This window comes from Primulina eburnea, chromosome 14 (assembly GCF_022965805.1).
Source record: "Primulina eburnea isolate SZY01 chromosome 14, ASM2296580v1, whole genome shotgun sequence".
NCBI classification, from domain to species: domain Eukaryota; kingdom Viridiplantae; phylum Streptophyta; class Magnoliopsida; order Lamiales; family Gesneriaceae; genus Primulina; species Primulina eburnea.
Genome location: NC_133114.1, coordinates 30915012 through 31369346, shown reverse-complemented (window position 1 = coordinate 31369346; position 454335 = coordinate 30915012). Strand labels below are relative to the sequence as shown.

Genomic DNA, 454335 nt, shown 5'->3' with positions numbered 1-454335 from the left:
GTCTGTGGATAATTATAATAATAATAATAAGCAAAGGTATGATATTCATAGTTATAAAAAATTAGAAAAGCATGGAACATAGATTCACATAGTGATAATATAACTTATAAGATGTGAAATTTGCAGCATGCGTGGGATGAAAATATATCAAGTAGTCAAAAAATGACTAAAAATAATTATTTATTCATTTTGACTATGTTTTCGAAAGCAATGGCTTTCAGATAAGATCATTTATATTTCATTTTTTCCAAATAAATAAAATTTGAAAAATAATATAAATCTCAAGTATCACAGCAGTACTTGTGTTCGATGGAACCTGATGCGAAAAGTAAAAAAATATTCTTATTGCGAAAAATAATTGTAAAAGTTCGCAAATAACAAATATAATTAGCCATACATAAATATATCATATGACCATAAACAAGATATTACATTAATAATAAGTCAACAAATGTTTGAAATAATTACATAAATAATACTCGTCAATTCGTTCCAAAATATCTATCAAATTTGTATACTTAAGTTGACGAATTATTTCTTTGTGAAATAATAAACATTTTTTTTTATTATCTTCAATTTTGAGAAGTTTCTTTTAGAGTGGGTCTCATGTGAGATCGTCTCACGGATCTTAATATGTGAGACGAGTGAACTCTATCCATATTCACAATAAAAATAATACTATTAACATAAAAAGTAATATTTTTCATGGATGACCCAAATAAGAGATCTGTATCACAAATACGACCCGTGAAACCGTCTCACACAAGTTTTTGACATTTTATGTTGATGAGTTGTGAGTGGTATGAGTAACAAAATCTTATGGACAAGTGAGGGCAACTTACGTATTTGAGAATAAATCATTCGATATCATCAAACAACATAAGTATTTGAGATTAAATAATTCGGTCTCGCCAAACACAGTAGCATATCTATTAGTTTTATTAATTTGTGGAATATCATCTCACAACCATCAACTTTGAACACAACTAACCACAATTAATGTATAAATGCTCATTATTACTCAAATTATTGAAGCTCTATAGAACTATTTAAATGTTCACTCTTTAATTTTTTGAAATTCAACAAAACCAAAAACTTTTTTGATATTGTTTAATTTGTTCAAATCAAAGTGTCAGAAAATCGAACTTAATCAATTATTTCTTTTTGTTTAATATTAAGCAAGAATTTTTTTAGTGTGTCATCAAATAAAAATATTAGAATAATAAAAAAAAAAGAATAATTTTGGGTCTTTCCGAGGCCGGCCCTGAGGCGATGGACTTTTTGGCATTACGTAAGATCTCAGGCCAATGTATTTGGAAATTTTTTTTTTCAAGTGAATAGTTTCAACGAATCAATTGAAAATCATGAGACATTTGAATGGATTGTTTGCGAACTCTAAAAAAATAATTATTCCGTAAATTGAAAAAATCAGTTTTGTGTTCTTTGTAACTCCAGATTTTTTAATTAGCCCTACTTAATTTAAATAAAATTTCAAAACTTGTCTCACGGTGATTTCTATTATTCAAAAGCGATTATAATATTTGATTAAATAAATGAATTTCTTTTTACACTCTTAACCCCGATGGGAAGAGAAAGGGAGTGCTAGATATGTCTTACGATTAAGGTATTTTTCATATTTTATTAAAATGATAGTACTATAACCATTTATTTACAAAAAAAGTGAGTCTCATGTGAGACCGTCTCACGGATCTTTATCTGTGAGACGGGTCAACCCTATCGATATTCACAATAAAAAGTAATACTCTTAGCATAAAAAAGTAATATTTTTTCATGGATGACCCAAATAAGATATCCGTCTCACAAATATGACCCGTGAGACCGTCTCACACAAGTTTTTGTCTGCAAAAAACTATATACTTTTATTTTAAAACACTACTTACTTTTGATCAGTTTTTCGCTTTTATTTTAAAACAATGCTCACTTTTGATTTTTATCACTTATTCACAATCTATAAATTTAAATAATTCTCTGAAAACAAAATATTTTGCAAGCAACCTGGAAACATAAAACACATGTTCGATTTTTATAAATTATAACATTCCAGTGTTAAAAAAAAAAAAAAAAAATCCTTTGGCAATTGCACCGGTCCAGCGATAAGCACTAATTGACCTGGAGATACATTTGCAATTAACTGGCCTGGCCCACTTTGATGCTTTACACAAGGCCCAAGGATGAAGGCCCGGTCCAATCAGTTAGACTACTTTTTTGTTTGAAATATCATCGAACGTTTTACCCACTCTCTTCTTTTCTGGCCCAAACAACACACCTCGGTTATTATCTTTTGGCAAAAACTTGTGTGAGACGGTCTCACGGGTCATATTTTGTGAGACGGATCTATATTTGGGTAATCAATGAAAAAGTATTACTTTTTATGCTAAGGATATTACTTTTTATGGTGAATATGGGTAGGGTTGACCCGTCTCACAGATTGAGATCCGTGAGACGGTCTCACATGAGACCTACTCTTATCTTTTATGAGGACATTATATTAGCCTTCAACTGAAAAGCAGGAGGCATTATCAGAAAATAGACACCATAATAGTAGGATTGTCCAAAATTATATACAAAAAAGTCACTTCCCAATCGTAATAACACTAATAAAAAAGGACGGGAGACATGACAAATATTAATAGACCAAGTCTCTTTTTAGTAGGTTTCTTGGATGGACTGACTCGATTCATATTTAAAATAAAAATTGATATTTTTAGCCTAAAATATAATATTTTTTCAGTATTCCAGTCAGATTGGAGTATCCATCTTATAAAATTAAACCGTGATACAGTCTCATATGAGTTAAACAATTGATATATCATTATAAATTTGTAATATATTTTTGTTAATAACATTTATAATATTTTAGTTATACTTTTTTAATAGTAAAAAAAAACTTAGTATAATATTTCTAATAAGAATTATTTTTCCAATTTAATAAATTGAAACCAAATCTCAAATATTTGGTAGTTTAGATGCGTAATTTTTTTTTTGGGGTCAATGGTCAAGCAGCTTCACATGAATGTTGGTGTGTTTTGAGTCTAAAAAGGAGGAGTAAATAAAGTGACACGGACCAGTGGACAAATAAGCGTGTGGGGACCCACAAACCCCGTGAATACCAACGGTCAATTCTTTTAGGCAGGGGAACTAAAGTGAACGAAACCTAACGTACGAAGTCGTTTTAACACAAGTATGGCATGTTTCCAATACACTGCTATTATTATATATATTATTAAAATAAATATGACAAAGTCACCAATGAAAATCACAGCTTTCAAGAATTATTCATATATTTTTATTCAAAGGAAAAGGATAATTAAGTACTGATTTTTTTTTTTTTTGCCTTTTTTATAAGCTCTAGCAAAAGTATAAAAGGAAAAGGTATCTTCTGTAAATATAAATGTGACAGTGTCGGGGTCCTTTATTTGCTGAATTTTGGCCCCAATCTATCTCATTATAATTTCATTGATCTTTATTAATTTCGATAACATAAAAACTTTAAATTTAAGTCTCATTAAAAAGTAAACTCAATGGTTAGAATAATTAAAATAAAAAAAAAGAAAAAACAAAACAAAGGAAGGAAAGCTTTGAATCTGTCAGAGTCTCACTCTTTACTTTTAACCTATTTTGGGGAGAAGGGAATCTCTAAAAAAAAAATGGGGTGAAAAAGCTTGCAGTTCACATGTGGAATAATTAACCAAATTCCTCTCATTTCCGGTACGACTTTAAGTTGAATGAAATGTAAAGTGGGAAAAGAGATGGAAAAAGAAAAATCCAACAAGTCAAGCTCCTCGGGACATTTGCCCTCAAAAGAGGGGAACAAAAATATCATCTATATATCTATCTATTTATCTATATAATCCTTTGCTTTCTTTAATGTCAATTCTTTGAATCTTTTTCTTTCTTGTTATTTTTATCAACATGATATGAATATTAATCCAACGCTAAAGGGTTGATTTTTTTTTTTTTTGGGTTTTAAACAATACGATAACCTATCAACTCAGTATTCCCGATAAAATTTATGCTAAAATTAAAATTTTGGATTCGTTTTACCATATATTATAATTTAAGTTTATTAACTTACTTTTTGGAGGTTATATTAAAGTAGGAATCGTGGTTGGGTTGATGGAAGCAATAATGAAGTTTAGAAAAAAGATGGGGAAAGGTGCGTATGAATTCTTAATGGAGAATCCCACCCATGCCTTTCTTTTTTGGCCTAGTGATCTTCTAGCTTAGGAATCTCCCTCATTGGAATTGGATTGCAATTTCACTTTCTTCCCCCCTGATTTTTCTTGGTAATCGGAGCAAATTGGGCTTCGAGATAGCATAATATATAATAGTCGGGGAATTTTTAAATATTTCACCACTCACCACAAAGCTAGATTAAAAAAATGTTGGATTCAAGAAGTTGAAATTTAACTATTAAAACTACATTATAATGATTGAAAAACTCTCAACCCTCATTATAAATACTAGCGATCGACACATACGTACGTTGAGTAAATTTATTACGGTGTCACACCGATAAACCAAATTGGTTATTATAGAGTATACATGACTACTCAAGTTTGATTAATACTCGATCAAATCCATGTATTTTAGGGTTTTGAGTAGTGTTTTCACACGAATTAAGCACAAAATAAGTGTCCTTTTTAGTTATTTAATGTATTATTTTAATGGGAATGGATTAGAAAACTTAAATGGGGTGCGATATAATGCATGTGTGCAGATGGATGGGGGTTGGGTGCCAACTCTGATCATAACGCACGGCACTCTTTTGTTTTCATTTAAACTATTTGATGTCAGCATTCATGTGGGTTAATTATGATTTCAAGATTTGATTAATAATTCAAACCTCAAACAATCCGATGGGATATATCTGTTTTCCCTATTTTAATGCCAGACATGTCTCCTTAATTGCAGCTAATCTGTCCGAATGGCAGCATCGAAACTCACATGAATGAAAAAATAAATTTGTCAAGATTTATCGTACATCATTATTTAGTGGGGAAATGACCAAATAAAGAATATGTATATGTAAGAAAAAATTTTAAAAAAATAATAATAACACTATATGTTAGAAAATTGGCATTTTGCTTTTGCCATTTAGCTCAATCAGCCAACCTCGTGTCAAATTCAACAATTCAAATATCAATTTAGTCATTCCATAATTTGTCAAATTTTTTAACTTTAATGCATCGATAATGATAAAAAAGATTATGCACACACGCATAACGTGTGCAGAGTAACTAGTATATATTATAAATGAACAAATTAGATATGCCTAAAGATTTGTATTAAAAAATATTTATTGCACTTAAATTTAAAACATAGGAATCTGTTGGTTTTGTTTTTATTATTGATTTTCCATCCAAATGTATTAAATATTGTGGGTGTGTGAAGAAAGTGACATAGACCAAACCAAATAATAGTGTCTGTCCATATGCATGCTTTGATCTGACATATATTGGTGGTATCATCTGTTGACGAAGCACGCAGAACCACGCAAGAAAATGAAACTTGGGGCATGGGCAACCAACGCATTCATTTCTTCCATTTCAAATACACACACACACACCAATTTTCGATTATTATTATATAATAGTACAAGCCGATAATTTCGATAATAGATTTTTTTTTAATTTTTTTTTCACCCATGAGTGGAATCTCAACAACTCATATGGGGTGTGGGAACTACCCCCACACCCATAATCGAACTAACCTAAACTTAGATCATCGAGCTCCACAACTTTTTTTCTTTCAGTCCTACAAAATCCATATTTACACGCAGACGAAGTTATAAATTTCTAGTTAATAATAATTAAAGCTGAAACAAACTAGTGGGGTCAAACCTACCTTGCACCGTTATCGCCCAACCAATTTATGGTACATGAGACTCATGTGTATCGTATCATCCATACAATTTATCTACACGAAACTTTATTTTGTTTGAGATATAAAGTTTTAGAAAGAACCAATTCAATATATCAAGTGTATTTGAAATCAGATCGATAATTTTGAATTAATTTAATTGTATGAGTTAATTTATGTTAAGTGAATTTTAAATATTTTTTTAGATAAATAAAAATAAAATAAAATCGTAAAAAGAGTTGTCCTCGTGGGGGAGTTGGGTCCCACGCACCCAACTGAAATCACACGACCCGTACCATTTCCCAACCTCCAGCGCTCATCCACCCCCGCCACGCTGCTCACCCTTTGCACGTGCAGAGTTGGAAGAGGTCTCCCTTCACACGTGTCAGGCTTTGTTACCATAAACGACAAACATCGACTATGAATCAATATAACGTTCCATATTAGCCCCTCGGATTTGGCCGAATTTCCGGTCTGACCGAATCTCTAATCTTATTATTATGCTTTATCGTTATTTTATTTTAGTGTCAGAGTATTTTTTTTATTTAAATATTAGTTGTTGGTCCGTCGATATATATGACAAATTTTGTAAAAATACGATAAATTTACATTATTCGATGATATTAAAATACGAGAAAAAAACACTTTCGATTTAACCAATACGAAGAGGCATTTTGGCTATCTAATCAATATTTTCTTTCGTTGAATGTTTTGAATTTTAGATTAAAACAACATTACCGATATAAAAAAAAAAACCCCGAGAATGGCTATTTCAAAAAGGTATTTTGTTTTACTTTTAAGAAAAAGAGATACGTATTTAAATAAATAAATTATTATTATATTTGATTTTGATAAATAGACGGGGATTTCGACTTATCCGAAATGATAATTCACGAGTCCTTAAAAGCCACACCCAATCCCTTAAATACGCCAACACCCCTCGTTTTGCATGACCATTTATTTCTTCTCCCATTCATATTTTCCCTCTCCTTCTCTGAGTCTTCACCTCAGTCCCGAACCATCTCAGGCAGACCCAGCTGTTATTATTCTAGTATAAATTCCCGCACAGGCTGAGGAAAGGGGGAGACACACTACCAATTTTTTTTCCTTCGCTCAACGGAGAAAGCCAGGAAAATATACAGGTTTCGATGGCGGTTGAAGCTCGGCATCTCCATCTTATTCCTCCACAGGTCCTTAGCAATGGGTAGGTTCACTTTTCAATTTTTATGTTCTCTTTCCTCGATGTTTGTCAAGGTATGGGTTTGAATGTTCTCTGAATGAATAATGTAGAAATTTGATGATGAACGGTGTGGAAGTTAATGGAAACGTCTATGGAACTCCGGTGGCATATGGGGTGATGACGCCTTTATCAGGGATGAGTGCGGCTATGGATGCCGCCGTTCCTATGTACGGCTCAGCGTTCACGAATACTGTTACGCCAAAAGCTGTGGCGATGAAATCTGATAGTGGCATCACCTGCGCCATGCCTGTTTCGAGGAAGCGTTCGAGGGATCCGGTCAGTCCTATGCTTTCGACGATATTCACGAACGTTTTACCAAGCCAGAGTGCGAATAATCGTTGCGGTTCGTTCAATTTTCTCGGAGAAGATATCTCGTCGCATATTCAACAGCAGCAAATGGAAATCGATCTTATCATCTCCCAACATGTACGTACTTGTCGATATTCTCAGTCCAGTTACATTTTAAATTACGATTCAACGCATTTGCAGTTTTAATTAATAATGCTGAAAAATATTTGGACAGACGGAAAAGGTGAGGATGGAAATGGAAGAGAGACGTCGGAGATATTCCACGCGGTTCGCTGCGGCTGTTCAACAGAACATAGCAAAGAAGCTGAAAGCAAAAGAAGAAGAAATAGAAAAAATCGAGAAGTTAAATTGCGCGCTGGAGGAGAAAGTGAAATTACTCTGTGTTGAAAATCAGATATGGAGGGATTTGGCACAGACAAACGAAGCTACTGCGAATGCTCTGAGATGCGATCTTGAGCAAGTCCTGACTCACGTGCAAGATGAACACCAACAGAATCTGATACAACGGCGCCGGGCCGATGAGGCGGCGTTGCTGGACGACGCACAGTCTTGTTGTGGCAGCAACTACGATGAAATCGGCACGCTGGCGTCGGCCGAAAACCAATCGACGGACAACGCAGATCACGGGGTCAAGAGTGGGAACAGGACTTGCAGGAGCTGCGGGAAAGAGGAATCTTGCGTGTTGCTTTTGCCTTGCAGGCATCTGTGTCTTTGTGCGGTCTGCGGGTCGTTTCTGCTCACTTGCCCCGTTTGCAGCTCCATCAAAACCGCTAGCCTCCACGTTAATCTCTCCTCATGATTCATTCTTCCGCTTTACCTTCAAGAATTTATGATAAATAGTAAAAAAAAGAAAAAAGAGACTATTTGTTCATTTTACTTGCAATTACCATATGGAAATTAATGGTCCTTCATATTTTGCCTAAAAAATCAAAGGGAACTTGACGGACCACTCATGTCAGCTCACCCACGTAGGACTCGCGAAAATGTCGCTGTAGTGGTGAAAACGACAGGGTTGGATTCGCGCGGCACCAAGGAAAGCTCGTCTGCTGTGCAATTTGTATAATGGGGTACGGCAACCCACTGTACACGCAGACATAGATACAAAGAATCAATCCACTTGTTGGATTAGAGTCCCCAAAAATTAAATATTTATTAAATTAATGTTGATATTAATATATTATGAGCAAGGACAAAAGTACGGAAAGCTAATCCATCTGGAACTAATTTAATGATATTTTTCGAAGAATTTATTTATGATAAATCTTTGTATATATATATATATATATGTAACCGACGGCCAAAGATAGGGTAGGTATCGGAGACAGAGTAGCTAAGGTGGTGGGGCTAATCGATGCGCGTACCGTGCACGTGCGTGGTTTGTTTTAGGGGACCCAAACAACCCTCTATCTTGTGTCACTTTCAAAGGAAGCATGACAGAGTACCAGGATTAGACTACATGTCATCACATGTATAATAATAATGAAAAAAAATCAATTAGTAATTAAATCTATGAAAATTCAAATCATGCATAATATTAAAAAATATACAAATTATCAAATTTATTAAAAATAAAAATTTACCATAAAAATAAAATTTCAAATATATTAAACAATACATTTTATAAAATTTTATCTACTCAATTATGTATTTTCTTAACAGATGGAGAGACCTATTTATAAAATTTTTAGAAACAATTTAAAAATGAATACATTGTTACATATATTATCACATACCAATTTTAAATATTTACAACTTTTATTTTCGACATTAAATAATTTCAACTCTTATTTTCGACAAAATTCATGTTAATACATGATGCATGAATATTTAATTGTCCTATTTTTTCTCTTAGGAATACGATGTAGATGTAGGGTTTGTTACGGGCTTATAATATAAAGCAAGTAAAACTAAGATAATTTATTTCCAGAAAAAAGGATAATGTACCCCCACGTTGTTAAATGTGCGTTCTAACCAAGCCGAATACAATGAGGGAACTACTTGGCAATTTTTTTCAGGATACAATAAGGTCAATTGATATTAAACAATTATTTTTTATTGTAAATAATAAAAATAATGAAATTATTGAAATATATGTATTTCATTTCGTTTTTAAGTGGTGATATTTATATGGGTACGTAATTCACGAGTTGTGGGGTTTACTAGGCAGAGTCTATTTCTTAAAAGCAATTAGATTATATTATGCGTTTTGGTTATACGTCCGAGAGTAATAATTAATTGATTAGATAAACTATCTGAAATTTGCTTATATAAACTTAAAATCGTCCCAATTGAGTTAGTTTTTATGGTTGAGTAAGATCCAAATCTAAATTTTAACATGTATCATAGAAATGTTTATTCCAATTAACTTAGCTTTATGTTCATTCCTGGACGTGAACGCACGTGTTAGTTATTTCACATTGTTTGGATAAATATCTGAAAGATTTATATATGGATTAGAACAATAATCTCTCAATAAATTAATTTTTGCAGTCGAGTTAAGTGCAAATCCAAATATTAGGAGACATCCATCTTCCTCGCTGGTTAAGCTCTTGATTCATGAATTCATCAGTCATATGTGATGTAGAGTAAATTTTTTCATTTTAAAAAAACTAATGGATTAATCGTTTTCGGAAAAAGAAAAGGAACCATAAAAGACAATCTCTGTGATCGTAATTTCAGGTCTGAATTCGTGAAGGTTGATTTAATGTATTTATTACAATTAAAAATAATAATTTTCGGCAGATTCAATATAGAAAATGATCAGAGAAACAAAAAAAAGGACATGGTGAATTTATTAATGCTTTTATTTATTTATTTATTAATTATATATATATATATATATATATATATATATATATATATATATATATATATATATATATATATATATATATATTGGAATTGAGTGGGCTGAGGGTATCCCAATTAGGGAAGGAACAAACGTAGAGATCTTGGATGGCCCAGCGTGTTGAAGAGGAGCATCTGTCGCTTTACGACCGGCATGCCCTTCCCATCTACACGTCATTCCCATTTTTCAACCCTCTCCTCCATTATTTCCAATTTTCATAATAAATATGTATGCTCCTTTATTTTATTTTTTAAAAAAATCTCATCGTAGAGCTGAAAGGAGGGAGTAATTCTATGTAATGAAGTAAAAATGAAAATTGAGAAATTGAGGGGATTAAATTAATTTTTTTTTAAAAAATCATATCTAAAATATATAAATTATAAGAAGATCAACAAAATGATGGTCCCGGAATTATGTTTTGAACTCACATGGAGTATATTTTTCTTATATAATGTAGTTAAATATTAGACTTTTGATTATCAATAATTATATCAATTTTCACAAAAATATAAGAGATTTATACGAGCTAATGATATTAAAATAATTAATGTAACACGAACTTACCCGGATCTTTCAATAAACAAAATTTGTAGATATCATCGAATTAATGACGTCTTTCTGTACACAAATTTCAATTCTTGATGGGAATTGGCTCCAACTTCCATCTTCGGGCCCCGTTTTGTTTATTACGAATTACCATCATCATTATTATAAAAGTTACATAAAAACAATAATAAACACTTAATTATATCTACAATTAATACCTTGGAAATTTATTTTTCCTCCGGGGACTTATTATAATATATATTTAATAAATAGTATTATGTGAGACAGGTTGACTTAATCCATATTTAAATAAAAAATAATACTTCTGAAATGAATAATAATGTTTTCAAAGACATGATCGGATAGAAGACTCTTATCATAAAATTGACTAATGAAACGATCTTATATTAATTTTTATACAATTAGTAATGCTCATATTTTACATACAAAAAATTCTCTAAACAAAACTTCTCTTTTAAACTGAACTGGTCTAAATTGGAAAAAATTAACATTAATAATTCAGTATTATTTGATCAACTTTAAAAAAATAATAACACGTACAACATATGTGTATTTTTCACTCCTATAAATATAAGAATCTAATGCCGTCCTATTTTATTTTATTTTTCACAAAATCATGCCCATCCTTTAAAAATATCTTTAATTCCAATCTCTTGAGCTCAGTTTAAAATTTTTTGTTTGTTTGTCTCTTAGCCACTATTTTTTATGCTTCGAAAAATATAAAATTTATCTAAGAATATTGGCCTTTTAAAAAAAAATTATATATAAAAATATATGATTTTTTTAGAAAGTCCTAAGATGCGTCTGGGTGTACATGGTCACATCACTTTTGTTATATATATATATATATATATATGTATATATATATAGTAGATCTCATGTGAGACCGTCTCACGGATATTAATCTGTGAAACGGGTCAATCTTACCAATATCCACAATAAAAAGTAATACTCTTGGCATAAAAAGTGATACTTTTTCATGGATGACCCAAATAAGATCACAAATACGACCCGTGAGACCGTCTCACACAAGTTTTTGCCATATCTACATCAGATTTCTAACAAAATGGGCATCTTATCTTGGAGATTTAAGTGGGAATTGTCAAAGGAGAATTGAGTGCAAGCAAATAATTGTCGTAATTGGAACTTATCACGGAGTTGGTGCTTGGATCAGTTGCTATGTGTATTTGGGATCAATTTTTTCAAACGAATCATCACCTCAAACCATTTATAGTAATCAATTGCATCTCAAATTCTTATATGCACAGGGAAAGAGGAAAAAAAGTTTTTTTTATGTAACTCTCCTTGTAAAAATTATTGTATCTATTAATTATAAAAAATTAAAAGAAATTAATTAGAGATGTTACATATAATTAGAAAAATTACACACTCATTCATGCATGATGATAAAAAAAACCTCTTTAAATTACCATAACAATACTAAAGCTTAAATTTGCAATTGTTTTGCGATGCATTTGGGAACGCAACAACTTAAAAAAACATGACTTTACCCATAAAAAAACGAGCAAACCATGGATAAAGGAAGGATATATGCCTAAACTGTGCTGGATCTCTCTTCTTTTCATAATCAACTTTTTTAACAATGCATGTAAGGACATGGAAATGTGTTTGTCACACCATTTGTCCATTATCGAGCTTTGTACCAATTCTCAGAGAAAAAGTGGGGACTTCTAATCAAATACATAGTTGGAAGCATATAAATTTTGAGCTGCCAAAGCTAGCATGCATGATGGGTACCCCTCTGCTTTCTCACGTTACATTTTGTTAACGGTTTTCCCACCTCTATTCGCATGGAAGAAAAGTGACAAAAAGATGAATTTTTATTCCAAAAAATCAACTATATAATCCATTATTCGCTGACGAGGCTAAATATAAAGTACATTGTTTATGGTAGCTAGTTATAACAACCCCACATACACTAAAAAAGAAGCATCGAAAGGTGGAGTGGCGTCGATTCTTTGTTTCGTAAGTTTGTGAGTACCATCTTTAAAATTAAAGAAAAACGAGAGCATCGGAATCCACTTAGCAAAAATACATGTTCTAGCCTAGGACAATAATGACTGCTTCAGTAATCCATTGGCTAGTAAGAGGAAATGGAGATTTTGGTGGGAACCCCAACTACCCATTAAGATTTGCTTTATATTATGATCACATTTATGCTCGCCGGCTATTTTCTTTTTCTCAACCTCACTTGTTCAAACACGAAATAATTTTAGTGGGAAACCTTTTCCGGTGGAGCCAAATGTAGACAAGAAGTAACACATGATCGAATATCGATATCCAAGATATACGCCATATATAAAATGGATTATCTAGCTTATAAGTGAGTGGGTGACATTAATCAGCTACATTTGTTGACTGGGTTGTTGATGAGATGATATTTAAATATATCAAGCTTGAATGGCAATAATATTCATGGAGAGCAAGTATGTAAGGCTGTAACGGAGTAGGTAGTTGTGGATTCGGGACTGAGATTGGACATGCCGATGTTTTTACAACGGGGGAGGGGGATTTCTTATCTAATTTTCATAATTATTTAGTTTGTCGATAACGAATAAAGTTTACCGCTGCGAAAATTACGAGGATCGACCCCAAAAACTCTACGGAAACCATACAATCATTCTCAAAGGATAAGAAAATTATTTGGAAACAATACCTTGTTTCATAATTGATTTTCATGAAAGAGTGCAATGTTTGATGAAGAGTCACGTATGTTCTGAATCGTATTTTCATCTCTATATATATGTCATCATTAGATAAAAAATTATATTTTTTTGTTGGATTCTTATTTGATTTAGTCACATACAAATACAGAATATCTACATTGTATATTGAGAGAGATTTTTCTTATCTTTGTAACTAAAGTGAGTGAAAAAATATTCTTAAAAAAAAACGTTACAAACATATATTGGAGTTCCTTCACAAATTATTTATATTCGAAATAAATTCTCAACAAATTACATACAAGTGAGATTTGAATTGGATGGTAATTAGTATGCTCCAAAATAAACGGAAAAGTGATTCTAAATACTAATAATTCGATATGAAAGACAAGTGGGGAGGGATATATAGAATGGATGGAGGTCCTCGTATGTTTTGAAATCTCGCCCAACTTTTTTGTCCCATACTTGTTTCCAACAGTGAACTAAACAGTAAGACTAGAGATTTGAAAGCTGACACGACCAAGAATCAGCCATCCACTTTTAAAACCAAGTAAATTTCCACACCACCACTATATATGGGAATGCATAATGCTGTGTTGGCAACTACTACGTGCATAAATGAAAGAATCCCTTTGGCCCACCATTGCTGGACTTTACAAAATCAACACCCCCCCTACCCTACCCTACCCTACCCTACCCACCAAATTGAGTGCATGATCAAGACCATCAAAGTGGTCCTCTTACAATTTCCTAGCAATGTGGGTAAAATTTTTCATCTTCATCCACCTTTTAGATTACTTCTTTACTAGAATAATTAACATTCCAATAGACGTTGGCCGACCCGCTACGCAATTTCTTGTTCTACCGAGTCACAGTCCTCCTACATCTTCACCTTCCCTGAGATTTTTGGATCCATGTAGATCATTTGCTATGCCAACTCAAGAACTTCCCTATTAAAGGGTCTCTATTGAGCATACATTGATTTACTTTTACCAGTGAAATAGTTAGATCACAAGTTGACATTATAGCATTAAATTGGAAGGACAGCTATTACAACTTAAAAGACGTGGACTTTCAAATATTTAATAAGAAAAAGGTAGTGCTTTAGTTACCCATCGAAGCTGAAGAAATTGCCAACCTCTTACGGCATCATGAAAAAATCGTAAAAACTGCCTATAATTAATGCTTAAATCAGATAACCTTATACCACACAATTCATTAAATTGAATAAAATGAAAACCACTTAACGTAACGCCAAAAATCTCTCGACTTGATGATACAATCTTTTCTACTTAAAGGGATAGGTAGTAAAGATTCTAGCTCCCCACCCTCAATGTATGCATCAAAAAGAAGAAAAGCCTTACAACTTGATTGTAGAGCCGAAGTTATTTAAGAATAAGATCAATGCGTGAAAATAAATCTTTATAATTCATTTCAACATGTATTCGCTCGGGATAAAAACAAACCAAGTTAACAATTATAACCCACGAGAACAATGAAGATGTAACCCCATTGGTAAGGAGGGCCACAAGGCCATAATTAGCCAGAGATGGTCCTCTGATTATTCCACAAGAGCCCAAAATTTCAAAGTTGTGATCAGAAACCCAATCTTGTCAGTACAAAAAAGGGTCGCCCCACAACAGATTGCAATTCATTTAATGCCCTCTGGGCCACCTGAAAAAGGCCTGATATAATGAACTGCAAGCCTGTTTCTGCAAGTATTCGAAATTATTAAATGGATATCACCGAATCTGATATTTTGGGTATTATGATAGGACGGAGACTGCAGGCCAGAGCCCCACCATTTCTATTCTGTCAATCGATGTAGACTTTGTAGTTTTAGGAGACATGGATATTCCAAACAGTTAATGCTCATTCATTTCATCAACGTGAAATGTAGGTCGATCTTTCCTTGTATTTGAGCATGGAAGAAAAGGACAACACACCACAATTCTTACCTATATATATATCTCGTTATTTCTTTTTCATGTGGAAAATATTTTAACTTCATAAATTTTCATCTCAAATGAAATCTAACCACTTTTCTCGGCCAACCTAATAAACGAGTGTTGCAATATACAAGCCGCATAATAATAGAACACACAAATAAATAACTTAATTAAAAATAACACATAGATAAGTATGCACAAGTGCCCCAACTCAAAATAATCATTAGAAAATAAATCGAGTTTATACAATTAATACTAGTCAATAAACGGATAAAGAAATAAATTGCATACTAAAATATCGATGACAAAAATAATCAAAACACAATAACGCAAATATGTGTGATAGAAATTCGGAGCAACAAAACAATTTTTCGATTAAGACTTTGTATGAGTATTGTCTTCAAATATCTCCAACACGTCACGCCAACACTCTGAAACAGCAACGCTTCATCTTTACAAGTTTTTTGAATCACTTTCTCTTTATTCTTTCGTATCTTACTCGTCTCGCTTCACTCTAGTGTAATAATTATTCTTCAATATATATATATATATACTTGTATTGATCTTGATAGAATTTCTTGAATAGATTCCTACAAAAAAAAATTGCTTTTCTTTGTTTCTTCTCTTTTTTATTTTGATTTGAGCAACCGTTGGATTGTCAGACAAATCTGGAATTTCATAATCTTGTTCAACAGTTTCTCACAAATTATTAGCATCCATATATACTTTCATTGTAATATTTCACACTTGATAATTTGTTTGATAATACAATGGCAGTGCAAATGCTGTGAAAGAAATTTATGAATTCTTTTTTAAATTTTTTAAATCTCATAGATCTCTCAAGATCATGGCTCTTGATACCATTTATTGAATGTTTAGAAAACAAAATAAAAGAATAACAATAAAAGATGATAATAGAACGCAAAAGAATAATTTTATTAAGCAACCAATATTTATTTATATATTATAAGATTCCTAACTAAAAGATATTATAAAAAGTAAACTACTATTTGTGGATAACAACTAGATGCCTAAAATAAAATAAAGATATTATCAAAATCCTAATGTAATAGTTGAGCCATTTGCTGAACAAATATGGACTCAATTCTTTTAACATCTTGCTTGAATGAGACACAAGACATCTAACTTTCCACAAGCGATGCTATTTCAGTGATGCAAAAAGATAAATGTTGGCCCCATTACATATATAAAGAATTTTGATCAAGCAAAAGGACTTGCAGTTTGCGGAGGAATTTACACTTTCCTCTATAGGGTAATTTTTTAAATTTTGTTTTGGGACAATTGAAATAACTGGATGAATTATAGCATGAAAGTTGTCTATATGGATTTATGGTTCCCATCTCTCTCAAATAAGAATTACTCTAGATTCATCAGATGAGCTTCCACTTTTTTTCCGAAATGTTTCAATGATTCAAAATGAGTTCTTGAACTTTAGATGACAGTTTCCATCTTCTTTATTTATCCAGCAAGCATTTCACAGTGACTCACGTGAATCATATAGGCCTAATAGTATCCTCCATTGAACCCAGATGACGGAGAAGAATAAGTTGGCAGTAACTCTATCTCTTCAATCTGGACGAAACGTTCTTCCTCAAAGATTCTAGACTCTCCAAATATCCCTCAAGTTCTTGCAGATCCATCCCCTCAATTTGCTGATCCCACCAGAATTCACGCTCCTTGATTTCATGACTCGTTGCAATACCAATAACTTCCTTCTTCTTTTCTTCCAACACTCTAACGGCCTCCTCGTACTCAGTTCTGACATCATCTATATGGCTGGTATAATTAGCAATAAAACCATCTCCCATATCGAATCTGTGGCGCGTGGATTCCGCAGATGGGCTGTGGAATGCATAAAACTTCTTTGCCGGAGATTGTACGATAATGGAGAGTTCCGAACCGCACAAAATGCATAATTCACTGGCCTTTTTGAATAGCCCTGTTCGTCTTTTGGTGAACGTGACTAGCAAGCTTGTTTTTTTCTGTATTTTTTTCATGTCAATCTTGCGACGACCCGCTGTAAGTTTCTTCCTCCCATTCAGGTTCTCCATATGCGATGACTTCTCCTTAGTTGATGTTCCTGTTGTCTTTGCGCAGTATGCAAAAACCCATCAGAAAAGATGCCAACATAATCGTTTTAAACAAAAAAGATGTGATTATCGCGTGCTACGTTAAAATCTATGGAAATTCTACAGTAATTGCGGTGACAAACACATCAGAAACGTAATTCTCCGATAAAATCATTGAAAAAAAAACAAATCTTTCAATGAATGTATGGCAAATACCTTGAACACCAACGGAAACAATCAAAAATCAATCGCCAAAATCGAAAGCGAGCAAAAAAGGAAACAGATCTGAGAGGCGGATTCTGTTGTCGGCAAAAATGCGAGTATAATTCGGAATTGAAATCCTGCGAACTTCTTAGCCAGGCTGGAAACAAAGAAAACGCGCTTAGGCAAACCGAAAGACCCAGAACAACGGGGGGGCATATGCTATCGTGCGCTGGTGATGCAATAAATTGACGTATTGATATATTAACTAATATAAATAATTTAATTAAGACAAATTAATATATAATCTAACTAAAAAATCAATTTTATCCTTGATAAATTATTTTTAAGTTAAATAATCATTGGTAAATTCGATCTTTTATTCTTAAAATTATTTAATTTATTATATTTATTAAATTTTAGGATGCAATTTATTCTTTTTTTTATATATTTTTAAGTTGTCTTGTGATAGAGGCCTGATCGTATCTATTATGTACTTTCATTGGATGAGAAAATTGGGCTCTTAGGTTATGTATGGGCCTTTTTAATTCCGAAGTTGACAATAATGAAAAAAACGTTTTCTTTTCGACCCAGGATCTTCTAATCTTAAATTCAAACTGTATGCAAAATTATCTTTAAATTTTGAAATTAGGATCAAAATACACTTTCAATTTTAAAAAGAATTCTATGAAATTCAATTGGCGAGGACAAAAGGCGTACCAAATACCAAGTACAAAGGATTTGGTTACTCTAAATGGGATAGAGATAACACCTCGATCCTTAATTTTATATCATTGCATTTTGACCCCTGATACATGTATACATATTAAATTTTTTTGTAGTAGATAATTTATATGAAAAATTTAGAGATTATATTAAAATTTTAAAAGTTTTTATCGTGACTTTTATGTTATTTGTGATATAATCATTTAAAAAGTCATATTTTATTAGAATATGGTAGTTATATATGTGATATAAATTTACTGAAAAAAAGTTTTTATGATCTTATTTACAGACATGTTATTTGTTATTACACTTTTATACAGACATATTATTTGTTTGATTTACATAAAAAAAAGATTATAGCTTTATAGTGTAATATATAATAGTAGGTTTTTTTTTTTTTTTTGCATCAACATTCAATGTACTTCATGTATTCGATACGTACCTCCCCACATGCACGAAACGTAAATAAAGTTGGCGCTAAATTAAAATACACATTTAAAACTGCACGTAATGAATTCTACACTTTGTAGAATTTCTAGCACAGTAAGTTTTACAAAATCATTGAAAAAATAGATATAAAAATTATTAATTTCTACGTTATTTTTGACCGAATTTAGTATGCATAAAGCTCGGCCAGTTCCTCCAAAGAGTCCAAAGTGAGTGTAGGATCAGCGTTATCGAGCATCCACAAGATATGATCAAACAGCACAACCTCACATTTCACCGAGAGATCCGATACACGACCCGAACCCGAATTTTCATTGGATTTCTCTATGAGAGCGTTCAACAAAGGATGATTCAAATGCTTGGAGCTGACTGTGTATCTTTTCCTGGAACTCCCGACGAATATAGTCTCACAAGGCTCGTCGAAATCTATCGAACATTGATGATCATGACCGGTATCCCACGATTCTTGAAAGCCATGATCCCGATTGGATTTGGATCTCAAACTATTGTAGGATAGGGTCCGACCCAATTGCCTTGAAAATGTCTTGCATTTCGAGTTTCTTCATATTTGTTATGGTGAGGAGAGGGACGTAGGTTTTATATGTGGCTTGATATATACTCGAAGGGTGAGGGTGGATTTGGTTTAGGGTGGGTGGAGGGTCGGTGTTTTTGAACCCACTCCCAACCGAAATATTTGATTTGATATAAACACGCCATCTTCTTTGCACAAATACCAAAAGGCTATCTATGTTCATGAATCTTCGTTAGTGTTAGAATTAGATCTCGAATCCGAAAGGGTTCATAGACCATAGTCGTCGGACAACTGAATCCAAACGTATTAAAAAAAACACGTGGGGCATCAATTGAACGTGAAAATCCCGCAAACAAACGATTAAATTTATGTGGACTTGAACATCGAAGAAAAAGACAGAAAGGTATGGTCACTTGATTCGCTTCAAATCGGTGTGCACGTGTAACTTTTGTCGTGGAGCTTAACTCCCTACCACATTTCATTTTTAACTTAAATTTTTTAACATCTTGGGGTGTGGGCAACCCATGATTCATGTTCTGCTGAAATATATGTGTTTTATCAAGAAATATATGATCACCGAAACTAATGAATCGAGTGAATTTTAACTGACTTCAAGTAGAAATTGTAAGAATCTCTTAAAAAAAGAAGACATTAGCCATCAAGAAAGCATCATTGCAAATTGATTTACTGCATAACATCCAAAGTAATAATGATTTAAAGAGCGCTTAGCTTCCAAGCAAGCTGTTCGCTTAGAAACTAAAACAAATGTTACGGATTACACACAAAAATTCGTATAGCAGGGGACCTATTTTGAAAAGTACGACCACGTACAATACCAACAAATATGCAAAAATCATACACAACCATAGTTTAAATTATGTTATACTTCAGTGCTATCTACCACGGTCACGGTCACGATAGCCTACATCACCTTTAGAACATCTACGTTCCGAGTATCGATCTTCATCTCTTCTTTTATGACCATCCTTTGTGTCACTAGTATCATGTCTATCCCTGCCACTCCCTCGAATTCCTTCATCAGAACTTTTCTTTTTTGCTTCGTATCCATTTTTCCTGTCTCCGTGGCCAATATCATCTTCACGCCTCTTTTTTTACTCTCTCATCCCGCTTGTATCCAGCATCATTCCCACGCCTTTTTACATACTTTTTGTCTTTCATTTTATATTTTTGTCTATCATCATCGTCATCATGTCTTCTTTTATGTTTCTCATCATCTGTCTTGTTCCTGTGGTAAAAGCCCATCAGTTTTATCATTTCGGTCCTTTTGTTCTGGGCCATCTCTTTGTCTTCTCCTATGTGGACTTGTTTGGTGTCTCATGTATCCCGAACCTTCTCTGTGTTCCTCACTTCTGTCATCCCGCCTCTGCGAGGTATGTGGGTCTCTCCTCCTGTCATCCTGATCTTTGGGCTGATAAACACCACGTCCTTTACTATCTTGTTTCCCACCATGTCTTCTTTCTCTTGCCATGTATGAGACTTCCATCGGAATCTCCCTCAAACACCCTTTCATATCTTAAACAGATAAATATCAAATATTTATGAAAGGGCCCAGATATTTACTTCAGACTAAGAATACATGGCCATATTACCTCTTGTTACCCTCTCCACCGTGTTGAGAGTCGGTATCGTTTATTCGATACTTGAAATGTTGTTGTTAGGACATGGAATCCCCTGTGCAGTCCTTAGCAATGTGATCGATAGAACCACACTTGTAGCAATCTCCTGCAATAAGTATAAGATAAATATAATACTTCAACATTAAGCAGTCTAAAAAAAGAAAAAAACAGTTGCGCGCAGCCAAAACCTCAGATTGCTAAAGGTTCTTTTACATCGCATCGTTCTGCTACTGTTAAGCAACATCAAATAAACTGCCGTGGATATATGCAATTATGCTCAGGCAACTTGACATTTTAGGCTCCGACAAGGTAACTTAGTAACAAATAACATTTCCTAGCTAGAACATGTTTACCTCCACCGGCCCATCAGACCTTTGTGCCTAGACTGGGCCCTTAGCTTTGCAACACTTTGACTAAAATCAACATGAATCCTTCTATCGTCGATCAAAGCATTGTCCATATGTAATTTAAAAAATGTTTATTTATTCTTTAAAATTTTTATAAACAAAATAATATAAGATTTTTTAAATATTTTTCTTTTCTTTTTATTTATAGCAGTTCCACTTAACCAAGATAATAATTCAATTTAACAACAAAATATTGTTATCATCTGATTGTTATTTCAAATGAAATTGATATTTTGATATAATAATTTTTGATAATAATATTTAAAATTTAAATATATTCATTATATTAAACCAATAATTTTAAATAATTATTCAAACACTAATATTTACTAATTTTAGTCATTAATGATATAAAATAACATTATATGCATCGCACGGATAAAATACTATTCGAAGACTTAGTTCAGTTACTCTTGTAGATGTTTTATTAATTCCAGTAGCTTATTGTTGCCAGATGCAATTCCTTTGTTTCTAAACTTGAATATGTATTCGATCTTATTCCATAAATAAATCAAACACATGTTGTAATGTAAAAATGACATCAATATATTATTGAGAAAATAAAGAAATCCAAATAAAAATAATAATATTGGGAATAAAATTTTCAAAGACCGTCAAATAAAAAACCAGCACATGTCCTTTGCTATGTATGTCTCTAGCTACGGTAATCTTACCTCACTCTAGTTATTAACTTATATTCTGATGCCTTCATATCCATTAATTCAAATTGTTATTATTATTATTTCTTTTGAACTCTTAGGGTTTGTGAGTCGTGATGGTATTTACAACGAGACTATCGCTAGGTCTCCGTTAATTGAAATTATTAGAAATCAATTGATAACAAATTCATCTCGAGCAATAAAATACAATTTCCAGGATTTGCAAAAGCAGTGATGATTGATGAATAATCTTTCCATCTAATAAATCAACAAAATGACTAATAATATAATTCATTATATTGTTATTATTTAATTTGCATCTTTATTTATATTTGGGATTTTGAGAGAAACCGCTCCCTAGAAACTAAGGCCCAGAAGCCAGGAAAATTCGACCCTGCCCCTGCAGGCACAGTGCCTGCAGGGGCAGATCCAAGGGCCAGAATTTTTCTGGCCCTTGGTTTTTTTTTTTTTTAAAAATTCCCCCCCCAATGAAATGATCTGGACCATTGATTGAGTGTGGGGCACTCACTATCTTTATCTATTTATATATTTATTTTTCTTTTCAGATGATTTTTGTACAGAAAAAGAGAAGGAAAAAACCCTTAGGTCAAGAAATTTTCACGCGTTCCCCGCCTGTTGGATCCTCCTCTGACAGTTTGGCTTCTTTAATCTGGCCTCCAGGGTTTAATCCTTAGTCACCATTTCCTTGTTATCGAGATTAAAGAAATCTCGGATTTTGTAGCTTTTTTTTTTGGAGGAACTATATTTATTGTTTTCTGGGTACTTTTGAAGTAAATATTTTTAGTATCTTTTCTTTGTTAGCGCAGAAATTTTTGAAATGGATGAATACGGAGATGGGGGCAGTATTCAAGAGTCCTCCAATCTTCAGGATCTCGAACCATTTACTGCAAATCCAACAGGTATCCCCACTCATGTTTATGTTGGTTTTTGTTGTTTGAGGCTCGAATTTTACTTCCTACGGATTTGTTTCCTTGTCGGTTCTCAGCTTATTGACTTAGGTTTTTCTCTGTCTTTGAACTTATCTTCAACCACTGGAGTTCTAGAAGGTTTTTCGATTGTTTAAGGTTGATTTATGGGGTTTGTATAAGTGAAATCGATTACTCGAGATTCTGCTATGCTTTTGTTATTTCATTGTTCGTGTTTCACGTGAGTTTTGTTGGTAAATCATGGGTTATGCTTGTTTTTGTGGCAGAGTTTTTACTGCCTTTTGACATGGTTTGGAGAAGTCATTCTGTTGTAACGAATATTTTGTGGATATATAATATTAAGAGTTTTACTTTGTGTGTAGCTTTTGTGATTGATTTGAGAACTAGATCAATCTGGTTGTTGACATTTGTTGCGGCACTGTGAGAAACATATGACCTTGTTTTGTCGCGGACACGTCGCGGGCGTATCTTTATTTATGGATAATTACGAGCCTTTTTCTTTGCGGGACCCTATAACTATAATTTACAGCTAGATACGGCGTAATGCTGTCTATAATAATTTCTACTTTGATGGAACATGGCATGCAGTATTTGACGCTACACAGTATGCATTCTTTGGTAACAACGCGGTGGAAGAAGTTGAGCTCGGGGGATTGGAAGATGATGAGGGAGTTCTCGGCGCAGTTGGATTCAATGAAGAGGGGCTCCAGCTCGAGAGAGAAGAGGTGGCTAAATCAGTAATTTATGTGGTGTTAAATCATTCCATATCAAACTTGGATTAAAAGAAAATATTTATGCAGATTGTTAATTGTGCTGTGCTAGGAGTTGCTTATCACTCTCCTCCGGGTTATCTTATGTTCGTTAGATCTGTGGTTATCGTAGGTCTCACTTTATCTCCATAATTTGATCCTGGAGATTATTAATTTAATTTGTTAGCCATTCCACGCGATACTGGTCATTATGAGTTTCTTCTCTTTCTATTTATGTTTTTACTGTTTATAGTGTATCCATATCTATATAACATAAATGGTTAACAATTTTCACCATGATAATCGAGATGCAATTTTCTGTTAGGTAATAGAAATTTAATGTTTCCGTGTGGTTTGCTATCTGAAGCTTTATCATCATGTATAGTGGTTAGAGATGTGATCCAGAGATCATTGCAAATTGCATGCTTTAGGAGTCATATGCACATCAGTCCTGGATCTAACTCGTTGCATAAAAGCATTCATTCTTGATCGCTTCAATTTTTGTTTACACTTGTATGCACCATGCAATATGCATGTACATACACATAGGAGAGTTAATTATTTTTCTGTAGTTAATTTTCGCGGACACAGATTTCAGACACATATATATGCATTTTATAGTTAGTGAATTGTTTAGGCAGTTTCAAATAGTCGATTCTTTGTTTCTGCAGGGTGATGCGTTTGGATCACTATCTGACGTTGATGATCTTTCAGTCACATTTTCGAAGGTGGGGCTTTTACGTTTTGAATATGTGCTCTTCTTGGAGAGTTTCATTTTCTATTACTAGTGTTTTTTTATTTATGAATAACTATTCTTGAATTTTTCTCCTTTGTGTTCTTCGTGCTCTCTCTTTTAGCCTTTTGAGGCCAGCGGACTGGTAGCGCGTAAAAACCAGTAAAAGTTGCCGATCAAATTATTTTTTGGCAACATGCTACCTTGCTTAAATGATAGTACTTTACTACTTGTGAAACTTTTAATATATTTTACATTTTTATATGCAGTTGAACAAAACAGTCAGTTGGCCGGCTGGAGTTGGTGGAGACTGGGGATCTAGAGAAAGTAAGTTTAATCGAAAGTTATTCTTGCTGTTTGAGATCTTGTATTTACTTGGCATTTAGCCGCCACAATATCGTATAATAGTTGCAAGGGCTTGACTAAATTTTTTTTCTTTAATTTTGTTAAAATGGCATCACGTATTTTGACTCTTATCATCAAACTCTGGATAATCATGATAGTCTTAATTGCTAAAAAATGGTGTAGTTGTAGTTGTTGTTGTTATGAGTGGCAATGAACATAAGCATTTAAAATTATGCGAGATTCTTACTGGTTGAGGTTTAGAGCAGCCGTTGCTTTTTTATTTTCACATAACTTTACATGACTTAGTCAACACCTCTACCTTTGTGCATCTTTTGTTTTTGTTTTTTTCCAGTTGTCTTTTGTGTGCTTCAGTTATTTTAATTTGTAAGAGTTGATTTTATTTTGTTCTGAGCTTTTGTTTTCTTTAGCGAGTAACCGTTTTACTCGGAATCGATCTAGAGATGTGGGTGTGTTTGTGTGCGAACGATTCCAGTTATATTTGTCGTGATTTATAGTTTTCACACCTTTCCCTGTCTGTAACATGTTTAATAAAAGATGGTGATGGGAAATTAAGTTAAACTACAGATACCTGATAAACGACAGGTTTTGTCATTGAAACACTTTTGTTAATATGTTGCGATATTCTCTTGCGCTAATGCAATTTTGCCGTAGGCTCATCTGCTGCTGAGTGGGCGCAGGAGGGAGATTTCATTTGGTTTGATCGACAAGCCCTTGATACTGAAACTGGCCATGGTACTAAAAACTGGCCCTCACAACCATATTCTTCTGCACGCTTCATAGAATCCAATTCCTTGCTCAGGACATCTTCACATCCCGAACAACAGCAGCAGCATCCACATCAACAACAGAACAAACATAATCACTTTTCTAGTGAGCCAATTCTGATTCCAAAATCAACATTCACTTCGTATCCACCACCTGGCAGATTACAGCAAAATTCACCAAATGGCCAGTCTAGCCACACTAATATCATGCATCAACCTGGGGGCCTGCAAATACCATTAACTTCCTCCAATATTTTACCCTTTCCTAATCCACAGCTCCCATTAAATACCTTGACTCATGGGTCACAATTTGGTGGAAATTTGCCTCAGATGCCTCATGGTCGACTCCAAAATCAATGGATGAACCAGAATAGTCCGTTTCCTGGTGATCGATCTGGTCTCCCAAATAATATTTTACCCCAGCCATTATCAAATCAAAATGGTTTAATGCCTCCACAGATAATGTCTCATCAACGTTCTTTGCAAACTAGAATGCACCATCCATTTCAGCCTGCCTTTACCCAATTATCTGGGTTGCAACCTCAACTATTTAATCCTCACTTATCTGTGTCACCACCGATGATGAACAACTTTGAAATGATTGGGTCCCCTGATTTGAGAGATCAAAGAGCTATGTCAATGATGAGAAGTAGACAGGGAATGCGCTATCCTCCTCAGGGTTATGACACAAGTGGCCAGAAGGTTGAGAGTGGGTGGCCAAGGTTCAAGGCTAAGTATATGTCTACAGATGAAATTGAAAATGTTCTTAGGTTGCAGCTTGCTGCTACTCATAGCAATGATCCGTATGTGGATGATTATTATCATCAAGCTTGCCTAGCAAGAAAATCTGTGGATGCAAAATTTAGACATCATTTCTGTCCAACTAATTTGAGTGATGGGCCTACCAGAGCTCGTTCTATTGCCGAGCCACATCACTTTCTCCAGGTTGATGCTCTTGGGCGAGTTTCCTTCTCTTCAATACGCAGACCTCGACCGCTTCTTGAAGTTGACTCCTCAAATTCTTCTAATACTGTTGGGGCTGATTCAAAATTCACTGAGAAGCCCTTGGAACAGGAACCTATGCTTGCTGCCAGGGTGACTATTGAGGATGGCATCTGCCTTTTACTTGATGTTGACGATATTGACAGATTTTTACAGTTTAATCAACTGCATGATGGTGGGGTCCTGTTGAGGCAGAGGAAACATGTTCTACTGGAAGGTTTAGCATCATCACTTCAGCTTGTTGACCCTCTAGGGAAAAATGGCCACACTGTAGATTTAGCTCCCAAAGATGACTTTGTGTTCTTAAGGTTAGTCTCTCTTCCCAAGGGTAGGAAGCTCTTGTTGAGGTATCTTCAACGTCTTTTGCCAGGCGAACTGACTCGAGTAGTCTGCATGGCCATCTTCCGCCATTTAAGATTCTTGTTTGGTAATGTTCCTACTGATCCTGAGGCAATGGCATCAACTGCAAATCTTGCAATAGCTGTATCATCGTGTGTTCGTGGTATGGAACTTAAATCTCTTGCTGCCTGTCTTGCATCAGTGGTATGTTCGGTGGAACATACTCCTCTTCGTCCCATTGGGAGTCCTACTGGAGATGGAGCAACAGTTGTTCTGAAATCTGTCCTTGATAGGGCAACTGAGCTTCTGACTGACCCTCAAGCTGCTGGAAACTGCAGCATGCCGAACCGGTCTTTTTGGCAGGCCTCATTTGATGCCTTCTTTAGTCTTCTTACTAAATACTGCTTTAATAAATATGACTCTGTTGTTCAATCTGTCATCCAGGGCTCGCCAGACACACCTGATGTTGGGTCTGATGTAGCCAAAGCAATTAGCAGAGAAATGCCCGTTGAACTCTTGCGAGCAAGTCTTCCTCACACAAATGAGCAGCAGAGAAAACTCCTGTTAGAATTTGCCCAGCGATCTATGCCTGTTTTGGGCTCTAGCAGTCAGATTTGAGTAAGTGAACTTGTAAATGCATGATTGAATGGAACTGTTTCGTGGTTTTCAGATTCTTGAATATGGTAAGCCTTACCTCAAGCAGTAAATGGACCTGTGGTTACCTTATATTTCATTGCGCGATTAAAAAATAAGAGTTCATCTTCTTGGCCTCGGCTTATGGTGGAAGAGATTGTAAGTTGGTCGTCTGTATTTTACATGATTTGACTTTCTTTGGACATGGGAGCTTAATTTGATGCTCTGTTGTGCAATGCCTGAATAGCAATGGGGATAATAGACTTTAGATATGTACAGTTGGACAGTGAAACAGTCCAAGATTTCAATCTTAAATATGTTTGAAAGGTGTGGGAAGGACCTCAACTAATGAGTTTCGATCAGTTTTGTTTACCTCAATACCGTTGTCTTTTGTTTGTAATTCAGATTACAACTTTCTTTGTAGAAGAGTTCAGAGTAAAGATTTCTTGTGTTAAGCTATGAATTTCATTCATGTTGCACTGAGATAGCCTTGACTACACGAGTTGTGATAAATTTGATTGGAATCCCAAACTCTTAGCTAATTAGTTCCCAAATGTTTTCTAGTATACAAATTTGTCTGTTATTACATGTATTTCAATTGGAAAACCCTGTCATAGGAGCTGACGGTATTACCTAACGTAACGTATTTCATGTTTTGAAGGCTTCGTAGTACACGGGTGAGTTTAAGAACGCAATATCAATGGAACGGCCGATTTTGATCTTCAAAGTTAGCCTAGAGTTCCGGGTCACGGCCAAAATAAAACAAACAATCAGATACCGCATCTCTTTTGCTCGCCATGAAGCAGTCAATCTTTTAACGCCTAAAACATGCTAGTATAGCCCAACAAATTCAAGGCCTCGTCCATGCAAGACTTTCAGTGCGCTAATCAGACTCGAGAGAACGAAAATCATTTTTTATCGCGTGCTACATAATTTTAATAATGTGAAGATTTATTTGTCAAATAACGAAAATTTATGTAGACGAGATTTCATCCGACGCAGGGTTTGATCAACCACAAATATTTTGGACCACATGGAAAAAGGTAGACGAAATCATAAAAGCTAAGCCGATATTGTAGAAACTAGATTCATTAATAGGAATAAAATACGAAACGACAACCACAAAAATTAGAGGGACAAGAACCATATCAACACATTACACGATAAGAAATAATAATCCAATTCCACGTAATCCAACGACGTTAAACCCATGATTTCGACAAAATGACAGCAACATGAAAGGATTTCGCAACAGTGTTTACCAACAAACTGACAGAATTGGAAAATTTCCACATACTTTGATCATGGATAAGAAGAAGGTCCAGTCTTGAATTTGAGTTGGAGGAAGCGTCCGGAGAAAGTTGTTTAGTTAAACTTCACTGGAGGCTTCCTGTTGGGTTCCTTCGTGAGATTGAGTATTGAGTGGCAGCACAGGAAAAGTGGCTGGGATATAGAGTGGCGGTGGGATCCAAGTGGTTATTGTGGTTGGTTCAGGGCGAGGGGATGTATTGGAGAGATAAGTGAAAGGAAAGACTGTTTCAACAAATATAACATGACGTGATATAAGAATTTCTGTTGTTGAAGGATCTAGACAATAATATGCACCCTGGGTTAGTGAATAGCCAATGAAGACACACCATTTAGCAGTAGTATCGAGCTTGTGGAATGTATAAGGTCTAAACCATGGATAAGAAGGAGGAAGGGATGCGTGAGAAAGTAAAGCTAAGCCAGCTTCAACTATATGTAGATGCCGTCTCTCTGAAAAACCATTATGTTCAGGGGTGTCTGGTGGGGTGGTTGGGTGTGAGATGCCATGTGCAAACAGAAAATTTTGAAATGCAGTATACTCACCACCATTATCAGAGTATAAAGTTTTGATTTATCTGTCAAAGTGATTTTCAACAATTGATTTGAATCCGAAAAAAACGTCTTTCAGTTTTTCATAGGATAAAACCATATGTATTTTGTGAAGTGATCAACGAATAAGACATAATATGTAAAATCATCTTGTGAAAAACTTGGGGAGATTCACACATCAGAAAATATATTTTGAAGGGGTTGAGAGGAGACAAGTGTTTATGTTGAAAAAGATAATTTATGACTTTTATTGTAGAGTCATTACAGGAAACGTTAGACGATAAATTGGAAGATAAATCAAGGTTATTGCTGGAAATGATATGCTTGAGAATTGAGAATGCGGGATGTCCTAATTGATGCCACTCAATGGATGAGGATCTTATTGTCGAGAAGGCTAGTAGTGGAGGAGGCGTCGGCCTCTCGTATACTCCATCTTTAGTTGATCCCTTCAAGAGTATTGCCCCCATGCGAAGTTCCTTCACAAGAAATGAAGATGGTAAGAATTCTATTGAAACTTGATTTGAAGAGAAAAATTGAGAGATGGAAATTAATTTCTTTTTCCTGCTTGGAACACAAAACATTATTCAAGAGAAAAGTGTTTTGGGAGGTAGAACCAGTGTGTGTAATGGGAAGACCCGAGCCATCACCAATCATAATATCTTCTGAGCCAGTGTATGGGACATGAAGAGATAAAGTTGCTTAGGCCAGATGTAACATGATGAGAAGCTCCACTGTCCAAAAGCCAATTGGTATTGTTGGATGTATTGGCTGCATATTGTGCTTTTGGTTGCCTTGGAATAGTTGAACTAGTGACTGGAGTGTTTGAGATGTGCTCAATCGGTACTATTTGAAACGGCAAGCATTGTTTTGCTGTATGTCCTTGCATTCTACAAATTTGGCAGTAGATATGGTTTGAAAGGTCGATTTCCTTGGTTTGGAGTAGATCTGCTGTTGGCGAATTGAGGTGGCTGATTGGTATGACTGGTACTGTTTCGCCAGGATGTGTTACAGTTGTTTGCCTTGTTTGACTGGACGCCCGTTTGAGGTGTTTCCAGAGGTGGGATTAGCTGTGGCAGGAAAGTAGAATCTTTCTGGTTTTGTTGCGAGTAATGTAGGCATCAAAGTTCAGTAATTTCTCACTGAAGTGTTCTTCGAACGATGTGGAAGAATCTCTTGCTCGGACTGCACGTACCAGTTCTTTGTAATCATCACCAAGGCTTTTGAGTATTCTCTCTCATAGATCATCTGGATCAATTGGAGCTCCAAGAAGAGCTAGTTCCTCTGCTTTAGCATTTATTGCTTGTAGAAGAAGCTCACTGACACTTTCATCCTATTTTTTATGCATTACAACTAACCAAAAGTATTTAAAATTCAAATCTTTAAAAATAAATCAATGTTATAATTCCTAACTAAATTTTAAAATCGAAATTAAAAAGAACAGGAGAGGATAAGAATTCTAGTGACAAACAAGATGAAATCAAATAAAAAATAATGAAAAAAATGAAATAGGAGTTTACCTTGGCCCTCCCTCAGATTAACTAATAAGATCTCACAAGAAGAGTTGAGTGCACAGAGTAAAAAGCCCTGATCTCGGAAAGGACACCCTTCCTTCTAAATGCGGAGATATTTTGGTCATTTAAGTATGGTATGGGTTGGGCTGGTGGTTACAACCCAAAGAAAGAAAGCCCAAACTAAGCTTAACACAGCTTCTTGGTCCAATGACATTGGATTAGTTTTCCACATAAAACCCAATTCCATTTGTATTTATGAATTTGAGTTAAATAAATTTGTCGGTCCAAACAAGTCTGACATAAATAATGGACAGTTCTGAGTTGCACAAGTCTGGCTGGCCCATCATGGAGCCCCTCCCTTCCACTCCTTGTTATTGTCTGTATTTCCCCAAAATTTATCACTATTTCCATTTCCCACCCCTCATTAAATCACATGATTCCAAGAGCCACTCTGACACCACCTCCCACCTTCCTATTTCAAGCCACGTCGAGGAAACTTTGACCACACGAATACGTGTCAATATATTATTGGATAGGAACAAAAGGCCCACCGTACGAATACTACTGTTTAATAAGTACCCTACTGGGGCACACGCTACTACCCTACACCACATACTACGCAACACTAACTCCTCTGCAACAAACAACGCTATTCACAACCCTAGCAACACAACAATCTATTTCTTCTTCGCTTTCTCTTTCACAATCTTTGGTGATGTTTGACATTTTCCGTTAAAATGGTTTAGTTGATTCTACGTTGTTTCTCTCTTTGGATTTTTTGTTTCTGGGATTAGAAAATCCTTCTCGATCGAGGGGATATATTTATTGTAGTGAGATCGGTTGCATGATCGCTGGAATGGCGTCAGCTTGCGTGAACAGTGTTGGGATGTCGCCGGATAATTTTCTGGACTGCCCTCCGGCGAAGTTCCCTTCGTACGCGTGGCTGAGCCCGAGAATCCCATTTAGCCGGGATATAGCTGACGAGGTGATTTCTGAGAAGCATCTAGAAGGGACGGACAATGCCGATTCGGAGAAGCAAGACGATTCAGATCCTGACGTCTCCGGAGTTGACTTTGTGGATTTCGAGTTTCGGCTCGAAGATCCGGTGATAATGCTTCCAGCTGACGAGCTCTTCGCGGACGGGAAACTGGTTCCATTACAGCTCTCCGCGAGCAGGCAAACGATGGCGATAGCTCCGGCGCTGTCGGAGATCGTGTTGCCAGACACGCCGGTGTTTCGTCTGAGAAATGAAATATCTCCGGCGGACCCTTTCTTGTTTTCTCCTAAGGCGCCGAGATGCTCAAGCCGATGGAAGGAGCTTCTCGGTTTGAGAAAACTCTACCAGAACAGCATGGCGAAGCAGGAGGATCAGAAAACGGCTGGCTCATTATCCTCTAATAACACTAACCGAAATGCGGCGAGAAGCCTGAAGCAATTTCTTCACCGCAGCACGAAACCATCTGCCAATGTGTCGGTTGATTCTTCTTTGAACATCCCATTGCTGAAGGAAATGGATAACGAGTCGTCAGTGTCCATTTCCTCTCGAATATCGCTCTCCTCTTCCTCATCAGGCCATGAGCACGACGACCTTCCACGACTTTCGCTTGATTCCGACAAACCTAGAGTAACACGCAGCACTAATCAACCTACCAGAAACGTTTCTCGAGTTCGAGTTGTTAAGCCAAAGGCCTTGTCATCGGAGAATCCCACGTCAACTCGTGTCAGCCGCAATGTGACACGCCGAGCGCCGGAACCCACAGTTCCGGTTAGTGGCGTTGCAGCGGATAGTCCTAGAATGAACTCGTATGGGAAAATCGTTTTCCATAGCTTGGAGAGAAGTTCGAGCAGTCCAAGTTCTTTAAACGGTGGGTCCCGCTACAAGCACCGGGGAATGGAGAGATCATATTCAGCCAACGTACGCGTCACTCCGGTTCTCAACGTTCCAGTTTGCTCACTTCGAGGGTCGTCGAAATCTGGTGTATTTGGGTTCCCAATGTTTTCTTCCCAGCCTAAGAGAGAAAGCAACAATGGTGGTGCGAACAAAACCCAGCAGAACCACAACAAGAACCGCACGGATCGAACTTGAAAGAGAGTCAACCTGCATTTCGATTGAAGATTGTTCGGCCAGTGGGGTTTTTCTTTTTTCTCTCTCTCGATTTCGAAATTAATTATCTTGACTACTGTATGTACATAACCGGGGTTCATGGAATTATCATTTGTGATGTCAACTGTTATCCTTTTTTGATGATTCTAACTTCAATTCCAAATATCTCTATTTTTATCGAAGTTTGTTTTTCATCTTTTCAATTGCCCGAAAGTTCAACGGAATCTCTGTTTCTCGTGCCTTTCAAAAAGTTGTTTTGCTCCTTTGTTCAATGCATGATGATGGGTTGTGGATCTTCCAGTGAGCACTACTATTCACGTGACCTGCCAGCCTCGCACGCGCCTCCTCTGCGATTGGTTCTGTAGCCCAGCCCTCTGCTTCCAGTGCAACGTAACATGGCGCGCGCCTCTCTCTTACCTGTACTTATTCGCTGTAGCATTAGCACTTCATTTATTTTGTTTCTTCTTCTGTTCATCAATTATTGAGTTTTTTTTTCCTCTCTATATTTTGTGGATTGCTGACCTGATTATTTTTCTAAAAAAAAACAATAATATACTCTGCAAAAATATTCAAGACTCCGCCAGCTCTACTTGTCAGTTTCTTTTCTTTAACTACTCCATATTTTAATAAATTCAATTAATTCTTAACATCATTCACAAACAAGATTTTAGAACCTTTATTTTATTTCTTTTAATTCAAACAATCTGGTACCAAGATCCATAGTTTGCGAAGAGGTATCAGTTTGATATTTTAATAAATTTAAACAAGATCTAATTACAATCTTTATTCCATTTCTTTCAATTTAAACACGTACTTCAAATCGATCAAAGTTCTTAGTTTGGAACGAAGTATCAGACAAAAATATGTATGTTAGTTATCAATTTTTTTTCTTTCACTTCTGCAGGCGATGGCCTAGCCTTGATAACAACTACCATCGGAATTAATTCTTCTTCCCCTACATTGCTTCTAGACATAAAAGTTTTTGTCCACTGTAGTTTTACAGCAGGGGACATAAATTTCGGCCATCAATAAAATATGCCGTGCCATGCATTTAATTGAGTGATTGTCTCGATTGCGCTACGGATGCATGCTATTTATTGAATAAGTGAATGAAACGTTGCGCTCTCTGTATTATTGAACGTGACGTTGTTGGTTTTGGGGCATCAAATCGAGATCATTTTAGATGAGTTTATTGGATATATAATAATTGTTATTATTACAATAAATGGAGTAAAGTTGGATCTGACATCAGTGTGAGGTTGGGAAATGGACAATTTTTCAGCTAAAACGAACAGCCGATCGATCGAGTACAAATGAATTAACTTCCATGTACGTAGATTAAGTGTGTGGTTGTTCAATTTCTTTTTAGGATGCAAAGTCGGCCCTGAATATGGAACATCGGGGCTGATCCACGTACATATTCGTGATCATATATTTATCTAGAGAAACTAGACCTGATGTGAGGAGTGTTGGGGTTGATTTCGTCGAATATACTCCCTGAATTGAACAAAAAACCGAACCCAAAATTTTGCATATTTTCATGATGGATCGAATGGCTAAGTACGTAAAATGCGTCTTCTTACGAGTGAAGTTGGGTGAAATGGAAGAAATCAAGAGGGATGCATATACACGGGCGGAGTTGTGTGTTGCTCCGTCCGAGAAGTAGCTCGGGTGGTTTGTTTTTTCATGATATTTTTTGTACATAAAATTTTGTCATATTTTTCGGTAGGCCGATGCTCTATTTCTCCATATCATATCAATCATGATTTAGAAAATTCTAGTCCGGATAGAAATAAAAATTTAGTTCCGTCACTGTACATATATATATATATATATATATATACACACACATGCATGTCCATGTGCAATATCTTTGTACTTTTCATGGCATTCAGCTGTCCCTTCAATAATTTTTAAAAAGTTCCATTATAAAACATAATAATACATAAAATTCGATATTTCCAAGAGAACGGCCACCATCTCAGTTTTTTATATAAAAAAAAGTTGTAATCTAATTCAGATTATAATTTGACAAATTTTGTAATAGATATGCAACTTTAACTACTATTATAATCGATAAATATAGTAATAATGAGTAGCAAGCATTAGTGCCTTCCTACTGAACTTCTTTCCTTTTGCTCATGATTTTCGGATTTATAGTTAGTTATGTCTATTCTATGCTACAATGGAAGTGTTAATCCTAATGCATTTTATAGATCAAACCAAAAAAAAAAAGAAACTGATGAACCCACATTTTTTTGTTTAAATTCACATATTTTCGCAAACATTTCGTAAAAAAATACTCTCAATATAGCATAGATAGAGCACATATTAATCATATCAGGAAGTAGTTTGACCAATAGTCTAATCTAGCTTCGCTCCTCGGGAAAAATATCAAATTTTTTTCATGCAATTGGGGTCACGTTCAGCCTAAGCTAGCTTTCTACAAAGCTGCATTAGCCTTTCTAAGGCCCTTTTATTAAGATCTGTGCAACACATGTACTATACTTTTAATGCATGCCGTTTGGAATAATGATAGAAACCAAATAATTTTGAAGATTAATATAATTTATTAAACTCGATAACATCGTATCAAGAATCTAAACTATATTTTTTCAAAAACTTTGGGTAATATTTATTAATTATTCTCAAAATAGGACATATCTGTCTCCGATCGACCGATCACGACAACTTTTAATTAGAACAGCAAAATCAAGATTAACTAGGCCATCATTTTAAAATATATGCTATCTCTTGCATCCATTTGCACATGGTGGTTGCCTAAAAACAACAAAGCAGCCTCAATTTTAGCATCGAGATGCAATTTCTTTATTTGTCATGTACAGTAAATCTTCTTCCCGTGAACATTATATTACATAGTTAAGTAATTATTACTAACATGAAATATTTTTAGAATAAATATATATATTTTGGGATTCTGCCATCCAGGAATCAGTAAAGAACGTGATTCTGCAAATTAGTGTCCCAATTACTCGCTGGATTCTTTTGTCTACTTTCGTTTTACTCACACACACAGGCACACACTAGTGTGCGTTTTTTTTAAAATATATATCTATATAATCAAACGTCTATATATAGATATACGTATATATGTGTGTGTAGGAACATATATTTTTAATACGCTAGTTGAATATATGTAGAGGTCTAAAGTTTTGGAGGTATATATTTAAGAGCGGATCTCATGTGAGAATGATCCGTGAGACGGGTCAACCCTACTCATATTCACAATAAAAAGTAATACTCTTAAGTAACGTTTGGTTGGGGTGATTGGGTAGGATAGATAATTTTATCCTACTCTATCCGGTGTTTGGTTGGGGTGATTATTTAACCAAGTCAATCCCTCCTGTGAATGATTAGGTTATATTAGGTAGGTTAAAATAATACCTCATCACCCCCTAGGATTATTTATCTCACTTTTAATACCTCCTATTTTTCCAATTTTACCCTTCTCCTAAATTCAAACTCACCACCACTTCCCGCCTAAAATCAAACTTACCACCACTTCCCGCCACCGACTGCCGCCTCCACAACCGCCGCCGGCCGACCACCGGTCGACCGCCGACGGACCGCCAACCGCGGCCGAGCACCGGCCGACAGGCGATGGACCGCCGGCCGACAGCTGTTACAAACCGTCGCAAATAGCGACGGTTTTTTTCAAACTGTCGCTAAATGTCAAATTTTTTAGTAAGTAAAATAATTCAAAACCAGATCGGCGACGGTTTCTTAAAAACCGTCGCTATTAGCGACGGTTTTTAAAATCCGTCGCTAATTTTCCGGAAACTGCCACCATTTCCGATCGGCCGCCGCCGTCGCGAAGGGGAAGGGCAATTTCGTCTTTTCATCCAAAAATTCAAAATTATCCTACATTTAAAAATCTTACCAAACATAATATTATTTTACACCATATATTATAATCCTACCAAAATCATTTTCTTTATCATTTACGTACTAATCATTAGTTTATCCTATCCTTCCAACCAAACGCAGCCTTAGCATAAAAAATAATACTTTTTAATGGATGACCCAAATAAAATATTCGTCTCACAAATATGACCCGTAAGACCGTCTCACATAAATTTTTGCCTACATTTAAATAAAAGAAAAACAGTTATATCATGTCATCGTGGCAATATCATTAAAAATTTGGATAAAATTGTAGTAAAATCCAGCATGAGGATTGGTACAAATGTTTAGGATGTGATATTTAGTTTGACTGGTTCAAACTAAAATCTATATTTAGTGCAGAAAACAAAGCATTGGATATTGTGTTGGAATTTGATTTTTTTTATTTTTTATTTATTTTTTACAGTCGAATTTGAATTGGGAAAGGCTTAAAGTTTTCTGTATTTTTTTTTCTTTTTCTGTTTGGTGGTATTTTTTGGATGTATGCTCCAGGAGTTCAGGGATTTGAGCCAGGACTGCTTCGATTTACACAAGGTGAATTGGTGAAATGCCAAAGACCATTTAAAAGTATTGAAATAAAATGTTATGCAACTTAATAACTTGGAGTTTGAGATATGTTTTTGGGAGATAAAGCCAAGTGTTTAAAATATTATTTAAGTAGATTACTTATACTATCAAATTGCTTAAGATTTATTTAGTAAGTATTGCTAAATTGTGTTTGAATTTTTGTTTTGTGGATGGTTATCAAAATACAATAGGTTTTAACATTTTATGATATGATATTTTCATTAAAATATTATATAATAATTAAGCAGATTTTTTAAACGATGAAATTTGAATTAATGTAATGTTTGGTTATGCTTGAAAATGTGAAAATGGAAAGATTCTTATGAAATTAATTAATAAGGATATAATATTTCACGTTATATCAATAAAAATAAAGTATATGTAACAAGTAAAAACCAAATATTACGTTATAATTTTGATATATTTAATATAATTGAATTTGACATATATATTGGTTTGTCTATTAAAATATCTAGAGTCAAATAAAGATAAAAATACTGACACAACATGATTGATAAGATGTTTATTTATGACAAATTTATATGTTTTGTGCCCCTTTCCACTGATAAAATCACATGAGTTTTCCTTACAAAATTTAGTACTCCACATATAAAACAACAGAGTTAACTACTCTGATATTTATCATATTAAAAAAATCTAATTATATTTAAATATTATATATATTTTTATTATAAGATCTTATAATTTTAACATTACAATCTTTCTCATATTATATATTTTACTTTGTTGCTATTATTACATTATATATTAAGAGTAGGTCTCTTGTGAGACAGTCTCACGAATCTTTATCTGTGAGACGGGTCAACTCTACCGATATACAACCCGTGAGACCGTCTCACACAAGTTTTTACCATATATTAATTCGATTCGGTGTTGCTCGAGGAGTTTCATTCAATTCATGCACTCTCTGGCACTTTTGCCCTTCAATTTTTAGTCTTTTTCTTTTTAAAAAATTATGACTTGAGAATTTCCAATTTATTTACACTAAAAAAATTGAAATCTAATATAATTTTTTTCAAGATAAATCAGTCATACATGAATATTTAAATGTTTTTTAAATAATGGATGGGGAATTTTATTCAGAAAAAATAGTTGAAAGAAAATTTCTGAAAAGAGTAAAAAAAATTTGCATTATAAATTTATAATATAGGGAAATTTTATAAAACTATTAAAAGTCATCCATATTTCAATAAAAAAATATTTATATATCACGAATTATATAAAATACTTGATACAAAGTTGTCACTAAAAAAAAATTCTAAGTGTTATGTGTCACGACGCGCTCGTATATATATATATATACACACACAGGTATGATTGATTTAAATAGTTGAGGTCTTTTTCCCCCCAAACAACGCGGTCATGGTTACATTGCAATCACGCTATCCAGTCTCTGTATGGTAGCTATCTGAGTTTCCTGTCTTTCTTGTTTACTTGCTATTTCTTTTTTAATTTAATTTCCACACATTTTTAATGAAAACCTGCCACAATGGGACGATTTTCTTGTCTCCTAATAATCTGACGGTTGGCATTCAAAATTAATGCGGTCTTGATTCAGAGTTCTTAGTCTGTCCACTTTCTTTTCTCTTCTGCTGATAACGATAATGTAATATTTTATTCTTGGTGGAATTAATACATGTGATAATGCATGCCATTTACGTTTATTTTTCTTGTGAAAACTAAAAATTAATGCTACCATTATGATCAGTGGTACGTATATTTTTCACTTTTTTGAAAATGAGTTTAATATATGAAACCAAAACTATCAAACTTGGCCTAAATAGAGAGCCAAGAATATATCCCTTGGTCTAGAGGTAAGGACGAGTCCTACTTGTTTCTCGACTATTATATATAAACAAAATACAACGAACTAAGTTTTATCCTTTAACGTCACTTGCGAGACAGTGGGGTTAAGATTGGAACTTAAAGATAGGGAACGATTAAGTAAATGCTACTACTTAACGTGGTAAAGATGAATCGAGGTTTTTGTTTGGGCTACTTTTATTATTGGGCCTAATATTTAGCTTGAGTATCATAAAGAAATTTATTACTCTTGGGCCTAGTAGTGAATGGGTGGAATCGAATAAGCCCAATGGGAGCAAAGTTTTAATATGGAGTGGGGGGAGTAGGGGTGAGCAAGATTTCAATTAAATCGAATTAATCGATCGAACCGAGTCAATTCGGAAATTCAATTCTGTTATTTCGGAAATTCTGTTTTCAAATTAAAAATAAAAAAATCAGTTATAATGGTTAATTCGGTTCGGTTACGGTTTTCAAAATTATGAAATCGGTTAACCGAATTAACCGATATAATAAATACTATTATTTAATAAGTTCTTATTATTTATCAATTTTTATATATTTTTTAATTTTTAATTTTAAAATCGATATAATATGGATTAATTGTGTTCAAACAAAACTTATACATTTTTTATGTGTGTGATTTTATGTTTTTATGTTTTTTTGTAGAACGTAGTGTTCAAGAAAAATTACATATATAATTGAAGTTAAATCAATTTTTTTTTTAAAAAAACCAATCGGTTTCCGATTTTAATTCGGTTCGGTTTTCATCGGTTATGAAAATTAATTCGGTCGGTTCGGTTATGGCTAAATATTTCGGTTCGATTCGATTATGACTAATTCGGTTAGGTCGATAACCGAATCGATCGGATGCTCACTCCTAGTGGGGAGGGGATGACTCGTACTTCATTATTTATTAAGCAAAAAAAACAAGGCCAGTCTTCCTACACGATTTAGTCATTTTTGTACTAATTATTGGTGACTTTTATGCATAGTTCGGCGTGAAATCAGTTATGATGGCTTTTTCAAGAATCCACCGTGCATTATGGTATTAACCCAATCTTAAATCGGAAAAATTGAATATTTGATCATTTAAGATTGTCTCATTACCATTATTTCAATTATATTTTTTCAAATTTCAGTCTTAGTTTTCTATTTTTATTTTATTATAATTTTAGTACTTTTTTAGGGTATATTAATATTATGACAAAAATATAAAATCAGCAAAGCAAAATATATGAGTAATTAAATAGAAAGAGAAGCCGTTTGGCGCTTCCTAATGAAACACCACTTTATCACAAACTTTTTTAATATATTATATTATTTATTTTATAAAAAAAAACTAGCGAAGACCAAAAGAAACCCGACCGATTTGGTCATCGGGGTTGACTTTTATACGCCAGACTTTCTTCAGGCGTTAAAGTTCCTCGACCTTTTGCATTTCTTGATGAACTATCATTACTAATCCAGATTCAAGATCCCTCTGCTTGTTATTATTGTGATTAGTCTTATATTTTTTTTGTAGTTTGAAGCGATTTGCCTGGATATCCCCCGCTCCCCTTTCTGATATTTCCAGATTGGTTTTCTGGGGTTTTCAGGTGCCTTTTTCTGATATTGTTTTAGTTCTTCTGGAGTTTCGGTTTCTGGATTAATTTTCTTTCTGCTGGGCAGCTCTGTTCTTGGGATTTTGTTTGTTTTGCGGGTGGCGATCATACATTTGATACTGCCGCTAATGATTGTAGCTCAAGTACTTGGCAACGAATTGCCCAATCTTTTGTTCTTTTCTGGATTCCTTTCTTAGATGTTTTTTCATTAAAATTTTCCTGCCTAAAGTGTAATGTCATCTGCACGGTCCCGTTTAACTACATGTTTTCGATGGCTTAATTCACAGTCAGGGGCATTCTTTATTTAGTTCCATGATCAGTTTACGAACACCTAAAATTTCAAAACTTTGTGAAGTTTCTGAAAAATGAAGAAGATTTATGGTCCTCCGCGATATTCCATAAAGATTGTTGCTCCACTCTCATTTCTGTTGCTGTGTATGCTACGCAAAGATTTCTGTATTGATTGTGATTATAATTTGTGTTTCAAATGGCAGGGGGGGCATTTGATTCCTTGTAGGAGAAGGGATTTGATAACTAGAGTTATGACCTGTCTTTCCTCTTTTTGCGGTAGAAGAAGGGGTTTGATAACCAGACGCCACGAGCTTGGTGATGGTAAACTTAAAAGTTTCGATCTTTGGATTATAAATAACTTGTTTGTCCTTTAGTGATTTTGGCGATTGTAACAATTTGAATTTTTCACAGAGCTTTCACAAGTCCACAATGTTATTCTTTATTCATACAAAGAGCTGAGGACCGCTACAAATGATTTTAGTCCATCTAATAAAATCGGGGAAGGTGGATTCGGATGTGTTTTTAAGGTGAATGAAGTATTTTTTTAGTCTCATGATAAAAGATTTTAGCAGTTATACATTTTTAGTGCTGATTTGAGAAATTCTATATCGAGCAGGGAAAGCTTAGAAATGGGCGGATGGCAGCTATAAAGGTTCTCTCTTCTGGGTCAAGACAAGGAGTATCGGAGTTCTTGACAGAAATTAAAGTAATTTCAGATATAGAGCATGAAAATTTAGTTAAGCTATATGGTTGTTGTGTGGATGGCAATGAAAGGATTCTTGTTTACAACTACCTCGAGAATAACAGCCTCGCACAAACGCTTCTTGGTATTTCTCCTTCCCTCTTTTGTTCTTGATTGCAAAATGCTATATAAAAATTACTTTTCTCGAACTTTTCATGAATGAAAATGGTCCGATAATGTCATTTCTCCTGCTCTAGGTGGAGGTCGCAGCAGCATTCGCTTCAGCTGGCACACTCGAGTTAAAATTTGCGTTGGAATTGCTAGAGGACTTGCCTATCTTCATGAGGAGGTGAGACCACAAATTGTTCACCGAGATATCAAAGCAAGCAACATCCTTCTTGACAAGGATCTAACCCCTAAAATTTCCGATTTCGGCCTGGCAAAGCTCATCCCTGTGGACACGTCTCATGTCAGTACACGTGTGGCAGGAACCTTGTAAGGTTTTGGTTTTCTAGTAGTCGTTCGTGCATCTTTTCCTGCTTGTATCTTGGATAATTTTTCAAAATAAGATTCGTATAAGAATGTGATCACTACAATTGTAGGCTGCTCATATAATCCGTCTTCTTTTCATGTGAGAGTGCAGAACAGCGAATTAACTTGAATCTGTGTCTGTTGTTGCAGAGGTTATTTAGCACCAGAGTATGCCATCAGAGGCCAGCTGAGAAGTAAGTCAGATGTTTATAGTTTTGGCGTTCTGCTTATTGAAATAGTCAGCGGTAGATGCAATACAAATACACGATTACCCCCAGAGGAACAGTACATCCTTGAAAGGGTATGATTTCATCAAATAGTCACTTGCACAGTTTGGTTTGCTGCTAGTGTGCTCAGTGCTCTTCGAAATATTTTCGCGAATTTTGTTTGGAGGTTAATCCAAACCGATATTTATTATAGTTTTATATTTGCAAGAACTGAAAGTTACGATTAAATCGTTATACTACGTACAGAACTAAACAGGAATTGTGACTCCATTAGTTGCAGATTTAAGTAATTTTTTGGAGGGAATTTTTGGGAAGTGATAATTATCCTTACTATATGTATGGCTGATTATGTGATACAATGATCGAAATACGATGCTTGAATTATTGTGTATATTATAGGATTTTGATTACGTTATTATCACCAACTATAATTCCCGGTATAGTGTTACATACTGCGAAAAAACAGAATAATGTTGCAGCCTAATGTTTGATGAGTAAATGAGAAATCCTAAAGTCTTTTTGATGAAACATCTTATAATTTTCATGCACATGCTTGCATAACTATAAAATTTTTGTTTCAGGCATGGCAACTTTATGAGAGAAACAAGCTCGTGACACTAGTAGACACATCGCTCAATGGAGATTTTGATGCCGAACAGGCTTGCAGGTTCTTAAAAATTGGTCTGCTCTGCACACAAGACGCAACCAAGCTTCGTCCTTTAATGTCAACCGTTGTTCGTATGCTTATTGGTGAGAAAAGAGTTCTTGATAAGATAACAAAACCGGGCTTAATCTCGGATTTCATGGATTTGAAGGTTAGAAGCAAATCCAAGCCGAAACCTGGAGTTGATCACATATCTTCAACTTACAACTCCCCCAGCTCAGACATTGTGGATAACTCGACTTTTACTTCTGCACCTTCTTCACAGGCTACGATGTCATTCACTGCGGTACATGATAGGAGTAATTTAGTAGGAAAGTTTTGAAATGGAAAGGCATTTTTTGTTTTGTTTGAAAATATATTCGTTTTCCTCTCTGCTTGGTTTTGTGTAGTTTGTATAATCCCTGTCCATAATCAGGTATCATTTGATATATACATACTTATACATATATCCAATGAGTGCTACATAGTTACTGAAAAACTGTCAAGATTATCATTCTTAACAATTATTTAATTTAAAAAATACCATCTTGTTGGTTTTTCAAGATTTAAATCTGAGGCGAGGTGCATCTTTGGTGCGTGTATATGCAACAAAAAGCAAGCTTTCATATGGGAAAACTCACGGTTCTTTAACAGTGAATGATAAGTCTGTAAAATCGCATGAAATGGCTGAGATTTCTTAGATATTTTTGGATAGAATGGGAAGGAAAAATGGATTGACAACTCTTGATGCAATTATCATATGCGTTGTTCTGTGATAATAATCATAACATAGGTTGAAATATAGGAATTGATTCACATATTGTCCAATGAATATATACAATTTCAGGTACACAGCAACATCATGATGATCAAGAAAAGCATGTGCATGCAAAATAAGGACAATTATCATGATTTAGTGTTGCAATGAGTGATGTTTTTTTTTTAAAAAAAATAAAAATAAAATTCTCAAGGGAAAAAAGGATAATTATTTAATTTCATATCGTTAATATATATGCCCCATAGAAAGATTCTGACATTTAAGTGTTGTGCACAAAAATTGAAATAATTCCGAAGTGGCGTGGCCTTCTGATATTGACCAAGAATGAAGAAAGATGCAAAGAATATGGCTCCCATGCATTATCATCTTGATGGGGACTCATATTTTTATTCTCAATTCCATATATACAGTATATTTATATTAGGCCTTTTCCATTTCATTTTCTTTTTCAAAGAAGTTACTATAGATTTCTTCTCACATATATGATATAATCTGTGGATGTCAAAAAGTAAACAAACAGAGCAAACAAAGCTAGAACTCGTGATTATTTGGGGCGGCTGATATTATAATTACAATTATGATTATTATAATATATATTCTAGACGGAGCTACTTAAGTTGGCATCAATTTGGTGTCTGTTTTCTGTTTTACAGTTTTTGTTCAAACTCTTCATGTTGTCATTTGCTCTTTTCCTTTTTTTCCATCGACTTTTGTGTAGCGTACTTTGTTATCAACACATATTTGTCAAGACCCCATTAGTGATTTTAAAGGTCGGCCTTCATAAATTTTGGCAGATAGTGAGAGAATAGACGTCATTCGAGGTAGCTTGCATTCTTAGATACGATAGAGAATTTAATATTGATATCAAGTTGAATATGTACAAGTACAATTACAATTACGTGCCTTATTTATTTGATGATATCCTCCTATAGTAACCATCTTTTTTTACTACTTTCTTTTCAATTATATAAAAGTTAAAACTGGTTACGTAGTGTTTAAACTTGCTTGGCGTCTTCCTTCGAGCTTCCCGTTTTCTTTAGTAAGGTTCTTTTCTCCCTCTTCCTTCTCGACCCCATTCATATCATTACCTTCCTGTCCAAAAAAACACCTTGTGCTCAAGGTGAAACTTATTGTAAGCTGCTCTGAAAGTAGCCAAATCCACTTTCTATTAACTTTTTATTAGTAACACTGATTCGATGATTATCATTTTCTAGATCTTTTTTTCTTATTATGCCGATTCTAAGCGAGAGCACCAAATTTATAGAATAACTATTTTGCCTCCTAGAATCAGGTGAGAAGCCGAGAGAGAATTCAAGATACAAGAGAGAATTTTGTATTGGTTTATGTCGAGTAGAATGTGTGCAAGTACAATTGTGTTTTATTTATAATATGTGATAATATCCTCCAATATTAACCGTTTGTTCTACTTTCTTTTCAATCATATGAAATTGGTTACATAGTCTTTAAACTTGATTGTCTCACTTTCCTTTAGCGAGGTTCCTTTCTTCGTCTTCTTTCTCGACCTCACTCTTATCAAATAGTTTTTTTGAAATTGAAGCTATTATCACATATGAGTTAATTGCATACGGCGAAAGAAACCATAGGTAATAAATTTCTAATGACAAGCAAAATCGTCGCTGGTACCAGCATTTTGTTAGTGGAGAATTTCGATGAATATTTGTTTAATCATTAATGGAATCGAACTTATAATTATTTCAAGCAATTGCCGGAAGAATCCTTTTTCCAAGGTTTAAGGTTTAGCATGAAAAAGTAAAGGTCGAAGCAGACGGCCGTAAAGAATCCGATTTTTCGCACGTGTGTGGACACCTCCTTCCTTCCTCGACGGTTTATAATATATTTATTACAGCTCACGCGCTTTTCAACTAAATCTCGTTTCTTCACTGTCAACGATTCAATTCAAACAACAGTATCCTAAGCAAAAATTTAATTATTATCAAACTGAAGAGATAGTTTAAAAAGTCATAATGTCCAAACCTACTCATACCTCACTCACCTGAGTCTTGCCACTCTCTCTTGTACCGCTCCTCTCTCCTCCGGATTTCCCTATTTTCACCGTCTTTCCTTGTTTCCTGGTCGTGATTCCGGCCTCCTGTGTTGGACGCTTTCTGGGTTTTCCTAGTTTGTGCCAAGAATCTGACAAGGGGGGATTTTTGGTGGCGGGTGAATGGGTATTTGTTACTCTTCGAGTTGTGGGAGGAGAAGGACTGGGTGGGAGACCGGAAATCATAGCGGTGGGAGGTTAGACTCGAAGTCGAAGAAGAATAGCTCGGGTGCGTTGACAAGGAGGTTTAGTGGAGGCGGCACATCTGCCGCTGCCGCCTTAGTTTCGGCGGAAAGGGCCTTGTTTCAAATACCAGGGCGGCTGTTTTCTAGCGGGGCGACCCGAATTGCCAGCTTGTACACTCAGCAAGGCAAGAAAGGAACGAATCAAGACGCCATGATAATTTGGGAGGTTAGTTTTCCTCAACTCCGATTTAGGAATGTATCGGTGTAATAATTTATTCTGGTACGTTTAAAATTTTAGGATTTGGTAGTAGTTGAAGATGCACCTGATAATAATCTTTGTGAATGAAATCGTGTTTTATTTTGAAGAATGATGGATGTTGTTCTTGTACATTTGGGTCAGTTTATGACTTGCTTGGATTGTTTATACGGTAGAATTTCTGCGCGGGAAGCAATGCAGATGCAACTTTTTGTGGCGTGTTTGATGGCCATGGTCCTTATGGTCACATGGTTGCAAGGAAAGTGAGGGATGCTCTTCCGATTTTGCTGAGTACTCAATGGGATACAAAGTCTGAAAGCAACCCAAATTCATCTCTCGAGAATGGATATCCGGAAGGAATGGTGCGTTTTGATGATTTCATGGATGATGATCGCTGCGAGTCATTGGAGACCGAGGAGAATGAAAAAATTCCAGAGATGCATATTCCGCTCAAGAAGTCTATATTGAAGGCTTTCAGGTTAATGGATAAGGAGTTGAAATTGCATCCTACTATTGATTGCTTTTGCAGTGGTTCAACTGCAGTGGTGTTGATAATGCAGGTAGCCAACCGATACTTTAGTGTACATTGTTAGTATTTCTCTTTGTTAAGATGTGGTTTTAATAGGTAAATGGGCTGTTATTTACTTTTCTCCATTTAGTTACTAATGTCTTGTGAAGTAATGCAATGATCAGTCTGCTATGGATTTCACCTACCGCGAGGCATGACAGAAATTTGCTGGTTTTTATACAATCGTAGTTCTATAAGCTTGTATAATATAACATGTCATGTAACCTAGATGATTCGGGGCTTCTTTAATTGGAGCTCAGAAAATTCAAAACAGATAAAAATGAGCCATTCTGTGGTTAATTGAATCTATGGCAAAGAGGACAATACCAGTCTATCTACAATAATTGGGTTTATTCTAAAATTATGACTCTTCATCTGGGAACCATGACCGCCTGGTTGAGGAAGATCTCTCTCTTTTTTTTTTTTGCTAATTTAGTTTATTGAGTTGGGATAACAGACTGCATAAACACGAAACGTGCTGCATATCTTCTTCCAGTTTTTACGCTACATCTATCTCTGTAGGGTTGAGGGTTGCGGGTTACCTGGCGAGTACACCCACAAATCGTCTTCGAATCACTTACACTGTGACATTTGGTGGCTTTTCTGACATCTGGTCACGTGATAATTCTTTCTTGGTCTACAATTGTGATATGACATTATTGCAATTTTGGTCTATGAGGCATGATTATACCATGGGAATGCTACCTTTTCGACTGATCTTTGTTCGGTCTGCTTGTAATTTGACTGTAGATGGTGTTCCCAACTCATTTTACATTATTATCCAGGGCCAGGATCTTGTTATTGGTAACATTGGCGATTCGAGGGCGATATTAGCAACTCGAGACAAGGACAATGGTTTGGTGGCTCTACAGTTGACTGTGGACTTGAAACCTAATCTTCCAAGTATTCTAACCTTTTCTCATCTTTCTTGCACAAACGCTGTTTATTTATGTATATGCACTGAGACTAAAGCTTCGGGTTCTTATTTTTCAGGAGAATTTGCGAGGATCCAAAGATGTAAAGGCAGGGTTTTTGCGCTGCAAGACGAACCAGAAGTCGCACGAGTATGGTTACCAAATAGCGACTCCCCTGGCCTGGCAATGGCTAGAGCATTTGGAGACTTCTGCTTGAAGGATTTTGGTTTAATTTCCATGCCAGATGTTTATCATCGCCACATAACTGAGAGAGATGAATTTGTCATTCTTGCCACTGATGGAGTGCGTTTCTGTTACTGCTCATTTATTTATAACTGAAACCTCGGTGGTGTACAGACTTTGCTTTACCGATTTTAATGCAGGTGTGGGATGTCCTCTCAAATAAAGAAGCAGTGGACATAGTTGCCTCAGCTCCAAGTCGTGGAACAGCTGCCAGAGCTCTCGTTGACTCTGCGACTAGGGCATGGAAACTCAAGTACCCGACATCGAAGAATGATGACTGTGCTGTAGTATGTCTCTTCCTGGAACATGTGCCTGCAGCCAGCACGCCAAAAGAACAAAACGATTTCCCAGGAACTCCAGAAGAGGAAACCGATACTGTTCTCACGATAATGGAACCCGAGATCTCGGATACAGATGCCACAACTTCTCATGCTATTTTTGCTGAACCTCCGGATACAACTAAAGAATCTAGTGAGATTGTGCCTGTTATTGAGGAAGCAGAGCTGAAGCCTCCGGATAAAACACTCGTTCAATCCAAGAGGAGCTTAGCTGAGTGCCTTTCAACCGCAGAGGATGAAGAATGGTCAGCCCTGGAAGGTTTTTCGCGAGCCAACAGTTTACTCAGTCTCCCCAGATTCTTATCTTTCGACAGACGATCCTCAAGTTGGAGAAAATGGTGATGAAACACCGCCCAAGAAAGCTACATTATTCACTAGGAAACAGGCATGTCTCGCCTTTCAATATTGGAGCCGGTTAAAATTTCCCCAAATGCAGGTTCTGAACACCTAATGGTGCAGAGTCTGTTTTTCTTGTTGGATTTTCTCAAGTCCTGAAAATTGTGTGGGATTTACAGCATAGCATGGTGGCTCTTTAATTTGGTATTTCGGTAGGTACGCTTTTGTATGTACTTCTGAGTTACTATATATATATACTGTTGGCAGGGAAATAGATTGTATACATTCTGTCCGTCTGTTGCTAATGAACTCTCAACTTGTTTGAGCATCAACTTTATTTTTCTCGGGCATTTGATTAATTAAATTAAAATTATTTTCTTTTGAGCAAAGTGATTTTATTAGAAATCTTTTACAATTTGGTTAATTGTACACACTTTCTACTTCTTTATTAAGGAAATAATATTCATTCTTGAAAATAAAATGGATAAATAAGATTGGGATATTTTTCACTTATTCTTAAAAAGTAAGCACAAATACGAACCAACAGACGAGCCTTTTCCCACCCTAGCAGAAGGGGGTGGACTAGAAAATCAATGAACAAAAATTAAGAAATAAAATGGTTCGAGAAAAATTCATATATTTTCGAATATCAGAGAGCTTGAAGCATGCGTCTGAAGTGTAGTGTGTGTATAATAATTTAGTTAGAATTCAACAAATTAAATAGTGAAGTGGCCATAAATGTTGCATGGACCATAGGCCCCAATAATATTCAATGCTGATTGGAATTGGACAAGGAAATATTTATAGCCGACAAAATTAAGCAATAATCCACCCTTTTTTCCCTTCAACCATTTTCTGACATGGTTCTTTTTTATTTTTTTAAGAATACATTATCCTTTTATTTGCTTATTATCATTATTATTATTTGGGTAAATTATTGCTCTTTTTATTTTGTCATTTTCCGACGCTAGGAGATTTAACTCGAACCTTGCTCCGCTCCATAGCCTTAGTAGTTTTCATCATTCACATATAGAATATAAAATTCATTTTATAATTTTTTTTAGGGATGGATCAAACTTCTATTAAAAAAAATGTATTATAAAGATTTAATGGTTTTATTTTTGTTGTATGGAAAGCAACTTTTTGAGCATCCGAAGACCTATGGTTGTAAAAGGACTTTGAAATGGGCAACAAAGGGTAGACTTCTCAATCTTAATAAATGCATGTGAAGCGAAGCAGCTTTTCAATTATTTCACGCGTACAATGAAAGGGTTCTTGTCTGACTTTGCCATGCCACACTTCAAACAAGGGAACTACGGTGTATTTGCGAGATTCCACACACGATCTTACAAGAAAAGGTACAGCTATCGGATGAGAGATATAGAAGGAATCTGAATCTTTTAAGAAGTTGACGGACCCATTATCATATCCCTATTTTTCACTAAATCTGCTATATGTTTAGATCATGTTTCTTAAATAATATTAATCAAATGGTATTTTCTCCCTCGAATTTGAATCGAATACATGCGGTGAAGGAAAGTTACTGGGAAAGTAAACTTCAAGTGTGTGAGAACAACCAGAAAAAGGAAGCCAAACCACGGACAATAAAGCTTCAGTTTATCCGAGAAACAGAACTGAAAAAAATCCCGTGTAATTATTGATCAAGTCCACGACATTTTGGGGAAAAGGCATTCTATATTATTAGTATGTATATATAATTGAAAATGGTCCAATACACACTGGCCCCATATTCATATACTTATATTACTTCAAATAATACTCGTTTATTCCGTCTCCTAGTCACACGTTTTGGAATGTTAGAAATCCGTAATACTTCGGTCAAATTTTTACACGGCAACCATCTTCTCCAATGGATCTTCCACCTCTATAAAAGGTTAAATAACGATTATAAGTTGCTGTAAACAAAGCTGGGATCTTCGGAGGGCATGGGAAATAATGGATTACCCTTTTCGTCGATAGGTTAACATGTATATCAATCATAGGGGAAACTCTTTCTGGAGAATATCAAGGTTTCTAGAATCGCAAGCTTCCAGCATATCATTCCGTGAGGCACAGCTGCAAAATCAAGAACGTGAATGTGACACGATTTGAAAAAGGGGGATTCAACAGACTGGTAGTGTCAATCGTGCAAAGTACCTTAGCGAGATTCTCAAATATTGCCAGGCATTGTCCGCCTTTGGATTCATTGACAGTGCCCGGACATAATAAGAAATTGAATCCTCATACCTACCCTGTAAGCGAAGAAATTGTTGGCGAAGAGTCCAAATGGCACAGCAAATTTTTATGCAAAGTTAATCATCAAAATTAGCGTCATGGATGCAAGACATGTGAAATCTTCACACGACGTAGATTAGTCTATGATAAATATGCAGAAGCAGGTCAATGGAATAACCAGAACATTAATGTTAAGAGCAAAGTGAAAAGATAAAAGAAATTCAGCACCTCACTTTTTATAAGTAAACATTATAACCAAGTCAAGAATAAGGGGGATGTTATACAACATGTGTCCCAATAATTCATCATCAAGAGTCTCGTGAATGAAACTTCCAAGCTCATTTTTAATCTTGCTTTTTACTCATTCAAAAGACATGCGACATTCAAAATTTACAGCACATAATTTATGCACTTCATGGTCTGTGTGCTATTCACAATCAAATTTCAAAGCATCAAGGATGAATCATACCTGATTGGCATAACTGATACCCATGTTCGCCCATGCACGCACATAATTAGGCTTCAAATCTAGAGCCTGACAAATGGTAAACTTGAGAATAAATAGTACAAAAGCAGTCACTAGAGCAGGTAAGTGGGGAGCTGGAAGGAAGAACACTAAAATTCAAGAAAATCCCAATCTTTATTGTCCCCACGTCTTATGGTTCTTTACAAATTTCCCCTTAATATTTAAGCTCAGACAATGGAATAAACATTTAAAAAGGCTACAAAAATGCTACATATTACAAGGATCTTCAATGTCAGAATAAAAGTAGCTCAACTAACTTGCATTTGAATCAGGCGGGTACGAAGGTTTTAGTTAGAGGCTTAGAGCCCGCAGTTCTGTCTACATAACAAGGTTGTGTAGGTCACTGATGTAATTATAAATAGCCACATTCTACCTGAATGGTCCAACCTTATATTTTCTTGAGATAAATGGACACAAAAGAAGTTTATGAAAGTTGCCTGTTGGTAAGCAAAAATAGCATCGGCACTCTGGACGCTATTGGCCTGTGTTGCACCCAGTTTATTCCAGAGCGAATAGTCTTGTGGTTTGAGTTTCAAAGCAGTCTGAAAAGCTTCAATTGCTTTTTCATATTCTCTAGACAAGTTGTACATCACACCCAGTACAATATGCACATCAGCATCATTGGGTGACATTTTAGAAGCCTCGTTAAATAACCTTGCCACCTGTACCAAGTCCAATCGAAACCATCAGATGACGTCCTATGTCAAATGCAAGTACGCAAATAGGGAACATATTGCAGAATGGAGGAGGGGATGAAGTCCCAACTACCCTTACATCAGCATAATAAAGATTGTCAGGTTGATCCGGAGGGGCAATGACCCCATACTTAGGATGATGGCGTAGCCAACTGTACAAGTACTTCAATGCAGCTGCTTGTTCCAACTCTGGAAAATTAATGAACAAAAGTATGTGGAAAAAAAAATAGTGGCTAAAAATTGGGATCTTATAAATTATGTAGCCATAGACAAATACAGATACAGCCAATAGTACTGTAACAAACAAAAATAGCGGCACATTCTTGTTAAATTTGATCTCTTCGCCGAGGAAATTACCAACCATTTGTATGACTCACACCAAGAGCGAGTAGTACTTCCAAGTTTGTTGGATCAACCTCCTGTGCACGCATCATGGCTGCAATAGCCTGTAATAGGAGATTATTGTAAGAGACAAGGAGGATATATGAGCACCTCAAATCCAAAGTTCAACTTAGAAATTGTTGATGAAAAATCTCAGATATTATTTACTCTAAACTTCATTTTGTAAGAATCAAATATGCAGGAAAGCAAATACTGCAAGTAGTGTTCTAAAATCCGCTTAGGCGGCCGCCTAGGAGCTAGAAGGTCCTAGGATTAATTAAAATTTATATTTGGGCTTTTATTTTTTGGGTTTTAAATTATTCTTAAAATCCCAATTTAAAAAAATTAAAAGTAATTTTTTTATAGGCCCTGAACCAAAGTCCAACAAGAAAAAACGATTTGTTGGCTCGCCCTAACACACCAAACTTTATCTTATCATGTTGATACCGTAGAATCTGTCTAACAACCCCCTAGTCCCCGCCTAAAGGTTGCTCTGGGCCCCGACTAACTCCTAGCGAAACTTGACAACAAGAAAAAAGAAAAACTATAGCAAGATTTAGAACTCCACAAAACACCGCAATACAACAAGATTTAAAATTAATGTGAATGGAAAGGAGCAATGGAATGTAAATTAAATACAACTAAGACCTGTTGATCATCATCATTCTCCGCATGTGTTATACCAAGCAATCTCCAACCCTCTGCATTGTTAGGATTCTTTAGAACCTCAGCCTCTAGAGCAAGAACTGCCTCGCTTAAAAGTCCCTTGCGAAACAGTTCCTGCCCTTCCTTTAAGGGATTAGGATGACCAACATATGGATTTAGATCAGAGAAAACATATACCCCCCTCGATGTTTCTGATTTCAGCTTTAGTGCTGATTGTTCATTTAGGTACCTGAACATCAAAATCAAAACAATTGCAAACTATTCAAGGTATTTAAACTCAAATTTATGCTGTTGCACTTGAATATTTTTAACTTAGAATGCTGTTTGGGTCATTTGCTCTTTCCTTGTGCCAGTTTGCTTCAAGGTTTCATTCTTCGTGCTTAGTTCGATGTTGATACCCCAGCTCAATAAAAGTTACCACATGACACATAAAAAGAACAAGGGTCTCAAGCATTCAGCATCTATGCAGTGAGCAAGCAAGGTAATGTGGAGGCACGAATATTGTCATACATCAGATAATGAATTTCATTGCTTCCACTGAATGTTTCTAAAGGAGGATTACAACCAACAATTCCACACAATGCATTCACAAGTACGAAATGGTTGCTCTACTTATGATATAGAAGACAAAATGCATTAGCAAATTCACAACTACAGATTCAAATAAAGATGTTGATACCTTTGATGGATCAGGGGAAAAAAGAACAATATGTTAGCAATTTTATTATAAAACCACTCTAAGGCATTCAACTATAAAATTCTCGTTTATGCTGTACAACCAATTGATTCTTTCTACATCACATGTTTGACAGTCGGCAGTCAATTGACCATTTGACTGTGGGAAATAACCAAATCCCTTGAAACACATGACTACTATAGTTAAAATATATTCAGATAAAAATGCAGGAATGCTAGCCTTTCTCCCCAACTTCTATAAAACAACATTGAACTTACTCATCATATGCATTTGCCCAATTATCCGCAGAAGTATCATATAGTGTTCCATCAGCAATCTGACGCTCAAATTCTTCGGACCAGTCATTGACATTCAACCTGGAAAATTCATTGGCCCACTCATTCTCTTCCACTCCATGATGTCCATGTTCAGAAGCAAACTCATTAGCCCAGCTATTGGGTCCAGGTGTAAGCTAAAGAAGACAACACAGAAACCCATATATTAATATAAACTATCGCTCCACATTCACAATACAGAAAATGAAAACTGTACATCACTATAAAGCAATTGCATCCAGGTGTGTATGTGGTGGCGGCGGCGGCGGCGGTGGTGGTTGGGGGTGGGGGGTTGGGTTTACCCAACACATCATTTAACAATTCAACTCAAATAATTACACAAGCATACTTTTTCCCCTCTACTTTTTCAATAATCACCACAGTATTTAATTTTCTTGTACTCTCTCATACATCCACACATATCAGAGCAAATTTTCAAACGTTTCCCCATTTTTTTTAACATCAGCGGAGTTGAGTTGAAAGATTGAACAGCCTTAACACAGAATGAGGCAACCATCACCCATACTGAATCATATAAGGAACAAAATCAACAAAGATAAGCCAAAAGCTTGCTAGTGATGTCTTTATCAAGCCTGTATTCACCTGCTGATTCACAAACTGGTCAGCCCATGACTGGCCTCCCCTATGTTGTTGCTCATATTCGGTTGCCCAATCTCCAGGAGAAGAAAATGCAGCAGGCTTGATTTGATTGTCCTCAATAATCATTTCACCACGGCTCATCTTTGATAGAAACTGGAGGAACTTTGAATTCTGTGCAATTCCAAAAGGCATAACAAGTAGGTATCAATTTCACTGAAAAAGGACTTATGTAATGAAGCCAGCCTGTTCCCATTTTTGCTATAGCTTCTGATATATATCTCATTCATTTTGGTAGCATTACAGTCGATTTAATGACGAGGTTAGGAATGTAATTCCACAAGTATTGGTCTACACAATATTGATAACAGGACTCATTAATAACCATGCCCGGTACTTAAATTCCATTCACTGTAGAGTATTACCTGAAATTTAGGGTCACCATTTTGCGCTAACGTGTTTGCCAGCATGCGAGACTTCTCCACCGCAGCTGAAAGAGAACTATTTGAAACTCTCGTTGGACCAACTGCCGCTATTTGGAACTGCTCCTGAAAATTTACATGGAATAACAAGGGAATGAAATCCATTTTCGGTTCTCATCGCTGAGTTAAGGACACCGCTTTATTAGCTGACAGATGAAAGTGTTTATTTTTTATCTTGGTTTTGTATCTTCTTATTTCGACACAAAACATGCACATAGAATTCTTTTTATTAAAGGATTTGCATACAAATTTTCCTTTCATGGGATGAAGACCAACAAAGAACATCCACAAACAGATATCAAGCTGAGAGAACGAAGGTTTACCAATGAAACCATCATGATTCACCATTTCGGAGAGAATGAAATTTGCTCATAGAAGCATGCTTAAACTTAATACATGCTCGATCTTTATAAATTAATGATGGCCAATAATGAAAAATGCATTGATTGTGGATCATATACTCAAAACTTCGCCACGTTTTACCATTGTCAATACCAAATGATAACAATTTGGCAAGAAAGAAATAAAATCTGAATCACTTGCTTACATGCTCAAATTCAGATGCCCAACCGCTGGCACCATGTTGTCGTTCAAATGAATCAACCCACAACTTTGGATCATCATGTGCTCGGTTTTGAGTGAATTCAGTAACCCACCCATCTGTGGGATGAAGCCGAGGTTTCATACCTTGTGACTCATTCCAAAACTCCTCCATCTCTGAAAATCTCCCGGGCCCATGGCTTCTAGCCTTGGTATCATAATCAATTTCTAAAGAAGATAAAAGAGCATTAACCTGCAAAGAAAAAAATTAAACTTATAGATCTGGGATATCATTGTTAATTTGTACCAGACGGCTCCCAAATGAAATCACTCCTTCAAAATGAATGACACTGATTCATGTCAGTGAAAAAGTTGTTTTCTCTGATTTGATGTTGTACAATCACATCGTTATAGTTATGTAGGTACTCCACTACAAATTGAGGATATATATACTTGTTTAAATGGACTGATTCGATTTTCAGGAATCCCGAAAGAAAAGTCATGCAGCTACACTGATAACAGATGTATATAATTGCCCATGAAGATATAATGTATATCACACGACAATGAGGGTGATTAGAAACTGGTAAGTTATAATTGGACTAGTCAAAGAGGAATCGGCACGAAAAGGATGCAAAATAAAATCAACTGAAATGGAATGACAATTTTTTGAATTACTATAAATAACAAAACATGGTAACTTTATTGTATGATGTCATACAACTTCATCAATAATAACCATTTACGAATATAACATGTGCTGCGAGTATAACCTGTGCATAAATAAAGTCTTCACTCTTATCAGCAAAAAGATGGCGAGCCATGATACTGCTACGATCACGTATGCATCGCTTGTCACCTTCAGACAATCCTAACACTGGAAGAGAAGCCGGACGAAAAGGTACGACTCCATTATTGCTGTGAATAAATGAGTGCAAAAAATTTGACAACACTCTTTGAGGTGGACCTGAAAGATAATAGCTCGTCACGAATTCGAAACTTATCATCAATAAAATTGGGATAATTTATAATTTATAGCAATGAACTTGTTAACCAAAATCAAGACCATCTTGCTTGAATGGTAGTCAACTTGAAAAATAATGGAAATAATCGTCCTACCATGCTCAAACATTGTTATCGCTTATCAAAATTAGACCACCACAAGGAACTTCAGAAATAATATGAGAAATCTGAAATGAACACTATTGTTCTGGGAAAACTTGAGAAGGTTGGAAAATTGGAAAAAATGTGCGATAAGACACTTTCCCAGGAAAGTTCGATATCTTTGTTTACAAACGAAAAAAAGATACAGAAAAAATGGCAATCAGCGTGATGACCCCAAAACAGTAGCAAAGAAATGTCAAATTCACCATTAAAATCAGATTGAAGCCGAGGTCGCTCCAAAGGAAAGTTGGTTACACCACCGCCCTGAAAAGGGGGAATTTGAGGAAGCCTTTGTATCTCATCCCAAGCATCAGAAAATCTATTTTGATCCACATGATGGAATCCTTGTAGAAATTCTGCACCCTAGACGAAGATAACGGGATGCTCATCCAGTATACCAACAAACCACATACCTATAGAAAATAAAAATGTGAACCTGTGCATTAGGATGCAGGGTATGTTCGAGCTCTGACCCAGGAAGAGCTGCAAGGGGCTCTCCCGCTCCCCCATACAAATTGCCATCAGGAACTGTGGTGGCTGATGTGGGAATCTCTCGCAACCTTTCCTGTTTAGCAACATAAATCAAATATACCAAAATTAAGGAATGTTCTAAAAGAAAGTATATCAAGAAAGTATAACAGTTCCAGAGAACACAAGACACAGAACCAAACCACAGTGATATTTTCAACAACGGACGGTTGACATCCATTAGCAGACAATCTCGGGTTGCAGAGTTACAATGTTTATCAGTTAGAATATAAAAAATTTCAACTATCTCAATTTCAAAATCCAATCCACGTGAGAAAGTCTTATAGGTTTCCGTCGGATAATAAACAATAATAAATCAATTAATACCCACGCTGCCCACAACGCAATACTTCTCAGTCCTATCAACCAATTTTATCAGATAACTTGAAAGTAACAGACTAAAATCAATCATGCCCCAAAATCTTCAAGACCGACTTTAGAAAGTAACAGAAAACCTGGGTCTTGGAGGATGAACCAACGAGAACGTTGGCGAGAGCACCGAAAGGATTAGATGAAGAAGAAGAGCCCGGCACAGCACAGGCGGCGCCACCAGTGACAAGCTCCCGCATCGCCATCCCTGCTTCTTCCTCAGCTTAAAGACCTTTGGTCTGCTTGTGCTACAGAAAGAAAGTCACAACCTTTGTTCTTCTTGTTCAATAGAGATTAAATTACATCGGGAAAATCAAGGTATGGGGGGCTTCTGTCTGTTATCCGCAGACGATGAACGAAGGCGGTTCCGGAGGGTCTTTTTTCCTTTACTAATTATTAATATTGACATTAATCCACCGATTTTTTTTTTTTTTACATAAAAATAAAGTCGTATGTCAAGAGATTAGTAAATTCATTGATTCGGAAAATAATTGATTTTTATAATATATTGCAACAATATTCACCTCTTATCTACAAAATGAAAGGATAATGGATTTTTAAAATAACAAAATGAATCCTTTTCTTACTTAATTTGCAAAACTTTGATAAAAATAACATATTTAAAGTTTTTTTTTTATATATAATCTACAAATTTTCACCACGAGGTGATTAATACTAAGAGGTTGTATTCATTGTGGGAGATTTAATGACTTTTACTGATTTTTATAGATTTTAAAAGTCCATATGTAATCAATCAACACTTTCGCATATTTTATAGAAGTTAGTGGTATTTAAAATAGATTTTCATATAACTTTAAAAGACAAGTGATATTCAATATTGATTTTTAAAAAATTATATAAAAGTCTAGATGTATTCAAAATTTCAATAGATTTTTAATAACTTCATGGAATTCATTAAAATACAAATATTAAAGCATAAAGTACAATCATAAATGGTCAAAACTTGTCTTTGATTCACCTCAAAGATTTGAATGAATTTTTAAAAAAAAAACTATTTTAATCAATTTTTATTAAAAAATACTATTAATTTCAATTCTACTAATAAATTTATTACAAATTTTTCTTTAATTTTATTAATATAATTATGCATTTTTAAAAATTTACATACATACAAACCCACATATACATGATGATGAAATGATTTAACATTTAAATAATTAAATATATTTTTTAATATAAAATTTTAAAAAATATTTCAAATTCAATATTATATATATATATATCAATTAATTATCTCAAATAAATCGATAAAACATAATATGTTATAGTTAAGTACAAAATATAAATTCTATACCAAAAAATTATAAAAATCTATAAAAATATTGTAAAAAAATCTAAAGAATTCACATAAATTTGTTTGTAAATTCGTGAAATTATATAAAAGTCAATCAAAATATATAAAATCAATAAAAGCCTATTATTAAAAAAAATCAGTTAAAATCATCAAAGTTCTAGATTAAATATAACACACTCACATGTACACATTATCAATGGTTATTGAATCTTTGTTAAAATGTGATTTTCTACTATTAAGAACTAAGGCTCGATCTCCTATTTGGGAGGTATTTGTCTTATGGTTTGAGTACCGTACCACAAAGTTCCTATCCCCACACCATTGCATGCAAGGGAGCTCGCTCGATTCTTAGATAGGTCTACAAAGTTCCTATCTCCTTTGTTTTTTTTTTTATCTTGGTTCTCGTTTCCCCCAGGTTGCACCAAAAAGATCCCAACAAAAAAAGCCTTGCTTGGTGTGTTGTCTGCGTCCTTCTTCTTCCAGCTTGTCGACGGCACCTTTGCTGCATTGTTTTCCCCCTTGTACAAACTGGTGAGATTCTACTATCTTCGCTTTCTTTCCCTTTTCCCTGCGAGCTTATCTTGAAATATTGGGTTTGTTCTTCCTCTTCTCTTGTTTTGTTTCTGTTTTTTAGAATTGCTTTTTTTTTGTTGGTTCGCTTCCTTGTTCTATTTTTTGTTTGTCTGCTTTGCTCTCTTTGACATTGTTAATTTCTCTTTTACCTTGTCTAGATTTTTTTCTTTCCCCCATTGTTGTGAGCAAGGTCCAGAAAAAAGGTTTGTTCAGTTCGTCGGCGGCGGTCTTCTTCTTCTTTCAGCTTCTCGCTCGTATATTTGATGTCTGCCTTTCTCCCCTCTCGCCATTGGTAAGCTTCTACTGCTTTTACTTTGTCCACTTTCTTCATTTTATCCCTGATTCTTGTGTTCTTCTTTTGTTCTTATTCTACGTGTAAGCCTTTCACAGCTGCTTCGTTTTAGGTTGTTAGCTTCCTTGTTATGTTTTCACCTTGACTCTCTTGCTCTTTTTAACTTTCTTCCACCTCATCTTGCCTTGTTCTTGTCTGAGATTTCTGAAACCTTGACATGATTACTAATGAATTATCTGGACAAGGAAAAAAACAAAAAAAGAAGTCACACAACATCGCACGATAATAAAAAGTAAGAATAACTTCAATTAATATTAAAACACATATACTAATATTTAGTCATTGGTTATTTTACATGGGCAACTAAATTAAAATTTTCCCCATGTAAAAAAAAAAAAACTGTTTGCTACACCAAATAGAAAAAGACATACACGAATATCGAAAATTGCAAATATTAGTTCACGAATTTCTTTGAAAAAAAACGAGTCATAATTCGGTGGGTACTATTTTATTTAACGCACAAGATCTGTGTGTTGTTCCTCGCGAGCTCCTTGGCATAACACAACTTGTGATGCCTCGACCCATAACACAAAATAATACACTTAATGGAACAAAACCGTTGACTTGAGTACACATGTAAAATTACTGTGAAGTCAATATTCTTCACCGCTAGGTTCTGGATTCATCAGGTAATAAAAAATAAAAAAATTAATATATTTTGATAAGATAACATTGCATGACATTAATCTATTACATAGGTCGAATCAAACACTAAACAAAGTAAAGACATATATTTATTTAATATTTCATCTTCGATCTCAATCTATCCCTAATGTAGTACAATATTTTTATTTACGAAATCGATACAGCTGGAAATAAAAAAACAAAGGTCGTCGGCAAAAATTAAATGCTATGTGCCAACTAAAAAGAGAAAACGATTAATTGTTGCACCGAAAGACGAAAACAAACTGCAATACCCTCAACAAACTACTCCACTGATGCTATCCGGGTGAAATGGGGGAGCCGGGTAAGAAGCTCCAACGGATCAGATCAACAATTTATAATGATTGGGAATTTGAGCAAAGTAGATGGCTTCGATCGTGGCCTGCAAACAATGAAAAGAACTCGTGAATGGGCGCCGGAGGGGTGTCCGGCGTGGCCACTCCGATGCTTTAGTCAGCAGGTGAAGATGATAACCAGTGTAGCTTTTTTAGAGAAATAAAGACTACTGGTGTAAATATGTGTGTTAACATATGTGAGTGTCAATACTCAAGATTCAGCCCCCTCTAAATGAGAAACATACCTGCCATTTATAGTAGGAAAAGTAATGATGATTACCTCGACTTGCGTGTACACCTACCACTCATAGCCTTTGATGTTGACTTCCCTGTCAAGCCATCCTACTTCTGATAGCTTCTCTGACACGCCAAACCCCTGTAGTTCTGACAGATAAGACTGCTCATACCGATACACTCGAGTGTTGTGCCCTTCTCGAGGTAGCCCGAGTAGAAAGTTCCCGGGAGATTGCATGAGAGCCCGAGCTTCTGGTTGCCCGGGATGAGTAGAGCCCAGGCATCTCCCTGCCCGGCTGCTGAAGAAGATGACCTCGATTATAGTGCATAGACACTGTTCGGGTCTTGTGGAGAACCCTGGTCACCCTGGTCGGGCTGGAGAACCCTGGCTACCCTGGTCGGGCTGGAGAACCCTGGTTACCCTGGTCGGGCCCTGGTGACCCTGGTCGGGCTGGAGAACCCTGGTCGCCCTGGTCGGGTTGGAGAACCCTGGTTACCCTGGTCGGGCCCTGGTTACCCTGGTCGGGCTGGAGAACCCTGGTCGCCCTGGAGAACCCTGGTCGCCCTGGTCGGGCTGGAGAACCCTGGTTACCCTGGTCGGGCCCTGGTTACCCTGGTCGGGCTGGAGAACCCTGGTCAAATTTTACCCATGCTCTACTCTTCCCAGCAATTTTGGAATTTGACTCGTGTAAGTTCTCTTTCCGCCCGAGTCCAAGAATGACCCGAGCTCTTTCCAGGGTATCATCCACCAACAACAATTGACAAAACAAAGGTTATTTATTTTGAGAAAAACTTGCTGAGACGGTCTTATGTGCCGTATTTGTGAGACGATCTCTTATTTGAGTCATCTATGAAAACATATTAATTTTTATTGTGAATATCGGTATGATTGACATGTCTAACAGATTAAGATCCGTGAGACGGTCTCACATGAGACTCACTCATTTATTTTTGGATCAAACTAAGATATATTTTGAATACGAACCGTGAAAGCGTGACACACACTGATTCCCGTTTACTGATTGTGAAAAAAAAACTAAATGTTGTGGATTGCTTCTTCGTATTGGCTATTTGCTTTGCTATCATTTGAAGTAATATAATTGTATATGGTCAATGCTACTCTTCACAATTGCTTAGATTTATATAATTTGCCGTGCTTAATGTTCTAGAAATCGGCTTGTTTTTTCATGGTATTTGGTTTTTTCCCTTAGCTTCAAGTCAACAGTCAGGAACAAGGGTCGACCTAGGATTGTAATAATGGATGCAGGACATCGTGTTTTGTAATTTTTAGGTATACACTTTTGGAAAGCATAATGTAAATTTTATGTGAATTATGATGTATTTATGTTACTTTGCGAAATATGGTGTGCTAGCTACAATCTGTTGATGTTTTATTTAAATAAACATGTAAATATATTAAACTAAAAAAAACAAATACAATATAGTTGCTGAATTACCACCTCACAAATTTACATCACAGTATCCCATATTTTTTTGTATCCTATTTGAAAAATGCCAAGCGTTTCAAAGACTCTCAATAAATTTTGTTATATATAAAATTCTCAATAAACATACCTTAACTTTTGTAGCATATTTATTTTTCACGTGAGTGAACATTAAACCGCTTAGTTAGATAAAATGATTTCATTTTACGATAGTTTTTCTCATAAATTTCTTCTTCTTTAAAAAATTTCATTTTTCGCAATTATATAACGTTAATATCTTTTTCTCATTTTTCATAATTAAATATTTTTACATTATTTATATAAAAAAGTTATTCAAAGCTATAGTGTGTTGTTCAATATTTCTATCTCATTATCTAACATTAACCTTATGACTCACTCCCAATCTTATATAGATTCTTTTAAAATATACACAAGTTTTTTCTGTAATATATTTGAATCTTCTATATATAATGTCATGCCTTTTAAAGTTTGCAATTTACATCAGAAATATAAACGTCTATTTTATTAAACATAAATTCGTATTATATACATCCATATATAGAAAATTAAAGTAAATATACAACTTTTTTGTATTCTTTTACTTCTATATTAAACAATTATCCTCTATGCTATATGATTTCCAATTAAGTGCAATAAATTATCCTAATTTTCCAAGTACTCGCGGTTCCTAATCATATTTTTTATTTAAAAAGTGACGAAGACATAACTATAAGATCACATATTCGAGCTATTTTCCTTTCATTTATATTTTAAAAGTAAACTTATTTTATTCCTACTAATATAACATCAGCATTACTATTATATTTCTTAGCATTATATTCACTATCGTCAACATCACTGTAGTAAATAAAATTTATTCCAAAAATATTATAGGTACTAGTGTACCGACGCACGCGTTGCGTGCTTATATAATATTTTTTATAATTTATTTGATTTATATTTAAATGAGGATAAATATATAATTATAATAAATAGTGAGGGACTAAACTGTAATTTTGATATATAAATTAAAATATAAATAAAAAAATAAAAAAATGCTCTCTATAGAAATTGAACTTTTAACCTATACTCTTAAGAACAAGACTCTAACCGCTGAAGTACATATAACTTACATTCAAATTTTAACATTTTATTAATATATATAATTAATAAAACAGACCATGACACCAAAGTTAGTTACTCTAAGTACATCACCCTTAATAAAATGGTATAGATGGTATAGATTATACCTAATTTATTTTCTCTTATTAGTCCCTAGTTATATTCATCTATTTCACTGTCATATGAAGTATATTGACTTTTATGTCTACATATCTTAGAAACTCAAGGTTACAAAATTCTAAATACGTCAACTAAATTCTAAAAAAATCAAACGTTATGTCTACTAAAATTCTATCGACATTAACAATTAACAAGTTTTCAGTTTTTTGATTACACTAAGATTCTAAGTGTTCTTACTGATTGTTTAACAATTCATATTACAAATAATATTTAAGTTAAAGTTACCAATTTCATAAATCCATTAGCATGAAAAATGTCATTAAGTACGTTCCTCTTATAAACACCACCATTATTTAAATATGAATACTCTACTTTCGAATTTAAAATAACTTATTTATGGAGTTGATCCCTCATTGTATTTTAAAATGAGCAAATACTTTGTAGTCGATTTGAGACATGTTATTAAATTCTCCAATTTGAACACCAACTCAACGTTTTTTTTAACTATTATCACTTTCATAAAATCTATATTTTTCCATATTTTTTACTTTGTTGAGCGCTGATTTGAAATATTAATCGTATGAATATGGATATAAAAGAAAATAAAAACTTACTATACAGTTTTTAAAATTACATTATTAAATAAGACCTACACAATATAAGCACCTCATTATTTGCTCTAAAAAAATCTGTAAATACTCATGTGTTAAACGAGATAAATCTGGGTAAAACACGTACCTAGTCTAATTCAATTGGTGGACGCTGGAATTAGCAACGCAAAGGAAAGGGAAAAGCTGTATAAAACTAAAACCCTCGGTTGTGACAGAATTTCCAAAAGCCGGCAGGGGAGATCGAGGAAGAGGATGGCGTCATCTTCCAGTAGCGGCCTCACATTCAAGCTACATCCGCTCGTCATTGTCAACATCTCCGATCACTTTACTCGGTTCAAGTCACAGTCTGCTCCGCCTCACTCCGCGCCCGCGCCCAACGGAGTAGACGCCTCATCGCTGCAGCCTACCCAAACACAGCGCGTTTTTGGTTGTGTAATCGGTGTCCAGCGCGGCCGGACGGTGGAGATCTTCAACAGCTTCGAGCTTCTCTATGACTCCTCCACCCACTCTCTCGACCGCGCTTTTCTCGAGAAAAAACAAGAGCTTTGTATGTTTTTTTTATTTATTACTTATTTTTTCGTGTTTAGGTTTGATATGGGTTGAAGAATCTGAAAACAGTTATGTTTGATGTCTAACGAGCAGATAAGAAGGTATTTCCGCATTTTTATGTTCTGGGATGGTACTCGACTGGGAGCGATGCTCAAGAGTCCGATATGATTATTCATAAAGCTGTGAGTCCGTCTTACTGATTGCCAGCTGCACCAAGATTTATACAGATTTCCCATTGAATATCTTCATATTAAGCTATAATAGTTTGGAAAGCCTTAATAAATTATAAAGACAAAATGGCATGTGGAAAATCTTGATGTACTTTGAAGGGTTCACCTCTCTGCGATAAACGCTGCTGTGGACTTGCACAAACAAGAATTGATGAGAAAATACTATAGTTAAGTTTCCCTGAAAGTCATTCAATCATTCACATCCAAACCAGATGGTTCCTGAGTATGTTGTTTGACTGTTGCTTCTATTTTAAGGCAGTGAACACATATTTCATTGTTTCTTTAATGCTGTGATAACAAAAGTTGTACTAGTTATGTGACTCTAATGAGAAACTCTTTGTTTTAACAGTTGATGGATATCAACGAGAACCCTGTTTATGTTCTTATCAATCCTTCAATTAATCCTGCGCAGAAAGATCTGCCTGTTACAATATTTGAAAGTGGTATGTGTTTCCCGTTACAATTTTTGAAAGCGGTATTATTTGTCATCTATTATCAATAAATGCCCCGAAAGCCTGCCATTTAATTGGTCTCCAAGGTTCAACATTTTATCCATTTTTATGCAATCCATGTTATCCCTCTATCAGGATCGTGCTTGTCAACTTATACGCTCTGATAAGCATAAGATCCATTACATATACTTTTTTCAGTGCTGCTAACCATGTTTTAACTGTATTCTTCTCATTTGACTTTTGCTGGTTCCGTATTATTGTTCCTCCTCCATAGAAAGACCTGCTTTTATCATTTGAAATTTTAACATTGTGGTACTCATCTTTGAATTTGGCTTTGAGTAGGCAATGAAATAATCTAGATTCATTAAGATGTAAATGATGCGAACTAGTAGTATGCAGCTGAGCAGATTAATAATCTCTTCCATCATGTATGTAATCCTGGTTTTTGAGCCGTTTGAATTTCAATCACGAAGCCTGGGAGGAAACAATATAATCTTTTTTCTTGTAGGAAACTATCGCCCTTATCGCTGGCAACTGAAGCAATATCTCTACTTCTTGTGATTTTATAGTAATAGAGATTGCTGTCCAAATGACGAACCACGTGGTTATTACTGTTTGATTACCTTTTTTTTTACCATGGTTCAGTCACAATTTATCTGACACTGAGCTTCTATTTCTTTCTTTCCCTTTCCTGATGAATGATTGTCATTCAAGAGTTGCATGTCATTGATAGCATCCCTCAGCTTATATTCGTTCGGTCCAGTTACACCATAGAGGTATATTTTGTTTTCTTTCCTTTTTTGGGTCATGTTTCAAGCCAGCAATAAACTATATGAGAATCTTTTTCTGTGCTTGCTAGACAGTAGAAGCAGAGAGAATATCGGTTGATCATGTCGCCCATCTAAAACCATCGGATGGAGGTTCAGCTGCAACTCAGTGTGAGTGTCTTGTCTCCTTTTTCTGATAATTCCAAAATTTGCCGTATTCCCTGCTTCCCCCCTCTCTCTGCCATTGTCGTTCCTCCGTGGCTCACTAGCATATGGATGCACAATTACCTTTTTCCGTAGTGGCTGCTCACCTTACTGGCATACACAGTGCCATCAAGATGCTGAATAGTAGAATCAGAGTCCTCCATCACTATCTTCTTGCCATGCAAAAAGGTATGGCTGATTATTTTCCTCTTCCTTTTTATCATGCAATATTGTATATGACTGGACAAAGATCTTCAAGGAAACAGTTAAGTATTATCATCTGAAATGCCAATATCAAATCTTGAAAGTTCGTACAGGATGACGTTCTATCTGTGGATCTTGATTTGTTTTACTAATGAAAATATCAGTTCTGATACAAAAAAAAATTGTAATGTGAGGTGTTGGTGTTGTTCTCTATACATTTTTATTATTCTGATGCATGAGAAGAGTCTCAAGAGAGAAATTCAGAGTCCTTATATGTTCTATATGGATAGCTTCCACTTAATGAAGAAATCGTAGACTTGCTTAGTCTTTTCTTAGCATTGGTTTGATGAAAGGTTCAGTTTTTATCATGCACAATTGATGTGTAAAGTGATTTTTAAGGTATTAGATAGATTAGATATAAAGCCATTGAGACAGAGTGCGGGGATGAATTCTGATTACTATCTTCTTTGAATTACCATGTTTATTAGTTGTTCACCAGCATTTGCTGCTGCTTTCAGGGGAAATCCCATCAGAGAATTCATTGCTGAGGCAAGTATCCAGTCTACTGAGACGATTACCAGCCATTGAATCTGAAAAATTTCAAGATGATTTCTTGATGGTTAGTGCTCTCTGGTGATTTTGGTTTCCCTAATACTAAAATTTGCAGCATAGTGTGTACTCTCCGTTCTCTTAGAATCCAGGGAGAAGTTATCTGTCTGGAATAACGTGAAATGTTGCAGTAAATCTAGTATGGCATCTAGGCATAAAAGAGTTTCTTCTATCTATCTTCTGATACCAAATTTAACTCAATTTTATGAACTCCAGGAATATAACGATACTTTGTTGATAACTTACCTTGCCATGTTCACCAATTGTTCGAGGTATGTCTGTAATTCTGTTTTTTTTTCCTTTTATTGAATATTTGTCCCTATATTGCTGTTGAAATGGAAGTAGAGTTGTTGCCGAAGATAACTCTGATTGGCATCTGCGCTTAACGTTTCTTGACATTTGATCCATTATATCTCGTTTTTCATCTAATTTACATTATTGTATTTGGTTGTTTTGACAGCACCATGAACGAGCTGGTTGACAAGTTCAACACCGCCTATGATAGACATAGCCGTAGGGGTGGTCGATCTGCTTTTATCTGAAAACGCTTTTTCTTTCTCGTTATATCATATAAAGCCCAGAAGTGTGCAAATTGTCTGGAAACATACAATTGGAACAGTTGTCACGAAGAAATGAGTTTGTCTCATCAAATCCTCATCAAGAGTTCGGTGGACACAGCTTGAAGTTTCCTCATTCCTTGAAGGAATATCAAGGAATAGGATTCTTTTCCTCTGTCCTAGGTTAACTCAAAACAAAAATTATAAGTAAATTTGCTGTTCCGTTTTTCTGTGCATGGACAATATTAATGGAAAATGTGATTTCAGATGGTTGAGAATCAGATGTATTTGAATTTATTTATTTTTATTAAATGTTTTTCCAGACTATAAATTATAAAAATATATATTATAATTTAAAATTTTTTAATGGCATGTGATATTTTAAAATTTGAAAATATCAATAGATAGTACAAGATACAAAAGAATTTTTAGATTTATCCATGACTGACTTCAAGCTTGGTTTGTGCTGGTCGGATGTGTTATACTCACTACAATTTAGTAAAAGACCATCTGATGGATCTTATGTGTATTTTTTTGAATTCAGTGGGATACATAAATATCTTATATAAAAATACATAGAGAGTAACATTCTGCCGAAGTCAAAGCCGCTTCCATTATGCGGAGCGCACTGGATCAGGCAAAGCCCTAAGCAACGCGCCTGCTGGTACAATTCCTTTGTGTGTCTAAATAATGACCTTAATTTACATAAGAAACAGTAACATATATGGCACGTGGTATTAAGCGAATGCAACAAAATTAGTTTTTATATTAGGAAGTACACGTTATTTCTATACAATCTTGTGATACAAAATCCAGGCAGGAAAGTAATTTCTACGAAAGAAACTCACTTGGCCTTGTGAAGAAAATGTCGATTTCTGGCTGTTATTGGCACAACTGTCATTGATGACCATTTATGACGATCATCCCAGAGTCATCTTCTTGTTGTTGGTTGATTGACTTCCTGTGATTTATCTCATCTCTACACACAATCCAGAAGAAGCAATTAATGGATGTATTGAATGGTAGATGAACATACAAAATTTTTAATTAGCATACACATATCATAGTGCCTCAATAAAATAAAACAGGATTGTATCATACACTTGAGGAAAAATAGTGTAATTACTGATCACAACCAAACCAAGTGCGATCCTGAGTTGAGCTACCACCGAGTAGGCATAAAACAAAAACACAAAACTTGCATCTTTTTGTTCAATAAACTCATGTTTCAAAGGTACGGAGAAGTGGCACGTGCTTAAAAAAAATTGAAGATAGTTTAATGCGTCGTTCATCTTCAAACAATAGAATGAAATGGAACACAATCGTGAAACATTAAATAAGGTTTGAATACAAGCAAAACTAAAATATTTAAAAGCATCTATCTAAAGAATTAGCATAGCCATTCTTACAGCAGAGCCTCATATAACTACAAAAAACTCTTGACCTCATTCCATGTGAGAAATACAAGGAACTCAATATAACATAAATAAAAAATAAACCCATCAAAACATCTTGAGTGGAAACTTATAGGAACATGTTTAACAATAAAAAGCACATATTACTGGCCAAATTGGCATCTAAGAGAAATAAGGAAACAAGTTCCAGTTCAAGTATGAAAGAGAAGGTCTGCAAGCTCAAAGAAACAGCAGGACCTCGAAGTGATGTAAACTATAAAATAAACTAGCAAGCACCTGAGACAAATCCAGATCGAATCATAGTAAAGAACAGCCACAACTCTGCGCCTTTTTTCTCTTTGAGCATCTTCAGACCGTTTCACCACTGGTAATTGTTTTATTCCCTTTGCCTCCATTAGCTGCTTAGCCATTGCCAGATCAGTACCTGGGTAGCATGTCAGAAGTCCACGTTCTCTTCCACGATAACTTATTCCACGTGTAAATACAGGAGAGACGGTGCATGTGTTTACCTACAAAAGAATTCACAGTAACTACATTGTTGTATGAAGTATCATTTCCATATGGCAGATAGCAAAAAAGGATAAACAAAATTTTTCTGTATTTTCACAGGGGAAAGACCATACGATAAATTGTATTTTACATGCCCATAAGATATTTATTAAAGAAACGTACATCCGTTGAGTTCCAGGAGGAAGCATCACCAGACCTCCTGAACAACCATCGTTTAATGTCACCATAGGTTAAAATTCCTTCCAAATAATCATCAGCATCAACAACAAGGGCACAATTCTGTTGACCATCAGACATACAGTTTAGTACCTCTCTGAGACTCTGAGAAGGAGAAACCTTCAAACAGTTATCTGACATAGCCTGAGAGACCTGATAATAGAAGGAAAATGCTAAATATATTTCATAGCAATAATAGAACCTCCAACTTCACAAATGAAATAGAACAAATGATAAAAAAAATGGCTTCTTTTCCGATACAGTTTTACCAGGGAGAACAGGAGACGGACCTTTAAATTCTCTAGTAAACTTTCCACCTCTGTTAGTTGATATGTACCAGCATTGCCAATGATCGAGAGTTCTATATCATCTCTTTCACCAGTGATTCTCCTTGTATCCTCACTTTTGTCTTCAGATGGTGAAAGAATGGAATAAGCAAGTGGAGAATGCTTTGTATCTGACACCTCTGTTTCCTTCTGCTGAGTTGTCAAGGAGGGCACCCAAATTGCTAGTCCAACTGCCCCCTGTTGCCACATAAAAATCAAGTTACCACATTGTGAATGACTATTATCATACAAAGATTACAAACAAAAATTACGAAATACCCCGTTAGAGATATATTCAATAGGCACAACCATTTATACCCATACTTTATAATAAGACCGAGTAAAAAAAATTGGTTCTACCTCATATATGTCGTAGGGGCCAGTAAATAAAGGGTTTCAGACACCAAACATGAAAGAGATTAAATTACGTACTAAAACAGGCAAATAACACATGTTTGCAGATGCTTTTGTAAGGATTATTTAAGATCATCATACACTATAAAAAATAACTTGGTGATAAAAGAGAGAAGGAAAGATGACATTACTACATGTATTAGAAAACATCTAAGCCCATTCTATGGCAAAGCATGTACAATATTCTGCTTCCGTCACGATTTAGCACGAACGTGCCAAAACAAACTACAGCAAGTAAATAAGACGAGGCATGATCTCCTCCATTAGTAAATAAAATGATTCATAAAAATAAAAAATAAGAAAACGATGGTCATTTCTAAATTAAAAACATGAGTAACCATGCCATAATTCTATTGTCAAGCACCTCTTTCCCTTGCCAAATTCGGAGAAACGAGGTTGACTGATAATGAAAATAATGACATTGCTACACTTTTTAAAGGGATCGACTTGTAAAACAAGAAAAAGAACCTATACGCACTCATATAAAATCAAACATTGCAACAAGTAGAGTTCACGCGACTATTGCAGGATAAGAGAGTCGTTCCAGAAACACAGACAAGTAGAAGAGAGTCAATATTCTCAGATCGAGGCTTACCATGAGAGGAAGTAATATTCTGTAATCTCTAGTCAGCTCAAAGAGAAGAAGAACTGAAGTTAAGGGCACTGAACAAACAGAAGCTAATGTTGCAGCCATTCCAACCTGCAACAGAGCTCGGTAGTGGCAGGTACAAAGTTATTAAACAAAATGGTATAGAAAGAAATATGGCTGACTTAAAGCATATAGGACATTACTAATGCATAAGCCTGTGGCTCGGCAATGGTAGCATTTCCCGGAATAGCTGAGTTGATAAGCTGTCCAGCAGAGCCCCCAAATACAGCACCCACTGCAGCACCAATCATCAAACTGGGAGCATACAAGCCACCAACAAGGCCAGACCCTTTACATAGAGTAGTAGCCACCACTTTTGCTGCAGATAATTGAACTAGAAGCCAGATTCCAGGTGCTGATGCAGACTTTCCGGTGCGTAAAATTTCATCAACATTAGTGAAACCCCAATACAATATTCCAGGATATTTGAGAGCTATTAACCCAGCTCCTAAACCCCCCAAAGCAGGACACACAACATCGGGAATCCCGAATTTTTCTTTGATCAGCAGAAATGCCTTTGTGAACCAAGCCAACAGGCGTGTGAAAGCGACACTTACTACTCCACAGAGCATTCCCAATATAAGGTACAAAGGTAGCTCTGAGGAAAAAAAGGAATATTCGATCAGACATGCACACTTATTTAGCAAAATTAAACAAGTAAAACTTCTATTCAAAAGTCCATGGCACAATCACCAATACTCTTCCAACCACACACATCAGACCACCGGCTAATATTTTTTTTAAGTAGTTGACAGGCAACCATAATACTTCCTATAAAAAACTAAGCATCTATTATTTCTCCACATGAATGGTCTGTAGGATAAATAATATTAAAGAAATCCAGAGAAGGCCAACAGTTTCATTAACATTGGAATTTATGTAAGCATTTTAAAGTTTTCAACAAACCCATGCATACTATGATAATTTGTCATGTAGTATTTCCCTAGGTATGCCCAGTGCAACTTGTACAAACTCTATTTTGACCTTCTTTTTTTTTTTTACGAATCAGAAAAAAAAAATATATCGATAGTAAAGGCCGTGCAACACATTTTTCAGTAAGTATGCTTTCAATCAAACAAACATAAAAACAAGTGAATAGATGAATTATGGCAACCTAGGCTAAGACTAACAAAAGTAAAACACTGAACATTCCCAGGCAGCACGACAGTGCATTGATTCAGAATAATGACATCAGTCAATCAGAACGTCCAATATGCCTTCAGTTCTACAAAACAAACAAGAATCAGATCAGATACCAGCAGCAGATTTCAAATCATACGCGGGCACTGTGAATGCCTGTTTCTCCCCAAGCACAGCATTTGAGACTGTCGATGAGATAACAGATGCCAATATTATAATTGCGGTAGTAAATGGAGGAGAGTTTTCTGCACGTAGAGGCCTCAAAACTGTTTCAATAGCAAAGAAACATCCAGCAACTGCAACATTGAAACCTGAAGGGCAACTGAAACCTTAATACAGCCTATCTAGCATGAAGATCGAAAACAAAATATACGTAAAAAGAAACAACTAAGTCATATACATAGTTATGTGGCAGTAGTTCACAGAACAATTGAGTTTTCCAGGTAAAAAGATTCCCAATCCATCCTTCCACTGCCCCCACCCCAAACAAATTCAGGAAATGGAGAAAGATGGAAGAAATAAAAAGGAAAGCTGGACAATTCGAAAGGAAGATAAAATCAGGCATAAAACCAACAGTGGAGCTAACATTAAAAGAAGCATCACATAAAATAGACAAGTGGGGTACCTGCAGCAATTCCAGCAGCTGCCCCAGCAGCAATGAGAGCAATTCTCCTTTCCCTATTATTCTCCATCGTTACTGAGAAACCATTGGCACACGATTTTCCAATATCTACACTTGGACCCTCAGGCCCCAAAGAACAACCAGTACCTAAAGTTATAGCAGCCTGTATTGCCTTCACTATGGGGACGATTGCAGCAAACACATTAAAGCCTTGTTCCTGGGAAGAAGTGAATTGCATGATTTGTTCTAATATTTCAAGAAGACCATGCAAAACACCCACAACAACTCCACCCAAAACTGGTATCAAAAGAATCCGATGCCAAGTATCAGCTAGCCTTTGTAACCGAAGCCAAGCAGCACCTTCATTCGGTGTACCAGCCCATGCCCATTCGTGTATCACATGTACCTGCATTAAGCACATATCAGACATGTTGCAATCTTTCCTAAAAATAAAAACCAGAAAGGTTGTCATTACTTGCATCAAAATCAACTCTACTAATTTCACTATGTCAAATGCAACTTAATTAGTTTCACTATAAATTAAAAGTTAAAAATATATATAAATAAACCTTATCATGCAAAATTATGATTCGCCCTCTAAGTTTTTTACGCTATATTGGCCAAGTATGCAAAACTCCTGGCTAATCAATAAACCCTAAATCTAGGGTCTTCCATCCACAAAAATTTGACCAAAAAAACAAACAAGGACGCTAAATGTTATGTTAAACCGTCGATCCAAGAACCCAAACTAAACTAAAGGACAGCAGAAACTCTTTAGTGAAAAGCATATCCATCCAATTTCTGCCATCTAACTACCTTAGATTGTCACGATAGCAAATTTCTTGGTGAAATTGCATCACAAGGCAGTTGAATTCCATACGCACATTTCAACCGGCCTTTCATTTCAAGTACCACCTCTTTTCTGGCCTTGCCTAAGCAGAAATATAACTTAGTACCTCAACATTGAATAAAATAATCGGATAGCCAATTCAATCCAAAACAGACAACAAAGTTTTCAACTTCGTTCATCAACCGACAAAAAATCAACACAAATTCAAAGACCTTGAACTTCTGAACTAACCCCACGGTTGAATGCGGCAACGCAAAGACCTGTAGCGACACCAAGTAGGCACCCAATGAGCAGCAATGCCCACTCAGGTGGCGCACTATTCCCAAGAGAATTATCGCCCGAATCGGCATCGGCACTGACAAAATGATTCGAACTAGTAGGTGAAGCAGGAGAAGGGTGCCGGTGATGATCCCTCTCCGATCGAAGATTAACCGATAATCTGCTACCCGAACCCGATAACCCACGATCCAACCGCTTCAAAAGATCCGACGGGAGGCACCCTTTATTATTTGACCCAATGTTTCTCCTTGGCGGTGATTGGCTGCCTCCTCGTTCCAAATCGCCGTCGGAGGCCGATGAATAAGAGCGCAATAAGCTCCGATCTTCCAATTGACCTCCCGTTGACATATCTGCACCGCCCCCACTTTCATAAAGCCATTCAATGATCGAATGGGAGTTGATTTTGCTCCATTTCACTCATAGAACTTCGTGAACTTTAAATTAAGCTATTATGCATTTTTGGTTCGATGTGCAATCTTTATTTCTCTAGCATTCATAAAAAATAGTAATTTATTATAATAAATATATAAAACATTAATTTATTTCAATGCTATTTTTCATATATACACCAATACTTTTGGAAAATTATAAATTTCGACCATTTTAAAAGGAAAATTTTTTGAGACGAAAATTGACAAACGAGTCAAAATATGGTTCTTTTGTTCGATTTGTGCAAATAAACTAAAATAGTAAAATATTCACCAATGTGATGTGCGACATACTTTCAAAATATTGATGAACTGTACATATATTTTCATGAGACCGTCTCATTTATTCAATTTTGTGATATATATCTTTTATACGACCCGACATGTGGAAAAACATTAAATTTTATAAGAAAAATATTAAATTTCACTTTAAATACAGACTAGATCAATTTTTTTCACGAATATAAACAAATGAGAATGTCTTGAAAAAACTTATTCCATAAATTAACATAAAATTTGACATATGATATTTTTTTCTTTTAAAAAAAAAAATTTGAATTTGGCCAGTGCCAGAATAAAGAGTGATTGGATTTGGGCCAGTTGTAAAAATGGCCCAATACGGTGAGCCTGACCAATAGGCAGGATCTGTCCTGGAATTTATTACGAGCAAGTGGACGTTTCGGTGTTTGACTAAAAATATCCCAAAAGTCAAACTTATTGTAATTCCCAAAACTGTACTCCACGCCACCAATCTCTGCGGCCACCTCTAAATCAACTGCCGCCAGTCCTCATGGTCTTGTGCTTACAAGATTTCGTTTTCTTGATTTCTTCGGGGACATCGTATCTCTCAGTTACTATTTTCTGTGGACATCAAGAAAGAAGTTTTTTGGTTTGTGAAATTGTATTGTCAACTTATTATTCCGAGACAAAAAAACATTACATCTTACTTCTCATTCTTACTAATTTAGCCAGTGTTTCTTGAGCAGCCAATGATTCAGCATGGTTGTGTCCAAGCATCACTGTTCTGATACTAATGCAAGTTCTGCACAGCTCTTCCTCCCATTCAAAATGGCCGCCCCTTAGCAGCAACTTTGCCCTGCTTTCCAGTAATATTGCTTTCAGCAATGTCACCTCTTGCCATACGTATTGGTCAATTTTTTTATTCGATTGCGGGGCCTTCAAGTGATCTATGGCCTTGTATTTGCGACACAAAAGACTTCTCCACTTCTTCGAGCACACTTGTGCAGACTTTTAATAGCTCTAATGCTGAGTTGCACATCGACAAGTTTGTAAAGGCTCTTATTGCTAAAGGTAGAGCTGTTTTCTTTATGAAGAAGACCATGTCTATGGCCTTGAGCTGCACTAGTGAGTCTTCCGATTTGAAGCCGAAAACCAGGAACGCCGCGGCCCATAAGTGGTCTGAATTTGCTACTGGATTCCCGGTTTTCCAAATTCCTTGGACTGTTGCCTTTGCAGCCATAAAACCATTTAATCTTTTACCAAATAGTTGAGTTATTGTGTGAAACTGAACCCAGTAGCCAGGCTGCCTGTTGGCTCGTCTAGCCAAACCGAATTTAACTAAGAGAATAGCTGAATCTTCGCTCTTCCAAGTTCGTCGAGTCAAGTAACTCGAGCAGCAAGGAAAATCGAGTTTCAGACATCTATGATTTATGATTTTTCCGTACACCTCATATATGAAATCATAATGTGAAACATTGTATGCCAATAATGTGACAGAGTAGCATCTCGTTAACCAAATCTTCGGAATCCTCCTAGGTGTATTCAACTCAATTTTTTTATTCATGAGAAAAATAACAGGACAAGTTCTAAATTCAAAACAACTCACCGAATCGCCAGTACAAAATGAATAAAAATTATAGACTTATATATAATAATAAAGCCACCGGCCTTTAAGTGTCATGCTGCGGGGGGTTTGGGCATAATATAAGCTGGAAAGCCTCGACAGTCGGATGAATTTTCGTGGTTTTGTATTAGTTAATATAATTTATTTGGTTGAGTAAATTAGTGTCCATTTTTCAATACTTAATGGTGTGATTAAAATAATATGTTGCACAGTCCACTCCCTCGTAACTTGGCTGCACGTGGCTACAAGACTTGCAACTCTGTTTCTTTTTTCTTTTTACAAAAAATGGTGTGAGACGGTCTTACGGATCGTATTTGTGAGATGTATCTCTTATTTGAGTCACTCATGAAAAATTATTACTTTTTATGCTAAGAGTCTTGCTTTTTATTGTGAATATAAGTTGGGTTGACCCGTCTCACAGATTAAGATCCGTGAAACGGTCTCACATGAGACACACTCTGTTTTACTTAGTATATAAATAACTTATTTATCAAATATTCTACTTAAAAAAACAACTGAGATAAGTAACAAGTCTAAGTAAAATCATGTAATATTTCATATTTACCCTATGAACTCATTTACGTGTGATATTATTTAAATATTAAATTATATATAATATATAAATATTAAAAGTTGTAAAAAGTTTAAAATTTGTGATGACAAACAAAGTAGACATAATCAATGGACAACGCACACTTGTTGTCGAGGGGGGCATCCTGTGGGTCCCATCAGCATCTCCCTTCCTTCCATTGCTAATTTCGGTCAAATTGTAAAATAGGAACCAACTGATGTTTTTACGCCTACAAATGCCCAAACCAATCCTCGGCTAGGGTTTCATTTCTTGCCCGATTTTTCGTTTCTGGAGCCCATTGAGGTACGTTTAATCAACCGATTCCCCTCTGATCATTTTATTTGGCGTCGCTTAGAGATTGGTTTCATTGAATTGTATTGGATCTCGAGGGAAATTAGTGGGATTGGATATTTGCTTTTCTTTTGGAGAATTGCCTCTGTTGTCGTTAATTTGACACACCGGAGTAACTGTTGTTCTTTTTTCGATCTTGATCGCACAATAGTGGGGGGAATCTTAGAAGTTGATAATGTATGCAAGTCAGAATTAGCTCAGTTTTTTTTCCTGGATGGATTTCGAAAGTGAGATTCTCGAATCAGTTGAAAATAATGAAGAAGGGGTTGTTAATGTCTCAGCAGTAGAAAAAATTGGAAATCTTGATGAAGCCAAGGTTCAAAATAATGGGTCTTACGTAGAGGAAAATAGTGGTCCCGTTGAATCACCATCTGAGACGAAGGGAAAGAAAAGTGAAATTTTGGGATCTGTGAGTTTACCTCCTTCGGTGATCGATCATGATGTATCTCCGTCCTCTACGATGACAAAGAAAGGGAGTGGATTAAAGAAATGGAGAAGGATCAGGAGAGAGCCAAATAAGGTCGGGGACATCAGTGTTCAAACTGGGAGCATGACAATGAATGAGATGTCGAATTTGGGTCGGAATTCAATTAAAAGAGTGCAAGTTCATCCCGACAGAAAGGAAAGGAGTGAGGGTTCTGTTTCATCTGCTAATGCGAGGCTGAGAAGCTTGGATGATTTTGCTCTACTTGATGATTCTGGGTTGGAGTTGCAACCCTCTTTCGCTGCTGGGACAGATTTGGGTAATCGTGAGGATCAGAAAAGTAAGTCTCCAACCACAGAAAGTATTACCCGAGTAAGGGGGATTAGGAATTTGAGTGGAAAAGATTTGACTCACTCAGTGCGGCGTGGTATGCAAGGAAAAGGCAAAATTGACACCGGTAAGAGGTCCAAGGGTGAAAATATCAAAATCGAGAAAGAAAACTCACATTCCAGCACAGAATCTGACTCGCGAAGCTACAAATTTGTGTTTAAGCATGGAATGCCCTATGCGAGAAATATAATTCGAACTGAAAAGTTGATTGATTACAATGAAGAGAGTGGTGATGAAGGTCAGGGCATTGAGCATCAACTTAGCAATGGTCTTCAAGACGATTTTCACAAAAATGGGGAGGGGGGATACAAAGATACCTCAACTGAAGATGTGGGTGCTGACTCATCTTGGGAGGCTAAAGACGAGAGGAGCCCGAATAATGGTTCCTCTGCGGATATGGATCCTCTTGTTGAATCTATCTTTGCAATCCAATCTGTTCGGGAAATGCTAGAAAAAGGTAATCGCATCTTGAGTTTTCCCTTTTACTAGTCATGCTAATTGTCATTTTAATTATGTTTTCTTTTACATAATAAGCTCTGAAGGAATGGGAAAAAAGTGAGATGTGGCTGCAGCAACACCAAAAGACGTATAACCGTGTTTTATTACTTATCTGAATGCATTAATAAAGTTGGTTGAATTTTATGAAACTAAATTCTAATTATGGGCTCTGTTTTGTGTCTATTTTATCAACCTTTCATCATATGGACGCAGAGGTGCTAAAGCTTAGTGAAATTGGAAAAGATCTTACAATTGCTGATCTAGAAGCGGTAAATAGAGACGTGGAAACAGAAATTGAGGACCTCTTTAAGCGAAAGATAGAAGCTGACGTGGAGCATCTCGCTATATCAAGGACAGTCCTAAAGTTGAGGGATGGCGTTGATCAATTCAATATATTGGAAGAACGAAGAACTCTGCCTTCAGATATGGTGAAGAAAGATTCTATGCTTGAGAAGGAAGCCAAAAGGTTAGAAACTTTTTGTGATGACACTGCAAGTGCCGATGAAACCCTAAAGCTTCAGACAAGGGTATGCAAGTACACGTCATGTTTCTTCATCCAGCTTGTATTGTTGGTAGTCATCTTAGTCGTCTTTACATTCCAGGAATCACCAAAATATACAGGGGTTGTTCCCACTTAGTGCTATGGGATCCTCTCTTTCTTATTCCCCGTGTGTAAGATACTTAGAATCAGGGGTTGAAAAAACCCATGTTTCGGTTTGTTAAATAGATGATTCAGCAGCAGTCAGGTATTTGCACAAGTTTTGAACTCTATTCTTCATGATATGAACATAAAATAAATTGGGCATAAAGATGCTTATACTGAAGTTTAAGCTGTATTTTCTTCTCCATTCCTGTACGATTTCTTTTTTTCGATTTGAAAATGCAAGAGTTGAAAAAAAATTTCTAACGTAATGACCTTTTCAATGCCATTACATTTAAATCTTTGAACTAATCCCATTATAATTTCAAGTCATGGTCTGTGGAATTTGTCGAGCTGCTGTTGCTTGAAACAATTGGGCACATTTTATGACATCAAATTTGAAAAAGGGTATAAAACGTAAAGCCATAGAAGTCGTGTGCAGCTATAGCAACCGAGGAGAATTAAGATATAGCATAAGGAATTGACAACTCTGGTAAAAGGAGATGACAGGTTAAAAAAAGTCAAAAATATTGATGGGCACTCATGAGTTGCATTGTAAAATCACGAGAAAATGCCTGGAAAGCAGTTGAGGCTTCTCTACGTACATTCATGGAGCACTTAGATTTTCAATGCCCCATTTCCATTATGGTGCTGTGCTCTCATAAATTTTAAGGTGGATGGATATTTTTAAATCAAAATGATTTGAATGATGTTTAGATGTTATTTTTTCTAGTAAATATGGTGAGACCGAAATTACCGAAAAATAATCATACCGTACCGACATTTTTTTAGGTATACCACATTTTTTCGGTATATCGAATTTTTTTTCGGTATCATTATGGTATTGGTGTGAATTTTTTCCATAAAAAAATTTCGGAATTTCGGTATCGGTACCGGTATGAATTTTTTGATATCGATATTTTTGCCACGGTATACCGAAAATCCACCCCTAGGTGAGACAATGCTCTTTTTCAATGACAAAGGTTTGAATGTTCTAATATTGACCGGTCAAGATAACATGTGTTTTCTTAGAATTTTTGGAGAAATTATCATTTCTATTAAAAGAAAAAGATTTGACATATAGATGAATAAAATAAAGACACGAGACAATTTCAAAACATAGCAATAAAAGTTAAACAAAGGTTCCTATTTCACCATCTAAAGTTTAAAAACATTGTCAACCGACCTAATTAACTGGAAAAAAAAATTCCTAAAAACATACGAAAAACCTAAGAATTGAAAGGAATGTGAAGTAAAAGAACTACTTGGTCTCAATTTCAGCTTCACTCAGTTTCAGCTTCACATTCTGATGCAGGCAGTTGAGCCAGTAGCATTTGGTGGCAGTTCTAAATCAGAAAGCTTCACCTTTTTCTTTTTCTTCTTGTTCTTGATCAAAATCTTCGAACCTGAATTCTTGATATCATCATTTAAGCTGACATCACAACCTTCCCAACCTATGATGGATGGTTCCCAAGCATCAAGTATACTTTTCACATCCTCAAATTCACCACCCTTTTGTCCGTGTACAAGATCAGCACTCTCAAAATATCTCCCCGCCAACATCATTAGACCAGCTACAGCTTCGAGTTCCTTCAATTGAAAGTCACCCATCTTCAGGCTCAGACGCTTCCGCCCTCTCCTTGCTGTCGAATTCCACCCCGTCAAATGTACCGTCAAATCGTCCCCTCCGTTTTTCTTGCCATAAGCTAGAAGTTCATACCGATCACGGTTTTCGGGGTTTTCCTCATACGATAAACAAGAATCGGAGCTCGTCTTCTCTATGGAAGGTGGACGAATACCCCTCCAATTCCTATCAGGGTGTTTCCACATATGCCCATACACAGATTTCATCGACAGAAAAACTTTTCGACAAACCGGACAACTCGGTCTCTTGTCAATATCAAAAGCACCTGCAAAATTATCAGCTGCACGAGGGTTTTGTCTCTTCCATATCACATATCGATGAACTTTCAGCTTATTCTTGAAAATCAATTTTGTTTGCTTCCCCTTTTGAGAGTGAATTCTCATGTGACCACCTAGAGCTTTACCAGACTTGAAAGTTTTGTTGCATAAATCACAAACACTGTTTTGGCTCATCTGATCCTTGTGCAGCAATCGTTCGATATTTGGATCCTCGGTATCCTTTTCTCCAGCATCTTTTGATATTTTCAGCTCAATCAACAATTTTCCTCCTCCAAGAACGGACTTAGTCTCAACAGATCGATTGTTATTTCTTTTCTTTATTGACTGTGATGCAAGATCTTCCATACTATTCATCTTCATTGACAACAACACAGGAACAACCCCAGCTAAATTGTATCTATGGTATATATGTATGCATCAGCATAACAATGAAGTAAAAGAAAAGGACCAGAATTTTCCTCATGATATTGGACATTAGTAGGTAAGGTAAATGGGAAATTTTTTATTTTTTATTTTTTGAAGAAAAAAGGGCAACCTCCAAGAACTTAGCTGCTCAGCAATCCTAGATGACACATAAAACAGTAAAACACCGACCCGTGGAAAGATGAGACTTTTTTCGATCGGAAGACTTGGATTTTGGAGAAGACGTGCATTCTTGATTATCTGAAAGAAATCAGCCAAAAGAACACAAATCAGCTAAAAACATATATTAAGGCTATATATGTTTACATATCTTACACAATAAAAAAGCTCAAAACTTCAGCTCCTGTAGAGAAAATGCTTACCCTTTATCTGAATTTGCGTGCAATCATCCATGTTCTTCCTTATTTTTGAAGATATTCTGAATGGATATGTTCATATAGGCCACAGCCAAAATAATTGCTCTGGAAAATGAAGAAAAAATGCGCTGATTAATGAAAAAAAAAAGATAAACGAAAGGGTGGAGTGATTGGATTTTATGAACTGCCAAAGAAAATTGGCACTTTCACGACTGAATCTCACTTTTACTATTTTTTTCATTTATTTTTTTCACACACATATCCACATCATCTTTAACTGAATATCTATCATTTTATTTTTTAATGAATTACAAACTGATGAAAAGATAAGATTGTTTAAGGTTATAAGTATCTTATATATATGTTAAAACTGATTTCTTTTTCTCTCTCTGTTTGGGCTAAAAATAATTATTTAATTCGAAGCCCAATGAATGTAGAAATTAATTAAAAGCCCATCAAACGCATCGGGTTGATTTTTAAAACCGATCACGAAGCACTGAAAAAGGGGGAAGATCGTGGGAGGAGAGGTTGAGATCGTGGCATGAAGAGCGGGGAACATGGCTCATGGGGGAGTGGGAGGAACCGCACAGTTTGCAGAAAGAAAAAGAGGACATCGGCAAACAAAAAAACACAACACAACTCTTCAACACAGACAAATCTGCAAATACTCTCTGCAAAATTTCCAATATTCAAGCAATAGTCTTTTTCAAGCTTTCAAGCATATTTCTATTTACGTCTTCTCGTTTGTAGATTTCAGCAACTTCATATTTTATATTTTTATGTCTTGTAAATTTCTACAGTTTATTGAAAATATAAACGATGTCAGAGATTTATTCCTCAAATCCCAATAGTTTTCTTTATTTTGGCGTTATAGTTGTTTTAGGAGATTAGAACCGACGATCAAATTTAGAATTCACAATCGCTTGTTTTTAGAAGTTAGATTTTATCATTTTCATACAAATCGGTGCACTTCGCACCTGGCACGCCCGCAACACCAAATATTGTGCAAACATATTTTTGGCACGCCCAGTGGGACCATCATGCCGCCAAGAAGGAAAGAAAACGTCAATCAAAGAGACGGGAAGTTTCTACCAAGCCAGGAAGAGACTCATGCTCCACAAATAGAACAATCGGCTTCTGAAGAGCCGACCAGGGAGTTGGATTTGCATCCAAGTCATGTTCCAGAGGTATATGCTCATATTTCAAATCATTTGGTTGAAACGTTGGCTGCGATAAAATTTGAAGAAATATCAGAAGCACTGTCCAAAGCTGTGTCTGATTGCTTGAAGACAGTATTGGGTAAACCGAACCAATCAACCAACAAAGAGCAAAATACCATTGTCAAAGAGGCTGATCAGGGGAGTAATCAATTCACTGAACTCGACCAGGGAGCAGGACACTCAAAGGCTGGCGGTCCTCGCCGCCCAGAGTTGGCACTCCCAAACCAACGGGAAGGAAGTTACACACTATCACATAAAAAAGAGAAAATTTTAGGTGGAAGAGTTCGGCCATATCCACGTACAGATGGAGCAGGGAGTTTGAAACAACCTGTCAACCAAGTCCATGCGATTACTAATCCTTTGTATCAACCAGGAATGGATGATGATATACCACACTTGGGTTATCATGGAGTTGATGGAAGTTTCCAAGGATGTAATGCTGGTTACAGTACAGAGGCTCAGGCTCGGGGGGCAAACTATTATCATCATCTGCTCCCCAACAAAAGCGCAGCAATGATCGATCCTGATATGGTGAGAGAAACTGTGCAAGAAATGTATGGGCCGGCTTTGAGACAAATTGGCCGTCCAGAATTTCACAAGCCATACCCCAACCACATAGATATCAACAATCCATTTCCCAGATGTTACAAGGTACCAGATTTCAGCTTATTTTCTGGAGAAGATAGTCAATCTAGCCTTGAGCACATTGCTAGGTTCACTATAAGGTGTGGGGAGCTGGCAGACTTGGAAAACTTTATTACTTTGAAGATGAGATTGTTCCCAAATACCTTTACTGGCACGGCATTTTCGGGGTATGCCGCACTTCCTCGAAACTCAATCTTAAGTTGGAAAGATATGGAGAAGCAATTCCTTACTCAGTTTTACCGAACTGAGCCTGAGGCGTGCATCGCTGATTTGTCAAAGATATCTCAGAAAAAAAGAGAAACAACTGATATGTTCATTGATAGGTTCAAGAAAACAAAGAACAGGTGCAAGGTGTTTCTGCCAGAGACTGAGTTTGTCAAAATAGTACAAAAAGGGCTAGACTTTGAGCATAAGAAGAAGTTTCAGGATATGGAATTCAGAGATTTCTTTGAACTTGCAGCAAAGGTTGGGGAGTACGAGGAACTATTGACAGATGAGTCGTCTAACAAGAAAACAACAATGGAATCTTATTACCAAGAGGTGGAAGATGTTTTGGCAGAAATTCGATCAGCTGGTTCATATACGGTTCCCCTGCTAAAAACGAAGCTGACAGAACCTGAAAAGAAGAATAGCTCCCAACCTCCCAAGGACATGCAGTACACATTCAATATTTCCAAAACAGATGACATATTTGATTTTCTGGTTAAAGAAAAGTTCATCGCTTTTTCACCTGATCATCGGATGCCTGCTAAGGATGAGCTGAAAAGTCGAGAATACTGTAAGTATCACAACTCATACAATCATTCCACTAAATTGTGTTGGGCTTTCAAGAATGTTCTGCAGGAAAGAATCAACAAAGGAATATTGAAATTCCCTAACAAGCAAGAGTACATGGCAGTGGACAATGACCCATTTCCTCCTGCGGCATCGGTAAACGTGAACATCACAAATTTGAGAAATTTGTTGAATGACAAGAGAAGAAGCCGATTCTTTGCAATGAAAGACCGAATAATTAAGAAATGTTGGATTCCGAAAGGTCAACTATTTGAGGCCGCTGTAAGGTATAGTACTAATCAACTAAGAACATTTCAGCAGCGTTTTCCCAGAAGTGTTGGTGAATCTGCGGCCTCTAGGCCGAAGAACAAATATTTATTCAAGAGACCAGTGCTTGAGAATCAATTGTTTACAGGGGAGTCGTCTCGCAATCAGCACCAGAGATACTCGAACAGGAGGAACGTGAACAGAGTTGAACCACGAAAGATAGAAATCAGGAAGAAGTCACTTTATCATGATAAAAGTCAGCGTGTGAATGAAGCTCCGGTGAGAAAGACTGTAGAGGTCAGGGAAGTTCGACCCAGATTTGTACGTCCAGCCAAAAAAGAATTCACCCACGAATGGAGAGTGGCCCAACACAGAAAATTCCCTAGGCCACCAACTCGAACCCAGAAAAGAAGGCTGTTGAGGGAAAAAGCGGCTGCAAAAAAGGAAGAACTTTCTAAGGTAGACAATAAACCCATACATGATATGCCAGTCATCGAATCACAAGCGGGAAGTGGGTCAAACTTTGGTAGGTCCGCCACTGAAGATAAGTGGGTCGACGAAGACGATGATTTACCGAGTGATTATGAGAAGCAAGAAAGGAAAACATTCAGTTTCTGTATAGGGAAGTTCCACATATCAGTGGACTGTGCCACAGGATTGACGATACTACCAGAAAGGTTCAAACTTGTCGAGGAAGAGTGCGGGGAGTCAGTGTCTAAAGTAGCGGTTGAAGAGATGAAGGTTGGCAACAAACTCCCCGAAAGAGGTTCAGGAGTTATTATCAGAGAAGATCACCCTAACAAGCCTAAGCATGTGATTTTGGAAAAGACAACAGCCGATATGACTAATGACATAAGGTCTTTATACATTAAGGCTCATGTGAATGGCAAGCCAGTGTCCAAAGTGTTAATCGACAATGGCTCGGTAGTGAATGTCTTGCCAGTGAGGATGTTTAAAAATTTGGGCAAAAATGAAGAGGACCTAATCTCCACAGAAGTTTCTGTTGCTGCGTTTACGGAAAAAACCACTAAGAACATTGAGTTTTTCCCAGCTGATGTTGTTGTGGGGAGTATGTCGTCTATTTGCGCATTTTTTGTTGTGAACTCATCTGCCAACTTCCAAGCTTTGTTAGGCAGATATTGGATCCATGCAAATCAATGCATCACATCCTCAATGCACCGGTTCTTTTTATTTTGGAAAGGAGATTACGTGGAGATTGTGGAAGCCGATGCACAGCCTTTCCAAGCTCATGCCAACACAGTGGAGGCCAGATACTATAACGGGGATTTCGGGCCCATAAAAGTCTGTGGCAAGGATAGAAAAAGGAGTCTAGTTTACATGCAGTCCCTAACCCCAAGTTCAGTGTTGAACCAGATACTTAAACCTACTGTCTTCGGGCCATATAGGCCGATGATTCAGCCGACGATCGAGGAGATCGATGATTGAATACAACCAAATGGAGAAAGAGGTGGCTGCAGCCTTCGTGTGGAAAGTCTACATGCAGCAGGTTTCGGATAGAGTATGCGATGAGGAACAATGGAATATCCATGGGACGGAAGTGTTTTATGAAGATGAGTTCGAAGAGGAGCATGAAAAAGATGAGATTCAAGTTGACGAGTTATTAATGGCGCCATCTCAACTGGAAGATGGCCAACATGAGGTACAAGATCCGTTAGAAGATATCAACTTAGGAGAACTTGATGATATGTGAGCACATTGCTGGAAGAAAGAATTAAGCAAGATTTGATCAGCTTGTTGAGAGAGTGAGTAAAGAGAGAGATGAACTTTTATTCAGCAGGGAGTTGGCCTTATGGCCATTTTAGCACATGTTCTCTTTTGGTTATCTTTGCTTGAGTACTGAGAAATATAGTAGCGAAAGTGGGTTCCACAACCATTTTTGTGAGTTAATTTATGGTTTGAATAGTAGCATGTCGAGAGCTGGGTCTCTCACTTCTTGAAAAGAAATTTTGAATGTGGGGAGTTGACCAGGTGGCCACTTGTGCATACATTTGGATTGATGTTTTTGTAGAATGTTATGAAAAATCATGGATAAAGTAGGCTACAAAGCCACTTTTACAAATTTGTATCGATTAAAGGAATGATAAGGTGTGGGGAGTTGGGCAAGCCGATTTATATTACAAGCAATGTGAGAAGGGAGTTGTTTGGATTAACTCAGAATAAACTCCCCAACAACATCCAACATCACATTCAAACCCATCTCCAATCCCCAACAACATCCAACAATCAGAAGGACAAACCAACAGTCAACAGATAGAGAGCGGAGCCACCGCATGCAAGAGCAATAAGTAGACAGGTATGCGGGAAAATGGTCCAAATGAAGTGCAATGCATGCAAATGGCTGCTTGGGTAGGGGAAATGTGACCCAAGTGATGTGCAACACACAAAGAAAATATTAGAGTTACCTCTTGGATGCCAACTCATGGTAATATGCACGTTCATTAAACAAGAGAGCCAGTGATCTAGCGAGGAGTTATGCCAATACATGGCTTGAATCAGTTGTTTGTCAGTGGCGTGCACAAAACCACCCAACTCCCCACAGGAACTCGATACTAGCAAAGAAACAAAAGGCAGTGGTGAACCGAGGAACCACGGCAGTTGGGGCGCCGGTCTAGCAAAGAATGACAACGACAAAATTTTAATGTATTCTGGTTTAGGCAAATTCGCAAACACCATGAAGGCACAATGGATCAAAATAACTTATGGGTTGGCACGACCGGCGTAGTGGAAGAAACAAGGGACGAAGATGGAGCTAAGATGGTGATTTGCGCAGAAGATGCACTCACGGAGCTCGAACCAGGGAGGCGCAATGAAGAAGAGCCTGTAGCCGTGATGTGGTATGAGAAAAAGAAATTGGTGAAGAAGGGTTGTGGCCAGATTTTCAAATCCAGAAATTGAATGAAGGAAGTGATGGTGTGGGATTATGCAAGATGGAGCAGGAGAAATGACGGCGAAGAAAAGGAGAGCAAGCTCTAAGGGGCAGCGATCTTCTAGCTGCAGTGAAGAGTAATCGGACAAAGGGGAGGCAGGGAGATTGAAGAAAGCAGGCAAGGGAGTTTTGAATCTGAAGAGTGAATAAAGCGTGAATAAAGAAAACCAAGAGACAATGGTTTGAAGTCCAATTGTGAATGGGCTTGGTTATTCAGCCCACTATCATAAGCCCAATTCACATGCAAATAAAATCGCGGGCCGCTACAAGTACAATTGAGTTGGGCTGACATACAAGCATTTTGGCCCAACGGGCCAATGCTTGCGGGGGGCAATTGTTTGGGCTAAAAATAATTATTTAATTCGAAGCCCAATGAATGTAGAAATTAATTAAAAGCCCATCAAACGCATCGGGTTGATTTTTAAAACCGATCACGAAGCACTGAAAAAGGGGGAAGATCGTGGGAGGAGAGGTTGAGATCGTGGCATGAAGAGCGGGGAACATGGCTCATGGGGGAGTGGGAGGAACCGCACAGTTTGCAGAAAGAAAAAGAGGACATCGGCAAACAAAAAAACACAACACAACTCTTCAACACAGACAAATCTGCAAATACTCTCTGCAAAATTTCCAATATTCAAGCAATAGTCTTTTTCAAGCTTTCAAGCATATTTCTATTTACGTCTTCTCGTTTGTAGATTTCAGCAACTTCATATTTTATATTTTTATGTCTTGTAAATTTCTACAGTTTATTGAAAATATAAACGATGTCAGAGATTTATTCCTCAAATCCCAATAGTTTTCTTTATTTTGGCGTTATAGTTGTTTTAGGAGATTAGAACCGACGATCAAATTTAGAATTCACAATCGCTTGTTTTTAGAAGTTAGATTTTATCATTTTCATACAAATCGGTGCACTTCGCACCTGGCACGCCCGCAACACCAAATATTGTGCAAACACTCTCTTTTGTAAAAGATTGTGAATTCTTTATAAACAAGTTAAATTGAGATGTTATAGATAGAGTTAGTTGATTAATGGTGTTTTTTTTTTAATTTATTAAAAGTTATTTTATGTTTTATATTTTCTCAAGTTTTTTGTGTTTTAAAATAAATGTTGATGAATGAATGAAGTTGAAGCTTATACGTACATTTTAACTTTGGGATTATATTCCGACTATTATTGGGGCAGTGACGGTTGAAAGAAAAGTTTGTTTAATTTTTTCCTGAATTTTCCGGTGATTATAAATCAAAGATAACGAGTTTTAAATTGTTTGTCTTTAATTAAAAATAAAATCTACGCATCATAACTGTAAAAAGAATCTTAGTATATCTCTTCACCCGTGAATTATGATTTGGTTAACCAATTTGTTAAAGTGTGAAAAGGTTAGTGTTTAACGTTAAAATATTTACCCCTCTCACAAATACGACCCGCGAGACGTCTCAAACAAGTTTTTGTCTTTTTTATGTTGTTTCCATGTGTGTTATTCGACTTTGATTGATAACTGTTAGGAAGAAAACTTAATTTCATGAAATATCTTTAAAATTTTGACATAATTTTAACTTCTAATTATTTTCTTAACAAAAACTTGTGTGAGATGGTCTCACGGGTCGTATTTGTGAGACAGATCTCTTATTTTGGTCATCCATGAAAAATATTACTTTTTATTGTGAATATCGGTAGAGTTGACCCGTCTCATAGATTAGGATCCGTGAAACGGTCTCACATGAGACCCACTCTTATTTCTTACTATGAATTTTCACATTTCTATTGTGCTTGCGTCCCTGTATCTATACTTCTATACTTCTATATTATATTATTAAGCAAGAGCCCTTTAGAGTAACTAACTTTTGGTGTCATGGTCTGTTTTACTAATTATATATATTAATAAACTGTTAAAAAATTAATGCAAATCACATGTTGGTTAGTGGATAAAGTCTTTGTTTCTTAGCTATGAAGTTGGTAGGTTCAAATCCTCTTTGGGTTTTTTTATTCCTATTTATTTTTTAAGTTCATATATATATTTAAAATAAATTATAAAAAGTATTGTATAAGCACGCAACGCGTGCGTCGATATACTAGTTATAATTATGATTCGAAGTAAATGTGGCCACATTAATTGCAAGAAAAGGGTTATACCACCATTTGTGTAAGCATTTAATGGGATTTTAACTAAGATTTAGTCGTCTTATTTATAGTAAAATTGTATTAAAAAAATCTATCTTTTCAATTTTCATAATCAAAATGTTAATAAAGCTAATGTGGTGAGAATTTCTTTGGTTCTTTTTTTTTTTTTTGGGAGAAATGATTGCAATGAGTTATATTGTTGATGCTTGAACCACGAGCTTTTATATTAGTGTTAATCATTAAAGGGTTATTTAATGCTTGATTATATTGTGGAATAATAATAAATATTCTCCAATTGCCACAATGAAGATTGTGTTAGCGAAATATTGTTCAGGGAGATTTGGATCTATTTGAAGAATAAATCGAAAAAATGAAAGGGTATATCTATGGAAAAAAAATCTTTTTTAAAATTGTGATAATGATAATGTATCTCGATCTCAATAGTTACAATATTGGTAAAAACTATTTATTTATTTCTCAAAAAAAAATTCTTTATTTAAAGCTAAGATTATTTGACACGATTAGTTGAGGTATTATGTACGATATTACGAGAATTGTAAGGGATTGCACTTTCGGTTTATTTGATTTTAGAAATATAATAAATTTCATTGTGCTCGCCTTTCTTTGCGTTTGCCCCTTCTCAAATTGGGAATTGTACCCTCCAAAATTTTATTTTACCAACAGCAAAATTATGAAATCCTTTTCATTTACTGGGGAAAAAAATGAAACTGGAGAAATAATATATATCCTAAATATTTGCTTTACTGACTAAAAATAAATTTAATTAATTAAATTTAAAATATCTTAATTTCTTTGCACGGGATTCATAACTCATGGATTTGGGGAGTAACGAACTTAAAAGTGACACATCGGTGCCTAATTAAATCATATTGACGATCATATGTTGAATAATCTCAAGTTAATTATGCTTATTAGCGGAATCTTAGAAGTTGCGTAAAAATTGTTAATTTATTTTGATTTTTTAAACTCATATCACAATTAATATTGCCATACGAATAGCTACTGAAACATATATATTTAAAAATAATGAATACGCATGATTAAGATATAGATTCATTCAATAATAGACAGATGCAAACACCATGCATCAGCTACCATCTTTAAACCAACATTTCATTTTTTACTGCAACTTTAGAGGGTATGCTGGTCTTTTCAATATAATGACTAAAAACACCAATGAAAATGAGTTTATATCAAATTTATATTTGATATAGGAAGCCAGGTTACAAGATCAACGTAAAGGTAAAACCTAAACGAAATTATGTCAGTCAAGTGCCTAGATAATCCTGACCTCCACTTCACAAGGAAAAACGAGTCTGACAAGATCTACGACCTTCTACTGTACACCACTTCCTCCTAATACGACGAGAAGTAAAACCAAAAGACCAATTACATGGCATGTCTCCATGCACCAACAACACGGACTAGGGGAACTACAGAATACTGTCAAGATACGAATACTGGTGGCGTCTGCTAAACTCAAGGAGGCTACCATAAGTACGATCCCATACACCAATAAAAAGGGACTCCGTATCAGGACTATATGAAATGCCAGATATCTCACCAAAGAAATCAATTTCCTGCTCCTTTTCATACCCACTATCAACATCAAAAATATGGACAAAATCCGCAGGTTCTGCCATGGCCATGAATCTTCCATCAGATGTGTAGCGGATGGAGCGAATGGCACCAATATTACTCTTCAGGACAGTGAGTGAATTGGCAAGATTTCTGACATCCCAAATTCGACAGGTTTTGTCTTGGTTTCCAGTGGAAAAGGTTAATCCATCAGGGTGCCACGCTGATGCAAAAGAGTGGTCCAAGTGACCATGCAGGGACGCAATTGCCTAACAAGATAAATATCGTCACTTAGCATCGCTGAGGCTTGATAAGAAGTTCCTCAAGTTTTTACATTATGCATGAAAAAAGTGATATACCTCGCCACTCCTAGAATCCACCAATATACCAACTGGATCATCTCCAACAATTACCAGAAGCTTACCATCAGGACTAAGAGAAGTATGCTGCCAGTATTTCAAGAAAATCCAGTGGCATGGTCAGAGAGTACAAAACGAAGTATATGCACAAGCCTTTGATACCAGTGCACAATCCCTGACCCCAAATATAGTAGCACAGTACTCTCCCGAGAAACGAACAACAATTTTTTTGACAAAATAGCAGAATTCGAAAGTTGAACTTTCTCGGCATCCAGAATTTTAGGTCTGATTCGGATAAAGAGAAGCACATAATAATTGAATGTAATAACCAGGAATGTCTTAAGGAAACCATAAAGGGAGATTTTCTCTCTTTTTAGAAAAACATGCAACTCATGCCACTTCCACAATAGTTTCTTTCTAGTTCCTCCTGTTAATATTTCTACTAGCTCATTAATATCGTTCTCCCTAAGATAATTATTTTTTCATCATACAGGCACTCCAGAATTTCGGTATACCAAGTTCAAGAACAAATTCCGACAACGTTGGTCAAATTATTGATACTCGCTGGCCAAACCAAAAAGTCAACCAAACACATATTCTCCAGAATATATGGGTGTATTTATGTAAATTATGAATCCCGATATTCGCAAAAAGTCATGAATTAGTTTGCATCTCTAAAATAGATCAAATTCATGCATTTCTGCACACACACAGGAAGGAGGGAGACTTACATTAACTGGCCAAGGAAAACGAAAATGTTTAGACAGCTGGAATGTTTCCATATCAAAATCTCTGACTCCACGATCATTATTAGAAGCTATAAAATGCACAGCACCACTGAAAAAAGTCACTTTCAGGAATGCAGAAAAAAAATGGTTTATTATCCACAATATCTATAAATAACAAGCAAATACCTGCTAGATGTGTACATCTCAACTGCATTAGTGATGGCATTATCATCATAGGTTGTCCGTGTACAATAAGAAATTCCAGGCTTATCCACATACTGCCATGAAAAGCGGAACAAAATTGCTCAACAAAAAAAAGTTAATATTTTATGTGAACCAATTAAAACAAACTAACACCGCAACTGAGATGTCAGCAAACTGCAATATATAAAAAACCTCAGGTATAGAATTATTTTTGTACATGGGCTCCTAGTTAGGCTATCAATAATCCATTTGATTTTTTCACTTTTATGGCTAAAGTCTAAACCAAGGTTACCAGGGGAATAACATGGAAGTAAATAAATCCATACGACTAAAAAGAAATTCACAAAAGCATGACCCACTAGATTGATGAAAAAAGTTAAACTTCGCTGTTACAACCAGATCACAAATTAAAGTATGAACATGGATTGGAAATCATGAAAGTACAACTTACTCTAAATGAATCCTAAAACGACATGGGTCAGCAGGAGTATTAAGACCTCAAGATATCACCATAAATATCGACAAAGTCAAAGAAATAAATTTTTTTGCTGTTCCATTAGTGGACTTCTAGAGAAAAATTAACAATCAAACCTTGCAGATAAGTTCTCCCTGAAATCCTCCTGCAACAAGCAGCTTATCTTTCACTGCTAGTGTGCTGACCTGGGTCTGAGTAAATCCTTCTAACAAGCTTCCAGGATGTTTCTGCAGTGGGTAAAAGGAGATCATGTCTCGAAAAATAGTTGATAATAAAAATAACAGGAAAAATCTATAATTAGCATAACAAAAGCTCCCACCAACCACTAACCTCACATGGCGCCACATGTCCTGAAACATTAAGAACTTCAGACTTGGAGCATGTTAACGATGACCAATGCATCACTGAAAAATGTGACATGAGATATACATCATGCTTTGATGTAGCCCATACCAGATTTCTCAACTGCGTTCGGATCAATAGGTCAGTCAAGAAATTCCAAAGAAGAGACTGTCTAAAAGTTAGTGATCAAAGAAGAAAATAACAGCAGGAAAAATAATCAAGAGAAAATAAAAATAAGCTCCCAGCTTTTTTGCCAGCTAGTTGTTTATATCTCCCAATGTTAACTCAAAAAACAGCAGCAACTAACCAAAAATTCATGCTAAGAAAGTCCTTAATTTATTTCCATATCGATACAATAAAATAGGGAACAGAGTTCTAGCTCTTGTGATGTCACTAAACACAAGAACAATAAAGGAACAAAACAAGATGTATCACATGCATATACAACGTGACATTCATAATTCCTCCCCTTAGAAAAAATTCTTCTGCATGTATATGGCGTAGTAAAATTGGGTGTCCCTTGCCTCAGACTAAATGTTTCGTGGGTGTGACAGCATAGAGGGGAGTGTGAGCGAGTGTTTGTGCGAGAGAGAGTGAGAGGATAATTCATATCAAGGAAATTTGAATGAAAACCATCTTTATCAGTCAACCCCCCAAAAATGATGAAGTAATTATGCTCATAAAAGCTACTCCATTGACCTGAAAATGTAAAATCGTGGACTTCACAGATCTTGAATTTCGTCTGAATTCATAATAAGACTCTCCTTTCTCAGTGGTCTTGCATTCCTAATTACAAAACAAAAACAGCTACTGAGTTAATATCAAATGAAAAAAAAAAGAAAATCAATAATTCTCATATTGTTCTAATATAGTCTGCCTCTAAATTATGGTGAGCCTTTCCCGAGGTATAACATATTGAGGGTAAAAACTCATAAAACAGACACATCCACCTTTTCTGATCCCTCACCAGATTGAGGAATGTTTTCATAATTCTTATACTGTTCTAATCTAGTCTGCCTATACTTCTCCCTTGTTATGCTGAGCCTTTCCCAGGGAATTCCTTGTATATCTCTGCCTTTCCTAGCTTCAACTGCAGTGGTATCTTGCATTCTATCATCCTGCATGAAATGTATGCACACGTGAGAGAGAAAGAGAGCAGCAAGTGTTCATAAATCTTGAAAACCAGACATTAGTTGGCTGCCATGATTAATAACTGTCTCACAGAATCAAATCTAGAAAAAGTTCACTCTGTTAACTCAGACATCAAAATGACCACGTGTTAAATCCGCATGCATCATATTTAAACAAACCATAGAATCATATTCATCGACATCAGAATCAGAGCCCCCATCTCTTCCACGGAACTCATTATCCAGCTCATCGTATACATCCTCCATTTGATAGTCTTCTTCCATGCGTTCAGAGTTGTTGTCTTGGTGATGTGACATTAATTACAGAATAATGGATCTGCAAAATCAAATAAGGTTCAGTGATAACAACTATGTGCACTTTGTTATAACAACAAATAATTACAGCAGGTTTTTTCTAGCATACCTAAGAATGCAATGAACCTGCCAGTTGTCTGATTATTCATGTTAAAAATTAACATCAATCTACAAACACAGCAATGAGGATGTACACACACCAGATAACATCCGAAAAGCATAAACAAGTGACAGCAAACTTAGCCACCTTTTGTTCAGTTTAAGTTCAAGAGGACAGCCATCAATCACGACGATCAAAGTTGAAGTTTCCAAACATTATGCTTTTCAAAAAATTGAGAATCAAGCATCTCTACAATTCTGAAATCAAGTGATCGCCTTCCAAATAGTCCAATGATTAACTGTGTGCTGCTATTTTGATCACCACCATGTAACCAAACATATCTCTGTCATAGAAGATCTTAAAACCAAAAGGTTTTGAAGCGGTGAATGTCAACTACAGGAGAAAAAAATATCTTCCGAGCGATGAGCAAAAATGCTAGGCGCACAATAAGTCAGTAACAAAGAAGAAAGGCCAGCGTAGCAGTAGTTTCAGAAGAATCATACAAAATCACAATCACGACCCTTGAAAATTCAACCAATTGGAGTTGAAGAAATTCAGGCAAAAAAAAAACAAACGTCAACTCACACTCCATCCATGATCGCACTAAAATAAGAGCATTAACCACCATTCATAACATTAAAATTTTCCCCGAAACAAAACGAAATCACTCATAGATTAAGTAGAAAACCTCAAATTCGTCTAAGTAACACGAAAGGCGAAGAATGGAGAACACACTTACGAAGCTCCCCCGAGCTTGGAGTGCAGATTACGTTATCGTAAGTTAATTGCGCATGAAACTGGTTGAAATCAAAACACAACCGAATTTTCTGATTATGTGCTACCGGAATGTTTCGAGAAGGGAGAGGGGGAGGGATTCAAGTGTATCTGTCACAATCTACATCCACGAGTTCATCCGCGCTTTAAATTCACTACATTATAGTTACCCATCACGTTTAGCAAATTTTCCATTATGCCATTGTACATGTGTTCGCAGCCACGTTGAGCGGGGTATTATTCACTAAAAAGCAGCAAACCCCTTCAAAACTGCGAAATTCGACTTTGACCACACATTTTAAATTTAATTATTGGGATGGCACAAAGTATTTGATAATCTTTTATTTATTTCTACTTCACAATTTGTAAAAACTTGAGTGGAGGAAAAAGTGGTCATTGAATCTGATGTTCTACTTTAATTCAAGATATACTCCAGCCTTAATCATTTTCAAGATTTTTGCTAACAGAGAGTATCTGAAATAATATTATTTAATAGAATATATATTATATGTTGAAAGCAATTATTTTTATTGAACAACATAAAACGATCAAAATGTATTATTTAAACTGTTATATGATCTCGAAAATTTCAGTCGAATTTTATCGCATTTCCATCTCATAAATTCATAGCAATTGTTAGATTTTCATGGATTGTAAGTTGATGCAATGATTAAAAAAATGTATTGTTAATGAGCAATAACTTCATTTGTTGTGAAAACATGGTATTCGAAATTAATATAATTTAAAGTATTGAAGTTGGTTGAATTACGTCAGCTATCACTTGCCATAAACAAAAAATGCTAATTGTACTAACTACCTTTGTGAAAATTATATAAAAAATATATCATACTCACGGGAAATTTAGAGTCCGATCCCAGCAAGTGTCATTAGTCCAGACGCAGGTTTTGAAATTACCCTGAGCCTGAAATAACAAATAAGACCGTTAGGAGGGAGCCAGGAGGGTGTCCTGGCATAGCCACTCCGACGCTTAAGTCAGACCGAGGATATATAAGGGGAACAGCTAAGGGTGCTGCTGAAAACAATATTGAATTATTAATCATACGCTCAAACCTGGTATTTATAGGAGAATACCTGGGCTTGTCATGGGCCATTCACCTGCGGGCCTTATATATAGGTCAGGAGTTTGGGCCGGATCTTGATGAGTTCATCCCTAGGGTATCAATATATATATAGAGCTTCTTGTTTTAAATCTTTAAATTTTGTGTTCAGTCTCTATAAGTTAAAAAAATGTTTATGCACTTTTATTTAATGCAATTTTTTTTTTTTTTACACTTTTTGGGTCCTTATATTTTTCTACATATGAAAATCAATATAAAATATTGAAATTATAGTATTAATATACTATATTTGAATACTTATTATTTTATATTTAATATAAAATAAAAGATTTTAATTATAAAATTTGAAAAAAATATTAACATTAATATTTGTTACACTTGTTTGGGTACTCAAGTATCATGTTAGGATCAAATGTTTACCAATAGCTAAAAGTTATAACTGTTAATTAAGACGCAACTTTATTTTCTTTATATTTGTGGTAGCGCAGAGTGCACCTACTTGGATATTAATTGGTCGGATTGTTAGGCCTGTGAATCCAATGAGATACATGTATATCTACTGATACGGTCACATATTATTTGGAGATCAATATTACCATTTCTATGATGTCGATCATGTCCCTAGAAAATCTTACTTCAGTTTTTACAGTCCAACTAGTCAACTAGATTAAGCTACGTAGAATCAGCAATTTGACTTACAAGAACTTCCCAAAAGGTCATTCATCTCAGTATTACTGTCACTAATGCACGCTCAGTATTCCCCTAAGAAGTATATAAGCACGTTTTTTAGGAGACTTGAACTTATGATCTCGCTCTGATATAAATTGTTATGATCAAGCAGTCATCACTATGCCAAAAACTATATTTGTTAGCCAATGCACAACTTTATTAACTTATACTTGTGTTGTGCAGAGTGGACCTGCTTGAGTGCTAATGAGTCGGGCTATTAGACCCATAATTCTTGGGATGTGATGTCTATCTGCTGGTGTTGTTTCATAACTCTTACAGATTAGTTTTATCATCCCTACTATCGACCTTGTTCATAACAGAGACAATATTGCCGTTAGATCTGAAGTCACTTTTTTACGACTCACCTAGCCAACTAGATCAAGCGGTACAACCTCAACAGCTTGACACACGATGACTTCTAAGGATGTCACTCATTCCAATATTATTGTCATTCATGCACGCTTAACACAACATATCATATATTAATATCATATTTTCAATGTTTTGTACTGATTTTTATCTGAGAAAATATGTGTCATTGATATCATTATTTGCTATATATATTGGTTACTCAGATATATTAGTAGCAGATATGAAACAGTTAGTGCTAAAATATCATATATTAATATCATATTTTCAATGTTTTATATCGATTTTTATCCGAAAAAATATGTGAGCCCATGGAGTGCAACTTTTTCCGTAGATCGGTACATTCAAACATATATTTTTTTATAACAGAAACTGAACACAAAATCAAATTTGGGTTTGAAGATTTAATGACAATGTATCCAATTTTTTATATTTAACTATATGTTATGTTATTTTTTACTTAAAACAATAATATATTATATACAAATAAATTTTTCCTCTTATGCATTTGGACACTTTGATAATATTCAAGGATGGCAACGAGGCAGACAAACTCGTCTTAAACCCACCTTACAGTCCGACGGATCCAATGAGTCAAGACTTGTTGGACTCGCCGACTATGAAATTATCTACGGACTCCTCGTATCTATGGATGTTCATCGGTTAGTTTAGTTCGATTTTAACGTTTATATCTGAATTATAAAAGAATAAGTCTCTTGTGAGACGGTCTCACGAATCTTTATCTGTGAGACGGGTCAACCCTATCGATATTCACAATAAAAATAATATTCTTAGTATAAAAAATAATATTTTTCATGGATGATCCAAATAAGATATTCGTCTCACAAATACGACCTATGAGACCGTCTCGTACAAGTTTTTGCGAGTACAAAATTCGACTTTCGGTTCAGTTCAGTGTTTGGTTTTTCAGTTTTTTTCAATTTTACCGGAAGTTTGAACACCCCTACTCATATCATATTGTGATTTTTAAAAATCGAGAATTTAATGCTTAAAAAATTTATAATTTTTTAAATCTAAAAAATATTAAAAAATAATATTTATATACATAAATATGTACTCGCACAACGCATATCGAAGACCAGTATAAAAATAACCGCGCGCTGATTGCTAATATCATATTCATACAATATAATTTCCCTCCTTTAAAAAATTCAGATCTCATGTTTTATAGGGGAAGTTGGTGAAAAATCCCCAATCATAATATATCTTTGGGTTCACTCCCTACTCACAAAATTGTGGTACTATATCATACAAAATGTGGTACACTTCATGTAGAAATGTGGTACTAAAAAAGTACTTATGGACTGAACATAAAAAAAAAACGACGGCTGAGAACTGAAGTCCAATTTCCCGTGTTTTTTATTATATATAGATATATAGAGCAAGTAAAAGGCCTTGTATAAATATGGTTTGGAAAGTCAAATCTCAGAATTGTCCAACCAGTTTGGAAGTAGCGCCACAACTAATCTCCCACGTGTAACAATTATATCAACGGTTTCACAGTTAGGCACGGAAGCTCTCGAGAAAAACCCCAAATTCTTATCACAAATCTGATGCATCAGCTATGAATTCTCTGATTCGCAAGGCGTGGGGATCCGTCGTGCACCGATTGGCTTTTGGTTCGAGCTCAAATGAGTATCGGAGTCCGACTTTGGAGTACGACAGGTTCCTGCAGATGATGTACATACATGATTCATCTACAGGTGAATTCGATCGGATCCCGATCGATATATTCTTGCAAATTCTAAGAATTCTTGGTCCTAAAGAGTCAGCCAGGTTGAGAGCGGTCTGCAAGTCGTGGAAATTTATCCTATCGGACAATCGGCTCTGGATTTATTTTCTGCAGAATGAGCAAGAGCCTTGGAGCTCCGTTTTCTTCGCCGAAACCCACCTACGATCCGGTTATCCTCTTCAGTAAGGCTGATTCTGTTTTTCACTTTTTCGAGTTCGGGGATGTCAAGGAATTAGGCAGGAGCCGATGATGGATGTCTTGTCTTCTCCCCTTGAGTTTGCTGATGAAAATGAATACCCTCTTACTCACTTTTCGGTTAACCAAATGCCTGAGTATATGCTATCTCAATATAGCTTTTCACCAAGAATTTTTTACGTTACCACTATTCAATTTCTCTTTTGGAACTCTACAAGTTGATTCTATCTGCATTTCCGTTATCATTCCGTTTGGCCTTGTTACATTCGGTAATCTCTACACATATATAAAATCTTTGCCTGGATATCGGGAGGACCATAAATTTTGTACTCAGCTACGTGAAAAGAGGCCAGTGAGCTGAACATGTTTATGTTGCATTTATTGCTGCTGAAATTTTCTTTGCCCTGTTCCATATTCTGATAATCTCGAGGCAGTTGATATTGATGTTGTTGGTGTGAATTAGTGGTAGAGTGAACTTCTCTCCTGCCTGAGAAGATGTTGGGAACTATATGGCCTTAGTTATTTTGAAAACACATAATCATAACAATAAATCATTTCTTTGCAGGATGTTTCCCACCCAGATGTCTGACCTGGCGTTTATGCATATTTACAGTCAACGTGTGCAAGTCCCTGGAGCTATCATAATTGACGGTAGGTAGAAGATAGTTTAGTGTGTTTTTTGTACCCAAAACTGGTTTTCTATACCTCAGTCTGGCCGGGCAACTTAGACAAATATGTTCTTATTCTGTTTCTTGCTTCCTTTGATTTATTTATAATAGTACGTTTCGACTTCTGTAATGTAATCAGAAAAGGAGGACAGAGAAGAAAGCTTTGTGTTTACGGATTGATTCGAAAATATATTCCTGACATTTGAAATGATTTACCTCCTACTGTTATTTTTTAGAATGTACTGACTGATTCCATTTATATTTTTATCATAGGTGGCTCAGGGTACTGCAAGTATGGGTGGAGCAAGTATTCCTCTCCATCCGGGAGATCAGCTACATTTTTAGTAAGCTGTCTGCTTAAAGTCTGATATCTTGGCTGCTTGTCCTTTTATGCTTGTATCACTTGCCCAAATGATTAAACACGTCTCGGCTCCCTTTTTTTGCAGGAATTTGGAAGCCTTGAATCTCCGATGCCCTCTAGACTTAGACATTTCTTTTCAACAATTTGCCATAGGTGATCTCCTATGAGTATCTTTACAGGCTTTATAAGTTAAAATATTATTGATTCTATTGATCTCTTTAACTAATCTTGATTTCCAACAAGGACATGAAAGTACATGCATCGTTCTCTATGTTTTGACATTTAAATCACATTCTCGATAAATATGCATACGTCTGGAATTCATGGCGTTTTAGTGAGTACAACTACTTTCGATCCAGATTCACCTTTCCCTCGTTTTCTTTGTTGTAAACTACTTTGACATTAATGGTTTGCAGGATGCAGGTGAAAACATCTACTCAACCAATTGTTGTGTCCACGCCGCTTTGTCACTGCGATGGTTAGCTTCCGAAATTCTCTGGCTAACTTTTTGTCTGTTACTTTAGTTCTTTCCACATTTCCACTCTTATGGTCTGACTATAGTTAATTTAAAAAACTTACATGTCAGCATGAGGCATTGTGCCTGTCTTCTTCTTTTTGTTTTTGGACTTATTTAACCATCCATTTCATTGTTCATTGTAAATCATTGCTTTGAATATTGAGGGGAGGCATGACAAAAGTCTTTGTCGGTTTTATTTCTAGTTAAAAAAAGAATAGAAATGTTCAATAGAGAGTCAATATCCCACGGCATACTAATTTGTTACCTCATACCAAAATTATGCACACATTGTCAGAGAGAGTCAATATCCCGCGGCATACTACCCTTTTTCTAATATGTATTTGTTTTCTCTTGGTCTTTGTTAACATACTGTTCAGATACACAGTCTGATAAAAATTCAAGAAGACGGCTCAAGGAAGTCATCTACTCAACATTATTTGACATGAATGTTCCTGCTGTTTGTGCCGTCAACCAGGTATTTCTTCCATAAAGCCTGTGCAACATGTTTTCAGTTACCTGTTGAAAATATCGTCAATGCTTCGTATCCTTGTCTAGGCCTTATACTGAACAATTAGTAGGCCATGATTTGAGAGTAACACTTTGAAATTCATTTTACACGGTGCCTAACACCTTACTTTATTGAATTCTAGAACTCATGAATCTTGAGAACTGTGTCATGTAACCATCACCTGCTGAGTTTGTTGTCTGAAACACAATTGGCTTCTTTAAAAGAAAAATTTCAAGTTATGCTGAAGGAATTATTATTCTTGGGCTGCAGCATTCAATATCCTTGTAAAATTCTTATTTTTCATTATCTCCTTACTAAAAATTATCATGTCTTGGACCTGAGTGTTTTCATATCGTGATGAGAATTGATTTGGCATGTTAGGAAGTATGAGAATTGCGATGCACAAGCTCTGCAGCTCCATGTTATTGGGAACCCAGGCTCATCTTTGATCAGTTTGAGGATTAACCTCCATACCAATTTTTATACCATCATTGATGTTAACTATCACCAAACGAATGTGGGATGTAAGCATCTATTCAGGGTAGAGCGAAATTTTATCATATTCAGAACTGGAGTCTTTGTTCAGATTTAAACTGTTAGGCTGCAATTGAGTTAGTTCTTTTTAATAAGGTATCAAAACGAGAGAGCATGTAAAAAAATAGAATTTTTATTTATTAACTAACACGGGGTTTAATTTCTCATTTGGAGAAGATCTCTAACCAGTTATTTCCTGTTGAGCTGCTTAATGATAATTCTTGTCCTACGTTAGCACCGTTTCAAAACCTTTTTTTAAAAGTGTAGGCAACCTTGGCTTTGTTTGCTGCAAGACGAACATCAGGGATTGTTGTGAATGTTGGTTTCAATCAAACGTCAGTTGTTCCAAGTATGTCCTTTTTTTCTGAGTTGGCAGTATGTGATGTGCTTCACATTTATAGGGAATTTAAGTATCAGTTCAGTGTATAAAGCATTTAATTAATGTGGTGATTGATTGGGCTTTTTATTGTTTCTGTGGAGGGCGATTGGTCAATCCCAGAAGATTTGAGTGTTTGGTCTTGTGTTTGACAGTTTTACATGGCAAAGTGATGCATGAGGTGGGAGTGGAGGTTGTTGGAATTGGAGCTTTGAAACTTACCGGATTTCTTCGAGACCAGATGCAACAGAACAATATAAAATTTGATTCCATTTACACTGTCCGCACTTTGAAAGAGGTAAAAAAAACTCTGAATCTGTGTAGAACCTTTTAGTTTAGCTGTTCTTCTTATCATGGTTATTTAGACGGTGATATTAGTATTTTAATTGGTCTGGTGCTGGCTAAATCTTTCTTCTAAACCCATCAGATGAAGTGATATTTCATTCTTTTTTTGTTGTTTGAAATCGTTGGAGAATTAAATCTGCTGCTAATTATCTGTTTTGTAACTAGCAGAATCTCTGTTATGTTGCTCTTGATTATGAAGTCGAACTATCCAGAGATACACGAGCATCTTTTGGAGTTTCATCAGAAGGTCAATTTACACTTTCAAAGGAACGCTTTAAAACGGGAGAAATATTATTCCAGCCTCGCATTGCAGGAATGTACGTATCTGTTTTATTTACTTGTCACTTATTAGATTTGGTGAAGCCTTGTGATGCATCAATTTCTAAGAATATATGATGGTTGGACACTGATAGTCATCTGATTGCTAATTTATTATGAAAAGACGATGTCAAATTGGGTGCAATCTGTGAGTCCTTCAAGGCCGAATGCTGTAAATTTTCTTTCCTTGCTTTTGGTATGATGGTTAATTTGTATATATTATGGTGTTTTACAGGCAAGCAATGGGTCTACATCAGGCAGTGGCGCTTTGCATGGATCATTGCCATGATGCTGAATTGACATGTGATGATAATTGGTATAAAACTGTGGTATTGGCGGGAGGCAGTGCATGCTTGCCAGGATTAGCAGGTATAGGTGTATCTTCAACTCCATATTTCATTTGATGGAAATCAGTACGATGAAAGTTTTGATTTGATGCATTCAGTATTGTTTTAATTTGATGCATTCAGTATTGTTTCGAATTGCTGATTCTATCTGTTGTTTTTTCCAGAAAGATTACAAAAAGAACTGTCTGAACTTCTACCAACTTCTATTTCCCGTGGAATTCGAGTTTTGCCTCCTTCTCATGGTGCAGATTCTGTGTGGTTTGGAGCAAAACTTGTTAGCAATGTAAATACCGCATGCCTTTACCGAGTCTGCTATTTAACCCCGAAGCTTAATGCTATGATTTAATCCTGATGCTTAATGCCGTGTTCTGTACACTGGCAGGAATATTAGATATTTCCACAGTTTACAATTGTTATTCATCTGGCCATGAACAAGTTCTATCTGATAATCATCTTCCACTTATATGGTTCTGTAACAGTGTCTAGTCTAGAAGAAAAACTACCCTTCAAACGTGTTTTAATGGCACCGACGATCTTGAAATCTTTCATCATACATCTTTTTACACCACCTTCTTTCCTACTTAGAAGATGAAATTCAAACAATGCAGTTGATTGTGAAGTTATTTATGGCTTAACTTTCGAAATGTGAGACCTAACGTATGTAGTTGTCTGGGCTCCATGCAGTTGAGCACATTTCATACTTCCTGGTGTGTAACAAAAAGGCAATTCAAGCGTTGATGGAACGCAAGTCAGCTGTACTACTATTGCAAATGGAGCTTCGGAAGCTAATGAAATCGATGCATGTATATTTCAGGTGAAAACCGTCTTTTTCATTCAATTCTTTCACCTTCCAATCTCGAAACCTTGTATCTATTCCTCAACCTTGATACGTTGAAGATGTCAAAAGTGTGTTGTAATAGACGCCTATATTTAATTTAAGGTGTCAAAAGTGTGGTGTAATAAATCTTAAAAAGAATAAATATGTTAAATTTTGCATTTTATTTGAATGAATATATCACTAAACGAAGAAAAATATATTTAGGATGAAGAATAAAAAACGTTTTCGATTTGTTGTTTCAAATCTATCGGCGTCTCCTCTGGTTACGTATTGATAATGTTCAATTACATGATTCAGATATATCTGAAATATTATCTTCCGATATCATTGTCCAACCAACGTTAATTTGCGATTAAAGATACAGACTTTTATTAGATTTATTTAAAATAATAACTCCCAAGAACATTTGCAAATTTAATTTAATCGTCTCGATTCTCTTCTCGCGATCCGCGATCATAAATCAAAACAGACTTGTTCGGGTACAATTTCTCCCCTTGTTGAACTATAATAGTTTAGTAGCTTAAGAAGGTAAGGAAACTAAACTCCACGGAGCCTTGGCTATTTAAATTTGAAACTCGAGCAACATAAAATTATACTCGATGAGACCTAATAATCATAAGCTCTCCATGCACCTGTTCTATGCTCTTCACAAGACTTTATTTACATTTTGGCATCACAACACGCATGGCACTCTTACTAATTCACTGTTATCCCTTGGTATGGACAAGTGATGGATCTAACTCTAATTTAATGAATTCGTCAAAAAGTTAGATTAGATTTTCCGAACCATGAGCTAACTGGCTGGCTTGCGGACTTGCTCGGATTTTGACCGCCCCACAGCTTAACAAAGAAACCTCCTTCGCTGCAAAATGAAAGCCCTAAAATTTAGTTGCAATGGGAAGTCTATAAATTTATTGAGTGCACTTGGCCTACTTGATAGCTGAGAAATGGCGTGAAGGTACAATATAATACGTTTGCTTTAATTGCAAAAAATGGCTTACATGAAATTTGAAATCACGGATATTTTCCAGTGATTCGGCAATTTCTACCTGCTTCTGCACTGTAGAATATATATCCTGGAACATGCAGAATAATGAATGTATGCTGCCTAAATTCTTGAATAAGCAAAAAAATTAATTAATTAAATAATTAATTACCCTCTTTGTTTTCTCCAGGTCAGACTCCACAGACTTTATCCTATTCAGAGAATACTGAAGCATTTGCTCTTTCTCTATTGGAATTTCAGTGGGCTTATGCATGAGCTCTTCCAATAAACTTTCCAGTTTCTTGAGACGCTGTAGACATGGAAGGACCCTATCCTCTTCTGTAACAGCTTCTGTGCTACTGGTAGATAATTGGTTGGTGTGTTCTGCTTCACTTTCCAGTGTGTTAGATGGAGAAATAATGTTCTGCCTCCTCCAGTATTCAGCAGGGGCATTTCGGACAAGAGCAAAAAGCTTGTTCATGAACGGTATTAATGCTCTTATCATATATCGAAAGCTTCCCTTGACCAGCTTCTCCTGGATCGCATCTAGCCACTGCATCATTAAAGTTCCTGGCACAAATCAAATAACAAAACTTCAATCAATGACACATGCCATGGTGCCACAATACATAGATTTCTTATACTCATTTGCATATTTGAAGCCAGATCTCCTATGCTTACAAATTTCATGAGCAAAAAAAAAAGCAATTTGAATAATCACAAGTTGGTCGGAAAAAAACTTATCCAGACTTTGAATCAAAGTACACAGCACCAGAGAGCAGAGAATTAACGTATAAAGTACCTTGTATACTTGGTATTGCATCAACATTTGGATTCCATAGAACATTGGTGAGGGCAGACTCAGTTTTCAGCCCATGCTCATTGTCACCATCTCCATCATCTGGACTGAAATGATCTTCACAACTATAGTAGACTTGTTCTAACGTGGTAGCCTACAAAATTCTCTTTATTAAATTAAACTATGTGCAAGTATGCATGCAACTACAAAATGACTCCATTAAGACTAGCCCCATCAGTGTTTTGCATGTAATCAAACTTACTTCTTCACGCACAGGAGTCTGTGATAAAATCCTAGAGCTATTTTGTCTAGGAGAGTGAGGAATATCAGCTTCAGATGTTGATTCTACCAAATAAGAATTGCTATATCTTCCCTGACAATTTAATGCACCAAAACAGTTAGTTATGCATCGCAAGGATAATACATCAAATTCTGACATTTGCATACTACCTTCAATGGCAGGATTTGGATATATGTATCAAATTTTTGCTGGTGATCGCAAGCTATTTTGGTAATCTGCTTCACAAAAGTTGCTTCGGCGTTGAACACCAGCTACAAACGTCAAATAGATAGATTACCAAACAAATTAGTGTAGATATTTAAAAAATTATCACCTCCTCTTCGACATGCATACCTTCATTATTTCAGGATTATTCCAAGGACCCTTGTTAGACCTTAGGCAACCTCCCTCATCATTACAATTACACGATCCACCCAAAAAGTCAGGCAATTGACTGTGGATAAAACAGCAGTAAGTTGAATGATAATTTTGCTTGAAAAATCACAATTGAGGTGTACACAAGAGAAGAGCAAACCTCGCATCAATAACTTCCAGTAGCTTCACCAAAGATTTAGGATCCAAAACCTGCAAAACAGAGAGCACGTATGACCAGCTAAATAACTTTTGCAGTAAAGGAGAAAACAGAAAATCGCCATCCTTTACATGAACTTTTGAAATAGTTTTTGCATCCAAAAACTTCTCTGCAGCAGGCCAAAGCACCTTCTTGAAGCCAGGTCCAGCATTTACAACATACATGCGGTGGAGTGTCTGTGCTCATAAATGGAAAAATTAAAACCAAGCATATTAATTTTGAAGTCTGAAAAAAGGTCCTGATTTACAAATACTAAAAAAAATGAAAATATGTAAAGTACCTCAGGATAATAATTATTATCAATCTTTGCAATGGCTGCCAATAAACTGGCGGCTGTTTTGGTGAAATTTTTAAGCCCCTGTATAAACATTGATGACTACAAAATTATCGAAAATTTAATGAGAACTACTTGTAATGCAAAATAAATTTCTGAACTAGTGGTCACTCGGGCCATTGAGTAGCAATCATGTTCGGTTGTTCCCATGATAAACGACACCAATATTGGATAAAATAACTGGAGAATGAACACAAACTAACAATAGAGATTTAACGATTAACTTGGTAAGTTGTTTAAGAGTCGGATCAACTGACCAGGCCTTGTACATCCAAGATAGTGGTGGTTGAACAGATGCGTCTCTTTGCAGCTATGGAACAAGCAGGAAACTTCTCATGTAGAGCTCTCTCAAACTCCTGAACATGATATTTTAGATATCTTTCAATGGAAGTGATTCGAATTAATTTACTTGGATGAGCTATTCCAAGCCTTTCAATGTAAACAGGTCTGCCTTCTCTATCAACTCCATGATATCCTTGGGGGTAAGAGTGCAAGACCTCTTCCAGCTCCTCAAATTCGAAATCCTGAAATTCAATCATCAGAGAACAGGGAATATAACATCGGAAAAATAGAGGCACTAAGCCGCCTTCACTCCCACACGAAAAGAGAGAGGTTCAAGAATCCAGGTTTCAAATACGAAGAAAAATGAACAGTCCCAAGTTAAGCGTGGAACCTCAACTGGGAGTTGAATAACAGTACATTAGGAGAGGACTCTGTAGTCTGCTAAGAATCCTTTTCCGAGTTTAATTAATCGTAAAAAGTCACCTCTGATATGGTGTCAGTTCCGTACTCTCTCCTCCAATTAAGCATTTCTTCCCACATCTGGATGGTCTTCGCAATGTTAAAGTCTCTCGCTTTCAAAAATCTGTGCAATACAAATGGATCCCTTCACTTCAAACAATCTCGTATCATATGATGAGGGCTTGTAATATTGAAATGGGCTGGGAACCAAGAAAAGTGACTCAAGGAGAAAGCAAACCGTGAAACAATTCACCTCAGTAGAGTATGGTAGTCATCATGTCTAACAGGCAGCAAATCTCTATCAAGAAGCTTTTGACGCAGGTCACAGACAGCACTGTCCTCTTTTGCGTCCCTCACATCCTCAATGGAAATGGAAGGCACCCTAAAATCTACTTTCCTTTTCCCTCTTTTCTTGAGAGAATGGGTGAGCTTATTTGAAGCATGTATCGCCTTTTTCTTTAAAGCCCCAATTTTTGATCTCCTCCTTTCATCTTCAGAGTTTTCATAGTCGGATTTCCTCTCCCTTTGCTCGTTGCTCACCTCTAGGCCTTGAATGCCTAATTATCATTAATCGAGTTAAGGAGAAAAAACTTCTAATATCGTAAATTTCGAACATAAGCAGCGTTATTAGAGATTTTATTTACTTGGTATGAAAGAGAAATAGCAGATAAGAATCTACACACCTGACATTCCAGCCAGATTAGAAAAGAATGGAAATTCAGTGTTCAATACACTTGATTTCAAGCTGAACAATCAATCTCGATAACCTACACGATCAAGAACACAGATGATTAAGATCTCGAAGCTACTTTCCTTACTAAATCAACTCATAGATCATTTAGAAAGAAGTTTGAAAATCAAACACCGCAAAAAACAAGCTTCCACAGCCAAAAAAAAGGAAAAAAAAAAAAGACGATTCCAGGCATTTTCAACATTTTCTCGACTCTTTTATTTTGAAAAAAAAATCTTGGTCCGGATTTCCTAGTAAAAACCTCTGGAGTCAATTATTTTCTCGGCCACGCCTCACAATACATCCAGAAAATTTTCAGATGTGGTAACCATGAGAAGCTTTAACGATGTCTTTTCACTGCTTCGTGGCTGGTTTAATCCGGAACTATCTAAAGATCATTTTTACTTACGATCAAATTGAATAGAATGAAAAGGCCACGCCTCACACCCGACATATTATATTATACACAATAAAATTGGCTCAAACTTCCCATCAACGAGACAGCCGACACGATCAGAAATATTCATCAATTGCCAAAATGTCCAATTCAAACAGAAAAACAAAGGGAACGAATGATCAAGCAAAAATAACAGCACAGAACGAACTCTTTCGTCCCCATCATTACGGCCAAATTCTTCATCCACTCAAAAAAAAAAAAAACAACAATGCGATCAATTTGACCACCCTCGATTCGAATCTCACCTCGCACTCAATCAGAAAACATCAAACGATTCCTCAAAAAGCACATGACATGCAAACATACATTTTAACAAACAGAAGCTACATGCATCCACAGATCACGAGGTCTGCCTACATATAGACATTAAAAAAAAGTAGAGACGACCCACCCACACATAAACCCTAGAACAGAACAGAATACCAGCTGGACCAATACCCGCCGTGGCCTATTGCATTGATTCTCCCGAAGCAATCTGAAAAATGCACGTACACAGACAAAACCATAGAAAACACAAAGGTTGTCAATATTTTATCGATAAAATTCTGGAAATGGAAAACGAAAGATCTCAGAAACAACTGCTAATAATATATACACAATAACAATTAATTGATTAAAAAATATCAAATATATATACAATTTTCTATTTGAGGGGCGTGGGGTGAGTTCCCTGTTTTGTCCCCGTGGAGAAGATCCAAAGTCGTGAAAGAATAAAGCGGGAGCGTGCCTGTAATTTACCTTTTTAACCCCTTTTGGGTTTAACCGAGGCGGTGAATCGGGGATAAAGTCGTTTGCACGCAACAGTGCTTTTCTGTTTGGAGCTATGTTCGTCGGACACTAGGCCCGTTGGCAGTTTGATAATTTAATGTAAAAGCTAGCTTCGACTCTGTCCACTGAAAAGTAACATGTTGGCTTCACTTTTATCAAAATATTTCGGACAGGCTTAAAGCTATTTTGTACACAGATGATAACAGTCAACCTGTAAGATTTCTTTGACTTTGGCAAAAACAAATGCCCGACTAATTGGTTCTTGCTAAGACCAGGGTAACTATTATTAGTCATACTAATTACAATTTCTGATTTTTTATTTTATTTTATTATAATTATAAGTGTTATGTTACAAGGAAATCTAGCTAATTTTGTGGCAAATTCTCGAGTTCTGGATTATAATATTAATGAATCAAGACTCGGCGAAGTATGAAGAAAGCTGTAAGATTTATTGATTTACTGATTATACGCACACATTCATGTTATGTGTAACATAATCGAATGAATATTATGTATGGTTATATATTTTGTTCTTAAATTTTTTATCTAATTATAATGCATTACGAATTAAATTAAAGATGACATGAGAATTGATGAGATTATTATGATTTTATTATAAAATACGAAAATTCAAAAACAGTATTCTATTGCACTAAAGAAAGGTATAAATCAACGACAATTCAATACATAAAATATAATTGTATTATAAAAATCTAAATATGATAAGATCTTAGGATAAATTGATTTTCCATTTTTTGGAAAAAAAATTTGTCAAGTTTTAAAAAAAAATTGTATTTATTATAAAGCGAAAATGTGGGAAAGAAACTTTCGAAATTATGAAAAAGATGACCAAGAAGCGGTTACTATTGGAGACTTTTGTTTAATTAATAGTATCATATCAATATTTTAGCTCATACATTGTGTGTGTGAATAACATTATACTAACGACATGACATATGTGTTGCGTGTATATGATATAAAAATAGTATTTGTTGCTTATATCATATATTTATTTTTCAAATCATTGTATTAAATATAGTTTTTTTATGTTTAAGAAGAAAATGAATGAATTAAGTGAGAAAAGTTAGTTTTGGGAGATTGGATTTAAAAGGGCAGCTGTAAAGGCTGTTGCAATGAATGATAAAGAAATAATATAAGAGGAGGAATTGGCGAAAGCGACCCATCGCTGGAAACGTCGCTTTTCCGAGTTTGCATGGAAACAGAGACGCACCAGTAACCTATAGTTTCTTGTCCCGCCATTCATGGAATTGCACACTGTATCGTGCTTCTCAAATCTCAATCTAGCATCCAATTTCTTCTTTATTTATTTATCTGATAATCACACTATTCATTTCATTGCTCTTGCAATCGTAAACTTCTTAACATAAGTTGGATTAACTTTTTTTAAAAAAATTCGAGTATAGATTTTGTTCGACCAATTAAATATTTTGGACATAACATAAAGTTGGATGAGTAGGTCTCTTGTGAGACGATCTCACAAATCTTTATCTGTGAGACGGGTCAATCCTATCGATATTCACAATAAAAAGTAATATTTTTTTATGGATGATCTAAATAAGATATTCGTTTCACAAAATACGATCCGTAAGACCGTCTCACACAAGTTTTTGCCAAGTTGGATACAAAGACGAGGATAAAAGACTACAAAGCAGGGGCGAACATTAAATAGTGTAATTAAATTTTATGTACAGAGAGCTTGCTTATAATTAAGCAATGATCAGCACATATAGAATCACTGGATCGAATTGAATGTTTGTGTGAAAGTTATTACTGATTAGCTAAATGCCCCACACCCCCACGAGTCACGATTCTTGGGTTCACCAAACATATTAATTCGCGGTTGGCGTTTGATTTATGATGTATTAGATAGTACATATCTTTGTTATCATGGATAATTTGTTTTCTAGCATCTAAATATTCAATTCAAATCAAATCTTCTTAAATTTTATTGGTTAGTTCGACCCTATCTCCATGCAGATCTCAATGATTGGTCTAATGACTACAAGAGATCGAGAGTCATGTCGTTTTTTCATGTGATGCAATGCATCGAGTAACATGAAAAAATCATGCAACTCATTTACATCAAATGAATGAATACTTTGGACGATGTCCTAAGACTTGCTTTTTTCACACACTTGGTCGTTCAATCAATTTCTCTTGTCCTAGACAAATAAGAATAAAATGCATGCATACAGTTTTTTCAAAAGGAATGGAGACAGCACAATGAAGCTAGCTACATGCAGACCTTCCTTGGAGATACGGACCAAAATTAAATGCCTTCCGGGCAGAGAAATGGAGACAGCACAATGAAGCTACATGCATACATACACATTGTTGCCTCGAAGCCCACATCGCTTTCACGGTACTCACATTTGTCTGGAGTTGAAAAATGGAGAAAAGGGCAGCAAATAGAACAAGCAGATGATATTAACAGTGAATTGCTTCGAAGGGGACCATCTCAATAAGTTCTCCCCGTTCCTCCTTATTTGCAATTAATAAGGGGCTGAAAATGACGTATAATATACTGGCAGCATGTTGGGAAAGGTAGTCTAATCAAATAACTTTTCGTACATTGGAAGTATTGATACGATGATTTCATATCACAATATTTCTACGATATCAACCGTGATAATAATTATGAAGAAAAACGACACGAGGATTTTTACTTAGAAAAACCACGAGACCGAAGTCCAACAAAAAAAATCTCCACTAGATCAATAATGGATACAAATCATTCCTACAACAATAGGAGATAACAACAACTCTCCTAGAACAACTTAGAGGACACCAAGAACTTCAAGAATAATTATTCTTAGATGACACATTCAATCTCAATTTCAGAGTGGAACTCACACAACTCTAATCGCATAGAAAATTCTTACTGATGTGAAAGATCGGACATTGTCGCAACTACAGAGTATACTAAAATTTATCTAAATTGCTTGTGTTTTGCTTGTCTTGGGATGGATGGATAAATGAATGCAAATGTATTAATGCTATTTATAGGAAAAGTTTTAGGTTTTGTGAAGTGTGAATGATAGATATAATTTTAAAGTTTGGTAGCTTAACTTTGAACCAAACTTTGAAAAATGGTTTGCATACAAACTATGTTTGAATTGTCAACACAGCATGGGGTCGAAGACCACAATGTGTTATGCATGGAGATGGAGGGGAAATACTAGTTTTCCATTTTGTTTACTTGGGCCAGGTTAAGAAATTTCAGTGAATGTGATACAATTACGAAAGGAGAAAAAATTCTTCTGAAAGATTCTATATAATGAGATCATGCAAGTTCTTTTAATTTTTTTTATAACAAATACATGCGATAGTTTTTATTAATGATACTCGAATCATTACTATCAAATGTTAGAGAAGATTATTTCCCGAACACAACGCTGAATTCAGCTTGGCAAAGATGGATTTTCATGGGCCTGTCGAGTGCCCCATCTGGAAGGAAGATCCAATATCGGGCTTGAGAGTTAAATTTTTAAGTAATAAATGTTCGGGGATACGTGTAGTTTTAAACCTTTCTAGATAATAATTGTTTTTTTTTTAATGATAAATCGATTAATATATAAATGATTGAAATTTATATTAATATATTCATGGGTGTTTTTTTTTTTTTTTGTAACGGCATTTATAATTAGTTAGAATGACATTTTGATTATGATTATTTTGGTTATTTTAGTGCGTAATATATATAATAGGATAATCTTAGATATTCACCGTGATATAAAAAATACTAGAGAGGCCTCGTTAAATTTATAGGAAACTTTTGTCCATAGATTTATGAGTAGGTCTCTTGTGAGACAGTCTCACGAATCTTTATCTGTGAGATGAGTCAACTCTATCGATATTCACAATAAAAAATAATACTCTTAGTATTAAAAGCCATGCTTTTTCACGGAGGACCCAAATAAGATATCCGTTTAACAAAATACCACAAGTTTTTGCCTAGATTTATTTATGATAAATAATTTGATGAAAATATAATCGAAAATTCATCAATTTAAAATAAAGGTTGCAACAAGTAGCCAAATATAGGCAATAAAAGTATTACAATGAAATATATCAGCTTCTGCAAATTGCAGGAACGTCAAAGTATCATTATTAATGGTTGCATGTTCTTGATGAAACAGATGAATTAATTTCAGTGAGCTCTTTTATTCTGATTTGCATGTTCTTGATGAAACAGATGAATTAATTTCAAAGAGTTCAGAAAGCAAAAAACGAGTCACTCAAACTAGTTTACGAACAGAGCAAGATTGATTGAACAATAATATAAATAGATGGTGAGCTGAAGAGATCAAAGCCCGCGAACTACATTCAAAAGAGGTATCCGCCCAACGGCAGATTTACGAGAAGCTCGAAATTAGAAGAAATGAATACCATCAGCAATGGGAACTCCTAAGAAATACAGATTCCTCACAGTTGAACTATCACATCCCAAAGGTACAACTCTTTTTCTGGAATGCTTAGAGTTATGGTTAAGAAACCCGTTGCTCCTTGGTACTCAAAATCCACCTCCTTGTTATCAACTGCGATTCTTTTCGGTTTAACTGATGAATAAGCTCCAAAAGGACCACATCCACAGACTTTCATGTGGACAGATGAGGTGTTTTCTGATTCATGATTCAGTTCTTTAATAGCTCCTCCAGAATTGAACATTTTTGTGAGTCCTATGGGGGCAAATGCAATGTTATTTGACAACTTCTTGACAGGAACCACGGTAAAGACATCGTATTCTCGTGCCTTCAAAGTGACGGGTAAAGAAGCATGTCTTGGAAGATACACCAAGTCCCCTGTGCGGAATAACACAGAAAAAGTTTACAGTCAGATTCTTTTTTCGTTTTTCAGGTCATTCAATGTATGTGCTAAGAGTAGTACCGTGTAGATGGGAATAGACAACTGCATCTCCATTCCATTTATTATCTGCGATTCTTGGTAAGTAATCTACATCATTAGCCCTAACGATCCCAGTTAGTGTGCCGGGCTGTTCGTTGTGAATGAGATTCCTTTTCTCTGTTTTGCACCAGCCAGCTCCTTGGCAGTTGAAGACACCCACAACACCATTGAAATCGTTTAGATTCCAAATTTTTAACAAACTGCAGAAAATTTTGAAGTTATTTGATTGAAAAAACAAGATCTTGAAGATACAGAGTTGGTCGAAGATTCCTAAAGTACCTTTTTCCATCTCTCGCGGGATCAGAAAACAGGCAATCCCGAGTGGGTCTTCCGGGAAGTTTGGCCCTCAATATGGAACCATCAGGAAGTACAAGCTTCTTGAGAAGTTTAAAGTCATGCTGACCTGGCTTATCGCTGACGTATATAGCGCAGCCACCCACAGCTCGTGCTGCTCCGTGATACTCAGCCATTGGGTGCAAACTCTGCCAAATCATCAACACACATTATTATCAAAAAAATTGTTGTTCATTCAACAAGAAGTTTGTTAGGCCATCTTCTTACATGAAACATATCCCAATCTGGTTGCATGAATTCCCCCAGAAAAATGGTGTTATAAGCAACAGATGCAATGTGAATGGTATGAGATGCCGGATCTCTTGGCCAGAAATCATCTGATGCTCTTATGACAGCCGTTCGTTTTGCACTGCGAAATCAATGTATTGTTTTATCAGTATCAGCATTCATGTATGATGTTTGAAATAATGTACTAGTGTGATTATCACCTGTATAATCCATCCGTGTTGTGACTCATGCAAGAAATAATCCCATTATCAGGAAAATTTCTGGAGATCGACGCCTCCAACGCTTGGTGGTATTTTCTTGCGAGCTTCACTCTTCCACCATTGCCAGCTCCAAGGGTTTCCAGGATGTTCTGTACATCTACCTTAACCCCATCAACATCAGCTGATGCAAGGTACGAGTGAAGCTCGTTGTAGAAATGAAAGACTTTCTCAGGATTAACAAGACCGAGACCATTCTTGGCAATGCTATTTAAAGCATCACAAGGTTCATTTGATTGAACCCCGGGAGAGGAGACCGGGTAAGTAATCTTGGATTCATAATGTTCCATTCCACTTTGGCTAGGTCTGACTCCACCCCAATACCCTGTCAACGCGTGCCAGACATAAACATACCTACACGGCCGACAAAGATAGCGTAAGTGTTTGCTAACTCTCTCGTAAAAGTACATCGAAATGTGGGATATCATACTTCACTGATTTTTGTTCCTTAATTTCGGAAACAATGTGCCGGATACCCATAGCTGGGTCCTCAACCCTTTCACCCTCTTTGCCATCCCTTTGAAATTTGTGGTTCTCTTTGATGTTAGTCAACCGGTTTGCGAAGCTGGAAATGAGGAATACGTAACTCAACAATTAGCAAGAAAGGAGCTCTAAAACAAGAAGCAACGATGAACAATGAAAGGATGGCAGGGCTCACTTGGCTGAGTTGTCGCCTTTCTTCCCGTCGCTAGTTGGATCCATGCCGACTGATTGCCATCCATCGTCGATGATTACAAACTTTGGGGGTATCCCGCCTTTCTCCAAACTGCAATAAGGTATAATATGTCTTCAAAATTCATTTTTTCGACGTTCCTGCTTATATTACATCAGGGTTCATTTGTAACATATGATACCTTTCCAATCCGTGTTTCACTCCTTCGGCAGTGACATCTGTGTAGAAAGCGTCCCACGTACACCATCCAAACCAGTTCAACATATCCGGCATCTGAACCACAATAACGAATCAGATTAGAATTATAATAAGTTTAAAGCTTTTCCTAGATAAACTGAGCTGGAAATGAAGATTGGGAATATGAAAAAGTCCACCTTCTTTCTCTCACGGTGACAGAAAGTCTGCAAATGTCCCTCCACGGTCCTGTATAAATCGAGAAATATGTTCTTAATTCATAAACTAGTCGCCCCATCTTGCAACACCTCGTCAAAAAGACTAAGCTAGCATGAAATAGAAGATGATCTCTAATACAAGTTTATACGATTTTAGTCGACGAGTCATCAACTTTAGAAACATTATACGCTTGATTCATTACTTCTTGAAAAATGAGCAATCTTCGAAGTCATAAACAACCAATCACAAGGATTCAGAACATAACATACTTGACTGCATTTGTGATGACATCAAACGGATCCGATCCAGCTGCAACGAAAACTAAATGGCTCCCATCGAATTCTTGCACCGCAGGATCGCCTGCAAGTTACTATTTATCAAATCTCCCGCAAACAAAACATGGTCCAAGATGTTAAAAAAAGAGGACGCAGATTTCGCTCATACCACTTTCCAAGCATATCTCTAACTCATTATTTGCATTTCCCTGCAGAACAGCTCTGAAATCTCCCTCCAAAATGGGCAAGAAAACTACATATAACGATGGCTGTTCGCTACTTTCTGCTCCAAAGTTTGAGCCATCGCGTCCTTCCACAATCAAGAATTGCGTTTCGAAAGGTATATCTTTGCCATTATTCCCCATCCTCTGCGTCATCCACCATAACTTGAATCGAAAAACACACATGAACCGTAAATCCCTGGAAATGTTCATGGACATAGTTCAGTAATGCTGATCTGTATTCCATCAACACTTCATAAACTAAGCTAAGAAAACATCGTAGATTTGCAATAACTTTTCTTCTTTAAAAAAACAAGAAACTTACAGGAGTTTCCCAACAGGGAAAACCCGTCGGCTGCCAATCTGATCAGAATGAACACCAAGGAAAGCTCCATTAGTCAAGGTTGCACCACTTGCGGGAGTTACAATTATGTTTTCATGAACATCACTCAAAATCTTCTCCCCGAACACACTCAACCTCCCATCACTCACGCCAATCCCAGCTCCCACTGTCATTTTTTTTCTCTTCAAAGGACACCTAGAGTACGACGATAAAATCAATCAAGAACCAGAAAATTAAGCAGAGAAGAAAAAACCCAAGAGTCCAATGAATGAAATAGAGAGATGACAAACAAAACGGCCAAACCAGAAATGGGAATGAATACGGGCTGCATTTGATAGGGTATTTATAGCTAAAAAGAGAGACAAGCCTCGTGATCCCTGTGCTGTCATGTGGTTCATTATTTCTAAACACTTACGAGAATATTTATATATTTATATTATGAACAGATGATTCACTTTGAAAAGAAACTGATGGAAATGGAGGAAAATGATTTTCAAAATCTAAACATGGACAGCCACTGACATTGACAAAGCTTCATTTGGGTCAGATTTTTTGAATCAAATGGTCAAATTTGGGGTGAGATATCAACTATCAATGCCCACCAGCCAGAAATTTTTGGTGGATTTCATGCATTTGCTTGTTTAAGATTACAACAACAAGATAAGAAAAATGAAAGATTAGTTGGTATGTGTAAATTGAGTACTCTGCTAATTATTACAAATTATATCAGTTTTCGTGACATAATCAATGGTTAGCGAGTAGGATGTTTCAAAGGAAGATGGATAAAAGAGTTGCACGCACGAGTCTTACAACACCACCCACGTCGGCCACACAAACAATTTTCACTTTTTTTTCCTACTTTTTAGTAATATATATTTGAATAATAAGAATTCCTATTATTTAAAGTTTCATTTGGGCATATTCTTTGAAATCAATGAATTTCAGTTATAGTTTTAGCGTTAATAATGATACAATACATCGAATTCTAAAATCATACATTACTTATTTTCATATTGATTACTTAAATAAACACATTAATTACACAAAAATATTATGAATTTTAAATGATATTATTATTGGATGAATTTGAAATTCATCGTAATTAACATTAAATATTAGATAAACATGTCAGAGATGTATTTGATGTTCATGGTCTTAATTATATAAAATAACAAAAATATATTTAAAATTCATCTATTTAAATGTAATTTTTTTTTCTTTCAAAAAGCTTTTACATACTTTGAGACAAAAATATTGAAGACAACATGTCTAAATTTTTTAAAACTTATTTACCAAGAAATCATATTCTCATTTGAAGATTGATAACGTGACTAGCTTTGGATTTTAATTAAATTAAAAAACAACAAAATCTAGAGTTATGAAACTCCATGACCTAATTTTGCAAGTAACAAGGTAAGACTCCCACAATAATGAGAAAATAAAAAGAAAAAGGATTTGACCTAATGAAATGCCACAAAATAAATAAAAATTAAATTTTTGACTTTTCATCCTCCAAATTGTTGAATTTCATGCTAACAACTAGAAAGCAAACATCGCGTATGGATTAGGTGCTGAGTAGATTATGACGTGTAAATTGGAAACCGCATTAAATTGGGTGGTCGAAAATAATAAATTAATTAGTGGAGTAAATAATCAGGCCGTCAATTATTCGGCCAAAACACGTCGGATCCAAATCATCCTCCAATTGAGAGATCAACCTACCCATTTGGGTTGAAAAATTCGATCTTATCCGTGAAAACACTACATGCAAATGCTAATATATTGATATATGTAATTTTTTTTTGACAAAAACTTATGTGAGACGGTCTCACGGATCGTATTTGTGAGATAAATCTCTTATTTGGGTTATTTATGAAAAAATATTATTTTTTAGAGTGAGTCTAATGTGAGATCGTCTGACGGATCGTAATCTGTGAGACGGGTCAACTCTACCCATTTTCATAATAAAATGTAATACTCTTAGCATAAAAAATAATATTTTTTCATGAATGATCCAACTGTCTCACAAATACGACCCGTGAGACCGTCTCACACAAGTTTTTGTACATTTTTTATTGTGAATATAAGTAGGTTGATCCGTCTCACAGATTAAGATCCGTGAGACGGTCTCACATGAGACCTACTCTTTTTTTTTTTTACATATATCAAGGTCCTGCTCGGATCTAAAACCCGAACAGAATCTTAATACATGTAAAAAAATAACAAATGTTAAGATCCTGACTCATACAAACAGTGTTTGGCATGAATAAGGTCGAACAAACCCCGTTTGGTGATGTTCATGTTTTTGTAGGTAATTTTAGTTTGATGAAAACATTGTGACGCACATGTTATATTTAATAAAAGTTTGTTATACTCATGTGTCCATTGTAAAAAAAAAAAGAAAGAGAAAAGAGAAAAAGAAGATTCGTAATGGGTAATTAAGTGCTTTCTTAATTATATTCATGAATATGCATTTTGTTATTTCTAGAAATTAAATAACTTTAATCAAAATATATTCTAATAATAATTGATATTGTTGTCCACTAAATTATTTTTCACCTTGAAAAAATGCTTTCGAGCATCACTGGACATATAATAAAAAAAATTGATGGTTACCGATTTGAAGAAGCGTGTAGTGAATAGTGATGGTTCTAAATTGAACCGACCACCAATCTAACAAATGTTTTTGTTATTGGCTAGATTTCCCTTAAGCTTAAATGTGAATGAAGCCTAAAATATATAGCAAAGTTAATATCTTGAAAGATTCATCTCAGATTTTTGTAACATGTGATTCTTCTGTGTCGAAAGAGACAAGAAATCTCACATGCAAATGATGCTACAATATTATTGCACAACTTACGAACAATATATTGACAACATTTGTACTACGTGACATGCACATTTATCTGAATATTCCTCAAAACAATACATCAGAGTTTTGCCTCTTCCTCGTGTTGAAGCAGCACCTAACATTTTGTGTTTTAAATTTATGTAATGTTCAGTATTAATCTTTTCACATTGGTAGGTATTTACCTACAAATCTAACACAAAAGTTTTTCGGCGTACTTATTGATATGGATCTCCGACCTAACACGATCTTATAAAAAATATTACATTATTATTTTTATTATAAAAGTATTGAGTTACGAAGAAATATTGCATAATATATATTAATTTGAGCGAAAAATAATACTTTTTATTTCAAAAAGTTACTGCAAGATATATCTCGATTTGGGTTAAAATTATCATTTTTATGTAAAAAAAATATTAATTTTCAATATATATATATATATATATATATATATATATATATATATATATATATATATATATATAGACTAAATCGACACATATTACGAAATATAAATTTGTTATACTGTTGCACAAAAAATCTGCATATTAAGTTTAAATGTAATCACGTTAGTAGTTATTTTTGTACACTTCTGATTTAGATCTCACCTGCTAAAGATTCCATCGACAAACAATTTTTTTTCTCAAACTTTTCGTTTAACGTGTATATTGCATATTGTTTTAATAATTTTTAATTAATTTTCAAAAAAAAAATAATTAATTATTTGGCCAAAATATACATCTTATTCCATGAACAACACAAAATACAGTTAGTAGTAGAACTGAATTTGGTGGCTTGAAAATTCAAGAATCGAGAATCCATAGTAGAATAATTGGGTTTTTGAGCTGTGCTCAAAGTTCAAATGTTAGATTCTCACGGTTCATACCTTCCGGACAAGTAAAAGTGACCAATCCAGATTTCTCTTCATAATCAAGCTTGACTTCATTCATGTCAATCACTACCCTTTTCGGTTTAACAGATGAATATGCCCCGAATACGCCACACCCATGGGTTCTCATTTCGACAATTCCAGTTTTCTTGGATTCATACTTTAGTTCTTTTACTGCTCCCCCGGAATTGAACATCTTGATCAGACCTATCGGTGCAAATGCTGCGCCACTGGACATTATCTTGACAGGAACAACTGTGAATACCTCATATTCTCGAGCTTTCAGTTTGATGGGGAGAGTCATATTTGTCGGTACATAAACCAGTTTACCTGCAATGGTCATTGGCAAGATTCCAATTTTACCAAAATGGTACCATTTTCTTGTCATATATGAAGATGTATCATTGTGAATACTAAAATGACATGCTGAGAGAACATACCGCTTCTGTGGGAATACATGATGCAATCTCCATTCCATTCATTTTCAGCTATGCTGGTTATGTACGGGATATCTTTCGCTTGAATAATACCTGTGTTCATTTCAGGCTCTTTGTCGTGAATCAAATTTTTTCTACTATCCCGACACCAAGAAGCCCCTTGACAGTTGAAAACTCCAAGAACTCCAGTAAAATCATTCATATTCCAAATTTTTAGAAGACTGCAACATATTATCAAGACATGAATATTCTTATCTTGTAAGACGAAGGCAAATGTTTCGAGCTTAATATATATTTTTCACAGTTATACCTTCTTCCATCTCTGGTAGGATCGGTAAATAGACAATCTATTGTTGGTCTTCCAGGAAGTTTGGCCCTCAATGTTGAACCATTGGGCAGTACAAGCTTCTTTAAAACATCAAAATCATGGTTCCCAGGCTTGTCGCTGTGAATCAAGATATATGCATTTATATTTTGGCTTGAAACTGAGTGTGTTGTGACTTGTGACACTTATAACATAAGAACATATTACACTAAACATTACCTCACATAGATCGCACAGCCTCCAACAGCACGAGCTGCTCCATGGTATTCAGCCATGGAATGCAGGCTCTAAAAAATCATATCAAGTGAAAAATGATTAAAATCAAACATTTCAAAAGTTTATTGGAAAAAGAAGGAATTCTCACATGAAACATGTCCCAATCAGGCACCATAAACTCTCCAATAAAGATAGTGTTGTAAGCAACCGAGGCCACGTGAATTGTGTGAGATGCAGGATCTCTAGGAAAAAAATCATCCGATGCTCTAATAACAGCAGCTTTCTTTGCACTGTGGGAATCAAATTTACACGTAAAAATTAAACCCTAAATGTGGCGAAAATGGAGATTTCTACCTGTACAATGCATCGGTACTATGGCTCATACAAGAAATAATCCCATTATTTTCAAAGTTTCTGGAGATCGATGCTTCTAGCGCTTCGTGGTATTTTCGAGAAAGTTTCACTCTTCCACCAAAGCTGGCCCCAAGGGTTTCGAGTATACTTTGATTATCTACTTTAACCCCGTTAACCCCAGCAGAAGCAAGATAAGAGTGCAGATCGTTATAGAACGCATGTACTTTCTCAGGGTTAACAAGTCCAACCTTGTTTGACATTATGCTCTTCAAAACAAAACAGATGCCATTGGCCTCGACCCCAGAAGATGGAACAGCACTTACAATTTTGGGTTCGTACCGTTCCATTTTGGGAACACTGGGTTTGACACCACCCCAGTACCCTACTATTGCATGCCACATATAAACATACCTACAAAAAAACTCCGGAAAATTTATTGAGGTGTCATAGCCAGAAAGAGCAATGGAGAATCTATTCGAAATTTAAGCACAATGGTTTACTTCAAACTGTATTGGTCCTTGATCTCAGTAATAATTTGGCGAAATCCCATTCCCAGATCTCCATCTGTGTCACCCCTTTCATCGTTCTTTTGAAATTTATGATTCTCTCTAATATCAGTTAATCGATTTGCAAAACTGGAATGGAAACATAAAACAAGAATTATGGTACAAGTATGTAAATCAATACACAAATACTTCCCCAAAAAGCATATTGGTGGAGTTTTAGTCACTTGGCAGTGTCATCAAATTTGGCTTCAATGCTGGTAGGATCCATACCAACCGATTGCCATCCGTCATCTATGATTATAAATTTAGGAGGAGCTCCACCTTTCACCAGACTAAAAAGAAAAATAAAAAACATGGTATTTATACAGATGATGTTATATTTTAAATATTTAATGAAATTATCTTAAGAGTTAGCTGAAAGGAGACCTATTTATTCCTTCCTTAACTCCCTCGGCATTAACATCCGTATAAAAAGCATCCCACGTGCACCATCCGAACCAGTTCAACATATCAGGCATCTGAACTAAGATGAAGAACAAATTTATGAGTCGGCGAAACTAGTGATGAATTAAAACCACGGATGTTTAAAGTGATGTCTATAGTTATAATACCTCCTTGCTATGACGGTGGCGGAACGTCTGCAAATGAGTTTCCAGAAACCTGTTTAAATCTCAAATATCTCATAATATTTATGGATTAAACTCACATTATGAAAGGAAATGCAACTGAATCATTTTTATGCTGCCAAAGTGGAAAAGCCTTTCATTGCTATCAAGTGATATTCAAATTCTGCTGCTACAAGTATTACACCGAGCAAGAATTAAACTTGTGACTTCGTGTGGACCTCATACGACACGATCATAGGCCTATGTTGACAGGATGTCATTACACTCAACATAAACGGAAAGATCAAAATTAATATTAGAAAAGCAATTCTGAACTAAAACGGTCATACTTGATTGAATCTTGGATAACCATGTACGGATCCATTCCAGCTGCCACATAAACCAAGCGCCTGCCTTCAAATTCTTGCACAGAAGGATCACCTGCGAAATTCCAATTTCCCAACAACAACAAAAATCTCAATTTTAGATTAAAAAAATGCATACTTGAACACAACCAATGAAAAACTAATAATGAAAACTTTCTGATACCACTTTCCAAGCAAATTTCCAGTTCATCGTTTGAATTTCCCTGAAGCACAGCCCTGAAATCCCCTTCAAGAATCGGCAAGAGAACAGTGTAAATTACTGATCCTGTTCGTTCTTCCCCATCTTTATTTTCTCCGCCAACTTGAAAACTGTCGGGCACCTCAATCAGTAAAAACTGTGTCTCGTATGGGATATCTTGGCCACACGTACCCATAGATTGCGTCATCCACCATAACTTGAATCTATAAAGACTCAAAAATCTCAATCCCCTGAAAATTTAACAACATTAATCTTTCCGCTGCCATAAAAAACGAACAACCCTTTTAGTTACATAATCAACAAAAACAAAATCAGCACAAAATAATGTAAGCTTGATAATCTTTTAGAATAATGTGTAAGTAAAGTCTCGTACTTGAGTTTTCCAACTGGAAAAACTACAGTGCTACCACTCTGATCAGACTTAACGCCAATGAAAGTACCCTCATTTTGTTTTGTTGGAGTCAGGAAAATGTTGTCGTGGACATCAGTGAGAATGCAGTTGTGGGAAACGCTCAGATTTCCATCAGCAAGAATTAAGTCGGGTGGTGAACAAATCGCCATTTTTGTCCTACTGCGTTATTGAAATTGAGAGGATTCACTGTTTTTCGGATAGAGATTGTATAAATTTCCGTAAATCTCGACATGGTCATATAATCGGATAATTGCGCTGAATTTCTATGGTAGAGCGAGAGGCGAAGGGGAAAGCATCACTTTCAATTGACTTGAAAAGATGAAAAGGAAACTTTGCAACAGATAATGATGTTAAATTTCACAAATTTCAGTTGTAGAATAAAGCAACTTTATTTAATTAAAATAGTTATGTTATATGTTGTCATATGACTTTACAATAACATGACGGATATAAGCATCGTGTACAATCTTAAAATATTACATATAGAACAAGTATTATTGTATCAAAGCAAGTATCAAGGAAATTGAAAACAAATCGTCCTCGTTTAGGAATGATTGTCACAAATTTGTTGACAATACTACGTATCGGTGGATTTAATTGTGCGAATTGTGCAAAGCTCAATGTAAAATGCATACCAAAGTACTCAACTATACTCGACTATAAACACATATTCAGATATATTTAATTATTGTGTATGCATTCTCGCAAGTGATTTTCCAGGTATCAAAACCAATAATCGTCCAGGATCAAAATGAAACGACAAAAATGACTTTGTTCAAAAAAGTTGTTGCAGTATTTATTGGTGGTTGTGTTAAAGAAATATGTCGAGATGCAAACTAAGGTAATTTAAAATATTCATTTGAATATTATTGTAATAATATTATGATATTTCCAATAATTACTTATTTTATATTGCAACAACAGCGTTGTAGAGTAAAGAAACATATTTTATCACCCAAACAAATATCACCAGTTTCTTTTAAGATTAAACAAAGTTGATGCAGACAAGAATGAAATATTATCAATAATTGGGGATGATTTTGAGAAACTAGAACATTTCAAGGAAACATATAGATATAAAGAAAAGAAATACTCGGAGAATCAAAGCAATACAAAATGATGAAAAGAAGAGATCATTGTGATTGAATATGATGAGAAAATTGCCGATTTTAATAGAAAATTGAAGAACTTAATCAAAACAACAAAATAAACTTAGGCCAAAAAGTATAAATCAAGCAGAGAAGAATTAATTATACTTCTGAAACTGAAAACTTATAACGAATACCATATTTTTCAGTCTTCAAAGGGGGCATTGTTGATCGAAGTCTATAAGATAATATTATCATAGAAACCAAGAAGAACACAAACTCTCAGTCGGGACAAGTGCGTACAAGCACAAAATTGCGTATAAACAGTAAATGTTTTTCAAATCACTGAAAACGGAAATTCAAACAAATTTCTGCACATATTTAAGGATAGGGAAAAGATACGTTATTTTAAATACTAATCTTCTGACCGAGTAACCTAGAATACAAACCTTCCAAAATCCCCACACGACTTTATAATTCCTTGAAATATGTGGAGTAGCTTTGGAATCATTTTGAGCCCATAAGCATGGAATTGATTACATGCATGATCAAGCGAATGTTTGAAAGTTCGGAACCGGCAGTGGTTGGAATGGTGTGATGGTGATTCATTATTTGATATACTTGCTCGAATATGGGACGTACGTGCACCATAATCACTGGGTCGGCAGGATTTATAGCACTTAGAACCTCCCTCATCCAAGTTAGTTTTCGAGGGGTTTCCTTGCTGATATCACAGGCCAATTGCTGTAGAAGAGAGAGGAGTACCCCTTGGCTCAATGGAAGCGGATTCATGGCCAAAAGCGTAAGCAAATCAACCTGAATAAGAAGAGCATGGTATGGGAAGGAAAAAAATGAGGATTCCGATTTAAAAAAAAAAACATGGCAATAAATACATGTATGTGAAGAAAACGGTGTGTTTACGCCTTTCTGATATTCTAATGACTAATTAAAAAGAGAGGAAAAAGAGTAGAGCATACATGAGAACATAACCATGATACAACAGTAACATCATTCCTATGCAAGGCAGCAATGAAAGCCTCCTCGTATTTCCGCTCAACTACCAATCTAGAAAGCTCTTTTGTTGGATCAACCTCGAGCTAAAAAATAGCGTTCAGAATAAATAGGTCTGAAAGCACCAAGTAGTTAAAAATAAAAAATTCAGGGAGAAACGGAGAAACCTTCTCGTGTAGACTACCCAAAGGACCATTACTCAGCTGATCAGTCAAAGGATTTGCTGCTTTAGAATTTGCTTCTGCAACAGCAAGAGCTACCAATTTTCTTTGACCCTCAAGCAACTCATTGCTCAAAGTTTGAGACATTGATGACGCAGAAGTTATAGCATCCTGAAGAAAATATCAAAAATTATTGGGGCAGGTAGATACCAAGAAGACATAATATCAGACATAGAGTGCACATTTGGAAACCTTAGCATATTATTGTAAGAATATAAATACCCTCAAAACAAGTGCAAGTGATGAATGTGAAGCCTCAAACTGCTGCTGAGCTGCTGCAGTATGTTCAACCATTCCTTTTTGAAACACGGAATCAACCTGCTCAAACATTGCCCTGCATGACATTTCAAACGCTGGAATCACAGAAACTTCCAAACTCGATTTCAGTGTTTCCTGCATTTAAACCAATATGAAATTAGACTTAACGAGGCAGACAACTACATAAAAATAGAGATACAGGCCTATGCCATTTCGTAAATAATCCATCTCAATTTTTGTAAACAAAGAATAGAGCTCGAAGAACAATAAAATAATAGTAAAACTTATTCTCTTGATTTGTACCTGAAGAGCTTGCTTGCCAGAAGTTTGAAATTGAGATTGAATTTGCCTAGCAACTACAGCTTCAAGCTTGAAGTTGACTGATTTTTCCAGTTGATTAACAGCTTTATCGCCCACCCCTTTCTGATCACATAAATAATGCATGATTCAGAAATAACTAAACCATGATAACAAACTTTAACACGTGAAGAAATGTAAAATTTAACCTGGAAGCTCTCAGCAATAGAAGTGAATATTGCTTTCTCAATTGTGGGAATGATAGCCCGAGCCACAGATTGCCCATGTGAAGAAACTTCTCGTTTCACAGTTTTATCTATCAATGAAGGCAAGTCTTTGTTTAAGAAACTGCTTATCATATTTGTTACTTGTTGTGCTCGCTCTCGAGATGCCTTTTCCTCTTTTGCATTATCTTCTTGCAAGCGAGCCCATAAAGCATCAGAATTGGCTTTTACAGCTTTCTCCATGTTTCGTCCCAATGATGCCTCAAGTCTTTTGCCTTCTTTGGTAACTTGGACAGCAATCATTGTTGTCATCTGCTTCTGCACGTCTTTTTGCAGAGCTACAAGCTGGAAATATATAAGCCGTAAAGGGTCAGGTCAAAATGTTGACACATAAATCAGACACTGTCAACAATTTGCACTTGATTGCCATCGATAAATTGGTTAGCCTATACCTGATGCATAAAAAAATTTGGACCCGCATTTAGGATTATTCCTATGGAAAAAAATCACGAATAAAACTACCATTACTTGGAGAGCAAAAACGACCAAAAATGAGCAACATTCAAGCACTCGATAGCATTTAACAATGACCTTGTATGAGGAAAAAATTAAAATAAAAGTAATACATGCAAGAACCTTTCAAATTAACCAATATAACTCAAATGAGTGACGAAATTTTGAGAGAACTGATATCTTTTAGACCTAGAGAACTTAAGTCATATAATATCTGAATGACTGAGTTTGAAGAATGAAGATATAACATATATAACGTCTTTTTAAAGATCTTTTGTCCAACAGTAAATAATATTAATATTAATATTAATATTAAAAGGCTCAGAATTACCTTATGCAAGATCTCTTGCATGGAATAAATTTGTGATTCTACAGGAGTGCTATAGCTGATGCCTGGTTCATTAGAAGAATCTGCTGAATCGAAAGCACTTGGTGAGGGTGAAGATGGGCCAGATCCCTGAGCACTCTTTCCCTTCTGCTTCTTCCCTTTGGCACTGGGTGTAGGTTGTGGAGCCAGCACAGGAATTGATGACTCAATGACACTGCTGGGACCATCCTTTCTGGAGTCGTGAATTTCTTCTTCTACATTTGAAGGTTGGGCAACTGTTTCAGTTCCACCAGTTCCATCAAACTGCCGATCTTCCTCTACTATATAAGTTTCAGTTGATATGCCACGGCATTCTCGGGCCATCTCAACCCCTAGTTCGGATGCTTGAGAGCAAAAGATATTTTCCCGCTTCTCCGACAGAAAAGTCTGAAGTTCTTCTTGCGATTCATCGTCGATATTTTGATTAAATTTTGTTTCGCCCACAACCTTTACCTCTACAACAGAATTCCTTGTATCATTGCTCATTAACACATCTTGAATTTTTAGTTCAACCTCGCTTTGGGCCTCTGTTTTGTGAATCACCTCAGAGGATGAATTGGCCATCAAAATCTCAGAAGGAGTAATCAGATGCGTGGGGTGTCTGAAATTTATGGGATGATTGAATGCCAAGGGGATATCGTCTTGAGAATGCTTATTATCATAGTTTCTTGAATCACCGTCCAATGAAGCAACGTCAGACAAGTTACTATGAATGGTGTCCATTTGTCGGTCAACTGTATATTCAACAATTTTAGGCTCTACACCCCGATCGGTACTCAAAACACCATGCTCCAAGCTGCTCATTGGATTTCTAAAACCAGAATGTGTTCTGGACAGCCTGGGGCTCAAAGGTAGAGAAGGTGAAGCAACAGAGGAAAGACTACCATCACTAGCATTTACAGGTGAAGGCATTGGTTTGCTTTCAATACTTGAGGGAGCAAATTCTTGAAGGCTGGGTGACTCGGAAGAAACAGGGTCCACGGGGTATCTCACAGTAGGTTTATTCTCCAAGCCACTATCATGTATGGATGATGAGTGTGCTGAACTAGTTATCGATACCCCTGTTGCTTTAATGCCAGAAGACTCCAAATCGATATGTCCTTCTATAATAGAAGCTTCACGCGAAACATTAGATTCTGACTTCTCATGCACTAAATTTCCTATTGCAGGTGGCAGACACTGTGACAAGTCCAACGCATACTGCTGAATAGCCTGGGTCTGGACACAATACACCTGAACAACTTGCTCCCCATTAGGTAGCGACTCGCTTGTACCTGTGAAACTCAGTATTCGCATTGTGACCGTAAATTCGGCTATGTAATCCATGCATGTTGCAGCGGGATTAGGACCGTATTCCAGATGCACAACATATATAGCATTCCTTTTGGCATTTGCCAATAAAAGAAGACCAGCTTGTGACAAGGCTATCACTTGATTGAAGAAAGCTTCTTCTATTCGAGCTTCTGAACTCTTTAATTCCAATGTCTGCGTGCAGCGCCATGATTCAGCATCAATAGGAAGTAACCAACCTTCCTCACTTGCTGATACCCATAACTTCACTTCCCGATTCAGAGGTCCCTGAACATATCCTTTAAAAGCTGAGTGATGCGATATAACAAATAAAACCATAAGCAAAGCAAGAATTAAAAAGTAATATTTGATGCAAGTGGTGTTACTGAGATCATTAACAAAGATAACTTTTTGATTTAAACTAAATGAATCTCTATTTGCGTTTACCCCAGTCATAAGTATTATATGGTCTGGGCGATGAGGAGCTGCCAAAAATGTGACAGAATTAACAGGTTGTCCACCATGAGGCCGGAGAACTGCTATTGGTAATGGATTTCGATCTTCCCAAATTTTAATCTGCAAAAGAAAAAAAGTGACGAGTCCTCAACACTGGCAACTTCATATAAAGATAGCACAATCACCATGCACCAAATAAACGTAAGTATGCGTTATATTTGGGTATTCAGTGATTCAGAATTAGAGGCATCCTGACCATCAGCAACAATCCACAAACAGCATTCGGAATCAGAAATGTTTTCCTTCACAACACCCTTACTGCACGTGCATCACTTATGGCCTAATCATTTTATGTTGGATTTAGGTATTTCCCCATACAACATTGGAATCTTTTCTTTCTAAAATAACTATGCTTGCCTCATATTCTTCGATTTTACCATAGCATTTCAATGCAGTTGATCCAGACCCTATGGACACAATTACATTTTAATTAGTTGGTACTTACTCGTGTCGCTGCAAAAATTGCTAGATTTAACACATACAAAATTTTCCATGCTGATCTACCCACTACTCATCTATATTAAATTGAGAATTTTATTTTCCTTTTGGAGGCGCCCACAAAAAAAAAGCCATAACAAGTTATCTACGATCAATGCCCTAATTAGTGACCTTTATGATGTGGTTCAATAAACTTACAACCATCATCTATACTATTAGTTAAAGGAGAGACTCTAATACTCAACTAACTTTTGGAGAAGCCTTTTTTAATTCCAAAACCACCCCCACACATTGATTAGAATGTATATAATTTAGTTCTTCAATTAACTCTTTCAAAAAAATTGATTGTGTTTTATTTATTAAATTACTATTTGTTATATTTTTATTTCACATTATATAGTGTTGTTAAATTTTCATATTTCATGGTTATAAAAAATTCACCATACTAAACCTCATGTCATATTAATTTTGTAAATATCATAACCAATCTTGAAAAAAAAAATATGTGAAACACATAATATTTATGTAATGTGTTACGCACACAATGTGCGTACCCATTCGCTAGTTTAAATGATGAATTCATTCAAAAGTTAGAACAGACAATCAAGTCCATGCAATACAGACACACAGAATAAAAACTAAGATGAAAACAAAGTGCTCACTGGAATACATTCAAGTTCTAAAGGAAACAACATAGCGTTCCTTTGGAAAAGAAAACAAATATAATAATTAAAATCCAAGTCCTTGCAACTTGAAATTATATAATATTCACAGGATCGAGTGGACTGCAAGATAGCAACCAGATGTAATTGATATGCGCAACTAAGTCCATGTCATTGGATATACGACTGGCCTTTGTCAAGTGCTGGAACATTTAGTAATTTATTTTTAATGTGTAGCATCCATATCATCAAACTGACATAATAGATATTAATGAGAAGTTGAGAACATACAGATCAATCAAACTAACCAGTCCCTAACTACAGTACTCCAAGGGAAGAAACAATAGTACCCACCTTCAAACCTGAACAAGAGCTTAAAAATTTATAAAAGAGGTAAAAAGTGCTACTCCTTCGTGAAATATTATTGAATGCTCGTCTTTTATTCTAATTGATGCCTTCACGAGTCTGATACATTAAAAGATCTGCTTCTCCGGAGGAGGTAACTTGTATAGTTCACTTCTTGTTCCTTGTTAAGATTTATCATCCAACTCCATTTTCTCTTACAATCTCTACAATAACAAGTTTGTATATATTTCTTCGCTAGAAAAATCAGTAAGGTTATATTACAACGCAGCCACGTAGGAAAATCTCGAGGTAATTTGTTAATACTTTCTTCTTCTTTTGCAAACATTAATTCAAATCCTCGTGATCGTTTCCTGGAACTCAACCTTTGATAACTTACTTTTTACAATTGTATGTGCAAGGGAGAGAAGTAAACTAAATTCATTGATTCTACAGCTCACTTTGAATGGTTATATCTGCCCTCAGCCAAATAAATGCAGAACAAAAGGAAATATGATCAGGCAATAACTTGCTCCCTGCTATTAGCAAGAAAACTAGAAATCACACCAGCTGTAGGGCAAAGTTAAAGAAATATATAACAAACCGTGCCATCTACTGAAGCAGATACCAAACGGGTGGTCATCCACTGACACATAGACAAGTCAGTCACTTCCCCATCATGACTACCAACAAGTTGGATGCCATCAATCAAATTATCAATGGTGAATTTTAGAGGTTCATCCGCTGAGATTTTTCCTCCTTTTCCTACTTTTGTAGTATCAATCTTCAAAATGTGCATACCAATCCCAACAGTAAGAACTTCCTGTTAGAGAAAACAAGATTACCCATCAAATCAACACCAAGAGATAAAAATAGGGTCAAACGACCAAAAACACGTCGTTGATTGTGAAATACTTGTTTATGGCAATGCCAACAAACTCGGGGATGAAAAGACTCTCCTTCTCCAGTAATTTGAATGGCAGTGACAATTTGCCCAGTAATTTGCTGCTTGTCTTCTTCATCAGGACCTTCATTAATCTTCCACACATAAACACGACCATCGACACTTGCACTGTATGCAAGCAACTAACTTGTCAAAGAGAATACAGAAAATATGGGATCCCACAACAGTGGTCGAAGAAGTTACCTAGCTAAAAGGTGAACATCCTCGGCAAAGAAAGCCATGTCTGTGACCCTCTGGCAGTGGCAGGAATAAATAATTCAACACGGTTCAATTAAGGTTATTCTCAAATGCTCGCAAGAATGAGAGAAACAATAAGAAAAATTAATAATAAGATTACCACCTCATACACAATTGAAGAAACTCAAAAAAAATTCCGGCTCTAACAACAAATAAGTTCCAGTGCCAAAAAGGTGAACCAAACCTGAGCTAGGCCCTTGAGCAAGGATCTTAAGGCTGTATTGATATTAAGCACTCTAATAGCCCCCAACTTAAGTCCATAGCATATATATGTTTTATTCACTGCAATTTGCCTGCCCACTGCAAGTCCTGGGTCCGACCCATATTTGGTAATGGGCGTAACCTCAAGCTGGGGCTGGACCTCTCCTGGCAACCTGACATCTATATCATAAATCAAATGATCGCCGCTCAAATGCCTCCCCTTGGGAAGTTTACTACTTGGCATCCGCATCACAGGGCCCTGATGTGAAACTAATAATCCCGGCCCAGATGGCAAATTATTCACAAATTTTGGCATGGAAAGATCCGAGCCTGAAGAAGTGGGGAGATTTTGGGGCATCGGCATTGTGGACTCATTTGGAATGTCCAGCGTCGAAGGTGGAGCACTCAAAAGCGCCATCAAACGAGCACCGTGGTTGTTAGGGTTTTGGGAACTAGCCGAGGCTTGGAAATTAAGGTGGTGAGGGGAACTAGGCACTGGAACTTGGGGTTGGAGGGTGGGCGTAGGATAGGACATGGACCTCTGGGAGTTAACGTTCGCAAATTCCCGAGAGTTGGATGGAGGATTGTACATAGGAAGATGGTGGAATTGGGGTTGGTGGTGGAACGGCGAGGTTTGAGGAAGATAGGAATACTGCCCTCCGCCGGCAGTCGTGTTCGGTGGAAAAGACGCCGAGGGGGGCGGAAAGGGAGCTGAAATTAAATTAGGGTTAGTGAAGGCGCTGTCACTGTTGGTAATGTTTTGGGGATGGGGACTGGAAGCAGGTGATGCAGCCGGGGAAGTGGAAGGTCTGAATAACTTGGGCATGTCGAATGGAGGAGCTCCGCCAGGTGGATTGGAATTTCCGGGGGTCGCCATGCCTGCAGAGTTAACTGCTGCGGTGTTGCTCAGGGGTCACTGGCTCACATCTCGATTACAACAATCACTAACCTCCAACTTATAAAATAATCCGATCAAAAGGTTTGGTTTATTCACCAAAATTTTAAGATTTCCCCCAAGTGTTGTAAATAAATAGATTTTCTGATTCTTTCAAATAAGCTATTGTGTTTTATTAAAAAATTCCTAAAAATACATACATGACCCAATTTAGTATCAAAATCATCTCAACTTTATTCAAAATAACCAAAATAATGTTACCATGCTATTGGTTTCGGAAAAAAAAAATTTACTGTACTGCATGTATATTATCCATCTCGATAAACATAACATATATGAAATTAGGGACCAAAATTAATTGTTTTGAAGGTGAAACATGAGTCTAATTTAATATATTCAACAGTAACTGAGACAGTTGTGTGTTGCAAAGAAAATAAAAAAACAAAAAAAAAAAAAACTGACATGGTTTCCTAATCGATACAGTGGTCGGATGCACGGTGCAGATTTTAACTTGTAATTTGGATATCGGAAGTAGAAAATTGAATTTGTTAGAAACTCATATTCTCTATTTTTCATTATCTATCTTCTAAAATAGAGATCCGTGATTTTATTTTTAAAAACATTCTTCAACTCATATCAAAGAAAAATATTACAAAATACTTCATTTCTTTTTTTTTAATATTTTCAAAAACACACACGTATAATTATATAATTACATGATGTATTATATAACCGAACTTAATTAATTCGATAAACATAATATAATAAAAATGTATTAAACTCAATTTATTTAAAATAATACATTTTTTTTTACACGATATGACAAGATATAACATTCATAATATAAACATAAAATATAAATCACGACAAACATAAACGACACATATGGTTTAAAGAACAATACATAAATCGACCATTAAAAATACTAATATTCCGAAGTACTGTACTCCTCCTACAAATGGTCAATAAGAGCGTCTCAAAGTGTATAGTGAGCCGACTTATCTTTTATTTGACGATGACGTGCAATAAAATCTTGAAATCGGATGAGTAATTGATCTTCACTGAATGAGTAAATGATGAAGACTGTATAGTGAGCCGACTTATCCTTCCGAAGTACTGTACTCCTCGCTCATGAAAATTCATTTTTGAGCTGGATGATAAATGATGAAGAAGTCACTGCTCTTAAATAAGTTATGAAGAAGTCACGGGTTGTGTGTGATGAAGAAATAAGTTATGCATTAATCCAACTCAATGGTTGTCTAGTTGTGGGGGTTGTCCTTTGTTAACAAAGACAAGTCTATCTAGCATGTGTTTTTGTTAGAACAAATCCATCCAACTAAGAACTGATAGGTTGTCTACTTGCAGCTGTCACTAGTTGTCTAGTCACAATCAAAGACAACTCAGCTGTCACTAGTTGTCTAGTCACAATCAAAGACAACTCATCTACCAGCTCTTGTCTACTAGCAGCTATCACGGGTCGTCCTTTGCTAGCAAATACAGGCCATCTAACACGAGTTTTCACCCACTAATAACTGATGGATGAACTACTTGCAGATGTCATTGTTTATCTAGTCACAATTAAAGACAACTCATCAACCACCGTGTTCATCGAATCTATAGATAAAAGCAGCTTGCGAAAACCAACTCACAAGCACAAATGGACTGAACCAACTCACATTGTCCAAGAAGATGAATTTTTTTGGCTCGATTTTCTTGAGAAATCTGGGGTTTGTAGAGTAACGGCTGTTGGAGACATGCTGGATTCAAATCCAGACTGTGACTATGTGACTTGCTCAAATTCTTCTTTCAAAGAAATTATTATTATTTTTGGACTTATACCATCTTTTTAGAAATGCTGGAGTATTGGCATTCATACCAGATGTCTATTTTGTGGCCTAGAGATCATAACCCTATATTCCATTTACAGTTGGACTAGGCCAAAACCACAGAAGCTAAATGGTATGATCCTCTCAAAAGATATTTTCTTTTACGGAGTATTAGCTAAAAAGGCCATATATTTGGGAATCGTGGGTTGTCCACATTAGGACCGAAACATAGTTTACCGAAGCTTGTTTTTTTCAAATTTTCCTGTCCTATTCGCCACGAAACAAAAATATTTACTACAATCTAGATGTAAGTAAAAAGATACACTTCACTTATTTACATAACATTTCCAGAATCACAACAGTAGATACACCTCTAGAGTGACCATAAAAAACGTATAATACTTATAACATAATGGTATAAAAAAATATCCGAAACGACTCCGGCACACACTTTCACAAACCAAAGTGAATCCTTAGTTCCCTTCAAGAACAGTTTTCATCTCTTGTCGGTACTTATTCTTCATCTTCTCATCTATCTCCTTACCTTTCAATTCAGAAATCCTTGCTGCTTCTGCCATGGATTATCTGCCATGGATTCCTCTTGAACTCTAGCAATTCTCTGTCTTCGCTTCGTCTCCATTGCGTCTCTCTACGCCTTTTGGACAGTTTCTTCGGAGGAACTTCGCCATCATGGTCCGACCTTCCACCGTACCAGTGTATTGTTGTGATTGCAATTACCAAAAATCGGCGTTTAACTTTATTGTTGTGTGTGTTTTATTGTTGTGTGTTTTTTAAATTGTTGGTGATATCTTTTAATTATTTGTGATGTCGTCTAGTATTATTTACTGTTTATCATCTAAAAAAATCGTATGTTTATCAAGTTAAATAAATAGACAAAACGTGTTTCTAATAAATTATGTTATTAATTTTTGTGATCATTATCTTATTTATTATTTCCATTTCATGATTATTATAAATAATAGACTTATAATTAATTCATGAAAATAATAAAACAATTAAAATAAATTAACTAAGTATAAAAATTATTTAACATTAAAATTAATTAATTAAATAATTTGAAATATAATAATATAAAATGGAGCAAAACAAATACATAAAAATTAAAAAAAAAAAAAACTATTTTGCAATTGTTATGATGACATTTCACTAATTCGGTGAAATCTCCATATTGATCTTCAAATAAATAGTGATTCTCCAAAAATGGAAGATCATTATTGTAATATTGCATTTGGAATTGGGTTGGAACACCAACTTATACTCTATTTCGGAGATTTACTCCAAAATAGAGATGGTTGGAAATGCTCTAATGGAAGAAAGAATAAATGCAATGATAATTTGATTACATTTTTAAAATATGAAAATGATTTCACCAAATAATAATTACTTTTAAGTCGTCTCCCTTGTCACAGTAAATAAGTAATTAATAAAATCAACGTTCCCGAAATAATTCTTGAGACTAAAATGTACCACCTCACGATTTATGGACTCCGTTAATTCGACCGTGGATATTTCATCGAGTTCCATAACGCCTACGCCACGCTCTCTGATCCTGGCACGAGAGCGGTCTACAACTTTATTTTGAACTCGTGGTTCGACACCGCGAAAGCCTGCAGAGAGACATCAGGGCCGGAGGTGGGAGACGGTATGAACGAAAAAAGCAGACCTTTGCTGACAAATGGTCAATTTAGAGGGCAGGAAAGTAGTCAAAATGAAGTCTGATTTCGTGGATGCTATCATTCTCGTAAAAAAACTGCATGATTCTAAACAATGGTACAGCAACTAGGCTCTGGATGCTTGAAACCGAAGCCCAATCAATCTCGACGGGAATAGTTACATTACAAGTGGAGCGGAGCTCGAGCAATTGGAACGTACGTATACCAGCAAATAAATTCATTCATAACAAGTAGAATAGCCAGCCAAAGAGAAAAAAATCAACTTCAGAAAGTACCTGGGTATTGTTGATCGAAAATAGTTTATAAGACTGATGATGATATTATCATATACAAAAAATAACAAGAACTCTCGGGCAGGAGGACAGGTGTTTCCAAGTACAAAATTTTGCATATAAACAGTACATGTATTTTCAAATCACTGAAAATTTTGCATATAAACAGTACATGTATTTTCAAATCAAACCAAGAATTTTGTACAAACCTTCCAAAATCCCCACGACTTCTTTATTATCCCTCGAAATATGCAGAGTAGAATTGGAATCATTTAGAGCCCATAAGCATGGAATGGATGACATGCATAATCAAGCGAACGTTGGAAAGTTCGGAACCCGTAGTGGTTGGAATGCTGCGATGGTGATTCATTATTTGATAAACTTGCTCAAAGATGGGACGTACGTGCACCATAATCGCTGGGTCGGTTGGATTTATAGCAGTTAGAACCTCCCTCATCCAATTTAGTTTTCGAGGGGTTTCCTTGCCAATATCACAGGCCAATTGCTGTACAAGAGAGAGGAGTACCCCTTGGCTCAATGGTAGTGGATTCATAACCAAAAGCGTTGGCAAATCAACCTGAGCAAAACCAAAAAGAGGATGAATGTATTAAAAGGACAAAAAATAAGATTCCAATGAGTGACGATGGCAACAAAAACATGTGTGTGTAAAGAAAATGGTGTGCCTGTGCTCGGACTCTCTGATATTTTGACGAGAAAGAAAGAGGAAAAAGAGTAGAGCATACATGAGAACATAGCCATGATACAACAGTAACATCACTCCTATGCAAGGCAGCAACAAAAGCCTCCTCATATTTCCGCTCAGCTACCAATCTAGAAAGCTCTTTTGTTGGATCAATCTCGTGCTAAAAAATAGCATTCAAAAATAAATAAGTCCAAGAACATGAAGTAGTTAAAAAATTAAAAATCCAAAGGAAAAAACCTTCTCATGTAGACCAGCCAAAGAACCATTACTCAGCTGATTAATCAAAGGATTTGCTGCTTTAGAATTTACTCCTGCAACAGCAAGATCTACCAATTTTCTTTGACCATCAAGCAACTCATTGCTCAAAGTTTGAGACATTGATGATGCGGAAGTTATGGCATCCTGAAGAAATTAACAAAAATTAGTGGGGCAGGTAGATACCAAGAAGATAGACAAATAGACTCATCCTTCGTTATTGTAACTTGTCAATCGTGTTTTTATGTTCATTTTATATTAGGAGTGTGCACATTTGGAAACCTTAGCATATTATTGTAAGAATATAAATACCCTCAAAACAAGTGCAAGTGATGAATGTGAAGCCTCAAACTGCTGCTGAGCTGCAGCAGTATGTTCAACCATTCCTTTTTGAAACGCGGAATCAACCTGCTCAAACATTTCCCTGCATGACATCTCAAATGCAGGGATCACAGAAACTTCCAAACTCGATTTCAATGTTTCCTGCATTGCAAATCAGTATGAAATTAGATTTGGCGAGGCAGACTATATAAAAATAGAGATACGGGTCTATGCCATTTCGCGGATAATCCATCTAAAGTTTTGTAAACAAAGCATAGAGTTCAAAAAACAATAAAAAAAGTGAAGCTTATTCTCTTGATTTGTACCTGAAGAGCTAGCTTGCCAGAAGATTGAAATTGAGATTGGATTTGCCTAGCAACTACAGCTTCAAGCTTGGAGTTGACTGATTTTTCCAGTTGATTAACAGCTTTATCACCCACCCCTTTCTGATCACATAAATAATGCATGATTCAGAACATTATTAAACCACAATAAAAATACTTTAACATACAGAAATGTAAAACTTTAACCTGGAAACTCTCCCCAATAGAAGTGGATATTGCTTTCTCGATTGTGGGAATGAGAGCCCGAGCCACCGATTGCCCAAGTGAAGAAACTTCTCGTTTCACAGTTTTCTCTATCAATGAAGGTAAATCTTTGTTTAAGAAACTGCTGATCATATTTGTTACTTGTTGTGCTCGCTCTCGAGATGCCTTTTCCTGTTTTGCATTCTCTTCTTGCAAGCGAGCCCATAAAGCATCAGCATTCGCTTTTACAGCTTTCTCCATGTTACGTCCCAATGATGCCTCGACCCTTTTGCCTTCTTTGGTAACAGGGACAGCAACCATTGTTGTCATCTGCTTCTGCATGTCTTTTTGCAGAGCTACAAGCTGAAAATAAGGGTGAGATCAAAACGTTTGACTGTCAGATTACTGGTTCCTTGGCCACAAACACTTTGATATATAAAAAAATAAAATACGTTCAAACACTGATAATGAGCAGAAATGTATACATTTATATTGATTGAAATAAACTGAAATAAAAAGATCTTTTCCCAGAGATATCCTCTGTACAAAGAGATTCAATATTTTTTCCCCTAGCCTAAGCTGGTGCCTAGTCAACTCACTCAAGAAAAATTAACAGAATCATCCAAATCTCACTCCTCCCTCCTGTTTTACTTACTCCCCCCACCCCCCTTCCCTTCCTTCTAGATTCTTCCAAGACTCAAATAAACCCAATAAGACCCTACTTTTTAGAGACCATAATAATATTTAAGTCCATAACATTGACTCATAAATCAGATGCCGTCACAATTTGCACTCGATTGCCACAGATAAATGGTCAGTCTCTACTTGATGCATACAAAATTTTGTACAAGCATTTAGCAGAATTCCTACGAAAAAAGAGAGATCAACAATAAAACTACAATTGCTTGGAGAGTAAAAAAGAGCAACATTCAAGCACTTGAATAACCTTTAACAATGACCCTGTATCAGTATGCTGACAAAATGAAAATATACAAAATAAAAGTAAAACATGCAAGAACTTTTCAGTTTTAACAAATAATTCAAAAATAACTGACGACATTTTGAGAGAACTAACTTCTTTTAGGCTTAAAAAAGAACTTAGTCATATAATATCGGAATGACCGAGTTTGAGGAATGCTGTCGCATAACATATAAAATAGCATTTCCAAGGAAAATTGCCCAACAGAAAATGGCAACAATATTTAAAGTTTCGCAATTACCTGATGCAGGATCTCTTGCATGGAACAAATTTGTGATTCTACAGAAGGACTATAGCTGATGCCTGGTTCATTAGAAGAATCTGCCGAATTGAAAGCACTCGGTGAGGGTGAAGATGGGCCAGATCCTTGAGCACTCTTTCCCTTTTGCTTCTTCCCTTTGGCATTTAATGCAGGTTGCGGGGCCAGCACAGCAATTGATGAATCCATGACTTTGCTGGAACCATCCTTCGCGGAGTCATGAATCGCTTCTTCTACAGCCAAAGGTTGGGCAACCGTTTCAGTTCCACCAGTCACATCAAACTGCCGATCTTTCTCCACTATATGAGCTTCTGGTGATACGGCATGGCATTCTCGGGCCATCTCAATTCCAAGGTCAGATGCTTGAGAGCAAAAGATATTTTCCCTCTTTTCCGACAAAAAAGTACCGAAGTTCTTCTCGAGATCCATCATCAATATTTGGATTAAATTTCTTATCGCCCACTACCTTTACCTCTACAACAGAATTGTTTGTATCATTGTTCATTACCACATCTTGAATTTTTAGTTCGACCTCGGTTTGGGCCTCTGATGTGTGTATCACCTCCGATGATGAATTGGCCATCAATATCTCAGAAGGAGTAACCAGATGAGTGGGGTGTCTGAATTTTATCGGATGATTGAGTGCCAAGGAGATATCGTCTTGAGAATGGTTACTGTCATAGTTTCTTGAATCACTATCCAATGAAGCAACGTCAGACAAGTTACTATGAATGGCATCCACTTGTCTGTCAACAGTATATTCAACAATTTTAAGATCTACACCCCGATCACTGCTCAAAACACCATGCTCAAAGTTGCTCGATGAATTTCTAAAACCAGAAAGTGTTCCGGACTGCTTGGGGCTCAAAGATAGAGAAGGTGAAGCAACCGAAGAATGATTACCATCACTAGCAATAACAGGTGAAGGTGTCTGTTTGCTTTCAACACCTGAGGGAGCAAACTCCTGAAGGCTGGGTGACTCGGCAGAAACAGTGTCAACAGGGTATCTCGCAGTAGGTATATTCTCCAAGCCACTTTCATGTATGGATGATGAGGGTGCTGAACCAGTTATAGATACCTCAGTTGCTTTAATGCCAGAAGACTCCAAATTGGTAAGTCCTTCTATAATAGAAGCTTTGCGTGAAACATTGGAGTCCGACTGCTCAAGAACTACATTTCCTATTGCAGGTGGCAGACACTGTGATAAGTCCAACGCATACTGCTGAATAGCCTGTGTCTGGACACAATATACCTGAACAACATGCTCCCCATTAGGTAGATATTCGCTCGTCCCTGTAAAACTCAGTATTGGCATTGTGACAGTAAATTCGGCTATGTAATCCATGTGTGTTGCGGCAGGATTAGGACCGTATTCCAAGTGCACAACATATATAGCATTCCTTTTGGCATTTGCCAATAAAAGAAGACCAGCTTGTGATAAGGCTATCACTTGATTGAAGAAAGCCTCTTCTAATCGAACCTCTGAACTCTTTAATTCCAACGATTGCACGCAGTGCCAAGATTCAGCATCAATAGGAAGTAACCAACCTTCCTCACTTGCTGATACCCATATCCTCACTTCCCGGTTCAGAGGGCCCTGGACATATCCTTTCAAAGCTGAGTGAAGTGATATAACAATTAAAACCACAAGCAAAGCAAGAATTAAAAGTAATATTTGATGCAAGTGGTGACAAAGATAACTTTATGATTTAAACTAAAATGAATCTCTGATTGTATTTACCCCAGTCACAAGTATTATATGGTCTGGGCGATGAGGAGCAGCCAAAAATGTGACAGAATTAACAGGTTGCCCATCATAAGGCTGGAGAACTGCTATTGGTAGTGGATTTCGATCTTCCCAAATTTTAATCTGCGAAAGGAAAAAGTGACGAGTCCTCAACACCAGCAATTTTAAAGGAAACTTGTATACCCATACACCAAATAAACTCAAGTACAAATGTGATATTTAGGTACTAAGTAATTTAGAATTGGAAACATCTTGAATGTCAGCAACTAACCACAAGCAGCACTTGGAATCAGAAATCATTTCCTTTACGACTCTTTGACTATATACATCACTTAGGACCATCAGTTTTGCTAAATCATGTGGTTCAAAATGAACTTGGCTAATTGTTGTTTCAAGATTATTTCCATTACCAGCTAATGTTATATATATACTCGTGTCGCTGCATAGATTGCTAGATTATAATATATACAAAATTTTCTCGTTGACTTACCACTACTCGTCTATATAAAATTCTTTTCCTTCTGGAGATGCCCACACTAAATGCCATAACAAATTATCCACAATCAATCCCCTAATTAGTTACCTTCATAACTTGGTACAATAACTTACAACAATAAATGATAAATCCATTCAAAAGTCAAAACAAACAATCAAGTCCATGGAATATATATATGCGGAGGTTGAAACTAAGTTAAAACAAAGTGCACACTGGAAAACATGCAAGTTCTGAAGGAAGCAACATAGCATTCCTTTGAAAAAAGAAAATAAAAATAATCAATGAACTGCAAGTCCTCGCAAATTGCAATTATATGATGATCACAGGATCGAGTGGACTGCAAGATAGCGACGAAATGCAACTGATACGCGCTACGAAGCGCTAGCGCATGTCATTGGTACACAACTGGCCATCGTCAAGTGATAGAACATTTAGTAATTTGTTTTCAATATGTAGCATAAATATTAGTAAATCCACGATATAGATGTTGACGAGAACATACAGATCAGTCAAATTAATCAGTCCCTTACTACAAATCTACAATATTCCAAGTGAAGAAACAATAGTACCTTCAAACCTGAAAAAGAGGGTAAAATCTTTAAAAAGAAGCAAAAAGTGCTAAGCTTTCTTAAATCTTGGCAATCGTAGGTTGGGCCCCTCCCATAGATTACTGAATGCTCGTCTTTTTTGTAAATAGTGCCTTACTAGTATGATAGAATTAAGAGATCTGTTTCCCCAAAGGTTGTATAGTTCACTTGTTGTTTCTAGTTAAGATTTATCATCTAATTACATTTTCTCTTAGAATCTCTATGATAACCAGTTTGTATATGTTTCTTTGCTAATAAAATCAGTAAGGATATATGACCATGCACAATTCTTGAGGTAATTTGTTAATCTTTCCTCTTCTATTGGAAACATTAATTCTGATCCTATTGATCTTTTCTTGGAGCTCAACCATAATTTTTGATAACATACATTTTACATTTGGCTATGCAAGGGAGAGAACTGAACAAATATCAATCCTCAGCCAAATAAATGCAATACAAAAAGAATATTATATGATGAGGCAATAACTTGCTCGCTGTTGATAATCAAGACTCGAGAAAACTAGAACTAACAGCAGCTGTAAGGAAAATTTAGAGAAATATATGAGAAACCTTGCCATCTACAGAAGCAGATACCAAACGGGTGGTCATCCATTGACACATAGACAGGTCAGTCACTTCCCCATCATGACTACCAACAAGTTGGATGCCATCAACCAACTTATCAACTGTACATTTTAGAGGTTCGTCGGCAGAGAATTTTTCTCCTTTTCCTATTTTCGCAGTATCAATCTTCAAAATGTGCTTACCAATCCCAAAGGCAAGAACTTCCTGTTAGAGAAAACGAGATTACCCATCATATCAACACCAAGAGATAAAAATAGGGTTTAACGACCAAAAACCCAGTTGATGGTGAAATACTTGTTTATGGCAATGCCAACAAACTCGGGGATGAACAGATTCTCCTTCTCCAGTAATCTGAATGGCAGTGACAATTCGCCCAGTAATTTGCTGCTTGTCTTCTTCGTCAGGACCTTCAGTAATCTTCCACACATAAACACGACCATCGACACTTGCACTAAATGCAAGAAACTAGCTTGTTAAAGAGAAGACAAAAAATATGGGGATCCCACAACAATGATAGAATAAGTTACCTAGCTAAAAGGTGAACATCCTCGGCAAAGAAAGCCATGTCTGTGACCCTCTAGCAGGAATAAATAATTCAACACGATTAAATTAAGGTTATTTTCAAATGCTCGCATGAATGAGATAAAGTAGTGATAAACAACAAGAAAAATTAATAATAAGATTACCAACTCAAACACACTTAAACAAACCTGAGCTAGGCCCTTAAGCAACGATCTTAATGCTGTGTTGATATTAAGCACCCTAATAGCCCCCAACTTAAGTCCATAGCATATATATGTTTTATTCACTGCAATTTGCCTGCCCACTGCAAGTCCTGGGTCCGACCCATATTTGGTAATGGGTGTAACCTCAAGCTGGGGCTGGACCTCTCCTGGCAACCTGATATCTATATCGTAAACCAGATGATCGCCGCTCAAATGCCTCCCCTTGGGAAGTTTACTGCTTGGCATCCGCATCACATGGCCCTGATTTGAAACTAATAATCCAGGCCCAGATGGCAAATTGTTCACAAATTGTGGCATGGAAAAATCCTGGCCTGAAGAACTGGGGAGATATTGTGGCACTGGCATTGTGGACTCATTTGGAATGTCCAGCGTCGAAGGTGGAGCACTCAAAAGCGCCATCAAACGAGCACCGTGGTTGTTAGGGTTTTGGGAACCAGCTGGGGCTTGGAAATTAAGGTGGTGGGGGGAACTAGGCACTGGAACTTGGGGTTGGAGGGTTGGCGTAGGATAAGACATGGACCTTTGGGGGTGAACGTTCGCAAATTCCCGAGAGTTGGGTGGGGGACTGTAAATAGGAATATGGTGGAACTGGGGTTGAGGATGGAACGGCGAGGTTTGAGGAAGATACGAATACTGCCCTCCGCCGGTAGCGGTGGGCGGCGGGAAAGAGGTCGAGGGGAGCGGAAAGGGAGTTGAAATCAAATTAGGGTTAGTGAAGGCGCTATCACTGTTGGTAATGTTCTGGGGATTGGGGCTGGAAGCAGGTGTTGCCGCCGGGGAAGTAGAAGGTCTGAAAAACTTGGGCATGTCGAAACGAGGAGCTCCGCCGGGTGGATTGGGATTTCCAGGGGTCGCCATGCCTGCAAACTGAAGAAGCGTAGTAAATAGTACACAGCAGCTACTGCAGATCAACGGAGGAAGATCTGCGTAACTTCCGGTGGTTGTAAGACCAGAGGGGATATTGTATGCGTCAAATGTGGAGATCCAGTAGCGTGGCGGCGGCAGTGAAGAGACTATTGGCCTTTGGGAGACCGGAAACAAGAAAAGACGACACAACAAATTAAATTTTTAATTATTGCTACTCCGCTGTGGTATTATAGCTCTTAGGAACATTGTGCTTAAATGACTTTTTTAAATTATTAATTATTAAAAAAATGTGCATATTTATTTTTATACAATAAAATAAAATCAATGTTTATATAATAAAATCAATTTTTTATAATGTATACAATAAATTCATTTTAGTGGTTTTAAAAAAAAAATTGACGTCGATAAAATATGGTAGTTATAAGTGTGCTATGAATTTAGTAAATATGATTTTATGATATTTTTTAGTATATAAAGATAAAATGTTTTACTTTATTTTAGAGGGGTATTTTTTAAAATGTGAAAAAGTATATCATAGCCTCGAGAGTTGGTCTCATGTAAGACCGTCTCACATATCATAATCTGTGAGACCCGTGAGACGAGTCAACCCTACTCATATTCACAATAAAAAGTAATACTCTTAGCATAAAAAATAATATTTTTTCATGGATAACCCAAATAAGAAATTCGTCTCACAAATACGATCCGTGAGACCGTATCACACAAGTTTTTGTCTAGCCTCGAAAGTGGGTGAGAGGTAAATATTTAATAATCATTAGCGGTCAAGAAATATGCGATGCATTTATGTAAAATGCATAAATATTTATGATTTATATATATTAATTGAATTTGAAAGATAAATGTGAGGAAATTGATAATATTTATGTGGAAAAAAAAACTAGAGGTTCTTATATGTATCTAGTCATCATGTGTCCTTTAAAGTTGAAATTACATTTGCAGATCACATTTTTAGTTTATATTTTGTGAGGCTGATTAACACTTCCATGACAAAAATCTAAAAAACAAAAGACATTTTATGTAGGATTAATAGTATTTTAGATCTCGTGTTTTTAAACTCAGTCGGAAAATTATGCATTATAAGTGTAATCGTGTTTGAATTTTTATAACATATGATGATGTGTTTGATTTTTAAAATTGAATGATATATTAGTTTTTTTAATATTTTTCGGGTTTTACATCTTTTCAGGGATAGTTGTCATTTGGAATGTTTCACCCAGCATTATATCTTCCGCGTGAATATCATGCAGTATCATTTGGAGTTTTTGAACCCGACATATGACTGTTTTGGAGTCGACCATCTTGTAGACCGAGAATCAACCAATAATAAATTTCTTGGTCTCGACATATTCGGTTTTATATTTTTGATCAAGAGACACCCACAATTCCACCGCCATCTTCTTTTCACTATACGCATTATATAGCCAAATCGTTCATTAAATAATTTCTACACAATAAATCTGAATGGTGTCATGTGACAATAACATTAGCAGCCTACACGTTTATGTCAACCTCGACTAGTTTGGAAGCATTCTTTGTGAGGAACCTCTCTAGATTCAATGTTGTTAGATAGAAAAACATCTTCTATTGCCACCTTTTGAAATTCGAGCATATAATCTCTTCGACTTGTCAGCATGTCTCACATGCATAGCAACAACAGTGACTTTCATAACTGGGAGAATAACATTTTGAACCTCAGAGTCATTCGAATCAGTAGCCATGTCTTCGACAAATCATGTAATCGGTATAACAAAATATATTTTAAAATTGTTAGCCAAAATGCTAAAATCTGAAATATGAAATCAACAATTATAGAGCAGAAAATGAAAACAAGATTTTTATAGATACAGACATAACACTAGACAAAAGCAGTATGTAATTTGAAATATAATATCGAATATGTAAAATAATAAAAGAACAGTAAATCAAACTGAGGTTGTACGAAGTATATTCTATTTAAAACAAATGTGTCTCCTCTGCGGTGCTTCGATGATCATAATGGATAACTTTTTATTCGATACAACGGCAAAACTATGCAGCAACTTATTATGAACTAACTACACCGACGAACTGAAAATTTATATTTACTTTATCACCGAAACTTAACGGATGTCAAATGAAAAGGCTAACAATATGAAATAAAAAGAATAATCGAGTGAGATCTTGAGTGTATGTTTGAAAAATATATTTTTATATATGGAGATTGACAAATTTTTTATATCAAAAGTCATGTAAGATTAACTAACTCAATTAATCTTACAATTAACTAAATAATATGAAGAGTTAAAAAAAGTCTCAAATTAACTCAAGAGTAGGAGTGTGCAATCGGTCTATTTGGTTACGGCTGAACTAAATAAACACATAACCGATTTTATTTCTGAATAACCGAACCGATAAAAATATTTATAGAAACTGAATTAATCGAAACGATTTTCAAATCGGTTAATACTTTTTAAAAAATCCGAATTTTAACACAAAAAAAAAAAAAACATTCCATAGCTCGTAAATAAAAAGAAGCATCAAACAAAATAGATCAATATTAAATAGAAATGTTGAATATAAAATCATTGAATGAATGTGATTCATTCTAATATATGAATAAGTTGGGTTTCATTCTAATATATTTTTAATGCTCATATATATATATATATATATATATATATATATATATATATATATATATATATATATATAATAAATCGGTTAATTCAATTTAACCGAATATTTCAAATTAAAACTGAAACCGAACCGAATTAACCGATTATTAAAAATTTCAAAATCGAACTTCCGAATTAACCAAATCGAATTTCCGAATTATTCGGTTCGATCGGTTAATTCGGTTTAACCGAAATTCTGCACACCCCTACCAAAGAATGCATAAAGTTAATAGACACTTCCACAATCATTAGTCACAACTAACTAAAAAATGTGGATAGTCAAAAAACAATCTCACAACCACAGATCATATTTTTCATTCAAAATTTAAATTTAATTCAAGTTTTCAACAAAAGTAATTATTGATATTCTTATATTTATCTCCCCTACCTAACACAACCTAATACCCAATAGTCTATGTTAAACATTTTGTATCTAATTTTAGAAACAACTGACGTAAGAGTTTGTAAAATATTTTATCATTGTTTTTACTATCGATGCGCACAAACAAATGTGAATTTTAGTTTGAATATCTTTAATATACGTACATATTATTCAATCTGAGAGGCACTTAATAAACAACTGAATATCTATGCAAAAAATCACCTCTAATATTAACTAGTTTGATATCTTGATTTGACCATTTTGTAAATAAAGATACATTCCTTATCTCATCAAACAAATTATTTTTAAACGATGATATTATCGTTAATCACAATATTTATCAAAAAAATTTGTAAATGTGTCTGATACGAGATCGAGTCAAATATGAAATTCGACTTCTAAACCTGACGACGTGAGACGAATTGATCGTTAGTTATAACTATCTCACTAAGTGTCAAGAACTGAAAAGTAATTTATAAAAACAAACGAAATAATCACAGTTTTTTTAAATACAATTCGTTATCGATGTAAATATTAACATTAATTTTCATGAAGAATCAACCTGCCAAGTAGGCAATAAGGTCATATGGATCACGTCTACGTATAATACGGGCCTAGTAAAAGCCATGATTCAGAAAAACGAATCGGCCCAGTCATTTCCAAGGACTCAGGCCCATATACTAAACCATGTACACTCGCGTTGCTTCCTTGTTGGCCCAAGCAAAACTCGGAATACCGATTCGAGCATTTCGCCGATTATAGTCTATCGGAATCTGAGGCGGAGAATTTGTCAAAGGTTTAGTCGAATTCCGTCTGTGTACATCTATGTCGAGGTGATGGAGGGCGCTGATGCTCGGGCAAGCCTCCGTTAGTCCGCTGCACCTGCCTCTGGTCCTGTCTCAGCTCACTGCAGGTTCTAAAGCTTTTCACTCTCTGGTACTTTCGTTTTGCGCATTTTTTTTAATTTCAATTATGGTTTCATACAGCATGTTAAACATGAATTTGTAGAACATGGGTAGAGTAGCGGTTGCAGCGGCTGTCTCCATGTGGGTGATACCCATTTCCATTTTAGTTAACCGCATTGTTCCTGATCCATACATGGTAATCCACAAGCTTATTATGTGGAGTTTTTTTTAGAATCGTAGTGGTTATATATGCTTATTTTATGTTATGGGTTGAGTTCAATGTGAAATTTGATGATCGAAAGGTGACGGATTTATTGATGATGTAAAATATAGGATGAAATTTTCCACGTGCCGCAGGCACAAAAGTACTGTGGAGGCAATTTCAGAAGTTGGGATCCAATGATTACCACTCCTCCTGGACTGTGAGTTTGTCTTCCGTTTTCCTTTTTGCACATGAAATTTTAGTTTACAATAGTGGGAGTTCTGTATTTTGTTGAATAGTTTTGTGCGTCAGAGTAATTTCTCGGCCTGGGATACTTGTTCGTTATGGATACTCATGTTGTGACAGTATTGATTGGATCTTAAATCTTAATGGTTTTTAATGGGAAAATCGTGTTCATCTTAGAATGTGTACAGTTTAATAGTTTATCACTCCTTTGCATGGAAAAAATGTCAATTAAGAATTTAGATGATGTTAACTGGAAAAAAGAATCTCGTGACTAGACTCAATTATACTGAAATCACCAACGAAGTTGATTTTAATGTAATTTTAAACTTCTGCAGGTACGTTCTGTCACTTGCCTATGTCGCCTCTTTGTTTCCAGGATTGTATTGTCTGCGAGCAGTGTCGTCATTTTCTGACTCGTGCTCTACTTCAATTCTACGACTCACCAATGGTGTATTGACTGTAGTATGTAGCATTCTGATTTATGAGTTAATAACCCAGTTGAGGCCTTCTATCGATGACAAGAAAGCAACTCTCTGTACTTTGGTTTTGTCGTTGTATCCACTGCACTGGTTCTTCAGTTTTCTGTATTATACAGACGTGGCATCCCTAACTGCAGTGCTGGCCATGTATCTTCTTACTCTGAAGAAAAAATACTTCCTGAGTTCACTAGTAAGACCCTAGTTGAATTGTGTGAAATGACTGCATCATATATCTTGTGTGTGTATTTAACCTCTTTGTGGTGCGTATTTGTTCCCTAGGGTATTTTATAAAGACAATTTTGATAAACGAAAGTTCTTTTTGACAGCAGCACTCTCATGGCTCATATTTGAAAGCCTAAATGTCTTCTTTGTGTTTGCAACTTCTTGAACTTCTTATTATATGGGACCCAATAAGTTGAATGTACTAGTTTATAACTTATATTAATTATCAATTAAGGGTTCAGCAAACACAATCTTTTTCAGATATTCTCACCATACTTATTTTTCTTGATGCCAAATGGGCATCTGAAAACTACGAGAGTAGTCGACAATCAAATTAAAAGTTCTTTGGATTGCAATTTCTCTTTAAATTGAATTTGATCTTCGATCCTATTTATGTTAAAACGTTATTTTCTTATGTATTCTCAGTGCAGTAATGATTGTTGTTGGTCCATTTACCTGTAGCTTGGGGCCTTGTCTGTTTTGATGCGTCAAACAAATATCATATGGATGCTTTTTGTTGCATGCGCTGCGGTTATAGATTTTACACACTCTCATAAAAATGATTGTTTGAAAGTAGACAAGCCCAACATGTCCAAGGAAAAGGATACCCAAACTACCGACTATAGAAGTCAATCAGTGGCCGGAAAATCGAGAAAACGAAGGAACGGTAATGGTTTGGGTAGTTGGAACAATGTAATATCCCAAGCATCTGGGCCTACCACTTGTTCATCAGGTTACATCTAATTTTCATGCAAACTCTATATTGCGCTGAAATAGTCAGCATTGATATTCCCGCTGGAAGCATTAGTTTTTCCTATGTAGTCAATGTATTTGTATCAAGGTACCATGGTTGTTGCATAGCCTTGATTAGCCATCCGGTTAACTCTCGTTACTTCTTTGTATTTTAGGTGTTTCGTTCCGTAATATTATTCAAAACCCGTCCTTTTATGGTGGTTTCTAATTGTGTTTTTGAAAGAAAACTATATGGTCTTGGGTTGCTAACAGTACATCTATGCCGTTTTTGTCTATTACAGGATTATTCGATGAGATTTGGGATGTGATTATAATTTCATGGCATTTCCTATGGGAACTTCTGGCTACCTTCAGTCCCTTCTTTGTAATATTCACGGCGTTTGTTGCTTTTGTTTGCTGGAACGGGAGCATAGTTCTTGGTATTGTCTTCTGCAGTTTAATTTTTAATTTCTAGTCTTTTGGATTTTAATTTCCCTATTGTTTTTAAACTACGAGTACTTACAAATAAATTATTGTTCCCTTTTCCAGATAGAGATTCGTAAAAATCATATTTTTGCTCTCAATTTTGCAGGTGCTAAAGATGCACATTCTGTTTCTCCACATTTTTCCCAGTTACTGTATTATAGTCTGGTTTCTGCTCTGTTTACGGTTCCTGCTCACTTCTCTTTACAGCAAGCAGCAGTTCTTTTCAGGCAATTGTCCAGGAACAAAATGTTATCTTTCTTTCTGTCCATTGTGGCGTTAACAATCTGCTTTCTTTCTGTGAAAATTTTCAGGTCCGACCTCTTAAGAAGTTTGTGATTGTCATTGAATTATTATTCCCCTTTAGCAATCTATTCAGGATGTATTTGTTGTGCAGAGTTTACAGTCATAGTGCCACTTCATTCTTGTCACACTGCTGTCCCTCGGTGGCATATCATGGTTATATTGTGTATATATAAAAGTTAGTTATAGTCTGATTTGCTAAAACTGACTGAATTCTAATTCTTTCAAGAAATTTGTAGACCTGTCTTGATTCAATGTCGGCAAAATCGTAGTTCATTTTTTTAAAAGTTAAATTCTGCCTCAACATATTTTCACCTTCACAACTTAATTTAGAGAAGGAATGCCGATTCATATGTGCTCTTATGAATATCTGTAAACTCGTGCAGCATTGCTCATCCATATCTCCTTGCCGACAATCGACACTATCCCTTTTATCTCTGGCGAAAAATCATCAACTACCATTGGTCAACAAAGTACCTTATGGTTCCCCTCTACGTGTACTCAATGTTTTCTATTGTCGCTAATTTGGGTTTGTACAAAATTCTATCTGCTGTTCCTCTTTATGGCTATGAACTATGCAAGTCTTGTGATTAATTTTCTTGTTTGTCTTCCGGCAGCAAAAGGTCAGAAGAAAATCTGGGTTATGGTGTATATTTTGGCTTGTGCTGGAGCACTCATCCCTACACCATTGATCGAGTTCAGATACTATACTGTGCCCTTCTACTTTTTGATTCTGCACACCCGTATCGATGATAACAAGAGTTGGCTTATCCTCGGTACCATATATCTTGCCATCAATTGCTTTACAATGTTTATGTTCCTTTTTCAACCATTTTCTTGGAGCCATGAAGCTGGGACACAGAGGCTTATGTGGTGAACTCAAGTCCAATAAATAGGGAAAGCATATTTTTTGCTGTTCATGTGACTCCAGCTTTAAAATACTACGATTTGGCTAAAAATTAATTGTTGCAATGGAATACGAAATAGTGAACACATTAAGAATGGTGCACTTGAGTTGTTGGAATTACGTTTTGGGTGCTTATTTCTTTGTTTGGAAAGGTCAAGATTATCATGCTTGAGATGAGAACTGTCTCGATTCTTAACAAGCCATGCTCCATTTTTCGTAGCAGAAGCTGTTATTATGTATGAATGAAATGTAGGGGCAAACGTTGTGTGATTAAACAATAGAAACGTTATTCGTGCATCATTGCTTTGCCAAGCATTGAAAAGTTAGTGTGAGTAGAAGTTTTACTGTAAATTTTGCTAGGGCCTAGGAGGCAAGGTAGTAGTTGCCCAGAATTCAAGGTGAATCAGAATTAAGCCGATCACCCCTTCTCTTTTTGGATTTGATCGGGGGTTCAAGCCCGAAATAGAATTGGAGCTATTTTTATATCTAAGGAATAGGCTTTATTGAATTCACAACTCGATATTGGGCGTCTGCAGAACATGGATAGAATAGTTGCCGCAGGATAATCTTATCGACTAATCAACACAGCCCCCACCATTCGACGATGGATGAGTATTAAGCATTAACGTTATTTTAAAAATTACATATAAAATCCTATGACCGAAACATCGAATTTATTGATTAGATTGTTCAACTATTTGCATAGATAAACGAAGCTAGCTTTAAGATTTTCAAATGTTTCCGAACAGAAAGGATGCTGGAGTCACCACTTCAAGAACGTGAATGAAAACAACCCAACGCTCACCTTTCCGTGGAACCAGTCCGCCAACTTCACACTCCACAATCCAAACAATCTCATTCCTTTGGATTATATATAAAAGCCCATCTCACAAACAAAAATCGATTGCAGAAATATTGGTCGAACTTTACTTTTTATTGCGGTAATTAGCAGAGGATTGTTTCCATCAAAAGATGTGCTGCTGATCAAGAGTATGCTGTTTCTGCATGTGTGTGATTCTAGTGGTGATTGATTGGATTTCTGTTCGGATTTGGGGTTTTCAAAAATGGATTCCACAAGTTGAAAGATTCTGTGCATGACGTGAATGAAAGCGCCGTTGCCATTCGAGGACGACCCTTACTGGATTTTTCGGCGCTCCGCCGCCATTTTAGCTCTTTTCATTGATCTCAGTTGGTTCCTGTCCTTGAACTTTTTTCCTTATTGTAATTGTTATTTCTCAGTTTGGATTGGTGTTCTTTGTCTCTATTAGATGGGATCGATTGCACTTTTTAAAATGGACGAATTCTTTTAGTGGATTCAGAAGCTTTTAATCTGAATAGTTCTTGGTTTTGTCTCGAACAATAAAGTAATCTAATTGAACATACATTTTTGTGAAGACATCTTGGATTAAACCAAACTAGTTGAGAGAATGTAAGCTGAAGCCCCATTATAGTCCATTTAATCTCCAATAATAAATTAAAATTAAAAACTTTAAACATCCATGTTTTCTATTAAGTTCGAAGATCACAAAGGTAGAAGCTAAGACATAAACTACGTATATTTGTACTCCTGCAGACACGAACCCTCAGATGGTGGAGCAATGTTTCTGCAAAACGAACAGTATCTCTTCTAGAGAATCTCCTAATCCAACTTGTGGAGGATTTCCATTGGATCTTTCTGGATCCAAAACATCATATTCCCCTCTGTTTATCTCCAATCCATTCGTATGGTAGTAGGTATAAGGTCACGTTTACATTGATTGCAATGTGACAACAAAATCATCTTTCCAGCTTTAAATTTTTTTAAATTATTCCTCATCCGAATGCCAATCAATTTGAATTAATTATAGTCACGATTTGAACTAAAGAATATATAGCCCGAACCCAAAACCATATCTGTTGGTCCAAGATTCTCGGTAGTCAGAACCCTTTCCAGGCAGCAAGAACTTCGGTGAACAATTCACCAACCAATTCTCTATCAGCACACTGCACAAACGTATTCAGATCATCTCCAATATCAAATATCTTACCAAACTTCACCAGATAACGCAGACACCCATTCTTCAGTTTCGGCAGCTGATAAAGAGAAGCATTCTGCAGTCTTTCCAGAACATTCTTAGAATCAATATCTTCAATCAAACTGTCATGGCATGCTTCTTTCAAATCCGAAACATCGTACTTATCGGCTGCTCGAAGAAGGGCTAACCTGTGTGTAAGAAATTCCTCGTTTTTTATGTTTCCGTATATGTAACTCAAGAAAGCTTGGCAGGCTTCGATGGACATGTCGGAAATGTTTACGGATGAGAGTTCTTTCTCTCTGAGATTGTGGGAGAACATACTGCTGAAAACGGGGGACCTGGAAGCAAGAACTGCACGGTGAGCTTCTATAGTTTTGCCGTCAGAAGCGTGGATTGTGATATCTGCGTGGATACTCTCGGACAGCATTCGGCCGAGGGAGGCAAGGGCTGTCTCATTTGGTGGTTTATGTATAAATGTTTCGTTCCATATTGAGCAAGCTGACGTGCCCTACGTACGTTACGAGCAGGAATATCAATTATATGCAAGTGTTCCAATATGTAGAAAATGTAGCTATTATAGGCTATAATTAACCAAATCCGAGTGGTGTTTATGTCAGTTAATCTTGTAAAAAAAAATCACATCTTTATCTTATATATATATTCTGTTGATGATGTCTTACTTCAGAAGAAGATGCAATTTTCAAGTCAAGAAACTCAACGTCAATTATGAACTTTCCAGTTAATGGACTCTCAATCGTCCATACAAAATCCTCGTTGCTCTTCACCAATTTATCACTAACATCTGCACACGAAACAGAATCAAAATCATGCATAAAATCATTCTCTGTCGCGGATTCGAGATTATTTTCACTTTACCTGGATGAAACAAGCACTTGCGATCACCCACCGAGGAGATCACTCTGATTCTGAATGATGCGATCGGAGGATTTTCCCTCGTAAAATTTGATATCTCTGGAAACAATTTAATGGACAGAGATCGACTCTTCTCCACAGACAAGTACCTTCAAACAAAATAAATTTCAAGAACTTGTTCCTCTGTTTCTTGGAATACTCGTAAAACAGAGCACCGGTGACATATATGATAAAAACATATGTCAACAAATATTCAGCAAGATGAATTGAAGTGCATACCAATTCCATTTCCCGATCTTGAAAGGATCTGATTTTCTGTAAGTGAAAGAAGCCAAGTTCTCGATCCGCCACTGGACAAGACGGGACGTCGTGTCAACCCGGTATGCAGACTCACTCATCCTAGAGAAGGCGAACGCCGCCGTGATTTCATGGATACAATCGAAAATCCCTTCCAGCAACTGATCTCTGTGCTTTCCCAGCTTTGCTTTTAACTCTCTTCTTCATATATTAAACGGTTCAATCCGCCCCCATCACTTACTTCCCCCGCCCTTTCTTCTTATATGATCAAACGTTGCTCTTTAAAAAGTTTTGGAAGTAAATATTATTGCTTTCTGGGGAGAACCCACTCGAGTGTGGAGGTTTCTGAGACGCAAGGTTAGGCTTGATCATGCTTTACGCCATTGATGATGAAGAAGTTCTTCCTCAGTTATTTTTCTGCTATGCCTTTGTTTCTTTAATCCTCTGTTTTTGAGAGAGGTTACTTTTTGTTGCCTTGCACGGCACTTGGGGTATATATGCAAAGATTTTGATCCCAAATCTTTGGTTAAAAGTAACAAAAACTACTTGCAATTTGTCCAAAGTATATACAATTGTTTTCTCAAAATTTATGTTAGATAATCATTCTGGTTAATTTTGTAAGACGGATATTTTATTTGTATAATCTAATATCTATATAAATATACCAATTGAATTGTGAATTTCCTTTATTACCCTCATTAAAATTGTAAACTAATGACACTTTATCTTCCTTTTATGTAATTAGTTAATTATTAGTTAATTATTATTAATTCATTGACTATATAAATATACCAATTGAATTATGAATTTCTTCTATTATCCTCATTAAAATTGTAAACTAATAACACTTTATCTTCTTTTTATGTAATTAGTTAATTATTATTAATTCATTGACTAATTATTATTTATTACTCTTTCACTCACTGATTCGAATCAATATGTAATAATATTATTTATAAAATGAATTGGTTTTGTGAAAATACCTTACAAATAATAGTAATAGTGTTATAAATTCTTTTATTAAAATAAATAATACAAAAAATTACGTTAATAGAGGTTTCGAACTTATTTTTACAATTTATGTATTAATTATAATTGTAATCTAATGACACTTTGTCTTCTTTTTATGTAATTAGTTAATTATAATTAATTCATTGACTAATTATTATTTATTAATCTTTCACTCACTTTCATGGCATGACTACAAATAATATCAAAGTATTTGTTCAACAACTAATGATTCGAATCAATATGTAATAATAGTATTTATAAAATGTATTGGTTTTCTGAAAAAACCTTACAAATAATAGTAATAGTGTTATACATTCTTTTATTAAAATAAATAATACAAAAAATTATGTTAATAGAGGTTTCGAACTTATTTTTACAATTTATGTATTAATTATATTTTTCATAATCTTAGTTTTTTACAAATAATACAAAAAATTTTATAGGTTTCGAACTTATTTTTACAATTTATGTATTAATTATATTTTTCATAATCTTAGTTTTTACAAATAATACAAAAAAATTTATATTTAACAAAACATAAAATAAGAAATTATGAATTTATATGTCGAGGTTTAATCTATATCTATATCTATATACAAATCTATATATATTAATGTGAATTTTGAATTTACATAAATATCCTTATCTTCATTTAATAATAATAATTTACATAAATATTCTTACCTTCATTTACATTGACATCAAATTCACATAAAAGCACTATCATAAATACATATTTATTTTTTGTTTTTTCCATCTATTAATTTAATAATAATCATTAATATATTTTTATTTTTAAATTTAAAATTATTTACTTTAATATATACATTGACATCAAATTCACAGAAAATCACTATGATAATGTTATAAATTTAAATAAATTGTTAATATTACGAACAAAGTAATAATGAGAAAACAAATAGAGATGAATGTGATTGAATAAAATTAAATTATTAATAAATATTAAGGTCATATAAAACATTTTTTCTCCATTTAGAAGGTAGATATATATAGATTACTTATGTATCAACAAAAATATGTGATTAAGAGAAAATGTTTGTATGTAAATGATTTCATTACAAACATTTAAGTTATTTAATCAATTTTCAATAAATGATGCTAAATACATATTACTAAATAATATATTATCTATTAATTAATCTATTAAATATATGACTTTCATTTGTGAGCTTACTATTATATTATTTTTTTTGTTTTACAATTTGTCATGTTAATGGTGTTATTTAAGTCATTTTTTATCTTAGTTTAATAAGATCATTAATAGTGTCTTTAACTCAATCAAACTAATTATTAATTTAATTTAATTTTAATTACTTAAATTTATATATTGCTTTCAAATAATAATAGGAAGACAAAAGGAGATGAGTCGGACTGAATAAAAATAAATTATTAATAAATATTAATGTCATACAAAATTTCGTTCTCCCGTTTAGAATAAAAATATTTTCAGACTCTTTATGTGTCAATAGAGATATGTGATTGAGAGAAATGTTTGTCTGTAAGTGATTTCAAACACTGTTTTAAGTTATTTAGTCAATTTTTTTTTATAAATGCTGCTAAATAAATATTACTAAATCTTATGCTTCATTTGATTATTTTGTGTTCTTGCAATGAGATAAGTTTTTTTACCCTAGCGTTAACATGTTTGATTGGTATATGTCATTTGTATTGATCATGTAATTGTGTTTTGATTGTTTATGTGATTTGTTTGTTTGCACAAAGAAAAGAAAAACAAAATCAAATATCCAACAAAAATGTTTATTTTTCAATTTTTTATTGTTGAGATATTTTTTTAATTTTTAAATACATAATGCATGTTTTCTGTTTCCTTAGATTACTTAGTTTGAAGTGACTTACAAAATATTAAAAAAAATTGAAATATTTCTTCGTTTCTACCTTATGTATCAGAATATCAAGAGATAATATTTTTTTATTTATTGGGGCAAATATATTTCCAAACTTCTGTCTATAAATCAATATTTACTTTTTTTACGACATTATTATATTCTCTAATCAATTTTTTTTTACTTAGATTGATAGAAGACATTTTAATTTGAGTTTTTATGTTCTTGCTTATATTATTTTTGTAAGATTATTTATTATGAAAATAATAGGTGAACTACAAAATTTGGTAGGTCTAAGAGTCCTCTGATAAACGAAAAATATGGATAAATTATTAAAATATATAATATCCAGTAGATTTTTGGCATGCGATTTTGTTCTAATTCAATAGTTATGCATTATTCTAAATTTTATTTATATCACAAGTTAACGCATGTTTTGTTGTTGCTAGATATATTTTGTCAATAGTATAATATTTTTCTATGGTTTAAGAAAAATTGTGTGACTTTGTATTATATTTTTACGGCTGCTTTTCTAAATGGTTTTATTATGATTTCAAGTCACCATTTTTCATTTGTGTTTTTTTTAAAGAAGTGGAATGAATATCTATAAAACGATGACATTAATAAGGCGTCTTCTCTTTATTTGAAGTTTTTTTTGGAAAATTTATACAAATTGTGAATAATATGAGTTAATATTTAATTGGAGAGTGATTTATGTTTTGTATTGCTCGTATATACTTCAATTTCTTTGTTATTGTACTAAATAAATTATTTTTAAACTTTGAGTTATCATTTTTTTTCTTATCGAGGTTCTTTGCAATATGATTTTTTTATACGTTTTGGTTATTATTGTTGGCTGCAATTGATTTTTCTGATATTATATGATGTGCCTTGTTGTTTATATAAAAATAAGTATGAGAGTACATCAATCAAAGCCACATATTTTGGGTCTTCTGTTGTACGAAGAGAATAATAAATGATTTCTGTGAATTATATAATTTCTTGTTTTTTCTTACATATAGTCTACGAAATGCGTCAAATTTCGAACAAAAAAGTTAAGACAAACATAGTGGATGAAAAAAAAGAGACATGTTGCACCATATCGATCGAACCGTGGTGCTTGAGCTACTGTGCGGTTTAAAAGATTTGAGTTGCACCATTACTACTAGCTATAGCTTTTGGTAAAGCGACAAGCGCTCGGTCCTACAATTAAAATCAGAGCCAAGGTCACGGGTTCGATTCTCATTGATTGCAAGGAGTTCAATTCTTGGGAGGAAGATTGTTGGGTGCAATAATTGTCTCTGCTTGGTAAAGCGGTCGAACCGTGGTGCTTGAGCAGATGCGCGGTTTAAAAGATTTGATTTGCATCATTACTACTAGCTATAGCTTTTGGTAAAGCAGCAAGCGCTCGGTCCTACATATTATGTCCTAATTTCTGTATGATATAATTCAAGCACATTTTTTTTATATATATTTGAAATTAGGTCCAACTAAGTAACATGAAACATATACATATATATTAAATCATATTTAAAGCAAAATGTTAAGATCAAGAATTATTCAGATTTAAATTTCAACGAAGCACAATGAATAAGAAATTGAAGAATTGTATGTGTATGTTAAGTGCTATGTAATGATTATGTTGCTACTTCATGGTTGTGCGACATATGGATGTCATATAAAATGTTAATATTTTTCAATAAAATAGTTTTTCAAAAAGAAAAAATTCTTCATTCAGAAAAAAAAATACATGAAAAACAAATTGTGCATAATTCTCATTCTATTTATAATGGTATGAAAACAATTCTAAAACTTTGTTGACACAATATAATATATCAATTCTGTGTATTTTATTGAGACATTAAGCCAGTTGCACTTTATTTCCTCCAATATTATCTCGATATATTTCGAGGTGACTACGAGATTGTTATTGTCTCTTTTTTAGTCAAAGTGTCTAACCAGCTAATTCATAACATATATGATGGTAGCATAGAAAACTCCTCGTCAAATAAATTCACTTAGCCAAATATTGAAATTCAAATAAAATTCTACAATATTTCATCAAATTAATTTTGACTATCATAAAATGCTCATGAAATCTAAATGGTTATATTATTAGATGAGATATTGAATAAGACAAATACTTTGACATATATTTGAATGATATCTCATATGAATATCTTAATTACATTATTCGTATCTCTTCTCAAGATTTTAAAATACAATAATTAATTTTGTATATCGTTCCACAAGATATAAAATATTATAAAACAAAATATAAACTCGATATAAGAAAATTTGTTTTGTTTCAATGAATAATATAATATTATGTTCTAAGCGCAATAAATAATATTGAAACTATATCATCCTCATGACATGATGCACGCAATCATTATTTCAAAGCTTCCAAAAAATGACGATCAAGATAACTTTCTTGAATTGCGTCAAATTAAATGAGGACACAATTCTAAGATATAGTCATTTGAAGAGATTTCAAGTATTTTTCTCAAAGTGATTGAGAAATAGTTGTAAAAAATTTGTTAACCTTATAGCTATATGTTGATAATATTGATACTAAATATATAAAAATGATATCACAAATATCACAATATTTGAAGAATGTGCAACACTATTCATTGGTTATGTTGTTGAACAATATATATGTTATACATACTTTTAGTCACAAGTGAAAACTTATCACGAGTAAAAGCATTTTTTCTTAGGAGTTATAGTTGATGATTTTCAAAAACTGAAAAATCATTTAACAACAAAAAAAATTCGGAAAAATAAGATTATCAGATAGAAACAATGTAGAAAATCGAAAAAATGTCGTGATAAAGAAGCAAACTACGAGCATGTCAGATCCCGGATAAAGATTGTAAATAACATAAAAGATGTTAAAGACAATCAGATACTTGTTGAGCATACCAAAATAGTTATATGCATATTATAACAAACTACGACAAAGAGTTGTTGAGTTGTCAAAATCAACCAAGAAGCATATTGGAAAGTGTGTCGAGTGGATAAGATAATTTCTTTTATTCATATACCGTCTATGGTCATGATTTTTTTATTTTTTATGGCTTGGTTTGTTTCAGTTGAGAAATATTATTAGCCATGTTTTAATTCAAATAAATATTATCAAAATTTCGTACAAATATTTTCAGCAGTTTAGGTTTTTACGTGCAACGCACGTGCATTTTTCTAGTCCATAAAAATATGTTAATTTTTATGTCAAATATATTACTTTTTATTGTAAATATAAATCGAATTGACATGTCTCACAAATAAATACTAATGAGACCGTATCACAAGAGATCTGATGTGCTATTTTAATATATCCAGTAAAAAACATGTGTGTCGCACGTGATAAGACAAATTACAAAAAAATTAATCCATATTACAATACTAAGTAAATTATTAGATTAATGCACTTTATAGAGATCAAATTTCATATAAACAAAATATATAGTTTGTTGTTCAAGATATTTATTTAAAGATTTTATTATTTAATTTGATTTTTCCACTTTTTTGTTCTCTTTGTTTTCTAGTTTTGCTTTTGACTCGTTTAGTGATGAATAATGATAAATTTACATCATTTGGTATATCAATCATTTCATACTTTTGATTATGTTTTTTCCTTTTTCTCTCGAGTTGTGTTTCTTGTTGACTAGATTTGTGTTTTTATCTTGAGCTTTTATTGGTAGAATTTTTTTTTCTTCAATTCATTGTTATAGTTGTTCTCTATAAATCGTGTACTACAATTGATCATTGTGTATTCTTTTGATAGTCACCATATTTGTGTTTGTGCTTCTTAAAATTGTTGTAAATAGTTATTGTGAATGTTCGATTGCCATGACATGCACATAAATTTAATTTTGATATAACTAATATATTAAATGAAATTTCACTATTTCCATCATTAAATAAATAAATGAAATTTGAGTTCATGTTAATTACTTGTCGGATGAAATAGTTTACTGCCACTCCGATTAACATTGTACCACTAATCTTCAAATAATGTCATTCTTGCAAAATGTTCATTTTCTCGAAACTGATCGTTACCTTCAATATGTACTGACTAAACCTACGTATTAATGCAATTCTATGTATACTATGCTAGTCATGTAAAATCGTACTGAACAAACTTTGTGCGATAGATTCATCCAAGAAAGTATTGACAAGTGGAATCGTACACATCGGTCAAGCCTAATTCATATAGACATACATTTATGAAATTTTTGGCCAAAACCAATGGAAAATCGATCCAAGTTAACTGATTGATCAATAATATAGATTTCTCTTCTTCGATATAATTTGGCATTGCCATTATGAACATGTACACGTGTTGTTTTTTTATGAGATGAGAAGCATTTTTGTCTATTTTTTTTCATCCAAACAATTCCGTCTCTCAAAATTTCTCCCAGAAACACAAAGAAGTCCCTTTAGTCATACATATTACATCGTGATGTTATAATGACAAAGATGGCGTGTGTCTACAAAGCTTTCCACTTGTTTAGAGCTTGGACCGTCGATTAAGTTGGTGGGCTCATCTTTCTTGAAAGTTATAACTAGTGGAAAGAGGGAAAATTATATATATATATATATATATATATATATATATATATATATATATATATATATATATATATATATGCGCATACGATACTAAGCATTCAACTCGATCTAATCTAGTCTAGTTGGTCTCATCCGTCTCTTATATTACAGTTCGAATCTGATTTTCCCAATTGTACTAAAAAAAACTTGCTTTAGTGAGGAAAGTGTCCAACCAACTGAAAAACTAAATTAATTATTTAAAACCATCAAGCTGTGGCATATGGATGGGTCATGGAAGCAAAACGATAGCGACCGGGTTGGACTGTTGGAATCTTTAAAATATTTAAATATAAAATCTTATTTGGCTTTGCTCCAGGTTGACAAGAAAGGAATCTCTTGCAAATGGGACACCACGGCCATCATATTTTGTTGGCGTTTGGATATTTCAAGCAACCAAAGATTCAAAATATTTATTAAGTAATATTCGTTATATTTTATGAACACATTATTTAAAATATATTCTTTTTACAGATATTTATACTATATAGTGTCAAATCATCTACGTATTAAATAATGTTATATTTAGATTAAACAAATATATTAAAATGCATTTTTTATATTTCTATAAGACCATGAACTTAGATTTCAAATATATTAAAATCCATTTTTATATTTCTATAAGATCATGAACTTAAAATCCAACTCTGATTTGTTTTATATTTTTTCATGTTAATAATGATAAGTTTCAAGTTCACCTAATAATAATATAGGCATATGAATTTTATTCTACTTAGTGTAATTAATGTGTTCTGACTAAAAATAAAAATATAATCGAAATCAATGGATTTCCAAATACAATTTTATGATTACAATTTATTGAAATTCAGCTGTTATGATATATCTGTCTTTTTCATTCACCAAACGAAAGACTTTATAAATAGGGCTTGCATGATTACAAGGGGGATGGATTAAAATGGTTGGGTGATATATAATCAATCGAGGATCAATTAATTGAACATCGTTTTCGGATGCTGAAGGGTCGTTCAACTACTTGCTTCATATTTTCGACCAAAACGACATTTTATTAAGTGATATTTATTGCTATTATAATCACATATTCACATGTCCAACTTTGACATTTCCTCCATTTCATGATGTTTGGGTATTATTTGTTTTGTATTCTAATTTGACTTGATGTTCATCAATCACTACTCGAGTTTTACACGCTTACGCGTAATTTGTCCCGTCTCATTGATTTAAGATTGTGTGTTTTCACACAGAATAAGAAAGTTAGTGGAAGGGTAAAATTTATATTAAAAAATTTCCCCTTATTTAATGAATGATTTAATTGGATAAAAAAATGTTGGAAAGCAAATTAAATAAGGTTATGTTGGTAAAAGAGTAGAGAAAATAATATCGAATATGTAAACTGGATTACATAATTGAGTCTGATGAAAAAGAAAATGCAAGCTTAAATATATAGGATGGATGGAGTAGAAAACAACCTTGTGTTTTACAATGATATGGGCTTCTAAATAAATTTATACATAATAATTTAATATAAATGTAATTTCTTTAGGTATTGTTTGCAACCTCCAAAAAAAGCAGTCATAGATTTTTGTGAATGAAAAATTTTAATCATTTTTTTTTGTTAGAGGTTGCAAACATTCAGTAAAAAATGCACACACGTTGCATGTGTTATTATTACTTTTAATTTGATCAAATAATACTAAACAATTAACACAAAATTATTTTCAATTTAGAAGAGCCGTTCGATTTAAAAGAAGAGTTTTGTTTAGATTTTTTTCTATGTAAAATATGGTTGGGTAACTTGAGGAGGTTTTTAGTGTGGTAAGAAGAGTAATTATGAAATTAAATATTTTGATGTCATCGAAAGTAGTTATTCTAAGTATTTCACACTTAATAATATATATATATATAATTTAAATTTGTTTAAAATACTCTTCGTAAGATTTGATTTTGTGATCCCGAAAATAATTTTACATTTCAACATGTTTAGTTAGAGATCATAGAACATATGCACGTAGAGACGTCAAATGGGCTAAGTCCGTCCCACACCGACTCAACCCAACCCTAACCCTACCAAATAGATAAGTTCGGTTCGAAATTTTTCAACCCGCTCAAATGACTGGTCTATCTATCTAATATAATTAAAAACTGACTCGACTCTCCCAACCTCATCAGATAAACGGTTTGGTTCGGAAAATTTTCAACTTGTCCAAATGGTGGGGAAGGAAAATGGTACGTGTACAAATTGAAAGGATGTTATACGATCAAGAAATTATGTTAAATGGACCTTTTGACCACGACCAAATCTGTATAATATTCTCCTCATAAACGAATACAATTTCCGATTCAGATTCCTTGAATTAGGTATGGTCCCAGATTGCTGGGCGGAAGCCCAAATATGGCAAATTGATGTATTTAGGTTTCAATTAATTTTAATGGACAAGGATATTGAAACATCGTCAATCATTTATTTACTTTACTGAGTTATCTTTTTCCAACATCATGAGATTGAACAATAAATAAATATCCAAAAAGTCAGCACTAACTCGTCACAGGCAAAAACTTGTGTGAGACGGTCTCACGGGTCGTATTTTGTGAGACGAGTCTTTATTTGGATAATCCATGAAAAATTATTACTTTTTATTGTGAATATGGGCAGGGTTGACCCGTCTCACAGATTGAGATCCGTAAAACAGTTTCACATGAGACCTACTCCTCATCATATCATATATGATACAACAGTGTATAAATAACTCAAAACAACGAATGGTTTGTATCAATATATGCACTGGGCAGTCGCTTTAGAACAATATCGATGGTTGTATAATTTAATATATAGATTTTTTTTAAAAAAAAACTTGTTCAACATATTTTTCAATTAATTTGCATCGGATAAAGATGAGTAAATTTGTCATTGATTTGGAGTTTGAATATGATATAGATGAATTATTGTAAAAATATGTTAATGAAATTGCATAATCAGATATTTATGTAAAAAGGAAAAAACGTCTAGGCGTTAGACAGTGGAGTGTTATTATTATTATAGAAGAACATCACATAATAACTTTAGTGGTCTCTTGGTGTGTTTTATGTAGTTATTTCTAAAATATTCTTATATAAATATCAAATTGATTTTTTCCAACAATTTTCTAATATATTATTTCAACTTAATTAATAATACATCATATTAATTTTTAATATTAAAAATTTTAAAAACGTGTGAAGTATATATACATTGGATTATTATTAGAAAAAAATACATAAGAAAATTTTTGATGAAAGAAAGTTATAGCAACACAATATATTTTATATAAAAATAAAATTGCAGTGAAAGAATCACATATATATTTATATATGATTAAGGCCATAATTTATCTATTAAATATTAAACAATCATCCATTTTTTAGCAGGTTCAGTTGTCAAAGTTTGAAGAAATGTATTGATCTAGGTTTTAATATTGTGTGGTAATGGATATTTCTTTAAAAAAAAATCATTTTGAAAAAATTGAAAATAAGAATTGAATATCGAGAGATTAGAAAGGTAAAATACAAAAAATAAGTTTAATCTTCAAAATTCTGGAAAAAAAAATTATTTTAAATCCACTGAGATTTACTATTTTCCGAACCACGATCCTGCTTTTGTAATTCGTCGTAATTTAGATACATATGATTCGCTATTATAAAATATTAATATTGATTGAGATGCCCGAGTTGACTTTAAGTTAATAATTTAATGATAAAAACTTATGTGAGACGGTATCATGTGTTGTATTTTGTCTTGTTTGGGTCATCCATAAAAAAATATTACTTTTTATGCTAAAAATATTACTTTTTATTGTGAGTATCGGTAGTGTTGATCCGTCTCACAGATAAAGATTCGTGAGACCGTCTGAAACCTTCTCTAATTGAGGATTTTCATCAATTTCGAAACTTATTTACTAATTAATTGTATCCACACATACTTAATTGCGTAACATCTTTAACATTTTAATTAAAATAATTTTGGTTTCAATTATATACCGTGTGTCAGTGTGTGTCTAGACATTAAATTACTGTATAATTAATAGTCCAATTTTCTTTATTAAATATTAAGGTCACTTGCAACAAGACCATTTCACTACTTATAATATATTTTAAATTTCAACGAAAATAGTTATAAAACAAATAAATTTAAGTCCAAATTGGTAGAGTCGTGTTATGATTTGTTCATAAGTGGGACTAGTCTGGTAATTAACATAAGGATGGTATGGGATAAGATATCCATGGCGAGGGCGAGGGCGAAAATGATCGTGTCGGAGACACTAGTATCAATAAATTTCGAAACTATGAGGGCAACTAACGATGTTAAATTTTTTATTTTTCAGCTAAAAAAAATAAACCCGTTAGAATTTTTAAGTTGAACATGTATAATTCGTAATATACTAGTATACATTTGCACAAGGCAGGAAAATGAAAAGAGTAAATAGCCATTATTCGGATTCGGGTTACAAAAATTTCGGCCGTATGGTAATATCGGAATTACTTGATTGATTTTGGTATTCAGACGCGTTGGGGTTGTTAAACTCGTCTTTAGAGAGACCCGATTCATCGACTACCAACACGCTTTTAACGCTAACAATGTCCGCGAATTGCAATCGCTTCCTCAAGGAGTTGGCCAAGCTTACTGAATCCACGCCTTCTCCAATCACCACCATATGATTTCTTTCTTTCGAAATCGCCACACTGGTCACACCTATCACATAATGTGGAATTTATTATTAAATCAAACAATTGCAATATTTTGACATTGATAATATATTTATGTACCTTTGATTTTTGAGGCAATGGACATGGCTTTTGCTCTACTTTTCTCTTCATTTATGGGCACATGAAGCACAATCTTTTGCTGCCTCGACGGATTATCAAACAACATGGTACGATATCATACACGACCACATAATATTATCACGAAACAAAAAATATATTGATATTCACTCATACATAAATAAATCAATATGTTTCGTTCTGATTAAGAAATTAAGATTCATTATGTAACGCGATACACACACGGTTACCTTCATTATCTGTGAGTTATTCTTGTCTTGCAGAGAAGAAGCCTGCATCATTTTGGTCAATGGTTTCGATATGTTGAGGTTGTTCATGTAATATATGTATGTAAAGGAAGAGTAATTTGCATGAATTTATATATGGAATAATTAAATAGCCATAATCAAGGGGAGATGATATAGGATTTCTATTGCTTGTATGGAATGTGGGCATTGAGATTTTGAGACTTAAAAAACTTTTGTTTGGCTTAATATTTAATCTTTTTTGTTTTTGCAATTATGCATATCAATGTCGAGTGTATATATAAATTAGAAAGCTGCTGTGTAGGAAGATTGGTCGTGGCATGAGATCAGATGTTTCAAATGGCATTTACATGCATTGAATACAATTGAGGTTAATGTCAAATTCATTCACATTAGGCATACTTTTTATATTTGTTAGCAAATATGAGTTGCTTTTTCTGACATAAATAAATAATTTTACCATTTCCAATGGAGATTTATTTTTAAGCAATTATCTTACTAACTTAAAATTTTCATATTTAGAATGCAGGATTTTTTTTTAAATTCGAATGACTGTTACAAATTTAGGTCAGCACAACTCAAAATGGAAAATCAAATCAATTTTGAATTACAGTGCAGCAAATCTTCATCGCAGGCAGTACACAGATTTATCTTTATTAGGGAAGCAAATATTGGATAGGAGGAAAATTGGTTTTTTAGAAATAATAAATCTCAGAGATTGATCCGATCTATAAAAAAAGAATACATAATTCGCGAGACGATCTTAAGTGAGTTTTTACGTTTGTTACTTTTTGAAACGAGGCCACTACAAAAAAAAAAGTAACGCAAGTTATGTAGTACAAAGCATTCTTGTTTCATAAATTTCTCCACACACGTGTTGTGGCTTAATTACATTTCTTCAGAGATTGATAACACAAAATTCTTCCAAAAAACCTTTGAAGCAAGTAGAAGAAATTGAAGATTAGCGTAGAGGAAGGCCGAAGCGAGTCTCTTCCCGATATCGATGGCTCCGGCCAAGCTGATGTGCACCACATCCAATGGTTTCATCTCCGCTCCTTTCCCGTCCACGCTAATCACATTTCTAAGTTTTATTCCCATCTGAGCTTCTCGTATCATATCCTTGTATTTTCCGATCCCACTTGCAAGCACCACCTTCAAACAACAAAATGTATACTGTAAGAGTCAAGGTAAATTGATAAGATTTAAACGTAATATTTGGTACCACAAAAACAGGAAGATCAGGCATCCCTATATCAGCTCGAAAATCCGTGATAAACTTTTCCAGTCTCCCACCATAGAGTCGAGCATTTTGGCGCGTCAACGAGTCATTCTCCCCCTGGTACCAAAGCATCGCCCGGATGCGGCCTCCTGCTTCGGACGAAGATCACCCATTTGATGATGAGAAAAGGAGAGGATTTTCAATATATCGCGGACGGGTTTGCAGGATAGATCGAGGGAGAAGATGGATTAAAGGAGAGGGGGGATTGCGTTTCTCTTCACAGCATGCAGTGCCTCCGTACGTATGTGAGCTGACATGCATAGTTCTTGATAAGTCATAGTTTTCTTTTTCCGTTTCCGTTTTTTTTTTTAAAATATATATATACGAGATTAAAGTACAGATTTCATGTGATAGTATGTTCTTACAGTTTGTTTGTTTTTGTTGTTGTTGAAGAAATGGTTTTTTTCTTACTTTAATATGTACTTTTAGTATGGTCATGTGATTGAGTTAATGAGAGATAACTTGGTTTTATGATTTATTAATTAAAATGTTGCACAAAATATATCAAATGGAACAAGATAGATAGGTAAAATACTTTTATGGTAGGTGATTGAGCAATGAGAGATACTGTTTATGATGTTATTATTAATGTTGACGAAAATCAAATGTAACAGATAGATAGTAAAAGTTTGTAGTATTAGGTGATTGAGTCAGAGATAACTTGGTTTTATGATGTGTAATTACATGTTGTACAAAATTTCAATGAACAATCTAGCCTTGTGTAAAACCAATCAATTGTGAATCACAACAGTAGTCAATGTTGTAATAACCAATGGATAGTTGTCTCCTAAAACAGACGTCCCCTCGTATGTGTCTCAGTTCAGCAAACGTCTGTTTCCCAGGATACAACGAACATACCAACAGAGTTGCAAGCACAAACACTATATTTTGTCGAAAGAGATGGTATTGACATGTATAAATAGTAAAAAGACGAGACAAATTAATCATAGACTCGTATTACAAATCACTCAGTAATACGAATTATGTAAATATTGACATGTAAATATTGGTTCGATGCTATGTTTTTTCATATTATAGTTCAACACTATAAAGAAGTGATTCGATGCCATATTTTTTCATATTGTTGATTTAATTTTATTTTTTCTTTCTGGTTTCTCAATTTAATTGAACTAATCTTTGTCCCAAAATCAAAATGAATTTTACAATATGGTAAATATCCTTCCGATTTTTTATTAGCTAAATTCCCGTAAAGCGTAAAAGTAAAACGATAAAACACATGTGACCACATTACTGGACCCTTTTAATAAATTAAAGAGACACCACAGAACCTTAACCTAATCTTGCTTACAGCCTGCGTTTTCAGGGTACTTTCTTAATGGGTAAGCATAACATCCCGCCACACAAAGTTAATATCACTAAGGCTAAGTTATCATAGTTCCGACTTCCGAGCATAACGCATCATCCATCTACAACACGCCGCTGATTTTATGGCCATGTGACAGTTCAGATTCTCCCTCGTTAGAATTCCAAGAAAGTGCAAAGTTTGCACTAGTTCTTTGTCAGGGCTTTTCCTATTATGTTTTGTTTATCCCTTGCAACATACACTAATTAATAACTAATAAATCACCATGGAATTGAAATATTTTTAATTGTGTAGTTAGTGCCCAAACACTTGTTTTTACCACAAGGTTGGGGTTCATGTAGAAGAAAACAATTCAAATTCATAAATCTATGTCGAATAAACTTTAGATCCCAAATTCATCTCCTTTTGATGCAATTTAAAGAAGTATTTGGTCCCCACTAACAATTGAAAGCTTCTTTTTTACCCACTTTACTAACATCCCTCACCATACTTCCAGTTTCATTCAATAATAAATTATCATCTTCGTTTTTCCTTCTTGGTTCTTCATACATAAGATTTTCTTGATTTTTATTCTCATAAAAAAATGCATCCACTCCCACCGCCACCGCCCTACACACCTGCTACACACAAGCAAACAAAGCCATCTCCTCTCTATCAAATTGTCTCATCTAACCATGCCAAGAATCACCAGGGTTTGTCACCAGAGGCTTCACCATATAGTAGAAAGCTCAGATCAAGAGAGCAACCAATTCTCCGGCGACCTCGAAGGACTAACCCAATAGTATGGTGTGGTGCAATCCTGTGTTTGATATTTAGCTTACTTCTCATCTTCTTTGGTATTGCTACTTTAATCATTTTTGTTGCTATCAAACCAAGAAATCCAGTTTTCGACACTCCAGTGGCGAGTCTTAACGCTATCTACTTCGATTCCCCAGAGATTCTAAATGGTGACATAGTGTTTCTTGCTAATTTTTCGAATCCAAATCAGAAATTATATGTTAGATTTGAGTACCTGTACATTGAACTCTACTTTTCAGAGAATCTGATAGCAAGCCAAGTTCTTCAACCCTTCAGTCAGAATCCTGGAGAAGCACGGTTCTTATCGGTCCATTTGATATCAAGCTTGGTGCATCTGCCGCTAAACCTGTCTCTGGAACTTCAAAAGCAGGGGCAGAGGAACAGAGTTGTCTACAACATAAAAGGAACTTTCAGGGTTAGAGTTAAACTGGGTATGGTTCATTATTCTTATTGGTTGCGTGGGAATTGCCGATTAGAGATGACGAGCCCGCCCAATGGTGTCCTCGTAACCCACAGCTGCAGAACCAAGAGATAAGATAAGGAAGAATGTCCTCCTCACACTACTGCGTTATTGTGCATTTACGAGGCTTTGATCTAAGCTATAGTTTTTCATGATAATATTTTTCGAATGATAAAGTAGTATGGAGGTCCGCAAAGCAGCCTAAAAGTGCTAAACAAGTGTTTTGTAACTTGGCACACACAAAATAGTCTCAACCAACCTGGACGTTTCAAAAACTGTTCCTCGCCTACAGATCACATGGGCAAAACTATTATGTACCAGATCATCAAAAAATCAGAGTACATACTTTATTGATCCTAGAGATTAAGCATTAATTGGTAATAGTGGTAAAGCGAAGGGTATGCTCATTCAGTCTTAGCTGAAACATCATTAAAGAGGATGATTGTATGAAGAAGCCATTCTAGGTGTTTCACTGCTTGATCAAATCCATTACTTAGAAATCAATCATGTATTATAGGAAGAGTGGCATTATCAAGTTGGTCAGATACACCGAGAAGATGTTGCATAGAATCCATCAGTATTGCTCGGTATGATTCAGAATAAGTTCACATGTAAGCTCATCTAGACTTGGCTTCCTGATACATACAAAATTCAGGGTGTTGAAGGCAAATTTTCCATTGTACTGATGTTATAATGTATAGATAAAAGTAGTCTTCATTAACTTATCTTTTTAATAAGCATCAACATTTCATGGCCTTTAATGTTCGCCTCAGCTATCATATATATTAAAATATAAAGTTCTCAGGTAACCAGGTCTCCGTAAAGAACAATGTGCAACTCGACCACTAATGATCCCATAGCATCAATCACTCCAAAAGGGGTAGTAACTGGGATTATTCTATGTTAAACCCTGAAGTGTTGCATGTTCTCCAATCAAACCAATAAGCGTAATATAATATTAGAATGCGATTTCTCAGCTAAACTAAATACGGGAATAGCAAAAGCCAGATGATAAACTGATCCACAACACATAAGGATAAAATCATACGCATATATCTGATTAAAACGATACTCAAATTAGAGTAACACGAGAAGAAACGATGAAATGGCGATATATTTATGAAGCACTGTCTTCAACAGAACTAAAACATACAATCCCATCGATGAAATCCTAATGCAATGTCCGAATACCAATTCTACAGAAATTTGAGAATCCCAGCGACCAATCTAGCATTGGATTAACCTCCAAAGCCGTAAAGAGTGCGCCCTTGCCTCTTGAGAGCGTAGACGACATCCATGGCCGTCACCGTCTTGCGGCGAGCATGCTCGGTATAAGTAACAGCATCACGGATGACATTCTCGAGAAAGATCTTGAGTACGCCACGAGTCTCCTCGTAAATTAGGCCGCTGATGCGCTTAACTCCACCACGACGAGCAAGGCGTCGAATAGCTGGCTTCGTGATACCCTGGATATTGTCCCTCAGAACCTTGCGGTGACGCTTTGCTCCACCCTTTTCCCAAACCCTTTCCACCTTTCCCTCTGCCCGACATATCTTCAAATCACGGTTACTTCAACAGAAAAGATCAATTCGATTTAACAGATACTGGTTGGAGGCAGCTTGCTTATATAGAAATCTTGATCTGTGCTACAATCAGCGGACATAATTGCGATCCGAGTCATGTACTTTCTGAGCCGTTGATAGATTCATCGACGGTTACAAATTGTCTAATGATTTCGGTAAGGATCTGAGTGCCATTTACTATTTGTTTGTTCAGCGCTCAAAATTTCACTTCGCGGGTTACACAACTATTACCTTACCTTTAATTTAATGACAAAAAAAAATATAAGTGGGGTTTTTTCAAAAAAATAAATTATATAAATAAAAAAAATTATATTAACAAAAATAATCAAGCTTATCTCGTGTCAAACATCATATAATTTATCATAATATATTATTTATCCTTACTTTTTATATTATAATCACTTTTATTAAATATCATTTATTTATCCTGTCAAATGGATTATTCGTGATATTATTGGTTTGGAGGCTCACATATTTTAACATGGTCTTTTGCTTTTTTTTTTTTGGCAAGACAGGCCTCAGATTTGCCTTTATGTTACAAATTGTGTTTGCATCTCACTGTTTACATTACTACCGAACTAGAAGAAATCTTCTGCTTGTGACCACCATATTTATTGATTATGAAAAACATGTATTGATTATGATCCTGATGCCAAATTGCCTAGTTACAGAGAACCAATGGATTGTCACGTTTACAGGCCACCTTGACTTACTATAGATTATGATCCTGATGCCAAATTGCCTAGTTACAGAGAACCAATGGATTGTCACGTTTACAGGCCACCTTGACTTACTATACATTCACAAGAAGATACTCATCCGACATTATCAGCAGAGAATTCGAAAGAGCAGTTAGAGGACCCCTGCAAAGCCACCTTCTTTGGAGGAGGTGTAATGTTAGTAGCTGATATGCTTCCTTTCAATACGTCGGTCTCTGATCTCGCAGGGTACATATGCCGAATTTCTTTTAGCATCGCTACTACATCTTTCATCGTCGGACGATCATCCGGCCTGGTGCTGAGGCACAGAAACGCGACAGCCATTGTTTGTAGCATTTCATGTATCTCGGTGTCACCCCTTCCTCTTAGCTTTGGGTCCAATACGTCGACTGGGTCATGCGTACTCTGCATGTGGTTGTGAACCCATTGAACAAAATGTGCACCATCTGGCAGTGTTGGGTCTAATGGGTGCCTCCCTGTCAGCACCTCTAAGAGGACGACCCCAAAACTGTAGACATCACTCTTTTCTGTGATGTGCTGTGTCAAAGCATGTTCTACAATGAAGGGATAAAAAGTACTGATTAGTTTACTAGGACTTAGGGATGAAAAGTATAATCATTGGTGTTGATTATTAGTATTTTTCTTCAAACAAAATATTATACACACCTGGTGCAATGTAACCATAAGAACCAGCTAAATATTGAGGCCTGTGGTTCTGTTTTGAAGTCCCTATATGACCAGATTCACCATTGACAAACCTTGCCAGCCCAAAGTCAGCAAGATATGGCTCCATGTTAGGGCCTAAAAGAACATTCATGGCTTTGACGTCACCATGCATGATGGGGATAACACAGCCGTGATGCAAGTACTCAAGAGCATGCGCTACTGCCAATATGACTTCGTATCTGGCCTCCCACTCGGCACCACCCTTGCTCACACCATGAAGAAGTGAACTCAAACTTCCATTAGGAAGATAATCGTAAAACAACAATTTTACTGTGCGGTTGGAACCCCACCCTAGAAGTCGAACAATGTTCTTGTGCCTGACTGAACTAAGAGTCCGGATTTCAGAATTGAACGCTATAGATTCCTCAGGTGACCACATTTTTTTCACAGCTAGTGTCATCCCATTATGAACGGTTACCTTATACACGACACCAGAGCTTCCAGTCCCAATGACATTAGAAGGTGTGAGATTTTGTATGATGTCCTCAACTGAGAATTCCATCTTTTGATAAAATGTCATCTCCCAAGAGTCAGCTTCCATGGATTTGACTTTATCATTGTGGATTCTTACTAATAAGTATGTACCTAGCAGCATGAGCACGACACTGACGCTAACAAGGATTGTCATTGCTATCGTCATGGTAGATTTTGCGTGTAAAGAATCTTGCATGCTGTCTGCTGGAGTGATAACTCCACTGGGGAAGTATAGATTTTCGTTACCTGCAAGGTCGCTGGGAGGCAGCTGGTGAAAGAATGGGGTATTCGGCAATTCACCTGAGAAATCGTTAAACGACACATTAAGGGAGACAAGGTTTTGAAGGTTTATGAGAACTTCAAGCTTTCCTGAGAGTTTGTTGTAGAAAGATCGAGAACTCCGAGTTTGTCAAGATTCGAAAATTCAAATGGGATCTCGCCAGTAAATTGGTTACAGCTTAAGTTGAGAGCAATTTCAAGTGACGGAAGTCGACCCAATTCTTTGGGTATATAACCAGAAAAACCATTGTTTCCAAGATCAAGCAACTGTAGCTTAATGCAGGACATGATCTCAGATGGAATATAGCCAGAAAGCTGATTTTTCCCGATATTAAGTTTGGTTAGCTCAGTTAGCGAACCAATTTTAGGAGAGAGTGTACCGGTTAGCCTATTGCCTGAAACGTCCACAAACTGCAGATTTTTGGGAAACTCATCTGGCAGAGGTCCCGTGAGTGCATTAGAGTGAAAATCAAGAAACTCAAGTTTTTGGCAGCCAGAAATTGAAGGAGGAATGCCCCCCTCAAGTTGATTGTTACTCATATCCAGGAAACTTAAAGTTTTCAAGTTTCCAATTTCTGATGGAATAGTACCCCCGAGACTATTATCACTTACCCTGAATCTGTACAAATTTGTACAGTTTCCAATGTCAGGTGGTATAAATCCTGACAAATTGTTGGAAATCAAAAGCAGTTTTGTCAGGTTTGTCAATGCAAAAATCTTTCTTGGGATTGGGCCAAAGAGCTTATTGTAAGAAAGATCAAGAGCTTGGAGATTCTCACAATTAGATAAAGATTCGGGGATACCGCCAGTTAAGTTGTTCTTCCAGGCGAAAAAAAGATTCAACCTTGTTAGTTTGCCGATCTGAGCTGGGATTTGCCCCGAAATTCCGTTGTTATCTACTTCCAAATGAGTCAGAGCTGCGCAGTTTGTTATCTCCGTGGGTATGGTACCTGATAATTGATTGACACTCAGCTGCAGTTCCTCAAGCTTGGAAACCTGTCCAAAACTGGTTGGTATGCTTCCTGTCAGCAGATTCTCAGACAAATCTATGACCCTTAAATCACTGCAGCTTCCTATCTCCCATGGGATTGTGCCAACCATGCTGTTTTGCCACAGCAGTAGGTTCTGAAGCATTCTGAGTTCCCCTATTCGCCTTGGAATCGAACCCGTGATTGAATTCTGATACAAGTACAAATTCTGCAAATCACTGCAGTTGCAAATACTTTCTGGAATGGGACCAGGACAACAGAGATGTGTATATAGCTATTGTTTGTAGCTTCTTGAGCATCCCTATCGATGACGGTAAACTACCGGAAATTCCTGTTTCAGCTAAACCAAGCACGACCAAGTTGCTGCAGTTTCCAATCTCCCAAGGCAACTCACCCTTAAGATTCTGATTCCCACCTGCTCTAAATGCCTCAAGATTGCTCATTTTCCCTACGCTCTTCGGAATCTCGCCGTTGAGCTGATTGTCAAAGAGCATAAGACTCCTAAGACTGGAGAGATTTCCAATTTCGAAAGGAATGCTACCATCCAAAAGATTTGTATTGAGATTCAACTCTTGCAGCTTACTTAACATGCAAATTTCAACCGGAATATCCCCAGATATCGCATTAGCGCTTATATCAATCACAACCAGCTCATGGTAGTCTCCCACCTCCTTTGGGATCGCGCCGGTGAGGTTCACGGATGAAAGAATGAGAGTGTTCAAGAACTTGAGGGATTGAAAATTCGAAGGCAATTGCCCTCGCAAGTCCACTGCTTTCATGATTATCTTCACCACATCTCCATTCGAGTTGCAATATATCCCAAACCATTTGCAGGGATATCTGTCCGAAGAATTCCAAGATTGAAGAACATTTGTCGATACACTCAACGAATTCCTCCATGCTAACAGAGCTTGTCCCTGCTCGTCAATGCAGAAACAAGAAAAGAAGAGTAGAGAGCTTATGATAAGTAGAAAGGTGTAAGAGAAGATAATATTATTATGACAAGTGAAATAGTGATTCCTTAAGGGTGCAGGCATTGCTGCTGCGATCAAAGAGCCGGTGGCCAGTTCTTTGGGATTGCTGAGGGGGGAACCCCATGTTTTGTTTATAGCTGAAAAGCAGAAGATCTGGATCCAGGTACACTTTTATTTTTTTATTTACTAAATTATTTGGAATCTTGTGATTAGTGAAGATAGTGATGCAGATTGGTTCTTTTGGATTCATTAAGTCAAAATTATTAACTTGGGCACTATCAGTTTTATTGGCCTATCTTCTTATTCTGTTCTGTATCACTGAATCTATCTGTAGTAATCCCTTCAAGAATTAAAATCAAGACATGGTTATGCATGATTATTGCATTTCTTGGTTGAATCATAGAAATGACTTGGTTGATCAAATCATAGCTACATAATTACACCAGTAATGAATTGTGAATCGATATCGCTTTTAAGTAAATTTATTGTTTTTATCCTCTTAATTATAAATTCTATGATGATTTTTTTTATCATTATAAAAATATAAGGAGGACTTGATCAACGTAGGATTACATATGCTCCACCATTTTTTTAGTTTGAGGTGTCACTCATATCATTGGATGCACAATTTTTCTATATTTCATCACATCTAATGGGTGAGTGAGACCTCATCGGTGCTCACAAAGATATGCACGATAGGTGTGCATGATATCAAAACTATATATATATATATATATATATATATATATATATATATATATATATATATATATATATATATATATATATATATATATAATCTGCCTTTTCTCTATATGGTGTTGTCACCCTTGATTACTCTGTAGAGGTCGAAATATTAAATGAACATTTAATTTACAAGTGGCATAACAACCACATGATACTCATAACAAATAGAGTACCTTCTCACCCATCAAGTTGAAATATAAAATTTTAAATTCTTTTTTTTTGATTAAATTTCATGGCAAATGTGGACTTTGCTGCAAGAAAAATATGGGTAGGATGCATCTCTGAAGCAAATTAAATAAATTTTTAATAAACATATGTTATTTAGCTAAATGTATGCGAGATGATACTAAGAAAATCGTATCACAATCAATGTAATTAGGATATAATTTCTTGCTAAATGTTAGTCAAATAAATCGATCTGTATACTAAGAGGTTGCCATTTATTGCGGGGACTTGTGACCGTAGCTACATAAAATGAATGTTTTAAAAACCATATTGATCAAATGGACCATTAGCAGCTAAATAATTAAATCTTCTTTATTGATGTCAGTATATTATATAAATGTGAAGCCATGCTATTTTAATTAATAGAAGAGAAAGGTCAACATTTTAATGAAAGTGGTATTATGAAGGTCCGTTATTTTAATCATAATTTATTAATATGCAATCATGATTAATATCAGTTAACATAAGGAGGTGAGTTAAAAAGTTACATTTGAGCTTATAAAATTTTTGGCATGACCTTCTCGTTAAGTACAAGTATACTCACATAAGATTCAATGATTATAAAGTTTAAAAATCTTTTAAAAAAATCATTTTCGACCAATTTAGAATACGTTGCTGATGATATATAAACTTAAAAATCCTTTTAAAAAAAAAACACAAATTTGTAATCGATCTTGTATTTTTGTGTTGATATACATATGTATAAATTTCTCAATCAGTCACAGATAAAATTGAAGGACAAACTTTGTACTTTTATATGAAAATATATATTTTTTAATAAAAAAAGGATTTTTGTTCCACCTAATCTATTCCGAAGGTGGGCTTGAAACACGGTATAATTCAAGAACGTGCCATGTTGTGACACCCCATTTCATATAAGATTATTTGTTTATATATAATTTGTCTAAAGTTCGAGTCGGTGGCATGAGACATCACATGACATGAGGGATTAAATGATTAATTTGTGGATATATACTATATTATATTAAGAGGTTAATAGGAATCATCAGATGATGGCCAGAAGTACATTTTTTTTATGGCGACAGGCATCTTTTTTCTTTGCCAAAAATTAATATGATCAATCTTCCAAAAATTAAAATAAAATTTACCATGTGGACGGACAGCCAGCTATATTCTATATCCTTGTGGTTTCATGCAGTCTCAGCAGATGTCAACCACCTCACAAGAGAGACACCAAAATATTTAAAAACTTTAAATGGTTTCTTAGTATTAATGTCACTGATTAATATTATTTTATTGAGGGTTACTATTTTTATTAACCTTCACGTTCAATGGAGAGAACCACAAAAAACAAGCTAGATGGAGAAAAACCACTCAAACAATTGTACAGGAATGAACCCGAAGAGGCGCATACAGACTGTAATATATTCTCATATTATATATAAAAGAATATAAATCGAGCATGCAAAGGTTCACAATTTTTAAATTATTAAAAAAAATTCCATAACTTTCATTTGATTGGATTGCAATCTCCACGTCTACCAAGTAAAGGATGGACGAATGGTAAACTTATTATGTATTGCGAATATTAAACTAAATTTGAGGACTAATTTGGCTTCAAATGATTGTTTGTGTTAGTTGAATTTGTATTAAGTAAGTTTATTTGAACATGAGCATCCAGGAAAAAAACAGAATATTTTATGGAAGGACGGGTTTGTAACTTTATGCTTATTTTTTTTAATGATAATATATCTTTCGCTATCTAAAAATGTTTTTTTTGGTACAAGAACCGGGATTTGTCTGGTCTATGCTTCGAAGTGTGTGCCGAATCATTGTCTCCTATTGAGGTTGGTTGTCACTTTCATTCCCACAATCCCCTTTTGCCCCAACTATTGAAAGATACAGTAACTAATGGTTTTGGGGCATGAGCATTTCTTATTCCCGCGAGCTGCTCTCTCTTTTGACTCACAAATAGAAATGGACCAATGAAATTGCTTTCGGTTTGGAATTGTACCACGATTTTGCTTTGTACTCGAAATCCTAGTACTGATTCTTGGACGATCACTTTTGTAACAAGTCATGTCTAAAATGTATCAATCCATGCAGAAGATATATTCAATGCTATAGTAGGATATTCAATCCCGAGTCCCGTCATACATCTCTATTTAGTCGACATGCTGTCTCACTTAATCTAGGATATTGCTGAGAAAATTTTGACATTAAGCATCGGTGAACTACGCAGGATTTCGGTTGTCAATGTCACCTGCCAAAGCACCTCATAATAGAAGACGTCAAAGAAGATAAAAGAAACTTCATTCCAGCAGATCCACCAGGAAAGTAAGAGATAGCATAGTATGCTAGTGCCAGCACCTACAGTACATCATTTCAAAATTATGTACACGCCCCGAACATCAAATTTTTTTTTAATGTAAAATTAGACAAATAAGCCAATGAATTAACATCTGAAATTCAGAGTTGAAAAGAGTTCATACCTGAAACAAAGAAAAGGACAGAGACATAAGATAACTATGAAGTACCATAGAGCCGTAAATGGTCCCAACCATGCAACCAAGGAACCCTAACGTAAAAGGAAGCCTCTGATAGGAAAATACAGACGCATTAGAAAAGTTTCAACTCCAGGGGAGGATATAGAATTTTTGTATAGAGTAATTTAGCACACCTCCTTGGATGTCATGTGGTCAAACTGATTCTTTGGACCTTTGAGGGCAAAAAATGACCCGATGATGAAGGCACAACCAACAGTAAAGCAGATAGCAAATTTCTGAGGCACCAATGCAATGACCGGAAGAAATAAACTGAATGCTATAAACACAAAGAAAACTCCACTAGCCAGGAATAAGGCAAAATACATGAGTGCTTTCCCTGAAGGGATGGAACTAGTGGCGGACTGGAAATTTCCTGGTATATCTCTTACACCTTTAGAAACCCTGTACAGAAGATTACACAAACGATTGGATGAAAAAAACGAGTCAAAGTGTTCTCCCGTCAGTGCTAGTTTCAGTTTACACTCTAAAAATTACCAATAAAACTCCTGACATTGAAATTCCAATTTATACAATCCTTGAATGATCTATTCTAACACTTGCATTCCAGGAACTTATCGTACCCTTGGCACACAGTTTCTGCAACCCCAGGACACCTCAGTTTCCAAGAAAAATGGATGGCTGAAAATCCACCTCAAATTTTCATGCAAAGCCCATATGATTAAGGACAGCTCAATCAGCTACATAACAATTATATGAATTTATAATTACATCCGAACCATATATAAAAATAATCGCAGGTTCCTCCAAACCTTCCTTAACATGCCTTTGCCAAACTTAAACGTCCAATCCATCCATCTCGGCATCATCATCTTTGAATAAACCTTATGACGAATTAAATGATTAAAATCCTACTTTCTTCTATCTCTAGCGATTAAGCTACTGTAAATGGGATTTGATATCAGTAACCAAAACTAAAGGGTGATAAGTTTAAACAATTGGATAGTGCACCTATCCAGTGGATTTGTTTTCCAACCACACTATCACCTGGGCAGTTCCTGGGAAAGCAAGCTATCTTCATCTCAAACTCGTCTAATCGTAACTTTGTTGTGGAAAATTTAAGGCCGATAAATGCCAACAACAGTGTGCTCAGGTTTGTAAGTGGTCAGCTATTCGATTCTGAAATTAGGGAAACAATACGAAGCATTCCCACGGTCATATTTAATTTAAAACCCAATGATTCAGCCAACCCAGTTGTCGTTAATGGTAAAAAAACAACGTCGCAATGACCAATCCTAGTTACAAATCACATAAGCTCGAGCGAATAACTCAAATCGACGAATAAATAAAGGGCTGTGACCATGTGATAAACCCTACGACGGATGAAAAAACTCGGGGAAGCATGGAAACTTACACACTGAAGGTGCCGGAAACGGTGTCGTTAGCGGATCTGACAGCGGATTCGATGTCGAACACACCGACGAGAGAGCCGCCGCCGCTACTCTCGTCGGGGGATCTGGCGGCTGCGTACGAATTCCAATCCGCCAGCAGAGAGGACGAGGCCTTCTGCGGGACTTCATTCTCACGAACACCTCCTGAAAACCAATTCTGCATTGTAGTTTTGGATCTGCTGTAGACAGATCACAATCTGTGTTCAACAATGTAAAACGCGAGAAGTGAAAGCAGATCGCAGCCACATAGGCTTCGCTTAGATTATATTAACTATTCAAGTATTTGTGTTTTACGCTTACAATTGTATTTCATATTCCATTTTATTTATAAAATTTATTTATGAAATATATTACTAATTCCAGAAATGAACATTTTATACTTGGAAATTGGACTCGGTCGTGGATGATGCACGATATATCGAATGATAAAGTATAGTAAATTTTCATAAAAAAGGTGAACTAAATGGTGAAGAAAATACAACAGAGCAAAGCTTAAAGTAAATCAAATCGAGACTGTATGAAGTACATTTTCCTTAAAACAGATTCGTCCCCTCCTATATGTGTTTCGAAGATTGTCTTGGACGTTTATTTCTCAGGATACAACAGAACAACCAGAAGTGACTTAGCACGAGACACTACTATGGCGAACTGAAAACGTACATTCGCTTTATCATCAAAATTTAACAAAGACCAAATGGAAAACTAACAATATGAAATGCAAGAGAATGCTTGAAAGGGATAAGATTTTCATGTATTTGAAATGAGGAAATGAACACTACAATTATGAACCACATAATTTTTATTCAAACTTTAAATTTGATTCAAATTTCCAACCATGGAAACCCCACTTTATCACCCGAGTTCAAATTATTTCTATTGATTGCTCAAATTTATTGGAGTTTGACAAACTTGTTACATTTTTGTGAATGTTTGGACAAATAACTTGTAGTCGTTCATACAATGATTCTCCTGCTGCTTGAAACGCTATTATTACAAGTATCAACATTTCTTTAGCTTTTGATTCAGTCGAGCAATGGATTAATGCTAAAAAATCCTCATAATACCCATACAATTCGTCGATTGCACCTGATGAGGTTCTTGAACGGCAACGACCACCCATCTGGCCATGTGAAATGCAATATCGACGAGGAGGAGACGCATATGAACGGGGATTGCAACAATTAGTACGAGATCCAAACGATGATTTCGTTATGTTAGATCAATTGCTATTGCATGTGTTCTCCCTTCTATCACAAAAGCTTACCTACAAAGCTCGTTTTGTTAGACGCCAAACGAATATAGTTGTTCATACACTTGCTAAAATGACTTATTCTTAGGCTAGTTATTATGTTTCTTATGACACTTATTTCTTATGATTTGCTTTAGGATTGTAACGAATCTACTTAGTGTTTTTTTTTAAAAAAAACTTTGATTTTGTGGTTTTAAAAAAACAACAATTGATTAAATTATTTTTAAAACTAAAATAAATTTACGTGAAAAACCTGGAGTAAAAATAACATATATTCAACAGTAAATTAATGGTGTTTTGATAATAATTGAAACATGAACAGTACACAAAAACAGAGGTGAATTGAATAATTACAACAAGATTTCTCTATGTGATCATGAAATCAGAGGATCATATTACAATTTGTAGACTAGAAGGTATGCATACAACATGACAATATCAACCAGAGATGAACAAGAGAACTCAGAGAACTTTTAAAAGCTGAACTTCAAAAACTAAAGGCTCCTTTATATGAGACAAAAGGCTCCTGCGAGGACCAAACTGCAACCAACAAGCACGAGCTTAGTGTGAGAGTCATCTGAGAAAATGTTTACAGGAACAAGGTCCAACAGTTTTTTCTTACGCAATCACACCTTGAGTTATCGACACATCATGATCATGCCATAAAAATCAAGAACAGTGAAGGTCGTTACACCTAGTCTAAATATGAATTTTCATGTTAATGAATAATAGAATATATTTCCATGCAAAACTAGCATCAAATGGATTAAGCGAGTACATTAAAAGAAAACTGAAAAACACAGGACGAAAAGTCATTGTACAGATATATACATACGAACCTCCTTAGGAATCGGTTGTAAAGTCTCGCTAACATATCCTGCGGAAGGAGGTATCGAAGCTCTTCTCTTTCCTGAAGAATTATCAATATGAGTCCGGGTGATCGTACATTCTACTTACAAGAAGAATCATGAAATGTAATTTTACGTGTCCACTGAGCTTCTTTAAATATTTTTAGCAATAAAAGTTTGAACTGACCTCCAACCTTCATGCCTATCAAAACCTCCTTCAAACCTTTTATTATCTGTAATCACATCAAAAAGCAAATTGTGATGTGTAAGACTCACACAAAGATAATGGACAAGTATGTTTAATGTGCGACAATTTTTCCCACAAACTCATTCTACTCTCACCATTAGAGAATCAATCTAACCTGCTTGTCATCCAGAGGAAGTATGACAGGAGAACTCTCTCCGCTGAATTGATCGACAGAGCTAATGGAAAATAAGGTGCATTAATGTTCAAAATCATGATTTATGCTAAGAGAAACAAATATCAAAGGAGGTGAATGAAGGAAAAACAAATATTGACAAACCTTACAACAAAATACAGAATAATTAAAGTATAACTCCATTTAAAACTTCCTAACATGGAATTATACCTGTGAACAAAGTATCCATTTGACCGCCTGCATACATAATTAAACTCTACGAGATCCCCTTCACTGGCTTCCTGACCTTGACCTTCAACGATGTCTGCGACAGATATCAAGTAACTTAATTGACAACATAATTAATGTTTAAAGCATATGTTTATCTCCCTACACCTCTTCCAACCTCCCAATCTTGAATTCTCGGACACGTTGGTTAGATAGCTTTATTCACCATCCCAGTACACTTCGAAATAGAAATGTTTTTGAATGTGACGTGTAGTTGAATAATCATTTTTAGATGTATACATGAAGATAGACTGAAATTCAAATCACTTTTCATATGATGCATTTATTGTTGTTATAAGAATTCCGCTTAGCCCGCACAACTACATTCATATTCATGAATGATAGAAGTATAGAACAAAAGTTTTGTCTCAAGCACTTAAAGATTTTACCTTGTATTCTGACTCCGCTAGCGAACTTCAGAATCCTGCATGCTTCAAAACATAGTAGCCATAAAAAAGGAACCAGTTAAAGTGAACTACGGGTATATGCATTGTTTCTCTTTGCCCAACAATATCAGAGAATAAAAGAAGTCCAAACAGCATTTACCTCAGTATCTCTGGTTCTTTCATTTCCTTCACAGGGGCAGCAAAAACAGTACAAACATTAGCGATTAACACATTAACTCCTATGAGTGGCAGAATTGCTCTTCTTGGCAATTTTTGTGCTGCAAGCATTGGGGATCCACCCTTCAATATTTTTCTGTGCAGCAACCTTGAATTCTTGGATTCTCCTGATACTGTAGTCTTCAAAACATAACTGAAACTCAGGGTTTTACACTCAGAGCCCACGACCAAAAGCATCGGTAAAAAGCTATAAAATAATTTGATAACCCTAAAATCTAAATCAATTGAACTTGGATCGAAATAGCATGTAATGCACAAAATAATGAGTTGTCACTGGCACAATGTCATCCATCGATTCTTGAAAATGTCAATAAGCAAGAGTTCATTTAATTATAGCCACACCAATCACCATACTTCAAATTTTACAATGACATTCGATAATCCAGGAATCCAATCACTGACTATCATACTGATATTTTTTTAAAAAGGTAAATCTGAAAACTTTCTAAACAAAATCTATTATCTAATTTATTGAAACATCCTCAACATAAGATGTCATCAATGCGAGATTATTTCATTGACAGAGCGCATTATGAAATTATTTGACTGTCCAGATTCAAGAACTAAACACTGTCAGCTGCAATTGAACTCCACAAAAAAATCCAGTACAAACAACAGATAAAAATTTTCAGAATGGTAACTTGCTAACTTGTACCAAATGAGCAGTATGTTCAAGTACTATAATGCAAATTCCGGACCAAGAAAAAGACACAGGATCGAATGTTATCGGGAAATGGATTTCACCTTGCAAAAGCGGAGAGCTTTAGAAATGGGATACGGAATTGAAGGGCAGGAGCTTCCATTCTTGGAGACGTCTGGACTAGAATTGCGAGACCGATCAGTTTTGTCCGGGTCGAATATATTTTTATTGTTTAGATAACTTAAAGAAAACAGTCTTAATATATTTTGAATAATCTATAATAATGTATATAATATTCAAGTCATAATAAAAACAAAATATTGTTTTAGTTTAATTTTTAGAAACATAGAAATATCATTTTTATTTTTTAACCTCTTATTTCTTTTTGGCATGCAAAATTAAATTCATGAAAAAAAATATAAAAAACTATTTAAAATATAGAAACTTTAAAATTTTTGAATTTCAATTTCAATTTAACAAGATTGCTTTAAAAAACTGAACAGGCAAGCTTCTCCATTTCAATCATATAGTCGTTTTTCTTCCATTTCATATATAGTTTACTTTCTATGTTCAATAAATATTTTTACTAATATATTTATAAATAAGAATATATAAAAAAATTTGTTTGTATAATTTATTTTCAGTAATATTTTTAATATGTGTGAAAAAATAAAGCCTATTTTATAAAAAGCACGGAGTACAGTATCGTTATTAAGTTAAGCATTATCCGAGGAAATTTATAAAATGAAATATACTGCCAGTCATTTTTTTAACATCCGAGAGGTTGATCGCTGCTGACCAATAATTACGCTGTTCCTGCTCCCTTTTTCTTGGTGGAAATCGAATCGGAGGTGCTAAAAAACCCTAAATTCTGTTATCCAGTTGCAATTTCAGCTGCGCGTCTCTTGTGTATTGGTACCTACTAATCACAGCTTGATTAATTTACAGAATTGCTTCGAATTCGGATACCCAACGATTTAGGGCTTCGATATGACGACCGCCGCTAGACCTACATGGGCACCCGCTAAAGGAGGAAACGAACAAGGGGGCACAAGAATTTTTGGCCCATCTCAAAAGTACTCTTCGAGGGATATCGCTTCTCACACTGCCTTAAAACCTAGGTTTGTTCTTCGCTCTCCGTTTCTTCCGCGGGTCTATCAATCTTGCGGTGTTACTTATCTTTCAATTTTTTGTAATGATTTTATGTTAGGCTGAATAATATAGTTAATTCGTTGTTTTTTCCTTCTGTTTTTGATCAATTGTGCGATTAAATGAGCTGTATCTTAAGCCGTGGTCCTTTATCATGCTATACAAGCTTAACTTTTGGTTTTTTTCCTCATTATTTGGATGAAGAGACGATGAATTACTCTGAAATCATTTTAAAATGATTATTTGCTTGTTGCAAAACTTTGAAACTGTCCTTTTTTCTCGCATCCGTTGACTCCTCGGTGTAATATTAGATGTTCTTTATTACCTAGTGTTATCCAGAATCACTGGATTCATGTTAATTTTTGTTTTTATTTCTTGCTTCATACAGTATATACTTGTTTTACCACCCACAAAAAAAAATTTAAAATCATGTCGCTGATCAGATGGTAACTTTATGGCTTATGCCATCACTAACAAGAAAGGGAGAGTTTAATTATCTACCCGTTTATGTTATTTTTGTGCCTGAACGGTTTGAAACATTAATGTTTTATCTCAATATCTGGACACAGAAAGGAAGGACAAGACACTCAAGATGAGTTGCAAAGACGGGATCTCCGAGATGAATTGGAGGAGCGGGAGACAAGGCATTTCTCATCTAAGGGTTAGTTTGATTAAGCTTTATGTGTGCGCAACTATATTTGAAAATTCTTGCCCGGCACCTTATTGTATTCGTTTATGTCATCACACTTCATATATAATGTTGCAGAGGACAGAGAACGTCGAAAGGGAGGTCAGCTGCTTCTCGAAGGTAAATGATGATCTTTAGCTTGATTTGGAGCTTCAAACAAAGGGATGAAAGAATTTATTTTTGTCTGTTGCTTTAACGATGTGATGAGGCACCACTATTTGCAGGGAGCAAGAGAGAAGTTGAAGATCGGATAGTTCCACGAAGTGTAGATGCTGACGATGCTGATGTAGAAGTTCAGTCTGATGATGAAAGGTTTGTACCTCGGACAGTTCTTTTTTACTCTTAAATGATTCTTCTTACAAGCATCGGTGATGTATTGAGTAAATAGACAGGCAAACATTTGGTTGCACTTGAGAACTATTCGCTGTCACCTATTCATATGCACTAGTATTTTTTTTCTTTGCGACTCTATTTGTTTATTTATATTCTACTTTGGGTATTTTTTAATATTTGTTTTGTTCTTCTAACTATTTTTTTGGCTTATATTTTTTGTTGTGAAATGTCTCAAATTGTACTGAATTCATTATTTTATTATCACCGATGTTAACTATATTCTGTTTCTTTAGCGAGGATGACGACGACGACGATGGGGATGATGAAGAAGCACTTTTGGCTGAGCTTGAACGTTTGAGGAAGGAAAAGGCAGAGCAGAAAGAACGAGAAGTGAGTTCTATGTCAATCTTACTGTATCTTGTTTTACTTTATACTTTAGAGTCGGCTCTGTTTCTAATCACTGTCAATGTATTTTCACAGTTATGAAACTTGTATTAATGTTTAAACTAAAGCATTTTTCTCCCATACAATGTTATACTTAAATGCTCGATACACTAGACACCAGCATTTACTGGCCTCTTCATGGAGCACTACAAAATTTGAGCTCCGAATCTTTTAGTGCAAATTACCCTGTTTGCATTATGATATTTTTGATATTCCCCTTTTTCTCATTATTGGCGTGTTTTGTATTTAGATACAAGGGTTAAGTGCTTACTTGCCTTGATATATCTGTTCGACTTTTATATGTAAATCTGGCGGTGCCCTCAATTCCTCATAATGAATGTATAAATAATGAAGTGTTAAATTTTTGGCAGGAACGAATACAGCAAGAAGAGGAGCTTAAAGCTAAAGAAGAGCAGTTGTTGCGTGGAAATCCGTTGCTAAACAATGTGACTTCCTTTAGTGTGAAGAGAAGGTATCTTGAACTGCCTATTGGAATTTATACTCTTTCCGGTCACAACGATATTTTGTTCGATAACATCACAGTAAGTCCTCTCAACGCTCTATTTGTTCAGATGGGATGATGATGTGGTTTTCAAGAACCAAGCTCGTGGTGAGTCAAAACCAGCGAAGCGCTTCATCAATGACACTATCCGGAATGACTTCCACCGAAAATTTCTTCATAGGTACATGAAATAAGATTGCATGATAGTTTTTTGGTTCAAGTACTAAGCGATACGACATGCGTAGAAAACAGAACATACTCTTCTGACTGAGATATACAGCGAAGTTGTATTGTGTTGGTTGACTCTTTTGATTTCCAAATGTTGCTGATTGATATTTTGTTGAAAAATGTTTTCAGATTGTAATCTACATGTGTGTGTATTGTTAGCTGGTTGTTTTGCCTAGCGCTATGTTGATAGTACATGATTGGTGCTTAAAATTGGTAAGTGATTGCAAATCGTTCAAGCCTCTGTTTTTGTGGTAGCACTGAAACACTATATCGACAACTTGTACTTGACAGATCAAAATGTATGTAGTGAGGATTAAATACATAAAATTTGATCAAATGTCTTTTCAAATTGCATCTTCCTTCCTATTTTCGGGCCAATGTTTTCTATTAAACCGATAAGATCCTCTCTTGAAGTATTTTGTCGCTAAGATCTTGAAAAATCACCTAGTAAATAGAAAAGCTCAGAAAGAATCTGGTTGAATTCGATCTGAAAGCAATTACTTGTTATCGTGTTTATTCATATTATGCTCGTCTTATTTATGTCCAAATCCCAAATGTAGTTAACCTCCGAGTGTTATTAACAAGAAGATTCACACAATCAATCTATCGCGGAAAGGCTATTATCGGGCCAAAACTAATAATCGATGCAATTTTGTATGGAGCAGAATATGCATTTTAAGAATTTCACGCATGAAATTTGATTTTAAAAAAAATTAATTCGCGAGACACACAAAATGAATAACCGGAGAGGAAGAAGAAATGAAACCCAAAAACTAAGGAACAACTGATTGTTCTATTAATTGTGGTATGTGGATTTAGTTTTTAAAAATGAAAATGTAATTCAACAAGACTTAGAACCTTTTTCGAAATTCTGTCGTTCTTTGTTCTGCCCTTCAAATGTGATACATATCTACTTTACTTCGCAAGCAAATGTAAGCAAATAACCTGTAAACTAGTGCCATCCCCAGCAATATCCAAACTTCTTGTAACCCTCCATCCAAATTCACCGTGTCAAATGACGGTGAACTCTGCAATCTTCGGCATCCGCCCCTGCTTTCGCAGTCATACAACTGATCGCCTGAATACTGCACCTTAAGCAGCAGCCTGAAGCCGTAGTACATGAAAGACACGTACTTGAGCCATCGCATGAACTCCGGTATGTGCTGCAATTGCCAACGAAACACTACAGTTGAGACTAATCCTTGCATTTTGAGTCTTTTACCAAAACTAGTGCACGATGTGAAAGAGTTAAATGTCAGACCCAGGGTATATGTGGGTAAGCAATTGGTTGTGCTATACGGGACACTGTTATATGTTATAACACAATCTTGATAATTTATCAACAAATACGCACATTAGTGTTGTGTCTTAAATTTCGTGGCATATTTTTAATTTCGAGCCACACGAGATATGCACAAGGTTTTAAATGTTTGGTCTTTCAAATTTTACTACCTGAACATAATAGCCACCTGTGAGAAGAAACAGCATTAATACAAGGGAAGCAATCATCCCTGCCCTTTTGATGCTCATTACTGCAGCTCCAAATAGTTCTCCTGCTCCCTATTCACAGATTATACTTCAAAACTTAGCGTAGGAAATGGTTGAAATTTTGGCAAGTGCTGGATAAAGAAAAGGTTTGTTTTTTGACTTACTTGACTGGTTACAGCTATCAGTAGTATTGCAGATAAGGTGAAGAAGAAGCATTCTACTGTTTTCTTGAATCCGGCCATGAAATACAAAATGGACATAAAGCAAGTTGGATACAGAATGTGGGCAAACATGTCACATAAAGTGCTGCAGGCATAGTAAACACTCAATCTGTACATGTCTGCCTTCCTCTCTTTCACCAAATACATCTTCTCAAATGGGAAGACGTAAACTGCCCCAAATATTGATGAAGATGTCCAGAAAATACAGATGTAGAATAGCAAACCAACCTGCAGTTAGATGTAAAAACATGTTTTTAAAGATAAAGGGTGGAATCATAACTGAATATAGAGGATGAAGAATGCTGAGGTTACCTGATCTCTGAGTTGAGCCTCTGTTGTGGTATTGGATTTCCACCAAAGAAGGCCTAAAAGACAAGCCACCCCAAATGCCTGAAGTAGACGAAGATGATCAAAATAATCTCTCCATCTCTCTTTAAATGTTCTCTTGAATACTATCCTGAATTGTTCAAACCAGGTCAAGGTCCAATCTTTCTTCACTTGAAGAGCTAACTGAAGACGCTCTGGAGCCTTTGGTATTTGATGTATCCCTTCCATTTCTTTTGGTTCCAATAAAACTTTGTACTTGAGTTGCAGATACTGTCACAAGACAACAGTTAGTAGAAGAAAGTTGAAAATAAAGGGAAAGTTATTAAAAATGTCCAGAAACAGAGGCGAGTTCATTGCTAACTCTTATGACAAGTTTTTCGTATTCTGGACTCCCCTCAGATGCTAACAGTTCATCTGGAACCTTGATGTCATTCACTTGTCCTGTTGCTAAATCCAGCAAGAATTCTGCAGGGTTCATTGCTATCTCGGGAGTAAATGTTAATGATGAAAAATACTGCACCGAATCTCTGCCTTTCCCATAGTAGATTGGACACCCTTCTGATATCAGCAAAACCTTGTCGAACATGTGAAACATCCGGCTTGAAGGTTGATGGATAGTTATAATAACTGTCCTTCCTGCCTATTGGTTCAAAAAGACGAAGCTTTATGTTAGTGATTTTGTGGGTTAACTATTTCATCACAGGGATCATTACAAAAACAGCTGCAGATGGCACGCCTGTACCTTTACTAGACCTTGAAGTATTTGGAGTAGTTTAGTAGCTGAAGTTGAATCAAGACCTGAAGTTGGTTCGTCAAGCAACAACAATGAAGGATCTACCAGTATTTCATGCCCAATACTAGTCCGTTTCCTTTCTCCACCAGATATCCCTTTAACAAAACCGCCACCAATTCTTGTATCGAGGCATCTATAAACCGTTGCAATTAATATTAATCATTTTCAGTGCGTTCAAGAAAGATCAGGATGTTGTAACAAATTTTGACAAACCTATCAAGGCCTAATTGCTTTACAACCATCGCTACTCTTTGGTACTTCTGACGTTGACTCATTGTGCTAGGAAGTCTTAAGAAAGCTGCAAAAACCAATGTTTCTTTCACTGTCAATTGTGGGAAAAGTACATCATCTTGTGTCACAAAACCAATCCTGCAAAGATGAGAAAATAAAGGCCGAACGAAATAAGAATCTTGATGCAACTCTTCCTAATTCTTTCGTACAGAAATCAGTTCAAACAAGAGCTGATTTTCAATTTACCTCCTCTTTAGAGCTGGATTATACAAGATATCGTTGTAAGTAACAGTTCCTTTAACATTTTCACGCAGTCTGCCGCCTAATATCTCAACAAAGTAGTTTTCCCACTTCCAGAAGGTCCCATTAAGGCTAGGATCTCCCCAGGGCCAACACTTCCAGTTATTCCTTTCAATATATGCTTGTATCTATCTTGTTCAATTTTCAAACGGAAGCTTAACTTGGATACGACATCCTTGACTGGATTAACAGAAGAAGGATTTTGAATTTTTACCTTAAACTGAACACCAGAGAACTGCGTAAAAGAGAGGTATTAAATGATTCATCTTCCTAACCAATAAGTTTTCAAATAAGAAAAAAAAAACAAGAACTTAAGAGATTAAGAATTGCCTTGAGAAAAATCGGGAGGGTCCTGTCTAGTCTTGTGCTCGACATTTCTTCATCTATGTCGATTTCTGAACTCTTATTTTTCAGACAAGTTTGAGTCGTGAACTGCGAGTTCTCCATGGAATTCATGGTTGGAGGTGCAAATGACAAATCTTCAATTTCGTTTTGTATCTGAGTTTCCATTTTTTCTTGAAGTTTCATTCATGAAATAGTTAAAACTGAGCTTGCAATTTAAATGTTATATACGGTAAATTAAACTGTAACAGACCAAAATCCTGCCTATATCGTGAGAAAGAATGATAACTGTTGAGCAGCAAGCTTTTTATGGCCAACTACAGAGTTAGATGACTAGTTTTTTAGTTAGCATAAACATATATTTGGCAATAATCTAACTTGATCACATGGGTACATTACTGGTAAAAAGTTAAAACGACCACCCCATTTTTATCACCGCAAAGAGCAATCCTCCTTAATTCAATAAGTCTCTCCTACATTATATTTTTTTGCTCTCACCTTTTGAGTCTATCATGCTTAATATGACATACTTGACACCGTTTGTAGCGAATGATGAGATCATTGTATCAACCCCATTTGACTCAAGTTTTACGATAATGAAAGTTAAAAAATAGATATTGTCTCCTCCTTCGTCGTCCTTAATTACAAAACTGGTTTAGAGCAACCTGGCGCCTAGACGGTTTTTGTTTTTCTTTCATTTATATAGGATTCAAAAATTAATTATATATTCTTCTTATTTATAAGATACAAATTGATTGAAAAGTACGTCGAACAACCCTTTAAAAAATTTTAAATATGTATAAATTGTATATATATATTAAATTAGGCGGACTCGATTTTTTTAATAGCATCAAAGAGAAATCCCAGCGCCTACTGGTTTAGAGAACTTAAACCTAGAGATGATATCCATAGAGAATATTAAACCTTTATTTCATAAAAATATACAGCACAGCTCAATGATAACGATGGCAAAAAAAAAAAGTGTGCCCAAAGTTAAATTTAAAGCTAGCCATATATAAAGAACATATAACCCATCCCTAATGAAGACCTATTTCTTCAACAGAATATAATGAAGAATAAATCAATACATGGCGCTGCTTTCATCAATGGAGTAATCAAAAATGCTTTTTCTTTTCTTTCGTTGATTGTCCTTCTCTTGACGTTCAAAGTGTTTCTGTGCATGACTTGCTACTTGGGTAGGGGTTCTTGTTACCACTATGTGCCGTGCTATGCTCTTCCAATCACCCTTTCCGTATTTCTCCAAACCAAGCAGAAATAACCTGCCAAGTAAGAACAAGAAACCATTTAAATCAAAGAAATCAAGTTTCATGAATTTCCAAGATCATGTACATCTGTGTTACTGAAGATACATGCATAGATGAATAAGTAATTTATGTGTTCTTGATTCTTTTTTTTTTCTACGAGGAAGCGCTGCAGCTAGGCGTTCATGTAAATCGCACTAGGCAAACGGATCAAACGATAATGTGTTGGCATTAAAATCAAACTCGTGGTCATTTAGCCACGTGCTCGCCTCCTCCACCAACTATACATTGTGGTTTTAGTAGGGCTTATGTGTGGATCTTAAAACCTGTGTTCATCTTCTGTCCACGGTTTGGCAGCTCTTCTCTGCACCATCGCTTGATTCTTCTCCGGTTTAGGGATATTTGGTGGTTCTGATGATCGGAACTCTTCGTATCTCGGCGGATCAACCAACCCAGCCTCGATTGACGCTACGTCTTCCAACAATACGGCGTAGTGTCGTTGAACTTCCGCAGCTGTTTTTGTTCCAACATTCGCCGCGATTTTCTCCCACCGGTTCGGGAAATACTCGGGAAATTCCACCAAACTATTCTCAAACATCTTGTTTTGTTCCCAAGTCCACGTTGAGTTCGCATCACTCCCGCTCAAATCAGCCATTATCAGCAAATCAAGAAATCACTGGTGAGATTTGAAAGCTGATTGGGCGCTCCAGTTTGGGATCATGAATATATAACATGCGACTACTGAGATTCGATTGGCTGCATGATATTTCGGTGGATCTTTCCGATTTGCATTTCAGTTATTATTATTTTTTTGTTGAAAATCGCAAAAACCAATAGTTTATTTTTTTTAAAAAATTTGAAAATGTTTTGACTTTCTTTATTGACAACGTTGAAAGTTGCATGAATTAATTGATAAATTAATCAACTGTTAAATTAAAATTTTAGTTAAACAAATTGAGGAACCAAATTAACAGAGGGGGAAAAGAAAAGAAGTTTAAGTTATTTAATATTTATTGATATATCAAAATAAAAATTTCAATGTAAAGTCTTAATGCGATCAAATGAGTATTTATTACAAGTGACAAATGCACGCATAACATAATAAATTTTGGTTTTTAGAAAATCGGCTTTTGGAAATTATATAACATTTTTTTAAATATTTTGATAAATTATGTACTCATCTCAATTGTTACGTAAAAAATATAAAGTGAGTATCATGTGAGATCATCTCATGAATTCTAATATGTGAGACGGGTCAACCCTACCCATATTCACAAGAAAAAGTAATACTCTTAGTATAAAAAATAATATTTTTTCATGGATGACCCAAATAAGATATCCGTCTCACAAATACGACTCGTGAGACCGTCTCACACAAGTTTTTGCCAAAAATATATTCAGAGAACGATTTTTATAATTTTTTTTAAAAATATTTTACAAAAATCTTCTCTAAACATATATATTTTTTAAAATTCAAAAAATTAAAACATTTTTAAAGTATTTGTTAAACTCAAGATACAAATTTTAAAATTTTAAAAAAGAGAAAACTGTACAATGCGGATGAATATCTATTCGTATGATGCTGCATGCATGAAACTAGTTCGTTAATGAACCGGACAGCCTTCGACTACGACCCCAGGAGCCGTGGGGCAGGTAGCGAACGGACAATGATCATCGGCGTCCAAACCCCACCATTTTGGACCATTAACTCCATATGATTGCAGCGAAAAGAAAAGCAGCACGGCCATGAATGCGATCCCAGCATTCAGCGATGCAGCCAGAATGTAGGCATGCCTCGCCCACCATTTTTTGTGCACCCTGAAGATATATATGTTGAAATATATTCCAGCAATACCCCACATGATGAAGTTCACCGATCTCGCAGGCGGCATAGTCATTGTAGCTCCCAAGATGAGTGGCGCGTTGATCAGCCTGATCCACTTCTTTTCGGGGTACATTCGTGTCAAAAGGTAAACTGGCACAGGTGCTAGTGCACCGGCGACGAACCACCAGTTCATCGCTCCGTAAACTCCGTGGCTGGTGAACATTCGTAGTGGTCCAATCACTCCCCATATGATCGAAGCGTTGTAGAACACGTCGTCACCAGGGCAAGTCCACGGGCTACCGTCCGGTAGTAAAGAAGGTTGGCAGATGTGCTGGACAGACTCGAGGAGCCACCAAGATGTGGAAAAGCACACGCATGATGCAACTACGGTTCCTGTCAACTGCCATTTGGAAAAGGAGTTGAGAGTTTTTGTGATAGATGAGTTTTTTTCTGTTACCGAGTTTGTGTTACCTGAATTATGAACATGGATTTTGGAGGGATTTTCATGTAATGGCCTAATTTGAAATCGGTTAAGAACCCAAGTGTTTGTGCCATGCTAATGTAGCCGTAAGTCTTGAATGCTATATTTGCCAGAGGTCTTCCAGGGTAGACATAACCGATAACCATCTCAGTTATAATGTTTAGCCCGATTTGCTGCACAACATTAGCACATTAATGGAATGAGATAAATTGCTTTATATTATTAAGTTTGTGGGGAAGAGTACTCATTCAAGAGTGGCAGAACATGTTGATGTACCTGATTTGTTGTGGCTTGTATAATTCCGACTGGCAAAGTGAAGAAGAAAGCCATTACACAGGCCATTATCAGCCCCCACCATGGGAGTTGGAGCTGCTTGTCAAAACCTTCACAAGCATACAGGCCAAGACCAAATACTGCAACCAAAATGGCATAGAACCACCAGTTCGGTACTTGGTCGTACTTCTTCATTAACCTTGTGTGCACATCAATTTTCCCGTGCAGATTGTCCCTTGCCTTCGACCACAGCGACCAAATTGTTCTGATTGCATATCATAAGAGAAAATTTGTCTTAATGTAAGCGCAAGTGACAGAATCAGAATTGAACTTCAAAATAGAAACTGCATATTTTCTCACTTTCCGTGGAAGAGTCCGACATGTGAGATGGTAGCTGCTAAACTTGCAAAACCAAGGCCATAAGTGAAGGCAAAGAAAACACTGAGATACAGTTTGCTGTAACCTTCATAGCCAGGTATAACGAGATCAAAAGTCTTAGGATTGAGCACACGAGAGATGTTATAAGGCTGACCGGTATGATCAAAGGTGTGAGAAGAAAAGATTGGGAATTTTTGGGCGTCATAAACATTAAGCCAATAGGTCAATGGGGTCATGACATACATAACCAGGAAAAATCCGACGAGGCTGTTGACAATGGCAAATCCAGGAGACGAGATGGGATTGCTTATGAAGCCCACAACTGCAGACCAGTCCAAGGAGAACGAACCGATTCCCAGACCATGCAAACCGGAGCCAATTTGTTGAGGGAGTATGGAATCCTTCCAAATCAAACAGGCAACAGAGATGGCAGAAATTGAAGGGAAGAAATAGGCTGGGATTAAGTAGTACGCAAAGCTTGCCACAAAGACTACAATAAAGAATTGTAGCCTTGAAAGCCCTCCTTTTGGTCTTGTTTCTTTTTCATGCAGTGCTCTAAAAAAGTGGCAAAGAACAGGTCAGATTCCTCTGTGTTATCGTTTTTCCTCTGTTGAATTAAAATAATGAGATAAATGTGTATGTGTACATATACCACCTGAATAAAGACACAGAAATCATGTTTTCGGGCCACCACATGAAAGGGGACTCCACCAAAATTTTCCTAAACAATCCAGCCCAGCCATATCCAAGCATCTGATACAATCCGAAACAAGGAAACCAAAGACACAAACATCGGTTCAACATAAAACGATCCCCTTTATGCTACATGCCTAGAGCACATGCAATGTTAGTTACCTGCGTAGTTTGGACCAACAGCCAGGCGGCAAATGGATGGAGCTGACGGTGGTAAAAGGCCTTAACAATGGTAATGATTCTAACAGCATAAACACCAGACGCTCCGCAACTCGCGAATATAGTTATCAGGACGTGCTCTTTAAGATTGAAAGGCCCTGGGTTCAAAGAGAGTGACCAGTTTGTCAGCGGCACATGAAAAGTCTTGGTAGGCAGCACTCTTGCCATGAACTTTCCAAGTGGGAGAGTGACAATCTGTGCAGCTACGGGAGAAATGTATAGACTGTTCTGTCTATAGCCAAAGAACTGGTTGACAAAGGCCAGCATTACGCATGAGATTAGGCCAAGAAACCATGTCCTGAACGTCAGGACGGGCATTGTGGGATCATCTGTTGTCGGTACAGTCATCTTCACTTGCTCAATTGGACAGTAATCTTCATCTTCGTCTGCATGATTTGGTACAACATTTCTAGATTAGTTCCTCAAAGAGGAAAAAACTAGCATGAAACCTTATATTTCATGTCACATCTTCTTGTAATCATAGGGTGAGCAGGCATCACCATTCAACTTATAAAACTTTGGTCTGCCAGTATGATATTTTTTTTATCGGTTTTCATCATCAAAATATGCTTATAACATGCAAGTAGAATAACATATAATGGACAATGAAATGGCTTCGGTACCAGTTATTTCAAGATTCGTGTGATGCTTCCTGCGTGACTCGTTGTCGCCTTGAGGGACCGCGCCACCATCGACGATGGCCATTTCTTGCTTGATTTTCAAACAAATCAGATAAATGAACAGCCAATATATGTGAATCCCTCAAATATGCCAATGATTCCTTAGCCTTGTTATATAGTGTTTGATACAATATATATAAGTAGTCCTTGTTGTGTTAATTCTCCACCTCCTTGCATTTGTCTTAAGTTATAGATTAGAGTAGGTCTCTTGTGAGACGGTCTCACGAATCTTTATCTGTGAAACGGGTCAACCCTACAGATATTTAAAATAAAAAGTAATACTCTTAACAGTAATAATTTTTCATGGATGACTCAAATAAGAGATTCGTCTCACAAAGTTTCTGTTCGTGAATTATTATATGTTACACTTATTTCTCCCATGTGATGTCATCAAATGATAATATTTAAATCATCAACATATATGTCAACTTTAATAAAAATGTGAAGATCAAGACGATGTATTGGAATAAAGTGTAATATACACTAATCAGGTCATTCATTATTGGCTGTCAATTGTTCTCTAAATAAGGCAATGGGCTCCCTAGATTCAATGGCTGACCCAAGGAAGAACGGAATCTGAATATTCTGTTCAATGCATTTAAAATTTTTAAAGATTTTTTTTACTCTGAATCTTTGATTTCTTTGCGTGGGATTTTTAGGTTGTTTTCTTATTTATAGGCTGACCTCTCCTTATTTTGTGCAATATATGTATGTACATGGACTTCATACAACATTTGCAATCCAGGTCCATCGTATCAAATTATTTGTCTTTCCTTTTTTTTCTTTGGTCCACAAGAATTAATGTTACCATACGGAAATCTGTCAAATTATAGGACTGTGAAAATTGATGACCATTTTCATCAACATTTCAACCATTTTAAAATCTAAATTGGAGTTGGTGGGAGATATAATTGTGATTTTTCTAGCTTCAGATGGAAATATATGGGGAGTCAAATTTTCATTATTATTTTTTTCCCTCCCACATTAATTCTAATAATGATTTAAATCAATTGAACAATTATTTTTTTTATTCCTTTTCCATAACTTTTACTTTAATTGAGTCAATTATTACACTCCTATAATTTACAGAAATTAGATAGCCATATCATTATAAATCCACAGAATAATTGACGTCCGATTCAAGTTAAAATAAATTATTAAAGCAAATCCAAAAACATTTCAATAGCAATTCAAACAGGAAAACATGGCAAAACTTGGTAAATCAAATTCACCTATTTCTTTGGGGAATTGAATTTGGATTTGAGTGATAAAATATTTTATTATATAAAATTTAATCATCATCAACAATGTTAGTTGTAATATGTGCACATTACTGTGAATTTTTTTTGGGCAATTACGATTAATATTTTTGGATATTGTTTGAATTGTACGTGATATGTGCACATTATTATGAATATTTTAGGTTCAAGATCTTATCATTTTATTAAAAGTTATTAGTAGGATCTTGAGACGGTCTCACGAATTTTTATTTGTGAGAAATATCAACCCTATCGATATTTACAATAAAAAGTAATACTCTTAGTATAAAAAGTAATATTTTTAAATGAATGACCCAAATAAGAGATTCGTCTCACAAAATACGACTAATGAGACAGTCTCACACAAGTTTTTGTCAAAAGTTATAATAAGTACTAACAGTGTTTCTTCAATCTTCTTCAATCACACAATAGTTCAACCATCATATTTCGATCGTTCTTCACGTAAAGACAATTATTGTTATACGAAAATTTTCGAGTCAACAATTACAATCCTTGTCATCAATGAGAAACAAACATGTGACTTTATCTTTAATATCAATTAGAGGATTAAATATTTTTCTTTATCAAAAATTATAACTAGTGGTAAATATAACTCCGGTCTCGTATAAACAACCAAATCATCATATTTTGATTGCTCTGCACATGTATTCCTCCAACATTATGAAATGAAATTAAAGCACATATCGATAGTTCGATGCTATATAAAATTTCTAATTAATCTTTAATAGTATTGATTAACAGTAGTATACTTGTGTACTACGTGTATACATGTACTACACAAGTATTAACTTAAAGTAATTAATATTAAATTTATTGAATCAAATTTCACTGTATGTCTTCAATTCTGAGATTTATTTTGTCATTCAATTAAAATAATCAAATTAATTTTAATAATCATGACCAAGCAAATGAAAGACATAGGTAATTATAATTTCTCATTTATTCCACAACACAGTTAATATTAATTCCACGTTGATTTTTTCAATTTGCAAATTTTTCCGTAAAATCCAATTCGTTGGAGTTGATCCTTGTTCAAATGACTCCTCTTTCCTCCCCAAGTATTATTTTTAAGCTTGTAATTTAATTTCATTATAATTATTTTTCTAATAATTCATTTAACTATATTCAAGTCTCACTTCAATTGATTACGAATTTCATTGTGATATTTACAAGATGAATCAAGTCTCTTGGCTTTTGTAAAAATACCTCAAAGAAATTGCTTGTGGCCTTTTTCTGAGCTATATTAGTACATGTGCATTTGCAGTAGTCAAGTTAGATCACAAGAGAGTATACATGGACTCATTTCATGCATCAGCGGTAATGGTAAATGGAAATCAAATTGGATAATGACATTATATGCCCGTCAGCCGTCCCAGACTCCTTTGAACCATAAGAATTGATAGAAAAACTCGTTATCTAGCCAGCCCATCAAAAATCATACTAATTGTTCAGCAAATCCCAAAGCTCATGGTGAGAAAGAGAGAGGAAAGTAAGAAAGAATGAGCAAGGTTGAAAAAATGAATTGCAAGATTCGTTAACACAACAGAAAATATTGTTTCCTCAGAATACAAGGCACTTAGATAAAACTTGATCATTCATCAAGTAGCACATCAGTGTAGAGGATGAGATTATAAATTCATTGCAATCTCTCTCCACATTTAACATAGGATTGAAAAAAGAGACGCTGCAAAAGGAAATGTCTACTGCCGGTGCTTTGGCGCAGAACGCCTTTGTCTCTTGTACATCTTATGGCCATCCTCTTTAACTGAGACTGGCTCAGTATGGGTAACTTGGGACTCACCCTCAAGTGAAGGTTCAAGGGCTGATTTGTCTATAGCATTCGGGTCAGGTGTACTCACAACTGTTTCAAGTGTTTGACTTGAATCATCAGTGGCATGCCCTTTCCTTTTACCTCCAGCACCAATTACCAGTTCATCAGAAACCATATGCAAAGTTGGATTTCGATGCTTTGGTGAAGACAATTGAGGAATATTTGTATCACCCTGCAGAATGGAGTGCTTCGTGTCTTCCTCTGCAGGGGTACTAGAGCCTGATGGTATTGGAATCTCAGGATGAGAGGGCACCAATACATGAGGCTCAGAGATGGACTGGTCATCAGGTTTATTAACCTCAGTTTCCACCTCCTCATGGTCTGGATGGACAGGTGACAAATTAGTCTCCTGCAATGGATGCTGACAGGCATTGGGATCATTCAAAGGAGCGGGAGGAATTTTGTTCGAATTGGCAGGGTCAATATGATATAGCTTTATTGGAGTCTGCACATCTTCTGATAAGGTATGGTCAGGCATTGGGATCCTCTGTTCTCCTTCAATTGATGCTGACAGGCATTGGGATCCTCTGTTCTCTTCTTCTCCTGTGTTCTGTGCTGCAGTATCTGCAGATTCTGTTATAAATGGTCCAGTATCCCCCAAAAAATTGGCTTCTGTACCCGTTGAAAGAACTTGTTTTTCATTGACTGATGGTACACATGGTAGATCTAGCACAGATGGGTGGACACAGGATGGTGAAGCTTCTCTACTTCCAGTTATGGTATCCAACTCTATCATCTCAGACTGTAAGCTGTCTTGTAGTTCTGGCAATGGGGAGTAGCTTGAGAACGGCGTAACCAACGGTTCAACATCCTGTCCAGAAATATCATGGGGGAGTGAAGGGGAACCATCAGGTCCCAATGAAACAGACGGTGTTGGGGATGATGGTCCAGAGGTATATGGATAATATGAATTGGCCACTGCACTTCCACTACCGAAAGATCCGCTCATTCCACCTCTCCTCCTCGGCTTGCAACGTTTCGTTTTAGGGCCAACCAGAACCATATCCGGCGTTGATAGTGTGGCCTGGTTTTCATTACTCATTCTCAAAGCAACGGAACAAATACCTTGAATCTTGACAAGGGCCTCAAATATTGGATTTGTAGTTTCTGTACAATTTAAGGAGGATGAGAAAATTCATACATTGCTTCAAACAACGAGGCGCTAAGAATGTATTATTTTCAGTTGTATGAAAATTCAATGTGAAGATTTAGAGAACGGTGGACAGGCAACCTCACCTGTGGCTTCAGGATCCAATTTCATTGCACTTTGATCCGTTATATCCGGGTATTCAGGTGCACTCAGGGATGAATCCCATGTCTGAGGCGTATCTGGGAGTTCAAGATTTGAGGATAGAGTAGAGTGAGACGTAGCCAATGAGGTAGAAAACATTCCCGGCACGTTTAAACATCTTTTACGGCTCTCAGCCAATAATCCACCAGCATACCCACCCCTTTTTTTTGGTCTGCCTCTCTGTCCTCTAGGCGGAATAAATTGAGTTGCAGCTTGAGATGGTGCACAAAAATCCGGGCGAACAGTGAGACGATGATCCTCATGAGCCACCCTCAGAGAGTATTCACATATATCCTGGATTTCCTTAAGGACGTGTTCCCCTAAGGCCTCAAGGCCTTTGTGCATGGCATCACTAGCACGATGGTATATTTTTTGCAAGCTCTGTGCCTGGACACATTGACAAACTATAATATCAACACTATCATAAAAACAACGTGATAGGAACATGGTAATCAATGAGATCAAAGTAATTTACCATTGCCTCCATTGCCCCTCCAACCCCCTGGTATCCTGTATTTGGTCGAGAAGCAGGATTACCAATCAACAACCGAGTAATCTGCCTGTACCATATCATGTATGGATCACTCTGATCTATTGGAGACTCAATGGGAGGTGCATATACAATGCGAGCACAGCGGTCTGTCCACATATCAACAAATTGCCTGTGATGTTGGGCCCAATCATAATTCTGTCTCCCACGACGATCAGTCAAATGGATGTCTGGGATTGTGTCACAAACTGCAGGAATGGTTTGTTGCTGCCCAAATTGACGCAAGACACGGTCGGGATGGTGGAATTCAACCACATCGAAACAAATGAGAGGAGACACTGTCTGCCAAATTCTTCTTCCAGACAGGCAATAATCTGGGAGACTGGCCAATACCTCAACAGGATATGGGTCCCATACAAACTAAAACACGAAACGCCCTCAAATACTAGATATGAAACTCAGTATAAACTGTGTGTTATCTTGCAGGTAAATGCAAACACAAAATGCAAATACGGAAAAATAATAACCTGGTCATCCTTCATATTGTCTAGCTGGTCTCTATATAAGACTAGTACATGTGTGCCAACACTCTCGAGCTTGAAACCGACATTCCACCTGCAAGCAACAAATATTTACCATAAAACCAAGATATTAAGAATCGGATTTGTCGGAATATTTTCATTGATACCTAGAACCGTAGGGGGCTGCAGGCGAAGGGTACTCTCCTGAAACCCTATCAGGTGATGTATGCTCTCGTGGTGCTATTCTTCCAGGACGGACAAAAGGCACTCTCTCCCATGCCCATATCTGATTAATAATCATGAAGACCAAATATCTCTCTATGTTCAGTTTTGTTTATTCAGATATTAAACACCAATGTAAACAAGGAAACTATCTGCACAAGGCTAGCCATACCTGCAGAAGTACAAGTGGACCACATATATCTGATGTCTCAGGTTTTGTTGCCCGGCACAAAGCACGGTAAAGACAAGCAAGGACAGCGCTACCCCAGCTTAGCTTACCAGCTGATTCAAAATCCCTAAGGAGTGGCAAGTACATCAACTTGACCTTATTATTGGACATGTCTGACAACAACTGTCCTCCAAGCAACTGCAAAATGTATGCTCTAGCATAAAACTTCACAGTATCCTCCGATGCACCATCAGGCAGTGTTTTAAATCTCTCCTGTAAGCATCGAATCTTAAGACGGCCACGATCAAAATCCTGTGGAGGCGGTCTAAATCCCAATAGCTGATTACAAACTTCCTGCCACTCATCCATTGATCGATTGGTGTCAACGCCTGTAATAGGTTCACCATCTACTGGGAGACCCCATAACACAGAAATGTCCTGCAGTGTTACAGTAGTCTCACCAACTGGTAAATGGAAAGTATGTGTCTCTGGTCGCCATCTCTCAACCAATGCAGTGATCAAAGCATGATCCAGCCTTATACGACCAGCCATGTAAACCCCATAAAAACCTGCTTTCAGCATCATTTGCTGCACACGAGGGTCCAAGCCACCCAAGCGCCAAAAGTGTCCATCACATCTCCTGCATGTCAGAGGCTCAAAGTCTTGACCATTCCATATATCTGTAGATCGGTGATGATCTTGTAAGGTAAGTACAGAGTCATCAATGGGTCCAGGATGCAATGTGTGACCAAGTCCAGCATCCATATTTCCTCGAGCGCCTAAATGGAGAGTTACAGATAACAATAACAGAGTTAACTACTGGTGAGCTTGGCATGCTTCCACATCACTAAAGCAACAAAGTATAAAATAAACATAAATATATATATATATATGCAAATAAGTAAATAAAAAAAATCGTACTTCTCAGAAAATGTGTCATCTGGACCCTTGGATACTTACATGCTGTAGATTCATGAAACAAAATGAAGTTCTTATTTCTGCAATTGTCAGTCCTAATCTGTCATCTTTACCTAAATACGAAACCACATTAACCCATCCTCAAGGCAAGACAAGAATATCAAATTCTGGTCCTCGTATCGAGAAAGATAAGGGGTGAGGATGAGAAGGAGGGACTGTTGGAAACTTTTAAAAGTTACTGATGATATTTCGCCTGCGCGCCTACTTCTACGAGTAACAGGGTTCAGATGAAATGGGATTTTAGCAGAATAAATAATAGCAAGGAGATTTCTTTCGGAAGAAGAACAAAAAAGTGTGACTGTGTCATGATTTAGTGAATAGCTACAGAGGAACTAATAGGATCAATCAAGCTCCATGAAAATTTGTTTAAGCCCGAGAACTGGAGTAATAGATAGACAACCACGAAGTTAAATTTAGTGCTTATTCGCCAATGACGTTAGTTTTACCATTATCCTCTAACCAGAAAAGTATCTTTCATTTAACACGCATCAATTTTCAACTTCAAAGATACAATTACACTTTCATTCCTCTTAGTAGTTTACTCATTTTTTTTTCGTTTTTCGGAGATTTCCAATATCAGACAACGGTAAAACTTTCAAAGAACTATCATCCATTCATTATCTGCCCGGGAAAATTTTGGGAGATAGTAAAAAAAGTTAGAGCCAAAATTTCAGTTATTGTTAATTTCCTCTTTATCTTCGTCATCACAATGAAGGCACAGATAAACCAGAAGGCATGTCCATCACAACTTTCAAATACAAAGAGGACTTAATGTAAAAAAAGAAAAAGTCATAACAACCAGCTTCATGCCTTGTGATTATATGATTTACCTCCAGTTATTAAATGCTTTGATATTTACACGAACAATTAACAAAAAACACAACCACAATATGAGAACAATCAATCCGAACGGCATCAGTTTCCCGGTGAAAGATACACCAAACATCATACCATTTGAAAAATTCCCCAAATCACAAATAAGAAGAAGTCTTACCTCGTAACGAAGACCCACAAGCTCCAGTATCTCCACAGCACAAAACTCGAACACTCGAATCACTCAGACAAAAACAAACAAAATGTACGCGCAACCGCGTATGGAACTAATCGTAACCCAGGAAAAACCAAATCTTTAGAAGAATAAACAAGAATAATTAATGGGTTTTGAACAGCAAAAGAAAAAAAGGAGGGAAGAGAAAGAGCGAGTGCGTGCAATTCCAACGGCTATTCAAATCGGTGTTCTGCGCGAAAGATCTCCATTAGAAACGCGACTTCGCCTGTCTTGCACGTTTTGGAAAAGATAAAGTTGCTAGGGTTTTTGTATTGTAAGCGTCCCCATTTGTTGACAGATCCGCGATTTGCTTCTCATCTTCCTCCAAATATTAAATACATATTCCCCTATACTTATATATACTGTAAATATATTGTAAACAAATTACTTGATATTCTGAAATTCAAATTACAATTGCTTTTTTATTATCTATACTATATTATCTTTCAATAATTTGTTTTCAAATTTCAAATTCATCATAGATTATGAAATTTAAATGCGTCGAGTTTTCAAAATTAAGTCGTATCCGTATTCACGATTCGAACAATTATGATATGATACAGTATAATATACGAAATTAAGTCGTATCTATATTCATGATTCGAAAAATTATGATATAATACAGTATAATATGCAACATCTGAGTATAGATTTTCTACTATATATGTAAGAATTATATAAAATGATTTCGAATGAACTATTCACCTACTAACGGATATATACAACGAGTAATTTTCAATTAAAAATTAAAATGTGTGAAAAAGAAAATATTTTATTTGATTTTAAAATAGTATCTATTTTATTTTAATAAAAATAAATTTAAAAAACTCTTTCTGAAGAACAAAGGGCATAATATTTTGCTTATTTTACCTCCACAAAATCACCACATATGCCATGCCACCTTCCATTTGCACCACTTGACCATGTCTATAAAATCAAAGCAAAATTGCTCCATATCTCTTCTCACCACTACGTCTAAGTTGACATACTGCAAACAAAATCGAAGGAGGATTTTAAAGGTTGGAGATGGAACAAATTGGCAGGCCTAATGTATGCCATCCAGGTTCAACGAAGCAACAAATTTTTGGAAATTTCTAAACCATTCAGTGTAATTTTTGTCGAGTTTTTATTTTAATCAAATGAAAAGATTCGATGTGAAAAGATTGGATGAAATTATAGTAAATATTATATTTTAAAAAAAAAATAATATTTTCGTGTGTGAAAACTGTTTAAAAAAAATATTTTCAAAGTCGGAAGTAATGCTTTTAAGTCTGTTTTAGTTTTTCTTCTTTTTTAAAAAACATTTTTTGCTTCTCTCTAAAAAATGAAATTTTTTAGAAACCAAATATAAAATCTATTTTTTTATAAATACTTAAAGAAATGATAAAATTGTTTCTCCTTTTTTACTTTGTTAAGACAAAAATTTTATATAAACGTCTCATGATCGTAATTTTGTGATACGGATCTCTTAATTTGAATCATCCATGAAAAAAAATATTATTTTTTATGCTAAAAGTATTACTTTTTATTGTGGATATCGATCGGTAAGATTGATCCACCTCACAGATAAAGATTCGTGAGACCGTGGAGACCTACTCAATAAATTTCGGGTTTCATTTCAATATACGAAATCCACTTTCAAGCTTATTTGTTATAAATTTTAAGTAAAGAAAATCGAATTATTTTACTTAAATGGTTACTTGGTTCTGTTTCCGCATGGCCATATCTAATTTGATCTTTTGGGCCACATGTTAAAAATTTTCAAAAAAGTGGACTGGTATTTGTACATTAAAGGTGGGCCACCAAAAGCCCATTTCCTGAGAGGACAATTTTCAACTGGCCCATTTCGGTAAATATTATTTCAGACACGATGGTTAGTCGAGAGGCTTCCGGCTCTAGGGACATTGCGATCGATACTAATCATGTAAGCTTTAACCAACCACTCAAACGTAGCCCGGATGAATACCTGCCGATTCCAAATGTGATTAAGATCATGCGCCAAGTCCTTCCTCCACATGTGAAAATTTTAGACGACTCGAAAGAGATGATACAAGAGTGCATCTCCGAATTTATCGTCTTTGTTACGAGAGCAGCTAATGAAAAATGTCATGGAGATTATCGCAGAATCATTAAGCCCGAGGACATACTGTCGGCACTGGGATCACTAGGCTTTGATGATTATGTCGAACCTCTCGCTGTTTTCTTAAAGAAATATCGGAGTGATTCTCAAGATAACGCGACTCATCTCCATTCTTTTTCTACACCCAAAATTCCACATGAAATGAACCTCATTCGATATCCTCAGTCTGAAGCTACCATTTTCGAGCCCGAGCCTCGTGTGATTCAACCAACAACAGTGTTTGGTCATGTGACGCCCCCAACATCCACATTAGATCAGCCTAATGCAGATGAATTGGCAAAAATTCTAGACTACTTAACCAAGGATCAAAGCAGTCCAAGTGAAAATCTTTACAACAGGTCACCTTAGAATAAACCACTTGATTGAAATATATGATTTGCATGGAATGTTACATTATATATATATGACAAAAAAAATTTGTTTGTGTAGTAATTGGTTATATTGTCAAATTGTCGAGTTACTTGATAAGTCAAAACAAAATATCGTGCTTTGGATTTGAATGGTATTTTGTATTCCGTCGAGTTTATTTGAAGAGCCTGTCAAGATCCAGAAACATCGATTTATCATTTTCAGTAGATCTTGTTGAAAAGATTATTGTCCTTATGCATGCCCACAAAGAAAATTAAGAGTTTATCGAATTTTCCAATGATATATAAATCTATATATGTATAATTGTATATACATGTATTTAACAAATTTTCTATTTTTTTTTTATAAAAAAAGGTAACATATTGAAACTTCTAAAATCTAAATATTTATGTTTCTAAAAAATAGAATATTTTGAGTGAAGAAATATAATATTTATGCGTCCGTACCATTATGTGTTAGATTTCAAATCTTTATACAAAATATTTAATTTTCACTCGCACTAGAATGCCAAATTAAAAAATATCGTATGATAAATTAGTTATAATGAAGTATTAAAAACCACAATGTCCGCGAGCAGTATAATAGATAACTCTAATTAAACGGTGTTCTTTTCTAAGTTCTAAAATAAAATTGAGTATGTCTCATGTGGGACGGTCTCACGAATCTTTATATATGAGACGGGTCAACCTTTCCGATATTCATAATAAAAAATAATACTTTTAGCATGAAAAATAATTTTTTTTTCATGTATATACATGTATTTAACTAATTTATTACTTGCATGAATAAAATACCAATAAAATTTTTATAGACAATAACATGATTGATAGATAGTATAGGGCAACAACTACTACATCTTCATTGTAGATGCTGAAATGGTAAGGTTCATTGAAGCTACTAGGCATTATAAAAAAATTCATCTCCATTAACCAAAAAGAAATGATAGAGGAGAATTTGGACCATTTGTCCATGAGCCAAATTAAAGTTTAGACAACATTTGATAAACAAAATTAAAGATAGAGTGGACCACAAAAATGATGTAAAGAAGGGCAAAACGATCTTTTCGCGAAATTCGCATTCGCTCTTATCAACCATGGCTTATTTAAAAAAAGACGATGTAAAATTAATATCATCTTAGATATCGTATTTTTATAAATCAGGCATGAAACTTTTTGTTAGAGAATAAGTATGTCCGAGTTTTTATAATATAGATGAAATGTATTGGATTTTTTAAAAATAAAAGATTTATTAGACTTCTAATATTTTTTTAAGGAAATTATTTAGTGCAATTACTTTTAAATAAATTAATATATATGTATGAAAATGAAATTAAAAAGACGAGGAGGCCCAACTTCCAAGTTCCAAGCATGAGGGACAGCTTCAACAGTCGGAGGTCCACATGTTTATTCAGACCTTTGTGTAAGTGACAAAATACATTGAAATTATTGAACATGTAAAGAGACTGCATTGGAATCGGCGTAGCCCGCGGGCCCAGGCCAGTCTCCCACTCAAGGGGCAAGAGTCAATACTCATCTCTCACTCTTTTCTTTCAGCATTCTCAAGCTTTTTCTCTCACTTTTTCCTCCATTATTTACTACACACTACTTGTTTTACGGAAGAGGAAAAGAGGTGGGTTTGAGTCATTTTATTGTTTTATTGTATGTGCAGTTGAGGGCCTTCATTTGATAAAACTGTGAGCTGCTAGAGTTTCGATCTTTGTGACTTCAGGTTGCGTCTTTTTGGGTTGGCCGCTTTTTTTTGCTTTGCTTTTGAACTGATCCAGTGGTCTTCTTGGTGCGTTTTGCTTCTCTGCGTCTCACTGGGTTTCTTGGTTTAGTTTGTGAGATTTTGGGGGGTTTGGTGGATCCATCTTGGTGGGTTTTTACATGGAAGTGGTGGGTCATCGGTCAAGATCTGTGTGTTGTTCATGAACCTTTCCTTTTTAGTTTCTCGCTGTTTTTATCCTTAATTTATGCTTATCTTCTGATATGTGGTAGGCTTTGACTGTGAAGCATGTTTGAGGGACTGCACTTTGTTTTGCTGGTTAATTGAATCTCTTTCTTTGCAATTCAGTGGTGGTTTGGAGAATGTCTACTTTCCTGTTAAAAAATTTGATTTCTTGAGGTGAAATGATTTTATTTTGACGCATCAGTTGATGGCAAGTTAGATGCTTTGTTACTTTTCTGCACATTGTGTGGATCTGCGGCTGCATCGAAATTTACTTCCTGGCCTCTTTAACTCCTGCTACCCTTTCGTCACCAGATGTTGATTGATTTTTATTTTTTTTTTTGCGGGGTTATGCCAAAGATCTGTACGGTATCTATATGGAATTTGCTCCCTGTTTTACCCTTTGTTCAAATTTCACCCAACTTTAGTTATATTTGTTTTGCTCTCCATATTATTTATCTTTTGCATTGTCTTGTGGCTTAACTGCAGATGTGGATGCAATTGTAAATGACGACGCCTGATTATGGTATTGGATGGGGATACGCTTTTGTTTGGTTTTAAGAGTCTGATTAATTTACGGATTCTGTAATCTTTGTAATGGCTTCTGGTTCTTGCACCAAGGATTCCTCAGTAAAGCATAGCAAAACTAATGGAGTGCAAGTCATTGAAGGAAATCCTCGGAAGGCTTGTCCCATCCCAAATCCCAAAGTAGGAAAATTAGACCCCTCTGCAAAAGAAGTGCCTAGAACTGTAAAAAATTCTGCCTCAAAGGAACTTACCACTGAAACTTTATTGGAAACAAAGTCTGTTAGTTCCTTAGTCGGTGAAGTGGATTCAAACTTACATTTGGGTAGCTCAAAACAAGTGCAAACACTCAACCACGACAAGAAAACATCCGATGATGCTGGAAATATAAAGAATCTTGCCGCGTCTACAAAAGTTTCGGATGGAGAGCATGGTGTTACAAAAGCTAATGGCGGTGCTAAGAATATTGATCGTAACGATTTTGTCGAGAGTGGCAAGAGCAGTCTGTGCAGGGGTAGCACAAGCACAGACATAAGTGATGAAAGTTCTTGCAGCAGCTTCAGTAGCAGTGTTAACAAACCACACAAGGCAAATGACCTAAGGTGGGAAGCAATACAGGCTGTTCGTACAAAGGATGGGGTATTGGATCTGAGGCACTTCAGACTACTAAAGAAATTGGGCTGTGGCGACATTGGAAGTGTCTATCTATCTGAGTTATGTGGTACTAAGTGTTACTTTGCAATGAAGGTAATGGATAAAGCGTCACTTGCTAGTCGGAAGAAACTGTTGCGTGCCCAGACAGAAAGAGAAATATTGCAGTCTCTAGATCATCCTTTTCTCCCAACCCTATACTCGCATTTTGAAACAGAAAAATTTTCATGTTTAGTGATGGAGTTCTGTCCTGGTGGTGATTTGCATACGCTACGACAGAGGCAACCTGGAAAGCATTTTTCTGAACAAGCTGTTAAGTATGCCCCTTTCTTGACTCAGTCTCCATATTATATTGTTGTTGTTGTTTGGTTTCTTAGAAATGCAGCATTTATTTTCTTGAACCGCAAAAAATTATGTTGTCGTTGCTTCAAAATGTTGAGCTTCTTTGATCGATCTTAATTGTGATTCAACAAGCATTTGGCCTCAAAGTGTTCCTGTACGCCAGTGCTAAATCCTGCATTATTGAGAAGCACAGGACAAAATTACATTATTATAAAACTGCATATAAAACTTGATTTTTTTTCGACTTGCATTTGATGAGGGCGCTAAGAAGCACTTCATTGGCTGCTCATACTTGGGTGGCCCCACTCCCTCCAATCTGTTTACAGTGAATTAAAACTCCTCTGTTCTTTAAGTTTCCCGGTTAGCACTATTTTGGGGCACTTACATTGATGCATTTACTTATAGATCACTTTTCTGGATTGGAATATTTTCTTATTTGTAATTTTGCATACAGGTTTTATGTAGCAGAGATCCTTCTGTCCTTGGAATATCTCCATATGCTCGGCATTGTCTACCGTGACCTAAAACCAGAAAACGTGCTCGTGAGGGATGATGGGCATATAATGTTATCAGATTTCGATCTCTCTCTTCGCTGTTCTGTCAGCCCAACTTTGATCAAGTCCTCGTCGCTTGAAGCGGAGCCCCTACGTAAAGACCCTGTTTACTGTGTCCAACCAGCTTGCATCGAGCCATCTTGTATCCAGCCATCATGTATAGTCCCGACTACATGTTTTGGTCCTCGTTTATTTTCGAGCAAATCAAAGAAAGAAAGGAAGCCCAAAATTGAAACTGGCAACCAAGTAAGCCCTTTACCGGAGCTCATTGCCGAACCAACAGACGCACGCTCAATGTCCTTTGTGGGCACCCACGAGTACTTGGCACCTGAAATCATTAAAGGTGAAGGGCATGGCAGTGCTGTCGACTGGTGGACATTTGGGATTTTTTTATATGAATTATTGTTCGGTAAGACCCCTTTTAAGGGATCAGGTAACCGAGCCACCCTTTTCAACGTAGTAGGCCAGCCCTTGCGTTTCCCAGAATCGCCAGTAGTTAGTTTTGCGGTAAGAGATCTTATAAGAGGATTACTAGTGAAAGAGCCACAGCATAGATTGGGGTACAAACGTGGAGCAACAGAAGTGAAGCAGCATCCCTTCTTTGAAGGTGTGAATTGGGCTCTAATTCGCTGCGCAAGTCCCCCAGACGTCCCTAGACCGTTCGAGATCGAGAAAATTGCTGGCCCTCCAGCACCAACTGGTGTAAAAGTTGCCCCTCCAGCCATCTCTTCTCAGCAGAGTACTCATAACTATTTGGAATTTGATTTCTTTTAGTTGTTTTTTTGGCATTTGAGCCGCCGCTGTTTACTTTCAGTGAACTAGAAATATGAATTTTTTTCAAGCATTTGTGAGAACTTCAAGTAAATGTTGGTGCTTGCATTACTGCTATGCAAATGTTGTGATTCTGTTAACATCAACCCATAAATATACCAATCAAGCGGTATGTTATTTATTTATTTCATGTATGCTTCAAGAAACTGAAAAAACATGTTCTAGTTGGGCATCGCAGCAATTTACTGTGTCCAGTGTATCAATTATTAAGTTGAGGAAAAAAAAGACAAATTGCGGTGAACGTGGATCGAACACGTGACCTTCAGATCTTCAGTCTGACGCTCTCCCAACTGAGCTATCCCCGCCATTTAAGTAGTGAAACCGTGCCATGTTGAAATAATATAAACTCAACTTTTAAATTCAGCTAACTTTTGTTTTTTCTTGAAAAATGTTCACTTTTCCATATTCCTTTTCCATTAGACATTAAATCTTTTAAAGAACGAGGTGTCCATTCACTCAAATTACTCAAAAATGACAATCCGACCAAAAAGAAAGGGGCTAAGTTAAAGGAGGGTCAATAGTGACCCTTCATTCACCCAAATATATTACACCATGTTGCATTTTTGGTAGAATAATATGTATATGCACACAATATATGTGGAATTGATTAATGAATATTGCCCACCATTACCTTAATTAATTGGCCAAAAAAAAAAATTTTGATTAGACAAAAGCATGTGAATGCGAAATAAAGCCTGACACCTCGGAAGATTCTCCAAGATAATACAGAAATAAATAGTTAATCTTGAATAATGAAGCTGATACATGTTAAAATAGTGTTTAGCATCTTTTGATGGAGGAAAACAACATGCTCAACACTTTGCCTTTTGCGTCTTTTCATGCCCCTCAACGACTTTTGGTAAATTTCAAGAATAGGTAACTTTTCCTTATTCCACTCGTAATTATATTGTTACATATTGTAAATAATCTCTGACATAATTTGGTATACATGATAAGATAAGTATGTGATATATAATATAAGGATAAGTTAAAGATAAATAAGATGTAGGATATTATATTTAATATTTGATATGATTCTAATAAGAGTGATTAAATTTATATATTAGATTGTAATGGCAAAATTAACATTATCATAATAAATATTATAATTTCAAAATTGTTGCTTGAGTTCATATTTCTTGTATGTTCATGAGTGCTTACATGATTTATTTATTTTTATCTAATTTTATATATTATATAATATATAAATTTTAAATAAATATATATCAAAAACCAAATCAAATTCATTTGTCGACAATAATAGCATATATAAAAAATCAATATATGGAATGTAGTATGACAAGTCTATGAAAAAGCACAAGTGAAGGATCGATGGAAGCACAAGTGAAATGAGAGAAGATAGAGTTTAGGATTTTTATAAATTGATGGCAATTAAGTCATTTGTAGTGTATTTTATCATTAAATTAAAATTATCATATCTAATAGAAATGATATTTTATCTTTATATAAAGTTATTTATCAAGGGCCCAATATATTATCACGGGCTTTCTAAAAAGGTACCAAACGTGAGATAAAGAGGATTATTTATCAGTCCTTCTCTTATCCCATGTATCCAAACTATGCCTCTAACTACTAAATTTGAGCAGATCCATAAATTTAGTTACAAGATCACTTACTTTATTCTAATATTGTAAAATTTAACATTTTTTCCAAAATTCGATTTTTTTTTGAATGTTTCTATTTTATTTGATACCATCAAGGGTTAGGGGAAAAGTTAAATATGCTTGTGGATGTAGACAGTTTATTCTTTTTTTTTCTTTCTATTGCCGCATACTTGCTTTTCATCCGTGGGCTTCTTCTGTTACCAATAAAATTTCAAGACAAACAAGTCCTCGTCCATATAATGTAAGGCATAAAATACCATAATATGTCCAAATTTGCAATTTCTCAGAATTTGGAATTTATTATTTTCTTCTTTTTTAAAAAAAATTACAACCGATGGAGTTTTTCGAATCTTTTTATTTATTCCTTTATGGGCTAATTGTATGGACTTCCTTGACCTTCACAAACTCCTCATCTAGGTCAATAATTGGGCCCACACAATCTGAAATCGGTGTCCAGTACGTTAGCCCTTTATGTTCGTCCAATAAAAGACCGAAAATAAATAAAAATAAAATGGGAAAGGCAAAAAAAAAAACATAGAAAAGACAAGGCAAGGCAAGAAAATCACTAAAATTGCAAGGTGTCTTGTCGACTCCCTAGCTTTGATATTGCCCCACACTTAATAAATTACCATCAATTGGTTAGCTTCGTCCAATAAATTCAATCTGACATTTTTTTCCATTTATAATTTAATTTCAATCAATACCTGGCAACTTTTTGACCCTTCCATATACGGTTGACATTAATCGAATAAAGTTTTATGTGAATAAATTTTAGCATTTCGTTGAAATCAAGCAATCTTTTATATATATATATATATATATATATATATATATATATATATATATATATATATATATATATATATATATATATATATATATTGTGGGCGCAACTTTGACGAATATTTGCTGCAAAAATTTAGAGTGATGATGGTGAATTGCGACTTATATGTTCGAACAAGATCGGTAACGGGTTTTTCGATGTTACCTATGGGTAAATATCTCAATTTTAATTATTAAATATGTGTACCGGATGAACATATATTTTTCATGTGAAGTAATGCATTGACGACAAAAAAAATTGTGAGTTCTTCCTAGATCTGTTTGTGGCACGAACAAATCCAGAACGGAGCAAAGATGTTCGAATAGGAATTTAAACTTGCACGCATCTCGAACGTACATGTTTTTTTTTCCCTGTTCTCCTTAATCTTCTATCAACTTATTTAAATATTTTCGAGTTGTTGCAAAAGTTTGCATGGTAACTTGTTAAAAATGTTTCATGTGAATTTCATATTAAATATCTTATCCTAGCGATATTTATGCTGCGAGACATTCGAGTTAATATTCGATTCCATCTTTGGTACTGTCATTAGTAGACTAGATTTTGATTGGAGTTTGACATTTTTAAGACGGTCTCACATGTTTATATTTATGAGATTAGTCGATTCGGTTCATATCTAAAGTTAGAGATGATATTTTTTATGAGTCATAAAACTAACTCGTGACGATCTCATATGAGTTTTTTTTGTTTTAAATGTTACTTGTCTATGATTCTCACCGTAGATTTTTAAAATATAACAATTTCCATTAATACATAAATTCATAAAAACTCATACAGAGAGTGTCAAACGATTCAATTTTGTAATACAAATCTCATAAACGATTCAACCTATAAAAAATTATTATGTTTTATATAAAAATATTATTTTACACTCTAATTATTGACTGAGTCGACCATCTCATGGATATAAATCAATGAAATCATTTCACAAGAGACTTGCTACAAAAATTAATGTTAAAAATAGTGAATAGTTAAAAACAAACTATATATATTGGACAGCTACACAATATTTAGGAGAGCGCTAAATCACGAATTTTTTTTTTCCAAAACTGAGGTAATTTTCCGTAATAATATAAAGAAACCAAAAATAAATAAAAATTTCCGATTGTTTTTTGTTTTTTGTTTTGAAATAAAAAATTTCCGATTGTTATTTAGTGAAGTTCATAGGACACGAGTACTACAAGCAGATCCCAAAACATGGCAAGTATATAATTACTGTGGAATCGTTCTGGGTCGGTGAGTATTAAGTCTAAATAAGTAAATAACTATACTTGGAAACGATCGGCCAAAGATATTCTTTATTCCAATCACGTGATTAAAAAATTTGCTTTTGTGTTTCTTTTCTTTCAAATTGTGAAGGAGAAGAATTGGACGGACATCTATAAAAGATCCAAGAAAGGTAGTGTCTTTTTCTTCAGAAGGAGGTTTGTTTCGAGGGAAAAAAGCCCGCATTTTCACAAAAACCACACGGTATTGTGAGAAAAGCCCACCCATCATCTCGAGGGAACCACGGTGAAAATTCGAAATCTGGCCTGAATCTATCTGCTAAGGTGTACGTGATGAAGGAAAGCACAATGATGTTCATAACGGAAGATATGATCAAACAGTTTCAAATCTTGGTGGAAAAACGTCAGTTTCTCTAGTTGTCTTGCTAAATAATGTTCCATTGCTTGATCTTTGGATCTGCCGCTTGCTGATGTTTTCATGTTTTTAATGCAGTCGATGAGCCACTGAAGAAAACTTTCCAGGTGATTTTTGCTACCCATTTGTTATGTTTTTCGAGTGAATATTCTGGAAAAGTTTGATTTTCGATGAACCCAAATTTGTGTATGTGTTTCATTCTAAAGAGTGTTAATTTGTGTTTTATACGAGTGTTGGTTGCTAAGCATATAATTTTTCTGATTGTGGCTAGAGATGATGTAATGGACAAAATAGTCATGCTGCTGATTTAAGTTCTTGAACAATGGAAATTGGCTGTGATCTGGTTCAGGATATTTAGAGCTGGGTTTCCTTTGTTCCTTGCTTTTTCTTTCTTTCTGAAATTTCTTCCTGGGTTTTTACTGTTATTCAAGTAGTATTTATTGGTCTTATTTAAGTCAAGATTCATTTTAGAACCATGAGAAGAAAAGTGGTGCTTTCTTGAATCCACTGGACTAGTTCATGCATCATCTCACGTCTTTTCTCAGGTTTAACTTGATCTGTTCAGTTTATCTGATGTAACTCACAGTTTCTCATTTTGTCATCATCGAACTTGGAGTTTCAGTACATCGACTTGGTGGAAGCTTGCCTTTTATTTTCGATGCACACATTCACGGTCAATGTGAAATGAGTGAAATTAGATAGTTGAGACTTTTTCATTTGCAGAGTATGCATCTAGGGTATCAAAGGGAGACTTTGGTGAGGTTTCTCATGGCAAGGGATGGAAATGTACTGATTGCGCAGAAAATGGTTAGTTACAAATTGGCTGGAATCCATTTAAAGTGGTCATTCTCAGTGGTTCTTAACTGTAGTCGTATTTTACAGCTTAATGACTGTCTAAACTGGAGGATACAAAATGAAATTGACTGCACATTGAGGGTTCGTTTTTAAATTTTATATTCATTGGAACCTCGCATCATTTTCTTTTTCCCTGCTGATAGGGTTGGTTGCTTTTGTAGAAACCAATTGTCCCTAGTGACATGTATAGAGCAATAAGGAATTCTCAGCTCGTGGGAATGCCTGGATACACGAAAGAGGTTCCTCTTTTGGCTATATGTCTTATTAGAACGTTGTTATTTTTTCTCCATGGATTATTTATTGAAGTTTCAGCAACAATGCCATAATACAATAAACATTTATTTTCTTTTCGCTATTTCATAGGGTCTTCCAGTCATCGCCGTTGGTGTTGGTCTCAGCACGTATGACAAAGCACCCGTAAGTTACAAGCCTTGCAGCTCTTGCAAATATGCAAAATTATGTTCTTTATTGTGGAAACTATTGTCAAGATTTTATGCTCAGTAATTTTTGGTATTCTCCGTTTCAGATTCATTATTATGTTCAATCACATATCCAAATGAATGAATACAGAGATCGTGTCATACTGGTTAGCTTCAGAATCTATTGCCCTTCAATGTTTAAATAATGTTGTTGCTATTTATTAGCTAGTTGACTTACTCAAGCTCATGTTGTATAGCCTTCTGCAACAAAAAAATTTGGACGGTATATTGGCACATGTATAAAGATTTTGGACATGACCGGTTTAAAGCTCGCTGCCTTGAATCAAATTAAGGTGTCGTGACTATTTCCTTCTTCTTTCTTTTTTCAATGGAGCCATCACTCATTGTATTTCACACTCTGTGAACCACTCTTATCAATTCTTGGACTAACATACATTTCTTGGCAGTTACTGTCTGCGATATCAACTATTGACGACCTAAACTATCCAGAGAAGACAGACACTTATTACATAGTCAATGCCCCATACATATTTACAGCTTGTTGGAAGGTTTGCGCTGAAGCATGCCTGCAGTTTATCTCAAATAATATGCAACATTCATCTGACAATTTTCTGCTGCTACAGGTTGTTAAACCTCTTCTGCATGAGAGAACTAGGAAGAAAGTGCAGATTCTTTCAGGATCCGGAAGGGACGAACTGTTAAAGGTAGGCCACTCTTCTGGTCTATGAGTATAGACAAGAGCAATCAGTGACGGAAGGAGGGGGTGTGTTGGTAGGGTTGGTAATTAGACTGCCTTTACATTTTCCCTGTACATGCATATTTTTCCCCAGTAGTAATATAAAACACAAGATTTCATCCGGTAAACTCCCATCATTCAACTTTTACCATTGCGACGTGTGCAGATTATGGATTATGAGTCTCTCCCACATTTTTGCCGAGGGGAAGGCTCAGGGTCATCCAAACATGCCAGAAACGGAATGGTTAGTGACTGTTTTTCACTGGACCATCCGTTTCATCAGCAGCTATACAACTATGTTAGAGAACAAGCCAAACTGGTGGAGTTGGTCACTCCAGTCAGACACGGTTCATTCCATGTGGACTTTCCTGAGCCTGATCCAGTAGACGTCAAGATTGCTCAAACCATTAAAAGTGAATTTCAAAGACTTGGGAAGCAAAATGCGGTTGCACACTCATTGCAAGAGCTTAAAATTTCTGGGGAGTGAAGCCAGATGAAGCTTACATCCATCGGACGCTTTTTATTTTCAGTGAGTTAACTAATTTCAAATTCGCATGTATCTGTCCCTTATTATCACAAAGCATAAGATATTATCAAAGCAAAATGCTTCATCTTTCAAGCCAATTTATGGCAACAATAAAGTTATCTTATACTGTACAGAAATAGCAATACTATACATCATGTAAACCTACCTGAATTACAATGGTCTCCCATGGTTCTAAATTACAAGACATACACAATCACACTCAATGGGATCGAGTGTTTTTTACTCAAAGATGATCATCTATAATTTCAACCATGGGGGAACCACAGCTTGAACAGAAAAGAACCACAATCAGAAATTATAACAATAGCATGGAATTTCAGCTCAGCTGTTTGTAGCAGCTATAGGCAAATGCAACTGATAGAGCAGCACCGACAACAGCAAGTGCAGCATATGCATCTTCACGCTCCCAGGTTTCAAACCACGTAGGCATTGAGCACACTTTACGAGGACCAGTTCCATTTCCACTACTATTATTTTGAGAAATTTGTCGCTTACGAGGACTTTTCTTTTCGTTAGTAACATTTTCAACAACCTTGGCAGACTCCACCTTTCCTTGTGATTCAAGGTTCTGACAGCAAGGGAAGCCATCATTCTCTTGACAACATACCGTGCCATCTGCTTGAGATGCGCACATGCTTGCTTTTGCATTGTTTATTCCTGAAGTCTCATTTGTGCTCCTATCCGTAAATATTTCACCGTTGATCTGAAACCTTAGTTCCTGTGACTTTTTCTGGTCATCTTCTGATAATCCCATTTGTCCCCTGCAAAAATAAATCAAATATTTATGGGCCAAGCTCATAAAGAAAATTCTGATACTAGTCTGCTATCTATATATTACCTCCATAGGCAATCGACAATTTCTCCTTTCCCAATATGCTGTTCAAGCAAAACAGGTACATCTTCAGGCATTACATATCCGTACCTGCCGCGTGGTTGCAATATTATCATTGTTTAATTAGTGAACAGGCAATTTTCAAGAAAGGAAGAAACTGCTCAACAACATTAGGTAAAGGAGAACTAGTTATCCATGTACCAGTGGCCAGTGACTTCTTTTTTTATGTTTGGTCCAAAAATGATCACATTACCCGCATACTTATGCCCTCCAATGTGCGAACATGGCCCAACAGTCACTTTACCCTGTAAACCACGCAATTCTATCTCATCCTTAAATTTATTAATAACAGAAGGTCCACAAACACCACATCGTCGATCCCTTGAGCCATGACAGCATACAAAAATATAACAACCCCTCAAAGCTTCTGGGCTTCCAGGCAACCATTCACACTCCTTCACGAGCACCTCCTCAACAAACGTATCAACATCAAAATGTGTTAATCTCCTGTAATATATTCAAATTTACGATCTTTCATGTCAAATACAATGGAATGCTATGGGTTTCCAAAGCAGTAGAAGATGAACTTTAACGTTAACCTGTATCTAATCATGTCTGGAAAGATTAGCACATCGCCGTTTGATGTCTCAGTACCATCACGTCCCTCACATATAGTTAAACGGGTCTGAAAATATTTGTGAGAGAGAGATTGTCATCAAATGGATAATTCAAAATTCAAACCATGGTAAAGAGGAATCCAAGTCGTGATTTTCCACGCATTTTATCATGGAAACCCAAAATCTCACATCTTCATGCTTGATACTTAATATCTATATGCATGCTATAAACAGAGAGAAATCCGAGACCATTCTAAAAAGCAGAGGAGCTGATGTTCTTGACAGAAAACCAACCTCCATTAGTTTCTCTTTCCATTGAAGTACACAAAAGTAAAGGAAAATATTTTGTTTTATAATTAACAATATTTTCCAGTCAGCGAAACAGCAAGTTGCAAGTTTTGAGCTCATGCCCAAAATGATCAGTTGTCGCATGTACATAGTGATCGGAAGCTTCAATGTTTGAAAAATGGCATTTGAGAGCTAGATTTGTCTTAATATTCCACATAAGTTGAGGGAATGGGTCAAAGAACACAGCCTTATAATTCGAATAGCTTCATAAAGCCATTTCGCTAATTATATCTATCGAATTACATGGTAATAAAACAAAATTCATGATGGAATGACCCGAATTCTTATTTTGAATGAAGTATTAATTAAGACATAATTAATGAGTTGTTAATTTAGTATTATTAAGGAATTGATAATTCGGGTTTAAGCTGTTGGTATCCACCGAATTTTAAATGGATAACCCGACCTACTTCGGATTACATTATCTCGAGAAATCCAACTAGACCAATGAGATTCTGACACGTGGCAGATAAGATTGGTTCGGATTTTCTGAAATAGTGCGGATGCAGCCTATAAATGCAAGCCGATTCTTTTGTTTCTTTCACCGCATTCTTCAGAGAGAGTTCTAGTTGTACCTTAAGTTTTCTAGCCAGTTTCTAGGGCACTTTGGTGTCAGGAAGTTTCGGAGCTAGTGTCGACTCGAGGAGGGTCGGTGTACTGAGATCAAGACATCATCAGCGGGCTGACGACGGACGCAGGTATAATCCTAAATCCTTAGATAGTGATTTAAGGATCATTAGGGAGAACTTGTAGCATGTTTGTTCTGGTTTGTTAGTGATTTCTTTATGTTAGTATTGTTTAGGTTCAGAGCTTTCTGTCAGATTGTTTTAGTGAGGTACGTGATGTACTGACTGAGATATCCAAGCGTAGTATACACACTTATATGCTGCATATTTATCTGTTGCATGATACATGTTTTACTGCTTTGACATATTATGCATGACATATCATGTTGAGCCTGATATCTTTTGAGATATACCTCGTTTGTTGGGGCCGCTCAGCCCTATTCTTTATTGTGGACGATGGGGCATCGAGAGCTACAGTGTCCGACGGGACCCGCGGGCTCTGATGACCTGGACATTGCAGGTCCACGTCTTGATGATGAGTGTGGGAGCCAAAACATGCCTAGGGCAGATCAGAGACTACACACTCAGGCGCCTCTAGACTGAGCATGAGATTCTTGACTTGATCCTTGATATCCGAGCATATTGCATTTTGCATGCATCATATCAGTTTGTATACTCGTACATTCTCGTATTGGGCGATTGTCGCTCACGTCCTTGTTTTCATCTTGGGCACCCCATTCCACGGGGTAGGTCTTAGGTTGGACGGTTCGGACGACCAGGGCAGTGGCTAGAGCAGTTGGGTTTTCGGTGGTGATCCAGTGGAGGTTTTCTGTGGTTTATCGTTTTCTCGTTCAGGGTTATTTTTTGTATTTGTTATGGTTGTATTAATGTTTAAGACTGCTGTTATTGTTTTGTTTTCATTTGGGTTGTAAGATGATTAAGTATTTGGTTTCCGCTGTTTAACTGTTGGTATTAAGTTTAATGTTGCATGTTTATTAGTCTGTTTAGTAGTGGCTCGGGTAAGGGCGCTACACCCGATAAGATTGATGCATATCCCGCACGCCACGCCCATCAAACAACTTCCCAACACAAACACACATACAATGAAAAAACTAATCTACATCAAAACCCAGTTCAATTTTTCCTCAAAACCCATCAAACATCCACAACCTTGCCATAATTCATAAACATTCTACCAGAGAAAAAAAAGCAGACGTTGCACCGCCGCACAAAATCCACAGGAAAGAAAAAAAACCCTCTACCTGTCGTTTCATTTCTGTCTTCCTCGCAGCTAGAGCGGCAGCAAGAAGCCTGGGCAGCCGGTCGAACTCAGCCGCTTCAATACGAGGCGGCCACACCTGAGGGTTCTTGTAGCACAAGAAGACGTGGCGCTCGTACAGCTCCACAGTTCCCACAAGTGCACCCTGCCTGAAATCGGGGCGCGAGAAGCCATACTCGGCTTCGTTGACAAATCCAGCGTCGTATCCCCAGCCGAGGAATCCATCATTCTGGAAGCTGCCGGAGGCGCTACCGATTTGGGAGGCGTCGAGAAGGTAACTATCGGGGTCGGAGACAGCTGCCGGCGAGGAAGACGAGGCGGAATGGTGGTGCGCACTCAGCAATAGAAGAGGATCGTCGCGATTGCTGGCCATTAGGGGGTTTGACATTGGATGCTTTAGTACAGTAAGAGTAGAGTAGAGGGGGTTGGGAGTGTGCTTTGCTCCTTGGTTGGTCAAGTGTCGGATTCACATTCCACGCTAGTGCTTGAATATTTACCTTCCACAAAATTAATAGCATCGCAAATTATGGGCATCGGAGTCGGTGGATGGGATGAACTACATTTAATACGTGTTTTGCTACATTAGCTGGAAGCCCAATAGTAATACAACAAATCTTTAACCAATATATATACTAAAAAAAATTCACAACTATTTGTTTTCCATATTACTTAATGATTTGACGTTAGATAAATACAATGTTGAAGATTTTAAGGGAAATTTTGTTTTAGGCAAAGGTTTCTCACGTTGTGCTTTGGCCTATTTTTACAGTCAAAAGTATTATTTTCTCCAAACGTTCTTTCACTTCAAAATGACATAATAAAAGACGATTTCAAAAGCAAAGCACGTATTGAATGTATTAGAATTCCACAAGCAATCTAAAACGCTCACCAAGCAGACCTGACATTACTAGTAGGCACCTTTACATCATCAATGAATCAAAGACACCACCTAGAGCTAAATTTTCACAATAATTAAAATATACACAAGAGATGGCCAACGCTAGTTTGTCTCACGATGAACATTATGCACAAAAATTCGTCTATAACACTCACCAAACCGGTTTCTCACCAGGCAAATAAGAAGGAGAACCGCCCTCGACTTGGGTTTTCTTCTTTTGAAACATTACACTAAGGCTAGGCATTAGCACTTTCTTGGCCACGGATGTTTTTGCTTTCTCTAGCTTTCGAGGTTGTATGGCTGTCTCTTGTGGCTTCTGCTTCTGGCTTTGGTACACAGGAGGAGGCGATACCAAGGGCTTGTCCGTTTCAGCGAGAATTCGAGATGCTGCCTCTGCTGCCTTCTTCTGCTCCCTTTCACGCCATCTTCTGAGTTCTCCCTCAACTGCCTTCTTGGCAGCCTCGGCCATCTCTGCTTTCTTCAAAGCCTCCTGAGTTGCAGCTTTCATGTCCTCGATTTCCTTCTGTGTAGCCTCGAGTCTCTTTAGGGCCTCGTTTTCATTGGCTTTGACTGCTTCCACCTGAGCCATCGCTGCTGCAACTTTCATACCTGTTAGTTTTTCAGAGTCCTCGACCTTACGGCTCAGTGACTCGAACTCGCCTCTTGATATTCTAATCTGAGCACCGGGCTCTGAAGTTGAGACACGGGCTGCATTTTTCTCAGACAAAATCTTGATCTGATCAAGGGCTCTAGCTTCAGCTTCCTTTGATTCTTCTGCTTCATGCAAAGCAACTCTCAGTTTCTTTTTTGCTTCTTCGAGTTCAATTCTGGCTGCTTCTGCTACTCCCTTAAGCTCCTTTGCTTGCTGTTTCATGTCTTCAACTTCAAGTTTCGCATTTTCTCTGTCCACAGCAAGCTGCCGAATTGTGTCGATCATTTCCTCAGAAGCACCCCTAACTTTTGCTTCTTCCAAAAGTGCTTCTTCAAGCTCAAACTTTGCTTTTCGGAGCTTCACATGCAGATTACCTGCGATGAATTCTGTTTCTGTTTCTCTCTCTTTCAATTCAGAGTGCTCCTTTTTAATTTCATCCAGTTCTGATTTAAGGGTCTCCACTAGATTTCTCAAAGTATTCTCCTCTTCCACCACTTTATGCAGCGATTCTTTAGCACCATCCAACTCTGAAGTAACAGCCTTCACAGAATCAAGATCTGCATCTCTTCTACCCTCCACATCCTTTTTTAAAGCTTCTGTTTCCGACAAGGTTTCACTCAATTGAGTCTCCAGATTTTTAACAAGTTCCGGATCTACATCTTTTTGCAGAGCAAGCAATTTGTTTACTGTTTTGTCGTGTTTTGCTTTGTGTAACTGTTTCTGTTTTTCCTTGTCATCGCAATTATTTGTTTCTTCCTCCTTCGTTTGAGCTATAGCAAACTTCACTTGCTGAATCGAGTCTTGGACAGTAGCTATTTCCTTGGATAACTCGTCAACTTTTCCCACATTTTCTCGGGCAGAATTATTTGCCTCAGCAGCTCGCTTGCTGGCAATGTCTCTATCTTTCACAGATGCATCGTAATTTTGCCGTGTTTCTATCAATTCCTGCTTTGCCGCATCAAGTTTGGTGACCATAGCCATATACTGAACTCTAGAAGTTTCAAGATCTATATTTGAAGACTCATCAGTTATTTTAGAACTGCCATTGTTGGTTTCTGCAAATTGCTTTGCTTGATGCTTAGAGACTTCTGCATCCTTGAATGCTGAATCCTTAGATTCATTGATAGTTTTCAGTTTCTGGGTAAGATCTGAAACAGTCGATTTAGCTTTTTCAAGCTCTGCAAGAGCATAAACTTTTGCCGTCTCAGCATTTTTTAATTGATCTCTCAACCTATTAAGCTCTTTATCAACCAAGTGAAGCTGAGTCTCTTTTGCCAGAACTCTCTGAAAGAACAAAAAACATGTGGGCAGGAGACTAGCAGCAATTGGTGGTTCGATGTAAATTTTATAACTTTTACATGTAATTAATCCAGTACAAGAGTATCAAATCATCGAGCTGACAAAGAAATAAATCAATCATGCATTGCACAGCCATTGTAAGCAAGCAGAAAACAATGTCGAATCTACCATCCACAACCAATATCTTCCACAATAAAATCATGCCAGGATAGTATACTATTTCATAGCAATTTTTGTTTGTTTGGTAAAGCTAAACCACCAAATGCTTTCTAACATTGATTAGTTAGGGATGTAACCAAATCATAGAACTATAGGAATTAAGGTCAAAGAGAGTAACGAAGGTGACAATCATTTCTCTAGACTCTAATACGGTGCCAACCAAATAGCAACTAAATAGTAATGTGAGGTTAAGTTTCAATGAAACTCAAGACCTTTACCTTGCACTTCAACTGTATGCAAAATATGTACAAAAAAAAAAAGAAATATCCCAAACTTCTACACTGGAGGTAAAACAAAACACACACTCAACATTCTTGAATCTGTAGTGGTAGTTGACACGAGACAATCGTGGGGATGGGATATTATAATTATATATACTAAGCAAGGGCTCCAAGAAAAAAGAAATCAACATACTTCCGTATATTGTGGTTTTGCCTTCTTTATGGCTAGCTTTTCCCCTGAAAAAGCACCTTCGCCAAATAAACTGACAGCATCTTTGACAGATTGAAACGGTGCACTTGTGTCAATTTCTCCCACCTCAGCTTTAGCTGGACCTTTGGTTTTCTGATAATCTTTTGCCACCATAATTCTTCAATCAGTTTGTTGCCAACTGTTACATGTCAAGGACAGCCAGTGAAACACAATTTTTGACAGAAAAGGATGATCAATTATATTATTATAAAGAAAAAAGAACACGATCTTTCCAACTGAATAAACTCTGCAGATAACAAGTTAAAATCAGTATGGGTGTATGGAACATATTTCCTACCACATTGAAGAATGTTTAATTTAAAGTAATATAAAAGCCGAGTTCACGTCTTGGGTTCTCAAGCAGCTACTATTAACCAGTGAAGGACATGCCACTAACAAATTTTTACACAAACGGCGCAAGAGAGTCAGCTCATGAGAAAATATCATGTTTCAAAGTATCACTGTCAATCCCCTTCTTAAGTTAGAGGAATTAGCTTATCTCAATTTGATTGCTGATGCCGAAGAAATGAGACAAAACATATTTCAACTCACAAAAGTAACTCTTTAATAAAACTTGAAAGAATGACAGATCGAAAAAATCACCTGCTCTAATATGACAGTAAACTAGCAATTTAATCGGAAGTATGGGTCTTCTCCTGAAAATTGATATTTCATTGGTCATACCATCAATCATCACAATCAAAGCAGTATCAGATTTTATATTAGCTTTAAAATGCTGATATTACTTCAGTGCTGTGATAGGTACTTGTTGCCTATCAGAAGTTATATCTGAAACATACATGAGTTGCCCAATATACTTGGTACATAGCCACCATATTAAACAGGTATCCTATAGCAAAATTCTAAGGTTGGTCGCTGATTTATTCAACATGAATTATCTTAAGTACAGAAAAACCAGAATAGTTCATGGGAGTTTCAAGAGAAAAAAAAAAGCTATTTAAACAGACAATTCAGACATTAAATTCTAAACAACAAAAGAAGCTCACAGATCATAAAGCAGTCTCAGATTTTGTATTAGCTTTAAAAATGCTGATATTACTTCAGTGTGTGATAGGTACTTGTTGCCTATCAGAAGTTATATTTGAAACATACATGAGTTGCTCAAAATACTTGGTATATAACCACCATAATAAACAGGTATTAAGCCACCGTAGAACTAAGGAAAAATCCTATAGCAAAATTCTAAGGTCGGTTGCTGATTTATTCACATGAATTATCTTAAGTACAGAAGTCCCAGATTAGTTCATGGGAGTTTCAAGAGAAAAAATGGCAATTTAAACAGACAAATCAGCCATTAAATTCTAAACAACAAAAAAAGCTCACAGATCATAAAGCAGTATCAGATTCTATATTAGCTTCAAAAATTCTAGTATTACTTCAGTGTGTGATAGGTACTTGTTGCCTGTCAGAAGTTATATCTGAAACATACATGAGTTGCTCAATATACTTGGTACACAACCACCTTAATAAACAGGTATTAAGCCACCATAGAACCGAGGAAAAATCCTATGGCAAAATTCTAAGGTCGATTGCTGATTTATTCACATGAATTATCTTAAGTATAGAAAAACCGGAATAGTTAATGGGAGTTTCAAGTAAACAAATAATTTAAACAGACAAATCAGCCATTAAATTCTAAACAACAAAAGAAGCTCACAGATCATAAAGCAGTATCAAATTTTATATTAGCTTTAAAAATGCTGATATTACTTCATTGTTGTGATAGGTACTTGTGCCTATCAGAAGTTATATCTGAAACATACATGAGTTGCTCAATATACTTGGTACATAACCATCTGATTAAACAGGTATTAAGCCACCATAGAACTAAGGCAAAATCCTATAGCAAAATTCTAAGGTTGGCTGCTGATTTATTCAACGTGAATTATTCTAAGTACAGAAAAACCAGAATAGTTCATGGGAGTTTCAAGAAAAAAGCAATATAGACAGACAAATCAACCATTAATTCTAAACAACAAAAGAAGCTCACAGATAAAAAAGACTAAGATCTAAGTGACTGAGACAACTTCAAAATCCTAACTAAATTAATGCTACTACAATACTGCTTCAGCAAGCTAGAGGATCAGAACCAGAAACTGAAAGACGTAAAATTTTGCCAACAATATCAATTTGAACAAGTAATTTCTAGAATTTTCTCACTTATAATCAAAGTTTCTCCTCTACTTATCCTTCCAGTCAAGTAGTTCTTCCTTCCTACCAATTATTTCTTTCCAACAAGAGAGAGGAGAAAATCCTTTCTATCAGTTATTGGTGTACATTCATTAACCATATATTTAATCATGAGAGTCGTGAAGACACTATAATAAGACAAATGAAAAAAAAATAACATGAGAACCATTAGACATGAAAGGACCCACTGATCAAAGGTTTACATAAAAATTTACGCTCCAGCAAAAATGTCAAATATTAATCTTTCTGGCGAGAAACTTGTGCTTCAGCCTGAATCCACATAAATATAGTAATTGTTGAACCAAAAGAATAACTAAATTATCCACTAAATCGAAAAGGGTAAAAACTTTGATAAAATAACGAAAACGGGTAAAAAGTACAAACCTAATAATAATTCACTCTGGAACTTTTATCATGTGCTGAGAGCAGACAAAAACGTCCACGTAAACCCTATGAATCAACAAAGCTTTTGATCCCAAAAAGGTTTTTTCCAAAAAAAATAATAATCGTTGGATGGTGAAGAAGAATCTTGACAAACTTTCACCGATCTTTGGACACCAAAAGTCCGAACCTTTTCCCAGAATCAGCGAAACGCACAAAAAACCCAAAACAAACTAAACTCCAGGACTCTGCAACTCTGGTTCCCCCGATAAAATCACCTCTCGCGGTTTACAGAACAACCAAAGACTCAAGTGATGAGAAAGAAAACGTTTTTCAAACTCGATATTGGGTTGAAAAAATCAAGAAAATGGAGAAGAATTTGTACACGGTTGTGCGAGAAAACAACAGGGGGGAGGACTTCAAATTTCTGGCCTTTCTTCAGATGCACAGTAAAAAATCACAAGAGCAAATCAGAGATTGGTCCGCGAGTTGCACCGCTCCAAAGCTGACTAGGGAAAAAGAGGTATTCCTTAGCGTGCTGTACATGGTTGATGCTACAATACATACATGTGACTTTGTGGGCATGTAAATAATTTTTGGAGCGGAAATGAAAAGATATATTGTTCAAAAAGTAAGATGAAATCGAATGTGTTTAATCATAAAACTCGTGAATAAGGGTTTTCCGAGGTAAGAAATTGTAAACATAACGAACTTTGAATAATCTTCACGATATATTATGGTGATATAATTATTTTTGAAATTTAGTTTATAAATTCTAAAGCCACAATTAATAGATTCTAATTTCTAAATATTACACTTTTTAATTTAAACATATACTATTAATCTAACGAATATATATCCATGACTTAAGTCAGTCTCACGTTCTTTTAAAATTACCCTCATAATTATTAGTTCACGGTCCATATATTTCTTGATGACAAAAACTTGTGCGAGACGGTATCACAGATCGTATTTGTGAGACGGATCTTTTATTTGGATCATCCATGAAAAAATATTACTTTTTATGCTAAAAATATTACTTTTTATTGTGAATATCGGTAAGATTGACCCGTCTCGCATATTAAGATGCGTGAGATGATCTCACACGAGTCTCATTTTTTCTTGATATCATGTCATTATAAAACAAAAAAATTATATTTAAATATAAAACAAAAAACTCACGAGGAAATATGAATGCGAATCTTGAAACATAGATTTCTATTTTTTATATATATATTTTTTGTAATTTTCTATTTGTTGTCTTGCAATCAGAGGCGAGATACAGTAAGGGCTGGGATGGGCTCAAGCCTAGCCAAGATTTTGGTTTTATATATATATATATATATATATATATATATATATATATATATATATATATATAGCCATAAGCCCATATATTACAAAATAAGAAAAAAAAAAAGTAAAAAAACTCTTTTCACAGTTTAGGCGTGGAAATTGGAATTCCTCTCCAATTATCAACCTTCTTCGATCTTTTTCAGGTATCTCCTTGAAGTAAAAAAACTCTCTCACAGCCCCTTGTTCTTTTTTTTTCCCCCAATTTTCTCCTTCTTTCTTATACTCTTTTTACCCGTGACTTTTAAATTCTTGTCACTTGTCAAATATCTTTCTATTAATTTAATTAATCTTTTTTAAGCATAATTCTTCTTGATTCTTGCTAGGTTTCGAGTTTAGATTATTTGTGGTTGATTGATTTATGTTTTTCCCAAGATTTTGGTAGTTTCTAGTGTTTTTGAATATGAGTTTGGTCTATTCTGGGTTCAAAATTAAAAACTTGCAATAAATTAATTGTATACTTTTATGAAATCTTATCACCATGAATTATCAGTTTAGTGTTTTTGATGTTTGATTACTCAAAAGATAAACAAAATTGTTTTTTTTTTTCAATCTTTTAATTTAAATGAAGAGTATTCTTTTAGGTGAAATAAAATGACGTTTATAGGTTTTTTATTTATAGATGAATCAAAATGTAAAAAAGAAGCATTACTGATTATTTCATCCAAAAAGACAATGAGCAGTTATCAAAAACTTCAAATGATCCTCTTCCGTCAAGTTCAAGATCTACATTGAAAACCAAAAAACTCAAACTTACCCTCTTTTGGCGTAAGTTGTATTTTTTTTTTTTGTTATGCGTACTCTATTATATAATTAATATTTGAACTTTTGAAAAATATTTATCCAGATTTGATGATTATATTGCGAAAATTGTGGTTTGTACTTAATTTTTATTTCATGTGGAAAATATTGTATTGGTTTCTAGATTAATTTTTTTATTTTCTAGCCCCCCATATTTTGAAATTCTGGCTACGGCCCTTCTTGCAATCACACGACGGTTAAAAATTAGATTCATGTTTTCTATATATCTGATCCAATATACTTAAAAAATATATATAATGATATTATTTTAAGATAGAGGATGGCCACGTACGATGGACCCCTCGAATACTCTATATTTTTTTAAAACTACCATGTTTCTGTCGGCAAATAATCTATTACTACTTTACAATATTGAGTTCAAATCACGAGATGTATTTATTAATATTTATTAATTATTGAAAATAACAATCTTATAATTTATCATCTTATCTCAAATTTAATCAATAAAATCAAATATATTATTATTTTACATGATGCTTAGAGAGTGTTTGAGATAACTTTTGTCTATTTTTAAGTGATTCTTCTAGAGATTATTTTGAAGTTGGTGAAAAACATAAATAAAGAGCGTTTGGAAATAAAATTCCAAAGTTGATACAAACTAAAGTTTGAGTGTTTGAAGCAAATTTATTTCCAAACTTAATTTGTAGTAAAATGACAATAATATCCTTAAATATAAAGTAGGAACATATATACTGAAATGCGTGAGCTTGTCTCACACGAGACCTACTCAAAAATAAAAAGAATCCGAATCAAACTTGCTTCTGATTTTTAGTTAAAAATCATAAAATTTGAAATAGAAGTAGTATTTACAACAAACACTGCAAACTACTTCCAGCCACTTAATAGAATCTCTCCCAAATGTTATCTTAATAATTTTAATAATCGCAAATGGACGCGAAGTATACTAATTGTTGGTTGTCGTGGGCTAGTAGCCCATTTAATACTTATGGGCCGTCTTTGTAGTTACTTAACTTTGGGCTTTCGGATCGACCGCATTCGTTTTTGCAAGCGTTTACTGTCAATTATTTATTTGAATAAAAACAAATATTTATATAAATTAATATTATAATACGAGCCACTCAAAGAGTCAAAGGTGATCAAATAAAATAAAAGATAGGTACACTAATAATCTCAATTCATACCTGTTTCGCAAGTTGTAGTATGACATCATTTTATTTTATTTTTCTTGGTAATTTCATAGAAAATAAGTATTTTAGTTCGGAATACATTTCAATATATATGTTCACATAATATTTTTCTAGTTTAATTTATTCAAAATTTTAATTTAATATATTTACATAAATTAATTCCATTTTTTAAACGATTAACTTGATTACTTCATATCGTTGAAGTGTTTACTATATATATTTGAAATAAATAAAAATAATATGAAATATGTATATCATAAAACTAAACCTATAATTTTTAAAAGTGAAATTATATAAATTCCAAACTTTTTACTGCCTTGTGATTATGCATAACCTTGTCTATGTTGTCACTTTTTCTCGCTATATCAATGTTGGTATAACAAAGAGAAATATTCTAGGTGTAACCTAGAATAATTTTCGATTTCTTACACTGTGCACTATCTTAAGTATGTATATTTTTTTAGATATTTGTTAAAATTAGATCTCGAATTCAAGATATCATTTCAAATTTAAAATTTGATATTATATGAGCTACAAGCCATTTAATTTTTCTACATGTACCTCTTATTTAGTAAAACAATTAGGATCACATTTTCAACTAAATTTTATTTTCAATCATAATTTTTTGTATTCATTAAAGATTTTAAATCTCATTGAAATTATAATAATACGCATATAAAAATATCGTGTTTACAATACATATACGTATAATGCAACTCAAACTAGAAATTTAAATTTATTTATCAATCTTCAAAAAAACGATCACCCACCGTCTCGATTTTTTGAAACGATGTCTCTTAACAGTGTTAAAAAATATGCCGCTTAGGTTACATAGTCACCGCCTAATTTAATATATTGGATTATTATTTTTTAAAATTATCAGACATACTTTTCAATCAATTTGTAGGATAAATAGGATGAATATGCTTTAATTTTGAATTTGAATCCGATAGCTATAAATTACCGGAGAAATATGGAGATGAACAATTTATTTTTGATATTTAAGTATAAAAAAAACTTCTAGGCAGCGGCCTAAGCTTTTATATGCTAGATGGTGGGTGGTTTCCTGTCTAGAGTCTATTATTTTTTAGAACAATGTTATTTATTATCATCTGTTAATTCAATTTTCAAAGAGATTTTTTTTTAAAAAATGGTTATAAAGTTAGACTACATAGGTAATTAGGTCAACCATTTCGTAAGTCATGCTTATATATTCATGTGAATTTTTTTAGTATTAAGTTTGGATATCCAATCCGTTCAAATTGTTTATATTTATGTCAAATTTTAGTTAGACTGATTGCACGATCTTGTTTTTTTGAGTTGGGTTACAGTTAATTAACGGATTTCTTTTTTTGTTTCCATGTAATTTGAGCTTGGTACTTCAATTAATTAAGATCAATTTAGTTTTTTTTTTTAAGAAACAAAAGGAACCAAACAAGTCGTCAGTCCATACCTAATGGATTGGGAGTGAGTCTCACGTGAGATTCTTACGGATTTTAATCTGTGAGACCGTCTCACTGATCTTAATCTATGAGACGGGTCAACCCTATTCATATTCACAATAAAAAGTAATACTCTTAACATAAAAAATAATATTTTTTTATGGATGACCCAAATAAATGATCTGTATCACAAATAGGATCTATGAGACCGTCTCTAACATGTTTTTGCTTAGTATTGGTTGGACCGAAATTATTCAAACAACACGAGGAATAAATAATATTCGAATCAAAATTAATACTTTTTGAGTAACCACCAAATAACTATTTCATATTAGTGAATATCTAATAAAATATTTAATAGGAAGATTCATTTCAGACTAGACCAACTTGGAAGAAAAAACCATTGAAAGACAGAGGGGATAGACCAAAGTAAGAGTTTGTGGATAATGGTTGCCAAGAACGGAGAAGAAACCGTAGCTACTTTGTTCGAGACCAAAGTAGCCAAAGGCAGAGCTCTATACAAGCTCTTTTCTGCGACGATTCTTGTTGGGATAATCTTTATATGGATATACAGATTGGTTCACATCCCAAGAAGAGGTGAAGCTGGCAGATATGCTTGGATTGGGATGTTCTTCTCTGAGGTTTTCTTCGGTTTGTACTGGATTATCACCCAGGCTGGACGATGGCATGTTGTTTATCGGAGACCCTTTAAGGGGAAGCTATCTGAAAGGTGATAACTTTGTTCACTAATCTCTCATATGTGAAGACTTCACGCAGTAGAACTTGCTAAGTATTCGCGACACCCCTCCCCCCACTTTTTGGAAACCAAGAATCGTATTGTTTGCGTAAATGCTCTTATCTTGTTGCTCGTTTTGGTTAATCTTGTTGAATCCGTTGTTAATTTGTCTTTCAACTGCAATCATGAGTGTTTTAGCTTTGGCGACAAGATTGCCGGGGATCGATATATTTGTGTGCACAGCTGATCCTATATTGGAACCACCGTCATTGGTGATCAACACGGTTCTTTCACTCATTTCGTGCAACCATCCAGCCGAAAAACTAAGCGTTTACCTGTCGGATGACGGTGGATCGGAGTTAACATTCTATGCTCTACTAGAGGTCTCTAAGTTTTCCAAGTACTGGATACCTTTCTGCAAGAAATACAACGTGGAGCCAAGGGCCCCTGAAGTCTATTTTGCTCAGAAGATCGACGCAAATGAGTCAAGCTTAAAGCAAGAATGGACTAGCATTAAGGTGAATTCAGCTATGTGCTTAATGAAACAAGAACGAAAGATGATTGGCAGGGATGAGAGTGTGAAAACTTTTGTTTTTCCTTTGCTTTAGGAACTGTACGTAGGTATGAGAAACCGAATCGAGTCAGCTGCGGTAAAGGGTTCCATTCCCAAAGAAGTTAAGGATCAACACAAAGGGTTCTCAGAATGGGACAATAAGGTCACAAAACAGGATCATCAATCTATTGTGCAGGTGATCTCTACAGTATTCGGCACTAAACAGTTTTATTTATTTTTCTTTCTGTTACTGATCAAGAATTAAGTTGAACATTTCACTTCTGAGTTTCAGATTTTGATAGATGGATGGAACCCCAACTCAGTTGATATTGAAGGAAACAGATTGCCGACATTGGTGTACTTGTCGAGGGAAAAGAAATCTGGATGGGCTCATAACTTCAAGGCTGGATCGATGAATTCATTGGTAAATGAACTGTTCTTTAGGAGTTTCTGCTTCTCAAACCTAAGTTTAAATTTACTGTCGAATAAATTAACCACAAAAAATCATATGTCCAGAATTGGTAAATGAAGTTTCTCTTTGCAGATTAGAGTGTCATCAGAAATCAGCAATGCACCAATCATTCTCAATGTTGACTGCGATATGTATGCGAATGATCCGGATGCTTTAAAAGATGCATTATGCTTCTTTTTAGATGAAAAACAAGGAAAATCGATATGCTATGTTCAGCATCCTCAACGCTACAGCAACAACACCAAAAATAATATATATGCAAATGTTGTCCATGTAACTAATCAAGTATGTAGTACCGTTTTTTATTTCCTTTTTGAAGTTTTAATCATCCGTTGGATAATATAAGCGTAATTGTCGAACTAAAGGATACCCTTTAATTTGAATAATTTTCACGAATCTGACATTGAAAGCTGCCATTCCGGGAAGAATATCAAGATATTGTCACGTTTTTTTTTTTTTTTGAAAATGGAAACGGTGGGCTATAACCATTCCCAATTTCTTTTGTAGTTCGAGCTTTCGGGTTTAGATGGTTTCGGTGGGGCTCTGTATATTGGTACAGGATGCTTCCATAGAAGGGACAGCCTAGCTGGAAAGAAATATTCCGAGGATCATAAAATTGAATGGAACACTGCCAATGACAACACTAACGGTAGAACAGTTGAAGATTTGGAGGAAGCATCAAAAGTTTTAGCAAACTGTAGCTATGAGAAAGGCACACTGTGGGGGAAAGAGGTTTGTGTTTCACATTTACATATGTGTGCATTCATTGACACAAAATCTATTATACAAACCCTGCCTAATTTTGATGTACGGATTTAACATATACAGATGGGTTTGGTGTATGGATGTCCAGTTGAGGACATAGTGACGGGCCTAACAATCCAATGCAGGGGATGGAAACCTGTGTATTACAATCCAAGCAAGAGTGCCTTTTTGGGCGTTGCTCCAATAACCTTGGATGCAGCTCTTGTTCAGCACAAGAGATGGGCTGAAGGCATGTTTCAGATTTTCTTATCCAAGTATTGTCCCTTTGTTTATGGCCAGTGGCAAAATATCGTTAGGTGCTCAAATGGGATACTGTATTTACCTTCTCTGGGCGCCTGTTTCATTGCCCACTTTGGGTTATGTGATCATTCCTGCTCTTTGCTTGCTTCATGAAGTGCCCTTGTTCCCTGAGGTATGCAAAGAAACACTTTTTCGCTATTCTACGCAGATTCATTAAGTTACCTATTGATTGATAAATGTGTCTCTCTTTTTGGATTTGTAAACATAGTTGAGAGGCACAAAATTCTCAAGTGCTTGTTTTTTAGTTGCTGCTGCCTCCAACCAATAACTTTCATGCATGTCTCAGGTGTCAAGCTTTTGGTTTGTCCCTTTTACTTATGTTTCAATTGCTTACACGATCTACAACTTATTTGAAGACCTAATGTGCGGTGACACACTGAAGGGCTGGTGGAATTATCAAAGAATGTGGCTCATAAGGCGTACAACTTCATATTTCTTCGCCTTTTTTGACACAATTTCCAGGCAGTTAGGACTCTCCGAGATGTCATTCGTTGTCACTACTAAGGTCGTCGATGATGACGTGCAGAAGAGGTACGAGCAAGGAACCATGGAATTTGGAAGCTCATCCATCATGTTTGTCATTGTTTCGACGCTTGCATTGTTAAACCTTTTCAGCTTTGGATGGGGTATAATGAGTGTCGTTTTAGACTCGGGGAAGTTGGAAGAGTTTGTGCTGCAGATTACTATTAGTGGATTGTTGGCTGTGTTGAATCTACCAGTGTATGAAGCACTGTTCCTGAGAAGTGATAAGGGGAAAATCCCATCTTCAGTTTTGTTTAAATCCATTGTTGTGGCATCTGCTGCTTGCCTGATTCCAGTGTATTAACCTGAATAGGTTGGCTTTCTTGGAAGGGTCAAATGTGTGGGATATTGTGTTGTATAATAGAATTTCTTGATGAATTTAAATACGTTCTGTAATATTTCAGATGTAATAATTAATTAAATACACAGAAGTGTAATATATATATATCATATATGATAGCGATTTGTGTGCATATATGTGTTAATTTTGTATTAATTTAGTGTTTTTTATAATAATTTTTTATATTAGAAATGATATGATTATTTAAAAATTTATATGATGACAAAATATTTTAGTAGTTTTCGAAATTTAGAAAATGAATAAGATATTGATAATGAAATACACATATTTAAAAATATATTTTTATTAAATAAAATTAGATCTTATTTTTTCTTTATCATTTTAGTGGGGTCTTGTTAGTATTTTTTTTTAAAATTCACTACATCAAATTTAATTATTCTAACTAACTCAAAATTAATAATATAGATATAAATATATCAATTTATAACACAAAAATTTATGTGAGGCGATCTCACGGTCGTATTTTGTGAGACATATATCTTATTTGGGTCATCCATGAAAATATATTACTTTTTATGTTAAGATTATTACTTTTTATTGAGAATATCGGTAGGGTTGACTCGTCTATAAATATTCGTGAAATCGTCTCAAAAAAACCTAATCGATATATAATATATAGTCTCAACTCTTTTTCCTTAAAATAATTATTCAGAAAAAGGAAAAAAATCTATGGTAATGCCAAACATTATATTCAAATTTTATAGAATCAATGAGATAAATTTTGATATATTTATATTTGAATTTTTTTATATCTTTTATTCTTCACATATTAATTTCTTATTTAAAAAAAATATTTTGATATGATTTCATATAGTTATGACGTGGGAGGCTACTATTGGCTATTGCACGTAGGTCGTTTGAAATTAAAGAACCTTCAAAGCAAAACTCAGCGCGAAAAACCCTCGCTAAGTCCTGACCTTTTGACGGACAGTGAGTATTTGTTTAACATTTTTGTTTTTTATTTGATTTGATTTTGATTTTGATTCGGTTGACAGTTTTTATTTCTCCTCTGTTTTTGTTTGTGTTGTTCCTTGATTTTTCTTTCAAAAAGAAAGAAAGCATACCGATGAGGCACCCGACGGCGGCGGTTCTGGCGATTATTCTGGTGAATTTCGGCTGCGCAATGGGGATAAGATTTACGCTGGACAGAGAGGAATGCTTATCTCATAAGGTGGAGTATGGGGACACGGTGCACTTTTCGTTTGTGGTGATTAAATCGCGCGGCTCTTGGCGTTACAGCGACGATGGCGTTGATCTTGTGGTAATGCTGTTTACATATATAAATGTGTGCGTGTGTTTTGGAGTTTCGTATTGAAGATTTATTAAGATTATAGTTTTGGCCATTCTATGTATGAAGGTTTTCTATAATCTTCATTGTATTTGCTTACACGGTGAATGAAATTTAGTCTGTGTTGCAATGGAGTTGAAGTTGTATGAAATTATTGTGCTTCTAATTGTTCTATTTTATTTAATGTCTATATAAATTCGACTGTAAGGAAAACACAAGAATATTTGGGAATGTTTTCTGAATCGGATTAATATGATGTGTTGATTTATGAACAATCAGGTGAAGGGGCCAAATGGTGAACAAGTCCATGATATTCGAGACAAGACGAGTGACAAGCACGAGTTTGTGGCTTATAATAAAGGAGTTTATCGCTTTTGTTTCGCGAACAAGTCTCCATATCATGAAAACATAGACTTCGACGTGCACGCTGGCCATTTCTTGTACCATGATGAGCATGCTAAAGATGGTTTTTGTCTTTGTTTTTGCCCTCTCAATCTATTTAGTTTGTGATGTTAAATTTAGGGTGGGTCTAAACAGATTGGTTTTGTAATTGCAGAACATTTCAAGCCTCTATTTGATCATATTGGGAAGTTGGAGGGAGCCTTGAACAATGTTCAGTTTGAGCAGCATTGGTTGCAGGCACAGAACTATCGTCAGGCAATTGGTAAGTCTCCAGCTTGCTGTCTGTATTTTCTCAACTATCTGGTCTGTGAGTGATGGAATCTCACATATATTTTATATTATCGAGGAAAAAATGGTAAGAGATGAGTGCAGTGAATGAGAAATAAACCTGTACAATCTTTAGATATGTGTGAAATTAAACCTTTAGAATCTTGGCAGATCCACCTCCAGCATTGTCATACATGCCTAATATGGCTAAAATAGTATAACCTTCTTTCTAATTTATTCTATTAAATGCAGTGAATGAGGAAATGGGGAGAGGAGCAGTTCACAAAGCTATATTTGAATCGGCAGTTTTGGTTGGAGCTAGCATTTTGCAAGTCTACATTATGCGCCGTTTGTTCGAAAAAAAAGCTCGGTATATCTAGAGTTTAATGTTATGCAACAAGGATACTGGATTTTGAACATCATCTCGCAATATTAAAATTTTCAAAGCTTGATTCCAAATCAGATTTGTCCTCTACCGGGATTTTTTTAAATAGAATGTTAATATTTGTAGCCTTGGAACTGGCTGGCTGCTTTCTTGGTTCTACATTCTTTCATGTAGCCACTTTATGGTCTCCAGGCGCATAATATCCATGCAAATACGGCAGTTTCAAATCACACGTTATACCATATCGATTAGATGCACCTAATTTGTTCCAAATTCTAAGTGGATATCAACAGGTATGATATAAATGACAAACATCCAACCAGTGCAAAAAATGAACACAAAAGCTTTACAAGAAAGGAAGATAGCAAAAGCAACATCGAACATTGTACAGATATAGTTCTGAGTTATTCATATTTCATTACCCAACACCACAGATATTTTTACAGTGCAAAATGTAGTGCCATGGTGACTGATACACGCAGTAGCAACAATTTGAAAGTGTTTACAGGACTATTCACGAATGAATATGCACTCCTATATTTATGCTTTATATATGTAAACCTGGTGGAGATTCGGACTTGAGCTCTACATGCAGCAAAACCATTTTTTCTGCAGACAGAGGATTCAAGTTAGTTTTAGGAAGTTAACACCAGATAAAATCCAGATTCACAGTCATTTATAAATGAAAGCAACGAAGATAAAACTCAACCTCTGAACGCAAAATTTGAAATTAAGAATTAAAAATCGTTATTCTTCTCCTCTGTGTAACTGAGAAAATGAACTCAAGACAGTAATTTTTTTTTTAACAGTTAACGATTGTACACAAAATGAAATTACAAGTTGTTTTCATAGGAAAGGTTCAAAATTTTCTCCCTGAGGATGAGAAATTGTCCCCTCAGTCTCTCTCTCTTTCTCTTGTTCATGTAATTAAATTTTTGAGTCCTCACACACTGTTTCATACACTCAAACAAGTCAATACTGAAGTAAAATATAGTAAACTCACAACCTGAGTTTTTAAAGGTTCCACTCCATGCTGTGCATTTATATCCATCTTTGTAGGAGACTCCGGCTTCCCACCGGTCTTCTTCTCATCCCTGGCCTTGTTAAATATTACAGTAAAACCCTCCGCTGAAGCTGGGTCATTAACATCCCATTCACCAAACTTTGGCAATGGTCGACCCTTTTCCTAAAAAGGGAAAAAGGAACAGTTGATAGAAATCAATTAGAGGATACATGAAAATATCAAAAGCCACAGAAGTTACCAACTATATTGACTTTTAAAGGTTCTAACTTGGAGAACCCAAACAGAATCAACTCACTGAAAACAGTTAATAAACATCATCAGCTTAGAATCAAGTCAAATTGGAAATAATTTTGGCATACAAACACATAATCACTACCATAAATACTTTCAAAACTTTCCCATTGGACAACAGATAAGTTATTACAGTTTATTCCCACGAATGGGGATTCTAGAAGCAAAATTTCAAATCAAGAAACTGACTTGTTGAATGGTATTTGTCCTGAAACAGGACTAGAATCTTAAAATTAGGAAAATTCAATCTTGACTGCATCACAATCACACCGTATACTGATACCGCCATAATCAAATAAAAGCAGAAGTATTTAAATCTTCAATTCAAAATGAAATTAGCCACAACTAGAGAAATTTCAAAAACGAAAAAACCAGAAAATAATTTCCGCCAATGAATTCTTTTTGTTCTTTTACATTTCTTCCAATAAATAGGCATAATTATCTATTTAATAATAGTAATAGTTTCTTCAACGTCATGACCATGTTAAAGAGAAAGAGATTCATAAAACAGCAGTTCAAATCACTCCAAAACACAGCATGTACCCAATAACAAAACACGGAACAACTTTTCATAACAGGTCAAAATCAAGATATCTTCAAAAAGCATAACCCCCAAAATCAAGGGATCGATCATGCCATCGAAACACGAAATTCGGAAAATATGAAAACGATGCGCGCATAAATAAAAAATCAAAATCACGTAAATCGATTCTCAAAATTGGAACTCGGAATCAAAGAATCAACAAAAGAACGAATACACACCGACATGAATCCTCAAGAAGCGATACTTTTTGAAAAAATGACCCGATCCAATCCGATCCGATGCTGGAGAGACAGGGATGGATTCTTTACAGACCAAGTCTGCTCACGCAGACATGTGTGTGTGTATATATATAGAGATATTAGATGTAGGTATGCAGCGTGGAATACTATTACGTCATTTATTAATTCATTTAGTTAATCAAATATTTAAGATTACTTTTAATGTGCTACACAATATGTAATAAAATAGCCTTCTAGTTCTGCACCATATAAATAAAAAGACAAAAATTATTCGAAACAGTCTCATATGTTCATTTGTGACACAAATTTACAAACCGACTTGATTAATAAAAAAATATTATTTTTTATTTTATAAAAATTAATTTTTATTTTAAATATGAATCGAGTTGAATCATCTCACGAAATATATACATAAAACCGTCTCACAAGAGGTATTATGACACATACTCTAAATAAAAAAACAACAACTGAAAATGATGCAATTATAAATTGTTGAAAGACATTTTTTTACCGTAAAATTATATTATTTATTATTAGAAGTAAAATGTGCGTGACGATTAGTTATATATAAAGCTTGTTTGGTTGGTCAAATTCTATTTAAGAGCATATATACATATAATACATATATATATATATATATATATATTCATGTTGAAACCTGTATTTTGATATTGACACGGCAACAATAAGCTTAATTATAGAAGTTACAATCCGCCATCTATTTTTTTTAACTCATCTCAATACCTCTAAAATTGTCTTATTAATTTTTCCGTTCTGGTTCATTAAAATTATGAATGAATAAATAAATTTAATTAGCACGAATACGGGTTGTGATTAAAAAAAAACACTAGACTTCACTTCCATTTTATTTTTAAAATAAAAAAAATTGTTGGTTTTCAGATTGAGGCATGGACCATAGATATAGGAAAAGTAGAAACACTGTTTTATACCATACACACACACATATATAATTCAAAACAAGGTAAAAATTGATGATGGACTTGACAAAGCCAAATTGGAACCTAAAACTGCATATAAGCGAACTGGCAAAGCCTAAAGTACACATAATTTATACAATACCAATAAATAATATACAAAGTCAAGTGTTGGGGTCCAGCATATTCATTTTGGCTGGCGCATTCGTCTGCTACGACACCACTTGTCAACTTGGTTTATATATATATACATATATATATATATATATATATATATATCATCTTTTATATATACATTTTCAAAATAATACACTGAAACTGTACATAATTCAGATATATATCTCTATAATTTTTTTAAAAAAAAACTGATAAAATGGACTTAATTTTGTGTATGACCGTAAGAGTACACGAGAAGGCCGAATTTGCGAGCGATTAAAAAAAGTTAAATTTAACAAATAAGTCGATAAATACAATTTAAATAGGATGTTTTTGGAATATGAACAGCATTAAAACGTCCATTATTTTCCATACTAAAAGCCCGATTAGTCAAAACTAGAAACATCATGATTCAAATCGTCACACGTCTTTTCAAACTGAAGAGTATTAGCTTGGATATTGACCATGAAATTAGCCACTCAAGAAATGTAAAATAATTCAGGATAACACGTATCACCTTGGAGGTTCCAGTCACAAGCTGAAGCACTCTTGCCATGTCTTCCTCATTGAAACTCTGGACAACCTCCCAAAACCACTGAACATCATTTGATGCTGTCGTATAGCCCGTGTACTCAGTGTTGGCCATCAGATCATCCACTACAAAGATAATCGAAGCACCTGGATATTTTCTGAACAAGAAAAGTTATCACATGAAATCGAGAATGGAGAGAAATGCATGGACTTACAATCAGTTTCAGGAAGACCGCTAATCAATAATTCAAGCTCTTTATCATTAAAAATAGACACAAGTTGTCGTGTACTAATTCATCGAAACCTTCAAGAAAGGAATTGATTTGAGGCCGGATAGCATTAGTCAAAATATGGTCAGCAACAAGGTCCACATATTCATGCTTTGTTTCTTCCGTTACTCTTATGTTTCTTTCTCCCGGCTTCAGCTCATAATCTGTAACCTTTTCATAACAGCATATATACAAAAAATAAGAGAACTTTCCAGGAGTCCTAAGACATTTAAGTTGAACTTAAAAAAACTAAATGGGAAAATTCCCAAAGAAGTAACTGATACACACATGATTACTATATTTGTACCTCAGTTTTCTCATAAGGGATGTGTTTTTCTACATCCCCATTCCCCATCTATGCTAAATGTCAAATCTGGTATGTCACTCACCTCATTCTGTCACGAGAGAAGAGACATGTTTAGAAACTACTGAAAAATCTGGTAAAACCACAAATGGAGTCACTCTCAGTCCCACTCAAACTCAAGCATCCATTTCAAATTTCTATAGTGATCAGGATCAACGGCCTCTATGTCACGTTAAGTCACCTTCACGCCAAGGATGTGCTCGTAGAAGGAACGAGTAAAATAAACATCCAGCAATTGCCCATCAAACAGGGCTTTGGAACCCATAAATAGGATGATAATAATAGATATAATAGAATATGAAAATACAACTACAGAAGAGGTGTAAAAATTTGAGTTCAAAGTAAGGTCCTTCGAACAATCACCACACGGCCTACACATCTGAAATAAGAGAGATGTTCGGTTTGATATACAGAATTAGGATTTGGCAGAAAAATCGCATTGTTTCCAACAGTGGTGAAAAGAAGAGCTCCTTTGTCGAATACAACTTTTGACAGTAACTGATACCATTCTCTAGTTAAACCACCATCATCAATGCCCTCTTCACCTTGAAAATATACATCCAACTGTCCTTTAAGATCTTGAGTTGGTCTTATGAGCAGCTGGTTATATGAATCCTCCAAAATGTATGCACGCCTAACACTAATTCGCAGTGGACCTGAGAGGTGTTGATCATGCTGCTGCCTAATCCTGGACCAAAAATAAGCCCTTTTGATGTCAAAATCAATCAGCCAAGGAGCTCTCAGCATCATGCAGAGTGATTTTTCCAACAAAGCAGGATTTTGCCTTATAAAAGCATTGAGAAGACGACGGTGCTTCTCAGCGAACCTTGCAAATGTGTAAGATCCATCTAGTCTTCTGCAAGTATCCACATATTTTGTAGATGATGAAATTGAGCACCCAGCATACTCTTTCACTTCTCTTGCTGTAACATTGAAATTATCTTGATGCAAAATTGGATTTTTAGACTGTAGCTTCTCCATAGAACAAAAACCCTCAATAAAGGCAAACATCTCTGACTTCCAGGGGGAAGAGGAGGAAACTGCATCTCCTCGGTTATGTTAATAATGGAAACTAAAGAGTAGAATTCTGACTTAGATCTGATTCCACAGCACTGAATACTGATGCATTCACTTTTCCATATTCATTCCAGTGCGACATTTAACTTCCACATGGCAGTATGCTCTTCCTGTACCTCATCATCCACCCAGTCCTCATTCAAGTCACTGCCAACTGCAGTAACTGCACTGACGTATCTGAAGCACATGAATAACTGCAGCCCCAGCCATGGATCCAGTGCTCAATCCCAGCATTTGTGAATCCCTAAGTGCTATAAGTTCGTTAACAGCTGATCTCAACCTATGGCCTGACCCTAAAGCTCCGAAACAAAAATTTGCAATGAGCAACCACAACAAAGGCCAACTTCCTCAGCACCTCACTGGCTGTTGTGTAAACCTTGTCTGCGAGCCTAATGACAAATTCTATAGATCAACAAAGTGGCGTTACTTCACATTCAGTCATTCTAATATAAACAAAATTAGGTAAAATGTCATGAACTGGTGCATAAAATGTCAAAATGATTAAACAAGTCAACCCAGTGATGAAAATCTCCGTGCAATTGCACGAATCATTATTTATCAAAGTAGGGGGAACAAATTTGAGAGGTGTGCAGGAGTTCATTGTGTACCTTGTCAAACACCCAAAAGAAACTTTTCAGAGAATCTTCTATATTCTCTAGCGACGTAGCAGTAACATTGTCGATAAAGGATTTAATTTTAGCAGGCTGAAGAAAAGAGTGACTGGGAATATCAATTATCCCAAGTATGAAAATTACACATGGATAACACAACCCAAAACAAAAAAGTAACGAACACAACACAAAGCAGAGATTAACCAACAAAAAAAACTATAAAATTCTCATATGGATCAGGGAAGATTTTGGAGTTCAAAGATAAGCAGCTAAAAAGAAACAGAAATATAGCTGCATTTGCTCTGATAAGAATTTTTTGGCTCTCTGCATAACAACTCAGAACAGTTTGACCCTTGTTAGTAGCAATCCATTATAACAGTATCACATCCATCAAGTATGTTGATGTAACAAGAGGCAATTGTAATCGCACAAGATTTTAGAGTGAGTGAAACCTTTCACCTTCTCCAATTATAGAAAACAATAAAACCGCGAGAATCTCTAATCAGTTCTGAGGTATAAACTATTAAAATTGAAAAAATAGCGAGGCTCACTCAGTGAAACCTGCATGAATAAATTCAATCACCAAAGCAGGTAAAAAAAACTTATTTGTTTTGAATACACTGCAATGTAATGCTCCATCAAGAAATTAAACCTTTAGGAATTCAACCTTTGACAGGAGTTTTAACACACGACATTCAAGCACTTACAATTACCGAAATAAGAGCACAGCAAGCAAAGTTAACCATTAAGAAAACACCGCTTCGTCTAAGTTCAATCACGATCACAAATCAGAAATGGGCAAGAAAATAATTCCACTGACCACTTTAAGTTCCCTCCTTCGCTTCAACTTCATTTCTTGCTATCATAATCAATCAAAGGCCGCCACTTCCCGAATCAAGGTTTGATCGACCACAAACTAATAAATCAATTGCCATAAAAAATTCTAATTTTTTGGAACGAAAGGTTCTTCTTTGCATTTGTCATCGCACAGGATTTTATAGAGCGCGAGAATTTTTGTCTATATGGAGAACTGGAAAAATGGGAGGGGAGGTGGTCAGATTGGAAATTTCGTTTCTCTAAAACTAAAATAAATATATTTGAAAAATAATTATGGAAAATACTGGATATTTATTATGGTTAGGGAATATTTATTTTTAAAAAAATTAAAATATCAGTCTATCTTTTTATGAGACGATTTAACAAGATTTATTTTCGTGAGACTGATTAATACGATTCATATTTGAAATAAAAAGTAACGTTACATAAAATATAATATTTTTTTATAAATAAGATCAAATTAAAAATCCGTCTCATAAAACTATTTTACGGTTTTACAAAAAAAAATTGTACTAAAATAAATGTATTTAAAATCAATACCGATTTTATTATTGTTGTTGTTGTTGTTTGTGATTTAAACTTGTCCGTTTTTAAAAACGACAACATACTCAAATAGTTATAAGTAGATTTTTCGAACAAATACCAAATACATATATTGTCATGTGAAATAAAAATCAATTTTTAAATTAAAATTTATGTCTTAATTTCAAAAAAATTCATTTATTTAGTATTGTTTAAAAATTTCAAAGTTAGGAACCTTAATTTGAGATCATAATTTTGTGTGCATTAATTTATTCATCATATTAATGAAATTTTAACACAAATTGGTTAGTTGACTTAGTTCATGATTGAATTAAAATATCCATGCAGAATTGTCATATTATATTTATTATTTCACAATATACATACATATATACACATAAATTAACTAAGGGTGTTTACGTTTTAGTAAATTTTCTGCCCAAAGCTTTCCCCTAAAAATTTAAGGTAATAACAATTTGAATTGGTTCAGACATTTATTTTGGAAAAATTCAGAAAATCGATATTTTTAACTTGAGATACGTCAGATTTCACGATATTTTAACTTGAGATACGTCAGATTTCAAGTATCCGACATGATTTGAACTTAAGACACATCATTTTTAAGGGGAAAAAAGAAGTTCAAATTCAACAGTAAATCCATAAAATCCGACAACAAAACAATAACATGCAGCACTAGAGATCATCACTAGAAAACTTCAGTAAACAACAAACAAATCAAGAAACTAAACCTAAACAAAATGCCACTCGATCGTACGTCCATGCATGCACCTACATAAATAAACAAAGTAAACCACATAATCCGATCGTGTAGAAGGAAACAACACCAAGTTTGATCCCAGAATTCACTCCAGCGGGAGACCCCCAATCCGAATTATCCGAACCCCCTCCATCTGCACCATCGGTCGGGGCCGGTGCAGGGGACGGAGTTCCAATCTCGGAAGGATGCATCACTCGAATGATAAGCCTTTGGCCTGATTTACAGTGGCCCGTCTGCCCACTTATGAAATAGAAGAAACCCGATCGATCGAACTGGAAAACCGAGCTTCCGTCTTCGAATTTGGAGATGGGATTTGCCGTGTTGCAGTTCAAGTAATCAGCAGAGCTCACCACCAGCACCGAGTCATTCTGGTACTTGAAATCTGATGGACAGATTAAAAACAGAAGCATTAGTTGGCTCTTAAAACACATAATCCACATGTACCACCCATGATGCATGCATGTACTTACGAAGTGTATCACCAATCTGGAATCTGTTTTGAGCAGCCCAGTCATTATACGTCTCGGGCTCTTTTCCGGTCGGTATTTTCCACCCTCCCTCTTCTCCAACTTCGAACTCGAAACTCAAAACCAAATGCGAGACGGAGGCTGTCAAAAGGATGATGGAAAACATAAGAAAAGCTGATCTTGAAGCTGTAGAAGCCATTGGAGTAGATCGAGGTAAGAGTTTTTGATTAATCAAGTACTCGATCAAACAAATAAATTGCTATGCTAGCAGGAAGCATCAAACATCAATCGGGAAATGTTAATATATATAGAAATGAAAGAGTGAGTGGAAGAGTGAAGAGCGGGAAGTGGGATGTATCAGTTAAGCTCAACGTGCATGAGAATTGAGACACAGTCAAATCTTGGGTTGGCGGCATTTGGAACCTTGAACATCTGCAATTTAGTTTTTACCCATTCAACGCACATGCAAATATAATTGCTCTTCAAAGTAGTTTTTTTTTTAATAAAAAATAGTTGGTTCATTTAATCTTAATAAAAAATATTATATAGTTTTTATTATAGTAGTGTTTGTCACCGAAGCTAGTTTAATAAAAAGTTATCGATATTATATATATATATATATATATATATATATATAATTTCTTTTTATGCAGTATATGGATGAGATTTATTTTATTTAGCCAACAACATAATTTATATGTTTGCACTAAAATAAAAAAAATAAAAAAAAAGAAGCAAAGAGAGTGCAGATTAAAATTTCATCATCGATTTTAATATAAAATTATCAGTGGCTTTAAGATCATCTTTTTCTGTCAAAGCTTTTCATGGCTAGCTCTGTTTTGACATTTATCTCTTCATTCTCGTTCTTATATAAACATATGAAATTTGAAATATTAATTCTGATTATTTCGAATGAAAAATATTGACAGGAGAGTTGAAACGATCGTGTCTAGATCACTATTATAACTATAGATCATTTGACACATGATTGAGTCGATATTACTCTAAGAGTAACATATCTAGTTTTTATTGCGTTAGAATTCTTTAATTATTTTTTTTTTTTGGGCAAATATCCATTCAACTTATTACAAATTATCTTATAAAATATTAGAGATTCGAGATTTAGAATAAGCTTTCCTACTATACCCATATGTCCAAATTTTTTCCTTTTCTCAGATTTCATTAATATCAAAAGAGGACCAAAATATGAAGAATGACAACTCAGTTTCACAGGAAACAGAAACCGAAAGAAAATGGTTAATTTCCGAAACAATCCAATTATTTCAAGAAGCATCTTTCCATTCAAGATTCCCGATAATCTTTTCTCCGTTGCATCGTACTTATTATTTCCATTTCTCCTTTTGTATCATAAATTGATATCACTGTTCCATAATAAATTATATTTTTCCTTAAATTCATAAAATATATTAAAAATTTATATACATTCATGTGAATTAACGTTTCATAGTAAAAAAATTGTCGAGTCTGTCGTTGAGGATAGATTGTAAATTTAAATCAGTGAGCAACGACAGGTTCCCTGTGTATTTCCAGAAGAGGAAAACCTGCTCACATGCAAGAATGGTTGAGGCAAAACAAAGCACGAGTCACTTGAAAATTTGATTTGGCATCAAGTCATTATCGAGCTAAATTTGTGTAAACACCACATTTATTGGTCACTATTGCCTTCATTATCATGACCCACACAGTCTTAGAAATATTGGAGGTTATCAACAATATAATATATATACATACATATATAGTTGCTAATGCTAACACCAACTAGTCCATGTCAATCAATGCTTTGAACAAGAATTGGATTTTGCCTTCATCTGGCAGTTTTACCTAAATCCCACGAAATTGCTAAATAGTTTTCTCAAATGACATTTCTTTTTGAATCTTCATGAATTATATATCAATATATTAGATTCAATTCTATCTTTTGTATATATTTTTTAAATTTTTAGATGATTACTGAATGACTGCCATGTTTAGATAATTATAGTAACTATATAAACACGCAACGCGTACAAATGGACAATAATATATGATCATCATGTATATATATATATATATATATATATATATATATATATATATATATATATATATATATACTTTTGATATAAAAATTGATTTTTTTTTTTTATGAATCGAGTCAGCTCAAAGATCTGTCTCACAAACTTGAATCGGGAGATTATATGACAAAGAGTTTTTGTAGAGTTTTTATAAACCTCCCATAAAAAGTATATAGTTTTCTATATGTAGGTGAAATATCTTATCGTCGGTTGATGAAAATCTCGAAGTACATACTTAATTTTGAATTTACTCATACAAACGTAGGTAAAGCTATTATAATCCACGTATACAATGCTGGATCGATCGAAAATCAAAGTAAATTTCTAACTCAACCTCCTGCTATAAATATGTGGCCTGGCTCTTTCTCTATTGCACTATTCCATTACAATCAACTTCAATATCTATCTCAGTCGTTAAACTTTTTTTCTTCATTAATTATTTCTCTACTCGTGCTCTGATATGGAGTTAACAGCAATATTTCATGCCTGAGATTTCAAAAGGGCTTGTTTCAAGGCAAGTAATTTTGTCCATATAATATTTTCTTGAAAATTGAGTGATGATGGTGAAGAAAATATGTGTTGACAGAAGAGAGAGAGCACAGTCCCCCATCGGCAAATTGAAGGGCTTTTGCTGTTTTGCGGGAATGTGCTCTTTCTTCTTCTGTCAATGATACGGGCTTTTCCACCACCATCAAACTAATATTATATATATACATATATATGAATTGATTATATATCTGCAGATTGATATTCTATAAGTACGAAAGATTATATATATGATTGTATGTCTATGCAAGGAATACGAAGAGGGTTTACACATTAAGAATTTGCATGCGGTGAAATTATCTCATTTTAGCAGTAAATGAAACAGCTAATAAACGTTATCAGTTATTATATTTGTTCGAAAATATTAGAATCAATTTTTTTCCCTAAAAAATTTTATTCGCCACGTCAACACCAATTTTTCTTTTTATTGATGGATTATAAGTTTGATGCTCAATGCCATGCATACAAACATAACACTTTCCGTTGGATTCAAGGCTTTCAAAGGCAATATATTTACGATCGGATATAAGCCGAAAAATCTAGCGATGGACCCTTTCGTTTGATCATCGTGTTGGGAGAAAATTCCAGGTGAGTCGTTAGGACAAGCTTTGCTAAACAGGTATTTTCTGGATCCAAGGCAAGGTAAGCAAATATCCTATTCAGGGTTTCTAAAAAATTAAAATGGTGACTTTGAGAAATTTTTAGATCAGCCCACGACATTATCAATAATTTTAAGTCAATGCATTGATTTGATTGAGAATTCATTTTCTAGTTCCTCTTTATTTTCTATTTTGTGAATCCAACGGCCAATTTCTTCAGATCGATCGACTTCGTATTATGTACATGCATATGATCAGTGTACCTAGGTGCTACACGAGTACAAAAACTTTATTTTTAAGAGAATAATAAAAAATTCAACGTTTTTTAATTTTTTTAATGGTTGACAGTTTCCCACTCGAACCACCTAATATTGGATTCTACCCATGTGTGTCAGCATTTCAAAAATAAATTTAAAGTAATCTTTTCTATGTGTATCACCTAATATATCCGAAATGCAAAGTGGAGTACTATTTCCAAAACAGTAAATAGGCACGTGCACACAGGAAATGAAGCCTCAACTTCAGTGCGTTGGGTGAGCAGAAAATAAGAAGCATTGGTCCCCTGGCTGTGACGATCGTCTCCAGCCATGTGTACGTGTATAGTTTTCGTATCGTTTATAGTTCTCAAAGACACCGAGTCTCAACTATTGCAGTTGCTTGCAATTACTCACAATAATAATTTGGATTCAACGACACATTTCTTTCAAGTACAGCATTCAACAAGCTATTATTATCATCTTATATGGACAGATGGTGATTGTAGAATCGAGTATAAAAAATTTGTTACCAAAAAAGTAACATTCTTTCGACCCAAACGAAGTATATATATACATGCCTTTGCACTCTAAATATCAGTCAAGTGGAATTAACCCCTTTAGCCAGAAATTTCCATCCAAACCAAACAAAAAAGTACCTGCAATTCATTCGATGGACAGATCAAGGGCAATAACAAAAGCAAGATTTGTAACCTTCAAGGAAGAAATCACCAATAACACGAAAATATATTTGCTATTATGATATGGATGGTTCAATACATTCAACGTGTGCATATATGTATAAAGATGTAAAGGAGGTCTGGAGAAAGAGGTAATATTGATACCACTAAGTATTCCGTTGCAAATCTTAGAGAAGTATGACATTTAAAGTTTAAACTAGTTGTTCGAAACTTTCTGAGTGCAGATTATTTGTTCGGTGGTAGTTTGAGAGCAGGAACACAACAAAAATATAACGAACTTTGTGGAAATATAACAGTTTAATGACTTGACCTAATGTATTTTCCAAATTGATGCTGCGTAAGTTATCATAATAATTCTTTAGTTATCATTTATCCTTCCACTGAACAGTTTCATCAAAACAAAACCAAACAAGGGTAATGGTAAAAGAAAGTTAAGTGATACCTTTTGTGAGAGATGGCTTGAAAAAGAATATCATTGGATGTCCATGAAGTCTAGATTGTAACAGCCAGGAAAATTTGATTCATGCATCCCATCTATCTCTGCTGTAGCTTGCGAGGAAGGAGAACTAAACAATGACATTTACAACCTTTAATAACAAACTTGTTCGCCAAAATAACCTAATTAGGATTGACATTTACCTTCATCCATGCAGCAAAAACTTTCAGGATGAAATATCAAATCAGGTTCCATTTTTCGCTGCAAGGGTAAAAGCAGACCCATAGAACTTTTACTGTGGAAAGAACAAAAAACCTCAGATGCATCAATCTTAGAATAAAAGCGGTGGCCATGTAAAACTTGAAGGTTTTTGCAGTCTTCACCAATAAACGCTTCAAACAAAATGCAATGCATCGAACACTTGACATAAATAGGTCATATGATGAGCCGACTAGGCACAAAAACTAAGCAAGCGAAACTTTTTACATCTATATTATGAAGTTATCCTATAGAGGAAATTACCGGTCATGGAATTTTAAAGTAATGAACTTTCTTAAGCATTAACTTGATGAAGAGCATAATGAAAATGAAATATGCTGAGAGTTCTGAATATTAGGTAAACAATTGTATAGGGACAAATAAAAATAGCAAATCTAGAAGAATCACACGCAGATGGTGTCCACTACACTCTGTTGGGATTAGGGATTTTACAGAAGTAAGAGGGAAAAGCAAAGACCTTAAAGCCAGAAGTTTTCATTGTTCATTGGACAACCAAAATCAATCTTCAAAACATTTAGAATCTGATTGAGTGTTCTGAGAAAATATCAAACGAGAGTATTTATTCATAACTGCCACCTTTATTAAATGCATGCCAGAATTTGTTTCTTATTTATTCTTTAACCCAAAGAAAGAAAGAAAGCAAATTAGCATATCTATAATCCAAATCCCACACAAAAAGAGGTGATCAAGCTACTAAAACATTAAGATTTTCAAGCTGGGGCTACTAAGTAATAGATATCTGTTACTATTTTCTTTTTCCTCTCCATGCCCTTGCCAAAAAAATAATCTTTAATACTCCTCATTAATTTCCCTCCAAAGCCAACAGACTATAGTGTTTTATGTTCTGTCCAAATACTACCCAAGTTTTAGAAAACAACCGAGTCAATCACCTGGCCCATGATGGAATGTACTTTTTGGTGGGTAACTCTTCATCTTCTTCATCTTCTTCATCTTCTGAACATTGATATGGAGAGATCTGATATGATTTTTCTTGCCTTTTCTGAACTATCAAGTCCTCGTTTTTGGGTGATCTATCGACTGTGGGCAGTGCCTGGAAAATTAGCATGTAAATAACTCCGTAACTGTGGGAGTGCCTGGAAAATTAGCATGTAAATAACTCCCTAAATGCCTCATTGAGTAATTACAATCCTTTCAGAAAGATCATTTCAGATTTCAAAATCCAATATTTTGACAATTAGATGTGATGGACCGAATGGCAAGGATCTTTAACATCTAGGCTGTGATAGTTTCGTGTATGTAAGAATATGCAACAGCATAGAAAACATTTAGCTTCTAAACATATCCATTATCTCGTTGTGAAAATATCTTACCTTTCCAGCTTCAAAAGAATCACCAGAAACACCACATTCTTCAATGACTGTTTTTTTTGAAGCAATGTCGTCTCCTCTCACGACTCCACGGTTTTGCTCCTTCTTAAACTCATTGTAAGACTTCTTGCTGTTGATTTGCTCATCCTAGATTATCAATAAATATGCGAGGCTGAAGTAGAAGAAAGTAAAACATAACAGAACATCAAAAAGTCACTCAGAAGAATCACAACTTTGGTATGCCGTTTTTCTTTTCCAGCTTTCTCAGCATGTTCTCTTTCTTCTTCTTCCCTCAGACGTAGCCTTGCTTCTAACCGCGTTCTTTTCCTCTCCTTTTCCCTTCTTTCTTCTTCCTCTCTCGACCTTTTCTTTCCAATCGCATCAGCATCTTTTTTCTTGCGTTCCAATTCTTTCCTTTTCTTCTCAAGTTCCATTTTTCTCAAATTTTCGGCCTCCAATTTTGCACGTTCAAGCTTCAAAGCTTCCTTCCTATTCTTTCGATCATTCATTCTTTTCTCTTCTAGACGTTTTGCAGCCTCAGCAGCCTCCAGGGCTTTCACCTTGATATCTCTTTTTCCTAGAAGTTATAAATTGTTCACAAATAATAAAACGGAATTTTTCTTTTTAAAAAAGTAAAGAAATGCGCACCCCAGTCCCATCCTCAAACACTGAAGCATGCTGTCCATAGTTCTAACTTCTAAAATAGGTATAGCTGATATTTCATCCACCAACACTTAAAATCAAAAATATTTCAGAAAAAGTCTATATTTTCAAATAGTTCCTAACAAAATATAAAACAAAATTCATCTTAATCCTAGCAATCTTAAAAGTTCAAAGCTTATTCAAGCTAACCATGAAGAGATAATTAAAACCATGTCAATCAGCAAAGATAAATGTAATCAAAGAATAAGGGTCATAATACCAAATGCACTTGCAGGAAAATCGAACTCTTGGTAAACTTTGGCAAGAAAAGCATATGAGATGAACAAGAACATTTTGCCGAATAGAACTAAAATTAAGCGCACGACTTATAATTCCTCAATAACTAAAAACGAACCAGAATAATTCTTATCAAACTGAGGGGTGGGGGTAGTGTGGGGTCAAAAATATCAAGCAACAAAAGGAATAAAAAATAACTACCTGCACATACAGCAGCAGCTTGTGTCTGTTGTACCAGTGGTATAAATGAACAAATATTCGAAACAATGTTATTCCTCTTAGAATCCTTCAATGAAATCTTTTGCTCATGTTTCTTCAAATTGGTTTTACTTGATAAAGTTGGTGTCCTGACACTTTCATCAATTGATACTGTGGCCTTCTTGGTTCCGTCATAACCAATTGGTGAAGTCTGGTAGCTCTTTCTCTTGGCATTTCCCAAAGAGGATACTTGATTTTCCCTCATCTCACTGTCATACCGAGATTTATTTTTAATACTCCACTGTACATCATCTTGAGTCCCGCCAACATTAAATTTTGCAATAGTGACATCCACAGTATCTGCCCTCAAGATGTTCCGTTTTGCAAAAGTTGATACAGATGAATTTAAACCCATGTTTGTCAAATCCTCAAGCGGATGCCGCACATTAGAATCACGCGCCAATAATGAATCAGTTTCTTCTTCGACATCATCTACAATCTCATCTACCCTTTTATTGTCTTCACTGATACAAGGGTCTTCCTCAATTGGGAAACATGTGAGTTCTGGATTTGAAATCGAACACTTCTCTGAACTTCCAGTGTGTGATGAGAGCCTTTCCCACAAACTCCCAACCGGAGATGCATGTTGAATTCTTGAATTCCAACCATATCTTGATCGAGAATAAGGTAGACTAACAGAATATGGCACCCTTTCAATCCTTTCGAGAGTACTTCCCGTATCATTTACAAGACTCTTACCAGAATCTAGTTGTTTGTTGACATTAACATTTAAAGGCAAATAAGTCTTCAGGTTCATGTGCTCAAGGAGACCATTTGGTAAAGATTGAAAAGGGTTTAAGGTTCCTTGAAAATTGAAAGCAGATGATAAATGAGACATGGGTGTATCCAGGCTAGCCGATCTGCACATTTCTTCTATTATGCTAGCACGTTCTATTGCAATACTGGAAAGCCTTAATCCGGCCAAATCAACACCATCCGCAGCAAAATCCAGGTCATCATTATCTGCTAGCATCTCTATATTGAACCCCTCAAACACAGGCATCGATTCAGCAACAAATTTCAGGTTTTTATATTTTGGAGAAAGAACCAAACATTGTGACTGCTCTCCATCCACGGACGGAGGAGATTTGTTTGCTTGAAGCATTCTCATCGTGTGAGTTAAATTTTCCATATTTGTACAATCTGTATCCTTATCCTGGTCCATTTCTATATCGATACTCATCTTCCTATCTAATAAATCTGTCAAATCAGTGTTTACATCCATTTCTATGTTCCTTAAATATCTATTTGGAGAATCTCGTTGAATGCTGCCAACATGTTTCGCCGAGCTTGGATAAGATGTCAGTCTATTCACTTGTAGCTCTTTCATCTTTCTCCTCTTCAGCTGTGGCCATGATCCGATGCTGACAATTTCAAATCTGCCCTCAAGTAATAAGTCCTCACCTTGTTTAGTGCTTTTATAATTAGTTACTAACCTACTATCTTCAACACCAGTAAGGCGTGATAAAATTTGAGGCATCTGTGCGGGAAACTGCTCTATTTTGTCAGGAACAACACACATTGGATTTGCCATTTCTGATTGTCCACTTAAGAAACCATGGGACTCTTCACCTGGGTTATTGGCTAGTTTGGGAAAACAAGATTGTCCAACGTCTTTGCTTCCAGTAGCATGTGAAACTTCTGAGCTCTTAAGGCTGCCTTCACCAATCCAATTACCCTATCAAATGAAGCAGCATATGAAACGCAAAAGAATAAGTCCATAGCATGGGAAAATTAGCTGAAATCTAAGAAAATATACAAACAGGTAGCAATAATTTTATGCACCTGTCGAAAAAGAGGCTAAGGGTACAGTATTATATAATAATTTGTAGAAATAAATATTCATTAAAATGGAATAGTTTTGTTCAATATAAAATCCCATCAATTGGTAAATTTAGCTGAAATATATGACTTCTGGTAATCAAAGGTAACTTTCTTGGGGATAGAGCTCAAATTTATTTGATGAACAATATGCAAGCCGCTTACTAAAATCATACCCAGAAATTCAGAAGACACCAGCTAGAGAACTATAATCAACAAAATATATGATAAAATGCGGGGAAACTGTCAATGAGTTGTGAGTTAACTACAAAGACATCAGCCAAGTAATCTTCCACTTGTCATAGGATTGTGACCCACTCAGTCTGAATACATAGGCCACATGCATTATAATTTTATAGGTAGAAAGGTTGATTATACTGGACAAAGGAGCTCACATGAATTTCATACCTCTTCAATGACCTGTTCTGCCGAGGTTTCATACCCCTGTTCCCAACATTGTTCCACTGGATGAAACTGTAAAGTAGGGGTGTCCTCCATTTTTGACATCATAATATCTGCCTCGTCTTCAACTTCAGGGTATTGGCGATTCCCACCCTCTATATTATCTCGAGGCCTCTTCGGTGTAGTATTTTGACTTATAAGAGAAACATATTTTTCAGTGCTGGTGTCAACATGCTTCTGAATATCACATTCAGAAGAGTTTGTATGAACTTTTGCTACATCTTTCCGGACCTCTGAATCCTCAGGTGATTGCCCACCCAAAGAAGGGTTATAACCGCAGTTAGAAATTTCCTTGGTAAGCAATAAATCATGATCCGACACGTTTTTTGGTGACTTATCGGGCCTTTTCTTCCCTAAACTATAAGAGAAGGTTTTCAAGTTTTGCTCTTCAATTACACTAAAATCTAATTGTTGTATCTTCTCAGACATAAAACAATTTTTGGAGTCCTTTGCCACTAAAGATTCCAACTGCCTTCTTTGTTTAGCACCATTTGAACTTAAACTAACGCTTATCTGTTCATCACCATTCGCTGAACTAAGAGAGTGATTAATAAGATTGTCCGCAACAAGCTCGTTGTTCATCATAAAATCAACATTTCTTACCTCATCAAGCATATCTTTGGTTTCACACCAAGGTGGTCTAGGAGAGGATATTGACAGCGTGCCACCCCCACAAGAAGAAATTTTCGAGCAATGTACAGGCTCAGATATATTGCTACTCTCTTTGCAACTCTTGCCATCTTCTAAAATGGATCCTCGGCAGTCCTTATCTACACGGCCAACATAAAAAATATTCTTCTTAATTGGGGATCCATCGACATGGTTTTTATGTAAATCATCCCCAAAATCCATTATGGTACCAACCATTCTCTGAGCATGATTTGAAAAACTATCTGCTTTCCAAGAACCAAGTGCACAACTTTGAGGCCTATGAGAGCTTTTAAATGAAGAAATTTTGCCAGAATAAACCTCTCCCTTTTCCTTGCTCAGAGAACCTGCTCTAAATCTGATGTCCCCGTCATTTTGACCAAAAGAAGCCGAAGATCCAGGTGACTGCAGCAGCCTATTACGATAATCAGCCACCACTCTACTAGAAGTAGACACAGAGCTCCTTTTACTCGCCTTAGCGCAATGAAATGACACATCTTTTCTATCATTTTGAGAGTGGCTTAATTCTAATGAAGTTCGGCCAGAACCTAGAATTTCGACATGACTTCTAGACCTCGTAATTCTGCCAAAGTACAAAAACATGTCATTGTCTTTGTTTTGGCAAGCTGCTTCGTCCAAATCCAAGTTTTCATAACATGAACCGCCGAATGCACAGACCAATTCTGGAAGTTCATTTTCATTACCTGTTTGCTTGGAAGAAGAAAGAGACAATTTAATCCCGCTTGAAAGAATACCACTTATTCTTTCATGATCTAATGCACTCTCAGCTACTGCATTTGCACTGTTACGAAGCTCCAGAGCCTTTTGCCTAGACTTAGATCTCTGAATTCTAGCCACAGATTGATCTGGTGCATTAGAAATATTCAAGAACCCTCCAGTTGTCTGATCCTTAGGTGATGTATTATTAAAGTCTAGCTCAGGAGCCTTTAGTCCAGACTTAGATCTCTGAATTCTAGCAACAGACTGATCCGGTGCATTAGAAATATTCAAGAACACTCCAGTTGTCTGATCCTTAGGTGATGTAATACTAAAGTCTAGCTCAGGAGCCTTTTGTCTAGGTCTTAGATCTCTGGATTCTAGCCACAGACTGATCTGGTGCATTAGAAATATTCAAGAACCCTCCAGTTGTCTGATACTTAGGTGATGTAATACTAAAGTCTAGCTCAGGAGCACAATTTTGGGAACAACCAGCATCTGTGTCACCTCTTGTTATTGATCTACCTTGTCCATTAGGACAATTATCAAGAGTATCCTTGAGAAATCCATCAGAAAATTCTCGCTTAGCTCCTGAGATGAATGGCTTATCGTACAAAGGGTACTGTTCAGTGGAGCAACGGATTGAGTCTAGTGTATATTGGCCAAGAAGTTTAGAGATCAGGTCTTCCTTGTTCAGTTCTGCAAGGAAGCAATAATCATATACAGTGACATGCCGTTAACAGGTTAATAACTCAAATTTCGTGTATGTTTCCACGTTAAGAAGTCAGCAAATTTCATAATTAGTAACCATTTGACTAGCGATATATTCCTTATCAAATTTCCAAGTTTAAGTTAACTTATGGAAAAGGAAAAAGGCTGCAAAGGTAAGGTAGAACAAGTTGAAATTGGAGCAAACAATTGCAAACTGACAGAGTTCTGTTGTCATCAGATTTATTCAAGCAAAAAAATTTCTGACAAGAATATAACGAGAAGCACAATCACCCAAACAATAAGTACGACACAGTGTATGCTACATTTTGCTCTGAAATTACTATAACTCCTCTCCTTTCGCAATGTCATTACTGAAGAGGGAAAAAACCATCGACATCAGATGTATTTGTGCTGTGAAAATTTGTGGGAGTGAAAATTTATTCTCCTATTTACATTATACAAAAAATCTCAAGTCCCGAACGATTAAAGTAATCAAATAAGTTGAAGAATAAATTTTGGAAAAGGGAACCGACCAGCCATATTATGAAGCAAATTCACAGCCCCAAATCGATCGAAACCCTATAATCGATCTTTCGGGAATACCTTTAGAGTCGGAAGAGCCGGTAGGGCTCCAAAGCCAAGACGGAGGAGTGATTCCTTCAATCAGGAGTTTAGAGGCCAGGTTCTGGTTATACAACTCCGTCTGTTGCTTCACTTGTTCTATTATTCGATTCTTCCGCCTCGAATATCTGCACGAACAGCTTCTCCATTGTCACACCTTCCACGGCACGCCGAACGATTACAGAAAATCTTTTCACCGATCAGACAGATCTAGTTACAGCGATTATTACTCCAAATTGTTTCGGAGAAGGTCGTGAAAGTGTGGGGTGTGTGTGTGTGCACTGTGTGCGACCGTTGAGGGAACGTTGGATATCACATTTCCTCGAGCGCCGATGGGAATTCAATTGGATTTTAAATGTTCCGAGGAAATGGACAAAACCCGATTTGACTTGGCCACATACAGAAACACGGTAAAATCAATAAACCGGGTTAGCGGGGGTGATTGATCCGGCCCATACAATATATGCATATTATGGGTCCACGTTTGAGGTGGCTTTATCATGGGCCTTATGGGCTTTGTCAAAGTACCTCTTTAATATCCTCACTGTTACTCCTCCATTTATTTATTTTACCATAAATATGTCAATACTTGGTTTATTAGGCGACAAGTAAATGTGGTGGCTCGTACACTTTCTAGAGCAGTTGATTCTTATGCTAGTCTTTGTGTTTATTACTTATCAACTCAATCCCAAAAGCTAGTTCAATTGGGGAGATTGTCCAAGACCATATATACAACTCCCAGGCATTTTATCCAAACCGATGTGGGATAACTAACAATGATAATTCGTTTAAGATCCAACAATGAGCAGGTCAAGTCAGAGTGGAGACTTCAACTCCCTGCGGAACAGAGATAAAAGCAAGCAATACCGATACAAAAGTCACATAACGTTTGAAGCTCTGCAGGAGTAATCAAGAAGCAAAATTGCACACAAGTCAATCAAGACTGTTGAGATTGATCTGGAGATCAAGTTTGTAAACCAGAGTGATTGAGAAATTGTTTCGATAAACTGATATTTCCGTAGATCATTCGCATTCATATTTCTTGATTCTTTTGTTCGTTGAATGATTTCTTATTAGTTCACTGGTGCATTGAAGATTCTGAATTGATCTACCAAACGTGAAGAAGAAATAGTATGCTCAATATATGCGAGAAAACTGTAGACATGCCTTCTCTTGTAAATTCATCACACTTGTGAAACATGTAAAAGTACATTGACAAAAAAATCGGATTAACCTACTGCAAGAAAAAATATTGGGGCCACAACATATTAAAAAATTTGAATTAACAAAAGGCTCGATGGTGCTAATAATAAAATGGAGTGAGATCGATGGTATTCGGTAGTATTTTTATCCACTTAATATATGATACGTGCGTTATCGATGAAATCATATATAATTTTTGATTGAATAAGTAAACACGATTTATCAAATGCTAAGCAGGTAAAAATCATATGTATAAAAATATAGACCATATAAATAGAAAGAACAAAATGGGGATGAATGCACCCCGCATGTGGTAGGTAGTAGGATAGTGTTATACGCACCGTAAGGACAGGTTAGCAGTGCATTATGGTGTAGTCATAAAGTGCCTTCGGTTTTATCCCCTATCAATCGCGACGTCGAGATTAGGGTTTCTCTAGTTCAAAATTGGAAGGAAAAGGTATCACTTTCTGGTAAGATCCTTCGATCAAAATATTTTTTTTCCCTCTATGCTCCCCTATTTTGTTCCAGGGATTTGATCTTAAAATATTATAAAAATAGCCCTGAATTTAACCCTAATTTTAGTCAAGTCATGGATGAAAATGAAGATAGAGGCAGTGTTTATGTCGGAGATCCGAACGAGCAGTTTCACCGGAACGAAGCGATCTCCGCGGTGGCCGACGAGGGTTTTATGGGTGAGGAGGACGATGACTACGAAGATCTCTACAACGATGTTAATGTTGGCGAGAACTTCATGCAGTCTCTTCGGAAGAACGAGGATAACATAGGGCAAACGATTGAGCAAGTTCCGGAGAACAAAGAAAAGTCGACGCCCTCAACCTCTCTTCCGCAGCAGCCGGTAGTGGAGAATGTAGGCATGAACTTACTAGATGAGAGGGATACTTCTAGGGTTCATAGTGGGGTAGAAGGGTATCAGAATGTGGGTTTTGGTGGAAATATTAATGCGGGTAATATTGGAGTTGGTAGAGGTATCGGAGCACCTCCAGGTGGTGGTGGTGTGGTGGATTAAGGCTTGAGCTAGGGCAGTCATCAAATAAAGCAGTTGATGTGGAGCAGATGGTGAATAACAGTGTCATGAATAATCAACAGATGGTTCAGCACCATCAGCCCCGTGTTGCTAACACGGAAAATATTGTGAATGTTGGAATTACTGGGAATGCCAATGGAACTGGTGGAAACATGTTTGGAGGTGATGTTGGTGGTGGTGTTGGGGGTGGGGTGGGGGGGCGGCTGGGACTACTCTTTATATTGGAGACCTGCATTGGTGGACAACAGATACTGAGCTGGAGTTGGAACTTTGCAAGTATGGACCAGTGAGGGAGGTGAAGTTCTTTGATGAGAGAGCCAGTGGGAAGTCGAAAGGATATTGCCAAGTTGAGTTTTATGATCCTGCAGCAGCCACTGCATGCAAGGAAGGGATGAATGGACACCTCTTCAATGGTCGACCTTGTGTTGTTGCATATGCCTCACCATATACTGTCAAAAGAATGGGCGAAGCTCAGGTCAACAGGAACCAACAGATGGGACAGACGGCTGTTAATCAACCACGAGAGGGCCTGGGGATATGCCCAACAGACCCATTAGTGTTGGTGGCAATATTGCCACTGGTGGAAATAATCAAGGTGGTGGTGGTGGTGGTGGTGTCGGCGGCAGTGGTAATATAGGTGGTGATAATAATGGCCGAGGTTTCGGTAGAGGAAATTGGGGTAGAGGCAATTCTCAAGGGGGGGATGGGAAATAGGGGCCCAATGGGACACATGAGGGGTCGGACAGGTGGAATGGGTGTTCGTGGCCTAGTGGGTAATGGTAATGGATTTGTGCAGGGGATTGGTGCCACGCCTCCAATGTTGCATCCTCAAGCAATGATGGGTCAAGGTTTTGATCCTGCTTTTGGAGGTCCAATGGGCCGAATGGGTAGTTATGGGGGCTTTCCTGGTGCTCCTGCAGCACCCTTTTCTGGAATGATGTCTTCATTTGGACCTCTTGGAAATGTTGGTTTACCTGGTGTTGCTCCCCATGTTAACCCTGCATTCTTTGGGAGGGGAATGCCCATAAATGGCATGGGTATGATGCCTAATCCTGGTGTCGAGGGGCCAAATATGATGATGTGGTCAGATCCGAATATTGGAGGATGGGCATGGTGAAGATCCTGGAGGGAGGGTTCGAGAGTCTAGCTATGGGGAAGAAGCTGTATCTGAGCATCAGTATGGAGAAGGAAGTCAAGAGAGAGGGCCATGGCCAAATGCAACGAAAGAAAAAGACAGGGGGTCAGAAAGGGACTGGTCTGGCTCTTCTGAGAGAAGGTACCGGGATGATAGAGGAGGTGGGTATGACAGAGATGTGCCTAGAGAGAAAGATATAGGACGTGATATTGATTGGTCTGATAGAAGGCACCGTGATGGCAGAGATGTTGGAAGAGACAGGGAAAGGGAGAGTGACCGTGATCGTGAATTATCTCAAGACCGTGATCATGATCGGGAGCGCGAACGCACCAGAGAAGATAAGGAGCGTTATTCAGATCATCATAGGTACAGAAATCGAGAGGCTGAACATGACAATGAATGGGACAGGGGAAGATCATCGAGGGCTCATAGCAAGTCAAAATTAGCACACGAGGATGAGCATAGATCAAGATCAAGGGATGCTGAATATGGGAAAAGGCGTCGCCTCACCTCTGAGTGACTCAATTTACTGCAGGATTTCTTGAGATTTAGTTTAAAAAATATGATTGAACCCTAAATAAATGTTGTTAGCTGCGATCTCTCCAAGTATTTGCTAGCTTTTTCATGGAATGCCTGACTTCAATGAACAAAGGTGGTGGTTGGTAACTTCCTTACTTCAATGTTCTGAGATTCCTTTCAAGGGCTATGCTTATCCTAGGGTCAAGTAAGTTTTTACTCTTCAGCATTCTCTTTCAATATACTAGTTTGAACAATTTGTAAATATTTTCATTTGTTCCTTTTTTGGTCTGGCTTAGTAGAGGTTGTTTGTTTGCCTCACTTTTAACTATAGCCCCTCTATATTTTTCATTTACCTCATTCATAGTACTCCAATGAGTAGCTTTTCTGGCACATAAATGCCTTTTCTTTCCTATGTGCTGAAAAAGATTCATCTGCCATCATTACCTTTTGCCACAAATGGTTGGTTTACTAGCCTTGGGATTAACGCCTTAGTGTGTTTGAAATGGAGGTTGGCAGTAGGTTGTACTATATGAAAGGTAAAATGAAGGGAAATTTTAACATAGGGCAGTGTACAACTATTTGCTCGACTAATGAAATCACGATTCACAAGTGAACTTTTTTTGGAGATGATGTTTTTGTAGTCCAGAGATCCCTGTTGAGGCAGTGTATATTCTGAGATTGGGATTGTAGCTGTGGTTTATAAGATACTTCATGGTAATTTTAGTGTGTTTTTTAGATTAATTCAGGTGCATGAACATGGAAGTGGTGTTGGCACCTTTGTTAACACTTGCTGCATGAGGAAGATGGCATTTTAGTCTGTGGGTATTGTTGAGAATTGTACTCAGTGATCTGAATGTTTTTGAAGGACCTACCTGACATGATTATAAATAATCACCAACATCGATAATAGTTATTTCTGTTGTCTTCAACTCTGTAGGCTCTATATGTAGACATTTTCTTTTTGATTCACGCCCTTCCGCTGTATTCTTCACAGGCTAGTTAGCAAATATCCTTGCCAAACTCTTTTTTTAAAAAAAAAAAAAAACTAACCCTCTCAAATACACTTGGAGGTTATTTTTCAAAAACTTAGTTTGACCAAGATTATTTTTCAAAATTTCCTCTTCACCCACTTGTAATGATGGTAAAAATATGAAATTACTGCACCCAAGGGATCTGGATGCAGTACATCGAGTCTCCCGCTACCTTTCGACAAGCTATATGTATGGTTAAAAAGAGAAACAAAATTTTCTGGTGGACGTTGCAAAGTAGTCGTACAATTATTTGGTAGTACATTCGAAGCATACATACATATATTTTTCTCCAATCTGTAGAATGAGGTATTTAATTTTTCACTGTTAAATCCGGCGTTCCTCTGGATTGACCGAGCTTATCTGAAATCTCAACTTATTTTGTATTGCAATGTTTTGATGGTCCTTTATTTCTCAGCGACCATATTCTGATGATATACTACAATTCACTGGGTGCATTTTATGTAATCGATATGGAGATTTCCTCTCTGACATTGGGATGGAGTTTATTGACAATCCGAGGAATTTATTATCTATATAACTTTGTTACAGATATGAGTTTATAATTAGATTATGCGCGCGGTATTGCAATTTTTGTCTCACATTTTCTTTTGATGTTAGCTGGAAGGATATCCTTTTTCATCTGAAGCATTTCTTCTGGAGTCTGGATTCTTGCACAGTGCATGAAACTTCTAGTTAAGGAAGGATGAGATGGAACGGTCTTCACTGGAATCGATTTGCTTGCGGAACCTTTTATTTCAGTTACTGGACTCTAAATATGTTTTTATGTTAAATATGGCCATTGAATGGACTAAAATTCTGAAGCGCGTGTGAGACGCTGGAGTTTGAGAATGTTACTGTATGGATTTGATGTGTTAGATTTAAAGTCACAGGATGCTATCATGTACACCCCCTTTTTTGTTTTATTTTCATGTAATTCTTTACCCCCATTATTTTTGGCTGGGTGTATCATGTTAATTTACTGCTATTTTACCAAGATGATGTAGAATACCAACCACGTTCTGTAAATCCAGAATTTTGTACAGTCAAATCACTCTTGTATATATCACGAAGAACGTGGTTTTTGTTCAAAGTTGTATATGCACATCTTTATTGTTCGTAAATCGACGAATCTTGGACTCGCAGTTCTTTGTTTTTACTTTGCTGCTACTTTTGTGACTTGCATTCGGATGCTAACCTGATTTTATTTTGTGATCGAAAAATCATCAGGATCTTTAGGTTTACCTGGTAACGTTTGCTGGTTTTTTTTGGCAAGTATGGTTCTGTGAATGGTCTCGGTTACTTTTCTTTGAACTTCTGTGCTTGACGTTAATCTTCTGCTGCCCAATTCGTGTTTATATTATTTATGAGCGCTCTTACTTGAATGGAAAAAAAGATCGGTAGTTTTCCACTCTCACCTTTTTGCCTAAAGTATTTTCTCATCATCGAAACAAAAAACTGACACAAAGATTAATATTTATTTTTTTATAAAATGTAAACATTAAATGCTTCTGTAATAACTTCAAAAACAAAAAGTTCTGGATAACAAGTACGTAAGTCTATATATTGGTGAAATATCGAATGGATGAACTACCATTCATTGCCTAAGAAAGCTATGGATGATGACTCGTATGTCCTAGAAGTTATTCCCAAGATACTAAGAGTTTATCCTGCTATGGACCTAGCTGCGATTGAACAAATTCAACCTTGACAAAGAGTACCAATAAAAACAAAATGGTACTTAGGCCGAGTATTTCATGACATTGCAAGAAAAACAAGCACTTATGTAACCTGGTTTTTTCATCAAGCAAATTTGATAGGAATTTCATGAGGCGCCACCAAAATTTGATCGACTTTGCAATTAATTCCTGAAAACAAAACAATGGAAAAGCAAGATTTTATCTGGAGGGCAATCGATTTTACCAAGCTAAGCGTCAAGGTAAGCATTGTATCTCCAAAATCAGAATAAATAGAGTAAAGAAGTGCAACAAGAAACCAGTCTTATAAGTGATTCATCTTAGAGCCCGAGATATAGGTGGAAAACACTCGATAAACATACGATGATTACTCTGGTGCCTTAACACAGGTTTTACGAACAGGACTCGAGAATATATATGCATCCCTGTTGAAGGGAACAAAGAAGAGTTTTTAGCTAAAAGATTTACATCAGTATTCACCCTTCTCTCCAGTAATATGGTATCTAGAACCAAGTGTGTAGTTCCTTCAAGTGCAAGTCAATATATGATCGAAACTTGAGTTGTCCCTTAGTTTCTTTCCTGATCTAAACTCGCTTCCTCCATTTTACTTGGAAGTCTTACTGAGTCACAGAGAATACAAGCTAAATACAAGTATCTATACGAGAAAAGAACTAACAAAATAATTGTTGTTCAAGTACAGAGCGCTCAAATGAGGGAGCCGCAGGAATTTTTGGCTCATATTTCCATTTGAAATGTGGTTTTCTTGTCTCCCTCATCCTCTTTCTCCATCAATTCTTTATGCTCATTCTCTAAACTGAAACTCCGGGACTTCAGCTAAATCCTCTTGCTGACTTTAAATACACTGCACAATTTTTTAAAAAGTTGTGCAAAACACACAAATGCATCATTTTACTAAATAGATTATAAACGGTACGAGCCCTCTTACTATACTTTCACCTTAGAGGAAATACAAGCGCTATCAAGATCCAAACATCACATTCATTAGCTGAATTTAGCCAGCAAAAGAGGGAAAAAAAAGGAAATGGAGAAACAGAAAAAGTGCCACGTTTCCTAAGCCAAAAAATATGAAAATTCAGAAGTCACCAGTTGAAGTAAATACTTCGCTCCGGTGACCGTTGATGATCATTGACTGAATAGTTCATCTCTGATTTAATTGGGCTAAAATGGGCCGCACCAATTGAGGTCGGCCTTATCTAGATATTAGAAACCCACTGTCCCAATTAAATTTAGCCCAACAGAAACTTCACGATGTAAAATACTGAAACCGCTTTTCAGTCGCCGCGTTTATTGCCAGGGCTAACGCTAGCTTATATTTTTCTAGGTTTAGGGTTTTGTTCAGGATTGTAATCGTACTTTCTCAATAAGAGATTCGATTTCCACAGTTTTTTCGTTTCCCGAGCGAAGCTTGAAACTTTCCCTCGATCCAGGGTGGTGAATTGCGCGAAGATATTATTGGTGGTCAATGAAATAGATGATCAGCAGCATTACATGGACCTGTCTTCAGTGCAGACCACTCCTGCTATTGAAGAAGATGAGTGGGGTAGTCTCGCATTTTTCTTGTACCATTTTAGTCATCTTTGAACTGACGAATACCTATTTTGAATAGTTTAGGATAATTTGAACTGCTTGCTTATCAGTGTTTTTCAGTTAAATTTAAGATCTTGCTAAATTTAGTTGTATGGGTATTTACTTGTTTTATGTGTATGTATGCTTATGTTTTGGCGTGTCTGTGTATGTGCCTTGATAGTATATTGGAGATCGAGTTTGTTAGTTTTTTGAGTTTATTAATCAGGAATTTCGATTATCGTTAACGAATGCTGTACTTTCTTTAGTCTGGTATATTGATTTCCTCTACTTCTGTTGGCTTTTATATTATGAGTTTTAGATGGACGGTTCTGGTTTGTGAATCTATTTGCATCATGTATCTCGTGATTTTGAAAAATAATGGTGGATAAAAAAAAACTAATTAAGGTCGTCTATGCTTCAAGAACTGTGTCGCATAGTGACTTTGTGTGATGCTTGATAATGTAAAAAAATGCGTTGAAGCAACATTCCTCGAGTGTTTTTGAGCTTAGCAAATTTTTTTTGAAACTTTTGCTCTACAACCCTGAATTGTGAAGACATATGAAACAATATAATAAAGGATCTCCTCTTAAAATCTTTACCTATGCTGCTCGTGTAAACTGGTGAATCTATGAATCTGGAGATTGTGGTGCTTCATGTGCAAAAGGTGGCAAAATAGTCAATAATCGTTTAGCGAAATGAAGGGATCTGCTGTGTTGGTCTCGCAGCAGCATGGTTTATGTAACCGAAGGCCCATATTATGTTCCTCGTGCCCGGTTCACTCGTGGAAGGTGCAGGGGTGGTTGTCCAATCACTTAGTGGGTTGTCTTCCTGGAATTTTTGGTTGTCCTCGGTGATTGGGATTAGGAAATATTCCTCCCTCTCTGATTGTTGGAGAGGCTAGAGTTTAAACCAGCTATCTTACTGTATGTTCCTATTTGTCAGTCTCTAAAAGCGTGAAGATTGAAAACCTTTCATTGACATTTGACGCTTTGCAAAGGCTTGAGAGTTGTGACTTTTAAAACAAATATCAGAAATGAATGAAACAGTATTCGACTTGTGCATTTTCCATTTAGTAACTAGAAATTTTCTTGTTCTATTTTGTATTTTGTTGTATCTTTATGTACTGAACCATTGGTTTGTTCAATTTGCAAGACACTGATGGGTTTGTGATTCCAAGCTTGGGAATTGAGGTCCTTGATAGAGTAACCTTTTCTCCAGCAGTAGAAGACTCTAAGCAGTCAGCTCAGGTAAACACTTTCTTGTTTAAAAATCTTCAGACACTTGTAAGCTAGCTAGCTTTTAGTTCATGTAACGGAAATGAATTTCAAATTTATCTGTCACGATTTAGCAACCTAGAAAAGAAGAGAATATTTACCTTGGACCCCACGGAGCTCCTCCATCTCAGGCCAAACAGCAAGAGCGAAATTTCTCTGGCAACAGGCAGAGGTTTAAGCAGAAACTCAAGGAAGCGGATAAGAGACACAGTGGTACTGGGCGTGAGAATAAAGTTGACAACTTAAGGGAGCTTGTGGGCAGTACGGGAAAAATGCCCGTGATTGCATCCAAGAGTCCCAGGGATTGGCTCGACCCCCATTGTCATGAGTCCCAGTTCGAGAGGCGGCGCCCTCATTAGATTTCTCGCTATCTAATTTTAAGTCTTATTGTTTCTTGCATTTCGGGTCCGAAAGTCTATTTTTGCTTTCAATAAGGAGGTTCTTTTGGTGCACATTAATTTCCCGTCTCCTGGTGATTACATTGCAAGGTTATGCTCAGACCTTTTCTTTCTCAACTTTTGAATTTGCCAAAACAATCTCAATGATGAATTTTTTTTTCTTTTTTACAGTTTGCTAACTTCCTTGTATCCGCTGATCTGCCCGCAGAAAAAAGTAAGGTTGATAAGACCCCTGCCCCTCCCTCTTGCAATTATCAAATTACAAACTGGAAAATCAATGGAAACTTCAAGATACTCAAGGAAATAAGAAAAAATACACCCCTCTATCTGTAACCACAGAAAAATTCTTTAGCTTATCAAACCCAGGAATGTGATTCTAAAATACAAACGCGTTCTATGACTCTTCGTTATAAGTTATTTGTCCAACCGTATCTTTTGTAATTTTTTTTAAAAAAACATTTCAAATGCGAATATCTTATGAACCTGTTCATAAACTTGTCTAAAAGTGATTGAGAACAGTGTCTCCTAATTCTGCATGCCTTTCCATTAACAATCTTCTAACCTGCAAAAACAACTAAAAGGATAAACATCCATCACGAAAACAATCTGCTTATGTCAAAATAAGCAGCAATTCTCACCCGCTTAAAGACCGAGGAACTCCAATCCAGTTGCCGAAGGTGTCAGGTTATATTGGGACAAATAATGGGCGTTGTGAAACTTACTCAAGTGCCTCATCCCGCTGTCACATAAAATTGTAACAATCGTGTGGCCACGGCCCAGTTCTAGTGCCACTTTGACAGCTCCAACGCAATTCATGGCTGAAGAACTCCCAAGAAAGAGGCCATCGTTCTTCAATAAATACCTGAAGCACATAGAGTTCGGGTTATATTTTGATCTCAAGAGTTCAGAAAATCATACTGACTACAAACAATATCTTGAACCTAGACATTTCAACAGCTTCCATATCAGAGCCCTGGAAAGCTCCGTCAAGTGCAGCCATTTTAAAATTTTCTGTCAATCTGTTAATCCCAATTCCCTCAGTGATTGTATCAAACGGGTTTTTTAACCTCCGTCCTTCAGCCTCCTCTCTTGTGTACATCACTCCTCTGGTCACCTTATTGAACAGACCAGAGCCAGGAGGGTCAATCAAAAAGCATTTGATAGATGGATTCTTCTCCTGTTGAATCCATGAAACAATGTCATATCACTACACCTCCAGAGTACCCGTCCAACAAGAAATTTCATGATTAGGAAGAAATCAACCTTAAGAAACCGAGAAACTCCAGCAAATGTGCCCCCTGTGCCAGCAGCTGCAACAAATGCATCCAAATGCCCACCAACCTGTTCCCAAATCTCAGGTCCAGTGCCCTCATGGTGGGCTCTAAAATTTGCTAGGTTCTCAAATTGATCTGCAAAGAAGCCACCACCCTTGCTGTCAACTAAGTTCGTCGAACTCTGTTTTCCCTGGACCAAGACACCATTCTCAACTTGATTTGTTTGTTTGCTAGTTTGCCTAGAATTTTGGTGCTCTGATGCTAGTCCATTAGCCTCAAGTGCCCTTCTCCGTGCAATATTGACATAGTGTTCTCTGTGAGTGATTGAAACAGGTCTAACTCTTTCAACGGTGGCACCAAGTGCTTCTAAAATTTGTGACTGCAAATGATCAAGGAAAGAACACCGCATGGAAGTTTATTCAAAGAATCCAACTCAAAAGTGATTGAAACAATGCATCTAGTTTTTGCATACCAAGAATTCGTGAAAATAAGAGTGCAACGCAAAACATACCTTCTCAATAGCAGCATCATCTGGAACAACTACATGGCACTTGCATCCATAAGCTGGAGCCACTGTCGCGAGACTAATAGCCGTGCTTCCAGCACTGCCTTCTGTAATTACTCCTCCAGGTGAGAGTTCTCCAGATTCTAGGGCCTGCGGAAGCCACACAAAGCAAAAATTATTTTTAACCTAACACGACGAAGTACAAACAAGAACTACAAAGACAGAACCCAATGATACACTACAGCATTCTCATAACGGAGAGAAAACAAAAACAAATAGCACGTTCATACTGAAATCTTGTAACTGATTTAAGCGCCAAGGAAGATGCTACTTGCATTTTGCACATACATAAAAGCTCCTTCCATGGTAGAATTACGATTTTAAAATAAGCAGAACATCCATTTTCGCGTTTAGTAAGCAAATTTTTTTTCCCGACGGTTAGGTGAGGTACAGAATGTCAAGTTAAAAAATGTTTGATACCTCTTCAAAGATTTTGACTGCCACTCTGTCTTTCACGCTGCCACCGGGATTCAAGAACTCTGCTTTTCCAAGAATCTGCCAGCCGAAATAATGATCAAGGCACCACAAGAATATAGAAAATCAATGAAATTTTTCGAGAAAAAAACAAAGAAATCACCTCACATCCGGTGGCGTCGGAGAGACTGTTGATCCTAATCAGAGGAGTGTTGCCAATGGCAGCAACAACCCCAGTTCTCCGCTTTATGGTGTTCCTACGTGAACCAGCCCTTCTGTTGTTGATAAGAATGTAGGAGAGCAAGGCAATTACTGAGACTGCAGTAGCGGCGGCGCCGGCAGTTCTAACAGGAGGAGGCACCATAGTAGCGGCCGGATTTATGAATTGGGCCCAAAACACATCACAGTTCATGTCCCGGACGGCTTTCTAGAACCGCGTCAGGATGGTAGAATGGGCTGCCTGGTAAGGTATACAAGCCCAACAAATCAAACGGCCCATAACTACATCATCAGTATCACAAATCCTGACTGAACTCAGAAGCCAGGCATAGCAAACAGACAGGGGAACAAAAAATAAGGTGAGATTGACCACAACCAAATAATGTTTATCTGCTGATTTGAATTAGACAAATCTAACCTCACCTCCCACATTTTTTTCCACTTACAAAAACGACTTTATAGTATGTTTTATAATTAATTATCTCTTCAAATAATTATAAGAAAAATATATATATAAAAAAAAAAATCAATTCTTATGTAAAAGAGTAATATGTATCCAGTGCATTCAATACCATTTAGCTTGGGATCCAATTCTAATGATGCATGCCACTACCATCGAGAAATCCCTTGATTAGGAGATATGTGTAATTAACTATGGGCATTTTGGGGATTTGAAATTGAAAACAAAGACTAAATAATTAAATTTCCGACACCGACCGCGAGACATTCACATGCCTCACAAGGAGAATCTCTGCACAGTGAAAGATCCGAGTTTTCCCATCTCAGCAATGGAGATCCCAGAAAAGCTCCTCAAGTTTAAGTTGCACATTCTGGTGGTCTTTGGCTTCGCTGTTGTGATCTTCTCTCTCTGTTATCTGGCACCTCGTTTTCTCGATGTTTTGAACTACTTTTGGCCACTCCTCCTTTCGACTGCTCTATTTCTCGTAGCAGTCGTTGTGTTTGGCCGGATTTCTGCGCCGGAGACTGATTCTCCAGGCGAGAATCCCGTCGAGGGGCTATTAAACTTCGCCGATGGCCAATCGGAGCAGGTAATATTTAGCTGAACGCAAGCTTTTGAGCCGACTGATGTTTTTTACGCTAGTTCGCTTTCTAGCCAGTCAAGTCATGACTTGTACATTTTTTTTATATTAATATTAATAAAACACTAAGATGATCGGCTCCAGGTGATTTTCGTTTGATTTCTATATATACATACATATTACGTTGGTGACACTTATGTGTGATGATTTATATATAAATCACTTCAAACATGTGAGTATTCTCCAACGATTAAGACAATAGATACTCGACATATCAAAACTCCACGTATATTTTTTTTATGATATATTGAATATCGATGAAAATATTTCAACTTCTATCTTGTTATAGCATACTCAAATTATGATATTGAAACCGGTATTATCGATAATATGACAACAGATGTTGTAGTTGAGTAATTAGACGTGTTTTTACATGAAAATTAGCCTTGAACAAATCCACAAGGCATGAAGAAATAAATACAAACATTTCAACAATACTAACTCGTTAAGGTGTAGAAACTAACATTACTAGCAGATGTGTGTACAAACAAAATTTCACAAAATATTTCTTCTTCTCGTGTTTAAGCTAACTGGGCGAGAGTTAAATCACGCGTAGAAATGGTTCCAGACTGATCGACATCAAGGTTGTCAAACTCTTCTAGCAGAAGAGTAATATCCTCTTCACTGATCTTCCCCATCTCTTTCAGCTTATAGATGATGAATTCAGCAGAACTGTCGTTAAATTTCAAGCAAAAAAAGGCAATCAGTGGCGATAACTTTTCGTCGATACATGAAACTATTGTTCGCGTCATAAACTTTGATTACCAGCCGTGCATTATTTCATATTTTCATCAGTTAACGTTGGATACTCGTTTATGAAATCATCCTTCATTTTGAGCATTTGGAATAAATCTGACTATCCTCAACTTGGGTGATTGATTGTGAATGTAGACGGGCATCGATTAAAAAACACAACTAACGACAAAGTTCATGTATAAGTTCGTAAGTGACTTACTCCACAGTCCCATCGTTGTCGATATCAGCCGCTTCCAAATCCACATTTGTCATCCTTTTGGTGAGAACCCATTTAACCAGTGCTTTCCGTCTTCCCTCTGTGTTGAGCTCCGCAATGTAACACAAGAACTGAGCCAAACAAATGGTACTTGTCAAAATCCAAAATATACCGAAAATACGCCCGGCCTTTGTTGAGAAACTTTTGTCTCCATAACCCAATGTTGTAACTGTAGAGCAAACACAATAAAACGCATCGATGGTGCTAAATTTCTCGACAGTAACCAGAAAAACTGTGCCAACAATAATAAGGACTACGAGGATGGACAACATCATAAAGCACTTGTATCGAACCCTGTTGTTCTCCATCTCCTTAAGAATGTCACTCGGACCTAGTTTTCTCCTGAGATGCATTGCCTTAATAAGCAATACCTCTTGCCTTTCTACTAAGTAGTCTGCTCCTTTGCTTATTGTTAGTGCTAATAAAGCCATCCCCGTGAAGACAAAAGCACAAGCAAAAAGTTTTGTGGAGGCACTGTTAGGCACAAGGTCTCCATATCCAACAGTGGTCATGGTCACTATGCAGAAATAAACAGAATCAAGAACACCATTTGTCTTCACGCCGATGATCGTGCTCATGACAAAGCTAAAGCACAGGGTACCGATAGCCAAGTAAAATACAAGGTAAATGATCACTCTTCTAAAACTGGGATTTATTGTATATAAATACGAATCAGAACGTGGAAGTGGCTCCGGCGTGCAATCGATTTCCCCAGGAACAAATTCATTCAAAGGAGCGCTTTTGCTTCGACGAAATCTCCTTCCCTTAGCACCAGCTTTTAGATCGATCGGAGGCTTATGACTTAACAATGCTGTTGATGCGGACGTTTCACCGTCACCGGCCATTAACTTCAGTATTTTCCTGAATACGAAAAACCTGAGATTCCCAGAACAAATTTTGGGTCACCACGACATAAAAACTGTCTGGAATCTTTGGAGTTGCCGGGTGGGGGTTTGAAATACCAACATAAACGTTCACAAAAAGGAATGCATTAAACCCGTATACTTCCGATCAACATAACTGCCGCTACTAATATTCTTTTATTTGTTCACTTCTCTAATATTTATGGTGTCATATTACCAACAATAGAGCATAAAAAAGGTAGAGATGATCTATCAGAGGTTGACAAGTCTGAGACTGCAGGGTGAAAACTTCCAGGTCTATTAATTTATATACATACAGTCTCGCCATAAAACACAAAAAATCACAGCGGGATTCTAAATCTGAACTATTCAAACAAAGATAAACGAAAACCCATCAGAATCGTCTCGAATCCTCCAAATCCAGACGGGTAAAATACAATTAACTATCATCGGTTAGAATTCAGTTGCCAACACGGATCCACATTCAAAGAGAACAAAGAACAAAATGGCATTTAGCGATAAATTCGAACAGAAGATGCGTAGCTCAGCAGAAGGTCTAACCTAGAAACTCGGATTTACGAAAAGTGGAAGCGCGAATTGGTTCCTCGGTGTCGTCTCCTGGAATGACTCGAAGGTTTCGCTTTACAAATGTCTGTAATACTGTTGTATGTTTTGTGCTCAGTTCGGCTTTTTGCCAACTAATGTTAATTTGTCTTAAATGGGGAAGTTAATTGTTGACTTCTTCGAATGTAAACGTGGGCCAATGCAAGGGAATTGGTACTATTCATTAATTATGAAAGGAACAAGATTGTAATCTATTATTTATTCAATATTTAGTTAATCAAACAAAATATATATTATTATAAATTAAATATCATTTTATATTTTACTCAATATTTAATAATCATAAGATTATTTATCCTATAGATACTAATTATTCTCTCCCCACGCAGAATAGATCTATTATGAAATGGTCTCACGAATCTTATATGTAAGACGGATCAAGTCTACTAATAATCATAATAAAAGGTAATATTCTTAGTATAAAAAGTAATATTTTTCATAGATGACCCAAATAAGATATTTGTCTCACAAAATACGATCCGTGAGATCGTCTCACACAAGTTTTTAACCTATATTAAAGTTAATAAATATTTAAAAAAATTGAATTAGTGAACCCATAAATTATTTTTTCGGATGCAGTTTGATACACAACGTTGAAAATATGGAACATATATATGATAATATAAATACAATTTTTTTTAAATATATTACAAAACATAAAATTTTGAGTATAAAATTGGAATAATATATAAGTACTCTTACTACACTTATGATGCCAAATTCCATCATCTCCCGGAGATTCGTTGGCTTGGAAACAGGGCCGTCTTCAGAAATTTGGAAGCCTTAGGCTATTTTTTTAGGTGAATGTTTTATATAATTTTTTTTTAAAATTAATTATACAAATATCACATAAAAACTGATAATTAAAAGCTCAAAACTAAAGCCCTAATTATATTAGAGGCCCTAACAAAAAGAGAGGCCTAGACGGCTGCCTAGGGCGCCTACCCCTAGAGCCGGCCTTGCTTGGAAACTTTCCATCTGATTGTAAAACATATCAACCTCCACAACAGTGTCTCCTACCTTTAACGGGTAGATACATAGCATCGAACTCAAGCAATTGTTGGACAGTGGAGCCAAATTCGAGATTGAACCTTTGTGTGCAAACTCACTTTCATTCTTGACAGAGAGTTATCTGCCATCCACAATCCAAAAGGGAGCATACATCTAAGCTGCTGGCTTTGCTTCTTATACTTTCACTAATCGACCAGATTAAATGAAAAGGTATTGAATATGTTGCCATCGAACATACATTAAAATTTATCTAGTAATTATATTGAATGCTGAAATTTAGGCATGTTGCCATTTAACCATTGAACATATCCTCACCGAGTTTTACTTAGATTGCAGAGGTCATCCATCATTCAGTTTAGTCATTGTTTCTCATATTAAGACTCAATATGGTTTCATTTGTTCATGAATATTACGATAGTGAAGGAAATAAATCCAGTTTAAATTAATTTTAGGAAAAGTGATTCTTTATAGAGAATTGATACTGTCATCACAATTTCCCGAGATTGGAACAATTAGATAAGATCTTGATATTTTCTTGTCATTGGGAGATCACACTCAATATGATCCAATGTAAAACAGGCAACTACGTACTTAAAATTGGTCTGTATGCTTTAGAATCTTATCCTAATTAAAATTGGACACGATATTACAAAATCATTCGAAAGATTAATTTTCCATTTTCTTAAAAGCTCGAAATATGATTTAATACTTATATATACTGCAGAAAAAGAAACCCATGTTTCATATCCAGAGTTATTGAGCATACATACAGTCTTTCGATATCGTTGTGATGGAGCCTTATGCTGAAGCGGTATTTAATCAGAAATTATCATTCTTATTACTTTTCACTTGATTTGAATCGCTGCTTTATATGCCAGTAAATCTGAAGCTTTTTGACTGAAAATCTTGTTTGTTGTAGAGCTGTGTTCTGAAGGTGAATGTCCATTGTCAGGCCTGCAAAATGAAGATGCTGGAGGTTCTCGGTTCAATTTGCGGTAAACACTAGTAGTTCAACTTGAAATTATTTGAAACCTTAAATTCAGGATTTTAAATTTAATTTTTTTATGAAGCATGTTCCGCCAATAAATCCGGAATCTCCGTCCATGTTTCGGGTTTTTCTCGCGAATCCCCAAATCCGTAGGAAAAATTGTCATCCTTACGCATGATTAATGAAATTCGGACACTACTTTTTGTAGGGGTATTTGATGTTACCATAGATTCTCAAGAAGGGCTGGCCAAAGTGTACGGTGTGGTGAATCCAAACATGCTCGTGAGGGCCTTGACGAGAACCGGGTACCATGCGGAGTTAAAATGGGTCAAACTCCGACACCCGGATCTTAACAGACGTTCTTACTCTCATGACTATTATGATAATGGTTATTATAATACCGGATACCCGTACGGAGTACTTGACGACCCATATAGGCATAGACGACGGTACTTGATGGATCAAGATTCTTACTCGTGTTCGTCAAGATTAAGGTTCGATCATCCCTACTATCACGGATTGAGCTTACCACCCGCGAGGTACGTACCATCATATCCACCCAGAGAATATGACCCGTATGAAGATGAACCCATCAGTTTTTGCAGCATTATGTGACCAATTATGTCACAAAGTATGTTCCTTTTTATGCATGTAGGCGTGGACCCTTTTATTTCTAAAAGATTGAGAAGATTCTTTGTGATCCTTCGGCTCTTGCAAGACTTTATCGGCCCAACAATTCACGTACTGCACTGAATCTGTCTTGTGGAAATTACGTATTAAAATGGATTTTGTGCCTTTGGATTTCGTGTTTAGAATTGGGATAGTTTGGTTATTTAGATTAGGTCAAACACTTGAAACTTACCCGAAATATTTCTTTGGACGAGTGTTCCAAATGAAAGTTTGCTTCTTTCTTGTTTCCAGTTTCTGTCTGGGTTTTTATTTCATTATTCAAAATAACCATGTTTTTTTCTAAATTACTGTATTCCATTTGAAAATGAGTCAAAAGTAGTTTTATTTATTTATGTATCTGAATCATTCCCCGCTCATCCATTGGCATAAATTATAGCTATCGATCGCAACGGTTTTCGCAAAATGACAACACGTGGGACGATTTGACTGTAGATGGGTACAGGTTGGATTTCAGAGAAAAATGGCGGCAGGTGGACCTCACGTGACTTTGTCGTCGTCTCTCTCAAAGCTCATATTTGAAGGAGATTTCAAAAAATATTTTAAATATAGTAATATAATATTTTATTTAACTAGCTTTACAAAACAAAACAAAAAAAACCAAATTTATCTATTATGATACAACAAATTTTTATGATAAAAGAATTTGATTTTTCTTAATCTTATATTGATAGCAAAACACAGTTTATCATTTCCTTCAATTTGATTAAATACTAATATGTGATTTTATTAATCGGAATTTTAACATTATATTTTACTTTCAATTATTAAAATTTAATCTTAAGAACTCTTAAAGAATTTTTTTGTTTTCAAATATCAGTATGTTTATATTGTATTCTGGATTAGGTGGCAATAAAGGACTATTTTTTTTCTCATTTCTATCACTTTTTGTTTGTATTAATAAGGAAATCAGTAGTTGTTTTTAGTAATAAAAAGCTGTGTGTATTGGTCAAGACATGGTTTACAAATTGGTTATTTCTACTATCAATTTGAAAATGCTATCCAAATTTCCAAGTTATATATATTAGTTATATAAAGCTTTTTTTTTGTTATGATAAAATCAACTTAACATCAAAATATTTGTCTATGTATCAAAAAAGAACGAGGAATCAAAGAGAAGAAGCATTCAAAGTTAGAATGAATATATTGTCAAATATTTTAATGGCAACAATAAAATAACGTGGAGTTCAGCCTCTGTCACAGTACATGAGGGATCACTTTTGAGGCAAAAATTTCGCTGTATATGACTTTGTATTATGTCCTGTAGTCATAAGATTTCATTTATTGACCCAAAAGTAGCCTTTCTATGGCAGAATACAGTTAGTCTCCAAAGAGGGTGGAGTTGATGGCAACCAAGATGTGGCATTAAGGATATCAGGTGATGAAGCCATGTTTGACAAAGTTTGGTTTCTGCGATCACCGGATAATCTTTCGGATGAATCTGGAACACATTATTTTTACCAGTGTTTCATCCAAATTTCATATTTCGGGTACCTACATTCCAATCTTTGTTTTTTTGGTTTTTCAGTTCTTCAATAACAAAGTTAAGGTATTTTTTACAGGAGAGCAGACTTATGTATATGCATATTTCATGTATTCAGCACCGTTCTATTTGGAGAATATCAGCGTGGAGGAAGGGAAGGAGATAGAAGAGGTAGAGTACCACGGTCTTAAGCAATCAAGTATCTGGAAGCAAAACCTTTTCTGGATGCAACATTTATAACGGGGGAGCAGTGGCTGAGACTATATTTGCATAGACGGATCGAACATCTGAAGGAATATATGTTACTTCAATATTTATAGAACGATAAAGAACTGTCTATGCTATTCAAAGAGTCTGGATCAGTTGCAGTATCAGAAGATGCATTATGATAGATGAGGTACTCTTTTATAGGAAATGCAATATTTTTTATGATAAAAGAAGAAATGAATTATGTTGTTTGTTCAGTATATTTCTTGAAAAATCATATTTTACAACTGAAACACAAAATCCAACTTGAAGATCTCAGTTACTAAGATTCATACCCCAGTTACAACTCAAACCTGTCACGTCTTTGTTTCGACTCGAAAAAGTCAGGGCAAATGTTACACTCACTTTTTACCAGCTAGCTAGCTAGGTATCCCATATCATTACAACTGCAATTATGCCAATGCCGAACAAAACAGCGAGAAACTTGAAAAATGGTGTGTTGACTGAAACCAACTTCTGAGGATTGTAGCCTTTAGCAAGTAGATGATTAATGGCCACATAGACAAACACCCCACAAGCCAAACCCATTGATATTGCATATATCCAGTCAGCCACAGAACCCTGTGTCGTGGCATCAATTATAATGCCAATAGCTACACCAATTGGAGATGATATGGCGAACGCAAAGGCATAAGCTGCACATGATAAGAGAGGACGATCTGGAATCATTTTTAGAAGAGCTATCCCCATAGCAATGGCAGCAAATATCTTGTGTAAACAGACAGTCCACAGAGCTCGCCAAGCATCTGCCTCGGTTTCTGCCACTCCAATCGCAATGCCCTCAAACACCGAATGGAAACAAAGGGCACCAATCAACAAGAAACTGTCACCAAGGGACGTGGCGCTTGGAAGTGAAGCTTTTGTGGCATGGCTCTGATAAATCAAATACCTCAAAGTGATCAAGCTCATTCAAAAATTGCCTCCCCTGCCTATGGATGGCAAAGATACAGTTTTGGGACAGAAAAATGTAACCTGTAAATGTGAATTTGAATGCAACGGTATTCCATTATCGTGGCCTTTAACCTCTCGAGTATTTGCTGTAACAAAGAGAGGCAGAAAATGGAAAATCACCACTCAATGTAAAAACTATGAAACCTAATGGCACCAAACTCCCATAAGATAGACCCCATGAAATCTCACGAAGTTAACCTTGATATGAATTGTTCTAAAGCAAGAAAAGAAAAGAAACACTAATTATGGCAAGAGAACCCCAAATAAGACATCGGGATTACCAAATCTAATGCGTCAGGATACGCAATATCCTCAAATAAACACAAACCTTGAAGCTCAACATCAACATGAGCAGAACCTGCATCACTCTTTCCATACACATAAGAAACAATGGAATCGGCCGCCATAGTGAGCAAATATCCAGTACTCGCCAGCATAAACGCGAAGGGGTACTCTTTACTCGTCAAATCCTCAAAAGTGGAATTAGAATCACTCAAGAAATGCATCAGAGCTGTTCCCAGGAACACCCCACCCGCAAACTGCGTGCCAATCACCAAGAAACCCTCGTTCCACTTCATGAAATAGGGGGACATACCCCCGGCAAAAGTCCCCACAAACACCAGAATCAAGCACCATATTTTGACGAGTATCAGGGATCGGGACCTGAGATTGGGCTTCTCCAACGGCGAGACTGAGTCGGAGTCAGAGTCAGAGTCAGAGTCAGCATCTCCGCCGTGCGCGGCGGCACAGAGGAAAATGATGCAAAGCAGAGAAAGGAAGAGATAAAGCCGCGACATGGATCTTGAGAGTGGGAGCTAGCTTTGGAGCATTTCTTAGAAATTTTCACAGTTCCTTAAATAAATTACTCACGGAGTAACATTTACGTCGTAGTACAGAACAGATAACGCAGTACAGAAAGCGACACGGCGAGAAGGAAACAAAAGCAGAAGAATTACGAATCCTCGTGTACTTCACGCACGCAAATCATCCTCGTAATTTGAGCGGCACACCAACAACGGCATAGGATAAATCATTAAACTACCATTTTTTCTTCCTTTTAGTTTAAATTTGGTTGTTTTATTTTATATTTTAAAATTAAATAAATAAACATGATGGGATTTAGAAAATATATATCTAAAGTGTAATGGTAAAACTAAATTTATGATATAAAACTAGGGTGAAAATGTCTTTATACGCGACGTGGTGAAAAAGACTGATTTACAAATCAATTTTGTTAATATATATTTTTATAGAGTCAAATCATAAAAAACAAAAATATTAGTTTTCATTGTAAATATAAATCAAATTGATCTATTTAACGGATATATATATATATAGACATATAAACCCTTGAAGAGAATAACTATAATTATAATTTATTCAACTTTGAGTTAAAGGCATGAAATGGGGACTTGCCATATGGCATTTGGAATCAAAATAATTATTTATTAATAGTAAATTTAATTAGGTATATGATTCCATGTATGGGACTGACCCGTTTGGTTTAAATGGGTCGCCTAACATTTTGTTTTAACTTTAAAATTTTATAATATAAATAGAAGAATTTGAAACGACTCAATTGACCAACCAGGCGTAGTAGGTCGGGGATTATGGATTATTCTTATGTTATTTTAACAATATGTAATTTTTATTTGTTATAACTATGTGCAAATAATTTTATCATGTTATTTTAAGTTAAGTGTAATTTTATTTTAGTTTTAAATTGTTTTAAATTATTCGTAAGTTCTCCTATTTAATTTTTTTTTTTCAATTTTATTCTGTTTTTAAATATACATTATTAAATTGAATAAAAATTTCATATTTTTGGTTATTTAATAAATTGTACATGCACACAATGTGCTCAAATTGTTGATATATTTATATCGTAATGATTGTGGAATTGGATTCTTCGATTTTAGGATCAATTATTAAAGCAGTCTTTCTTCTCTTTTTCTTTTATTTTTTTTATGGACGGTGTGAGATTCCCGAAGGATCCTCTTGCGATCGATCCAGCCATCTACAAAAGCATTTATTTGATTCTTTTGTTTTTATTTTACTTGAAAAAAATTGATTCTTCTGACTGTGAAAGCAGTCACACGTCCAGAAGAGAACTATAACTATGTTCCAACGATTTATGAGTAATCATACTTTTTTAATGTTGAGTCATGTGATGCGCTCAACGAATAAAATGACACATTCATTAGCTTCTTTTACTATTTCTTCCACATCTTCGTTTGTGTGAATGTCAGAGACTTTTCCTCTTTGGTTAGTAAATCTTCTAATCTTAGATCTTGACATTAATTGAATAAAATTAAAAGTTTTACTGTAAAAAAAAAGAATAATTTATATTTTAGAAGTTAGCTAGATTTTGTGTTTTCGTATTTGAATTCATATCTTGTATGTTCGGTACATCCGAAAAATTCAGAACAAACAAATAAAATTGATATTCCATTAACAACTGAATTGATATCTTGTATGTTCGGTACATATTTGAATTCATATCTTGTATATTTGAATTCATAGCTTATTTTTTTTCTTTTGGGAAAAAAATCGACGGACTCTCACTGGTTTTTTGTTTGTACTGTCGAAAGTATTCATCCTATCAAATTCAACAAATAAAATTGATATTCCATTAACAACTGAAAATATAAAATCTGTAATCCTGCTGAAGATATGGGATGATGCAGAAACATTTAATCCAGAAAGATTCCTTAAAAGTTCAGTTGATTTAATTGCATATTTGTCGTATCTTTATTTTTTAAGACAAAATTATAGTTTAATATAACGAAATTTATCGGATATAACCACAGTTTACGTGCTAACTAATATAAATGTTATTTAAGAACAAAATAATTATTATTATCTCTGCCACAAAGGGTTTCAAAGTTTGTGAGTAAGCTTGATTAATGTTCATAAGTTTGATTTCTCTGTTAATATTTTTTTTTTGATATCTTGAGCGAGTCGATCGTATTAGAGATGACAATGAGTCGAGATTGAGTAAGATTTCGTATCATCCGTAATCATCTCCATTTATTATATTCATATTCATACTAATCGGATATTCAATTTCATCATCAACCTCATATCCGTTGGATTATTATAAGTTATTATTTAATTTTCTCAAATTTAGATTATTTCGAGTAAATTAAAAATATTTACTAAATTAACGAAAACAAAAAGAAAAAAATATAAAATTAATAAATGAAATATTTTTAAAAAAATATTAAAAAAATTATTTTAACATCATTATCCAATAAAAATAACATCAATTATATATTAATAATTTTTTTTCATTCTATCTTATTAATATCATTCAACAAAAATATATTATAATTAACTTAGCCGAAAGATCACATAAATATATATAAATGCTAAGAACATTCATTTTTTAAATTAAACTCTGATTTTTTTAAGGATGCACATTTTTTATATAAAATAATATTATATTTAAATATTGATTTTTTTCCTCCTAAAGTTCTAAAGCAATTGTTTGTTTTTAGAAGGAAAAGAAAAATAAAAAAGAGGGGTATATATGTCATTCGAATATGGCAAGTTGATGGAGTACTTGTACGCGAAGTGGGAAACAGTGACAAGAAAATCCGAAGAGAGCTGTCACACTTCTCTGCTTGTGCTCTTCAACGAATAACGAACATGATGATGAGAAGCTCATCGGCTAAACAAGATTTTAGATTCTAAAATCTCGTTAAGTTACTAGATTGTAAATCCCCGCTGATAATCAACCACACATTTTCATTTCCTAAGTTTACGAAGTGATTTCATGGGTGCAGCTGCGGCTGCCGCAGCCGTGCCTGAAACCTTACTCTTCAATCAGCTCAATTTCGTCGCTTATCATACTACCTCGTTTAGAGTTCTCCGCAACCCTTGGAAACCATCTTCTAAGTTCCTTCTTAAAAGGGTTCGTTGCGGCGCATTGTGTACTCCGCCGTGTAATTCTCAAGCTTCTGTTTTTAACTCTTTTAGAAAAGCTCTCCTGTATTCACGTACGAGTAAACCCAGTTTCTGTAGGAAAGATGAGAGTGGTGATGTGGGGATTGTCGAAAATTTGGGACAAATCTTGGCCAGAAAGTGGCTGTCGATTGTCGCTGTGGCGATTGGGGTGTTCGTGATACTGGGTTGCCGGAGAGCACTGGCGTTGGAGGGGGTCATGAGTACGGGATATGGGGTCTGGGAGCGGAGTTTATCGGCGTTGAGGAGCTCATGGCCAAAGATTTTGCAGGTCCTGACGCTTATCAAAGAGCAGGGTTTGGTTCTTGCGGCGCTTTTAGGGCTCTCCGCTTTTTTCTCCATGGCCGAGACTTCCATTACCACTCTTTGGCCTTGGAAGGTAGTGATGAAATGTTTTTGGGGCATTGCTATATATATTATCCATCGACGTCATGGACGGAGTTGAAAACTCTTCTGGTGTTATGTGAAACTAAAAGAGGTCTAGCATTGAAGGACCTCTGTTAATGATTTGAAGTAGTTGCTAGGAGATATTTAGCGTTCAACTGTGTTTGCATGATTATCTTATCTGTTGCATTTTATAATGGCTTTTGTTGTTTTGAGATGATTTCTCAGTGTTGGGAAAATCAGATTTATTTTTCAATTGGTTTCTCTTTTCTTCTGGAAAAACAACTAACCTGACAAATTTATGTGATGAATGATAGGTGCGGGAATTGGCAGAGAAAGAGTCAGAAAATGGTGTCTTTAAAATGCTAAGGAACGATGTTACTCGCTTCCTGACAACTATCCTTATAGGCACCACGTATTACTCCTCCTATCATCAATTAGCCTCTTTTTCTTCTTCTTTAGGATATCATGTTTTCTAAGTTTGGATTATGGATATTGACTTTTTCCAGAGTGGTAAATATTGCTGCTACAGCATTAGTTACTGAAGCTGCAACTGCAATATTTGGAGACGCTGGTGTCACCGCAGCTACCGGAGTTATGACGGTATGACTATAGTTGTTTTTGGTCTTCCAGATTGGATTAAGCCCACATTGCTTACTTTGCTTTCACGTCAGTAGGATTTAGGAAGGTCAAATCTCCAGAACTACAGCGATGATAATCTTTAATAATAATGGATTTTTTTTATTTTCTCAAAGATGTTATGATACAGGAGTTTAGCTGAAAATACTCGTGGCTCTATCCACTCTTAATGAAAATTCTGCACCATTCACGTTTTGGAGCTTTTAGTTGGGTCCCATCTCAAAAATTCCAAGTTCAAATTGATCATTCTCATTTAGACCTGACATTATTATTCTATAAACAAAAGTAAAAATTCATTCTAAATTTTTATGTCAATCTGGTCACAAATCCTTATGGATATTGAAGGTGTTCTGCCGTATTTCAAAAATTTTGAGAATCCACGTTGAATCCTGGAATTCCATGTTCTTTTAAGATGAGTTGCATGCCCTTGTAAGTTAAATTATTCTCCTCTATTTTCATGTAGTTTAACGTGTCTCGTGTTAATGCAATTAGGTGTATGCTAACATCCCTGTATTTTGTGATGATAAAAAAATACCCAATCCTTCCTATCTAATCATATTCCACATCTTAGTTGGCTTTATGGGATGCGATATTATCGGCTATGCGACTAGCAATAATATCTGGAGCTTTAGTATTTGTTTCCTTTCCCACCATGGCAATTGACCAGAAATACGTTTTGGCAAAGCCTCATCCGATGCCTTTTTTTCATTGTGCTAATCTGTTACAAAATGAATCTTGATTCCCCGTTAACATTTAATTGGAAACTTATCTGTTTTCCATTTGGGCATACTTAGTCTGAAACTGTCAATAACACCAGGTTGCAATTTTGCTCCTTACTGAGATTACTCCAAAAAGTATAGCCGTTCACAATGCCACAGAGGTTGTTAGATTTGTGGTAAGTTTCTAGCTTGTAATTGCTTGAGTTTGCTTTATGACTTTGTCAAATTGCAGACGGTGGTTTTAATTCTCAAATGCTCTCTTAAAGAATTTAAAGTAAGAAAATTAAGACATGTATAGTGTTGTGTATGCCTAATATATTTTTGATGCAGTATGATTGTGATGTCTTTAGGTCAGGCCAGTGGCGTGGCTTTCTCTAGTATTATATCCCGTGGGCAGAGTTGTTACATATTTGTCAATGGGAATGTTAAAACTTCTGGGTTTGAAAGGGAGAAGGTGAGGTACACCTCATTGGTATTTCTCTCTCATGTCATTTATTATTTTTCCCATGCACATAAATTATAATTCTCTTATACGGGCGGAATGCCAGAATCTTTAGTTTTTCTATAGACGATTGCTGATCAAGTTCCGAAATTTGAGATTCTTTAAAGAAATCTGTGCAATATAATGTAGATCATTAAAGAAAATAGAGTTATTACGCGGGGAAACTCATTTTGTTTGGTATGTTGCATTTTAAAAAGGGAGTTCCTGAGCAGGTTTTAGAGAGTGGCTCTTTTTACGGATAGCCATAAATCTAATATTCCTTACTAATTTTAAGTGCATCTATCTGTTACAGGAAGATAACCTCTAGCCTTGCTAATTGTGTATTCATTATAAATGCTATTAACCAATTCTCTTGTTCTGTGAGCTGATATTTATTTGCTTCTACCATGTCACTGGATTTTCACACCTTATATTTTTTGACTACCACATAACATTACACTTAACTTGGTCGTCTTGATGTGTTAGTGAGCCTTATGTAACTGAAGATGAACTAAAATTGATGTTGCGTGGAGCAGAATTGAGCGGAGCAATCGAGGAGGAAGAACAGGTGAACTTTGTTCCACGTATCAGTATCCTACGCATGATGTGCACGTCTGAGCCTAACATTGGGTTGATATATGACAGGATATGATTGAAAATGTGCTAGAAATAAAAGATACGCATGTTAGAGAGGTAATGACACCTCTTGTTGATGTTGTTGCCATAGATGACAGTGCAACACTGGTTGATTTCCACAATTCATGGGTTAATCATCAATATTCCAGGCATGGTTTGCTTTTCTATTTGTGGGTTGTATTATGTTCAGTTCAAGAAGCTTCCTTTTATGAGTGTAGGGTTCCGGTCTTTAAGGAGCGCATTGACAATATTGTTGGTATTGCATATGCAATGGATCTTCTGGGTTACGTCCAGAAGGTTAACTCATTTTGAATGCTTCTGTGTATTTATCCAGAATGTTTTCCTCTCATATTTTCTACTCATGCACAAAATATTCTCGTGGGACTCAGATTATATTCTTTTTGGTCTTGAAGGGGGAACTTCTTGAAAATTCTGCTGTGGGAGAGCTAGCGCATAAACCGGCATACTTTGTTCCTGGTAATTTTCAAGTTTTAGAGTGTGCAATTAATATTTGGAAAACATGTTTGGATGTTGAGATTCAATAGAAATTTGGCTTATTATATGATATGTGTGTCAGTGTGTGTGAGAGAAAGTGTATGCGTGTGTTTGTATGTTGTTCTTCCAAAAAGTAACTTCAGTCTAATATTGTATAACGTGCATTTCGAAGGGCTGCTTCTTTTTAGTCCTCAAAATGTTAAACAGGTTGTTCTACTCCAATCAATGAGGATTGGTATCTAAAGATGCCTACAATTTTGAAACACGAGGCACATCAAATTTTACTTTTCTAATTATTACATTGTTCATTTCAAAAGGATGCTTTTCACACCTCATTTCGTTTCTTTCTTGTTCTGATTTGTGATTTTATAGCTAGGATTTACGTAAACAGATTAAATATCTATGAAATCTGAGCAACATTGCAGATTCAATGTCCGTGTGGAATCTTCTAAGAGAGTTCCGAATAAGGAAGGTGCACATGGCTGTAGTTCTAAATGAATATGGTGGGACCGTTGGGGTAAGCCATTCCTACCTTTGTATATTTATTTTACAGTACCTTGATATGGATATCTGTTGGTCATATACTGGACCAAACAACTTTTTCTTGTGTATTAATGTTATTTTCTTTTATGCTACAACAGATAGTGACCCTTGAAGATGTAGTGGAAGAAATTGTTGGTGAAATTTTTGATGAAAACGATTCAAAAGTAAGTCATTTGATGATACCATGTGTTTTCTGTTGCAATCACTAATTTGAGATGCATGTCCTATCCCACTCATAAAATTTTCATTCCCTGGTCGCCTTTTTATTTACTTTTGTGGTTTTGATATTGCATGGAAAAGCTACAAGATATTGCATTTTACAGGTAATTGACGAGATGACATAAATTGAATACTTGTTGACTTTTAAAAAAAATAAGTTTGTTCTTGCGTAATAGCCTGAGAATATTAGAATATGAAAGGAACCTGATCATAAATCATCAGTTTATCCTTAATCCCCTGTCGAGATTTGAGAGAAATGACATTTTCTGGAATTCGTACGTGCTTTGATGTAGAATTGTTCCGAATCCATTTGATTGAATGTCAATGCTTATTGAAGACCCCAGCATCTTATGTCTACCAAGTCTCGTTGTATAACTAAAGGGGGTTTTGGTTTACATACTGGCATGAATTTTCCCTATTTTATTTTTGCAGTGTTGCATTATGTTTTGCATTTATTATGCCAGCAACACAAGTTCTATTGGCATTGGCAAAGGAGCATTGAAAAATAACGTAATTTCTGACTCTGATTTTCCTGTATTTTACCCTATGGCAGGAAGAAATCCAGAAAAAGACTGGTAATATTGTCATGCGTGCCGATGGTGTATATGATGTGGATGCTAATACTACCATCGGGCAGCTATCTGAAGACCTCTACATTAAAATGCCGGAGGTAGTTTTTCATTTTCCCTCGGGTTACAACTTACAATAGTAAACTGATCGTCCTACAAAATATTTTGAGTGCAACATAAATGGGATTGTTATTATTATATGTTCCTTATTTGTTTTAGATATAATAATTGTAGCGTATGGTACAATTCTATGAATTTCAGGTTTCAGTATGGTTGCTAAGTCCTTCGATGCTTGCTGACATTCTTGTTTTTGCATGTTCAGGGTCATCAGTATGAAACCGTGTCAGGCTTTGTATGCGAAGCGTTTGGGTACATCCCAAGAACAGGTGAGACCATAAAAGTTATCCTGGAAAGAGCAAATCGAGAAGAGCATGGCGAATACGACGCATCAGAATCTGGTCGACAAGATGAAAACCAGAGGAGTCAGATTTTTAAGCTCGAGGTTTGTTTTTCTTGTTCTTTGTAATATAAAAATAAAAAAATGGAGCTCCAATATTGCAACTTTTTGTGACCAACCATAGATGATATCCGCAGATATTAGAAGGGAATGCCCGAAAGGTTAGCGCTGTTCGATTCGAACGGAAAACCCAAGATGATTCGTCTTTAAATACGAAAGAATTTACTCGTTTGGTTCCCAAAATCAAGAGAAGGAAATGGAGCAGCAACGATGATGAATTAGATAGGACAGAGACTGGTGAGGTCCACCCATTTAATGGAACAGGTGATTATATGGTCTCGTCTGATGATGATCAAGCAAGAGAACAGTAGTTGCATCCACCATTCTTTTCATCAGACATGAATGAAATGTTTATTTCTCTCTCAAAATATAGAGCATAGGATGCTTATATTTTGCTGACACCATCACATTTTTCTAACATGATGGAGGATGATATATAGGATGTAGAGGCCGCATACAGGATTGATGTTCTTTCACAATCCAATGTAAATGAATCTTTATAAGAGAAACAATGTGATGGTGTCAGCAAAATACATTTATCCTAATTAAATAAAAATATAAATTAAAGTCTTTTTAAAATTGGATCTACTTCATGGGCCAAGGTGGTACTGGCCCTTAACCCTGTATTTGGAGGCCCGTAGATGATATACTTTAAGCAGATAATGTTAAGTGACATCATTATCTGGGATGAATATTTACTCTAAACTAACAGAGAATTTAATACTCGACTTGAATGGAGGAGGGTATGTAAGAGATTTTTTTTTACCTTAAATAAATGAATAATTTGGTATGGAGATGGAGACGAGCCTTAAAAAATCTTACGCATACCTAACCCAAATATCCTATTAAATTACATATATATGGTTATATCTTGTTATTTCTTATATAACGTTTAATTTGTTAATTTTTATATCAATTTTTTATTATTCTCAACACTTTAGTAATATACATAGTTTACTAAAAATATTCAAATTTTAAAAAAAATATAATTATAGATGATAATTTGATATTTTGGTTGGATATGGTTATTCAATCCTCCCGATGAGTATAGAGATGTGAATCAAATTAAACATCCAATGAGTATAAAGATGAATTTGAATATAACAAATGGAGATATGATCTAAATTCGACCTGTTGACATCTTTAACGTACTCTATATTTAGCCCTCTCTAAGAAAATAATAATAATTACTTTTTTTGGGAATGTTCTTAAATTGATCTTTGGAATGTGAATTTCATAACTGGGGCAAAATACAAATGTTGAGTCCAAATTCTGCAAAACCCAAATTATGTAAAGCCCACCAGTAATAGAAGCTCTTTAAAATGTGAATCTTATTTCACAAGTCCGTAAAAAAGTCAGTTGGTGAGCACGATGGGGTAAGTTGATCCATGGCCCATTATGGATTATCGTGGAAGGTGGTTAGAACTGCGCCGTGGAGCGGAACAAAAGTTGAGATGAAGGATCAGAAAAACACACGACAAAAACATTCAAAAAAGCAGCAGCAAAGTCTCTCAATAGTTTATTTGTATATTTTTCAATTTTTAGCATCCTAGTTTCTTTAGATTTTGGCATATTCCTCCAACTTTCATGTAAAAATGTCGTTCATGTTCATAACAACGTAATTAAATTTGATTTTGTTAATGTATTTTCTCTACAATTTCATTATATTCTTCAATGAATATCTTTCGCTTTGAAGTCATACCAAGAGAATTAGAACTAATGATCGAATCGAGAAACACAACGTTTGATAAAGAAGTCGGATGATTCTATATTTGACACGATCACGTGCTTGACACCCCCACAAATTTTTGTGAGAAACAATAAAAACAAACTATTATCTTTGTGGAGTCTATCTAGATAAATATTTAATATTTGGATTTAAAAAAGAAGTCAGAATATAAAGACCGAAATTTCATTTTATACCATTATTAAAATTTTATCGCCATCACTCAATCAATTCAATTCTACCCGAAAATTAATGCCCAACCAAATATTTTTCACGAGTTTAATTTAATATATATAAAACGTAAAAAAATTAAAAATTCTAACAAAATAAAAATTGTAGATTATGGCGTCATAAACAATCTTATCGAGTAAAATAGATAATTACAAATTCAAAGTACCAGATAATAAGATGACCAAGAATCTCAAAGAAAGATCCACTTAGCAGATTCGAATATGAACGGAAAGATGGAAACTCCAACACTCCAACTCCATCGAGTGCTACATGTAATACGACTATATCCAAAAAATTGTTTGAATCCCACCTGAATTCTGATTATAAAAACGATCCCATCTCCTCCTATATATCGCCTTTCCACTCGTGTTTTGGTTCTGCATATTCGACAGAAATAAGAGGTGATTGAAAAAGTGTTGCTTATTTTTTCTAGATTTGATCTTGTTTAAGGCGTCGATAATATACGGTAAGACTTTAAATTTTCCCGTTTCTTTGTTTGCTTGTGTTGGTTTTTTTTTTTTTTGGTTATGAATCTTAGCCATACTGGCAACTCCAACGAATTCCAGTCGAGGAAAAAGATCTGTTCATGGATGCGATGGAAACGAAGGGATATTGTTTATTTTCGGGAAAATCATATATTTGAATTTTTTTGAAAACAATATATTTAATATTGATTGACTCTCTGATCTTTCTTCAACAATACATTCAAGAATAAGTTAATCTTGATTAAAAAGATGGACAGTGTATGAATCTATATATTCTTAACAAAAGTGATTAAATACAGTAATATAATAATACATAGTGAAGCATTCGCCGATTGTTCTATTACCATATCAAGTTTTAAGCACTTTGAGTTAATGTGTAGCTATGGGGGATGAAGAAACTGAACCGTTCGTCGAACTGAGCCCGACGGGTAGATACGGCCGTTACGCCGAGCTTCTGGGTGCCGGCGCTGTCAAGAAAGTGTACCGCGCTTTCGATCAAGAAGAAGGACTGGAGGTGGCGTGGAACCAGGTTAAGCTAGGGAACTTCAACGATGATGGAGTAACGATCAACCGGTTGCAGTCGGAGGTCTTTTTATTGGATGGTCTGCAAAATAAGTATGTCCTCTCTTTAAGATCAGTTTGGCGCGACGAAAGGAGATTTACGCTGAATTTCATCACCGAGGCGTGCACTTCGGGGAACCTGAGGGAGTATAGGATGAAACACAAGCATGTCTCCTTGAAGGCGATAAAGAAATGGTCGTGGCAGATTTTGAAGGGGTTGGAGTATTTGCACACACATCAGCCCTGCGTGATTCACAGGGATCTTAACTGCAGCAATGTGTTCATCAATGGCAACACTGGCCAGGTTCTTCTAACTAGTCTTCCACCAGTATCGTGTCTGGATTTTTCTTGCTTAATTCAAAAACTGTTTAAAATACATAAATAGGCGAATACGTAGTGCCCGATTTTATACATGTTCTAACTTCCTGAAACAACATTTTCAAGAGTTATGATGACATATATGCGTATGGCCTAAACCATGTAGGTAAAGATCGGTGATTTTGGGCTAGCAGCGATCGTAGAAAGGAACCACGCAGTGCGTTCGGTGATCGGGACACCCGAATTCATGGCACCGGAGATGTACGAGGAGAACTACACAGAACTGGTCGACATATACTCCTTCGGGATGTGCGTGTTGGAAATGGTGACCATTGAGATTCCATACAACGAATGCAGAGGTATCGTCGCGATTTACAGAAATGTGACATCTGGGGTGATGCCTCAATCATTGAACCAGGTTGACGATCCGGAGGTTAGAGCTTTCATAGACCTGTGCCTGGCTCCAGCCGACGCTAGGCCGTCGGCTACTGATCTTCTCAGACACCCTTTCTTTTATGGAATTCACGACGACGACGACGACGAAAATGAAGCTCATGAACTCAGAACATGCTCATCTTGATAGTTGATTAACTTGATGTGCGGTGATGCTCAATATATATATACAATTCACCGCTTATTTTAATTTTATGCAATATTTAGATTTCAAATATGGCAAAAGGATTAATCTGATTTTGTGGACCTCATATCTTTGTTGGGAAAAATAATAAAAGCTAGCCTCATAAAAAAAATAAAGGAATTTATTTACTTCAATTCTATATCTCCATGTTTTATTCGTCGGTAGAAAACATGGGAACAAGAAAGGTACATTACCCATGAGTTTCGCGCATTTTCATCATACTTTGTTAAAGTTACCGATATATATATCGATCGTGTCTCTCAAAAATAATTTTGGTATAAAAAATAATATTTTTTTTATTAATAACACAAATAAAGTATATATATCACAAAATCGATCAATTGAACCGTCTGACATGATTCTTTGTGCTCAAGAATTACGTGCGTGTACAATGGGAATAATAATTTGAATATGATAAATTTGTTATTTTCAAATCAATTGTTTTTTTATATATATTTTCTATCAAAATGAGATAGTAATCTAAAAATTTTAAAATAAAGATAAAAATGAATAAACACTTTTAATAATTCAAAAGACACAAAAAGTTAATTACATATATATATATATATATAAACATACAAAAAGTAACAAAATGTAGTAAAAAAAATTGGTTACTACTAAACGACTACCTCGACACATTTGACAATTATATGTCAACTCAATCTTTCAAATGTGGACATGTCTTGGAAGGTAGTTGCCAACTTATTTTTTTTTTTTTTTTTGCATTATATGACTCATTTCATATACTGGCTAATATAAAGCATTGATTCAGTAAATGAACATGGGAATTGGTTGGTAGCTTCTATTATGGACTGGACCAAAGTGAGTGGACTATTGTTTTTATATATTGTGGTAAAAATAAATAAACAAGAACAAGGCAAAAACTTGTGTGAGACGGTCTCACGGATCATATTTGTGAGACGGATCTCTTATTTGGGTTATCCATGAAAAATTACTATTTTTTATGCTAAGAGTACTACTTTTTATTGTAAATATGGGTAGGGTTGACCCGTCTCACAGATTAAGATCCGTGAGACGGTCTCACATGAGACTCACTCCAAGAACAATTAGCTATTGACAGTTGGAGATTTGAAAAGTACCAATTGGTTCATGATTTAGCTGGCACTTACCTCCTGATGATATATGTATGTATATATATGTATGTATATGTATTACCATGGGTCATGTATCTACCGAGAGATATTTATGTCACTGCAACATCCATACATAAATTATTTATGTAGGAGACATATTATTTTTGAAAAAAAAAATGAAATAGTTGGGAAATTGTGATAAGGGTGAGCTAGAGAGGTCAAATACGAACAACACCTCAAATTCCATTTAAATGTCTAATAAAAACAAAAAGATAAAGATTCCATCCACTTTTCAGTAATATAATATATATGGAATTTTTAAGGTGTAGTTCAGATTTCTCTTGTCAAGCTTGCACTAAAACTGTATTAATGTTCAATGGGATAGCACTGTAGCAAGTAGTGAGATTGCACCATCAATGACATTTAAAAATGTATTTATATATTCCTCATCTCAATTTGTGCTCTCTCGTCCCTTTTTATCTTCTCCGAGTATTTGCGGGTTTTTCTTATATACAAAAATTGTTGTGAGACTGTTTGATATGTCAATTTTGTTATGCATATTTTTATTTGGCTCACTCATTAAAAAGTATTGTTTTTTACTGTAAATATGAAATCGGTGTCACAAAATGAGACAGTTTGACAAAAGACATATTATTTCTTACAGAGAATGGATATGTGACATTTTATGTTCGATGTATTCCAAAAGGAAGCAATATTTATCTTTGGTGGCAATAATTTTAGTGGTCCATATGCAATTGAACAAAGATAGGTATCAAGAGAAAATAAATAAAAACTATTGAACAAGTTATTATCAATCTTATTTAACACAGATAAAAGGTTTGTTTTTTTTTTTAAATATAAAAAAAAACCTTATTTTGATTAATGATTTTGTTTATTATTATTCACAGTCCCATAAAACTATTTTTTTGCATCTTAAATTGTTTCATAGGAGCAAACGTTTGTTATTGTTTTATACACTTTATTTTCTACTGGAATAGCAAATGGTATTGTTACTTCCATTTTCTTATGTATGTGCTTCTCGAAAAACTAGCCCTGTTATTTAATACATTAACACTTGTTTAATTAATTTATTTAACATCAAAATACAAGACTGATAGATTAATTTCTCACACTTAATTTTAAACCAACTAATTCTGATCCAATTGCATTCATGATTTTAAAATATATATCACTTTCAAAAATAAAAACAGAAACTCATGACGTATCATAAATTTAATCAATGTAATTTCTGAAAATAAATTATCTTCAATATTTTTATAGAAAATATAGAAAAACAAAGCAAATATAAATATATATATATAATGTTTATAAGGTAAATTTCCTGTGCTTCTACGGTCATCCACCTAGGACTCAAATTATTCTAACACCACAGCAGAGATTTGCCTAAACTCTCTCAATTTCTCTCTCTGCACCTCTTAAACATTTTATAAATACAAATTTACATCTCTTCTCAACTAAGCTAAGAATTCCATTTCATTCATTTTGTTCACAACTTGTGGTATAACAACAGAGAGAGAATAATGGAATGACCTTTGGGAGACTGAAAAGAAAGTGAGACGATGAACTTAGTCTCTCGTTTTTCATTTTTGCGTATGTGTGTTTCTTTTATTAGATCTTGGTTTCATCTGCTCTTCGACCTTTCAGTGAGGAGTCCTTGAAACTGAGTGCCTACTAACATTGCGGATTGTCGTTTTTCAGATTGTGGGTCTGTTTGATCTGAAAAGATTTTGTTTTCCCAGGTTGAAAGAATCGATTTTTAATCGATGAATGGAGGATCCGATTATTTAAAAAAAGCGATCCAGTTATTCCCACTTTATATTGATTGCTAACTGCTACTGGGTTCCTGCCTGATTTTCTTAAATTGGTATAATTCTTGCTTTTTTGTTAGCTTACTAATCAGATTTCGATCTGTTGGATTCGCCTTTTGATGATTGCTAGTTAGGAAATTTTGTTGCTTTCGTGTTTATGCAGCAATAATCTGTAATCTATGCGATTCAGCTTATGTTCTAATCGTTGAATCAGTCATCTCATTGCTTACTCGATTCAAAGACTTGAGAGTCCTCAATGATTATATCAACGTTTATCTTGCTGTCTTTCATATTTTCTGGTTTGGTTTTGATGGATTATAGATCAAACTTAAGATAATGGGATTTGAAATTACAGAAAAGATGGAGGTGGATCAAGGTAAGCTCTTTATTGGTGGGATCTCTTGGGACACGAATGAGGATCGCCTTAAAGAATATTTTGGAGCGTACGGAGAAGTGGTGGAGGCAGTCATTATGAGGGATCGTTCTACTGGACGTGCTCGTGGCTTTGGTTTTGTAGTGTTCGCCAATCCAATGGTTGCCGAAAGAGTAGTTAAGGAGAAGCACGTGATTGATGGACGGACTGTAAGTACATTAGTTATGTCTTATGGGATCACAATTCTTTCAAAATGCTGCATTTTGTATTGCCCGTGATAGCCATTCTTGATGGTGCTGCTGTCTGAGTAAAATCCACTGATTTCAAATTTACTATATCCTAATAAAGAGGAGAATAATTTAACATCCTTAGCTTTGTAGCTGCTAATTGACATTGTCTGAGTTTAATGATTCTTGCAATGATAAAATGCACCATTATCACGTGTTTCTTTTGTGGCGTAGGTGGAAGCCAAGAAAGCGGTTCCAAGAGATGATCAATACCTGATAACTCGCAACCTTGGCAGCAGCATTCAGGGATCTCCTGGACCTGGACGAACGAAAAAGATTTTTGTAGGAGGATTAGCATCTTCTGTTACTGAGAGCGACTTCAAAAATTACTTCAGTCACTTTGGTAATATAACAGATGTAGTAGTGATGTATGACCACATCACTCAAAGACCAAGAGGTTTCGGATTCATTACATATGATTCAGAGGATGCTGTGGATAGGGTGTTGCACAAAACCTTTCATGAACTTAATGGGAAGATGGTGGAAGTAAAGCGAGCGGTTCCAAAAGAATTGTCTCCTGGACCAAGCAGGAGCCCAGTTATTGGTTACAATTACGGTTTTGGTAGAACCAACAACTCACTCACCAACCATGCCCCGGGATATAATCTTGGCTCGCTTGGAGCATATGGAATCAGGATGGATGGTAGATTCAGTCCATTAGCTAGCGCTCGTGCAGGTTTCTCAAATTTAGGTTCTCCCACGTATGGAATTGGTTTAAACACCGAGCAAAGAATGAATGCTGGCTTTGCGGGGGCCAGTTCCAGTTCAAACAACGACATAGGTTATGGTCGTGCTGTGAATCCCTATTTCACCAATAACCAGAGCAGATATAACACTCCCATTGGTTATAATGCAAACAACAGCCGCAGTGACTCATTTTTGCACTCATTATCAATGAACACATGGGGAAATGCTGGGCTTAATACGTCTACAAATAATGTTAATTCTGTTCCATACTCTGGTTCTGAAACCAGCGATTTTGGAGTCTTTGGAAACAGTAGAGAAAATTGGGGTGCTTCTCCTATTGCTACCTTGTTTGGTGGAAGCTCCTCAGGATACAGAGGTGGGGAAAATAGTAATGCACTTGGAGCAGTAGGACTTGGAAGAAATGGTGGAATGGGAGTGGCGACTACATCTTTGTTTGCTGCAGCAGGTGGAGGTTTTGAGGGATCTTATCAGGACTTTTACCAAAGTGGATCTATGTATGGTGATTCAACTTGGCAAACCGCATCTTCAGAGCTGAATATATCAGATTCTTTTGGATATGGGCTTGGACATTCTGAAGAGGACATTGGTAAAGATTCTGATTACAGGGTTGGTTATAGCATCCCAACTAGCCGATCCAGTAGAGGTAATACTTTCCCATTCATGTACAAAATTCAAAAATATTGTTATTTCAAGAAACCGAAACATGTTAGCTATATTGTAGGTTAAAAGCTGGAGTTGGATGATTGAGATGAATGTCTTCTTGATGCAAATGTTTTTCTAGATGTTAAAACAGCTACTCAACTCGTGTAATGAATCTTTTCTTTTCTTTTCATTATTCATTTTTTTCTTTTTATTAAAAGCATAGTAATATATGGAACTAACTGTTAAATTGGTTAATTTATGGAGTATCATCAAAGCTGAAATCAACATTATAGTAGCTTGCATGAAAAATCTTGGAATTGAAAGCAAACGATACTTTATAATCTAACTTTTTGCCCATTACTACTTTTCAGGAATTGCTGCTTAGGGAGTTTCGGTTTTCTGAAGATAATGTAGGTGAGACATCCTTTATAAAAACACGTGGATCGTGCGGCTTCATACGTATCCCTTGTAGATAAATTATCTGACCCTTATCGTACTTTCGATATATTGCAGATGTGATAGGGGTCTGAAACGGAAGTATACAATATCAATGGAAAAGGTTTGAGGCTTTATTTTTCGGCGTTTTGATTAAGATGCGAATCAGAGTGCGGGATGTATTCTTGAAGAGGATTCCCGCTTATCTTGTCATTGTGATTCTTCAAAAAAAAAAGAAAAAATAGAGTAACCATTGGAAAACTAGAGATAGCTCTTTGGTTTTTTCACCATTTGCTGGAGAAGTTTTTAATTTCCTTTTTCTCTAAGACTTATAATTTTTCTCAGGTTTTATTGTGAGATTATGTTTGCTTTATTAGCTTGAAATATAAAAGAGCGACCTAATTACTAGTTTTCTCTTTGGGATACCTAAAAAGGAAACATTCATTTGGTAGAGTTTTATGTATCTGTGGATCAATGTAAGAGTTGGACTTCGTTTCTTTAGTCTGTCTGTGAACTTGAATTTTATTTAAAATGTTTCTTGAAATTTGTATTCTTTCATGTTCATATAAGATAAACATATGCATAAGAATTAATAAATACACAAAAAAAAAACTAATGTGAAACGATTTCACATAGCTATTTTCTGAGACGAATATTTTATTTGAGTAATCCATGAAAAATTATGTTAAAAATATTATTTTTGTATTATAAATATAGTTAAAAATGATAATACAGACTCTACAAAATGAACATAAGATGAAAAAACAGAAACCGCAAATTAGGAAAAGGAGAGGAAAAGCTGGTGACCTAGAGAACATTCCTATTTGGGAAGAGGAGAACAGTAGACGTGACTTTAGTTAGACCTATGAATTCGAAAGAATAGGCCCATTAGGATCTATAAAGGCCGGCAGCGTCCAGTTGGGCCAGCCTATGAGAGCCCACTCCATGTGTGAGTGCTCATTATTTGTGTTATTTGTAAATCTACGGAATAATTAGCAAAATAATTTAGAGAATTTTTTTAAAAGAAACCTAACTAATTTCAAGAAATGGCCTTTTTTAATTTTTATTTTTTTAAAAAAAAATAGGATAAGAACATTTGTAGTATAAAGTTAATATTCGTGAAAGTAAATTAAAAAATTCATAATAAATGAGAAACCAATTTTGCACTTGCAAATTTTTTTTTCAAAATAAATTTGAAGTATAGAAATTTTATTTTGTCAGAGATGGAGACAGTCAAATTTCTTTTCCCTTTTTCCGTGTTATTAGGATTCTTTATTCTTTCAGTGGAAAACGGGGAGAAATGTTGCTGAACAGCTAAAAAGTTCCAAGAAAGAGCTTCCATTTTCCTACTTTATGAAGCTCAAATAAGATTTGATTTTCCGCTAATCGAGGGTCTCGTTTTTTTTTGTCTGAAAGTTTATTTATTAAAGTAGAGAAAACTAGAATTCAGACTATGTCAGCAAAGTTAGCTCTAAGCAATCTTTTTTTTTAATTATATATAATTAGCAGAGAATCGATTCCAATATATTTAACCAAAATGGAAGTGCATGGGAATTTAAATTCCCAATTGGCTTATATATTATTTAGTAATTATTATATTATGAGGTTACTAATTTTATTATGACCAGATCATTGATTTTTACATTTTCATAATTGTATTCATCCAAGGGATAATATCAAGAACAAGAGATGGCCTCGATTTTTGAACCGTCTCACAAAGATTTTGACCATCTATCCACTTAAAGAACTTACTGATCTTTAGTATTCTCTAAAATCACTCTCTCCACTCCAATAATTTGTGAAAGTTTGTCAAGAAATGACTAAGAGTAGGATTTGAAAGGTCTTCATTTTGTATGAAGTAAATGGGACATGGAAACATTGATCTTCAATGTGTATTTTTTCTTCTAGAATAAGACGTTCGTTCATTTACAAAAAGTTATAAATGAATGATTCTATTAAACCGTACAATTTTTGATAAAATGACGATCAAGCAAGTTCATATTGTTATCAAGAAACAGAATACTCCATAAATGTTGATTTATCCCAAGACAACGTTTTCGGCTTCTCTAATCTTCATAAAGGAATGGCCAAGAAAAGCGTATTGAGACGCATAGAGTTCTTCTACCTTGTAGAATGGGAGATTGAACAAGTAAAAAACCTACTGTTGCTGCTTTAATATCTAGATTCTAGCTCCTTTTCTTTATGGGTTTATAGCTCATACATTTAATGTCTTTTTTTGAAAAATAAAATAAAATTAGCCCTCTTTATTTTATAAGTTTCAACCCACCAATCCAGTATCCATTTTAAAATTTTATTAAGTGAAACCCAACAGGCAGACACATATTTAAGCAAATTTTAATCTCAATCCTTATTTCTTTTGTTTTTATAATATTATGCGATTTTTTTAGCTTTAAAAATTATTCGATATTTTTAGCTTTTTAGCTTTAAAAATGGTTATATCTGAAACATGAAATTTTGGTTGTCTTTTTTAAGTTTTGTGATACTGATTATTGTTTCATTAAAAATGGATATTTAATCAACTTTATTTTTACAAAATGATTAATAAACTAAAATATAAACACGATTTTATTTTTCTTATTGATAAATATGTAACAGAAGGTTGCGGGGGCAATTAAAACATGGTCATTAATGAATTATTATTATTTAATTAGTATTTGTAATAGGAGACATCTTTTTATTTATTATTATCAACAGATGAAATGGTATTGTGATTGAAGGGTTAAACGCAAAGATATCAGAATATTATTATTACAAGTAACTGAGATGGTACAAGGCACATAATAACAACATAAAAGTCGAGAAACATTCCACGTACAATACTAGGCGTGGGCGTTAAACAGTACTTCATGCAAGAACAGGCAATACATTCCTTTCTACTCTCGACTTCTGCAACATCAGTCTCCGTTCTAAATAACCTAAAGTCACTGTATACTCTTGAATCTTTCAGTAAAATGCTTAGAAAAAAGCTCTACTGCCATAGAACACTCGAGATCCGGAGTTCTTTGATGCCGGTGTTCTCTGATCTGAACTCGAGTTTTCAGAGCTAGTAGGCCCGCTTTCAAAGTCAACTGGAAGCTTCATTTTGGCTAATGACTCGGTGAATTGATGCATGCTCTTCATATACATATCCACAATCTCCTGCTGATCCACCTTGTTCTCTGGTTCAATATTCACGGTAACAACAGGCTTTAAAAGTGCATCATCAGACACCTCAATTGTTGCGTTACTCTCAGACCTTAAATTGTTAGCACTTTTTTCCTTTGAATCATCCTTAGGAGGAAGAGATGCATTTGAAGATCCATTTGCTGAAACGCTGCTCGAAGGATAACGAATCTTTGGATTAGGCCTTGAACTTGCTGTGGCCACGGACAAACTATTCCCATGCTCATTCTTGATCTCAACCTCCGACCTTACATGATTTTCACTGTCAGAACTGACCAGGTTATCTGAATTTTGAGAGTCCAATGTCGTACAGGGCATTGCAAAATACTCTTCAACCATCTTATTATTTTCGTTTGTGATTTTGGGATCAGGAAACTCAATCTTCTCTAGGTCACAAGGAATAGACTCTACATACTCAGTGTCATGCACACAGGAATCATTCACCACAGACTTAGGTTGTGCAGAAAGCGGAATAACTTCCGGTGGAGCTCCATCAAACGAGATAGATAACTGCACAAACCCTGCAGGTGAGTGGAATAGATCAGTCGAGGAAAGAGAAAACTCCTTTTTGAGCTTTCCATCGTGCAGGAGAATATCAGAGACCGGAACCAAAGCGAACCCCAGCAACTGATCTTCAAGATAATTCCTCACCCTGCTTAGCATCCAGATCTCACATTTGACAGACGAATCAACTTTCCGAACATTCAGACGAAGATTCTCGTTGAATACTGGATTTCTCCCACCACCATTAATGATTTTGGTGGAAACCGTATCTTCAGGATCATTAGTCAGACATAATTTAGCATAAACATCTTGCTTTTGGTAGATGCATATGTTGTGGATGTCCCTAGCTTCATGTATGTAGACCTCCAAAACACCAACAACTTCGTCTAAATTATACATTGAGGCTTTCTTTCCTTGAAAATTGATTTCTCTCGTCAGGAACCTGGAGTTTACTAAAGCAACATTAGCATTTTGTTTCTCAGGCTCGACAAAAACTTGAGAACCCTTGAACGGTGACACCACTGACTGAGGAGAATCCATGAGTATGATTCAAAATAAACCTGTAAATCAATTGAATTTGGACACTCTATCATTGAAATACACAATAAAATATATCAACCATCTGGTATGCACAAACTAATCCAGTATTACTATGAATCAGAAGATACGTATTTTAAGTGCAATCCCCACCATTCACCTGTTCTCTCCAAGAAAAACACTCGCTGATTCTTTAGAAAAGAAAACCAAGCAAAAATTAAACAAAACCACAAAAGATTACGTTTCCGAGATAGCTTAAGGCAGCAGACAAGTCAAACAGGAACACCAAATTTCATAATCCAGCCCCAAAATCAACTGTAAGGCACGGATCTAAAGGCGAGAAGACTGCATCAAACTAAATGAAACACATCTGACAAAGGAAAAGCCAAGGGAGAAAGAAAACCAATGGGAAAAGTAGGGAATTCACAAAGCATGTAAACTGTCTGATATATTTATAATCAGGAACAGCAAATTGCAAGAAACATTTAATAACAGAAATCTTGGGAGGGAAATAGGAAAACAAATTACAATTCACTATATTTAACCAACCAAAAATCTGAAACCTTGGTCCAAATTAAGGAGTAGTCAAGCGAAATTCATGAAGTAAAACCAAAGGTAAAGAGAAATAACGAAAGACGTCTTTTCCCCAATATCTTCGATACCCATGTTCCGCTGAAAAGCCAAACACCAGAATCTCAAAAATAGAAAAAGCTCACCAACAGTTGAGGATCAAGATTTCACCACACTCCCATTACAAAAGTACCAACTTTTCCTCATATCAACATAACAGTAACAAAGACAGAACATCTCACGCAAGTGTAAAAGGATACCAAGACATCAACTTCAAAAGAACCCAGGTAAAACAAATCGAGAAAGAGCAAAAGGCAAGCTCAATCAAAGCAAAAGAATAATTTTAAACAAGTAAACAAAGAATTCCAAAGTAAAGTCGACTTTACGCGGAACTTGATGCTGAAATCCAAACGATTGCAGGATATTCGGGGTAGCAAGGTGCTCGAGACTTAGTCCAGTACACTGGAACGTGATCTTGGGGGAAGATTATGAAGTTGGGGCCATCGTGCGGTGACATATAAAATGGGATTATTGTGATACTTTTTCTGGGATAATAATTATTATTACCATCTGCCTTTTTGTCAGCTTTACTGTGAATTTCATCAGTGTCACGCGATAAAGAAAGGCGATCCAATCAGAATCCGTTTGAGTGCGATGCACATTTACAAATGGGTTCGGGACAATCGGAGCGTAGGGAGTACGTGCTGCTCGATGTGGTTTTGGAACTCGAAAGTGCTCTGTGTCGGCATTTTCAACAATCATTCCCGCATTCGGGGTTGCGTTCACACCAGATAATAGATTTTGTGCTAATTAAAGCAAACCCCATTTCGTATTATTTTTATTGAATCGACATGACAAATTTATGGGTTATAATATAATTTGAAAAAACTTTCAAATTTTTTTATGATATTAATCAATCCACAATTTTATTTATATATATTTTTTAAAACCATATAAAAAAACGTTAACATGATATCGGATATTATTGACATATCAAATATCATGTCAATACTCCGACATAGAATAGATTAATTAATACAGAAATATATAAAAGAGAGGGAATTAAAAAAAACTGTAAATTTACTTAAATATAAGAAATAAAATATGGAGGTTTATTGTTCAAGATTTTGAAATATGAATTTATTTAAAAATTTATGTAAGATGTATAAGTTTTAAACGTATTGATATTTGATAGGTAAAAATATTATTTAAATATGATAAAAATTTGAATGAGACAGTCTCATTGGTCGTATTTTGTGAGACGGATCTTTTATTTGGGTCATCCATGAAAAATTATTACTTTTTTATGCTAAAAGTATTACCTTTTATTGTGAATATCGGTAGGATTGATTCGTCTCACAGATAAAGATTCGTGAGACTGTCTCACAAGATACATACTCTTTAAATATTGTAGGTGTACATTGATTTTCATGACATAATTTTCCATATAATATTCATTTTCTGATACGATACAAAATATCACGAGCAGGGACAGAGTCACTCCAAAAGCTAGGGTGGGCTCCAGCCCAGTCTATTTTTTTGGGTCTACTTAGGAATATGGATTGAGTTTTCTTTTTTCAAATTTTAGTCTTGTATTTTTTATTTTTAGCCCAATATTTAGCCAATTTTCTGAGTGTTTTCTTTCACAGCCGTCTCCCTAAAATGGAAACAAGAAGATGAGAGTTATTAGTCTCATGCTAGTTGGAAATTTCACGTGAAGAAATTTTTAAATATTTGATTTATATTATTTAATGTTGTTTATCGATTCATTCAGCCCAGAATGAAAATATTTTGTGGCTACGTCCCTGATCACAAGAGATGAATAGATCTTTTAATTTGTTTTGAAATTTAAATGAGCCATGTTGCATAATCTAGAGAAACAATAATTCCACGACAAAAACTTGTGTGAGACTGTCTTACGGGTCGAATTTGTGAGACAAATCTCGTATTTAGGTTATCCATGTAAAAGTATAATTTTTTATGCTAAGAGTATTACATTTTATTGTGAATATAGATAGGGTTGACCCTTCTCACAGATTAGTATCCGTGAGACGGTCTTACATAAGACTCACTCTAATTCCATATAGAAGAGTGAGAGCATATAAATAAATTAATAAAAAGGTAATAAGTTGATTTAGATTTGAAGTTAGATTTTATTTTATTTAATTTAAAGAAGCTACACGTTGGGGGGCGGTGTCAAACAATGTGCATTAAATAACTTTCTATAAATTCAAAGCATTTAATAGTTTTGGTGACCAGCAAATGTTAAGACCAAAGTTATAGTCTTCAATGTTTGATATTTATGGTTTCAACACAAAGTGGTCATATGATATCCAGAAATGTGCCTAACATTTTGGAGGTTTCTAGACTTTTTTGGAGTCAGTCTTGTTAAATCTCATTTTTCTATGACAAAAACTTATATGAGCGATCTCATGTGTCATATTTTGTGAGACAGATCTTTTATTTGGGTCATCTATAAAAAAAATATTATTTTTTATGCTAAGAGTGTTATTTTTTATTGTGAATATCGGTAGAGTTGACTCGTCTCACACATAAATATTCGTGAGACCATCTCACAAGAGACCTACTCTTTTTTCGATATAAAATCATATTTTATAGAGAATATATTTTAAGTGTAACATCGATTTTTCTCAAATCTGTAGTTCAAGGTAGCCTTCCTTTAGTTGGAATACGGCAACGTTTTCTGAATATGACAAATTAACAATTATACTTCCAATATTTTCTCGAATAAATGTGAAATTTATTCGATTTAATATTGTATCTATTAAAGTTCATCTCTCAATATCATCCCATAATGCCACTTAGGTGGTAGATATTGAATTCTGTCAGGATCGGTTATGGGGGCCCCGACTGAACATCAGTTACGAAGCTGTGCATCAGTCGTTGACCCTTCTGACTAATCTACCAATGAGCTGCAATAGCTCGTGTTCTAAGAATAAATACACCGATGAATTAGATCGAGTTTGGTTAAACAACTAAGCGGAAGACACTCAAAATAATCCTTCGTTAAGAAAACAAACTGATCAATTTTATATATCTTGTGCAACTGGTTAACTGAAGAAAAGAAGTCAGTTAGAGCTTATATCAGTTCGGTTATGGACAGAACTTAACTGATATCAGCTGGACTGATGAAACAATTAAGAACAACACAGTTAAACAGTTAGACTGAAAACAAAACACAAGATATGTTTATGGATGTTCGGAGACTTCAACTGCTCCTACGTCACCCCTTCTACCTCCTCGGGTAGGATACACTAGAAGACTTTGATTTATACAAACCTTTGTACAAACCCACCCAGCTTAGGACTTACCCACTGCCTAACTGAACTCCTAGTTCTAAACTGAAGGCATCACCTTCCAGTCAACACTTCTTTAACGTCTATGTGAGAAAGACTACATACACATGTTTTACGTCTGTGTGCAAGACGGAATCTGAGATGATGAGTGAGTGTGTGTGTGTGTGTGAGAGAACTGATCAATGAACACTACCCGAAAGTGTTCTCACACACTGAGGGAAAAAGGCTTCTAATCTAAGCTGATAATACAATGAAGTGTTCCCTCTGGGCTGATTGCTTCTAACAAGCTGATATGTAATAAGCGTGCCCTTGTTCTCTGTTCTCGTTTTTCTCAGTGTTAGTCTTCACTGAACTTCAGCTTCTATTTATAGGCGTTTGGCTGACCGTACAGTAAGACTCAATAATGTGCCCGTTGCATTTTGAATTTGTTCCTCGACATCTTTCCGGAACTTTTGGCTTTAAGCTCTGATGCAACGTCTCTTATTGTACTGTGGTAGTACAATAGCTTTTGTACCTTCGTGCTTAGCTGGATTCCATTATTAAGCTTGTCTTGATCTGCAACTGATTGACTCTGACTGATGCTTTCAACTGGTCAGTTGAACTGGTCTTCTGTTGGGCTGGTGAAATCAGTTGAACTGATTTCACTCTTTCAGTTGAACTGGTCAGCTGGGCTCTTCATCAGTTGAACACTTCATCAGCTGGTCGGGCTTCTGAAGGTCTTCTGCTGAACTGCTCATCAGCTGGACATTCAGTTGAACTAGTCTTTCAGTTGGCACTTCAGTTCTACTGTTTTCAGTTTACGCGATCAGTTGGACGTCTTCAGTTAGCATTCCTCGACAGCTTTAGTTTTGGCTCGTAACTGATTATTTCAGTTCCAGCTTACTGCACACTAAGGTAGATTATTAGAAACAAAATAACAAGTTTTGTTAGCATCAAAATTAAGCAAAGATTGCGAACTTGAAAAGTTCCAACAATCTCCCCCTTTTTGATGATCACAAAACTTGAACAGTTAAAGTGATATGATTCTCCCCCTTTGTGAGAATCAAAAACATTTAAGCAATCAAAACAAAAATTCAGTTCCAGGAGTGAATGCTCCCCCTTACTAACTGAATTAATAAGAAAAACAACTTAAAAAGAAACTAAGATAATTTCAGTTTGAGGGATAACAAATTTGAAAAATATTTTTTTAAAAAAAACTCCCCCTCAACAACTGAATTGAAAAATCATTTTAAAATATGAATTTAAAGGAAAACTCCCCCTTAAAAATATAAATAGTCACACGATTTTAAAATTATTTTAAAGTAGCAATAATCATGCAAGCAGTTAAGGCTACACAAAACTGGGATTATCAGTTCAGATACATTTAAACAAACTGAATAACATGATGTTCATTTAAACAAATAAACTTCCCTTGTATTACAATTAAGCACACCAGTTATGTAAGGGAAAACTGCTACTACATTTAGCTGGATTTTAAACAACATCAGTTATCAATCAGTTTACACATAATAGAACTAAATGTACCAACTATCGGTTGCCTTGAATCCTTGAAAGACTGCAAAGTCTTAATTTCCTTTTGATAGATGAACAGCTAACTGCTTTGAACTTGAGGTCCTGTGCTAGCCAACTGGTTTAGCTGATGCAAACTGGACTCAACTGATTGCTGAACCGCATTGATCATTTCTCCTGCTCTGATATGGCAGTTAAGCGGCGACACTTCTGATGATTAAGCTCCAGTTAACTCATCAGTTTCAGCTGGTAGTTGGGTTTCGTCTGTTGATCAGTTTAACTGGTAGGCTTGCAACTGAAATCTTGTTCGCATATCAGTTTTGCTGTTCTCCTGTCAGTTGACCTCAAAACCTGCAAGCTGCTAAAATAAGAAAATCGGATTCGAGCGAAGTGGCTACAATATTAATTGCAGAACCAATCCTCTCTTCTCAGAAAAACACGTGAGATATAAAATTTTTAAAAGGGTTTGAAAACCATTTTAAATACCATTTTAAAACAAATTTAAAATACTTTAAAACATTTTACAAATATTTTAAAAACATTTTAGATCAGTTTTTCAAATGTCTTTCTTAGAACATCAAGCTCTGATACCAGTTGTCAGGATCGGTTATGGGGGCCCCGACTGAACATCAGTTACGAAGCTGTGCATCAGTCGTTGACCCTTCTGACTAATCTACCAATGAGCTGCAATAGCTCGTGTTCTAAGAATAAATACACCGATGAATTAGATCGAGTTTGGTTAAACAACTAAGCGGAAGACACTCAAAATAATCCTTCGTTAAGAAAACAAACTGATCAATTTTATATATCTTGTGCAACTGGTTAACTGAAGAAAAGAAGTCAGTTAGAGCTTATATCAGTTCGGTTATGGACAGAACTGAACTGATATCAGCTGGACTGATGAAACAATTAAGAACAACACAGTTAAACAGTTAGACTGAAAACAAAACACAAGATATGTTTATGGATGTTCGGAGACTTCAACTGCTCCTACGTCACCCCTTCTACCTCCTCGGGTAGGATACACTAGAAGACTTTGATTTATACAAACCTTTGTACAAACCCACCCAGCTTAGGACTTACCCACTGCCTAACTGAACTCCTAGTTCTAAACTGAAGGCATCACCTTCCAGTCAACACTTCTTTAACGTCTATGTGAGAAAGACTACATACACATGTTTTACGTCTGTGTGCAAGACGGAATCTGAGATGATGAGTGAGTGTGTGTGTGTGTGTGTGTGTGAGAACTGATCAATGAACACTACCCGAAAGTGTTCTCACACACTGAGGGAAAAAGGCTTCTAATCTAAGCTGATAATACAATGAAGTGTTCCCTCTGGGCTGATTGCTTCTAACAAGCTGATATGTAATAAGCGTGCCCTTGTTCTCTGTTCTCGTTTTTCTCAGTGTTAGTCTTCACTGAACTTCAGCTTCTATTTATAGGCGTTTGGCTGACCGTACAGTAAGACTCAATAATGTGCCCGTTGCATTTTGAATTTGTTCCTCGACATCTTTCCGGAACTTTTGGCTTTAAGCTCTGATGCAACGTCTCTTATTGTACTGTGGTAGTACAATAGCTTTTGTACCTTCGTGCTTAGCTGGATTCCATTATTAAGCTTGTCTTGATCTGCAACTGATTGACTCTGACTGATGCTTTCAACTGGTCAGTTGAACTGGTCTTCTGTTGGGCTGGTGAAATCAGTTGAACTGATTTCACTCTTTCAGTTGAACTGGTCAGCTGGGCTCTTCATCAGTTGAACACTTCATCAGCTGGCCGGGCTTCTGAAGGTCTTCTGTTGAACTGCTCATCAGCTGGACATTCAGTTGAACTAGTCTTTCAGTTGGCACTTCAGTTCTACTGTTTTCAGTTTACGCGATCAGTTGGACGTCTTCAGTTAGCATTCCTCGACAGCTTTAGTTTTGGCTCGTAACTGATTATTTCAGTTCCAGCTTACTGCACACTAAGGTAGATTATTAGAAACAAAATAACAAGTTTTGTTAGCATCAAAATTAAGCAAAGATTGCGAACTTGAAAAGTTCCAACAAATTCACAAGTGTTATTTATAACATACTCAACTCTTCGAATATTTACTTTCACGCTGATATTTACTATAAATTTCTTTAGAGTTGCATTTTGAAGCATGTATTTTATATATGTGGATTTCGATTTTTTTTATTCTTACCAATGAAACAATAAATAAAATCTATAACTTACTTATTTGCACAATTATAATACAGAGTAAAATGAAATTCAAATGCATTCATTATCTGGTGAACTTGAAATCCATCGTAACTAATTTGAAACATTATATAAACTTGGAATTCGTAGATTTGAAGTTTAAAATCTTATTTCTCTAAAAAAAAATATGAAATATTCCGGGTGTTATTATTATTTTTTAATAATGATAGCTAAATGCTTTACATTTTTTTTTCTAACAAGTAGTTAGTTATCATTAATTTTGGGGTTTAATATGTACATAATTATTAGCTCCACCAGTTCGTATTGTTTTTTTCTGATTTGAGTTGTGTTAACTACAATTATGCAACCTTTTAAGCATCCTAATTAAGTGGATTTCATAACCTCTCTTAATTCGTACATCATTGCGAATGAAGTTGCCTACCAAAAAAAAAAGTTGGCTATGATATTTGATGATCTAAGCCTAGGGGTAAATTAAAGTGCACGCCTTACAATACATTAATCAATTGGCCAAGATTCAATGAACAAATCTCATGTTTTGAGATTATGGAATCTAAATTTTTAGCAACTTTCCGTATAAATCTATGAAAATTGTAAGGATTATATTTTCTGTTAAAAGGGTTATTGTTGTTGGATTGTACAAATGTAAGATTTTTTTATTTTTAAAAAATAAAAAATAATTAATGATCTCATAAAAAAAATCAAATTTATTAAACAAAATTCAAATTTTGTCGCCCCAATATTCCTCACTTTATTCAATGGGCCTATGAAGAGATTCGACGAGTTGAAAAGAAGAGATTTTCTTCCTACTTTAATTTGTTATTCCCTACAATTTTGAATTATCACGTCTCAATTGACCTTTTGAAATGCAACTAATTTTAGATTAATTGATAATAAAAATCATGGAAAACTTGATTCGGCTTTTCAAATATTTTTTTACATAATATTTGTTGATGAAATGGTGGATCAATGCCTAGGATTCCTTGATCTATATATTAACGAAGGTCAAGACTCAAAATCTATGTGATTTTGTGTTTAAATACGTTAGATTAGATAGACAAATTTTATCGATAATATAACAAGAGTAGGTTGTTTATGAGACAATCTCATATATTTTGTTTCTCGATACGAGTAACCCTATTTATCTATGTTTGCAATAAAAAGTAATATTTTTTGCATGAAAATAAATTTTTTATGAGTGATTTACATAAGAGATCTATATTACGAAAATTGAACTATAAACCCGTGTCTGATCAAAGTTTGTATGGTATATCAAAATGAAATGGTGGAAATCTCGATTTCAACTCTTGTAATTTTACAAAAAGCCGGCACATCCCTTGTTTTCTATTGGAAAATAGTCAACACATCTTGACTCTTGTTATTCTCGAATTTCTATGATTTAAAGGAATTGTGTGCATGGATATACAAATAAACAAGTGTGGAAAGAATCTTTGTTTTGACATGTGTCACTATTAAATCGCGTTGACTTTCTTGTACACCAATTTTGACTAATGCTGAAAAATAAATCTAATAATAAATAGCTGCTTAATTCCATAGCCATGTCTTTTTCTTGTAGTGGTGGTGTTATCATCATTAAATGCAATATTAATATTTGTAAGGACATATGCATTTGTTCCAATTACAGTATCTATCACATTATCAAAAATCGTGGTATTTACATATTTCATATTAAAACATAACATTCATTTTAATATTACCATTCATTATTTGTAGGTCTCGTTGCCCATTCATTCATGTTATTCTTATTTTAGCCCGCATTGGCTTAGCTCAGTTGGTCAGCAGCAGTGAATCTTGGAACAATGACCAGTGATCGAGTCTCGCAAGCGACAGTATGAGAGTTAAATTCCCTCCAATGAGAGGGAGCTCCTTGTGCGCGGCGTAGTATAAGGTCTAGCTGCTACTGGTTGACTGAGTCACCATGATTTACCTCCTCTCATATTCCTGTCGGACCGGGGGTGAAGGGCGCCTAACGTGAGCGATTTCACCTATTGGAGCAATGTTATTCTTATTTTACATTAAATAAATTTAATTTCAAATTATATTTTATTATAAACTTGAAATGAAAGTGTACAACATATAAAAATAAATCACACTTTCATAAAATTTAAAAAAACAATATATAAATTAAACGTAAGAAACTATAAAATACTAGTTCAAAGATTGTTGTTGTATTGTGATCAAATATATTTAATTAGGTCGAAACAAAATTAGTGATCCTCATCCAATACAACATAAGGAAAAAAAAAAGCACATTTACATACAATTACAAACAACATATAAATTAAACATCTAGGATTCCTAAACAAATTTTTTTTAAAAATTAAAACAAATAAAAGGAAAGACTTAGGAATCAAGGACGTTGCAAATTTTGTTATTATTTTTTAAAAATTAAAATCCAGGAGATTACAAAAATGTAAAAATAATAAAAATAAAATAATCATAAATAAAAAATAAAAAAAATTCAAAAAGAGGGTGGAAGTTTGATGCATGTAACAAATCAAATTTTTTTTTTTATATAGAAAAATGAACGTGTTCATTTTTTTGAACGCGATGTTCGAGTTTGCAATGGAATGAATGACTCACATTGGTTTTAACACAAATTTGATGTTATAACAATCGATTGAACAACTCAATAGAGATGCTCTAAAACAACACTCTCCAAGTGGGAAAAAAATTTGAAAAAAAAAAATACTTAAAAATAAATTAAGTTGACTATTTGGTAGTCTCTGAATACGGCTGGTCGGCATTTTTTGAGTGTTAAAATTTAAATTGACCCATTGCCATTTTCATTTCCACCAAAATTGTTCACACGCACGATATGAGTCCCTACTCCAGTTCTCTAATTCTATTCATTGCAACAAAAAAAGGTGTTATTTTGATATAGTTCCATCCTTCTTTTTCCATTTTATTTTTTGACTTTTGTAATAAAAAATTGTTCTTTTGATATGGTCAATGTTATTTATGAAAAGGGTTCTTCGTGCGATATTAAAATTTTTTTCCCGGTGAAAATGATATAGAATTAGTATATATGTGCTAGTTTGCTTGAAAGAATGAAAAAAATGGTAATAGTAACACTAACAAAACTTTCGTGTTCGTTTGTCTTAATGAAAATCAGTTTGCTACTATCATTGATGAGGATACGACAGTTAATGAGATGATATCTTTAAGATAATAGTCAAATTATGTATCCAATGGTCCATACTTCAACACATGACTGTAATAAATGTTATAATGTTGATTGTGACAAATCTTTGAGTCATTAGATTTACGGTTAGGGTAATACTTATACATAGGTATTGTTTGATTCAAGTACTTATAAGTACTAATATAAATAATCATATCATATCACTTATTTTGTACCGCAGCGTTTGGTAGCATGAATTAGGTAGGTTTGTCTTTTTTTGTCCATGCTAATCCATTGTTTGGTACAATTTTAAGTAATCCCACTCAATCTCTTCAGCACTGGATTGTGTTGTACAAGGCTGGTTAAATTAAACCCACGCCACATGCCAATATTAATAGTCCTTCAATTTATCCTACATATATTTTCTTATAATACCCCTTACTACAAAATAAACCCCACAGAAGACTTGACCGCCAAATCAACATTAGCTTCCGAAGGAAGAAAAGAGAGTGGGTTAGATATTTGCTGTTCACGGCGAAATCTTCCGAAATCAGGTAATTATTGTTTAAATTTTATGTTTGACACTACAATTTTCAGAAGTTGTTTTCAAAATTTTGTTTTCAAAGGTGAAATTTTCGGATGTCGATTGCGACATTTTGCAGAAATCTGAGGAGTGTATGACTGTGTAGTTGAATGAACTTTCTTTATGTTCATGGTTTCTGCCAAAAATTTGTACTTTCGGTAGCTTTGGTTGACATATTTTGTCTCAATCTTTTCTTGTTTTGTGCTTTTTTTCTTAGTTCGACGAAATCATTGCATATTTCCTTTGTAAAATTACTCTTCTACTGAGATTTATTTTCGAGTTCTTGTATATTATTTCATTACTGTCGAACACCAAATCTTACTAAGTATTTGTCAATTTATTACTTCAGCCCGTATGATATATGTGTGTGTGACAACCGATTTTTTAACTGGAACAGTCGGATTCAACTAGAACATATCACGATACAGAGATGTTCGGCAACAAATCCTACATCTATGCGGAGTTATTTTCGTTCATCGCGGCTAGGGTTTTAATCGAAGAGATTGTGTGGAGAAAATGAGTCCAAGGCAATAGGCGGATACGTATAAAAAATGTTGTTAAAATATTAATTATAAAAAAGGTGAAAGGGTAGTTTGGGTAATTCGAATTTAATCCATTAGTTAGTCACACCCTTAAAAATCTCACCAAACACAACAAAGATTTGAGCACACCTACAAATCTTTACATAATCATTTATTTTATCATTTATGTATTAATCATTCTTTAATCCTATCATTCGAACCAAACATAGCCTACAAGTATTATTTATCTCGATCAATCAAATTCTTAATAATTTATCTCACATCAATCAAATCAATAATATAAAATTACGATATTACCCTTAATAAATAATATTATTAATATTTTCAACAATGACAAAATGCTAATATCATATTATCTCAATTTAATCAATCAAATCAATTAAACCAAACACTATATTAACTATCATTTTTTATTTATTTTATTATTACAAAATATTACTTATCTCCATACTATATATCTCATACCATGAACCAAACGATACAATAAAGTATATTGAACTATACCATTAGGCATAGTTTGGTACATGGGATAAGGGATTGATTGATAAATAATCTTCCTTATCCCATGTTTGGTACATTTTTAAAAAGCTCATGATAATATCATGGGCCCTTGATAAATAATTTTTTAGAAGGATAAAATGCCCCTTCTATTAGGTGTGATAATTTTAATATAATGATAAAATGTACTACAAATGATTTAATTACCCTCACGTTACAAATGATTTTTATAAATCTATGCTATTAGGTAGAAAATAAAATTAAATAATTATTTTTATTTATTTTTATATATTATATAATATGATAATTATATAAATGATTTCGAGATAATTATATTAATAATTTTTATAAATCTCAATAAAATTATTAGTATCACTCGATAAACCTTAAAAATTGATATTTGACTTGACTCACAAAATCAAGGGCTCAATTATCATATTATATAATATATAAAAGTAGGTAAAAATAAATAAATCATGCAAGCACTATCGACGCATGAATAAATAAAAAATATGAACTCAAACAACAACTTTGAAATTATAAAATTTATTATGATAAGGTTAATTTTGTCATTACAATCTAATATATAAATTTAATCACTCTTATTAAAATCATACCAAACATTAAATATAATATCCTACATCTTATTTATCCTTAACTTATCCTTATATTATTTATCACACGTTTATCCTATCATGTGTATCAAACTATGCCTTAAAGTAGGTTTAATCCAACCGTAGAAAAAGATATCATCAACATCATTTTCGAACAAAATCTACGTAGGACCCTGGGCAACTTCAGTGTCAACAGCATCATTTTTATTAACTGATCCATTCTTCTTAATGGATTCTTGTGAAGCAGCTCCCGGTAACATGAACGGAAAGATGTTACCGAACGGAAAGACCAGTCTTATCCGATAGACATTACCCTAGTCGCTAATCGCACAATCTATTTTAAAGATATTACCCTAAATATGGCTCTAATCACTCATGATTTACCACTTTAATACGGATGTTTCGCCATGTTCTATGTATTTGCTAAAGTCGCAGTTTCTTCCTGTGCCATCTCTCTGTTTCGGATATTCTGATAGTGCTGAAGAAGGTAGGAAATGTGGTACTCTCCATTTTTCTCTGCCAAAACTTGAATCTTATTTTACGTCTCAAGTATGGCGCGATTTTACCTCATCCTTTGGGTGGTACAGACTGATGGTACGAGTTATCGAGTGAATATAATGAGGATGAAAATAACAATTATAGTATTGGGCTGAATCCATTCCAACCACCAAGGGGAAAGTATTTCTTCCTCTACATGCGAGTACCAGTACGTTACCTTTCGAGGCGGAAGTAACTAAGCTCTTACCCAATTTAAATAACCCGGAATTTTTTTTTGTTGAACATACAATTACCCTTCCATTTCTTTGGTGCAAGAAAAAAGGTTAGCAATTGGCATAAAACAAATAAGCACACATCGGAACTATCAATCCCCAAGAAATTTGCGCTTCTTTGTTGTGTTCATAAAAGGCCTGATGACCCATTCAGTCTGAGCTTCATCCTGTTCCATCGTTCCTAATTTAACCTGCAACATGAAAAGTACCGGCAAAATGTTAAGGATACCACGGTTGAATGACAACACCCGAGTTAAGTCTCTATCACAAAGGGTTCAAGTTGGATATAAATAAAAATTTTACCAAGCTAAGACAGACTCCAGAGTTTAGATGAGTTGGGCAATAGTCACAGAGAGAAGTGACAATTTTAATTTTAAAAATAACATGAAACTTTTTATGAAAATCTCGGTGGAGACGGTTGCAAGGGTTCAGATTGTGCGGTTTGAGAACACCCTAAAATTATAGGTTGAACAAAACAAAACGTAATATTTATGCGAATTGACCTTTCGTATCTCGAATGAAGTACTGAACCTACTTACCTGATACAGCCGCATTTCGAACCGGGGTCCTATCTCTTTCAGTTCAATCGATTTGGGACCTCCACGTTTCTCATAAACATGATGCCTGCATGATTTCACCAGACTTACAGCCACCATGAAAATATTAGTTGGTGGAACATTGTTTCACAACATAATTACCTGAACGAAATATAATCTGATTGATTTGCAAAAGTAACGATTCGTTTTGTATCCGGCTTGGGCACAGGAAATAGATACTTTAAAATGTTTGCAGTCCTTTGACCGAGCTGCCAACAATCGAAAATTCCACAAATATTATAAAAAGTTCATAGTAGATTGAAGGAAACAGAAATTGGACACAGGAAATAGATACTTTCAAATGTTTGCTGTCCTTTGACCGAGCTGCCAAGAATTGAACATTCCAACAAATATCATAAAAAGTTCATAGATTAAAGGAAACAGAAAGTTCCGGCACAATCAACATAATTTTTGGTTATATAATCATTAAAATCCACATAATTCTGGAGGTTTTATAATAATTACAATTCAATTGTTGGCTTTGTGGGAAAGGGAGAGAATATTGACCTGCAAAACAGTATGTGCATGCACATATCATATTTTCACATGTACAAACACACGCGTGTCTGAGAGATAGAAGATAAGGCCAACTGATAAAAAAAAGTCAAGATGCACATACGGTAGTGATCACAAGGATCATGCCCATTAAGAAGTTAACTAAAAAGTCTATAGGAATTACAGATGTATTCAAATGACTATGCAGTAGAGTGATATGAAACCCACAGAGGTGCAAATAGTTTATGGAACATAATATCCGGTCGCAGATTGAGTACGAATTTTCCAAAGTTCTATAAGATATGAAAGCTGATGGATTTTGAAATTTCAAAATTCTGTATCTGTTTAACAACAAGGTTGCAGCCACGATCATTCAAGATTACTAAGATTATATTGTTAAGTGACAGGTTAAAACAGTGGATGCACGAACCCTCATTAGTCATTAGGTTCAACTTAATCGAGTAAAATCTCAAGCTTTGACAACAGAGGCAAGAAAAGGAAAAATCAGACAAAGAAATATAACCTTAGTAGAGAAGTTGTCAAGTATCAGATGTGGGTAAACCTCAGGCATTGTTCCAATAGCTTTCCTATCCTTAATGTCATGTCTTGTAACCTACAAGAGATTGCTAGATTACAATATCACATGGAAAACAGGATCAAAAGTTGTATGTCGAACGAAGTATAGCACTAACCACATTGAGTAATCCAAAGCTAGCAGTAGGACCAAAAGGTAGATGGCTTATGATCATACCATCTGGTACACCACGATGTTCATGGACTAAGATAACATCTGTAAAATCATGAGCTCTGCAAGTTTCAATAATCTCTGATAAAACCTGAAACCAAAAAACTGATTTAACTTGTGCACTTTTAGTGCTCAGTTTCTCCGCATGCAAGTTAAATCGAAAAGCTTCACATAAAAAGAATTTGGAGTTTCAGAATTTTTTGAGCAATGCAGCAATAATGTTAAAAGAATGATCAAAGATAATTTCATTTTGAAAAGTCAACAGCAATTATGCTTGACAGCCTTCTTAGACCATCTATCAGAAGGATGCCAATTTATCATTTCTATGCTCTAATGGGTTTCATTAAAGATAGAACAATGCACCCAAAGAGCAAGGGAAAATAGCAAAAGTACGACAAACTTAACAATACACCAACCTGACCACCTCGATTCATTCGTTGTGCATTTGGAAAAACAAACTTCAATTCCTGAAGTAACAGACATAACATCTATGAACACATGGCACAAGCAAGGAAACTAAAACCACAGGCGATAAGAAGGTAACATTTCTTGGTGCAAAGTGACAGCTAAAACTTAGGAAAAATCAGACTTGACCACCTTCACAAACTGTGTAAGTGGAGCACTAGGATCGCGTGATGTTGTGAGTAAAATTTTGGGATCTCTGTTGGTTGCGTTAACATATTCATCGTCAATGGTTGAACGGGGAACTGCGTTTAAGTAACGACAAATCCATGCATCAGTTTAGAACATAGGCAATTGTCCCCTAGAAGTAACATCAAGAACATAGCATTCTGTGATAGGCTCAGAATTAACATTTTCCTTTTAGGATCCTCCAGATAAGTGAGATTATCCGAGAAATATATCAAAATCACGAGCCAAGGCTTACATGTCGTCATGAATATATCACATATTGTGATAATGTGAAACAAAACTAATTGCCCGGTTGTGGAAATGTGAGGATGTGCTATCATTCTATTGACACATTGGGTGTAGTCAAACAACTTTATAGAATGAATAACAAAAAATAAAATCGAAACAAAACAAAATAATGAGCAAATTTACCAATGCAGATTGTAGAGAAGGAATAAATACCAGCAGTATGTTCATCTTCAAGATCAATTTCTTGGCGAAGGGCCGCCTCTTCATTTCTGAGCTCAGTGGGAATTGGCTTTCCCTCTGTTCACAAGGGAAAAAGGTTGAATGGACAAAATTAATTTGATAAAGAAAATCCTTAATTCTGTTTGTTACTCATCAACAAAGAAATATCAATAACCTGCTAAGGCTTCCCGAATTTTTCTCTTTTTCTCATAGAGCAACCGCTCTTTGACCTCCAAATTTTTCCTATAAAGATACTCTTTCTTCAGCCTCGTGTTCCTTTTCAACATTGTCCTTATTAAAACCCTTCACAAAATCACAAGTGGATGAAAAAGGGGGAACGCCACGCAGCAGAGTTAAGACCGAAAAACTGCAAGAAGAAGGAGGCAGACAACACACCAAGCAAACCTTTTTTTGGTGGACTTTGCTCGGTGCAATGGTGGGAAGACGAAAACCAAGGCTCCAAAATAAAGGAAGACAAGAGGAAAACCGAGAGGTGAAGAAGGAAGCAAACCCTCACTAGATATGGGCCCAATTGTATGGGCTGGAAGATATGGAGATGGGGGTCTCTTGCAAGGTCCAGACCAATAGAAACGGCTATTTTTGTAATTTCGTTATCTATTTTAAACTCTCAAACGCTCCCCACACGCGCCAGGCGTTTTCAACGGTCATATACGATAATTCTAACACCTCTCTTTTCTCCTTTTAACATTCGAATCAAACCATTATTTCTTGCAGGGAGTGAGCCCTATTTCTTCTGTTTCTTTCAGATTTGCATCTGAAAAACAAGGGATCTTCAGTTTCGAATCGGATTATACACTGCTTCCTTGTTCAATCTATTAATGGCGAAGTCCTATCCTGAAGTGTGTGAGAGCAGCAGATTCTTTGAAACGTTCAAGAATTTACTTCAGAAATCAAAAGTAAAGACAATGCCCATCCTCCAACGTAAATTCAGATCTGATGGTGAAAACATGGCCCCGAAAGATCCCAACATCCAGATCTGTGATCCTCCACTGTCCCCTTCAATCTCGTTCTTAAAAAAACCAACATTAAAACCAAGAGAATCCACCGCACATGTGACCCAAGAAACTATGTCTGAAGCTCCAGATGCACCAGTCAAGGTACTGGAAAATGAGGTTTTTTTTCCTTCCAATTTCGTGAAACAATCTTACATTTGTAGGATCAGTCATCTGGGAAATGATTAATTCGATGTAATATATATTCAGATATTGTAATTTTTTGTTACTTTATCGTGAGTCCTGGTTTTGAATTATGTAGTATCTGTTATGTCAATAGGTTGTGGTAAGGATGAGGCCGGTGACTGGTCTTGGAATTGGAGATACTTTGGTCAGAAAAGTTTCAGAGGAATCAGTGACTATCGCTGAAAGGAAGTATACATTTGACTCGGTGTTGGACTCAAATTCATCTCAGGTTTGAAGAGTTTTGGAAGAATTCTTTATATTTCACAAACTGGAAAGGAGACGCATAGTGTTTTAGTTTCTCGTTGATGAATTTTATTATTTTGCTTCATTAAAGGCTTTCTCGGTGGTTTTCTTTAGGTAAATATAAGAATCTTAGTTGAACAATTAAGTGGTTTTGTATTCACAGGAGGACGTCTACCGATTGATTGGTGCTCCTTTGGTTAAGGATGCTTTATCAGGTTATAACACAACAATTGTGGCTTATGGTAAGGTAACTTTTTTGGCCGATCATAATCTAAATTTGACTCTCTTTTATAAATTTGCATTTTATGAACATGGAATATCGTTTGATTTTCTATTAATACTAGACTGGAAGTGGGAAAACTTATACTATGTGGGGACCCCCAAGTGCAATGGTTGAAGGTCCATCATCAGGTGGTCTTCAGGGTATTGTGCCCCAGATTTTCAAAAATCTTTTCTCCGAGATTCAAAAGGTAGATTATGTTACCGAGTAGACAAAAAGTTGAAACATGAGTTGGTGATGTAATTTGGACTCATTGATTGTATGTTATCATAATTATCGCGTAGGAGCAAGAGAACACTGGTGGCAGGCAGACAAACTATCAATGTCGGTGCTCGTTTCTTGAGGTGATTATTCTGGGCCGTTGGCTCTTCTTGTCTTGATTTCTAATGAAGTCCCTAGCTAATCACCTATAGATTGTTGCTGCAGGTGTATGGTGAGAAAATTGGAGATCTAATCCATCCTATTCAACAAAATCTGGAGGTAAATTCGCTGCTTCTCAGATACATAGAATAATATAATTATGTTATTCCCTCTAAACGAAATCTGATGGATAAACTGGGTTTTTTTGAACTTTGTTTAGATAAAAGATGATCCCAAAAACGGGTTTTATGTGAAGAATTTGAGTGAGGAGTACGTGAGCAACTATGAGGATGTCACTCAAATTTTGATTAAGGTATATCAATGACGATGGTGGTGTAAACACAAAACATTCCCTTACGAATTTATAGAAATAACTTTACTAATTGGCTATTGCTATACTGTAATTCAACTTCATGCTGCAGGGTTTGTCAAATAGAAAAATTGGAGCGACAAGCATAAATTCTAAGAGCTCAAGATCCCATATCATGTTCACATGCATTATTGAGTCTTGGTGCAAGGTAGGCAGTATAGTACATGACATTATACTTTTTATTTACTCTTGAAACTTCTCCCCCATCCAAAAACCCCAAAAGAAATCAGGAACGGAAATCTGTTCGCTAATGTGTTATTTTAGTGACTAATTTCATCACTCGATTTTATTGTCATCTCTTAGGAGACCTCGTCGAAGTGCTTTGGTAGTTCAAAGACTAGTAGAATATGCCTTGTCGACCTTGCTGGATTCGACAGAAACACACCTGAGGATGCTAGTCGACAGCATGTGAAAGAAAGAAAATACATAAAGAAGTCAATATCACAGCTAGGGTATGTATGGTGAACACATCTAATAGTTTTATTAAGGTCCTGGGTTTTTTCAATCATGCAAAGTATTTAAGGCTTTCTTCTAGTAATCATTATCGTGTCATGTTTGTACATTCTAGTTGTAATGGATTTTAAAAGCATCCAATATCGGTGTCAATGAAAATCCAAGTTCAAACATTTTATTCAAACAATTCCCTTGCATTGGAAATAAATTTTTTCCATCCATATTAACTGAAGTTTGCAGAAATGTAAATGGAACAATTAGCATAAATAATCTGACATCAGATTGGATATTGTTTATTTTAATTGAACTCTCTGTAAATGTGCAGGAACTTGGTAAATATTCTCGCAGACGGAAGTCAATCAGGGAAAACTGGAGATGCTGCATATAGAAGTTCAAGTCTTACTCATCTTTTGAGAGACTCATTTGGCGGCAATGCTAAACTCTCCATTATATGTGCCATTTCTCCAGACAACAAGTACTAAAAACCATTGAGTTTTATTTATTGATTCTAGATATAAATTTGGCCTTGAAAGAAGTGGTTCTAGTTTCCCTCTGATTTATCTATTTTTACTCTCACTGTATTATTGATTGTTTTGTTTCTTATATTTTCTTATGCTTTCTCCTTTATATGAGCAGAAGCAAGAGCGAAACTCTGAGTACACTCAGATTTGGACTGCTGGCAATGTTAGTAAAGAATGAACCTGTAATAAATGAGATAACAGAAGATGATGTTAACGATCTGAGTGATCAGATTCGGCAACTAAAGGTGTCATTATTACTTGCCACTAAATTAAGAGTTTTACAAAGTTTTTATGCTTGAGGTCTTGAATATCATTGATTTAACGCAGGAAGAATTAATGAGAGCTAAGTCCAGCACATGCAACTCACTCAGCAATGGCGGACACTTCACAGGAGGAAATGTTCGTGAAAGCTTGAACCATTTGAGACGCAGCCTCAATCGTTCATTAATCTTACCCCGAATAGACAATGACTCTGAAACAGATCTGTGCATTAATGAGGATGATGTAAAAGAACTAAAGCTTCAGATTGACAATATCCGAGTTTCTCATGATGAAAATTTAAGAGAAGATTCCGAAAATGGAGTGATTAGTGCCCTCATGTACTGTACTGAAGGCTGTGAAACAGGCTTCACCTGTGAACACTATTTGAGTTGCTCAGAAGATGGTGAGAACGAAGAAATTAATTCCAGTGAAACTCATACAAAATTGCCACACATGAAAAATGTTACCCAGGTTGCAGAACTTGATCAAATTTCTAAGAACTCCATTGCGACGGATCCTCTGGCAATCAATAATCTGTCCATCAGTGGATGCCATGAGACTGGAGACCTACAAGATCCTGTGTTTTCCGAGTCTCCTAAAATTAAGAGTTCCCAGAGGAAAAGCTTAATTTTCTTATCAAATCATCTCTCAAGTCAGGAAGATGCAATACAGAGTTCCAAAACTCTGGATGTGTTGTGGCAATCACACCAACAATCTGATCACGGTAATTCGTCCCTAAGATCCAGTACAATTTATCCTGGCCCTACTGAGTCCTTGGCAGCTAGCCTTCACAGAGGATTACATATCATTGACTATCACCAAAGGAATTCCACAACAACTAGATCATCCGCCTCCTCTCTTTTGAACACTTGGCACTCAAACCGTGCCTATCAGTTGACAAGGGCAGTACCTCACCAGTAAATGGCCAATCTTCAGATCCTTCATCTGCTTCCTTTGTTTGTAAGAAATGTCAAGCGGAGGATAGTTTGAAGACAAATATAATAAAAGTGGATGTATCAGCAAATTCAAATAGATTGGGGATTCCAGTGACCAAGGTTGGTCTAAAGCTGCTTAATTTTGATATCCAATGCCATACCATTTATAAATAAAATCGGAATTTCTTTCTTCTTTATATTTATCCCTTGGCTTTGCGCACAGGATGTAGAGAAAGATTTAGCACTTGCTGCTGAAAGAGAGAAGGAGCTCGGTAGCAAATGCAATGAGCAAGCAGCTGAAATTGAGCATCTAAGGAAACTGGTGATAGGACTTTTTTTTCTGATGTAAATGTGGGGCATGCTTATCCTAGAAACATGCTATAACGACCTGTTTTTCACTGCAGCTAGAGCAATGCATGTGCGAGGCTAATCATCAGACTGATGTTAGAGCATGGAACAATTCTTCCAGTTTCAGCGAAATGAAGAAGCAGCTGCCGCCTATCCGTGAGGATGAAGATTATTACTGCCGCTCAACAGATGTTGAAAATCAGGTACGGACTTTGTTTTCCAAATTTGACATTAGATATGCTTACTATATGACGTGTCCTTGTGGATTTTATTGTTATTATATAACGTGTCCTTGTGGATTTTATTGTTCCTTCAAGCTTGTGGCGTTTCATGGTGATGAAAATCTCGATTCAGAAGTTGTGAAGGAGCAGTGTGAAATTAAAGAAGTCCAGGAAGACTTGAACCATTCTATGAAGAAATCCTTTGACACTGAAGAAAAGGAGTCACTTATCATAGAAATTGAAACATTAAAAACTAAACTGCAGATGTACACTGACACACCAACAAGAAGATCAACTGACAAGCTCAGATCTTCTTTGCTGTCTCAATCTATCCAGTTTAGAAAAAGTTGCACAAATTCTCAAGGCATTAGTGGAGAAGAATTTGAGAACGAAAGGCAGAAGTGGATGGAAATGGAGAGTGACTGGATATCACTAACTGATGAATTAAGAATTGAAATAGAATTTAATCGTCATCGAGCAGAAAAGGTTGAATTGGAGTTGAAACTAGAGAAGCGGAGCACGGAAGAGTTGGACGATGCCCTCAAAAGATCTGTCATAGGGCAAGCTAGAATGATCGAGCACTATGCAGAGCTGCAGGAGACGTACAATGACATAGTATTAAAGCATCGAGCCATTATGGAGGGCATAGCAGAGGTGAAAAGGGCAGCTTCTAAAGCAAGATCCAAGGGTCGCCATGGCTCTCGTTTTGCTAAGGCCTTTGCAGCAGAGCTTTCTTCTTCGAGGATGGAAAGAGAGAGGGAAATGGAGTTATTAAAGAAGGAGAACCAATGTCATAAAGTTCAACTCAAAGATACCGCAGAAGCTGTGCACGCCGCAGGTGAACTTCTTGTTAGGTTGAGAGAAGCAGAGGAGGCAGCTTCAATAGCTGAGGTAAATCATACTCACACACATTCTTTCTAGTTTCTGGACAGCCACATTTTCTAACCTTTTTGCTTCGTGCTGCAGGTGAAGAACACAAAGATAGAGGAAGAGAATGACAAATTGAAAAAACAAATGGAGAAACTGAAAAGAAAGCACAAGATGGAGATTATCACAATGAAACAGTACCTTGCAGCGAGCAGGCTGCCTGAAGCTGCATTACAACGTCCCCTATATCGTGAAGACTCGGATGTAACACACGATTATGATAAATCATCTGCATACCATGATGATGATCAGTCTTGGAGGGCAGAATTTGGTGCAATTTACCAAGATCACTACTCTGGTTTTAACTGATTGAGCATGACCCCCTACTTGGGTATAATGCAATTACATAACCTAAGACTTTATGGAGGAAAAGTATATGACATGCAATTACATAACCTAAGACTTTATGTAGGAAAAGTATATGATCTTGTCTGCTTTCGAAGTTTATTGGCAGCCTGCCATTTTCTGTTTAAAAAATAAGCCAAATCCCCAAGAAACCTGTACTTTCAACTGAAAAACTTATTTACCTTGATTGAAAAAATTTAATCTGATTGGAGTTATAACCATAAAGAACCTACTCTAAACATTATATCTTGCCTATTATTCCAATTATTATTATTTGGTCCCTCATGATGTTAGTGTATTTGTGAGGATCAATGGTGAAAATATGCAGAAAAAAACACCTTTTTTTTTATCATGTGTAGGAACAAATAGTTCTGTTCTGATGAGTTTGGACAAGTTAAATTTCGGTTTTTTGTCCATTTAGGGATAGAATCACCTCTCGTTATTTTTTTTTATTATTTTAATTAATTTAACATTACCAAATAGTTTTCACCTCATTCTAATAAATCCTAGCACACAACACATATACGTTTGAATGTTTGTATATATTTTTGTGTAAAATATAATTATGTTAGAGTTATATTTTTAATTCAAAGTCAATAATTGAGTTTTTATTTTATTACATTTTATTTTAAAAATAATAGTAGTATGTGGTAAAATATATTTGGCTAAAAAATATATGGCTTTAAAAAATATATGGCTTTAAAGACAAATATGGCTAGAGAACATTTAACTATCTTATAATTCATTATTAAGAAATCGGGCTGCAAAAAAACCCCGTTAAGTTTAAGGCCCAGGCTAGCCCGTATATTAGTTCCGCTCCAACTCGCTACTCTTTTTAGAACCCTAGTTGGGTGCAACAATTTTGTTGTTCAGCTCTGCAGGGATCGGGGAGCTCGGAATCTCCCGCCGGCAATCATGGGTACAATATGAATCTGCAGATTTTTCATGTATCTCAAAGTGTCCTTATTCTGAGCTTCTCTGACTCCTATTCGTGTGTGTTAATCGTTGTACATTAGAAATTAATAATATAGTGATTGCTATATGCTTTAAGCTGGCAAAGGATATGTCTTACTACTGAATTATGGGGTAGATCAACGCAATGACTACTTGATTAGGTATGAGCATGGAAGACAACCAGCAAACACAAAGATGTTAGAAGCTGGGACTTAGATAGTGCGTAGAGTGAGAGTTCGAGGAGGTAATGTGAAATGGCGTGCTTTGAGGCTGCTTACAGGAAACTACTCTTGGGTTAGTGAAGCTGTGACGCGACGAAAGACGCGTATTTTGAATGTTGTTTACAATGCATCAAACAATGAGTTGGTTAGGACAAAGACTTTGGTGAAGAGTGCGATTGTTCAAGTGGATGCTGCACCATTTAAGCAGTGGTATCTCCAGCATTATGGAGTTGACATGCGCCGCAAAAAGAATGCTGCTGTGAAGAAGGAAGGAGAGGTATATGAGCATTCTTTTTCCTTTGATCTTTGACAACACTGCCTATTTTTCTCTGTCAACTGCTCGGAATAGGTTTCTTTAATTCAGAGTTGAAAAAAAGAGTTTATGCAACATTTCTTGTTATATCTTGATTAACTGTCATGAAAATAAATGGTTGCTCTGTAACTCAATTGATAAGTTTTTATTGTTTTATTGGTTGTGGCTTTAGGAATCTGATGCCACTGCTACAGAGGAGGTAAAGAAAAGTAAACATGTTCAGAGAAAAGTTGCAAAGCGGCAAGAAGGACCGCAAGATTGATCCACATCTTGAGGAAGAATTCAGCACTGATCGTTTGTTGGCTGCAATCTCCTCACGTCCTGGCCAGTGTGGACGCGCAGATGGGTATATAATCATATTTTCCATTTACTCTTTTGGCCAGAATACATGATTCATACAGTCGACTAATTTCCACGTTCACACTGTTTTACACACATCAACTTCCATTTAAAATATCTTATAATGATTTTATTCAATTCATGGGAAGTATTCGAAAAAAACAGCTAACGATCTCCTCCAATATGATAATGAACTTAATAATATCGCTGGAAATAAATACCATTTCACTAATTAATCATACTGTAATGGGTTTGAACAATTCCCCAGAACACGTAATCGGTGTTGTTGGCTGAAGTTCTTCGATTTCTTTAATAACTTGAGCTTTGTCTGATTCAAACATCTCATCCTCTGCATAACAAATTATATACGAGATTATGTATCCATATAATTATCATGTACTGGTAAATCCAATGGTTGAAACCGCAAAGGATCTATGCATGTTAGCCGATATAGGAAAGATTTAGCCCTTAGAAATTTGAATCCTACATCTAATCCATAAAATTACTTGCCACCATACTAAAAAAAAACAAGTGATTCATTACCTTTTTCAATGGTAAAGCCATCGAAGAAGCGTAGAAGCTTACTTCTGTTTGCGCAAAGAACGTTGATAATATCAGCGGGTTTGCACTGGTTAGCCACGAAAAGCTGCAAGATGGACGGACTGATGAGTTAGAGCTATAAATGGATCAGAAATGGCAAGTTTCATATAATTTTGGCAAATGGTTTCATGTTTTTAAAGCGAATATACCTTGAAAACATGGAAGGCATCAATCTGTATGTTCTTCTGTGATTCCTGCAGCATCAAATTTTCGCTTATTTACACAATATTGTGATCGAGTCTGCTGGTAAGTGATACTAGAAATGGTTTTACCCTCAAAAGATTCATTAGTACTCTCATGTTATCTTTCGAGCTGACATAACGTATCATCACGTTAGAGTTCGAACGATCCAGCAAAATATCTCCCAGGAGCTGAAAAAAGCAGTACTGGCAAATCGTCATCAATGATTTCAGACAAAAACATAAGGCATGACCCGTTAGGAATCCAAAATTTGTACCTTGATTGCATATCTTCTTGTCATGTAATTTGTGGATTCCAGCAACTTAGAATTGAATTCAGCTGAAAAACTGCAGGAATACACATAAATGAAAACATCAAAACTTCTTGGAATGTTTTCTGCTTAGGAAAAAAAAAATCATGTCATTTTATGTTGCATGCTGAGGAAAGAACATACCCAGCGGGTGTTTATGGCTAGAAATTCTGAAACTGTTGACTTGTGCCTTGTAAGAAGCTCCTGCAATATATTGCAGAAACCATATGAGTAACTAGGTTATTAGACATCTTATTCTTGGAAAGTACATAAATCTAGGACTTTCACAATGTGCATGCAACTACCTTAAAGGTTGTTGCGGCATCTGAAGCAACATCGAAATTCGGAAGTTGCACGTAGTCGAAAAACTTCTTCAAATGCTCAGACTTCAAAACATATCTGCAGGGATGATACAAATTAACCAAGAGTTTCTTGCACGTATTAAAGATTTAACACTTGAGGTGATACCTGGCGATGACTTGATGTCGTATCGACTCCTTCAACATTCCTCCAAAATGCAGGGCGTTTACGGGATCCTCATAACTATATAAATGGGAAGGGAGTTAATCATTAATATGTAACTATTAAGAGCAAAACACATTGCTCAAATATATGTGATTATGAACGAAAAATCACTGCAAAATCAAGGGTAGCTCACCCAATTATCAGCTGATCCATAAGATCAAGATTGGCTTCCAAGTAGTCAGAAGCAATCAACCGCGACTGAACCGGCTGTCTCTGCAAATTTGCGACGACTTGAGTTGCGTCTTTGCGCGTCTACGAAGAAAATGAAACCCCCGATAAGTTATCAAGAACCAAAGTGGTATCAGTAACTTATTATTCTGCATTACTTAACAAGTAATAAAATAAATAATATGCACAAAAAAGAAAAAAAAAAGAACAGAATGAATAATATTGTATGTAGTTTGCGTACTTCAAAGTTCAATTTTGGGAGAGTCTGAATGAGGAGCCGAAGGGTATCTTCGCTGAAGAACTCTTGAGTCAATTGGGCACAAGCTTCTGCGACGGGTTCGGAATCATCAACACCATATAGAATCGACTTCATCTCCCTGATAAGAGCATCTAATTGCTCCAACTGAAATCAGAAGTTCTCACTCATGAATATTAATGTATCTCAAATTCAGAAATAATCCAAAGATCCAGAAAAATTATTGCAGGAAAAGAAAATCCACGTACGGCCACTCAGTTCGACTCTATCGTCCGAAATGGATGAATCTTTTTTGGGAATTTTCGTCAATCTTTAGCTTTTGTTAGGACGAAAACAAATTAAATACTACTAACCACCCCTCCAATGTGAAAATAAGAAGAGAAAAGTATAAAGAAAAAGATTGTAGTCCCATGCAAGAGTACTTAAAAAGGCATGCGTGTACCAGCGGATCAAACAATCATATATCACCATGCAGTGCCGAAACATAACAATATATATACAATGAATACGGAAAAAAGGGATAATAAATCATGAGCAACCTTTTCATCTCGTTTAGGCTTGCCGGCGGTATCTGTGGCAGAATCAAGGTACAAGAGCAAAGACCTGGTGTTACGTACGACATCGACAGGAGTCCGAGGTTTCTTGGATTTGAACAGATTCTTCATGGAAGCCGTGCGCAAAATCTTTGGAACAAGCTTCTTAAAATTCAAAGAAGAACCCGACCTCTTCATAGGCTTGCCATCTTTCTTCCTCTCCTTGTTCGCAGCGACTGAAATCTCTTTCCCCGCTGATAGGGAATGAGATTCCGCCGGCATGATCGATTTTACAAAGAACCTGTCAAGGTTAATGGACGCTGATCGAGTCTCATGTGCTGTTCGGTGTCGAGATTGAATAAGAAAAAATAAATAAAATGGGATTGAAAAAAGTTTTGGTTATGGGGTTTGTGGCTGTTATTATTACATTACATGGAAATGGTCAACGCGAGAATGAGAGACTCCATATTCGGATTTCTGTGGTCGGGTTGAGTTCTTGTGGGAACTCCGAACTCATAGGAAATCATGATAATGTGTCTTTGTGCACTTTGTCTGATTTACTGTAGTTTCCTAAATCCTTGGACTTTATATTAATATCTCCATTTTGGTTTATTTCATAGTAGAGTATTATCCCCATAATAGGATGGATGACCAAGATTTGACCATGAATATATAGGGCCTACTTTTTTTTTTTTGAAATTGTATGTGTACAAGATCTTATCTGTTGAAATGAAATGAGGTTAGTACCCACATAGGTAGGATCTCATCTGCCTCCATTTTGTGTACTTTGTACGGTTTTTCGCTTGTTCCCATGAAAGGTCAGAGTTATTCATTTATCAAAGCTCTCCTTTTAACCTAAAAGGCATATAATGATTGATTAATATCGAATATCAACACTATTTCTCCACACTATATTCTAAATTTGATGGGAAAAAAAACTAAAAAAAAAAAAAACTCAATTATGAAATTTGAATAGAAAATTTTAAAAATATGCGTACATGTTTCGTGTGGAGACGATGATCAACAATTTGAATAAATTTTAAATGATATTTGTTGTATAATTGATTTTGCCATATTCTTGAAATATTTTGGATCTTCACAACATTAAAACATATTATTTCATAAAATGTATGATGTTTCTTTGTCAAATGGAAACAAAATAAGTAAATATTAAAACCAAAGCATTCGTCTATAAAATCTAAATGTTGTTTATAGTGTAAATAACATTTTCACCTTTGAGATCGGGTTTTCATATATTATTATATGAAATGCAATATCAGCTAGAATTCTATGAATCCACATTTTAATATTTTGACTTCGTTTCATAATTTTTTTATATCTATATCATTATATTAATAAAATATTAAGGCTCGCGAACTATTCGCGAACTATCGAACAAAATAATATGGGCTCGAGTTCGGCTCGAAAAAAAGTTCGAACATGTTCGAGTTCGGCTCTAGTTCGATAAGTTCGAATACGAATCGAATATTTATCGAGCAAGCTCGAAAAGCTCGCGAACATATTCGGTTCGTTTGCACCCCTAGGCAAAACAGAGAAATTAATAATTAATTACAGATGCAAGCAGGCAGACGTCCATGATTGATATTTGTTTTATTTTTAGTATGGGAAATTTCAAAAGAAAAAAAAAAGATTGTATCTTCCACAACTAAGGTTTTCTTATGCCACAAGTACAAATCTCCCTTCTTTTGAGAGTAATTATCATTGATACAAAATACATATAGACACGTTATATTATAATGTAAATTATAATTTTATGCATGATGGATTTTTTAATGAAATATAATTATGTTGAATTAAATTTTGTTTTTTAGTTTCTACTTCTCTATATGTCACTTTATTATGAAAATAAGTATATTAGGACAAAACTTTCTCTTAAAAAAATTTAGTATGTTTTAAAACCAATTATATTTAATAATGTGGATGAAAATGCAACTTCTCACGAGTGAAATGTGATACTTCTCATTAATGAGAGAATGTAAAATTAAGCTACAACAAATTCCATATAAAGTACAATCACGCATATCGAAACTTCATAGTAAAATACGTAAAACAAATAATATAATTTCACACAACTAGAATAATAATAATAATAATAATAATAATAATAATAATAATAATTCTCCCATAATCAGTTCTTACATCTGATCTCCAACTGTCAGCATATTTACAAAATGCAGATTAATATTCACTCCATAACTTCAAACACAATTAAACTGCTAACAGAAGAAAGCTATTTAACCTTCCGAGCAGCTTTGCATTACATATTTGAGACTAAGATAGTGTCTAACAACGCTGGTTAAAATCAACACCATGTATCTGCAAATCATAATATAAACCATAGTAATTTAACCTTGAATTTCATGCGTCGACCAAGAAAATTATAAAATATTTTCGATCAGACAAGAAAATAGCATATTCCATTTCTGTGCGAGAATGATTGTAGACGTATACGGGTTTGTTTGGAGCAGAGCTAATGACCCTACAGGAAAACACTTTTGCACATTCAGTGAAGGAGCATATTGAGAGGGAAAAGTCTACTCGCTAATTGAGACAAAATCCCAACATTGCATAAATTGGATATTTAGGAAAAGTAAATTCCTGGTATTTGTGACAAAAAAAAAGAGGAGAGAAAGAACACAATCAAATGCGAATAAGTATGCTCGGAAGAAAAAAAGAGGAATTGGTTACAACACGTGAAATGAAGACAGAAGATATAGAGAGTTTATGGCAAAGCAATGTCAAATAGAAAGGAGAATATGCATCATGCATGCAACTATTTTTCCAGTTTGCTGTTGCTTTTGGTTTTACAGATAATAATATAAATTAACCAGCAATTGAGTGTGACAATTGCAATCAATACCTTTTAATTAGCAGTCAGTGTAGTCATCATGATTTCTTAGATAAGTGAAGCCGAGACAATGTATCAGGTATCCCCAGGGCTGAAATGCTTTCACATCCAAGAAGGCCTTGTAATTTTACATCACATGTGATCACCATCGCATTTGAAGGATCCTAAGAGTAACACAACACATTTTGAAGAAAAAAAGTGAGAAGTAATTCTCTGCTAGTAATCCTGAACAAGAAGAATGGTGAGCAAATATCAAAAGAAATCACGTGCCCAAAAAAGGGCACAAGCTCATAGGATTCTAGCAGTTTGAAGGATATGAAAAAGAGAGCGATTTATAACTTATCAAGACTCACAGAAATGATAGCCACTCTCTGAAAACAGAAGATTACTCAAACAGTTTGCCCCACTCTTCATCCTCGCTAAGCATAAAATCGTAGCTAAAAAAATGATTGGCTATACATCTATGAGTGCATCATAGTTCTATCTATCTTCTTAGGAAGGCAAGGTACATAAGTTTCTGATGAATGAAGAAATTGTCAATAACTGGGGAAAGAAACCAGGTAAGGTTTCTTAAAAAGAAAAAAAAACAGGGGGAAAAGAGAATTGATAACTCTTGTGAGAATTATCAATGCACAGAGAGAGAGTGAACATTTTTTACACATTATACATTGTTTACAGTACTTGCTTAAAAGAAAAAGACTGCTAATAAATCATAGACTGAGAGTGAGTTCGGATACAAAAGTTGTAGCTTAAAAAAGTTTTTGAATAAATTCAACTTTTTACGTGCTTCTATTAAAAAAAAAAAAGAATTGGTTTTGGCGTTTTGATAAATGTTAAAAAGTTCTTTTGTTTTAAATTTTAAAAAGAATCAGCCATAAAAGCCTAAAACCATAAATTTCAACTTCTAAAAAAACATTTTTTAAGTGCTTTGTTAAAACGGTTATTGTAATCAAACAAGATATTTTTTTAGATATATTTTTTTTTATTTAGAAAGGTGCTTTTGACGTATGAGATTCTTCAACCAAATGGGTTCTGAATTCTCACTTGTCATCTGTGAATTTATACACGTTAGAATGTCATCTGTGAACTTATACAGGTTAGAATGTCATCTGTGAACTTATACATGTTAGAATGTTTCAATAGAACTCTCTCAAACATGCAAGCTGAATTACATTAAATTAAGCTCAAATATAAATTTAACTCTTGAGACATCATTGATAATCACTATAATTTATCTGAGCATCATTCTAAATTGCTTTTCAATTACCATAACAAGAAAAAATCGTGATGACAAATCCAATGATAAAGCAAAAGAGAAACAAATTATATCACTTTATCTTGCTACGTACTTCGAGTTGGTTAAGCTTTATGTACTCCCACATCTGCCTTAATACTTCTGCTTGTGACATCTCCCGCTCATCAGTTCCGAAGAAAATGGCAAGAGCCTCAGATATCAGAACAATAGGAACAGGGTCATCACTTTTACTCCCAGATTCCACATCAGCCTTGGGTATCTTACTATATTGTGTTTTCTGTTCTGTAAAAGTAACAAAATCATATACTATCACAATTAAAGCTGCCAAAATGAAAACACAAAACCAATTGCCAATCAGATCCATACTTGTTGGCTCAAGCGGTATTATATGCTTAGCTAGCAATTTATTCATTTTGAACATGTCAGTACAATCCGTATCAAACACCAAACGGAGATCGTCGTTGCAAATTATCTTCCTTTTGTTGTTGGGATCTTGAAGGCTGTGTTTCCTTATGTAAGCCCATAACTGTTTCACGATCTGCAAAATACTCCTGTTATGGGAGGATAAAATGGATTTTGTTATGGAAATAACATAGGGCAGAAAAAAAACCTCAGTCCTTGGCAAGGTAGGTTGTCCAACAATTACTTGAAGCTCGGGAGAAACACCGCACAGTTTGTTCAAGCCACCTGGACCACCTCTTCTTTTTCGCACAACTGGAACACTGTCAACACGTGGTACATATAGAGAACACACATCATAATTCCTAATTCTAAAGCTATAAAAAGAACGGAAAATCAGCAATTCCAAAAGAAGATTAAATTATTATTGGAATGCATTGATTCTAGGAGTCCACAAGTCCATTGTATTGGCGTGATTGTAAACATTAAACCATATCATGCCCTAGCTCTGCAGTTCAATTCGGTTCACATACTAAAAAACCCTTCTTTTAGGTAAGATCAGAACAGAACAGAACAGAGACTTTATGGAATCAAGTTAAAAGCATCACGGAGATGCAGTTTCCAATTATGTAGCATTATGCTCACGTACAAAACAAATCCTAAATTTTTTTTTTTTATTTATGAAATCATTATGAAGAAATCAGCTTGAATATAAGAGAAGCCCTACAAACAAAGAAAAATAACAACCACATACACCTGAAACGGAAGGGGAAAAATGATGAAACGCCCGTGTGGTTAGTGCGTAGCAGAGGAGCCGATTCCAACAAAGGCAAGACAAAATTCTTTACCAAGAAAACATCTTCACAAAAAACATGTGTTCTTTTTCTTAAAGATAAGATTTCAAAAGTTAACAAAACCACCTTTCTTTGGCGGAGGTGTTAGCAGTTGGAACACTAGTTGTCTTCACCGACGGAGGTGGCGGGAGCTGCGAGGAAAGTGGCGGGGATTGGAGCGGCAAGCCAAAACCGTAATCCACCGTGGACTGGTGAACGATGAAATTTGGGGCAAATTGTGGCGATGAAACGGGATTAAATTTAGGGGTTTGGTGAAGGGCAAAACCGTCCTGCTGCTGGTTATGAGGTTGCGACTGTAGTAGAAGGAAATGGTGGATCTGGCTACGAATGAAGTCGATTTTCTGACTCAAATCCACCCCTAATTTAGCCTCCAGCATCTGAACGACACCGTTTAGAGAGGTGAATGAGTTGACGTCACGGAGGAGGGACTTCAGCGCCTCCGCTATTTCCTGCTCCCTTACAGCCATTGCCGGCGGCGTTACTGCTGCACCTGTCTCACTCATTAGTTACCAATTCACCCCTCCGGCGCGGCTGCTGCTGCTGCTCCCTTTCTACACTCGAAAATATAACAGAAATTAACTGTCCTCTCCAGACAAGCACTTTCTATGAAATGACCAAATCACCCTTCCTTCTACCATTCTTGGTTTCTACGGTTTATGATAGCCAATGGAAAATTGACACGTTATGCTGTGCATGGATTCTGCGTGACAGTATCGCCCCCCCCCTGTCGATTCTACCAGATTCAGTGTCATTTTATAGTGGGCAAGGATAAATTATCCATGATCGAGTCATGTATCTGAACTGATTCAAAAAGCAAATAATTTGTGATTCCAACTCATTTTGTAGTGATAAATCATTTGAGTTAGTTAGTAGTTTAAAAATCACGTTAATTAAACCAACCACACTAATTTGTGTGACATGCTCGCTCAATCAAGTGTAGCATATAATTTTATTATTATTTATAGGACCAAATGTTAACATTTCACTAAAAGTTATAACTAATAGTAATAATATAACTTTAATATTTTAAATTTTACATCAACACGAGCAACATACTTCTATTGTTATTTTAACATGAGAAATTATTGAACTTTCCACGTTATTTTAAACATACCTATCATGACAACATCTCTTTCTTTTGTTTGTGGTAAAAATATGTTGTCTTTGCCTCCATGTAATTTTATGGTTTCTAAATACATATTGCTTTCCTAAATGGTGGTGATCCATTCCATGTGGTTTGGATGAAAATCTGAAACAATTTCTTTTATATAAGAATAAAATTTTTAATTGAATTATTTTAAAAGAGAGGAATAAAATTTGTTGGTGAAAAAAATTAAAAATAAAATAAAATTTTGAAATAGAATAAATATCATCTGTACGAATAAGAAATTAAATTTACATAATCTTGGTATTTTAAGTAACAAATAATTTAGATCCCAATAATAATAAACCAAGTATTGAGGTGGAGTTGAAAATATTATCCTTCTATAAAACTATTTTATTTATAAAGTAGATATATTGTGAGACGGTGTCACGAATCTTTATTTATGAGATGAGTCAACCCTACCGATATACACAATAAAAAATAATACTAGCTCTTAGCATAAAATATAATACTTTTCATGGATGATCCAAAAAAGAGATCTGTCTCACAAAAAACGACTCGTGAGACCGTATCACACAAGTTTTTGCCTCATTTTAGAACTCCCGAAAGACTTGAGAACTTGCGATTTTCTTTCCCACATGTTGGTTGTAAGAGACAAAAACAAAATCAAATCCCAAGTATACAATATCGGGATCAAATGGATGGAAAGATATGGGTTCTGGCTTTCAATCCACTGATGCTATCATGTACATCTTGGAGAACGCCACATAGTCGGCTCTATGTTACAAAGACCAATTATCTCCAAAACCATAATCATTCAGCACCCAAATACTCAGATTTTCGGCATCAAATTCTAAATATCTCAGACGTCCTTGGTGCGTACCGCACCTCATCATTTGGCCATTGGCCCATGGGTGACGAGGAAAAGCGCTGAGACGGAGTTTCGGGTTTCTGTGGGGATCATATGCAATTATCCTACCCGATGAAGAATTCCATAAAGATCAGTGAATGTACTCTGCACGAAAACAGGGTCAAGTTCTATATTTGTGGGCACGATGTAGACCTTCCAGTCACCAGTTTTCGAGAAGAATACTTCGAATTGAGAACGAGACGCCACATATGCTACTGGCTACTGCAGTATAACTTGCGAGAGCTTCATCATTCATTTCAGTGAGAAATACCCAACCAGATGCATGGAAGAAGGACAACACACTGCTTCTCGACAGGATTTCATACCAACTCTCAAATTATACGGTGAACACTTGCACAAAATCAGCCCATTGCTCACTCCCAATACCCTATAGGAGTTCATGAGTAGGTTATAATCATCGTTGGATTGGGCATTTGAGCTCACCAGAATGCAAATCCATCAGCAGTTTGGCTTCCCGAACACCACGATGCATAGAACAATCATAAACCCCTTGTGAAAGAAAGGTCCAACAAGCGATGTTGATTCTCGAGCGTCATATGTACAAAGGAAGTAAGAGCTCAAAATAATAGAATGTCATCCCTTGTAAACAACTTTAAACATAAACAACACCGACGGAAGTCTGAGTAGAACCTCTGTCAACTCAACAGCCACTCCGGAAGATCAATGTTATCACCGTCCAATTTCTCAAACTAATGATTCTCAAAATGGAAAAAAAATTGCTGATTATAGAAAGCTCTTTTCTATGTTAAAACAAATTTTTATACACCAAAAAATCCCGCGTACTTTTAAAAATTATATAAAATCAAGAAATCTAAAACATCAAAGCTTCCAAATTGATTGTGCAAACATACTACACCACTTCACTTGTATTCCCAACAGAATAGAATAAAAACCCAAAACAACGCGGTTAGATGGATCGGAGCTGCAGCGGATGGGGTTTTCTCAGATTGACAGATTTGAGTTGAGAGAGAGAGAGTTTGGCTTTTTAATTCTCGATGCGTACGTTAATATATATAGGAGCAGCCCCGAGGAGTTAGCATATATAGGTGAAGGATTAATGAGAAGATATTGAGTGGATAAACTGACAGTTAGGCATATACCGACGCCATCTCCGCAAGTTGCCTTTCCAGACTTACATCAGGCTTCCTGGAGAAGCCCGGTTGATATTCAATATTCACGTAATAGCATAGGCAGGCTCTTGCTAGCTAGACATGCCATTACAAAACCAAATCGTAGTCTATTGAGACTTAAAAATTTTAGATAAGATTTGATTTTTACATTTTGTAAATCAGATGTGAAATTTCGAATCTTTGACACAACCCTTTTTCTTCTTGTAGTAAATTTAATATCTTGGAATGCATAGAGCATCACGAGACACGAAAACTCCCAATTTTCTGTATTATGAATGTGTGGTTGTTGTTAATCTTTCTTTTCCAAGCCATTGTTGAGGAATTGATGGTTCCACTTAAAATTCGTGTTGGAAATAGTAGCAAAAGAATGTATATATTTGAATGGTGAAAATTGGAGAGTATTTAGAGGTTAAGGAAATTGCGGTAAGCGTTAGCAAATTTGCTGCGCTGTTGCTTTTAGAACAAATTGGGCAAAATTTGTTGTCCTGGAATCACAGAATCTGATAGCGAACTACTAGTATATTTAAAACAAAATTTGAAAGAGAATCTTCAAGGCGAAACCGCTCATTTTCGAACGTTTTCAAACCCAATTCTAAATCCGAAAAACGCAGAAAATGGAGATTGATTTCGCCCCGATAACTCGGTGTTCCAAGGAGCACCAGAAGATATATCAAGATTGGTTCTCTTTCGCTGATTCAGGTACCCACTGTAGTTTTTTGTGCGCGGGGATTGAATTCTAATGGGATGATTTATTTTTTTGATGAAGCACTGATTTCATATTATGATCAGATGGAGATGGGCGTCTAACGGGAGGCGATGCCACCAAATTCTTTTCCATGTCCGGTTTATCTCGTGAAGATCTCAAGCTGGTGATTCTTTTGTTCTCATGTCCCACTTTCTTTGCTCGATTTCACGTTTTGAATGTTTCTTTGAAAAGTACGTTTTTGTTGTTCATTTGTTGTGCTTGTTATATTCTTTCCACAAGGTCTGGGCAATTGCAGATACAAAAAGGCAAGGCTTTCTTGGGTTGAAAGAATTTGTCACGGCCATGCAGGTTCCGATCTTTTCCCTACTTCGATTAATGGTGGGATATCAGCCTTTTGTAATATTTTGATTGATCTGCAGTTGATCTCTTTGGCACAAGCTGGACGTACTCCCACCAGTGATATTCTAAATGCTGAAGGTAAGTACTAGAGAATCAGATTCTTTTGTTCTTCGAGTTAAGTCAGTCTATTACATTTTTGTTGGTTTTTATAAGATACATAACGTGCTAATCACATGCAGTTGACTTTGAAAACTTGCATCCTCCTGCCATGGAAGGTCTGGATGTCTGCCTTGATGTAAGTATGTGGCATCCTTCTTCTGTAGATTTGGCATGATAAAGTAATTTTAAAGCGGAGCTCTTTTGGTTCTACATGCAGAAAATGAAGCGTAGACTTGCGAAACAAAATGGTGAGATTCTGGAAAATACGTTTCCATGACAATATTGGTAGTAGGGCTATTTATATATACCGTGCTTTTAATGACTCAGGTGCTCCAAAGGTGCAGCCTTCTGCTAATTGGTTTTCATCAAAATCTTCTAAGAAGGTGACTTGACGCGTCATAGATGCTTTAAAAACTTCTGTTTGTTTAATGATTCATTACTCTCTGAACATAAGTCCCAAGTATCCACGAACTTGAACTGCTCCCTTTACTGCAATTTGTGTATTGCTTTTCCATCAATCTTACATGGTCCTTTAAAATATTGGATGTATGTATGAATTCTCATGTCTTCCATCTCTTACAGTCTGCAAGAATGTGCTTACGTTGCTCAGTTATGGTTTTAGGTATCTTCAAACTCTGTAACTTCCATAATTGATGGCTTGAAGAAACTGTATGAAAAGAAGGTGAAGCCCCTGGAAGTAACATATCGGTTTAATGACTTTGTTTCTCCCTTACTGGTAAGATTTAATCGTTCAGTTCAATGCGTTGTGAAAAATGGGGAATTAGATCGAGCTAGTGATTAGATGTTACTTCTAAATGACCTAAACCTCTCTTATATTTGTTGTCGGTTGGAAGACAAACAGTGACTTTGATGCTAAACCAATGGTGATGCTTCTGGGTCAGTACTCCACAGGGAAAACAACGTTCATCAAGCATTTGCTTCAGAGTAGTTATCCAGGTATCTGATAACCTTCTTTGGAGCATTCATCTATCTTCATTTTCCTTTTGTTTTCTGAAGTTATTAGCAACTAAATAACTTTATATCTCAGGATCCCACATTGGACCAGAGCCTACAACAGATAGATTTGTGGTTGTCATGGTATGTTTTTTTGTCGTTTTTCCTCCCTCCACTGTTACGGTATATTTGAGCTGCAGCATTTAAATCTCAAGATATATGTTATTTGGTTCGTACCTCCTATCATTGAATGAACATTAGTTCTAGTTGTATTGGATCTTCTGTCGTTTCCACGATTGTTTCGGTACATTAGTTATTGATGTTTTAACATCCAGAATGGACCTGATGAGAGAAGTGTTCCAGGGAACACAGTTGCTGTTCAAGCAGATATGCCATTCAATGGCTTGACAACTTTTGGAACTGCATTTTTGTCAAAATTCGAATGCTCACAGATGCCACATCCTGTGAGTTACATACTTTTCTTTGAGATTTTCTTGATGCCTTTTTTCCTGTTTAACTTTTATAGTTTTGATGGTAATTAACAGCTACTGGAGCACATAACATTCGTGGACACTCCCGGAGTTTTATCAGGAGAAAAGCAACGAACACAGAGAAGTTACGAGTTCACCGGTGTAACATCTTGGTTTGCTGCAAAGTGTGATCTCATCCTACTTCTATTCGACCCCCACAAACTTGATATAAGCGATGAGTTCAAACGAGTCATTGGATCTTTACGCGGTCATGATGATAAAATACGCGTGGTTTTGAACAAGGCTGACCAAGTTGATACACAGCAAGTATGAATCAGTAAATAAAAATTTTCAAGACTTTAATTTGTTCCTTATGTTATTCACCAATCACCGGTAGCAAGAAAAATTATATACCCTCCTATAACCTGAGTCCACTGCTTCTTCTTTTTTCTTGCAGCTTATGCGAGTATACGGAGCATTGATGTGGTCGCTCGGGAAAGTTCTCAATACTCCTGAAGTTATGCGTGTTTACATAGGGTACGTTCTCTTCTTCCTTGTTTATTGTGCAAAAAAGTTATGATCAGGATGAATTGTGAATTTGAAATCCAAGAGGTCACCAGTATTTGTATGTCAAGCCAACTCAGCTTTTAGGGACAAACTGATGGACAACATCTCTTTTCAGTTCTTTCAATGACAAGCCTATAAACGAAGCTACTGCTGGTCCGGTCGGTAAAGCGCTTTTCGAGAGGGAACAGGATGACCTTCTTTCTGATCTGAAAGACATACCAAAGAAAGCTTGCGCTCGTCGTGTGAGTATGATATCGTTGTAGCTCGAGCCCGGGATGGATAAAGAAAATACCGATACTAGGGGGAAACATGGATTTTTTTCAATATTAGAGACTTTTTTATGCATGTTGGTTGTACAAGGCTGGGAGATGATTTTCTGATGTTCTTTTTCAAACATTGTGCAGATAAACGAATTCGTTAAACGTGCCAGGGCTGCGAAGATACACGCTTATATCATCGGTCATTTGAAGAAAGAAATGCCTGCAATGATGGGCAAAGCCAAGACACAACAGAAACTCATCGACAATCTGGCTGACGAATTCGCAAAGGTTCGTTCACTATCCCCTCTACCTACATGTGCTGCACGAATGGAAGCTTATCATTTTTACTCGAAATTTCAGATTCAGAAGGAACACCATCTCCCACCTGGGGATTTTCCAAATGTGGAAGAATTTAGGGAGATTTTGAGCTCCTACAACATAGATAAGTTTGAGAAGTTGAAGCCTAAAATGATACAATCTGTTGACGACATGCTTGGATATGATGTTCCCGACCTTCTGAAGAATTTTAGCAATCCTTATGATTAAAGTTGAAAATGTTATTTGCTGGAAGCACAAAGGGAACTTGTATTATTAAGAAGATGCTGATGTTCTTCTTGAGTAATATGTGATTTAATTTCGGGTTATATATGCTTCGTTGCATCTGTTTGGTGTTCTTGAATTAGATATTATATTATTTGAGATTCAATGGTGAGTTTTTTTTTTTTTTTTTTTTTAAGTTGGTGATATTGGAATAAAACAGTTTGTTCGTTCGTATTTAAATTTTTATAATAACCCAAATTACATTACAAAATGGAAAAGTATTGATCAGAGTTTTTCTTTTCTTTTTTTGCAAGTCATTGTGCTTCGAACAAGGGAGGTAATAGTTTAAAAATTTTTCGACAAAAAATTGTGTGGGACGGTTTCACGGGTCGTATTTTGTGAGACGGATATCTTATTTGGGACATCTATGAAAAAATATTATTTTATATGCTAAGAGTATTATTTTTTATTGTGAATATTGGTAAGGTTGATCCATCTCACAGATAAAGATTTGTGAGACCATCTCAAAAGAGACGTATTCAAATTTTTCATAAGAAATTTCAGTAATCTCTGAATTTAAAAGGAAAATAAATAATATAAGAAATGGTGAATGCAGTATTTATGGGCCTTAGGAAAAGACCTTTTAGAGTTGGTCGTTTGATTTTTATTGGGCCTTGTAATCAAGTCCAGCAACGAAGAGACCCGATTCAAACGTCTTCAGACACTAACGGGGCTCCGTTTCTGACACTTTTGCCACGCCCAAATCCCCCTTGGATTAATACGAATCGGCGCCTTTTTCTTCGGATTGAAGGTGAACTGTTTTTTGTTTCGAATTTGATGTGAATTCTGATTGATATACAGCGGCAGATATTTACTAGGGAAAATTTAATTGGGACGGCGTGTGTGTTGTCACTGCAGGTTGTGGGCGGATGAAAATGTTGCCACGGGGGATGAAGAAGGCTGTTACAGACAATCCTAAGAAGGTTGCGGATTTGATTGACCTTGTAAATCTGCCCTCGACGCTGAGAGAATTCATGGGTCAGTCTCAGAGTTCCCAATTGAACTGCTTTAGGCATGTGTGGTCATATATCAAGCTGAACAATCTTCAGGTTAAGTCGCGAATGTGTTTTTATTTTTTCCTGATGCAGCTGGGGATCATGATGACTCCTGAATCGTGTCCCTTTGTTACTACTTTTGTTTTTATAAACTTTAATTCTTGAATTCTTTGCCTTCTTGCGAAAAATGGAGCTTCCTCGTCCTTACATTTGGCTGTAACTCTTATTCTGGACTCTAGAAGTCTTCATGCACTCTGCAAGACTTCTATTTGAGTTGTTTTGGCCCTCCCCTCAGCATCTAACAAGCTCGCATGCCTTTCCCTTTTCCAGGATCCGAGCAATAAAAACATTGTGACTTGTGATCACAAGCTGAAGAACATTCTGTTGGGCAAGCCTAAGGTAGAACTTACTGAACTTCCCATGTTGATCAGGTTGCATTTCCCAAAGCAGCCCAAGTGATTCTTGCAAGTTCATTAAAGTTGTTAAGTGTTCATTTACCTTCAAATGCACTCAAGAATGAACTCCTTGTCAAGGCAAGTGTTCATTTTTTCAAATGATGTAAGTTGTAAGGCAAGTTCCTGCATGGAGTGCTGAAACAATCGTCATAGTAGTTCATCTTCTGGCCATTGTCATCAAGAAAAGAACTTGTAGTTTTTTTGTTATGTTTGCTCCTGGTGGTTGTTTTAATTTTCTAAAGTGATGTTGTACTAGTATATACAGGCTTAAATTGATGTTCATCTCCTGGTGGCTGTTTTAATTCTCTGCATCGTTTTTTTCTTTTTGTTTCAACTAACCTCTGAAATTAACCAGAAGAAGTTGAGATTTTTTAGTGTTACCAATCTTCGGCATGCCCTTGTACTGCCACAAATTGAAATCTTATTATCAAATGAGATCAAAACTCATGGATTAATGATTCATTCTACAAGCAAGGAAAGACCCACCACTTCCTCACCTCCTTGGGATGGGTTTAAGTTAACTACCCCAAGCTAAATCTAAAGCAGAGAAATGTTGGGGGATTTATACATGTGAGAGAGTAGACATCAAAGAATGTAGTATCATTGCATACATTTGTAAATGAATTAAAGGCCTTATTGTGACCACAAATGTACTGTAAGAGGAAAACTTTTTAAAGAAACACTTGTTTGTCAGAGATATTCGAAAGGCATCTGCCTATGTCATTTGTTTTCTCTGTAGACTTACTAATAAAATGCAGCGAGAGATGTTCGGACAGCATACTCTGCTATTATGGCGTTTGTTTTCTCAGTGGGGTGGAATGAATCCCAAAACACATATTTGTTTGCATCTGAACATGTGTAGGGATTGTGTTCATTACACAAATAGCTCATCTCAATCATTCCAGTTCCACAACATGCAACCGCTGCTTTTTCAAAACCTGCATCAGTAAGTCGGAACTTCAGGTCACGCCTACTTGATGGGGAAACATCTTTTATGGGTAGATGGAACGTAGTTTTGGTAATAGTTAGTTAACTACTCGTAAAAAAAGGCTTGATACCACATACTAAACCAAGAAATATGTTTCATTGTGTACTGATTTTTAGCTTTTCTGTTGCCACCCCTTATCTACCTATCATACAATGAATTATCATGGCAAAAAAAATGCATCTATCATGCAATTTGATTGAGCTGAAATAATTAGGTACGACTTACCAAAAGAATGGGGGTTTCGAATCATATCATAAAGAATCGCGTATGGATCTGTGAGCACCAGTTGAAGTCCAGAAAGCTCCTTGTTCAGTGTTTCAATCAATACTTGCAACTTCTTATTGAAATCTAGGGACACGTTATTGTATTTTTCTATACAACCTCCCCCGGATGCTAAATTTGTGGTTCTTTCCAGAGGTAAACAACCCATTGGAGGCAGCCCAGTTATGGATATCTTCCGTGCTCCAAGCTGGTAAATCTGAGTGATGAAAGTAGAAGCTATACCTGCCAAAAATTTCTGGTACTCTTCAACAGAGTACTTTGATGGTCTATGCGGAAGTAAATAATAGTTCTCTAAGAAATCATTTGTTCCTATGCTGATAATGTACAGAGCTTCACTTATGACCTCGTCTGCCTTAACTTTACCCAGATAGTCTCGTAGCCGCCGCTGGTACTGTTTGTAGTAATCTAGTTCCTTCCATAGAGGAATTACTTGCTGCAATTTGAGTTGTTATTGAGGTTAAATTAAAGCATCAGTTTATATGTCTGAGTGTGTGTGCGTGCGTGCTTGCATGCAAGCATCATTTCACGTTCGAAGTTATGATAAGTTCTTCATTGTAAACAGATAGAGAAGCATCTAACTCGTGTTTATATGCACATGGTACTTACAAGAACATTAGACGTGAGATTATCATAACCAGTTCCAGCGGAAGCAAAGCAGACACCTGTAACGAAATCCTTGATATTGTACGCTGGATCCAAGTAAGCTGGTATGGTTTTCTTTATCCCAAAAGCCTCTGCTATAAAATCTGGTGGAATCCTACCATTGGAAAACCGACCAGTGGCTTTACCTCCATCGAAATCCCGACCATAAGGCCTGAAGTTACTCTTCAGAACTGTGGGAATGTAATTATTGTTTCCAGAATCAACCGTAGAATCTCCAAACACGATAATGGATGAAACTTTAGCATCAAGTTCAGGGATTTGCTGCAGAAACAGTAGGACTAAAAAAAGTGAAGCCATTTCCATATCGCTGGCTTCTTGATTGGAACTGCTTTTGCCTTTTTAGGATATAAAACCAATTTTTATCAAATAATAATGGTTAGTTGTGGGTTGCATTTACGAGGATAGGATATTTATTGTCAATGATGAAAAATTTACTGCCTTTTTAACTGTTCTAGCAAGATTCCCACTCTCAAGTCGTGGAGGTAGATGCGACCAAAAACATAACTTGTGGGAATCATAAAAAAAGTATTACTCCTCGTTTTTATTACAAATATGAACAAAATCAACATATTTTATAAATAAATATCCTATAAGACCGTCTCATTAAAAACTCACTCTTAATAATTTGATTTAGCTGTGTATGTTCAATTCTTGTGATAATTGTATAAACGTAGATGCGTGCGAGAAGGGTTTTGCAAAACTTGTTCACCATATTCTTCACCTGTGATACGCTTCTTAGTTGGTGAGACAACTCATCGTGATAATAGTTCGCAACTTTATTTTATGTGATGCGTATGAACCTCTTTCAATTCTCAACCAACTTCTGTATTCAGAGTTTTTAGTTCAAAATAATTTTGATATTTTAATGCCTATTTTTATTTTTATGGACGTAGACTTATTTATTATTATGAAATTATTTAAACAAGCCAGTGCCCATCATTAATTATTTTTTTGATCGTAGTGCCAATCATTATTTCATTTCAATCCATATTAATACTGCACTGTAGAGAGGGGTCCAATCCTTGGAAATAATAATAATTATTATTATATAGTTTTTCAGTGTAGGGGTGCAAAGAGAGTCGTTTTGTTTTCATTTATTTTGGGCCCAGTTATACAAATGGACCTGGATTCCGAGCCCATATATCAAAATAAAGTCCATCATTTTAGGCCCACATTACCACTATTATGCACCAGTTGACCATATCCGAAAAACTTGTCTTGTATTTTTAACTCTTTTAATTATTAATTTAGTAACATTTTATTTAATTTTATTTTTAATACGTAGTCAAAATAAGGAATTTTAGATGGTTCTAAAAACCTATAGAAACGGTTCTAAAACCTATAGAAAAACTCTAACTTTCGGTACTTTATATACCCCGGCCTCGATTAGTTTAAGATACGCTCAATCTCGACTAGAGTTCAATTCGAGCTTTTATTATGAAGCTCGAGCTCGACTCGCTTAAAAATTATTAAACTCGTAAATCGGCTCGTTAATAACTCATTTATCATGTTTAATGAGACTGACTTGAGCTCGGTCCGTTCAAAAATTATTAAACTGCAAATAACTTGAAAGCGGCTCGTTAATAACTCATTTATCATGTTTAACGAGTCTGACTCGAGCTCGACCAGACATACAACTTGTTAAATAAGATAACTTATCCATCTATTTAACCAATTTATTTTCGAGTTCTTCAAACATAATTAGCCAAAAAGTCGACTAAGATATATAATTTAAGAGGATTGACTTATCGTTCTATAAGTATTTCAATCGTTTATTTTACCCTCAATTTTCAAAATGAGACAATACAAGTTATTATACACTCAAGTCCAATAAACCAGTTGAGATCGACCGTGCACATAAATGAGCCGAGCTCGAGACAAGATGATTATCTTTAAACTTGAGAGGACGATTCGATAACCTTAAAAACGATCAGGAACCAATTTTTTTATGGAGTGGCGAATAGCTCGCTACCTATAACTTTAATGGAGATCTTCTAGCGTTTTTGCTATATTTTTGGGGATAATTAACTCATTTAACAATGGCATCCTTTTGCTGTTGTGCTGTCAGCCAGCAATCTCCTCTTTATTCCCCGCTGCGATGTTAACATTGCCGCCCCACAGCTAATCGGCTATGTCGGCGACCAGGATAGCTATCCATTTTCGAGGATCGCGTTGTCCCGGTGCCGCAACTCGCCGCTCCACGTCTGCCGCGGTGACGGAAATACTTCTCCACTTTCTCTAATCAGTTAATTTACCCCAATGGTCAGGTACTCTTTTGATTTCCCTTTTTCATTTGTTCTTGATAAAGGGAATTTTGGGTTTTGCTAGGGTTTAGGCCTTTTGCTGGTTGTGTTGAAAAGTTGGTATCTTTGCAAGTTTTTAGTGTTCTTTTACGGTGTTTGTAGTTTTCATTCTTGCTAGCCTACCCTTAAACATTTTCATATCGCCAAGTTGTCGGAGGGAGACCATTTGAGGATTTTTTTTACCTGAAGCATAATTTTCTGTTAATATCAGTCATTTATGATATGCTTATTTCTGTAGCTTGCTGTAAAAATTTAGGATTGAGTGGCCGTTCCATCTTTTATCTAGCCATTGGTTTTAATCATGCGCTTTCTAGTTGCCTTTCATTTCTCTGTTACTAATTACTATGGATTTTGAAATGAGGTAATTCATCATAATGTAGCTAGTTCGATTGATTAAATTTATTTGAGGTATTTGACTGTGGTGGTTGGAGTGTTTATTCGTATTGTTAGAGGTATTGTGGGGAAGAGCTTTAGCTTCCTAAGGTGAGGCTTAACGTTGTGGCGATCCTTCTAAAGGTATTTATTACCAGATGCATTGCCTTGTATTTCACATATTTGTTTTCGGGATAACGGGGCTGGAGCCTGGATTTCTTTCAAATTTTTGTTTCGAAACTTTAGACATGTCTCTGCGTGGTTCATTGAAAGTTTCGTTTTGTTCCCACCACAGGCAGGATACATCCCGCATGACAGAGCTATAAGGCCAGCGGAAGTAGTTGTTACTGTGGCGATTAACAATGAGGAAGCTGAAATAGGATCCCAGCCGTGAGACATACCAGCGCACAAATTGTGCTCGCGACCAGGACGTACTGAGATTTGGTGGTTATTACTTGTGAATTACACGCTTCATGTTAGTCGAAATTTTGAACAAGCAGAGGCAGAATTGAGATGTCTATTTGATTTATCCTGATGTAGTGACGAGATATCCAAGATAAGCTTTCTGATGAACTTGCACTATTGTGGACTTGAACCCTTTCAAAGTCGAGACTGGATGCGCCTTGTGCATCTAAAATTCGAAACGCTTATTGAAACACAGCCGAAGCTATGTAAAATTTGGTGAATATTTAGTGAGCGGTACAGCATCTAAGCAAATAGCCAAACAGGCATTCAAGAAAAATAATCTGCGCCTGATAGAATTTTGGCGAGGATTTATAATTACAACCCTTGGCTAACGATCACGCTTCTTTTTATCTTTGGAGAACAAGCCGTCGACGGCAATTTTATTTGAGTCACACTGATCTTCACTAAGTTCCTGCAAATTTAATTGATTTCCAGAGTATCAAATGGAAAGATTACAAGTTATTTCTTTTTTTATTATTTTTTTAACAGAAGCAGGAATCCATAGCTTAGAAATAATGCTCTGCAACTTGACTTCGATCTTGTCTGAGAGAATTTTTGGGGGCATTGAAGTAAAGAATGTTGACTACTGACGCACCTGAACTTCATCAATGTAGAAGAAAACACACAAGCACAAAGGAAACACGACAAAACAAATGCAAAAACTACACACACAGGAAACACAAAACAAAACAAATGCAAAAAATAAGTGTGGAAAAGCGAAAAACCTGAGTTTCCTCAGTAGAGATATCTCCGTTGCTAGCATCACTACCATTCCTGAAGCCTTTCGTTTGATTCCTTTCGCTTAATTTGTCTTCATTCCTCAACCTTTCAACGCTTTCTGTGTCTCCCTTCTCGATGGGAACGACCTGCAGCGCCAACGATAAAGACCTTTACCCAACTCCAACCAAACTCCAAAATGAAAAAAAGAAAGTGCGCATGGAAAAAAACCCACATACCGGAGTGTATCGGAAGCGGCGTTTCCGGGGTTCATCAGCTCCGATGGACAGTGGGGTCCAGCGGCAGAGGAGGAGCGGAGGCCCGTCGTTACGGTTGTTCCCACTGGTGTTAGTGGGACGAGAGCTGACCCACTGCTTCTTCCACTTTCTCACAGGACCGCTGAACACCGGCGCTGCAGGGCTGGAACCGTACCTCGACGACGCCCGGCTCTGTCTCGAACCCACTCCTTCCATTTCTTCTCTCGGATTTGGAGTTCCAATCAAAATAATGAGGTGGGTCCTTTATCTAAGAACTGGTGGAAGAAGTAGGAACATGTTTAAAGCATGATCAGGAATCGAGTCTCGCAAGCGATAGTGTGGAAGTTTAATTCTCTAATGAGGGGGAGCTACTTGTGCGCGATGAAGCATAAAATCTAACTACTACTGTTTGGTTGAGACATCATGATTTAAGTGAGCAATTTCAACTTTTGGAACAATGTTTAAAGCAGGAGCAGATGGTGTGGTGACAGAAAAGGTAACTACTTTCATGACACCTTACTTTAAGGTTGTTGCTTTTGAGGTTCCACCGTTTCGTACGGTTAATTTGTCTTTAACCTCATACCATCTACCTATATATACTCGCTAATCTTCGATTAACAAATTAAAATAATCAAATTCTTGAATTTACTATATGTCCTTGTCATCTTTTGAGAACACAGAACGAAAAAGCAATTCGTTACGTCAACGTCTTTAAGCTCATAAAAAATATCTTATCTTCCCCGTTTGTAAAAACCATTTAGAATCTCTCTTTGTGCAGTTACAAGGAAAGTGGTCGCTCCAACAATGGAGTTCTGCAGCTCTACCACTGTAACAGCCCAGAAATTCTTTCAATGGAAACCCGCTGCAGCCATCTTTTTTCCTTGTACTCGTTCACTTCCCATTGCTCAATATCTTAAGCCCTTCAAGGGAATTCAGCAGTCCTCATTCACAACATCTCCCCGCCGTTTCGTTCATCCCAAGTACTTGCCCTGTGAAAAAGTAATTACCCGCTTCGTAGCATCAGCAGCCCCAGCTACTGTCCATAGCTCCGTTGGTGATAAGCTTCCCGCTGATATTCAAGTTATTGAGACACCGGAACCGAATTCCAGAGTCAGTGTTATTTCTTTTTTATTATTGATTTTTGAGTGGTTAAGTTCGTATCCCTTTTCAATTGACGGTCCTTTCCGATTTATTATTGTTGCCCGGCAATTGATCAGACATTTTTTCTTGGCATTTTGATACCAAGATCACATTGTTCTTTGAAATTGTCAAGTGTTGCATTTTTCAAGCTTTTTTTTTATGTTATTGCAGATTTCTTATTGTTTCCCCGTAATTTAATAGACATTTTTTCTAGGCATTTTAACTCCAAGATCACATTTTTCTTTGAAATCGAGTTTTACATTTTTCTATATCTGTTTTTCTGAGTTCACGAGGGTTCGCAGGTGCCCTACTTTGCTCTGAGTAGTCACATTTTAGTTCGTACGACTTATATGGATTTTTTTATGCAGGTAAGGTTGAGTGTGGAGGTTCCTGCTGCAGTATGCGATGATTGTTATAAAAGAGTTCTCAAAGAGTTAACGAAACGGTCCAAGGTACTTATTAGTTGTCAATGTTTAATTACTATTAATGTCTGGATTTCATTCTTTAGTTTCCACTTAAATATCAATTAGTGATTCCATCTGAGATGTATAATGGGGTGCGTGTTTGTTCTAACCTCTGCATCATCACTTTACAGGTCCCAGGGTTTCGCCCCGGGAAGAATGTTCCAGAGGATATCCTTATTGGTTATGTTGGAAAGGAAATTGTTAAAAAGGCTGTAGTTGAAACTATCTTAGAGAGAACACTTCCACATGCAATGTCTTCGGTGTGCCTTTTTTCTGTAATCTGGTGTTTATTCCACGTCTCCTCAACTGTTGATCGATTTTTTTGGGGATTTATTTATGTGGAACTGGGATATCCCGTGAATTTTTATGCCGGTCTCATATACGCTGTATTGCGTAGTTTTGTTAAGACTGCAGATAGAGCAGCCATGTTTCTTTGGTACAGGAAAAAAAATAAATAGATTAAATGCAGATTTATTTCTGACAGCAAAAGACCAGTGTTATCTTTGTGCTAAATTGAGGCATCTTCATTCATCTTGATTGTTTTTTGAGGAAACATTCATCTTGAATTTTGATAACATGGTAAAGATATCCTTGCTGAAGCTGATATTTTAATTGCTTAAATTGCAATTGATTCATGTTACTTCATAGGTGAGTGGGAGAGCTCTTGAAGATTCAATTCGCATTTCAACTAAATTTCCAGAAATGGAGAACACGTATTCTTCTCTGAAATTTCTGAGGTCTGTCCATCATTTATTATTATTATTATAATTATTTGAACAGACTGCTGCTGTATGTTTACCGCAAATTATACTTGTTGATGGATGTTTCATTAAGTATTTGTCTACAGAAAGTATATTAACCATTTTTAGAAGGGAACCATGTGGAAAAATTGCCGCAAGGTCCACCGGACAAATAAAAACAACCCTTTGACTTTCACTTGTGGACTGGTTATAGGGTGCTTCTGGGTTTTTTTTTTGGATCAGGATGCTTCTGGATTTCATTTCATGTTTATGATGCATGTGCCTATATGGAATCGATTCACGTGCTAATGCTAATTTTCATTCTTCAAAACATGGAGCATAGATATGATGTTATTGTCGAAGTGGCGCCTGAACTCAAATGGATTCCTGAAGATGGATACAAGAATCTAAAAATTGTTGTTGACATTGACAAGGAAATAGAGGCTGCAACTGCCGCTGAGCAAGAATTCAGTCGTCGTCTCAAGGCCCTCGGTGCACTAAAAATTGTGACTGGCAGAGGACTGGAGGTAAATGACACTTCATCATTTCCTGATATAGGAAGTCAGGGTTCTTGATGTACCTATGTGGAAATTCAAGACTTGAGTTACGAGATCTTAGGTCTTTTAGAAAAGCTTCTGACCTTGTGTTTTTCTTTTTTCTAATTTCCCTGTTGTCACTGAAGAGAAGAAGTAATTCTATGAACGGCTCTTTACTAGTGTCTATACAGTATATACTATGATTCTTATTTTATCATTTTCCAAAATTCTTTTGCTGATATTTAGGCAACTGAACTTTCAACGTGGCTTATCTTTGAAAGTTTGTATTATCATGATTGAGGTTTTTATTTTTTTGTTTCGCTTTTCTTTTGAGAACGTTTATATATGAATCACAAGGAACTTCGATGCAATTAGGCAATGGCTAAATTTTTTCTAGCAATTTCCAATAAATTTGCAAGCTAGTAGAAAAAATGAAGCGAGCCTAAAACCTTTGCAGCTAGGTGATGTTGCGATTCTTGATATATCAGCCACTACAATTGAGCAAGATGAGTCAACTCCTAAAACTATACCATCTGCAGAGAGTAAAGGTTTGCTTCAAATACTTGTGTGTGACTTCGTTTGTTCGTTCCGTGTTCTTACTCAAATCATGTGTACATCAATTATTAGCTGTGGGGTACTGTTTCTTTTATACCTTATGATTATTACAGTTTGTGTGTAACAGAAGCAGTGGAAGGATATGAACAGGAAAGAAAACTGATTGTTTATAGGCTTGGAGCTTTATATTGATAACATCAACCTGAAATGTGTCCTAAAAATTATGATTTGTGTCATGTAATTAATTTTAACCTTGTAGATCATGCATAAACAGAAAAGTAGAAACAAAGTTCTATATATGTAAGTTTTTGAGTTTATTGGTTTGCCAGATGTGTGTTTGAGAATGTTTGCTTGTGTTTCAGCATTTCAGTTTGATACGGAAGATGGAGATAGAGTCTTTCCAAATTTTTTGATCGCAATTACTGGGATGAAACGCGGTGAAACAAAGTCATTTCCATTTGTATTTCCTGATTCTTGGAAGCAGGAAGATCTTCGCGGAGTTTGTGCTCAATTCACGGTTTGTTCCTTTTTATTCTAATAGGGACCATTTTAAGATTTTTTATTGTGCTCTGAAGCAAGATTTGTATAATGCGCTGACATGTGTATGAAAGCATTATGAATCATTTTTATTCTTATCTATTTTGTAATGTATTTTGTAGCTTTTCACAAAAGAAAAGCTAATTGTTGTGATTATTTTTATTTTGGCAATGACTGCTCTGAGCCTGAGTATCTTCGCACATAGTCCAATTCTGTATACCAATTTAGAGATTCTGTTTCTTTGCATTGAATTTGGGAGCATCTTGGCATCTAATTCTTGATTTGAGTTACTTTCAATAATTGTTTCTGCATTGCTAAGTTAATATGTATATTTACTCTTGCTTCTGCTTAACATGCCCCCGATTTGTAGACATCTGTAATTCTATATCTAGTTGAGACTTTCGTGTTTGTTGTGGTAAATAAACTGTTCTTAATAAATTAGTATGACCTTGATGCCTCATTCTGTTTAAGGTAGAATGCAAGGAACTGTTTTATAGAGATTTACCTGAACTTAACGACTCTCTTGCTGAAAAGATTCTGAACGGATGCACAACCATTGAGGAGGCAAGTTGTTGTGCCTGATATTAGTATGATAAAAATGGATATTACTTGATTCGTTAATCTCCATCTTAACAGTCTTACTGGAGATTGTTCTGCAGGTGAAGAGAATTTTGTTGCAAAATTTTCTTGAATTGGAGCAAACAGCTAAGGAACAAGCAACTGATAATGCTATTCTGGACCAGTTACACAAAGTATTGCCCACTAACGTCTGAAAATTTTCTATGTTCGGAGTCGTTTTGATGTATTTATTTCCTTGTGCATTTGGATCGGCATCAAAACCCTCTTCGTTCTTGCACCCTGACTTGCAAGAAACCTTCTTTTGTATATCTCAACTTAATATTGATGTGTCCCTATTAAATTTTTTAGATGGTTGAAGTAGAAATTCCTCCATCATTGTTTGAAGAACAAGGAAGACAACTATATGGAGCTCAACTCTTACAAATTCAGGTGAAGGTTTGCCCTTCCTGAGTGTGATTTTTCTCTCCTCAGAGAATCGATACTCATGATCAGTTTCTTGGTTAGGCAAATAGAAAACTTGATGAAAAACAGTTGGCATCTCTATCAAGTCCAAAGGCAGTGAAGAATTTCCTTGAAAACAATAGAGAAAATATAACAAGTATTATAAAGCAGAATCTAGCAGTTGGCGACATATTCAAGCGTGAAAATCTGCAGGTAGATTTTTATAGCCTGTTTAAATCATAACATTATTTCGAAAACCCAATTTGCTCATGTGCTGTTCAAGGAAGGTCCTCTGCTCCTCCCAATTGCATTTTCCTACTTTTTTATGGTCAAGCATCAACTTAAGTTTTTCTGAAGCAAAACATTAGCTCTTTAAATACTAGTGTATTCAATGCTTAAGCTATATAATTTTGAATTTGATGCAGATATTAACCGACGATCTGGTGAAGGAAATTGAGAATTCGACTGCTGAATTCAAACAGCATAACCAAGAATATGATGAGGAGCGTGTTAAAGCGCAGGTGATAAAAGTTGAATCTTTATAACACGGAATCAACATTTTCTTTAGCGTGATCTTATGTTTATCTTGCTTAGGTACAAGAGGTTCTTGAGGGAGCCAAAGTGCTAGAATGGCTAAGAGAACGAGCCAAAATCCAGTACATAACCAAGTAACAACATTTTGCCATGCAGCACACTTATTAGCTGTTGGATCTGTGTTTGCTAAATCTGTCCGGAGAAATTATTCCCAAATTTGTGAACTTGACCATGTTTATCTACTGGAATCCCATGAAGAGTTAAACGCCACACACGACAAACGATAAACTAACAGCAATATTTGTATTTATCTTAAAGAGCTATGGTTTCACAATTCAAAACTGTAGTTTCCTACAAAGAAGATGCTGCTTATAATGTTCAGTTTTAACCATCCATCTTTATGTAAGATTTTATCATATTCTTCTACAAAAGAAATTCGCATTTTTTAATACAAAAAGAATTGCGTGCGGGAGATCAGGTCAAAGGAGACATAGCCTCCATAACTTCAATACTTCCCAGATAGCTATTCTTTGAATAGTTGACCAAGCATATAATACAGTCTTTCCTGATCCTCGAAGCTGAGGTTTCTTGTTATCTGCAAATGGAGTGATTTGAAATAATATGTTTTTGTGCCGTAGAATTAATTAGTGACAATGAATTTATTGAATCCCGTTAATTAGTTCGAATGATAATTACGGACCTGATCCAATACCATGTCTACTGAATTAACCTGACTGACAGTGAAGGATTGAAAATAAATGTAAGCAAATATAGCCATCACCATCTGCGTGACATGCAGAATGCTTGTTAGCATTTAGTACAGGACAAACAAATAGTTAGAAATTTTTGGCAGAAACAGCCACACGAATTCCATAACAAGGACTCGGGATGCTCGGTCAGCATACCTGGCAATCCATTCGATCAGTAAAACCACCATGCCCTGGAATACTGTCTCCAAAATCCTGGAAAAATCGGTATTTTGTTGTCAGGGAGAGTGATCGTTACTGATGCAATCCCTAGTTCAGATATTGAAATAATACCCACCTTGATCTTGAACGCTCTCTTCAAACCACTAGCAAAAAATCCTCCAAAGGGTGCTATAATTGATGCAAACAAACCTAAGCACAAAGCATGCCACTGCACTGGCATGACCCGTATTCCATTCCATGGGAACTGCAGATTCATTATAACCAAAACACAAAATCCATTTTAAGAATGCTTACCATGATTTCAAAACATGATAGTGTTCACATGCGTGCCAAATTTTGTTTTCACCGCATTTCATGTATAATTTCTGTATTGCTAAATAAGTTAAAGATTTTGACCGTTACAATGTGGCTTCAAAAGTTCTGTTATCTCACCCATTGAGGTAACCAAAGAGGAAACGAATAATATTCTGACTTGAAAAGCTGCCCGGGATCACAATCAAGCCAACCAGTCGATAGATCCTGCAGTTATTATCGAGAAACAGAATTTCATATTATGTTTTGGTTTGTTATAATCTTTCCCGTAACAGAGGTTACCTTTCTTGGACATGTCATCCACGGAAAACGTCCCAAAATATTTGCAAGCTGTGAGGAACACGTTAAATTTCTAAAACATACACACTTTTTACACATATTTAACAGTATGCATGCTATCAGAAATTTATACAAGATGTAACCAGAAAGTTCGATCTGACAAGTCAAATTGGATTAAAGTGTTTACAAGAAATGCAGAAATTATGGTAGCGATAGATGCTCCAATAAATCCCTCCCATGTCTTCTTCGGGGATAGTTTGATTAATGGTGTTCTACCAAAGAAGAAGCCAAAGAAATATGCAGCTACATCATTGATTGCTATGAGGGATGCCGGAAGAATAAACCTGTGTGATTTCATAAGAATAGCAAAAAAAAAATGAATTAAGGAGATAATATGGCATGCAATTCTGTTGTCAAAAGGATCGGGGAACCTCTAATGGTTGAAGTTCAACAGAAAACCCTGTCAATTGTAGCACAAAAACCAACTTGATATTTACTTACCAGAATATTCCTTCAAAAATATTTGCGACAGTGAATGAGGACTGAGTAAAGACCACTATAAGAATCATGTGTGTCCATGCATACTGACCAAACTGATACTTGTACATCTTCTTTTTCAGAGCAAGAATGAACCACATCATTCCTGTAACTGATTTGGGTGAATGTCCAATTCTCATAGATAATAGAATTTGAGTAAGGAGACATAACAACATAAACCAGTTGATTCTGATTCTTAAAAACGAATGCTCCATAGTGGAACACGAAGCTAGTGAATGCAACTGATCTTATTGAAAAGCTCCAAATTATACGGACCTGCAATGTAAAGAAAATAACAAATGACCATCTGATACTTGACTAGGCCATTCAAAGTCTGTGGAAGAATTTATCTGGAGTTACAGTATTAACAAGTTGTTGACAGAGAATTCGTCCATAAACATAAAGCATTGCCGTAAAGAAAAAATACCTGCACAGTATAGATCATTTACATCTGAGAAAACAGAAAATGTTTATCGTGAAAATGCTGTGCGCGTTGTGTGGGGCCTTCTTACCAATTGACGAGCCAAAATCATGGAAGCCGCTTATCTTCATGAACTCTTCTACGTAAATGAAAAAGTTCCGCTGCCATGAATATTTGGACAATAACTACCATTGCACAAATGTACAGATGGCCCAGATAAAATGAGCATGACTCCTCCAAGCATCCATAAAGATGAATAAGTTCGAATCCACATGGCTCTATACTTGGTTTGATCATCAAGCAAGTGGCTTCCATTTAATTTGCTTATGTCGGAAAAAGTCTGTCCATAAGAGAATTACATTTTCTTAGGTGTAAAACCACTTTAAGTTCGAAGGCCTTCGTCCAGCTCTGCCAACTTTCTTGCATCACATGCATGGTTATTATCTCATGAAAATATGCTAGTGATCATAATAAAGCAATCTGTCATTAAGATCTCATCATTCCATTAAACTTGCATGCGATGACTATAAATGATATATGCACGAAATTGTAATCATCAGTGAGTTAATAATATCGTATGAAGAAGTATTTCCCTTGCTTGTCACCTCTTGTGATTGTGAACGTCTACGTTGACGAACTCTGTTGGTCAGCGTTGATGGTAAGGTATGGCCATCTTCCTTCTGCATCTTTTATAATTTAAGAAAAGGGAGAAAACGGAACATCAAGAATTGGAATCAAAGATTATAACTTGTGCAGTAAAAATAAATTCTAGCTTCAATCTGATTATGCTGATGGTGATGATGCTGATGGTGATGAACTAATGATGATGATGATGATGAACAAGAAACAGTAATTCAAACCAGCTCAGAAGCCCTGTAATACAAAATCACATGGTGCATAAATGTCGGTTTTGTAAAATAATGAGTCATGGAATCTAACCTCAGCTTTGACTGGAATTTTATTCGACAACCTGAACTCCCCTGCCAGTGAGTTAAACGTTACTCTATTCTGTGACGTCAAAATTAATTTCATCAGGAATTGGAGCTTTTGGTATTCTCCATAATCTGATCCATCTTTATTGAGACTGATATATCAAATATATATATGCCAATAACCCCCCAAAAAGCAGCAATTAGAGTATAATTAAGGAGACAGGAATGACAAATGAGTTGTGATCAACGAGAAACATGTGAAGAATTTTGTTAATTTACGATCACTCACACATCGATTTGTGATCTAAGTTCCACCAACCAACAAAAATCACATTCAGGAAACAATTTTTTATTCTGGATATGAAGAAAAATATACCTCTCGATCGCAGATGAATGTTTGCAGTTTGCACCACAGTGAATCTCATACGAGAACCACAGAAAACTGAGATAAAAAAAAAAGAGTAATGCACAAAAATAGATGCAATTTGAGGTCGATATTTTGTGATCATCGATCGATATGTTTCAGAACTCGAAATCGAGATATGAGTTTGATTTCCAGATCAAGAAGTGGGCGGAAAAAGCGGAAATGCTTCAGGATGATAATAATGTGACACGTGGATTCTTTTTCCTTTTTCTATTTTTAAAAATCCAATAATATGATTTGCATGGTTTTATTGTGCACTTAAAATTCATATTAATGAAGCGATAAAAAATTATTTGAAATTCGTGAATTTGAAATTAATCGATACAAACACAACCTAAAACGCATCAAATATTGTGTTGTGGATCATGTTCAAAATATTTTTCAAATCATATCTCTTGCTTTTTTCTTTTCAAATTTACAATATTATAAAGTATTTCGAATATATTCAGTATTGGTGACTTTCGACTTTCATTCAAATCTCAAATCAAATCATTTTTCTAGTTAATTAAAAATCATCTAAAAAAATTATTTTTTATTATACTTGTTTTACTTTTAAAATGAGTAAATCTTCTGTGAGACGGTTGACAGATCTTTATTCATAATACGGGTCTATCATGCTTATATTTATCATAAAAAATTATACTTTTGACATAAAAAACAATATTTTTTTTATAATGAATATTAATGAATAATATATATATATATAGACATATTAATGAATAATATCTAAAAATACGTACAGTGTATGTGCTTGTCTGTATGATATATAATTGATAACATAAGAAAGTCGGGGAACAAAATAATGTTGGAAAGTGAAGCTTCGAGACGATAAGTTTGTCGACAAAAAACAACACTATTAAGTAATCATTTTCAAAAACATCTTTTAATTATTGTCTGATTTTTTTTTTGTTGATTTTTGAATTGACAGCACAGTCCAGAATTATTTAAAGATGGGTTAATGTAAAAGCTACATATGTAGTTGACTTTTCAAATGAAATATCTAATTTTTTATATAATAAAATAAAAATAATGAAATAACTAATTAAAGTCCGATACATTGAAGTATACGTTTGACATGAATATAGTGAAGTGAAGTTGGGTGAGAGTTCAATATATTATGAATGATATATCATTTTATCAATCAATCATTATATCATTATATATATATAATAATTTTTTAATACTCATATTACACGTTTATGTCATTACATCATTTTATACGATGTACCAAATATTACCTAAATGTTTCGATTTTTATTATATATTTTGCATCTGCGAAAAATAAAACGGAGAGAAAAAAGAGTAAATGTAGAGTAGGAAATCAAAGAACTTTTTTCCATATATATGTCGGTATATTAGTATGATTATGTTGTATGAACAAGTAACAGTGGTCTTTACTTTTTCAAGACTGCCCACCTATTCTTTTTCTCTGGTCAAAAATTTACGTGAGACGATCTCATATGTCGTATTTTGTGATATGGATCTCTTATTTGGGTCATTCATAAAAAATATTATTTTTTATGGTAAGAGTATTACTTTTGTTGTGGATATCAGTGAGGTTGACCCGTCTCACAGATAAATATTCGTGAGACCGTCTCACAAAAGATTTACTCTTTTCTCGGTATAATACAGGACTAATTGCACGTCAAACTCTAAAAGAATTAAATTTCCTTAAAAATTATTAATACATTAATGCATCCTTCATTTTTTTAAAAATAAAAAACATTACAAGATTCATGATATAGTAAAATACTGAAAAAGGGTTTTCTTTTTCTTGTTCTTTTAAACAATAACCCTCTACAAAATATATTTTAAAAAATGACTAATTCGATCCCTTGCTAATTAAAATTAATATGGCCGGAAGGTCTCAAATTGAAATGCCTCCCATTAAAATTTTGATGTTTCATTAAATGATTTGGTGGAAGTATTTGAAATCAATTAATCTTAATGTATATTAATTATAATGAATTTCAAATTTCTAGAATATTGAAGTCATTTGAAATTCATTGTGATAATATGTATAATATATAGTATAAATAACTAGAAGATGAACTTGAGTTTTCTCTGACTAATTTATTTAACAATGAAAATTCCAAGCACAAATAGTAATGGCTCGAGACTATAGTTTTTGTTTTAACAAGTCATTAGTAACATGCAAATTAAAAGAGAACGAAAAGGGTCGATAAAGGGTTACAAACTAGCTAAACAAAAAACAAATTCCCACATAATACACCAATCTTTAATTTTTTTTTTAGTCTAGCTAAGCTAAAGAAAGAGATGCCACTATATGAAAGAACTGAAGCTGGTCAAGCAGCTCATTTGCATGGCTCGTGGCTCGGCTCGCAACTCGAGAGAAGAGCTCATCGCTTAGCAGATCTCCAATGTGGGCATCAACAAGGACGCCGCTGACGCTACGGCAGCTGTTGGCTAGAGCTCGGCCAATCTCCGCCGCATCGTTAGGGTGGTTCACCACCAGTGGGCTTCCACCTTTAAATACTTCGAGCTTGTTAATGTTGAAAGAGCCATCTGCTTCCACCACCTCCTTGAAATCCTCTAGACTTGGCGCGTACACAGGGATATTGAAGTTGTCACGTTTTTCACTACTAATTAGACCCTGTAATTACCCAAAGATCGACATGTATCATTTAGTTTGAATATGCGTCTATTTTTCAAAAAATATACTTTCTTGTAACATGTGAAATTCGAATTTTTGGTAAAATTTGAGACGTGTGACGTTATCATGTATATAGTAGTGTAACATTATTTGAAATGATAAGGTATGAAGCAATATGAAGATTATGCATGTTGGAGAAGTGACAATAATAGCACAGTGACAATGGGGGACATGATTCATGACATTTGCTATGATTTCACAGAGTAATTTCTCTCCAAGTTTAATTTTAAACATCGTGACAGAAATAATTAAAATACAAATGAAATGGAGATAACCCTAAATTAATTAATATCAGATACCTCTTGAACAAGATCGTCCCAAGCATCCTGAAAATGGGAGCCGAAGAGAAGGCCGGCGCCGCCCTGGTCCGTAGGATCGGGACAAGTCCGACCCAAACAAACCAAGAACATAGCTCCTCCCCTCTTCATCTCTTTGGATCTTGAGCTCAAGAAGGCTGCTAAATCAGATTGGAATTGTTTCTTGAATGCAAGCGCGGTGCTCTCATTTGCACCGTGGATGAATATCCTACCTTTGTTGTACGCCGTTGATCTCTTGTCCAAAACCACATCAGGTACCTGCAGTATGCATGTTGCGTATGCATCACATTGCAGAGAAAAATATAAAGCAGGAACATTTCTGATATCCGTATTTTATGTAAATTAAATTGCCAGTTTGAATTTTTAATCAAAGTATATATATTATATATATATATATATATATATATATATATATATATATATATATATATATATATATATATATATATATATATATATATATTATATATTCCTTATGTTTCATGCAAATATAATTTAACTATTAACATAGGTAATTGCGACGACTTTTGCTTAATATTCCGGCAGTATAACTTGTAAAGGACGTAAAAAATATTATGTAATAATTAACCATGATTTTTGAAACTTAGAAAAGCCATGCATCATGCATGCAATTTAAATTTAGAATAACTAATTAGTTCATATCATTATAATCAATATTTAAGTAAACCCCACAAAAAGAAATTTATAAATTTGTAATTTTATAAATTAAAAAGTCTTTTATTTTAACATTGGCCATTGTCCATCCAACTTTTGACATTTATCAAAAGGTTAGGAACTTAATGGTGCATCTTTAGACAAATAGAAGAGATCAAATTTATTAATGGATTCAGAAACATATGATGAGAATGGATTTAAATAGAATTAGTTCCTAAATATCATGTATTTTAAAAGAATTATGAAAAGGAAATACTTAAAAACTTTTCTAATAGAGAGAAAAAAACAAACATTTTTTAGAACTTTAATCTAAAAATGTTATCTCAATTGTTAAGTATATGTTTCCACAATATTATGACATACCTGAGATAGCCAGTGCAGAGAGAAAGCTGAATAAATAACATCAACAAATTTCGAGGGGAAGAGCCGCCGGTAAAACGAACCCGGCACTCCGGCAGCAAAGTAGGAGCGGCAGCTGTCGGAGGCGAGGCACTCCTCCATGCTGACCCCACCATAGGGAGGGAGGAGTTGGAAGAGCGTGTTGAAGTCATTGGAAGGGAGATCGGAGAAAAACGCCGAGAATTCCGGCAGCCCATCACCTACCTCCTCATACCGTTTACTCATATGTTTGACGATGGCATCCACCATGTATATCGTGTTGCTTCCACAAGAACACCCCAGGTCCGCCACCACAAAGGGGTAATCCGGCGAGCTCAGCCGCACGCCGTCCAGTGTCTCTCTCAGAAGGTGGAGCATGGATCGAGCATGTTGCCCCTGTGACACAACACAAAATTATATTATTCCACGAAATTTAGAAAACCTTCATATCACAATATATACGTAATACATACATATATATATATACATATATATATATATATATATATATATCACAGAATTAAACCAAACCTGAGCTTGAGAATTATTTACATAGCTAGCTTCGCCTTTGCCTCCTTTCATGCTCAACATTTTCTCAAGCTTCATATTAGAAACGACGACGTTATCTATCTTGGAAGTCATACTCAATTATATGATTACGTACGTACAAATCTATATAATATGTTTTTGTGTGTGTGTATCTATATATATGTACTGACGATTTGACTGTGAAATCTAGTGAGTAATAAAAATGGCTCTGCATAGAGTGTTTTATATATAGGAAAGGAGGTCATCATGGCACTTACCTTGTATATTATATTCTTTATAACATAATTTATGTAATTTTCACAATTATTACCTACTAAATAATCAAAAGATCTTATTTTATCTTTACACACACATATATATAGTTTAAATATATTATACACTTACCGTATATATTATGTGATTGTCGATAATATATCATTCATATATTATATGTGATGAAACATAGAAAAATTGTACATTCAATTCATATCCAATAAATAAGTATAACTTTATCTGTGCTCAGATAAGTACAATGAGTATGCATTGTCTGATTAAATTTATTAATCCGTAGTTGATAAAATAATAAAGTGGATGGTATAAAAAAAAAGTGAAAAGGAGTGGATATGGGCTTCACATGCAATTCAAGAAAGCAGGCCCAAGATTGACGCCGGATTTTCTTGTTTGAATATCTACGTCGTTTAAAATTGAATTCATAATTTATTTTCTTTCTTTGTTTTCAATTACGTGAACAATGATCTGTCAAAAAAATTTCGTGAACAATGTTTACAGTAATCCAACTTAACATATAATAATTAAACTGTGCACTTCGTTGATCTGTGGAAAGACAAATGAATCGATAATATGTTTTAGTCAATTATCTAACTAGATTCAGATATTGTTAAGATTGGAACTTGGACCTAACTCAACCCCAAAAGCTAGCTCAATGGGGGAGGATTGTCCAAGCCAATATATGTCACTCAAAGGTTATTTATACAACCGATGTGGGACAATCAACACACCCCTCTCACGCCCAGGAATGAACATCTGGAGCGTGGAGTTTACAAATAACCCAATTATGGGCAGAACGGGTGGCCTAATTATAGGCAGTCCAACACATAACGGTGAAACCCGGGCTCTGATACCATGTTAAGATTGGAACTTGGACCTAACTCAACTCCAAAAGCTAGCTCAAGGGGGGAGGATTGTCCAAGCCAATATATGCCACTCAAAGGTTATTTATGCAACCGATGTGGGACAGTGTGATCACATGTTTTGATCAATTTAAATTTCGAGATGTCGTCTTTCGAAATTCGTCAAATCGGTTCTTAATTATGTATCACGGATTGTTTATTGTTCAAAAGAGTAACAATTAATCAAAAATCTGTATTTTTAACTAAATATATGACGCAATATTATATTTCATAATCGTCAAATTACTATAACTATCAAAATATGTATGTATATAAAAACAGTGGATTTATCACTAATTTATCAGAGAAAACGGACAAATAAATATGATGGGTTTCTGTTTTACGGAATCATTGTGGGGGCTTTTAAGGACAAATGAAAGAAAATATGTGGGCCCGAACTTTATGTGGATTCGGGCCTTACCAAACAAATTAACTACCAACGGTAAACCAATTTTGCGTGTTTATGGCATGATTAAGAGATTAATTTTATGAGAGACAACTTTAATCCAACCGTCTGAATCTTGGTCTTATTTATATATAAAAATTCTATCTTAATAGTAGAAAGGCTAAAAATCAACCAATAGCTTATACTTCATATATACTAGTAAAAGATGCACATACATTGCATGTGCTGTTATTATTTTTAATTTGATCAAATAATTAAATAATAACACGAAATTATTTTCGATTTAGAAAAGTTGTTCGATTTAAAAGAGAAGTTTTATTTTGATTTTTTTCTATTTAAAATATGGAGTGACTTGAAAAGGTTTTTAGTATGGTAAGAAAGATAATTATGGAATTAAATATTTTGGTGTTCTCAAAGGTAATTATTCTAAGGTCCTCACAATTTTAGTCATTTTGCATATTAGTACTTACATGATACTCTTACACGTTGATTTAATGTCTATATTACATCATCAACACAATAAGATAACATATTAAAAATATATATATCAGAATTACAAATACACAAACTTAAAAGACCAGATTCGCTATTTTCCCAAATTATTTAAAATGTGATGATACAAAGATAAGAAATTTAGTACTAGTGCATTTTTTGATCTCATCTTGTGAACGAAAAAATAAACTCCGATTATTACAATTTTCAAAAGGTTTAAGGTGGAATAACACATAGATATTAGATTAGGTCTCTTATGAGACGGTCTCACTAGTCTTTATCTGTGAGACGAGTCAATCCTACCGATATTCACAATAAAAAATAATACTCTTAGCATAAAAAGTAATATTTTTTCATTAATGACTCAAATAAGATATCCGTCTCACAAAATACGACCCATGAAACCGTCTCGCACATGTTTTTACCTAGATCCTAACTATGATTTTTGGTTAAATTAGTTTTAAGTGTAACCAACTGCTTTAATCTTTTTTGCATAATCGCACAATTAGTGGGATATGAGTATCCTTTGGTACCACCATTAAAGAAAGATAAGTAGGATATTAATTAATAATATGTTCTTCTAAAGAGTAATCAATCCCAGAAATCAAGGTTTGGTCTTCAACTGACTCATGCGAAACCAACAGAAACGATAATTTAATTCTTAATTTTCAAACGGACATATTTAGAATTCAGCAGACAATTCCGAGACAAGAACTCACAAATTTGACGAAATTAATATTATTGTCCCTGTGATATTTGTACACTGTCGGGGTGAAAGATGGATGGATAAGGACCAGTGATACATCTTTGTAAAATATATATTTTTTTAAAAAAAAAAGAATACTAATTTATCTTTTTATTATTATTTATTTCTACTTCTTATTTTTCCCTTTTTTTTTTAACATATGCACGACTTTACCCTAAATATATAAATCCACCTTAAGTAAAAGTTCCTAAAAAAATAATTTTTTATGCATTAATATAAATATTTAGAGCGGTGAATTCGAAAATATTAGGTATTATTTGATTTGTGAAATAGATGATGGAGTATATGATATGTTGACGATAAATTTATATATGTCAATAATATATTGATTTATAAAATTGTTTTTGGTAACTTGAACCAAAAATTTAGTAAAGCAGATATATATAATTAATTAAAATGCCAAAAGTAATTTTTTTTTTTGGAATATGGACGGAATTCAAAAGCAAACTTTGGTCAAACACAACAATTATTTCTAAGTAAGCTATCATTGTGCTCAAAGTTTGTCTTCGTTTTCCTTTTTCTTTTGGTTTAGAAGGGAAGGGAGTCAACGAGAGTTATCTTTAAAAAAAAGCCTAGTTTAGATATCTTTTGGTAATTTCAAAATACATCAATATTCGAATGTTATCAACCAAAAAATAGTATTCAAGCACAAACTTTCAATTTTCACCAAGCTATGCGTAATTAGCAATTTACTTTTTTTGAAAAAATAGTACGTGAAATCTGATTTATATATATTAACTTTACAACGATAGGATGATGAGTAAGTAAAAATAAGAGTGAGTATCAAATATTTAACAATATGCATGTAGGTTATGTAAGGAACACATTTCCTCCAAATATTGATATATTTTAAGCTTGGTTGTGTGTTTAACAGGCAAAACACAGACAGTCAATTAAATGAGGCACAATAAAGTTAGACCTCAACGACTTATTGAACTAATTCACTAACTACTATTATATACATCTAGCTAGGTCTCCTGCCACCCCATCTTTTGCCAATTTCCGGTACGCATCCCACAGCTAAAGAAGGGTCAGATCATTCCACGATTTGATCAGATCCCAAGACGATTATGCCCATCTAGGCATGATATTGAAGTCGCTATATACCTCGTAACGATTCAATCTATGCTACATCGAGTAAAATGATGAAATACATGACACGGTATATTTTACAAGGAAGCTACAACTTACAATACAAGTAAAATCAATCACACACTGTTATTTTTCCTATTCTTACTCGACACAGTAATTAGAGAACCCGATTCGTTGTTTTTGAAAAGTGGGGCAAACTTTCATTGGAGCGACTGAACAAGAAAAGCATAGTAATAATAGGAACAGCCACGCACTCTACTATGGATAATATGAATGAATGGCCTATATTACTAGAAGTTGAGCTGAAAGCAGAGAGGTGCGTGGAAATCGTGCATTCATTATTATAACGTGTGTGTGTGTGTGTCTATATAATAAAGATGATGATGGATGTGAATTGGTGAACTGGGTTGTGAAAGGAGGCCATATGTATGCATCAGTACTGTTTCTTTGTACCACAAGTTAAAGCTTGCAAAAGTAATCTGGTCCTAAATATTATTTAACATATGGGATCAAGTATGCATTTTGGATGTGTGAAAAATAAGAAACATGTATGGGGCTGCTCGCCCTAAACGATGCAATTAACGTATTTCTTTATCGATCGAAATACACTAAAATTTGCGGCTAGAATTTTAAATCTGGGGAAAATACTTTCCATGCTCACAATTAATTAATTAAAATCATATAGTCAATCATATTTTAGGTAACGCATTTCAAATGTGAAAATTACTTCAAAGTTGATATATTAATTGATGGAGAATGAACTAACCATCCCTAACAAGTTTTTAGTAGAACCTCAATTTTGAGAAGAAATCGAAAATATATTACCCTAAAAGAGAAGCTACATAGAGTATATAGAAGTCATTTTTCAAATGGAGTTGATTATTAGTTGATTCTATAAAACTTCAAATGCTCCACGTACTAATTACCTCAACTCCACGAAAACAATCAGTTTGAGGCATCACGGCCCCTGAATAGCATGATCAATATCTCTTCTGTAAGCCCAAGTCCAAAAGTGGCTTTACGTGACACAAGCCACTCTACAAGACGCAACAACCCGAAGAAGACTACTACGCAAGTGCACATCTCTTTTTTAACTTTACAATGTGAAATTCAAATCGAGTCAACTTTGTATAAAAGGATCAATACAATTAATTTGATGGGAAAACTAAGTAGAAAGGGTTCACTTGTCCCTTGTACATCCGACAATCATGTAATTTAGGTGTTGAGCACCAAAAACAGGGTGTACTGAAAACTGAGATGATACAGACTACAATTAGAGCTGCTAACCATATCGTACACAAAACTGAATTTTAAGCTATCCTCTGCTCCAATGTGATGGGGCCACTGCATCAACAAGCTACCTGTTGAATACAATATAGATCAAGTGACGTTAAAAGTTAATTTATAGGTGTTGAACATTGAAACGTACAGTTCGATCCAATGTTCGCGATCACCAGTGGAGGAATTTTTTAGCGAAAATGGATAAAACAGGTCAATAGATTATATCTACCAAGTACCTTATGAAATAAAAATACTCTATTAGAATAGCAAATATCTGTTGAGTCAACAGATTATATCTACCAAGTACCTTATTAAATGAGCATGAACAGGCCGTGATTTGTATAATTTATCGGCTAATAATATGGCTTCCATATTTAACAAGAAATATCCCGGAATAGCCCTTTTGCTTCGTCATAAATCCATCTGTCAAATTAGAGAGCTATATCAATGCCAGATAGATTCATAAACCATGTATGAAGGAAGAAATCTTGAAGTGGGAAAAAATAGATTGCAGACTCCGTAACATGAGATCTCTGCCACAACTTAAACTACTCAGGGGATCTAATAATCAAAGTAGCCAATGACAATTAACAGTAGTTGGGTTCGTCATGGCCCTCCACCATTCCTTTGGAAAAAATGGAAGTTTTCAGCCGATCTCCATTCTCCGTGTATCATAAATTCATAAAATTATTCTATGGATACCAATCTGAATGAACAGGATGCTGGCACAAATGTCTACAAATTATTAGCTCCGTAATGTAAATGCTGAGGGGCAAATTTAAAAAATTGTGAAGGATGTGCAATTGTATAGGTCTATAGTCTGCACTAGAAGTCCATAATTAATTTAAAGAACAAATGAATCACAACTAACTTATAGCATCTTCCTTCAAGCAAAAATCACTAGTTACCAATAATTCCAAGAAAGGGTTATACAAATATCTTGGGGAACAACATGATTGGGAGGAGTAGAGCATCCAGACAAAAAAAATTATTTTAATAAATAGAGCTTCAGAGTACAGGGAAAGCAAAGGACACACTTGCACAAATAGAGTGGAGGGAAACGATGTTGCATTCCTGAAACAGTTCTCCTTTCACTCTCTTCGGAAAATTTTCTTGGAGGAAGGACTAGACATGGACTTTCTATCAATCCAGCCATCAATGCTCTACCACAAGAAGACTCGTAAACCTGCAAATTCTGAAAGATTATCGACGACCTTGATGCAATCCCTTAAATGATCTTTTGAACAAAACTACACAATGATTATAATTTCATGAAGGTTTAGTTTCTTCAATAATATGTCCCAGCATCTAAACACTAAGATATGCACAGGCAATGCATACTCTTCTAACACGAATTTTGACTTTTTGATGAGTAAAAATACATACAGGACCCAAAAACACATTCAACTATGTTCGAACCTTGTGAGCACTCAACATGACACTTATGTAAATTCATCAAAACGCAACATTGCAATGTAAATTCATCAAAACGCAAAATTGCAATTCACCTCACAGCTTTCCAGGCCACATGGACGACCAACAGCCGCAGGTAAATCACCAGGAAAGTAGCACCGATTTACAGTTGCCCACTTTGTTGTATTATTATTATCTTCCCACATTGCCTGCAGAAAAGAAGCAATATTCGTTAAGCAAGAACCATATATGATACTTATCCATGTCCTCTTTTCACCTCAGAGCAACAAAAGTAACTGAAACAAGTTCTAGAACAAATATTAAACATTCAGGTCTGAAGGACAAGCATTCTTAACGCAAAAGTAGGAAATATATTGGAACTCAGACTGTGGACATATGATTGATATTGTTCGAATGATGAAACAATATGATCATATTCCTCACAAATAATGATTAGAACAACAATAAAACCATTCCCAATAATCCTTGCATAACAGATTGCTAACCTGAAGTCTTGAAGGTACAAGTTTTTCATTGTCAAACCGAATTAGGACATGGTCCATAGCTTTATAAACATGTCCATTGATGCAGCATGATGAGTAATAGATTTTCTCATCCAAAATTTGAAGTGGGTCACCAACCCAATTGACAGCATGTAAATGAGACATGTCCCGGTTTATCACCCATGTATCACCATATATATTTTCTGAGTTATTAACTAAAACTTCTTGCTCGTTTAGTTGATTCGAACCCATCACTGTAAGGTTATTATGTAGAGATTTCTTTAAGGACTTTACTTCGGCATTTGGCTTGTCTTTGTTACCATCTTGAGCATTCACTACCACCTGGAAATTATCAGAGGAATGTGGAACCATTTCGCATTTTGAAGGAGGATTTGGATTTATTTCAACAACTTTCTCCCCACAAGTTTTTTCAGCCACTGAATTTGCAGATAAAACAGAACCAGAGGTAGAAGTTTTCATAACATTATTAGGGTCATTCCCAGAAGATATTTTATCCACAGTCGAGCTAACATCGTTCTTTTGAGTTCCTCTTGAATCTTCTCTCTTTGTTCCAGAAATCTGATGGTCGTAACTATTCACCTCAACTTCAGTAAAAACATTTTGCATTGAAATGTTTCCATTAACAGCTACATTCGGAGCGGCCTTAACAGCTCCTGAAGCACCAATTGTTTGGCTCAAATTGGATGGACCAGCTGCTGAATTGGAAGGAACCTTGGGAGGAGTGGCATTTCTCATGACACGACCATATTTCGGAGGCAGAGCTTTCCATTGCTCAATGACAAGCACTTTCCACAATGCCACTCCCCTCTCGGAACCCCCTTTTGATTGGTTGTCTGAAGGCATTTTAAGTGATACCCTTTTTCACAACCATCACAAATAAGTACACTGTCTATTTCTGTTACGGTAGACATGCACACCTGACAAGTTAATGCTTTATTCATATAATCCCTAGAAGGTGGAATCCAAGTCGGCCGTTCAGAACCCCGTAGTTGTAGTAATCTTTGAACAATCTTACTGACTTCAGCATGAGTATGTCCCATATGAGGAGCATGGACATTACTAGTGCCACATGAAGGAAATCCAGTTGTCGTCTGAGCAACTGTCATAACCCTTGTTTGAGGAACAGCTCCAGATTTAACATCCGCAGCTCCCTCCACTTTCAGGGAGGTATTAACTGGTCCCTTATTATCTCCAGTTTTGGCAGATGAAACAGACTGAGTTTGTACCGACCAAGCTGGAGTCCTCATGGTTGCATTAGAGGACAAATTTGCTGCATGATGAAAGAAACATGAGAGTTGATCATGGATCTATGGCTTGAAGAAAAATAAGATGGCAGTGGCAAGCTTTAAGAACCTCGTAAAAGGAAGTGCCATATAACAATATAGCATTCAAGAAGACAATATCACTTGAATTCCAATGCAAAAAATATATGCCATTTTTATCCCTAAGACGTCTAAAATTCCTTGAGGCAAATTTTATGGTACTAGAGAAAGGACATTGAGCAAGTGAAACTAGAGTTAAATTTGGCTGCCCAAGATGCTCATGGAACGATTAAAGGGAAGAGATTATTTACTACGTTTAATAATAAAAAGCATCTGTGATACCTGGAACTTGTGAAGCATGTGAAGAACCATTTGATCTAGGATGGGATCTGTCAACTCTTGGCAATGTCGTTGAACCCAAATGGCTAGAGGGCAATGCACTGGAACCCACTGTTCTTATCTCACTGGTAGGAAGTTGATACGGCAAAGAAGTAGAAGTTGTGGCAGTACCATAAGTCGAAGGTGTGGTAGACTGGATTCCAGATAACATTGTCATGTGACTTGATTTATCTAACTGAGATGTTCGCGCAGGATGCAATGCAGAACGACTTTCAACTGACTGACCAGAGTTCCCCTGCAGATTCTGTAATGAATGCGGCGTAGATGGTAGGGAAAAATCCGCTGCTTTCTCCATCTAAAGAAAAGATACCGAAAAATTAGCTACCAACATATTTAATTTAGTAGAACATTTATTTATTAAGGTGCATAGTTGACAAAAGCGCAGCACACGCACGGCTTCCATGAAGTGTGAGCTTCTGTGATCTTCGCGTTTCGCAGAGAAACCGTCTTTTTTCAACAAATTCCGACAGAAAAAAAAAGTGCAGAGGAAACCCTAACATCATGTAGCCTTTGTCACCATGTCACCTCTGCCGTTAGCCTTCTCGTTCTAATATTTTGATATTCGGAAGATGACTATGATTTCAATATTTGAAATCTCATATTTCATATTTAAAAAAAATAGATTTTATTTTTATTATGAATAGCATTTATTTCCATAAAGCGTAAGCTTCTCTTTACGCTCGTAAGCTTCTCTTTATGCCTAAAGTCCCAATACACTTGTGCGCTTTAATAGAACTGGCGCTTTTAATTACTATGATAAGGTGAGATTCCAATAAACAGCCAACTGTGATGAATAGCTCTTTTTGCTTGCATCAACAAGGTAATTCAGGGCTATTGAATTGGTTTTGTTAATTTGACGAGTAATTCAATATTTGAAATCTCATATTTCATATTTAAAAAAAATGATTTTATTTTTATTATGAATAGCATTTTATTTCCATAAAGCGTAAGCTTCTCTTTACACCTAAAGTCCCAATACACTTGTGCGCTTTAATGGAACTGGCGCTTTTAATTACTATGATAAGGTGAGATTCCACTAAACAGCCAACTGTGATGAATAGCTCTTTTTGCTTGCATCAACAAGGTAATTCAGGGCTATTGAATTGGTTTCGTTAATTTGACGAGTAATAGTGTTGACTTCTTAAGGTAAGTTATATAGCATTCTATAACAGAAATTTAAAAGCTTCTGCAACAAAGTTAGCAGGTACCATCAAACGAAGATCAACAAAGAATTGATACAAGTAAAAAAATTGAAAGAGAGCTTCATATCCACATACCACACACATACATACTCAACTCGAACTTGTTGTCAATCAAATCAAGCAAGGTTGGCGTATTACTATGAATTAAATAGCAAACCTTTCTTTTTGAGATCAACAACTTCTCAGCAATAGATTATTTTGGGAGGTCGAAACCCTAGCCTCTGGTCTTTCAACTTATTAAGCCCCAAATCCTCTATCAAAGCCCCAAAAGCATCCCTGGGGAACACATCCTTGGGAGCAAAACCTTGACAAACCTTCACCATAGTGTGGCGTGCCTCGGCCATCAACTCCTTCTCAGCCTCAGTTGGGCCCTTCCCTCCCCTCATCTTTCCCATTGCAGCCAACACCAAGACCATCTCCGCCACCTTCTTCAAATCCCCCCCAACCACAACCACTCTCCCTTCGGTCCCTTCCTTAACTCTCTTAGGCGGAGAGGCCTCCGCCAACACATCCCCATCCTCCACCGGCAGCCTCTTCTCACCGACAACCTCCGATCTCTCGTCGCACAATTGAATCTCCCCCAAAGGTTCCATCCAACCCTAACAAACACCCAAAGAAAACACCCACATAGACAAAACGCAGGAATCAGCGTACAGACCTGCAGAGAAGAGAGAGATTCGAAACCATAAAGGGCAGAGAGCATACAAACCCTAGGCATTGGGAAGAATGAAATTTAGCGGAAAAACTTGAAAATATACCTTTTGGCGGGTAATTCCGAAACAAAGCTTTGATTAAATCGTGACCGAGTGTGTGCGTGCTGCGCTGTGTGTGATTGGGGGTTGGGTGAAAAAAAAGAACTTGAGCAGGGGAAGAGGCGACCGAGGGGGCAGAAAATTTTATATTTCATATTATTATGTTCTTTTTTCTTATAATCCCCACCCTCGCCTTTGTTTTACGTTTTTGCCCTCCGCCTTTCCTTTTTACTTTGACAATGTTTTAAAAATTAAATTCATCGAATTTACATCTTAATTGATATTATATATATATATATATATAAATAAAGGACTCATCGATCAAGCAGCACGATTAAAACCAAATATATAGAGTTAATTGAATAAATCAAAATTGAAAAATCAATAATGTTTTTTTACTCAAATTTTGATTTGTTGTCGTCTTGTGATAACTTATAGCTTATGTAATACGTTATTTTTCTTCTAATTTTGGTTTGTTGTCGTCTTGCGATAACTTATAGCTCATGTGATACAAAGATTCATGATAATAAATTTGAAATTGATAACAGTAAATACTAAATATCTACTTTATAATATTTTAAATATACAACACTCCATAATAAACTAAATAATCATTATATATTTAAATTTAAATTTCTAAAAATCCTACCGCAATACTGCGTTACCTAAAGTATGTATCTGAGGTGGTATTTATCTGAGATGTTAAATATTGCATTGAATCTGTTGATGTAAAGAAAATACTGCGACTGCAAGAACCCGTAATTTTTTCGCCAATCTTTTATGCCAAAACATCAAAAACAATATTTGTTCTTGCTGCCAACAGAGCATTTTACAATTTTGAAACCTTTTAGTGAATAAATAAAAACACGAGGGGATCATTAAATTTATACAAATATAGAAGTACAACACACGCAGCGTTGCATGGAGGAAGCATGTCCTGAGCTAATCTCTTCAGTCCCCATGTTCTTGCACGGAGTCATGAGTGAGCAGCAACTAAATAAGATTGAATAGTTTCGCAGTCCCCATGTCGCTGTGTATCACCATCCACGAGTCTTTGTAGAGGATTTGGGTGTCTTGAAGCCCGTGACCATGGAACTCTGGTAGCGTATATCCTTCACGCAGTTTCATATTTATGTAAGGCAAGACTACGGTTTTGAGCACGCTGGACATAAACGTCTGCGAAGATAGACAGTCCAGGGCTTAGCAGAAGAACATTATTTACAAACAATAATCTCGTGAAACATATCTCAATAACGACCAGCCATAAAAGGAGGAAAACAGGTCATAAAAGAAGAAAAACAGAATGCCAACACGGCTTTGTCTAACCAGCAACCACCTCCAATAGCACTAGTTGTTTCACACTTCCTTCAGGCATCCACCGGGTTGTCATAGACTCCTAATTCTCGCAGTTCTTATTTTCTCATAGTTAAAGTTGTGACTGCTAAATAGTAACCAAACCAATCTGAAGAATTTGGTATCTCCAAGCCAATACCTGGATTTGATGCATGTGCAGATCTCCAATATTGCTCCACTCAAGAGACAAAAATTATTTAACTTAATATTTCCAGTCAGAGAATTTCTTGAAATTTCAGTAACCGCAGAAACATCAATCATCTGTAGAGGAAAAAACCATAATATTCAGCATGAGACAATATCTATACAAAATAAGATCCCAGAAAAATGCACAAAGTTCAACCTGAGGTAATCAGATTCATTTGACCTGTTCTCTTGGCAGGCTTACCATGGGAATGCACCAGACCGGTATCAATTCCTCCATATCCAAAACATCAATCACCAAATTTAAGGGTAGTCATTGCCTTGATATTCTGGTCTCCAACTTTTACAGGTAGGTGGAGACGAAATGGAAATGTTCAATTCATGTCGTGATTTGGGTACCTTCTTATACAACCGAGGTATAATAAACCTCCACTCAGCTGTGTTTAAGAGGGATTGATCTGGTAATTTATCAACCATCCAATGCATCTTGCCTGCCTATTTTGAAAAACCACGACTTTTAGACGAAGATCAGTCAGTAACTATGTTATGTATTTTCAAGAAAGCAACAATCAATACCGATAAAAATGAAAAAGAAAAAAAAAAAAGCAACAACCAAATTACGTAATGAAGCCCAACAAATCACTTGAAGTGGGCTACCGAGATAAGAAAAACTAAAGAAAAAAACTTACCTCGAAGTAAATTGAAGATGCTGACTAGATAACATCTTCATGCAAAGAAATTTTGGCCATCATATCTTCTTGCTTGCATGAAACTGAATCCTGTGATGGTCTATGGTAGTGGTTCAAAAGCTCGACACCATCCTTGGAAGAGACCAACCCATTGATTTTCAGTTCAACAGATGATTCACTCAATACCGGGTCATCGATAAACGTGAAATATAGAATAGCTATATCAGTAACTGGTATTTCTTTAGGAAGAGATAGTAATGAAGTTTCAAGCTTGGCCACCACATCTTTTATTTGTTAGAAACAGCATCTTCAACAGCAGAACTGATTTTATCCTCAAAAAGCATCTACTAACCTGGAAACAGTAAGTGAAATAATTTTTAAAGCATTAAAAGCTACGAGGAGAAATAATAACAAAGGTTTGAAGTATGAAGAATCCCTAAACAAGAAGACAAAAGAAGTAGAAGACATAAATAGATTGTTGGAAGCTGATGCTTAAGCCCATAAATCAAATTCCTAAAGCACAGAAAGATACCGCTTCTAACATATTTAGGATAAGAAAATGAAACAAGTAAAATTTTGATATTCATATTATACATGTAGTTAACATCTGGTGGGGAAAAATCAAAGAAGATCTATAAACCTCAAAAGTCAAAAGAACCGCATGAGAAAACACACCCTTGATAAAACCATGACGATCCTCCATCCAAATGTATAGAAACATCATTCACGTAGCATCCACAATCCAGAAGAGAAAGCTTAGGATATCCCTGTATAGTCTTCAAACTGAGAGAGAGACCAACTTCTAGTCCTTCAACCTTTGAAGAAGCAAAATTCATCATGCCTCAGTACAAAAGTCAACTTGATGATGAGTGTATGATTTCATGTCTAGGGTTCACAGATTTTGTCACTAAACCCAATGGCTTAAAAAGGAGAAATTTGTGGAGAGAAATTAGCTCAGAGCAATTTTATTTTATAAGACTAAGAGGACAATGCAGAACCCAACTTAGAGAAGTGCTGCCTTCGAAAGGATCATTTTAACATAGTAGCAACCCTATCAGCATCTAGAGCACCAACACATTATCAATATAAAACAATGATCGATTCCCCTTTAAAAATTTACAAATTACTGATGGTTGAATTCTGGCATCAGCCTGCGGAGACAACACCACATGCTTGAGTGTGAACAGTGTATAACACGCAACACAAACTTGTTTACATTCTTGCTTAGATATTATAAATTTCTCAACATGCTCGTGACTTAAGAGTCACCCATTTGTGTGAGAAATTGGAGCAAAGATAGTGAATTTAATAATTTTGCTATTTAATCAAAATGGAAAAACAACTACATCTTTTTATTTGCAAAAAAATAAGCCTGACACTCTGTTCAGTCTTTGTTTTGCATATTTTCCTTTGTTGAGGTTTCGCTGTGCCCGGGATTCCGAATAAGCCTTCTGCACATTTTAAATGACATCCTCACTCCAACTAGGGGGTCTGGATTCAAAAACAACTATTGTCAAGAACTATGATCCTTTTGTGCATATCAAATTACATTAAAAATCCACTTCTAATCTTCTTCATTTCAGTGCGGTAGATACGAGGAACAGCTGCTGACAATCTCGAAACAGAGCAGGGACACAAACACAACACATCCAGCCATGGACGACCAGCAAATTCAATTTTAGGACTAGTTGGTGCACTGTACCTAAAGAGGGCCATAGAAATTGAACATATCTTCATCTGCCACCCCTCGCCACCACCTAATCCTTCTATGCATTATGCTGACATAATATTCTTGTTCTTGCCAAAAGTAAACTAATCAGTAGATTCTACAACTCAAACCATCCACGCTTTGATCTCAACTTTATAAAATAAATCGAACAAACAATTCATGTAAGCATCATACACGAACAGTAGCAGTTTCTTGATCGGAGACCGAAATGGGAAGTGGCCAAGTAGTGTACGAATACTTCCGATTCATAGTCAAATTTGCAAATGCACCAGAATCATCCATAACAATCCCAGTATCTCCGGTTTGCACAGTAGAGTTAGTCACGTGTATTCTTTCAATTGTGATGTTGGAAAGAACCGTCTCAACGTTACCTAAAACTGGGATTTTCACCAACTTCTCAATCTTGGGAAGCTCCAATGGAATTAATGAAGACTCTGCCTTTTCTATCAGCAAATTCTCGAGAAAATCAAGCCCATTTCTCGATATCTCTGCTTCTAAATACCCTTCTTCAGATTGAACACGACTGCGATAAACGGTTGATAAAAAGAGTAGCAAGAAAGCCAAAATCGAGCGAGCCATTAATATATGTCTGGGGATAAATTAACCCAGATAAGAAGTGGGATTGTTGAATCAACATCAATGGGTAAAATTTGTGCAGTGTTCTTGAAAAATTGCCTCTTACACAGATGGGGTTGGAGTTGGAGATAGAAAATGACAGCGGGGGATGCATAAGAGCAACTCCAATCCTTGCTCCACAACGGAGCAAGGATTTTCACTCCAATCGAGCACCAAAAATGGTGCTGGACTAGAGTTGTTTTTATGTAAGTATATATAAGTAGGCAAAAACTTGTGTGAGACGGTCTCACGGGTTGTATTCGAGAGACGGATCTCTTATTTGGGTTATCCATGAAAAAGTATTATTTTTTATGCTAAGAATATCACTTTTTATTATGAATATGGGTAAGGTTGACCCGTCTCACAGATTAAAATCCGTGAGACGGTCTCACATAAGACCCACTCATATAAGTATAGGTTTATAAGTGTAATGATATTATTTTTAAAATATTTGGATAAATTTATTTTTAAATTGTTTAAAGATAAACTTATACCTGTATACGATTTACAAAAGTATTTAATTTGGGTAATTTAAGTAGAGTGAATTTGAACACAATTATAATCATTCTCAAACGTAATCAAACCTAATCTCATTAGGTATGAAAAAAGCAAGAAAATTTTAAATATAATATGCATTTATAAAAGGCAAAAACTTGTGTGAGACGGTCTCATTAGTCGTATTTTGTGAGACAGTTATCTTATTTGGGTTATTCATGAAAAATTATTATTTTTTATGCTAAGAATATTACTTTTTAATGTGAATATCGATAGAGTTAACATGTCTCACAGATAAAGATTCGTGAGACTGTCTCACAAATAAAGATTTGTGAGGTCATCTCACAACAGACCTACTCTTTATAAAAACTATTGCACATTAATGATATAAAGTATAATGTATTTCAAATGACAATGTTATTGGGTGAAATCGAAATTCATCATAATTAACATGAATATTATATAAAAATGTAATAGATAAATTTGAAGTTTACGGTCTTACTTCTATAAATAATATAAATTTATTTGAAATTCATGCAATGACATGTTTAACCCAAAAAATTTTGGTTAGATGGCCCAATGGGCTAGAAATGAATGGCAGGCTTCATTTGGGACTAACCTTTGTTTAGCCCAGAAATAAATTGCTGGATGACCGAATGGGCTAGAAATGGTGGGCTTGTTTAATTTATATTCAAAAATAGGCCCAATACGAAATCAACAATCAGTTGTGTGACCCACGTAGCTGAGAATGCGGAGCAGCAGCGGCTAGGGACTGATTCGAATAAACCAAACAAAAAGGTTCACCGAAAGCTTAGCTTTTCATGCCAGGCTTTCGCGATTTCCACAAAACTTGTTTAAATTATAAATTTACACACAATTTCGACCATAATGACATAATAAATTTTATTTTCATTTATTGAATGTTTGTTTCAGATTTTACCACATTGTAACTAGTTTTCTTTTTCCACGCTCAACCGGAGAGTTTTAATATACAATCAAGATTAACACACATCTATGCGAAAGTAACGTTAATGGTTTACTCATGACTAAGGATGTAAACGATCCAAATAAAACCAAACAGTATCATACTTGAGTTTGGCTCATTTAAGATTGTTTGAAGTTGAGATCAATTTGTATCGAAATTACTAAGCTCGAGCTCGGCTCGTTAAAAGCTCGTTGATCATATTAATCAAGCCGAGTTCGAGTTTGATTCGTTAACAGATCGTTTATCATGTTTGACTTGAGCTCGGCTCGTTTTCAAGCTCGTAAAAGCATATAATTGAGCTCGAATTTGATCTTGATTCGAGTTTGTTAAAAACAGTGTTCTAAATTGTGGGGACCCGGACGCTAATCAAGTTCTTAATCATTATTGGGACTAATTAATCAATTATAAAACATGGTCTAAATTTTTTTTTTAAAATGCGGAACGTAGTGACATAAAAACATATATACATCTCAGTATATAAATATACAAATCCTGTATCACAAACATTTATTCAAACTAGGGTTTAATAACTACTATCAAGTGTCCAACCCTATCTCTAATCCAAGTCCGGTGCATCTACTCTAATCATGATCTCTCTCTTCATCTCCTGGATCCTGAACCTGTCCCACCTGTTGTCAAGTACACACACAGACCAGACAACAGCCGGATAACTCCGGTGAGAATAAATCCCAGTATAAATCAACGAAACATGCAATCATATAAACAAATATAAAGCATGTAATCAGGTAACAGATATATGTATCAAACTCTGAAATATAATCAATCATAGACTGTCGACATATACGTGACTCCACGTTTCAGACTAGTCTCAATCCTAGTCTAGGGATCCCGGTTTCCAGACATTGGCATTCCATATCGACCAACAGTAATAGAAAAGACTCAAGTTCTATCCACGTCGATATAGTATCGATCACCAGTAATAGAAGAAGCTCTGTTTCTATCCATATCAGTATAGTATCGATCACCAGTAATAGAAGAAACTCCGATTCTATTCACATCGATATAACATCGATCAACAGTAATAGAAGAAGTTATAATTCTATCCACATCGATACAATACGGATCACCAGTAATAGAAAGAGCTATAATCCTATCCACATCGATATCCAATTATCCAGCGACAGACGATGGCACTTCCGCCAGTACAATATCTCATGACATCGTGCAATGTGCCCGTGGTGATCCCACCACTATCAGGCACTTCTGTCATAAGACTACTCGTCTAATACCTGCTATCTATAATCAAGAGAACAAGTATATCAAACAAATCACTGCAATATCAATGCAATAAAGTAAAGTATGTGATTTAGGGAAACTCAAGTCTAATCTGACTCAAGTCGATCTCCCAGTACCACATTGACTTATACCTTTCTTTCATCGGTTTCTTGCTCAGTCGAAGTCCTGAACTCACAGTCTGTCTGACAATGACAATATCAATAATCTCATGTCAATATACCATTCAAATCAATAACAATCTGATCAATCTAGATTTAATTCAAAATCACGGCATAACGGTACAAACTCAGTATCCCCGTCAATACCATATCACCAGATAACAGTTACAATCCATAACCCATATCCAATACAATCCGTAATCCAATCATAATTCAAATCTGTCTGGTATAAATCCATATACCCTAAAAATTCATAACAATTCTATAATCAGTCCGTTTCTTAATCTGACTTCGATTCTATGATGTCTAACATATCAAGAACATCATATATGAATCCTATTCAATTCTGACAATAGCATAATTTCAAGACATGTCAAAAAGTAGTAAAACTTACGTCCACTCGTAGCTTACGTCGATAGGAACTCAGTACCGAAGTCGGATTCAAAATCAGACGGACGGATTTCTCACAAAAGACGTAAGGATTTTCAACACAAATAAGCAGAACCCTTTTCTCGAGCTTCTTTCTTCCCTTTCTCTTGAAAGAACCACGTATATATGTATATATATATATATATATATATATATATATATATCAAGTTGCTCGGTTAAAGGAACGTGGCTTGTTTTCCTGAAATTCGGCCGGCGCTCGGACGGTGATAAACTACCGCTCGGGCGCGGCATTCTCTGTCCAAACATTTCCGGATTGCACATTGGCGCTCGGGCGGTTAAATATTACCGCTCGGGCGCCATACTTTCTGCCCAAATGCCTACCTTACTGAACATTATTTAATTGCACATTTTATATAAAAAAAATGATTATATTGCATGACTATCTATAAAAAAAATTACTTACAAAAATTCAACCACCTAGGCAGCTGAGACGGTAGGCGGTCACCGATCGCCCCGCCATTTACAACCTTGGTTAAAAATTAAATATACATCTATGAACTAATTTTAAACATAAAATATATATTTATTCATAAATAACCAAAATGAAAAAAATAACAACTAAAAGACAGACTTATTATATTACTGAACATTCCAAAATAATACATCTAACATCCAGACAACAAATATTTGTTATGCACTGATATCACCATATAAACAACATTGCAATAACTTCACTCTGTTAATATTCCACTCGTTATGTTCCAAATAAATTTTATTTTTTAATTAATATAAATTTATTATATTTAATTTAATATAATATTTTAGGATAATAATTTGTAAAGTTACTCAACTTGTATATGACTTGGTGATGTAAGTTTTTTGAGGAAAAAAGAATAACTCGGCGTATTTATGTTAATTTATTATGTTTTAAAGAATTTTTTAGTATAATGAAATGCAAGTAAGATAAAAAAAAAGTATATATATAATTGTGACTATGTTATGTAAATTCATCTTTTTTTCAACTATGTTTTGTGTTCAATTCTTTCAATTGACATAAGTATTAATATTTTTATTTGTCCACTAAATAAACGAGCCAAATTCGAGCCATTTAAACGAGTCGAGCTCGAGTTCGCGAGTCTATTATCGAACATGTTTGCGAGCTCACGAGTCGAATATCTTTATGCTTGATCTTGGTTTTGATTAGATTTTCGAGCTCGAAATCGAAATTGAGCTTGGCTTGATATGATTAACAAACGAACTCAAACGAGATTTTTATCGAGTCGATTTTCGAATAACTCGCAAACGATTTGATTAATTTACATCATTACTGATGATACATTTTGAGTACTTATATCATTAGTTAGATAATTGTTATATTCTCCTTGTATTTATTTCGAGTTGTTTGTAAATCCATATGTGAAACAAGTCAAAATTAGGGGGCGATATGTAAATAATTTCTACATTCTCATGTTTTCACGGATCCCCACTCAATTTTGGTACTTCGCTTACAAATGACGCGGCATATTTATCGACGTTCGCATATAGGAAAATTCCAATGCGACGACGTCGTTTCCCAAATAAGAAATCGGAATCCTGACCGTCGATTTTACGAGAGCATCCGAACCGTCAAATTCACAGCCCCACGCTATCTTTAGTCGATCCCCGATCTTTTAATTATTTAATTTTAAAGAAAACTCTAATTCCCAAACACAGGCGAGTGAAAGCTAAAACCCTGTTTCGTCGAAGAAGAAGAATAAAATCGAAGACTGCAGAGAAAAATGTCGAGCGTAGAAGATGAGAAGAAACCCACCGATCCGGCGGGACACATCAATCTCAAAGTCAAAGGCCAGGTCTTGCTTTCTCACTTTGATTTTTTTGATGATTATGGAGCTATGACTGTAGCTGAATTTTTATTTTTTTAGTTTCCTGTTTTATTCGATTTATTTTTAGTTGTTGAAATTCTACGGTGATTGATGGATGTTAGATGATTTATGATTGGACTTTTCAACCATATAGGAGAGTTATTGTTCGTTCTATTCTATTGGTACCTTTGGCTGGCTTCTGGTTCCAGGAACTCTGCCTTGTAGGATTCTGAAAAAAGAAAACAGTAACAATTATATGATGATAAATAAACTCACTTTTAGCAGTAGAATCAGTTGGGGTCTCGGATGGAATTTTTCAGTTGGACAATTTTGAAGGAGAAGCAAGAGAGAGGTGGTTGAGGAATCGAAGGATTTCTTATCGCTAGGGTTGAGATTTGATTAGGTATTGGGGAATTTTTAAGCGTCGAAGAAGTTTGAAGGAGAATGTTGGGTTGGAACATTTCATGGATTGAAGGATTTTTTTATTGCGAGATTTCTGATTGTACAGCGTAATTGGGAAAGGGATAATTGTAATTGTAAACTTAGAAAATGACATGACTCACCAAGAGACCATGACATCTTCTATAGGGTGCTCATATTTTATTAAATTGTAAAAGATACAAAAAGAAATGAAGATGTGTAAAAGTTCTGTTGTATACAAGTGAATTCCACCTGACAGGAATCATGAAGGACAAATGGACAATCAGTCTGTTAATTTGATTGTCCTCCCCCTAATTGAAGCTCTTTAATCTGCTCATCTAGGTCTTAGTAAACAAGCACAATCTTTTATGTCAATGTATTACTGTTTGCATATTTTGGTTACGATAATTAATGCCACCCTCCTGCCCAACAAATGAGAAAAGCGTTTTCATGTGAAACAGATGCTCTAGAACAACTGAACAAGGCTGCAAAAAAATCCTGTTCACCCGATATTCAGTTCTTTTTTTATTTATCTACCTGAAGCAGTCTAAAAAATGTATCGGAGCCCTTATCATTATCCTAGAGTTCATTGAATCGTTGGTGAGCTTAAAAGGGCCGTGATTTCCTGCCCAATGGTTAAACTCTTGTGGCAATCCCAAGGATTCCACGTAGCTGAAAACTTTGAAACCCATGTGAAAAACATTTTTCTGTGAAATTTCACCGTGTTTATATGTTTTTTATGAATTTTGGTCAATTTTAGTATAACCGTTGCAGGACAAAAAGAAAAAATCCATCTGAACATTTGAAGTCATTCTTATTGATCCTTGTCATTAGACTTTGTGCCAAGACTTGATTGTCCATTAAACTTTGGTTTTTGGATGCTGGGAAGCTGAATAAACAAGTGCCTGTTCCGGGTGATTTTTGTAGGATGGAAACGAAGTTTTTTTCAGGATTAAGAAGAATACTCAGCTGAAGAAGCTTATGAATGCCTATTGTGACCGACAATCTGTGGATTTCAATTCTATTGCTTTTCTGTTTGATGGTCGCCGTCTCCGAGGGGAACAAACTCCAGATGAGGTCTCATATCTCACTCATTTTCTGAAATATTGATGCTTAGAGCATCTCCAACCCACTGCCAAAGCTATTTTGGCTCTGGGTTTTGCATTCCAACTGGGGCACCATCCTCGTGCATAGGATGTGAATGGCACGACACTGTTCATCACGCAAACACTCTTTTTTTTTCCTTCATATATTTTCATTTGTAAGTTTAGTATAACTTTTCAATATAATTTAATAATATAATTAGTATAAAGTAGAAAATAAATTATTATATTAATCAGATTAAATCAAATTAAACATAGAATTAATATGTTGATGTAATTATAAATTTATAAATTGGCGATTAGTGAGATAAAATAATTGTTGTAAAGTAAATGGTTAGATGTTTTGAGAATATTCTTTTTACATTAAAGTTTGAAGTAGATGAATTGAAGATTAATTTTGTGTTTGATGCAGAAATTTGGGTGTTTTTTATTTATCCTCTTGCTAAATATAAAAAAACACGAAATCTCCTATGTATAAAATAAAAAACCTCGTTTAACTCTTTAAAAAGAGGTACATTTGCCTCTTTTGCAGGTGGTTCACCGCCTGAATGTATGGGGTTTTATGAATTTTGGTGTTTTCAGATGTGTTATATGATATTTGCTACATAAATTGCTGTACTTTGGTGCAAATCATTTGCTAAAATAGTGAAGTTGGTTGGTGATGATCTTATAGCGTCCAAACATACTAACAATTTGTACCTAAAACTTTTCAGCTGGAAATGGAGGATGGTGATGAGATAGATGCAATGCTGCACCAGACTGGAGGTACCATTGCATATCTGGGATGATGATAATGGCAAGACGTGAAATTAATACAAGTCGGTTTGTTTAACTTTTTTAAGCATAGTTTAGATTGCTTTGCTATAGTATATTGGGATTGTAAGGATCTAACTTGAAAGTCATAGCTTTGCTAATTATTCTTAGCACACTCAGTATTAGCAGTGCCCTATATTTGTATGTGCAATGTGTCACTTGTTTTCTTTGTCTTGTTTAGTTCCTGTTTTTGGATGGTTGCTACTTGTCCTGGAGTGTATAAAACAGAAGAAACAAAGGAATGATATGGGCTGAAACTGAAGTTAGTTCCTTGGTAAATAATTGTCGTGGGTTCAATGTTATTTGATGTTTCTCTAACGACATTTTTTTAATGACGTGAGAACTCGCGTTCACTAGCTACTCTTCGGTGAGCATTGGGTATATCCCCGGTTAACGCAATATTTTGCGAACCACGTTAATTAGATAAATGGCATCGACAAGCCCGAAAAAGTGTTTATAGGAAGAATCAAACTTATGATTACTGGTCTAATCTTCATCAATTTCATCAACTCTGATGCCTTTTGGAGAGGTCTTCTCAATCGACATTCTTGTTTGTTGTAGTGGTGGAGGTAGGGAGGGTTGGCAGGATGGATGCCCAACCCCTCTTATAGCGTTTTTATATATACATAAAAATGGCTTCGTCTATCGTTTTTGACTTGTTCGAGTCTTTTAATATTGTATGGTTTATTTGGATTAAATGCAATGATGATCTAGTAAATTTAGCGATGACAGTGTTTTAATCTATACTAATCAGCATGGTAAGACGACAATAAATTATATTAACAAGAGACCATGAGATCTGAGCATTGCGAGGTTGGGGTAAACATAGGATGTGTCAATGAGGCGGGTATGATTAAACCCAAGACCCGTTCCATGAAGAAAATTTCGACCCATTACCCACCTCACCCCGGCTAAATATTATTTGGATCCGTCCCACCTCGAATACGAAACGGGGTGGGTTAGACCCATGAGACCCGTGAGACCCGAATTTTTTTAAAATGAAAATATTAATCTTCTCTGAGAGATACATTGAGGCTTGAACCACTAACATTAGCGTATAGTTATGGTGGTGCAGGGACAGTAGGGCTTTATTTATAATTAGTCTACCTATTTGGATAATAAACTAAAGCCCCACCCAAAACAGAATCAGACATGTTTATGGTCGACTTTGAGGTGAGATAATAAAAAAAACAAAAATTAATAAAACTAAATCTTAGAATATTTATATCCACGTATATGGTGCGGGTATGAGGTGGGTATTATAGGACCCATGACCCGTCCCATGTCCATACGGGTCTGAAAAACTGGACCCGAGATCCACCCCATGACCCATTTAGTATGCTCAAACCCATCCAGATGGGACGGTCCATTACGAGTCTGGGTAAAACCCAGATTCATTGATATCCCTAGGTAAACATTGTCGTGTTAGACCGACCCTACTAATCGAGCGGTTTGATTGAGATGCTGTTAGACCCATCTTTTTTCAGAGTCCGAGTCCAATCTGAAGAGTGGAGACCCACCAATTGAAAATGGCCCAGCTTGTTAATTTCACGTCTCTTTTTTTTCTCCAAGCTAGTTTGTCCATTTGGGGATTTAATTACCGAGGTTATCAAGATGAATCCAAAACTAATAAACCCTTAATTACTATAATTCAATTGTTACGTCAATTGACACTTGTAATAATGAAAAAGAGTCATCTTGTTCATTCATGCGTTCGTCGTCCAAAGATTAAAGGATAATTTAATCTAAAAAAAGGTTACTCCTAACGAAAAATTTCTATTTCATTGTTGTAATGTAATAATCCCTGAATTACATTATGTTCAGACCTATGATTCCGACAAGTATAAAAGCATTATGCTCAGTTGCTCAACACTGCTGAATACATGTAAACTTTCTTTCTGAGTCTATCATTCGTATTTTTTTCAACTATTTTTAAGTGTCTTTAATGGTTAACGTTGAAGATACCAAAATAATGTTGAATTCGCATCTTACATCTCAATCAAAATAAAAAATGTTGCAGAAAAAATCTAATGAAGTTCAAACACAATATGAGTACAAATCAGATCAAATTTCAAAGAAATTCACTTCTGGGATCGCGACTTTTGACTCAACTTCTGCTTCAAGACACATGAATCAAACTTTACCATTTCTTCCCATCGATGGCCTTATTTGTTAATGTTCCAACGATTCTACCAAGGATTTATATTCATATTTATATTTATATTATAAACATATAAATATATATGCCCACAAAAAAATTTCCAAATAAGCCCGATTCCATTTGTGGTTGGAGCGAATCATTGCTTCATTTTTGCAGTGATTGGAGATGCTGTAAATGGTCAAATTAAATCTGGTTTTTCCTTTACCAGTTAGCTGTGTTGAATTCACTTTATGCACATGAAACACACAGACTAGCTATCTAAATGAACGGTCGGATCTTTCTCCAAATCAACTTTCATTTATTTTCCATGTACTTCATACAACGCCACGTGTGTGAGTGACATGTTTTACATCAATTGATATACACTTAGTTGTTGCTACTCAGTTAAATTGCCATAAATCCAATATATTGTGAACTAAATTTCAAGAAATCAAATATCACAGAACATTAAAACATGCATAAATCTCCAAATCACCGGGCACCCGTATGCTATATATAGAGGACAAGATCATGTTTTTGAAGAAAAAAGAAGAACGTTAGAAGAGATCGCCTCAAAATTTAACAGAAACTTCAAGATTTCGCTCACAAGAAAGCTATGGAGGAGAGGAAAAGGCAATGCCAATTACTAGTTCCATTACTTTTCTTATTTTCCACTCTTCCTGTCTCTCATTCCTTCAACTATGGAGATGCTCTAGCCAAGAGTCTCATGTACTTCGAAGCGCAGCGATCGGGCCACCTGCCGCACAATCAGAGAGTGACATGGCGCCACCACTCCGGCCTCACCGATGGCCTCGAACAAGAGGTTTGTTTTGGGTTGTGCTCATGAAATGTCAAATTAAATAGTGGGCAAAACGAGAACAGAAAATATCCAGGCCAAGCTGCATTAACATGCTTCAAAACATCAGGCATTTCACATAATATATTCTGCAACTATTTTTGAAATTTAATGGAATTTCGTCTGTGTATTCTTGGAAATAGGTGGACTTGGTGGGTGGATACTATGATGCAGGTGATAATGTAAAGTTTGGTCTTCCGATGGCGTTTACCATTACAATGCTTTCATGGGGTGTCATTGAATTCCGGGATGAAATCGCTGCCGCGGGACAACTCCGGCATGCCCTTGAAGCTATCAAATGGGGAACGGATTACTTCATTAAAGCACACACTCATCCTAATGTTCTTTGGTCTATGGTGAATTATTATTGCATTTTCGACAGAATAGACGCTTCCTATTTCCTGCGTGCGTCAAAGATTTGAAGTCCTGATTTTTTATGTTGTTATTGTTTGTCTGTTTAAAAAATAAGAAATGTTAGATTTTGATAATGATTTAAAAAAAATGGCGTGGCCCTTTAATTAGGTGGGCGATGGTGACACCGATCACCTATGCTGGCAGCGGCCGGAGGATATGACGACTTCCCGCCGAGCGTATAAGGTGGACGAGAAGAACCCAGGTTCGGAAGTGGCGGCGGAGACCGCAGCTGCCATGGCGGCAGCGGCAATAATTTTCAAGAAAACAAACCAACAGTACTCCCACCTTCTCTTGGAGCATGCGAAACAGGTAATTACCTCAAGGGTTTCACAAAAACCCCAACCCCATTTTAAAAAATCAATTAAATTTTAAATGGCATTAATTATGTGCAGTGATATAGAGGGAAATTGTGTACATGCAGTTGTTTGAATTTGGTGACAAATACAGAGAGAAATATGACCGCAGCATTAAAGAAGCGAAGGGATACTACCCGTCGGTGAGCGGGTACGTAGATGAGTTGTTGTGGGCAGCTTTGTGGCTATACAAGGCTACCGACAATGAACCACAATATTTGAATTACGCCATCCAAAATGCGCAATCTTTTCGTGGGATCACGTGGGCCATTGCTGAATTTAGCTGGGATGTTAAGTACGCAGGGCTTCAAATAATCGCCGCTATGGTAGGAAAATAATTTTTTTTGGTCTGGTTCTCAAAATATTGCATGTGTTTTATCTTGTTATAATTGTTTGGTGTTGCATCGGATTTGATGATTGCTTGCAATTCATGCATGTGGAATTAATGTATTTTAACTTTCACATCTTCTTTACAAGGCCAATAATTCCAATATTTGATGGAAAATTTGTTGTCTAATTTTGACTTCAAATGTTATTCCTAAACATAATAATTATTCAAACATAGAAATCATATTCAATCATTGGGATTCCATTCTAAGCTCAATGTTACCATGTGAAGTAAAGATTGGGAAACCACAAGGGTAGAAGAAGTCTTATATTACAATTTACATTTAGATAAAAATTCCAGTCTCAGAAATAGTCGTATAGAATCAATTGCATGCAACAAAGGGACAAAACACTATTTTTTACTACTGAAAACACTATTTTTTACATAATGTTTTCCTCTGTAAATTTTTCCAAGTTGCCAATGGAAGACAAAAGCCAACTAGAGAAGGAGATCCTCAACCAGTACCGTTCAAAGGGAGAACAATACATTTGTGCTTGCCTGAACAAGAACAACTCAACCCACGTGCGCCGAACCCTCGGCGGCCTACTGTACACCCGGAGATGGAACAATATGCAGTATGTTTCCACCGCAGTATTCTTGCTTGCACTTTACTCCGATCATCTTCAATCCACCAACCGAAGACTCAACTGTGACAAAGACTCGGTGAGTTCTGACGAAATCCTCTCATTCGTCAAATCTCAAGCACACTACATTCTTGGCTCGAATCCTATGGGAATGAGTTACCTTGTCGGCTATGGACCGGTCTATCCCAGTCGAGTACACCATAGGGGGGCATCCATGGATTCGTACAAGGATAGCAAAGTTTTTGTTGGGTGCAAGCAGGGATATGATAACTGGTTTGGAAGGCAGGAACCGAACCCGAATGTTATTGTAGGAGCCTTGGTTGGTGGACCGGATGATAACGATAACTTCGTAGATCGAAGGGGTAACTTTGCTCAGACTGAGGCTTGCACGTATAATACCGCGCCTTTGGTCGGAGTTTTCGCCAAGTTGCACTCACTGGAAAAAAGGTAATTCCACTCCCACAGCTTCGGAGAGTCTGTCCATAGTCTCCTTCATTTAAACAAAAGTAAATGCACGACTTTTTTCTTTTTTTTTTTTTTTGGTATAGCAAGTGAAAGAAGAAGATACACAAGAAATAATAGTTGTGAACTAAGAAAAGGGTATTAATTAACACTCAATTTTTCGAACGACCCAATTTTTTGCGATTGATTTTCAGTTCTTGTACAAACTGCTATCCCTAACTAACTACAGAGAAGAAAATTAGGTGAATCAAAGGTGTCAACTTCACCGACGTACGAAATTAAATTTTGAGACACAACACATGCGAATCGAGACGGGCCTTCAAATAAAAGAAACAGATTCGTGGCATAGGTCAACGCGAGTAGTTTCTATGGGACCTTGAGTATTTAGTTAGTTAAAATAATTCTTTCAATTACAAAGAGAAATGCAGCTCAACAAGCCAATTCCAAGAAAAAATCAAGTAATCAAAATAAAATGAAGCCTAATATGCCGTCCTGGCAACTTTAAATATATCATGATACTTGGATTGGGGAGTGTTTGCACAATATTTGGTATTTGCGGGCGTGCCAGGTGCGAAGTGCACCGATATGTGTGAAAATGATAAAAATCTAACTTCTAAAAACTTAGACGATTATGGATACTAAATTTGACCGTCGGTTCTAATCTCCTAAAACAAATGCAACGCCAAAACTAAGAAAATTATTGGAATTTGAAGAAAATAAATCCCTGACATTGTTTATATTTTCAATAAACCGTAGGAATTTACAAGACGTAAAAATATAACAAATAGAATTGCTGAAACATGAAACGAGAAGATGTAAATTGCTAGAAATATGCTGGAATGATTAACGACTAAAGCTTGAAGATTGCAATTTTGCAGAGAGTATTTTGCAGAATTTTGTGCGTAGTTGAGTTGTGTTGTGTTTTGTGTGTCGCCGATGAACTCTTTTTCTTCACTGTGAGATATGGTTTCTTCCACTCCCCCATGACCCATGTTTCCCCGCTTCTCATTCCACGATCTGTCTCGATCCTCCCACGATTCTTCCCACGATTCTTCCCACGTTTTCTCCAACTTAACGTCTCGTGATCAGTTTAAATGGACTGGGCTTGCTCTGCTAAGTTTGATGGGCCCATACAATTTAATCGGGCTTGTATTAATTTAACGTGGGCTTCATAATTTAATTATTTTTAGCCCAAACAATTGCCCCCCGCAAGCATTGGCCCGTGGGCCAAAATGCTTGTATGTAGCCAAATTCAATTCATTCATTTGGAGCGGCCCGTAAGCATTTTTTCTGAGGCGGGCTTGTAATTTTGGATCGAGCCCAATTATCTCTTGGATTTTTCACAGCCAACTCCCTTTCAGATTCAAAAACTCTACAGCCCGCTTTATTCTTATTTCTCTGTCTTCAACTTTTCTTTCCTCATCCCTGCATTCAGAGAACTACTTTTCTGTAGTCATTTCCACCCAAAGAGAGATTGGGTAGCTAATAAACTCAAAGTGCTTCTTGACCAAACTCTTCAACCTGCATTCCTCAAGGTATTCCAGCTGGTCCTCTTTTAGATCTCCTCATGTTTTCGCAGATGAGCCTATCTGGTAACAGTGAATGAGCCACTAGCTTGAGACTCCCATACATACCGATAATCATTATAATGTTAAGTAGTTACAGTAACCTTCTCAGCAACCAAGTAAGCTGAGTAGAAAGCAACACCAAGCTTAACTCCCCGTCGACCATGACCAGTACCGTCAATCCCTACCAGGTAATTGATGAATCTTACGTTAGTTGTTCCAACCAAGAAGTCATTCTGCTCATCATTGTGCCCTAATGGTGTTTGTGAATTTGTTCCAATGAAAATACATAAACATTTGCAAGACCCAAACTTGTTCTGTTCATGAAGTCTTCTTGTGATACCAACATGCATGTGTCATGTATGTGCCGATGCTTCTTACATCTATGTCATAGTTCTTCCGCTCGGGTACCCAACTGAGGTCGTCGCTCAAGCTTCAAGCACGAGTCACCACTGTCTGCCCCTACTCATGACTCCAACCTCTATGGCCATTGGTAAATGTACTGCCCGTTTCTTGAATCTTATGCAATACAATTTGGTTTCTTCTTCCTGCCTTGTATGATTAACCTTGAGGCACTTTGACTCGCCTAGAGAAATTTGAGGGAATGACGACTGGTTTGCCACAATATTGATCACTGCCATGTTACTCTATGTTATTTCCATGTTGGCTCCTTGTAGATGTTTACATGCCACTGCCTTTGTTTCTTTTCTAGTATCGAGTTCCTGTGGGGAGTTGGGTGGTTTTGTGTACCCCACCGACAAACAACTGATTCAAGCCATGTGTTGGCATAACTCCCCGTTAGATCACTGACTCTCTTATTCAATGAACGTGCATATGGCCATGAATTGGTAGCCAAGAGGTAACTCTAATATTTTCTTTGTGTGTTGCACATCACTTGGGTCACATTCCCCATACCCAAGCAGCCATTTGCATGCATTGCACTTCAGTTGGACCCCTTTCCCTCATACACGTTTACTTACTGTTCTTGCATGCGGTGGCTCCGCTTCTTATCTATTGATTGTTGGTTTGGTGACGGTGGATTTGTACGGGGTGTTATGTATTGGAAGGAGTTCACATTCGTTCTTAATCAACTTAACACAACTCACTTCAATAGCTTCAAATCAAAACCATAGGTTGACTTAAAACTCCCCACTCAAGATTATTCTCTCCCTTGATCCATTATCCATACACAATGAATCCAATATGATGAAAGTGGCCTATTGGCCGACTTTTATTAATCATTCGTTTTCTGAATCATAACAAATATTTACATCAGTGGCCATACAGCCTACTTCAAATAAAATTCTTACAACATGAAGCTAAAAACAGTATAAAAATGGCTGAGTAGCCTATTTCTATACTAAAATTAACTTCTGGGTCTCTTGTGGCTTGCATAGCGTCCTTGTTCTTTTCTGTTCTTCTTTTACTCCCCGCTATTCCGCTTGGCAAGCTCAACTCCCCGCTCGGTGTGTTTCTTGCCTGCCATATTCCAAGTGGCCTGAAAGCCTACTTCATGGTCTGTCACTGCACATGCAAGCGACCGATTTATATAATGACAGAATGGAACATTAGAAATATGGGCCGAATGAATAATAAGTGGCCGCAAGGCCAACTCCCTAGTGAAACAAAGTGCCTCCAAAATAATGAAGTCTCATTTTCTCTAAACAATCTTATTGTTTGAAACATAAACAACGGATACCTCAGTGGCCCTAAGGCCTACGTCATATTACGTACTGAAATAAGAAACTAAAAATATACGAAAGTGGCCCCGAAGGCCAACTCCCCACTGAATATCAGTCTTTTAGTTTTCTTTATTCGCTCACTTTTCTACTTCTTCCCTCATACTTGGAAAATACGGCTTGAGATACTTGCCGTTTATGCATCTTTTGTGTGGATGGCCATCTATGCTTGATAGCCAATATGCATTTCCGTCTAACACCTTATGTACCTTGAATGGTCCCTCCCAGTTGGGAGACCATTTACCCAGCTCTCTATCCTTTGTTCCTAGTGGTAGTATGGTCTTCCACACTATCTCTCCTTCATGGAAACTTTTCTTGTTAACTCTTTTGTTGTAGATTCTTGCCACTTTCTGTTTCTGTAACAGCAAAGCATTGTACGCTTGGATTCTCAACTCATCTAGTTCTTCTAGCTCCATGATCATTGCTTCATTATAATGCTCGAGGGAAAGTTCATTTTGCTTTGCCACTCGCATTGATGGCACCATAATCTCCAATGGGAGCACTGCATCATGGCCAAAGGTAAGGGAAAAAGGGCTCACTCCAGTGGCAGTCCTCTTGGATGTCCTGTATGCCCACAAAGTTTCTGATAATAGCCTTGGCCAATCCCTAGGATTCTCTTCCATCATCTTTTGTAGAATCTTTATCAACACTTTATTTGACGCTTCGGCTTGCCCGTTAGACTGTGGGTAATGAGGGGATGAGTTTATCAATTTAATTCCATAGTCTTCTGCAAACTCCCTCATATCTGAGCCTGTGAACATAGTTCCCTGATCTGTGGTCAATGACTCTGGAATTCCAAATCTATGAATAATATTCTCTTTCACAAAGTTAATAACATCCCCTTGCTCCGCTTTCTTCAAGGGCACTGCTTCTACCCATTTGGTGAAAAAATCTGTAGCCACAAGGATGAACGAGTGGCCTTTAGATGATGAAGGGTAGATTTTCCCTATTAAGTCCATGGCCCAGCCTTTGAATGGCCATGGTTTGACAACGCTGTGAAGTTCATCCGCTGGAATTCTTTGGATGTTCCCATGTTTCTGACATGGCTGGCATCCCCTAGCATACTTGATGCAATCTTTCAGGATGGATGGCCAATAGTAGCCATACCTCCTTATCAACCATCTCATCTTTATTCCAGATTGATGCGCTCCACACACTCCCTCATGAACTTGCTTCATGATCTCCAAAGCCTCTGGGAAGCCTATGCATCTGAGAAGCAGACCATCTAACCCTTTCCTGTACAAATCACCCTCCACTAAAACGTAATTAAGAGCTCTCATCTTTAAACCATGTGGAATATCTTTCCCGGTTGATTCTAATACCATTTTCATGTCATCCCTCCAATCCCCAGCTAAATTTACATCCAAGTTGAGCGTGTCTACCTGAATCCCTCTTTGCTGAATTGAAGGGTGGTTTTTCTTCTGAATCAACACTAGTCTGTGAGTGAGTTCTGGAGACATCTTCAATCCCGAAGCAACCTGTGCCAACTCGTCTGCCTCCCAATTTTCTTGTCTTGGGACGTGGACTAATGACACTTCCTCGAAATCATCTAGAAGTTGGGATGCGGCGGTATAGTAAGGTGCCAAGGACAAACTTGTGCATTTGAACTCCCCTGACAGCTGTTTGAGTACCAGCTGAGAATCCCCTGATATCAATAATTCTCTTGCCCCTAGATCTTTCAGAATTTCCAATCCAATGACCAGTGCTTCGTATTCTGCTTGATTGTTGGTGCATGGGAAATCCAAATTGAAGGATAGAGCGGTTTTCACACCTCTTGGGGAGGTGATCACAATACCAGCTCCAGCTGCTGTTTCTGTGCTTGATCCATCGAACTTCAACTCCCAGGGTTGGACTCCAACTCCACAAACTGGAAACCCAACCTGTTCTCCAATAAACTCATCAAGTGAAGGGTGATCAGCTAAAAAATCGGCGATAGCTTGGCCTTTTACTGATTTTTGGGGATAATATGTCAATGTAAACTCGGCCAACGCTAAAGACCATTTGCCAATTCTCCCAGAGAGGATGGGTCTATTAAGCATGTATTTAATCAAATCGGTTTTAGCCACCACAAACACTCTTGATTGAATCAAATAATGTCTTAACTTAGTACATGCATAATACAGCGTTAAGCATAGCTTTTCAATCACAGAGTATTTTACCTCTACTGGAGTAAGGAATCTACTCAAATAATAGATGGCTTGTTCATTTCCTTCATGATTATTTTGAACTAGTAGACACCCAATTGATTCATGAGCAGCAGAGATGTATAATTTAAGGGGCATTCCATACCTGGGGGGCATAAGCACAGGTGGATTAGATAAATATCTCTTGATCACATCAAAAGCCCTCTGATGCGACTCTTCCCATTTGAACTCCCCGCTGTCTTTGAGCTTCAACAGCTGTGAAAACTCCTTTGTCTTCCCTGCAAGGTTAGAAATAAAACGCCTCAAGTAATTCACTTGCCCAAGGAAGCGTTGCAACTCTTTCTTGTTCCTAGGTGGATTTGCTTCCATAATAGCTTTGGCTTTGTTCTTATCCACTTCAACTCCCCTCTGGTGCACAAGAAATCCCAGAAAGTTTCCTGCCTTCACGCCAAATGCACATTTCAATGGATTTAACTTTAATTCATGTTGCCTCATTCTTTGGAAACTTTTCCTCAAGTGCTCAATGTGATCAGTAGCTTGTTTGGACTTTACAACGATATCATCTATATATACTTCAATATGATGTCCTATCATGTCATGAAAGATGGAGTTCATGGCTCTTTGATACGTGGCTCCCGCGTTCTTTAGCCCGAATGGCATAACAAGCCATTCAAACGTACCAACAGCTCCCGGGCATCTGAATGCTGTTTTGTGAGTGTCAGTCTCGGCTATTTTGATTTGGTTGTAGCCCGAGAATCCGTCCATGAAAGACAACAACTCATGTTTAGCCACTGAATCAATTAACATATCAGGTATCGGCATCACATATACATCTTTGGGAGTTGCACAGTTCAAGTCTCGGAAGTCGATGCATATTCTGACCTTGCCATTCTTCTTCATTACTGGCACAATGTTTGAAAGCCACTCGGTATATCGGATTGGCTTTATAAACTTGGCCTTCAACAATTTCTCAACTTCCTCTTTCACTTTCAATTCAACTTCTTTTGACATGCGACGAGATGACTGTTGAAATGGTTTGAAACCTTCTTTGAGTGGAAGTCGATGTTCGACCAATTTTCGGTCCAACCCTGGCATGTCATCATAACCCCATGCAAAACAATCTTTGTATTCCTTCAACATGCTGATCAAGTCTTGCTTCAACTGCTCTTCCAGTAACTTACTCACATATACAACTTTTGGATTCTCAAGCTCCCCCAAGTTAATCTCTTCCAATGGGTCTTGAACTTCATGTTGGCCATCTTCCAGTTGAGATGGCGCCATCAACAACTCATCGACTTGGAGCTCATCATTTTCGTATTCTTCTTCTTGGACCACTTCAGTTCCATAAGTGTCCCATGCTTCCTCTTCCTTTAGTTTTTCCAGTACTTGCTGCACATGTGCCTTCCATATAGAGGTTGCAGCTACCTCCTTTCCTCGTTGGTTCGAATCAATCATCAATCTCCTCAATCAGTGGCTGAATTATCGGCCTCGATGGCACGATAACGGTAGGTTTGAGGATTCTTTCCAACACCGAGCTTGGAGTTGGTGTTTGCATGTACAGTGGATTTTCTTTCTTGCTATTGCTACGGATTTTGATGGGCCCAAAATCCCCATTATAATATCTGGCTTCTACTGCACTTGCACTTGTTTGGAACGGTTGTCCATCCGCTTCTACGACCTCCACGTCATCCCCCTTCCAAAATAACAACAGTTGGTGCATTGAGGATGGTATGCACTGGTTTGCATGGATCCAATCTCTGCCTAACAACGCTTGGAAGTTGGCGGAGGAGTTTACCACGAAGAATGCACATAAAGATGACATACTCCCCACAGTAACATCGGCGGGGAGTACCCCAATGGTCTTGGTAGTTTCCCCTGTAAATGCAGCAACCGAAACTTCTGAAGGGATCAAGTCTTCTTCATTTTTGCCTAGATTTTTCAACATTCTTACTGGGAGAACGTTCACTGCTGAGCCATTGTCAATCAACACTCTAGACACTGGCTTCCCATTCAAGTGGGCTTTGATGTACAACGGCCTTATGTGCTTGGTCATGGCCGGTGTAGGCTTTTCAAGTATCACCTGCTGAGGCTTGTTTCGGTGATCCTCCTTGATAATCACTTTTGAACTCCCTTCGGGGAGTTTAATTGCCTGATCTTCTTTTTGCGACGATTCATGGGGTATCAACTCCCCGTTCCCTTCTTCTACCATTTTAAATATCTCGGGTAGTATCACCACTCCAGTGGCACAATCCACAGTGATGTGAAATTCCCCAACGCGAAAATTAATTGATTTCCTTGCTTGATCATCCTCTTCGCTTAATAAATCATCATCGTCTTCAACAAACTTGTCCTCAGTAGCCGATCTTCCAAACTTAGATTTACTCCCCACTGGCTCATTGGAGACTGGAACATCAGTTTTGGATTCATTCTTCAGCTTAGCGAACTCCTCTCTTCTTGCAATAGCTCTTTCTCTCAACAGTCGTCTCTTTTGTGTCCTAGTCGGTGGCCTAGGGAACTTTTTGTGTTGGGCCACTCTCCAAGACTCACTGAACTCCCCTCTGGCTGGAAGAACGTATCTTGGCTTTACTCCACTGTTCTCAATCATTTTTCCTTTTGTGATTTCGTATGAACGCCGTTCTCTGCCGTGATCAGCTGATACTTTTCTGGTTTCCACCCTCCTTGACTCAAATTCACATGCATTTCTCCTGTTTGAATACCTTTGGTGATGACTGTGAGATGACTCCCCTCTGAACCATTGCTTCTCCATCACTGGTCTTTCAAGAAAATGTTGATCCCTCGGCCTAAAGGCCGCGGATTCACCAACACTTCTAGGGAAACGCTGCTGGGCTATTGGCATTCCATCGACACTGTGCCTTCCATGAGCTTCAAACAATTGACCCTTTGGAATCCAGTATTTCTTGATCACTCGGTCTTTCACTGCAAAAGATCGCCTTCTCTTCTCATTGAGAAGATCTCTCAAATCTGTCATATTCACATTAACCAAAGCAACGGGGGGAAAAGGATCGTCATCCACCGCCATAGACTCTTGTTTGTTAGGGAACTTCACAACTCCCTTGTTAATTCTGTCCTGCAAGATATTCTTGAACGCCCAACAAGACTTCGTAGCATGATTGTAAGAGTTGTGGTACTTACAATACTCTCTTCCCTTCAGCTCTTCTGTAGGTGGCATCTTATGATCAGGCGGGAATGTGATGAATTTTTCCTTTACCAAGAAATCGAAGATTTCCTCGGTCTTTGACGTGTCAAAAGTATAGTGCATGTCTTTGGGGAGTTGGGAGCTATTATTCTTTTCAGGTTCTGCTGGCTTCTTTTTTAGCAGGGGAACGGTGCAAGAACCAGCTGACCGAATCTCCGCCAATGCCACATCTTCCACCTCTTGATAATACGACCCCATAGCAGTTTTCTTCTTGTACGACTCTTCCCTCAAAAGCTCTTCGTATTCAGCCACTTTGGCGGCTAGCTCAAAGAAATCCCTGAACTCCATTCCCTGGAATTTCTTCCTTAATTCAAAATCTAGCCCCTTTTGTGCCATCTTCACGAACTCAGTCTCGGGTAGGAACACCTTGCACCTATTCTTCATCTTCTTGAACCTGTCTATGAAATATTCCACAGACTCTCCTTTCTTTTGAGTGACTCTGGATAAGTCGGCAATGCACACTTCAGGCTCTGTTCTATAGAATTGAATGTGAAATTGTCTTTCCATTTCTTGCCAACTCATCACTGAATTTCTAGGGAGCGAGGCATACCAAGCGAATGCAGTTCCAGTGAGGGAATTTGGGAATAGCCGCAACTTTAGATTGTTGAAGTTCTCCAAGTTGGCTAATTCCCCGCACTGGATGGTGAATCTGGCTATGTGTTCCATGCTGGACTGGCCATCCTCCCCGGAGAATAAACTGAACTCATGCACTCTATAACCCCTTGGGTACGAGTTATTCACGTCAATGTAGTCTGGATATGGTTTGTGGAACTCTGGGCGGCCAATCTGTTTCAAGGCCGGCCCATATAACTCTTGAACAGCTTCTCTCACCATTTCTGGATCAATCCCGTGCAAATTCCGAGCGGGGAGTTGGTGATGGTAATTTGCCCCCCGAGCTTGAAACCCTGCATTTAAACCAAAATTACCCCCTGGGAAGCCTCCATCTCCTCCTGGATAATCCATGTGCGATATGTCATCATAAGCTCCCGGTTGGTACAGAGGATTGGTCACGCTGAACACTTGAGCAACTGGTTGCTTCGAGCTCCCCACTCCATGAGTACGTGGATATGGCTGAGCTCTCCCTCCTAAGGTTTCTTCTCTCTTGTGAGGTGGTGTGTACCTTCTTTCGGGCTGATTTGGGAGAGTACACTCTGGGCGGCGGGGATCGCCAGCCCTTGAGTCTCCAACTCCCTGATCGGATTCATGAACTTGGTTGCTTCCCTGGTCAGCCTCTTTGCCAGTAGTATTTTGCTCTCCTCGAAGGGACTTACTCGGCTTACACAAAATGGATTTCAAACAGTCAGCCATCGCCTTAGATAATGCCAGTGAGATTTCCTCAATCTTTGTATCAGTCAGTTCTCCAATCACCCTGTTTGAGACTTGGTCATTAGTAGTAGAAATCTGTAGATCCATTTCTTCAACCTGTGGTTCAACAACGTGTTGTTCTGGCTGAGGCGCTTGAGTTCCCTCTTGATTCGCCAGAGACTCCCCACCCTCCTGATTCACGTTTTCCTTTCTTCTTGGCGGCATAGTGATGGTCCCACCGGGCGTGCCAAAAATATGTTTGCACAATATTTGGTATTTGCGGGCGTGCCAGGTGCGAAGTGCACCGATATGTGTGAAAATGATAAAAATCTAACTTCTAAAAACTTGACGATTATGGATACTAAATTTGACCGTCGGTTCTAATCTCCTAAAACAAATGCAACGCCAAAACTAAGAAAATTATTGGAATTTGAAGAAAATAAATCCCTGACATTGTTTATATTTTCAATAAACCGTAGGAATTTACAAGACGTAAAAATATAACAAATAGAATTGCTGAAACATGAAACGAGAAGATGTAAATTGCTAGAAATATGCTGGAATGATTAACGACTAAAGCTTGAAGATTGCAATTTTGCAGAGAGTATTTTGCAGAATTTTGTGCGTAGTTGAGTTGTGTTGTGTTTTGTGTGTCGCCGATGAACTCTTTTTCTTCACTGTGAGATATGGTTTCTTCCACTCCCCCATGACCCATGTTTCCCCGCTTCTCATTCCACGATCTGTCTCGATCCTCCCACGATTCTTCCCACGATTCTTCCCACGTTTTCTCCAACTTAACGTCTCGTGATCAGTTTAAATGGACTGGGCTTGCTCTGCTAAGTTTGATGGGCCCATACAATTTAATCGGGCTTGTATTAATTTAACGTGGGCTTCATAATTTAATTATTTTTAGCCCAAACAGGGAGTAAAAAAACGATAGACCAAATTAAGCTCGTAAGTCAGGTTATTATTAGGACAATTCGTCGGAAGCGTAAATATTTATCCTTTTCGTCATAAAATTTAGCAATCGTCAAAGCAAGTTCATCCTATTCTAACAAAATTCTAAACAAAGGCTTTCAAACACTTTCAGTACTAAGAATTACATTATCCAATGTCACAATAAGCAAAATATAAGAATACAATGGTCTACCAACATCTTCCGAAGTACATTTAAACCTTACTGAAACATCTTTCAAAAGTTGAGGAACAAGAAGAAAACCAATGCCAAAACTTTGTTAATGGTAAATTGAGCCTATCAGACAAAAATCCGATCACCCCGTGATTCTTCTTTCGATCTCAAGAAAGAATAGCTGACCAAGAATACATGTCGAGAACGAGCAATATAAAAGTCTCAGCTTCCTGCCTCACCAACCAAGAAGTAAGAGCTTCAAAAGAGCCATGCGAATACAGAGACCATTCTTTGCTTGTCTAAAATATGCAGCCCTTGGATCGACATCCACATCAACAGTTATCTAAAATCAATCAAGGAATAATAATTAAAAAATCGTGTCGAAGGGAACGTGTTGTTTGAAAAGAATCATAATGGAAGGTAACTGTGAAGCTGGAACCAGAACCTAACCTCATCAAGCCTTGGTAGTGGATGAATTACAACTGCGTGTTTCTGCATCACATCAAGGATATTCTGATCCACTATGTACTTTTGCCGAGCTTCTTCATAGAGATCAATTCTTTCCCCGAATCTTTCACGTTGAATACGAGTTTGGTACACCGCATCACATTTTGAAGCAACCTCCATTAAATCAGGACTTTCTTCTCATTCAACTCCCTTGGATGTCAGATAATCTTTGATGTCATCCTGAAATCGGAATATTAATGCATGATGTACCAAAATGTCACAAAGGATTTACTAATTGGATCCAATCTGCAATTTTATTGACAAATTCACTTTTCATATACGTTAACCAAAAATAGGTTCTTATATTAACTCCAATCAGTTTCACCTTCATCTTTACTACTTCAGGCGACACAAAGTGGATCTTAACATCCTTGTACTCGGCGAGTAAATAGGCAAGTGATCTGACTGTTCTTCCATAAGCTAGATCTCCAACAAGTTCAACTTTGATGCCATCAACTTTTCCTATCTCCCTTTGAATAGTGTACACATCCAAGAGGGCCTGTTCATTGCTGTAAAATTAAAAAAGTACAAATTCTAGAGTAAACGTTATAGTACTTAATACATTTTGATTTGCTAAATTCCTGTAAAACAAACAGATAAACATTATGCGCAAACTGGTGCAACATGTTATTACTGCTTCCTTTATACATTATTATTCAGATGATGTACTTACTTTTGTTATGAACACCCAGACGAGACAGACTGATTGTAAAGAGAAACTCATGTGGAAAGTTTAAAGTCATAACAAGATATAACTGATAAATGAACCCAGTGGCAACAATTATAATGTGTAACGCTAAGAACTGCACCAAGACAAATTATAAGGTTCAACAAAAAGTTGTTCATAATCATTATCTCAATACAGAAGCTATTCAGATGCATTTTTCTTGATACAACATAGTGGTATAAAACGTTTTCTGGTCCAAAGTTTACAATAGTTTGTCATCAGAGCAAAAATATGGAACTACGAGCTACAAAAATCTACGCATATAAACTCTGGAGACGCAATTCCCATGAAGTGATATGTAAATTACAAAGAATGTACTACATTTTAGAGTCTAAAAAAGCCAAGTGATATGTAAATTACAAAGAATGTAGTACATTTTAGAGTCTAAAAAAGCTAGACTTATTTTTAAGTATGTTGACATGTGTGTTGAAGAAGTAGTAGTTCATAATGTTGTTCAGATTGTAACAAATAATGTCATCAATAATATGGTTGCAGCTAAAATGATGAGAGAAAAGCGGTCTGGGGTTTTTTGGAGGTCACGTGCAACTCAAACCGTTAATCTCATGTTTGAAATTATTGACGAGCTTCTGAGATTTAAAAAAGTTATCGATCAAACCAAGTCTTTTACAGTTTTCATTTATGCTCACCAAAAAGCTTTGTCATTGATGATGAGAAGTTCTACAAAGAAGAGATTTCGACCAGATTTGCATCAAATTTACTCACATTACTGAGTTTGATTGAAAAAAAAAACTAGCTTAAAAGCCATATTTACAAGTGATATATACAAGAACTTTAAATGATTATAGACAAACAAAGAGAAATATACTTACTGTGATGAGCATGAGTTTCTGAAATAGTATGACACTTGTTTGAAATTATTTGCTGTTTTGGTAAGAGTTCCTCGATTAGTTGACGGAGATAGAATCAGACTTAGAAAATTGCTCCAAACCGGATTAGTTCAAAGAAAATGATAAATTGATTTGTATTAAACGGAAGAAGGCCCACGTACATCTCAAATTCACAACTGGTGGACCTCAAATTCATACACGATAATGTCAAACTTAGGTCTGAGTGAAAAAGTCGCGGCCCAGCTAGTAAATGCCTTGCCCGTGAATCCGGCAAACAATATATTTTATATTCTTACTTTCTAAATATTATATAATTTATAAAATTTTCATATATAAATTTATCTAATTTCATTTTATTATAATTAAAACTAGTTATTCATTCTGTGATGTGTATGGTGTACTGAAGAAAGTTGTTGTTTTTAAATTGAAATTTATTAATTTTTTAAATTCAAATGATAAGAAAGGAAATATCACATTTAATTTTATGGAATTGAAAAAATATTTTTAACGTTTTCTAATAAAAACATTCTTGTATGTAATAAAAAAAACGTGAAAAATTGCGAGAGACTTCAATAGGTCTCAGATGCAATAACATTTAATTCGTCCCAACTGCAACCCGCGTGACTTCACCTTCCCCAAATCTTTCTCCCAATCAAAACTCCGAATCCCGATCCCGGCATTTCGCCGATTATCGCCGCTCTATCGGAATCGGAAGGCGTAGCAAATCACAAATTTTGAATCATCTGCATATCTTTTCGATCTAGTTTAGAGGTGATGGCGGGCGCTGATGCTGCGGCGAGCCTCCGTTCGTCTGTTGCCCCTGCCAACCTGCCTCTCGTCTCTGCCTTCCTAGCGTGTGCTGTCGCCCAGTTTCTAAAGCCTTTCACTACTTGGTACTTTTGGTTTTACACATTTTTTTCGATTTTAATCTTCACGAAGTTGGTTGAATCTGATTTTGGCCACTGAAATTATTATTATTTTCAAAATTACCTGTAAAAGTTGAATTTTTTTTATCTTTTATCGCGGTACATGCTTTATTTGGTAAAATTGTTTAATTTGTTGATCGCTGGATTATAGGCGAGGCCGTGACAACTTTTTTCATTATAACTTGCATTCACCATGTTATTTCCTGTTCCCTTTGCAATTTGATGGGTTTTTAATATTTTGTAGCTTCACGGACAGAGTGTCATTCTGAAATTAAGGTCGTTTCTTACCTGATTTTCTTGCTAATTTGAAATTATTGTCTCAGAGATTATCGCCCATGAGTGGTGACGATTTCTCTTGGTTTGTAAACAAATTCAATTGAATTTTGTTTGGAGAATGCGCGTGGTTATTCTCAATCTTGTTGGGAAGTGTTAAGATATTGAAGAAACACACAAGTTGCATGTTTGAGTGGTTTTAACATATTAGAATGTATAATAAATCACAACAGGTTCCAAAGCTCTCTACTTTATCGTGGTCGTCTCATCTGCTGCTTTTGGTTTCTTTGGGTCTCATTTAGTGAGTTTTTCCTTTTAAAGTAAGAACGTCAGTTTAGTTTCCTATCTTGCTCAGTTGTTCCTACCTCTTCTTCTTGGTTGCTTTGGTGCAAATTTTTTAGGTCATAAATCCTACAGTAGCTTATTAGCATCTTGTCTCATAAGGGCAATTTTTAGTTACTCTTGTTATCTTGCGTTTTCTTGTTTGATATTTCAACATTGTCACTTAGACATGCAGGTTGAAGGATAAAAAATGGGATTCTAAAAGGATGTTGGGTTCAGGTGGGATGCCATCATCGCATTCAGCAACTGTTGCCGCTCTTGCTACTGCTATTGGACTGCAAGATGGAGCTGGGGAATCATCATTTGCCATTGCTGTAGTCCTGGCATGTGTTGTATGTACTTTCTAAACGAGGTTTCCTTCATACTTTTTGCATTACCTGCTTGTTTATGTCTTTTTTGAATAATTACATCAAAGGTTGTACAGTTTTGGTGTGTGGTTGCTATGGGGGATATTTTCCATTTAAAATTGTCTCAGAATTCAAGATTCATAAATGATTGCCTGACCTTAGTTTTGACATCGTTTGTTTCTCGAGAAAATTCTTTACCTAAGGACCGTGTCACTAATGGAGATAGAGGATATACCATTTGCCCTAATATAAATTTTTTTATTAATTTATATCATGTTTTCCTCAATGAAAAGAGACATACACAACCCTAATGTTCTTCTTAGGCTTAAGGTGTGGGCATATTAAGTATAACTACACATACTGTTTTGGATACTTATTGCAACTCCTGAAGTTGTGTTCAGTCTCGGGATACATTCACTCTTGTTCAGTCTCTTCCTCTTAAGAGAGATTCAGAATATATCTACGTATATTTCATTTCATATCATTTACAACTGGATTTTTTTGGGTCAAAATACTTAGTTAACAGACTTATTTTTTTCTTGCTTATTAATTGTGATGTATCAGGTAATGTATGATGCTACTGGCATCAGACTTCATGCTGGTCGGCAAGCCGAAGTAAGATTCTTCATGTTTATTATTGGTTCCTTTTCGCCTTTAGTTTCTTAAGGTAGTCGAATTCACTAGGTCGTCTGTTGTGTCACGTGGAGCTGAGATAATTGAGAGAACACTGCCTTGTGATAATTGCTTTATATTTGCTGCCATTAAACTATCAGGACACTTCACATTAATTCACTCACATTATAGTTCTGAGACTGATGAGATCAAACTTATTGTCATGTTTCTGATAATTTTATTTTTGCAGTTATTGAATCAAATTGTCTGTGAATTACCTCCTGAGCATCCTGTTGCTAACGTCAGACCTCTTCGAGACTCACTCGGTCATACTCCACTTCAGGTACGATTAGTCATACTCATATTGTTTGGCATCATTGCAACACGTTTCTTATGCTAAAAATGTGTTCCATAATACCAAGTTAATATGGTCTTATATGTTGTATTCAATTGTTACTGCTGGGCATCCTAGTCTGGGAAATCAATGGCTAGCTTGTGCATATGGTTCATGCCCGGTCATCATATAATTGCCTCAAGTGCGTCGGGTAAATGAAAACTAGTCGCTTCTCCCACCTGCATGAGAACTTGCATTTTTGAAGTGTACGAAACAGAGATAGGGTGGTTTGAATTTTTTTTGCCCGTGTTCTCTCATTTGCCCCTCACTCAGGAATGTTCCAGTCTTTATTATGAATTCACTTGTTTGTGTATTTGTGAGTCTCCAAAAAGAACTTCTAATCCATTGATTAAAAATGCCCTTACAAGTTGAGCTGGCTCATTAGTTTATGAGCAACCTCATAGAGTTGGCCTAATACAGCCTCATTTGACGTGGCTGGCTTGAGCCCGAGATCACACATGCTTCTATTTATGATATACTTGCTCTCTTTTTCAGCCAAACATATTAGGTGGCTTTGAAGTAGGCATAAAACAAGTTTCGAGCCAAATACTAATAATTTCATATTTTTTTAGCAAGCTCAGAATTAACAATTTTAAACTCAAGTTTGGCTTGACTTAGAATTTGAACTCAAACTATCATCTTTTGGTTTGAACTTAATTATCAAATTTTATTCGATAAATGCCTAAATTATGGCTCGTGTTCGTTTTGATGTTATGAATAGATTTCAAATATGTTCATTGTAGGTATCATCTAAAATCCATTATTCAAATCCATCTACCACATGAAACCTGTTCTTCTGAACGTATACTAAGATTGTATGGGTTTGAGTTGTTGCAGGCATTTGATGATGGAACAGTTTTGAAGTTATGATTATATTTCAAATAGGTTCAATTTTGGTATCATTTAAAACCCATGATTCAAATCCATCTACCAAATGGAACCTGTTCATCTAAGCAACTGCAAAGATTGTATGGATTTGATTTGTTGTAGGTATTTGATTTGATGAACATTCGAAATCCATCACTTAGTTAATAAAATGATCTTGAATTGATAGGACTGAAATGGATTTGAAAATTCACTTAAATTACATTCAGCCAGACAAGTAAAATGATCTTGAAATTGATGATTTCAAGTACCTCAATATAAACACATTCTAGGACAATTTGTTCCCCTGTCTTCGTGCATGCCTTCTCTTTTGTTCATTGCAGTGGCCTTGTAAATTATAGCCTATAACTCACTGGTTTTAGTTAGATATCTGAACTCTGAATATGAAATGATATTATCAAAAATCTCTTCACTGAGTTATTGCCTTCCTTGTCGTGGATGAAGGTCGCTAATTGATTACCTACAGGTTTCTGCTGGTGCTTTGCTGGGGTGTATGGTAGCATTTCTCTTGAGATGTTCTACTTAAAGTTTTTTTTTTACTTTTTGATGGACACGGCAAGATATGAAGCACAATCTTCCGTAACATTAAACAGCCAACTCGAAGAATTGGTAAGTAAAAAGCTGTTGATGCAACTCATGTACCCAGGGGATGATAATTAAATGAAGTCTATCATGTATGCTTTGTATAGTGACTGTATCGGCTTTCCAAGTGTTGTTGCTGTATATTGACAGCCAGCTTTTCCAATTATATTTTCAATTTTGTTGTTCATAGGTTAGGTTACAGTGAAAATTATGTTATGTTTCTGTCCGAATACTATATGTTTGAGGAAAACAAAACGTTGCATTGGCAAGGATACTTTGAGTGAACTGCAATACTAAAACAATGAAGAATCTGATCTCGTTGCTCACGGTATACCCTCTAAAAACTTTTGTAACCAAACAATTTTTTTTTTTAAAAAAAGCGTTTCTATTTCGTCGACTCCTGGAACCATATGAACTCTTATCATTTCTAAGCTCTTTGTTTACTCAAGTTTATTTTTTAATAAGAGCTGGCATTTTGCACTCGCGAATCGTATTTGTCAAATTATTGCTATCAAGTTAACTGGAGCTGTTCATCTTGTTAGACTGGGTGCTTTAGAACAGTCAAATGATTTTAACAAACATTGTAGATAATGTTGTTAACATTTTGCCATGGCTCATCGAGTGGTGTCTTTTAAATAAGTTGGAGCTTCGAAAACTACACATTATATGTCAATTTGAGGTACTTTTATCATCTTATTTCCTTGTCAAAGGATTCAGAATAGATGCTGCATAACTAGGATAAGCATCATATCTTATTTCTGTAACATTTTACTATGATAAGTGATACCACTACTGCTACATTTATTATTAGCTGGATAATTTCTTTTAAAAATAGTTCGATTAATATATTAAACTCTTTACATTACTTAAACCATATGTATTTATCATATGTTTAAAATTTTTTTAAAATCACAAGCTTTACAGAAGCAGATGAGGTATAGTCACAGTAATCTTCAAAGATCAACTTTCATATCTGTGGACCAGTGGATCTTCATTTTTTGCCCATATATAGTAGGGTACCACTTGTCTACTCTCCCCCAACCTTATCCCCAATGGAGTAACTCAATCCCGACAGATATTTTTTGACCACATTATCGAAGTAATATATTGCCCTACAGCTTACTCACTTGCCGTATGCAAGCACATTCGTGCTTCATCTAAAAAAATATCTGTGTTACAACTTGAGTGCTGTATAGCACATATCAACAATAGTATAATATCATTTTGTGATTGATTTTCAAAAAATAATAATAATAATAATTTTGTGGTTGAAATTAAAAATTCACAATTGCTCGTGAAATTCTAGAAGTTTGTTAATGTATTTTTTATGATGGGATGTTTTTATTTATTTTTTTATTTTGATCGTGGAACAAAAAAAACAACCAAAATAAGGTCTGACAAAACATCCTCGCATATATGTGTATGTATCGGTCGAGGGGATGTCCCGTGCTCACATGTATGTATGTATGTATGTATGTATGTATGTATGTATGTATGTATATATATATATATATAAGTGACATCGATTAAAGTGACGTACACCAATTGAATATATCTATATCTATATATATGTGTGTGTGTGTGTGCAGCCATTCAAATTTCGAATACAGATCACTCACCACAATTCAGCACTCATTCAAAGTTCAAACACATGGAAAAATTCAAGAAAACCCAGATCGCAGAGCTTCTTCTAGTGGCCGCCGCTCTCCTTGTAATTATAACACCCCTTTTATCCACTGCATCTTTGAGGTCAGCAAACCTCTACCTCGTCGTTAATATTATCATCATTGCAGTTGCAGCAGAAGCTGGGCTCTTCTCCTTTTTCCTCGTACCTGAAGAAAACAAGAAACATGCTGCTGCTTCTGTTGTATCGCAGAATCCCGTGAACATTTCTGGGGTTTTTCCTTATCGAAAAGAGAAAATGGATGGGACTGATAGGCCCCGTCAATCTTTCATGGCTACCCAAGTTGTCCAAAATCGTTCCCCGGACAAGGTTTTCGGAGCATTTCACGAGGTTCACAAGGATCCGAGCATCTTCTTCATTGGAGGTGGCGAAAGTACCGAAACTGAATCGAAATATGTTGCAGATGATAGAGGAGAAGAAGATGGAGAGGTGATCAGCGGGCAGGAATTGTTTCAAAAAGCTGAGATCTTTATTGGGAATTTCTATCAGCAATTGAACATTCAAAGAGAAGAATCATGGAAGAAACTCCATGATTTTACTCACAGTTAATTGTAACTGAAGAAACAAGATTCTGGCTGTACTGATTTTCTCTCTCTTTCTTTTAGATTGAACTGGGTGACTGATGGGCTACATAATATCTGGGGCCTAGTTTTTAAGCCCAACCTCTTGGAACGGAATTGGGCCTACTTTATGATCCAGTTTGTAATTCGTCTGTCCATTTCATATTTATTATTTAACTTTAATTAAAATGCATCAAATAACTTGACCGTGATCATTTTTAATATTTTCCTAATATTTTTTTTTATATTCATGAAATTTTTCAGAAATACAATTTTCGTATAAAATATCAAAAAAAAAATTAATTTATAATTTGAATGTGACTGCCGACGATCTAGAAAGTGGTATGCTTAATTTTTTACTTTGGATTTTTCATTAGACTAGTATTAATTGGTCTTGATTTGCCTCAATCACATCCAAACTTCGCCCACTATCAATAAAAAAATCACACACTAAGAAAAAGGTGAAGTTATAATATTTCGAATAATCGATAAAGTAAACTCTTCTGGTCTTCGATACATTATTTCGGTTTTCTCTTCATCTTTTCTCGTGTAAGTGTTGGTTGGGTTGTCTAACCATTAATGGTCAAGAATTCAATTTATCCCAGTCAGTTTGTTATACTTGCTATAAATAATAATGTATAATAATTTGTTTAAAAAATAATTTGGATTGAACGTTTGATATAAATCAAGGGTCGCACTTGCGGTATCCTTAAAACATGTGACATATGTCACGTAATAGGAAACGCACGTAACTAAATTGTATAATTGGCCAAAAACAAAAAAAATCGGTGTAAAAATATTGACTGCTATTAAAACGAAGACAATTTTTCATGTGGAAAAATGAAGACAAAATATTAAAAGAAGAGAAAAAATAAATATTTAATGGAAAAATGAAGACAATTTCAAAGACGACTTTAGTTAATAATTTTATTTCATGAATTAATACGAATCTTGGCTGTCGAGTCAAGTAAAGTCTACAAATTTTAAAATTAAAGCCGTGTAACACACCATTCCCATTTTCCCAAATCTTTACCTGTCTTGATTTTGTCCATTTTTTTTAAATAAGCGCATGGTTTCATAATTATTTATTTAAACGAGCTGTGAATATTTTATTAGAATTTGTCTATGAATTTAAAAATATTTTATATAATCAAAGTTGATTATCGTGGGCTCTTTTCGGAAAGACAAATTGGCACCTTCTCCCACTATACTATTCGTTACCCATGAATCATATTATATAGTTAATTATTAGTATTAATGAATAATACAATATGAAAAGAATGTCCAAAAAAATATGCAAGATTGACGTTGGAAAAAATTGAGATTTTTGGTATCGAAGAAATTGCGGGCGATGGTCTCTTCCGTTACATGTAAAAGATACCGAAGAAATTCCTGAAAGTAGCCAAAAATGGAGAAACTCAAAATGCCATGTTTTCGTGCCACTCCGTTGATTTTCTTGATCATCTTTCCTTTGCTTTTTATTGGTGTTGATTTCTTCTGGGGGAACACAGCTCTTTCTTTTCATGGATGTAAATTTTTTTTCTCTTCTTCTATTCCTGCAAGCTCAGAAACCAGCTTCAGCACTGGAAAGGTAATCAATAAAGCACCTGGAGATCAACTGGGATTGATGAAGTTTCAGTTATCAAGACTCGTAAAATCAGGTCTATATTTTCTTTAATTTCTTCTGTAAATTTTCTACTTGGGAGAAATTTTTTTGAAACAAATTATGATTTACAGGAGAAGAAGATGGAAGAAATCTTGAATCCAGTGGCTTCGCATGTGACAAATCAGTTCGCTCTGTGGTCTGTGTAGCGGATCAGCCTGTAAAAATCGACACCAGGAACATGACAGTATACGTTTCATCAAACCAGACAACCGAGCAAGAAACCATTATACGGCCTTACGCGAAACAAGAAGATGAAGTCCTCAAATCCATCACACCTGTTCGTATTTTTCGACAAGGAAACTTCATGAAAATTCCGCCGTTTTGTGAATACAGGCACGAAATCCCTGCTGTAGTTTTCTCGACAGGCAGCACAGGCAATGTTTTCCATGAAATTAGTGAAATAATAATCCCTTTATTCATCACGACGAAACAGTTCCAGTCTCGGGTATTTTTCATCCTTGAGGATTACAAGCCATCGTTCATGGCCAAATACGGCAAGATTTTGTCACATTTATCCGCTTTTGAGGTCATGAATCCAGCTTCAAACGGAAGTGTCCACTGTTTTCCAGGTTCAGTTATTGGTGTTAAGTATAACGACAATCTGGCCTTAAATTCAAGTGAAATCCCGGGAGGATATTCAATGTTAGATTTCAGACATCTTCTCAGGCAATCATACGGTCTGAGATTCACACACGTTTCACAGATCAGTAAACCGAGGCTACTGCTGTTATCTCGTACCAATACTAGGCGATTCTTGAACGAAAATGAAATGATTTTGATGATGAAAGAGTTGGGCTTCGAAACAATCGTTGTTAAAAGATCATCTTTAGCGTCGAATCTGAACAAATTCACAAAAATGATCAATTCTTGCAGTGTTTTGGTTGGAGCTCACGGGGCCGGACTCACAAATGAGTTGTTCTTGCCTTCTGGTGCTGTGATGGTGCAAGTAGAACTACTCGGCACCGAATGGGCATCGAACATGTACTATGGCGACACGGCACGTGCAATGGGGGTGCACTATTTGCGCTACAAAATCGAACCAGAAGAGAGTTCCTTAGTGAAGTTATACGGAAGGAATCATCCCGTAATCACTGATCCTGGATACATGTATAACAATGGAGGATACCGGGCGGCCCGGACTGTGTATCTTGATCTTCAGAATCTAAGGATCAATCTTGTGAGGTTTAGAGAAACACTTGTGGAAGCACTAAGCATAGTTACTGATTTAGAGAAGTAGATATATAAAGTTTTGTGTTTGGTGATATACTGATATAGACATATAGATACATCCGCTGTTTGTAGATACGGGGATGATAAAGTATCGGGCCTGGAAAATCCATAGCCTGTTTAGTTTTATATATTTGAGGAGTCTTCGAAATCTGATGCATTCTTTGAAATGAACTATGTTGCATGATCATCAGGTACTATGACAGCATTTATTATTTATTTGTATGAAGATGGAATTCGCGGTTCCTATCCCTCTGTGCATATTGAGTAAATCATTGAATTAACGTAATAACTTACAAACAACACTAGTTAAATAAATTACATTGAACAAATCAAATCATGTTTGAAAGATTCGTCCAATAAAGTGTTGGTAAACTATAATTATCTTATAAACTTTCATCTACTACAGTAATTCAGACACTCTGAACCTACTCGAACACCGTGAAAGTCGCCATGATAGTATTTATTGATCTGATTTAGTGAAAATAATTAACCATATGAAAAATTTTCAAATCAAGAACTCTTTTCTTGAACAAAAAAAAGAAGATATGTAGTATTTTTCTATGTTCAAGCTGGAACATTTTTAAAAGTCAAGATTCAAGGAGGATTACTATGACCAAAAACTATGAGAACATGGGAAGTATCCTAAATATTATTCATTTGCAAAAAAATGAAACAAAAACTTGTCTGTCTCCACGCGATGTTCAGCTGTTCGTATACAGAAAACTTTGAAATTATCAGAAAACGAGAGAAAGAAGTTGCTATCAATATTTAATGAATACTCAGAACTGTAAAAAGAATGTGAACCAAACTGCTAATGGTGGTCAATTCAAAACACAAGTTGTTTATTTTTAATTAATTCCATTTTGCTAGCTCTCCGGGCGGCTTTGGAATTCGGAGCTTAGAAAATAAATAATTTGGCTCATTCACATGCTACAACTGGAGTTGTCAGGATAATCCTTCTTTATTTGGAATTTATTGCCGATTATTATAGTTAATTATAATCACATGATTTGGATATATTGGACTGTATTATGGCTCAATTATCATATTTTAATTAATGTAAAATATAGTTAGTCGGCACTAAAACCAAAAACTCACCAATTTTTTTTAGCCATTTCACATTTAGTTTTTTTTTATTGTTGTTAACCTTACTTTAAAAAAAATTCAATATATATGTTAATTTTGTCCAAATTTGAATCCCCCCACCCCCTTTGTATTATTATGATCCTTTTAATGTTTCAGCAACTTTAATTTGCTTTAGAAATTTGAGATGATGGAAGACCAAAAAGCAAAATCAAACGGAAAATTTCAATCATTGGATGATCGGACAGACAAAATACTGTTTAAGCCACAATTTTTTCATTGTATTTTATATACAAAGGAAATGATGATTTTATTCATGAAATGAAATTCTTATAACATATTATAAAGTGTAAATAAGACAAATAAATTCACCAAAAAATTAATGTCAATAATCTACAAATATTCAACGGAAGAATAGGTCTCTTGTTAGACGGTTTCACGAATTTTTATCTGTGAGACGTGTCAACCTTATCGATATTCATAATAAAAAGTAATACTCTTAGCATAAAAAATAATATTTTTTCAAAGATGACCCAAATAAGATATCTGTCTAACAAAATACGACCTGTGAGACCGTCTGACAAAAGATTTTGTCATTTCATAATTAATTATAAGTAATGAAATTCTCAGCAGAATAATTTTTGAAATCGAATCTTATATTATGCGAAAATATCGGTTCTTGTCACCTAATTATCTACCAATAAATTTTGTCAAAAGTCAAATAATCAAAGAAGACGTCGCCAAGAGGTGCGTGCATAATTCTTAATCGTTGAACTTTCTTAGAAACGCTGATACTTCCCATGTAATGAAAAAAAGAGAGTTTTATGCAAAGGATAAAATAATTAATACATCAAGCAAACAATTAATTGTTATAGGTTAATTAATAAATCAAGCGTAAACTAAATTTATTATATAACCTGGACTGATAGTAGCTGTAATAATTACTAAAGATAAGAGATACTTAACCACGCAATTTAAAAATTAAAAAAAAAGTCTCCTTCGATTAAACAAATGGCGTGTAGTTGTAAAAACACAGAAAATAAGAACAAAAAGTATGCATCTTTTGGACAAGAAATTGTTCTATTCTTTCTCTTTGTTTTTTTTATTGCTTTTGCCTCATCAGCGTATAGATTCGTTTCTTGCATCTGGAGAACAGTTTCTAACAGTTGTTTGTGCAATCAGCAATGAAGAGAGATCATAGGAAGCTGTTTTCTCGTACAACTCCATTGATTTTCTTGCTGGTGATTCTTTTGCTGTATGTTGACTTTTTGTGGATTCGTTTCATTCGATTTGATGAATGTAAGTTTACCTGAATTTCTTGTTTTTGATCACTTTGTTTGAACTTGTAATTCCTTCATAATAGTATCTGAAGTTTGTTTAGTTTACATGGAATTGGCAGGGACGCAATACATCTCTACTTCTAAAACTACTTCTATAGACAGATTAAAGATTAGAATGAATGAAACCGTGAAAGAATACCAGGATTCCATTGATTTTCTTTTATCCAGACTGGTGAAAGGTTCCAAAATATTCGTCTACATGAAATACTTTTCCTGATTAGTACTTCGATATTAAGATTTTGGTGTAATTTTTTCAGGGGAAGATCAAGAAAAGCTTCGAACGACAGGATTTGTGTGTAATCCTGAAGTTCACTCCATACACTGCGTTACAAATAAACCTGTTGGGATCGACACCAGATCAATGACAGTTAGTATTCCGTCGAATCTTGCCGATCAAGAAAGCGTGGTTCGGCCATATGCGAGGCGAGAAGATGAAGTTCTGCTCAGAAGTGTCACCCCTGTGAGGATATTGCAGGGAAATGTTAGTTTACCAGTTTGTCAGTACAATCATCAAATCCCTGCTATAATTTTCTCATCCAGCGGATTTGTGGGGAACATTTTCCATGAAATCAACGAAATTCTAATCCCTCTTTACATAACCACAAAAATGTTCAAATCCCAGGTCCAATTTATTCTGCTGGATTACAATCCTTCATTTGTGAGAAAATATGGGAAGGCCCTGGATAAGTTATCGGATTATCCTATAATAAATCCCGCCATAAACAAAAGTGTGCACTGCTTTCCAGGGGGAGTAATCGGGCTCAAATTTCACGGACACCTGTCTCTAAATTCCAGCGACATCCCAAAAGGACATTCCATGCAAGAATTCAGACAGTTTCTTAGGAAATCCTTTGGCCTAAAATTCGATCATGTTTCCCAGATCAGAAGGCCTACTGTAATGCTCTTATCCAGGAGAACAATGAGACGATTCCTCAACGAAGAAGAAATGGTTTCCACAATGGAGGAACTAGGATTTCGAGTCATTGTCATTGCCAGAGCAAAAACGATCTCGAACTTGAGACTGTTTGCGAATTACATAAACTCATGTAGCGTTTTCGTGGGAATTCATGGGGCGGGTCTGACGAACGAGCTTTTCTTGCCTGATGGCGCTGTAATGGTGCAAATAGATTTGATCGGCCTTGCGTGGGCTGCAGCTACCTATTATGGGAACCCTGCCCGTGCAATGAACGTGCATTATTTGAGATATAAGATTGAACCGGAGGAGAGCTCGATTTCGAAGGTTTACGGAAGCCCGAATCATACGGTTTTGACAGACTTCCATTGGCTCAGCGTGGAAGCGGGGAGGGAGGTGTATCTAAACGGACAGAATGTAAGAGTAAACATTGCAAGATTTAGGGAAACAATGGTTCAAGCAATGAGCCTTCTTTGAGATCCTGTTACGTGATCATACGAGATTTTTTATTTTTGGGTGGGTGGGGGAATTTTAATTATAATTGATTTAAAAGACTGAATTAATTTTTTTTTTTTTGGATTGGCTGCTTGTTCTTAGCGTAGCCCTGATGGGGAATTTCATAAATCAAAGAAATTCGTGGTAGGAAATTTGTGTTGATTGTAAAGCTCACCCGTGCAAATTTATGGATAATCATCCTCTCAAAATTGATTCACTATTCCAAAGGGACATCGGGCAGCGAGGGCTTTGTATTGACCAGCAGAACATAAGAATAAAAAATGTAGAGTTTAGGCAGACAATAGTGAAAGCTTGGAAACTCATATTTTGCGAGATAAATAGTATTTGCTGATTTCACCCAAGAAATAGCCAGAAACCAATATAAACAATTCACACAACAAAAGCAGTCCCCCGGTGGCACATAATTGTTTCAGTAGTTTAAATAGTACAATGCAATGTTTTTTACAACTTCACAGGTATTTAGACTCTTGCAGACCAAATAGCATCGCAGAAGCTGCGGAGTTCTCAGCTTCTTTAACTCTTGACTTCTCATTCCCCTTCACGAAGAGTACACCTTTAGTAATTTCAATTTCAACCGAACAAATATACTTCTTCTTATGAGCCAGGCCAACCTCCTCTTGAATTCTACACATCGAAGAAATCAGCGATGTAACATAACCAAGAAGGGATGCAGGGTCTGAATTGATCACAAACACAATTATAAAGCAAGGTCATAAAATTAGCTGGGTGCTAGTCGGGTGACAGACCATCAACTAGATGATCAACTAGACGGGATTCCACGGTATACCATAATAAGATGAAGTTTGTGTTAGGACAAGCCAACAAATAACATTTTTTGTTGGACTTTGGTTTAGGGCATAAAAAATTAGTTTCATTTTTAATTGAGCTTTTGCTTTAGATTAAAAGCCTTTTAAAAAAAAGGTAATTTTCGGCAGCCTAAGCTGGCTGACTAGCACTTTTTCAGTGCGGTCGGCCGGCGCCAAGACAATGTCTTGATCAACTTCGTTGTTTACAAATGCAATAAATTTTCGCATAATTATCTTCCAGCAGGAAAATTCTTACTTGTAATTTGGTTTGGGCCATTTCTTCTTGGCACATATCTCATGCAGCTTATTTTTTGCTCCTTCGATTTCGTTATCCCCATTGAGTTGACTGCACGTATCTACCATCTTTATATCACTAGATTCATAAGACAACCTCTGAAGAGCGATTTTTGCAGCATGTAGCTTTGCATTTTCTTTTTGCTCAGAAGAAGCTGAAGCCACAAAGTGTCCGTCAACATAGACACTTGCAATATTTCTGTCTCCATTTCTCCAATACCTTATGTCAACTTGCTTGCCATCTTTTTGGCAACGTTCAAAGAGCGTTGTCACTGGTTGTGGTTGTTGTTCCAACACATCAAGCGTGACAATAGGCTCTAGAAGGTCTCTGATTACCTGAAGCGTGAATTCCAAAGAAAAACTAGCAACTTAAGAAGGGATTTTTGGAGGTATGTTTGTGTTGATTCATATATATCGAAACCGGTAAAAAATCTTAAACAGCTAAACGGGACATCAAATTATAAGAAAGGATTAGTGTAATATTTATGGCATGTTTTTGCAGCCAGAAAGCAAATATATAAAACAATTAGTATCAATTTTCCACAGCTAAACGGGACATCAAATTATAAGAAAGGATTAGTGTAATATTTATGGCATGTTTTTGCAGCCAGAAAGCAAATATATAAAACAATTAGTATCAATTTTCCACCTAACTCCTTTTCTTGTGCCTAACTCACTGAACTAGCAGGCTTCGCTGCCAAAGCCCTACCATAGCATAAGTGAAAAATGCTTATGCCTATAATAAGTAACAAAATTTTGGCTCTAAACACATGGAATACACTATCTGTTTGGTAATTCAATACAACAGGCATAAAAAAAGATGAATTAAAAAAGCAAGGCAGAAAAAAACGGAAAAGCAAGACTAACCATCCACATAGCATTTGAATTGAAGTTACAATCAACATACACAGCAGCAGACACTGATTCTACAATGTCAGCAAGAACTTTTGGGGCTTTAATCAGCCCTCCATACACTTCTGGTCCTTCCTCTTGCTGTACCGCTATCACGAATTCCCTTACCTGAAATACAGTTATGCAAAGGGACACAATTTTGGTAGAGTCCAATATCGAAAAATTGGCCTAGCTTCCCAACAAGCACTTGGTATGCATATTTACTGGGTAATTGATGGATCCATTCTTGGGTGAAAGGACCCGCTCAAGTGCTTATTGGACAACTTAACCAACTTCACAATATTCAACTCGACCAAAGCCATGTCCCCGGAATGGCCACAAAATTCGAAATATGTGTCAATCAACAGACTCAGGCACATGTACTAGTTTGCTAGTTGCTAATGCAGTAATGTGTAAATGTCTTCAATCAAATAGCAAAGCTCTGCCGCCAAAATTAAACATCAAGTCCGACAAGATCAAACAGCCTCAATCTTTAAACAACCGATTCAAGTGCTTTTAGTGCCATAAACGAACGATTAATCAAACAAGCAAAAACGTGTGCCCAAAGTTTCGATATTTTGAACCGTACAACGCAAGGTGATGGATAATAGAAGAAAGAGAATATAGATACCCTCTCGTCAAGGATGGTGGCGTTGTGGCGGACATATTTGTAGAGCTGGTGACGGACGGCGATGCGCGCGAGCTTCTCTGTGCTAACGTTGGCGGATCGTATGAGCGAGAGCTTACCTTGGTCAAGGCCTGGGTAAGCGATGTAAAGGTAACTACTGATTGCTAAGCCAAGAACCGAATCGCCTAGGAACTCGAGGCGCTGGTAGGAAGCGGATTCAGTGTAGGAGGAGTGAGTGAGTGCTTCCTCAAGTAGCTTCTTGTTCGTAAAACTGTAATTGAGAAGATTCTCCACCAGCCTCACCGACGTGGCTATGTCAGGTATTTCTTCAGACTCCTCCGCCGGATAGCAGCTAAAAGAGTAACCGGCCGGCCGCGGATGCATTTTTTTTTTTTTTAAACTCTGTCTCTGACTAATCTTTTTTGGTTGGGAAACTTTGGCAGAAGACAGTACAATATCAAAATAGAGGGTTTTTTAATCTTTTTCAATTCATCGGAAAACTACGAGGGCCGTGAGAGCATAGCAGATGGGCCCCATCGCCATGTGCTTCTCTGCACCTCCCACTAATAAAGAATAAAGTGTCTCCAAGTAATAATTCGCGTGTCCACCGGGCCACGAAAAAGTTCTCTTTCCAGGAAATATAATTTCCTTACAATAAAAAAAAAAAAAAGATTCCTGATGCAACTATTATTATAATTAAATACAGTTTGTGGCGATTTACTCGTAAAAGTAATAACTTGATCCTGTCTTGAGAGAAATCTAAATAACAATAAAAATTATCATAATCTATACTTACATGATAATTATTTCAATTTTTTTTATATGATATGATCCCGTTATTTGAATTTAAAACCACAAGAAAGCAAATAATACGTAGAGCATCAATCAAAATATCCTAGCCAAGGGCATAAACTTTTAATTTGTGACGTTCCTCTATTCACACAACGTGGTTGTTATAAACAAAATTTGGGGAAAAAAAACCATATTTGAAAAGATTGAAGACACACCTGTCATTTGAAAATGAGACTGTTTGTATCTATTTTTTGAGAACATAATACAAAACTTTTTCATATAAAATAGATCGCACCCACCAAACAAAAAATAAGAGAAAAGAAACAAGATAACCATTGTCTATAAATGCGGTAGGAGAAAAGACATGCCTACATCGTTCCACTCCAAAAGTACCAGTTTTCAGGTTCCTTTCTTTGCAAAAATCACATATATACTTTCAACAAAAAATAGGTACCCTATGAAGGCTAGGATCTGCATATGGTTTCGATTTTAATTGACCATCATATGCTCGAATCCAGTTCCTGGTTGCATTGGAGCCCGAGCAGCTTGAACATTGTAAATCAACTGTTGTAACCACCTTCTAGGTAGTTGGATCTTCCTGAAGACCGTAGCATTAAGAAAATTCACAATGCCCACATATACGAATTTTATTCATTCTAATGATTCAAGTTGCTACTTACACGAAGGCAGCTATTAAATGTCGCGTCTCTAAGAAAATCAGGTAGGCAGCTTCGCAGTGCTTCACAAGCTCTGCATACAACGAGGTGATCAATTACACCAATAAAGCAAACAAATATGAATGGGGAAAGATGAGAACATTCTCAGATCAATATTCCTGATTTGTGGACCACCTCAGATTTTCTGACAACCGAAGATAGCATCTGATTATGTGCTTCAACAGCCGAGGAGAAGGTTGTTCAGCTTGCACGGTAACCATGTTTCCGAGTACTCTACCTACAGCATAAAACCGCTCGGCTGTCGTGCATATGTACTCTAAGCCAATATCATCAAGTAAAATCTTCTGCACAATGAATGTTGCTACCTGCCGATGATAATCCATGCTCAGATAAACTCAACTGACCATCAATAAGATGCTTAAACCCACAAGCAAAATGTAAGTGCTAAATGGGGAATCATAATCATTTGTAACTGCTAAATGGGGAATCATAATCATTTGTTTTTAGAGGTAGGAAGCAAATAAAAGAAATCCCGGTTTCAATGTTACTGCTGGGTATATCTCATTAATATTTAATAGCAATGGCTACCAGCACCTATTGATGAAAAGGGATGTATAATTGAAGAAAACATGCATCAAAGATTCAAAGCAAATACCGTTCACAACTTCTAATGCATCAGTTGCCATACGCAATGGATGACCGTAAAGCCAAAAATAATATGCATATAGAACCATTTTTGGAAAAATTATCTCTTCAATAATTCATGGTGCAAGGCTCCAACAAAATATTAATAGACGACTAAAACGCTGTGTTGGAAGAGCTCAAACAATTCTTTGCACATCATCATAAAATTTTACATAAAACGGCTGGAGGTGGTGGTAGGGCGATCAATGACCGCCTGCTCACCCGTCAGATAACCTCAGACCACCTATAGAGACCGCCTTAGACAGAGGCGGGCAGTCGAGAGCTGCCTATCGCCTAGGAGGACGTCTCAACCGTCATTTAGAACACTGATATTTTCCGAGGTCAGGACTTTAGCTTCGTATCAGCATTTAATGTCTCGAGTACAGTGTAAAAGCAACGTATACGTCAGTTTAAAAAGAAAATTTTTTCACCATCAGTATCAAACCTGAAGAAACATCTTCTTAAGATGGTCCCACATGCCATCTTTTTCTAGCTAACAGATAAACTATGTTAACGAAACTTATAAAGCATAATAGCATTAAGGAGAGTTTCATAGAGAATGAATAGATGAAACTCAACTGTTTTTGACAATTCACTCCCCATCTCCATTGTGCGCAGGCATAGGGGAATGATCTCAGTAGAGAGAAGGAAACTGATAACTTCAGTGTCATCAACCTTGAAAAACACGAGCAACAATTTATTGTTAGAAGCAAAATAACGAAAAAGGAAAAATTTCATATACCAGGAACAAATGTCACAAACTTGCTCGTGAATAAACCACACATGTATGACCTATAGATGACAAAAGATGAAATTAAATCCTTAAATGCATCCAATTATTATCATGAGTTATTGACGGCCAAGAATGATGAATACGGATATAAAAAATCAAAAGTTAGAACCAAAGATATAGAAAAAAGTTAGTCTCTGTATGCAGCTTTTGCAACTTATCATTGACTTGTTACTGAATTATCTTCTCACAGATCCAAAAGGTAGATAAGTTGGCAATGGAATAAAATAACTACCAGCAACTAAAACTGGGAACAAAATGTACTGTGTTTAACACCAGAAATGAATGCACACAAACAGGTCACAGGGAATGGGTGCAAAAGAGTGATTCTCTTTATTAAGCATGGAATTGGAAGATTAACTATGTAATTAAGAACTACCTTCACTAAAGCACCAATGACGCCGAGACTGGTTAGCCTCAAGTACTCGAAGGGCCTTGATTTGCTGGTTGTGTTGAGAAAAGGGTACAAGTAAAGAGGAATATGAGCTGCAACATTAAAACATCAGATGACAAACAATCCCCAACATTTTTGAGGTTGCCAGACAACAACTGTGGCTCCATCCTTGTTCACCTTTATAACATAACGGAAAAGTTACTGTTCAAGAGACTAACAAACGCCACAGAAAATTTATATAGAATAAATCAATTCCATACACAGTTTGAGTAGCAGTCGTGACAGAACAAAAAACCATGCCATGTAACAGGTAAAAAAGAACATGACAATATACAAAAGAAAGAAACCTGCCATGGAAAGATTCTGCAGATACAAATAAATTTTTTTATACAACCAACTAAATTTACCATTAAGGAACAGCATTCTGGTGTCCGGATGCGAGGCCACACACTGCAAAAAATAGAAACCAATACCACTATTTCAGGGTTAGAAGAGATTTTAGAATAATCTTAAAAGCCTAAATACAGTTGCCGCATCTACTGCAGAAGTAACGAAAGTAATTCAAATGACATTGAAGGCGCACAAATATAAAATAGGTAGTTGCCTTTTGTTGTATCCTCGGCATGGGAATGTGGTTAAAAAGTGAAAAGCTGCATCATAAGAGAGAAAAATCCAAAGCCAAAAGAACGAAGAAATAAGACAAAGATGCAAAAATTAGATAGATATATATACAAGCTTCCTGCCAGAACAGTGAACAGAGAACAATTAGGATAATGCTCCACCAACGAACTTTTTTGTTTATAGGATTAGACAAACATCGGTTCACATTCCGGCCATGTGAAGAGAATTACGATCTTAACCATTCTAACACCTAAAATAGTCCTATTTGGAGCCATACATTTGCCGGTGACCAAAAACTTGAGTGACCTAAACATGAAACAGGAGCAGAATAAAAGCATATACATAAATCAAAGCTAATTGCATAGGCACAACATAGCTTGCATCTAGGCCATAAGAAAACAGAACCCAAAATAAAATCAAATGAGTATCCCTTGAAAAGAGAATATAAGAAAATTGCCTGAAATTTTGAAAACAAAAAACTACTAGACCTGAAGGAGAGCGAGTGCATTGCAAACTCTGTTTGATTGTGCCGGAGTTAAGTTTGGTGGTGATAAAACAGGATAAATGGAGACTATCTCCTGCGCGTCAAACAAAAGCAGCATTCATATCAATTAAGCATAGACGCAACATCAGAATCCTCAAATACAAGGCATACGGTTGCAAACCTGCAAAAGAGCAGCAACTGTACCGAAGGAATTCCACAACAATGGAGCCAAATCTTGGAACAGTTCCCTCTTCTAATGGAAAAATAATAAAAAGTGTGTAAGGCAGCCATAAAGTAGTGAGCAGATAAAAGCAGGCAAGATGACCACAATTCCGTCTTAGGACTCTAAAAAATCTGCGTGCGGATGGAGATTATGCCCATCTGGAACAAAAATGAGATACTAAACTATATATATCTCTAATAGTGCCTGATTGTATGCAAATGCAGAAGAAATTTTCTCGTCGTTTTCTATTTCAGAGAAAACCAAAAAATTACTAATATCTGCAAATGGGCCCATTTTCAATCAATGCATCTAGATTAAAACAGAACCACGTAATTATCGAAACGTGAAGATGAATAAGAAAGCGTACAACACAAATTGAACACTCAACGAATTGCGTACGAACATAAATAATTTGTACAGATAAATATAAACCTTGGAGAGTTCGTGGAGTGCGTTTTCCCGAAGATCGGGATTGCAAAGATCGAGAACCAGCTGTTCAGCCGATTGCATCCTCCGGTCCTTGTAGGCCGCGGAAGAGCTGCTGCCAGCTTCGAAGGGGGTGGCCTTCAAGTTTAACGACGGTGCAAGGCTCACCATTCTTCTCTCTGAATGATTTCTGTTTCAGGACTCGGATTTGTGAGAAGGGTAAAATCAGAGGAAGCGTCGGAAACACGTGCCTCTCATGCGTGGTTCCGCCGACACTTGTCGCAGTCGTGCAAAAAATCAAGGGCTATTGAAACAAAATAAGCCCAATAGGCCCGACAATTCTACCAGTAAGTTCTTATGCGGGAGTGAAGGCGGGCCTTCCATGACTAGCCATGCGGTGCGGGCCTAGACGGATCCACCAACGGCGGGCCGAGTTGGCCATGGGTGGGAATTTTTTTTTAAATAAATAATAATATATATCTATACTATCTATACTATATATTAAGATGAGCACATGATAGTATACTCCTAGGAGGACACCAAATTTTTTTCCAATTTACCCTTACATGATATTAATATCATACTTTTGTTTTGTTATTTTTTTCAAAATTTCAACACACACTTTTATTTATTTTTAATTTCAACAATTTAAAATATCAATTTAGTCACCCCATTATTATCAAATTACACTTTAGTCCATTGATAATGATTAAAAAAATTGTAACACAAATGCGTGTGCATAGTCACTAGTTATATTATATATACTAACGTGTAGGAAGTTCACTATGGTTTTGCGGGTTTTTTTTTAAAAAATTTAAACCGAATTATACATGCGCTGGGTTAATATTTTTTAAAAAATATCACAGTTATGAGCGATTCATTAAGGGTACGGTTGGTTTTCGATTTTTTTCAAATGAAAATTTAGAAAATGTATTCTATTTATTTGAAGACACCAACAATATAATGTCTTCAAATATAAAATATAGTTCAAATCATATAAAAATAAAACTAAATAAAATAATAATCAATATTCAAAACTAAGTTAATCATTTAACAATACAATACACTAACAATAAAGATGAGATTACACAATTTTACTTTTTTTTTTACTTTCAAACTTGAAACAAAATATTGTGGTAAAAGAAATAAATAATCTAATAAAAGACTAATATAATGAATAATTAAAAAGAAGATAAGTTTTTCTTTGTAAGATTAATAATTTTGAAGAGATTTGAGATATAATGAATTACGACTTCTTTAATTGCATATGTTGTTTACAAATTATATAATTTTATGTCAAATATTATGGCATACAGTTTAGGCGATGCGGTTCAGTGCAGTTTTTGACAAAAAACAAAAAACAAAACTAAACCGTGTATACGGTGCGGTTTATGATTACTATTTTTAATCACATTTTTTATAAAATATTAGGATAAAAAGTATGCTTTAATCTGTTTCGGGCTGTTCAGACGATTAATAAAAAAAATTTGATCACCTCTAATAGAAATGTCAAATCAATGATTTAGATTTTATTTAAATTTTCCTATAAATTGTAATTTATGAAACGATAAAATTCAATTGATTAATGATTTTGAATTGTCAATTAAATGGATGTTCAGAGATTAAAAAAGAGCTATATAGTTAAATGATATATTTGAGTTAAATTCATATATGAAATTATTGATAAATTTGTATATGAAGTATTGTAAATTGGTACATGAACTACTTGACAATTTGGTATATGATCAAACTAAAAAGTTAATTATATCTTTAATAAAATTGCAGTCCAATTATCATTAATAAATTCAATTAAATATTTTTAAAACAATACCTCTGGACTCTGGTGATAAATATTTATTTATTACATTTTTTTCAATATGATAAATAAATGGACATCACCCTCGTGCACGGGCTTAAGAATCATGGCTTGAAGACAATGGACATCACCCTCGTGCACATCAATTGCACGTACAACTAATGTCATTTCTTGTTTGAATAATCCCGTGGTCCAAATATTATCGATCCAATTCTCACATTAGTGCTGCCCATCTCAATCTGCAGGCAAAAACCAGTATTCCAGAAGCAACTCAGTCAATGATCTCAACTCAAGGCATTAAATGAGTAAACTATCAACATACAACTTCAGAAAACCAGCAAGTTGCAAATGAAATGGTATTACCATGATCCCGAGACTCTGAGTTCCATTAAATCCGAGCAGGAGGTGTGTTTGGTCCGGTCAATTATATTCACAGATGGCGAAGGTTTAAGAATATGGATAAAGTTTGCCATTTTTATCGTATATACGGTTAGATAGGTCTAGCTATCCTTTGCAACTACATATGTGGCTCGGTAATTAAAACACGACACTTTGATAAATGTATAATTTAAAATATTCGAGTGCTACTCTTGGTATCAATCATAGTAGGTAATTAAAACATGACACTTCGGTAATGGTATAATTTAAAATATTCGAGTGCCACTCTTGGTATCATTATAATTTTAGGCACAACAACAACAGCATGGCACTATAGATATAGTAAGGCACGTGATCAAATTGACTAGATTTCCAGGCCTACCGCTTGTTCAAAGTCACCAGACATGCCCATAGACAATTCACATTGAGATTCTGAAATTCCCAGTGCCTCACACACTTCAGCTCTGCAGTTCAATAAAGTCTGGCATGCAAAGAGCTATTCTTATGTCATGTTTTGAATAATCAAAAAGAAAAGTGGCATAAAGATATAATGAATAAAACGTTTCCAGCGCGACACGTTCGGGACTGATGTTAGTCATGAAACGGGTCAGAATTAATAAGCAAGGATACCAATAAAATGTAGGATAAAGGCAATAATTATTCTGGAGACCAGAAGCTTTAACGACTAAAATTAGATATAAAATATTATAGAAGTGTTGCATGCAGAAGACCCTAATGTTCATGTAGGAAAAGTTCATTCACGCAAATTGATATTTATGCAAGTTCGTAGAGAAATAATGCTAACATTCTGCCACGTGCTTGTTCGTATAAAAAAACAAGGGATACCACCTGGAAGTTCAAGGGAGTTGACGTGTAGTCAGGCATCCCTATAGTCATCAATCCTGAAAACTCAAGATTTGGGCAACCTAGCTTGACATGCTTCACAAGATCCACACAATTTGATGGATCTACACCAGATTTTGCTGCAAACTCAAAACAACAGCTCATTGTCTAATATGTCTCTAAAGACCGGCTAATTTCTTCCAGATACTATGTAAAGAGTCCCATTTCATTACTCACAAGTTTCTCCACTGGTGTTCACTTGAACCAAAACCTTCAAAGGCTGCCTTCTAATGCCCGAGACTACACGATCAAGATTATTGGCAATCTAAAAAGCAAATGAAATCAACTCCTTCATTGTGTTGACTAAACCTCGAGGCTTTAGAGCAGAAAGTTTATTATGATTTATGAGCATGAATCTTTGCAGGCCAGATTCATTTAGTGTCATATACAGAAGATCAGAGACAGAGCATGAAATAAATAAAGTCAGGTATCAGATAGAACAACTTCCAGTCTCAGCAGTATCATTGCCTCGACTAGAGAAATTAGAATGAAGCTTCTGAAAAAAAAAAAAAAATCGCATTACCTATGGCAACAAATGAGCTAAAGACACTTCTGTCCATATACTGTTCTATAAATTGACCAAAAGGACTATTATTTTTCAACAAACATGCAAGCAATTCAGGCACTATCTCCTCGTACTCAACTGTTCTCCCCGTGACTTGTCCTAGATCACGATAGGGAATTTTGTTCAGGTTACTCTTGGTTTAATTTGCTTATAGGTGAAGCTTAAGTTTTGATAAAGGTTCAACCAAATCTGTGGAGGAGGAAAAATCTTTCGAACCAAAATGCTGGGCCTGGAAGGTACATATTTTAAGTGTTTTTACCTTGTCATTATCAACACCTTCCACCATGGAAAGATTCGGAACCGCAGCTGCGCATTATAGAGACAAGAACTAACAATAAATTATATTTCATATTCCATAAGTTATTTCCAATTCCATACTAAAAGTGCAAAAACTTTGGAGCAATATTGTTTTTCTCACTCAGCAGCGGCTTCACTTTATTACTCTGCAAATGCCCGATAAAATGCCACTCAATGTCGTCCGGAAGCTGCAGAAATATCCAAAAACAAAGCAAAAAGTTGTACAATTAAACAGAACCCAGATATCCAATTGCAATTTCAGGAACTCTAGAAGACCTGAGGGGCTTTATCGATTAGTTCTTGGGCGTAATTTTCACCAAAACAGCGGTGCCCGGCGTCATAGATTTGTTGGATGAGGGAAACAGGTTTGGTCTTGCTGACAGCCACCACCCTTACATCATCTGCGCGACGGCCGCAGCTCTCCGCCGACCGACGGACCCGATGGAGTACCGCCCGTAGCGCCGTCACGGCTGCACCCTCCACCGCAGGTGCTGCCATTCTTCCAATGCTTTCTCTTCCTAATCGGAAACAAAACTACGGTTTGGCGCTCGGTTTGCTCTTCATCAGGCGGCTGAAGTCCGAAGAACATGAGCCTCAGAATAATACGAGGTTATAAATAAAAGCCGTAAAACTGGAAAAATACTTCTTCGTCGACAATAACAAAATTATATATATTAATTATTTTTGTTTGAAATATATTTTAAATTATTAATTACTAAAACATATGAAATTCTATTTTTTTTATGAAAAATAATATTTTTAAAAAGTAATATATTTTCATGAATGACCCAAATAAAATATCTGTCTCACAAAATACGACCCATAAGACCGTCTCACACAATTTATTGCCTTTAATGTTATATTTGAAGTGACAAGATCACAATTTCAATTTGACAATAACAATAATTCTTACTATTGAATAAAAATCGAATCTTTTTATATTTAACGATTTAAATACTCAATTTATCACGTTGATATAATTAATAGGAATAATGATTTCTATCTTTGTGTATATCTAACTTTCAATTTCGAGTTTACTGCATTAAGTTTTCAAGTTTGATTTTAGTATATAAAATTTTAATTTTCGGTTGTTTTGATCTAATTGTTGACGTGATATCTGACAAGTTAGTAATTTTTTATGTCACCAAAATATCCGAAAACTAAAAATTAATATACAAACCTTTAACATTGGACCAAAACCCAAAATTTTAAATCAATAGACCAAATAAAACTATTTTCCATAATAAACACTGGCAAGAGAAAAATGAACGCTTTAAAAAAATTACTTTGATGCACACGATAAGATCCATCAACAGAATGTCACTGCCTCCAATAGCAGTTGATGCGGGTGGAACTATCTGTCTCCAGCACTAGGTGCAGTAGCGGCTACGACTGCTGCGGAAATCTGATCTTTTGAACCAATTTTTCTCTCTTTAGCTTTCACTAGACAAAATTTTATCCACGTATAAACTTCAAATATCAGGGCCACACCGCCCAGTGCTGCAAGCAATCCAACATAACACCATTTCCAGCCGTTGCCCTCCCCAAAAATCCTGATCCCATAAAATATATTCACAGACACCACCGCCAGCAAAGAGTATCCCAAGAAGTGGTGATACATGTTCCAGTAATTCCGGTATTCGTCTGTAACCTTCGGCTTTAATTTCAACGAGAACATCTACACATAGAAGGATTGATTGCTTGTGCATCAGTAATTTGTTAGACGAATTTAGAAATCGAATCGGTTAAATCAAATGTATTTACTTGCATGGTCGCGAAAGTGAATATGATTATGGCTATGTTCCGATGTGTTTGGAAAATATAGTATTTGGAGTTGTTCCCCAGCCAGAGTCCGATTCCCCAGCCGATTACGCCTAGGCTGTATCCCGTGATCTGGCAACCGACGTGTGCCACGAACCACAAGCTCCATTGTCTAGGAAAATTTCTGAAGTACCTCGCAGCTATCACACCAATGGGTATAAATGCTCCCCATCCCACAATGTTTATTATCCCATGAGCCTTCATTAATCAAAACGGTTAATTCAAACACGAATTCTGGGACTGGGACTAGAATCATGATGTGAAAAGAATGTGAAAACTTGCGCTTACAGTTCTCAGCTGGCGGCGGCGATGAGCCGTGTAACCAATCACTTTGTTAGAAACCAAATCGATAACCTCAGCAGTGTCAAAATTCTGGATGGACGTAGGATGCATAAGCGGCCCACTTTCAGTTGCGTGCTCCCCGACTTGCCAGACAACGTTAGCCCTCGAACTATTGTATTCTTTAGGCAGGAAAATCGTGGCCAATATCACATAATATCCCATATGGACCTTATGAACGAAGCTAAAGTTGTGCACGTCGAGCCCTATATCTTCAGATGGCAGAAGCTGACAGCCATTTCTGGTGGCCCCCGTGATGTTGTACTTATGCCATTCCAACGTGCCATTCTGCCGCTTGATGCCGATCAACGCCCGAGTCCCGACCATGTGCGGCCCCTGCGGATTCAGCCCCCACGCCAGCCACCCTGTCTCGCCGTGCAGCCTCCCCCCAAATGCGATGTCTAACCGACGAGTCTCGTTGTCGAAATTCCACCCAAATTCGACCTTTAAGGTTTTTAAGTTGCAAAACTTTTTAGTGACATTAATTTGACTAACTTCTGTTAGGAACTCATCGGTACATATATGTGCGGATGCGAAGAGAGGGAACACAAATGCCAAAACAAGGACACGAGCTAAAAATGTCATGTTCTAAGGTTTGTGGTATGTGGGATGGGATATCTTGTCTTAAATGTGTGCTAGATATATACAGTTACTTTGATGTGTGATTTAGCTTTATTCTCTCAAAAGTGGTCATTAAAGAGTTAAGCTCAAGTTGTGGATATGTTCTGTCTTCTTTCTTACTCACTGTTATTTAGTATGTCCTTTTGGCATCTCAAGAAAAAGTGAAGCCCTTCCTTCCTAGAAGAACCTCGACTTTGTATGATTGATATTGATATAATAATTTGTTCTATGTATTATATTTTCAATCATCACATTCTTTGTTCAATTCATATAATATGCATATAAATACAAAATTTAAACCCTCTTGATATATGATTGAAAAATAAAAGAACAACAAATTCAATAGTTGTTTAACAAAATTGGCAATATATATATATATATATATATATATATATATATATATATTTATATATATATTATATATATAGAGAAAAATAAATATTATTTAAAGGAACAAGTGCACCATCAAGCAATGAATCGGATCTGCTTTTGAGATTGAAATAGTACAATAGCCTTCGAGTGAAGCACGTTGCAGCCCCCAAGAAACACATGTTGGACAAAACCAGTATGGACGAAGAATAATTAATATTGTTAAATGAATATAAAGGACATGAAAAATATTTCACCTGTGTTCGAAATTATGGAATTCAAACCAAAATATAAGATGTTTGAATTTTTTTCGTGTCAAATTATTTTACTCGATAATTTATGAGCTACTCACGAATTATTTAAGCTTCTTCTGAGCTTTTTTTCGAATAGCTCTCGGACATGTTCAAATATTTAGAACCAAACTCGAAATCGAACCTTGATTTGAAATGAATTGAAGTAAAAAATATTAAAAACATATAATTTCAAATCGATCTCGAGCTCAAATATATATAATTTTTTTCAAATTCGACCCGTTTTGGTTTGCGGAGAAGTTGGATCCAAGATTTCATTTTGGCTATCCAGTGGCAGTAGGCTCTCTTAATGGGTCTTTCTAAGTCAAATAACTCGTTGGCCCATGATTGGCCCAATAATTGTCAGACCACAAACCCCGGTTTTATCGTGGTTAGTTGCCAAACGACTCCATGTTTTCCCCATTTTTTCTTCCTAGGGTTCATTAGTTTTCTACAACAAATTAATAATCAATCAATACAGCACGATCGATTGGAAAATCTGCAAGCAGATATGGATTTACAGGTGGTCGGACGCCACGCTCTGCTGTTCGACGATGATGCGACTGCGGATTTCGTTAACTCCAGTCGGGCCCTTGTCGAGTGGTACTCCCTCCAAATTGACAGATACGACGTCCGGCACCTCCTCTCCGCACCGCCTCCGCCTCGTCGCCGCAATCGAAATTCCGAACATATAGTCCCCGAGGACACGGCTCTTGAATCTCAACTTGATCACGAGCGATATCTCGACCTTCCTTCTCATTCCGATCAACCTGGTATACAATTGTTTTCTTCTTGCCTTTACCATACTTCTTTTCTTAGTCTTTGATTTACATTTCTTTGGATCACTGTTTATTATTTCGACTTATTATTAATTTTGTTTTTACTTTTTTGGGGGGATCACAATGAATATCAGTCAATACGTAAAAATGAACGGCATGGGCCTGACCAGATGTAAATATATATCTCTAATTACGGTTTCAGAAATAAAGCTAGAGGCTCCTTGCTGAATTGTTTTCGGAAAAATATATGAGTTTAGTTACATAGTCTCTCCTAAAAAAATGACAAAAATGCTGGAGATTTGTTCTATGGAGATTCGTGTTACGGCTGTTGCCAAAAATATATCGCTAAAGTGTCCTTAAACAGGATAGGACGAACAAGGGTGTTATAGCTATCTAGTTTGTGCTGGTACCATACTTCTTTGCTTTATGCTTCCAAATATGCAGGAAGGCTCTAACTGACTTTCTGCTTCCAGTTACAAGTAAGTCTTCTTATTGTCTTTCCTTGTGTTATTCATGTGTAGTTATATTGCTTCAATGTATCCTTGTTTTGCTTAGTATTGGTTTAACAGGATATTTAAATATCATTTTATTGGTTTGTCTTGTTTCCAGAGGTAGAGGAGTGTGAAAAGTCATCAAATGGCGGAGGCTATTATGCTGTTGGCTACTCTTATGGGGAGAACGATTATTCTGCTGGTCCAAAGAAAGCTGATACTGAGATGGATTTCTCTGGATTTATCCCCCCATTTGCCATTCCACCGATCCTTCTCCAATCCTTGGTAAGCACGCATACTTGAATCACTAGATTTTGTACCTTTACAAATGAGATTAATATTTTGTTACTAGGTCAAAATTCAAATCATCCAGTATGGTCAACTGTAATTGCATAAGATGCATTTGTTATCTAAGGTTCGCAGTGTCAAGTTTTCAGATGCTTGGAGCAAGGATGATCTACCTGTGATCTTAGTTTGCCGAACACAGGCACCTTGTTTCCTTTTCATGTCATGACAAAGGGCCTTGCAGGTGGGATTAGAAAAGTCGTAATTTTCTTTGAGGACTATCAGTTTACTACTTGACAGGACATATATTCCCTAATATCATTCTTTCTTCTTTGGTTGTTTTGTGATTTTTTACATTAGTAATATCATTGAATTGGCTTTTTGGTACGTGATTTCTCAATTTTGGCAGGTTTTTGGGTTTCAGATTTCATGTATTTGTCATTTATCATTATAATTGACTTTTCTCTTGCACTGTTGCCTCTTTTTTTCAGCCTCCAACAGAGAAGGTGCATCAGATAATAGCAAGAACTGCAATGTTTGCCAGCAAACATGGTGGCCAGTCAGAGATTATCCTGCGGGTGAAGCAGGGGGATAATCCAACATTTGGTTTCTTGATGCCTGACCATCATCTTCATTCTTACTTCAGATTTCTCGTTGAACACCCAGAGCTTTTGAATTCTGAACATAATGAAAAATCTCAAGGCGAGATGAAAGATGTTTATGGAGAACACCATAATACGAATGGCGTTGAGGGAGCTCTGTCCTTACTTGGTTCTGCATATGGTTCTGGGGAAGAAGAGGATAGTGACTGTAATGCAAATACTGAATATGAGCTTTCCCAGGATAATAGCAATTCTGTCAATAGTCTTGTTTCTCATGGTTCAAAGAAGGTGGAATCCAATGCAGACGTAGCAAAGGATGTGTTGATATCTAGAAATACTACTCCTTCCATTAAAGAGAAGGTTTTCTCAGTGAAGAAAAATTCATCGATCTCTGCATCCAAATCTGGAAATTTAAAAGGCCCAAAGAATGACAAATCTGGTTCATTTTCTGCTACAGCAGAGAAGACCGGGAGCTCTACTTTGGGAATTCCTTCTAAAATTGAACCAATAATTTTAGAGCCTCCACCTGAATTGAAGGGCTTGATTGATAAGATTGTTGAATTTATTACTAGAAATGGGAGACAATTTGAGGCAACTCTTATTGAGCAAGACATAAAGCACGGGAGATTCCCTTTTCTTCTTCCATCGAACCAGTACAATTCTTACTATTTAAAAGTGCTTCAAACTGCTCAAGAGGTATTTTCACTTGTGCATTCTTCTTTTCAAGCTAACATCATGAAGTACGCTATGTTTCATGGGTCTGTTCCTTCTGGTTGTGTGCTCTGTGTGATCAAAACATCTTGTAATCTGCTTAAATTCATCTTTTTTGCTAGATGAGAAAGCTAATTGGTGCTGCATTATTGCACTCTTACGTAAAACTTTTGTCAGTGACATACCTAATCAACTTTTGAAAGAACATTTTGAAGCAAAGATCTGAAAATATTCAAAGGCATAACTTCTTTAAAGCTTCTATCCAATAAAAAATATTGGAGATAGTGTTTCACAAGTTCTGGTTTACAAGGTTGGCTTACTTGAACATCATTTTGTGCTCAACCAATATTTTGGTATGTTCTTTTGTAGTCAAAGACAATTGGCAAGAGTTCTTCCGGTAAGGATGGCCTAGTAGGTCGTGGAGACAGAAAAGCCTTTGTACACAAGAAAAATGAATTCTCATCAGTGGATTCCGATGTCGGTGACATTCCTCTGGAATCTGACATCAAAGAGAAGTTCAAAATGGTAATAGGCAAACCGAAGAAGGATGTGCAGGAGTCACGATGCAAGGGAACGGAGCAAGAATCTGGTGTCACTGTTGATGCTGCAGCTGCAGCTGCTATTCTTCAGGCTGCTATTAAAGGTGTCAATAAGTCAAATTTGAGGATTTCTAACGCTCCCCTGGATGCTCAGAGTGATATCAATCACAGTGAGGGTAATCGGTCTACAAGTCCAATCAGTCGTTATTCCTCCCAAACTGAAAATGCTGATTGGAATGGAAGTCATAAAGTTTCTACCCTTGCCCCCAAGACAACTTTGAAAACCTGTCTTGAAGCTTCACGTGACCAAGAGGCACAGTTGACTGAGGAGCAGAAGGTGAAAGCTGAGAGGCTGAAGAGGGCTAAAATGTTTGTGTCCATGTTGAAAACTGGAGCAGTTCCATTGAAAAATCAAGCATCACGCGAACCATCAGCAGATCCTCTGGAGTTCGGAGCCTCTAAGTCTGCCAATGAGATCAACCTTATTGGCAAAGACGGAGGAGGTATCTCTGCTCCAACTGATGCTGAAAGGACTGCCACAGTTGAAAATCTTGAGAGAATATATTTTGGCGAGGAGCATAGTGAGAGACTGGCAAGAAGAAGGTATAGAGCCAGATCTGGAGGATGTGACAATACCGATGAAGAAGAAGATGGTGATGATGGAGAAAAAAAGAGGCATAACAAGGGTTGCTCAAGATCAAAGTATAGATCAAGATCTAGAAGACATGATGAGGATGGAAATGCTGAGGAAATTGATGGGAAGCACTCCAGGAGAAGGTGTCTGTCTCATTCCTCCTATGATGAAAACAATGATGGAGCAAGAAATGAAGAGGACAGGGACCATGAGTGCTCTAAACCAAAGCATCATTCTCGCCATTCACAGAATGAGGATGATGAGCATGTAGTCACATATAAAAAGGCAAAGGATCATAAACAGTCTAGGAAGAAGCATCACTCTCATCATTCCTCCAGAAAGCGACGATGTTCATCCAAGAAACGCTCAGATGAAGAAAATGAAAGTGATAGTGATGGAAGAGACCACCAACACTCTCAGAAAAAGCACCGTTCTCAACACTCGTCAGGCCATGGTAGGGATAAGCATAGGCATCGAAATGGACATTCTTCCGGAGACAAAAAATCTCGGCACTACCTCAAGCATGATAGTTCTTCAGATGATGAGGACCATAATCATACTAGCTTGGATAAAAATGAAAAAGAAATAAACGATGAAAGAGACGAGTTGGAAGAGGGTGAGGTCTGCTTTAAAGTATCAGAGGGATCTAGTGGAATTGCAAGTGGTCATGTTAGTCGAGAAACTTCTGTCGGTGCACTGATTTCCCATGAAAGGGCCACTTCTCAACCCCCTGGAACCACTTCTGAGGTTCCAGATGATTTAAGGGCCAAAATTCGCGCAATGTTGATGGAAACTAGGTTGTGATAGTAAAACTTTAAGTCCTTGAGATTTGCCGAACTATATGAAGATCAGTGCAAAATATGGCAAAATTGGATTGTGGGAGAAGAGATGAAAAAATCTGATGCGAGTTCTCTGCTAACTTGTGAGGTGTTGTAACTATGCCATCAAATCAAGGAACTTGATATCACTTCTGCACGTGTTTGGGGTTCTTACTAAGTTGTAGATCTAGAATTGCTTATTTACACAGGATTTTATGCTCCTGCAAACCCTCTTCTGTTGCTCGTGATCCTTTTGCTCTCAGGCTTGTGTCAGTTGACTTGCATGTATTTGTTTACTTACCTTTTGAATTAAAGGATGTTTGGTTTGTAAGTTATGTGACAACTAGTTGATGACATTCAATTGCTCTGCAGTTTTTTTGTTCCGATGGTGAGTAATGTACGCGCTTGTTATTTTCATTGGATGTTTGTTTATCACTACAACGCATATTGTTTGGTTCTACGTTTCTTCCATCCCGAATTTTGTGAAATGTAGTCAAGCTGTACTTAAGCTTCTATTCTCCCGGTCTGATATGTTAACTGGATATTTAAAAGGAATTAAATCCACATCTTTTCTGTCGATTATGCGAAGTTTTTGTTTCTTCTCAATTGCACTCATTGAAGAAAGGACCGTTGAACTATTTTTACCGGGACGTTTCAAACAAATGGTCGTTCCATGAGGAATCGTATCTACAAGGTTGCCTCAGCAAGAGGGATTTATTTATTTTAACTTTTTTGAAATTTTATGGTGGTGGTGGTGATCAGAAACCTGCCCAGAGCTTGTGGCTTTCTTTAGTAGTTGAAGGCGTCGAACTGAAACCTGACCAGAAAGTAGTTAAGTCAGCTCCTTAATTTGGTAAAGAAAGAGAGGAGGCCCGCTTCAAAAGGCAAGAATAAGAAAAGCATGTGTGAAACCGGCTGCCCATTTCTTGAAAATAATACATAACAGTCATGTAGTATGAGTTATGCTCCGATTCAAAAGCCAAAAGAAAACAAAGCGGAAAAGAATCCACCCAATCCTGCTTTCATAGAAAGATTGTGGTTTCTTAGATCCCACATTAACATTGATGCGATCCTGGCGAAATGGACGAGCAGGGTCGGGTGCTCCACCGGATGAGATCAATAATTTATTAAGGAAAATGAGCAAGGTAGATGAACCCGTGAGCTATAGCTTCCACTGTGACCTGCAATAAGGAGATGAACTCATGAATGGGCGCCGGAGGGGTGTCCGGCGTGGCCACTCCGATGCTTAAGTCAGCAGGTGAAGATGATAACCAGTGTAGCTTAGATAAAAGTAAATGATACTGGTGTAAATATGTGTGATAACATATGTGTAAGGGTGAATTCTCCAGAGAGAACTAGAGAGGGGATCCCTCAAATGAGAAGTATACCTGCTTATTTATAGGAGAAAATGAGGTAGGTACCTTGATTCCAGTGCCACATACTAAGTATGGCAAGTCGGTTGTCCATACCCTAGCTTCTGATGACTTTTAGGACACTCCAAGCCCAAGTTATTCTGACAGATTAGACGACCTGTATCAATCATACTCGAGTGTGGTTCAATTCTCGAGGTGGCCCGGTTAGAATACCTCCCGGGGCTTTATATGAGAGCCCGGGCGTCTGGTTGCCCAGGGAATAGAGTCCGAGCTTGCACTTGCCCGACTTCAGAAGAATTCATCCTGCAAATTGATCCTGATTTGGGAATCCATTTGATATCCCGGGTCATTCATGACCCAGGCTCTTACAGGGGTATCATCACACATCCTTTAAATAGTCGGGCTAGAGTCATACTCGCTGTCCCGATTTAGTCATGCTTGGATTCCCAAAGAGATGATCAATCTAGTTTATAAAAGAATCGGGAGCTTCATGTCTCCCAGAGATGGGATGAGGAGTCGGAGTCTCGTGTCTCATGGACTTGAGATAATACGCCAGGAACTTTCAATAAGTAGTCGGGATATTGAGCTCTAAACCGGATAAAAATCTCTGTACTTAGTAGATGACCGAGGTTCGGTTCCCTGGGCCAGGGTACGGGTCCCTAGACTTACAAATAACCAAGGCGCGGAGCCTTGGGCCGGGGAGCATGTCCCGGGACTTGGGAATGGTCGAGGTGTGTGGCCCCGAGCCATGGTGTAGTGCCCTGGGCTTTTAAGAACCAAGGTGCGGAGCCTTGGGCCGGGGAGCATGTCCCGGGACTTGGGAATGGTCGAGGTGTGTGGCCCCCAGCCAGGGTGTAGTGCCCTGGGCTTATAAATAAGATGCCGGGGCCTCGTCTCTCCCGGACTTAAGATAATGTGCCGGGGCCTCGTCTCTCCCGGACTCAAGATACTATGCCAGGGCCTCCTATCTCCCGGACTGAAGATACTGTGTCGGGGCCTCGTATCTCCCGGACTTTCAAGAAGGTGTCGTGGTGGCCTGCATGGTATGCCCGGGTGCTCTGGTATGTCTGCCCGGGTTGTCTGCATGGTCTGCCCGGGCTCTCTGGATGTCTGCCCGGGCTCTGGCATGGTCTGCCCGGGCTCTCTAGATGTCTGCCCGGGTTGTCTGCATGGTCTGCCCAGGCTCTCTGGATGTCTGCCCGGGCTGTCTGTATGGTCTGCCCGGGCTGTCTGTATGGTCTGCCCGGGCTGTCTGGATGTCTGCCCGGGCTCTCAAGAATGTGTCGGGGCCTCATGTCTCCCGTACTTTTAATTTTTCTGCTTCTCCTGCTATATTAGTTTTATTAAAAACCAAATCACTAACCTGGAAATAATGAATCAGAATTCATTTTCTGTAGAGTGAAACTTCTCTAGTTGAGCTAAATTACGTGACTAATATAGCTGTATGCTACTGAGTGCATAGAAAATGCTCTTCCACGCCAATCCAGGATAGCTGCTGAGCTTTGAGCCCATACAAAATTCACATATACGATCTGAGAGCTGAGCTGGTTGGACTGATATGTTTGCCAAGCAGAGTTGGGCTTATTGAGGTGCCGAGCAAGGTCGGACTTGCTTTTGAATGGAAACCATATCTACGTCTTGAACTCAAGTTCCCACAGACGGCGTCAATGATGCGATCCTGGCGAAATGGACGAGCAGGGTCGGGTGCTCCACCGGATCAGATCAATAATTTATTAAGGAAAATGAGCAAGGTAGATGAATCCGTGAGCTATAGCTTCCAATGTGACCTGCAAATAAGGAGATGAACTCATGAATGGGCGCCGGAGGGGTGTCCGGCGTGGCCACTCCGATGCTTAAGTCAGCAGGTGAAGATGATAACCAGTGTAGCTTAGATAAAAGTAAAGGATACTGGTGTAAATATGTGTGATAACATATGTGTAAGGGTGAATTCTCCAGAGAGAACCAGAGAGGGGATCCCTCAAATGAGAAGTATACCTGCTTATTTATAGGAGAAAATGAAGTAGGTACCTCGATTCCAGTGCCACCTACTAAGTATGGCAAGTCGGTTGTCCATACCCTAGCTTCTGATGACTTCTAGGACACTCCAAGCCCAAGTTATTCTGACAGATTAGACGGCCTGTATCAATCATACTCGAGTGTGGTTCAATTCTCGAGGTGGCCCGGTTAGAATACCTCCCGGGGCTTTATATGAGAGCCCGGGCGTCTGGTTGCCCGAGGAGTAGAGTCCGAGCTTGCACTTGCCCGACTTCAGAAGAATTCATCCTGCAAATTGATCCTGATTTGGGAATCCATTTGATATCCCGGGTCATTCATGACCCAGGCTCTTACAGAGTATCAAACATGGTTCTTGTCTACGTAATCTACATTTCATTTCGACATTCTTCGAGTAACTTTATTTATTTTTATTTGGGTTTGCTTGAGGATTACACATTCAAAACCCGTTAGTATGTATGAGCGGCCTACCTTTCCATTACTTTAAGCACAAGCCCCCATCATTTAACTGTTTACTTTTTCAGCTGAAAATAGTTGGGCAGTTGCATTTCTTGAGCTTTTGGGTCTCACAGAATCTACTTTACATTATTCCTCTTCCTCTCTTATCTTTCCTACTTTATCACATTGTTCCATCCCACGCCCCAACTTTTTGTTGTTGCATCTACATTTTGTTTCGCATCAGTTGTTAGGAATTTAACTAACTATAATACTAACATTTAATAATTTTTTTTATTATTTAGGTTTGCTTAATGAAATTAGGAGAGGAGCTAGTGTGGAAAGTAGGCATAAATAAGTTGACATTAAATGAACATCTAATTCCTTGATTAAAAGAGGGCAGTCTCAAGAGTAAATAGTTGGCATTAACATGGGTTCGCCAATGCACCTACTAGCCAGTCGCAGGTGTTATTATCTGTCAAAATATTTTTCCATTGGTTCTCATTTATACACCACGCCATCCCTTTCTTCTTCGCATTAAATACTTACCTTTTAAGCACATTCCCAAAGTTGAACCAATAAATATTTTGTTACTTAATTGAAGCAGTTACTCCCTCCATTACAAATATAAACGTTACTCTTTTGCATCCGTTTTAAATATATAGTCCAATATCTATATATGTAACCAGCTAATTTCTTCATAAACATATTATAATATTATTTTATTATAGTAGAGTGAAAACTCCGCAGCTACATCATTGCATTATAAGTAACAAAGAACATTGCGTCGCCGGCAAACAATACATTAATCATCTTGTTTCTCTTACAACTAGAAAATTTCTGTCTATTGCGGCCTAATGATATTCAAACCAAGCGAATCCCTTTTGTTGTGTTTTCACATTGTATGCATACATGTTCGAGATTTTGAAAACCTGCGTCCATTGAGTATATATTAAAAATACTATCGAATTGACTTTTAAGCAGTATCTAAGCTGAATCAGAAACCTTTGGATTAAGAATTTTGGTTGGGGGCAAAGAACAGAGTGAAGCGCGATGCAATGTTTGAAAGCGCAGTTTTGGTGAATTAGCGGCACGTGTCTGTTTTCATGTGGACGGCTTTTATTTTTTCAACTTAGCAACGCTCCCCCCGTCCGCCCAAGGTTGCCAGCTCACCCCTCTTTTATTTTTCTTTATTATTTGTCACACCTAACTAACTGTCTGCACGCCTTGCCATCTTATGTAGGTGTAATATTTTATTAGTGCGTGAAAAATGCGTCCCGTTTGGTTGATTTTTGTAAATATCCAATTTATCGATATTTATTCAATACTCGTCGAAAAATACCGACCGAGAGTCGTAGAAAACTTTTAATGTATGTATGGCTTATATTTATGTGTGAATACCCAACCCAAGTAGGAAGAAGTATAAGGACGTCATTCTGAAATACCCAATAAAGATTCTGCGAAAAAAGCCACAGACCAAAGGCGTAAAGACACGCAAAAAATACAACAGCCTATTGCTATTAATAATCTAACACACACCAAAACACGTCGTGTCCCCACATTTATGCATATATAGGTTACATTACAGCATCCCATTTCGAAATCAAGCCTATTCTTTTGATCAAATTTTCTCTCCTTTTCTCACTGCTATGGATTGGACGAGGGGTCCGACAATCGGCCGTGGCTCCTCGGCCTCCGTGTATCTCGCCACCACCGCCGGTGGGGAGATCTTTGCAGTGAAGTCTGCCGGTTTCTCTTCTTCTTTCTTGTTGCAAAAAGAGCACCTTTTGGTTTCTCAGCTTTGCTCGCCTTACATAGTTAAATGCTTGGGCTTTGACGCTACTTTGGAGAATAATGAACGAGTTTACAATCTTCACTTGGAGTATGTTCCTGGGGGGACGCTTTCTGAGCTGATTGTGAAGCAGGGGGGTTCGTTGGACGAAGGTTTGATTCGATTCTACGCTCATCAAATGCTGCAGGGGTTGGATTATCTTCACCTGAACGGATTCGTGCACTGTGATATCAAGGGGCAGAACATTTTGATCGGAGAGAGTGGGTTGAAGATTGCTGATTTTGGGTGTGCGAAGCGGGTGGAATCCGACACTTGTTCGAAACAAATGTTCGCCGGGACTCCAGCTTACATGGCACCGGAGGTTGCTCGGGGAGAGGAGCAAAGCTTTGCGGCGGATACATGGGCCTTTGGGTGTACAGTCATTGAAATGGCGACAGGATCTTATCCCTGGCCGGAGATGAAGGACCCGGCATCGGTCCTCTACAGAATCGCTTCTTCCGGAGATATCCCTATATTCCCGAGCTGGTTTTCCGACGAAGGTAAGGATTTCTTGAGTAAATGCTTGATTAGGGACTCGAGAAAAAGGTGGACGGCGCGTGAGCTTCTAAAGCACGCGTTTTTTGACGATGTGATGGAGACTTGTGGAGAAATCAGGGAGTCTACGAGGAAATCTCCGACGAGTGTAATGGATCAGAGCTTCTGGGATGAGGTGGAAGAATCAGGTTCTTCGCAAGCCGCAACGGGTGTAAATGCTTCTTCTTCAGATTCTCCGGCGGACAGAATCAGGGATTTGATTATTACAGAGAACTTTCCATTGAATATAAATTCACCGGATTGGGGGGAGGACGATGTTTGGGTGACGGTGCGGGGCGACGAAATTGAAGAACGCTTCAGATTTGTGAACGATGACTCTGAAACATTGATTGATGCCGAAGATGTAACATTTTCAGGTGTTGGTGAAGAAGAAATTCAAACATCAAGTTCCATGGAGAATTTTAATGGAATTGTAATTAGCATATTATTTGTATCAAGAATTATCATTTTACAGAGAATTTTAATGAAATTCTTTTTGTCATTCGGTTCAATTTTCTTGAAATCTTTTAGTTCTTTTTCTTTTTCTTTTTTGATTCTTAAATTTCTTAGACAATATATTTTAGTTATATGGGATTATGGCCTAAGTGAAATAAATTAGTAATAAAGTTTATCAGTTAATAACTTGAGTTGCTAACGCCATCCAGCAGTGCAAAGGAATAAAAAAGCTTGAGTAAATTATAAACTTGTGTATTCATATTTTATATATATATATATATATATATATTTATTTATCATTGGCTATAATAACAAAATTTTAAAAATCGTTTTTTGTATGTGATATGGATCTCACATCTAATTGGTTCCATGAGCATTGAGGAATTCTCATGACACTATTTGACATCTAATTCTATTATATATATATTTAATTAATATTTTAACCTTTGATTCTCGCATTCGAATTAGCCATAGATTGATTTGGAGTCAAATAATATGGGAGGGACCTATCACAGTAGAAGTTTCCACAAGAAAAACATATGCTCATTCGCGAAAAAAGACACCTAATCATGTTTAAGAGGATAACCATATTTTGTTTGCTGCTTTGGTTATTACGTGCCAAGTGTTGGTTGCTAAATATTATTAAGTCTAAGACAAGTGTCGCAACTCCATGGCCCAACTAATCGTTCCAGCATGACTTATTACGAAAGAAAATCGAGTGAAGAATCAGTCCACCTCACCGGCCACGGGGAATTTTCCAGAACCAGCACCTTGATGATGGATTCTGTCACACATGGCGGTGGCGGGGGTTGACATGAGAGTCGCGAACGATGATGTAATAATGCACACGACTTCTTCCAGGTGTGGGTTGTGAAGTTTGTCAAAGTCAACCCACTCCCTAGCCGTGTTAGCAGTGGTGTGTGTGAACATGAAAGACTTTGAACCGCAATACATGCGTCAATCTCCTATTGATGAAAGACTTTGAACCCGCAATACATGCGTCAATATCCTATGGCTTCAAGAAGTCAACCATTTGTTAATCTATAAATGCGAGATTAGGTGGATATTACAGCTTTGAGAGTTGAAACTTTCCCAACGAATAATCCATTTTCTTCTTGTCGCATGTAGGGCGATGGAGATTCGTTTGCTTCGGGAGTTTGGCCAATAGAATGGTTGAAATTCAGCGACTTTTTGGTTACCCAATACTTCGGAAGCAAGAACAAATTGCTAGGGCAGGTGGCCTTCTTTATTTGTTAGTTGGACATAGTCTCAACTCTCACGGAAGAAGATACTGGCAGCTTTTTGTTCCATTTTAAAGTAGATTGCGTGTAGTCTATTTGTACATCTATCATACTTTTTTCTTTCCGAATGCTGATTGGGTATCTACCATGTGTGTGTTATCTCGTAACCAAAACCAATTAATACTCCACTATAAAAAGAGACAGTAGGTGGTGTAGGACTATAGATTCGATGTGCTTACCTAAATCAAGAAAAGATACTTATCCGACGGCCCGTTCCATCTCTTTGCATATATGAGGTGGTGGAATCTGAATCTGAATTTGAACACTCATCGAATCCTATGCAACTTTTCAACAAGAGCACAAACGCTAGATATCCA

General features: G+C 35.8%; 69 protein-coding genes, 2 long non-coding RNA genes, 1 other non-coding gene and 7 pseudogenes across 130 annotated transcripts; 35 read left to right on the top strand and 44 right to left on the bottom strand.

The window, feature by feature from the left end:
• The first annotated feature begins 6804 nt into the window (after positions 1 to 6804).
• LOC140812721 (probable BOI-related E3 ubiquitin-protein ligase 3) lies at positions 6805 to 8345 on the top strand. Of its 2 annotated transcripts, XM_073171072.1 has the most exons (4): positions 6805 to 6978; positions 7024 to 7087; positions 7174 to 7549; positions 7647 to 8345. In XM_073171072.1, exons 2-4 carry the CDS (start codon positions 7032 to 7034, stop codon positions 8229 to 8231), a joined length of 1017 nt encoding a protein of 338 aa, XP_073027173.1. In that variant the 5' UTR covers positions 6805 to 6978; positions 7024 to 7031; the 3' UTR covers positions 8232 to 8345. The 2 variants fall into 2 exon arrangements, with proteins under 2 accessions (XP_073027173.1, XP_073027172.1); XM_073171071.1 differs by having other exon boundaries at positions 6815 to 7087.
• A 10621-nt stretch (positions 8346 to 18966) lies between these two features.
• On the bottom strand, positions 18967 to 20461 carry LOC140812299 (auxin-responsive protein SAUR76). The gene is made up of 2 exons (XM_073170530.1): positions 20403 to 20461; positions 18967 to 19504 (listed from the first exon to the last, which is right to left on the bottom strand). Exons 1-2 carry the CDS (start codon positions 20459 to 20461, stop codon positions 19111 to 19113), a joined length of 453 nt encoding a protein of 150 aa, XP_073026631.1. The 3' UTR covers positions 18967 to 19110.
• Positions 20462 to 20473: 12 nt separating this feature from the next.
• LOC140812541 (uncharacterized) lies at positions 20474 to 21580 on the bottom strand. The gene is made up of 2 exons (XR_012113688.1): positions 21087 to 21580; positions 20474 to 21009 (listed from the first exon to the last, which is right to left on the bottom strand). It is a non-coding gene; the product is annotated as an uncharacterized lncRNA (long non-coding RNA).
• Positions 21581 to 22722: 1142 nt separating this feature from the next.
• Positions 22723 to 28195, top strand: LOC140812939 (protein PAT1 homolog). The gene is made up of 5 exons (XM_073171321.1): positions 22723 to 23099; positions 23715 to 23863; positions 24547 to 24603; positions 24878 to 24935; positions 25626 to 28195. The coding sequence occupies exons 1-5, from the start codon at positions 23018 to 23020 to the stop codon at positions 27695 to 27697; spliced, it is 2418 nt and encodes an 805-aa protein (XP_073027422.1). The 5' UTR covers positions 22723 to 23017; the 3' UTR covers positions 27698 to 28195.
• Positions 28196 to 31676: 3481 nt separating this feature from the next.
• On the top strand, positions 31677 to 33357 carry LOC140813187 (uncharacterized). Its single transcript, XM_073171655.1, has one exon. The coding sequence runs from the start codon at positions 31925 to 31927 to the stop codon at positions 33164 to 33166; it is 1242 nt and encodes a 413-aa protein (XP_073027756.1). The 5' UTR covers positions 31677 to 31924; the 3' UTR covers positions 33167 to 33357.
• Positions 33358 to 40847: 7490 nt separating this feature from the next.
• LOC140812677 (cold-responsive protein kinase 1-like) lies at positions 40848 to 43943 on the top strand. 2 transcript variants are annotated; one of them, XM_073171015.1, is made up of 7 exons: positions 40848 to 41094; positions 41595 to 41712; positions 41803 to 41918; positions 42008 to 42218; positions 42331 to 42568; positions 42755 to 42905; positions 43491 to 43943. In XM_073171015.1, the coding sequence occupies exons 2-7, from the start codon at positions 41643 to 41645 to the stop codon at positions 43815 to 43817; spliced, it is 1113 nt and encodes a 370-aa protein (XP_073027116.1). In that variant the 5' UTR covers positions 40848 to 41094; positions 41595 to 41642; the 3' UTR covers positions 43818 to 43943. The 2 variants fall into 2 exon arrangements, with proteins under 2 accessions (XP_073027116.1, XP_073027115.1); XM_073171014.1 differs by having other exon boundaries at positions 43413 to 43943.
• A 2200-nt stretch (positions 43944 to 46143) lies between these two features.
• Positions 46144 to 49172, top strand: LOC140811643 (probable protein phosphatase 2C 6). Of its 2 annotated transcripts, XM_073169666.1 has the most exons (5): positions 46148 to 46725; positions 46932 to 47315; positions 48109 to 48226; positions 48317 to 48540; positions 48621 to 49172. In XM_073169666.1, the coding sequence occupies exons 1-5, from the start codon at positions 46438 to 46440 to the stop codon at positions 49158 to 49160; spliced, it is 1554 nt and encodes a 517-aa protein (XP_073025767.1). In that variant the 5' UTR covers positions 46148 to 46437; the 3' UTR covers positions 49161 to 49172. The 2 variants fall into 2 exon arrangements, with proteins under 2 accessions (XP_073025766.1, XP_073025767.1); XM_073169665.1 differs by having other exon boundaries at positions 46144 to 46725; positions 48109 to 48540.
• A 1617-nt stretch (positions 49173 to 50789) lies between these two features.
• Positions 50790 to 58746, bottom strand: LOC140811546 (peroxisome biogenesis protein 5-like). The gene is made up of 16 exons (XM_073169487.1): positions 58435 to 58746; positions 57888 to 58016; positions 57658 to 57814; positions 57061 to 57254; positions 56295 to 56540; positions 55691 to 55813; positions 55272 to 55439; positions 54612 to 54805; positions 53640 to 53886; positions 52972 to 53056; positions 52690 to 52799; positions 52353 to 52577; positions 51859 to 51924; positions 51312 to 51406; positions 51120 to 51230; positions 50790 to 51039 (listed from the first exon to the last, which is right to left on the bottom strand). The coding sequence occupies exons 1-15, from the start codon at positions 58552 to 58554 to the stop codon at positions 51152 to 51154; spliced, it is 2238 nt and encodes a 745-aa protein (XP_073025588.1). The 5' UTR covers positions 58555 to 58746; the 3' UTR covers positions 50790 to 51039; positions 51120 to 51151.
• Positions 58747 to 65242: 6496 nt separating this feature from the next.
• Positions 65243 to 69002, top strand: LOC140812589 (COP9 signalosome complex subunit 6a-like). The gene is made up of 9 exons (XM_073170900.1): positions 65243 to 65665; positions 65761 to 65849; positions 66247 to 66340; positions 67064 to 67125; positions 67209 to 67287; positions 67417 to 67509; positions 68043 to 68143; positions 68350 to 68405; positions 68594 to 69002. Exons 1-9 carry the CDS (start codon positions 65371 to 65373, stop codon positions 68673 to 68675), a joined length of 951 nt encoding a protein of 316 aa, XP_073027001.1. The 5' UTR covers positions 65243 to 65370; the 3' UTR covers positions 68676 to 69002.
• Positions 69003 to 69250: 248 nt separating this feature from the next.
• On the bottom strand, positions 69251 to 75554 carry LOC140811740 (chloride channel protein CLC-f-like). 5 transcript variants are annotated; one of them, XM_073169801.1, is made up of 10 exons: positions 75064 to 75552; positions 73986 to 74388; positions 73477 to 73671; positions 72364 to 72818; positions 72167 to 72271; positions 71122 to 71355; positions 70778 to 70984; positions 70382 to 70614; positions 69539 to 69669; positions 69251 to 69385 (listed from the first exon to the last, which is right to left on the bottom strand). In XM_073169801.1, the coding sequence occupies exons 1-9, from the start codon at positions 75457 to 75459 to the stop codon at positions 69588 to 69590; spliced, it is 2310 nt and encodes a 769-aa protein (XP_073025902.1). In that variant the 5' UTR covers positions 75460 to 75552; the 3' UTR covers positions 69251 to 69385; positions 69539 to 69587. The 5 variants fall into 5 exon arrangements, with proteins under 5 accessions (XP_073025902.1, XP_073025903.1, XP_073025901.1 ...); XM_073169802.1 differs by lacking the exon at positions 69251 to 69385 and having other exon boundaries at positions 69428 to 69669; positions 70802 to 70984; positions 75064 to 75553; XM_073169800.1 differs by lacking the exon at positions 69251 to 69385 and having other exon boundaries at positions 69428 to 69669.
• Positions 75555 to 78167: 2613 nt separating this feature from the next.
• LOC140812209 (WPP domain-interacting protein 2-like) lies at positions 78168 to 80403 on the top strand. The gene is made up of 3 exons (XM_073170433.1): positions 78168 to 78277; positions 78477 to 79596; positions 79851 to 80403. The coding sequence occupies exons 2-3, from the start codon at positions 78540 to 78542 to the stop codon at positions 80273 to 80275; spliced, it is 1482 nt and encodes a 493-aa protein (XP_073026534.1). The 5' UTR covers positions 78168 to 78277; positions 78477 to 78539; the 3' UTR covers positions 80276 to 80403.
• Positions 80404 to 92113: 11710 nt separating this feature from the next.
• On the bottom strand, positions 92114 to 97147 carry LOC140811854 (uncharacterized WD repeat-containing protein C2A9.03-like). 2 transcript variants are annotated; one of them, XM_073169965.1, is made up of 10 exons: positions 96216 to 96923; positions 95972 to 96128; positions 95612 to 95779; positions 95361 to 95447; positions 94650 to 94784; positions 94436 to 94546; positions 93827 to 93918; positions 93644 to 93749; positions 92913 to 92999; positions 92114 to 92822 (listed from the first exon to the last, which is right to left on the bottom strand). In XM_073169965.1, the coding sequence occupies exons 2-10, from the start codon at positions 96107 to 96109 to the stop codon at positions 92409 to 92411; spliced, it is 1338 nt and encodes a 445-aa protein (XP_073026066.1). In that variant the 5' UTR covers positions 96110 to 96128; positions 96216 to 96923; the 3' UTR covers positions 92114 to 92408. The 2 variants fall into 2 exon arrangements, with proteins under 2 accessions (XP_073026066.1, XP_073026065.1); XM_073169964.1 differs by lacking the exon at positions 96216 to 96923 and adding an exon at positions 96946 to 97147 and having other exon boundaries at positions 92115 to 92822.
• A 3459-nt stretch (positions 97148 to 100606) lies between these two features.
• Positions 100607 to 107241, top strand: LOC140811454 (actin-related protein 8). Of its 2 annotated transcripts, XR_012113463.1 has the most exons (13): positions 100607 to 101092; positions 101671 to 101756; positions 102047 to 102117; positions 102220 to 102287; positions 102551 to 102612; positions 103029 to 103126; positions 103961 to 104042; positions 104225 to 104367; positions 104583 to 104731; positions 104968 to 105101; positions 105244 to 105362; positions 105764 to 105893; positions 107093 to 107241. XR_012113463.1 is itself a non-coding variant. In XM_073169345.1 (12 exons), exons 1-12 carry the CDS (start codon positions 100743 to 100745, stop codon positions 105815 to 105817), a joined length of 1416 nt encoding a protein of 471 aa, XP_073025446.1. In that variant the 5' UTR covers positions 100608 to 100742; the 3' UTR covers positions 105818 to 106080. The 2 variants fall into 2 exon arrangements, 1 of the variants encoding a protein (XP_073025446.1); XM_073169345.1 differs by lacking the exon at positions 107093 to 107241 and having other exon boundaries at positions 100608 to 101092; positions 105764 to 106080.
• On the bottom strand, positions 106372 to 111497 carry LOC140811453 (phosphatidylinositol/phosphatidylcholine transfer protein SFH13-like). Of its 4 annotated transcripts, none has more exons than XM_073169342.1 (15): positions 111227 to 111491; positions 110332 to 110415; positions 109902 to 110205; positions 109673 to 109772; positions 109165 to 109431; positions 108854 to 108931; positions 108645 to 108749; positions 108517 to 108566; positions 108336 to 108435; positions 108152 to 108253; positions 107964 to 108074; positions 107705 to 107855; positions 107075 to 107472; positions 106919 to 106993; positions 106373 to 106795 (listed from the first exon to the last, which is right to left on the bottom strand). In XM_073169342.1, exons 2-15 carry the CDS (start codon positions 110336 to 110338, stop codon positions 106685 to 106687), a joined length of 1959 nt encoding a protein of 652 aa, XP_073025443.1. In that variant the 5' UTR covers positions 110339 to 110415; positions 111227 to 111491; the 3' UTR covers positions 106373 to 106684. The 4 variants fall into 4 exon arrangements, with proteins under 4 accessions (XP_073025442.1, XP_073025444.1, XP_073025443.1 ...); XM_073169344.1 differs by having other exon boundaries at positions 106374 to 106779; positions 111227 to 111484; XM_073169341.1 differs by having other exon boundaries at positions 106372 to 106795; positions 108517 to 108749; positions 111227 to 111497.
• A 4307-nt stretch (positions 111498 to 115804) lies between these two features.
• On the bottom strand, positions 115805 to 119723 carry LOC140812051 (probable galactinol--sucrose galactosyltransferase 1). The gene is made up of 13 exons (XM_073170226.1): positions 119577 to 119723; positions 119256 to 119468; positions 118879 to 119129; positions 118704 to 118794; positions 118416 to 118464; positions 118223 to 118314; positions 118027 to 118134; positions 117799 to 117933; positions 117312 to 117722; positions 117091 to 117232; positions 116809 to 117011; positions 116512 to 116729; positions 115805 to 116426 (listed from the first exon to the last, which is right to left on the bottom strand). The coding sequence occupies exons 1-13, from the start codon at positions 119669 to 119671 to the stop codon at positions 116050 to 116052; spliced, it is 2385 nt and encodes a 794-aa protein (XP_073026327.1). The 5' UTR covers positions 119672 to 119723; the 3' UTR covers positions 115805 to 116049.
• A 3121-nt stretch (positions 119724 to 122844) lies between these two features.
• On the bottom strand, positions 122845 to 126776 carry LOC140811527 (probable galactinol--sucrose galactosyltransferase 1). The gene is made up of 13 exons (XM_073169460.1): positions 126415 to 126776; positions 126006 to 126271; positions 125807 to 125897; positions 125463 to 125511; positions 125278 to 125369; positions 125076 to 125183; positions 124846 to 124980; positions 124346 to 124756; positions 124140 to 124281; positions 123995 to 124062; positions 123761 to 123895; positions 123454 to 123671; positions 122845 to 123343 (listed from the first exon to the last, which is right to left on the bottom strand). The coding sequence occupies exons 1-13, from the start codon at positions 126600 to 126602 to the stop codon at positions 122976 to 122978; spliced, it is 2271 nt and encodes a 756-aa protein (XP_073025561.1). The 5' UTR covers positions 126603 to 126776; the 3' UTR covers positions 122845 to 122975.
• A 1053-nt stretch (positions 126777 to 127829) lies between these two features.
• Positions 127830 to 136074, bottom strand: LOC140811525 (enhancer of mRNA-decapping protein 4). The gene is made up of 12 exons (XM_073169458.1): positions 135066 to 136074; positions 134828 to 134877; positions 134596 to 134752; positions 134285 to 134503; positions 132170 to 132298; positions 130397 to 132010; positions 129538 to 129897; positions 129335 to 129454; positions 128996 to 129166; positions 128720 to 128884; positions 128519 to 128638; positions 127830 to 128357 (listed from the first exon to the last, which is right to left on the bottom strand). Exons 1-12 carry the CDS (start codon positions 135957 to 135959, stop codon positions 128049 to 128051), a joined length of 4308 nt encoding a protein of 1435 aa, XP_073025559.1. The 5' UTR covers positions 135960 to 136074; the 3' UTR covers positions 127830 to 128048.
• A 3746-nt stretch (positions 136075 to 139820) lies between these two features.
• LOC140811526 (enhancer of mRNA-decapping protein 4-like) lies at positions 139821 to 148046 on the bottom strand. Its single transcript, XM_073169459.1, is given in 13 exon segments — positions 139821 to 140346; positions 140513 to 140632; positions 140710 to 140874; positions 141040 to 141210; positions 141375 to 141494; positions 141579 to 141938; positions 142796 to 143242; positions 143244 to 144410; positions 144555 to 144683; positions 146214 to 146432; positions 146523 to 146679; positions 146756 to 146805; positions 146939 to 148046. Coding segments are annotated over 13 exon segments (4308 nt in total). The 5' UTR covers positions 147833 to 148046; the 3' UTR covers positions 139821 to 140037.
• Positions 148047 to 151606: 3560 nt separating this feature from the next.
• Positions 151607 to 155546, top strand: LOC140812060 (dol-P-Glc:Glc(2)Man(9)GlcNAc(2)-PP-Dol alpha-1,2-glucosyltransferase). 4 transcript variants are annotated; one of them, XM_073170239.1, is made up of 9 exons: positions 151608 to 151811; positions 151885 to 151999; positions 152137 to 152225; positions 152587 to 152920; positions 153415 to 153685; positions 153987 to 154124; positions 154277 to 154481; positions 154857 to 154999; positions 155088 to 155546. In XM_073170239.1, the coding sequence occupies exons 2-9, from the start codon at positions 151910 to 151912 to the stop codon at positions 155345 to 155347; spliced, it is 1530 nt and encodes a 509-aa protein (XP_073026340.1). In that variant the 5' UTR covers positions 151608 to 151811; positions 151885 to 151909; the 3' UTR covers positions 155348 to 155546. The 4 variants fall into 4 exon arrangements, with proteins under 4 accessions (XP_073026342.1, XP_073026340.1, XP_073026341.1 ...); XM_073170240.1 differs by having other exon boundaries at positions 151609 to 151811; positions 151907 to 151999; positions 152587 to 152713; XM_073170238.1 differs by having other exon boundaries at positions 151609 to 151811; positions 151907 to 151999.
• An 803-nt stretch (positions 155547 to 156349) lies between these two features.
• LOC140812061 (uncharacterized) lies at positions 156350 to 156669 on the top strand. Its single transcript, XM_073170243.1, is given in 2 exon segments — positions 156350 to 156405; positions 156407 to 156669. Coding segments are annotated over 2 exon segments (210 nt in total). The 3' UTR covers positions 156561 to 156669.
• A 153-nt stretch (positions 156670 to 156822) lies between these two features.
• On the bottom strand, positions 156823 to 159046 carry LOC140812865 (BTB/POZ domain-containing protein At1g55760-like). The gene is made up of 4 exons (XM_073171232.1): positions 158545 to 159046; positions 158269 to 158414; positions 158073 to 158194; positions 156823 to 157900 (listed from the first exon to the last, which is right to left on the bottom strand). The coding sequence occupies exons 1-4, from the start codon at positions 158661 to 158663 to the stop codon at positions 157295 to 157297; spliced, it is 993 nt and encodes a 330-aa protein (XP_073027333.1). The 5' UTR covers positions 158664 to 159046; the 3' UTR covers positions 156823 to 157294.
• A 12832-nt stretch (positions 159047 to 171878) lies between these two features.
• Positions 171879 to 172445, bottom strand: LOC140811344 (probable carbohydrate esterase At4g34215). The gene is made up of 3 exons (XM_073169196.1): positions 172317 to 172445; positions 172028 to 172246; positions 171879 to 171899 (listed from the first exon to the last, which is right to left on the bottom strand). The coding sequence occupies exons 1-3, from the start codon at positions 172443 to 172445 to the stop codon at positions 171879 to 171881; spliced, it is 369 nt and encodes a 122-aa protein (XP_073025297.1).
• A 1497-nt stretch (positions 172446 to 173942) lies between these two features.
• On the top strand, positions 173943 to 175711 carry LOC140812359 (uncharacterized). Its single transcript, XM_073170604.1, has one exon. It carries the CDS (start codon positions 174281 to 174283, stop codon positions 175028 to 175030), a length of 750 nt encoding a protein of 249 aa, XP_073026705.1. The 5' UTR covers positions 173943 to 174280; the 3' UTR covers positions 175031 to 175711.
• Positions 175712 to 176050: 339 nt separating this feature from the next.
• Positions 176051 to 176521, bottom strand: LOC140812360 (histone H4-like). The gene is given in 2 exon segments (XM_073170605.1): positions 176051 to 176469; positions 176471 to 176521. Coding segments are annotated over 2 exon segments (312 nt in total). The 5' UTR covers positions 176507 to 176521; the 3' UTR covers positions 176051 to 176193.
• A 736-nt stretch (positions 176522 to 177257) lies between these two features.
• Positions 177258 to 180857, bottom strand: LOC140813224 (uncharacterized). Its single transcript, XM_073171709.1, is given in 4 exon segments — positions 177258 to 177811; positions 177924 to 178841; positions 178844 to 179975; positions 179977 to 180857. Coding segments are annotated over 4 exon segments (3294 nt in total). The 5' UTR covers positions 180763 to 180857; the 3' UTR covers positions 177258 to 177353.
• Positions 180858 to 183716: 2859 nt separating this feature from the next.
• Positions 183717 to 185878, bottom strand: LOC140812830 (protein transport protein sft2). The gene is made up of 4 exons (XM_073171193.1): positions 185551 to 185878; positions 184313 to 184580; positions 184125 to 184229; positions 183717 to 184002 (listed from the first exon to the last, which is right to left on the bottom strand). Exons 1-4 carry the CDS (start codon positions 185748 to 185750, stop codon positions 183892 to 183894), a joined length of 684 nt encoding a protein of 227 aa, XP_073027294.1. The 5' UTR covers positions 185751 to 185878; the 3' UTR covers positions 183717 to 183891.
• Positions 185879 to 187158: 1280 nt separating this feature from the next.
• On the bottom strand, positions 187159 to 189798 carry LOC140811915 (peptidyl-prolyl cis-trans isomerase FKBP16-1, chloroplastic-like). The gene is given in 9 exon segments (XM_073170040.1): positions 187159 to 187376; positions 187676 to 187746; positions 187872 to 187917; positions 188047 to 188107; positions 188275 to 188368; positions 188721 to 188755; positions 188878 to 189023; positions 189025 to 189067; positions 189699 to 189798. Coding segments are annotated over 9 exon segments (633 nt in total). The 5' UTR covers positions 189758 to 189798; the 3' UTR covers positions 187159 to 187298.
• Positions 189799 to 190310: 512 nt separating this feature from the next.
• Positions 190311 to 193119, top strand: LOC140812672 (uncharacterized). The gene is made up of 8 exons (XM_073171011.1): positions 190311 to 190445; positions 190543 to 190715; positions 191313 to 191404; positions 191510 to 191551; positions 191656 to 191743; positions 192058 to 192154; positions 192580 to 192680; positions 192781 to 193119. The coding sequence occupies exons 2-8, from the start codon at positions 190585 to 190587 to the stop codon at positions 192902 to 192904; spliced, it is 675 nt and encodes a 224-aa protein (XP_073027112.1). The 5' UTR covers positions 190311 to 190445; positions 190543 to 190584; the 3' UTR covers positions 192905 to 193119.
• A 191-nt stretch (positions 193120 to 193310) lies between these two features.
• On the bottom strand, positions 193311 to 196509 carry LOC140812671 (ABC transporter G family member 26-like). Its single transcript, XM_073171010.1, is given in 9 exon segments — positions 193311 to 194101; positions 194391 to 194498; positions 194591 to 194875; positions 194960 to 195244; positions 195336 to 195614; positions 195717 to 195900; positions 195981 to 196136; positions 196245 to 196329; positions 196332 to 196509. Coding segments are annotated over 9 exon segments (1686 nt in total). The 5' UTR covers positions 196366 to 196509; the 3' UTR covers positions 193311 to 193831.
• Positions 196510 to 197661: 1152 nt separating this feature from the next.
• On the bottom strand, positions 197662 to 198648 carry LOC140813142 (transcription factor DIVARICATA-like). The gene is made up of 2 exons (XM_073171595.1): positions 198229 to 198648; positions 197662 to 197920 (listed from the first exon to the last, which is right to left on the bottom strand). Exons 1-2 carry the CDS (start codon positions 198555 to 198557, stop codon positions 197722 to 197724), a joined length of 528 nt encoding a protein of 175 aa, XP_073027696.1. The 5' UTR covers positions 198558 to 198648; the 3' UTR covers positions 197662 to 197721.
• A 785-nt stretch (positions 198649 to 199433) lies between these two features.
• On the bottom strand, positions 199434 to 202596 carry LOC140812417 (oligopeptide transporter 1-like). Its single transcript, XM_073170675.1, has 7 exons — positions 202395 to 202596; positions 201715 to 202157; positions 201515 to 201612; positions 200842 to 201414; positions 200485 to 200746; positions 200199 to 200381; positions 199434 to 200127 (listed from the first exon to the last, which is right to left on the bottom strand). Exons 1-7 carry the CDS (start codon positions 202474 to 202476, stop codon positions 199507 to 199509), a joined length of 2262 nt encoding a protein of 753 aa, XP_073026776.1. The 5' UTR covers positions 202477 to 202596; the 3' UTR covers positions 199434 to 199506.
• A 2637-nt stretch (positions 202597 to 205233) lies between these two features.
• On the bottom strand, positions 205234 to 210596 carry LOC140811872 (uncharacterized). The gene is made up of 7 exons (XM_073169983.1): positions 210228 to 210596; positions 208259 to 209034; positions 208032 to 208150; positions 207871 to 207958; positions 207329 to 207763; positions 206799 to 207240; positions 205234 to 206669 (listed from the first exon to the last, which is right to left on the bottom strand). The coding sequence occupies exons 2-7, from the start codon at positions 209018 to 209020 to the stop codon at positions 205432 to 205434; spliced, it is 3084 nt and encodes a 1027-aa protein (XP_073026084.1). The 5' UTR covers positions 209021 to 209034; positions 210228 to 210596; the 3' UTR covers positions 205234 to 205431.
• Positions 210597 to 214248: 3652 nt separating this feature from the next.
• Positions 214249 to 217720, top strand: LOC140811874 (serine/threonine-protein kinase D6PKL2-like). Of its 6 annotated transcripts, XM_073169987.1 has the most exons (4): positions 214300 to 214419; positions 214519 to 214584; positions 215227 to 216230; positions 216710 to 217720. In XM_073169987.1, exons 3-4 carry the CDS (start codon positions 215335 to 215337, stop codon positions 217581 to 217583), a joined length of 1770 nt encoding a protein of 589 aa, XP_073026088.1. In that variant the 5' UTR covers positions 214300 to 214419; positions 214519 to 214584; positions 215227 to 215334; the 3' UTR covers positions 217584 to 217720. The 6 variants fall into 6 exon arrangements, with proteins under 6 accessions (XP_073026087.1, XP_073026088.1, XP_073026086.1 ...); XM_073169986.1 differs by lacking the exon at positions 214519 to 214584 and having other exon boundaries at positions 214249 to 214419; XM_073169985.1 differs by lacking the exon at positions 214519 to 214584 and having other exon boundaries at positions 214361 to 214518.
• A 152-nt stretch (positions 217721 to 217872) lies between these two features.
• On the bottom strand, positions 217873 to 217945 carry TRNAF-GAA (transfer RNA phenylalanine (anticodon GAA)). The gene has a single exon. It is a non-coding gene; the product is annotated as a tRNA-Phe (tRNA).
• Positions 217946 to 221270: 3325 nt separating this feature from the next.
• LOC140811513 (SEC14 cytosolic factor-like) lies at positions 221271 to 224265 on the top strand. Of its 2 annotated transcripts, none has more exons than XM_073169441.1 (12): positions 221271 to 221338; positions 221466 to 221735; positions 221826 to 221854; positions 222471 to 222554; positions 222630 to 222683; positions 222764 to 222841; positions 222966 to 223019; positions 223129 to 223188; positions 223279 to 223374; positions 223489 to 223590; positions 223666 to 223746; positions 223945 to 224265. In XM_073169441.1, the coding sequence occupies exons 2-12, from the start codon at positions 221666 to 221668 to the stop codon at positions 224263 to 224265; spliced, it is 1029 nt and encodes a 342-aa protein (XP_073025542.1). In that variant the 5' UTR covers positions 221271 to 221338; positions 221466 to 221665. The 2 variants fall into 2 exon arrangements, with proteins under 2 accessions (XP_073025542.1, XP_073025541.1); XM_073169440.1 differs by having other exon boundaries at positions 221280 to 221342.
• A 101-nt stretch (positions 224266 to 224366) lies between these two features.
• Positions 224367 to 228541, bottom strand: LOC140811512 (uncharacterized). Of its 2 annotated transcripts, XM_073169439.1 has the most exons (6): positions 227951 to 228541; positions 225757 to 225842; positions 225359 to 225664; positions 225164 to 225247; positions 225012 to 225086; positions 224367 to 224975 (listed from the first exon to the last, which is right to left on the bottom strand). In XM_073169439.1, the coding sequence occupies exons 1-6, from the start codon at positions 228353 to 228355 to the stop codon at positions 224642 to 224644; spliced, it is 1290 nt and encodes a 429-aa protein (XP_073025540.1). In that variant the 5' UTR covers positions 228356 to 228541; the 3' UTR covers positions 224367 to 224641. The 2 variants fall into 2 exon arrangements, with proteins under 2 accessions (XP_073025540.1, XP_073025539.1); XM_073169438.1 differs by having other exon boundaries at positions 224367 to 225086; positions 227951 to 228535.
• A 243-nt stretch (positions 228542 to 228784) lies between these two features.
• On the bottom strand, positions 228785 to 234719 carry LOC140811511 (WEB family protein At5g55860-like). 6 transcript variants are annotated; one of them, XM_073169434.1, is made up of 4 exons: positions 234102 to 234719; positions 233902 to 233987; positions 231450 to 231645; positions 228785 to 230801 (listed from the first exon to the last, which is right to left on the bottom strand). In XM_073169434.1, the coding sequence occupies exons 3-4, from the start codon at positions 231618 to 231620 to the stop codon at positions 229017 to 229019; spliced, it is 1956 nt and encodes a 651-aa protein (XP_073025535.1). In that variant the 5' UTR covers positions 231621 to 231645; positions 233902 to 233987; positions 234102 to 234719; the 3' UTR covers positions 228785 to 229016. The 6 variants fall into 6 exon arrangements, with proteins under 6 accessions (XP_073025535.1, XP_073025536.1, XP_073025534.1 ...); XM_073169435.1 differs by having other exon boundaries at positions 233906 to 233987; XM_073169433.1 differs by having other exon boundaries at positions 233921 to 233987.
• Positions 234720 to 239238: 4519 nt separating this feature from the next.
• LOC140811942 (cellulose synthase-like protein E6) lies at positions 239239 to 242658 on the top strand. The gene is given in 9 exon segments (XM_073170077.1): positions 239239 to 239593; positions 239798 to 240117; positions 240208 to 240348; positions 240445 to 240576; positions 240697 to 240909; positions 241132 to 241356; positions 241453 to 241668; positions 241670 to 241801; positions 241976 to 242658. Coding segments are annotated over 9 exon segments (2037 nt in total). The 5' UTR covers positions 239239 to 239475; the 3' UTR covers positions 242516 to 242658.
• A 743-nt stretch (positions 242659 to 243401) lies between these two features.
• On the top strand, positions 243402 to 245101 carry LOC140811520 (transmembrane emp24 domain-containing protein p24beta2-like). The gene is made up of 5 exons (XM_073169451.1): positions 243402 to 243502; positions 243624 to 243833; positions 244140 to 244326; positions 244417 to 244524; positions 244782 to 245101. The coding sequence occupies exons 2-5, from the start codon at positions 243639 to 243641 to the stop codon at positions 244907 to 244909; spliced, it is 618 nt and encodes a 205-aa protein (XP_073025552.1). The 5' UTR covers positions 243402 to 243502; positions 243624 to 243638; the 3' UTR covers positions 244910 to 245101.
• A 158-nt stretch (positions 245102 to 245259) lies between these two features.
• LOC140811522 (E3 ubiquitin-protein ligase UPL1-like) lies at positions 245260 to 252009 on the bottom strand (annotated as a pseudogene).
• A 922-nt stretch (positions 252010 to 252931) lies between these two features.
• LOC140811521 (early nodulin-like protein 21) lies at positions 252932 to 253834 on the bottom strand. Its single transcript, XM_073169452.1, has 2 exons — positions 253563 to 253834; positions 252932 to 253474 (listed from the first exon to the last, which is right to left on the bottom strand). Exons 1-2 carry the CDS (start codon positions 253756 to 253758, stop codon positions 253104 to 253106), a joined length of 567 nt encoding a protein of 188 aa, XP_073025553.1. The 5' UTR covers positions 253759 to 253834; the 3' UTR covers positions 252932 to 253103.
• Positions 253835 to 257406: 3572 nt separating this feature from the next.
• Positions 257407 to 266332, bottom strand: LOC140811991 (uncharacterized). Of its 5 annotated transcripts, none has more exons than XM_073170138.1 (9): positions 265937 to 266332; positions 263204 to 265321; positions 260915 to 262652; positions 260008 to 260354; positions 259781 to 259924; positions 259340 to 259500; positions 258374 to 258465; positions 258177 to 258300; positions 257407 to 257692 (listed from the first exon to the last, which is right to left on the bottom strand). In XM_073170138.1, exons 2-8 carry the CDS (start codon positions 265025 to 265027, stop codon positions 258269 to 258271), a joined length of 4338 nt encoding a protein of 1445 aa, XP_073026239.1. In that variant the 5' UTR covers positions 265028 to 265321; positions 265937 to 266332; the 3' UTR covers positions 257407 to 257692; positions 258177 to 258268. The 5 variants fall into 5 exon arrangements, with proteins under 5 accessions (XP_073026239.1, XP_073026241.1, XP_073026240.1 ...); XM_073170140.1 differs by having other exon boundaries at positions 257409 to 257692; positions 260918 to 262652; XM_073170139.1 differs by having other exon boundaries at positions 257410 to 257692; positions 260011 to 260354.
• Positions 266333 to 267460: 1128 nt separating this feature from the next.
• LOC140811397 (uncharacterized) lies at positions 267461 to 271791 on the top strand (annotated as a pseudogene).
• Positions 271792 to 273862: 2071 nt separating this feature from the next.
• LOC140811585 (uncharacterized) lies at positions 273863 to 275991 on the top strand. The gene is made up of 3 exons (XM_073169563.1): positions 273863 to 274142; positions 275321 to 275415; positions 275517 to 275991. Exons 1-3 carry the CDS (start codon positions 274091 to 274093, stop codon positions 275799 to 275801), a joined length of 432 nt encoding a protein of 143 aa, XP_073025664.1. The 5' UTR covers positions 273863 to 274090; the 3' UTR covers positions 275802 to 275991.
• A 153-nt stretch (positions 275992 to 276144) lies between these two features.
• Positions 276145 to 278756, bottom strand: LOC140811584 (cysteine synthase 2). Its single transcript, XM_073169562.1, has 7 exons — positions 278257 to 278756; positions 278100 to 278174; positions 277626 to 277769; positions 277104 to 277493; positions 276782 to 277017; positions 276479 to 276702; positions 276145 to 276402 (listed from the first exon to the last, which is right to left on the bottom strand). The coding sequence occupies exons 1-6, from the start codon at positions 278503 to 278505 to the stop codon at positions 276483 to 276485; spliced, it is 1314 nt and encodes a 437-aa protein (XP_073025663.1). The 5' UTR covers positions 278506 to 278756; the 3' UTR covers positions 276145 to 276402; positions 276479 to 276482.
• Positions 278757 to 279811: 1055 nt separating this feature from the next.
• On the bottom strand, positions 279812 to 281979 carry LOC140813079 (two-pore potassium channel 1-like). Of its 3 annotated transcripts, none has more exons than XM_073171504.1 (3): positions 281849 to 281979; positions 280368 to 281300; positions 279812 to 280084 (listed from the first exon to the last, which is right to left on the bottom strand). In XM_073171504.1, the coding sequence occupies exons 2-3, from the start codon at positions 281267 to 281269 to the stop codon at positions 279934 to 279936; spliced, it is 1053 nt and encodes a 350-aa protein (XP_073027605.1). In that variant the 5' UTR covers positions 281270 to 281300; positions 281849 to 281979; the 3' UTR covers positions 279812 to 279933. The 3 variants fall into 3 exon arrangements, with proteins under 3 accessions (XP_073027605.1, XP_073027606.1, XP_073027607.1); XM_073171505.1 differs by having other exon boundaries at positions 280368 to 281285; positions 281849 to 281973; XM_073171506.1 differs by having other exon boundaries at positions 280368 to 281285; positions 281867 to 281935.
• A 4535-nt stretch (positions 281980 to 286514) lies between these two features.
• On the bottom strand, positions 286515 to 288256 carry LOC140812903 (zinc transporter 11). The gene is made up of 3 exons (XM_073171281.1): positions 287627 to 288256; positions 287320 to 287384; positions 286515 to 287220 (listed from the first exon to the last, which is right to left on the bottom strand). Exons 1-3 carry the CDS (start codon positions 288093 to 288095, stop codon positions 286711 to 286713), a joined length of 1044 nt encoding a protein of 347 aa, XP_073027382.1. The 5' UTR covers positions 288096 to 288256; the 3' UTR covers positions 286515 to 286710.
• Positions 288257 to 290881: 2625 nt separating this feature from the next.
• LOC140812151 (putative DUF21 domain-containing protein At3g13070, chloroplastic) lies at positions 290882 to 296828 on the top strand. The gene is made up of 13 exons (XM_073170363.1): positions 290882 to 291643; positions 291966 to 292063; positions 292158 to 292251; positions 293105 to 293182; positions 293357 to 293460; positions 293974 to 294055; positions 294133 to 294420; positions 294537 to 294600; positions 295044 to 295135; positions 295260 to 295325; positions 295934 to 296050; positions 296272 to 296451; positions 296544 to 296828. The coding sequence occupies exons 1-13, from the start codon at positions 291077 to 291079 to the stop codon at positions 296775 to 296777; spliced, it is 2064 nt and encodes a 687-aa protein (XP_073026464.1). The 5' UTR covers positions 290882 to 291076; the 3' UTR covers positions 296778 to 296828.
• A 1783-nt stretch (positions 296829 to 298611) lies between these two features.
• LOC140812188 (probable serine/threonine-protein kinase WNK11) lies at positions 298612 to 300517 on the top strand. 2 transcript variants are annotated; one of them, XM_073170405.1, is made up of 3 exons: positions 298612 to 298824; positions 299289 to 299773; positions 299954 to 300517. In XM_073170405.1, the coding sequence occupies exons 2-3, from the start codon at positions 299291 to 299293 to the stop codon at positions 300365 to 300367; spliced, it is 897 nt and encodes a 298-aa protein (XP_073026506.1). In that variant the 5' UTR covers positions 298612 to 298824; positions 299289 to 299290; the 3' UTR covers positions 300368 to 300517. The 2 variants fall into 2 exon arrangements, with proteins under 2 accessions (XP_073026506.1, XP_073026504.1); XM_073170403.1 differs by having other exon boundaries at positions 298614 to 298889.
• Positions 300518 to 302877: 2360 nt separating this feature from the next.
• On the top strand, positions 302878 to 306338 carry LOC140811970 (heterogeneous nuclear ribonucleoprotein 1-like). Of its 4 annotated transcripts, XR_012113579.1 has the most exons (7): positions 302878 to 303090; positions 303279 to 303403; positions 303703 to 303929; positions 304182 to 305358; positions 305437 to 305521; positions 305729 to 305771; positions 305871 to 306338. XR_012113579.1 is itself a non-coding variant. In XM_073170108.1 (6 exons), the coding sequence occupies exons 3-5, from the start codon at positions 303708 to 303710 to the stop codon at positions 305740 to 305742; spliced, it is 1413 nt and encodes a 470-aa protein (XP_073026209.1). In that variant the 5' UTR covers positions 302878 to 303090; positions 303279 to 303403; positions 303703 to 303707; the 3' UTR covers positions 305743 to 305771; positions 305871 to 306338. The 4 variants fall into 4 exon arrangements, 3 of the variants coding, with proteins under 3 accessions (XP_073026209.1, XP_073026211.1, XP_073026212.1); XM_073170108.1 differs by lacking the exon at positions 305437 to 305521; XM_073170110.1 differs by lacking the exon at positions 305437 to 305521 and having other exon boundaries at positions 302878 to 303129.
• Positions 306339 to 308532: 2194 nt separating this feature from the next.
• On the bottom strand, positions 308533 to 311249 carry LOC140811607 (uncharacterized). 4 transcript variants are annotated; one of them, XM_073169599.1, is made up of 2 exons: positions 310973 to 311249; positions 308533 to 310039 (listed from the first exon to the last, which is right to left on the bottom strand). In XM_073169599.1, exon 2 carries the CDS (start codon positions 310017 to 310019, stop codon positions 308769 to 308771), a length of 1251 nt encoding a protein of 416 aa, XP_073025700.1. In that variant the 5' UTR covers positions 310020 to 310039; positions 310973 to 311249; the 3' UTR covers positions 308533 to 308768. The 4 variants fall into 4 exon arrangements, with proteins under 4 accessions (XP_073025700.1, XP_073025699.1, XP_073025701.1 ...); XM_073169598.1 differs by having other exon boundaries at positions 310980 to 311243; XM_073169600.1 differs by lacking the exon at positions 310973 to 311249 and adding an exon at positions 310566 to 310965.
• A 12396-nt stretch (positions 311250 to 323645) lies between these two features.
• LOC140811597 (uncharacterized) lies at positions 323646 to 327222 on the bottom strand. Of its 2 annotated transcripts, XM_073169583.1 has the most exons (10): positions 326871 to 327222; positions 326690 to 326773; positions 326195 to 326304; positions 326014 to 326064; positions 325545 to 325688; positions 325376 to 325465; positions 324460 to 324566; positions 324301 to 324385; positions 323851 to 323952; positions 323646 to 323753 (listed from the first exon to the last, which is right to left on the bottom strand). In XM_073169583.1, exons 1-9 carry the CDS (start codon positions 326980 to 326982, stop codon positions 323854 to 323856), a joined length of 882 nt encoding a protein of 293 aa, XP_073025684.1. In that variant the 5' UTR covers positions 326983 to 327222; the 3' UTR covers positions 323646 to 323753; positions 323851 to 323853. The 2 variants fall into 2 exon arrangements, with proteins under 2 accessions (XP_073025684.1, XP_073025683.1); XM_073169582.1 differs by having other exon boundaries at positions 323646 to 323952.
• A 133-nt stretch (positions 327223 to 327355) lies between these two features.
• On the top strand, positions 327356 to 333262 carry LOC140811596 (kinesin-like protein KIN-12F). The gene is given in 17 exon segments (XM_073169581.1): positions 327356 to 327813; positions 327989 to 328123; positions 328301 to 328384; positions 328482 to 328607; positions 328702 to 328761; positions 328844 to 328897; positions 328998 to 329090; positions 329200 to 329295; positions 329451 to 329599; positions 329926 to 330075; positions 330237 to 330366; positions 330449 to 331235; positions 331238 to 331437; positions 331541 to 331639; positions 331722 to 331868; positions 331983 to 332777; positions 332853 to 333262. Coding segments are annotated over 17 exon segments (3654 nt in total). The 5' UTR covers positions 327356 to 327534; the 3' UTR covers positions 333123 to 333262.
• Positions 333263 to 334073: 811 nt separating this feature from the next.
• LOC140811343 (small ribosomal subunit protein eS8-like) lies at positions 334074 to 335067 on the top strand (annotated as a pseudogene).
• Positions 335068 to 335096: 29 nt separating this feature from the next.
• LOC140812964 (putative MO25-like protein At5g47540) lies at positions 335097 to 338087 on the bottom strand. Its single transcript, XM_073171353.1, has 11 exons — positions 337564 to 338087; positions 337010 to 337171; positions 336734 to 336852; positions 336544 to 336618; positions 336381 to 336474; positions 336220 to 336279; positions 336043 to 336111; positions 335858 to 335956; positions 335735 to 335779; positions 335529 to 335631; positions 335097 to 335334 (listed from the first exon to the last, which is right to left on the bottom strand). The coding sequence occupies exons 1-11, from the start codon at positions 337837 to 337839 to the stop codon at positions 335222 to 335224; spliced, it is 1215 nt and encodes a 404-aa protein (XP_073027454.1). The 5' UTR covers positions 337840 to 338087; the 3' UTR covers positions 335097 to 335221.
• A 1575-nt stretch (positions 338088 to 339662) lies between these two features.
• On the bottom strand, positions 339663 to 343546 carry LOC140812794 (uncharacterized). 2 transcript variants are annotated; one of them, XM_073171155.1, is made up of 6 exons: positions 343001 to 343546; positions 342292 to 342403; positions 342048 to 342219; positions 341776 to 341963; positions 340439 to 340590; positions 339663 to 340057 (listed from the first exon to the last, which is right to left on the bottom strand). In XM_073171155.1, exons 1-5 carry the CDS (start codon positions 343435 to 343437, stop codon positions 340465 to 340467), a joined length of 1035 nt encoding a protein of 344 aa, XP_073027256.1. In that variant the 5' UTR covers positions 343438 to 343546; the 3' UTR covers positions 339663 to 340057; positions 340439 to 340464. The 2 variants fall into 2 exon arrangements, with proteins under 2 accessions (XP_073027256.1, XP_073027255.1); XM_073171154.1 differs by having other exon boundaries at positions 339663 to 339894; positions 343001 to 343545.
• Positions 343547 to 346073: 2527 nt separating this feature from the next.
• Positions 346074 to 350277, top strand: LOC140813326 (EH domain-containing protein 1-like). Its single transcript, XM_073171822.1, has 16 exons — positions 346074 to 346799; positions 346890 to 346969; positions 347086 to 347154; positions 347226 to 347283; positions 347385 to 347440; positions 347522 to 347552; positions 347632 to 347687; positions 347927 to 348040; positions 348159 to 348261; positions 348353 to 348402; positions 348594 to 348722; positions 348804 to 349055; positions 349186 to 349265; positions 349411 to 349537; positions 349700 to 349843; positions 349916 to 350277. The coding sequence occupies exons 1-16, from the start codon at positions 346715 to 346717 to the stop codon at positions 350099 to 350101; spliced, it is 1620 nt and encodes a 539-aa protein (XP_073027923.1). The 5' UTR covers positions 346074 to 346714; the 3' UTR covers positions 350102 to 350277.
• A 495-nt stretch (positions 350278 to 350772) lies between these two features.
• Positions 350773 to 351887, top strand: LOC140811787 (upstream activation factor subunit UAF30-like). 2 transcript variants are annotated; one of them, XR_012113532.1, is made up of 4 exons: positions 350773 to 350906; positions 351014 to 351204; positions 351481 to 351683; positions 351721 to 351887. XR_012113532.1 is itself a non-coding variant. In XM_073169856.1 (3 exons), the coding sequence occupies exons 2-3, from the start codon at positions 351025 to 351027 to the stop codon at positions 351607 to 351609; spliced, it is 309 nt and encodes a 102-aa protein (XP_073025957.1). In that variant the 5' UTR covers positions 350773 to 350906; positions 351014 to 351024; the 3' UTR covers positions 351610 to 351887. The 2 variants fall into 2 exon arrangements, 1 of the variants encoding a protein (XP_073025957.1); XM_073169856.1 differs by having other exon boundaries at positions 351481 to 351887.
• A 303-nt stretch (positions 351888 to 352190) lies between these two features.
• Positions 352191 to 353945, bottom strand: LOC140811785 (GDSL esterase/lipase At4g26790-like). The gene is made up of 3 exons (XM_073169854.1): positions 353482 to 353945; positions 352819 to 353308; positions 352191 to 352543 (listed from the first exon to the last, which is right to left on the bottom strand). Exons 1-3 carry the CDS (start codon positions 353839 to 353841, stop codon positions 352350 to 352352), a joined length of 1044 nt encoding a protein of 347 aa, XP_073025955.1. The 5' UTR covers positions 353842 to 353945; the 3' UTR covers positions 352191 to 352349.
• Positions 353946 to 355441: 1496 nt separating this feature from the next.
• LOC140811788 (uncharacterized) lies at positions 355442 to 357157 on the top strand. Its single transcript, XR_012113533.1, has 2 exons — positions 355442 to 355805; positions 356509 to 357157. It is a non-coding gene; the product is annotated as an uncharacterized lncRNA (long non-coding RNA).
• LOC140811786 (uncharacterized) lies at positions 355654 to 357961 on the bottom strand. Its single transcript, XM_073169855.1, has 3 exons — positions 357635 to 357961; positions 357404 to 357544; positions 355654 to 357090 (listed from the first exon to the last, which is right to left on the bottom strand). Exons 1-3 carry the CDS (start codon positions 357866 to 357868, stop codon positions 357007 to 357009), a joined length of 459 nt encoding a protein of 152 aa, XP_073025956.1. The 5' UTR covers positions 357869 to 357961; the 3' UTR covers positions 355654 to 357006.
• A 409-nt stretch (positions 357962 to 358370) lies between these two features.
• On the top strand, positions 358371 to 363448 carry LOC140811783 (trigger factor-like protein TIG, Chloroplastic). Its single transcript, XM_073169853.1, has 13 exons — positions 358371 to 358762; positions 359161 to 359244; positions 359388 to 359516; positions 359905 to 359993; positions 360340 to 360523; positions 360990 to 361080; positions 361450 to 361604; positions 362096 to 362188; positions 362284 to 362376; positions 362552 to 362632; positions 362708 to 362857; positions 363070 to 363165; positions 363239 to 363448. Exons 1-13 carry the CDS (start codon positions 358457 to 358459, stop codon positions 363314 to 363316), a joined length of 1629 nt encoding a protein of 542 aa, XP_073025954.1. The 5' UTR covers positions 358371 to 358456; the 3' UTR covers positions 363317 to 363448.
• A 116-nt stretch (positions 363449 to 363564) lies between these two features.
• On the bottom strand, positions 363565 to 367129 carry LOC140811784 (phosphatidate cytidylyltransferase 1-like; annotated as a pseudogene).
• A 2009-nt stretch (positions 367130 to 369138) lies between these two features.
• On the bottom strand, positions 369139 to 371777 carry LOC140812529 (indole-3-acetate O-methyltransferase 1-like). Its single transcript, XM_073170818.1, has 4 exons — positions 371588 to 371777; positions 371042 to 371452; positions 369986 to 370261; positions 369139 to 369626 (listed from the first exon to the last, which is right to left on the bottom strand). Exons 1-4 carry the CDS (start codon positions 371696 to 371698, stop codon positions 369273 to 369275), a joined length of 1152 nt encoding a protein of 383 aa, XP_073026919.1. The 5' UTR covers positions 371699 to 371777; the 3' UTR covers positions 369139 to 369272.
• Positions 371778 to 376527: 4750 nt separating this feature from the next.
• LOC140811342 (uncharacterized) lies at positions 376528 to 382506 on the bottom strand (annotated as a pseudogene).
• Positions 382507 to 383116: 610 nt separating this feature from the next.
• On the bottom strand, positions 383117 to 387045 carry LOC140812012 (putative BPI/LBP family protein At1g04970; annotated as a pseudogene).
• Positions 387046 to 391848: 4803 nt separating this feature from the next.
• Positions 391849 to 394543, top strand: LOC140812278 (small ubiquitin-related modifier 2-like). The gene is made up of 3 exons (XM_073170514.1): positions 391849 to 392028; positions 393388 to 393537; positions 394277 to 394543. Exons 1-3 carry the CDS (start codon positions 391957 to 391959, stop codon positions 394349 to 394351), a joined length of 297 nt encoding a protein of 98 aa, XP_073026615.1. The 5' UTR covers positions 391849 to 391956; the 3' UTR covers positions 394352 to 394543.
• A 2383-nt stretch (positions 394544 to 396926) lies between these two features.
• Positions 396927 to 399795, top strand: LOC140812551 (endoglucanase 11-like). The gene is made up of 5 exons (XM_073170847.1): positions 396927 to 397339; positions 397516 to 397728; positions 397895 to 398095; positions 398208 to 398465; positions 398942 to 399795. Exons 1-5 carry the CDS (start codon positions 397133 to 397135, stop codon positions 399560 to 399562), a joined length of 1500 nt encoding a protein of 499 aa, XP_073026948.1. The 5' UTR covers positions 396927 to 397132; the 3' UTR covers positions 399563 to 399795.
• Positions 399796 to 410695: 10900 nt separating this feature from the next.
• LOC140811341 (aspartate carbamoyltransferase 3, chloroplastic-like) lies at positions 410696 to 413434 on the bottom strand (annotated as a pseudogene).
• Positions 413325 to 417387, top strand: LOC140811987 (uncharacterized). Its single transcript, XM_073170135.1, has 5 exons — positions 413325 to 413647; positions 414471 to 414627; positions 415207 to 415257; positions 415505 to 415597; positions 417000 to 417387. The coding sequence occupies exons 1-5, from the start codon at positions 413529 to 413531 to the stop codon at positions 417057 to 417059; spliced, it is 480 nt and encodes a 159-aa protein (XP_073026236.1). The 5' UTR covers positions 413325 to 413528; the 3' UTR covers positions 417060 to 417387.
• A 1158-nt stretch (positions 417388 to 418545) lies between these two features.
• On the top strand, positions 418546 to 419563 carry LOC140812169 (uncharacterized). The gene is made up of 3 exons (XM_073170377.1): positions 418546 to 418561; positions 418648 to 418826; positions 418909 to 419563. The coding sequence occupies exons 2-3, from the start codon at positions 418685 to 418687 to the stop codon at positions 419346 to 419348; spliced, it is 582 nt and encodes a 193-aa protein (XP_073026478.1). The 5' UTR covers positions 418546 to 418561; positions 418648 to 418684; the 3' UTR covers positions 419349 to 419563.
• A 1070-nt stretch (positions 419564 to 420633) lies between these two features.
• On the top strand, positions 420634 to 422379 carry LOC140813222 (alpha-1,3-arabinosyltransferase XAT3-like). 2 transcript variants are annotated; one of them, XM_073171708.1, is made up of 2 exons: positions 420634 to 421020; positions 421100 to 422379. In XM_073171708.1, the coding sequence occupies exons 1-2, from the start codon at positions 420768 to 420770 to the stop codon at positions 422260 to 422262; spliced, it is 1416 nt and encodes a 471-aa protein (XP_073027809.1). In that variant the 5' UTR covers positions 420634 to 420767; the 3' UTR covers positions 422263 to 422379. The 2 variants fall into 2 exon arrangements, with proteins under 2 accessions (XP_073027809.1, XP_073027808.1); XM_073171707.1 differs by having other exon boundaries at positions 420635 to 421020; positions 421097 to 422379.
• A 1922-nt stretch (positions 422380 to 424301) lies between these two features.
• On the top strand, positions 424302 to 426638 carry LOC140812683 (alpha-1,3-arabinosyltransferase XAT3-like). 2 transcript variants are annotated; one of them, XM_073171028.1, is made up of 3 exons: positions 424302 to 424637; positions 424720 to 424857; positions 424936 to 426638. In XM_073171028.1, the coding sequence occupies exons 1-3, from the start codon at positions 424523 to 424525 to the stop codon at positions 426066 to 426068; spliced, it is 1386 nt and encodes a 461-aa protein (XP_073027129.1). In that variant the 5' UTR covers positions 424302 to 424522; the 3' UTR covers positions 426069 to 426638. The 2 variants fall into 2 exon arrangements, with proteins under 2 accessions (XP_073027129.1, XP_073027130.1); XM_073171029.1 differs by having other exon boundaries at positions 424305 to 424637; positions 424738 to 424857.
• LOC140812684 (ribonuclease 3-like protein 2) lies at positions 426439 to 429183 on the bottom strand. Its single transcript, XM_073171030.1, has 4 exons — positions 428730 to 429183; positions 428075 to 428227; positions 427170 to 427543; positions 426439 to 426731 (listed from the first exon to the last, which is right to left on the bottom strand). The coding sequence occupies exons 1-4, from the start codon at positions 429108 to 429110 to the stop codon at positions 426557 to 426559; spliced, it is 1083 nt and encodes a 360-aa protein (XP_073027131.1). The 5' UTR covers positions 429111 to 429183; the 3' UTR covers positions 426439 to 426556.
• Positions 429184 to 429828: 645 nt separating this feature from the next.
• Positions 429829 to 434110, bottom strand: LOC140812685 (uncharacterized). 3 transcript variants are annotated; one of them, XM_073171032.1, is made up of 9 exons: positions 433824 to 434110; positions 433350 to 433418; positions 433173 to 433262; positions 432471 to 432513; positions 432049 to 432155; positions 431459 to 431554; positions 430370 to 430560; positions 430199 to 430268; positions 429829 to 430116 (listed from the first exon to the last, which is right to left on the bottom strand). In XM_073171032.1, the coding sequence occupies exons 1-9, from the start codon at positions 433986 to 433988 to the stop codon at positions 430099 to 430101; spliced, it is 849 nt and encodes a 282-aa protein (XP_073027133.1). In that variant the 5' UTR covers positions 433989 to 434110; the 3' UTR covers positions 429829 to 430098. The 3 variants fall into 3 exon arrangements, with proteins under 3 accessions (XP_073027133.1, XP_073027132.1, XP_073027134.1); XM_073171031.1 differs by having other exon boundaries at positions 433350 to 433421; positions 433824 to 434107; XM_073171033.1 differs by having other exon boundaries at positions 429829 to 430112; positions 433350 to 433421; positions 433824 to 434100.
• A 1497-nt stretch (positions 434111 to 435607) lies between these two features.
• On the bottom strand, positions 435608 to 438382 carry LOC140812611 (uncharacterized). Its single transcript, XM_073170922.1, has 7 exons — positions 438053 to 438382; positions 437898 to 437964; positions 437739 to 437785; positions 437092 to 437179; positions 436861 to 436994; positions 436394 to 436492; positions 435608 to 435872 (listed from the first exon to the last, which is right to left on the bottom strand). Exons 1-7 carry the CDS (start codon positions 438272 to 438274, stop codon positions 435798 to 435800), a joined length of 732 nt encoding a protein of 243 aa, XP_073027023.1. The 5' UTR covers positions 438275 to 438382; the 3' UTR covers positions 435608 to 435797.
• A 565-nt stretch (positions 438383 to 438947) lies between these two features.
• LOC140812176 (cytochrome b561 and DOMON domain-containing protein At3g25290-like) lies at positions 438948 to 440558 on the bottom strand. Its single transcript, XM_073170389.1, has 3 exons — positions 439886 to 440558; positions 439541 to 439795; positions 438948 to 439454 (listed from the first exon to the last, which is right to left on the bottom strand). Exons 1-3 carry the CDS (start codon positions 440519 to 440521, stop codon positions 439131 to 439133), a joined length of 1215 nt encoding a protein of 404 aa, XP_073026490.1. The 5' UTR covers positions 440522 to 440558; the 3' UTR covers positions 438948 to 439130.
• A 1054-nt stretch (positions 440559 to 441612) lies between these two features.
• Positions 441613 to 446492, top strand: LOC140811687 (uncharacterized). 12 transcript variants are annotated; one of them, XM_073169732.1, is made up of 5 exons: positions 441758 to 441989; positions 442360 to 442474; positions 442605 to 442771; positions 443263 to 444069; positions 444454 to 446492. In XM_073169732.1, exons 3-5 carry the CDS (start codon positions 442712 to 442714, stop codon positions 446059 to 446061), a joined length of 2475 nt encoding a protein of 824 aa, XP_073025833.1. In that variant the 5' UTR covers positions 441758 to 441989; positions 442360 to 442474; positions 442605 to 442711; the 3' UTR covers positions 446062 to 446492. The 12 variants fall into 12 exon arrangements, with proteins under 12 accessions (XP_073025829.1, XP_073025833.1, XP_073025831.1 ...); XM_073169734.1 differs by having other exon boundaries at positions 441763 to 441989; positions 442365 to 442474; XM_073169735.1 differs by having other exon boundaries at positions 441850 to 441989; positions 442440 to 442474.
• A 4985-nt stretch (positions 446493 to 451477) lies between these two features.
• Positions 451478 to 452880, top strand: LOC140811340 (mitogen-activated protein kinase kinase kinase 18-like). The gene has a single exon (XM_073169195.1). The coding sequence runs from the start codon at positions 451546 to 451548 to the stop codon at positions 452878 to 452880; it is 1335 nt and encodes a 444-aa protein (XP_073025296.1). The 5' UTR covers positions 451478 to 451545.
• Positions 452881 to 454335: the final 1455 nt, after the last annotated feature.

Coding starts and splice junctions, on each gene's coding strand:
- LOC140812721 (XM_073171072.1), top strand. CDS start 7,032: ATGGCGGTTGAAGCTCGGCATCTCCATCTTATTCCTCCACAGGTCCTT. Junction 7,088..7,173: donor CCACAGGTCCTTAGCAATGG/GTAGGTTCACTT, acceptor TGAATAATGTAG/AAATTTGATGATGAACGGTG. Junction 7,550..7,646: donor ATCTTATCATCTCCCAACAT/GTACGTACTTGT, acceptor ATATTTGGACAG/ACGGAAAAGGTGAGGATGGA.
- LOC140812299 (XM_073170530.1), bottom strand. CDS start 20,461: ATGGTCATAAAAGAAGAGATGAAGATCGATACTCGGAACGTAGATGTT. Junction 19,505..20,402: donor GTAGATGTTCTAAAGGTGAT/GTAGGCTATCGT, acceptor ACAAATATGAAG/AAACTCGAAATGCAAGACAT.
- LOC140812939 (XM_073171321.1), top strand. CDS start 23,018: ATGGATGAATACGGAGATGGGGGCAGTATTCAAGAGTCCTCCAATCTT. Junction 23,100..23,714: donor ATTTACTGCAAATCCAACAG/GTATCCCCACTC, acceptor CATGGCATGCAG/TATTTGACGCTACACAGTAT. Junction 24,936..25,625: donor AGACTGGGGATCTAGAGAAA/GTAAGTTTAATC, acceptor ATTTTGCCGTAG/GCTCATCTGCTGCTGAGTGG.
- LOC140813187 (XM_073171655.1), top strand. CDS start 31,925: ATGATCGCTGGAATGGCGTCAGCTTGCGTGAACAGTGTTGGGATGTCG.
- LOC140812677 (XM_073171014.1), top strand. CDS start 41,643: ATGACCTGTCTTTCCTCTTTTTGCGGTAGAAGAAGGGGTTTGATAACC. Junction 41,713..41,802: donor ACGCCACGAGCTTGGTGATG/GTAAACTTAAAA, acceptor AATTTTTCACAG/AGCTTTCACAAGTCCACAAT. Junction 42,219..42,330: donor CCTCGCACAAACGCTTCTTG/GTATTTCTCCTT, acceptor CTCCTGCTCTAG/GTGGAGGTCGCAGCAGCATT.
- LOC140811643 (XM_073169665.1), top strand. CDS start 46,438: ATGGGTATTTGTTACTCTTCGAGTTGTGGGAGGAGAAGGACTGGGTGG. Junction 46,726..46,931: donor ACGCCATGATAATTTGGGAG/GTTAGTTTTCCT, acceptor TTTATACGGTAG/AATTTCTGCGCGGGAAGCAA. Junction 48,541..48,620: donor TCATTCTTGCCACTGATGGA/GTGCGTTTCTGT, acceptor ATTTTAATGCAG/GTGTGGGATGTCCTCTCAAA.
- LOC140811546 (XM_073169487.1), bottom strand. CDS start 58,554: ATGGCGATGCGGGAGCTTGTCACTGGTGGCGCCGCCTGTGCTGTGCCG. Junction 53,057..53,639: donor AGAATGATGATGATCAACAG/GTCTTAGTTGTA, acceptor CTCCTATTACAG/GCTATTGCAGCCATGATGCG. Junction 52,578..52,689: donor ACAATCTTTATTATGCTGAT/GTAAGGGTAGTT, acceptor GACTTGGTACAG/GTGGCAAGGTTATTTAACGA.
- LOC140812589 (XM_073170900.1), top strand. CDS start 65,371: ATGGCGTCATCTTCCAGTAGCGGCCTCACATTCAAGCTACATCCGCTC. Junction 67,288..67,416: donor AGGTTCAGCTGCAACTCAGT/GTGAGTGTCTTG, acceptor CTTTTTCCGTAG/TGGCTGCTCACCTTACTGGC. Junction 68,144..68,349: donor TTCAAGATGATTTCTTGATG/GTTAGTGCTCTC, acceptor TATGAACTCCAG/GAATATAACGATACTTTGTT.
- LOC140811740 (XM_073169801.1), bottom strand. CDS start 75,459: ATGTCAACGGGAGGTCAATTGGAAGATCGGAGCTTATTGCGCTCTTAT. Junction 72,819..73,476: donor TGATTTGAAATCTGCTGCTG/GTATCTGATCTG, acceptor TTTTTTCCTCAG/AGCTACCTTTGTACCTTATA. Junction 70,615..70,777: donor CCTCCTGGAACTCAACGGAT/GTACGTTTCTTT, acceptor ATTCTTTTGTAG/GTAAACACATGCACCGTCTC.
- LOC140812209 (XM_073170433.1), top strand. CDS start 78,540: ATGGATTTCGAAAGTGAGATTCTCGAATCAGTTGAAAATAATGAAGAA. Junction 79,597..79,850: donor TCGGGAAATGCTAGAAAAAG/GTAATCGCATCT, acceptor ATATGGACGCAG/AGGTGCTAAAGCTTAGTGAA.
- LOC140811854 (XM_073169964.1), bottom strand. CDS start 96,109: ATGTCACATCACCAAGACAACAACTCTGAACGCATGGAAGAAGACTAT. Junction 93,919..94,435: donor AGGGAGAACTTATCTGCAAG/GTTTGATTGTTA, acceptor TTTTCATGGCAG/TATGTGGATAAGCCTGGAAT. Junction 92,823..92,912: donor TGGATTCTAGGAGTGGCGAG/GTATATCACTTT, acceptor TTATCTTGTTAG/GCAATTGCGTCCCTGCATGG.
- LOC140811454 (XM_073169345.1), top strand. CDS start 100,743: ATGAATTCTCTGATTCGCAAGGCGTGGGGATCCGTCGTGCACCGATTG. Junction 102,613..103,028: donor GCCGCTTTGTCACTGCGATG/GTTAGCTTCCGA, acceptor CATACTGTTCAG/ATACACAGTCTGATAAAAAT. Junction 104,368..104,582: donor CTGTCCGCACTTTGAAAGAG/GTAAAAAAAACT, acceptor TGTAACTAGCAG/AATCTCTGTTATGTTGCTCT.
- LOC140811453 (XM_073169341.1), bottom strand. Junction 109,432..109,672: donor GAACTGACACCATATCAGAG/GTGACTTTTTAC, acceptor ATTGAATTTCAG/GATTTCGAATTTGAGGAGCT. Junction 108,436..108,516: donor CTGGAAGTTATTGATGCGAG/GTTTGCTCTTCT, acceptor TTTTATCCACAG/TCAATTGCCTGACTTTTTGG.
- LOC140812051 (XM_073170226.1), bottom strand. CDS start 119,671: ATGAACCACATGACAGCACAGGGATCACGAGGCTTGTCTCTCTTTTTA. Junction 118,315..118,415: donor GTCACCGTGAGAGAAAGAAG/GTGGACTTTTTC, acceptor ATTGTGGTTCAG/ATGCCGGATATGTTGAACTG. Junction 117,233..117,311: donor AACACGGATGGATTATACAG/GTGATAATCACA, acceptor TTGATTTCGCAG/TGCAAAACGAACGGCTGTCA.
- LOC140811527 (XM_073169460.1), bottom strand. CDS start 126,602: ATGGCGATTTGTTCACCACCCGACTTAATTCTTGCTGATGGAAATCTG. Junction 125,898..126,005: donor GGAAATTTGCTTGGAAAGTG/GTATCAGAAAGT, acceptor GGAATTTCGCAG/GTGATCCTTCTGTGCAAGAA. Junction 123,896..123,994: donor GGCTGTGCGATCTATGTGAG/GTAATGTTTAGT, acceptor CTTGATTCACAG/CGACAAGCCTGGGAACCATG.
- LOC140811525 (XM_073169458.1), bottom strand. CDS start 135,959: ATGGCGACCCCCGGAAATTCCAATCCACCTGGCGGAGCTCCTCCATTC. Junction 134,504..134,595: donor GTTGGCATTGCCATAAACAA/GTATTTCACAAT, acceptor TTTCTCTAACAG/GAAGTTCTTACTGTTGGGAT. Junction 129,898..130,396: donor TGCAAGAGATCTTGCATAAG/GTAATTCTGAGC, acceptor ATATATTTCCAG/CTTGTAGCTCTGCAAAAAGA.
- LOC140812060 (XM_073170239.1), top strand. CDS start 151,910: ATGGGTAGAGTAGCGGTTGCAGCGGCTGTCTCCATGTGGGTGATACCC. Junction 153,686..153,986: donor GCCTACCACTTGTTCATCAG/GTTACATCTAAT, acceptor TGTCTATTACAG/GATTATTCGATGAGATTTGG. Junction 154,125..154,276: donor GAACGGGAGCATAGTTCTTG/GTATTGTCTTCT, acceptor TCAATTTTGCAG/GTGCTAAAGATGCACATTCT.
- LOC140812865 (XM_073171232.1), bottom strand. CDS start 158,663: ATGAGTGAGTCTGCATACCGGGTTGACACGACGTCCCGTCTTGTCCAG. Junction 158,195..158,268: donor CAAGTGCTTGTTTCATCCAG/GTAAAGTGAAAA, acceptor TTTCGTGTGCAG/ATGTTAGTGATAAATTGGTG. Junction 157,901..158,072: donor AAATTGCATCTTCTTCTGAA/GTAAGACATCAT, acceptor TAACGTACGTAG/GGCACGTCAGCTTGCTCAAT.
- LOC140811344 (XM_073169196.1), bottom strand. CDS start 172,445: ATGCTTTGGTACCAGGGGGAGAATGACTCGTTGACGCGCCAAAATGCT. Junction 172,247..172,316: donor CTGATCTTCCTGTTTTTGTG/GTACCAAATATT, acceptor TGTTGTTTGAAG/GTGGTGCTTGCAAGTGGGAT. Junction 171,900..172,027: donor TTCTTCTACTTGCTTCAAAG/GTTTTTTGGAAG, acceptor TTTTTTTTGTAG/TGGCCTCGTTTCAAAAAGTA.
- LOC140812359 (XM_073170604.1), top strand. CDS start 174,281: ATGCATCCACTCCCACCGCCACCGCCCTACACACCTGCTACACACAAG.
- LOC140812830 (XM_073171193.1), bottom strand. CDS start 185,750: ATGCAGAATTGGTTTTCAGGAGGTGTTCGTGAGAATGAAGTCCCGCAG. Junction 184,230..184,312: donor ACCACATGACATCCAAGGAG/GTGTGCTAAATT, acceptor TTTTCCTATCAG/AGGCTTCCTTTTACGTTAGG. Junction 184,003..184,124: donor TGTCCTTTTCTTTGTTTCAG/GTATGAACTCTT, acceptor GATGTACTGTAG/GTGCTGGCACTAGCATACTA.
- LOC140812672 (XM_073171011.1), top strand. CDS start 190,585: ATGACGACCGCCGCTAGACCTACATGGGCACCCGCTAAAGGAGGAAAC. Junction 190,716..191,312: donor CACACTGCCTTAAAACCTAG/GTTTGTTCTTCG, acceptor ATCTGGACACAG/AAAGGAAGGACAAGACACTC. Junction 191,552..191,655: donor AGGTCAGCTGCTTCTCGAAG/GTAAATGATGAT, acceptor CACTATTTGCAG/GGAGCAAGAGAGAAGTTGAA.
- LOC140813142 (XM_073171595.1), bottom strand. CDS start 198,557: ATGGCTGATTTGAGCGGGAGTGATGCGAACTCAACGTGGACTTGGGAA. Junction 197,921..198,228: donor TGGACAGAAGATGAACACAG/GTTTTAAGATCC, acceptor CTTACTTGGCAG/GTTATTTCTGCTTGGTTTGG.
- LOC140812417 (XM_073170675.1), bottom strand. CDS start 202,476: ATGGCCATCGTCGATGGTGGCGCGGTCCCTCAAGGCGACAACGAGTCA. Junction 201,415..201,514: donor ATTTCTGTGTCTTTATTCAG/GTGGTATATGTA, acceptor CCACTTTTTTAG/AGCACTGCATGAAAAAGAAA. Junction 200,382..200,484: donor TACAAGCCACAACAAATCAG/GTACATCAACAT, acceptor AATGTTGTGCAG/CAAATCGGGCTAAACATTAT.
- LOC140811872 (XM_073169983.1), bottom strand. CDS start 209,020: ATGGATGCTGGACTTGGTCACACATTGCATCCTGGACCCATTGATGAC. Junction 207,764..207,870: donor ACAATATGAAGGATGACCAG/GTTATTATTTTT, acceptor TTCGTGTTTTAG/TTTGTATGGGACCCATATCC. Junction 206,670..206,798: donor ATTGGATCCTGAAGCCACAG/GTGAGGTTGCCT, acceptor TAAATTGTACAG/AAACTACAAATCCAATATTT.
- LOC140811874 (XM_073169986.1), top strand. CDS start 215,335: ATGGCTTCTGGTTCTTGCACCAAGGATTCCTCAGTAAAGCATAGCAAA. Junction 216,231..216,709: donor TTTTCTGAACAAGCTGTTAA/GTATGCCCCTTT, acceptor TTTTGCATACAG/GTTTTATGTAGCAGAGATCC.
- LOC140811513 (XM_073169441.1), top strand. CDS start 221,666: ATGAAGGAAAGCACAATGATGTTCATAACGGAAGATATGATCAAACAG. Junction 221,736..221,825: donor TCAAATCTTGGTGGAAAAAC/GTCAGTTTCTCT, acceptor TTTTTAATGCAG/TCGATGAGCCACTGAAGAAA. Junction 223,747..223,944: donor GAAGGGACGAACTGTTAAAG/GTAGGCCACTCT, acceptor CGACGTGTGCAG/ATTATGGATTATGAGTCTCT.
- LOC140811512 (XM_073169438.1), bottom strand. CDS start 228,355: ATGTCAAACCCCCTAATGGCCAGCAATCGCGACGATCCTCTTCTATTG. Junction 225,843..227,950: donor AGACAGAAATGAAACGACAG/GTAGAGGGTTTT, acceptor AAATATTTTCAG/ACCCGTTTAACTATATGTGA. Junction 225,248..225,358: donor AAAGAAGTCACTGGCCACTG/GTACATGGATAA, acceptor ACCACGCGGCAG/GTACGGATATGTAATGCCTG.
- LOC140811511 (XM_073169434.1), bottom strand. CDS start 231,620: ATGGTGGCAAAAGATTATCAGAAAACCAAAGGTCCAGCTAAAGCTGAG. Junction 230,802..231,449: donor CAAAACCACAATATACGGAA/GTATGTTGATTT, acceptor TTGTTCTTTCAG/AGAGTTCTGGCAAAAGAGAC.
- LOC140811520 (XM_073169451.1), top strand. CDS start 243,639: ATGAGGCACCCGACGGCGGCGGTTCTGGCGATTATTCTGGTGAATTTC. Junction 243,834..244,139: donor ACGATGGCGTTGATCTTGTG/GTAATGCTGTTT, acceptor ATGAACAATCAG/GTGAAGGGGCCAAATGGTGA. Junction 244,327..244,416: donor TGATGAGCATGCTAAAGATG/GTTTTTGTCTTT, acceptor TTGTAATTGCAG/AACATTTCAAGCCTCTATTT.
- LOC140811521 (XM_073169452.1), bottom strand. CDS start 253,758: ATGGCTTCTACAGCTTCAAGATCAGCTTTTCTTATGTTTTCCATCATC. Junction 253,475..253,562: donor CCAGATTGGTGATACACTTC/GTAAGTACATGC, acceptor TCTGTCCATCAG/ATTTCAAGTACCAGAATGAC.
- LOC140811991 (XM_073170138.1), bottom strand. CDS start 265,027: ATGCACCAGATCAGTCTGTGGCTAGAATCCAGAGATCTAAGACCTAGA. Junction 259,925..260,007: donor AAAAACGGCATACCAAAGTT/GTGATTCTTCTG, acceptor TTGATAATCTAG/GATGAGCAAATCAACAGCAA. Junction 258,301..258,373: donor TTTTTGCTGCATGGATGAAG/GTAAATGTCAAT, acceptor GTCATTGTTTAG/TTCTCCTTCCTCGCAAGCTA.
- LOC140811585 (XM_073169563.1), top strand. CDS start 274,091: ATGGACCTGTCTTCAGTGCAGACCACTCCTGCTATTGAAGAAGATGAG. Junction 274,143..275,320: donor TATTGAAGAAGATGAGTGGG/GTAGTCTCGCAT, acceptor TCAATTTGCAAG/ACACTGATGGGTTTGTGATT. Junction 275,416..275,516: donor ACTCTAAGCAGTCAGCTCAG/GTAAACACTTTC, acceptor GTCACGATTTAG/CAACCTAGAAAAGAAGAGAA.
- LOC140811584 (XM_073169562.1), bottom strand. CDS start 278,505: ATGAACTGTGATGTGTTTTGGGCCCAATTCATAAATCCGGCCGCTACT. Junction 277,018..277,103: donor GAGTTTCTCGGTTTCTTAAG/GTTGATTTCTTC, acceptor TGGATTCAACAG/GAGAAGAATCCATCTATCAA. Junction 276,703..276,781: donor GAAGCTGTTGAAATGTCTAG/GTTCAAGATATT, acceptor TATGTGCTTCAG/GTATTTATTGAAGAACGATG.
- LOC140813079 (XM_073171504.1), bottom strand. CDS start 281,269: ATGGCCGGTGACGGTGAAACGTCCGCATCAACAGCATTGTTAAGTCAT. Junction 280,085..280,367: donor GACAACGATGGGACTGTGGA/GTAAGTCACTTA, acceptor ATTTAACGACAG/TTCTGCTGAATTCATCATCT.
- LOC140812903 (XM_073171281.1), bottom strand. CDS start 288,095: ATGTCGCGGCTTTATCTCTTCCTTTCTCTGCTTTGCATCATTTTCCTC. Junction 287,385..287,626: donor TGTTGATGTTGAGCTTCAAG/GTTTGTGTTTAT, acceptor TCTTTGTTACAG/CAAATACTCGAGAGGTTAAA. Junction 287,221..287,319: donor ATTCAAATTCACATTTACAG/GTTACATTTTTC, acceptor TTGATTTATCAG/AGCCATGCCACAAAAGCTTC.
- LOC140812151 (XM_073170363.1), top strand. CDS start 291,077: ATGGGTGCAGCTGCGGCTGCCGCAGCCGTGCCTGAAACCTTACTCTTC. Junction 294,056..294,132: donor CAATCGAGGAGGAAGAACAG/GTGAACTTTGTT, acceptor GATATATGACAG/GATATGATTGAAAATGTGCT. Junction 294,421..294,536: donor TTCTGGGTTACGTCCAGAAG/GTTAACTCATTT, acceptor TTGGTCTTGAAG/GGGGAACTTCTTGAAAATTC.
- LOC140812188 (XM_073170405.1), top strand. CDS start 299,291: ATGGGGGATGAAGAAACTGAACCGTTCGTCGAACTGAGCCCGACGGGT. Junction 299,774..299,953: donor TCAATGGCAACACTGGCCAG/GTTCTTCTAACT, acceptor TAAACCATGTAG/GTAAAGATCGGTGATTTTGG.
- LOC140811970 (XM_073170111.1), top strand. CDS start 303,708: ATGGAGGTGGATCAAGGTAAGCTCTTTATTGGTGGGATCTCTTGGGAC. Junction 303,930..304,181: donor ACGTGATTGATGGACGGACT/GTAAGTACATTA, acceptor TTTGTGGCGTAG/GTGGAAGCCAAGAAAGCGGT.
- LOC140811607 (XM_073169599.1), bottom strand. CDS start 310,019: ATGGATTCTCCTCAGTCAGTGGTGTCACCGTTCAAGGGTTCTCAAGTT.
- LOC140811597 (XM_073169582.1), bottom strand. CDS start 326,982: ATGTTGAAAAGGAACACGAGGCTGAAGAAAGAGTATCTTTATAGGAAA. Junction 326,305..326,689: donor TGAAGATGAACATACTGCTG/GTATTTATTCCT, acceptor ACTTAAACGCAG/TTCCCCGTTCAACCATTGAC. Junction 325,466..325,544: donor GCTTTGGATTACTCAATGTG/GTTAGTGCTATA, acceptor AATCTCTTGTAG/GTTACAAGACATGACATTAA.
- LOC140812964 (XM_073171353.1), bottom strand. CDS start 337,839: ATGCCGGCGGAATCTCATTCCCTATCAGCGGGGAAAGAGATTTCAGTC. Junction 336,853..337,009: donor TCCCAAAATTGAACTTTGAA/GTACGCAAACTA, acceptor TTTTCTTCGTAG/ACGCGCAAAGACGCAACTCA. Junction 336,475..336,543: donor CGACATCAAGTCATCGCCAG/GTATCACCTCAA, acceptor TCATCCCTGCAG/ATATGTTTTGAAGTCTGAGC.
- LOC140812794 (XM_073171155.1), bottom strand. CDS start 343,437: ATGAGTGAGACAGGTGCAGCAGTAACGCCGCCGGCAATGGCTGTAAGG. Junction 342,220..342,291: donor CTACCTTGCCAAGGACTGAG/GTTTTTTTTCTG, acceptor AGTATTTTGCAG/ATCGTGAAACAGTTATGGGC. Junction 340,591..341,775: donor TAAAGCTTAACCAACTCGAA/GTACGTAGCAAG, acceptor TGTTACTCTTAG/GATCCTTCAAATGCGATGGT.
- LOC140813326 (XM_073171822.1), top strand. CDS start 346,715: ATGGAGATTGATTTCGCCCCGATAACTCGGTGTTCCAAGGAGCACCAG. Junction 346,970..347,085: donor CTCGTGAAGATCTCAAGCTG/GTGATTCTTTTG, acceptor TCTTTCCACAAG/GTCTGGGCAATTGCAGATAC. Junction 349,266..349,410: donor GTTATGCGTGTTTACATAGG/GTACGTTCTCTT, acceptor ATCTCTTTTCAG/TTCTTTCAATGACAAGCCTA.
- LOC140811787 (XM_073169856.1), top strand. CDS start 351,025: ATGAAAATGTTGCCACGGGGGATGAAGAAGGCTGTTACAGACAATCCT. Junction 351,205..351,480: donor TCAAGCTGAACAATCTTCAG/GTTAAGTCGCGA, acceptor TCCCTTTTCCAG/GATCCGAGCAATAAAAACAT.
- LOC140811785 (XM_073169854.1), bottom strand. CDS start 353,841: ATGGAAATGGCTTCACTTTTTTTAGTCCTACTGTTTCTGCAGCAAATC. Junction 353,309..353,481: donor ATCTCACGTCTAATGTTCTT/GTAAGTACCATG, acceptor CTCAAATTGCAG/CAAGTAATTCCTCTATGGAA. Junction 352,544..352,818: donor TCGAAACCCCCATTCTTTTG/GTAAGTCGTACC, acceptor TTACTGATGCAG/GTTTTGAAAAAGCAGCGGTT.
- LOC140811786 (XM_073169855.1), bottom strand. CDS start 357,868: ATGGAAGGAGTGGGTTCGAGACAGAGCCGGGCGTCGTCGAGGTACGGT. Junction 357,545..357,634: donor GCCGCTTCCGATACACTCCG/GTATGTGGGTTT, acceptor TTGGCGCTGCAG/GTCGTTCCCATCGAGAAGGG. Junction 357,091..357,403: donor TCTCTACTGAGGAAACTCAG/GTTTTTCGCTTT, acceptor TTAAATTTGCAG/GAACTTAGTGAAGATCAGTG.
- LOC140811783 (XM_073169853.1), top strand. CDS start 358,457: ATGGAGTTCTGCAGCTCTACCACTGTAACAGCCCAGAAATTCTTTCAA. Junction 360,524..360,989: donor TGACTGGCAGAGGACTGGAG/GTAAATGACACT, acceptor AAACCTTTGCAG/CTAGGTGATGTTGCGATTCT. Junction 363,166..363,238: donor AGGAGCGTGTTAAAGCGCAG/GTGATAAAAGTT, acceptor TATCTTGCTTAG/GTACAAGAGGTTCTTGAGGG.
- LOC140812529 (XM_073170818.1), bottom strand. CDS start 371,698: ATGACTTCCAAGATAGATAACGTCGTCGTTTCTAATATGAAGCTTGAG. Junction 371,453..371,587: donor TAAATAATTCTCAAGCTCAG/GTTTGGTTTAAT, acceptor GTTGTGTCACAG/GGGCAACATGCTCGATCCAT. Junction 369,627..369,985: donor GGGACGATCTTGTTCAAGAG/GTATCTGATATT, acceptor GGGTAATTACAG/GGTCTAATTAGTAGTGAAAA.
- LOC140812278 (XM_073170514.1), top strand. CDS start 391,957: ATGTCGAGCGTAGAAGATGAGAAGAAACCCACCGATCCGGCGGGACAC. Junction 392,029..393,387: donor ATCTCAAAGTCAAAGGCCAG/GTCTTGCTTTCT, acceptor TGATTTTTGTAG/GATGGAAACGAAGTTTTTTT. Junction 393,538..394,276: donor GGGAACAAACTCCAGATGAG/GTCTCATATCTC, acceptor AAAACTTTTCAG/CTGGAAATGGAGGATGGTGA.
- LOC140812551 (XM_073170847.1), top strand. CDS start 397,133: ATGGAGGAGAGGAAAAGGCAATGCCAATTACTAGTTCCATTACTTTTC. Junction 397,729..397,894: donor CTAATGTTCTTTGGTCTATG/GTGAATTATTAT, acceptor CCCTTTAATTAG/GTGGGCGATGGTGACACCGA. Junction 398,096..398,207: donor TCTTGGAGCATGCGAAACAG/GTAATTACCTCA, acceptor GTGTACATGCAG/TTGTTTGAATTTGGTGACAA.
- LOC140811987 (XM_073170135.1), top strand. CDS start 413,529: ATGGCGGGCGCTGATGCTGCGGCGAGCCTCCGTTCGTCTGTTGCCCCT. Junction 414,628..415,206: donor CTGTAGTCCTGGCATGTGTT/GTATGTACTTTC, acceptor GTGATGTATCAG/GTAATGTATGATGCTACTGG. Junction 415,258..415,504: donor ATGCTGGTCGGCAAGCCGAA/GTAAGATTCTTC, acceptor TTATTTTTGCAG/TTATTGAATCAAATTGTCTG.
- LOC140812169 (XM_073170377.1), top strand. CDS start 418,685: ATGTGTGTGTGTGTGTGCAGCCATTCAAATTTCGAATACAGATCACTC. Junction 418,827..418,908: donor TAGTGGCCGCCGCTCTCCTT/GTAATTATAACA, acceptor TCATCATTGCAG/TTGCAGCAGAAGCTGGGCTC.
- LOC140813222 (XM_073171707.1), top strand. CDS start 420,768: ATGGAGAAACTCAAAATGCCATGTTTTCGTGCCACTCCGTTGATTTTC. Junction 421,021..421,096: donor ATCAAGACTCGTAAAATCAG/GTCTATATTTTC, acceptor TATGATTTACAG/GAGAAGAAGATGGAAGAAAT.
- LOC140812683 (XM_073171028.1), top strand. CDS start 424,523: ATGAAGAGAGATCATAGGAAGCTGTTTTCTCGTACAACTCCATTGATT. Junction 424,638..424,719: donor TTTCATTCGATTTGATGAAT/GTAAGTTTACCT, acceptor AAGTTTGTTTAG/TTTACATGGAATTGGCAGGG. Junction 424,858..424,935: donor TTTATCCAGACTGGTGAAAG/GTTCCAAAATAT, acceptor TAATTTTTTCAG/GGGAAGATCAAGAAAAGCTT.
- LOC140812684 (XM_073171030.1), bottom strand. CDS start 429,110: ATGCATCCGCGGCCGGCCGGTTACTCTTTTAGCTGCTATCCGGCGGAG. Junction 428,228..428,729: donor CCACCATCCTTGACGAGAGG/GTATCTATATTC, acceptor ACTGTATTTCAG/GTAAGGGAATTCGTGATAGC. Junction 426,732..427,169: donor TGGCCCAAACCAAATTACAA/GTAAGAATTTTC, acceptor TTCGATGTGTAG/AATTCAAGAGGAGGTTGGCC.
- LOC140812685 (XM_073171033.1), bottom strand. CDS start 433,988: ATGGTGAGCCTTGCACCGTCGTTAAACTTGAAGGCCACCCCCTTCGAA. Junction 432,514..433,172: donor ATGCACTCGCTCTCCTTCAG/GTCTAGTAGTTT, acceptor TATTTTTTGCAG/TGTGTGGCCTCGCATCCGGA. Junction 430,561..431,458: donor GGAGTGAATTGTCAAAAACA/GTTGAGTTTCAT, acceptor TATCATCGGCAG/GTAGCAACATTCATTGTGCA.
- LOC140812611 (XM_073170922.1), bottom strand. CDS start 438,274: ATGGCAGCACCTGCGGTGGAGGGTGCAGCCGTGACGGCGCTACGGGCG. Junction 437,786..437,897: donor TAAAGTGAAGCCGCTGCTGA/GTGAGAAAAACA, acceptor TATAATGCGCAG/CTGCGGTTCCGAATCTTTCC. Junction 436,493..436,860: donor CAACTCCCTTGAACTTCCAG/GTGGTATCCCTT, acceptor TTTGCATGCCAG/ACTTTATTGAACTGCAGAGC.
- LOC140812176 (XM_073170389.1), bottom strand. CDS start 440,521: ATGACATTTTTAGCTCGTGTCCTTGTTTTGGCATTTGTGTTCCCTCTC. Junction 439,796..439,885: donor GCCGCCGCCAGCTGAGAACT/GTAAGCGCAAGT, acceptor TGATTAATGAAG/GCTCATGGGATAATAAACAT. Junction 439,455..439,540: donor TCACTTTCGCGACCATGCAA/GTAAATACATTT, acceptor TTCTATGTGTAG/ATGTTCTCGTTGAAATTAAA.
- LOC140811687 (XM_073169728.1), top strand. CDS start 441,728: ATGGATTTACAGGTGGTCGGACGCCACGCTCTGCTGTTCGACGATGAT. Junction 441,990..442,604: donor TTCTCATTCCGATCAACCTG/GTATACAATTGT, acceptor TCTTGTTTCCAG/AGGTAGAGGAGTGTGAAAAG. Junction 444,070..444,453: donor TGCTTCAAACTGCTCAAGAG/GTATTTTCACTT, acceptor GTTCTTTTGTAG/TCAAAGACAATTGGCAAGAG.
- LOC140811340 (XM_073169195.1), top strand. CDS start 451,546: ATGGATTGGACGAGGGGTCCGACAATCGGCCGTGGCTCCTCGGCCTCC.